General features: G+C 38.6%; 28 protein-coding genes, 8 long non-coding RNA genes, 1 other non-coding gene and 1 pseudogene across 118 annotated transcripts; 23 read left to right on the plus strand and 15 right to left on the minus strand.

Annotated features, from left to right (window-relative positions):
• The first annotated feature begins 305 nt into the window (after positions 1 to 305).
• Cdc42 (Cell division cycle 42) lies at positions 306 to 23,154 on the plus strand. 7 transcript variants are annotated; one of them, XR_015534334.1, is made up of 8 exons: positions 306 to 431; positions 4,479 to 4,611; positions 8,573 to 8,645; positions 9,620 to 9,729; positions 14,405 to 14,602; positions 18,587 to 18,711; positions 19,533 to 21,688; positions 21,731 to 23,154. XR_015534334.1 is itself a non-coding variant. In XM_022078687.2 (7 exons), the coding sequence occupies exons 2-6, from the start codon at positions 4,507 to 4,509 to the stop codon at positions 18,674 to 18,676; spliced, it is 576 nt and encodes a 191-aa protein (XP_021934379.1). In that variant the 5' UTR covers positions 306 to 431; positions 4,479 to 4,506; the 3' UTR covers positions 18,677 to 18,719; positions 19,530 to 23,154. The 7 variants fall into 7 exon arrangements, 6 of the variants coding, with proteins under 6 accessions (XP_021934379.1, XP_021934378.1, XP_021934375.1 ...); XM_022078687.2 differs by having other exon boundaries at positions 18,587 to 18,719; positions 19,530 to 23,154; XM_022078686.2 differs by having other exon boundaries at positions 19,530 to 23,154.
• Positions 23,155 to 33,410: 10,256 nt separating this feature from the next.
• Positions 33,411 to 88,979, plus strand: LOC110840946 (polycystin-2). Of its 10 annotated transcripts, none has more exons than XR_015534335.1 (12): positions 33,413 to 33,547; positions 35,248 to 35,497; positions 52,705 to 52,812; positions 53,972 to 54,108; positions 55,038 to 55,148; positions 55,419 to 55,543; positions 56,344 to 56,568; positions 57,961 to 58,189; positions 58,760 to 58,972; positions 59,125 to 59,272; positions 59,812 to 59,862; positions 60,539 to 61,291. XR_015534335.1 is itself a non-coding variant. In XM_087345797.1 (12 exons), the coding sequence occupies exons 3-11, from the start codon at positions 52,025 to 52,027 to the stop codon at positions 59,254 to 59,256; spliced, it is 1,350 nt and encodes a 449-aa protein (XP_087201923.1). In that variant the 5' UTR covers positions 50,664 to 50,804; positions 50,991 to 51,083; positions 51,983 to 52,024; the 3' UTR covers positions 59,257 to 59,272; positions 60,539 to 61,291. The 10 variants fall into 10 exon arrangements, 9 of the variants coding, with proteins under 9 accessions (XP_087201925.1, XP_087201921.1, XP_087201918.1 ...); XM_087345797.1 differs by lacking the exons at positions 33,413 to 33,547; positions 35,248 to 35,497; positions 59,812 to 59,862 and adding exons at positions 50,664 to 50,804; positions 50,991 to 51,083; positions 51,983 to 52,094; XM_087345795.1 differs by lacking the exons at positions 59,125 to 59,272; positions 59,812 to 59,862; positions 60,539 to 61,291 and adding exons at positions 73,660 to 73,798; positions 75,020 to 76,092 and having other exon boundaries at positions 33,412 to 33,547.
• LOC147874316 (uncharacterized) lies at positions 42,042 to 45,111 on the plus strand. Of its 2 annotated transcripts, none has more exons than XR_015534339.1 (4): positions 42,042 to 42,147; positions 42,719 to 42,931; positions 43,084 to 43,231; positions 44,498 to 45,111. It is a non-coding gene; the product is annotated as an uncharacterized LOC147874316 (long non-coding RNA). The 2 variants fall into 2 exon arrangements; XR_015534338.1 differs by lacking the exon at positions 44,498 to 45,111 and adding an exon at positions 43,771 to 43,836.
• LOC147874317 (polycystin-2-like protein 2) lies at positions 77,729 to 83,455 on the plus strand. Of its 3 annotated transcripts, none has more exons than XR_015534337.1 (7): positions 77,729 to 77,842; positions 78,962 to 79,073; positions 79,996 to 80,103; positions 81,210 to 81,346; positions 82,307 to 82,421; positions 82,688 to 82,812; positions 83,256 to 83,395. XR_015534337.1 is itself a non-coding variant. In XM_087345803.1 (6 exons), the coding sequence occupies exons 2-6, from the start codon at positions 79,004 to 79,006 to the stop codon at positions 83,312 to 83,314; spliced, it is 489 nt and encodes a 162-aa protein (XP_087201929.1). In that variant the 5' UTR covers positions 77,729 to 77,842; positions 78,962 to 79,003; the 3' UTR covers positions 83,315 to 83,455. The 3 variants fall into 3 exon arrangements, 1 of the variants encoding a protein (XP_087201929.1); XR_015534336.1 differs by lacking the exon at positions 82,688 to 82,812 and adding an exon at positions 82,595 to 82,687 and having other exon boundaries at positions 83,256 to 83,357; XM_087345803.1 differs by lacking the exon at positions 82,688 to 82,812 and having other exon boundaries at positions 83,256 to 83,455.
• Positions 88,980 to 92,118: 3,139 nt separating the features above from the next.
• On the plus strand, positions 92,119 to 102,752 carry LOC147874318 (polycystin-2-like protein 1). Its single transcript, XM_087345802.1, has 10 exons — positions 92,119 to 92,277; positions 92,899 to 93,006; positions 95,134 to 95,270; positions 96,200 to 96,310; positions 96,581 to 96,705; positions 97,508 to 97,732; positions 99,490 to 99,751; positions 100,310 to 100,522; positions 100,675 to 100,822; positions 102,027 to 102,752. Exons 1-9 carry the CDS (start codon positions 92,208 to 92,210, stop codon positions 100,804 to 100,806), a joined length of 1,383 nt encoding a protein of 460 aa, XP_087201928.1. The 5' UTR covers positions 92,119 to 92,207; the 3' UTR covers positions 100,807 to 100,822; positions 102,027 to 102,752.
• Positions 102,753 to 108,137: 5,385 nt separating this feature from the next.
• LOC110838470 (polycystin-2-like) lies at positions 108,138 to 119,853 on the plus strand. 2 transcript variants are annotated; one of them, XM_087345800.1, is made up of 11 exons: positions 108,138 to 108,258; positions 109,780 to 109,891; positions 110,513 to 110,620; positions 111,777 to 111,913; positions 113,345 to 113,455; positions 113,831 to 113,955; positions 114,761 to 114,985; positions 116,722 to 116,983; positions 117,553 to 117,765; positions 117,918 to 118,052; positions 119,182 to 119,853. In XM_087345800.1, the coding sequence occupies exons 2-11, from the start codon at positions 109,822 to 109,824 to the stop codon at positions 119,224 to 119,226; spliced, it is 1,431 nt and encodes a 476-aa protein (XP_087201926.1). In that variant the 5' UTR covers positions 108,138 to 108,258; positions 109,780 to 109,821; the 3' UTR covers positions 119,227 to 119,853. The 2 variants fall into 2 exon arrangements, with proteins under 2 accessions (XP_087201926.1, XP_087201927.1); XM_087345801.1 differs by having other exon boundaries at positions 108,204 to 108,258; positions 109,784 to 109,891.
• An 8,931-nt stretch (positions 119,854 to 128,784) lies between these two features.
• On the minus strand, positions 128,785 to 140,576 carry LOC110839976 (polycystin-2-like). 3 transcript variants are annotated; one of them, XM_087345809.1, is made up of 10 exons: positions 140,294 to 140,423; positions 139,693 to 139,800; positions 138,480 to 138,616; positions 137,424 to 137,534; positions 137,029 to 137,153; positions 136,313 to 136,537; positions 132,890 to 133,118; positions 131,455 to 131,682; positions 131,211 to 131,301; positions 128,785 to 129,847 (listed from the first exon to the last, which is right to left on the minus strand). In XM_087345809.1, exons 3-10 carry the CDS (start codon positions 138,591 to 138,593, stop codon positions 129,840 to 129,842), a joined length of 1,131 nt encoding a protein of 376 aa, XP_087201935.1. In that variant the 5' UTR covers positions 138,594 to 138,616; positions 139,693 to 139,800; positions 140,294 to 140,423; the 3' UTR covers positions 128,785 to 129,839. The 3 variants fall into 3 exon arrangements, with proteins under 3 accessions (XP_087201935.1, XP_087201934.1, XP_087201936.1); XM_087345808.1 differs by lacking the exon at positions 139,693 to 139,800 and having other exon boundaries at positions 140,294 to 140,576; XM_087345810.1 differs by lacking the exons at positions 128,785 to 129,847; positions 131,211 to 131,301; positions 139,693 to 139,800 and having other exon boundaries at positions 131,526 to 131,682; positions 133,002 to 133,118; positions 140,294 to 140,575.
• A 5,650-nt stretch (positions 140,577 to 146,226) lies between these two features.
• LOC110839977 (polycystin-2-like) lies at positions 146,227 to 162,443 on the plus strand. 4 transcript variants are annotated; one of them, XM_087345805.1, is made up of 9 exons: positions 146,227 to 146,352; positions 150,031 to 150,280; positions 150,910 to 151,002; positions 152,282 to 152,418; positions 153,357 to 153,470; positions 153,741 to 153,865; positions 156,148 to 156,372; positions 160,215 to 160,436; positions 162,125 to 162,443. In XM_087345805.1, exons 2-8 carry the CDS (start codon positions 150,073 to 150,075, stop codon positions 160,363 to 160,365), a joined length of 1,053 nt encoding a protein of 350 aa, XP_087201931.1. In that variant the 5' UTR covers positions 146,227 to 146,352; positions 150,031 to 150,072; the 3' UTR covers positions 160,366 to 160,436; positions 162,125 to 162,443. The 4 variants fall into 4 exon arrangements, with proteins under 4 accessions (XP_087201931.1, XP_087201932.1, XP_087201930.1 ...); XM_087345804.1 differs by lacking the exon at positions 146,227 to 146,352 and adding an exon at positions 147,970 to 148,112; XM_087345806.1 differs by lacking the exons at positions 146,227 to 146,352; positions 160,215 to 160,436 and adding an exon at positions 147,969 to 148,112.
• A 4,398-nt stretch (positions 162,444 to 166,841) lies between these two features.
• LOC110839625 (polycystin-2) lies at positions 166,842 to 178,949 on the minus strand. 4 transcript variants are annotated; one of them, XM_087345812.1, is made up of 11 exons: positions 178,820 to 178,949; positions 176,642 to 176,753; positions 175,921 to 176,028; positions 174,628 to 174,764; positions 173,585 to 173,695; positions 173,209 to 173,315; positions 172,177 to 172,401; positions 170,179 to 170,407; positions 169,406 to 169,621; positions 169,102 to 169,253; positions 166,842 to 167,595 (listed from the first exon to the last, which is right to left on the minus strand). In XM_087345812.1, the coding sequence occupies exons 2-10, from the start codon at positions 176,709 to 176,711 to the stop codon at positions 169,149 to 169,151; spliced, it is 1,308 nt and encodes a 435-aa protein (XP_087201938.1). In that variant the 5' UTR covers positions 176,712 to 176,753; positions 178,820 to 178,949; the 3' UTR covers positions 166,842 to 167,595; positions 169,102 to 169,148. The 4 variants fall into 4 exon arrangements, with proteins under 4 accessions (XP_087201938.1, XP_087201941.1, XP_087201939.1 ...); XM_087345813.1 differs by lacking the exon at positions 166,842 to 167,595 and adding an exon at positions 168,270 to 168,324; XM_087345815.1 differs by lacking the exon at positions 169,406 to 169,621.
• Positions 178,950 to 179,332: 383 nt separating this feature from the next.
• On the plus strand, positions 179,333 to 194,052 carry LOC110839626 (retinol dehydrogenase 11). 3 transcript variants are annotated; one of them, XM_087345532.1, is made up of 6 exons: positions 179,333 to 179,506; positions 189,497 to 189,700; positions 189,825 to 189,983; positions 191,280 to 191,399; positions 192,287 to 192,494; positions 193,788 to 194,052. In XM_087345532.1, exons 2-6 carry the CDS (start codon positions 189,511 to 189,513, stop codon positions 193,921 to 193,923), a joined length of 813 nt encoding a protein of 270 aa, XP_087201658.1. In that variant the 5' UTR covers positions 179,333 to 179,506; positions 189,497 to 189,510; the 3' UTR covers positions 193,924 to 194,052. The 3 variants fall into 3 exon arrangements, with proteins under 3 accessions (XP_087201658.1, XP_087201659.1, XP_021939698.2); XM_087345533.1 differs by having other exon boundaries at positions 179,333 to 179,502; XM_022084006.2 differs by lacking the exon at positions 179,333 to 179,506 and adding an exon at positions 182,164 to 182,327.
• A 155-nt stretch (positions 194,053 to 194,207) lies between these two features.
• LOC110839624 (1-aminocyclopropane-1-carboxylate synthase-like protein 1) lies at positions 194,208 to 208,821 on the plus strand. Of its 10 annotated transcripts, none has more exons than XM_087345487.1 (10): positions 194,208 to 195,810; positions 201,679 to 201,812; positions 203,151 to 203,351; positions 203,459 to 203,629; positions 204,734 to 204,912; positions 205,691 to 205,826; positions 206,411 to 206,552; positions 207,215 to 207,391; positions 208,109 to 208,228; positions 208,515 to 208,821. In XM_087345487.1, exons 2-10 carry the CDS (start codon positions 201,699 to 201,701, stop codon positions 208,649 to 208,651), a joined length of 1,377 nt encoding a protein of 458 aa, XP_087201613.1. In that variant the 5' UTR covers positions 194,208 to 195,810; positions 201,679 to 201,698; the 3' UTR covers positions 208,652 to 208,821. The 10 variants fall into 10 exon arrangements, with proteins under 10 accessions (XP_087201613.1, XP_087201617.1, XP_087201614.1 ...); XM_087345485.1 differs by lacking the exon at positions 194,208 to 195,810 and adding an exon at positions 200,403 to 201,126; XM_087345486.1 differs by lacking the exon at positions 194,208 to 195,810 and adding an exon at positions 200,403 to 200,997.
• On the minus strand, positions 208,713 to 230,608 carry LOC110835682 (LINE-1 reverse transcriptase homolog). 5 transcript variants are annotated; one of them, XM_087345518.1, is made up of 6 exons: positions 230,472 to 230,608; positions 229,345 to 229,470; positions 221,902 to 222,072; positions 220,046 to 220,328; positions 219,421 to 219,548; positions 208,713 to 209,462 (listed from the first exon to the last, which is right to left on the minus strand). In XM_087345518.1, the coding sequence occupies exons 1-5, from the start codon at positions 230,499 to 230,501 to the stop codon at positions 219,454 to 219,456; spliced, it is 705 nt and encodes a 234-aa protein (XP_087201644.1). In that variant the 5' UTR covers positions 230,502 to 230,608; the 3' UTR covers positions 208,713 to 209,462; positions 219,421 to 219,453. The 5 variants fall into 5 exon arrangements, 4 of the variants coding, with proteins under 4 accessions (XP_087201644.1, XP_087201645.1, XP_087201643.1 ...); XM_087345519.1 differs by lacking the exon at positions 208,713 to 209,462 and having other exon boundaries at positions 219,169 to 219,548; positions 229,345 to 229,467; XM_087345517.1 differs by lacking the exon at positions 208,713 to 209,462 and having other exon boundaries at positions 219,169 to 219,548.
• On the plus strand, positions 213,075 to 219,272 carry LOC110839627 (uncharacterized). Its single transcript, XM_022084007.2, has 3 exons — positions 213,075 to 213,667; positions 216,012 to 216,394; positions 218,132 to 219,272. Exons 1-3 carry the CDS (start codon positions 213,263 to 213,265, stop codon positions 218,667 to 218,669), a joined length of 1,326 nt encoding a protein of 441 aa, XP_021939699.2. The 5' UTR covers positions 213,075 to 213,262; the 3' UTR covers positions 218,670 to 219,272.
• An 89-nt stretch (positions 230,609 to 230,697) lies between the features above and the next one.
• On the plus strand, positions 230,698 to 246,757 carry LOC110835684 (uncharacterized). The gene is made up of 3 exons (XR_002544975.2): positions 230,698 to 230,800; positions 243,219 to 243,312; positions 246,437 to 246,757. It is a non-coding gene; the product is annotated as an uncharacterized LOC110835684 (long non-coding RNA).
• LOC147874319 (protein CFDP2-like) lies at positions 231,539 to 233,861 on the minus strand (annotated as a pseudogene).
• LOC110835683 (uncharacterized) lies at positions 234,270 to 237,638 on the minus strand. The gene is made up of 3 exons (XM_087345563.1): positions 237,032 to 237,638; positions 236,593 to 236,768; positions 234,270 to 235,132 (listed from the first exon to the last, which is right to left on the minus strand). Exons 2-3 carry the CDS (start codon positions 236,593 to 236,595, stop codon positions 234,491 to 234,493), a joined length of 645 nt encoding a protein of 214 aa, XP_087201689.1. The 5' UTR covers positions 236,596 to 236,768; positions 237,032 to 237,638; the 3' UTR covers positions 234,270 to 234,490.
• Positions 238,738 to 248,188, minus strand: LOC110835681 (uncharacterized). 2 transcript variants are annotated; one of them, XM_022076167.2, is made up of 4 exons: positions 248,047 to 248,188; positions 246,749 to 246,871; positions 243,181 to 243,270; positions 238,738 to 241,773 (listed from the first exon to the last, which is right to left on the minus strand). In XM_022076167.2, exons 1-4 carry the CDS (start codon positions 248,074 to 248,076, stop codon positions 241,591 to 241,593), a joined length of 426 nt encoding a protein of 141 aa, XP_021931859.1. In that variant the 5' UTR covers positions 248,077 to 248,188; the 3' UTR covers positions 238,738 to 241,590. The 2 variants fall into 2 exon arrangements, with proteins under 2 accessions (XP_021931859.1, XP_021931857.1); XM_022076165.2 differs by having other exon boundaries at positions 246,749 to 246,874; positions 248,047 to 248,187.
• A 6,579-nt stretch (positions 248,189 to 254,767) lies between these two features.
• LOC110835685 (uncharacterized) lies at positions 254,768 to 269,364 on the plus strand. Of its 2 annotated transcripts, XM_087345520.1 has the most exons (6): positions 254,768 to 255,033; positions 256,491 to 256,616; positions 258,809 to 258,982; positions 260,650 to 260,739; positions 262,174 to 262,344; positions 268,683 to 269,364. In XM_087345520.1, exons 2-6 carry the CDS (start codon positions 256,497 to 256,499, stop codon positions 269,307 to 269,309), a joined length of 1,182 nt encoding a protein of 393 aa, XP_087201646.1. In that variant the 5' UTR covers positions 254,768 to 255,033; positions 256,491 to 256,496; the 3' UTR covers positions 269,310 to 269,364. The 2 variants fall into 2 exon arrangements, with proteins under 2 accessions (XP_087201646.1, XP_087201647.1); XM_087345521.1 differs by lacking the exon at positions 258,809 to 258,982 and having other exon boundaries at positions 254,773 to 255,033.
• On the minus strand, positions 265,243 to 273,117 carry LOC147874320 (uncharacterized). Of its 3 annotated transcripts, XR_015534287.1 has the most exons (6): positions 272,001 to 272,095; positions 270,682 to 270,734; positions 268,961 to 269,245; positions 267,670 to 267,977; positions 266,047 to 267,271; positions 265,243 to 265,817 (listed from the first exon to the last, which is right to left on the minus strand). It is a non-coding gene; the product is annotated as an uncharacterized LOC147874320 (long non-coding RNA). The 3 variants fall into 3 exon arrangements; XR_015534288.1 differs by lacking the exon at positions 272,001 to 272,095 and adding an exon at positions 273,038 to 273,117 and having other exon boundaries at positions 265,243 to 267,271; XR_015534286.1 differs by having other exon boundaries at positions 265,243 to 267,271.
• A 9,489-nt stretch (positions 273,118 to 282,606) lies between these two features.
• Positions 282,607 to 316,391, plus strand: LOC110833937 (protein transport protein Sec24C). 5 transcript variants are annotated; one of them, XR_015534258.1, is made up of 19 exons: positions 282,607 to 282,807; positions 285,683 to 285,969; positions 288,093 to 288,223; positions 290,153 to 290,575; positions 292,543 to 292,722; positions 294,115 to 294,273; positions 294,513 to 294,708; positions 295,185 to 295,300; positions 297,030 to 297,233; positions 300,018 to 300,221; positions 301,803 to 301,929; positions 303,661 to 303,821; positions 304,009 to 304,188; positions 305,852 to 306,053; positions 306,949 to 307,137; positions 308,936 to 309,127; positions 311,751 to 311,944; positions 312,757 to 312,979; positions 316,279 to 316,391. XR_015534258.1 is itself a non-coding variant. In XM_087345442.1 (18 exons), the coding sequence occupies exons 1-18, from the start codon at positions 282,767 to 282,769 to the stop codon at positions 312,895 to 312,897; spliced, it is 3,333 nt and encodes a 1,110-aa protein (XP_087201568.1). In that variant the 5' UTR covers positions 282,608 to 282,766; the 3' UTR covers positions 312,898 to 314,242. The 5 variants fall into 5 exon arrangements, 1 of the variants encoding a protein (XP_087201568.1); XR_015534257.1 differs by having other exon boundaries at positions 282,608 to 282,807; positions 288,087 to 288,223; XR_015534259.1 differs by lacking the exon at positions 282,607 to 282,807 and adding an exon at positions 284,248 to 284,743 and having other exon boundaries at positions 288,087 to 288,223.
• LOC110833938 (uncharacterized) lies at positions 289,948 to 292,684 on the minus strand. The gene is made up of 2 exons (XR_015534292.1): positions 292,552 to 292,684; positions 289,948 to 290,387 (listed from the first exon to the last, which is right to left on the minus strand). It is a non-coding gene; the product is annotated as an uncharacterized LOC110833938 (long non-coding RNA).
• Positions 316,392 to 317,309: 918 nt separating the features above from the next.
• Positions 317,310 to 331,981, minus strand: LOC147874321 (fizzy-related protein homolog). Of its 6 annotated transcripts, XM_087345501.1 has the most exons (12): positions 331,777 to 331,945; positions 331,490 to 331,541; positions 329,608 to 329,640; positions 328,356 to 328,472; positions 327,310 to 327,375; positions 326,601 to 326,861; positions 326,197 to 326,385; positions 324,516 to 324,740; positions 324,079 to 324,211; positions 323,630 to 323,811; positions 322,402 to 322,599; positions 320,168 to 322,278 (listed from the first exon to the last, which is right to left on the minus strand). In XM_087345501.1, the coding sequence occupies exons 5-12, from the start codon at positions 327,328 to 327,330 to the stop codon at positions 322,237 to 322,239; spliced, it is 1,251 nt and encodes a 416-aa protein (XP_087201627.1). In that variant the 5' UTR covers positions 327,331 to 327,375; positions 328,356 to 328,472; positions 329,608 to 329,640; positions 331,490 to 331,541; positions 331,777 to 331,945; the 3' UTR covers positions 320,168 to 322,236. The 6 variants fall into 6 exon arrangements, with proteins under 6 accessions (XP_087201625.1, XP_087201627.1, XP_087201624.1 ...); XM_087345498.1 differs by lacking the exons at positions 328,356 to 328,472; positions 331,490 to 331,541 and having other exon boundaries at positions 331,777 to 331,882; positions 331,916 to 331,981; XM_087345502.1 differs by lacking the exon at positions 331,490 to 331,541.
• A 31-nt stretch (positions 331,982 to 332,012) lies between these two features.
• On the minus strand, positions 332,013 to 335,619 carry LOC147874322 (uncharacterized). 2 transcript variants are annotated; one of them, XR_015534273.1, is made up of 5 exons: positions 335,576 to 335,619; positions 335,118 to 335,354; positions 334,643 to 334,817; positions 333,330 to 334,135; positions 332,013 to 332,291 (listed from the first exon to the last, which is right to left on the minus strand). It is a non-coding gene; the product is annotated as an uncharacterized LOC147874322 (long non-coding RNA). The 2 variants fall into 2 exon arrangements; XR_015534272.1 differs by lacking the exon at positions 335,576 to 335,619 and having other exon boundaries at positions 332,014 to 332,291; positions 335,118 to 335,568.
• A 191-nt stretch (positions 335,620 to 335,810) lies between these two features.
• LOC147874323 (uncharacterized) lies at positions 335,811 to 349,813 on the minus strand. Its single transcript, XM_087345553.1, has 9 exons — positions 349,728 to 349,813; positions 347,272 to 347,333; positions 344,520 to 344,679; positions 342,124 to 342,221; positions 341,077 to 341,270; positions 340,305 to 340,442; positions 336,514 to 337,570; positions 336,026 to 336,333; positions 335,811 to 335,876 (listed from the first exon to the last, which is right to left on the minus strand). The coding sequence occupies exons 1-7, from the start codon at positions 349,778 to 349,780 to the stop codon at positions 337,505 to 337,507; spliced, it is 771 nt and encodes a 256-aa protein (XP_087201679.1). The 5' UTR covers positions 349,781 to 349,813; the 3' UTR covers positions 335,811 to 335,876; positions 336,026 to 336,333; positions 336,514 to 337,504.
• Positions 349,814 to 358,950: 9,137 nt separating this feature from the next.
• On the minus strand, positions 358,951 to 360,927 carry LOC147874324 (uncharacterized). Its single transcript, XR_015534301.1, has 2 exons — positions 359,773 to 360,927; positions 358,951 to 359,304 (listed from the first exon to the last, which is right to left on the minus strand). It is a non-coding gene; the product is annotated as an uncharacterized LOC147874324 (long non-coding RNA).
• Positions 360,928 to 361,147: 220 nt separating this feature from the next.
• LOC147874325 (serine/threonine-protein kinase Sgk2-like) lies at positions 361,148 to 378,239 on the plus strand. Of its 4 annotated transcripts, none has more exons than XM_087345495.1 (10): positions 361,148 to 361,472; positions 367,514 to 367,582; positions 369,668 to 369,886; positions 370,104 to 370,216; positions 371,231 to 371,341; positions 372,242 to 372,319; positions 373,173 to 373,273; positions 373,769 to 373,919; positions 374,710 to 374,889; positions 377,689 to 378,239. In XM_087345495.1, the coding sequence occupies exons 2-10, from the start codon at positions 367,558 to 367,560 to the stop codon at positions 378,058 to 378,060; spliced, it is 1,350 nt and encodes a 449-aa protein (XP_087201621.1). In that variant the 5' UTR covers positions 361,148 to 361,472; positions 367,514 to 367,557; the 3' UTR covers positions 378,061 to 378,239. The 4 variants fall into 4 exon arrangements, with proteins under 4 accessions (XP_087201621.1, XP_087201618.1, XP_087201620.1 ...); XM_087345492.1 differs by lacking the exon at positions 361,148 to 361,472 and adding an exon at positions 366,251 to 366,416; XM_087345494.1 differs by lacking the exon at positions 361,148 to 361,472 and adding an exon at positions 366,616 to 366,729.
• Positions 363,315 to 366,885, minus strand: LOC147874326 (uncharacterized). 5 transcript variants are annotated; one of them, XR_015534277.1, is made up of 3 exons: positions 366,811 to 366,885; positions 364,736 to 364,882; positions 363,315 to 363,487 (listed from the first exon to the last, which is right to left on the minus strand). It is a non-coding gene; the product is annotated as an uncharacterized LOC147874326 (long non-coding RNA). The 5 variants fall into 5 exon arrangements; XR_015534279.1 differs by lacking the exon at positions 366,811 to 366,885 and adding an exon at positions 365,977 to 366,165; XR_015534278.1 differs by lacking the exon at positions 366,811 to 366,885 and adding an exon at positions 365,572 to 365,920.
• Positions 378,240 to 385,568: 7,329 nt separating the features above from the next.
• On the plus strand, positions 385,569 to 398,543 carry LOC110840616 (ribosomal protein S6 kinase alpha-5-like). The gene is made up of 11 exons (XM_087345522.1): positions 385,569 to 385,653; positions 387,203 to 387,283; positions 388,055 to 388,123; positions 389,579 to 389,773; positions 389,999 to 390,114; positions 390,899 to 391,009; positions 391,800 to 391,877; positions 393,604 to 393,701; positions 395,204 to 395,354; positions 395,884 to 396,045; positions 397,226 to 398,543. The coding sequence occupies exons 1-11, from the start codon at positions 385,632 to 385,634 to the stop codon at positions 397,295 to 397,297; spliced, it is 1,155 nt and encodes a 384-aa protein (XP_087201648.1). The 5' UTR covers positions 385,569 to 385,631; the 3' UTR covers positions 397,298 to 398,543.
• A 4,910-nt stretch (positions 398,544 to 403,453) lies between these two features.
• Positions 403,454 to 420,861, minus strand: LOC147874327 (uncharacterized). 4 transcript variants are annotated; one of them, XR_015534266.1, is made up of 4 exons: positions 419,612 to 420,861; positions 418,251 to 418,522; positions 414,233 to 414,380; positions 409,025 to 411,119 (listed from the first exon to the last, which is right to left on the minus strand). XR_015534266.1 is itself a non-coding variant. In XM_087345564.1 (3 exons), exon 3 carries the CDS (start codon positions 405,516 to 405,518, stop codon positions 404,925 to 404,927), a length of 594 nt encoding a protein of 197 aa, XP_087201690.1. In that variant the 5' UTR covers positions 405,519 to 407,315; positions 407,483 to 407,589; positions 414,233 to 414,342; the 3' UTR covers positions 403,454 to 404,924. The 4 variants fall into 4 exon arrangements, 1 of the variants encoding a protein (XP_087201690.1); XR_015534264.1 differs by lacking the exon at positions 409,025 to 411,119 and adding an exon at positions 411,189 to 411,522; XR_015534265.1 differs by lacking the exon at positions 409,025 to 411,119 and adding an exon at positions 411,534 to 411,946.
• Positions 403,796 to 404,104, minus strand: LOC147874328 (signal recognition particle RNA). The gene has a single exon (XR_015534379.1).
• Positions 414,264 to 428,230, plus strand: LOC147874329 (uncharacterized). The gene is made up of 8 exons (XM_087345554.1): positions 414,264 to 414,361; positions 415,738 to 415,799; positions 418,394 to 418,553; positions 420,857 to 420,954; positions 421,808 to 422,001; positions 422,636 to 422,773; positions 426,470 to 428,015; positions 428,165 to 428,230. Exons 1-7 carry the CDS (start codon positions 414,309 to 414,311, stop codon positions 426,533 to 426,535), a joined length of 771 nt encoding a protein of 256 aa, XP_087201680.1. The 5' UTR covers positions 414,264 to 414,308; the 3' UTR covers positions 426,536 to 428,015; positions 428,165 to 428,230.
• A 112-nt stretch (positions 428,231 to 428,342) lies between these two features.
• LOC147874330 (fizzy-related protein homolog) lies at positions 428,343 to 430,832 on the plus strand. Its single transcript, XM_087345578.1, has 4 exons — positions 428,343 to 428,924; positions 429,225 to 429,397; positions 429,905 to 430,122; positions 430,435 to 430,832. Exons 1-2 carry the CDS (start codon positions 428,649 to 428,651, stop codon positions 429,282 to 429,284), a joined length of 336 nt encoding a protein of 111 aa, XP_087201704.1. The 5' UTR covers positions 428,343 to 428,648; the 3' UTR covers positions 429,285 to 429,397; positions 429,905 to 430,122; positions 430,435 to 430,832.
• On the plus strand, positions 429,880 to 432,126 carry LOC147874331 (fizzy-related protein homolog). The gene is made up of 4 exons (XM_087345975.1): positions 429,880 to 430,068; positions 430,170 to 430,328; positions 431,771 to 431,962; positions 432,085 to 432,126. Exons 1-4 carry the CDS (start codon positions 429,880 to 429,882, stop codon positions 432,124 to 432,126), a joined length of 582 nt encoding a protein of 193 aa, XP_087202101.1.
• A 25-nt stretch (positions 432,127 to 432,151) lies between these two features.
• On the plus strand, positions 432,152 to 438,582 carry LOC147874332 (fizzy-related protein homolog). The gene is made up of 7 exons (XM_087345530.1): positions 432,152 to 432,291; positions 433,146 to 433,178; positions 435,413 to 435,478; positions 435,928 to 436,164; positions 436,469 to 436,687; positions 438,124 to 438,348; positions 438,433 to 438,582. Exons 1-7 carry the CDS (start codon positions 432,265 to 432,267, stop codon positions 438,580 to 438,582), a joined length of 957 nt encoding a protein of 318 aa, XP_087201656.1. The 5' UTR covers positions 432,152 to 432,264.
• Positions 438,583 to 443,400: 4,818 nt separating this feature from the next.
• Positions 443,401 to 455,833, plus strand: LOC110834168 (cell division cycle protein 20 homolog). Its single transcript, XM_087345481.1, is given in 14 exon segments — positions 443,401 to 443,616; positions 444,422 to 444,540; positions 446,605 to 446,708; positions 446,710 to 446,721; positions 448,797 to 448,943; positions 449,788 to 449,854; positions 449,857 to 449,901; positions 450,999 to 451,192; positions 452,102 to 452,281; positions 452,797 to 452,924; positions 453,299 to 453,446; positions 454,075 to 454,176; positions 455,440 to 455,464; positions 455,467 to 455,833. Coding segments are annotated over 14 exon segments (1,491 nt in total). The 5' UTR covers positions 443,401 to 443,545; the 3' UTR covers positions 455,616 to 455,833.
• A 3,300-nt stretch (positions 455,834 to 459,133) lies between these two features.
• LOC147874333 (uncharacterized) lies at positions 459,134 to 462,640 on the plus strand. The gene is made up of 2 exons (XR_015534303.1): positions 459,134 to 459,839; positions 460,560 to 462,640. It is a non-coding gene; the product is annotated as an uncharacterized LOC147874333 (long non-coding RNA).
• Positions 462,641 to 466,202: 3,562 nt separating this feature from the next.
• Positions 466,203 to 499,663, plus strand: LOC147874334 (uncharacterized). 12 transcript variants are annotated; one of them, XM_087345445.1, is made up of 11 exons: positions 469,630 to 470,354; positions 470,626 to 471,197; positions 473,661 to 473,803; positions 473,928 to 478,325; positions 481,502 to 481,626; positions 482,786 to 482,868; positions 483,191 to 483,316; positions 490,203 to 490,376; positions 491,758 to 491,847; positions 493,265 to 493,435; positions 498,399 to 499,663. In XM_087345445.1, the coding sequence occupies exons 6-11, from the start codon at positions 482,839 to 482,841 to the stop codon at positions 499,611 to 499,613; spliced, it is 1,806 nt and encodes a 601-aa protein (XP_087201571.1). In that variant the 5' UTR covers positions 469,630 to 470,354; positions 470,626 to 471,197; positions 473,661 to 473,803; positions 473,928 to 478,325; positions 481,502 to 481,626; positions 482,786 to 482,838; the 3' UTR covers positions 499,614 to 499,663. The 12 variants fall into 12 exon arrangements, with proteins under 12 accessions (XP_087201574.1, XP_087201571.1, XP_087201573.1 ...); XM_087345447.1 differs by lacking the exon at positions 470,626 to 471,197 and having other exon boundaries at positions 473,928 to 474,217; positions 478,240 to 478,325; XM_087345446.1 differs by having other exon boundaries at positions 469,630 to 470,240.
• Positions 499,664 to 513,946: 14,283 nt separating this feature from the next.
• On the plus strand, positions 513,947 to 526,012 carry LOC110839971 (polycystin-2-like protein 1). 5 transcript variants are annotated; one of them, XR_002546714.2, is made up of 9 exons: positions 513,947 to 514,137; positions 514,705 to 514,812; positions 515,956 to 516,089; positions 517,031 to 517,141; positions 517,745 to 517,869; positions 518,674 to 518,898; positions 521,080 to 521,196; positions 524,425 to 524,643; positions 524,796 to 526,012. XR_002546714.2 is itself a non-coding variant. In XM_022084616.2 (9 exons), exons 1-9 carry the CDS (start codon positions 514,035 to 514,037, stop codon positions 524,892 to 524,894), a joined length of 1,254 nt encoding a protein of 417 aa, XP_021940308.2. In that variant the 5' UTR covers positions 513,947 to 514,034; the 3' UTR covers positions 524,895 to 526,012. The 5 variants fall into 5 exon arrangements, 4 of the variants coding, with proteins under 4 accessions (XP_021940308.2, XP_021940309.2, XP_021940306.2 ...); XM_022084616.2 differs by having other exon boundaries at positions 516,046 to 516,089; positions 521,080 to 521,299; XM_022084617.2 differs by having other exon boundaries at positions 513,947 to 514,104; positions 516,046 to 516,089; positions 521,080 to 521,299.
• The last annotated feature ends 50,704 nt before the right edge of the window (positions 526,013 to 576,716 follow it).

A 576,716-nucleotide genomic window follows, 5' to 3' on the forward strand; every position in this document is an offset into this window, starting at 1 on the left:
TTTATAGAGCATGCTCTCACTGATGGTTCCGATGTCGTTAATGACGTTTGAGAAACGTAAGGAAATATGCAGGAAATAATGCATTCATGTTATGAACTTCGTTACAAGGAAGAGTAAATCATAAATATCGTCGCTAGTTTTTAGCCTACCGATTAATTCACTATTTCCAATATCATTTCCTGAATGATATTTACTTCCTTCGTTTACACTACGTCCTGCATTTTTTGTGAATTTGTAGAATTGCGTTTTAAACAGTAATGTCATATTCAAATGCGTTTATCAGTACCCTCATAAACTCTTAACGTTGAAAGTAGTGATGAATAAATTGTGCACGTACTGCTTTCGTATTGAAGTGCGTGTTTGCCTTACTTGTCGATAGGTGGCAGAAGGGTCGCAAACGGAAACTGATTGTCGACGCCCAGTGGTCTGTTGTAAGTTGTGAATTTTCGTTATCTGTTTAGAGATTCTCTCATATTTAGGCAATAAATGTGTATCTGTTTGCAAGAGTAATGGTTCCTATATGCTTCTGGGACTACCATAATGTTTTTGATTGATACAGTGGTTGGTGCTATCTATGTGAACAAAGTACAAGCCGGACTTTGGTGAAGTCTAAGCCAAGATGGCTTCCCCGTAATCTGGTGTATCTCTGAACCTCTTACACATTAAATCCTTTGCACTCTAAAATTATATTGATTCCTGAAATAGTAAGGAACCTACAGAAGTCAGTGTTCTTTATATGTTTGAAATATAACTAACCTTCTGTTTGGAGTCGCAGGTGTGTGGCCCATTAATCGGGAAGATTAACATGTGTATTTAAGCACTTTACATGTTAATTGAAGTTACAAATTAAGATATTTATCATTTTAACACATTGTATTAGTAACTTCCTTACGGGTAGGCATTGCAATTAATGATGAGATAATTTGACTCAACACGTCACATTGGTCAGCCAAACGTATTGAGGTTATGAGTCCTTCATAGAATATTTTGAGTTATATACATTAAGACTTTAAGGAAGTATATGAATTGAAATATTAAATGTTGTGAATCTTACAGTGAGTGGTAGAGTTTTGTGTTCATGGATGTGGTAGTTCATTTGCAATGCCATAAAGAATTTTCTTTATAGTTAAACAGATTGTGTTTGTAACAGTATTTTATGGTATACATTATGTATTAGGAATGCTGGTTGCGTTTCCTATGTGATGCATGTCATTAGTGGCAGTTGAGCCCTACCTAGACAGTAGTTATTTAGGGCTTTGTTATCTTCTGTATTCGGAAAAATGCAGGTGGCTTATGTCAGCATGTATTGAAGAAAATAAGTTAGTAATACTAATTGCAAGCATTGCTCTGTATTAAATAATTTTGAATTCTGGCTGAAGTACAACACATTTAAAGTTTGTCTCAAAGTTTTGTCTTTGTCTGCAGTAGTACTAAAATTTTCTGTTGGAGAATTAACATCATACCACTGTGTACGAAACTTAGCCATATAGAGAAATGTGATTCAGAATGACTGATAGGGAATTAGTGGAACTGTATGAAGGTTGTGAATGTTTTTTGTATGGCACCGGCGACTTAGAAACTACAGAGATGTATTGGAATTTTCCTCCCTGCACAGATTAGTAGATTTACTTGTTCATGAAATTTATGTTGTGGTAGATTGACCACCATCGACAAGAACCACTAGATAGTGAGGTTAGAGCGTGTGGTTCAGGCTGTGTAAATTATTCTCATAAGGATTTTGCTATAAGTTGTATAATGATTCATTTCTGTTAGCCTCTTCAGAGAGTTTAAAGTATTAAAAGAAAAATTGTCACTGGTTAATATTGTTGATTTTTATATGAAGGCATTCCATTGAATTCCGTAAATAATATGTAATTATGATTATTACCTTCAACACACTTGATTAAAATCTTAAAAATAAAAGTTTATTAGTGATAACATGTTTCAATATTAAAATACTGTTTTGATGCCAACTAATGCACCAACTGTGTGCTTAAGATTGATATAAAATTTAAATAAAATGATATTTATATAGTAAAAAGCAACAATTGTTACAAATGGATGTCTTTGGTACAGTGTTTTTTTATATTGACTGTGTGTGTTGAACCAGTTTTATAAAAATTTTATGTGGGCCACAAGAGGGCATTTTATTGGAGACTATGAAGTTTGTTGAGTGCACAAAACATTGTTGCTTAAAGGTGATCTAAGCTGGAGTGTGGGGTGTATGTAATTACAGTTTGAATTATGATGTTATCTGTGTAATTGTAATTGAGGTAAGTAGAATTAATTAATTGCTTATGTGAATGTGGTGTTGATGAGTGACAGTTTTGTGATGTGCTGTTTGATGTGTGTGCGTGCACATACGAGGGGCAGTCAAAAAGTTCCCAGAATTGTGGTATAGCACTGTAATGGTAGGACATATGGCAACGCTTACCTAATCACCTTCAAAGCAGGACCCTTGCGCACACACACACACTTGCTCCATCGATCCTGCCATTGTTGGAAGCACCGGCGGAAGGCTTCGTTTGGAATCTTCTGGAGTTCGGCCGTCAAATTCGACACATCGCTGGTTGTGCAGCAATTCCTCGCCGAGAAAAGCACTCCCGTCATCACCCAACCACCATACTCTCTGGATCTCGCTCCGAGTGACTTCTGGCTGTTCCCTACTCTGAAAATGGGCATCAAGGGGATGCGTTTCGCAACCATGGAGGACATCAAATTGAATGCGACAGCCGAACTCCAGAAGATTCCAAACGAAGCCTTCCGCTGGTGCTTCCAACAATGGCAGGATCGATGGAGCAAGTGTGTGTGTGCGCAAGGGTCCTACTTTGAAGGTGATTAGGTAAGCGTTGCCATATGTCCTACCATTACAGTGCTATACCACAATTCCGGGAACCTTTTGACTGCCCCTCGTATGTTATGGTGTGCACAGAACGTTTCCAGTTTGTGAGTGATTTCAAAAATAGTTTTTTTATTTTTGGCATATGTGTAATTTAAATTGCTTATATTGATTCTTTTACTTTTGTAAATGCGGTACCTTTCTAAAGTATTCGTGTGCTGACCTGTTTTCCTAATTCAAATTATTATGTTACTCTTCTTCCTTGGCTCTACAACCTAGTTGTGGATCTTTGCCACCTCCTGTTTCAGAGGATTCTTGGTCATGAAGTGTGCATTTATGAGTAGTGAGTGACCAGCCCACTGACTGCACAATTTCTACTCAATCCTTATCTTTGTCTGCTAGAGCCTTCTAGTAGTGAATTAGGAGAGACTTGGGTGAGAAATGGCCACCAATTTCTGCTCACGAGGTTCTTTTACATGCCATAACAATCAATGACATGTGACCGCCAGCGTTACTTCCCCTCCAAAGGAAGTCGTGCTACAGATTTTATGACGTAAATATGTCTGTATTTTAGGGTCTGTGTTATTCGGCAAAAATGTGTTACAAAAAAGTGTTACGAAAAAGGGAAACGAAAAAGTGTAACTTCATTGTTATGTTACTTAGGAAACCTCATCTGTTTAGTCAGCATTGTTGTTACCTAGGAAACAATATACGAGGCGCGTCCCAAAAGTAAGTTTCCCTGGGGCCGTTTACAGAAACAAAACACAATTTCATGGAAATATTTATTGCAACAGATACAGCAAGTGTCCAGCTATTTTTCAACATATTCGCCACCGGAATTGAGACATTTGTCATACCGTGGGACCAACTTTTGAATACCTGTGTCGTAGAAGTCTGTCGCCTGGGATTGGAACCATTGTGTGACAACCATCTCCGCCTCTCTGTCATTCTCAAAACGCTGACGCTGACCGGACAGGAATTTCTTGAGGTGTAGGAAAAGATGGAAATCACTGGGAGCGAGGTCCGGGCTGTAGGGTGAATGATTAAACACCTCCCAGCTGAACTCCTGCAGGAGACTCGCTGTCCGTCGAGCCGTGTGCGGCCTAGCGTTATCACTGACCGCACTTCACAGTCGGCGGGAGCTGGAATAAGAACCTCCATCTTCAACAGCTGCAACGATGCTACTGTGAGAACGCGGGAAGTACCGTTAGTGCATGCGCCATGCTACGTCATTGCTCTATCACGTACGCACAGTCGCTTCGCGCAATATAAGGTTTGCTAGCTGTGGGACGAGTGGGAAACTTACTTTTGGGACGCGCCTCGTATAAACTTCCTTTCCGTATAGACGTATTTACGTCAAATTCTCCAGAACCGTGGTTAAACTATCACTTTTATCACCCTTAAAAATCTATCTTCCTCTGCCGGGTTTGAACCCACAAACCTTGGGTCCAGTGGCGAGCAAGCTAACTATTCCACCGATGGCAACCACAATATTATATGTGGCTCTGTAATATATCTGTTATCTGTTTGATGTTGAGCATATTTTTGAAATAGATTTATTGGATTTAATAGCTGTACTTTGATTTATGTCTTATTTTGAATGTTTGTTCAATTCGACCTGTTGTTCTTTGTGTTGCAGGTATTGACTCAAGACATAGCCTTTCAGAATGCAGACCATAAAGTGTGTTGTTGTGGGGGATGGTGCAGTTGGTAAGACTTGCTTGCTCATCTCTTACACCACCAACAAGTTCCCTTCAGAGTATGTGCCCACGGTAAGCACTAGAGTTTTTATGAGCTCGTAAGGCCTGAGGGCTCTGAATTTCTGATTTGCGTTAGGTAGCTGAGAGGGTGTTGCCAGTAGATTGAGTCTGCGACAACATTCTGTCTGGTACTCTGAAGAGCTTTGTCCGTGGCAGTGGGGCTGACGCGGGAGGAACATAATGGACTTTGTCTAGATTATAAAGGTGGCGACTGACTTGTAACATTTGCCTGTAATGTAACGTGTTACAAATCGAGCATTACACAAGTGAAGACAGCGAACGGAGCCGCTCACGCTCGCGGGCGCTCCATCGTGTTGTCGGTTTTTTCGCGAATCCCTTTGAGTGTTACATTACAAGTCAGTCAGTCAGTCGAGCGGCGTCATAACGAGCATTCACGAGTTCTTTATATAAGAGTAGCGTATTAAATGAAACAAAGATAACACGACCTCCACGTCCGACATATTGAATGAAATGAATGGAGCACACATGAGCACAGTCGAGCCGAGCGTTCAAAACGAGCATTCGATACGCCTCACCAGTTGTGGTGTAATGTAACATGCTCGCCGCGAATGTTACATTACGAGTAAATGTTACAAGTCAGTCGCCACCTTAAGGCTTTAACTCTATATAATTTCTCTCTCTGCTCTTCCATCTAATCTGTTTCACCGTTGCTATGAATACTCCGTAATAGTTTGCGGTTCCTTCACCTGCATGGAAAATAGGAAAAGTCACACTCTTTTTCACTCCTTGCTTACGCTGGTAATTCACATTATTTATTTCTCCAGCTTAACTATGAATAGTTTTACCCTCTGTTGTACTGCTGGCCATTTGTAAAGTGTTTACTTTATATCACGAAAAATTACAAAACAAAAATTTACAGACAATTAAGTTTAATTATTTTGCACACAGAACATGACTTGGTCTTTCGCGCATTGTTTTCTCACCTGGAATGCATCAGCTTGTAGCTACAGACATACTACGTTTGGACTTCTGCATGGATTCATACTGCCACGGTCAAAGATTTTCTTTGGTAGCGATCAGTAGATGGTCTCGTAGTGCAGTGAAATTTTTACGAAAACCTCAGCTTTTTCAAATATGAATCATGAAGTACGGCTTTGGAGATGAATCACTGATCTGTATAATTTATGCTGGTTTACCAAAATACTACGTGTACAAATCTGCATAGGAATTCACTGAAGTTTGTTGAGTCTCATAAGAAATCAGCGTAGAATCAGCAGACCTTCAGAAAGGCCCCACACTGAACTATTTCCCGCATTGATTACAGCAAACGAGGTATAGTTTTGTGTTTTGTAGTGCTGAAGTCCAGCAGGGATTGGTCTGTGTCTGGGTTAGTGGGAGCATTATATCCTAGTTGCTTTTGTTTAGATTTTATCGACATGTGGACACGTTTTGTGCTGTAGTGATAATAAGTGTATTTTCTTGTGTTTTCGACATCCAACAGCAGCATCTAGCTTGAAAACATAACTGTTGTACATGTTTCAAACACTGCTGTTTACACTGTATGAGGGACAGTCAAAAAGTTCCCGGAATTGTGGTATAGCACTGTAATGGTAGGACATATGGCAACGCTTACCTAATCACCTTCAAAGTAGGACCCTTGCCCACACACACACACTTGCTCTATCGATCCTGCCATTGTTCGAAGCACCAGCGGAAGGCTTCGTTTGGAATCTTCTGGAGTTCGGCCGTCACATTCGATTTGATGTCCTCCATGGTTGCGAAACTCCTCCCCTTGAGGCCCATTTTCAGAGCATGGAACAGCCAGAAGTCACTCGGAGCGAGATCCGGAGAGTTTGGTGATGACGGAAATGCTTTTCTCGGCAAGGAATTGCCGCACAACCAGCGATGTGTCGAAGTGTGTGTGTGTGCGCGCGCAAGGGTCCTACTTTGAAGATGATTAGCTAAGCGTTGCCATATTTCCTACCATTACAGTGCTGTACCACAATTCCGGGAACATTTTGACTGCCCTACATATACAAATGAAGTGTGCGCTGATATGCGTCTCACCGTGGTTTCTGCGCTGGGAGTACAAGTGCAGTTGCAGAATATCGGAGGCAGTTCCGAGACCAGAGAGTTTCTGTTAAATAAGTTTTTGTCGGCATTTCACAGACATTTGCGGGAAACTAACATTTTTCCCTTTCACATTTTTATCAGAATGTCCCTGCAGACATGATGAAAATATTATCGTCATGTTTGAACATGGTTTTCTCCAGAGCACTACAATAATTTCTTCCTTGCTTGATATACTTCATGTGTCAGTCTTGCAGGCATTAAATTGTCTAGGCATGTACCAGTGTGATATTCACCCCATTAAATATGTAGAACCATGGGAATATGATGTAAAATTACAGATTTGGTGGTGGATTGTACGCAGAATTGTATCCCTTGATTTTGTTCACTGGTGAAACACAATGAATGAATTATATGCGTGACACATATTTGTTGTGTACAGAGAATGACTGTTTACCAAAATATCGGATAATTCTCAGCATTTGACGTGGTTCTTTCCCAAAGATCAAAGTTTTATATTGGCAAAAACCTAAAGATGAGGTTGATTGGTCAGGTTTTTTTAATGTTGCTGTTTTTAGTACAAAAGTTTTATAATGCTGGCTGTTTGAACATGATTTGCAGGTGAGTAGCAAATCGTAGGAAGTCATAATGTCGGGAATCACTCGCTCGCGCTATGGTGCGGGATATTCCTTGAAAAGTTTATTGTTATTTGTCTTGTTGTTGAATAGCCCACTTTCTGCATGGAATCTGAAGGTCATAAGTAGGGAATACCAAAGTTAAATGGCATGATACATTCTTTACTCACGGAACCTGCCACACGATAAAAAACTAGAAAATACACTTTTCTGTAACACTTGCATGCCCGTCCATGAATTAAAAAGTGAGAAGGTAAGAATTTGCAAGTAAGTACTTAACAGTTTCAACATACCGGAGATGCTGAAGAAATCCACAAACATATCCACATTAAGTCATTAAAGAAACATTTTTTTTTATTTTTAGTGTTCTGTCTGATGACAGGTCCATATGAACAGGATCCTTCCATCCTTTTCTCGGACTGGGACCTGTTCATATACGTTCTTGGCAGATGATCCAGAAGTGGTTTGCCATTGCCTTCTTCTGTGTGTGAATGGAGTAATTGTTGGGATGCCACGGAGAAACCGGGGAAGCCCCCGGAGGAAAACTCCGTGTTGCCTAGACATTACACAATGTAAAATAAGAACATCACAATGCTGCTGTCAGCTGATTTGATTACGATCGATTCTTTGAAGAATGTGCTGATGATTCAGAGTAGTAAATCTTTTTCACTCTGCTGTTGCGCATATTCATTTGTAATGATAGACGTTGCGAAGTTTTCTTGGTTTATCTCAGTTATGTTTTTGTAGCTTTACCCATCACATCAAGTGTGCATACGTATTGATCGGTGTCCAACTTGATTTTAACTAATAAACTAAGTTACTTATCTCTTTATACTGCTAAACAGAATTCCAGACAGTATTTTTTGTTGGTCCTGTGTGTAAAGGAAATTATGGAATTTTTGTTGGACTCTAACCACAGAATTTTCACTTCAGGCCTCCGTAAAATAGCACTGACTTAGTGCTACAAACGTGAAACGTAAATTTGTGTGGAGTCTCCTATATGTTCTGTTCTGAGACAGGATGGATCAGAAAATGTACAATGAAATTGAAATAGTTTGATGTGTAAAATTACTTGTACTGTTTAATTGTGCTTTGTAGTCAGAGACCAGGCGCACAATTCAGGCTTGTAACAGGGATTGTGCGTGTCATGTATTAGCGTGGAATCAATTTAGATGGTAATCTTGTGGGTTGTTGTACTTTGCTGGTTTTTGATTGTATATGTACATTTTGGAGGAACATAATCTCCTCCATCTTTGGGGTAAAATGAAATAATATTTAAATCTAAAAGTTGACATGTTCTGTTCCAGGTCTTTGACAATTATGCTGTTACGGTTATGATCGGTGGGGAACCATATACGCTTGGACTGTTTGACACAGCAGGTAAATGAAGACGTGTTCTTACGTTGGATTTTGTTGGAGTTTTAACATGGTTTTGCGGGACAACAAAGCAGAATGGACTTCAATACCATTGTCACTAGTGGTTAAATTTACTGTGGGCAAGAAACCCGTGTTAATGCCTGAATTATTTTGAGAGATTCTGCTTGTGCTACTTCTTTGTTTAAGAACAATTGCAGTGGTTTATGTATCAAATTAAAGCTATGAAGTAGCAGATCTTGTGTGTGCTGAATAATAGCGGCTACTGTTAAGCACCATCGTGAAAACCTCAAATTTCAAATATTTTCTGTTTCTGTTACTAGGGTATGGGAAACGAGATTTGTAAGCAGTATGATCTTTGCTGTCATCCGTGATACCTTGCTCTAGGTTTCAAATTAAGTTTGCAGCCTCTGTCATAAGTGGAAGAATAATTTGATCACCCTCGGTGGACTAGTGGTTAGCATGCTCGCCACTGGACCCAAAGATCGAGAGTTCAGAGATGTTGAAGGATTTTTGAGGGTGATAGAAATCCGTACCACAACTTCCTTCAGAAGGGAAATAAAGCTGGCAGTCCCACGTCGTAGATTTACTGCATGTGAAAGAACCTTACGAGCATGAACGAGATGCTTCACGAGGAAAATTCAGTCGCCGTTTCTCACCCATGTCTCTCCTGATTCTGTACTAGACGGCTCTGGCACAAAATCAGGATTTAATAGAAATTGTGCAGAGGCAGTGCGCTATTCACTCTCACTACTCACAAATGCACACTTAAAAGACTAAGAAACTTCTGAAAGGAGGTGGCAACGAATCACACTGGGTTGTAGAGCGTGTAGATTCATCGATGATTTGCCCTGATGACGGAGGCAGTTTGACCTCTGAAATGTTGGTAAACATCGACCAGACTACACGGCGCAAGAACCCAGAAGACAGAAAACTTTACGAAATGTGTATATACATTTATTTTGTTTTGTTTGTGATAGGTCAAGAAGATTATGATCGACTCCGCCCCCTTAGTTATCCGCAGACAGATGTGTTCCTTGTGTGTTTCTCTGTTGTGTCGCCATCTTCCTTTGAAAACGTCAAGGAAAAGGTAAAGCAGTCGTGTGTTAAATGAGTGTTCTTCACCCCCGTGAACGTACTTTCTTTCTGCATCTGATTGTTTTCTCCGACTGTATTGAATGTCTTTTGAAGATTCCAAAGGGGCCAAGTAATATGGACTACTTAAAAGGGCCGGCTTTTAGATTTTTACAAATTTAATTTTATTCCAAAGTGTGGTAATACCTAGAATTAAAATGTGAGTTGCTAATGAAAAGCATGAAACAGAAATATAAATTTATGTGCATAACTTAATATTATATTCTTTTATACATGCAGTGGCTTTCAAATGCAATTTTTTTTTGAAATTTTATTTTATGAAAGATATATATCGAGAGTCATTTGTGTATTACTGCTATTATTGACTTCATATTTGAAGCCTCTTGGGTATTTTGATTTTATGATTACCAGCAATGGCATCTTTCCGATCTATATTTGCTCATAGAATTACGGTAATTCTGTCTTTGTTTCTCTCACTTCTATGACGGCTTTCACCTTAGAAAGCATATATTTTGTCCGGGAAAAAGTTTAAAAATAACCGACACTCATCTGCATTAAATAAGTCCTTTGCATCGTAATTATGCAGACGAGGTGGACGCATTTACATCGTCCATACTTCTGCTTTCTGTTCATGATCCAGTAGCTAAGCCTGGCACATTCTCTAATTTGATCAGCCTACCCATTCAGTAATGTAAATACAGTACAGTAGACTTCTGATTATCTATGTTGGTTGGGAAATATATTTTCTTGGATAATCAGAATCCCAGATAATCTACAAAAATGAAAGAAAAACACGCAAATGTAATACAGTGAAACCTCGTTGCATCGTTTTTGTACTTATAATAAAAGCATTTGTGAAGAAATTCACACTGCACATGCCATCTGGCATCGCCGGAACGAAATATGAGTGCACCCTAATTAAAATCGTAAAATTTCTGACAATGAGCACCACCATTCACTCCAACTATCACCCCTGCTGACCCTCATTCCAAAAGAATGTGCTGGTTGGGCGACATAACAGGTTACCGCTACTGCATATTCCAAAAACATTGTGCGTCTTTCGGTATTAATTTATCCCAAAACCCAGCATTTTAAATTTTAAAAACATTGCGTAAATTTCGTTATAATTTCTCAGAAACAATCATTGCGGTAAAATTGTGGGCCAGGACTAACATTTTTGAACGATCGATGCGATAAAACGATAGTTCGAGGAACGATAGAAGCAGGAAAATGTAACGTTATTTTATATGGGACGTATCAGGGACCTAACAAAACAGACGATGCATCCGGGAAAACGATAGGTCGGGGAACGATGGATAGAGGTTTTACTGTAGATATGCAAGTTTCTTTATAGTCATACAGTACTTAAATTTTTTAACATTTACTAATAACAGAAAGGATTTTATATAAAATTTATGAAAAGGATTCCAGTGGATAGTAATGACATTCCGTTGCAAACTTGAGGTTTTAGCAGCATTTGATTTGTCTTCTTCTTCTTCCCAATCAAGATTTTGGCCTCCGTAGACCTGTTTTCAGGCTAAAATTGTTTGATTTATGTTAATACATTGAATATATTGTCATTGTATTTATTGCTTTTTAAATGCTCTTTTACAACTGATTTTCAATTTTGTTTTAAACAAGATAGACCCCCACTTAACCCTTCAGCATGGAGTGCCGAACATCGCTCGTCATGACGTAGTCATCCCATGGCGTGGAGTGCCGAGCACTGCTCGCATAATGCGCGCTAAGACTTCTCCTTCTTCGTAGCGACTGACCTTGTATTTTATGTATTCTGGATCCAGTAGCTATGTAGAGAAAAATGCTGGCTATCGATTGATATATAACATGACTCTGACAGATCGATTTTACTAGTGTTTTTCGACTTTGAAATATAGATCGATTTTTGAACTCAACTGCATTCAGCCTCTGCTTTGTGGCTCTCTCTAGGGAAGACAAATGGAGTAATATATTTAAGGTTTCGACGGCTTTGTAGGACACATTCCAACCTTTCTAACGGTGTATGATGTCAACGACCTTAGTCAATGCATTCTCTGTTCTCCCCTTGGTATGAACAGAATTCTATAGTACATATCTGCCGTCAGTCAGCCGTGATTATGGCTTCGAGTAGCAGGCGTTTTTTGTCTCCTCAAGACATTGCTAGAAGTGTAGACGAACCTCTAACTGATTCCGAAAGTAGCGTGTTCGATTCAGATGATGAATCAAGTGTAATCAATGATTTACCTGTGCGTGAATGACAGTGTTTTGGTGTCCTGATTGTAAGGCTGGTCACTGTGTTGATGGCTGTTTCAATATATTCCACACAAAACTCAACTTTTAAGGTAAATTTTTTACCGTTCTATAAAGCATAGTGTGTTGTGAACATTTTGTTCAAAGTTTCACTAAAATTCATCAATTATTAGGGAAGTTGTGCCCATATAAGTAAAATGATGCACTTTCAGCTCAAAATTAAATTCCCAAGCAGAAACTCCTCCCACAGCACGGAATAGACTTGGGATTTAAATGCTCCCACGCTGAAGGGTTAATCCACCCCCAGATAACCGGGAGTCTACTGCATTTAGTACTAGGGACATTTCTTTAGCCTTCTTTCTCTTAACACGTTGTCTTGAATTGACAAATTTAATGCCCGTTTTTGCCTAAACCGCTCTAGGAGTACTTACACAGTATTCACATATTTAAAAGTTTCATATTTTTCGGCATAGCTGATCACTTAACGTATCTGAAGACGGTTTTTCTTCTTTGCCATATTACTGTTTAACATTGACACAGGTATGCTGAATTGTTCCACTGTGTATGAGTTACATGCGCTTCAAAATATACCTTCGTAATGACCATCAATTTTTTTAGAAGCTTACAACATCTCGCATCTTATCCCACTTCTTGTAGCCATATGTAACAATACAGTATTTTTATACAGTATAATACAGGGTAAGTCAAAAGTAGTTGCACACCTTCGAAGAACTGTAACCGTGTTACCTACAGTCAAAATATGCTGATATCAGCAGATACGAGGTGCGATCGGAAGGTTTCCAGACTGCGCGTATAAAAACCCGTACACTTATCTCAGGTATTAAATTTATCCATCACCATCGAAGTAGTTCCCCTGGGAGTGAACACAACGATCCCAGCGCCGCTGCCAAGCCTGGAAATCTTTCTTTGTCAGCCTGTCAAGCACCATCTGCGATTCTGCCTGAATCTCTTCTATCGTCTCAAATCTCCTTCCCTTTAGCTGAATTTTCATCTTTGGGAAGAGGAAGAAGTCACACGGAGCTAAATCCGGCGAATAAGGAGGGTGCAGGATGACGGCCATGGTGTTTGAGGCCAAAATCTGCCGAACTTTGAGGGCGGTGTGCGCTGGCGCGTTGTCTTGATGCAGCAGCCAGTTGTGGTTGCGCCACTTTGATGGCCGCTTCCGTCCTTTAGAATCAGCTGACAGGTCCCATAGCCTATCCCAACAATGTCGCACAAGTCGTTGATGGTACGACGTCGATCTTCGTGAATGGCCTGCCGAATCTTCGTAACATTTTCGGGTGTTGTGCTCGAAGATGGTCGTCCAGAACGCTCGTCATCATCGACAGAGGTTCGGCCATTTTTAAAACGTGAATGGCACACAAAAATTTGTGCACGACCCATTGCGGACTCCCCAAATGCTTGCTTTAGCATTTCATAGGTTTCCGTAGCCGTTTTGGCGAGTCTTTGGCAAGAGATTCAGGCAGAATCGCAGATGATGCTTGACAGGCTGACAAAGAAAGATTTCCAGGGATGCTTCCAGGCTTGGCAGCGGCGCTGGGATCGTTGTGTTCACTCCCAGGGGAACTACCTCGAGGGTGATGGATGAATTTAATACCTGAGATAAGTGTACGGGTTTTTGATACGTGCAGTCTGGAAACTTTCCGATCGCACCTCGTATCTGTAGAGCATAACCTCAAGTTTCGTTTGTTTGTTGTAGTTCTTCACATTGCGGCTGAGAGCACTTGTGAATTATGGAAAACAAAATGGAAACTTATAGTGGCGAGGAATGTGTGTTCTGGTTCGAACAAATGGATCCTCTTCCGTAATTCTCTAAGATCGTTGGGTAAGGGTGGGTGGTAAACGTGATCCTTAATGTATCCCACAGGAACAAATCTGCTGGTGTGAGATCCGGTGAACGAGGTGGCCAAGCGATTGGACCTGCTCGCCTAATCCACCGACCTGGGAAGTGGAGATCCAAACATGCTCTGACATCTGTATGGAAGTGAGGAGGTGCACCATCTCGCTGAAATTGAGTTGCATTCTTCGTTTGTTCGAACCAGAACACATATTGTGCCCTTTCCTCGCCGTTATAAGTCTCCATTTTGTTTTCCACAACTCACAGGCGCTCTCAGTGGCAATGTGAAGAACTCTTATCTTTTTATAAAGAAAAAATTTAAATGGGGTGGAAATTCACCGCCACCAGCACCACAACCCAATGGCCGCCACCACCCCGTCCTGCTCCGCCTCCTTCATGTTGATATTTTTGCGATACATAAAAGAGATCATGGCCTCTTGGCTTATTACCTTTACACACTTGTTATCTTGTTTTCCAGCCGCTTTGTTTGTTGCGTTTGGCCGCCGGATGGAAAGTTCTTCTACTTCAGTGTTAGTGACATGTCTGTTGTGTTTTCAATCTGCAGTGGGTTCCAGAAATCACACATCATTGTCAGAAAACACCATTTCTGTTGGTGGGAACGCAGATCGATTTACGAGACGATGCCGCAACCATAGAGAAGTTGGCCAAGAACAAACAGAAGCCGATCACATTTGAACAAGGAGAGAAACTTGCTAAAGAGCTGAAGGCCGTCAAATATGTCGAGTGTTCGGCACTGACACAGGTATGAACGACTCTTGAGACCTCCAAGCAGAGTAATAAGTTTTGATGATAGAATTTTAGACTAGTTCATTGATATCCAAGTTAATATTCCATGATGTATGAAATAATTATTTAGAACCGGTCATTGTGTAAATAGATTAATATACTCTCAAGAATCTGACATTAGTCCATATCCTGAGCCAGATGAATCCATTCCAAACACCAAAATATGATTTTGTTAATTTTAATATTATCCTTCCACTGTCTTGTGAGTGATTTGTTTGCGTGATGCTTTCTGTCAGCATATTGTACACAGTTCTCATCTCCCTCATACGTGCTACTGCCTTACCCATATTTTCCTTTCACCCTAATAATATTTATTGAAGAGTAGGAACTACAGTGCTATGTGTGGTGGGGGTCCCCTCGTACCACCTCAAGGCGCGTCCTCACGTTGCGGATAGAGGGACGGCCTCCAGGTTTGGAGGTTAGCTGCGAATATATTGAATAAGCAGTTGTGGACAGCGATCAAGGGGTGGTCCTCCAGCTTGGGGGTTGGGCAAAAGGTTAACAGCCTTTCACCGTAAAGAAAGCATTGATACTAACACATTAATTAAGCCTCGGAGGAGACTAAATTCCAGAAATGCTTGTTACTTCCCAGTTCAAAATATTTTGTCTGATATCTAAGAACCTGAAAATTAAAATATACAAAACAATAATTTTGCCTGTTGTTTTGTATGGGTGCAAAACATGGTCTCTCACTCAGAGGGAGGAACACAGATCGCAGGTGTTTGAGAATCGGGTGTTGAGGAGGATATTTGGGCCTAGGAGAGAAGACGATGGGGTATGGAGAGAAGTGCATAATGATAGCCTAAATATCTGTACTCCTCCCCCAGTATTGTCAGGGTGATTAAATCGAGAAGAATGAGATGGGTGGGGCATGTAGCGCACATGGATGGGGCAAGAGGTGTGGAAGCCTGAGGGGAAGAGACCTCTGGGGAGACCTAGACGTAGATGGGAGGATAATGTCAGACGGGATCTATGGGAGATAGGAGTTGAAGGACACTGGATTTTGGTGGCCCAGGACAGGCTCCGGTGGAGGGCTTTGGTTAGTTCGGTGATGAACCTTCGGGTTCGGTAAGCCATCTAGTTAGTTAGAATCTACAGAGCTCTTCGTAATGCAGCTTCCTGCCATCTATCTCATTTCCAGATATTCTTCTAAGCATCTTGTTCTTAAAAACCCTCAGTCTTGTGTTCTTCCCATGACATGAGAAACCAGATTTCACGCCCATGCGAAACAAAGGTAAAATTATAGTTTTGTATATTTTAATCAATGTTTTTAGGTAGCAGACGGGAAGACAAAAGATTTTGAACTGCATGGTAGCAAGCATTTGCCAGATTTCATCTGATGTTAATGTTTTCATGAATAATACAATTCTGATTTGATAATGTTGTTCCCACAGTTTCAAAGGAGTTATTATTAGTTAACCTGTATATAATGATTTTATCCTGTATTCTGGTGTCAAGACATGGATATGTAACTTCTTTTCTTTACAGTTTCCTTCCAGTTTGGTGTCTAATGTAGCTGTTACATTTTGCATTTAAATTAACGTTATCAGCATATACCAAAAGCTTCTTGGGCCTTCATGATGGCGTATTCTAAAAGCAACAGTGATAAATCATCTCGTTACCAACCCTTCTGAGTAGGAAATTCTTCAGACATATGTTTACCTACAAAGACTTACTTTATGTTGTTTTTGAATCCATGTTAATTAGCCGGGGTAACCGGGGTTTGATCCATGACGGTGGCAGAGGGTTTTTGCTCTAGCCTCTGCTCTGGGGCTCACCCAGCCTAGTATCCAGTGGATACTGGGGTCCCTTCCCGGGGGTAAAGCCGGCCGGGGCATGACGCTGACCACTCACCCCCATCTAGTGCCGAGGTCGAGGAAGAGAGGAGCTATACCTCCTCTACCCCCAAGCGCTGAACCGTCCGGTCCACCTTATACTCGCTGACTCGTTGCTTGTGTATTCTACGCCCCGAGATATTATTGGGGAAACCAAGGAACATTGAAAGCAGTTGAACATAAACAATCAGTAAAATCAAATCCCAATCAGTTTGAAGTTAATCAAACAAATGAATTTAATATTAAAAATTGAATAAAGCAAGAATGACAAAAAAACAAAACTGTAATACAAAAACAAGAATACAAATTAATCCTTCAGAAGAAACAAATATTTCAAGTTACTACATTCATACAGACCCTAGGTGTGTCCAATACAGATGGCAGCCACCCTAAACACAGATTGGGAAACATTTCCCTCTTTAAGCAGAATAATACATAAGGCCCCCCTTAAAGTTTGTAGGTTTGCGAGTACTGGTTTAATACCCGCAAACGTCCCTTCAGCTGCCAGTTCCAGCCGTAACCCGACGTCAATTATAGTATCACATACTATCTCACTCAACCCCAAGAACAAAATTCAATACATAAAAATGTAGATAAATATATGGGTTGTAGTGATTTCACAAAAACTTTCATTAGTTTTTGCTAGAGACCAAGTTCCTTTTTGGTCCTCAACCATAATGAAAAACAAACTTCTTTCACTATTCACTTCCCACAAGGGAACTTCATTATTCGATAGTGGAACAGCTTCCTTCACAACTGCTCCCTACTCTTTTACGACGACTCCTCTCTAGTCTGGGATTCCCCTGCCAGACCAGCCCCAATTTACACATCATACATGAACATTCTTACACACAACACTTTTACTCCCACAACACCCAGTGAATATCAAAACACGATGCGTACGTTACAACACTTCCTCCAAAACTTCTTACTTTTCCGAGCGACCAATTTCCTATGGTCCGCGATCAGAAACATGAAAGATCAAGTCCCATTCATTGATCAATCATCCGTTTGAACCACACAAGGATTCAAACACCCTCTTGTCTCGGCGTCATCACGCCCCGCGAGACAAAGAGAGCCACTAGCCTCTCAACCAGGCGTAGGCTTTGGGATCACGTGTTTCGCTACGCAGTAGCTCGTGATCGAACTGGTGCTTCCCCGTCCTTATCGCGCTGCTGCTAGTCTCTCGACAGGCGTCCCATTCCACCTTTGAGAAACGTTTAACAGACGCGATACATTTACCCAAACGCAACAAATACACTTTTCATTTACACACCAACAAAAGATTAATAACTGTGACAAAAAAAACAAATACCATTCTAGTCGACATATATGACGATACATACACGACAGTAAGATGAGGCCCTTATTACAACTGGGCCACACCCGATCACAAGCACAGCATACTTACAAGTTCATTTACTCACAAAAATAATGAACACAAGAAGAAGATAAACTATTATACAGGTGCAGATTCTGTCGATTATCATAATGAACGTACTAAGCTAAATCTGAACCAAAAATTGACGGCCCCGACAATTTTTGGTGCCAGACGTAACTCTACGCACGTCTGATCATTATGACAGTCGAGCAGAAAGAGGCCGACCACATCCAGGTCAGTCCTAATCACACGTCTTCCCGAGCCGGAGACAGGGGAGGGGGAACGTTACAGCTAATTGGTTAATTATGACGTAAGGGGACATAGAGATTTCATTATCTGGAACGGTTTCTTAACGGTACATCAACCTCTCGTGGCCGACCAAACACAGTACAAATGCTGGCCACCAGAGGTCATCGAAGGCCTGAACCTTAGAACGGTTCAGCGCCTACATGGCGTATAGTGAGACAGCTTTACTTTACTTTTGCTGTCCATGTCTGGAGGCTTTCTCTGTCTGCAACCCGAGGACTTGCCATGCTGTAGTGATGAGGGACACTCAACTTGAAAAGAAAATAAAAGTTTTGCAAAGAGATGTTAATTTGTTATAGAGTTGTATAATTTTCTCTCCTAATCATTGCCTCTGGTTGACGAATATTTTCTGTTAAAATGTTTCATGTTGGAGTTTAGTTTGTTGAAAACTGTTTTTTGTATGTGCTTTTGTTTACAGAAAGGATTGAAGAATGTTTTTGATGAGGCAATTCTGGCTGCGTTAGAGCCCCCAGAACCGGTAAAGAGGAGAAAGTGCATCCTCTTGTAAATTTTTGTATTAGCTGCAGATCAGGGTGAGTTAAGGTATGTTGGTAAGTTCTTGTAGCATCACATTCACAAATCCAACAGTTGTCTGCTTGAAGTTGGATCAGTACCTGAACAGGAAGCCTCAGTGTTTCATTGCACGAACTTTTCACATAACGTTTGTTTTTACTGCGTTGTCTCTGTGTTCACCACATACTGTGGAACATTGATTTTGTGTTGCTTCCCTTATCTTACAATTTTTTGCAAAATTTGTTTCATGTTTGTTTCCCCCGTATACTTAAAAATATTTCATTTTTCATGTTTGTACATAAATAATATAAAATGTTATACAAAACAATAGATTTTTTTGCATAACTAGTGTAGGACCTTTGCATAAAATTTGCACACTTCCACAGAAAACTGGTAGTATTACAAATGGTTTATCATCATCTCATTATATGGCAGCGACGGCCAGAAGTCGAGTCTTGGCCTCCTTACAAATGGTTAATACTGGATGCGAAATATCTTTGAGCCCGAACAACATCATAGTATAAGGGAAGATACCTTATGCGTTATTGCTTCCGCTCCATCCCCGTGCCTCGGCTGGCTATTCGACCACCAGTGTTTATTTATAACGGTCGGTGAAGCCCATATACATCCTGCAACAAGTATATCTGTACCACAGGATCGGCACGTGCTAAACAGATGTTTGCACACTACTTTATGACAGGTGTAATGAATCACGATGCAGGTTATGGTTCAAGTACGTGATCTTGCTTCATTTTGGATGTGCTGTTCTTGTTCTGAAATACCACGGCAATTGCCCGTCTCTCGTTGTACAAGCTTACAGTGCATTACGTGATTTTTTTATTTCCCAGCAGATAACAAAGTAAACGGATTGGTTTTTCGGCGCCTCGTTCGTCATTATATACTAACCAACTTGTGAATATGCGCATTGACAGAGAAGGACAAGTCTATTGAGATGTTCTTTAAGGGATTCTCCAGTTGTGAAATGCAACATAACAAGGAAGCAGGAAGGAGTGTGAGCAGTGTATACTTATATTAATAAAGGGGTAGGTAGGTTTGGAAATGCTAGACATTGTCTGGTTGCATCGCAGCAGTCCGAGGTTGGGATGAAGAATATTTATCAGAGGAGGTGCATTTTAATTTGATTCTGTGCCATTGCCACATTCCTTACTGTTTTGAACACCTCGTGCATAATGATGGAGTGTTTCTTTGGTCAGCACGGACGACTGGTTTGTTTGGCGATGGGGGTCATGTGCTTGTCCAGTACCTTCATTCCTAATGGCAAGTTCATACTTACAGAGGAACGTTCTGCGATATTGCAGTTATGTTTCACAAATTTGAATTTGTTATATCAGATAACTTTTGTTTTGCGACAGTTCCTTTATATGTAGTTGAGATTTCTGTGGATGGCGTCAGTTGGCTGGCGATGTTTCTTAAACGCTTGCTTTTAGCGAGTGTGTATCTTGTTTTTACTTATTTGTCTCTGTCAACAAGAAAAGTTAGATTATTCTACATTGTGCAGGAAACTGTTGTCATATAACATTTTTCCCATCCACAGGAATTTTCTCTTGCCAGTAGGAGCTGGTACGAGTGATGATACGTAATGGGAGAGGTTGTATAAAATTTGTCACATATAAAACACTCTGCCCTTTTTGAGTGCATAATCCTTCCTTACTATTGAACACTAATAATATATTATTGTAATAATAAGTATAGTTCCCAAAGGAAGTAATTTAATTCTGGGTCAATTTTGTATGCTGTATGTGTGGCTGCGTGATTGTGCGAGTGGTATTATATGATGGATTCACTTTGAAATTGCTAGCAGTCTCATGAGCAGAGATGTTTCAGCGAGACAAAGATGAATATTTGGTAATTTTGTTTTCAAGCCTGTAAATTTAACTTACGTTAGAGTTTATAGATATTCATGAATAAATTAACACGAAGCGTGATTTTACCAAATGCGAAGTGTGTTACTGTCCCGTCAGCACCTCATTTGACTGATTTAAGGCACAGCAATGTGGACATATTGGTTCACAGACTCGATGATTTTGCGTGCGTGTTGATCAAGTCTGTTGATGGACATCACTAGTTTTTTGTGTTGACACACGTTAGGCTTTCTCACTATCGTACGTTTGATAGTGAAGTATGTTTCATCAGGTTTTCTTTAGCACCACGTAGTATTGATTCTGTGCCGCATGCAAAAATCAAGATTTGTTTTAAAAAGCAATTTACCCCATGTTTTTGCAGAACTGAAAACATGCAAGGTGTTTCGGCCGCTTTATAAGGCATATCGACACGATTCAAGTCTAATGATCTTAGACTGTCCTCATTGAGACGATTAATCGTGTCTTGAGTAACCATTCGGTCTGTTTCATACACTTATCATTTTCAGTCTCAGAACTACTGGTTTACAGGTTAATGATGGAGAAATATTACAGTTTTTATGTAATGAAGCCTCATTTATTGGTAAAGTATAGCAGTTATACTTTCGTGCGAAAGATGCCATTCTTGCAACCATTGAAAGTAATGGAAGATGTTTCTGCGTTTGTCTAAGCTTTAGCTGCTAAGTAGCTGAGGAGCCATGAAATTTGTGACTTAAGTACACCGAAGTAAGTCATCGTCGTATATTCTTTCAACCTGTCAATTTCTGTGTGATTTTGCTTTGATTCAAGATTATAAATTGAATGTTGTATGATCTTAAGCTCTTACGGCAACTAAGTACGTATAATAAACTCTTCTCGAGGTACCAGCCGTGGAAGGTGGCTTAATGAAGAGTTTATTATAAATTGGTTGTGTTTGAATAGGATAATAACGAGAATATTTAAATCTAACAGACATTGGATAAAAAATGGACAAATTTGGAAATACTTCATATAGTAAGATAAAAAAAATTTGATTAGACTCTAATGAGGTGGAGGTACAGTGAGATTAATATGCTTAAGTCATTAAAGTGAAACTCCTAGCCACTTGGCGGAGGTAGTGGTGAACGCCAGATACATATTTCCGAGAGGTTCTGCCGTGCGTGTGGTCTACAGATACATATTTCCGAGAGGTTCTGCCGTGCGTGTGGTCTACAGATACATATTTCCGAGAGGTTCTGCCGTGCGTGTGGTCTATATTCGGAATCAACTTATGAAGGCCACTAATCATTGTATTGTTGTTATGAGGGAAAGAGGCATGCACTTTGAAAGTACCTGTTGGTTAAGTCATGTGATTTTCAGGTCAGTCTTAATTTTATCACCTCAAACAAGTTTAATTGAAAATATGCGTTTAAGGTTGAGTAATTGTATGAAGTGTTCAGATATTAAGAATTATCTGTGCAGGATAAACCAGTCAGAAATTGTAGTACAAAATGTTAAAGGCATGAACTGTAATGTATTAATATCATGTTTAAATTATCTGCAGGTCGGCAATTAATAAAACCTGCTTCACCAAAATTGTACGTGAAAGATATTACAAAAATTTTATTCCCAAAAGTTACGCAGTAATGATATTGAAGATCAGATGGCTTTCCAACATGGAAATTATATTGTTTTTCCATGACTGCATTTGATAACATAGCGGTTTATTTTTATGTAATGTAATGCTGTCTTCTGGGGTGCGTCATGTGGACTACACAGCGCAACAACCCAGAAGACGGCAATCTTCAGTCTCACCGCTGTGAAAACCTCAAATCCTACAATGTAATTACTGTTAGATGCATTGTTGTGCCAGACATTGGATTCTATCTTCAAGGACTTTTGAACCTTGGATTATTGTAAAATTCAAAGTCGGTATAATGACGTTACTGAATCACAGGCTGGAAATCAAAGTGAATTGTGTTTCTCCCCTTTTGTGGTCTTAGCAGGTATGTGCAACCTTTTCAAAATGTGGGCCGCGTTAAAAACCACAAGATAAATTTTAAATTACTGTTCCCACCGTTTTAAATTACAATTATAAAATTTGTAATAAGTTTCTCTTTAATCGAATTAATTCCTAGGATGATAGTGTTTTACATACGACAGTTTCGTGCTGTTCGGTGTTAATGTGGTACCTGATGTATTTTTTCGTCAAGTAATCGGGCGACTTTGATGTCGTTACTTCATGTTGCAAATGTCGTATGTTTTCTCTTCAGTTACGAGTGTGTCATTTATTAAATTACATACTCGAAAATGTAGGTGGGGTATTTCCAAATTATATATCTCGCCTGCTTCGTTGGTAATCAGATGTTCAAATGCAATAGGGGAAACCCCCTACATGAATTCTTACTTCCCATGTGATCCTTTGAACCCAAGTTTATCGTAGTGAAAGAAATAATATACCGGATATTTAAATAAAAAAAATGTTATATTTGGGTTTTAGGTTGCATATGCCTGGCTTAGGGTGTTTGTGTGCCAACTCTTCGATCGTCTTCATGTCGTTAAATCTTTACTTGCAGTATTGTGATTTCAAAGTGAAATCATCTGTGCTAAGTTAATAAAGAAATTATGCTTTCAAGTCTTTTCATTCAGCAGTGCAGCTGGAAGGGCTAATGTTGTCTATTCATTGTCCATGGATAGCAACTTCTTCAGTTCACTGTAAGTAATCATACCCTTGTTTCATACGAAGAAAGGTAAAGTTACCGCTGTTCATAAGCACGATATTATAAAGAAGATTTAAGCGGTGGTGGCGATTAGTGGTTACCTGCATTTATGTCTCTCACCACCGACACCGACTGAATAAAAAAAAAGGCTGGGTGTGCATTTGGTATCTGAGACTCTTTGTCTGTGTTACCTGAAGATGCTGGCAATTTTTTTAAAGATGTAGGAAAGGAATTAATTTTATCTTCCCCAATTTTCTGTTCAAGATTGTTTTTGTGCCATTAATTTAACCTCGCTCGGCTACAGTAAATGTTTTACACCAGTGAACATAATGATAATGTATTTGTGATAGACACCTCAAATTTTTGCATAGGTTCGGTAACGGATTTTTTTTCGATTAGAAAATTCCAAAATTAATTTTTCCCTCATTTGAAAACGATTTTGTGAAAGGTTTTTCTGTTCCAGACTTTGTGTTAGCTTAATCATATGTGAACTTGAGACAGCAAAAATAACATGGATTAACAAATTCTGTAAATTGGGTTAATTGTTTCACTTCCCAAGTTCTTATTGTGATAAATTACCCAAATATGTGCATCACTTACAGTTGCAACATGAATCCCAGCCCTGATCATCACCACATACAACCTTCAGGTAGTTATCCTGTTTGTCACCATAGTATTATTAAACCTTTCCCTTAAATGGCTTACTATGAAAGTACTCGAAACCAGTGTCTATCACGTGAACCAATTCAAATAGCTCAAATCCCATCTGGACAGTACACCAAATGATAATACAATTGATTTGTTACCATTGTTGAAAAAATGATGTTTTCTTGTAATAGAACGTTACGAATCCAATCACTTTCATAACCTTAGAGAAATGAATTATTGGTGACTACGGTATTCGGGGTTTTAGCGCAGTGTAGTATGATAGAAGTAGGAACATTTCTGCCACAGTGCACGGAGTTGTAACCCAAAAGGCAGCTATCTACGTGAAAAACTCATATCGTTTGATGAATGACTGTCTTGAGTGTTGGGCAAATTATACGAGATGACTTTTTCATTTTTAACATAAACGTTTCCCGAGTAACAGCAACGATAATCAGGTGGCCCTCTGACTAACGTATAGCGGAGTTTACTTCCTCCATCATCAGCATAGTGAAGGTGGAGCTGGTGTTGGACCTGCGAGTTCTCTTACCAGGGAGTTAGTTAGTTTGTCCGTCTCCAGAGAGCGCAGCGGTGGTGTGGCTGACCTGAACCGCTCGCAAAATAGGTCCAACGCACTGTGGCTGGCGATTGTGTTCATATACTTTATATTTTGTTATTATTTTGCAGAACATTTTTGAGAAGGCCTCGTTTCAGTGCTAGGTCCAATGGCGAAGTCACTCACTCGGAGTCGCTTGTAAAATGCTCCGCTACAAAACTGGAGACCCTAAACAGGTCTGAATTATACTTACTATATTTTTGGATGCTGGATACCATCTTCCGTGTTCAAAGCGGAAGGAAAGCACAAACAGGAAGTCTTGAGAGCTTTATAGTAAAAATGCGTCTTTCTAGCCGTGCTATAAATTATTGTTCAACTTGAAATTGAAGCCGTCAGTCACAGCAACTTGTTTAGTCAGAAGTAATCCGGAAAGTTAGCAAGGAGGCTTGATCACAAATTACGTAAACGCACGTTACTAAAACCTACGTTTGTCCCAGCCGCACGCCATCGTCTGTTCACTTCCCTGGACCGAGCAATTCTTGCTGTTTGTTCCGAATCCCCTTGCTCGATGCTGAGCGAGAATAAATATCAGATCTGAACGCGAAGACGAGATTTTCCTCGCTGACCGTCACGTGAGTGTCGGTAAAAGCGCCACCTCCGTGAACGACTGTGGGACTTTTGTTTCTTTGTTCGAAGAATCCCAGTCGATTGCTGACAGGCACAAAGCATAGCGCTTCAACGTGAAAAAAGGATGAGTTATTGGCAGCGTGTTCTTTTATGTCTGTCTGTCTGTCGTACGTGATGTTCCGAAAAAAAGAAAAGCGATGTTTGTGTCCCTGGCGAAAACCGTTTGAGGTAACCCTTGGGTAAGATGGGCCTCTGTCTAGCCCCCCACAATAAAAATTTAAGAGCCCCCACTGGACGATAATTTCGAAAGTCTTTAACGGGTACCTCATTTTCAAAATCTGATTCCCTGAAAGGTCTTTGTTACATTTGGCATATTAAGAATCTGTTGCAGTGAAAATCGTTCTCCATGCACTTTTATGTGGGAGGTCCGCTGGACGTTCTTCGGGTATTTTGCAACGCTTCATCAGGTCATGAGGTTCTGTAATCTTGAATAGGGTACGGTGATTATTAGGGTACTGACACGACACGATAACCCACTGGCCTCAGGGGTGCAGATTCCGATGTCAGAGAGAGGTTACATACAATCATAACATTTGTCATTAGAAAATTCTTTGAGCGCAAGTTGGACCACGGACCTCTGACTCACGCATGGCCTGAGCCTGATTGTCGCAAAATATCTCCGAGCTCTGTTGCAGTTACAGACAGACAAAGAAAGATAAAAGAGCACATGGCGCCTTCGTGTGACGTAGCCCAAGGTCGCTTTAAACTTGCACCCAGTTCAATTCCCTGCACTGAACACGGCACAATTATTTTTACAGGAAGCCTTACACGCGGTTCAATTGCCTGCCTTCATCTCATGCTCAACCTAATCAGAGGAGCGAAGAGCCGAGATCGATATATCTGCGCATGCGCCAACTAATCGATGGCAGGAACCATTTCTTCCTGGAGAAGATTCACCACGAAAAAGAACTGCTAATTCACAAAGGACCTCATTTTTTAACATTAAAATACATTGTACCTTCTCTTTACAATCCGTTCCACCAGAATTATGACTATTTATTATTTTATGGAACCATGAGACGGTCTAAAGGCGACTTCAATTTCGACAAGGAAAGATCTCCAACCGTTCAGCTCTTCGATTATTATAATCTCGATTTTTTTAATCTCGATTTTTTTAACGAAGGTTATACTCCTGACAGAGTAGTTAATGATCCAGAATCCTTTAACATGGATCTGAATATTGAAATAGAGCTCCACTCCCCGTTAAAAGTGACACTAATACAATATCTGGAATACTCTAATTTACGAATCCCGGAGTCCGCCGCTGTAACCATGTGGGGATATCGCCGGATCGAATTCCGGTGAATCATCGAACTAAACTCCTTTTGAAAACGACTTTAAATTGATCTGTATCGCTTGCAAACGGCCTACCTTCTACGTTTAAACACATGATAACCTCACAATGATACAAATTTCTGTATGTAACTAGAATTTAAGACGAGAGCAAATAAACACAAAACATGCCCACAAAGATTTACATTGCATTTTCATGTGTCAGTTTGAGACTTAAATTCCCAATGTACGTCAATGCAGTGGCGAACTGTGACCTTTTGAAATGTGTCAGACAAATCTCGTAGGCTTTGGGGGGGGGGGGAGGAGGTTATGAAACTTTGGTATCTGAATATATTACATTGAACTTAATGTTACATTATGTACACTCACAAGTTACAACACGACAGACGCTTATAATATGGTTTCTCAAATATAATCGCCTAAGTTTCGTCTACATCTTGGCTTGGATTGTCCCTCAAGTGAGTCATTCCTCATGGTTCGAAGTGGGCTATCTCCCCTCTCGGCGTTATTTTGGAGTCGCTGGCTTCGAGGCCCTGATGAGTCTGTGTGTGTCCGCCGGACAAAGAGGTCTGATTTTTGGGTTGTTTTGACGTTAAAGGTCGTGACCCTGACCGGAGCCTGACCTTGGAGGTTTGAGGGATTTGTGTCTGAATGTTTTTATTTTCTAAATTTATATATTTTTTTAAATACATGTTGGTAATTTGGGAGTGATTTTATTTTGTATTTTGGTTAACCCCTGTGATAATCCTATGCCGTACCACCTCCCGGCCTCTTGGATAATTTTGATCTCGTCACGGTCGCCGGCAGGGCTCAAATTAGTAGCAGAGCGTGGTTGCGGAAATTTTGTATTTTTTTTTTTGGGGGGGGGGGTTGTGTTGTGGTGAACGTGCTTTTGGGGCACCGTGTGGCCTGCGTTAGCGCTTGTTTAAACTTGACCGAGCTAGGGGACAAATTTGTCAGGTGGGGGCGTTCGATGCGTCCCGACAGTTGGTCCCCGGGGGTACGGTGTCGCGGTTTCGTGGCCTTTTTGAGAACGCAGGAGGAACTACTCAACAGTTGATGCGATAAATGTAAGGACAAATAATTCGAGTGGTGTGTGGTACCGAAATCCTTTGCGGGCCGAATCGGTCAGTTATTGAACTCTGTGTTGACTCTGGTTGTCTTATTTACTATAAAAATTTCTGATTCCTCGTTGTCTTCAAGAAATGACGTCATCAAACAGCGTTATCCATAGCCGAGTCACTTTTAAACGTTCATTCCTCATTAATTGTAAGAGTAAGGGTAATGTAAAATGATCAGTAAATAAAGACCTTTAAGAATCTGTAATGTATTTTGTTGTAATTATAATTGTTTATACATTTATTGTAATTTTAGAGAACCAATGTGTACAATTTTTCAATGCATCTGGCGGCGTTAAGCGCCCTCCTCTCGAAAACCGTAAGAGATGAATCTGGACATATTGCGTACGAAATACGTATTACCTCTTGAGCTTTCCATATCTGTTTTCACATTTTACATATCACAAATGGTTTAGGTTCTACAAACATTTCTTTAGCGCAATCCACTCGCGTCATTTCTTTACTTGGCAACTTGAGTTCATTTTCTTCCCTACAGGAGGCAGAACAGTCACGACTTTAACGCCTCTCTCTAAAGGAGCTCCGACCATGAAATACACAAGAATATATAGGCTATCGTATGCCGAGTAAACAAATAATAACGCTTCACTACCAAGCCAGTATCATTATAACAGTTCTACAAGCAGCACGTGGCATCGCATTATTGGAAAACATCAGAAAAGTAAAATAAGACGTTATCAACTATTTCAAGTACCAGAGCCAACAACTTCAACAAGGTAAAGTGATACTAATAATACTACTCATATATACTCGATATATTACGATTACGAAAATAAGAAACGAAAGAAAGAAGACTTACAATGATAGACGAGACGGGTGGGAGTTGGACGTAGAAAGTTGACTGACCAAGAACAGTTTTCCTCTGAACAGCGACGTAAAGAACTAAAACATCAGACCTATTTCAGAAATAAAGAAAAGCGAAGGGAGAGTTACATTGATAGACGAGACCATATTAACGACACACGTAGAAAGACTTATTCGGTAAGAACAGAGGAGAAAAGAAAACAAGACGCTGAAAAGGAAATTATTAGATATCAAAGTAAATTAGTAATGAAGAACCAAGGAAGATTGCTAATAGCAGCACATTTTATGAACGACGAACATCAACAACAATATCTCGGACCCATGAACTATGAATGTATTCATTGCAAAGCGCTTCACTGGCTCGATGAATCGACTCAACGTTCCAGTAAATCGTTTTATGATTGTTGTGCACATGGAAAGGTTGTGCTTGATTCGTTGCCTGAATACCCTGATGAACTTAGAAAACTCTTTTCTCTTCGACATTTTCGCAACAAATGTCGTGTTTACAACAACATGATGGCATTCGCATCATTTCAAGCGAATCTCATGGACTTCGGAATTAGTCGACCAGGGCCATATTGTTTTAAATTGCATGGCCAAATTTATTATAACATGAATGCGGCATCTTTTCCGAAAGATAATGAGAATGCAACTTTTGGTCAACTGTTTATGATCGACGAAGAAGAAGCCGTCAAACAAAGAATCGAAAATGCACGTCAGAATTCGAAAGGCGACACCAAAGATGACATCAAAGAAGAAATTGTCACGAAATTAACTAATATAATTTCGCGCATTAACGTCCACGCAGAATCCTATCGCGTGATGAACTACCAATACAAGCTTGAAAAAGAAAACGCTGAGCGTAACAACGAGTCTGAACCGGAGCTAAAGTTGGTTATGTCGATGCTTCCTGGAGACGACAAAAACAGGTACAATCCGAAATGGAGCAATGACGTCGCTGTTGTGTGTCCTAAAACCGACGACGGTGACATTCCTGATTCGTATGTTGTTGTTTACAGTACCAAGGAGCAAAGACTCAGACGTCTTTCGACAATGAATCCATTCGTTGAACCCTTTGTCTATCCCCTTCTGTTTCCTTACGGCATAAAGACCTCAAACTGAAAGATGCGTATCAACTGTAATGTTTGCCAAAATCTCATCTAATTACACTATTAACCTTATTGCATTTATAAATTTGATATCTGTATCATTTCTGTGGTCTGAAAATGTATTTCCCAAGTACGTAATATAAAAAACGCTTTCTCTATTATTTATATATATATATATAATATTATTTTACGTTCCTGGAATTGTAATGTAAGGCACGCAATGAAAGCTGCTATTGTATCGCTGCATAAACCGGTCTCGTTAATGAGTGTATGTAATGCGCCCCACCATTTCAGTCTGCGTACTTTTTGTTCAGTTTCTTTTAACATCCCTGATTATTCACAATCCGTCCTACATGGGCATTCGGTAAATCTTCTAATATTGTCTAATGACGTGCGAAATACATTTCCAGTGACAATCTTAATTGAAAACTAACTTAAGACTACGTTACTTCATGGCTTGAGTGGGATTCGAACCCACGGTCCCAGTGACCGCGCGGCCACTGTGACCCCTCGTGAATGTTAATATAGTAATCATTTATTCAACCGATATCCCTTTTATTAAAAACCTATACAGGAGTCTGTATATTCCAGCTTTTTCTTATTCAAATAGCAGCATTACTATTGCGCGTGTTAAATATCTAATAATTATTCTGTTCTAATATTTATACTTCTTTATCGACCAACTCTGCATAAAACTTCAGCCAATACTTGAGTACAAGCAGTTTATTGTAAATCAGGCCTTAGGTATATTAGTAAATTTTATTCCTCTGATTTATATACACTAGAGTAACGCGCTCCTTTCGGAGCGCATTCTCTAATCTGATATTTTACTTCTTTACTTCGCTGTTCTTGGTCAGTCAACTTCCTACGTTCAAAACCCAACCTTTGCAAATGTTAGTCTGCTTCTTATCCCTTGTGTTCTTTTTAAATATTTTTTTTTACGTATATGAATGTAAGTCTTAATTACCTTTCATTCTTCTCTTAATAATTTCAGTATCAACCAAATATTGTTGGAAAAGTTTCCCACTTTTTGTGATTGGATTAAATTCCTTTTCGCGAGTAGCGATTCTATAACGAGCGAACATTCCTCGTGTTAGACGATCACGAACTTTAGCATCTTTCAGTTTGAGGTCTTTATGCCGTAAGGAAACAGAAGGGGATAGACAAAGGGTTCAACGAATGGATTCATTGTCGAAAGACGTCTGAGTCTTTGCTCCTTGGTACTGTAAACAACAACATACGAATCAGGAATGTCACCGTCGTCGGTTTTAGGACACACAACAGCGACGTCATTGCTCCATTTCGGATTGTACCTGTTTTTGTCGTCTCCAGGAAGCATCGACATAACCAACTTTAGCTCCGGTTCAGACTCGTTGTTACGCTCAGCGTTTTCTTTTTCAAGCTTGTATTGGTAGTTCATCACGCGATAGGATTCTGCGTGGACGTTAATGCGCGAAATTATATTAGTTAATTTCGTGACAATTTCTTCTTTGATGTCATCTTTGGTGTCGCCTTTCGAATTCTGACGTGCATTTTCGATTCTTTGTTTGACGGCTTCTTCTTCGTCGATCATAAACAGTTGACCAAAAGTTGCATTCTCATTATCTTTCGGAAAAGATGCCGCATTCATGTTATAATAAATTTGGCCATGCAATTTAAAACAATATGGCCCTGGTCGACTAATTCCGAAGTCCATGAGATTCGCTTGAAATGATGCGAATGCCATCATGTTGTTGTAAACACGACATTTGTTGCGAAAATGTCGAAGAGAAAAGAGTTTTCTAAGTTCATCAGGGTTTCCATGTGCACAACAATCATAAAACGATTTACTGGAACGTTGAGTCGATTCATCGAGCCAGTGAAGCGCTTTGCAATGAATACATTCATAGTTCATGGGTCCGAGATAATGTTGTTGAAGTTCGTCGTTCATAAAATGTGCTGCTATTAGCAATCTTCCTTGGTTCTTCATTACTAATTTACTTTGATATCTAATAATTTCCTTTTCAGCGTCTTGTTTTCTTTTCTCCTCTGTTCTTACCGAATAAGTCTTTCTACGTGTGTCGTTAATATGGTCTCGTCTATCAATGTAACTCTCCCTTCGCTTTTCTTTATTTCTGAAATAGGTCTGATGTTTTAGTTCTTTACGTCGCTGTTCAGAGGAAAACTGTTCTTGGTCAGTCAACTTTCTACGTCCAACTCCCACCCGTCTCGTCTATCATTGTAAGTCTTCTTTCTTTCGTTTCTTATTTTCGTAATCGTAATATATCGAGTATATATGAGTAGTATTATTAGTATCACTTTACCTTGTTGAAGTTGTTGGCTCTGGTACTTGAAATAGTTGATAACGTCTTATTTTACTTTTCTGATGTTTTCCAATAATGCGATGCCACGTGCTGCTTGTAGAACTGTTATAATGATGCTGGCTTGGTAGTGAAGCGTTATTATTTGTTTACTCGGCATACGATAGCCTATATATTCTTGTGTATTTCATGGTCGGAGCTCCGGAGAGTGGTGTGAAAACCGACCACGCGAGTGGAGAACGGACAGAGGTCGCCCAAGGGCAATCGAGGGCGACCGATGTTCAGCAGGCCAGCCGAGGCCGTCCCCAAAAGACGGCCAAGTCGGCACAACGAGTGGTTAGACTACTCGGCTACCCTGACTGAGGTTTTCCGTGCTTTTCCTCAGTTGTAAGGCGAATGCCAGGGTATAACTTAATAGGGGCACGGCCCGCCTCCCTCCCCCCCGATCATGGAGGCCATCAGCTGAAGTGATCTTCCCCCCATGCCGCAGAGGCCTTCAGCCGAAACGGCCCCTCCCTCTCTGGGTTCAAACCCCAGAGATCCAACCAACCAAATTCCTTTGGACAACTTGCCTGACGGGATAACCTCCCATCAGCAGCAACAGACCCCAGTTTGAATGGTCGAGGCTCCCGCCACGACGAAACCCCGTTAGCGTTAGCAAAATTTCCGTTCTTATATTAAGACCGTTTACCATTTCCAGCAATGCGCCTTGTGTGCAGGAATGGTGTTACCTAGGTAGGGACGATGCTTGCGCTTAAGCAGGCCTCTGCCCTCAGTTAGCTTTTTGGTTGGTTGGTTGGTTGGTTGGTCGGAGCTCCTTTAGAGAGAGGCGTTAAAGTCGTGACTGTTCTGCCTCCTGTAGGGAAGAAAATGAACTCAAGTTGCCAAGTAAAGAAATGACGCGAGTGGATTGCGCTAAATAAATGTTTGTAGAACCTAAACCATTTGTGATATGTAAAATCTGAAAACAGATATGGAAAGCTCAAGAGGTAATACGTATTTCGTACGCAATATGTCCAGATCCATCTCTTACGGTTTTCGAGAGGCGGGCGCTTAACGCCGCCAGATGCATTGAAAAATTGCACACATTGGTTCATTAAAATTACAATAAATGTATAAACAATTATAATTACAACAAAATACATTACAGATTCTTAAAGGTCTTTATTTACTGATCATTTTACATTACCCTTACTGTTACAATTCCTGAGGAATGAACGTTTAAAGGTGACTCGGCTATGGATAACGCTGTTTGATGACGTCATTTCTTGAAGACAACGAGGAATCAGAAATTTTTATAGTAAAAGGCAAATGAAATTGCAATTATTTTTAAATTTATTTCCTTTTTATAGAGAACACATTTAATATTGATTATTGACTTATTACAGGAAGAATGGCATGTCACTAAATTACAGCACTAAGTAATTCTCTTTGTATTATTTTCAGCTACCAACAATGTAAATATCGAATGACAATGATTAATTTTTATATGAACACGTGCATGTCTAACAATTGAAGTAAATATATTGGAGTTTATAAACCAAACCTGTAACAATATTAGCATAACAATTGAAATTGTTACGTTATACTTTTCGTTGACATTGTTGTACCTCATTAGTAAGTATTGTCGTCAACAATCAGGTTTTCTTAGTCTGGAAAGAACTGAGCTGTGATTCGCTTGTAGAAGAAGTGCGTCTTTACACTTTCTGAGCTTTGTTACTAATTCGAATGTTTATTGGTGGTGAAATCTAGTTCCCTTCCCTTGAACGAAGAGATAGGTAAAGAATTTTTCTTGTTTTTATTGTGATTATTATTATTTATCAATATATTTACATGAGTTTGTTAATACTTATGAACACTTGCAAGGAAATGAAGCTAGTTTCTTTCTTTCTAACACAATTTCAAATAATGTTAGACTGACTTTCGTTATTTACGACAAAAATAAGCCGGGATAGCTCAGTCAGTATAGTGACTAGCTACGGGCTGGGCGACCGGGGTTCGATCCCCGACGGGGGCAGAGGATTTTTCCTCTAGCCTCTGCGTCCAGACCGGCTCTGGGGCCTACCCAGCCTCCTCTACAATGAGTACTGGGGTCGAAGATTTCTGTCTTCTGGGTTATTGCGCTGTGTAGTCTGGTCGATGTTAACCAACGTTTCAGAGGTCATACTGCCTCCGTCATCAGGGCGATGAATATTCATATTCATCGCCCTGATGACGGAGGCAGTATGACCTCTGAAACGTTGGTTAACATCGACCAGACTACACAGCGCAATAACCCAGAAGACAGAAATCTTCATATTCACCGCTGTGAGAACCTCAAGTCTTACACAGTACTGGGGTCCTTTCCCGCGGATAAAACCGGCCGGGGCGTGATGCTGGCACTCACCCCCATCTAGTGCCGAGGTCAAGGAAGAGAGGAGCTATACCTCCTCTCACCCCAAGCGCCTACATGGCGTATAGTGGGACAAACTTTACTTTACTTTACGACAAAAATTGATTGCAATTGAATAACATAGTAAACAATTAGAGATTTGAGTGTTTAAGATGACATGGCATATTTAGCAGCCGAGAATATTGATGAAACATTTAGAACCCTTAAGATTCTTGCAGAATGTATGTGTACCACCTGATTTCACGATTAATAACCCTTCATTGTGTATATGTGGGTAAACAGCGATCATTTTCTTAAACGGGATTAACCGATTGATCTTTGAATGATGAAGTGTAGTGTTTTCTTCGCGGTACGGACTGAATTCTTAAATAATATTTAGACGATCTTCGGCTTCAGATACGGGGCACATATTGAGAAATAGAATTCGAAAACTTTACATTTCTTGATACATGAACTTTGTTAAAGCTTCTATATATCTCTCTCTATATATCCATTTATCTATCAATCTATCTATTCATCCATCCATCCATTTGTAGCTTAACCCAATAGTGGGTCATTGCCACGTCCTTTCCGATGTTTGCTAGATTTTAAGGCGTGCATTCATGAGTAGTTTTTTTACACGCCCACTGAAAGGCATTTGTGGATTTGGTTTATGTATGCAGTGGAATTGTCAATATGTTTTTTACTGAAGAAACAATAAATGTTACGTCATAGTTTTGGCCAAAATTGTTACTTTTTATTGGTATTTATTGACGTCAACAATCGCCTTTCGTTGCTGTGGAAACAAATAGGCTGGGATTCGCTTGTGGAAAAAGTGCGTCGTACACAAGATACTTTTTTACAATTGAAGACCTTTGAAAATAATCCAATATACAAGTTTCATTCGAATTTTTAAGATTTTTAGTTATCATCGGTTATTCTTGAGAAATAATCTGTGGATACATTGTAAAAAATATATACGACTATGGCCACCAGATGACAGCACATCAGTCGCCTTCAACTCGTATTGTTGGTCTTGCCCATTGTTGATAATGCGACTCGTTGCTAGGCATAATAAATAAACGACAAATATTTGTTTTGTTGCAGTCAGAAGAACCATAAACGTGCAAAGTCTAGATTAATAGAAAAATGACTTCGAGTACAACGAATTATAATGTGAGAGAACAAGAACCTGCAGCTGAAGACATTCAATTTCACGGTGTGGAGCGTTTTTCTGCAATGGTTATGTGTGAAATGAAATCTCCAGTTGACCAAGGAAGCAACCCGCCAGACACTGTCAGTACACAAGGTCTCACATCAGAGTCTTCCGAAAAGAGACAAAAGGATTATTTGAAAGGTGAATTTAAATTCCAATTGCTTATTGTTGAAAATTCTTTGTATTCGGTCAGAATTAAATCACGTATTTGAACTCAATTTAATGTTCATGCTTTCAACCGAATAAAACAAAATTTAATAAAACTGGTAAGTTCAGTCCACTTACCAATTTTTAAAAGAAAAATGTACTGAATTTATAACAGAATTTGGTCATGATCCTTAACTTTTCGTATTATCGTAACTAAGATCAGGGCTGTGGAGTCGGAGTCGGTGAGAAGGAACCGACTCCGACTCCGACCTCGATATAAAATCTTAAGAACACTTTCGTTACCATTTGAGCCACTGACGACCTCACGCTTAGTAAGATTCTACGACGCGTTAAACCACGTGGTGTGGGAATAATGCTTTGTAACTTTGGCTCTAGTACAAACTATCAACAAATAAACCGATTTCTGCAAAAACCATTACACTTATATTTAAATGTAAGTTTTAAGTCTAATAAGTAGCCTGATGTTTCACGTGATGTTGATATCTCTTATGGTACAATTTACCATTTTAGGAGGTTTACCACTATTAATACATACTGAGCTTTTATAAATGAGTCGGAGGGTTTAGTTCTGACTCCACAGCCCTGATTAACATTGCACCTCAAGAACATACGTTTTTCTAATACCAAATGCCAAACACAAATGAAATCAAGGCATGCCTTATAGATTTTTTATCCAAAAAAGTACACAAGGCCCAATAAATATGACCATAAGAATTCTCAGTACTGATATAAAGTTCTTTGTGTTTTAGGAATGAAACAGCATTTACTTGCATTTATATCACCTGAAAGGAATGGGACCATATTGGATGACATAAAATTCATCCTGTACTTAATCTTCGTCTTCGTAGTGATAATAGGTAAGTAAATTTTGACTCACATGATTTTACCAGGACTACAGTGTAACTGATGCTCAGACAGGGTACTACTACCAAAAGGGTTTAATAAAACAGATTAATTGTACTGCCTACATAGTCAAGTCCTATTTTCGATTTTATGTTATTATGTACATTAGGATCATTTTCTCACTCTCATTACGTAACATTGGCATCTTGTGAGCGTTGCTTTACAAGTGTGTGTATTTAACTGGAAAGGAAAACTGTAGTCCAATTTGGAATATGTAACCGACTAGATAGCTTAATTAAATCGAAGGTTCATCACGGAGTTAACCAAAGCCCTTCACTGTACCTTGAAATTGATCAACAAAATCCAGCGTGCTCCAACTCCTATCTCCCATAGATCCCGCCTGAGATTATCCTCCCATCTACGTCTAGGTCTCCCCAGAGATATCTTCCCCTCAGTATTCCCAACCATTACCAAGTGCATACTTATTCTTCCGCCGATGTGTGCCACATGCCCCAAACACCTCAAGCCTTCTCGACTTAATCACCCTGACAATATTGGGAGTGGATTACAAATTTTCAAGTTTCTCTCTATGTAGTTTTCTCCAGACTACGTCGTCTTCTCCCCTGGCCTCAAATATTGGAACACATCCACATTCAAACAAATGTTCAGTGATTTGGAATGTTCACTCATCTTGGTATTTATTTAATCAAGTTGCGTATCAACTCTTGGTTAGCTAAACAGTGATACAAGTATTTCAGGTTACATAATCATAAATTCCATTGTCGATAAAGCTAATTAATAGTGCAGTTGTTAAATCTGTAGGGAATGCAATGTTTCTCTATTCTATTAAATACGTGAGAGAAATAAATTCCCAAATGAAAGTTACAGATCTTCACAAGTTCTGTATTTTACACCAGTTCCTAAAGCCCTGTTTCAGAAATGTGAATTCCTGGTAAATATTCGGTCATGCCACAGCCCTGAATTATGAAACAGATTCAGTGCATGTATTCCAATTGAAAATTGAGAAATTTAAAGTTTTATTTCAACTTAGATAAAAGTCTGTAATTGTTTAAATAACAGGATTCTCTTAATTTCTTTGTCTTCTCCTGTGATCTAAGTTCTACTCACTGGAATTGTTTATTTATTGAAAATATCACTCTTTTTTTTCAGGAACATTGGGGAATTCACCCAACATGTGGTATTGGTGCAAAAACCATTTTAGTGAGTCGATTGTGAACACTAATTTTCAAGATGGTATTAAAGAAAGAAACTTCTATAACATGTCAAGCATAACTCAATTCTGGAAGGTATGAATTTAAGATAAATATGCGATTGGGACATACATAAATGCTTAAATGTAGAGATAATGAAGTGATTTAAGAAACTCATTTGCTAATTAAGTGATTAAGCAGTCGACATTATTACTATAAAAAAGTTATCCAACTATACAAGAAATTTTCTAATATGTTACCAGTCGATTAATTAATATCACTTTAAAGTCAGTGTCCATACAACCAAATCCGACCTGGTGTACCCAAATGGTCTCTTTCTACGAAATCTTAGAAATAATATTTTGTACGAATTCCATCTGTCTGCATAATTTTTGTATGGCCTGCCAATCTCAATCTTCGAGATTTAATCACCCTGACAGCATTATGCATAAGTTATGAAGCAACACTTTCCCATTCTTATCATACTTTTTCTATCTTGGTGCAGAGAAATTGTTCTATAAATTTTATTCTTCAGGTTTTGGAAAGACCACATGAAGGTGACCCCCTTGTTAACTGTCTGTGGCATATTATTGCAAACATTCACAACTTCTGTCTATATTCAAGATGAAATAAATAGCACATTTTATTAGGGAAAGAAAATTTATACTATTAACCATACAACACTGTTTAGATGAGAAAACCATGTAATAAGAAAAGGATAGGAAGGATAATGTTCAAGAAACATGTTCATAATTTTGATTGAAGAATCTCATGGAAAGAGCCCACTTGGAAATCATTGGCATATATAAAAGAACAGTATTAAAAAGTGTCCTGGAAGCAGGCAGGTTTTTCTCAGTATCACCAAATTTCTTTTAAAAAGTCATTGATCGTCCGATTAACTGCATATTTACTGCTCTAAGAGTATTATATATCATAAAGAGTTAGTGACTGATAGTTCATATTTAGATAATGGTTTCAGAATGCACTGCTGTGTACAGTCGTTATATAATTTACGATCATTGTGTTTATAAGTGATTAACTAATTTTGTTTTCAGTTCGCAGAGACTGTAATGATCGACAGTATTTACGGGAAATCCGAAAATGTTACGCATCAAGCATTTGTGTTGCAAGATAATAAGCTGGTTGGAGTACCACGCCTACGACAGGTAGGAACATTTTTCTTTATAACATAAGATTTTCAGTGAAATAAAGTTAGCAATCTATTGATAATAAATGACTTATGATTCATAAGTTAATCTGAATATTTTAACTGTGAATAATAAAAAACAATATAGTGAATTCAGTAATGACAAGATACGTTCATATGAACTGTTTCATCATTCAGCGTGTCCAATCAATAGGTGTCCCGTTACTAAAGCATAGGACTTTTGTGTGTATTGGAGTAACTGGAATGCAAATAAAACTTTATTGTCTACAGGTGAGAGTGAAAAATGATTCGTGCGTAGTACGTCAATCATTAAATCGATCAACCGAAGTATGTTATGAATCATATTCACGTTGGTACGAAGATACAAAACCATTTGGGCCAGGAAATGGAACAGCGTAAGTTTTCAATTAACATTTTCAGCAGAACATTTTATTGATGTAAATCAAAATATTTTCTTTATGTTTATAGGAAAACATATGAAAGATATATTTAAACACCACACAGACGCCTCTATAAAAGTGCTTGAGGAATTGGAACTGTTATTAGCAGATACATTATGTTCATGTAGTTCAACATGTTTATCTGATTTCATTTAGGACTTTTTCAAGAAAGTAATACAATGATGTGTGTGTGTGTGTATTATGTAGACAATCCAAACGAAAATTCTATGGGTAGGTTACAACATTTAAAGCTGAAATTTGGTTATTCACAAGAGAATTAACCTTTGACCTTCCTGCCAACTCATATGCATATATTAGGTGGAAACATTTATGCTATTTCGAGGTTCTTCCATTTGCTAGGATGAACCTATCTTCCTTTCTTGAATAACCTTTAAACGTAGATGTACATAACCAGAAATAATATTTCTGTGTTTGTATACTGGAACTAAAACAAGCAGACTAATTTGCTTTGCTTTGATACATTGACAATCCATTCTTCAAGTGCCTGAGCACTGCTGGTCCTTACTTTTTCGTTGGCTTTGATCTATAGACATTTGTTAAGACTCCTTGTACGAGGGATCGGCCCGTCGCAAGGCCTCTACCTGTACACAGGTCAGCACAACATAGAAAAACGCGGACAAACACCCATGGCTTGAGTGGGATTCGAACCCTTGGTCCCAATGACCAAGATTCGATCCTCAGACCGCGCGGCCACTGCGACGGCTTGCAGACTAATTTACTGTTTCTGACTACAGGTGGACTTATTTCAGTGCAGAAGTACTGGGTGATTTCAGTAATCAAGGAAGATGGTCAACGTATGGTGGCGGAGGGTATTATGAAGATCTGTCACTCAACCGTAGCGAAGCCATTGAGAAATTGCAAAACTTGAAGAATAATGATTGGATTACAGGAAGAACAAGTGCCATTTTCCTTGACTTAATTGTCTATAGTGCAAATGCCGATGCAATGTTCATTGTGAAGTAAGTTCTCACTTTCAAATTCTTATCTTTGGCACAGATATTTATATTTTCTATGTAAAGTACTTTGCCATCAAGAGAGTTCAGGAGAATCACATGGGGCTGGAAAAGAATGGTCTGAAATCAGGTGTTGTCTGCATCATTTTACTTGGCATCTGCTCTCAATGGAAGTGATTTTGTTTCAGCTTAATATTGGGAACCCTGATGATAAGAGACCGCTGGGGAGACCTAGATGTAGATGGGAGGATAATGTCAGGCAGGATCCATGGGTGATAGGAGTTGAAGGAGACTGTATTTTGTTGGCCCAGGTCAGGGACCAGTGGAGGACTTTAATTAATTCGGTGATGAACTTTAGGGTTCGGTCAGCCATCTTGTTAGTTAGTTACTATAGCCCCAATTCACAAAATGTTTCTTGACTGGTATAATGTTGTCCCATAGCTACATATATGTGGTACTTGCACTGCATATTTCAATGAGGAAATTTAGTTTGGGCTGTAGCACTTATCAACAACAACAAAAACAAGAATAATAATAATAATAATCCATGGCGTAACAACTCCAGAGAGCCAAAGGCGACTAGCTTGACTGCTGGCATCGCGTTCACATGCCTAAGCAGAGGTGAACGATCATCCGACCAGATATAGGATGACGTGTGGTCAGCACGACGAACCCCCAGCCATTGCTAGTTTTCAAGACCGGATTACGCTACTCATTGTAGCTCTCCAATTTCCTCACGATGCTGGGTTGGCACCGGTCCCTTACACTGGTCGAAAATCTCATGAGAAATTTATTTCCCCGACACTCGAACCAGCGCGCATTCCGTATCGCCGGTCCGAAGCATGATGTCTCAGACCGCGCGACTACGGCGCGGGACGTAGCATTAATCAGGGTATGCAAAAAGCATGTCATACTAACTTTACTCCCTCGTGGACCCAAATCTGCTATAAGCCAAGTTAAATGACACAGACAGTGCAAGTGGTAATTATGTTAATTTGGGTGAGAATGTAAATGCCAAGACAAATCACACATAGGCTGTTTACAGGCTAACAACGAAATTAGTCTACAAGTCAATATAAATACAAACAAAACTGAGGCATAAAAAATGTGCAACGCAGTCGCAATTAAGTTCAATATATTTAATATTAACCATTTTATGCATCCTTTCGATAAATTGCATAACAGAACGGTCATTATTAAAACCAGATATCTGGAAAAATTAATTTAAGACTGTATCACATGATGTAACTTCTGTTTTTCATGATGAGCATGTCAAATTCTATATCACATTTCCAAAAATGGCTCACTGTACAAAAACAATGACACAGAACATAAAATATAGATCTCATTCAGGTCTACAATTTTAATTTGTTACATTTTTCAATACAGTAAATATTTAATTAAATACAATTTAAAGAAAATTATGACTATATAATTTGACGTCTGTGCAATACGAGTAGATCTCCATTGAATGAACATCTAGAACAGTGAGGTGCTACTTTATTCCTAAGAATAATCAGCTCCATGAAACGAAGTCTCTCTTGATAAGCGAAAAGTTTCTTTCCTAGTCAAGAAATCCCCTATCATTTACGGTAAACTGTGTAATTATCATTCTTTAATTTATCTTAAGTTTCGTATTAAATGTGGGCCTAAATACATGCATGAGCATTATAAGCAAAAGGTATCTTGTTTGTGCCACCCAAGAGTACAGCTTAACCAATTAGTGATTACTGAAATTCTTTATGTCTTTATTAACAGGCTCCTTATTGAGAACATACCAAGACGAGGAATCTGCACATCTTACTACCGCGAGACAGTGAAGCTCCATCAAGTTGTGACCGCCTATCAGTACTTTTTCGCAGTCTGTGAATGCATGTTCGTAGCATTCTTTCTTTTCGGCATCATAAAATGGATAGCTTTTTGTGTGGTCGTAAACAGCGAAAGCAAGGTTTCTGGATTTGAAATGTTCAATTTTTTCATTCTTCCGGTAAGATTCTCTACTCTGCCTTAAGATAATATACAGATTGAATGAAAGTAGTATTGCCTTGAACCAGTTTATATTGACATTAATATTTAAGATACAAGAATCATATTTCTAAGACGCTCATTGGTGTTTGAAAGACGTGATTTGCAAACTACGTAAGACTCCTGTTCTGATATTAAAGATGTCACTTTCTTTCCATGGTCTCTCACTCTGAGGGAAGAAAACATATTTCAGGCGTTAGAGAAAAGGGAACTGGGAAAAAGTTGAAGGGGACTGGATTTTGTTGGCCCGGGAGAGGGTCCGGTGGAGGGCTTTAGTTAATTCGGTGATGAACCTTCAGGTTCCATAAGCTGTCTAGTTAGTTGATTAGTTATTAAACTTAGAATAAATAGGCATTTGCTACTTCCTGTGTGGTTTCTGTTCATTTTTAAGTTACTCATGCAATTGGACCATTTAAATAACAATTAAATAACTCACAGAGTAACTTTTAATGGTCTATTTTGTTTCAATGCAGTCTAATGAACTTCATTCTTTTGGTGATTGTAGTTCTATGCTTGTGTTCTTTGTTTCCCAGAGTGGCTGTGCTGTTATATGCTTGCGAATCTTTGGCTTTGTGGTTAATGAACCACAAATAAAACAAAATATTTCAGAGGAGAAGTTGGGAAACCTTGACTCATCTGACTGGTATCAATTAGTTTACGAAGTTTTAACTATTCTTCTCTTACAATCATCTTGGCCCCGAATTTTCAAATACACCAGTTTCAAAAACGCCTCGTCGCTTTTCAAGGTAAGTGAATATCTAATTTTGTTATTCTGCAGTTTTGGTACGATTTCTAATTGATGCTGATTTATAAAGTTGGTACCAGATTCTAATGAGATGATGTTGATGTAACTTCATAAACAAAATGGTATTTAATGCCTTTCCTTCTTATTTTACAGCACTGGAAGGAGATTACTGCAATTTCAGTTGTCATCATCATTATTTTAGTCACATGCCTTTTTATCATGAATTGCCATTATTGTGGTTTTAAGTTTCATTCGTTACATCCTCGGTATAAGTTGTACCATTAATTTCCAAGTAGTACAGGTATGTTTCTATGTTTCTATGTATAAATGTGTATAATTATATGAAGTTACGTAGGATTTGTGGTTTTCACAGCGGTGAGTATGAAGATCGGTGTCTTCTGGGTTGTTGTGTCACCATCAGGGCGATGAATTTCCCTTTTGACGGAAGCACCATGACCTCTAAGTCTCATCCTTCCTCCACTTCATCTTCAGCAACTTTGCCATCAAAAACTGTCTGTTCAACTCATGTAACAACAACTGCTACCTCCCCTTCCTTACCTATGTCACCTCCTCCTGCCCTACTGCCTAACTTACAACCTCACTCCAACTCCACATTAGTTAATATACGACCCAGAAGACAGAAATCTTCATTGGATGTTATCTTTTCCGATTAAACAAACTACGCATCCAGAATTGTTCAACATCGACAGTTTACACTAGTGTAAATTTTTGTATGAGAAAACTCAACTTGAATTATTTAACCCTAAGAAAATTCTCAAAAAATTATGCAAATGCAAGAAAATTCTGCATGAATTTGTCTCCTCTTTGTTAAATCTTCAGGTCACACTAACCTCCTACTGTCTAATAGCCAGGATAAAATCCCTGCCGCGGGTAAGTAGGTTCTGGTGCGGTGCATCGGGAATGTCTCCTATCATGTGGACTAGAGAGCTGGTATTGGTGGGAAGTGTGACACGCCAGAGTTTTACGCTACTACACAGACTGAAAACATCAAGCAGTTAAGAGTGGCGTGTAGTGAATGTATCTCTAATGTGTTCTGTGTGTGTTGCGATAATATTCTAGATTAAATAACTGTGCCACTGTGAGGTAATCTTAAAGCTATTCCCATTAGGACACACGAAAGCCTTCTGTCTGTTATTCAGTGGTTGAGGAACGAATGGTTTCAGGATGGCTAGTAGTAACTCGTCAGTCACAGCGAAATATTGTTCTTGAGTGTATATTGAATTCCTAGCAGGGATTTTATTCTGGTCGGTGGACAGTAAATTTCAACATCCTGACAATAGTAATTAGGACTACTTACCCTTGAGACTTTGAATCTGACAGGCTCCACTGCCCACTTATTAGGATTCGACTGAAAAGTATAAACCAAGTTTTAACATTGACAACAGAGCATTTCCCTCTTACAGTAAATAATAGTTTGTGCTTATACAAAAAACAATAAAATAAATAGGCAACAAGGAAATGTAAGAAATGTATTGGTGACAAATTAGTACAAACTTTGACAATTCTAGTAACCTTAATAATTTACTGATTGTTTCTTTAATCACAGGTGAATTATTTCCAAACATTTTCGACGACTGTCTCAACACTTTGAAAAATTGATGTCAAAACTTGGATATGAAAGGCAGAATGCCGGGGAAGATAATAATCCAGATAATGACAAATATTCATACAAAGAAATTATAGAATTTTTCTTAAAGTAAATTTAAAAATATTAATGTCTAGTTAATTCTGATTTAGTACAGATTTCTATGTGTATTTATTTAATAACATATTACAGTACTTCAAATCTAAGAGTTTGTAATGATGGTGCGTTTCTAAAGTAAAAATTATTCTGGATGTTTTCCATAGTCTAATAAAGTCATAAAATTGCACGACGTTTCGGAGATGGGACTTTGTCTTCGTCTTCAGGTATTCCTGCTCAGTTGGGAACAATCGATTAAACTAATCTCTAGGGATTAGCTATACCGATTGGACCCAGCTGATAGAGTCCCATCTCCGAAACGTCCTGTGATATTATGATTTTATTAGACGATGGAAAACACCCAGAAAACCTTTGATTTTATTACAGTTATATTCATTTATTCTTCAGAGAGTATTTCTGTTGATTAATATTTCTATTACACCACAGAACTCTGCTGAAATTAAATTTGCGTGAACTTATTTTTTATGTTAATCTGTAGCTTTATTTTTTATGTTTGCCCTATGATATTGTTTAGCCTTATTAAAATGTGTTTATGTGTAAGAAAATCATATGTTTAGCGGAGGACTGCTTTACTTTTACATTTTTATGTGTAGCAAATGAAATTATTTCGACATAGTCGTTAAGTTCCTGAATATTTCATAAGTCGAATTCCCCCCCCCCCCCCCCCAATGAATTAATAGTACCTGGGCAACGACTGGGCTATGCGAAGTGTTTTTGACATAAATACGTCTATACGGAAGGGTCATTCGGCAAAAACAGCGTTACGAAAATGTGTCATCTGTTTACTCGGCATTGTTGTGTTTCATTATCACCGTCAACAATCCGCTTTCGTTATTGCGGAAAGAGCTGAGCTGTGAATCGCTTGTAGAAGAAGTGCGTCGTAGAGTAGGAAATTTTGTGGTTTTAAAAACGTTTTAGAATATCATAAGTACTTATCTTACATAAGAATTTTTAAGAAATCTGTGATACTGCCCTCCACCCTCTCCATTTTAGTTTTGATTGATATATTGATTGGTCATTGCCGGTGGGCATCGAGGTCTCTTACAATTGAACAAAGTTTGAGGTAAGGGATTCCTATTTATTATTATTGTTCATCACCTCTCGAAAACCGTAAGAGATGGATCTGGACATATTGCGTACGAAATACGTATTACCTCTGTTTTCAATTTTACATATCACAAATGGTTTAGGTTTTACAAACATTTATTTATACAAATAAAGGCGCATCGCACTTCACGCTAATTCTGCGCTTGCGAATTGCGTCATACACTGTAGAGATAACAAGATGGACGACTAACTAACTAACTAGATGGCTTACCGAACCCGAAGGTTCATCACCGAATTAACCAAAGCCCTGGGCCAACAAAATCCAGTCTCCTTCAACTCCTATCACCTATGGGTCTTGCCTGACATTATACTCAAATCTACCTCTAGGTCTCGCCACCAGTGTCTTCCACTCAGGCTTCCCAACCAATACCTGGTGCACACCTCTTGTCCCATCCTTGCGCGCTACATGCCCAGCCCATCACATTCTTCTCGACTTAATCACACAGACAATATTGGGGGAGAAGGATACATTTTTTAAGTTCGTCATTACGCAGTTTTCTCCACGCCCCATCGTCTTCCCTCTTAGGCCCAAATATCGTCCTCAACACCCGATTCTCAAACACCTGCAATCTATGTTCCTCCCTCTGAGTAAGGGACCAAGTTTCGCACCCATACAAAACAACAAGGAAGATTATTGTTTTGTATACTTTAATATTCAGGTTCTTAGAAATCAGACGGGAAGACAAAATATTTTGAACTGAGAAGTAGCAAGCATTTCCAGAATTTAATCTCCTCCTAACTTCCTCACGAGTATCATTTTGATTTGTTATTGTTGTTCCCAAATATTTGAACTTTGTAACCCTTTCAAAGGTCTTATTAGCTACCCTAAGATAATTCTGCCCGCCTGTCTGCTGACGGTGAGATACCAACATGTACTTAGTTTTTTCTGAATTTACTTCCAGCCCCACTTGTCTACCAGCCTCTAGTAAAACTTGTGCGTTCCTCTTTATTGTATTTATATCGTCCCCCAATAAATTAACATCATCAGCAAATGCCAATAGCTGATGTGTCCCATTCAATTGCAAACCCTCCTGCCTACCTTGGACTTTCCTGATGGTATATTCTAGCGCAAAGTTAAAGAGCAAGGGAGACAAAGCATCTCCTTGTTTTAGACCGTTCTTGATGAAGAATGTCTCAGATACATATTTAACTACTCGAATTTTGCTACAGGTTTCATTTGAGCACATTTTTATTAGACTCACTAGCTTCTTTGGTATACCAAATTCAATAAGAATATTATATAGCACTTCTCTCTTCACAGAGTCAAAGGCTTTTTTGAATTCTATAAATAACTGATGTACGGTCCCACCGAACTCCCATTTTTTCTCTAGTATCTGACGAATGCAAAAGATCTGATTAATCGTTGATCTGTTTCGTCTGAATCCACATTGATGATCCCCAATAATTTCATTCGCATATGGGGTTAATCTTGCCAAAAGAATGTTTGATAGAATTTTGTATGAGGTTGATAGCAGCGAAATTCCTCGGTAATTACCACACTCAGTCTTGTCCCCCTTCTTATGAACAGGAATAATTATGGATTCCTTCCATTGTTGTGGCATCTCTTCCTTATCCCAAATTAACTGAATAAGCTTATGGATCCTCATATTCAACCCTTTGCCACCTGCTTTAATTAATTCGGCCGGAATCTGATCAATTCCTGGAGGTTTATAACCTTTCAACTTCCCAATGGCTAGTTCAACTTCATCTAAACCATGTTCTGGCACTAACAGTTCAGCTGTATGCATTTTAATCTGTCTAACATCATCAGTCTCATGAACATTTAAGAGCTCGCTAAAGAAATTTTTCCACATATTCAAAATTTTGATTGAATCTGCAAGCAAATTGCCACAACAAGATGGACGACATTGAAGTAGAATGTATGAGACACTGCAGAAAATGTAAAAAATACCGAAAGCTAATGCTGAACGTATAGGGAAAGCGTGGCGGTGCGCGTATCGTTCTTTAGGTGTGTGATGTGTTTAACGAGTGGGTTCTCTTGTCTGATCATTAATACTTTCGGAAGGGCTCGGATGCTTTGTTAAACGTGTCTCAGGTGTTATTTAAGCAATAAATTTACAGTTTTCTTCGTGCTAGAAGTAAGTCTTGCATTATGTGAGCTACTACGAACTTTTAACGTCTTCACTTTTTATTGGTCACGTGATCCTGATATTGCATTTGTGTAATTTCCTTCAGTGGTCAACGAATGCATTTCGAGCATCGCACGAAGAAACAGGTGAGTGACGTGAAACGTAACTTTGTTCCTGCGCCTAAACCACTGCACTAAATGGCCGATAGTAGCAAGTTTCACGCTGCGTCCGCTTAACCCGAAGTTTTCTCCTGAACTCAGTGCTTACGAGTCTGGTCATGGCAGCAAATAGAAAAAAGTTGTCAGTGGAGCCATGGTTCCGGATAATTTGACGTAAATACGTCATACCTGCTTTACAATTGAGTAAAGTTTGATTAAGACTTTGCTTATTTAACTTGAATAGGTTACGCTTAAGATGGGTCTGTGGTAGCTGAATGTAATGTAATGTAAGGTAATGTAATGTAAGGCAAGGTAATGTAAGGTAATGTAAGGTAAGGTAATGTAAGGTAACTTTGTAGGTAACCATTGTTGTGTATTTGTTGATAAACAGATGACGTTTCCTAGGTAAAAATAATGCCGAGTAAACAGATGAGGTTTCCTAGGTAACATAACAACGAAGTTACACTTTTTCGTTTCCCTTTTTCGTAACGCTATTTCGTAACACTTTTTCTTAACACTATTTCGTAACACTATCTCGTAACACTTTTTCTTAACACTTTTTTGCCGAATGATACTGACCCTAAAATATAGACGTATTTACGTCAAAACAATTGGTCAGAACATGCACAGCCATCTTATTTGTTTCAAAGTAAACGATGCAACTACTCAACAGTTGATGCGATAAATGTAAGGACAAATAATTCGAGAGGAGGATGATACCTAAATCCTTTGCAGGCCGAATCGGTCGGTTATAAAACTCTGGTTGTGTACATAAATTAGAGGAATAAAATTTACTAACATACCTAAGGTCTGATTTACAATAAACTGCTTGTACTGAAGTATTAGCCACGGTGGTCTAGCGGTTAGAACGCTGGCCTTGTAAGACTGGGGTCTCGGGTTCGATTCCCGGCGGTGCCCGAATTTATAACTTGTGTTGGGCAAGGCCGTGGTCTAGGCAACACGGAGTTTTCCTCCGGGGGCTTCCCCGGTTTCTCCGTGGCATCTAAAAAATTTCTTCATTTACACACAGAAGAAGGCAATGGCAAACCACTTCTGGATCATCTGCCAAGAACGTATATGAACAGTTCCCAGTCCGAGAAAAGGATGGAAGGATCCTGTTCATATGGACCTGTCGTCAGACAGAACACTAAATAAAATAATAAATAAACTCAAGTATTGGCTGAAGTTTTATGCAGAGTTGGTTGATAAAGCAGTATAAATATTAGAACAGATTAATTATTAGATATTTAACACGCGCAATAGTAATGCTACTATTTGAATACGAATACGCTGTAATATACAGACTCCTGTATAGGTTGCAAAAAGGGGATATCGGTTGAATAAATAATTACTATATTAACATTCACAAGGGGTCACAGTGGCCGCGCGGTCACTGGGACCGTGGGTTAGAATCCCACTCAAGCCATAAAGTAACTTAGTCTTAAGTTAATTTTCAATCAAGAATTTTACTGGAAATGTATTTCGCTCGTCATTAGACAATATCAGAAGATTTACCGAATGCCCATGTATAACGGATTGTGAATAATCAGGGATGTTAAAAGAAACTGAACAAAAAGTACGCAGACTGAACATTACATTTCATACACTCATTAACGGGATCGATTTATGCAGCGATACAATAGCAGCTTTCATTACGTGCCTTACATCACAATTCCAGGAACCTAAAATAATATTATATATATATATATAAATAATAAAGAAAGTCTTTTTTATATTACGTACTTGGGAAATACATATTCAGACCACAGAAATGATACAGATTTCAAATTTAGAAATGCAATAAGGTTAATAGTGTAATTAGATGAGATTTTGGCAAACATTACAGTTGATACGTAATTGCGTTTACACAATATTACCTCAAAATCAGCCCTCAGTTACAGCAGTGAAAGATGGTGTGTTCTGTTATGGGTCTTATGGAAAAATCATGCCAATTTAAGAGTACAAAAGGTTTTTTCGTTCATGAGTCATAAGCGTAGAAGTAAACAAACACGTCAACCCGCAATTATCGACTTTACATATGACGAAGAGAGTGCGCAGAATTTACTAACGGGAAATACGTCAGTTTCTTACAAATTCATCTTCTGGAACTCAGGACAATTTTTGGGTTTGTGGGCGCAGTTAATCAAATCCTTGTCCAGAAACAGAATTTTCCTTAGCGCCAATCTCCCACAGTGCTTACTATCCGAACTACAGAAATCATGTTTTCCGGGATTCGAAGAAAGGAACAATTTTTCTCTCGCCCATGGGTGATGGGGCTCCTCAAAAATCATCTTTAAATTAACCAATTACAAAAAGACCTGAACTTTTTAAGTAAAGGAAAATGGAATTTCAATTATTTTTAAATTTATTTTATTTTTATAGAGAACACATTTAATAGTGATTATTGACTTATTACAGGAAGAATGGCATGTCACTAAATTACAGAACTGAGTAAATATCTTTGTATTATTTTCAGCTACCAACAATGTAAATATCGAATGACAATGATTAATTTATATATGAACACGTGCGTGTCTAACAATGCAGGAATGTATTGGAGTTTATAAACCGAACCCGTAACAATATTGGCATGACAATTAAAATTGTTACGTCATTGACATTGTTGTATTTCATTAGTAAGTATTGTCGTCAACAATCAGGTTTTCTTAGTCTGGAAAGAACTGAACTGTGAATCTTTTGTAGAAGAAGTGCGTCTTTACACTCTCTGAGCTTTGTTAATAATTCGATTGTTTATTGCTGATGAATCTAGTTCCCTTCCCTTGAACGAAGAGAGAGGTAAAGAATTCATCTTCTTTTATTGTGATTATTATTATTTATCAACATATTTACATATGTTTGTTAATAATTATGAACACTTGCAAGAAAATGAAGCTAGTTTCTTTCTTTCTAACACAATTTCAATTAATTTTAGACTGACTTTTGTTTTTTACGGTAAAAATTGACTGCAATTTAATATTCCAGTAAACAATTAGAAATTCGAATGTGTGGAACGACAAGGCATGTTTACTAGTCGAGAATCTTGATGAAACAGTTAGAACCCTTAAGTGTCTTACGGTAAGTATGTGTACCACCTGATTTCACGATTAATAACCCTTCATTGTGTATTTGTGGGTTTCGTGTGATTCTAAGGGTAAACAGCGATCATTTTCTTAAACGGTATTAACCGGGTGATCTTTGTAATGGTGAAGTGTAGAGTTTTCTTCGCGGTACGGACCGAATTCTTAAATAATATTTAGACGATCTTCTGCTTGAGATACGGGGCACATATTGAGAAAATGAATTCGAAATCTTTACATTTCTTGATACATGAACAGCTTCTATATATCTCTCTCTATCCATTTATCTATCTATCTATCTATCTATTCATACATCCATCCATTTGTAGCTTAACTCAATAGTGGGTCATTGCCGCCTCCTTTCGGATGTTTGCTAGACTTTAAAGCGTGCATTCACGAGTAGTGTTTGACATGCCCACTGAATGCCATTTGTGAATTTGTTTTATATATGAAGTGGAATTGCCCCAATAAAGTGTAAAGAACTCCATGATTTTACTGAAAAAAATGGTTACGTCATAGTTTTGGCCAACATTGTTATATTTTATTGGTAAATATTTATATTGATGTCAACAAACGCCTTTCGTTACTGTGGAAACAAATGGTCTGGGAATCGCTTGTGGAAAAAATGCGTCGTACATAAAATACTTTTGTGCAATTGAAGACCTTTGAAAATAATCCAATATACACGTTTCATTCGAATTTTTAAGATTTTTAGTGATCATCGGTTATTCTTGAGATATAATCTGTGGATACATTGTAAAAAATATATACGACTATGGCCACCAGATGACAGCACCTCACTCGCCTGAAACTCGTATTGTTGGTCTTGCCCATTGTTGATAATGTGACCCGTTGCTAGGCATAATAAATAAACGACAAATATTTGTTTTGTTGCAGTCGGAAGAAGCATAAACGTGCAAAGTCTAGATTAATAGAAAAATGATTTCGAGTACAACGAATTATAATGTGGAAGATCAAGAACCTGCAGCTGAAGACATTCAAATTCACGGTATGGAGCGTTTTTCTGCAATGGGTATATTATGGTAACTAAGATCAGGGATGTGGAGTCGGAGTCGGTAAGATTGAACAGACTCCGACTCCGACCTCGATATAAAATCTTAAGAAAACTTTCGTTACCATTTGAGACGCCGACGGCCTCACGCTTAGGGAGATTCAATTACGCGTTAAACCACGTGGTGTGTGGAATAATGCTTTGTAACTTTGGCTCGTGTATCGTAAGAATACAAACTGTCTAGAAATCAACCGATTTCTGCAAAAATCATTAGACGTATATTTAAATGTAAGTTTTAAGTTTAAAAGGTAGCCTGATGATTCACGAGGTGGTGATGAAATCTCTTGTGGTACATTTTACCATTTTAGTAGGTTTACACTTACTAATACATATTTAGCTTTTATGAAGGAGTCGGAGGATTTAGTAGCGAAACCACAGCCTTGATTAACATTTTACCTCAAGAACATACGTTTTTCTAATACCAAATGTCAAACACAAATGAAATCAAGGCATGTCTTATGAATTTTTTATCCATTACAGTACATAAGTCCCGATAAATACGACCATAAGAATTCTCAGTACTGATATAAAGTCATTTGTGTTTTAGGAATGAAGCAGCATTTACTTACATTTATATCACCTTGCAAGAGTGGGACCATATTGGATGACATAAAATTCATCCTGTACTTAATCTTCGTCTTCGTAGTGATAATAGGTAAGTAAATTTTGACTCACATGGTTTTACCAGGAGTACAGTGTAACTGATGCTCAGACAGGCTACTACAACCAAAGGGGTTTAATAAAACAGATTAATTGTACTGCCTACATAGTCAAGTCCTATTTTCGATTTTATGTTATTATGTACATTAGGATCATTTTCTCACTCTCATTACGTAACATTGGCATCTTGTGAGCGTTGCTTTACAAGTGTGTGTATTTAACTGGAAAGGAAAACTGTAGTCCAATTTGGAATATGTAACCGACTAGATAGCTTAATTAAATCGAAGGTTCATCACGGAGTTAACCAAAGCCCTTCACTGTACCTTGAAATTGATCAACAAAATCCAGCGTGCTCCAACTCCTATCTCCCATAGATCCCGCCAGACATTATCCTCCCATCTACGTCTAGGTCTCCCCAGCTGTCTCTTCCGCTCAGGTTTCCCAACCAACACCCCGTGCACACCCCTTGTCCCATCCATGCGCGATACATGCCCAGCCCATCTCATTCTACTTGACTCAATCACCCTGGCAATATTGGTGATGGATTACAAATTTTTAAGTTTCTCTCTATGTAGTTTTCTCCACACTACGGCGACTTCTGTACTAGGCCCAAATATTGGAATACATACACATTCAAACAAATTCTCTGTGATTTGGAAAGTTCACTCATCTTGGTATTTATTTAATCAAGTTGCATATCAACACTTGTTTAGCTAAACAGTGGTTCAAATACTTCTCGTTACAGAATTATAAATTCCATTGCAGATAAAGCTAATCAATAGTTCAGATGTTAAATCTATAGGGAATACAATGTTCTTCTTTTCTATTAAATACGTAAGACAAATAATTTCCCAAATGAAAGTTACAGATCTTCACGAGTTTCGTATTTTACACCAGTTTCTATAAGCCTTCTTTGAGAAATGTGATTTCCCGGTAATTATTTGGTCATGCCACGGCCCTGAATTATGAAAATTATTCAGTGGATGTATTTGAACTGAAAAAGTGAGAAATTTATAGTTTTATTTCAACTTCGATAAAAGTCTGTTATTGGTTATATAACAGGATTCTCTAAATATCTCTGTCTTCTTCTGTGATCTAAGTTCTACTCGCTGGAATTGTTTAAATATATTGAAAATATCACTTTATTTTCTCAGGAACATTGGGGAATTCACCCAACATGTGGTATTGGTGCAAAAACCATTTTAGTGAGTCGATTGTGAACACTAATTTTCAAGATGGTATTAAAGAAAGAAACTTCTATAACATGTCAAGCATAACTCAATTCTGGAAGGTATGAATTTAAGATAAATATGCGATTGAGACATACATAAATGCTTAAATGTAGAGATAATGAAGTGATTTAAGAAACTCATTTGCTAATTAAGTGATTAAGCAGTCGACTTAATTACTATAAAAAAGTTATCCAACTGTACGAGAAATTTTCTATTATGGCACCAGAAGGTTAAATAACATCCCTTTCAAGTCAGTTTCCATACAACCAAATCCGACCTGATGCTTCCAACTGGTCTCTTTCTATGAAATCTTCCAAATAAAATTTTGTATGTCCTGCCAATCTGAATTTTCCAGATTTAATTACCCTGACAGGATTATGGAAATGTTATGAAGCAACACTTTCCCATTCTTATCATACGTTTTCTATCTTGGTGCAGAGAAATTGTTCTATAAATTTTAATATTCAGGTTTTGGAAAGACCACATGAAGGTAACCCCCTTGTTAAAAATCTTTGGCATATTTTTACAAATATTCACAACTTCTGTCTATATTCGAGATGAAATAAATATCACATTTTATTAGGGAAAGAAAATTTGTACTATTAACCACCCAACACTGTTTAGATGAGAAAACCATGTAATAAGAAAAGGATAGGAAGGATAATGTTCAAGAAAAATGTTCATAAATTTGTTTGAAGAATCTCATGGAAAGAGCCCACTTGGAAATCATTGGCATATATAAAAGAACAGTATTAAAATGTGTCCTGGAAGCAGGCAGGTTTTTCTCAGCATCACCAAATTTCTTTTAAAAAGTCATTGATCGTCCGATTAACTGCATATTTACTGCTCTAAGAGTATTATATATCATAAAGAGTTAGTGACTGATAGTTCATATTTAGATAATGGTTTCAGAATGCACTGCTGTGTACAGTCGTTATATAATTTACGATCATTGTGTTTATAAGTGATTAACTAATTTTGTTTTCAGTTCGCAGAGACTGTAATGATCGACAGTATTTACGGGAAATCCGAAAATGATACACATCAAGCATTTGTGTTGCAAGATAATAAGCTGGTTGGAGCACCACGCCTACGACAGGTAGGAAGATTTTTCTTTATAACATAATATTTCCAGTGAAGTAAATTTAGCAATCTATTGATAATACATGCCTTATAATTTATAAATTAATCTGATTTTTTAACTGTGAATATTAAAAACAATACAGTGAATTCAGTAAAGACAAGATACGTTCATATGAACTGTTTCATCATTCAGCATGTCCAATCAATAGGTGTCACGTTACTAAGGCACAGGACTTTTGTGTGTATTGGAGTAACTGGAATGCAAGTAAAACTTTATTGTCTACAGGTGAGAGTGAGAAATGATTCGTGCGTAGTACGTCAAACTTTAAATCAATCAAACGAACAATGTTATGAACCATATTCACGTTGGTTAGAAGATACAAAACCATTTGGGCCAGGAAATGGAACAGCGTAAGTTTTCAATTAACATTTCAGCAGAATATTTTATTGATATAAATCAAAATATTCCGTTTATGTTTATAGGAAAATAAGTGAAAGATATATTTAAACACCACACAACCGCCTCTATAAAAGTGCTTGAGGAATTGGAACTGTTATTAGCAGATAAATTTTGTCTGTGTAGTGCAACATAGTTTTCTGATTTCTTTTAGGACTTCTCCAAGAAAGTAATACTACAGTGTGTGTGTGTGTCTGTATTACGTAGTCAATCCAAACGAAAATTCTAAAGCGTGCAGACAAACATTTAAAGCTGAAATTTGGTTATTCACAAGAGAATTAACCTTTGACCTTCCTGCCAACTCATATGCATGTATTAGGTGGAAACATTTATGCTATTTCGAGGTTCTTCCATTTGCTAGGATGAACCTATCTTCCTTTCTTGAATAACCTCTAAACGCAGATGTACACAACCAGAAATAATATTTCTGTGTTTGTATATTGGAATTAAAACAAGCAGACTAATTTACTTTGGTTTGATACTTAGACAATATTTTCTTCAAGTGCCTGAGCACTGCGGGTCTTATCTTTTTCGTTGGCTTTGATCTATAGACATTTGTTAAGTCTCCTTGATTGAGGTATCGGCTCGTCGCAAGTTCTCTACCTTACACCGGTCAGCACAACACAGAAAGACGCGGACAAACACCCATGGCTTGAGTGGGATTCGAACCCTTGGTCTCAGTGACCAAGATTCGTGCCTCAGACCGCGAGGCCCCTCGACGGATAGCAGACTAATTTACTGTTTCTGACTACAGGTGGACTTATTCCAGTGCAGAAGAACTGGGTGGTTCCAGTCGTCGGGGAAGATTGTTAACGTATGGTGGCGGAGGGTATTATGAAGATCTGTCACTCAACCGTAGCAAAGCCATTGAGAAATTGCAAAACTTGAAGAATAATGATTGGATTACAGGAAGAACAAGTGCCATTTTCCTTGACTTAATTGTCTATAATGCAAATGCCGATGCAATCTTCATTGTGAAGTAAGTTCTCACTTTCATATTCTTCTATTTTTCGCAGATATTTATATTTTCTATATAAATTACTTTGCCATCAAGAGAGTCCAGGAGAATCACGCGGGGCTGGAAATGAATGATCTGAAATCAGGTGTTGTCTGCATCACTTTACTTGGCATCTGCTCTCAATAATAGTGATTTTGGTACAGATTAATATTGGGAAGCCTGAGGAGAAGAAACCGGTGGGAAGACCTAGATGTAGATGCGAGGATAATGTCAGGCAGTATCCATGGGTGATAGGAGTTGAAGTAGACTGTATTTTGTTGGCCCAGGACAGGGACCAATGGAGGACTTTAGTTAATTCGGTGATGAACTTTCGGGTTCGGTCAGCCATCTTGTTAGTTAGTTACTATAGCCCAATTCACAAAATGCTTCTTGACTGGTATATTGTTGTCCCATTGCTACACATGTGTGGTGGTTACACTGCATTTATCAATGAAGAATGTTATTTTGGACAGTAGCATTTATCAAGGTATGCAAAAAGCATGTCATACAAACTTTATTCCTTCGTGGACACAATTCTGCTATAAGCCAAGTTAAATGACACAGACTGGAAATGGTAATTAAGTTAATTTGGGTGATAATATTAATATCAAGACAAATCACATGTAGGCTGTTTATAGGCTAACAAAGGAACTAGTCTACAAGTCAATATAAATACAAATAAAACTGAGACATAAAAAATGTGCAACACATTCACAATTAAGTACAATATATTTAACATTAACCATTTAATGCATCCTTTCAATAGACTGCATAACAGGACGATCATGCATATCCACGTATTAAAACCAGATATCTGGCAAATTCAATTTAAATTTGTATCACATTATGTAACTTCTGTTTTTCATGTTGATCATGTCACATTCTATATCGCATTTCCAAATGGCTCACTGAACATAAATAATGACACAGAACATAAAATACAGATTCATTCTGATCTACAGATTTAATTTGTAACATTTTTAAATACAGTAAATATTTAATTAAATACAAGTTAAAATAAATTATGACTATATAATGTGACATCTGTGGTGTGGAATTTCCTGCAATACGAGTAGATCTCCAATGAATGAACATCTAGAACAGTGAGCTGCTACTGTATTCCTAAGAATAATCAGCTCCATGAAACGAAGTCTCTCTTGATAAGCGAAAAGTTTCTTAACTACTAAAGAAATTCCCTGTCATATACGGTAAACTGTGTAATTATCATTCTTTAATTTATCTTAAGTTCCGTATTAAATGTGGACCTAAATACATGCATGAGCATTATAAGCAAAAGGTATCTTGTTAGTGACACCCAAGAGTACAGCTTAACCAATTGGTGATTACTGAAATTCCTTATGTCTTTATTAACAGGCTTCTTATTGAGAACACACCAAGACTAGGAATCTGCACATCTTACTACCGCGAGACAGTGAAGCTCCATCAAGTTGTGACCGCCTATCAGTACTTTTTCGCAGTCTGTGAATGGCTGTTCTTAGCATACTTTCTTTTCGGCATCATAAAATGGATAGCTTTTTGTGTGGTCGCAAACAGCGAAAGCAAGGTTTCTGGATTTGAAATGTTCAATTTTTTCATTCTTCCGGTAAGATTCTCTACTCTGCCTTAAGATAATATACAGATTGAATGAAAGTAGTATTGCCTTGAACCAGTTCATATTGACATTAATATTAAGATACAAGTATCATATTTCTAAGACGCTCATTGGTGTTTGAAAGACGTGATTTGCAAACTACGTAAGACTCCTGTTCTGATATTAAAGATGTCACTTTCTTTCCATGGTCTCTCACTCTGAGGGAAGAAAACAGATTTCAGGCGTTTGAGAAAAGGGAACTGGGAAAAAGTTGAAGGGGACTGGATTTTGTTGGCCTGGGAGAGGGTCCGGTGGAGGGCTTTAGTTAATTCGGTGATGAACCTTCAGGTTCCATAAGCTGTCTAGTTAGTTGATTAGTTATTAAACTTAGAATAAATAGGCATTTGCTACTTCCTGTGTGGTTTCTGTTCATTTTTAAGTTACTCATGCAATTGGACCATTTAAATAACAATTAAATAACTCACAGAGTAACTTTTAATGGTCTATTTTGTTTCAATGCAGTCTAATGAACTTCATTCTTTTGGTGATTGTAGTTCTATGCTTGTGTTCTTTGTTTCCCAGAGTGGCTGTGCTGTTATATGCTTGCGAATCTTTGGCTTTGTGGTTAATGAACCACAAATAAAACAAAATATTTCAGAGGAGAAGTTGGGAAACCTTGACTCATCTGACTGGTATCAATTAGTTTACGAAGTTTTAACTATTCTTCTCTTACAATCATCTTGGCCCCGAATTTTCAAATACACCAGTTTCAAAAACGCCTCGTCGCTTTTCAAGGTAAGTGAATATCTAATTTTGTTATTCTGCAGTTTTGGTACGATTTCTAATTGATGCTGATTTATAAAGTTGGTACCAGATTCTAATGAGATGATGTTGATGTAACTTCATAAACAAAATGGTATTTAATGCCTTTCCTTCTTATTTTACAGCACTGGAAGGAGATTACTGCAATTTCAGTTGTCATCATCATTATTTTAGTCACATGCCTTTTTATCATGAATTGCCATTATTGTGGTTTTAAGTTTCATTCGTTACATCCTCGGTATAAGTTGTACCATTAATTTCCAAGTAGTACAGGTATGTTTCTATGTTTCTATGTATAAATGTGTATAATTATATTAAGTTACGTAGGATTTGAGGTTTTCACAGCGGTGAGTATGAAGATCGGTGTCTTCTGGGTTGTTGTGTCACCATCAGGGCGATGAATTTCCCTTTTGACGGAAGCACCATGACCTCTAAGTCTCATCCTTCCTCCACTTCATCTTCAGCAACTTTGCCATCAAAAACTGTCTGTTCAACTCATGTAACAACAACTGCTACCTCCCCTTCCTTACCTATGTCACCTCCTCCTGCCCTACTGCCTAACTTACAACCTCACTCCAACTCCACATTAGTTAATATACGACCCAGAAGACAGAAATCTTCATTGGATGTTATCTTTTCCGATTAAACAAACTACGCATCCAGAATTGTTCAACATCGACAGTTTACACTAGTGTAAATTTTTGTATGAGAAAACTCAACTTGAATTATTTAACCCTAAGAAAATTCTCAAAAAATTATGCAAATGCAAGAAAATTCTGCATGAATTTGTCTCCTCTTTGTTAAATCTTCAGGTCACACTAACCTCCTACTGTCTAATAGCCAGGATAAAATCCCTGCCGCGGGTAAGTCTGTTCTGGTGCGGTGCATCGGGAATGTCTCCTATCATGTGGACTAGAGGGCTGCTATTGGTGGGAAGTGTGACACGCCAGAGTTAACTCTACTACACAGACTGAAAACATCAAGCAATTAAGAGTAGCGTGTAGTGAATGTATCTCTAATGTGTTCTGTGTGTGTTGCGATAATATTCTAGATTAAATAACTGTGCAGCTGTGAGGTAATCTTAAAGCTATTCCCATTAGGACACACGTAAGCCTTGTGTCTGTTTGTTTAGTGGTTGAGGAACGAATGATTTCAGGATGGCTAGTAGTAACTCGTCAGTCACAGCGAAATATTGTTCTTGAGTGTATATTGAATTCCTAGCAGGGATTTTATTCTGGTCGGTGGACAGTAAATTTCAACATCCTGACAATAGTAATTAGGACTACGTACCCTTGAGACTTTGAATCTGACAGGCTCCACTGCCCACTTATTAGGATTCGACTGAAAAGTATAAACCAAGTTTTAACATTGACAACAGAGTATTTCCCTCTTACAGTAAATAATAGTTTGTGCTTATACAAAAAACAATAAAATAAATAAGCAACAAGGAAATGTAAGAAATGTATTGGTGACAAATTAGTACAAACTTTGACAATTCTAGTAACCTTAATAATTTACTGATTCTTTCTTTAATCACAGGTGAATGATTTCCAAACATTTTCGACGACTGCGTCAACACTTTGAAAAATTGATGTCAAAACTTGGATATGAATGGAAGAATGGCGGGGAAGATAATAATCCAGATAATGACAAATATTCATACAAAGAAATTATAGAATTTTTCTTAAAGTAAATTTAAAAATATTAATGTCTAGTTAATTCTGATTTAGTACAGATTTCTATGTGTATTTATTTAATAACATTACAGTAATTCAAATCTAAAAGTCTGTAATGATGGTGCGTTTCTAAAGTAAAAATTATTCTGGATGTTTTCCGTAGTCTAATAAAGTCATAAAATTGCAGGACGTTTCGGTGATGGGACTGTATCTCCGTCTTCAGGTATACATCCTCACTAGGGCCCAATCGATAGAACTAATCCCTATATCCTGTGTACGGATTTAGGAATTAGATCTACGGATTAGTCCTAGCTGATAGAGTCCCATCTTCGAAACGTCGTGTAATTTTGATTTTATTAGACAATGGAAAACACCCAGAAAACCTTATATTTTACTACAGTTATATTAATTTATTTCTTCAGACAGAATTTCAATATTGAAGACAAAGTATTGTTGATTAATATTTCTATTACAATACAGAACACTGCTGAAATTAAATTTGCATGAACTTATTTTTGATTTGTTATTCTGTAGCTTTATTTTTCATGTTTGTCCAGTGATATTGTTTAGCCTTATAAAATGTGTTTATGTTTAATAAAATCATATGTTTAGCGGAGGACTGCTCTACTTTTAAATATTTATGTTTACAAATGAAATTGTTTCGACATATTCGTTAAGTTTGTGAATATTTCGTGAGTCGACTTCCGCCCACCCGTATATGAACGAATAAACCCAGCGCCTCTCCTGGGCTATGCGAAGTTTCTTTGTTTCCCGCGTGGCGGTTCGCGTATCGTTCTTTAGGTGTGTGATGTTTTTAACGAGTTGGTTCTCTTGTCTGATCATTAATACTTTCGGAAGGGCCCAGATGCTTTGTTAAACGTGTCTCAGGTGTTATTTAAGCAAGTAATTTACAGTTTTTTTCGTGCTAGAAGTAAGTCTCGCATTGTGTGAGCTACTACGAACTTTTAACGTCTTCACTTTTTATTGGTCACGTGATCCTGATATTGCATTTGTGTAATTTCCTTCAGTGGTCAGCGAATGCATTCGGAGCATCGCACAAAGAAACAAGTGAGTGACGTAAAACGTAACTTTGTTCCTGCGCCTAAACCACTGCACTAAATGGCCGATAGTAGCAAGTTTAACGCTGCGTCCGCTTAACCCGGAGTTTTCTCCTGAACTCAGTGCATACGAGTCTGGATGGTTCCGAGGGCAGGTCTTGACATGACGGCGAATAGAAAAAAATGTGTTTGCTGGAATAGGAACACCGGTCGCCCACCTACTTCGCACACTACTACAATGCTATCTCGATTCGTCCTGATATTTGATTTTAAAATCAGGTTAACGTTTAGAAGTCATGAAAACTTCAAACTTGTTATGATTTTACAGATTAATCGTGTGGTTTTAAATAAATAGCTTCCGCTGCATTCTATTTGAAAACTTCTTCAAAGTACACGGCTTAGGGAGTGCGGATTAAAGTATTCCGCCTTGTGGTCTATAAATTATGGAATTGGTGCAGCGAAAACATAAATTGGATTTTGATTGGCTCTGCAAGTTTCTCATTATTTAATGCGTGTTCATTCTTTTACCCCTTGGAGGTATTTGAACCCCCGCTGTGAGAGTTGGTTGAGGAGCGCGATTTGACGTAACGCAGTGATGCTCGCATCCATAATTCAACATGAGGAGCAGCGCTGAATTATCGATAAGAACAATAGATAAGTTTACTGATACAGCGTATCAAAATGAGGTTAATGTAGGCATAAGACGAGGAGCTACATGTACATTTGTTTCTGTTGTGTCGTGAAGTCAAATTGAGTGCAGTGCATAACCGAAAGAGTATTTATTATGTATGGAGCACAAGTCGAATTGGGTTGAGTTGGAAGCCTGCTTGTGTTTTGTTTCCGGCCTGATTTTTGTCTCAAAGGCATCAACCCTCTTGGCGCTTCGTTGTAGAGTTTCTCAACCAGCCTTATAGAGACTCCTAATGGTCCAAGTACGTACTTTAAATTAAAAAGACTGCAATGGGCGGGGCATATTCAAAGGATGGACGGCACAAGAAACCCTAAGAAAGTCCTAAATGCTAAGTATGAAGGAACAAGGACGTGGGAAGACCTAGAGGAAGATGGGAAGATGGTGCGAGACGGGATGCTGCCTGTCTGATCCAATGTCGAAATTGGAAAATGGCCGAAAGCAATAGATCTTCTTGGAGGCAGAAAATTGAGGAGGCCAAGGCCCGATATGGGCTGTAGAGCCATTGGATGGATTGAATGGTCCAAGTTCCAAATCCCATATCCTTTTTCAATTGCCATGGTCGTGCCAAAGCGTCTGTCATGGTCCCAGGCTTAGTAAATTTTTTCGTAACGATGTTTTTTTACGGTTAAGCTTATTTGCCCCACGCCCAACCCCCAACCTGGAGGACCAGGGTATTACTCTTAGTCTGGCGCATCGCCTTAGACCTGTCCGACTTGGCTAACCCTACCATGAGCCCACTCAAGCCATAAAGTAACTTAGTCTCAAGTTGGTTTTCAATTAAGATTTTCACTGGAAATGTATTACGCACGTCATTAGACAATATCAGAATATTTACCGAATGCCCATGTAGGACGGATTATGAATAATCAGGGATGTTAAAAGAAATTAACATTCACTGAACAAAAAGTGCGCAGACTGAACTGGTGGGGCGCATTACATACACGCATTAACGGGACCGGTTTATGCAGCGATACAATAGCAGCTTTCATTGCGTGCCTTACATCACAATTCCACGAACGTAAAATAATATTATATATATATATATATATATATAAATAATAGAGAAAGTGTTTTTTATATTACGTACTTGGAAAATACATTTTTGGACCACAGAAATGATACAGATATCAAATGTATAAATGCAATAAGGTTAATAGTGTAATTAGATGAGATTTTGGCAAACATAACAGTTGATACGTAATTGCGTTTACACAATATTACCTCAAAATCAGCCCTCAGTTACAGCAGTGAAATATGGTGTGTTCTGCTATGGGTCTTATGGAAAAATCACGCCAATTTAAGAGTACAAAAGGTTTTTTCGTTCACGAGTCATAAGCGTAGAAGTAAACAAACACGTCAACCCGGAATTATCGACTTTACATATGACGAACAGAGCGCGCAGAATTTACTAACGGGAAATACGACAGTTTCTTACAAATTCATCTCCTGGAACTCAGGACAATTTTTGGGTTTGTGGGCGCAGTTAATCAAATCCTTACCCAGAAACAGAATTTTCCTTAGCGCCATCCTCCTTTAGTGCTTACTACCCGAACTACAGAAATCATCTTTTCCGGGATTCGAAGAAAGGAACAATTTTTCTCTCGCCCATGGGTGATGGGTCCAACAGCGCTCGGGCCCCTCAAAAATCATCTTTAAATTAACCAATTACAAAAAAACCCTGACATTTTTAAATAAAGGCAAATGAAATTGCAATTATTTTTAAATTTATTTCCATCCAATTGAGAAGACATTTAATATTGATTATTGACTTATTACAGGAAGAATGGCATGTCACTAAATTACAGCACTGAGTAATTCTCTTTGTATTATTTTCAGCTACCAACAATGTAAATATCGAATGACAATGATTAATTTTTATATGAACACGTGCGTGTCTAACAATTGAAGTAAATGTATTGGAGTTTATAAACCAAAGCTGTAACAATATTAGCATAACAATTGAAATTGTTACGTCATACTTTTCGTTGACATTGTTGTACCTCATTAGTAAGTATTGTCGTCAACAATCAGGTTTTCTTAGTCTGGAAAGAACTGAACTGTGAATCGCTTGTAGAAGAAGTGCGTCTTTACACTCTCTGAGCTTTGTTACTAATTCGAATGTTTATTGGTGGTGAAATCTAGTTCCCCTCCCTTGAACGAAGAGACAGGTAAAGAATTTTTCTTGTTTTATTGTGATTATTATTATTTATCAATATATTTACATGAGTTTGTTAAGAATTATGAACACGTGCAAGAAAATGAAGATAGTTTCTTTCTTTCTTTCTTTCTTTCTTTCTTTCTTTCTTTCTATCTTTCTTTCTAACACGATTTCAAATAATGTTAGACTGACTTTTGTTTTTTACGACAAAATTTGATTGCAATTTAATAACGTAGTAAATAGTCATAGATTTGAATTTTTTAAAACGACAAGACATGTTTAGTAGCCGAGAATCTTAATGAAACAGTTAGAACCCTTAAGATTCTGGCGGTAAGTATGTGTACCACTTGCTTTCACGATTAATAACCCTTCTTTGTGTGTTTGTGTGTTTCGTGTGATTCTCAGGGTAAACAGCGATCATTTTCTCAAACGGCATTAACCGATTGATCTTTGTAATGGTGAAGTGTAGTGTTTTCTTCGCGGTACGGACTGAATTCTTAAATAATATTTAGACGATCTTCTGCTTGAGATACGGGGCACATATTGAGAAAAGGAATTCGAAATATTTACATTTCTTGATACATGAACTTTGTTAAAGCTTCTATATATCTCTCTCTATCCATTTATCTATCTATCTATCTATTCATTCATCCATCCATTAGTAGCTTAACCCAATAGTGGGTCATTGCCGCCTCCTTTCGGATGATTGCTAGACTTTAAAGCGTGCATTCACGAGTAGTGTTTGACACGCCCACTGAAAGGCATTTGTGAATTTGTTTTATGTATTCAGTGGAATTGCCCCAATAAATTGTAAAGCACTCCATGATTTTGCTGAAAAGAAATTGTTACGTCAAAGTTTTGGCCAAAATTGTTACTTTCTATTGGTATTTATAGATTTCAACAATCGCCTTTCGTTACTTTGGAAACAAATGTGCTGGGAATCGCTTGTGGAAAAAGTGCGTCGTACACAAGGTACTTTTGTGCAATTGAAAACCTTTCCAAAAAACAATAATCCAATATACACGTTTCATGCGAATTTTTAAAATTTTTGTTATCATCGGTTGTTCTTGAGATATAATCTGTGGATGCATTGTAAAAATTATATATATATATATATATACGACTATGGCCACCAGATGACAGCACATCAATCGCCTGCAGCTCGTATTGTTGGTCTTGCCCATTGTTGAAAATGCGACCCGTTGCTAGGCATAATAAATAAACGACAAATATTTGTTTTGTTGCAGTCGGAAGAAGCATAAACGTGCAAAGTCTAGATTAATAGAAAAATGATTTCGAGTAAAACGAATTATAATGTGGAAGATCAAGAACCTGCAGCTGAAGACATTCAAATTCACGGTATGGAAAGTTTTTCTGCAATGGTTATGTGTGAAATGAAATCTCCAGTTGACCAAGGAAGCAACCCGCCAGACACTGTCAGTACACAAGGTCTCACATCAGAGTCTTCCGAAAAGAGACAAAAGGATTATTTGAAAGGTGAATTTAAATTCCAATTGCTTATTGTTGAAAATTCTTTGTATTCGGTCAGAATTAAATCACGTATTTGAACTCAATTTAATGTTCATGCTTTCAACCGAATAAAACAAAATTTAATAAAACTGGTAAGTTCAGTCCACTTACCAATTTTTAAAAGAAAAATGTACTGAATTTATAACAGAATTTGGTCATGATCCTTAACTTTTCGTATTATCGTAACTAAGATCAGGGCTGTGGAGTCGGAGACGGTGAGAAGGAACCGACTCCGACTCCGACCTCGATATAAAATCTTAAGAACACTTTCGTTACCATTTGAGACGCCGACTACCTCACGCTTAGGGAGATTCAATTACGCGTTAAACCACGTGGTGTGGGAATAATGCTTTGTAACTTTGGCTCGTGTACCGTAAGAATACAAACTGTCTAGAAATCAACCGATTTCTGCAATAACCATTAGACTTATATTTAAATGTAAGACTTAAATCTAATAAGTAGCCTGATGATTCACGAGGTGGTGATATCTCTTAAGGTACGATTTACCATTTTAGAAGAGTTACCCTTACTAATACATACTCAGCTCTTATGAAGGAGTCGGAGGGTTTAGTTCTGACTCCACAGCCCTGATTAACATTGTACCTCAAGTATATACGTTTTGTTAATATCAAATGCCAAACACAAATGAAATCAATGCATGTCTTGTAGATTTTTTATCCAAAAAAGTGCACAAGGCCCGATAAATATGACCATAAGAATTCTCAGTACTGATATAAAGTTCTTTGTGTTTTAGGAATGAAACAGCATTTACTTGCATTTATGTCACCTGAAATGAATGGGACCATATTGGATGACATAAAATTCATCCTGTACTTAATCTTCGTCTTCGTAGTGATAATAGGTAAGTAAATTTTGACTCACATGGTTTTACCAGGAGTACAGTGTAACTGATGCTCAGACAGGCTACTACAACCAAAGGGGTTTAATAAAACAGAGTACTTGTACTGCATACATAGTAAAGTCCTATTTTCGATTTTATGTTATTATGTACATTAGGATCATTTTCTCACTCTCATTACGTAACATTGGCATCTTGTGAGCGTTGCTTTACAAGTGTGTGTATTTAACTGGAAAGGAAAACTGTAGTCCAATTTGGAATATGTAACCGACTAGATAGCTTAATTAAATCGAAGATTCATCACGGAGTTAACCAAAGCCCTTCACTGTACCTTGAAATTGATCAACAAAATCCAGCGTGCTCCAACTCCTATCTCCCATAGATCCCGCCTGAGATTATCCTCCCATCTACGTCTAGGTCTCCCCAGAGATATCTTCCCCTCAGTCTTCCCAACCATTAACAAGTGCATACTTCTTCCCCCGCCGATGAGTATCACATGCCCCGAAAACCTCAAGCCTTCTCGACTTAATCACCCTGACAATATTGGGAGTGGATTACAAATTTTTAAGTTTCTCTATATGTAGTTTTCTCCAGACAACGCCACCTTCTCTCTTAGGCCCAAATATTGGAATACCTACACGTTCAAACAAATTTTCTGTGATTTGGAATGTTCACTCATTTTGATATTTATTTAATCAAGATACACATTAACTCTTGGTTAGCTAAACTGTGGTTCAAATACTTCACGTTACAAAATCATAAATTCCATTGTAGATAAAGCTAATCAATAGTTCAGATGTTAAATCTATAGGGAATGCAATGTTTTTCTTTTCTATTAAATACGTGAGACAAATAATTTCCCAAAGGAAAGTTACACATCTTCACAGTTCCGTATTTTACACCAGTTCCTAAAGCCCTGTTTCAGAAATGTGATTACCTGGTAATTATTTCGTCATGCCACAGCCCTGAATTATTAAACAGATTCAGTGCATGTATTCCAATTGAAAAAGTGAGAAATTTAAAGTTTTATTTCAACTTAGATAAAAGTCTGTAATTGGTTAAATAACAGGCTTCTCTAAATATCTCTGTCTTCTCCTGTGATCTAAATTCTACTCGCTGGAATTTTTCAAATTTCTTAAAAATATTACTTTATTTTTTCAGGAACATTGGGGAATTCACCCAACATGTGGTATTGGTGCAAAAACCATTTTAGTGAGTCGATTGTGAACACTAATTTTCAAGATGGTATTAAAGAAAGAAACTTCTATAACATGTCAAGCATAACTCAATTTTGGAAGGTATGAATTTACGATAAATATGCGATTGAGACATACATAAATGCTTAAATGTAGGGATTATGAAGTGATTTAAGAAACTCATTTGCTAATTAAGTGATTAAGTAGTCGAGAAAATTACTATAAAAAAGGTATCCAACTGTACAAGAAATTTTCTATTATGGTACCAGAAGGTTAATTAATATCACTTTAAAGTCAGTGTCCATACAACCAAATCCGACCTGGTGTACCCAAATGGTCTCTTTCTACGAAATCTTAGAAATAATATTTTGTACGAATTCCATCTGTCTGCATAATTTTTGTATGGCCTGCCAATCTCAATCTTCGAGATTTAATCACCCTGACAGCATTATGCATAAGTTATGAAGCAACACTTTCCCATTCTTATCATACTTTTTCTATCTTGGTGCAGAGAAATTGTTCTATAAATTTAATTCTTCAGGTTTTGGAAAGACCACATGAAGGTAACCCCCTTGTTAACTGTCTGTGGCATATTATTGCAAACATTCACAACTTCTGTCTATATTCAAGATGAAATAAATAGCACATTTTATTAGGGAAAGAAAATTTATACTATTAACCACACAACACTGTTTAGATGAGAAAACCATGTAATAAGAAAAGGATTGGAAGGATAATGTTCAAGAAAAATGTTCATAAATTTGTTTGAAGAATCTCATGGAAAGAGCCCACTTTGAAACCATTGGCATATATAAAAGAACAGTATTAAAATGTGTCCTGGAAGCAGGCAGGTTTTTCTCAGTATCACCAAATTTCTTTTAAAAAGTCATAGATCATCTGAGTACCTGCAAATTAACTGCTCTAAGAGTATTATATATCATAAAGAGTTAGTGACTGATAGTTTATATTTAAATAATGGTTTCAGAATGCACTGCACTGTACAGTCGTTATATAATTTACGATCATTGTGTTTATAAGTGATTAACTAATTTTGTTTTCAGTTCGCAGAGACTGTAATGATCGACAATATATACGGGAAATCCGAAAATGATACGCATCAAGCGTTTGTGTTGCAAGATAATAAGCTGGTTGGAGCACCACGCCTACGACAGGTAGGAAGATTTTTCTTTATAACATAAGATTTTCAGTGAAATAAATTTAGCAATCTATTGATAATACATGCCTTATGATGTATAAGTTAGTCTGAATATTTTAACTGTGAATAATAAAAAACAATATAGTGAATTCAGTAAAGACAAGATACGTTCATATGAACTGTTTCATCATTCAGCATGTCCAATCAATAGGTGTCACGTTATTAAGGCACAGGACTTTTGTGTGTATTGGAGTAACTGGAATGCAAGTAAAACTTTATTGTCTACAGGTGAGAGTGAGAAATGATTCGTGCGTATCAATCGAATTATGTTATGAATCATATTCACGTTGGTACGAAGATACAAAATCATTTGGGCCAGGAAATGGAACAGCGTAAGTTTTCAATTAACATTTCAGCAGAATATTTTATTGATGTAAATCAAAATATTTTCTTTATGTTCATAGGAAAACATATGAAAGATATATTTAAACACCACACAGACGCCTCTATAAAAGTGATTGAGGAATTGGAACTGTTATTAGCAGAAACATTTTGTCTGTGTAGTGCAATATATTTTTCTGATAACTTTTAATACTTTTTCAAGAAAGTAATACAATGATGTGTGTGTATTATGTAGACAATCCAAACGAAAATTCTAAAGCTAGGTTACAAACATTTAAAGCTGAAATTTGGTTATTCACAAGAGAATTAACCTTTGACCTTACTCATATGCATGTTTTAGATGGAAAAATGTATGCCAATGGAGGTTCATCCAATTGCTAGGATGAACCTATCTTCCTTTCTTGAATAACCTTTAGACGCAGATGTACATAACCAGAAATAATATTTCTGTGTTTGTATATTGGAATTAAAACAAGCAGATTAATTTGCTTTGCTTTGATACTTTGACGACTCTTTCTTCAAGTGAATGAGCACTGCTTGTCCTAGCTTTTTCGTTGGCTTTGATCTATAGACATTTGGTAAGCCTCCTTGTATGTGGGATCGGCCCGTCGCAAGGTTTCTACCTGTACACAGGTCAGCACAACATAGAAAAACGCGGACAAACACCCATGGCTTGTGTGGGATTCGAACCCACGGTCCCAGTGACCAAGATTCGTGCCTCAGACCGCGCGGCCACTGCGACGGCGTGCAGACTAATTTACTGTTTCTGACTACAGGTGGACTTATTCCACTGCACAAGTACTGGGTGATTCCAGTTATTGTGGAAGATGGTTAACATATGGTGCCGGAGGATATTATGAAGATCTGTCATTCAACCGTAGCAAAGCCATTGAGAAATTGCAAAACTTGAAGAAGAATCATTGGATTACAGGAAGAACAAGAGCCATTTTCCTTGACTTAACTGTCTATAATTCAAATGCCGATGCAATCTTCATTATTAAGTAAGTTCCCACTTTCAAATTCTTATCTTTTTCACAAATATTTATTTTTTCTATGTGAAGTACTTTTCATCAGGAGAGTCCAGGAGAATCACGCGGTGCTGGAAATGATTAGTCTGAAATCAGGTGTTGTCTGCGTCACTTTATTTGGCATCCGCTCTTAATAGAAGTGATTTTGGTACAGCTTAATATTGGGAACCCTGAGGAGAAGAGACCGCTGGGGAGACCTAGACGTAGATGGGAGGATAAAGACAGGCAGGATCCAAGGGAGTTTAGGAGTTGAAGGAAACTGAATTTTTGGCCCCTGGACAGGGTGCGGTTGAAGGCTTTGGTTAATTCGGTGATGAACCTTCGGGTTCGGTCAGCCATCTTGTTAGTTAATTTATATGGCCCCAATTCACAAAATGTTTCTTGACTGGTATAATGTTGTCCGATAGCTACATATCTGTGGTACATACACTGCATATTTCAATGAGGAAAATTATTTTGGGCAGTACCACTTAACAATAACAAAAAAACAATAATAATAATAATAATAATAATCCGTGGCCTAACAGCTAAAGAGAGCAAGAGCCGACTAGCTTGACTGCTGGTCTCACGTTCACATGTCTAAGCAGAGGTGAACGATCATCCGACCAGATATAGGATGACGTGTGGTCAGCACGACGAACCCCCAGCCATTGCTAGCTTTCCTGACCGGATTACGCTACCCATTGTAGATCCCCAATTTCCTCTCGATGCTGGGTTGGCACCGGTCCCATACACTGGTCGAAAGCTCATGAGAAAATTTCTTCTCCCCCGAGACTCTAACCAGCGCGCATTCCGTATCGCCGGTCCGAAGCATGATGCCTCAGACCGCGCGACTACGGCGCGGGACGTAGCATTAATCAGGGTATGCAAAAACCAGGCCTTACAAACTTTATTCCATCTTGGAACCAATACTGCTATAAGCCAAGTTAAATGACACAGACAGTGCAAGTGGTAATTATGTTAATTTGAGCGGGAATATAAATGCCATTAAGGATCACATATAGGCTGTTTATAGGCTAACAAAGGAACTAGTGTACAAGTCAATATAAATACAAATAAAACTTAGGCATAAAAAATGTGGAACGCAGTCGCAATTAAGTACAATATATTTAATATTAACCATTTAATGCATCCTTTCGATAAACTGCATAACAGGACGGTCATGCATATCCACGTATTAAAACCAGATATCTGGAAAAATTAATTTAAGACTCTATCACATGATTTAACTTCTGTTTTTCATGAACATTATGTCAAATGCTATACAACTTTTCCAAAAATGGCTCACTGTACAGGAATGACACCGAACATAAAATATATATCTCATTCAGGCCTACAATTTTAATTTGAAACATTTTTCCATAGGATAAATATTTAATTAAATACAAGTTAAAACAAATTATGACTATATAATGTGACATCTGTGGTGTGGAATTTCCTGCAATACGAGTAGATCTCCAATGAATGAACATCTAGAACAGTGAGGTGCTACTTCATTCCTGAGAATAATCAGCTCCATGAAACGAAGTCTCTCTTGATAAGCGAAAAGTTTCTTACCTAATCAAGAAATTCCCTGTCATATACGGTAAACTGTGTAATTATTATTCATTAATTTATCTTAAGTTCCGTATTAAATATGGGCCTAAATACATGCATGAGCATTATAAGCAAAAGGTATCTTGTTAGTGACACCCAAGAGTACAGCTCAACCAATTGGTGATTACTGAAATTCTTTATGTCTTTATTAACAGGCTTCTTATTGAGAACATACCAAGACGAGGATTCTGCACATCTTACTACCGCGAGACAGTGAAGCTCCATCAAGTTGTGACCGCCTATCAGTACTTTTTCGCAGTCTGTGAATGGCTGTTCGTAGCATACTTTCTTTTCGGCATCATAAAATGGATAGCTCTTTGTGTGGTCGCAAACAGCGAAAACAAACCTTCTGTAATAGAATCTTTGTCTGCGTTCATTCTTCTGGTGAGATTCTCTACTCTGCCTTTATATACAGATTGAATAAAAGTAGTGTTGCCTTCAACAGTTCATATTGACATTAATATTTAAGATACAAGAATCATATTTCTAAGACGCTCATTGGTGTTTGAAAGACGTGATTTGCAAACTACGTAAGACTCCTGTTCTGATATTAAAGATGTCACTTTCTTTCCATGGTCTCTCACTCTGAGGGAAGAAAACATATTTCAGGCGTTAGAGAAAAGGGAACTGGGAAAAAGTTGAAGGAGATTGGATTTTGTTGGCCCGGGACAAGTTCCGGTGGAGGGCTTTAGTTAATTCGGTGATGAACCTTCATGTTCCATAAGCTATCTAGTTAATTAGTTATTAAACTTAGAATAAATAGGCATTTGCTTCTTCCTCTGTAGTTGCTGTTCATTTTTAAGTTACTCATCCAATTGGATAAATTAAATAACAATTAAATAACCCACAGAGTATATTTTAATAGGCAATTCTGTTTGAATGCAGTCTAATGCACGTAATTCTTTCAGTGATTGTAATTCTATGCTTGTGTTCTTTCTTCCACAGTTAGGCTCTGGTATTATAGGCTACCGAATCTACAACTATGTGGTTATAGAACCACAAATGATACAAAATATTTCAGAGGGGAAGTTGGGAAACCTTGACTCATCTCGTTCGTATCAAGCATTTTACGCAAGTTGGGCTAGTTTGCTGTTACATTCACCTTGGCCCCAAATTTTCAAATACACCAGTTTCAAATACACCTCGTCGCTTGTCAAGGTAAGTGAATATCTAATTTTGATATTCAGCAGTTTTGGTACGATTTCTAATTGATGCTGATTTATAAAGTTCTTACCAGATTCTAATGAGATGATGTTGATGTAACTTCGTAAACAAAATGGTATTTAATGCCTTTCCGTTTTATTTTACAGCTCTGGAAGGAGATTACTGCAATTTCAGTTGTCTTCATCGTTATTTTTGTGACATATCTTCAGATCATTAACTCGAAATATTGCGATTACAGATAACATCCTCGGTATTAGTTAGACCAGTAATTTCCATGTAGCTCAGGTATGTTTCTATGTATAAATGTTATATTGATATTAAGTTATGTAGGATTTGAGGTTTTCACAGCGGTGAGAATGAAGATTGGATTCTTCTGGGTTGATACACCGTCATTAGGGCGATGAATTGCCCTGATGATGGAGGCAGTATGACCTCTAAGATATTGGTGGACATCTACCAAACTACGCGGCGCAACAACCCAGAAGACAGAAATCTTCATTGGATGTTATCTTATCCGAATAAACAAACTACGCATCCAGAAATGTTCCACATCGACACTTTACACTAGTGTGAATTTGTGTATGAGAATAATCTACCTTGAATTATTTAACCTTAAGAAAATTCACAAAAATGAATACAAATGCAAGAAAATTCTGCATGCATCTGACTCCTCTAAGTTACATATTCAGGTCACGCTAACCTCCTACTGTCTAATAGCCAGGATAAAATCTCTGCCGCGGGTAAGTAGGTTCTGATGAGGTGCATCGGGAATGTTTCCTATCATGTGGACTGGAGGGCTGCTATTGGTGGGAAGTGTGATACGCCAGAGTTTTACTCTACTACACAGACTGAAAACATCAAGCAGTTAAGAGTTTCGTGTAGTGGGTGCAACCGTACTGTGTTCTGTGAGTGTTGTGATAATATTTTAGATACAATGACTGTACCACTGTGAGGTAATCTTAAAGCTGTACCCATTAGGACACACGAAAGCCTTCTGTCTGTTATTCAGTGGTTGAGGAAAGAATGCTTTTAAGATTGGTAGTAGCAACTCGTCTTTCACCGCGAAATATTGTGCTTCCGCGTATATCGACTTCCTAGCAGGGATTTTATCCTGGTCGGTAGACAGTAAATTTCAACATCCTGACAATGGTAATTAGGACTACTTACCCTTGAAACTTTGAATCTGACAGGCTCCATTGCTCACTTATTAGGATTCGACTCTAAGCACTTTTACCAACAGTTCAACTTCCTTATCACTGTATCTGCACAAACTAAATATAGATTCTCATCTGACAGAAACATAATGTGAAATAAAATTTAAACCAAGTTTTAACATTGACTTCACAGCATTTCCCTCTTACAGTAAATAATAGCTTGTGCTTGTACAAAAAACAATAAAATAAATAAGCAACAAGGAAATGTAAGAAATGTATTGGTGACAAATTAGTACAAACTTCGACAATTCTAGTAACCTTAATAATTTACTGATTGTTTCTTTAATCACAGGTGAATGATTTCCAAACATTTTCGACGACTGCCTCAACACTTTGAAAAATTGATGTCAAAACTTGGATATGAAAGGCAGAATGGCGGGGAAGATAATAATCCAGATAATGACAAATATTCATACAAAGAAATTATAGAATTTTTCTTAAAGTAAATTTAAAAATATTAATGTCTAGTTAATTCTGATTTAGTACAGATTTCTATGTGTATTTATTTAATAACGTATTACAGTAATTCAAATCTAAAAGTCTGTAATGATGGTGCGTTTCTAAAGTAAAAATTACTCTGGATGTTTTCCGTAGTCTAATAAAGTCATGAAATTGCAGGATGTTTCGGTGATGGGACTGTATCTCCGTCTTCAGGTATACATCCTCACTTGGGCCCAATCGATACAACTAATCCCTATATCCTGTGTACGGTTTTAGGAATTAGCTCTGAGCCATGCCTTATGGCTCGAAGTGGCTTATCTCCCCTCTCTAAGTTCTTTGGAGTCTGCGGCTTCGAGACCCTGATGAGACAGCAGGGCAATTAGGACAGTCTGTGTGTGTCCGCCGGAGAGAGAACGACTCGAGGAGAAAGACGGAAGGCAAGTCAGGGTTTGTGGGGGTTGAGTTGGGCATCTGGAGTCGCATACCCGGCCGGAGTTTGAGACCTGAAAGGTGTCTTGGTTCCGTTTATCTTATATTTAAATATTTCTCATTAAATAATCTACTTCGATTATTCGAAGTAGATTCATTTGGTTTTCTTCTATTACTTTTCACCGCTTTACCCTCCCCAAGCCGTACCACCTCCCGGCCTGGGACGATCGTGGCCTCAGTAGCGTAATCCGCCAGTCCCCTTCTCAGGGGGGTTCAGCTCTACCTATTAGTCCTAGCAGATAGAGTCACATCCCCGAAACGTGTAATTTTATGATATTTTTAGACGATGGAAAACACTTAGAAAACCTTATATTTTACTACAGTTATATTCGTTTATCTCTTCAGACAGAATTTCAATATTGAAGACAAAATGTTGTTGATTAACATTTTTATTACACTACAGAACCTTGGTGAAATTAAATTTGCGTGAACTTATTTTTGATTTGATATTCTGTAGCTTTATTTCTCATGTTTGCCCAGTGATATTGTTTAGCCTTATAAAATGTGTTTATTAGAGCACTTACTAAGAGATTTCACTCGAAGTTAGCTGTTGTGGGGAACCTCTTAGTCCGGCAACTCGGGAGGCACTCGTGCCGAACGAGGGCTATCAGAGGTCACCCAATTGCAACCGAGGGGGACTGATGTTCGACAGGTCAGCCGAGGCTGTTCCCAAAAGGTGGCCAGTCGGCGCATCGAGTGGTCAGTCCACTTTTCTACCCTGACTGAGGTTTTCCGTGCCTTTCCTCAGTTGTAATGCGAATGTCCGTGTATAATGTAATTGGGGCACGGCCTGCCACCCCCGATCACGAAGGTCCTTAGCTGAAGTGATCTCCCCCTCAAGCCGCAGAGGCCTTCAACCGAAGTTGCCTCTCCCTCTGCGGGTTCAAACCTCAGAGAACCAAAGAACCAAATTCTTTGGACAAGTTGCCTGACGTGATAACCTCTCATCAGCAGCAACAGATCCCAGTTTGAATGGTCGAGGCTTCCGCTACGACGTAACCCCGTTAGCGTTAGCAAAATTCCCGTTTTAGTTATAAGTTTATCATTTCCAGGAATGCGTTTCGTACGCAGGAATGATGTTACCTTGCTCAGGACTGCGCCCTGAGTTAGCTTTTTGGTTGGTTGGTGACAGTCTCTCACTCACTCTTCTGGAGTTCACAGTTACGGTCGACGCAAGTAAAGCTCGCCGCAGACCATCTACGGCCACTGGACCACCCGATAAATAGCTAAGCGCAGAGTCTATACCTATGAATAACATCTGGTGCATTGTCACTTACAATATTTTTCGTCAAATGTCCTATTCATTATTTACTTTCTAAATCAAGTTTGAGCCTTTTAATTAAATGAATTGATTTCCCTGATGATGACTTCTTGAGGTCGAAACGCGTATGGCAATCGTGTCTATTTTATTGTGTTAATAGTTGTTTGTTTCCTTATATTCGATGTCGTCAGGATAGGCGAAAGCCTCCTTATACCTATAAGCTTCCTGTCTTAGTTTCTACATGGCCACATCCAGTGCCAGGTTAAACGGTACAGCAGAGAGAGAATCCCCATGCCGTACCCCGGGGTGGGGTTTAGCCCCACGCCAAACGCCCAAACTAGAGGAACAAGGCATCGCCTTAGACCGGTCGGGTTTGAGTGACCCTACCAGGAGCCTAAGCTCCGGCCGGCAGAATAACTAAAATAATAGAGCCCCCCGCGACATTCCCATGCAGGCACTTGGGGTCAGCGGGGGTCAAGCTCCTAATCTTTCTTGACATCGGAACCAGATGGGGGTGAGTGGTAGCATCACGCTCCGGCCGTGAATTACCCCCGGGTTAGGATCTCGGACCCATTGTAGAGGAGGCTGGGTGGGTCCCAGAGCCAGTCTGGACGCAGAGGCTAGAGGAAAAATTCTCTGCCCCCATCGGGGATCGAACCCCGGTCGCCCAGCCCGTAGCCAGTTACTATATTGACTAAGCTATCCACAGCCGGCATAGCCCTAATTTAAATTGTTACGTCGTTGACATTGTTGTACCTCATTAGTAAGTATTGTCGTGAACAATCAGGTTTTCTTCGTCTCGATAGAACTGAGCTGTGAATCGCTTGTAGAAGAAGTGCGTCTTTACACTCTCTGAGCTTTGTTAATAATTCGACTGTTTATTGGTGGTAAAATCTAGTTCCCCTCCCTTGAACGAAGAGAGAGGTAAAGAATTTTTCTTGTTTTATTGTGATTATTATTATTTATGAACATATTTATATGAGTTTCTTAATACGTATGAACAGTTGCAAGAAAATGAAGTTAGTTTCTTTCTTTCTAACACAATTTCAAATAATGTTAGACTGACTTTTGTTTTTTACGACAAAATTTGATTGCAATTTAATAACGTAGTAAATAGTCATAGATTTGAACTTTTAAAACGACAAGACATGTTTAGTAGCCGAGAATCTTGATGAAACAGTTAGAACCCTTAAGTGTATGGCAGTAAGTGTGTGTACCACCTGATTTAATGATTAATAACCCTTCATTGTGTATTTGTGTGTTTCGTGTGATTCTCAGGGTAAACAGCGATCATTTTCTTAAACGGCATTAACCGATTGATCTTTGAATGGTTAAGTATAGTGTTTTCCTTGCGGTACGGACTGAATTCTTAAATAATATTTAGACGGTCTTCGGCTTCGGATAAGGAGCACATCATGAGAAAAAATTTCGAAATCTTTACATTTCTTGATACATGAACTTTGTTAAAGCTTCTTTCTATCTATCTATTAGTAGCTTAACCCAATAATGGGTCATTGCCGCCGCCTTTCGGAGGTTTCCTAGACTTTAAAGCGTGCATTCATGAGTAGTGTTTGACACGCCCACTGAAAGCCATTTGTGAATTTGTTTTATGTATGCAGTGGAATTGCCCCAATAAAGTGTAAACAACTCCATGATTTTACTGAAAACAAATTGTTACTTTTTATTGGTAAATATTTATATTGATGTCAACAAACGCCTTTCGTTACTGTGGAAACAGATGGTCTGGGAATCGCTTGTGGAAAAAGTGCGTCGTACACAAGATACTTTTATGCAATTGAAAACCTTTCCAAAAATCAATAATCCAATATACACGTTTCATGCGAATTTTTAAGATTTTTAGTTATCATCGGTTATTCTTGAGAGATAATCTGTGGATACATTGTAAAAAATATATACGACTATGGCCACCAGATGACAGCACATCAGTCGCCTTCAACTCGTATTGTTGGTCTTGCCCATTGTTGATAATGCGACCCGTTGCTAGGCATAATAAATAAACGACAAATATTTGTTTTGTTGCAGTCAGAAGAACCATAAACGTGCAAAGTCTAGAGTAATAGAAAAATGATTTCGAGTAAAACGAATTATAATGTGAGAGAACAAGAACCTGCAGCTGAAGACATTCAATTTCACGGTATGGAGCGTGATCCTGAAATGGGTATTTATGGTAACTAAGATCAGGGCCGTGCAGTCGGAGTCGGTGAGAAGGAACCGACTCCGACTCTGACCTCGATATAAAATCTTAAGAACACTTTCGTTACCATTTGAGACGCCGATCGCCTCACGCTTAGGGAAATTAAATTACGCGTTAAACCACGTGGTGTGGGAATAATGCTTTGTAACTTTGGCTCAAGCCACGGTGGTCTAGCGGTTAGAACGCTGGCCTTGTAATCCTGGGGTCTCGGGTTCGATTCCAAGCGGTGCCCGAATTTATAACTTGTGTTGGGCAAGGCCGTGGTCTAGGCAACACGGAGTTTTCCTCCGTGGCATCCCAACAATTACTCCATTCACACACAGAAGAAGGCAATGGCAAACCACTTCTGGATCATCTGCCAAGAACGTATATGAACAGGTCCCAGTCCGAGAAAAGGATGGAAGGTTCCTGTTCATTTGGACTTGTCGTCACACAGAACACTAAATAAATGAAATAAATAAACTTTTGCTCGTGTACCGTAAGAATATAAAGTGTCTAGAAATCAACCGATTTCTGCAATAACCATTAGACATATATTGAAATGTAAGTTTTAAGCCTGAAAAATAGCCTGATGATTCACGAGGTGGTGATGCAATCTCTTGTAGTACAATTTACCATTTAAGTAGGTTTACCAATATTAATACATACTGAGCTTTTATAAATGAGTCGGAGGTTTTAGTAGCGAATCCACAGCCCTGATTTACATTGTACCTCAAGAACATACGTTTTTCTAATACCAAATGTCAAACACAAATGAAATCAAGGCATGCCTTATAGATTTTTTATCCAAAAAAGTACACAAGGCCCAATAAATACGACCATAAGAATTCTCAGTACTGATATAAAGTTCTTTGTGTTTTAGGAATGAAAAAGCATTTACTTACATTTATATCACCTAACAAGAGTGGGACCATATTGGATGACATAAAATTCATCCTGTACTTAATCTTCGTCTTCGTAGTGATAATAGGTAAGTAAATTTAGAATTACATGATTTTACCAGGAATACAGTGTAACTGATGCTCAGACAGGGTACTACAACCAAAAGGGTTTAATAAAACAGAGTACTTGTACTGCATACATAGTAAAGTCCTATTTTCGATTTTATGTTATTATGTACAAATAGGATCATTTACCCACTCTCATTACGTAACATTAGCACCTTGTGACGTCTGCTTTATATGTATGTGTATTTAACAGGAAAGGAAAACTGTAGTCCAATCTGGAATATGTAAATAATTAAATCGAAGGTTCGTCACTGAGTTAACCAAAGCCCTTCACTGTACCTTGAAATTGATCAACAAAATCCAGCCTGCTCCATAGCCTGAGATTATCCTCCCATCTACGTCTAGGTCTCCTCAGAGATATCTTCGCCTCAGTCTTCCCAACCATTACCCAGTACATACTTCTTCTCCCGTCCATGTGTGCCACATGCCCCGCCCATCTCATTCTTCTATACTTAATCACCCTGACAATTTTTAATTTCGTCTTAATGTAGTTTTCTCCAGACAACGCCACCTTCTCACCTGGGATCAAATACTGAAATATATACACATTCAAACAAATTTTCTATGAATTGGAATGTTCACTCATCTTGACATTCATTTAATCAAGATACATATCAGTGCTTGTTTAGCTAAACAATGATACGAATATTTCATGTTGCATAATCATAAATTCCAATGTTGATAAAGCTAATTAATAGTTCAGATGTTAAATCTATGGAGAACACAATGTTTTCTGTTCTATTAAATACGTAAGTCAAATAATTTCCCAAAGGAAAGTTACAGATCTTCACGATTTCCGTATTTTACACCAGTTTCTATAAGCCTTCTTTCAGAAATGTGATTTCCTGGTAAACATTTGGTCATGCCACAACCCTGAATTATGAAAATGATTCAGTGCATGTATTTCAACTGAAAAAGTGAAAAAGTTAAAATTTCATTTACACTCAGATAAAAGTCTGTAATTTTTTAAATAACAGGATTATCTTAATTTCTTTGTCTTCTCCTGTGATCTAAGTTCTACCCACTGGAATTGTTTAAAGATATAGAAAATATCACTTAATTTTTTCAGGAATATTGGGGAATTCACCCAACATAGGTTTTTGGTGCAAAAACCATGTTTGTGATTCCATTGCGAACACTAATTTTCAAGATGGTGTTAAAGAAAGAAACTTCTTTAACATATCAAGCATAACTCAGTTCTGGAAGGTATGAATTTAAGATAAATATGCGATTGAGACATACATAAATGCTGTTATGTAGAGATAATGAAGTGATTTAAGAAACTCATATTCTAATTAAGTGATTAAGCAGTCGACATTATTACTATAAAAAAGTTATCCAACTGTACGAGAAATTTTCTATTGTGGCACCAGAAGGTTAATTAAAATAACTTTCAAGTCAGTGTCCATACAAATAAATCCGACCTGATGCTTCCAACTGGCTTCTTTCTGTGAAATCTTCGAAATAAAATTTTGTACGAATTCCATCTGTCTGCATAATTTTTATATGGCCTGCCAATCTCAATATTCTAGATTTAATCACCCTGACAGCATTATGCAAAAGTAATGAAGCAACACTTTCCCATTTTTTATCATACGTTTTCTATCTTGGTGCAGAGAAATTGTTCTATAAATTTTATTCTTCAGGTTTTGGAAAGACCACATGAAGGTAACCCCCTTGTTGACTGTCTGTGGCATATTATTGCAAACATTCACAACTTCTGTCTATATTCAAGATGAAATAAATATCACCTTTTATCAGGGACTGAAAATTTGTACTATTAACCACCCAACACTCTTTGCGTGAGGAAACCATGTAATACTAAACGGATTGGAAAAATAATGTTCAAGAAACATGTTCATAATTTTGATTGAAGAATCTCATGGAAAGAGCCCACTTGGAAATCATTGGCATATATAAAAGAACAGTATTAAAATGTGTCCTGGAAGAAGGCAGGTTTTTCTCAGCATCAACACATTTATTTTAAAAACTCATAGATCATCTGAGTACCTGCAAATTAACTGCTCTAAGAATATTATATATCATAAAGAGTTAGTGACTGATAGTTTATATTTAGATAATGGTTTCAGAATGCACTGCTCTGTACAGTCGTTATATAATTTACGATCATTGTGTTTATAAGTGATTAACTAATTTTGTTTTCAGTTAGCAGAAACTGTAATGATCGACAGTATTTACGGGAAATCCGGAAACGATGCACATCAAACATTTGTGTTGCAAGATAATAAGCTGATTGGATTAACACGCCTACGACAGATTTGTACATTTTCCTTTGTTACATAAGATTTTCAGTGAAATAAAGTTAGCAATCTATTGATAATACATGATTTATGATTCATAAGTTAATCTGAATATTTTCATTGTGAATATAAAAACTTTATAATGAATTCAGTAAAGACAAGATACGTTCATATGAACTGTTTCATCATTCAGCATGTCCAATCAATCGGTGTCCCGTTACTAAGGAATAGGACTTTTGTGTGTATTGGAGTAACTGGAATGCAAGTGAAACTTTGATGTCTACAGGTGAGAGTGAGAAATGATTCGTGCGTAGTAAATCAATCATTAAATCGATCAATCGAATTATGTTATGAATTATATTCACGTTGGTACGAAGATACAAAACCATTTGGGCCAGGAAATGGAACAGCGTAAGTTTTCAATTAATATTTCAGCAGAATATTTTATTGATATAAATCAAAGTATTTCCTTTATGTTTATAGGAAAATATATGAAAGATATATTTAAACACCACACAGACGCCTCTATAAAAGGGCTTGAGGAATTGGAACTGTTATTAGCAGATACATTTTGTCCATGTACTTCAAAATAGTTTTCTGATTTATTTTAGGACCTCTCCAAGAAAGTAATACTACAGTGTGTGTGTGTGTGTTTGTGTGTGGCTGTAATGTGTACCACCTCATATGCATGTATCAGATGGAAGAATTTATACTAATTGGAGGTTCATCCATTTGCTAGGATGAACCAATCTTCCTTCCTTAAGTAACGTCTAAACGCAGATGTACATAACCACTACTGAGACCACGCGGCCACTGCGACTGTTTGCAGACTAATTTACTGTTTCTGACTACAGGTGGACTTATTCCAGTGCAGAAGTACTGGGTGATTTCAGTAATCAAGGAAGATGGTTAACGTATGGAGGCGGAGGGTATTATGAAGATCTGTCACTCAACCGTAGCGAAGCCATTGAGAAATTGCAAAACTTGAAGAATAATGATTGGATTACAGGAAGAACAAGTGCCATTTTCCTTGACTTAATTGTCTATAATTCAAATGCCGATGCAATGTTCATTGTGAGGTAAGTTCTCACTTTCAAATTCTTATCTTTGGCACAGATATTTATATTTTCTATGTAAAGTACTTTGCCATCAAGAGAGTTCAGGAGAATCACGCGGGGCTGGAAATGAATGGTCTGAAATCCGATGTTGTCTGCATCACTTTATTTAGCATCTGCTCTCAATAGTAGTGATTTTGGTCCAGATTAATATTGGGAACCCTGAGGGGAAGAGACCGCTGGGGAGACATAGATGTAGATGAGGAGTTTAGAAGTTGAAAGAGACTGGATTTGGTTCGCCCAGGACAGGGTCCAGTGGAAGGCTTTGGTTAATCCGGTGATGAACCTTCGGGTTCGGTCAGCTATCTAGTTAGTTTGTTAATATATCCCCAATTCACAAAATGCTTCTTGACTGGTATATTGTTGTCCCATAGCTACATATCTGTGGTACATACACTATATATTTCAGTGAGGAAAGTTATTTTGGTCAGTAGCACCTATCAATAATAATAATAAAACTGCAGAAGACCGCCATGTTGGGTACTTCAAACATCATCCGAAAGACGCTGTCATAAAATAAAATAATATAATACATGTGGCACTTGCTAAAAATAATATGTATCTCGGAATAGCTGCTGCCCTATGTACCTTAGGGACGAGGTCTGTCTCGGGTACATGGGAGTAAAAACCCCATAAAGTTGTGAAGAGATGGGATGATGATGATGATGATAATAATAATAATAATAATAATAAAATAATAATGATAAGGTGTTAAGGTAATGGGGAGAGGTAGTACCTTTCACCATCATAGTCTGACTATGCTGGACACTGGTCCTCACCAAGCCAGGAGTAAGTGAACCGCAATAAAGATGCTAGGCATCCAAGAGCCTCTCCTTGCTCAAGACCGTCCGTGCGTGGTGAAGAGCCACATCCGACTAGAGGTGACCCTGTTATATAACAGAACACGGCGGATCTAGAGGAGTAAACCTCGATAAATTATCCCGTGCAGCTACTACCAAAGAATGGAAAGGCAAAGATCTGGAGTACAGGTCGCCTAGGTACTCCAAGGGCTGAGGTTGGTTACGGCAACGAGGCGACTCAACGCAGGCCAACCATGGACACGCACAGCCATCAAGCCCAAGACTCACAAGAAAATCAATCAAGAAAAACGAGAGTGGCTTGGACAAGAGTTGAAATGAAGGAAGTAATTTGGTGTCACATGTATTGTACTAGCTGGCACTTACTAAAAACAATATGGATCCCGGAAATAGCTGCTGCCCTATGTACCTTAAGGACAAGGTCTGTCTCGGGTACATGGGAGTACATACCGCATAAAGTGGTGAATAGATGATAATAATAATAATAATAATCCATGGCGTAACAGCTAAAGAGAGCGAGAGCCGACTAGCTTGAATGCTGGCCTTACGTTCACATGCCTAAGCAGAGGTGAACGATCATCCGACCAGATATAGGATGACGTGTGGTCAGCACGACGAACCCCCAGCCATTGCTAGTTTTCCTGACCGGATTACGCTACTTATCGTAGCTCCCCAATTTCCTCACGATGCTGGGATGGCACCGGTCCCTTACACTGGTCGAAAATCCCATGAGAAATTTATTTCCCCAACACTCGAACCAGCGCGCATTCCGTATCGCCGGTCCGAAGCATGATGCCTCAGACCGCACGACTACGGCGCGGGACGTAGCATTTATCAGGGTATGCAAAAAGCATGTCATACTAACTTTATTTCCTCTGCTATAAGCCAAGTTAAATGACACAGACTGGAAATGGTAAATATGTTAATTTGAGTGGGAATATAATTGTCATTAAGGATCATATATAGGCTGTTTACAGGCTAACAAAGGAACTAGTCTACAAGTCAATATAAATAAATATAAAACTGAGTGCATAAACGAATGTGCAACGCATTCGCAATTAAGTTCAATATCTTTAATATTAACCATTTAATGCATCCTTTCGATAAACTGCATAACAGGACGGTCATTATTAAAACCAGATATCTGGAAAAATTAATTTAAGACTGTATCACATGATGTAACTTCTGTTTTTCATGATGATCTTGTCAAATTCTATATCCCTTTTCAAAAATGGCTCACTGAACAAAAATAATGATACAGGACATAAAATACAGATTCATTCTGATCTACAATTTTAATTTGAAACATTTTTCCATAGGATAAATATTTAATTAAATACAAGTTAAAACAAATTATGACTATATAATGTGACATCTGTGGTGTGGAATTTCCTGCAATACGAGTAGATCTCCAATGAATGAACATCTAGAACAGTGAGGTGCTACTTTATTCCTGAGAATAATCAGCTCCATGAAATGAAGTCTCTCTTGATAAGCGAAAAGTTTCTTAAGTAGTAAAGAAATCCCCTGTCATTTATATAAAACTGCGTATTTTTCATTCATTAATTTATCTTAAGCCCTGTATTAAATGTGGGCCTAAATACATGCATGAGCATTATAACTAAAAGGTATTTTGTTAGTGTCACCCAAGAATACAGCTTCTTTATGTCTTTATTAACAGGCTTGTTTTTGAGAACACACCAAGACTAGGAATCTACACATCTTACTACCGCGAGACAGTGCAACTCCATCAAGTTGTGACCGCGTATGACTACTTTGTCGCGGTCTGTGAATGGCTGTTCTTAGCATTCTTTATTTTCTGCACCATAAAGTGGATAGTTTTTTTGTGGTCGTAAATTCCAAATTGCATTCTGCATTAGATCTTAAATTTCTGCCACTGGATACTGGATTAGAAGTTACGTTTCTGCCCATATTTCTGGTGAGTATCTCTACCTTGACTTAAGATAATATAGATTGAATGAAAGTAGTATTGCCTTCAACCAGTTCATATTGACATTAATATTTAAGATACAAGAATCATATTTCTAAGACGCTCATTGGTGTTTGAAAGACGTGATTTGCAAACTACGTAAGACTCCTGTTCTAATATTAAAGATGTCACTTTCTTTCCATGGTCTCTCACTCTGATGGAAGAAAACAGATTTCAGGCGTTTGAGAAAATGGAACTGGGGAAGAGTTGAAGGGGACTGGATTTTGTTGGCCCGGGAACGAGTCCGGTGGAGGGCTTTAGTTAATTCGGTGATGAACCTTCGGATTCCATAAGCTACGTAGTTAGTTCGTTGTTAAACTTAGAATAAATAGGCATTTGCTATTTCCTCTTTAGTTTCTTTTAATCCTGTTCATTTTTAAGTTACTCATGCATTTGGATAATTTAAATAACAATTAAATAACCTACAGGATAATTTTTAAATTGGCAATTCTGTTTGAATGCAGTCTAATGCACGTAATTCTTTCAGTGATTTTAATTCTATGCTTGTGTTCCTTCTTCCCCAGTGTGGCCATGCTGTTATATGCTTCAGAATCTATGGCTATGAGGTTATTGAACCACAAATAATACAAAATATTTCAGAGGAGAAGTTGGGAAACTTTTACTTATTTCGTTTGAATGAAGAAGGGAACTACATTTTATATCCTGTTCTGTTACATTCAGCTTTTCCCCGAATTTTCAAATACACCAGTTTCAAACACTCCTCTTCGCTTTTCAAGGTAAGTGAATATCTAATTTTGTTATTCTGAAGTTTTGGTATGATTTCAAATTGATGCTGATTTATAAAGTTCTTACCAGATTCTAATGAGATGATACTGATGTAACTTCATAAACAAAATGGTATTTAAAGCCGTTCCTTTTTATTTTACAGCACTGGAGGGAGATTACTGCAATTTCAGTTGTCATCATCTTTATTTTTGTGACATGCCTTCATATCATGAACTGCGGGTATTGCGGTTTGAGGTTTCATTCGTTACATCCTCGGTATTATTTGTCCCGTTAATTTCCATGTAGCTCAGGTATGTTTCTATGTATAAATGTGTATGATGATATTAAGTTATGTAGGATTTGAGGTATTCACAGCGGTGAGTATGAAGATTGGTGTGCTCTGTGTTGTTACGCTGTGTAGTATGGTCGATGAATTGCCCTGATGACGGAGGCACCATGACTTCTGAAACATTGGTGGACATCTACCAAACTACGCGGCGCAACAACCCAGAAGACAGAAATCTTCATTGGATGTTATCTTATCCGATTAAACAAACTACGCATCCAGAAATGTTCAACGTCGACAGTTTACACTAGTGTGAATTTGTGTATGAGAATAATCTACCTTGAATTATTTAACCTTAAGAAAATTCTCAAAAATTTATACAAATGGAAAAAAAATTCTACTTGCATCTGACTCCTCTAAGTTAAATATTCAGGTCACAATAACCTCCTACTGTCTACCGGCCAGGATAAAATCCCTGCCACGGGTAAGTCTGTTCAGGTATTGTACGTGGGGTATGTTTGCTATCATGTGGACTGGAGGGCTGCTATTGGTGGGAAGTGTGACACAACAGAGTTTTACACCACTACGCTAAGACTAAAAACATCAAGGAATTAAGAGTTTCGTGTAGTCGGTGCAACCGTACTGTTTTCTGTGAGTGTTGTGATAATATTTTAGATTAAATCACTGTTCCACTGTGATATAATCTTAAAGCTATTCCCATTAGAACACACGAAAGAATTCTGTCTGTTTGTTCAGTGGTTGAGGAAAGAATGGTTTTAGGATGGCTAGTAGCATCTCGTCACTCACAGCGAAATATTAAGCTTGCGCGTATATCGACTTCCTAGCAGGGATTTTATCCTGGTCGGTGGAGAGTAAATTTCAACATCCTGACAATAGTAATTAGGACTACTTACCCTTGAGACTTTAAATCTGACAGGCTCCACTGCCCACTTATTAGGATTCGACTCCAAAGTTTAAACCAATATTTAACATAGGCAACACAACATTTTCATCTTACAATAACAAATAGCTTGTGCTTGTATAAAAAACAATAAAATAAATAAGCAACAAGGAAATGTAAGAAATGTATTTGTGACCAATTAGTACAAACATTGACAATTCTAGTAACCTTAATAATTTACTGATTCTTTCTTTAATCACAGGTGAATTATTTCCAAACATTTTCGACGACTGCCTCAACACTTTAAGAAATTGATGTAGAAACTGGGATATGAAAGACAATGGCAGGGAAGATAATAATCCAGATAATGACAAATATACATACAAAGATATTATAGAATTTTTCTTAAAGTAAATTTAAAAATATTATTGTCTAGTTAATTCTTATTTAGTGCAGATTTCTATGTGTATTTATTTAATAACATATTACAGTAATTCAAATCTAAAAGTCTGTAATGATGGTGCGTTTCTAAAGTAAAAATTATTCTGGATGTTTTCCATAGTCTAATAAAGTCATAAAATTGCAGGACGTTTCGGTGATGGAACTGACTTCTTACAGGAAGAATGGCATGTCATTAAATTACAGCACTGAGTAATTATCTTTGTATTATTTTCAGCTACCAACAATGTAAATGTTGAATGACAATGATTAATTATTATATGAACACGTGCGTGCCTAACAATTGAAGTAAATATAATAGAGTTTATAAACCAAACCCGTAACAATATTAGCATAACAATTGAAATTGTTACGTTATACTTTTCGTTGACATTGTTGTACCTCATTAGTAAGTATTGTCGTCAACAATCAGGTTTTCTTAGTCTTAATAGAACTGAGCTGTGAATCGCTTGTAGAAGAAGTGCGTCTTTACACTCTATGAGCTTTGTTATTAATTCGAATGTTTATTGGTGGTGAAATCTAGTTCCCTTCCCTCGAACGAAGAGAGAGGGAGGGATTATTATTATTTATCAACATATTTACATGAGTTTGTTAAGAATTATGAACACTTGCAAGAAAATGAAGCTAGTTTCTTTCTTTCTAACACAATTTCAAATAATGTTAGACTGACTTTTGTTATTTACGGCAAAAATTGATTAAAATTTAATATTCCAGTAAACAATTAGAGAATTCAATATTTTAGAAAACATGGCATATTTACTGTTATTATGTTACTATTTATTATTGACTACAAATGGGTTTATACCCGGTGGCAGTAACCTACAATAAGATACAAAACAATAAGACAACAAAACAATGAGATACATCAACACAATGAGACACAACAAAACAATAAAAAAAACAAAACAAAATAACACATCCCACTCAAAATAAAACAACTCATAAAATTACAAAACCATCTAACCTAAAGTAAAAAGTAAAGTTTGTCCCACTATACGCCATGTAGGCGTTTGGGGTGAGTGGAGGTATAGCTCCTCTCTTCCTTGACCTCGGCACTAGTTGGGGGTGAGTGGTCAGCATCACGTCCCGGCCGGCTTTACCCCCGGGAAAGGGCCCCGGTATCCATTGGAGAGGAGGCTGGGTGGGCCCCAGAGCAGGTCTGGACGCAGAGGCTAGAGGAAAAATCCTCTGCCCCCGTCGGGGATCGAACCCCGGTCGTACAGCCCGTAGCTAGTCACTACACTGACTGAGCTATCCCGGCTAAAGTACTTAACTTAAAAATTAATACCAATTAGACATAAGACAGTGACAGTAATGAATTACATACGTCAAGAACTGATGCACTCACACAACAATCCAATGAGACACAACAATACAACATACCCACTCAAAATAAAACAACTGACACACAATACAAAAACACACATCCACTAATTAATCACAATACTTAGAGTAGAATATAAAGTCCGCTCTCAGTACACGAAAATTTTATCCCAAAGAACTACAGCCTTTCATCACTTGGGGACTCCCCTTATCTCCATCTAATCCCCACTTAATAACCCTTAGCTTGTAACTACTTTTCTGACCCTCTTTCTAAAGGTGCCTAATTTACAGGGGAAAGACTCTAGCACGCCTGAAGGTAATTGGTTCCAGCTTCTTATGGTCATATTTACATAGGAATATTTGCCAACATCCGTTCTTTGTTTCCTAGTCCTAATTTTCCGAGTATGATCGTCCCTGCCCAGGTAGCATGGCTTTAATAATCTATCCTCTATCATTTTCCAAGCCCGGCCCCTCGTGTATGCTTTGAAAAGGGCGCACATTCGGGCTATCAATCTATGCTGTGAAAATGTTTCCAAACCTGATTCGTTCGTGAAATTTGCAAATTTAGCCGCTCTCTTCTGCACCCGATTTAGGGCTCTTACCTGCCCTTCCCTGTATGGGTCCCAACTCACAGCTCCATATTCAAGTATCGGTCTCACTAGCGACGTATAAGCTAAACGTTTCGTATTGTTATTTCCCTTTTTTAGTATACGCATTACGAAATGGAGAGCCTTCCATGCTTTAATTAGTGTATAATTTACATGATCTGCCCAGCTCAGATCGCTGCGAATAAATATTCCAAAGTACTTAAAGCTATTTGCCTCTGGAATTAATTGATCCCCAAAAAAGTACCTCAGCTTATCCTTCACCCTAGCTCTATTGAAGCTGACTGCTTTACTTTTACCTGGATTTATCTTCATTTCATTTTCTACCGCCCAATCGCATGATCTATTCAAATCTGTCTGTAACTTATCAATGTCACTACTATCCAATATTTTCCTGTATATTATACAATCATCAGCGAAAAGCCGTATATTTGAATCAATGTTTTTCCAAATATCATTAACATAAGCTAGGAATAGTAAGGGACCTAATACGATCCCTTGCGGCACTCCTGGGGTTACCCTGACTTCATGAGACAGTTGTCCGTCCACTCTCACACTTTAGCAGCCGAGAATCTTGATAAAACAGTTATAAACCCTTAAGAGTCTGGCGGTAAGTATGTGTACCACCTGATTTCACGATTAATAACACTTCATTGTGTATTTGTGTGTTTCGTATGATTCTCAAAGTAAACAGCGATCATTTTCTTAAACGGCATTAACCGATTGATCTTTGTAATGGTGAAGTGTAGTGTTTTCTTCGCGGTACGGACTGAATTCTTAAATAATATTTAGACGATCTTCTGCTTGAGATACGGGGCACAAATTGAGAAAAAGAATTCGAAACCTTTACGTTTCTTGATACATGAACTTTGTTAAAGCTTCTTTCTCTCTCTCTCTCTCTCTCTCTCTCTGTCTCTCTATCTATCTATCTCTATCTATCCATCCATCCATCTATTAGTAGCTTAACCCAATAGTGGGTCATTGCCACCTCCTTTCGGATGTTTCCTAGTTTTTAAAGCGTGCATTCATGAGTAGTGTTTGACACGCCCACTGAAAGGCATTTGTGGATTTGTTTTATGTATGCAGTAGAATTGCCTCAATAAAGTGTAAAGAACTCCATGTTTTTTACTGAAGAAATAATAATTGTTACGTCATAGTTTTGGCCAAAATTGTTATATTTTATTGGTAAATATTTATATTGATTTCAACAATCGCCTTTCGTTACTGTGGAAACAAATGTGCTGGGAATCGCTTGTGGAAAAAGTGCGTCGTACACAAGATACTTTTGTGCAATTGAAAACCTTTCCAAAAAACAATAATCCAATATACACGTTTCATGCGAATTTTCAAGATGTTTAGTTATCATCGGTTATTCTTGAAAGATAATCTGTGGATGCATTGCAAAATATATATACGACTATGGCCACCAGATGACAGCACCTCAATCGCCTACAACTCGTATTGTTGGTCTTGCCCATTGTTGATAATGCGACCCGTTGCTAGGCATAATAAATAAACGACAAATATTTGTTTTGTTGCAGTCAGAAGAACCATAAACGTGCAAAGTCTAGATTAATAGAAAAATGACTTCGAGTACAACGAATTATAATGTGAGAGAACAAGAACCTGCAGCTGAAGACATTCCAATTCACGGTATGGAGCGTGATCCTTAACTTTGTGTATTATCGTAACTAATTTCAGGGCTGTGGAGTCGGAGTCGGAGTCGGTAAAAAGGAACCGGCTCCGACTCCGACTCCGACCTCGATATAAAATCTTAAGAAAACTTTCGGTGCCATTTGAGACGCCGGCGGCCTCAAACTTAGTAAGATTCAACGACGCGTTAAGACACGTGGTGTGGGAATAATGCTTTGTAACTTTGGCTCGTGTACCGTAAGAATACAAACTGTCTAGAAATCAACCGATTTCTGCAAAAATCATTAGACGTATATTTAAATGTAAGACTTAAATCTAATAAGTAGCCTGATGATTCACGAGGTGGTGATGAAATCTCTTATGGTACATTTTACCATTTTAGTAGGTTTACCCTTACTAACAAATATTTAGCTTTTATGAAGGAGTCGGAGGATTTAGTAGCGAAACCACAGCCTTGATTAACATTTTACCTCAAGAACATACGTTTTTCTAATACCAAATGTCAAACACAAATGAAATCAAGGCATGTCTTATGAATTTTTTATCCATTACAGTACATAAGTCCCGATAAATACGACCATAAGAATTCTCAGTACTGATATAAAGTTCTTTGTGTTTTAGGAATGAAACAGCATTTACTTACATTTATATCACCTAACAAGAGTGGGACCATATTGGATGACATAAAATTCATCCTGTACTTAATCTTCCTCTTCGTAGTGATAATAGGTAAGTAAATTTTGAATTACATGGTTTTACCAAGAGTACAGTGTAATTGATGCTCAGACAAAGTACTACAACCAAAAGGGTTTAATAAAACAGAGTACTTGTACTGCATACATAGTAAAGTCCAATTTCGATTTTTTGACGTAAATACGTCTATATTTTAGGGTCAGTGTCATTCGGCAAAAATGTTCCGAAAAAGTGTAACGAAAAATTGTAACTTCATTGTTATGTTACCTAGGAAACGTCATACTGCATTATTATGTTACCTGGGAAACGAAAAAGTGTAACTTCATTGTTATATTACCTTGGAAACGTCATCTGTTTATCAACAAATAAACAACAATGGTTACCTACATAGTGACCTTACATTACCTTACCTTACCTTACCTTACATTACATTACATTACCTTACCTTACATCACATTACCTTACCTTACATTACATTTCATTACATTACATTACTTTACATTACATTCATCTATCACAGACCCATCTGAAGCCTTACTAATTTAAGTTAAATAAGCAATGTCTTAATCAAACTTTACTCAATTGTAAAGCTTGTATAAAGGAAATATTTAGAATAAAGCCAATATATAAACTTCCTTTCGGTATAGACGTATTTATGTCAAATTCCCCGGAACAACTTTTGTTATTATGTACAATAGGATTATTTATCCACTCTCTTTACGTAACATTACCACCTTGTGATTGCTGCCTTACCAGAGCGTGAATTTAACAGGAAAGGAAAACTGTAGTCCAATTTGGATTATGTAACCTACTAGATAGCTTACCGAAACCGAAGGTCATCACTGAGTTAACCAAAGCCCTTCATTGTACCTTGAAATTGATCAACAGAATTCAGCCTCCTTCAACTCCTATCTCCCATAGATCCCGCCTGAGATTAACTCACATCTACGTCTAGGTCTCCCCAGCGGTCTCCTACCCTCAGGCTTCCCAACCAATACCCGGTGCACACCTCTTGTCCCATCCATGCACGCTACATGCCCAGAAAAACTCATTCTACTTGACTCAATCACCCTGGCAATATTGGTGATGGATTACAAATTTTTAAGTTTCTCTATATGTAGTTTTCTCCAGACAACGCCACCTTCTCTCTTAGGCCCAAATATTGGAATACATACACATTCAAACAAATTTTCTGTGATTTGCAAAGTTCACTCATCTTGGTATTTATTTAAATAAAGTTGCATATCAACACTTGTTTAGCTAAACTGTGGTTCAAATACTTCTCGTTACAGAATTATAAATTCCATTGTCGATAAAGCTAATCAATAGTTCAGATGTTAAATCTATAAGGAACACAATGTTTTTTATTTCTATTAAATACGTGAGACAAATAATTTATATAATAATTTATTCACCGTCCCTACACAAACTTAAAATGTTGTTAAAATTACTTAAGAATACATAAAATTACAACATTTTTTTATAATTATATCTTGATACATTTCACATTTGACGACATGTTTCGGTGTATTTCACCATCATCAGGTCAATCAATTTAAAGGAAGGAAATCAAAACAGTCAAACATATCAATATACGCGGAGCAGGATGTACAACAGCTTTTTAAAACAGTTTTAAATTGATTGACCTGATGATGGTGAAATACACCGAAACATGTCGTCAAATGTGAAATGTATCAAGATATAATTATAAAAAAATGTTGTAATTTTATGTATTCTTAAGTAATTTTAACAACATTTTAAGTTTGTGTACGGACGGTGAATAAATTATTATATTGATTAAACACAAACATGACGCAGTTAAGATATAAAAAAAAACAAAAAAAAACAAACAAATAATTTGCTAAATGAAAGTTGCAGATCTTCACGAGTTCCGTATTTTACACCAGTTCCTAAAGCCCTCTTTCAGAAATGTGATTTTGTGGTAAATATTCGGTCATGCCACGGCCCTGAATTATGAAAATTATTCAGTGCATGTATTTCAATTTAAAAAGTGAGAAAGTTATAATTTCATTTATACTTAGATAAAAGTCTGTAATTGGTTAAATAACAGCCTTCTCTAAATATCTCTGTCTTCTCCTGTGATCTAAGTTCTACCCGCTGAAATTTTTTATATTTCTTAAAAATATTTCTTTATATTTTCAGGAACATTGGGGAATTCACCCAACATGTGGTATTGGTGCAAAAACCATGTTTGTGATTCCATTGCGAACACTAATTTTCAAGTTGGTACTGAAGAAAGAAATTTCTATAACATGTTAAGCATAACTCAATTCTGGAAGGTATGAATTTAAGATAAATATGCGATTGAGACATACATAAATGCTTAAAAGTAGAGATAATGAAGTGATTTAAGAAACTCATTTGCTAATTAAGTGATTAAGCAGTCGACAAAATCACTATAAAAAAGTTATCCAACTGTACAAGTAATTTTCTATTATGGTACCAGAAGGTTAAATAACATCACTTTCAAGTCAGTGTCCATACAACCAAACCCGACCTGATGCTTCCAACTGGTCTCTTTCTGTGAAATCTTCGAAATAAAATTTTGTATGGCCTGCCAATCTGAATTTTCCAGATTTAATCACCCTGACAGGATTATGCAAATGTTATGAAGCAACAGTTTCCCATTCTTATCATACGTTTTCTATCTTGGTGCAGAGAAATTGTTCTATAAATTTTATTCTTCAGGTTTTGGAAAGACCACATGAAGGTAACTCCCTTGTTGACTGTCTGTGACATATTATTGCAAACATTCACACCTTCTGTGTATATTCAAGATAAATTAAATATCACATTTTATTGGGGACTCAAAATCTTTTCTATTAACCCCCCAACATTGTTTGCATGAGGAAACCATGTAATACGAAATGGATAGGAAAGATAATGTTGAAGAATCATGTTTATAATTTTGATTGAAGAATCTCATGGAAAGAGCCCACTTGGAAATCATTGGCATATATAAAAGAACAGTATTAAAATGTGTCCTGGAAGCAGGCAGGTTTTTCTCAGCATCACCAAATTTATTTTAAAAAATCATTGATCGTCCGATTAACTGCATATTTACTGCTCTAAGAATATTATATATCATAAAGAGTTAGTGACTGATAGTTTATATTTAGATAATGGTTTCAGAATGCACTGCTCTGTACAGTCGTTATATAATTTACGATCATTGTGTTTATAAGTGATTAACTAATTTTGTTTTCAGTTCGCAGAGACTGTAATGATCGACAGTATTTACGGGAAATCCGAAAATGATACGCATCAAGCATTTGTGTTGCAAGATAATAAGCTGATTGGAGCACCACGCCTACGACAAGTTTGTACATTTTCCTTTATAACATAACATTTTCAGTGAAATAAAGTTAGCAATCTATTGATAATACATGATTTATGATTCATAAGTTAATCTGAATATTTTCATTGTGAATATAAAAACTTTATAATGAATACAGTAAAGACAAGATACGTTCATATGAACTGTTTCATCATTCAGCGTGTCCAATCAATCGGTGTCCCGTTACTAAGGAATAGGATTTTTGTGTGTACTGGAGTAACTAGAATGCAAATAGAACTTTATTGTCTACAGGTGAGAGTGAAAAATGATTCGTGCGTAGTACGTCAATCATTAAATCGATCAATCGAACTATGTTATGAATTATATTCACGTTGGTACGAAGATACAAAACCATTTGGGCCAGGAAATGGAACAGCGTAAGTTTTCAATTAATATTTCAGCAGAATATTTTATTGATGTATATCAAAATATTCCCTTTGTGTTTATAGGAAAACACACGAAAGTTATATTTAAACACCACACAGCCGCCTCTATAAAAGTGCTTGAGGATTTCGAACTGTTATTAGCAGATAAATTTTGTCTGTGTAGTGCAAAATATTTTTCTGATTACTTTTAGGACTTTTTCAAGAAAGTATTACAATGATGTGTGTGTGTGTGTGTGTGTATTACGTAGTCAATCCATACGAAAATTCTAAAGCGTGCAAAGAAACATTTAAAGTTGAGATTTGGTTATTCACAAGTGAATTAATATTAGATCTTCCTGCCAACTCATATGCATGTATTGGGTGGAAACATTTATGCTAATACGAGGTTCATCCAATTTCTAGGATGAACCTATCTTCCTTTCTTGAATAACTTTTAAAAGCAGATGTACATAACCAGAAATAATATTTCTGTATTTGTGTATTGGAATTAAAACAAGGAGACTAATTTACTTTGCTTCTATACTTAGACAATCCATTCTTCAAGTGCCTGAGCACTGCGGGTCCTAACTTTTTCGTTGGCTTTGATCTATAGATATTTGTTAACACTCCTTGTATGGGGGATCAGCCCGTCCAAGTTCTCTACCTTACACAGGTCAGCACAACACAGAAAGACGCGGACGAAACCCATGGCTTGGGTGGAATTCGAACCCTTGGTCCCAGTGACCAAGAACCATGCCTCAGACCGCGAGGCCCCTCGACGGATAGCAGACTAATTTACTGTTTCTGACTACAGGTGGACTTATTCCACTGCAGAAGAACTGGGTGGTTCCAGTCATTGGGGAAGATGGTCAACGTATGGTGGCGGAGGGTATTATGAAGATCTGTCACTCAACCGTAGCAAAGCCATTGAGAAATTGCAAAACTTGAAGAATAATGATTGGATTACAGGAAGAACAAGTGCCATTTTCCTTGACTTAATTGTCTATAATTCAAATGTTGATGCAATCTTCATTGTGAAGTAAGTTCTCACTTTCAAATTCTTATCTTTGTCACAAATATTTATATTTTCTATGTGAAGTACTTTGCCATCAAGAGAGTTCAGAAGAATCACGCGGGACTGGAAAAGAATGGTCTGAAATCAGGTGTTGTCTGCATCACTTTATTTGGCATCCGCTCTCAATAGAAGTGATTTTGGTTCAGCTTAATATTGGGAAGCCTGAGGAGAAGAGACCGCTGGGGAGACGTAGGCGTAGATACGAGGATAATGTCAGGCAGGATCCATGGGTGATAGGATTTGAAGGAGACTGTATTTTGTTGGCCCAGGACAGGGACCAGTGGAGGACTTTAATTAATTCGGTGATGAACCTTCGGGTTCGGTCAGCCATCTTGTTAGTTAGTTACTATAGCTCCAATTCACAAAATGTTTCTTGACTGTTATATTGTTGTCCCATATCTACATATCTGTGGTACATACACTATATATTTCAGTGAGGAAAGTTATTTTGGCTGTAGTACATATCAGTTATAATAATAATAATTATCCGTGGCGTTACAGCTCCAGAGAGCCAGAGCCGACTAGCTTGACTGCTGGCCTCACGTTCACACGCCTAAGCAGAGGTGAACGATCATCCAACCAGACATAGGGTGACGTGTGGTCAGCACAACAAACCCCCTGCCATTGCTAGCTTTCCTGACGGGATTACGCTACTTATCGTAGCTCCCCAATTTCCTCACGATGCTGGGTTGGCACCCATCCCATACACTGGTCAAAAGCTCGTGAGAAATTTATTTCCCCGACACTCGAACAAGCGCGCATTCCGTATCGCCGGTCCGAAGCATGATGCCTCAGATCGCGCGACTACGGCGCGGGACGTAGCATTAATCAGGGTATGCAAAAAGCAGACCTTAAAAACTTTAATCCTTCGTGGACACAATTCTGCTATGAGCCAAGTTAAATGACACAGACAGTGTAAGTGGTAATTATGTTAATTTGGGTGAGAATGTAAATGCCAAGACAAATCACACATAGGCTGTTTACAGGCTAACAAAGAACTAGTGTACAAGTCAATATAAATACAAATAAAACTGAGGTATAAAAAATGTGGAACCCAGTCGCAATTAAGGTCAATATATTTAATATTAACCATTTAATGCATCCTTTCGATAAACTGCATAACAGGACGGTCATGCATATCCACGTATTAACATCAGAAATCTGGCAAACTTAATTTAAGACTCTATCACGTGATGTAACTTCTGTTTGTCATGAACATCATATCAAATGCTATACCACTTTTCCGAAAAAATTTCACTGTACAAGAATGACACTGAACATAAAATATATATGTCATTCAGTTCTACAATTTTAATTTGAAACATTTTTCCTAACAGTAAATATTTTTTTAAATACAAGTTAAAACAAATTATGACTATATAATGTGACATCTGTGGTGCGGAAGTTCCTGCAATACGAGTAGATCTCCAATGAATGAGCATCTAGAACAGTGAGGTGCTACTTTATTCCTGAGAATAATCAGCTCCATGAAATGAAGTCTCTCTTGATAAGCGAAAAGTTTCTTAATTAGTAAAGAAATTTCCTGACATTTATATAAAAGTGTGTATTTTTAATTCATTAATTTATCTTAAGCCGCATATTATATATGGACCTAAATACATGCAAGAGAATTATAAGCAAAAGGTATCTTGTTAGTGCCACCCAAGAGTACAGCTTAACCAATTGGTGATTACCGAAATTCTTTATGTCTTTATTAACAGGCTTCTTATTGAGAACACACCAAGACGAGGAATCTACACATCTTACTACCGTGAGACAGTGCAGCTCCATCGACTTGTGACCGCTTATCACTGCTTTGTCGCAGTCTGTGAATGCATGTTCGTAGCATTCATATTTTTCTTCACCATAAAATTGATAGTTATTTGTGTGGTCAAAGAGTTCAGATACGTGGATCCTGCATCACATAGGGAGATTCTGCGCGTGGATTCTGCATTTGAATTGTTGTCTGTGTTCATTCTTGTGGTAAGATTCTCTACTCTACCTTGAGATAATATACAGATTGAATGAAAGTATTATTGCCTTGAACCAGTTCATATTGACATTAATATTAAGATTCAAGTATCATATTTCTAAGACGCTCATTGGTGTTTGAAAGACGTGATTTGCAAACTACGTAAGACTCCTGTTCTGATATTAAAGATGTCACTTTCTTTCCATGGTCTCTCACTCTGATGGAAGAAAACAGATTTCAGGCGTTAGAGAAAAGGGAATTGGGAAAAAGTTGAAGGGGACTGGATTTTGTTGGCCCGGGAGAGGGCTTTAGTTATTTCGGTGATGAACCTTTAGGTTCCATAAGCTGTCTAGTTAGTTGATTAGTTATTAAACTTAGAATAAATAGGCATTTGCTACTTCCTGTGTGGTTTCTGTTCATTTTTAAGTTACTCATGCAATTGGACCATTTAAATAACAATTAAATAACCCACAGAGTAACTTTTAATGGTCTATTTTGTTTCAATGCAGTCTAATGAACTTCATTCTTTTGGTGTTTGTAATTCTATGCTTGTGTTCTTTCTTCCCCAGTTTGCCTTTGCTCTTATATGCTTCAGAATCTACAGCTATGTCGTTATTGAACCACCAATAATACAAAATATTTCAGAGGAGAAGTTTAGAAACCTTGACTCATCTATAATCTATAAATCATTTTACAACGTGTTAACTGGTTTTTTCTTACAAATGGCTTGGCTCCGAATTTTCAAATACACCAGTTTCAAAAACGCTTCGTCGCTTGTCAAGGTAAGTGAATATCTAATTTTGTTATTGTGCAGTTTTGGTATGATTTCTAATTGATGCTGATTTATAAAGTTCTTACCTGATTCTGATGAGATGATGCTAATGTAACTTCATAAACAAAATGGTATTTAAAGACTTTCCTTTTTATTTTACAGCACTGGAAGGAGATTACTGCAATTTCAGTTGTCATCATCTTTATTTTTGTGACATGCCTTCATATCATGAACTGCGGGTATTGCGGTTTTAGGTTTCATTCGTTACATCCTCGGTATTATTTGTCCCGTTAATTTCCATGTAGCTCAGGTATGTTTCTATGTATAAATGTTATATTGATATTAAGTTATGTAGGATTTGAGGTATTCACAGCGGTGAGTATGAAGATTGGTGTGATCTGGGTTGTTACGCTGTGTAGTATGGTCGATGAATTGCCCTGATGACGGAGGCACCATGACTTCTGAAACATTGGTGGACATCTACCAAACAACGCGGCGCAACAACCCAGAAGAGAGAAATCTTCATTGGATGTTATCTTATCCGATTAAACAAACTACGCATCCAGAAATGTTCAACGTCGACAGTTTACACTAGTGTGAATTTGTGTATGAGAATAATCTACCTTGAATTATTTAACCTTAAGAAAATTCTCAAAAATTTATACAAATGGAAAAAAAATTCTACTTGCATCTGACTCCTCTAAGTTAAATATTCAGGTCACAATAACCTCCTACTGTCTACCGGCCAGGATAAAATCCCTGCCACGGGTAAGTCTGTTCAGGTCCTGTACGTGGGGTATGTTTGCTATCATGTGGACTGGAGGGTTGCTATTGGTGGGAATTATGATACGCCAGAGTTTTACACTACTACGCACAGACTTAAAACATCAAGCAGTTACGAGTGGCGTGTAGTGAATGTATCTCTAATGTTTTCTGTGGATGTTGTGGTAATATTTTAGATTCAATTATTGTGCCTCTGTGAGGTAATCTTAAAGCTATTCCCATTCAAACACACGAAAGCCTTGTTTCTGTTGTTCAGTGGTTGAGGAACGAATGGTTTCAGGATAGCTAGTAGCAATTCGTTTCTCCCCGCGAAATATCCTAGCAGGGATTTTATCCTAGTCGGTGGACAGTAAATTTCAACATCCTGACAATAGTAAGTAGGACTACTTACCCTTGAGACTTTGAATCTGACGGGCTCCACTGCCCACTTATTAGGATTCGACTCCAAAGCACTTTTACCAACAGTTCAACTTCCTTATCACTGTATCTGCACAAACTAAATATAGATTCTCATCTGACAAGAACATAATGTGAAATAAAATTTAAACCAAGTTTTAACATTGACTTCACAGCGTTTCCCTCTTAAAGTAAATAATAGCTTGTGCTTGTATAAAAAACAATAAAATAAATAAGCAACAAGGAAATGTAAGAAATGTATTGGTGACAAATTAGTACAAACATTGACAATTCTAGTAACCTTAATAATTTACTGATTCTTTCTTTAATCACAGGTGAATGATTTCCAAACATTTTCGACGACTGTCTCAACACTTTGAGAAATTGATGTCAAAACTTGGATATGAAAGGAAGAATCGCGGGGAAGATAATAATTCAGATAATCTAGTAAAGTTAATTTAAAAATATTATTGTCTACTTAATTCTGATTTACTGAAGATTTTCATGTGTATTCATTTATTAATTTACTACAGTAATTCAAATCCAAAATTTTGTGATGGTGGTGCGTTTTAAAAATAACAAGTTTTCTGGATGCTTTCCATTGTCTAATACAGTCATAAAATCGCACGACGTGTTGGAGTCGGGACTCCGTCTTCGTCTTCAGGTATACCTACTCAGTTGGAAAGAATAAATTGACATAATCCCTATCTGCTGGGTCCGGAATTAGGAATTAGCTCTACAGATTGATCCTAGCTGATAGAGTTCCATCTCCGAAACGTCCTGTGATATTATGATTTTATTAGACGATGGAAAACACCCAGAAAACCTTTGATTTTATTACAGTTATATTCATTTATTCTTCAGAGAGTATTTCAATGTGAAGACAAAATGTTGTTGATTAATATTTCTATTACACCACAGAACACTGCTATAATTAAATTTGCGTGAACTTATTTTTGATTTGATATTCTGTAGCTTTATTTTTCATGTTTGCCCACTAATATTGTTTAGCCTTATTAAAATGTGTTTATGTGTAATAAAATCATATGTTTAGCGGAGGACTGCTTTAATTTTACATTTTTATGTGTAGCAAATGAAATTGTTTCGACATGGTCGTTAAGTTTGTGAATATTTCGTGAGTCGACTTCTCCGCCCCGCGCCCCAATGAATTAATTGTCCCTGGGCAACGACTGGGCTATGCGAAGTGTTTTTGACATAAATACGTCTATACGGAAGGGTCATTCGGCAAAAACGGCGTTAGTTACGAAGATGTAAGTTCCAGCGCCGAGTCACTTTAAACGTTCATTCCTCAGGAATGGTAAGAGAAAGGGTAATGTAATGAGGGAATATATTTATTGCCTAAATATAATTTAAATACAAAGACGTATTTACGTCAGATTCCGTGGTTCCACTGTCAATTTTTTGTTTCCCGCGTGGCGGTGCGCGTATCGTTCTTTAAGTGTGTGATGTGTTTAACGAGTGGGTTCTTTTGTCCGATCATTAATACTTTCGGAAGGGCTCAGATGCTTTATTAAACGTGTCTCAGGTGTTATTTAGGCAAGAAATTTACAGTTTTCTTCGTGTGGGAAGTAAGTCTTGCATTATGTGAGCTACTACGAAATTTTAACGTCTTCACTTTTTATTGGTCACGTGATCCTGATATTGCATTTCTGTAATTACTTCAGTGGTCAGCGGATGCATTTCGAGCATCGCACGAAGAAACAGGTGAGTGACGTAAAACGTAACTTTGTTCCTGCGCCTAAACCACTGCACTAAATGGCCGATAGTAACAGGTTTCACGCTGCTTTCCCTGAAAGTTTTCAACACGGTCCTCCGCAGGCAGCAATTCCCCTCGGGATGGAAGCACGCTCGCGTGGTGTCCGTACTGAAACCGATGAAGGACCCAACGCTACCGTCTTCCTAATGTCCCATCAGTCTTCTTGACACGGTCGGCAAGCTCTGCGAGAAGACCCTATTAACTGGGGTCATACATGAGGGGAAAGACCGCGGACTACTGCGCGACGAGCAGACACAGAACGACGATGGAGGTGGTTCGCCTCGTCGAAAGGGTCAACAGAAACTCTTGCGAGAGGCGACTAACCGGCGCGGTTTTCCTGGACGTGGCCAAAGCCTTTGACACAGTCTGGGTCGAAGGCCTCCTATACAAGCTGACCGTCCTCAATTTCCCTTCGAACTTGGTTGAAACCATCTCTTCCTACCTCGCTGACCGGACATTCTAGACATCCTTCCAGTCGGCCACGTCCACGCGTCGTGCCATGCGGGCTGTAGTTGTGCAGGGCGGACTTCTCTCCCCAGTGCTCTTCAGTATCTATGTCAACGACATACCCACTCCGTCCCGCCACGTCGAGTTAGCACAGTACGCGGACGACACGGCTCTCGTAGCCACATTCGGTAGCCCAACGCTTCTGGTCAGGTATCTGGAGACCTACCTCAGTAGACTTGAGCTCTGGCTCAGGGCCTGGAGGATTGCTATCAAAGTCTCGAAGAGCACCGCGGTTCTCTTCATTTCCGCGAGAAGACACATCCAACAGCCCAGAGCGGTGCAGTTTCTCGGACAGCCGATCCAATGGGTCAAAACAGCGCAGTATCTGGGGGTCATCCTTGACGCCGGGCTTACTTGGTCGGCGCACGTCAACCAAGTGGGAAAGAAGGCGGCGCAACGATTAGGTGTGCTAGGCCCGCTTATCAATAGGAGAAGTGGCCTGTCAATCAGGAACGGTGTACTATTCTATAAGCAGCTCATCCGTCCCATAATGGATTACGCATGCCCGATCTGGAGGTCAGCTGCCCACAGCCACGTCCAGAAGCTGCAAGTGTCTTCGCATTGCTACTAACGCGCCCTGGTACGTTAGTAACAGGCAAATTTATGAGGATCTGGGGGTCCCTTTCTTTGCCGACCACACCAGAGCACTGACTGAGAGATTTGACTCGAGGTTAGCTAGTGTGGGGAACCCCTTAGTCCGGCAACTCGGGAGACACTCGTGCCGAACGATGGCAACCGAGGGGGATTGATGCTTTACAGGCCAGCCGAGGCTGTCCCAAAAAGATGGCCACGTCGGCGCAACGAGTGGTCAGTCCACTCTTCTACCCTGACTGAGGTTTTCCGTGTTTTTCCTCAGTTGTAATACGAATGTCAGGGAATATATTAATACAGGCACGGCCCGCCACCCCCAATCACTGAGGTTCTTAGCTGAAGTGATCTCCCCCCCCACCCAAGCCGCAGATGCCTTCAGCCGAAGGTGCAACTCCCTCTGCGGGTTCAAACCTCAGAGAACCAAAGAACCAAATTCTTTGGACAAGTTGCCTGACGGGAAAACCTCCCATCAACAGCAACAGACCCTAGTTTGAATTGTTGAGGCTCCCGCTACGACGTAACCCCGTTAGCGTTAGCAAAATTCCCGTTTCAGTTATAAGGTTCTGTTTACCATTTCCAGCAATGCGTTTCGTACGCAGGAATGATGTTACCTTGCTCAGGAGTGCGCCCTGAGTTAGCTTTTTGGTTGGTTGGTTGGAGATCTTCATGCGGATGTGTGAATTTTTTCCTGCCCGCAGAGAGCGTCAGTCGGTGGCATTAAGCCTGTGACTGAGTGACTGTAGTGAACGCCCGTCGGATTTTCATTTACCGCGAAATCACGGAACGACTTGAGCACGGAATTCCATCAAATTTTGCCAAACGCTTGGCGATATCCAAGTGGAAACCATTCGGAAGATTCAGCAGACGTTCGGCGAGATGCCATGAGCATCACACGAATTAAGGAGTGGTACAACCGCTTCAAAGAAGGGCCCACGTCGTTGGAGGTCGAATCACGTTCCGGTAGACGAGGTCATTGACCAAGTGCGGACATTGGTCATGCAGGAACGTCGTGTCACCGTCCGAGAACTTGCGGACGAGGAAGGGGACAAGCATTCCATTTTGAGCGAGGATTTGGACATACTGGTTTTAATTCCCCTTAAAAGTCTGTCAATCTCGGCCAGGTTTGAACCTGCGACCCTTGGGGTTAGTGGTGGTCTTCGTAACTGCTAGTCCACTGAGGGCTTCTTCTTACGGAAATATTCTGTGATGATGCCTCTCAAAATCAGTCATTCGGGTGCCTGGAATACATGAAACATTTACTTAAATGGGGGAAGGGATTGCCCCTTCTTTTTGTCTACAGTCATGTAGTACATCAGATAAAACTTTAAAGCTGAAATCTAAAATGTATTTGTCAGTAATATGCAGTTTGATTTAAATTGTGTCATAATTAAGCATTTCACTAACTAAATTTTATTTCTTTCAGAATTTGTTATATATGAATATTTAATTTCTTTAGTGCAAAAATAAGGGTGCTTGCTACTCACACACTGTTTCTTAAAATAAAACATAAAAATTTGTGAGAGATCATGAGAGAAATGGACTTACAGTTACTGTTCTCCACTGCTTCCATGAACCTAACCTAACCTCACTCTCCCATAAGTGGTCATCCTCTGTGCCACCTTCATCTTAAAACTGTCATAGTCATATGTTCTGTGCTGGGCATTTTCCAAGCAGACTGGGCTAGGCATGGCCTGTGTTTGGTTGGTCCTAGGCACGTACTGGAGTTGTGTTGACTGGGTGTCATAGGTTTGCGTGGGAATCGAACATTCTTCGGCATGGGCTCTGATAGGCACTTGGAGAGGTCATTATACGTGGGTTGCTCTGGGGTGGTGCTGGTCGTGCTCGAGGGGGTAGCAGTTGTCGCGGAGGTGGTCGTGGTAATGGACGTGGTGGTAGTGATCGTGCTATTTATAGTCGTGGCCATTGTCAAGTATTGGCAGTGCTTGTTGTGTAAAAAAGTTTCAAACGGTCACAAAATTCACAACAGAAGAAATAATGAAAAATTACGGAAATTTTAGGTATCTTCTGGACCATGTCTCTGCCTGACCGGGTCTCTGTTATTCTCTGACGGACACGGGATCTGAAACACCAGGTCTAAGCCAGACCCCGATGTGGCGGAACCGGTCACCTTCTCACCGGTGTCTGAAAGACCCGTTCTCTACAACATCCGCTCTAAGCTGGACCCGGTCTTTCGGACACGGTCTAAGCTGGAACCGGTCTCTCTCGGACACGGTGTCTGCCGCACCAGGTCTATGCCGGATCCAGTCTCTGCCGGTCTCAGTCTCTGCCAGATCGGTCTCTGTAATACCCGTCTTCTGCCGGCGAGAGTGACTGGTGAATCGAATTTCGAAATTCGAAAACTCTTCAAAAATTCGAAAAATTGTCAAACATAAACTAAAATAACTAAAAAATTTCCAAAGTTTCCAAAAAAAATAAGTTTAAATTTTTATGTTTTTTGAGCTTTTTAAACATTTTCCTACAATTTTTATTTTCCGATTTTTTTTAAAAAATTTGAAAATAGTTTCAAAATTCATCTATCACGGTATATGGTTGACCATGCTTTTGACTGAGCGGTTTCTATCAGAAGGCGCTCTCAACCATACCCTTAATAAATTGGACCCGGCCTCTGACGGACCCTGTCATTGGCAGACTGGATATCAGCATGTACTGGTCTGTGAATCAACCGATCTCTGCTAGGCCGTTTCTCCAAAGACCGAGAGTGGCAGAAACAGGGTCCGGCAGAGTCCGGTTCTGGTATGCATCCGGTAGGCATATTTTAAAAATGATTGTTCGAAATTTTTGAAATTTTCGAAAAATCAAAATTGCTGGAAATCGTAAAAAATTCACACAGTACCAAACTTTTCCAAATATCTTAAAGTCTTTCCAAGATGAATTTTCTAGTTTTTCATTTTCTGCGCTTTTTTAAGAATTTCAATCATTTTCTGATTTTTTGAAAATTTGGAAAAAAGTTGTCAGTGCAACCACGGTTCCGGAGAATTAGACGTAAATACGTCTATACGGAAAGGAAGTTTATATATTGGCTTTATTCTAAATATTTCCTTTATATCCGCTTTACAATTGAGTAAAGTTTGATCATGACTTTGATTATTTAACTTGAATTAGTTACGCTTAAGATGGGTCTGTGGTAGTTGAATGTAATATAAGGTAATGTATTGTAATGTAATGTAATGTAATGTAAGGTAATGTAATGTAAGGTAATGTAAGGTAAGGTAAGGTAAGGTAAGGTAATGTAATGTAATGTAAATTGAACATTTCCTAGGTAACAAAATTGCCAAGTAATGTAACCATTATTGTCGATTTGTTGATAAACAGATGAAGTTTCCTAGGTAACAATAATACCGAGTAAACAATTGACGTTTCCAAGGTAACATAACAATGCAGTTACACTTTTTCGTTTCACTTTTTGCCGAATGACACTGACCAGAAAATATAGACGTATTTACGTCAAAAAAATAATTACTTTTTTTAAAACCTTCTCTCTATCCAATGCCTGCCACAACCGGTCTCCGCCGGACCCGGTCCCTGCCTTACACAGTCTGTGCATGATCGAGTTTGTGTATCGCCCGGTCTCTGCCGGGCCGATTCTGCAAAACCGGGCAGAGACAGGCTGAGACAGATAACTAGTCTGGCAGAGCTCGGGTGTGGCAGTTACAGGTTCTGGATGTGACCAGGTAGTAACAATTTCAAAGAATTATTTTCAGGTTTTCAATTAAATCAAAAAGTGCTGGAAATTATTTAAAAAGCGCACAACAATTTTTTCAAAATATTTGAAAATTATTTTGAAGTTCAAATTTTTCAAAATTTCTTACTTTTGTGCGGTTCTTCGACAGTTCCCATCATATCTTCATTTTTCGAAAATTTTAAAAAAGATTAAATGTTTTTAAAATTCTCCTCACACGATCCCTACTATTCGGACAATACCGCGCCCGGTCTCTGTCGAATCTTGTCTCTGACGCAAACTGTCTCTGTCCTATCGATCCGGTCAGTATCACCCGGTCTCTGCTGCGCCGTCTCTGCAAAGACGGGTGTGGCAGAGGCTGGGTGAGGTAGACCCCGAGTCCTGCAGAGGCCGAGTGAAACAGCTACCGAGTCCGTCAGATCTGTTGAGGCAGAGACGGAGCCCGGCAGGGACCGGTAACGCAGAGACCTAGTCTGGCAGGGACCGGGTTTGGTAGGGATTGGGTAGCCAAATTTTTAAGAAAATCGAATTTCGAATGTAAAAACATTTGAAATAGTTTAACATCAAAATAATTTGCAAACATTTCAAAAATTTGTTATATTGTTCGTCTTAAGAAAATTTCCATCATTTTTTATTTTTCGAAAATTTTCAAAAAAATCAGAATTTTTCCTTACCAGTCCCACTCATAAACGGTCCCTAACGGAAACGGATTCTGCCAAACCCGGGCCCTTTTATTCTGTCTGTGCCTCGCCAAGTCTCTGCCGGATTCTCTCTCGGCTTCTGCTTGATATACGGGACAAATATTGAGAAAAAGAATTCGAAATCTTTAAATTTCTTGATACATGAACTTTGTTAAAGCTTCTATATATCTCTCTATATCTATCTATTTATCTATCTATCCGTTTATCTATCTATCTATCTATTCATCCATCCATCCATTTGTAGGTTAACCCAATAGTGGGTCCTTCCTGCCTCCTTTCGGATGTTTCCTAGTCTTTAAAGCGTGCATTCATGAGTAGTGTTTGACACGCCCACTGAAAGCCATTTGTGAATTTGTTTTATGTATGCAGTGGAATTGCCCCAATAAAGTGTAAAGAACTCCATAATTTTACTGAAAAAAATTGTTAAGTCATAGTTTTGGCCAAAATTGTAACATTTTATTGGTATTTATTGACGTCAAAAATCGCCTTTCGTTACTGTGGAAACAAATGTGCTGGGAATCGCTTGTGGAAAAAGTGCGTCGTACACAAGATACTTTTGTGCAATTGAAAACCTTTCCAAAAAACAATAATCCAATATACACGTTTCATTCGAATTTTTAAAATTTTTAGTTATCATCGGTTGTTCTTGAGATATAATCTGTGGATACATTGTAAAAAATATATACGACTATGGCCACCAGATGACAGCACCTCAATCGCCTACAACTCGTATTGTTGGTCTTGCCCATTGTTGATAATGCGACCCGTTGCTAGGCATAATAAATAAACGACAAATATTTGTTTTGTTGCAGTCAGAATAAGCATAAACGTGCAAAGTCTAGATTAATAGAAAAATGACTTCGAGTACAACGAATTATAATGTGAAAGATCAAGAACCTGCAGCTGAAGACATTCCAATACACGGTATGGAGCGTGATCCTTAACTTTGTGTATTATCGTAACTAATTTCAGGGCTGTGGAGTCGGAGTCGGAGTCGGTAAAAAGGAACCGGCTCCGACTCCGACTCCGACCTCGATATAAAATCTTAAGAACACTTTCGTTACCATTTGAGACGCCGACACCCTCACGCTTAGGGATATTCAACGACGCGTTAAACCACGTGGTGTGGGAATAATGCTTTGTAACTTTGGCTCGTGTATCGTAAGAATACAAACTGTCTAGAAATCAACCGATTTCTGCAAAAACCATTAGACGTATATTTAAATGTAAGACTTAAATCTAATAAGTAGCCTGATGATTCACGAGGTGGTGATGAAATCTCTTGTGGTACATTTTACCATTTTAGTAGGTTTACCCTTACTAACAAATATTTAGCTTTTATGAAGGAGTCGGAGGGTGTAGTTCTGACTCCACAGCGCTGATTAACATTGTACCTCAAGAACATACGTTTTTCTAATACTAAATGCCAAAAACAATTGAAATCAAGGCATGTCTTATGAATTTTTTATCCATTACAGTACATAAGTCCCGATAAATACGACTATAAGAATTCTCAGTACTGATATAAAGTTCTTTGTGTTTTAGGAATGAAAAAGCATTTACTTGCATTTATATCACCTTGCAAGAGTGGGACCATATTGGATGACATAAAATTTATCCTGTACTTAATCTTCGTCTTCGTAGTGATAATAGGTAAGTAAATTTTGACTCACATGGTTTTACCAGGAGTACAGTGTAACTGATGCTCAGACAGGGTACTGCAACCAGGAGGGTTTAATGAAACAGATTAATTGTACTGCCTACATAGTAAAGTCCAATTTTCGATTTTATGTTATTTTGTACGTTAGGATCATTTTCTCACCCTCATTACGTAACATTAGCACCTTGTGACCTCTACTTTACAGGTGTGTGTATTTAACAGGGAGGGAAAACTACAGTCCAATTTGGAATATGTAACCGACTAGATAGCTTACCGAAACGGAAGGTTCATCACCGAGTTAACCAAAGCTCTTTACTGTACCCTTTCGTAGGCCAACGAAATACAGTCTCCTTCAACTCATATCTCCCATAGATCCCGCCTGACATTATCCTCCCATCTACGTCTAGGTCTTCATAGCGATGTCTTTCCCTCAGGTTTCCCAACCAATACCCGGTGCACACATCTAGTCCCATCCATGCACGCTACATGCCCCGCCCACCTCATTCTTCTTGACTTAATCACCCTGACAATATTGAGGGTGGATTACAAATTTTTAAGTTTCTCTATATGTAGTTTTCTCCAGACAACGCCACCTCTCTTAGGCCCAAATATTGGAATACATACACATTCAAACAAATTCTCTGTGATTTGGAAAGTTCACTCATCTTGGTATTTATTTAATCAAGTTGCATATCAACACTTGTTTAGCTAAACTGTGGTTCAAGTACTTCTCGTTACAGAATTATAAATTCCATTGTCGATAAAGCTAATCAATAGTTCAGATGTTAAATCTATAGGGAACACAATGTTTTTCTTTTCTATTAAATACGTAAGACAAATAATTTCCCAAAGGAAAGTTACAGATCTTCACGAGTTCCGTATTTTACATCAGTTTCTATAAGCCCTCTTTGAGGAATGTCATTTCCTGGTAAACATTTGGTCATGCCACAGCCCTGAATTATGAAAATGATTCAGTGCATGTATTTCAACTGAAAAAGTGAAAAAGTTATAATTTCATTTACACTCAGATAAAGGTCTGTAATTGCTTAAATAACAGGATTGTCTTAATTTCTCTGTCTTCTCCTGTGATCTAAGTTCTACCCACTGGAATTGTTTAAATATATTGAAAATATCACTTTATTTTCTCAGGAATATTGGGGAATTCACCCAACATGTGGTATTGGTGCAAAAACCATGTTTGTGATTCCATTGCGAACACTAATTTTCAAGATGGTACTGAAGAAATAAACTTCTATAACATGTCAAGCATACCTCAGTTCTGGAAGGTATGAATTTAAGATAAATATGCGATTGAGACATACATAAATGCAGTTATGTGGAGTTAATGAAATGATTTAAGAAAATCATTTGCTAATTAAGTAATTAAAAAGTCGCAATATTACTATAAAAAAGTTATCCAACTGCACAAGAAATTTTCTATTATGGTACCAGAAGGTTAATTAAAATCACTTTCAAGTCAGTGTCCATACAAATAAATCCGACCTGATGCTTCCAACTGGCTTCTTTCTGTGAAATTTTCGAAATAAAATTTTGTACGAATTCCATCTGTCTGCATAATTTTTATATGGCCTGCCAATCTCAATATTCCAGATTTAATCACCCTGACAGCATTATGCAAAAGTAATGAAGCAACACTTTCCCATTCTTATCATACGTTTTCTATCTTGGTGCAGAAAAATGTTTCTATAAATTTTAAGCTTCAGGTTTTGGACAGACCACATGAAGGTGACCCCCTTGTTAACTGTCTAACATTTTATTGCAAACATTCACAACTTCTGTCTATATTCAAGATGAAATAAATATCACATTTTATTAGGGACTGAAAATTTGTACTATTAACCACCCAACACTGTTTGCATGAGAAAACCACGAGAGATGAAATGGATAGGAAATCTAATGTTCAAGAAACATGTTCATAATTTTGGTTGAAAAATTCAAGGAAAGAGCGATTGGGACATACATAAATGCTTAAATGTAGAGATAATGAAGTGATTTAAGAAACTCATATTCTAATTAAGTGATTAAGCAGTCGACATTGTTACTATAAAAAAGTTATTCAACTGTACAAGTAATTTTCTAATATGTTACCAGTCGATTAATTAAAATTACTTTAATGTCAGTGTCCATACAAATAAATCCGACCTGGTGTACCCAAATGGTCTCTTTCTACGAAATCTTAGAAATAATATTTTGTACGAATTCCATCTGTCTGCATAATTTTTGTATGGCCTGCCAATCTCAATCTTCGAGATTTAATCACCCTGACAGCATTATGCAAAGTAATGAAGCAACACTTTCCCATTCTTATCATACTTTTTCTATCTTGGTGCAGAGAAATTGTTCTATAAATTTTATTCTTCAGGTTTTGGAAAGACCACATGAAGGTAACCCCCTTGTTAAAAATCTGTGGCATATTATTGCAAATATTCACAACTTCTGTGTATATTCAAGATGAATTAAATAGCACATTTTATTGGGGACTCAAAATCTTTTCTATTAACCCCCCAACACTGTTTGCATGAGGAAACCATGTAATACGAAATGGATAGAAAAATAATGTTCAAGAAACGTGTTCATAATTTTGATTCAAAAACTCAAGGAAAGAGTCCACTTCGAAAACATTGGCATATATATAAAAAAACAGTATTAAAAAGTGTCCTGGAAGAAGGCAGGCGATTAACTAATTTTGCTTTTAGTTCACAGAGACTGTACTAATCGACAGTATTTACGGGAAATCCGAAAATGTTAAAAATCAAGCATTTGTGTTGCAAGATAGTAAGCTGGTTGGAGTACCACGCCTACGACAGGTTTGTACATTTTCCTTTACTAGAGCAAAGCGCTCATTTCGGAGCTCCTTTCTTCTATCAAGGTCATTCGGCAAAAATGTGTAACAAAGACGGGAAACAAAAGTGTGTAAGATCAGGTTTGTACATTTTCCTTTATAACATAACATTTTCAGTGAATTAAATTATCAGTCTTTTCATAATACATGCCTTATGATGTATAAGTTAATCTGAATATTTTTATTGTGAATATTAAAAACATTATAGTGAATTCAGTAATGACATATGAACTGTTTCATCATTCAGCATGTCCAATCAATCGGTGTCACGTTACTAAGGCACAGGACTTTTGTGTGTATTGGAGTGACTAGAATGCAAGTAAAACTTTATTGTCTACAGGTGAGAGTGAGAAATGATTCGTGCGTAGTACGTCAATTATTAAATCGATCAATCGAATTATGTTATGAACCATATTCACGTGCGTATGAAGATACAAAACCATTTGGGCCAGGAAATGGAACAGCGTAAGTTTTAAATTAACATTTCAGCAGATTATTTTATTGATATAAATCAAAGTATTCCCTTTATGTTTATAGGAAAACATCTGAAAGTTATATTTAAACACCACACAGACGCCTCTATAAAAGTGCTTGAGGATTTCGAACTGTTATTAGCAGATAAATTTTGTCTGTGTAGTGCAAAATATTTTTCTGATTACTTTTAGGACTTTTTCAATAAAGTATTACAATGATGTGTGTGTGTGTGTGTGTGTGTGTGTGTATTACGTAGTCAATCCATACGAAAATTCTAAAGAGTGCAAAGGAACATTTAAAGCTGAGATTTGGTTATTCACAAGTGAATTAATATTAGATCTTCCTGCCAACTCATATGCATGTATTAGGTGGAAACATTTATGCTAATACGAGGTTCATCCATTTACTAGGATGAACCAATCTTCCTTTCTTGAATAACCTTTAAACGCAGATGTACATAACCAGAAATAATATTTCTGTATTGGAATTAAAACAAGGAGATTAATTTGCTTTGCTTTGATACTTAGACAATCCATTCTTCAAGTGCCTGAGCACTGCGGGTCCTAAATTTTTCGTTCGCATTGATCTATAGACATTTGTTAAGACTCCTTGTATGAGGGATCGGCCCGTCGCAAGGCCTCTACCTATACTCAGATCAGCATAACACAGATAAACACGGACAAACACGCATGGTTTAGAGGGTTTCGAACCCTTGGTCCCAGTGACCAAGATCAATGCCTCAGACCGCGCGGCCACTGCGACGGCTTGCAGACTAATTTACTGTTTCTGACTACAGGTGGACTTATTCCAGTGCAGAAGAACTGGGTGGTTCCAGTCATTGGGGAAGATGGTCAACGTATGGTGGCGGAGGATATTATGAAGATCTGTCACTGACCCGTAACGAAGCCATTGAGAAATTGCAAAACTTGAAGAACAATCAATGGATTACAGGAAGAGCAAGTGCCATTTTCCTTGACTTAATTGTCTATAATGCAAATGTCGATGCAATCTTCACTGTGAAGTAAGTTCTCACTTTCAAATTGTCACAGATATTTATATTCTCTATATAAAGTACTTTGCCATCAGGAGAGTCCAGGAGAATCACACGGGGCTGGAAATGAATGGTCTGAAATCAGGTGTTGTCTGCATCATTTTACTTAGCATATGCTCTCAATAGAAGTGATTTAGGTTCAGCTTAACATTTGGAACCCTGAGGGGAAGAGACCTCTGGGGAGACCTAGATGTAGATGGGAGGATAATGTCAGGCTGGATCCATGGGAGATAGAAGTTAAAAGAGACTGGATTTTGTTGGCCAATGACAGGGTCCGGTGGAGGGCTTTGGTTAATTCGGTGATGAAACTTCGGGTTCGGTCAGCCATCTAGTTAGTTAATTTATATGGCCCAATTCACAAAATGCTTCTTGACTGGTATATTGTTGTCCCATTGCTACACATGTGTGGCACTTACACTGCATATTTCAATGAGGAAATTTATTTTGGGCAGTAGCACTTAACAATAACAATAAAAATAAGAATAATCCGTGGCATAACAGCTCCAGAGAGCCAGAGCCGACTAGCTTGACTGCTGGCCTCACGTTCACATGCCTAAGCAGAGGTGAACGATCATCCAAACAGATACAGGCTGATGTGTGGTCAGCACGACGAACCCCCAGCCATTGCTAGTTTTCCTGACCGGATTACGCTACTTATTGTAGCTCCCCAATTTTCTCACGATGCTGGGTTGGCACCGGTCCCATACACTGGTCAAAAGCTCGTGAGAAATTTCTTTCCCCGAGACTCAAAGAAGCGTGCATTCCGTATCACCGGTCCGAAGCATGATGCCTCAGACCGCGCGGCTACGGCGCGGGACGTAGCATTTATCAGGGTATGCAAACTTTATTCCTTTGTGGACACAATTCTGCTATAAGCCAAGTTAAATGACACAGACAGTGCAAGTAGTAATTATGTTAATTTGGGTGAGAAAATACCAAGAAAAATCACACATAGGCTGTTTATAGGCTAACAAAAGAACTAGTGTATAAGTCAATATAAATACAAATAAAATTGATGCATGAAAAATGTGCAACACTGTCACAATTAAGTTCAATATCTTTAATATTAACAATTTTATGCATCCTTTCGATAAACTGCATAACATGACGGTCATGCATATCCACGTATTAACATCAGAAATCTGGCAAATTATATTTGAGATTTGTATCACATAATGTAACTTCTGTTTTTCATAATGATCATGTCAAATTCTATATCGCATTTCCAAAAATGGCTCACGGAACAAAAATAATGATACAGAACATAAAATACAGATTTATTCTGATCTACAATTTTAATTTGAAACATTTTTCCGTACAGTAAATATTTTTTTTAAATACAAGTTAAAACAAATTATGACTATATAATGTGACATCTGTGGTGCGGAAGTTCCTGCAATACGAGTAGATCTCCAATGAATGAACATCTAGAACAGTGAGGTGCTACTTTATTCCTGAGAATAATCAGCTCCATGAAACGAAGTCTCTCTTGATAAGCTAATAGTTACTTAGCTAGTTAAGAAATCCCCTGTCATTTACGGTAAACTGTGTAATTATCATTCTTTAATTTATCTTAAGTTCCATATTAAATATGGGCCTAAATACATTCAAGAGAATTATAACTGAAAGGTATCTTGTCAGTGCCACCCAAGAGTACAGCTGAACCAATTGGTGATTACTGAAATTCTTTATGTCTTTATTAACAGGCTTTTTATTGAGTACACACTAAAAGAAGGACTTGCAAGATCTTACTACGGCAACACACTGCAGCTCCATCAACGTGTGACCGCTTATCACTACTTTGTCGCAATCTGTGAATGGCTGTTCGTAGCATTCTTTATTTTCTTCATCATAAAATGGATAGTTATTTGTGTGGTCAAAGATTACAGATACGTGGATCCTGCATCACATAGGGTGATTCTGCGAGTGGATTCTGCATTTGAATTCTTGTCATTGCCCATTCTTCTGGTGAGATTCTCTACTCTACCTTGAGATAATGTAGATTGAATAAAAATAGTATTGCCTTGAACCAGTTCATACTGACATTAATATTTAAGATACAAGAATCATATTTCTAAGACGCTCATTGGTGTTTGAAAGACGTGATTTGCAAACTACGTAAGACTCCTGTTCTGATATTAAAGATGTCACTTTCTTTCCATGGTCTCTCACTCTGAGGGAAGAAAACAGATTTCAGGCGTTTGAGAAAAGGGAATTGGGAAAAAGTTGAAGGAGACTGGATTTTGTTGGCCCGGGACAAGTTCCGGTGGAGGGCTTTAGTTAATTCGGTGATGAATCTTCGGTTTCCATAAGCTATCTATTTAGTTAATTAGTTATTAAACTTAGAATAAATAGGCATTTGCTACTTCCTCTGTAGTTGCTGTTCATTTTTAAGTTACTCATGCATTTGGATAATTTAAATAACAATTAAATAACTCACAGAGTACCTTTTAATGGTCTATTTTGTTTCAATGCAGTCTAATGAACTTCATTCTTTTGGTGTTTGTAATTCTATGCTTGTGTTCTTTGTTCCCCAGTGTGGCTATGCTGTTATATGCTTCAGAATCTATGGCTATGTGGTTATTGAACCACCAATAATACAAAATATTTCAGAGGAGAAGTTGGGAAATCTTGACTCATCTCGTTTGTATGAAGCATTTTACGTAATTTTGTCTGGTCTTCTGTTACATTCAGCTTGGCCCAAAATTTGCAGATACACCAGTTTCAAACACGGCTCGTCGCTTGTCAAGGTAAGTGAATATCTAATTTTTTTATTTTGCAGTTTTGTTATGATTTCTAATTGATGCTGATTTATAAAGTAGGTACCAGATTCTAATGAGATGATACTGATGTAACTTCATAAACACAATGGTATTTAAAGCCGTTCCTTCTTATTTTACAGAACTGGAAGGAGATTACTGCAATTTCAGTTGTCATCATCGTTATTTTTGTTACATGTCTTCAGATTATGAATTGGTACTATTGCGGTTATAGGTTTCATTCGTCATATAGTCCCAGTAATTTCCAAGTACCAAAGGTATGTTTCTATGTATAAATATGTATAGTGATATTAAGTTACGTAGGATTTGAGGTTTTCACAGCGGTGAGAATGAAGATTGGTGTGTTCTGGTTTGTTGTACCGTCATCAGGGCGATGAATTGCCCTTTTGACGGAAGCACCATGACCTCTAAGACGTTGGTAAACATCTACCAAACTACGCGGCGCAACAACCCAGAAGACAGAAATCTTCATTGGATGTTATCTTATCCGATTAAACAAACTACGCATCCAGAACTGTTCAACGTCGACAGTTTACACTAATGTGAATTTGTGTTTGAGAAGAATCTACCTTGAATTATTTAACCCTAAAAAAATTCTCAAAAGATTTTACAAATGAAACAAAATTCTGCATGCATCTGACTCCTCTAAGTTAAATCTTCAGGTCACACTAACCGCCTACTGTCTACCGGCCAGGATAAAATCCATGCCGTGGGTAAGTCTGTTCAGGTGCGGTGAATCGGGAATGTCTCCTATCATGTGGACTAGAGGGCTGCTATTGGTGGGAATTATGATACGCCAGAGTTTTACACTACTACGCACAGACTTAAAACATCAAGCAGTTAAGAGTGGCGTGTAGTGAATGTATCTCTAATGTGTTCTGTGGGTGTTGTGATAATATTTTAGATACAATAACTGTGCCATTGTGAGGTAATCTCAAAGCTATTCCCATTCAAACACACGAAAGCCTTCTGTCTGTTTGTTCAGTGGTTGTGGAACGAATGATTTCAAGGATGGCTAGTAGTAACTCGTCAGTCACAGCGAAATATTGTTTCTGTGCGTATATCGACTTCCTATTAGTTATTTTATCCTAGTCGGTGGACAGTAAATTTAAACATCCTGACAATAGTAATTAGGACTACTTACACTTGAGACCCTGAATCTGACAGGCTGTAGTCACCACTTATTAGGATTCGACTCCAAAGTTTAAACCAATTTTTAACATTGACAACACAGCATTTCCTTATTAAAAAAAAGTAGTTTGTGCTTATAAAAAAAGAATAAAATAAAGAGCAAGAAAATATAAGAAATGTATTGGTGACCAATTAGTACAACTATTGCCAATTTTAGTACCCTTAATAATTTATTGATTCTTTCTTTAATCACAGGTTGAAGAATTCCGAACATTTTCGACGACTGTCTCAACACTTTGAAAAATTTATGTCAAAACTTGGATATGAAAGGAAGAATCGCGGGGAAGATAATAATCCAGATAATGACAAATATACATGTGTATTTATTTATTAACTTACTACAGTAATTCAAAATTTAGTGTGTGATGGTGGTGCGTTTTAAAAATAAGAAGTTTTCTGGATGCTTTCCATCGTCTAATAACGTCATAAAATCGCACGACGTGTTGGAGTCGGTACTCCGTCTCCGTCTTCAGGTATACCTACTCAGTTAGGAACAATCGATTGACCTAATCCGTATCTCCTGGGTCCAGATTTAGTAATTAGCTCTACCTATTAGTCCTAGCAGATAGAGTCCCATCCCCGAAACGTCGTGTAATTTTATAATTTTTTTGACGATGGAAAACATTCAGAAAACCTTTGATTTCATTACAGTTATATTCAATTATCTCTTCAGACAGAATTACAATGTGAAGATAAAAGGTTGTTGATTAACATTTTTGTTACACTACAGAACCCTGCTGAAATTAAATTTGCGTGAACTTATTTTTCATATGTTATTCTGTAGCTTTATTTTTCATGTTTGCCCTATGATATTGTTTAGCCTTATAAAAATGTTTTTATGTGTAATAAAATCATATGTTTAGCGGAGGACTGCTTTAATTTTACATTTTTATGTGTAGCAAATGAAATTATTTCGACATAGTCGTTAAATTCCTGAATATTTCGTGAGGTAAATTTCAAGGACTGTATTTCTCGGAGTTCGATCTGTCTCGTCAAGCTTTGTGAATCAGTCTTCGATGTGGAATCTAAGGGTGAAACATGTGAATATGGAGTCTGACACAGACGGTGATAATCTTCTGTAATAGCGGCATTTGTGGTTGTGTTCTTGTCTCCATTGTGCCTGTACAGAATCGTAATAAAGATTTCCATTCCTGTTTGATTATCGTCAAAATTGAACGTCAAATTTTAAACCGAGTAGGGGGCTTTTTCGGGAAAGTGGAGCGTTTCCGTTTGGCCTAAACAAAACACCCCTTAGCAGGTAAATGATTATACAAGTGAGAGGAAAGGGATATTTGTGTTTTGCTTTGTACTGTAGTACATAGGGCAGCTCCATTTCCTGATCAAGGTCACTAAATTGTTTCGTAATTCCCAGCACGGTGGTCTAGCGGTTAGAAGGCTGGCCTTGTAATCCTGGGGTCTCGGGTTCGATTCCCGGTGGTGCCCGAATTTATAACTTGTGTTGGGCAAGGCCGTGGTCTAGGCAACACGGAGTTTTCCTCCGTGGCATCCCAACAATTACTCCATTCACACACAGAAGAAGGCAATGGCAAACCACTTCTGGATCATCTGCCAAGAACGTATATGAACAGGTCCCAGTCCGAGAAAAGGATTGAAGGATCCTGTTCATATGGACCTGTCGTCAGACAGAACACTAAATAAAATAAAAAAAGTGGGTGAATTAAGGGCCCGCACGTTTCGCAGTCTTTGCTTGGTTCTAGAAGCTGCTAGGGATGAAGAGGGGAACTCCGTTCAGCAAGGAAATAGTAGAAAGCCAATGGCCTTGAATGGATACGCTAATCACTCCCACAACATAATCTCTGCACGATCCCGCCTCTCTCTATCACTCGGTCTCTGCCGGGCCGTCTCTGCAATGACCAGGTGTAACAGAGACTGAGGGAGGCACAGACCGAGTCCGGTAGAACCCGGGTGTATCAGACATAGTTTCTGGATGGGACCGGGTAGGAGAAATGTTTAGAAAATTGTTTAAATTTTTCAAAATTTTCGAAAACAAATGCTGTAAGTTGTCTAAAAGGCGCATAAAACAAAATTTTTCGAAATATTTAAAAAAGTTTCTTGAAGTAATTTTTCAATTTTTTTTGTTTTGTGCGCCTTTCGTACAATTTTCATCATTTTTTCACTTTTCGAAAATTTTGATTTTTTTTTTTAAAATTCTCACCACCAAGTACCTGTCACAACCAGTCTCTCCCAAATCCGATCTCAGCAGTGTCTTGTCCCTGACGGACCCTGTCACTGCCGGACTCGGTCTCTGCACGATCCGGTCAGTATCACCCGGTCTCTGCTGATTCGTCTCTGTAAAGACGGGCGTGGCAGAGAATGGGTGAAGAAGAGCCAGTGTCCTGCAGAGAACGAATGAGGCAGATACTGAGTCCGGCAGAGACCGGGTTTGGTATAGTCTCATGTAACCAAATTTATAATAACATTTTCGAAATCCTCAAAATTTTCGAAAAATCAAAAAAATGCTGGAAATTGTCTACAAAGCGCACTAAATCAAAAATTTCCAAATGATTTGAAAATTTATTTAAAGTTAGATATTTCAAATTTTTTTAGTTTTGGGCGTTTTTTGACAATTTTCATTATTTTTGCGATTTCGAAAATTTATGAAAAATTTGAATTTTATCCAAAATTCTCCTCACCGGATCTCTGTCACAACCGGTCACTACAGAAACCGGTCTCTGCCGTAACCTGTCCCTGACGGACCCTGTCTACCAGATTCGGTTTCTGCACGATCCGGTCTGTGTATCACCCGGTCTGTACCTGGCCGTCTCTGCAAACCCCGGGTGTGGCAGAGACAGGCTCCGTAAGGGATTGGTTTTGGTCGGTAACCTGTAGGCAAATTTTTAAGAGTTTAGAAATTTTGAAAATTATCCAAATAAAGGGAAATGCTGGAAATTGTCTAAAAGTAAGAGGAAACCTAAAATGTTCGAATTATTTGAAAAAGTCAAAAATTTTCAAAATTGTTTAGTTTTGTGCGCTTTTTGCAAAATTTTTATTAATTTTCGAAAATTTTGAAACATTTAAAGTTCTTAAAAATTTCTCCCCATTCGATAGCGACCGCAACTGGTCTCTACCTTATGCTGTCTCTGCTGACCCTGTCTCTACCGGACACGATACGGTCTGTGCATCACCCGGTCACTCCCGGGCCATTTCAACAAAGTCCGTGAGTGGTAGGCAGGGTATGGCAGAGACCGGTTTTGGTAGGGATCGAGAAGGAAAATTTTGAATTTTTTTTCGAAAAATTAAATAGGTAGAAATTGATTAAAAGGCCACAAAACAGAAAATTTTCGGATTGATTAACAAAATATTGAATTCGAAATTTTACTTTTTTAGTTTTGTGCGAAATTCGAAAATTCCCATCATTTTTGATTTTTCGAAAATTTTGAATTTCTTTTCAAAATTCTCCCCAATCGACCCCTGCCACGAACAGTCTATGCCGGACCCAGTCTCTGCCGTGCACTATCTCTGAAGGTCCCTGTCTCTGATGGTATCGGTGTCTGCAAAGACGGGTGTCGCAGAGACTGGGTGAGGTAGAGCATGAGTCCGGCAGAGCCGGCTGAGTCAGACACTGAGTCCGGCAGAGACCGGTGAGGCTGAGACCTAGTCTGGCAGAGACCGCTTTTTCGTAATAATCGGGTAGGCAAGTTTTGAAATATTTTCTTGATTTTTTCAAATTTTTCTAAAAATAAAAATTAATCTAAAGTGTCTAAAAACCGCACAAAATCCAAATTTTTCGAATAATTTGAAAACTTTTTTGAAGTTGATTTTTTTATTTTTTAGTTTTGCACGCTTTTCGGAAAATTTCCTTCATTTTTTGATTTTTCGAAAATTTTTCCAAATTTCTTTTTCAAAATTCTCCTCGCTAGATCCCTTCCACAACCATTCTCTGCCGCATCCTGTGTCTGACACTGTATCTTTGCCGGAACCGGTATCTGCACGATCTAGTCTGTGTACAACCGGTCTCTGCCGGAGCGTCTCTGCAAAGACCGGGTGTGGGAGAGACAGGGTCCAGCAGAGACAGTTTGTGGTAGGGATAGAGCAGCAAATTTTTAAAAACAATGCTTGAATATTCTGAAATTTTCGAAAAATCAAAAAATTGCTAGAAATTGTCTAAAGTGCGAACAAAACCAAGAAATTCAACTTCAATCTTTTTTGAAGTTGAATTCTTTTAGTTTTATGCGCTTTGTGGAAAGTTTCGAGCTTTGTTTGACTTTGAAAGTTTTGAAAAATTTGATTTTCTTTCTAAATTCTCCCGGTCTCTACCGAACCCTGTTCCTGCCGTACTCGGTCACTCCACGATGCGGTCTGTGTATCATCCGGTCTCCGACGGGCCGTCTCTGCAAAGATCGGATGTGGAAGAGACTGGGTGAGGCAGAGACCGATTCCGGGAGAGGCCGGTTGAAGGAGGGACGGAATCCGGCAAGGACTTGGCGATGAACAGACAGAAAAGCAGAGCCCGGATTTTGCAGATTCCGTGTCCATCAGAGACCGTTTCTGAGTGGGACTGGTAAGGAAAAATTCCGATTTGTTTAAAAAAAAAAAAAAAAAAAAAAATAATTCGAAAAATAAAAAATGATGGAAATTGTCTTAAGACGAACAATATAACAAAATTTCAAAATGTTTGCAAATTATTTTGATGTTCAACTATTTGAAATGTTTTTACATTCGAAATTCAATTTTTCTTAAAAATTTAGCTACCAAATCCCTACCAAACCCGGTCTCTGCCAGACAAGGTCTCTGCGTAACCGGTCCCTGCCGGGCTCCGTCTCTGCCTCAACAGATCTGACGGACTCGGTAGCTCTCCAACCAACCAACCAAAAAGCTAACTGAGGGCGGAGTCCTGCGCAAGCGCAAGCATCGTCACTACCTAGGTAACACCATTCCTGCGCACAAGGCGCATTGCTGGAAATGGTAAACGGTCTTAATATAAAAACGATAATTTTGCTATCGCTAAAGGGGTTTCGTCGTGGCGGGAGCCTCGACCATTCAAACTGGGATCTGTTGCTGCTGATGGGAGGTTATCCCGTCAGGCAAGTTGTCCAAAGGGATTTGGTTGGTTGGATCTCCGGGGTTTGAACCCAGAGAGGGAGGGGCCGTTTCGGCTGAAGGCCTCTGCGGCATGGGGGGAGATCACTTCAGCTGATGGCCTCCATGATCGGGGGGGAGGGTGGCGGGCCGTGCCCCTATTAAGTTATACCCTGGCATTCGCCTTACAACTGAGGAAAAGCACGGAAAACATCAGTCAGTGTAGCCGAGTAGTCTAACCACTCGTTGTGCCGACTTGGCCGTCTTTTGGGGACGGCCTCGGCTGGCCTGCTGAACATCGGTCGCCCTCGGTTGCCCTTGGGCGACCTCTGGCAGCCCTCGTTCGGCACGAGTGCCTCCCGAGTTGCCGAACTAAGGGGTTCCCCACACCAGCTAACCTCGAGTCAAATCTCTCAGTCAGTGCTCTGGTGTGGTCGGCAAAGGAAGGGACCCCCAGATCCTCATGTATTTGCCTGTTACTAACGTACCAGGGCGCGTTAGTAACAATGCGAAGACACTTGGATTGCAGAACTTGCAGCTTCCGGACGTGGCTGCGGGCAGCTGACCTCCAGATCGGGCATGCGTAATCCATCATGGGACGGATGAGCTGCTTATAGAGCAGCACACCGTTCCCGATGGACAGGCCACTTCTCCTATTGATGAGCGGGCCTAGCACACCTAATCGTTGCGCCGCCTTCTTTCCCACCTGGTTGACGTGCGCCGACCAGGTAAGCCCGGCGTCAAGGGTGACCCCCAGATACTGCGCTGTTTTGACCCATTGGATCGGCTGTCCGAGGAACTGCACTGCTCGGGGCTGTTGGATGTGTCTTCTCGCGGAAATGAAGAGAACCGCGGTGCTCTTCGAGACGTTGATAGCAATCCTCCAGGCCCTGAGCCAGAGCTCAAGTCTACTGAGGTAGGTCTCCAGATACCTGACCAGAAGCGTTGGGCTACCGAATGTGGCTACTAGAGCCGTGTCGTCCGCGTACTGTGCTAACTCGACGTGGCGGGACGGAGTGGGTATGTCGTTGACATAGATACTGAAGAGCACTGGGGAGAGAAGTCCGCCCTGCACAACTACAGCCCGCATGGCTCGACGTGTGGACGCGGCCGACTGGAAGGACGTCTGGAATGTCCGGTCAGCGAGGTAGGAAGAGATGGTTTCAACCAGGTTCGAAGGGAAATTGAGGACGGTCAGCTTGTATAGGAGGCCTTGGACCCAGACTGTGTCGAAGGCTTTGGCCACGTCCAGGAAAATCGTGCCGGTTAGCCGCTTCTAATCAAGGTTTCTGTTGACCCTTTCGACAAAGCGAGCCAGCTGCAACGACATGCTATGTCTGGGTAGAAACCCAAACTGCTCGTCGCCCAGCAGCCCGCGTTCGCTGACCTCGTGTAGGACCCTCGTTAGGAGTATCTTCTCGCAGAGCTTGCCGACCATGTCGAGAAGACTGATGGGTCTATAGGAAGAAGGTAGCGTGGGGTCCTTCCCCGGTTTCAGTATGGACACCACGCGAGCGTGGTTTCATGCCAAGGGCAAGTGCTGCCTGCGGAGGACCGCGTTGAACACTTTCGTGAGAAAGGTTACCGCGCGTCGTGGGAGATGTCTCAGGACCCTGTTCGGTATACCGTTGGGGCCCGGAGCCTTGCCAACCTTGAGTCCCTTGATGGCCTGAAGGACCTCCGAGGGACTGGTTAATTTCGGTTCACTTGCGGGGGCATACTCGTATGCTCGCATCGCCTCGTTAACCATGTCAATTGCAGCCGGGTCCGACGGGTTGTCTACCGGCTGGAATTGGACCTCAAGGCTGTCGGCCAGGGCTTTTGCCTTCTCGAGGTTCGAGAGAGCCAGTCCTCCCGGCACTATCAAGGGGGGCGACGGAGTGGGGACTCGCATCACCCGCTTGGTCATCTTCCAAAGCGACTGGTCCTCGCAGTCCAAGGATTCGAGCGTGTCGCTCCACTGTTCGTTCCGCCACTCGTTGAGACGGTAGGTCACCGACCTCTGGAGTCGATTGACCTGGGTCTTAAGAGCGGGGTCCCTCGTGACCTGCCACCGCCTCCTCTGCTGGTTCTTCAGGCGTATTTCATCCCGAATACTAGCGGGCAGAAGCGGTCGCCTGTCAATGCGGGGTCGAAGCTTGGGAGCGGACGCTGCTGTGACTTCCAGGATAGCACTGGTCAGCTCCTCGACGCACTTGTCGATTGCCTCCTCGTCGTTTACCACGGGGTTCCCCGGGAGTCTGCTTTCGAGGCAAGCCTGGAATGCAGCCCAGTCCATTCTCGCGAAGTCCGGGCGGTCACGTGAGTTCTAAAAGGATGATCGGCAGGTGGTGTCGATGAGGACGGGCAGGTGATCTGAGCTGAGTGCGGGGCAGACAGTCAGGTACACCGGTAGGACGAAGTCCTTGATGAGGACAATATCAAGGACGTCGGGGGTTGCGTTGTGTGTGTAAGGAGCCGTGGTTGAGGAATTGGGCCCGTAGATTAAGCAGGAATTTCTGTTGGCGTAATCACGCAGGAGCGAGCCCCTAGCAGAGATAAGGCTAGAATTCCAGTCCGTGTGTTTCGGGTTGAGGTCACCAGCCGATAGGACCGGGAAACCCCCGCTCAAGCACTCGGTCAGGTCCGACTCTATCCATGGCCGGGTGGGTGCGAGGTATGCCGCCACGAGCTTAACTTTCCTGGTTGCCAGCACCAGGTGAATGGCGGTTGCTTCTAGTTGCTGTAGACCCGAGACCGGCACAGGGTAATGATCAATGCCCCTGCGGACAAGGATCGCTGTGCCACCCCCTAGCGTCGGGCGGTCCGTACGGTGGCAAACGTAGTTCGCGAACCTCAAGGCCCGACCCGACGTGAGGTGCGTCTCGTTCAGGAGGCAAACATCGACTCCGTATATACCAAGGAACTGTTACAGCTCCAGCTTCCTGCCGCGAACACCGTCGGCGTTCCAGGAAGCCAGCCGCAAGGCCTTACCTCCCTGTCTCCTAGGCCGCGCAGTCATACTCGGCTATGAAGAGGATAACGTTTTTGAGGACGGCTCGCGAACGGGCCCCCCGGATGGAAGGGAATGGACCACGGCGAGAAGACGGCATGTCAACTCGACGCAGGCCTGGGTCGGGAGGCTCTCCGGGAGATCTGTGATGCCCTGGACCGGTGACTGACCCTTGGGTGGGGTCAATCTTCTTGGGAGCAGGTGCGGTCTTCTTAGCACTGGGTGTGGTCTTCTTGGGAGCGGGTGCAATCCTCTTGGGAGCGGGTGGAGTGGGTTTGGCCACCTTGACTACAGGACGAGCGGGCTTGGCATTGCCGTCCTTAGTGACAGCCCGCCGCTCAGTCCGTGCAATAGCGCCGGACGGCGTTGAGGCGGGGTTCTTCATAGCCTCAGCCTTGACGACGCGGCCACCACGGACCACGTGGTTCCACCCAGGGCCCAAGTTCTCCTGCTCGAGGGAAGGCTTAGCTGGCGCCGATTTGGGCGCTGGCAGGCGCGTGGAGACGCCGTCCTTTCTGCCGCGATCCCCTTTCGCACGCTGTGCAGCGGCCGCCTTGGCTTCCTTCCACTTGCTGCAACCTCTATAGTTCGCAGTGTGGTTGCCCCCGCAGCTGCTGCTTGGGGGTGGCACACGACCCGGATGGGTGGGCGTCCCCGCAGGCCACGCACCTAGGTGCATAGCCGCAGTTCCGCTGCGTGTGCCCGAAGCGTTGGCACCGCTTGCACTGCATGGGTCCCTTCGGTGCGACGTACGTCTCCACCTTGACCCGCAACCCGCCGATCTCGGTTAGAGCACGCACTTTCGCCACGTCGTGGCCTCGTGCTACCGACACAATAAAGTGTGGCGTGGCCAGTCAGAGGCCCGGACAGGTGACCGGAAGCCCTGGGATACCTGAGCCAAATTGCCTCCTCCGTCGAGGAAGCGGGTCCCGGCTGGGCGCCGTGTCCTTTGGCTGAGGGCTTGACTGTCCCGCTCGGCGGTTTCAGCGCGGCAGGGTGAGCGGGGGGCGGTCTGCGGGACGAATTCACGTCCCTCGCTCCTTTAATCTCTTTCGAGGCCCCAGCTGTAGAGGGGAGAGGTGCAGTCGCCCCTTTCACCGGTCTCCCGGCCACTATCCCGGTGTACGCCGCGCAAGTAATCTCCCACCGAAACCGCAGGGGCCTTTATCCGAAACGGCCCCTCCCTCTCTGGGTTCAAACCCAGACAACGAACCAACATAATTCTTTGGACATTTTGTTTGACGGGATAACTTCCCATCAGCAGTAACAGACCTTAATTTTAATGGTCGAGGCTCCCGCCACGACAGAACACCGTTAGCGTTAGCAAAATTCCCGTTTTAGTTATAAGTTTACCATTTCCAGGAATGCGTCTGCGTCTTAAAATTCCCATTACGTACATACAATATAATAAAGCAACATGAACACAAAGAAATACCGGGACGGCGCGTACGCAGTCCCGACTACCAAAAATTGCGCGCCCGAGTTACCCACATTAGGGGCAATCGCAGGGGTCAAATCTTACAGAATTCGCAGTATAATCTCATATGGCATAGCTGCAACCCAAGATGAGGTTCTGTAACTATAAGAGTTCCACAGATATTCAGTGAGTATTATCGTAATGAATAAATAAGCACTCCTTTGTTGTATGCAATTGCAGTATTTTACAGGAAAGCAAATGTGAATGGGATAGACAGAAAAGTGCTTCAACTATGCAGAAGCACTGGACTTAAGCATGGGGAATGTATGAATAGACGTCATTTGTCCAGTTTCTTTTCTAGACCCAACTTTGTAATAAGTTTATTATAATATAACTGAAATATATTGAATCATAACACATAAAGGAAAATTTTGCCAGTTGTGTGTGATGCCTAAAAGAATAAGCTGCTTAGGTAATTTTTTGTGGAATATTCCATTTTGTAGTCTAACATGGAAATCCAAAGCTCAACCTGCTGTTTTTACTTTATAGATCTCGGATTTCTAAGATCATTTTATTATGACTGTGAAATTAAACAAGTCATCATTGATGGAACGAGGCGGGAAACAAAGATACTTCGCATAGCCCAGTCGTTGCCCAGGGACTATTAATTCATTGGGTGGGGGTAGGAGAATTCGACTCACGAAATATTCACAAACTTAACGACTATGTCGAAACAATTTCATTTGCTACACATAAAAATGTAAATGTAAAGAAGTCATCCGCTAAACTTATGATTTCATTACACATAAACACATTTTATAAGGCTAAACAATATCACTGGCCAAACATACAAAATAAAGCTACAGAATATCAAATCAAAAATAAGTTCACGCAAATTTAATTATAGCAGTGTTCTGTGGTGTAATAGAAATATTAATCAATAACATTTTGTCTTCAATATTGAAATTCTGTCTGAAGAAATAAATGAATGTAACTGTAGTCAAATATAAGGTTTTCTGAGTATTTTCCATCGTCTAATAAAATCATAAAATTACACGACATTTCGAAGATGGAACTCTATCTGCTAGGATCAATCTGTAGAGCTAATTCCCAACTCCGTACACAGGATTGTATTGTATTAGACAATGGAAAGCATCCAGAAAACTTGTTATTTTTGAAACGCACCATCAACACAAAATTTTGGATTTGAATTACTGTAGTAAATTAATAAATGAATACACATGAAAATCTTCAGTAAATCAGAATTAAGTAGACAATAATATTTTTAAATTAACTTTACTGTATTATCTGGATTATTATCTTCCCCGCCATTCTTCCTTCCATATCCAAGTTTTGACATCAATTTCTCAAAGTGTTGAGACAGTCGTCGAAAATGTTTGGAAATCATTCACCTGTGATTAAAGAAAGAATCAGTAAATTATTAAGGTTACTAGAATTGTCAATGTTTGTACTCATTTGTCACCAATACATTTCTTACATTTCCTTGTTGCTTATTTATTTTATTGTTTTTTGTACAAGCACAAGCTGTTTGTTACTGTAAGAGGGAAATGTTCTGAAGTCAATGTTAAAACTTGGTTTAAATTTTATTTCACATTATGTCCTTGTCAGATGAGAATCTATATTTAGTTTGTGCAGATACAGTGATAAGGAAGTTGAACTGTTAGTAAAAGTGCTTAGAGTCGAATCCTAATAAGTGGGCAGTGGAGCCTGTCAGATTCAAAGTCTCAAGGGTAAGTAGACCTAATTACTATTGTCAGGATGTTGAAATGTACTGTCCACCGACCAGAATAAAATCCCTGCTAGGAAGTCGATATACGCGCAAGCTTAATATTTCGCTGTGAGTGACGAGATGCTATTAGCCATCCTAAAACCATTCTTTCCTCAACCACTAAACAAACAGACAGAAGGCTTTCGTATGTCCTAATGGGAATAGCTTTAAGATTACCTCACAGTGGCACAGTGATTTAATCTAAAATATTATCACAACACCCACAGAACACATTACAGGCGCACTCACTACACGTTACTCTTAACTGCTTGATGTTTTCAGTCTGCGTCACACTTGCTACTAATATCAGCCCTGTAGTCCACCTGATAGCAAACATTCCCCATGCACCTCACCAGAAACGCCTTCCCCCTGCAGGAATTTTTTTCCTGGCAGGCAGACAGTAGGAAGTTAGTGTGACCTGAAGATGTAACTTAAAGAGTCAAATGCATGCAGAATTTTCTTTGTGAAAACTATTGGAATGTAACAACTTTGAAGAATTAGAAAATGCAAGAATAACATAAGATTGATCTTCAGGAGATTTAGTGTTGTGATGGGAGACCATAAGGAGTCGATAAGCATATCCATGGTGAGCTCTAGTGATGCTTGTGTTGAACACACTTGTATTAATTTTTGTGAATTTTCTTAAGGTTAAATAATTCAAGGTAGATTCTTCTCAAACACAAATTCACACTAGTGTAAACTGTCGATGTTGAACAATTCTGGATGCGTAGTTTGTTTAATCGGTTAAGATAACATCCAATGAAGATTTCTGTCTTCTGGGATGTTGCGCCGCGTAGTTTGGTAGATGTTTACCAACGTTTCAGAGGTCATGGTGCCTCCGTCAAAAGGGCAGTTCATCGCCCTGATGACGACACAACAACCCAGAAGAATCCAATCTTCAAACTCACTGCTGTGAAAACCTAAAACCCTACATACATACATACACATTTATATACACATGCTCATATACATATATAGAAACATACCTTTACAACAATAATTTGTGTATGACATATGAATGCATGTGACATAAATTACGATGATGACAACTGAAATTGCAGTAATCTCCTTCCAGTTCTGTAAAATAAGAAGGGAAGACATTAAATACCATTGTGTTTATGAAGTTACATCAGTATCATCTCATTAGAATCTGGTAAGAACTTTATAAATCAGCATCAATTAGAAATCGTACCAAAACTGCAGGATAACAAAATTTACATATTCACTTACCCTCAAAAGCGGATTGACGAATTCAAAATTATTGTCTATTATACACACGTATTTGATGATTGTGAGGCATGTTACTAAAAACAGAAGAAGAGTTGCATCGTCGTAAAAGTCTTGATAGTAATGAAATGAGTAAAAGTTTGCGAACTTCTCGTCAGAAATATGTTGAATTATTTGTGGTTCAATAATCACATAGCTAGAGATTCTCATCCATATAACAAAATAGCCAATCTGGGGAAGAAACAAAACAAGCATAAAGTTACAATCACTGACAGAATTAAGTGCATTAGACTTCATCCACGCAGAATTGCCCATAAAAAAACTCTGTAGGTTATTTAATTGTTATTTAACATAGCCAAATGTATGAGTAACTTAAAAATGAACAGAAACCACAGAGGAAGTAGCAAATGCCTATTTATTCTAAGTTTAATAACTAATTAACTAACTAGATAGCTTATGGAACCCGAAGGTTCGTCAATGAATTAACCAGAGCCCTCCACGTGTTCCTGTCCTATATTTGAAATTTCCAACACTTCCGAAGGATTTATGAGCGACCGTAATATGATTCTGCCCACTTGTCTGCTGACGAGATACTAACATGTACTTAGTTTTGTCTGAGTTTACTTCTAGTCCGACCTTTCTACTAGCTTCAAGTGAAACTTCTCTTCATTCTAATTATACCGTCACCCAAGAAATTATATGCCAATAGCTGATGTGTCCCATTCAATTGCAAACACTCCTACCTATCCTGGTCTTTCCTGATGGCGTATTCTAGTGTAAAGTTAAAGAGCATTGGAGACTGTTTTGGTGGAAAATGAGTCAGATAAATATTTAGCTGTATGAATTTTGCTGCAGGTTTCATGTAAGTACATATTTTATAAATCACTATCGTCTTCATTCTAAGATTAATTTAAAGTTTAATTTAATATTTAACAATAGGATCTACACTTCAGATTGTAGTAGAATGATGGAAAGAAAAATCACTTGCAAGTGACATATTTAGTATTCAAACTCATAGTCCAAAAATTTTTCTGTTAAGAGCAAATTTATTTATGTGTGTGAAGATGAAATCATAGGAATTTTCATAATCCAATGAATGGTATTCCTGATTCTTTATATGTATTTAAATCTCTCCTTAAATGTGTATCCCAAATAACAGTATTAATGCATTAACTTCACTTATCCTTTGTTTTGACGTGATGTTAATGATAATATGTAAATGGCATTAGGATTAAAGGGTAATAAATTTGGAAAGAAAGTGACATCTATAATACCAGAACAGGTTTCTCACTTAGTTTGCAAATTACGTCTTTGAAACACCAATGAACGTCTTAGAAATATGATTCTTGTATCTTAACTATTAATGTCAATATGAAATGGTTGAAGGAAATACTACTTTCATTCAATCAATATCTAAAGTCAGAGTACAGAATTTTACCATAAGAATGATCAGATCGAAACCATTCCATACAGACTGAATGCAAATGCGTTTTAAGACCACGATATCCACTATCTCTTCTATGGTGTAGAAAAATATGAATGCTACGAACATGCATTCACAGACCGCGACAAAGTAGTCATACGCAGTCTCAAGTCGATGGAACTTCACTGTCTCGCGGTAGTAAGATGTGTAGATTCCTCGTGTTTGTGAATTCTCAAAAAGAAGCCTGTTAATAAAGACATAAAGAATTTCAGTAATCACCAATTGGTTAAGCTGTACTCTTGGGTGGCACAAACAAGATACCTTTTAGTTATAATGCTCAGACATATAGTTAGGCGCATATACAGGGTGATTCTAAAAGGACTTTACGACTTTGAAAGTGTATAGAAATTTAATCAGAAAGCATACTGAATCACTTGAGGTGTCATTTTGTAGCAAAACAAATCAAGTTAGACTCACGTTATGCTGTAGTACCGAATTCCGTCACCGCGAGTGCAAGCGGCAGTGCATTTCAAAATATCTACTTTCACAGGTGCGAAGCGCGCTGTGGTTTGAAGAAACGAAATCTGCGACAATAGTTCAACGGAATTTTCACACCCTGTATGGCAAGGATCCTCCCAGTAGACCTACAATTTACTCTTGGCACAAGAATTTTGTTGATACTGGTTGTTCTGTTCGCCATGACAAATCTTCAGGTGGCCTGCGTGTTTCTGATGCTGTCGTGGAACGAGTGAGGGAGAGCTTTGTCCGTAGTCCTGCGAAATCAACGCGACGTGCGTCTCGTAAGACTGGCATTCCACAACCGACCATTTGGCTCGTGTTACGAAAACGTTTGCACTTAAAACCATACAGATTTACAATTGTGCTAAGATAAAGTGACTCATCAGGAATTCTGTGCAGAAATGTTGCATCGGAGAGGGGAAGACCAAACATAACTACATAATCTTAGTGATGGATCGACATCTCATGTCAGTGGTAAGGTGAACACCTGCAACGGCAGGATTTGGGGCAGCTAAAATCCACGTGCACATCTGAAACATGTTCGTGACAGCCCAAAGGTGAATGTGTTTTGTGCCCTTAGCAAAGTTAAAGTGTACGGCCCGTTCTTTTTCCATGAGAGAACCATCAACGGTATCGTGTATCTGGATATGCTCGAAAATTTTCTCATACCACAGTTAGACGAAGATGACCAAGAAGGACGCATTCACTTCCAGCAAGACGGCGCACCACCTCACTATCTCACAGGAAACCGGGATTTCCTCAATAATCGTTTCCCAGGTCGGTGGATTGGTCGAACAGGGCCGATAGCATGGCCATCTCGTTCTACAGATTTGACACCTCTCAATTTTTTTTGTATGGGGTTTCATTAAAGATCGTGTGTTTGTTCAAACATTATCTGCCAATCTCAAGGAGCTCAAAGCTCAAATCACTGTCGCAGTTGCAGAAGTGACACCGGATATGCTGGATTGTATTTGGCAAGAAATTATATTTCAGGTGGGATGTCTGGCCGTATCACCAATGACAATCACATCGAACCAAAATGACTGTTTGAGGCAAACCTTTATTTGTTTTGCTACAAAATGACACCTCACCCGATTCTGTATGCCTTATGAATAAATTTCTATACACTTTCAAATTTGTAATGTCCTTTTAGAATCACCCTGTATAATATGGGGCTTAAGATAAATTAATGAATGAAAGTTACACCGTTTTCATAAATGACAGGGGATTTCTTTACTAGCTAACCAACTATTAGCTTATCAAGAAAGACTTTGTTTCGTGAGGCTGATTATTCATAGTAATTTTGTAGTACGCCACTGACCTAGATGTCCATTCATTAGAGATCCATTGCAGGACATTTCACACTACAGATATCACGTTACATAGTCATAATTTGTTTTACTTTGTATTTAATTAAATATTTATTGTATTAAAAATGTTTCAAATTAAAATTAGATCAGAATGAGATCTATATATTATGTTCTGTAGCATTATTTTTGAACAGTGAGCCATTTTTAGAAAACTGGTACAGGTAGTTCTCGATTTGCGCCGATTCAGAATAACGCCGATTATGAAACCTGAAAGTCAAAAAGTGAATTAAATATATTTTACTGTTATTTATATCTTTTATTATGTTTCTCGTACTGCCTATACTAAATCGTATTTTTTACATATCTGATTTTGAATAAAAAATAAAAATACAGTCATTTCTGCAATTACGTATGTTTAGTAAAAGCTAATTTGCTCTAATGAAATCGATGAATCAGTAAAAGCTGTTTATAAAATGCAAAATTTGCATATGCGAGTTTGCTCTTATGTAATTGAGGCCATGAAGCCTTATCCTGAAATTTTGAAATAAAGAAAGAAGAAATCACGACAGTCCACACTACATACCTTTTTTTAAAAGAAACATGACGATCCTCAACTAGGGACTTCGTCAGAGAACTAACCCCGCTTCATCACGCCATCGTCGATTATAAGTGTATAAAATAATTTTTTTTATATTCCTTTGATTTTATTTACGTAATTTCAGAGCTTTAAATGTAATATCATTATATTACTTAACAATGTTTGGGTGCTGGGAACGCATGTAATTGACTATCCATTGATTTAACTTTTAAACTCAAATTACAATTATTTATATTTTTTACAATTTTATAATTTTATCATCTTTCTCAGTATATTTTCTGCAAGTTGTGTCTAGATAAACATCAATAACACCACCTCAACAATAGTGTTATATTGATAATATCTAGACACAACTTCCAGAAAATATAATGAGAAAGATGATAAATTTATAAAATTGTAAAAAATATAAATAATTGTAATTTGAGTTTAAAAGTTTATAATTTACACCTGATGACGGTTTGATAAACCGAAACATGTTGTGAATGTTCCGATGTAAATCGAATGCTCGATATGGAACATAAGATTATATTTTAATCATTTTAATTATCTTATCTTACTATTTTATTGTGATTTGACGTTAAACAAATATAATAATTATTTCAACAATATACCAGTCAAGAAGCATTTTGAGAATTGGGGCCATATTAACTAACTAACAAGATGGCTGACCGAACCCGAAGGTTCATCACCGAATTAACCAAAGCCCTCCACCGGACCCTGTCCTGTGCCAACAAAATCCAGTCTCCTTCAACTCCTATCTCCCATAGTTCCCGCCTGACATTATCCTCCAATCTACGTCTAGGACTCCACAGCGTTCTCTTCCCCTCAGGCTTCCCAATATTAAGCTGAACCAAAATTTCTTCTATTCAGAGCGGATGCCAAATAAAGTGACTCAGATAAATATGATTTCAGACCATTCTTTTCCAGACCTACGTGATTCTCCTGGACTCTCCTGATGGCAAAGTACATTAGATAGAAATTAAAGATAAGAATTTGAAAGTGAGAACTTACTTCACAGTGAAGATTGCATCGACATTTGCATTATAGACCATTAGGTCAAGGAAAATGGCTCTTGTTCTTCCTGTAATCCATTGATTGTTCTTCAAGGTAAGCAATTTCTTAATGGTTTCACTGCGGTTCAGTGACAGATCTTCATCATATCCTCCGCCACCATAACATGAGTAATATCCCTGATGAATGAAATCACTCAGTTCTTCTGCAGTGGAATAAGTCCACCTGTAGTCAGAAACAGTAAATAAGTCTGCTTCTTTTAATTCCGATACACAAATACAGAAATATTAATTCTGATTGTGTACATCTCTGTTTAGGAGTTATTCAAGAATGTAAGAAATCAAGGTTCATCGTTGAAAATGGATGAACCTCCAGTTAGTATAAATTTTGCCATCTGATACATGCATTTGAGGTGGCAGGAAGGTGAAACTATAATTCTCTTGTACATAACCGGGTTACTGCTTTAAATGTTTGTCTGCAAGCTTCAGCATTTTTGTTTGGATTGACAACATAATACACATACACACACTAGAGTATTACTTTCTTCAAAAAGTCCTGAAAGAAATTAGAAAACTGTGTTGCACGGCATGGACATTGAGCGACCATCTTGTAAAATAAACCAAATTTGCCATATCTTTCATATCTATATAGATAAGGGGAATATTTTTATTAATATCAAAAATGGGATCTGCTAAAACTGTTAATTGAAAACTTACGCTGTTCCATTTCCTGGCCCAAATGGTTTTGTATCTTCGTACGCACGTGAATATGGTTCATAACATAGTTCGATTGATCGATTTAATGATTGACGTACCACGCACGAATCATTTCTCACTCTCACCTGTAGACAATAAAGTTCTATTTGCATTCTAGTTACTCCAGTACACACAAAAATCCTGTGCCTTAGTAACGGGACACCTATTGATTGGACATGCTGAATGATGAAACAGTTCATATGAACGTATCTTGTCATTACTGAATTCACTATAAAGTTTTTATATTCACAATGAAAATATTCAGATTAACTTATGAATCATAAATCATTTATTATCAAAAGAATGCTAAATTTACTTCACTGAAAATGTTATGTAACAAAGGAAAATGTACAAACCTGTCGTAGGCGTGGTACTCCAACCAGATTATTATCTTGCAACACAAATGTTTGATGTGTATCATTTTCGGATTTTCCGTAAATACTGTCGATCATTACAGTTTCTGCGAACTGAAAACAAAATTAGTTAATCGCGTGTAAAAACAAAGATCATAAAAGTTAAATATTAATTGTAGAACGCAGTGTATTCTGAAACCATTATCTAAATATGAACTATCAGTCACTAACTCTTTATGATATATAATATTCTTAGAGCTGTTGATATGCAGTTAATCAGATGATCTATGATTTTTTAAAATAAATGTGGTGATGCTGAGAAAAGCCTGCCTGCTTCCAGGACACTTTTTAATACTGTTTTTTTTATATATGCCAATGATTTCCAAGTGGGCTCTTTCCATGAGATTCTTCAAACAAATTTATGAACATGTTTCTTGAAAATTATTTTTCCTATCCATTTCGTCTTCCATGGTTTTCCCGAGTAAATTGTGCTGGGGGTTAATAGAAAAGATTTTGAGTCCGCAATAAAATGTGCTATTTATTTCATATTGAATATAGACAGAAGTTGTGAATGTTTGCAATAATATGCCACAGACAGTCAACAAGGGGGTTACCTTCATGTGGTCTTTCCAAAATCTGAATATTAAAATTTATAGAGCTATCTTTTTGCAGCAAGATAGAAGAAACATTATGACAATGGGGAGTATTGCGTAATGCTGTCAGGGTGATTAAATCTGGAAGATTGAGAATGGCAGGCCATACAAATATATACAGATAGACGGAATTCATATAAAATTTTATTTTTGAGCTTTGGTAGAAAGAGACCATTTGGGTACAGCAGGTCGGATTTTGTTGTATGGACACTGACTTTAAAGTGATATTAATTAACCTTCTGGTACCACAATAGAAAATTAATTGTACAGTTGGATAACTTTTTTATAGTAATTTTGTCGACTGCTTAATCACTTAATTAGCAAATGAGTTTCTTAAATCACTTCATTATCTCTACATTTAAGCATTCATGTATGTCTCAATCGCATATTTATCTTAAATTCATACCTTCCAGAACTGACTTATGCTTGACATGTTATAGAAGTTTCTTTCTTTAGTACCATCTTGAAAATTAGTGTTCGCAATCGAATCACAAACATGATTTTTGCACCAATACCACATGTTGGGTGAATTCCCCAATGTTCCTGAAAATTAAGAGGAACCTGTTATTTAAAAAAATAACAATTGTTATATAAGTTTAAATAAAACTATAACTTTCTCACTTTTTTTTCAGTTGAAATACATGCACTGAATTTTCATAATTCCGGGCTGTGGCATGAACAAACGTTTACCAGAAATGCACATTTCCCAAAGAAGGCTTATAGAAACTGGTGTAAAATACGGAACTCGTGAAGATTTATAAATTTCATTTGGGAAATTGTTTGTCTTATGTAATTTAGAAAAAAAACACTGTGTTCCCTATAGATTCAACATCTGAACTATTAATTAGCTTCGACAATACAATTTATGATTCTGTATCATGAAGTATTGAGCCACTGTTTAGCTAAACAAGAGTTGATATATAACATGATTAAATGAATATCAAGATGAGTGAACATTTCAAATCACAGAAAATTTGTTTGAATGTGTATCTATTCCAATATTTGAAACCAGGGGAGAAGACGACATAGTCTGGAGAAAACTTAAAATTTTGTAAACCACCCCCAATATTGTCAGGGTGACTACGTCGAGAAGAATGATATAGGCGGGACATGTGGCACACATTGTTGGGACAAGAGATGTGCACCGGGTATTGGTTGGGAAGCCTGAGGGGAAGATATCTCTGGGGAGACCTAGACGTAGATGGGAGGTTAATGTCAGGCGGGATCTACGGGAGATAGGAGTTAAAGAAGACTAGATTTTATTGGCCAATGACAAGGGTCCAGTAGAGTGATTTGGTTAACACAGTGATGAACCTTCGTGTTTGATAAACTATATAGTTAGTTAGTTAGTTAGTTAGTTAGTTACATAAACGAAATTTGACTACGGTTTTCCTTTCCTGTTGAATACAGACTCTGCTAAACCAGCAGCACTCAAAAAATGTTAATGTTGCGTGATGATTGTAGGTAAATGTTCCTATTTGTACATAATAATAAAAATATTAAAATATGACTTGTCAGTACAAGTACTCTGTTTTATTAAACCCTCTTGGCTGCAGTACCCTGTCTGAGTATCAGTTACACTGTACTCCTGGTAAAATTGTAAGTCAAAGTTTACATACCTATTGTCACTATGAAAAGGAAGATTAAGCACTGGATGAGATCAACGTGGTTGTATATGTTCCCTTTCTTCTAATTTTTTATATATACAAATAAATTCTGCTTCATTTCTAAAACACAAATGACGTTATGAGTACTGAGAAATCTTATGGTCACATTTATTGGGCCTTATGTACTGTATTTGATAAACATCTAAAAGTCATGCCTTGATTTCATTTGTTTTTGGCATTTGGTGTTAGAAAAACTTTTGTTCTTGAGGTACCATATTAATCAGGGCTGTGGAGTCAGAACTACACCCTCCGACTCCTTCATAAAAGCTAAAATTTGTTAGTAATGGTAAACCTACTAAAATTGTAAATTGTACCATAAGATATTTCATCACCACCACGTGAATCATCAGGCTACTTTTAGATTTAAGTCTTAAATTTAAATATACGTCTAATGGTTATTGCAGAAATCGGTTGTTTTCTAGACAGTTTTTATTCTTACGGTACACGAGCCAAAGTTACAAAGCATTATTCCCACACCACGTGCTTTAACGCGTCGTTGAATCTCCCTGAATACAAAGAATTTTCAACAATAAGCAATTGCAAATTAACTTACCTTTCAAATAATCCTTTAGTCTTTTATAAGAAGATTCTGATGAGTGGCCTTCTGTACTAACAGTGTCTGGCGGGTTGCTTCCTTGGTCAACTGGAGAGTTCATTTGACATATAATTAGTGCAGAAAAACGCTCCATACCGTGAAATTGAATGTCTTCAGCTGCAGGTTCTTGATCTTTCACATTATAATTCGTTGTACTCGAAGTCATTTTTCTATTAATCTAGACTTTGCACGTCTATGCTTCTTCTGACTGCAACAAAACAAATATTTGTCGTTTATTTATTATGCCTAGCAACGGGTCGCATTATCAACAATGGGCAAGACCAACAATACGAGTTAGAGCTTGCCTCAGTGATTAGCTGTTATTGTCACACGTGACCATGGAAGAACAAATCATATTTTAAAATATCATCCAAGATATGAAGAACCTTACGATCATGAAACGAGATGTTTCTTAAGCAAAATTCAGCGGCCATTTCTCACACAAGTCTCTCCTCATTAACTGCTAGATGGCTCTTGCAGTTAAATCAGGATTGAGTAGAAGTTGTGCAGAATCAGTGGGCTGGTCACTCCTAACTAACTAAATGGCTTACAGAACCCAAAGGTTCATCACTGAATTAACCAAAGCCCTCCACCGGACCCTGTCCTGGGCCAGCAAAATCCAGTCTCCTTCAACTCCTATCTCCCGTAGATCCCGCCTGAGATTATCCTCCCATCTACGTCTAGGTCTCCCCAGCGGTCTCTTTCCCTCAGGCTTCCTAGCCAGTACCAGGTGCACACCTCTTGTCATAAATGCGCACTTCAAGATCATGAAGCCTCCGAAAGGACGCGGCGATAACCCACAACCGGGTTTCAAAGCCAAGAAACAACAAGCCTTGATAACAGAATGATGTATGTGGAAATTGAGGAAGTAAATATATATATATATATATATATATATATATATATCAGGGATAAATACGAATATTGCAGGCGATTGAGGTGCTGTTAATTGGTGGATATAACCACAGATTATTCCTCAAGAACAACCGATGACAACGAAACATCTTAAAAATTCGAACGAAACGTGTATATTGGATTATTTTTTTGGAAAGGTTTTCAATTGCAGAAAAGTTTCTTGTGTACGACGCACTTTTGCAAAAAGAAATCCCCAGTCAATAATTAACAATAAACTATAAAATTGTTGGCCAAAACTATGACGTAACAATTTCTTTTCAGTAAAATCATGGTGTGCTTTACACTTTATTGAGGCAATTCTACTGCACATATAAAACAAATTAACAAATGGCAAAATAGCTTTAACAAAGTTGATATTTGAAGAAATGTAAAGTTTTCGAATTCTTTTCCTCAATATGTTCCCCGTATCAGTAGCAGAAGATCGTCTAAATATTATTTAAGATTTCAGTTCGTACCGCAAGGAAAACACTACACTACACTTCGACACTTTCAGTCCCGGTCTGTGGCATGCCACTCCTTTGTATTATTATCTGCGTGGACCCACATATGAATGTAACCCTAAACGAAGTATGAAATTGCAATTTTGTTACTATACTGCATTACAGGTAAGATCAGAGGCGATGTAAATAAATTATCGTAAGGGGCAGATCTTACCTCTTCCTAAACTTCTCCCGCATCCAGTCTCATTTCATATCACTGTTATTTTTATTTCAAAAATAATGCAATAGCAATTATACGAGGGTTACTTCAAAAGTCATGGCAACATTATTGTCCCGAAATATCGCAAGATCCGGCCGTAAGTTTTCCGCTGAGTGACCAAATTCAGAGTCGCAGAGAAAGTACGTGTTTCGTCAAAATCCATTCCCTGGTAAGTTAATGGTCATTTTAACATACGATGTCCAGGGCGTTCTTCTGTATCACTGTGTTTCACATGGTGAATCTCTGAATGCAGCGTATTACGAGTCCTTTCTGCAGAATAACTTAACGTCACCACGGTGGTCTAGCGGTTAAAACGCTGGCCTTGTAATCCTGGGGGTCTCGGGTTCGATTCCCGGCGGTGCCCGAATTTATAACTTGTGTTAGGCAAGGCCGTGGTCTAGGCAACACGGAGTTTTCCTCCGTGGCATCCCAACGATTACTCCATTCACACACAGAAGAAGGCAATGGCAAACCACTTCTGGATCATCTGCCAAGAACGTATATGAACAGGTCCCAGTCCGAGAAAAGGATGGAAGGATCCTGTTCATATGGACCTGTCGTCAGACAGAACACTAAATAATAATAAGATGAGGTGGTCTAGCGGTTAGAACGCTGGCCTTGTAATCCTGGGGTCTCGGGTTTGATTCCCGGCGGTGCCCGAATTTATAACTTGTGTTGGGCAAGGCCGTGGTCTAGGCAACACGGAGTTTTCCTCCGTGGCATCCCAACAATTACTCCATTCACACACAGAAGAAGGCAATGGCAAACCACTTCTGGATCATCTGCCAAGAACGTATATGAACAGGTCCCAGTCCGAGAAAAGGATGGAAGGATCCTGTTCATATGGACCTGTGGTCAGACAGAACACTAAATAATAATAAGATGAGGTGGTCTAGCGGTTAGAACGCTGGCCTTGTAATCCTGGGGTCTCGGGTTTGATTCCCGGCGGTGCCCGAATTTATAACTTGTGTTGGGCAAGGCCGTGGTCTAGGCAACACGGAGTTTTCCTCCGTGGCATCCCAACAATTACTCCATTCACACACAGAAGAAGGCAATGGCAAACCACTTCTGGATCATCTGCCAAGAACGTATATGAACAGGTCCCAGTCCGAGAAAAGGATGGAAGGATCCTGTTCATATGGACCTGTCGTCAGACAGAACACTAAATAATAATAAGATGAGGTGGTCTAGCGGTTAGAACGCTGGCCTTGTAATCCTGGGGTCTCGGGTTTGATTCCCGGCGGTGCCCGAATTTATAACTTGTATTGGGCAAGGCCGTGGTCTAGGCAACACGGAGTTTTCCTCCGGGGGCTTCCCCGGTTTCTCCGTGGCTTCCCAACAATTACTCCATTCACACACAGAAGAAGGCAATGGCAAACCACTTCTGGATCATCTGCCAAGAACGTATATGGACAGGTCCCAGTCCGAGAAAAGGATGGAAGGATCCTGTTCATATGGACCTGTCGTCAGACAGAACACTAAATAATAATAAGATGAGGTGGTATAGCGGTTAGAACGCTGGCCTTGTAATCCTGGGGTCTCGGGTTTGATTCCCGGCGGTGCCCGAATTTATAACTTGTGTTGGGCAAGGCCGTGGTCTAGGCAACACGGAGTTTTCCTCCGTGGCATCCCAACAATTACTCCATCCACACACAGAAGAAGGCAATGGCAAACCACTTCTGGATCATCTGCCAAGAACGTATATGAACAGGTCCCAGTCCGAGAAAAGGATGGAAGGATCCTGTTCATATGGACCTGTCGTCAGACAGAACACTAAATAATAATAAGATGAGGTGGTCTAGCGGTTAGAACGCTGGCCTTGTAATCCTGGGGTCTCGGGTTCGATTCCCGGCGGTGCCCGAATTTATAACTTGTGTTGGGCAAGGCCGTGGTCTAGGCAACACGGAGTTTTCCTTCGGGGGCTTTCCCGGTTTCTCCGTGGCTTCCCAACAATTACTCCATTCACACACAGAAGAAGGCAATGGCAAACCACTTCTGGATCATCTGCCAAGAACGTATATGGACAGGTCCCAGTCCGAGAAAAGGATGGAAGGATCCTGTTCATATGGACCTGTCGTCAGACAGAACACTAAATAATAATAAGATGAGGTGGTCTAGCGGTTAGAACGCTGGCCTTGTAATCCTGGGGTCTCGGGTTTGATTCCCGGCGGTGCCCGAATTTATAACTTGTGTTGGGCAAGGCCGTGGTCTAGGCAACACGGAGTTTTCCTCCGTGGCATCCCAACAATTACTCCATCCACACACAGAAGAAGGCAATGGCAAACCACTTCTGGATCATCTGCCAAGAACGTATATGAACAGGTCCCAGTCCGAGAAAAGGATGGAAGGATCCTGTTCATATGGACCTGTCCTCAGACAGAACACTACAAATAAATAAAAAAATAAAACTTAACTTCGTGCAATTAGGAATAAACGTCCTGAACTACTTCACAATGTCATCGTCCTTCGGGACAATGTAAACGCCCACAAAATTCTTTTACGACGTTGGAGATGGGAAGGACTACACCATCCTCCATATTCAGCCTACCTTTCGCCATGTGACTATGACTTAATACCCAAATTGAAACAGCCATTGCGAGGGAAACGCTTTCATACACGAGAGGACATTTCCAGCGCAGTTCGGCTCCAGATGGTAGGATTTGGAGTTGGTGAAGCTGATGGTATTCGCTGTCTTTCTCGTCGTTGGCATCGAGTACTTGATACACTCGGAGACTACTTTGAAGGTTGCTAGTCTTAATGTAAGAATTTTGATTTAACTCACATTGAATTTTTGAATGTTTTTAATCACAATTGAATTTTTCGAGGATTATAGAATGAAACAATGGTCATTCCGTAATGTGCCTTTTTACTTGTCTACTATTCCTACACACATTCACACCTACCTGATCTGACTACGCCAATCGGAGGAGTATATAATGCCTTTTCATGTGTATATTAATGAACTTTCTTCAATATAACGTGTTTGCCCCCCCAAAAATAGTTGTCATAACTTTTTAAGCAACCCTCGCATTATTCGTTGCAGCTATAACGATTTGGAGCTTATTTTTAACATATCATAAATGTAATCTGGAAAGTTCAAATTGGCAAACTCTTAAGAAGGAAGATTTCTGTCTTCTGGGTTATTGCGCTGTGTAGTCTGGTCGATGTTAACCAACGTTTCAGAGGTCATACTGCCTCCGTCATCAGGGCGATGAATATGCCAATAGGGTGTGAGGAGTTGGATTTTATAGGCAGGGACGTGAAAGGTGTAGCCTGCCCCGAGCCAATGGGAGCAGGTATGGGAGTGGACCAATGGTAGCACGTGGGCGAGGGTGGGAGAGGGAGAGAAAGTAGAGAGAGAAAGATGAGTGTAGTTGTATGGATAAAGGCCCTGAAAGGGGCCGAGTTACTGGTCTGGTTGGTTCTGGCGGTGCACTCTTGCTCGTTCTCGGAGTCCTCGGAGTGTGTGGATCAGAGGCTTCCAGGACCGGCTCAGGTGAAGTCCATCTTCCCTGTTAAAGTTATCAGGATGAAGTTCGATCTCGATGGCTTCCCTGATTAACCGGTCCATGTAGCCGGTTTTTGAGGAGAGGATAGAAGTGTCCTCTAGCTGTATCTTGTGCTCCAAGTTGAAGCGGTGTTCAGCAACCGCAGATTTCTCGGGCTGCCCGAGCCGGATGTGGCGTTCGTGCTCCTTGATCCTGGCCTCAACGGAACGGCCTGTCTGGCCGATGTAGACTTTTCCGCACTCGCAGGGAACTCTGTATACGCCAGGCGTCTTCAGTCCTAGGTCGTCCTTTACCGGCCGGAGAAAACTGGGAATTTTCTTTGGCGGAAGACCAACAGACTTGATGTCGTGCCTGGCCAGCAACCTGCTTATGCGGTTGAAGGTCGTCCCGACGTAGGGCAGGAAGGCAACCGAGGCTGGTTTTTCAGTAGGCGGTGGCAGCCTCGCAGGCGGATTGAGAGCTTTCTGAAGAAGGACTGTGTTGTCACTAAATTACAGCACAAAGTAATTTCCTTTGTATTATTTTCAGCTACCAACAATGTAAATATCGAACGACAATGGTCAGCTATAAACCACACCAGTAATAACAATATTGGATTAACAATTAAAAAATTTGTGATTCCTCGTTGTCTTCAACCAATTTGTCTTCAAAATATGACGTCATCAACAATGCCAACAGATATTTGTTTATACACGGAATTGTTGTGGACACAACAATGCCGAGTAAACAAATAACGCTTCACAACAAGGAAATCAAATAATATCAAGCCAGTCGCATTATCACTGCTCCAGAAGGAGCACGTCGCATTCTTGAATATTGACTGACATCTGGCCTAAAACATCAGGAAAGTGAAAGAAGACGTTATCAAGTATTTGAAGTACCAACTCCAACAAGGTAAACTGATACGCATTCGATATATTACGATTATGAAAACTATTATAAAAACTGACTTTATGATCGATTTTAAGACGAAGATTTGCAGGGGTGGGACTGGACGTAAAAAGTTGACTGAACAAAAACTGTTGGCCTCTGAACAGCGACGTAAAGAAGTCAAATATCAGATTACAGGAAGCGCTCCGAAAGGATTAGCCATCGTTGTCGTCAAAAAATGACGTCATCAACAATATCACCTTATATTTGTTTATACACGGGGGTTAGTTTAGCGTCTTACTCAAGAGATGGTATGTGAATCGAGAATGATGTATGGGGCGGAAATATGGGGATTAGAGGAGGGATGGAAAGAAGTTGATGTAATCCACGGGAGATTTTGTAAGAAGGTCCTAGGGATACCAAGGGTCGGAGCAAATGGGGTAGCCGAAGTGGAACTGGGGAGAGACAGCAGGAGGAGCAAGGTTTTAGGGTTGGTCACAAAATTTTGGTTAAGGATTTTGCAAATGGACAGGGATGATTTAGTAAGGAGATGCTACGACTGGCAGGTACTGAACTTGAAAATTGGGGGATGGGCTAAGGGGGTAAAAGAGGAATTAGATAAATTAGGGTTGGGGTATATTTGGCAGGATCCGCAAGGAAGAAGTGTGGGCAGGACGTGGGAAATTTTAAAGGAAAGGTGCAACGCCATAGAACGACAGAACGTTTTTGCTAAAATTAGAGAAAAGAGATCTCTGGCGTTGTACGGGGAGATGAAATCAGGGTGGGGTAGACAGGGCTACATTGGTTGCTGTGCGAGGGTGGAGAGAGAGGGATGGGCATGGTTCAGAGCGGGTATTTGGAAGCTGAGAGGGATGAGGGGGGGCATGGATGGGAAAATATGCCCTCTATGTGGGGCGACAGAAAGCGAGATTCACATACTATTAAAGTGTACGGAAACCGGGAGGTGGAGGGAACAGCTCCTGAGGAACAAGTGGTTCACCGTTGGCGAAGAGTTGGCCTTCAAGAAAATTTTAAGCACTACGAATGACACGGAGGTCAGGGATGTAGGGAAATTTCTGTACAAAGTAAGATGTAAAAGACAGGTCAAAATTAGGAATTTAGAACTGCCACTGGGGTAGAAGGCACGAGAGCAATACGGAAGAGTTATGTAAATAGTATTAGGGATTAAGGAATAGTCACGTAGAGTAGCATTAGTGAATAGTTGTAGTAAGCAGTAGTGCGAATAGTGCTACGTATGTAAGGACTGTGGCCGTGAAAACCTGGTGTTAGGCGGCCACAGATCTCTGTATATAGTCTAAACCAAATATATATTATTATTATTATTATTATTATTATTACTCAAGATTTTAAAACGCAACCTTCGGGGGGTTGGTCAATGTTTAAACCCCTCATTCTGGGGGGTTAGTTTAGTTTCTTACTCAGGGGTTAAAACACTTGAATGAGACACTAAACTAACTCCCCTTTGGGACTAACCAAGGTTGGTTGCGATTTACAAACTTGACCAACCCCCCCACCCCCCCACCCCTAGGAGCTCCGAAAGGAGCGCCCTGCTCTAGTTAACAATTAAAATTGTTACGTCGTTGACATTGTTGTATTTCATTAGTAAGTATTGTCGTCAACAATCAGGTTTTCTTAGTCTCGAAAGAACTGAGCTGTGAATCGCTTGTAGAAAAAGTGCGTCTTTACACTCTCTGAGCTTTGTTATTAATTCGAATGTTTATTGGTGGTGAAATCTAGTTCCCTTCCCTTGAACGAAGAGAGAGGTAAAGAATTTTTCTTGTTTTATTGTGATTATTATTATTTATCAACATATTTACATGAGTTTGTTAAGAATTATGAACACTTGCAAGAAAATGAAGCTAGTTTCTTTCTTTCTTTCTTTCTTTCTTTCTTTCTAACACAATTTCAAATAATGTTAGACTGACTTTTGTTATTTACGACAAAAATTGATTGCAATTTAATATTCCAGTAAACAATTAGAGATTTGAATGTTTAAGAAAACATGGGATATTTAGCAACCGAGAATCTTGATGAAACAGTTAGAATCCTTAAGAGTCTTGCGGTAAGTATGTGTACCACCTGATTTCACGATTAATAACCCTTCATTGTGTATTTGTGGGTTTCGTGTGATTCTCAGGGTCAACAGCTATCATTTTCTTAAACGGCATTAACCGATTTATCTTTGTAATGGTGAAGTGTAGTGTTTTCCTTGCGGTACGGACTGAATTCTTAAATTTCCCTCAGATACAATGCGCTAACTCAGGCGAAACCTTCGCCATTAGTACTGAAATCATTAGGAAAGTGCTAGCAGGGATATTAAAAACCAAATCAGTAGGGCCACACTGCCTTTCTGGTGAAATTCTAAAACTGGATGGGGAAGCCATGATTCCATACCTGGCGCGATTATTGGACGTAACAATTAATAATGCCACTGTACCAAGGAATTTGAAAAAAGCCATGGTGGTTCCTATTTACAAAGGAGGTGATCGATCAGTGGTCACAAATTACAGACCGGTCAGTTTAACATCGGTGGTCTTCAAACAAATGGAAAACGTTATAGCATCGTACCTGAGGAAAATCTGGGAGGAAAAGGATTAGTTATTCGAGGGTCAACATGGGTTCAGGCCGGGATATTCATGTGAACGCAGAGAGATGGAGTAGGAGAACAATTATCAGAGGAAGTCAGAGTAACGTCAGGTCTTCGCAGATTACTGCAAAATATATAGGAATATTGTAAATAATTTAGATACAGGAAAGATGCAGATGGATCTGGACAGTCTGGGGGAGTGGGCGGTTGAAAATTCTATGAAAATTAACCCAAGTAGAAGTAAGGCAGTTAGTTTCACGAGAAGTCGGGTGAAGGAACCACTGAACTATTTGTTACGGGACCAACTAATTCCGGAAGTGAGCAGTTGTAAATACTTGGGAATTCTCTTAAGCAGCGATTTAAGCTGGGCTGATCAAGTAAATTATACGGTGAAAAAAGCCTGGAAGGCACTTCATTTTACAATGCGTGTTCTCAAAAAGGGGAATAGTAACACTAAAAGTCTAGCCTACACATCACTAGAGCGTCCGATTCTGGAATATGGGGCGGCGTGCTGGGATCCTTACAGGGAGGGACAGATAAATGCGTTAGAACGGGTGCAAAGGAAAGCATGTAAATTTGGATATCATAGGAGCGATTCGAACTGGGAAACCCTGGCACAGCGTAGAAAGATAGCACGTATATGTGCTCTCTTCAAAGCGTACACGGGAGAACGGGCATGGAAGGCAAAGGCCATACTACCTGAGCAGGGTCGATCATATTTGGAAAATTAGGAGCAGAAAGCAAAGGACAGATATCGGAAAATATTCCTTTGTAAATAGGACCATCCAACTCTGGAACCGGCTACCTGCTGAGGTTTTAGGGACTCTCTCCTGTAAACCAAGTGCTTTTAGGAAGAAGGTTAGGAATGTGATAAATGGGGTGCAGTGAAGGGGAGTTCTCGTTTCATGATCGTAAGGTTCTTCATATCTTGGATGATATTGTAAAATATGATTTGTTCTTTCATGGTCATGTGTGACAATAACAGCTAATCACTGAGGCAAGCTCTAACTCGTATTGTTGGTCTTGCCCATTGTTGATAATGCGACCCGTTGCTAGGCATAATAAATAAACGACAAATATTTGTTTTGTTGCAGTCCCAAGAGTCATAAACGTGCAAAGTCTAGATTAATAGAAAAATGATTTCGAGTACAACGAATTATAATGTGAGAGAACAAGAACCTGCTGCTGAAGACATTCAATTTCATGGTATGGAGCGTTTCTCTGCACTAATTATATGTCAAATGAACTCTCCAGTTGACCAAGGAAGCAACCCGCCAGACACTGTTAGTACAGAAGGCCACTCATCAGAAACTTCTTATAAACGACTAAAGGATTATTTGAAAGGTAAGTTAATTTGCAATTGCTTATTGTTGAAAATTCTTTGTATTCAGGGAGATTCAATGACTCGTTGAACCACGTGGTGTGGGAATAAAGCTTTGTAACTTTGGCTCTAGTACTTTAAGAATAAAAACTGTCTAGAAAACAACCGATTTCTGCAATAACCATTAGACTTATATTTAAATATAAGACTTAAATCTAAATGGAGCGTGATGATTCACGTGATGGTGATATCTCTTATGGTACAATTTACCATTTTAGTAGGTTTACCCTTACTAACATATATTTAGCTTTTATGAAGGAGTCGGAGGGTTTAGTTCCGACTAGACAGCAGTGATTAACATTGCACCTCAAGAACATACTTTGATAATTATACGACACGTTCTTCAAGTGCCTGGGCACTTAGGATTCAAACATTACGTTGGCTTTGATCTATAGACAGTCACTAGGACTCCTTGGGCCAGGGATCGGTCTTTCGGAAACCTCAAGAACATACGTTTTTTTTAAAACCAAATGCCAAACACAAATGAAATCAAGGCATGTCTTATACATTTTTTATCCGACACAGTACAGCAGGCCCGATTAATATGAACATAATAATTCTCAGTACTGATAAAATGTTCTTTGTATTGTAGGAATGAAGCAGAAAGTATCTACATGTATAAGAACCATCAACAGTTTCGGAAGATTCATCATGTTCCTTACCATCTACTTGATAGTGATAATAGGTAAGTAAATTTTGACTAACGTCTTATTACCAGGAGTACAGTGTAACTAACGCTCAGACAAGCTACTGCAACCAAGAGGGTTGTCTACATCAACCATGTCATATTCGCGGCCCACAACGAATATTTTTGCGGCCCAGCCAATATAACGGTATGTAAGAAAGGTTTCAATAAAAATTTCGTAACTTAATTTTTACAATATCCTGTTATACATAATTATTAATAACGAACTACAACGATCGCCAATGACTGATTGCTATAATCGTGTTGCAACCCTTTTCCTTACGCGCAGGCGCACCATTTCCACCCACTAATACTAGCAGCCGATTATATACCTACTACCACGTGCCAGTGCCACGTCATTAGTCTTGTACTGACTTGAGAGAAGAGATGCCACGTGTCAGGAAGAAAACATTAATGTTATCGTTGTTCCTGTTCCTTTTTCTATACCATACTTTTCGAAATAAACCTACGTTTCTATGAAAAATGAATTTTTTTTTGGGGGGGGGGCCACATAAACTTAAACATTGTTTATTTGGCCTGTGTTAGCCTTTGAGTTTGACATGCTTGGTCTATATAGTCAAGTCCTATTTTCATAATTATGTTATTATGAAAAAATGGGATCATTTACCCACTCTCATTATGTAACATTAGCACCTTGTGACCTCTGCTTTATAAGTATGTGTATTTAACAGGAAAGGAAAACTTTAGTCCAATAAGGAATACATAACTAACTAGATAGCTTAATTAAATCGAAGGTTCATCACCGAATTAACCAAAGCCCTCCATCGGACCCTGTCCTGGGCCAACAAAATCCAGTCTCCTTCAACTCCTATCTCCCATAGATTCTGCCTGATATTATCCTCCCATCTACGTCTAGGTCTCCCCAGTGGTATCTTCCCCTCAGGCTTCGTAACAAATACCCGGTGCACACCTCTTGTCCAATCCATGCGCGCTACATGCCCCGCCCATCTTATTTTTCTCGACTTAATCACCCTGACAATATTAGGGGTATTTTACACCATTTTCTATAAGCCTTCTTTGAGAAATGTAAATTCCTGGTAAATATTCGGTCATGCCACAGCTTTGAATTATGAAAAAGATTCAGTGCATGTATTTCAACTGATAAAGTGAAAAAGTCATAATTTTATTTACACTCAGATAAAAGTCTGTAATTTCTTAAATAACAGGATTCTCTTAATTTCCCTGTCTTCTCCTGTGATCTAAGTTCTACCCACTGGAATTGTTTATATTTTTTGAAAATATCACTTTGTTTTTTCAGGAACATTTGGATATAATACCAACAAGGTTTATTGGCGCAAAAACAATCTTAGTGATTCGATTGTGAATACTACGTTTCAAGATGGTACTGAAGAAAGAAACCTCAGAAACATATCTATCATTACTCATTTCTGGGAGGTATGAATTTAAGATAAATATGCTATTGAGACATACATAAATGCTGTAATATAGAGATAATGAAGTGATTTAAGGAAATCATTTGCTAATTTTTTGATTAAGCATTAGATAATATCTACATAAAACGTTATGCAACTGTATAAGAAATTTTCTATTATGGCACCAGAAGATTAATTAACATCACTTTCAAGAAAGTATCCATACAAATAAATACGACCAGCCGGTCTTTTCCCATCAAATCTTATAAATACAATTTTGTATGAATTCCGTCTTTCTGTATATATTTGTATGGCCTGCCAATCTGAATTTTCCAGATTTAATTACCCTGACAGGATTATGGAAAAGTTATGAAGCAACACATTCCCATTCTTATCATACTTTTTCTATCTTGGTGCAGAGAAATTGTTCTATAAATTTTATTCTTCAGGTTTTGTAAAGACCACATGAAGGTAAGGCCCTTGTTAAAAATCTGTGGCATATTATTGCAAACATTCACAACTTCTGTCTATATTCAAGATGAAATAAATAGCACATTTTATTGCGGACTCAAAATCTTTTCTATTAACGAACCATCACAATTTACACGGGAAAACCATGGAAGACGAAATGGATAGGAAAAATAATTTTCAAGAAACAAGTTCATAATTTTGTTTGAAGAATCTCATGGAAAGAGCCCACTTGGAAATCATTGGCATATATAAAAAAAACAGTATTAAAAAGTGTCCTGGAAGCAGGCAGGTTTTTCTCAGCATCACCACATTTATTTTAAAAAGACATAGATCATCTGATTAACTGCATATCAACAGCTCTAAGAATATTATATATCATAAAAAGTTAGTGACTGATAGTTCATATTTAGATAATGGTTTCAGAATGTACAGTCGTTATATAATTTACGATCTTTGTGTTTAAACGCGATTAACTAATTTTGCTTCTAGATCGCAGAGACTGTAATGATCGACAGTATTTACGGGAAATCCGAAAATGATACACATCAAACATTTGTGTTACAATATAATAATAAGCTGGTTGGAGTACCACGCCTACGACAGGTTTGTACACTTTCCTTTATAACGTAATATTTTCAGTGAAGTAAATTTAGCATTTTTTGATAATAAATGATTTATGATTCATAAGTTAATCTCAATATTTTAACTGTGAATATTAAAAACATTATAGTGAATTCAGTAATGACAAGATACGTTCATATGAACTGTTTCATCATTCAGCGTGTCCAATCAATAGGTGTCCCGTTACTAAGACATAGGATTTTTGTGTGTATTGGAGTAACTGGAATGCAAATAAAACTTTATTGTCTACAGGTGAGAGTGGGAAATAATTCTTGCGTAGTACGTCAATCATTAAATCGATCAATCGAACTATGTTATGAACCATATTCACGTGCGTACGAAGATACAAAACCATTTGGGCCAGGAAATGGAACAGCGTAAGTTTTCAATTAACATTTTCAATAGACAACTTTATTGATATAAATCAAAATATTCCCTTTATGTTTATACGAAAACATATCAAAGATGTGGCAAATACCACACAGCCGCCTCTATAAAAGTGTTTGAGGAATTGGAACTGTTATTAGCAGATAAATTTGGTTTAATTTACAAGATGGTCGCTCAATGTCCATGTCGTGCAACACAGTTTTCTGATTTCTGTTATGACTTTTTGAAGTAAGTAATACTCTAGTGTGTGTATGTGTATTATGTTGTCAATCCAAACAAAAATTCTGAAGCTTGCAGACAAACATTTAAAGCAGTAACCCGGTTATGTACAAGAGAATTATAGTTTCACCTTCCTGCCACCTCAAATGCATGTATCAGATGGCAAAATTTATACTAACTGGAGGTTCATCCATTTTCAACGACTAGAGCAGGGCGCTCCTTTCGGAGCTCCTAGGGAGGGTTGTTCAAGTTTGTAAAACGCCACCAACCTTTTGTAAGAAACTAATCTAACCGCCCCGAATTGAGGGTTAAAACAATTGAACAACCCCCCCTTCTGGGGGGTTGGTTGCGTTTTGAAATCTTAAGTAACACGCTAAACTAACTCCCCTTCGGGGGGTTAGTTTAGTGTCTCATTCAAGTGTTTTAACCCCTGAGTAAGAAACTAAACTAACCCCCCGAATGGGGGGTTTAAACACTTGACCAAACCCCCCCCCACTTTGGGGGGGGGGGGGTTGGTTGCGTTTTAAAATCTTGAGTAAGACACTAAACTAACCCCCTTCGGAAGGGTTTGTTTAGTGTCTCATTCAAGTGTTTTAACCCTTGAGTAAGAAACTAAACAACACCCCGAATGGTGGTTAAAATACTTGACGAACCCCACCTCCGGGGGGGTTGGTTGCGTTTTAAAGTCTTGAGTAAGACACTAAATTAACCCCCATCGGAAGGGTTACTTTATGTCTAAATCAAGTTTTTTAACCCTTGAGTAAGAAACTAAACTAACTCTCACCCCCCAATGGGCGGGTTAAAACACTTGACTAACTCCCCTTTCGGGGGGGTTGGATGCGTTTTAAAATCTTGAGTAAGACACTAAACTATCCACCTTCGGGTTGTTAATTTAGTGTCTTATTCGGAGCACTTTCTCTAATCTGATTTTTTACTTATTTATGTCGCTGTTCAGAGGCCAACTCCTCTTGGTCAGTCAGCTTTCTACGTCCAGCCCCACCCCTGCAAATTTTCGTCTGATTTTTTTCCCCTTCTATTTTTGTTGAAATACGTTTTTCTACTTTTATCAATGTAAGTATTACTTTGCTATCCTTCATTTGTTAAATAGTTCTGATGTTTTAGTTCTTTACCTCGCTGTTCACAGGCAAACTGATCTTGGTCAGCCAACTTTTTACGTCTAACCCAATGCATACATATCTTCGTTTTTTCTCTTCTACTCTTGGTGAATAAGTTTTTCTACGTTTATCAATGTATGTCTTCCTTAGATTTTCTTTATTTGTTAAATAGGTCCGATGTTTTAGTTCTTTACGTCGCTGTTCAGAGGCCAACTGTTCTTGGTTAGTCAACTTTCTACGTCCAATCCCACCCTTGCAAATCTTCGTCTGTGTTTCTACGTGTGTCGTTAATATGGTCTCGTTTATCAATGTAAGTCTTCCTTCGCTTTTCTTTATTTCTTAAATAGGCCTGATGTTGTACTTCTTTACGTCGCTGTTCAGAGGCCAACAGTTTTTGTTCAGTCAACTTTTTACGTCCAGCCCCACCCCTGCAAATATTCGTCTTAAAATCGATCATAAGGCCAGTTTTCATAATACTTTATTAATCGTAATATATCGAATAAGTATCAGTTTACCTTGTAGGAGTTGTTAGAGTTGGCATTTCAAATACTTGATAACTCCTTCTTTCACTTTCCTGATGTTTTAGGCCAACTGTCAGTCAATATTCAAGAATGCGACGTGCTGCTTGTAGAGCAGTGATAATGCGACTGGCTTGGTACTAAGCGTTATTTGTTTTCTCGGCATTGTTGTGTTGTACTCGGCATTGTTGTGTTCCACAACAATGCCGAGTATAAACAAACATAAGTTGACATTGTTGATGACGTAATTTATTGATGACAACGAGGAATCACAAATTTTTATAGTAAAAAAAGATGAACCTTGATTTCTTACATTCTTGAATAACTCCTAAACAGAGATGTACACAATCAGAATTAATATTTCTGTATTTGTGTATCGGAATTAAAAGAAGCAGACTAATTTACTATTTCTGACTACAGGTGGACTTATTCCACTGCAGAAGAACTGGGTGGATCCAGTCCTACGTTAAAATGGTTAACGTATGGAGGCGGAGGATATTATGAAGATCTGTCACTGACCCGTAACGAAGCCATTGAGAAATTGCAAAACTTGAAGAATAATGATTGGATTACAGGAAGAACAAGTGCCATTTTCCTTGACCTAATGGTCTATAATCCAAATGCCGATGCAATCTTCATTATTAAGTAAGTTCTCACTTTCAAATTCTTATCTTTTTCACAAATATTTATATTTTCTATGTGAAGTACTTTTCATCAGGAGAGTCCAGGAGAATCACGCGGTGCTGGAAATTAATGGTCTGAAATCAGGTGTTGTCTGCATCATTTTACTTGGCATCCGCTTTCAATAGAAGTGATTTTGGTTCAGCTTAATATTGGGAAGCCTGAGGAGAAGAAATCGCTGGGGAGACCTAGATGTAGATGGGAGTATAATGTCAGGCGGGATCCATGGGAAATAGAAGTTGAAGGAGGATGGATTTTGTTGGCCCAGGACAGGGTCCCGGTGGAGAGATTTGGTTAATTCGGTGATGAACCTTCGGGTTCGGTAAGCCATCTAGTTAGTTAGTTAATATGGCCCCAATTCTCAAAATTCTTCTTGACTGGTATATTGCTGTCCTATTGCTACACATGTGTGGTGGTTACACCGCATTTATCAATGAAGAATGTTACTTTAGACAGTAGCATCTATCAGGGTATGCAAAAACCAGGCCTTACAAACTTTACTCCCTCGTGGACACAATTCTGCTATAAGCCAAGTTAAATGACACAGACAGTGCAAGTGGTAATTATGTTAATTTGAGCGGGAATATAAATGCCATTAAGAATCACATATAGGCTGTTTACAGGCTAACAAAGGAACTAGTCTACAAGTCACTATAAATACATATAAAACTGAGTGCATAAACGAATGTGTAACCCATTCACAATTAAGTTCAATATATTTAATATTAACCATTTTATGCATCTTTCGATAAACTGCATAACAGAACGATCATTATTAAAACCAGATATCTGGAAAAAATAATTTAAGACTGTATCACATGATGTAACTTCTGTTTTTCATGATGAGCATGTCAAATTCTATATCACATTTCCAAAAATGGCTCACTGTACAAAGATAATGATACAGAATATAAAATATAGATTTCTTTGAGATCTGCCGTTTTATTTTGAAACATTTTATAATATAATAAATATTTAATTAAATTACAATGTAAAACAAATTATGACTATATAATGTGACATCTGCGGTGTGACATTTCCTGCAATTTCCCAGTAATTTATGGTTACGGTATTTTTCATTCATTAATTTATCTTAAGCTCCATATTACACTAGACAACAAATTTTAATGAGTTGTATATATCGGAAATGAAAATAAACATTTCTTATGTATTTTTGTCCGCTAAATTCGAAAATGACAATAAAAAAAACTTAGTTAGTATTTTATACTTTGTAAAATATCACATATAAATTCGTCCATATGATACGCAAATTTTTAAAAATTTGCATCTACTTTATAGACGTTGTTTTTTGGCCTTCTGTATTTTTCCTCAGGGGCATCTCTTACCACCGACCAGCAGTAATCAGCTTTCATTGATGCTCTCCATTTCCCCTGATAACGCCTTTCAAGTGTAGAAATATCTTGGTGAAATCGTTCGCCATGTTCATCACTAACCGATCCAAGATTATCAGGGGAAACGTCCAAGTGAGAGTGGAGGAAATGCATTTTAAGAGACATATTGCACCCCATTTTACTGTATGCTTTCAACAATTTGTCTGCTAGTTCCCTATAGTTTGGCGCCCTGTTGTTTCCAAGAAAATTCCTAACAACTAACTTGAAGGATTCCCATTCAATTTTCTCATCTCCCGTGAAAATGTAAACAAAATGTTCATCAACAAACTTCTTATTTGGGGGGACCTACGAAAACTCCTTCTTTGATTTTAGCTTTATTTAATCGGCGACATTTGTGAAAGAGGTTCCTAAGGGCTTCTCCATTTCGGTCCATTCCTTTTACAACAATTTCCATCAGACACAATTTAATGTGTAATGCTGGCAGTATTATTTTGCTTTGATCTATCAGTGATTCACGGACAATATTTTTAGTACCTGGTTCCAAGTTCTGTCAAAGGGGCCACTGTTTATTTTCATAATGTATATTCCTTGCACGACTGTCCCACTCACAAAGGAAGCAGCAATATTTTGTGTAACCCTATTGAAGGCCTAGTATGATAGCCACCACTTTTAAATTTGCACATACACCACTCATATTGTCATAATTCACCCTGTTAATTAATTATTTAATATTATCGTATGTCTCTTTCATATGAACCGCATGAGCTATAGGGATACTGGGTAATTGATTGCCATTGTGCAATAACACTGTTTTCAAGCTGACTTTTGAGGAATCTATAAAAGCCTCCACTCATTTGGGTTATGTTCTTTATGCAGGGCATCCATAAGACCATCTACGTCATCATAAATTACGAGATCATCTTGCATGTAAAAAAAATTGTGTAAAGGAATCTGACAAAAGCGATAACAGGATATTTTAATATTTTCTTCAAGTACATTCCATTACTTGTAGCCACGGTGGTCTAGCGGTTAGAACGCTGGCCTTGTATTCCTGGGGACCCGGGTTCGATTCCCGGTGGTGCCCGAATTTATAACTCGTGTTGGGCAAGGCCGTGGTCTAGGCAACACGGAGTTTTCCTCCGGAGGCTTCCCCGGTTTCTCCGTGGCATCCCAACAATTACTCCATTCACACACAGAAGAAGGCAATGGCAAACAACTTCTGGATCATCTGCCAAGAACGTATATGAACAGGTCCCAGTCCGAGAAAAGGATGGAAGGATTCTGTTCATATGGACCTGTCGTCAGACAGATCACTAAATAATAATAATAATAACATTCCATTGCCTAAGTCGCGATCCTAGCAACTCTGCGTTATACTTAGGCAAGTCTAAATCTCTCACTAGATCATTCAGTTTACTTTGAGTTACTCTGTGAGATGTAGAAGGTAACTCTTTATCTTGAGATGCCGATGATCTAGGAATGACGTCATCTGATGGTAGTGACGGTGAGCATTCTTCAGGTGTGTAGGAAATAGGAGGGACAGGTACAGGTAGTTCATGGTTGTGGGGTACAGGACGAATGGCTGAGGGGATATTTGGATAGATCAAAGTATGTTTTTTCTTATTGTTTATGCCGATGACAGGAGGAATCATACAGAAGTAGCAGTCGTTTACGTGGTTATCCGGTTCCCGCCACAGCGAAGGGCATAGCTTGCATTTTTCCTTTTAGCCACTCACGTAGATTTATAGAACACTTCAGACAGCAAATATGGGGTGCCCACGCCCTGTCCATGTCACCCACTTTGCAACCAAAATAAAGGTGGTTCGCTCTCTTAACGATGGGGGTCGAGTTTGGTTTTTGTGATTTAAAAGTCACTTCTCCACAGATATAACAAAAGTTGTTAGGATTATTGACACATCTACGCGACATTTTGTATATTTCAGTGTTACAAATTTCTCATTTAAGTACTCACAACGACGTTTTTGCTGTTTACTACATAAGAATTCTAAGACGAAGTGAAACACAAACTCCGCAACCCACAAAACACTTGTTTGCCAAACAGAACAACAAGGACAACTGAACCAATTTATTAAACATCCCTTGACTAGACCTGCAGGAAATAACAAAACCTTCTCCCTTGTACAGGCTGTTTCTGAAGTAAGTAGTCCGTTACAAATCTGAAAATTACGAAAATTGAGCGTAAGAGCTTGGTATGAATATCTTCGAAATGCGAAACAATCATGCAAAATGAATGTCATTCTCGTGTTTAGCAGCTCAAAATTAGTAAAAATGGGTTAGTTTCATCTCCGATATATTTTGCATGTTGAACAATGTTATATATGGGCCTAAATACATGCAAGAGCATTATAAGCAAAAGGTATCTTGTTAGTGCCACCCAAGAGTACAGCTTAACCAATTGGTGATTAATGAAATTCTTTATGTCTTTATTAACAGGGTTGTTTTTGAAAATTCACCAACAGAAGGAATCATAACATATTTCTACCGCGAGACAGTGTATCTCCATCAACTTTGGACCCCTTATCAGTTCTTTGTCGCAGTCTGTCTGATCGTGGCATTAATATTTTTCATCGCCATAAAAAGATAGTGGATATTGTGGTCTTCAAGCGCAAATGCATTCACTCTGCATAAAATTTTTTTGATCTGATCATTCTTGTGGTAAGATTCTGTACTCTGACTTTAGATAATATAGATTGAATAAAAGAACCATTTCATATTGACATTAATAGTTAAGATACAAGAATCAAATTTCTAAGACGCTCATTGGTGTTTGAAAGACGTAATTTGCAAACTAAGTGAGAAACCTGTTCTGGTATTAAAGATGTCACTTTCTTTCCAAATTTATTACCCTTTAATCCTAATGCCATTTACATATTATCATTAACATCACGTCAAAACAAAGGATAAATGAAGTTAATGCATTCTAATCTTCAGAGTAATACTATTACTTGAGATACACACATAAGGAGAGATTTAAATACATATAAATAATCAGCAATACTATTCGAGGACTATGAAAATTGCTATGATTTCATCTCTGAACAAATAAATATATTTGCTCTTAACAGAAATATTTTGAGACTACGCGTTTGAATACTATAAATATGTCACTTGCCAGTTCTTCTTTATATCTCCCATTCTACTACAATCTGAAGTGTAGATTCTATTGTTAAATATTAAATTAAACTTGACATTAAACTTAGAATAAACCTGTAACAAAATTCATACATGTATATATTTATCTCACTCATTTTCCACCAAAACAGTCCCCAATGCTCTTTAACTTTGCACTAGAATACGCCATCAGGAAAGACCAGGATAGGCAGGAGGGTTTGCAATTGAAATTGACACATCAGCTATTGGCATATGCTGAAGACGTTGATTTATTGGGTGATGATATAAATACAATAAAGAGAGGTTTTACTTGAAGCTAGTAGAAAGGTCGGGCTAGATGTAAATTCAGACAAAACTAAGTACACGCATGCAAATTCTGCATGCATCTGACTCCTCTAAGTTAAATCTTCAGGTCACACTAACCTCCTACTGTCTACCGTCCAGAATAAAGTCCCTGCCGTGGGTAAGTCTGTTCTGGTGCGGTCTATGGGGAATGTTTCCTATCATGTGGACTAGAGGGCTGCTATTGGTGGGAAGTGTGATACGCCAGAGTTTTACACTACTACGCACAGACTGAAAACATCAAGCAACTAAGAGTTTCGTGTAGTGACTGCACCTGTAATGTGTTCTGTGGGTGTTGTGATAATATTCTAGATTAAATAACTGTGCCGCTGTGAGGTAGTCTTAAAACTATTCCCATTAGGACACACGAAAGCCTTCTGTCTGTTATTCAGTGGTTGAGGAACGAATGGTTTCAGGATGGCTAGTAGCAATTCGTCCCTCCTCGCGAAATATTGTGCTTCCGCGACATCGACTTCCTAGCAGGGATTTTATCCTGGTCGGTGGACAGTAGATTTCAACATCCTGACAATAGTAATTAGGACTACTTACCCTTGAGACTTTGAATCTGACAGGCTCCACTGCCCACTTATTAGAATTCGACTCCAAAGCACTTTTACCAACAGTTCAACTTCCTTATCACTGTATCTGCACAAACTAATTAGAAGTTCTCATCTGACAAGGACATGTTGTGAAATAAAATTTAAACCAAGTTATAACATTGACTTCACAGCGTTTCCCTCTTACAGTAATAAACAGCTTGTGCTTGTAAAAAAAAACAATAGAATAAATAAGCAACAAGGAAATGTAATAAATGTATTGGTGACGAATTAGTACAAACATCGACAATTCTAGTAACCTTAATAATTTACTGATTCTTTCTTTAATCACAGGTGAATGATTTCCAAACATTTTCGACGACTGTCTCAACACTTTGAGAGATTGATGTCAAAACTTGGATATGAAAGGAAGAATCGCGGGGAAGATAATAATCCAGATAATGACAAATATACATACAAAGATATTATAGAATTTATACTAAAGTAAATTTAAAAATAATATTGTTTACTTAATTCTGATTTAGTGCTTATTATATATGTATTTATTTATTATTACTACAGTAATTCAAATCTAAAAGATTGTGATGGTGCGTTTTGAAAATAAAATTTTGCTCGATGTTTTCCATCGTCTAATAAAATCATAAAATAGCAATACGATTTGGATATCGGACTTTATCTACGTATTTTAAAAAAAATCCAAATTTTGAAAAGTTTTCGAATTTCGAAATTCGATTCACCAGTCACTCTCGCCGGCAGACACCGTGTCCGACAGACCGGGTCCAGCTTAGATCGGATGTTGTAGAGAACGGGTCTGGCAGACACCGGTGAGAAGGTGACCGGTTCCGCCACATCGGGGTCTGGCTTAGACCTGGTGTTTCAGATCCCGTGTCCGTCAGAGAATAACAGAGACCCGGTCAGGCAGAGACATGGTCCAGAAGATACCTAAAACTTCCGTAATTTTTCATTATTTCTTTTTTTGTGATTTTTATTACCGTTTTGAAACGTTTTTATACAACAAGCACTGCCAATACTTGACAATGGCCACGACTATAAATAGCACGACCACCACCACGTCCATTACCACGACCACCTCCGCGACAACTGCTACCCCCTCGAGCACGACCAGCACCACCCCAGAGCAACCCACGTATAACGACCTCTCCAAGTGCCTATCAGAGCCCATGCCGAAGAATGTTCGATTCCCACGCAAACCTATGACACCCAGTCAACACAACTCCAGTACGTGCCTAAGACCAACCAAACACAGGCCATGCCTAGCCCAGTCTGCTTGGAAAATGCCCAGCACAGAACATATGACTATGACAGTTTTAAGAAGAAGGTGGCACAGAGGATGACAACTTATGGGAGAGTGAGGTTAGGTTAGGTTCATGGAAGCAGTGGAGAACAGTAACTGTAAGTCCATTTCTCTCATGATCTCTCACAAATTTTTATGTTTTATTTTAAGAAACAGTGTGTGAGTAGCAAGCACCCTTATTTTTGCACTAAAGAAATTAAATATTCATATATAACAAATTCTGAAACAAATAAAATTTAGTTAGTGAAATGCTTAATTATGACACAATTTAAATCAAACTGCATATTACTGACAAATACATTTTAGATTTCAGCTTTAAAGTTGTATCTGATGTACTACATGACTGTAGACAAAAAGAAGGGGCGATCCCTTCCCCCATTTAAGTAAATGTTTCATGTATTCCAGGCACCCGAATGACTGATTTTGATAGGCATCATCACAGAAGATTTCCTTAAGAATAAGCCTTCAGTGGACTAGCAGTTACCAAGACCACCACCAACCCCAAGGGTCGCAGGTTCAAGCCTGGCCGAGATTGACAGACTTTTAAGGGGAATTAAAACCAGTATGTCCAAATCCTCGCTCTAAATGGAATGCTTATCCCCTTCCTCGTCCGCAAGTTCTCGGACGGTGACACGACGGTCCTGCATGACCAATGTCCGCACTTGGTCAATGACCTCGTCTACCGGAACGTGATTCGCCCTCCACCGACGTGAGGCCATCTTTGAAGCGGTTGTACCACTCCTTAATTCGTGTGATGCTCATGGCATCTCGCCGAACGTCTGCTGAATCTTCCGAATGGTTTCCACTTGGGTATCGCCAAGCGTTTGGCAAAATTTGATGGAATTCCGTGCTCAAGTCGTTCCGTCATTTCGCGGTAAATGAAAATCCGACGGGCGTTCACTACAGTCACTCAGTCACAGGCTTAATGCCAGCGACTAACGCTCTCTGCGGGCAGGAAAGAATTCACACATCCGCATGAAGATCTCCAACCAACCAACCAAAAGGCTAACTCAGGGCGCAGTCCTGAGCAAGGTAACATCATTCCTGCGTACGAAACGCAATGCTGGAAATGGTAAACAGAGCCTTGTAACTGAAACGGGAATTTGCTTAAGCTAACGGAGGATTTGTCGTGGCAGGAACCTCGACTAATCAAACTAGGGTCCGTTGCTGCTGATGGGAGGGTTTCCCGTCAGGCAACTTGTCCAAAGAATTTGGTTCGTTGGTTCTCTGAGGTTTGAACCCACAGAGGGAGAGACCCCTTCGGTTGAAGGCATCTGCGGCTTGGGGGGGGGGAGATCACTTCAGCTGAGAACCTCAGTGATTGGGGGTGGCGGGCCGTGCCCCTATTAGATTATACCCTGGCATTCGCCTTACAACTGAGGAAAGCACGGAAAACCTCAGTCAGGGTAGCCGAGTAGTCTAACCACTCGTTGTGCTGACTTGGCCGTCTTTTGGGGACAGCCTCGGCTGGCCTGCTGAACATCAGTCGCCCTCGGTTGCAATTGGGCGACCTCTGGCAGCCCTTGTTCGGCACGAGTGCCTCCCGAGTTGCCGGACTAAGGGGTTCCCCACACCAGCTAACTTCGAGTCAAATCGCTCGGTCAGTGCTCTGGTGTGGTCGGCAAAGAAAGGGACCCCCAGATCCTCATGTATTTGCCTGTTACTAACGTACCAGGGCGCGTTAGTAACAATGCGGAGACACTTGCAGCTTCCGGACGTGGCTGTGGGCAGCTGACCTCCAGATCGGGCATGCGTAATCCATCATGGGACGGATGAGCTGCTTATAGAGTAGTACACCGTTAATGATGGACAGGCCACTTCTCTTATTACGGAGCGGGCCTAGCACGCCGTCTTTTCCACCTGGTTGACGTGCGCCGACCAGGTAAGCCCGGCGTCAAGGGTTACCCCCAGATACCGCGCTGTTTTGACCCATTGGATCGGCTGTCCGAGAAACTGCACCGCTCTGGGCTGTTGGATGTGTCTTCTCGCGGAAATGAAGAGAACCGCGGTGCTCTTCGAGACGTTGATAGCAATCCTCCAGGCCCTGAGCCAGAGCTCAAGTCTACTGAGGTAGGTCTCCAGATACCCGACGAGAAGCGTTGGGCTACTGGACGTGGCTACTAGAGCCGTCTCGTCCGCGTACTGTGCTAACTCGATGTGGCGGGACGGCGTGGGTATGTCGTTGACATAGATACTGAAGAGCACAGGGGAGACGAGTCCGCCCTGCTCAACTCCGGCCCGCATGGCACGACGTGTGGACGTGGACGTGGCCGACGGAAGGACGTTTGGAATGTCCGGTCAGCGAGGTAGGAAGAGATGGTTTTTACCATGTACGACGGGAAGTTGAGGACGGCCAGTTTGTATAGGAGGCCTTGGGCCCAGACTGTGTCGAAGGCTTTGGCCACGTCCAGGAAAACCGCGCCGGTTAGCCGCTTCTCATCAAGGTTTCTGTTGACCCTTTCGACGAGGCGATCCAGCTGCAACGACGTGCTGTGTCTGGGTCGAAATCCAAACTGCTCGTCGCGCAGCAGCCCGCGTTCGCTGACCTCGTGTAGGACCCTCGTTAGTAGGATTTTCTCGCAGAGTTTGCCGACCGTGTCGAGAAGACTGATGGGTCTATAGGAAGAAGGTAGCGTGGGGTCCTTCCCCGGTTTCAGTGTTTCCATGCCGAGGGAAAGTGCTGCCTGCGGAGGACCGCGTTGAACACTTTCGTGAGAAAGGTTACCGCGCGTCGTGGGAGATGTCTCAGGATCCTGTTCGGTATACCGTTGGGGCCCGGAGCCTTGCCAATCTTGAGTTCCTTGATGGCCTGGGCGACCTCCGAGGGACTGGTTAATTTGGGTTCATTTGCGGGGGCATACACGTATGCTCGCATCGCCTCGTTAACCATGTCAATTGCAGCCGGGTCCGACGGGTTGTCTACCGGCTGGAACTGGACCTCAAGGCTGTCGGCCAGGGCTTCCGCCATCTCGGATTCCTCCCGGCACTATAAAGGGGGGTGACGGAGTTAACCTGATTTTAAAATCAAATATCAGGACGATTCGAGATAGCATTGTAGTAGTGTGCGAAGTAGGTGGGCGACCGGTGTTCCTATTCCAGCAAAAACATTTTTTTCTATTCGCCGTCATGTCAAGACCTGTCCTTGGAACCATCCAGACTCGTATGCACTGAGTTCAGGAGAAAACTCCGGGTTAAGCGGACGCAGCGTTAAACTTGCTACTATCGGCCATTTAGTGCAGTGGTTTAGGCGCAGGAACAAAGTTAAGTTTTACGTCACTCACTTGTTTCTTTGTGCGATGCTCCGAATGCATTCGCTGACCACTGAAGGAAATTACACAAATGCAATATCAGGATCACGTGACCAATAAAAAGTGAAGACGTTAAAAGTTCGTAGTAGCTCACACAATGCGAGACTCACTTCTAGCACGAAGAAAACTGAAAAATTTCTTGCCTAAATAACACCTGAGACACGTTTAACAAAGCATCCGAGCCCTTCCGAAAGTATTAATGATCAGAAAAGCGAACCCACTCGTTAAACACATCACACACCTAAAGAACGATACGCGCACCGCCACGCGGGAAACAAAGAAACTTCGCATAGCCCAGTCGTTGCCCATGGACTATTAATTCATTGGGGGTGGGGGGAGAAGTCGACTCACGAAATATACTGAAACCTAACGACTATGTCGAAACAATTTCATTTGTAAACATAAATATTTAAAAGTAAAGCAGTCCTCCGCTCAGCATATGATTTTATTACACATAAACACATTTTAATAAGGCTAAATATTATCACTGGGCAAACATGCAAAATAAAGCTACTCACTAAGATATCAAAAATAAGTTCATGCAAATTTAATTTTAGTAGTGTTCTGTATTGTAATAGAAATATTAATCAACAACATTTTGTCTTAAATATTGAATTTCTTTCTGAAGAGATAATGAATATAACTGTAGTAAAATATAATTTTTTCTGGGTGTTCTCCATCGTCTAAAAAAATCATAAATTTACTCGTTTCGAAGATGGGACTCTATCAGCTAGGACTAATCCGTAGAGCTAATTCCTATCTCCAGACCCAGGTAATAGGGATAAGGTCAATCTATTGTTCCCAACTGAGTAGGTATACCTGAAGACGGAGACAGAGTCCCATCTCCGAAACGTCGTGCAATTTTATGACGTTATTGGACGATGGAAAGCATCCTGAATAATTTTTATTTTAAAAACGCACCATCATTACAAACTTTTAGATTTGAATTACTGTAATATGTTATTAAATAAATACACATAGAAATCTGTACTAAATCAGAATTAACTAGACAATAATATTTTTAAATTTAATTTAGTAAAAGTTATATATGTTCTTTGTATGAATATTTGTCATTATCTGGATTATTATCTTCCCCGCCATTCTTCCTTTCATATCCAAGTTTTGACATCAATTTTTCAAAGTGTTGAGGCAGTCGTCGAAAATGTTTGGAAATCATTCACCTGTGATTAAAGAAAGAATCAGTAAATTATTAAGGTTACTAGAATTGTCGATGTTTGTACTAATTTGTCACCAATACATTTCTTACATTTCCTTGTTGTTTATTTATTTTATTGTTTTGTACAAGAAAAAACTATTATTTACTTTAAGAGGGAAATGCTCTGTTGTCAATGTTAAAACTTGGTTTATACTTTTCAGTCGAATCCTAATAAGTGGTTAGTGGAGCCTGTCAGATTCAAAGTCTCAAGGGTAAGTAGTCCTAATTACTGTTGTCAGGATGTTGAAATCCACTTTCCACCGACAAGGAAAAAATCCCTGCCAGGAAGTCGATATACGCGGAAGCACAATATTTCGCGGTGAAAGACGAATTGCTACTACCTATCTTAAAAGCATTCTTTCCACGACCACTGAACAAACAACAGGCAGCAAGCTTTCGTATGTCCTAATGGGAATAGCTTTAAGATTACCTCACAGCGGCACAGTTATTTAATCTAGAATATTATCGCAACACACACAGAATACATTAGAGATACATTCACTACACGCCACTCGTAACTGCTTGATGTTTTAAGTCTGTGTAGTAGAGTAAAACTCTGGCGTGTCACAATTCCCACCAATAGCAGCCCTCTAGTCCACATGATAGGAAACATTCCCCCTGCACCTCATCAGAACCTACTTACCCGCGGCATGGATTTTATCCTGGCTATTAGACAGTAGGAGGTTATTGTGACCTGAAGATTTAACTTAGAAGAGTCAGATGCATGCAGAATTTTCTTGCATTTGTATAATCTTTTGAGAATTTTCTTAGGGTTAAATAATTCAAGGTTGATTTTTCTCAAATACAAATTCACACTAGTGTAAACTGTCTCTCCCTGTGCCAACCCGCTCCTTATCTCTTCAGTACAATTTCCATTCGATGTTATGACTCCCCAGGTATTTCAACGACCATATTTGTTCCAATTTTGTTCCTTTCTATCTCTATGTTGATTGGTTCGTACTCTTTTGAAACTTTCATCACTATCGACTTATTCATGCCATACTCCTCACCATTTTCCTTTATCCTTTCCATCATTATCTGTAATTCCTCTTCGCTCTCTCCTATTACTACTACCCCGCCTATATCCTCGAAGGCTTCCTATGTCAATTTCCCCCCGTATATATTGAACATTATCAGGGACATACGACACCCTTGTCTCACCCCTCACCCGTCCACAAACCGAGTGACCGCCGGTATAAGAGGTCTCCCTCTACCACCTCCAACAGCATCTTCACAGAGTGGAGGTTTGTATTCTCCTCCGTCGCATGATGGAGTAGGGACGCCCTCTTGTCTCCGGGGGAGAGAAGTCACCACCAAAGGAGGATGAACCACACGTGGACAAGGGCACAGAATGTGGAAGGCAACGGGAAAACACCACATTAAGGATCCTTGAGATATCCCTTGTTCTACGGAACTGACGCCCAAAAAAATGGAAAGTCCTGAGAAGAAGAATTCTGGAGACAAAACTTACCCTCATTCGGATCTCCGGGTTGGTACTATATCAGGAATCCATGGAAATTAACAACAAAACTTATAACTACAATAATTGTGGTTCCTCTTATGAAGGCATGTCACAAAAATACAGATGATGGCAACTGAAATTGCAATAATCTTCTTGAAGCGCTGTAAAATAAAAAGGGAAGGCATTAAATACCATTTTGTTTACGAAGTTACATCAACATCATCTCATTAGAATCTGGTACCAACTTTATAAATCAGCATCAACTACGAATCATACCAAAATTGCAGAATGTCAAAATTAGATATTCACTTACCTTGAAAAGCGACGAGGTGTATTTGAAAGTGGTGAATATGAAAATTTGGAGACCGGCTGTAAGTAACAGAAGAAGAGTTGCTACGTCGTCATATATTTTATGAAAATAAAATGATTCAACGTTTTTCACTTTCTGCTCTGGAATATTTTGAGTTATTTGTGATTCAATGACGACATAGCTGTAGATTCGGAAGATTATAAAAGCATATTCAGGCGACTAGGAAAGAAAGAACACAAGCATAGAATTACAAACACCAAAAGAATGAAGTTCATTAGACTGCATTGAAACAAAATAGACCATTAAAAGGTACTCTGTGGGTTATTTAATTGTTATTTAAATGGTCCAATTGCATGAGTAACTTAAAAATGAACAGAAACCACACAGGAAGTAGCAAATGCCTATTTATTCTAAGTTTAATAACTAATCAACTAACTAGACAGCTTATGGAACCTGAAGGTTCATCACCGAATTAACTAAAGCCCTCCACCGGACTCGTTCCCGTGCCAACAAAATCCAGTCTCCTTCAACTTTTTCCCAGTTCCCTTTTCTCAAACGCCTGAAATCTGTTTTCTTCCATCAGAGTGAGAGACCATGGAAAGAAAGTGACATCTTACGTCTTACGTAGTTTGCAAATCACGTCTTTCAAACACCAATGAGCGTCTTAGAAATATGATTCTTGTATCTTAAATATTAATGTCAACATGAAATGGTTGAAGGCAATAATACTTTCATTCAATCTGTATATTATCTTAAGGCAGAGTAGAGAAACTTACCATAAAAACTGTCACAATCGAAAATGCTAATGCAAATTCCGGGTATCCATTCGTTGAGACCAAAAGATACAATATCACTTTTATGATGCAGAAAAGAAAGGATGCTACGAACAGCCATTCACAGACTGCGACAAAGTAGTCATACGCGGTCAAAAGTTGATGAAGCTTCACTATCTCGCGGTAGTAAGATGTGCAGATTCCTCGTCTTGGTATGTTCTCAATAAGAAGCCTGTTAATAAAGACATAAAGAATTTCGGTAATCACCACTTGCTTAAGCTGTACTCTTGGGTGGAACTAACAAGATACCTTTTGGTTATAATGCTCGTGCATGTATTTAGGCCCACATTTAATATGGGGCTTAAGATTAATTAAAAATGAAAATTACACAGTTCACCGTAAATGACAGGGGATTTCTTGACTACTTAAGAAACTTTTCGCTTATCAAGAGAGACTTCATTTCATGGAGTAGATTTTTCTCAGGAATACAGTAGCACCTCACTGTTCTAGATGTTCATTCATTGGAGATCTACTCGTATTGCAGGAAATTCCACACCACAGATGTCACATTATATAGTCATAATTTGTTTTAACTTGTATTTAAAAAAATATTTACTGTGAGGAAAAATGTTTCAAATTAAAATTGTAGACCTGAATGAGATCTATATTTTATGTTCAGTGTCATTCTTGTACAGTGATTTTTTTTTTGGAAAAGTGGTATAGCATTTGACATGATGTTCATGACAAACAGAAGTTACATCACGTGATACAAATCTCAAATATAATTTGCCAGATTTCTGATGTTAATACGTGGATATGCATGACCGTCCTGTTATGCAGTTTATCGAAAGGATGCATTAAATGGTTAATATTAAAGATATTGTACTTAATTGTGACTGCGTTCCACATTTTTTATGCCTCAGTTTTATTTGTATTTATATTGACTTGTACACTAGTTCCTTTGTTAGCCTGTAAACAGCCTATATGTGATTCTTAATGGCATTTACATTCTCACCCAAATTAACATAATTACCACTTGCACTGTCTGTGTCATTTAACTTGGCTCATAGCAGAATTGTGTCCACGAGGGAGTAAAGTTAGTATGACATGCTTTTTGCATACCCTGATAAATGCTACGTCCCGCGCCGTAGTCGCGCGGTCTGAGGCATCATGCTTCGGACCGGCGATACGGAATGCGCGCTGGTTCGATTGTCGGGGAAATAAATTTCTCATGAGATTTTCGACCAATGTCTGGGACCGGTGCCAACCCAGCATCGTGAGGAAATTGGGGAGCTACAATGAGTAGCTTAATCCGGTCATGAAAGCTAGCAATGGCTGGGGGTTCGTCGTGCTGACCACACGTCACTCTGTATCTGTTTGGATGATCGTTCACCTCTGCTTAGCCGTGTGAACGTGAGGCCAGCAGTCAAGCTAGTCGACTTTGGCTCTCAGGGGGCTGTTACGCCACGGATTATTCTTATTTTTATTGTTATTGTTAAGTGCTACTGCCCAAAATAACTTTCCTCACTGAAATATGCAGTGTAAGTACCACAGAAATGTAGCTATTGGACAACATTATACCAGGCAAGAAACATTTTGTGATTTGGGGGCATATTAACTAACTAACTAACTAGATGCCTTACGGAACGCGAAGATACATCACCGAATTAACCAAAGACCTCCACCAGTCCCTGTCCTGGGCCAACAGAATACAGTCTCCTTCAATTCCTATCACCCATGGATCCTGCCTGACATTATCCTCGCATCTACATCTAGGTCTTCCCAGCGGTCTCTTCTCCTCAGGCTTCCCAATATTAATCTGGACCAAAATCACTTATTATGCGAACAGATGCCAAGTAACGTGATGCAGACAACACCAGATTGCAGACCTTTCTACTCCAGCCCCGCGTGATTCTACTGAACTCTCTTGATGGCAAAGTAATTTATATAGAAAATATAAATATTTGTGACAAAGATAAGAATTTGAAAGTGAGAACTCACTTCACAGTGAAGATTGCATCGACATTTGAATTATAGACAATTAAGTCAAGGAAAATGGCTCTTGTTCTTCCTGTAATCCAATGATTATTCTTCAAGATAAGCAATTTCTCAATGGCTTCGCTACGGTTGAGTGACAGATCTTCATAATATCCTCCGCCACCATACGTTAACCATTTTAACGTAAGACTGGAACCACCCAGTTCATATGCACTGGAATAAGTCCACCTGTAGTCAGAAACAGTAAATTAGTCTGGAAGCCGTCGCAGTGGCCGCGCGGTCTGAGGCATTGATCTTGGTCACTGGGACCAAGGGTTCGAAACCCTCTAAACCATGCGTGTTTGTCCGTGTTTATCTGTGTTATGCTGATCTGAGTATAGCTAGAGGCCTTGCAACGGGCCGATCCCTCATACAAGGAGTCTTACCAAATATTAATAGATCAAAGCCAACGAAAAAGTAAGGACTCGCGATGCTCAGGCACTTGGAGAAAGAGTCGTCAAAGTATCAAACCAAAGTAAATTAGTCTGCTTGTTTTAATTCCAATATACAAACACAGAAATATTATTTCTGGTTGTGTACATCTGCGTTTAGAGGTTATTCAAGAAAGGAAGATTGGTTCAGCCTAGTAAATGAATTAACCTCCAATTAATATAAATTCTTCCATCTAATACATGCATATGAGTTGGCAGGAAGATCTAATATTAATTCACTTGTGAATAACCAAATCTCAGCTTTAAATGTTTGTCTGCAAGCTTTAGAATTTTCGTATGGATTTACTACATAATACAGACACACACACACACACACACTGTAGTATTACTTTCTTGAAGAAGTCCTAAAAGAAATCAGAAAACTATGTTGCACTACACAGACAAAATGTATCTGCTAATAACAGTTCCAATTCCTCAATCACTTTTATAGAGGCGTCTGTGTGGTGTTTAAATATATCTTTCAAATGTTTTCCTATAAACACAAAGGGAATATTTTGATATACATCAATAAAATATTCTGCTGAAATATTAATTGAAAACTTACGCTGTTCCATTTCCTGGCCCAAATGGTTTTGTATCTTCGTACCAACGTGAATATAATTCATAACATGATGATTGATTTACTACGCACGAATCATTTTTCACTCTCACCTGTAGAATATAAAGTTCTATTTGCATTCCAGTTACTCCAATACACACAAAAGTCCTGTGCCTTAGTAACGGGACACCTATTGATTGGACATGCTGAATGATGAAACAGTTCATATGAACGTATCTTGTCATTACTGAATTCACTATAATGTTTTTAATATTCACAGTTGAAAAATCAGATTAATTTATAAATCATAAATCATGTAATATCTAAAGAATTGCAACTTTCTTCACTTAAAATGTTACGTTATAAAGGAAAATATACAAACCTGTCGTAGGCGTGGTACTCTAACTAGCTTACTATCTTGCAACACTAATGTTTGATGTGTATCGTTTTCGGATTTCCCGTATATATTGTCGATCATTACAGTTTCTGCGAACTGAAAACAAAATTAGTTAATCGCTTATAAACACAATGATCGTAAATTATATACCGACTGTACAGAGCAGTGCATTCTGAAACCATTATTTAAATATAAACTATCAGTCACTAACTCTTTATGATATATAATACTCTTTTAGCAGCTAATTTGCAGTTAATCAGATGATCTATGATTTTTTTAAATAAATGTGGTGATGCTGAAAAAAGCCTGCCTTCTTCCAGGACACATTTTAATACTGTTCTTTTATATATGCCAATGTTTTCCAAGTGGGCTTTTTCCTTGAGTTTTTCAATCAAAATTATGAACATGTTTCTTGAACATTATCTTTCCTATCCATTTCATCTCTCGTGGTTTTCCCGTGTAAATTGTGCTGGGTGGTTAATAGTACAAATTTTCAATCCCTAATAAAATGTGCTATTTATTTCATCTTGAATATAGACAGAAGTTGTGAATGTTTACAATAATATGCCACAGAGAGTTAACCGTCATGTCGTCTTTTGAAAACCTGAAGATTAAAATTTATAGAGCTATGTTTTTGCAGCAAGATAGAAGAAATATTATGACAATGGGGAGTATTGCATAATGCTGTCAGGGGGGTTAAATCTGGAAAATTCAGATTGGCAGGCCATACAAAAATTATGCAGACAGATGGAATTCATACAAAATTTTATTTCTAAGACTTGGTAGAAAGAGACCATTTGGGTACATCAGGTCGGATTTGGTTGTATGGACACTGACTTTAAAGTGATATTAATTAACCTTCTGGTACCATAATAGAAAATTTCTTGTATAGTTGGATAACTTTTTTATAGTAATAATGTCGACTGCTTAATAACTTAATTAGCAAATGAGTTTCTTAAATCACTTCATTATCTCTGCTTAACAGCATTTATGTAAGTCTCAATCGCATATTTATCTTAAATTCATACCTTCCAGAATTGAGTTATGCTTGATATGTTATAGAAGTTTCTTTCTTCAGTACCATCTTGAAAATTAGTGTTCACAATCGAATCACAAACATGATTTTTGCACCAATAACCTATGTTGGGTGAATTGCCCAATATTCCTGAGAAAATAAAGTGACACTTTCAGTAAATGAAATAATTTCAGGCGGTAGAACTTAGATCACAGGAGCAGGAAGAGATATTAAAAGAGGTGTGTTATTTAAACAATTACAGACTTTTATCTAAGTTGAAATAAAACTATAAATTTCTCACTTTATCAGTTGAAATACATATACTGAATCATTTTTATAATTCAGGGCTGTGGCATGACCGAATATTTACCAGGAATTCACATTTCTCAAAGAAGGCTTTAGGAACTGGTGTAAAATACGGAACTCGTGAAGATCTATAACATTCCTTTGGGAAATTATTTGCTTCACGTATTTAAGATAAATGAAAAACATTGTGTTCCCTACAGATTTAACAACTGCACTATTGATTAGCTTTATCGACAATGAAATTTATGATTATGTAACGTGAAGTATTTGTATCACTGTTTAGCTAACCAAGAGTTAATGTGTATCTTGATTAAATAAATATCAAAATGAGTGAATATTCCAAATCACAGAAAATTTATTTGAAATTGTGTGTAGTCCAATATTTGGGGCCAGGGGAGAAGACGACGGTGTCTGGAGAAAACTATACAAAAACTACTTAAAAATTTGTAATCCTCCAAAGCATTATCAGGGTGATTAAGTCGAGAAGAGTGAGATGGGCGGGACATGTAGCGCGTATGGATGGGATAAAAGATGTGCACCGGGTATTGGCTGGGAAGCCTGAGGGGAAGAGATCACTGGGGAGACCTAGACGTAGAAGGGAGGATAATGTCAGGTGGGATCTATGGGAGATACGAGTTGAAGGAGACTGGATTTTGTTGGCCCAAGGCAGGGTCCGGTGGAGGGCTTTGGTTAGTTCGGTGATGAACCTTCGGTTTCGGTAAGCTATCTAGTCGGTTACATATTCCAAATTTGACTACAGTTTTCCTTTCCTGTTAAATCCACATTCTGATAAAGCAGACGTCACAAGGTGCTAATGTTACGTAATGAGAGTGGGTAAATGATCTTATTTGTACATAATAACATAAAATCGAAAATAGGACTTTACTATGTAGGCAGTACAAGTACTCTGTTTTATTAAACCCTTTTGGTTGCAGTACCCTGCCTGAGCATCAGTTACATTGTACTCCTGATGAAATCATGTGAGTCAAAATTTGCTTACCTATTAACATTAGGAAGAGGTAGATTAAGTACAGGATGAATTTTATGTCATCCAATATGGTTCCATTCATTTCAGGTGACATAAATGCAAGTAAATACTGTTTCATTCCTAAAACACAAAGAACTTTATATCAGTACTGAGAATTCTTATGGTCATATTTATCGGGCCTTGTGTACTTTTTTGGATAAAAAATCTATAAGCTATGCATTGATTTCATTTGTGTTTGACATTTGGTATTAGAAAAACGTATGTTCTTGAGGTACAATGTTAATCAGGGCTGTGGAGTCAGAAATAAACCCTCCGACTCCTTCATGAAAACTCAGTATGTATTAATAATGGTAACCCTACTAAGATTGTAAATTGTACTATTAGAGATTTCATCAGCACCACGTGAAACATCAGGCTACTTTTAGATTTAAGTCTTAAATTTAAATATAAGTCTAATGGTTATTGCAGAAATCGGTTGATTTCTAGACAGTTTGTATTCTTACGGTACACGAGCCAAAGTTACAAAGCATTATTCCCTCACCACGTGGTTTAACGCATCATTGAATCTCCCTAAGCGTGAGGCCGTCGGCGTCTCAAATGGTAACGAAAGTGTTCTTAAGATTTTATATGAAGGTCGGAGTCGGAGTCGGAGTCGGTTCCTTCTCACCGACTCCGACTGCACGGCCCTGATGTTAGTTACCATAAATACCCATTTCAGGATCACGCTCCATACCGTGAATTTGAATGTCTTCAGCTGCAGGTTCTTGTTCTCTCACATTATAATTCGTTTTACTCGCAATCATTTTTCTATTACTCTAGACTTTCCACGTTTATGGTTCTTCTGACTGCAACAAAACAAATAGTTGTCGTTTATTTATTATGCCTAGCAACGGGTCGCATTATCAACAATGGGCAAGACCAACAATACGAGTTAGAGCTTGCTTCAGTGATTAGCTGATATTGTCACTGTGTTTAAATTCACGTGACCATGGAAGAACAAATCATATTTTAGAATATCCTACAAGCTCTAAAAGAACCTTACGAGCATCATACGAGATGTTTCGTAAGCAAAATTCAGCGGCCATTTCTCTCACAAGTCTCTCCTGCTAGGTGACTCTCGTAGTCAAATCAGGATTGAGTAGAAATTGTGCAGAGTCAGTGGGCTGGTCACTCCTAACTAACAAGATGGCTTACAGAACTCGAAGGTTTATCACCGAATTAACCAAAGTCTTCCACCAGACCATATCCTGGGCGAACAAAATCAGTCTCCTTCAACTCCTATCTCCCATAGATCTCGCCTGAGATTATCCTACCATCTACGTCTAGGTCTCCCCAGCGGTCTCTTTCCCTCAGGCTTCCTAGCCAGTACCAGGTGCACACCTCTTGTCATAAATGCGCACTTGAAGCCCAAGAAACCTCAGAAAGGAGGCGGCGATAACCCACAACCGGGTTTCAAAGCCAAGAAACAAGCCTTGATAACAGAATGATGTATGTGGAAATTGAGGAAGTAAATATATAGCAGGGATAAATACGAATATTGCAAGTGAATTAGTTGCTGTCATCAGGTGGCCATAGTTGTATTTTTTTTAACATTGTGTCCACAAATTATATCTCAAAAACAACCGATGATAACGAAATATCGTAATAATTCGTATCAAATGTGTATATTGGATTATTTTTAAAGGTGCACAAGCCGCCACGGTGGTCTAGCGGTTAGAACGCCGGCCTTGTAATCCTGGGGTCCCGGGTTCGATTTCCGGCGGTGCTCAGATTTATAACCTGTGTTGGGCACGGAGTTTTCCTCCGGGGGCTTTTCCTGTTTCTCCGTGGCATCCCAACAATTACTCCATTCACACACAGAAGAAGGCAATGGCAAACCACTTCTGGATCATCTGCCAAGAACGTATATGAACAGGTCCCAGTCCGAGAAAAGGATGGAAGGATCCTGTTCATATGGACCTGTCGTCAGACAGAACACTAAATAAAAAAATAATATAAAACAAATTTACAAATGGCAAACACGTTGTCAGTGGAACCACGGTTCCGGAGAATTTGACGTAAATACGTCTATACGGAAAGGAAGTTTATATATTGGCTTTATTCTAAGTATTTCCTTTATACATGCTTTACAATTGAGTAAAGTTTGATTAAGACATTGCTTATTTAACTTGAATTAGTTACGCTTAGATGGGTCTGTGGTAGCTGAATGTAATGTAAAGTAATGTAATGTAATGAAATGTAATGTAAGGTAAGGTAAGGTAATGTAATGTAATGTAACGTTTTATAGGTAACAACAATGCCGAGTAAACAGATGACGTTCCCTAGGTGGAATGACCCTTCTGTATAGATGTATTTACGTCAATAGCTTTAACAAAATTGATGTATCAAGAAATATAAAGATTTCGAATTCTTTTTCTCATTATGTGCCCCGTATCTGAAGCAGAAAATTGTCTGAATATTATTTAAGAATTCAGTCCGTACCGCAAAGAAAACACTACACTTCACCATTCAAAGATCAATCGGTTAATGCCGTTTAAGGAAATGATAGCTGTTTACTTTGAGAATCATACGAAACCCACAAATATACAATTAAGGGTTATTAATCGTTAAATCAGGTGGTACACATACTTACCGCCAGAATCTTAAAGGTTCTAACTGTTTCATCAAGATTCTCGGTTGCTAAATATGCCTTGTTTTCTTAAACATTCAAATCTCTAATTGTTTACTGGGATATTAAATTGCAATCAAATTTTGCCGTAAATAACAAAATTCAGTCTAAAATTAATTGAAATTATGTTAGAAAGAAAGAAACTAACTTCATTTTCTTGCAACTGTTCATACGTATTAACAAACTCACGTAAATATGTTCATAAATAATAATAATCACAATAAAACAAGAAAAATTCTTTACCTCTCTCTTCGTTCAAGGGAAGGGAACTAGATTTCACCACCAATAAACATTCGATTAATAACAAAGCTCAGAGAGTGTAAAGACGCACTTCTTCTACAAGCGAATCACAGCTCAGTTCTTTCCAGACTAAGAAAACCTGATTGTTCACGACAATACTTACTAATGAGGTACAACAATGTCAACGACGTAACAATTTAAATTAGGGCTATGCCGGCTGTGGATAGCTCAGTCAATATAGTAACTGGCTACGGGCTGGGCGACCGGGGTTCGATCCCCGATGGGGGCAGAGAATTTTTCCTCTAGCCTCTGCGTCCAGACCGGCTCTGGGGCCCACCCAGCCTCCTCCACAATGAGTACTGGGGTCCTAACCCGGGGGTAATTCACGGCCGGAGCGTGATGCTACCACTCACCCCCATCTGGTTCCGATGTCAAGAAAGATTAGGAGCTTGACCCCCGCTGACCCCAAGTGCCTGCATGGGAATGTCGCGGGGGGCTTTACTTTATTATTTAATCTTCGAAAGGGTTGCGCATGCGTGCGGGGAGGTTAAGCCGGTTTATGAGGGGGAACTGATGGGGACTGAATTCTTCTCGCCAGAACACAGTCACTCACTCTCTCTCTGGCTGTAGCTACAAGGTCGGTCGGCAACGTCTCCCGGCTGGGCACTCCCTTCGAGGGGACTTTGGTTTGTATGTGTTTTCTTGTAGTAGTTGCCCGTCCTGATTGTTATCGAATTGTTTTGTTGGTGGACGGGGCAGCCACTTGGTTCCTCTGGGTTGTCTAGGCCGGGGAGACGAATTGTGTATTGCCGAGAGTGGGCCGTGTCGTGGGGACTTTGTTGTGTTTATATGTTTTAATTAAGAGTTTTCTTGTTTGTAATAGTTTTATCAATGACCCCTGGTAATGTGTATATGTGGCATTTGTATTAAGAAATTAAATAGTTTCATTGCCAATTGTATTTTGTTGTGTTTGAGTACAATCCTTGTCTGGGGCGTAGGCCAAGCGAACCATCGACACATAGAACTGTACACCTCCTCCCCGTTTCGACTGTCGTTGAGACAGGGGAGAGCGGATTAATATAATCTGTGGATACATTGTAAAAAAGATATACAACTATGGCCACCAGATGACAGCACCTCAATCGCCTGCAACTCGTATTGTTGGTCTTGCCCATTGTTGATAATGCGACCCGTTGCTAGACCAAAACGCCCGTAACTAAGAAACAAATGCTAATTCGATGATGCCGGCTGGCACACTGATTCACTATGAATGTAGGCCGCACCTCCTAGCGGCAGAAGCTCGTACTACATCCGGTTCGCCCTCTATTGACACAGACTTGAAACTTTCTGATCGCACCTCATATTTACATGATAAATCATAACCCCCATTGCTTACATGTATTATAATAGCTGAGAATTTTTGGTTCAAGTAAATTCGTCTATGGCAGTGTTATTCAACCTTTTTTGTTCGCGTACCCTCAGATATAATTTCTCTTCCAACTTTGTACCCCCAAATTTGTTGGTGTATAATTCAAGTTATACATAGTATATAATCTACATCTAAAATAAATTAAATAAATTACATTACTGATTATTCAGTATTTATCATATAATAATTTTTTTTTTTAAATTTAACGTACCCCCTAAGATGTCTTCGCGTACCCCCAGGGGTACGCGTACCCCAGGTTGAATACCACTGGTCTATGGAGTACGAGGCGTGAGATAGGAGGTAATATTTTAGTGTTGGATTGAACTTATTTTTATTTCAATTCAGACATTTTGTAGCGTGAAAAAGCACATGATTTGAAGCTTTCACAGCGAATAAAATCTGTAAAATCTTCTCGGGCTATCAGCCACATCAATTAGTTACACAAAACGTTGGTCACTTGGTGTAACCAATTAGATTTTATTGATTATTATAAATTGTTATTAACTTCCAGTGTGGTATTACATAAAGTATGGCTTTGGAAAGTGGGACCTTTTATTTTTTATAAAAAAAACGTTGTTTTATGAATTTTATGATTTAATATGAATAAATTTGTTTGATAATGACCTCTTGTGGTCGAAAATCGTTTGGCACTATCTGTCCTTTCAAAGTGTAAACAGTTATGTTTGTGTGCATTATTTTATATAAAATATAAATCTCTAAATTTCCGTGACATTTTTCTTTCAAAATCAATGAACATATTGATCATGCCGTATTGAGTCTTATGCTTTATAGGCTACGTACGTTTTGCAAGAGTCACAGAGGCCACTGACTGAGGTACTTGGAAGAACCGATGTCAACATTTCTTTTAAAGAAACCTGTTGCTAAGATCTTTCCAGTCGGTGTTAATCCAATTATGCCCGTAACGTTTCTTAGAAATGTCGCGAAATTACGTTCAAGTTCCGACAACTTAATTCTTTGTTATTATATTATTGTGAATATTTTTAGGTGGTTACTAACAATCTTGTGGTAAAATTTTTCTTACGTGGAATTCAACATAAAACATCATGCTTAAAATCATATCGGCTTAAGACACTCGTGAAAAATATTTTCTGACATTATCTGGAGTGACTGAGATAAATCACGGAAACAGGCAAGATAACACGTCTGCGGACCAAGGTACGAACTCGGGATCTCCCAAATACGAAGGATTGCGAAATAGTGTGTCGTATAGGCCCACATAAAATATATGGCAAATGTCTGACATTAGTGGACAATTATTGGTAATCTGTGTGAGAAGACTTTTTGAGAGTGCTGAATATTATATGTGACATTGATACAAACTTTTGGCACATAAGCAGCGAAAATTTAAATAATGGACTACTAGCTTCGTCATGTCTGTCCGTCTGTCCGTGTATCATGACTGGAGAACCTTCGAATGGATTTTCATAAAGAAACTGATGTTTAAACGTTTTACTGAAATTTTTCAGTACATTCCATTTTTTTTTTTTTTCCAAAGTCACAAAGTAATAACGAACATTTTGCACAAAATATTTGTCAGTGCAAAAAAAAAAAATACTGCATATTTAACAAGGAAATGTGAAATTTATAAAGACATATGTTTGCTTATTACACGTTTTCTGTAAGTCATACCGTTTTGCAGCATGACTAAACATGAGTTGGCAGTCATGAATTGAAAATCTGCGGAAATTACAGAGCAAACGCGGAAGGATAGTATTTATTTCCTAACGTGTCCACCTATCGGTTACCGTAACAACCACATATGTAAGGTTAACATACAACTTACACCACAGAGAATTACGATAATAAATTTACAATTTTTACGTAATTGTCGTTAATGTTACATATCATAATTTTAGTGCTCTGTAAGGGGCTTACGGAGCGTGTCTTAGCTTAGTCAATCCTAACATAACTCCGCTGAGTTTTACAACGTGTGGTTGGTCGTGATGGTTTGTTGGGCCAGGTATAACAATAGCACTGTCCGATTGGACGGTAAGATTGCTGTCGTCACTGGTGCAAATAGTGGCATTGGCAAGGCAACCACTCTGGATTTCGTAATGAGAGGTGATTTCCATTAGGGAATAAGTTTATTAATTTCACAAAAAAGTTCTCATATATATCATTATATTCAAACAAACAATATTACGTTAGTTAGCTGGCTAGCCTGCTACGTATTCTGATATTTAAAAAGCGAGACTAGAAAAGCATAATACATATTGGAATACACAGAATTTGAGGCATATTTTCATTGTATCTTTGCATTCTGAATGATCACAGGTGAAATATAAAGATACTGTATCACACCATACAGACCGACATCGCGTATAAATATATAACAGACGATATGTAAGCATAAACGTCTTTCTATAACAAATCTTATCTATGAGATGATAAAGTTGTGTCATATTGTGATAAATATATATTTGTTTAAATCTTGTCAGTCTAATAACAATAAAATTCCTATTAAATATTAAAATATTACTATAATTAACATTTAAATATTTAAAATATATTAAATGATGTTCTCTATCGAAATGTTCGATTTACATTAGATCATCACTTTTTTACACGACATGTTTCAGTTCTAAAAGAACCATCTTCAGGTGTATAAAATAAATAATAAATAAAAATAAAATGCAACTTTTAGTCAGATGTTTATCGGATTTCAAATGATATTTTCTTCCAGATTTAAAAATACAATAAAATCTGGAAGAAAACATCATTTGAAATCCGATAAACATCTGACTAAAAGTTGCATTTAAGAAATTACATTTAAGTTTATATAATTTTATATACCTGAAGATGGTTCTTTTAGAACTGAAACATGTCGTGTAAAAAGTGATGATCTAATGTAAATCGAACATTTCGATAGAGAACATCATTTAATATATTTTAAATATTTAAATGTTAATTATAGTAATATTTTAATATTTAATAGGAATTTTATTGTGATTAGACTGACAAGATTTAAACAAATAAACAAATAAATCTTATCTAGTTGTCTTCTGTAACTAGAGAGAAATTCTAGCTAAATGAAATCTAATTTACACACTTTCTACTATTATCATCATTAGTATCACCAGACGTGTGTCCCAAGTCGTTAATGGTGTCTTATAACAGTCGTTCCATTTTACTTAGGATTGCCTGACTCAGTAAGAGGTGTGAATTTTCTTTGATTTTGGTAGGATTTACCGATTAAAGATGATTGTGGTCTCAAGTGATTTGATGGGATTTGCTTAGTGGTAGAAACGAGAATCGACCAAGGGAATATTCATAGTGAAGCTTCAAAAGATCACCAACGATGTAACTTCTGCGTCGATCGTCGGTGTAGACACTTTGATGATGAAGCAAGAACACGTCAGTTTCCGTATGGAGATTTATTTTGGTTGAAATTGAGCCAGGTTAAATTTTATCTACTCAATATCGCACTCTTCAGTAACGGAAGATGTGTGAATTAGCGATGTAAGTTCACGTTATAATACAATTTGGTTATGTGAATTCGCTGTGATTAATACTGATAAGAAACTTTATAAATTTAAACCCAGTTGAGGGGACGTCATATAATTGTAGATTGAAGTTACAATACTTTTGGTTTCTGTCAGAATTTCTTACCGGTAGGCAAATTTTTGTCCGAAATGTCGCTGCGAAGTGACACATATCCTAGCTTCATTATGTTAAAGATTCAGTTTCGTGTCTGCTTCAAATTTGAATTCAAACCAGGCATCCCGATTGGCCCTACTTAATTCACTACCGTGACGTACGATGGCGAAACAAATGCAGTACAGTAACACATGCATCAGGCGTACGAATTGAGTAGGAAGTTTAAGAATGGCGCGTATAATATGACAGATATACCTCGACCTGGCCGCCATGTTGAACTTGTGTCATAGTTCAGCGAACCGTATCATTCATGATGTGTTGCAGTGCTACAAAGTGTCTGTAAAGTATAATGCCTGACTTGAACCTGGTTAGGTTAGGTTAGGTTAGGTTAGGTTAGGTTAGGTTAGGTTAGGTTAGGTTAGGTTAGGTTAGGTTATGTTAGGTTAGGTTAGGTTTTGTGACGATACGAAGTAGAAGGCGGTGGCTTCCTGCATCCACAGGTCCGACGGGAAAAGTTTGTTTGAAATCTATTGGTCAGTTCTCGCGATGTCTCCTCGGAATTTCTAAATCAAATTTAAGCACACTGAAACGATAAACAGCGTTATTAATCGTCGGGACTTTTTCCACCATCTGTTCTTTAAAATCACGACGTTTCGGAGGCTGATTCTGTCTCCGTCTTCAGGTGAGAGGTACCTACTCCGCTGGGTACCTTAGATAGAACTAGTATCTGTCACTGGACAATTGCAATTGCACGATTTATATTTTCCGGTGACAGAGACTAGCTCATTCTAACGGACCCCAGCACAACTGAAGACGACGAAAGATCCAGTCATCAAATCTTTGCGAAATGTTTCTGATAGCAAACGATGGGCAAAGTCCAAATACCCAAGAATATAAAGTGACTTTCTAACTTTACGTCTGTCCGTGTAATAGAATACAAACTGATTAATTTTTTTAGAGGTGCTTACTACCAACATCATTAGTGTATTCTGATGATGGAGGCAGTAAGCACCTCTAAAACGTCGGTTAATTTATATGAGACTGCACGACGTAACATCCATTAACACCGTTTATCTTAGTACTCTCCGCCTTGAGAACTTGATATCTTACTTGACATGTCACAATCCCTTCCCTTATTCTTTTAAAATCAATGGTAGAAAACCATTGCGATGTGAGATTTTTCAGCGCATTGGTCGCTGGCTGCGTCATGTAAACGGTCATGTGTTTGAGCTCCGATATAGAAGAAATGTTTTATTTTATCTGAAAATATATAAATTAATGAAAATAAACTATCGAATCTCCTAGATTTTAAGATACCATCGATTATAAGATTTAGTAATTGGTTTGGAGGCGAAGAATACGTATATTACAATGGGAATTGTCAATATTCAAACATAAATTGTCCTGTAAGATTTGAGGTTTTCTCAGTGGTGAGTATGAAGATTTCTGTCTTCTGGGTTGTTGCGCTGTGTAGTCTGGTAGATGTTAACCAACGTTTCAGAGGTCATACTGCCTCCGTCATCAGGGCGATGAGTATGAAGATTTCTGTCTTCTGGGTTGTTGCGCTGTGTAGTCTGGTAGATGTTAACCAACGTTTCAGAGGTCATACTGCCTCCGTCATCAGGGCGATGAGTATGAAGATTTCTGTCTTCTGGGTTCTTGCGCTGTGTAGTCTGGTCGATGTTTACCAACGTTTCGGAGGTCATACTGCCTCCGTCATCAGAGTATGAAGATTTCTGTCTTCTGGGTTGTTGCGCTGTGTAGTCTGGTAGATGTTAACCAACGTTTCAGAGGTCATACTGCCTCCATCATCGGGGCGATGAGTATGAAGATTTCTGTCTTCTGGGTTGTTGCGCTGTGTAGTCTGGTCGATGTTTACCAACGTTTCAGAGGTCATACTGCCTCCATCATCAGGGCGATGAGTATGAAGATTTCTGTCTTCTGGGTTGTTGCGCTGTGTAGTCTGGTCGATGTTTACCAACGTTTCGGAGGTCATACTGCCTCCATCATCAGGGCGATGAGTATGAAGATTTCTGTCTTCTGGGTTGTTGCGCTGTGTAGTCTGGTAGATGTTAACCAACGTTTCAGAGGTCATACTGCCTCCGTCATCAGGGCGATGAGTATGAAGATTTCTGTCTTCTGGGTTGTTGCGCTGTGTAGTCTGGTAGATGTTAACCAACGTTTCAGAGGTCATACTGCCTCCGTCATCAGGGCGATGAGTATGAAGATTTCTGTCTTCTGGGTTCTTGCGCTGTGTAGTCTGGTAGATGTTAACCAACGTTTCAGAGGTCATACTGCCTCCGTCATCAGGGCGATGAGTATGAAGATTTCTGTCTTCTGGGTTGTTGCGCTGTGTAGTCTGGTAGATGTTAACCAACGTTTCAGAGGTCATACTGCCTCCGTCATCAGGGCGATGAGTATGAAGATTTCTGTCTTCTGGGTTCTTGCGCTGTGTAGTCTGGTAGATGTTAACCAACGTTTCAGAGGTCATACTGCCTCCGTCATCAGGGCGATGAGTATGAAGATTTCTGTCTTCTGGGTTGTTGCGCTGTGTAGTCTGGTAGATGTTAACCAACGTTTCAGAGGTCATACTGCCTCCGTCATCAGGGCGATGAGTATGAAGATTTCTGTCTTCTGGGTTCTTGCGCTGTGTAGTCTGGTAGATGTTAACCAACGTTTCAGAGGTCATACTGCCTCCGTCATCAGGGCGATGAGTATGAAGATTTCTGTCTTCTGGGTTGTTGCGCTGTGTAGTCTGGTAGATGTTAACCAACGTTTCAGAGGTCATACTGCCTCCGTCATCAGGGCGATGAGTATGAAGATTTCTGTCTTCTGGGTTCTTGCGCTGTGTAGTCTGGTCGATGTTTACCAACGTTTCGGAGGTCATACTGCCTCCGTCATCAGAGTATGAAGATTTCTGTCTTCTGGGTTGTTGCGCTGTGTAGTCTGGTAGATGTTAACCAACGTTTCAGAGGTCATACTGCCTCCATCATCGGGGCGATGAGTATGAAGATTTCTGTCTTCTGGGTTGTTGCGCTGTGTAGTCTGGTCGATGTTTACCAACGTTTCAGAGGTCATACTGCCTCCATCATCAGGGCGATGAGTATGAAGATTTCTGTCTTCTGGGTTGTTGCGCTGTGTAGTCTGGTCGATGTTTACCAACGTTTCGGAGGTCATACTGCCTCCATCATCAGGGCGATGAGTATGAAGATTTCTGTCTTCTGGGTTGTTGCGCTGTGTAGTCTGGTCGATGTTTACCAACGTTTCAGAGGTCATACTGCCTCCATCATCAGGGCGATGAGTATGAAGATTTCTGTCTTCTGGGTTGTTGCGCTGTGTAGTCTGGTCGATGTTTACCAACGTTTCAGAGGTCATACTGCCTCCATCATCAGAGCGATGAAGATTTCTGTCTTCTGGGTTGTTGCGCTGTGTAGTCTGGTCGATGTTAACCAACGTTTCAGAGGTCATACTGCCTCCGTCATCAGAGTATGAAGATTTCTGTCTTCTGGGTTGTTGCACTGTTTAGTCTGGTCGATGTTTACCAACGTTTCGGAGGTCATCGCCCTAATGACGGAGGCAGTATGACCTCTGAAACGTTGGTTAACATCGACCAGACTAAACAGCGCAACAACCCAGAAGACAGAAATCTTCATACATTGTACTTGTATTAATATTTTCGAAATCTCCTTTGTTGCTAACTTTGAGATTACTATTTAATTACTGGAAAGACTTTTCTTGCCTTTTAGTCATGCAATGCAACGTTTATTCTTAGACGTCGTGAAATGTTAGGATGCACCATGATTTCAAGAATGTTTTAACGTGGATATATGTGCTTCTTAAATTCGAGGACACACTATTAAATTATATAATTAAGTTCCTGAATCCCGTTGTATAAGTAGGATGCATAATGGAAAATGTTTTTATTTACAGAGGAGGACTGGAAAGGCAAGACAGTTAATGTAAATCCGTTCTTATGATAAGAAAAGTTCCCGATATCTTTTGATTTATTCCAACGTCATTGTACTTAGTAACTACGATAATTTTCTGTACGAGCCGCGTCATTTTTAAACCTCAACTTTAGTCAAGGTTGTGCAAAAAAGAAGACCCAAGTCTTCTCTCCACGAAATAATATTTTTTTCACATGGGAAAGTTCGCAAATCGCTGTTGTGTAACTCACTGATTGTAGAGTCAAGGCTAGCGTGTCTGTCGTGTCCTACTTACATCGCGTGTTTCTCTACGAATGTAACCTAACCTAACATTCATTTATAAGAAGACATGAATGACATTGGAGAACAGGCTGGTGGCAAATCTTAACCACAGCCATTCAGGTTTTTATAAATTCTTTGCGATTAAAACTGTCTCTAGGTTTCCAATCCAACCACTTCATTCTCTTAGAATGTAATTTCTGATTATTATTCTTCTTCTTCTATGGCTCTCCGGTCCGTATTCGTTCCATGGCCTTCTCAATTCACCTCTTCCATTCGGTCCTCTGTTAGGTCCGTCTGTCCGAGGCTTTCATTGAGGTTTCTGATTATTTAACTTATTAATACAAGGTGCGATCGGAATGTTTCCAGACTGTGTCAATAGAGGGCGAACCGGATGTAGTACGAGCTTCTGCCGCTAGGGGGTGCGGCCTACATTCATAGTGAATCAGTGTACCAGCCGGCATCATCGAATTAACATTTGTTTCTTAGTTACGGGCGTTTTGGTAGTGCATTACACCAACCCTCCTGCGATTTCGGAATGGCGTGTGCATCAAATTTTGCCAAAGACTCGCCAAAACGGCTACGGAAACCTATGAAATGCTAAAGCAAGCATTTGGGGAGTCCGCAATGGGTCGTGCACAAACTTTTGTGTGGCATTCACGTTTTAAAAATGGCCGAACCTCTGTCGATGATGACGAGCGTTCTGGACGACCATCTTCGAGCACAACGCCCGAAAATGTTACGAAGATTCGGCAGGCCATTCACGAAGATCGACGTCGTACCATCAACGACTTGTGCGACATTGTTGGGATAGGCTATGTGACCTGTCAGCTGATTCTAAAGGAAGAACTCCACATGCGACGCATTATGACAAAGCGCCAGCGCACACCGCCCTCAAAGTTCGGCAGTTTTTGGCCTCAAACACCATGGCCGTCATCCCGCACCCTCCTTAGCTCCGTGTGACTTCCTCCTCTTCCCAAAGATGAAAATTCAGCTAAAGGGAAGGAGATTTGAGACGATAGAAGAGATTCATGCAGAATCGCAGATGGTGCTTGACAGGCTGACAAAGAAAGATTTCCAGGGATGCTTCCAGGCTTGGCAGCGGCGCTGGGATCGTTGTGTTCACTCCCAGGGGAACTACTTCGAGGGTGATGGATGAATTTAATACCTGAGATAAGTGTACGGGTTTTTATATGCGCAGTCTTGAAACTTTCCGATCGCACCTCGTACATTTGCACATTCTTTCCCGGGCTCCCAGTCGCCATTTTGTAAAGTCTCTGAACAAAATGAAGTACAGGATTTTTTCATTTCGATCAGCTTGTCGTACCTACCCTTCTAATGCCACCCAGAGAGATACTCATTGTGATGCAATGCATCCAAAAATATCAAGAATCGGAAGAATTTGCGACAGTGAGATGGTTTTTGCAGGGGCGCGGGTTATCATGGCCTGCAGAGACATCAAGAAGGCCGATGAAGTAGCGAAGGATATTCTCAGTCAGACGGAGAATGTAGAGGGGGCAGGTACAGTGGAGGTCGTGCCCCTGAACCTGGGGTCCCTCGCCTCCGTGCGAAAATGTGCACAGGAAATCCTGAGGACAGAGGACAAGATCCATCTGCTAGTCAACAACGCAGGTACCGCGCTCTGTCTGACCTTGAAAGAGCCACAACGAGTTTATAACAATTTATTGTCTGATTCATGAGCTACTGATAACCATGACCTTGAAATAATATTTAGATAAGTTTTGTTGTTTTCCAGGGGTCATGATGTGTCCCCAGAGCAAGACAGAAGATGGGTTCGAGACCCACATCGGGGTCAACCACTTGGGTCATTTTCTTTTCACCTGTATGCTTCTGAGTCGTATCATCCGGTCAGCCCCCGCCAGGATCGTCACTGTTTCGTCCGTTGCACACCAATGTGAGTTTACAACTTGATGTTTTTCATTAATATCCTTTTATATGTCATAGGTAGGAACAGATTGTGATGTAATTGGGTGATTACAAAGTGAATTATTTGCTTAAAACACAAGATGAATTTATTTCACATGATTGCAATAGTTCATTTCCTCACTGCGCCGGAAATACTGTTCTTTCGGTCTCGTGCTGCCAGTCGGTAACTGCTCATTACTCGGTTGACGTCTGCGACTCAGTCGGCACGCGAGTGCAGATAACCTCACAATCCATACTTTTTCTGGTAATTACGAGTTTGATTACGAACTTTGGAATTGTTCGGTTACGTTTGGAAACACTGGAAGAAATTTCTAAACACACTGTGTCCGCTTAAGGGTTAAAGTGGTTACAGGGGGTTGTAGAACAAAAGAAACCCCCAAGGATTCTTAATTATCTACTTATCAAGTATCTAAACTTGGAGCATGACTGTCCCTCGGCAATCCTAGTTCCGTTAACCACCGTACATTTTAGTTAATAAATAAACGGAAAATTCTGTGGTTTCCGCACCAAGGAATCCACATTTTCTGAGGGCACGAACATAATGGCATTCTATATTTAGTGATTGAACAAGTCCAATTTGGCTTTCATTAGTGTTAACAGTGACCTCCGTGGATACCAATATTTCAGTACTGATGATGGAGGTAGTGTGTTCTTTCAAAATGTTGTTGTGTGCCAACAAGACAAACTTCATTGCTGTCCATAATACCAACATCAACATCATTAACGCCGTGGCAACCTCAAATCTCATGTGATGAATTCTATTATGTGTCATATCTTAACTCTGATTATCATCTACAGCTCCGACTAATCCTTAGAATCTGTGAAGTGGGCGTTGCCAACTACCAGTGTTTTTATGACAGCATGTTGGCTTTCTGTACTTAGGTCAAGGTTAGATCACGAAGAGACAGATTCTGTGTTCTATCGAAGGTTCCTTCGGAATCGATTACAATCGATATATGGCGTGGAATGAGGTTAGAAAATGACATTGGTATTTAAAGACATAAAGATTTGAAACAGAGGTTGTAACGCGGTTAGTCCTTAAAACAAACATAGAATATTATCTCTCAAGCATCTTCCTTTAGTTATAGCCCTGATAATGGAGGCAGCAAGACCCTCTAAGACTTCGGGACACTTCTACCATACTACACAATGCAAACAAATCTTATCGCTGTGATCACAGATAATGAATATTTTAGAGTTTTGTTAACAGAACACAACTTAATGCTACAGGGTGTGTTGTTTATGATTGTTATTCCTGTCATAGGGGGAACCATGTATTTGGAAGACATAAACTTGAAACAGTCATACACCCCGTGGAAGGCTTACCGTCAGAGCAAACTTGCAAATCTGTTGTTCACCAAGGAACTAGCAAGAAGGCTTCAAGGTAGACGTCTTAGTTAATGCAGTAAACCCTCGATTTAAGGGACTGTTTGGACGAAGAAGTGTCGGGTAATGTTGATTGTCCTTTAGAAGTTGCGAAGTTGTTTTTATGACGCCAGAAATGCGTCCTCAGACCATAAAATAGTCCGTTGAAACTGAAAATACCTCGCGTCGAAAAAGAAATTCACAATATCACACTTAAAACCGAAATTCGTTAAATCGAGGTTTACTCTCAATTCTGCTGTGCACAAATTTTATTGCATGAACTGATTATGACGAGGTAACTGTTCCTGCAAAGCGTTATGTCATTCACCTCTTGACGCTGTCCTGTATATATCTGTGCACGTAACACTGTTTTCTTTTCAGCGTAATAGCTGAAGTTTTGGTTAACTATAACAAGGGTATCCCCCCCCCCCTCAGCAAACACACGCCAGAAAAATTTGCAAGGATATTTGAAGCAAATAATGTTTACGTACATGAACAATGCCACGGTGGTCTAGCGGTTAGAACGCTGGCCTTGTAATCCTGGGGTCTCGGGTTCGATTCCCGGCGGTGCCCGGATTTATAACTTGTGTTGGGCAAGGCCGTGGTCTAGGCAACACGGAGTTTTACTCCGTGGCATCCCAACAATTACTCCATTCACACACAGAAGAAGGCAATGGCAAACCACTTCTGGATCATCTGCCAAGAACGTATATGAACAGGTCCCAGTCCGAGAAAAGGATGGAAGGATCCTGTTCATATGGACCTGTCGTCAGACAGAACACTAAATAAATATACATGAACAATTATATGCATGAATAACTGAGCCGAAGATGTTGGACACTCACGACACGCAACGAAAATATTCTCATACTCTTCTACACACCCTCGTACACTTAACCTGTTTAGACACTGGTGTTACAACATACGCGGTGCATCCCGGTCTCGTCAATACGGACCTACAGCGACACATGGACGACGCCTACTTCGTGGGACTCAGCATGATGACGCGGTTTGTTGCTACGTTGTTATTCAAGAGTCCGGAAGAAGGCGCTCAGACCTCCATCTATTGTTCGGTGGACGAAAATCAGCAAAATAAGACAGGGCTCTATTACAGGTGGGGACACTTACACTACATCAGTGGTACCAAATTTGTAAATGAAGAATCTCTTGAGCATTTACGCTTTTCGTACGTTGCTAGTATTATCTTGTGGAAATTTGTAGAGGTTTAATATACACGTTCTTTGCTAATTTTTCTTTTCTGTGTGTTAGAAGCTGACATAAAAGAAATTGACCAAATTGTGCACATTTTACTCAGGCTTTGCCATTTGTCAGCATACAGAGTAAGAATATTTTTAAAGTAATAATTATTAACGAGCTCTTTCCTGCTTATCTTATTCACAGAAGTAACTTGAGCGAACTGCAATCTAATTTATTATTCTTACACAACGCAGGAAAATGGTGTAGCATCGAATGAGATGGGATATTATTATTTATGAGGACGTATAAATTTCATTCATGATATATCTCAATTAAGATGGATTCTGTAACACTGGAATGTCCAAGAACTTTCATTATGGTCGCTAAAATATGCTAATCATCCATCTCGTCATGTTTTATAACAGTTGTCTGTCCTTCCAATATGGCGTTTTCAATTAATTCTTTACCTTAATTGTTATTACTTTGAAAGTATCTATTTTTTTTTTCATAAGTCACGTTGGCTATAATTTGGTGTTGTGTAGATATATCAAGTACTGGACGTGGAGACAAATATATAACTTATATTTCACAGTTATAATTTAGGGAAGGGATGACCTCGGTTTGAATTTATTTATTTTTATATTTGGTCTTGTAAAATTTTTGTCCGTTGTGTCGTACATAAGCTGAATTAATTTCCTAATCATTTTCCGTTCTGGGATAGTTACTCAAGGCGATATGTCCTTATTGGTCTTGTAAGGTGCGTTTGAGTAGTGAGTGACCAGCCCACTGACTCTGCACAATTTCTACTCAATCCCGATTTGACTGCCAGAGCCATCTGTCAGTGAATCAGGAGACTTGGTGAGAAATTGTAGCAGAATTTCGCTTACAAAACATCTCGTAAATCTACGACATGGGACCGCCGACTTCCGAAGGAAGTTGAGCTAAGGATTTTTATCACCCTTTAAAATCCACCGACCTCGGCCGGGTTTGAACCCACGAACCTTGGGTCTAGTGGCGTGCACGCTAACCACCGAGGGTGAATTAATTTATGTAATTAAGAACACAATTTTTAAATATTAATACTACAACCAAATAAATTAATTCTTAGTTTCATAATGTTAGATTATATAATTATTTATGATATTAACGTATATGTTAATACACACGTGTTTAAATAAGAACTCAATGGCAATAATTAATTTTTATACAGCAATTGCAGTGAAAAGACATCGTCCAGTGAATCCCGTGACCCCGAGGTGGCCAGAAAACTTTGGGAGATTAGCAAGAAGATGGTGGGTCTGGAAAATTGGAACCTCGCCACTGTAGACCTTGTACAGCTCGTCTAGACAGACACCCGAGCTGTGGGAGAATTGTGTGGAGTCTGGATCACAATAATGTGTAATTTAATTGCTGGATTCCTTGTCTGAAATATTGATTTATTACTCGCACGATAATTATACCAGTTATTCCCATGATTACAGTTATTTACGGATTTTGAATTATCGTAACTATCGAATCTCTTGCCTAGTTTCACACTGCTAACAGACGCTCTCCAAGCTGTACCCATTAGAACACACGAAAGCCTGTCGTCTGTTGTTCGTTCAGTGGTTGTGGAACGAATGATTGTATTATCGGTCGTCACCCACCGCGAAATCTCGCGCATGCGCGTATAACGAATTCTGTGACTCATTATGCTACGTTTACACGGCGAGAGTTGAGGGCGGCAGTCAGGTATATGGCGAGAGATATCGGAGAGTGTTTAGACTTTGAGAGAATATAGCTATTGTCGGCCTGAGAGCTTCTCCCAATAGATCCTTTTCCGCAGGGTCATAGATCATTACCCTGTAGCAGTCTCGGGTCTTGCAACACATGGAGGCCTCTGACTTTCACCTGGTTTTGTCGACCAGGAAATTGAAGCTCGTGGCGGCTTACCTCTCGCCCACGCGGCCCTGGATTGAGTAGGATCTGACCGAGTGCCTGAGCGGGGGTATCCCGGTCCTATTGGCCGGTGACCTCAACGAAATGCACACGGACTGGAATTCTAGGCTGATCTCTGCGAGGGGTTCGCTCCTGCGGAATTATGCTAACAGAAACTCGTGTTTTATCTACGGGTCGGGCTGCCCAACCACGGCTCCTCAATAGGAGAAGTGGCCTGTCCATCAGGAACGGTGTGCTGCTCTATAAGCAGCTCATCCGTCCCATAATGGATTACGCATGCCCGATCTGGAGGTCAGCTGCCCGCAGCCACGTCCGGAAGCTGCAAGTGTCTCCGCATTGTTACTAACGCGCCCTGGTACGTTAGTAACAGGCAAATACATGAGGATCTGGGGGTCCCTTTCTTTGCCGACCACACCAGAGCACTGACTGAGAGGTTTGACTCAAGGTTAGCTGGTGTGGGGAACCCCTTAGTCCGGCAACTCGGGAGACACTCGTGCCGAACGATGGCAACCGAGGGGGATTGATGCTTTACAGGCCAGCCGAGGCTGTCCCAAAAAGACGGCCAAGTCGGCACAACGAGTGGTTAGACCACTCGGCTACACTGACTGAGGTTTTCCGTGCTTTTCCTCAGTTGTAAGGCAAATTCCGGAATATAATTCAAGGAGGGCACAGCCCGCTAGGCAAAAATCACGGAGGCTTTCAGGTGAAGTGATTTCCCGCCCCCCCCCAAATCGCAGAGACCTTCAGTGGAAGCGGCCCCACTCTCTCTGGGTTCAAACCCCAGAGAACCAAATAACCAAAATCCTTTGAACAAAGGAAATTTTGCCTAACGGAATAACCTCTCATCAGCAGCAACAGACCCTAGTTTTTATAATTGAGGCTCCTGCCACGACAAAACCCCCGTTAGATTAAGAAAATTCCCGTTTCAGTTTTAAGGCGCTGTTTACCATTTCCATTTCCTGGCAAGGGACGATGTCTTGCGCATGCGTAGGTCTCCGCCCTGAGTTAGTCTTTTGGTTGGTTAGTTAGTTAATGGATAATGGACAGATTATGGCGAAGTAGTGGCGCGAGTCTTGTGTGGGGTCTCTAGTTGAAGAGTGCGTATTGTGCGAAGACTGTGTATAGCCTTCGAGCTGTCTGGTGTGGCGCTGAGCGGAGAGTGAGGATCTTCTGCGTGTGAGGAGTACTGGGTTCGTGGACCAGATCTGCGCGGCGGACAGTGCGTGTGAACTGAAGAGTGTGTTTTTGTCAGATATACAGGTAGAGACCCAGAAACTGTATTTGGAGAGCTGCCTGTAAGTGGAGACTCTGTAAACTGATTTATTGTAAATAAATCAGGGTTGACATACAATGGCCGGGCGTCATAATATTATGCATTTTGATGGTAATTAACAGATTTTCTCTCCGGTACTTTCAGAATTTCTAACAAGGATTCTAGTGGGTTTAAAAAGGGATTCCTAGGGATTTGTTGCAGTATTTTGAGATAATCCAATGAATTCAGTCGATTTTAGTACGACTAAAGATAATATTCCGTTGCGAAATACCTGTAAATATGAGGAACTGAAAGGCAATTAAAAAAACTTTATTCAAGATAGTGTCAATTGAACATAGCAACAGCCCTTGTGGAATTTCTTGACTAGTTGATTATAATTATAAAATTTTCAATGTAACCTACGCTATGGATTTAAACAAGTACTAATTAAAGAACTTTAGTTACTGAAGTCATAACGTACATGTGTAGTAAAGATTCAATGGAATTCCATTTGAATATTGTAGAGAATAAGCATTTTTTGAAAACTTTAAATTTTTAAAATTACGCATGTAATACGATACAGAATGTGTACAGTCTAAGCAACGTGTTAAAATGTGGTATTAGATTTAAGGTTTTGTTTTAAAATATTTATTTCAGGTAAAACCACTGAACAATATGGTGCTATAAATGGATTACTGCTATATATATATATATATATATATATATATATATATATTGATTATTCTTATCAAATTCTTATAATTATTCGGTTTTTGTCCGTCTAAACACAATTCATATTTAAAATTTACAATTAAGATAATTAAAATATCATTTTATGTTCCTCATCGAACAATCGATTTACAATTGGAACAATTGGAATCTGGAAGTGAACATCACCAAAAAGTTGCATATCAGAAATTGTAATTAAGTTTTTAAGTTTATAATTTTAACTTTTACACCTGAAGATGGTTTATATAGAAACCGAAACATGTTGTAAAAAGATGTTCCAATTGTAAATCGATTGTTCGATGAGGAACATAAAATGATATTTTAATTATCTTAATTGTAAATTTTAAATATGAATTGTGATTAAACTGACAAAAACCGAATAATTAATTAAATTTCACAATATGACTCAACTATATCATCTTACAAATTCTTATAATTTACGTAAGAATTATTTTTAAGAAATTCGACATAACAGCTTATCATCTGCTAGAAAAGATAATTTGATATTTATCTAAAGATAAAAAATGCATCGTAATTCAGAGTTTCATTGCATCTTGGTAGAAATTGAAGATCTCGTTATTGAGAACATCCATTGTTTTCTCAATGTAGGAAGAGTTACCCAGGTCATTACATGACCTGCGTACACGGCACTTCAACACACGGGAATATTTATATCGATACTGATGACGTAGTCTAACACAAAGTAATACACATGTGAATGTACAGTCGTGTTTCAGTATTTATACAATAGGATTATTTCCACATGCACTGGAAAATGTTATGTAAAGCAGATATATTATTCATACCCCACTTTAAATGTTAAATAAACTAACTTCTTTCGTGTCTCATATGTGTACTTTTCAGGAAATGTTTAAAAGTAATTATTTCGATACAGGACAATAGCGTCTATGCATCTATATTTCAACACGTGTGGTTGATGTTATATAAAGTTCCAACTTTGACGTGATTGCATTTGAGGACTATATGAAATTATGTCTTGTAGTTTTGAAAAGTGTCACTATAATTTATCTGTAAATTATACAACAAAAGGCATGTATTGTAAGCGGATATTTTTTTCTGCGAAGTACTGAAAACAATAAAAAGTACATGAAACTTGATGGGTTGTAACGGTCATGACGTTAGTAACAAAACCAAAATGCATACGTCGTATTTTTAAGTGGGTCTCGAAGGAACAAATCACCACCAATTTCGATCAATCTCGGTGAATTTCAAATTATAATTTAATAATAATATTTATTTTGCCTCGGTTCAGTTCAAGAGTCGTTGTACTCAAAAATATAAATAAACATTTATCTACACCAGCGCCACTTCCGGAACAGCCTGAGAAATTCGCCTTGGCCAAATACTGCTTCAACCTGAGCCACCGAATCCAGATTTAGGATACCTCTGTCCTTTTAACAAAATCCTGATACATAGATCGTATCATCAGGGAGGCCATCGAAATTGAATTTCATCCCAACAACTTCAACAGGGAGGATGGACTTCGTCTGAGCCGGTCATGGTAGGCCCTCATACACTCTCTCTGATGGCTCCGGAAGCATCACAGAGAGCTCCGCCTGTCCCAGCTGGGCCTGACCATTGAAATCGGCCCTTTTCAGGGCCCCAAGGGCATGTGCTTGCTTCAACCCTCCAACCAACCAACCAAAAAAAAATTGAAAGCAAGTTGGAACAAATATCATGAGATTTTGGAGACACGATTTAAATAACTTTTCACGCTGTTTCTGGCTAAGCTGTGGAGCGCCCTCTGCTGGTTACTGGCTTCCTTGACTGTGTCTGACGCACACCTACTTTGCCACTCATCTGGCCGAGGTTCTACCTCGGCTGCTTGGTTACTATTGCACAAACTGATTCCTCGTGCATGGTTTACGTATTGCCCTTAAGGTGGAAGCAGTAAGTGCCTGTGTGATGATACTTATTGCTGTCATAACCTCAAATCCTGCAAGATTTATTTAAGATATTTCTGATTTCCTGGTCAAACTTCAAAACTTTAGGGGTTTTTCCTTCTTCCTAGATTCTTTTACAGCACATTTATAGTGCAGATAGGAAACACTTTATGTTATATTGTGTTTTGTATCCTAGCTTTTAGTAAAGGATGATAATGGCAATTTGCTTGCAGATCCAATAAAAATTGTGAATAGGTGGAAAAATTTCTTTAGCGAGCTCTTAAATGTTCATGAGACTGGTGATATTAGACAGATTAAAATGCATACAGCTGAACTGTTGGTGCCAGAACCTGGTTTAGATGAAGTGGAACTAGCCATTGGGAAGTTGAAAAGTTATAAATCTCCAGGAATTGATCAGATTCCGGCCGAATTAATTAAAGCAGGTGGCAAAGGGTTGAATATCAGGATCCATAAGTGTGTAATTACCGAGGAATTTCTCTGCTATCAACCTCATTCAAAATTCTATCAAACATTCTTTACGCAAGATTAATTCCATATGCGAATGAAATTATTGGGGATCATCAGTGTGGGTTCAGACGAAACAGATCAACGATTGATCAGATCTTTTGAATCCATCAGATACTAGAGAAAAAATGGGAGTTCGGTGGGACCGTACATCAATTATTTATAGATTTCAAAAAAGCCTATGACTAAATGTTATATAATATTATCATTGAATTTGCTACACCAAAGAAGCTAGTGAGTCTCATAAAAATGTGCTTAAATGAAACCTGTAGCAAAATTTGTATAAGTTAATATTTATCTGACTCATTTTCCACCAAGAATGGTCTGAAACAGGAAGAAACTTTGTCTCCATTGTTTTGTAACTTTGTGTTACAATATGCCATCAGGAAAGTCCAAGACAGGCAGGAGGGTTTGCAATTGAATGGGACACATCAGCTATTGACATATGCTGATGATGTTAATTTATTGGGTGATGATATAAATACAATAAAGAGGAAAGCAGAAGTTTTACTAGAGGCGAGTAGAAAGGTGGGGCTAGAAGTAAATTCGGACAATACTAAGTACATGTAAGTATCTTGTCAGTAGACAGGCAGGTAGAATTGTCTTAGGGTGGCTAATAAATCCTTTGAAAGTGTTACAAAGTTAAAATATTTGGGAACAACAATAACAAATCAAAATGATACTCATGAGGATACTAAATTCCAGAAATGCTCACTACTTCTCACTTCAAGATATTTTGTCTTCCCTTCTGATTTCTAAGATCCTGAAGATTAACATATATAAAACAATAATTTTTCTTGTTGTTTTGTATGGGTGTGAAATATGGTCTCTCGCTCAGAGGGAGGAACACGGATTGCAGGTGTTTGAGAACAGGGTGTTGAGGAGGGCTAGGAGAGAAGATGATGGGGTATGGAGAAAAATGCATAATTATGAGCTTAAAAAATGTATGCTCCTCCACCATTATTGTAAGGGTGATTAAGTCGAGAAGATTGAGATTAGATAGGCTGGGCATGTAGCGCGCATGGATGGGACAAGAGGTGTGCACCGGGTATTGGTCGGGAAACCTGAGGGGAAGAGACCGCTGGGGAGACCTAGACGTAGATGGGAGGATAATGTCAGGTAGGACCCATGGGAGATAGGATTTGAAGGAGACTGGATTTTGTTGGCCCAGGACAGGGTCCGGTGGAGGGCTTTGGTTAATTCGGTGATGAACCATTGGGTTAGGATTTTACATTGGTTACTTACTTGTAGACCTCGTAAGAGCACTAATCACACTTCACGTAAGCATGTTGATATGCAGGTTATATTGTAGTATTGAATGTTGTCTTCACACAAACAAATCATTTAAATATTTGATAGGAGGAATTTGGAAAGTTGAAGAGTAGTTAACCTTCTTACCTACTGGCTTACTGTCACGTCATCGTTGTTTTTATTTGTAAATCGCTCACAGGTCGCAGCACAGTACACATGTTGCCGACATCAGTATTTGAGGTTCGCACTTTGAGGTTATGTTAGGTCTATTTATGTTGTTAATAGTTCATGTGACTGAGACCTACTACATATTGTCTCCTTCGTCTGACGGCTTGAACTTTATCATATATAGTATATAAAAATCAATGCCTATACGATTTTTTACTTTTTGCTGATTTCATAGCAGTGACAAAATGTATATATACATACGTACTTTTTTTCCTTGTTCAGTAAGCATAGTTACAACACTAATACTGCCCACTGTATTGCCCCAAGAAGAACCAAGGAAGAATTTCAAATGATAGGCATATCCTCCATACTGTGACATACCAATTTATTTTCGCTAATTATGGAATGAGCTGCACATTCATGTATTAGCAAGTCTGCTAAAAAAACGCTAAGCCAACCCATCCTTATTAAAAAAATTCATTTATAGCAGTTTATTCACTAATGTGGTGGCATATGCTTTAACCAAAGAAAACGCAAGGCAAACTGGGATTGAGATTATTTTCCAAAATATGAAGCTGTTGTTTATTTTGTTAATCTACAACACTATTTGCATCATAGTCCCGAGCTCTTTTATAAACAAATAATTAACCCAGGTATTGATAAATAAATCACATTTTATGATCAAAGCAGTGCAAATTATAACATGAGATTATAGACATTGGGTTGGAAACAGTAAAGGATATGTTAACTAACTACTTATTAGAAACCAGTATCCTTAAGAGGTAGGCAATGTTTCCTGAAATCTGTCATCAAGTACACTAATATTAAATTAAACTAACTTACAGTACTACTCTGTCACAACATTTTATTTTTATGGAGAAATAAGAAAAATTATTTTTGTATTTTGCTTTACTAATGCTAATATTTTTGAAGATGGCTGTCTTCTGGGATGTTGTGTCATGTAGTCTGGTAGAAGTTTACTGATGTTCAGAGGTTTTTGCTGCCTCTATCTTCAGAGTATTGCCTCCATCATTGCTCTGGAGGCAGCAAGGCCCTCTGAAATGTTGATAAACCTTTATCAGACTACATGGGGCAACAACAAAGAAGACAACCATCTTCAGACTCGTGCTGTGAAAACCTCAATCCTACTTGCTAATATTTTTGTCAATAAATTGTAAAACTATGCCAAAATTCATCAGAATATGATTACCATGTTGTATAGATATGCTAACATTTTTTTTGTATGTTAGTTTATATTATCAGCATATGTATTTGTTGTGATTTGTATTAATTTTGAATGTTTGTTTTCGGTTTGGATTATTTACTGTGTGAAGTGTCAAGGTTTTGTGATAAGATGACTTGCAGACTTTCAAAACGAGCCCAACAAATGGTGGATAAAAGAGACTTCTTAGATCATTATACTATGTTGTGCATGCATGATCCATTTGATGAAAATACTAATAAAGAGGTAAATTGCAAATAAAATGTTTGTATATGTCATACATGTTGACAATAAAGCAGTGTTAAGGAAGGTTCAGTTGTAAAATTTTAAAAATAAAGTAATAAAAATCAGTAAACCATTTGTATTTTATAAACTATAGTGCACGCCTAAAACGTCTTAGATTTAAGTTTCTCACGGCAGTGTTATGTTCTCTCGGATTGTGGCACCTTGCGGTCTTTTAGGTGGTTACCAACATTTCTGGAGGAAAGTATTATCTCTGTCATTATTTTACCACTTATAAGACTACGTGGCTTGAACTAGAATTGACGGATATGCCTAGAAAGCCACTGCATATTTGAAAATGAATCTTTTGTAATACAGCAGTATGTCTTAACTGGTTTTCTGTAGTCTGCTGCTAGTCCAGAAATTGTAGTAAGAGTTATATGTGTTTACCCACATCAAAAAAAAATACCATTTTACAAGTAGCAAATTCTTTTGTTTTTTCAGTTTGCTTTTGATGACAAAATACTCGGCGTTGAACATTGTTATTTGTTCTCTTTCGTTGTTTTGTGGCATTTAATGGTGAATAGTGAAAAAGAGAATATGGAGCTTTGAGATTGGTTTTTGCATTCCTCAGACATGGGGAAAACAAGTGGTGTTACAAGTCCCAGGTCTCATATAGTAGACAAATTACATTTTTACGTGTATTATTGTTCAAAAGTTTTAATACATTCTAAATGTTTGTTAATTGATCTCTCTTCAAATTAAGTCCCACATAAGGGAAAAACATGGAAGGACACACAACTTAAGTTTTATAAAGTGATGGTGATTCCCACACTGCTCTATGGATCAGAAACATCGACAGTAGGAAAAAGAGATACGAGCAGAATCCAAGGGGCAGGAATGCAATACTTAAGATTAATTAAAGGATGTACTAGATTAGACAGAATAAGAAATGAAGACATTAGGAAAGAACTTAATATTTTTAATTTAATCGACAAAATTGGAGAATATAGAAGAAAATGGAAAGAATATGTGGAACGAATGCCTGAAGAAACACTTCCTAAAACTGCGTTTAGTTACAAACCTAGCACGGGAAAAGAGATTGAGGTTGATCACGAAAAAGATGGAAAGATTAAAGCAGGAACATGCATTAATGCCTAATCCCTGATGATGATGATGATAAGTCATTATTATAAACATGTTTAAACTGCTCATAATGTATTTTACAATTTGAGACATGCAGGATTTTATTCTTAAAGGAAACAATGCAATTTTACTGATCCAGAAATCATAAAAGGTTTAGAAAACTGAAACATTGATTCAGCTGCACTGTGGGTTTTTAACATGTACTCTTCTGTGCAGGGGTATGTTAACCTTGGAACATCTGTCTCTGCACTTTGTGAAGATATAATATTGAAACGTGTCAATGAACCGCACCTATTTGAATTTGATTCCAAGGAACAACATTATTTCCCAATGTGGGGCGTTCCAGAATTTCGTGAAGCAATTGCATCTTGCCTTACTCGCCATTTTGCTCCCAGTTCACCAGTTTGCCCAGAAAATGTGAGTTAATAGGTAGTGTTTAATCGCACAAATTTAGAATGGTCGTACTGCATTTTACACTTTCTTTAACATAAGATTACAACCCAATAAAAAATATCCATTTTCAGGTGTTGGTAGTTAATGGTGGAGTAGCAGCCATGGAAGTTTTGGCATGTTGTTTGTTAGATCCGGGCGATGTTCTTCTTACTCCGAGTCCCTGTTATGCCCGAATCTTTGTCAACTTTAGTGAAAGATTTGAAGTTCATGTTGTGGATGTCTTACTTAGGGATAAGAATGAGGTAAGTTCACTTTCTAGGAAACATTTTAGGCACTTGAACAAAATTTTCCAGTGTCTTATCTGAGAAGTGATATGATTATTATTCTATCCTGAAAGATGATTGGTTGATGTTCCGAATCATTATAGTAAATTAACTGGCTATAAGCAGGTATTTTCTTCCCGTCACCACATACAGCCTGACACCGGGCTCCATTGGTCTCATAACCGATCTCTTTCCCTTGGCTAAAGCAGCTGAACACTTCCATTTCTTTCCAATGCATCATTTACAGTAATGTTTACCATTTGATGCTGTCTAATGTATGTAGTTGAAAAAGTGTTGTTAAATAACCATGAAAGTAAATCAGAGAAACCCATTAACCAATCAGTCATATATTTCAAATTCCATACATCCAAATATTTTACTCAGCACTTAGGTTCTAGTACTTTTGAGTTCATCCTTTAAAGAAAAAGACGTACTTGAAACAGCTGTCAAGAAAATAGTTGTTATGTTCATTGAGTACATATTATTTTGGAATGTAAATGCAGTGATTTAACAGATTTTGAGTCTATTAAAAGCAATCATTGCTAGAAGTTGTTTTCCTTTTAGTTTCATTACATCCTTCATTTGTGTTTGGTAATATCTTTCCCGGTTACTTTAATTTTGAAATATTCTCGAATGGTTTTGTTCATTGCATTTCTAATAAATTTAGTCTGAAACTTAAGATGTACTAACCATCAGCCGCTGCTAACTCACCTGTTGGTAGAGTTGTGAAAGACGTCATTCATTTTATTTAATTTTACGCATTAATTAGATTCATTGTTGATAACACATTGTGTTGAGAATTCAGATGTGAGATCTGTAGTACTCTACTACTGCGCAAAATACTGTACACACTTTTGGGTCTAATTCTGATATATCACATTCTCAAGTTCTGTACTATACGTGTGCTCTTCAGTTAATGCAATTTCTTCAGAATACTTGATATGGACCCAAATTATGTTTGTTCATTTTTGTGGAAGTTGTAATTTCCTTGATGTTAAGTACAATAAATACAAAAACTTTTACGACATTTTATTCTGGATTATAAAATACAAATGTTTTGTAAACGCGTTACTTAATTTTCAGATCAGCATTGGAGAGACATCAACATTTGAGCTTACTGCTGATGTTCTGGAAGCTGCCATTATGGAGCAGTTGGCAAGAGGGAGTACAGTGAAGGCATTCTTCCTTGTTAACCCCAATAATCCTCTAGGGGAAGTTTATGGCCCTAAGTTGGTACTACAACTAATGGAGGTGTGCCATAGGTCAGTATGAATTTGATTGGATTTTCTGTTTCTACAGACTCATTGCATGAGCAGGGTAGCTCAGTCAACATTTGACACCCTTGTATCTCTTCTTTATGTAGCAGTGTGTTCAAAATGGTGGGGTTCCTTAGTTACCTTGTTTCATTAGTGGATTACAATAATGTGATCTAGTACTGTTCTTGCAAAATGTGTGACAGACAGACATGGACTGGCTCATAAAGTATATTTCACTCATACTAGTGCATGAAGAACATCTGAATATCTATTTTGTTATCACTTGTGAGGCATCGTGAAATGAAAGGTCGAGTACTGCTGGAAATATGTTCTTATTCAGTACTATTATCTTATTTAGCTTTTTCTTGAAAAGAAACTGCATAATGATACCAGATTACCTCATATATGTCAGTGGATGCAGCTATTCAGCTTTCACAGTCCACCTAATTCCATACACATTGAAGGTGGCATCAAGACTTCTGATGAACATCTGATTACAAATTATACAGTTAATTATTCGGTTTTTGTCCGTCTAATCACAATTCACATATAAATTTACAATTAAGATAATTAAAATATCATTTTATGTTCCTCATCGAACAATCAATTTACAATTGTTCGATGAGGAACATAAAATGATATTTTAATTATCTTAATTGTAAATTTATATATGAATTGTGATTAGACGGACAAAAACCGAATAATTAATTAAATTTCACAATATGACGCAACTATATCATCTTATGAAATTATACAGTGTTGTTTTTATTTATGTACGTTCTAGATATGGACTGCATTTTATCTCGGATGAAGCATATGCACTGTCAATTTATGAATCACAAACAACATTCCAAAGTGTGCTGAGCCAACCGTCTCTTCCAGACCCGCAGAGGACCCATGTTATTTGGTCCTTTAGTAAGGTGTGCACTAACCTGATTTTATCCCATCTTTGGATATTTACATACAGCCATACTTCATTTGTGTGATTTTTGAGAGATTAAAAACATAAATAATTGTCACAATCCTGAAATTTATGTACTAACACCTGAGATTCTGCAACATTGAACATAATCCTGAGGCAGTTCCATCCATTTTCAGTCTTCCGAGCAGCTGTTTCCTGAAAGGTTTCCCTCCCATCCTGGTTATGTGTCCAACCCATTTACACACCAATATATATCACCACCAAAGCAATAGTGACCTTTATAAATCACACAGTTCCTCTTTGTGTAATAAATATCCTTCTCACCCCAACTCTATTAGCTCCGAATATTTTTCTGAGCACTTTCTCTGAAAGTAGGTGGTCATGTATTGCATCTATAGCAAAATAAAAAATTATTGTTTTTTTATAACATGAAATTTCATTTAATTGTATTTACAACGTAACTCTTACACTGGTAATAACTTATGAAACTGGATTTTTTTAGGCGAGCACATTTTCATGCTTTTCGACTGACTAGCCTATTTTTTTAAGTGTATATTATACGCATCTTAACTGATTACACAGGATATGAACCTGGCCGGGATACGGATAGGTGCTGTTATTACTCAGAATAAAGATTTGTTGCATGTTGTGAAGAATACTTCCATGTACACTGCAGTGCCTGCAATTGTCCAAAAAGCAGCAACCAAGTTATTAAATGATGCAGGTATGTAATTTAATATTTATTCCCATTTGAGGCACGTCAAAACTGTTTTAGAATAAGCTGAAAGTAGAAATTGCTTGAATCTGAAGTTCATCATATTTACATTCTTGATTCTGAAATGCTATTTATTTCATTTTGGACTTCATACAAGCTGACTTGTGATTGAATAAACAAAATTTGTGATTGATGTAATGAGCACACTATATATATCACACACTTAAGCACAATGTCTCTGTCACTTGTTTTACGCAATTCTGAGATCCCCCCCCCCCACACACCTCTTCTCTCTTTCTTTACACAGAGTCGTAAATTTCTCCATGGTCGACGTAAGGATCTGGATGATACAAATTATTATCATAAAATTTATTAGGTATATTATTTACTTATGTCTCATTTCCTGCAGAGGTTGTACTGGCCTGTAATCTTAAAAATATAGGAGCCACTTATTTGTGTTTTCTTGTGAATTATACACTCTGTACAGCTGAATTGAGCAGTGGTTAACTGCCGTCACATTGTTTTAGCATTGAAATATTGAAAAAAGAGAAGAAATACTTGCGGTTGGAGGCATTATCACAGAGAAGCTCACAAAAAGATGCCTGCTTATGCTTAATTGACACTTATTTTCTGTGTCTTTATGTTCTGTTCTTGATTGTTTGGTAATACAGTATGGATGGATGAAGTGTTCTTACCAATTCATCAGCAGCGTCTCTGTGAAGCTGCTCACAAAACACGAAGCACCCTTGCCTCCCTTGGTGTCGAAGTTCGACCTGCACAAGCCGGTTTCTTTCTCTGGGCTGACTTCAGACGCTTCCTACCAACTCTGAACCACGATGGGGAATTAGGTAAATCATATGCAAATCTTGGTTAATTCTATTAGATGTATTATGTCTGGTTCCAGTGATTTCCGGTGACTTACGGAAAGTATTTATGGAAAAGAATAAGACTGTAAATATAATATCTCAATGCCTTGTGAGTGTGTCGTACATAATAGATACTACGGTTCAGTTTGCTTAAGCCCATAGACTTTAACTAGACATTTTATGCCTTTCAGAATAACCACCGCAGGTTTAGAAATTCCTGTAGCCTAAATCTAAAATCATCTGCTGCCTCATTTCTTTAGGCTTTTGGATGTCTGTTGCAGACTCTGGCCATCGTACTAGATTACCACACCCCTTGTTCATACTCTGTCTTGTCTTTCATAACCTTAAGAGTGTAATATGCTTTGTTCACAACTTCTCCCTTTCGTTGCATTTTATAACCTTTTCTTAACAATAACTTTAGGAAAGAGTGCGACAAAGCTCTTTGGTGTCCTGTAAGGTTGAGAAGTTTTGCCTGATTTATGAGCATTAACATCTCATTTCTAGAAATAAGAATATTCAGCATTCCAGATAATGAATACTGCTGATGGTTCGTCTCTAATTTTATGATAGGAGGTAGCTTTTTGTTATCTGTAATGTTCGGATTTCTACCCATAAAAAAAAACATTCTAGTGATGTTTTTCTTTAATTCATTTTATAAAATTTGTACCCATTGGTTTTAACGCAAGCATTTGTTAACAGCATTGTTCAAACATTTCATGGCTCGTAAAGTGTACGTTACTCCAGGCTCAGAGATGAGATGTGCTGATCCTGGGTGGTTTCGTATAGTGTTCAGTGCTGCACCCCATATTTTGGAAGAAGGTGTGTTGTATTTATTTAAGGTTTACGTAATGAGCCTTATAATTAATGTGCATGAGACAGGAAACAGCGGAATTAATGTGAGGTAAAATGGAGAGGAAAAGTGCAAGAGTTCTGTTGTAATGTATCTTGAAAATAAGTGTTGGGTCTAGAGAACACAAATGTTATGGGTATTAATAGCTATTCTTCATTAGTGAACATTTATTTTTTAATAATGATAATTCAGGAATTATTTAATTGGTTTCTGTAATGACACATACTGTAACATTCTTTTAACGTCATTTTCCAGGACTGTCAAGAATTGCTGACACTCTTAAGGAGTTTAACATCACAAAACAGGACTTTCGAAATCCTGCTACACGTGGGCCCCGATTTACGCCGGGGTTACATTCCACCTCCTCAGGGTCATTAGCTGAGGTGGCATAAATCGAGGAATAATTATAATGTATTTAAATGAGATAGGTTCCTTCACTATGAAAATTGAACGTTAAGAATTAATATGTGTTTATTATATTAAATATTTGTGGTTATTTTATAATTATGATATATAAATAATATTTAGAGATAAAAATATAAGTAATAAAATAAAAATTTAACTTAGTAGTTCATTCCTGTGGAGCCATCTTTGGAGTATGCAATAACGCCACTGTCTGACCCATTATTGATGTTTTTTGACATAATGGGGCTGCATTAATGGGATGGGCCTGATGGGGGGGGGGTCGACTGGTTATGCAGGTTCTTTGGCCTTAGGAAAGAACTGCAGTCTTTCTCTTTATTTCTTCTAACATATTGTAGTAGGGCTTCAATATGTTAGTAACAGCTGTTTGGATGGAAGTCTGGGTCATTATGACAGAGTTTCACAGGCTGTTTGTATTTGTGCCAAAGTTGATTGAAGTGTGTTTGTGGTGAGGGCCATAATTAGCACAATCTCCCTCTCTTCCTCCTCAGAATCCTATTTAGCCAGTTGCGCAGCCAGCTCCTCAAAGTCCTCATTTGAAAGAGGCTCGCCATCCTCAGCCATTCGAATGACATCTTCAACCACTGCTGAAACTGGCCACAATTTCCTCCGATTGCCATTCGTGTATGATTGCGACACTTCTTTCCAGGCTGCAGCAATTTTACTTATGGCCTTAAGGATGTTGTAGGACCTCCAGTAGTCCCTCGCGGTCACCGAGTCAGATGCCTGCACTGACTCGACAATCCCTTTGAAGGTCACAATAATTCCCTGATCCATTGGCTGCAATTACAGGGTATGCAAAGTTTTAAGATAAATCTTACGACGGAGGAATCACTCTTGACCTTGACAGTAGCTGGGGGGTGAGTAATCAGATTCGTGCCCCAGCTGAGCTTTAACCTTAGGGAAAGGACCCCCAACACCCATTTGGTAGGAGGCTGCGTGGGGCCCAGAGCCAGAATAGATGCACAGGTTAAAATAAAAATCCCTTGTCCCTGCTAGAATCAAACCCTGATCTAGTCAGTAGTCAGACGCTATACTGACTGAGTTACCGTCACTCACACGTATAACGTGCGGTCCATACTATCATCAGGCTGTTTGTCTTACGCCGCTGTATGTTGCCATAAGAGCAGACAGACCATTTGAATTAATCACCAAATTTTATTGTATCTGCATGGGAATTTATTTTGTGGGCTGCCAAAAAATTTAAGAACTGACGCTGTCTGACTTACATAGCTACAGAAACTGAGTGGTAACATCTCTCTTTATGTCTTATGCTAGCCGTCTGAAACACGTAAGTAACTTAATGGAGCTGAGTCCTTGAGAAATTAATAGTTGCTCAGTTAGAAACTCCCCACTTTTAATGGAACTTGTGAGCTCATTACTGTGTTCACAAGAGCCTTCCACTGGTCCCTGTCCTTGAGCGAGATAAATCTAATCCATCCACTACTCCCTATTTCTTAAAAATGCATGTTAATGTTATCATTTTATTTATGTCTTGGTCTCTGAAGTAGTTTTTCCCCTTCAAGGTTTCCAGTAAAATGTTTTATGCATTTCTTATCTCCTTCATGCATGCTACATGCATAAATATCATCCGTCCTTTTGTGTTTGATCACTGTTATGATATCTGCTGAAGAATTCAAATTATAAAGCTCCTTATATGTATTTTTCTACAGCCTCATGTTACTTGTATGTTAAATCCAAATATTCTTCTTGGTACTTTATTATCAAACAACCTTAATGTATTCTTTTGTCATGGTAAGAGACTAAATTTCCTGCCTATACAAAGCAATGGATAAACATGTTAAATTACATACACTTTGCGATGTAAAGCCACGTAAAAACTTTGCCCTGGCTTTGCAGTACTTACTTTTTCCCAATTTTTAATTTTTCAGCGGACATTTATATTGGCTATTGATCTATTTATAAACCAGCATGATTAATATTCTGATTCTTTTCATTATTAAAACAATTTCTGTATTGGACACACCATTTTGGAAAAGAAGTTGGGACTTAAAACATTAAGTGCGTTTTAATGGTCTGCCTATTTTAATGTGACTATGGATTTCAGAAGGGCTTTATGTAAATCCCCTGTCAAAAAGCCTTTTATATCCTTCGAATTATCTTCTAATACATTTCAGTGCGAAAGTTAATGTAGTGGAATTCCAAACATTTTGACAAAAATATAAATTATTGTTTTATATTTTTACTTTTTTCGCTCCTGTAACCTCTGAATTACTTTCCTGTACATCTTATAACGGATGGGCGAAATTACATTATTTTTAAAAGAAATTAAATTAATTTAACAAAACCTGATAAATTTAAAAACTCTGGCAATGTGTTTGATAGAGGAATAGTTAACGTTATTAATTACGTAATTGGTTTCTCCTTGATTAGTTTTTAACGACTGGTGTAGGGGGTTTAATAAAAATATATTTTTTTTTTAAATTTCACGTACCCCCTAAGATGTCTTCGCGTACCCCAAGTTAAATACCACTGGTTTAGACCATGCATTTGCGGAAGGAAATTGAACATCGTGGCCGATCACAAGCAACTAACGTGGATTTTTCGGGTGAACTGAGTTCGAGAATGAAACTATAAGAATTCGAGTGTATAAGAAAGGCAGCGAAAACTCCAATGTCGACGGGCTAAGTCGAGTGTACGCAGGGATCGAGGATAATTAGTGTGTTAAGGTAGTAACTGAGGAAAAATATGACTGAGGCGAAAGGGCAGCGGATATGAATTTAAGAGACGATAAAAAAAGTTGTCAGTGGAACCACGGTTCCGGAGAATTTGACGTAAATACATCTATACGGAAAGGAAGTTTATATATTGGCTTTATTCTAAATATTTCCTTTATACATGCTTTACAATTGAGATAAGTTTGATTAAGACTTTGCTTATTTAACTTGAGTTAGTTACGCTTAAGATGGGTCTTTGGTAGCTGAATGTAATGTAAAGTAATGTATTTTAATGTAATGTGATGAAATGTAAGGTTAGGTTTTCTAGGTAACAACAATGCCGAGTAAAGACGACATTTCCTAGGAAACTAGGTTACACTTTTTCGTTCCCCTTTTTTGCCGAAAGACCCTTCAATATATAAAAGTTGTTTGAATCATATGACGTACATCAAAAACGAGCGAAAATTTCAAAAATTGCCTGGAGTAGAATCGTCAGTCTCTAGTTTGGTCCACTCTGTTCTTGTACCTGTAGCACACAGAACAAATACTACGCATTTCTACAAAACTTTGCTTTCGTCTGTTCACCCAAGAAAATGTGAGTTTAAGCAGCGAGTACATTTTTCCAACACTGACAGTTTCCCGTTGTCTTCGTTAAAGACACAAAACGTACATTGGACTCTGAATGTTAAGTTTTTCATGAGAAATGGACAGAGTATGTTTGCTATCACGTGTAGACTACATGTGACTGAGACTCTTGAATTACAAATCAATACAAATCAAAGTTCCTTTCAAGAATTAACGACGTTCACTTGGGTTTGTCGGATTCCTGGAATGTTCTGCCAGCACTCGCGTGTTAATCAGTGAACCTGCATCGGTGCGAGAAATGGCTATTGTACACCCCTGAAACAGAAAGGAATTTGGGGGGAAAAAGTAGAGAGAGATGCGTTTTTCAGGAAGTCGAACTCAAAAACCCATCTGTTCACCTCGCTAATAAAATCCATGCAGTTGAAATGTTTGGACACAGTTTCAATGCAAATGAAATCCATGCATTTGCAGCTCAACTTAGGACTCAAGACAGGAAAACCCCGCTCCAGATTCCACGACTTCGTTCGTAGGAAACTTTAATCACCTTTGAAGTGGGAGCTGACTCACAAACCGCTAGATTTCAAATGCGGTAATGCTTCTGGTCGTGGCCGATTCGAACCTCTCGCCTACTCTACCTGGTGAGTTTCATAGTGGCTCTACCTCGCAGATCGTAGCCCGCCTTGAATCAGTCGACGAAGGAACGATTTATGTCGAAGCCTTTCAATTTTACCGAACGCGATAATGTTCTCTTATTTTTATATTTATTTAGTGTTCTGTCTGAGGACAGGTCCATATGAACAGGATCCTTCCATCCTTTTCTCGGACTGGGACCTGTTCATATACGTTCTTGGCAGATGATCCAGAAGTGGTTTGCCATTGCCTCCTTCTGTGTGTGAATGGAGTAATCGTTGGGATGCCACGGAGGAAAACTCCGTGTTGCCTAGACCATGGCCTTGCCCAACACAAGTTATAAATTCGGGCACCGCCGGGAATCGAACCCGAGACCCCATGATTATACGATTTTAAATAACACATGCATTTGGTACAGGATCGTTAAAACCATACGATCAACGAGCAAACTAATTGTTGGAAGTGTAAACTGCGAGACATGACGTCAGTGCATTGTTGTACTACGCTGACTGCTTCACATTGTTGGCTGGCTGTCTCATTGTTGACTGCCTCTTAGTAAGTAGTAGTCTGTTGACGTCTTGTGTGGCGAGAAAGGTGAACAAGCTTTCAATCGTAGACCGTAAATATTTAACTCAGATAAAATAATTTAACCACCGTGAATAATTTAGTCATAAAATCTTCGTCGGGATGAACAAGTATATTCGCCGTATTAAGTCAAAAATTAATCGTGGCAATCAAAAGCAACTGCACATCACGGACTTGCCGCCAGAGGCGCTGGCTCGCATTTTCGATCTTTGCTCTTACGATGACTTGGCTAGACGAGTGAGGCTCGTGTGCAAGCGATTCTGTGACGTCGCCACCTCAGTTCTCAATCAGGGCATCTCGAATCTGGGTCCCAAGATTGATCGAGCTATGGCGGATTCCGTGTCTCGTTTAGAAGAAGGTCGATCATTGGAAGAACTTCTGGTAAAGACTGATTCAATCAGTTTTGCTATTTCGGATGTCGTGCATCGCATAGGACAAGGTCGATCAACTGAACAACAAACGCTAACGCTCCAACATTACATGGCACTGATGAGCATGAAGTTTGAGGTAAGAGAACGGGGAAAAGCCGAATCTTTGTAACGAACAAACCCTTAATAGTGTTGACGAGGGCCTAACATTTCTGCTTCTGAGAGAAGAGCATAACTCCTGTTGTTTAATCGTATTAGACATTCGGTTGGACTCCTTGGACGAGTGATCAGCCCGTCGCAAGGCCTCTATCTGTACACAGGACAGCACAAGCGCACGAGGTCTATGGCACTGCGGCCGGCTACAGTTCTGAAACTGTTACTGGTTCCATTACAAAACCGCACTAGAAAATTGCGCACAGAAAAAATCCCACTGTCATAAATGCTCACACGAAAATTACCCACACGGAAAAATGCTCACATGGACGAACGCCCACATTCACAATACAGGGTGATTCTAAAAGGACTTTAAAAGTTTGAAAGTATATAGAAATTTATTCAGAAGGCTTACAGAATAGGTTGACGTGTCATTTTGTAGCAAAACAAATCAAGTTTTAATTCAAACAGTCATTTTGGTTCGATGTGACATCCCACCTGAAATCAATTTCTTGCCAAACACGATCCAGCATATCCGGTGTCACTTCTGCAACTGCGGCGGTGATTCGAGCTTTGAGCTCAGTGAGATTGGCAGGTAAGGGTGGAACATACACACGATCATTAATGAAACCCCATAAGAAAAAATCGAGAGGTGTCAAATCTGGAGAACGAAGTGGCCATGCTATCGACCCTGTTCGACCAATCCACCGACCTGGGAAACGATTATTGAGGAAATCCCGGTTTCCTGTGAGATAGTGAGGTGGTGCGCCGTCTTGCTGGAAGTGAATGCGTCCTTTTTGGTCATCTTCGTCTAACTGTGGTATGAGAAAATTTTCGAGCATATCCAATACACGATACCGTTTATGGTTCTCTCATGGAAAACTTTGCTAAGAGCACAAAACACATTCACCTTTGGGCTGTCACGAACGTGTTCCACAACAGCACTAGAAACACGCGGGGGACCTGGAGACTTGTCATGGCGAACAGAACAACCAGTATCAACAAAATTCTTGTGCAAAGAGTAAATTGTAGGTCTACTGGGAGGATCCTTGCCATACTGGGTGCGAAAATTCCGTTGAACCAATGTCGCAGATTTCGTTTCTTCAAACCACAGCACACAGCGAGCGCGCTCCGCACCTGTGAAAGTAGCCATTTTGAAATACACTGCCTCTTGCGCTCGTGGTGATGGAATTCGGTACTGCAGCACAACGTGAGTCTAACTTGAATTGTTACGCTACAGAATGACACCTCAACCGATTCTGTAAGCTTTCTGATTAAATTTCTATACACTTTCAAACTTGTAAAGTCCTTTTAGAATCATCCTGTACTAAAAAATAATCAGCCGCGTTAACTGGTTACCGTAGTAAACCCGACGTTTCGGGAACATTCAATAAAATCTCGGGCAATCAGCCGCGTTAAATTGTTACCGTAGTAAACCGACGTTTCGGGAATAAACTCTGTCCCCATCTTCAGGGTTCTGATGTGACTGGATTCTGATGCCAAGCAGGCAGTTACACAGGCGACTTCCGAGGATCCAGTGACATCAGAACCCTGAAGATGGGGACAGAATTCATTCCCGAAACGTCGGTTTACTACGGTAACCAGTTAACGCGGCTTATGGCCCGAGATGATTTTATTGATGCAGTATTGTAATTGACATGAACAAAGAATATGCTTATAAATGAAACTAACCCCACTAAACCCAGTCTCGACTTTGACCCAGTCCATGATGTGAGGAGTGTCTTTGATGAGCTTGCCCCCACATTTCCAGACGAAGATACTATAATGAGGCGCTCACGTACTTATTTTCCACATACATTGAGGGTGCAGCACGTAGAGATCCCCAGTTTCCAATAGGAATATGGAATCATCATGTTGCAGCTCTTGAACGGTCGGCTAAAACTACAAACTGCTGGGAGGGATTTCACAATGCACTTAATTCCCTATTCCACTGCAGTCATCCCAGAGTGTGGTTTTTGTTTGATGGACTGCAGAGGGACCTGGCTTGCCACAGATTGACACTGGCTAACGTCCGTGTTACCAGATCATCTGCTTACAAGTGCAACCCAGTTCTAACTAACCAGACGGCTTCAGTAACCTTAAAGTTCATCACCGAATTAACCAAAGCCTTTCACCGGTCTCCGTTCTCCTTGCTTTTTCTTATAAAGAAGAGTCGGCTACAAATACCATGAACAGCAAAACCACCCAAAGCAACATCGACTGTTTATTCGTCAATGATTTAAACGACGACATACCAACTGGAGGGTTTGTAAACAGCTGCAGCCGATGTGGTCACCTGCCGGTCTGACAGTTGCCCTGTTTGTTTTCAGTACCGTTTCTTGAGAGCCGTCACCTGGAGACACATCAACAGCCCTTACTCTGGCTCTGGACATCCGGCGTGCTTCTACGCAGGCACTTTGCTGGATGAGTTCCTCAGGTTGCTGCGAGTGGCCCACCATTCGCCGAACCTCTTGGGCTTAATCATGCATGACAAAACTAGGGGAAACCCAGTCTTCAAATTGTCTGCTCAGTGCTCGAAATTCATAAACCACTTCACGGAAAGAACTGAGAAATTCAAACTCGATTATTCCATCTCTGGAGCAAAGCTTATTGACCTTTGCCATCGCTTGGCAAGGGGATTTTTCACCATGGCCCCACATGACCAGGCAGTGACAGTCAATGGAACGGAATCCTACATCAGTGATTATTATAGGTAAGGAACGGCACATTAACTTGGGACCCCGCGATAGGGAAATCCTTTTATCCATAAAGAACACGCCACGTCGCCATCTTCAGGTTCTACTGCGAATTAACAACACTGTCGGTCTCCAGACACGCATGGAGGGGGGAAACAAAGGGTGCATACGGAATTTTGGCAGGGAATCCTTCTGGAAAGAGACCACTGGGTAGACCAGGAAGGAGATGGGAGGATAACACCAAAATGGATGTTAGGAAGGTGGACTGTGAGGATGGCAAATGGATGGAGTTGGTGTTGGACCTGCGGGTTCTCCTACCAGGGAGTTAGTTAGTTTGTCCGTCTCCAGAGAGCGCAGCGGTGGTGTGGCTGACCTGAAAGCGCTCGCACCGTGGCTGGCGATTGTGTTCATATACTTTATATTAAGTTATTATTTTGCAGAACATTTTTGAGAAGGCCTCGTTTCAGTGCTAGGTCCAATGGCGAAGTCACTCACTCGGAGTCGCTTGTGAAATGCTCCGCTATAAAACTGGAGCCCCTAAACAGGTCTGAATTATACTTAGGATATTTTTGGATGCTGGATACCATCTTCCGTGTTCAAAGCGGAAGGAAAGCACAAACAGGAAGTCTTGAGAGCTTTATAGTAAAAATGCGTCTTTCTAGCCCTGCTATAAATTATTGTTCAACTTGAAACTGAAGCCGTCAGTCACAGCGACTTGTTTAGTCAGAAGTAATCCGGAAAGTTAGCAAGGAGGATTGATCACAAATTACGTAAACGCAGGTTACTAAAACCTACGTTTGTCCCAGCCGCACGCCATCGTCTGTTCACTTCCCTGGACCGAGCAATTCTTGCTGTTTCTTCCGAATCCCCTTGCTCGATAATGAGCGAGAATAAATATCAAATCTCAACGCGAAGACGAGATTTTCCTCGCTGACCGTCACGTGAGTGTCGGTAAAAGCGCCACCTCCATAAACGACTGTGGGACTTTTGTTTCTTTGTTCGAAGAATCCCAGTCGATTGCTGACAGGCACAAAGCATAGCGCTTCAACGTGAAAAAAGGATGAGTTATTGGCAGCGCGTTCTATTATGTCTGTCTGTCTGTCGTACGTGATGTTCCGAAAAAAAGAAAAGCGATGTTTGTGTCCCTGGCGAAAACCGTTTGAGGTAACCCTTGGGTAAGATGGGCCTCTGTCTAGCCCCCCACAATAAAAATTTAAGAGCCCCCACTGGACGATAATTTCGAAAGTCTTTAACGGGTACCTCATTTTCAAAATCTGATTCCCTGAAAGGTCTTTGTTACATTTGGCATATTAAGAATCTGTTGCAGTGAAAATCGTTCTTCATGCACTTTTATGTGGGAGGTCCGCTGGACGTTCTTCGGGTATTTTGCAACGCTTCATCAGGTCATGAGGTTCTGTAATCTTGAATAGGGTACGGTGATTATTAGGGTACTGACACGACACGATAACCCACTGGCCTCAGGGGTGCAGATTCCGATGTCAGAGAGAGGTTACATACAATCATAACATTTGTCATTAAAAAATTCTTTGAGCGCAAGTTGGACCACGGACCTCTGACTCACGCATGGCCTGAGCCTGATTGTCGCAAAATATCTCCGAGCTCTGTTGCAGTTACAGACAGACAAAGAAAGATAAAAGAGCACATGGCGCCTTCGTGTGACGTAGCCCAAGGTCGCTTTAAACTTGCACCCAGTTCAATTCCCTGCACTGAACACGGCACAATTATTTTTACAGGACGCCTTACACGTGGTTCAATTGCCTGCCTTCATCTCATGCTCAACCTAATCAGAGGAGCGAAGAGCCGAGATCGATATATCTGCGCATGCGCCAACTAATCGATGGCAGGAACCATTTCTTCCTGGAGAAGATTCACCACGAAAAAGAACTGCTAATTCACAAAGGACCTGATTTTTTAACATTAAAATACATTGTACCTTCTCTTCACAATCCGTTCCACCAGAATTATGGCTATTTATTTTTTTACGGAAGCATGACACGGTCTAAAGGCGACTTCAATTTCGACAAGGAAAGATCTCCAACCGTTCAGCTCTTCGATTATTATAATCTGGACTTCTTTACTTCACGTAACGAAACTGATTCTTCTGACGGCGTAGTTAATGTTCCAGAATCCTCTAACGTACACCTGAATATTGACATAGAACTCCACTCACCGTTAAGACTGGCACCAATAAGATTTTATGATAACTGTCTAGCATATCTTTGGCCATCCAGTGTAGGCGTGGACGGTTATCGCCAGATCCGCTTCAGGTGAATCATGGAACCAAATTCCTCTTGAAAATTTCTATAAATTGCTCTGAGTCTCTTGCAAACGGCCTAACTTCTACGTTCCAACATATTATAAGCTCTAGCAAAATTGATTATCACAGAAGATTGCTGTCTTCTGGGTTGTTGCGCTGTGTAGTCTGGTAGATTTCCACCGTTTCAGAGGTCCTTGCTGCCTCCGTCATCAGGGCGATGAATGTGCCAATCGAGCAAAAGGTCCAGGTTTATAGGGACCGGACAGTAACCGGAGTAGCTTGATCTTAGCCAATGAGAGCAAATCTGGAGTGCGTGGGGACCAATAGAATAACTTTCGCCAGGTCCAGCGGTGTACATTCATAGCCCTGTTGATGGAGGCAGCAAGGACCTCTGAAACGTCGGTGGAAATCTACCAGACTACACGGCGCAACAACCCAGAAGACAGCAATCTTCAGACTCACCGCTGTAAAAACCTCAAATCCTACATAATTAATACAGTTTCTTTGCTTAAGTGTATCTCATTACTGATTTCTTTGTTTACTCCAATGATACAAATTTCTGTATGTAACTAGAATTTAAGCAGAGAGCAAATAAACACAAAACATTTTTACAAAGATTTACATTGCATTTCCTTGTGTCAGTTTGAATGTATTCCACCAACAGGCTTAAATTCCCATTGTACGTCCATGCAGTGGCGAAGCGTGGCCTTTTGATAAGTGTCAGCCATATTGTAGTGTTTATACTTATTTTTGTACAGAGTATACCTGTATTAGATGCACGTGAATAGTAGGCAGTTCTTATGGATCACCCGGTGCTCTGTTTCCATGTGAAATGAAGTGAGTTTCCGGCTCGCCTACCCAATGGCCGCTCGTGAGTCTGAGGAGTGGCAGTTCTGCGCAAGGGGGAAACGCAGAATAGGTTTTCAACACATGACAATATAAGTAAATGAAAAGTAAATTTACATCGACGATGTTTTAGCTATTTTTATATATTCATCATGAGATGCTCATCATTGTATTACACAAGAATGCGACTGCCCCTTGCCTCAAATGCACAATTACTATTCCTATCCTGAGTACTATTCCTGTACAAAACAAATGTGTATGAGTAGGTATTCATTTGCATTCTGAGAGCAGAAAAAGTCATATTCATGATGGGACAATTTACTTTAATCTGGGTATGCAATAATACTTCTGCAGACTCTTCCGATAACAGGAAGACTTACATATATCATGAGAATATGCGCATCCCTCACATGTATTGACTCACTGGATTATCCTATTATCAAATGGATTTAATGTCACTGAAATACAGTGTAGTCAATAATGAGATTACGATGGTAAAGGAATCATTTATGATATACATCTCATAAATGTGGCTGCTATCTACCATGTATAAGTAGATGTTTCTTCAAAGCACTCTTCTGAACAAACGATTTTTTACAGACATCACAGAAATATGGCCGCTCCCCACTGTGGATGCGTAGATGTTGCTTCAGATTACTCTGATCAATGAATGATTTGTTACATTCATCACAGGGAAATGGCCTTTCTCCACTGTGTGTACGCTGATGTGTCTTCAGTGTAGTTTGAAGAGTGAATGATTTACGACTCATTTCACAGGAATACGGATGCTCACCATCACGTAACAAGTCCTGTTCATTCGGAGGATTCTAGCAAACAAATTGAGAAAAATAATATTATTACAAATCTTTTTAGGAAGAAGAATGATACTGAAAAACAAGATATAAGTAAGCTCAATAAATATTGCATTACAAAAGGAAACAAAATAATATTTTCTGAGATGTTATTATACAAAGAAAACAAGAGAATTTGTAGGGACAATTATATATAACTAACTAGATGGCTTACGGAACCCGAAGGTTCATCACCGAATTAACCAAAGCCCTCCACCGGACCCTGTCCTAGGCCAAAAGTATCAAGTCTCCTTCAACTCATATCTCCCATAGTTCCCACCAGAGGTTATTCTCCCATCTATGTCTAGGTCTCCCTAGTGGTCTAAAGCCCTCAGGATTCCCGACCAATACCCGGTGAACATACCCTGCCCCATCCATGTGTGCCACATGCCCCACCTATCTCACGCCCCTTGACTTAATCACTCTGATAATACTGGGGGAGGAGTACAAATTTTTAAGCTCATTTTTATGCAATTTTCTCCATGCCCCATCGTCTTCTCTCCTAGACCCAAATATCCTCCTCAACACCGTATTCTCAAACACCTGCAATCTATGCTCCTCCCTCAGAGTGAGAGACCATATTTCACATCCATACAGAACAAATACATATAAAAATCACCTGCCAGCGACACGGTAACAAGTTTAATTAAAAATTGCTTACATCGGAAGATTCAGGAGGATCTGAGGGACGTACATCTGTTCAGCATTCAGTAATAACCCTAATTATGAATCATGTGAAGGAAGAAATTTCAGACAGTAATCCAGAGATTCAGCTTATCTTTTCCTTTAAGTAATGAGTAAGGTGCACTTAAACCTAAGTGTGTCGTTTACTGGAGAAGACCTCATTTGATTCAAACTGCCGCTAATCTAAAATTGTCAGTAAATCACAATGAATTACCCAAAGACAGGAATACTGACAATTCATTTTACATTTGATAGTGTCTAACAATTGATGTAGCATCCCCCCCCTAAATACCTACCATTAAATCAAGTGTCTTACATTGATGCAGTCTCAATGTCAAGGCAATATAATACTTCAGAAAATTAACAATGTCCAACATAGTCATATAACAAATCAAATAATATTACAATTTTAGAGGGTTATCAATTATCCTGTTAATGGAAATGGCAGTTCTATGCCACTGTAGTGATACACGCTGCAACAAAGTTAAAGAAAGAAAGAAAGGGGAATAAAAGTCACCACGAGAAAACCTTCAAACATTCACAGATCCACAAAAATGTATAGAGAATTCAAAGGGAATTAATAGCATCAAAACAAGGCGTACTGGAAAGTGTGGAAAACTATCAAAGGCTTCTGTGGTTACATCTGTTTAAAACATTTCTTGTATTTCACAATATTTAATATCACATGTCTTAAAATAAAGCTAACACAAAACAGAAGCGATATTCCACAAACAGTAGGCAACAAATACAATTCCCTTCAACTAGTTTGCAATGGACCCTTCAAGATCTATTCAACAGTGCAGAATTACTTATGAGGACAGACAAATGGAGATGCAACGTACATAACGATGCTCACACAACTCACCTCATGCTCTGCCTTTATTACTGGAAATGTTATCATGACAGGACCCTCCTCCACTTTCACACCTCCGTCATCCTCAACTTTGATATCGATGACTTGATTGTCATCATAAGAAGCCTCAAAACTCGTTTCACCATAAGAATCAGGTACAACTTTCTGTAAATTGATGAAGTCCTGTAAAATAACCATACTCATTATGAGTCTTGACTTTGCGCACTCACTGCATGAAATGGAATAATTATCAATACACTTGTACTGAATCAAACTAATAGCAGCTGCGGAACATCCTCAAAGGACCCTGACGATGGTGGAATTAATTTAATATTGCTGTTTTTCTTGACATGATATATCACTTTAAGAACTATTTTAATATTATCCTCCAATCTATATCTTCAACCACCAAGGGGTCTTATCTATTCTGGTTTTCTAACTGAATTCTTGTATTCATTTCTAATGTTTACATTCCCCACACATCCTCCTTGATTTGATAACCACGATAATTAATATTTGATGTAGACAGATGATTAAGAAGCTCCACATTAACCGTCTTCTCCAGTCCCCATTATTTCCTTCATTGCTCCAAATATTGTGCTCTGTACCCAACTGTCAAAAAGCATCAACGAATGTTCTTCCCTTAACCCTTCACGGCTGAAGTCGTCTAAATATCATTAAATAATTCAGTCAATATCTGCCTCAAAGGAAACACCACACATTCGCATCACAAGATCAATTAACTAACACATACTGGAAGCCATCTCTAGTAAGTATGACTGTACATCAAACATGTCGTCATTCTACAGAGCACAAAACAGCGACAATCACCCGTTCAATCAAGCAACAAAAATATCCATCATAAAATAAAGAATGAAAGTAATTCTACTTGGCAAATAACCAAAAAAATATCAAAATACAAATATAATATGGAACAAATTTAACAACAGTAAACACAAAACATCAACATAAAAACAACATAATAGCACACATAAACAAACAAAGGACATAAGGAGAAATGGAGCACATTTGTATACACATGCAAACAAACCTGGCATATAACAAAATTAAAAGAAAATGCTGATAAAAATAGCTTTCCAAACCACTCATATCTTTAAAAAAACACCAAATACCTAAATCACAAAAAAAATTGATGATGGAGGTGAAAATAAACTAAACTGCACACTAATTATATAGCACAAAGAGATCACACACTTCAAGAGATGTTTAAAGAACATGTATGTTCAATATTGAACAATAGAGATCATCAGGTAATGCACATCATATCCATAATACGGGAGAATCCTATGGCCCCACAGAAGATTCTTGGAAATAATAAAAACAGTCAGTAAAGAAAGATGTTTAAACTATTAGAAAAAACCACATATACTGTACCCAAAACCAAACCAACAGCTGAACGATATCCATACAGTCATAACCTGATCTTTGACGCACTATACAAGCAATATTACCAACAGCACACATCCGGCCCCCTTACAAGAGGAGTTTGAAAAGTAATGTGACTACTCGCATTATTCACCATCTGAGGATTCCTGAGGCTTTGGCACTTTCCCTGCCAACGTTTACAGCCTTCACGTGCTATACATTTTTTGAAGCTTCTCACCAACTTCTCAAACACGTGCAGTAGCCCATTTCGACATCTTGTGTAGGGCAGCAGCGGTAGCTTGTTTAACTTCAGAGTCAGTGCTGTAGTTCTGCCCACATTACTGAAGTTTAGTGCTGGAAATGCTCAAAAATCCCATGGAGCAAGGTCTGGACTGTAGGATGGGTGTTCTACAGGTGGTCCATCGATGTCTGGTAGCACCTCCGTCGCCACATGCAGGGCTGTGGAGTCAGTATTGAAATCTCCGACTCTGGGTCCTTCATAAAAGCTCAATATGTATTAATAATGGAACACCTACTAAAATAGTAAATGGTACCACAAGAGATTTCATCATCTCCAAGTGGATCAAAAGGCTACTTTTTAGATTTATAAACTATATCTAAATACACGACTAATGGTTATTGCAGAAGTCAGTTGATTTGTAGACAGTTTGCATTCTTGAAGTGCCGGAACCAAAGTTACAAAGCATTATTAACACATCATGTGCCTCAATGCATCGTTGAATCTCACTAAGCGCGAGGTTGGTGGCAGCTCACACGGTGGTGAAAGTGTTCTTAAGATGTTATTATTTATTATTTATTATTGACTGCAAATGGGTTTATACCCGGTGGCAGTGACCTACAATAAGATACAAAACAATGAAACACAACAGAACAATGAGACAGAACAAAACAATAAACAAAAGGACACAACAAAAACAATAAGACACAACAAACAATGAGATACTTCAACACAGAGACAGAACAAAACAAAAAAAAAATGACACAACAAAAACAATAAGACACAACAAACAATGAGATACATCAACACAGAGACAGAACAAAACAATAAAAAAAGGACACAACAAAAACAATAAGACACAAAAAACAATGAGATACATCAACACAGAGACAGAACAAAACAATAAAAAAGGACACAACAAAAACAATAAGACACAACAAAACAACACATCCCACTCAAAATCAACCAACTCATAAATTACAAAACCATCCAACCTAAAGTACTTAACTTAAATAAATAAATAATACCACCTAGACATAAGACAATAACTGTAATGTATTACAAACGTCATGAACTGATGCACTCACAACAATACAATGAGACACAACAATACAACATACCACACTCAAAATAAAACATCTGACACACCATACAAAACACACATCCACTAATTAATCACAATACTTAGAGTAGAATATAAAGTCCGCTCTCAGTACATGAAAATTTTATCCCAAAAAACTACAGCCCTTCATCACTTGGAGACTAAGACACTTCACTTCCCTTATCACCATTTATTCCCAACTTAATAACCCTTAGCTTGTAACTACTTTTCTGACCCTCTTTCTAAAGGTGCCTAATTTACAGGGGAAAGACTCCAGCACGCCTGAAGGTAATTGGTTCCAGCTTCTTATGGTCCTATTTACAAAGGAATATTTGCCTACATCCGTTCTTTGTTTCCTAGTCCTAATTTTCCGAGTATGATCGTCCCTGCCCAGGTAGCATGGCTTTAGTAATCTATCCTCTATCGTTTTCCAAGCCCAGCCCCCCGTGTATGCTTTGAAAAGGGCGCACATTCGGGCTATCAATCTACGCTGTGCCAATGTTTCCCAACCAGATTCGTTCGTGAAATTTGCAAATTTAGCCGATCTCTTCTGCACCCGATTTAGGGCTCTTACCTGCCCTTCCCTGTAAGGGTCCCAACACACAGCTCCATATTCAAGTATCGGTCTCACTAGCGACGTATAAGCTAAACGTTTCGTATTGTTATTTCCCTTTTTTAGTATACGCATTACGAAATGGAGAGCCTTCCATGCTTTAATTAGTGTATAATTTACATGATCTGCCCAGCTCAGATCGCTGCGAATAAGTATTCCTAAGTACTTAAAGCTATTTGCCTCTGGAATTAATTGATCCCCAAAAAAGTACCTCAGCTTATCCTTCGCCCTAGCTCTATTGAAGCTGACTGCTTTACTTTTACCTGGATTTATCTTCATTTCATTTTCTACCGCCCATTCCCATAATCTATTCATATCTGTCTGTAACTTATCAATGTCACTACTATCCATTATTTTCCTGTATACTATACAATCATCAGCAAAAAGCCGTATATTTGAATCAATGTTTTTCCAAATATCATTAACATAACAGTAATGGACCTAATACGCTCCCTTGCAGAACTCCTGACGTTACCCTGACTTCATGAGATAGTTGCCCGTCCACTCTTACTCTTTGCGAGCGTCCTAAGAGAAATTCCTTTACCCATAACACTACCCTCAAGTCCACACCGGTTGCAGCAATTTTTGTAATCAGCCTATCGTGTGGGACTAAATCGAATGCCTTTGACAAATCTATTATAACCGCATCAGTCCTGATTCCCTCGTCCAATGAATCAGCAACATCTTGACAAACCGTGACTACTTGACTTTCGCATGAGTACCCTGGTCTAAACCCATGTTGACCCTCATATAACCACTCACTCCTTTCCCAGACTTGCCTTAGATAACCTGCTATAACGTGTTCCATTTGCTTGCAAACCAACGAAGGTTAAACTGACCGGTCTATAGTTCCCAACTACCAATCGATCTTCCCCTTTATAAATAGGAAACACTATAGCCTTCTTCCAGTCCCCTGGGATAGAATTGTTGTTCATCGTTACCTCCAGCAGACGCGCAAGGTATGGAATCATTGCTTCCCCACCTAACTTTAAAATTTCCCCGGGGATGCCATCTGGTCCGACGGATTTTTTTTTCCCGATTGCTGCTATCCGTTTCCTTATGATATTGATACTAATGGTAAACGTTTTATCTGAATCTGTTGCTTGGATTAGCTGGTTATTTAGCGAATTTATCCGTTCGCAACTGAATACCGACGCATAATAAGCGTTTAGGGAGTTGGCCTTTTCCATTTGATCTGTGATGAGGTTTCCTTTAACGCCCTTGATTGCAGGAATAGTTTCTCTATTACCCTTATGTCTTTTAACATATTTGTAAAACTCTGTCCAGCTTCTCCCTTCGCTTTGCAAGACCGAAGTTAAGAATGTCTCCTGAGCCTTCTTTTTTACTATCAGCAACTCCTTGGATAACCGTTTCAGCTCCGCTTGGTACTGCCCTCCAGATTTTCTCTTATTATAAACCCTCCTCACCTTTACCTTCAGACGTTTCACTTCCTTGGTATAGTATTCCGGATCCGGATTTTTACTCAGGATTCTTTGAGGTACAAAACGATCGATACCCTCGAAGACTATATCCTTATAACTTTCCCATATCTCTTCCACGCTACTACCATTTTCAGCCCATAATTTAAACTTTTCCCGAAGAAAGTTTTGTAATCCTAAAACATTTGTTTTATGGAACATGGAGACTAATCTTTCTACCTGCGGTTCACAGCTTTTTTCTTCCCATTCCACTTCTAATAATACCCCACTGTGGTCACTGATCCCCTGTACAATGCTGCAAGAGGTGAGCGAACTTTCAGGCCAGACCAGGTAAACATCCAGCAATGCATCCCCTCGGGTTGGCCTATCGACTACCTGTGTGTACCCATTTTCCCATACCAGTCTATTTATAAATGCCTGATTTCTGCTAGTACCTTCCACGTTTCCCTTCCAATCTGCGTAGGGCAAATTTAAATCACCTCCAATGATACTACGCTTCGTAGAATTTCCTAAATGACTAGTTCGTGCTGCCAATCTTTCAAAAACTCGCATGTCCTCGTTAGGAGCTCTGTATATTCCTATAATTTCCCACGAATATTTTGTATTGATTCCTTCCACTTCTACCGCAATCATCTCAAAATCCTCATCTACCCATAACTCCTTACAGGCAATGAAATGTTTAACACATATCAAAACCCCACCACCACGGGCAGACCTATCTCTCCTGAAAGTTGTAAAATCTGTTCTAAAAACTTCAGCATTGCTAATATCTTCTTTAAGCCAAGACTCCGTGCCTATAACAATATCGGGGTTATACGTGTCAACTAAATTTCAAAGCTCTAAGGCTTTATTATAGATACTCCTGCAGTTAACCTGCAGCACCACTAACGAATTGCCTTCAACCCTATATGCTGCTACCGTAGTTAAAGTTTCAGCCCCTGCCCTTGCTTCTATTTCCCTACTCACCAATTTACTCGTCTCTGTTCCCCTTATTTCATGCAAAGCCTTCTGTTCTCCAGTTGATGAATGCCGCGTTTCCCTGGTTGTCCTCGTTCTGTGAGTGCCATCCACCCAAACGTGTCACGCCATCCTTCGTGCTGCTCCTCCACCATCAAGTCCACTAACTCTAGCGTACAGCTGTCCTAATCGTCTCCTTCCCCGTCCATTCAGATGCAGTCCATCCCCAGCAAAATCCCCTTCCTGTATCCAGCTGTTCGGATCAACAAATGTAATTCCAAGGACGTTTGCAACCCAGTCTAATCTATCATTAAGAGCACCAATACGCCGCCATGACACTTCTCTACGCCTTAGCACTCCACTGAGGACAAGGTTGCAGTTCGGACATTTATTCTTTACTGTAGCCACCAGCGCATACACCTCTCCCATTACAAAGTCCAAATTTCTCGTTGATCTTAGGTCATTTGTACCCACGTGAATAATAACAGTTTCTGGACTGCCTAGATCCGTCTCTTCTATTCTTCTGTGCAACTGCTCCGTTCTAATCCCCGGAAAACACTCCACCGTCATATCTGTGTGCTCTACTCCAACATTGCGCACAATTGAGTCTCCCAGCACCATGCACGTTGCAGCCTTTCGCTTTTCCGTCTTCCCAGCTCCCGCCATTCGCAACTTTTCTTCAAGTTCATTGTTTCTAATCATCAGTTCATCAATTTGCCGCAGCGCGTTATTTAGCTGATCCTGAAGCATTCGAACACTTGCAGCCCTGCACTTACCACAGCTCCAGTTCTCCCTTTCAGCTGCTTGAAACTTCACATTCCCACAACTATAATGGAACCAGCGTCCACAGGTACGAGTCAGTACATTTTTACCGACCCCGCAGCCCTGGCCACATGTTCAATAAGTGGTCCTGCATTGTCTTGAAGCAGACACCACCTTTTCATCAAGAACTCCGATCCCTCCTTTCTGAATTGCACTCCACATTTGAATTTCAAGTGTATTTGCATAGTAAACACCATTCACAGTTAGCTTCTGAGGCAGCCATTGCTGAAGAATAGTGCCTTTTGAGTCACAATACAATATCAGCATCACTTTTCCAGATGATGGTGCTTGGTCTCCCTCTTCGAGCGCCGTCAACCACCCTTTTGTTTCCATTTTTGAAATATTTCAAAAACTGAAACATTGTAGCTCGGCTCATTGTTTCCGTTCCATACACATTCTGTAACACCTTTAACGCCTCTTCACCGCTTTTTCTGAGCTTCACACAAAATTCTATTGCACATCTCTGCCTTAAAACATGAAATGTTGTTCTGTTCCACCATTGCAAAACAGGATTTTCGTACCAGAGATTTTACAGACACACACACCTTGGAAAATGACGATATCTGTATTAATAGCTAAACACACTTGAGGAAACAAAACAGCAAAAGTGCCATCTTCATCAAGGCCACTAAAGATGAGCAGTGTTGCCAATCTCATTACTCTTCAAACTCCCCTTGTACATAGATCATATAGCATGACATTATACCATGATACACAGTGCAGTACACTCCTCCACAACAGACGACAGATGAAAGCCACAAGACCTACCGTAAGTGTTAATGCACCACATCAGTCTTAAATAGATTCAAATATATACACAAATATATGAAATGTTATTTATTACACATATTATTACAGACCTTAATTACTCCACAGACATCCAATACCACAGGCTTACCTCAGTTTCATCTTTCTTTATTGAAGTTCCTGATTGTACATGAACCTCATCTGATACCACGCCAATGGAAAATTTTTCACTTTGAACATCAACATCATTTTCCATTTTGATTATACACAGGTTCTGCTGTAGAATTAAAAATAAATCATAAAATTCTGTTAATATCTCAAAAATCGAGGGAAATAATTGTACTCTGAATAATGCATATGAACAATATTGTAGTAATATGACAATGTTCATGCATGCATGCCTGTCATTACAGCTAAACATAAAAAAAATATATGTAATTTAAATTCACACAGTGTGTGGTATTTCCAGAATTCAATACAGATTTCAATCATAGTACATGTTGAAGGATATATTTGAAGTGAAGGGCACACATAACAAATTTCACCCTGGTATCCTCCTCTTCTACACATCTCAAGAACCAAACAATATTGTGTAAACACTACAAAGAATAAATAGTAAATTTTAATGTTATGAAACTGAGATTAAATGTAATACACATACGCATTCCCACTAACCAGTACAAAATTATTTATGTTCTTCCCTTTGGGAGAGAAACCAGGTTTCACACACACAAAAAATACAGGATCTTCAGGAAAAGACATTGTTGTTACAAATCCCAATATTTGCTGATATACTGCACTGGCATTAATAACTTTGGTATCATAGAACATGTAAGAGGTTAGAGTATTCTGATCAATTAGCAGTGCTTCCTAGGCGGGACATTCAGCAAGCATTAATAAGCAAGCTGACATACACTAGTGACCAGTGTGTGATTTGTATGAAACAGTTTGTTTTATCAAACTGGAAGTGTTGTATGATGCAGCGCGAGTTTAGAGTGAGACTGCAGAGAAAGTCCGAAAAAAATCAACTATTTAAATGTGTGACATTTAGACATTTGAATGAACATTCTCAATATATGGCCAACTCTGACTGAAATCCTGGATGATTTGGACTTACATAAACCTGTCCAAAGTACTCACCACAACTGAATCTCTGATTATTTTTTTCAGGATTATAGAAGGGCAGGAAAAATTAGTTCTCAGACTGATACCACACCCACTGGGTTATCGGAATATTATATTAAGAATCAATCAGTTAATAATGCAACAAATACATACATAACCAAAATTCAAGTATCTCTTCTTCATAGTTTTCCAAATCACTAATTTCCTCTACTTTCTGAAGAAATTCAAAGTAGCTCCTGCATGGAAACACAATATCCTGAGAAGCCGCCTACAAAAGAATGAGACGCATGCCTCACAAGTCATACGCTCTGTGAGGTTTGTGAACAAGGATGGCCAACGAGAAAAAAACAATTCATTACACATGTTATCATGTGACGACTACAGATGTATCTTGTGTCATGCAATAAGCCTACATATTCAAGTGAATTAATGCCTGTAAAATTAGGAGGAAGATATGTATAACAAAATTGAAGAAAAAGAAGGTAAAGTATTTCACTAGTACCAAAAGCGATGAAAAAATGCTATTGCATTACTTAAAACATAACAAAAATTATATTTGAAAAATATAATAAGAATTTACAAAACAGAAATGTCTCCAGAATGTGATCTGCTTAGACTAGAAAGTGAACGAATTCAATTTTGTAAGTACAAAATACATTAAATTATTTATTCAGATTGGAAAGAAAAATTACGGTTCGCAGTAAAGTTACACAAAAACGGGAAATCGTACATAATGATGATAACACTGGACGGAAATATATTCTTCTAGTGAATGGTCGGTGAATTGAATGTGTGAAAAGTGACGAACAAGAAAAACCAAAAATATAATAAATTATGTATAACGTACCCTTCCACAGATGTTAGGAATTTTGTCACACTCTTTGAAAAGGATGGACAACTCTCGAAGAATATAACTTGGTTTTTTTACCCTCTGCCTCATCTTCATAAGCTACGTTATGTTGTACTCACTGATTTAATGAGTATAACCTCACTTTGAGACTTCGTGCAGACAAAATTAACTCGCCTTACAAACCGATATTTATCAACCCACTATATGTACAAAAAGCTTCGGCCCAATTATTAAACTGCTTTTAAAAACTCATTCCCCCTTTGAACTTTTTTTAAAAACATATTTCTCCACTATGCAATGTCTATCGGTAACCTATCTAGATGCAAAATACATCCCAGTAGTATGTAATTTTTATCGCTACATGAACAAGTTACATGCATGCACATTTATTTGTTGCAATCGTATTTTGGTGATCATTAAAGTAACGGCCACTTCGTAGTACGGACTAATGTTTGCGGCTTGTAATTAGTAATGGTAAAAATCGAATAACTGGTGAATAATTCGCAAATTATAAACTTAGCACTTAAGCGACCCATTCTTCAGCTCGCCGCGGGTCACAACATCTCCTCCATTCCTCTCTGTCGCGTGCTCGGGTCGTCCTTTGTATGATGGTTTGTTTTTTTGTCACCAGTCTTCCAACTCGTTTGATGCAGTCCTACATTTTCGCCTATCTTGCGTAAATCTCTTCATTTCCACATAGTTTTTACAGCCCACATCCTATCCTGAACTTTCCTTTCACTTCGTTCATTGCTTCTTCAACATTCAAGTTAGACAGCAGGGGCGATAGGCTGCATCCTTGCCTTACTCCCTTTTTAATAAATGCCTTTCCTTTCTCGATTCTCCGCTTTTATTATGGCCACCTGATGCTTATAAATACTGTAAATAACTCGTCTATCTTCATACTTCAGCCCTACCTTCAAGATTTCAAGCATCTTATTCCAATTTACATTGTCAAAAGCCTTCTCCAAGTCTACAAATGTCATAATTGTGTCTTTATTTTTCTTAATCTGTCCTTCTTTTATCAAACGTAAGGCCAGAATTGCCTCTCGAGTACCCACACTTTTTCTAAAACCAAACTGATCCTCAACTAATGCCTCTTCAACTTTCCTTTCTATTCTTCTGTATATTATTCTAGTTAATAATTTTCATCCATGAGATATCGAGTTGATTGTGCGGTAGTTCTCACATTGGTCTGCTCTCGCTTTCTTGGGAAGTGTGAAGATAATGTTCTTTTGGAAGTCTGACGGCATTTCCTTTTTTAGTATGCTCCATTCTTCTTCCATCAAATTACCTTCAGTGATTTTCTTTTAACCCTGAGATAACAGCCTCGCTCCATTATCTTTTAATCTATCGATGTCCCATCTGTTTGCACCATGTTTATTATTTATTCTTTTGAATTTCAGCCTACACTTCATCATCACTAAATTATTATCTGAGTCAATGTCTGCCCCTGGGCATGCTCTGCAATCCAAAATTTGATTTCTGAATCTCTGTCTAACCATAATATGATCCAGCTGGTACTTTCTTGTATCCCCCCGGTCTGGTCCGTGTATATATTCTCTTGTGATTTTTAAAAAGTGTGTTTGATACAACTAGTTGATATTTTTCACAAAATTCTAAAAGCCTACTTCCTTTCTCATTCCTTTCCCCTAGACCATATTCTCCAGTAATATTGCCTTCCTTTCCTTCTCCCAGTCTCCCATGATTATCAAATTTTCATCATCTTTTACATACTTAATTCCTCATATATTTTCTCTATTTCATCTTCTTCTGCTTGTGAGGTGGACATGTAAACCTGTAAGATGGTTGTTGGTTTTGTTTTGATTCTGATAAGAATAACTCTATCATTGTATTGCTCATAGTAACTGACTCTATTACCTAATTTTTTGTTCATTAAAATTCCCACTCCCATAACACCATTCCCTGAGGATGTGCTTATTACTCTATAGTCCCCTGACCAGAAATCTTGTTCGTCTTTCCATTTTACCTCACTTATCCCCACTAAATCCAATTTCAACTTATTCATTTCTTTCTTCAGATTTTCCAGTTTCCCAGCCCTATTCAAACTCCTAACATTCCACTCTCTGAATTGGAGAACGTTAGTTTTATCCATTTTCTTTCTTTCCCCTTTTTATGGCCTCCCTCCGAGTAGTTCCATGGCCACATAAATTTCTGACGTTGTACTCGACGATAAGACAGTCTGCCCAATGAGCAGGGGGCCGACCCGGCGGACGCTTCCTGTCTCGTGGGTACCACGTCAAAGTGGTAGTACTCCATCTGCCATCGTTTCGCCTCACGACGTGACCTGCCCAGTGGTGCTTCTGCTTCGTCACATGCCGTAATGGGCCTTAAAGCCTTGCATCCGTCTGATGTCATCAGAGTGAAGATGGCGGTCTCTCTGCTGGTGTAAGGTGACCAAGAAGTCGACACTCAAGGGAGGCATGGGCGACTTGAAATTGCTCCGCAAAGCCCTTAGTAAGCGTCCACGTCCCGGCGCCGTAGCAAAGTGCCGGCAGTACGATGGAGTCGAAGAGTTGAGTGCGTAGTTTTACGGCTTGCGTCGATCATCCTTTAAATAAATTTATATTCTCCTGCGAAGTTGTTAAGCTACTTTAGAAACACGGTGTATATTACACTAACAAGCCAGAATGTCAATTCATGCCGAAATCGGAGCTGATAAATTTCAGGGAATGCTTGCTATTAATCTGTCCAAAAACTTTTGTCCTAACGCCTAATATAAAAACAAAGACTAAAGTACACAAGAGTGTAATTTCGACATTGGGATCACTAAATACCAGGAGTATGTTGATCGTCTGTGCTTTTAAAAAATAACACTGCCTTTCGGAAGCTGGATCTACTTCCTTCCTCAGTTTATAAAGGGGGGAAGGGAACCTACACAGTTGGGTCAGACAGAAAGAGTTCAACTGTCTCTGAACCATTCAAAATTGACTTTCGCCAGTTGTGCTGTATAGGTGTGAAACTTGGTCTCTGACTTTGAGGAACATGGATTGAGGGACTCAGAACAGTTTCTTGAGGTAAAAATTCGGGCCTAAATGGGAGGGGAATGTATCATTTGCATTGTGACAGCAGAAAAAGTCATATTCATGATGGGACAATAGTTACTTTAATCTGGGTATGCAGTAATACTTCTGCAGACTCTTCCGATAATAGGAAGACTTACATATCTCACAAGAATATGCGCATCCCTCCCATGTATTGACTCACTGGATTATCCTATTAACGAATGGATTTAATGTCACTGAAATACAGTGTAGTCAATAATGAGATTACGATGGTAAAGGAATCATTTATGATATACATCTCATAAATGTGGCTGCGATCTACCATGTATAAGTAGATGTTTCTTCAAAGAATCCTTCTGAACAAATGATTTTTTACAGATAAGACAGAAATATGGCCGCTCCCCAAGGTGGATGTGTAGATGTATCTTAAGAACACTCCTCCGGCTAAATGACCCATTAGACAAATCACAGGAATATGGTCTTTCTCCACTGTGCGGACGCTGATGTGCCTTCAGATGACTTTGTAGATTGAATGATTTGTTACATACATCACAGGAATATGGACGCTCCCCACTGTGCATAAGGTGATGTACCTTCAAATAACTTCTATGGCTGAATGATTTATTACACACATCACAGGAATATGGACAGTCCCCATTGTGTATGCGTTGATGAATCTTCAGTGTAGTTTGAAGAGTGAATGATTTATGACACATATCACAGGAATATGGCCTTTCTCCACTGTGCACACGCTGATGTGCCTTCAGATGACTCTGTTGAATGAATGATTTGTTACACACATCACAGGAATATGGACAGTCCCCATTGTGTATGCGTTGATGATTCTTCAGTGTAGTTTGAAGAGTGAATGATTTATGACACATTTCACAGGAATACGGATGCTCACCATCATGTAATAAGTCCTGTTCATTCGGAGGACTCTAGCAAACAAATTGAGAAAAATAATATTATTACAAATCTTATTAGGAAGAAGAATGAAACTGAAAACAAGACATAAGCAAGCCCAATAAATATTGCTTTAATAAAGTTATGTTCTTTTCAGAACAGATTTATTTTCTCAGTGAGATAGCATTATATTTCCTATTTCATTTAGTTCCTGGCTACCTGTGACAAATAGGTTAATTCACTTGCCAAGACCGTAATTTTATACATAGCAAACAAACTCTTGACTGACAGCAAGCAGCAATGCAAAAGAGTTACATATTCAAACCACATATTCACATTCCATAACACAATGTCCGAGTTCAAGTTTGCTTCACCCAACCAGATTCCCTGTTAGAAAACCCGAATCAAATTTATTAGTCTGATGGGGAGAGAAAAAAGAGAAAATAACCAATCTATTTTTTGGTATCTAAAGAATCAAAAAGCAGATACACACTGATGTAGTCATAATGGTGACATATAATTCTACGCATTATAATGAATCTTCTGATAAAAATCTTTCAAACAATATAGTTTACCATTAACTGGGTTCAATCTACAGTACAGATAAGAGTGAAAGGAGAATCTAAAACAATTAAACCTCAAGTTCACTCACATTCAACTAAATCAACAATGATTTTATATTACTACTTGCATCATCTACTTATTAACCTTTTGTAATCCTTGCATCTCTTTATCCTGAGAACAGAATCTCATAAACACTGAACAGGTCAGATTGGCAAACAAAAGAAAATGCAACCATTCTGACACATTCACAGCAATTTGGCCTCTGAGAATGCTGCCAGTGACATCAGAGGTGTTTGGGGCAGGTGACCTTAGCTTCAGTAGGGTGTCTGGCCTCTGTTCGTAGTGCGGACTAATGTTCGCGGTTTCTAATTAGTAATGGTAAAAATCAAATAACTGGTGAATAATTTGCAAATTATAAACCACACTAATAATATATATTACACAAACAAGTCAGTATGGCAATTCATGATGAAATCCATAGAAGATTAATTTCAGGGAATGCTTGCTATTATTCAGTCCAAAATGTTTCGTCCTTACTCCTAATATAATTACAAAGACTAAAGTACTCAGAAGTGTAATTTTGGCATCGACAAGACTAAATTCTTGGACTGTGTCAATCGTCTGTGTTTTTGAAGCTGGATCTACTTCATTCCTCAGTTTATAAAGTGGGGTAGGGCACTTACTCAGTTGGGTCAGACACTGGACCCTTCATTATTGATTTGTAAGTTTGCAAGTTGTGCTCTATGGGTGAGGAACATGGTCTCTCACTTTGAGGAAAATATTTGGGCCTACATGGGAGGGGAATGTATCACATAGAAAATTGCACAATGAAGAGCTTCATGGCCTATAAGATCAAGAATTAGTTGGATCTATACTACCTCTCCCCCAAACGCCTACATGGCGTGTATCGAGACAACTTTACTTTACTTACCATTCATTACAGTAGTTATTGCTTCCTGCATAAATTATCTGCATTGCCAGAGCACAGATCCTTGTCAGGAAGTAATACTTATTTAAAAGCGTCTCATCATGGATTGTAGTTCCATGTTCAGGTTTATGACAGCTGGGTTCCCTCTGGCAGGCTGCCATGCAAATACATCATTCATTCTACAAACAGAAAACATGTTACCACATAAAAAATTATGTTCAAGTGTTGTGGAAAGAGATATGTTTAAGAATCACATGAAAATTTTACAGAGAATCTGAACACATTTCTGCTGAACTGCTTTATAATTTTGAATGTAAGACTGGAAAGTGACATGGTTACTTCAAAGTTGCTGCTAACCACCCCACAGGAGAAACAGTATTATAAAAATTTGATTTTTGTTCCTGTAGGGGTAATATATACACAAACTAAAATTAATTCTTGCCTTTTCTGCGGAGTCTGAATGAGCCTGAAGCAGAGTTGATCAACACCTGGGCACAGCATAACTAGCATATATAGTCCTCGATATCAAAGTTGAGGAGGTCGGAGGTGTGAAAGAGAAGGATGAAGATCATGTCTTCATTTCATATAATGACAATCAAGTCACCATTATCAAAGTTGAGGAGGTCAGAGGTCCGAATGAACAGGACTTGTTGCATGATGGTGAGCGTCCGTATTCCTGTGATATGTGTCATAAAACATTCACTCTTCAAACTACACTGAAGAATCATCAACGCATACACAATGGGGACCGTCCATATTCCTGTAATGTGTGCAATAAATCATTCCATCTACAGAGTCATCTGAAAGCAGATCAGCGTAAGGAGAGTGGAGAAAGGGCATATTCCTGTGATGTGTGTAACAAATCATTCATTCAACGGAGTCATCCGAAGGCACATCAGCATACGCAGTGGAGAAAGGACATATTCCTGTGATATGTGTCATAAATCATTCACTCGTCAAACTACACTGAAGATTCATCAACGCATACACAGTGAGGACTGTCCATATTTCTGTGATGTGTGTAATAAGTCATTCAGCCATAGAAGTCGTTTGAAGGTACATCACCTTATGCACAGTGGGGAGCGTCCATATTCCTGTGATGTATGTAACAAATCATTCAATCTACAAAGTCATCTGAAGGCTCATCAGCGTACGCACAGTGGAGAAAGGCCATATTCTTGTGATTTGTGCAATGGGTCATTCAGCCGGAGGAGTGTTCTTAAGATACATCTACGCATCCACAGTGGGGAGCGACCATATATCTGTGATATCTGTAAAAAATCGTTCGTTCAGAAGGATTCTTTGGAGAAACATCTACTTATACATGGTAGACAGCAGCCACATTTATGAGATGTATATCATAAATGATTTCTTTACCAGCGTAATCTCATTATTGACTACACTGTATTTCAGTGACATTAATTCTATTCTTTAATAGAATAATCCAATGAGTCAATACATGGGAGGGGTGTGCATATTCTTGTGAGATATGTAAGTCTTTCTATTATCAGAAGAGTCTTCTTCTTCTTCTGTGGCTCTCCGCTCCATATTCGGTCCATGGTCTCCTCAATTCTCCTCTTCCATTTGGTCCTATCCTCCGCTGGAAGTTTCGAAACATCTTCCTTTTACGGTGCAAAGTTGTTAGCCTTGCAACCAACCTTCAACCTGGAGGACCAAGGTACCTGTCTTAGTCTGACCTCTCCCCCTCGACCAATCTGGCTAGGGAGGCCCTACCAGTAGCTATGCTACAGCCAGCATAGCTCTTGGGATCACTGAGGTACTCAAGCCCCACCACCACGACAAGGTGCAGGTACCATTAAGTGAGGATCAGAAGAGTCTGCAGAAGTATTATTGCATACCCAGATTAAAGTAAATTGTCCCATCATGAATAAGACGTTTTCTGCTGTCAGAATGCAAATGAATACCTACTCATGCACATTTGTGTTGTACAGGAATAGTATCCAGGATAGGAATAGTATTTGTGCATTTGAGGCAAAGGGCAGTCACATTCTTGTGTAATACAATGATGAGCATCTCATGATGAATGACTTGAAGTTTCTCGGCGCCTGTATGCAATAAAATCTTCTTGCATCATGTGTTGCATTATCTGTATAACATTCATTCATCAAACAAGTAAAACAGTAACAGTGAGGTCTTTTTGGTGTAACAATTTAATTCAGTTTATTACTTCCAAAACATTTTAAAACTGTTTCATTGGTATGGAAATGCTATATAATTTTCTAGATGTGTTAAGCATCTGTCATTGTTATTTTCAGTTGGATATTTTACTGACAGTTCAAAATAATCTTACTAATCATCAGGTTACATGCGGGTCAAACAAGGGTATAAGTTGCAATGGCTGTGTTATAGATAGCCCACCTTCGGAATGCTTCTTCTTCTTCCCTTTCTTGACCATTACTTTGGTCTTCTGGTGCCTAATAATTTCTTCCATTCTCCTCTATTTTCCCATCCTAACGGAGGCAGTTTCCACTCTATCGTGGTTCTTGTAATTCTGTCGTTCCATCCTGGTCTCGGTCGACCTCTCTTCCTTCTCTCTTTTGGTAACCTTTCCTCCTCCATCCTTTGCACGTGTCCATACCAAATCAGTTGTCTTTTCTCTATCTCCTCAATTATATCTCGGTCCACCCTCATGATTTCTCTAATCCTTTCATTCCTCACTCTCTCTCTTCTGGATATTCTAGCCGCTCTTGTTAGGAAATCCATTTCCATTATTTTCAACTTCTTTTTTTTGTTCCGAAAGTTGCCAAATTTCTGCTCCATATAGAGCCACGCTTTGTATCATCGTTTTATATATTCTCACTTTCCTTCTATTTGTGATGTTTTTCTCCCATGATATTGGGTTGAGGGCTCCTATGAGTCTTCTTCCTTGTTTTATTCTTTCCTCTGTTTCAATTTCATACATCCCTTGGTTCCCTATCCTCACTCCTAGATATTTAATCTTTTCTGTCCTCTTTAATAAATCTCCTGTTTCCATTATCAGTGCGTCATTAGTATTTCCTATATTCCAATACATTGTCTTATCTAAATTTAATGGTAATCCCCAGATTTCATATTCTTCTTTTACTTTCCTCTTCATAAATTCCAGGTCTCCTTCTGTTTGTGCTATTATCACTTGGTCATCAGCGAATTGTAGTGTATACATTGTTGTATCTTCGTCTAATGGTATGCCCACTCCCTTACACCTTTTTAATACTTCATTTATATATATTTTAAAGAGTGTCGGCGACATTCTGCAGCCTTGTCTCAAACCTTTTGTTATCCAAAACGTTGTTGTCAGTCTCTTTCCTAGTTTTACCTGTCCTTGATCTTCATAGAGAAGTTCTACTGCCTTTATTAATGTTTTTCTTACCTTACTCATCTCTAGGGCTTCCCATAATTTATTCACCGGTACATTATCATATGCTTTTGTTATATCGAGGAAGATCATATGTAGCTCTCTCCCCATTTGCCACTTTTTCTGCATAATCTGTGATAGACAAAATAAAATATCTATACATGACCGTCCTGTCCTAAATCCGCTTTGTTCCTCTACTTCCTGTTTTCCATATTCATCTTCTATGAGATTTTGTATCACTCTGCCATAGATTTTGCTGAAGGTGTTGGTTACAGCTATTCCCCTGTAATTTCCACATACGTCTCTCTTTCCCTTCTTATATATGGGTATAATATATGCCCTTCCATTCAGCTGGTACGTCCTCTTCATTTATTGTTCTTTCTATTAATTTCCTCACCATTCTCATTAATTTCAATGTTCCATTTCTTAATAGTTTGCTTGGGATATTTCCAGGTCCTGGAGCTTTTCCGTTCCTCAATTTTTCAACACTTTTCTTCATTTGTTCCAGGGAAATATTTTCATAACCTGTTTCCTCCTTTTGAGGTTCTGTCTGCATCGTCTGTTTTGTTCGGCCCCAGACACATCCCATATAAGATAATGTTACATTTTCCCGCTTCTATCATTCCTCGAACTATCGTTTTATCGCATCGATCGTTCAAAAATCTTAGTCCCGGCCCACAATTTTCCCGCAATGATCGTTTCTGAGAAATTAAAATGCTGGGTTTTGTGATAAATTAATATCGAAAGACGCACAATGTTTTTAGAATATGCAGTAGCGGTAACCTGTTATGTCGCCCAACAAGCACAGATTCTTTTGGAATGAGGGGTCAGCGGTGATAGTTGGAGTGAATGGTGGTGCTCATTGTTAGGAATTTTACGAGTTTAATTAGGGTGAACTCATATTTCGTTCCAGCGATGCCAGATGGCATGTGCAGTGTGAATTTCTTCACAAATGCTTTTATTATAAGTACAAAGGAAAGGCGGGCGACACTTTTCATTCTTCTGGTTCATCTCGTTTCCAGTGGTTCAGTGTATCTACAGCGACGTTTCGTTGAGTTCGGCAGTAATAGTATTTCCAATCTTCCTGTTATTGTCAGCGAAGGGGGTGGGAGTGGTGAGGAAGAGGAAGACGACGAATGCGAGCCTGAAGCTGTGCCGAGTTTTGCCGAAGCATTGGCAAAAGTGAAGTCGTTCTTTTATGCGCATAATATTAGTGAACATGACGAGGAAAACATTTTGAACATGGAAAGGGCTCTGTTTGGCCTAAAACGTAAAGTTTCGACAAACCAGTTGTCCATTAAAGACTTTTTTGGTAAAAAGAAGTAACTTTGAAAGAGAAACATTGTTTGTTTTAAAAATTGTAACGCTTTCCCGCAACTATCGTTTTCCTGTATTCATCGTTTCTATTTCCCACCCCCGCCGAAAACAATGCATCGAGGTGTCACTGTAGTAAGAATGCATGGAACTACAGTTCCATTTAGTCATATCTCATCATACGGTGATTGGTTAAAGCACATGGATATGTCCCCACACCTTATGCATGAGTAAAGCACACGAATAACTCCACCGTCTTTACCTTTTTCATAAACTGAGACACAGGTAGAACTTTAAAGATACAGGTAGATTCTCACAGTTAGAAGGAAAACTCAGGGAAATGACAAATATATGTCAGGTATGTGTCCCGCGATGTAGCCAGGATTCTCCTCCTCCTTTTTCACACCTCCGACATCCTCAACTTTGATATCGATGACTTGATTGTCATCATAACAAATCTCGAGACTCGTTTCACCATAAGAATCAGGTACAACTTTCTGTAAATTCATGGAGTCCTGTAAAATAACCATACTCATTATGAGTCTTGACTCTGCGCTCTCACTGCATGAAATGGAATAATTATCAATACACTTGTACTGAATCAAACTAATAGCAGCTGCGGAACATCTTTAATGGAGCCTGACGATGGTGCATTTTATTTAATATTTCTCTTTTTCTCGACATGATCCATCACTTGATATTTTAAAACAAGATCACTACGATCTGGGAACTAGATTTGCTCTGGTCCCATACAAGGGACTAATCCCAAAGAATTAATAAGACTCTTCTATGGGACAAATCAGAAAAGGTATTTTCACCTACAGACAAGAGCAGATCCAGATCTCAAAATATAGCGGATCTATTTCAGAATACCAAACTATGGACAAAGTCCAAAAAAACACCAACATGCAATCATAGTAGCTGTTTCATTAAGATTTTCTTTCTTATAACTATCAAAACCATTACTATAAAAAGGATTTTTCTAATACAAATATCACTTCAATAGAATTGTCTCCATGTAATATGAAATCAAAGACATCCACATCAGTTTACTCGGCATGTTCATGCCAAAGCAGTGACAATGGCTGATCTGATTATGGCTTGGTTTACGTAATGACACAGTAAAGCACATATTCAATGGTCACAAAAAATTTTGTTACGGGGTTTATTCCATAGTTACATGTACACACCATGAATAAAATGCACACAATAAAGAAATTACATTTTGTTCTGGACAGAAATACCGAGCAAAGTATCACATTAACGCTCCTCCCTCCAAGCCGACTTTATATATGAAGTCAAGTTAACCTCTTAAATATTTGATTCAATCAAAGATGTGCCAAAACGACAGAGCAAAAGAGAATATTTGGGTCTATGGAAACAAAGTCAAAAACAAAGCACAAAATGTTATGATGCAATTTGCTTCTTCATTAAAAGGCTCCATGGCTGCAAATTTATCTCCTGATCAAAGTTTAATATTACATAGTCAATGTTATCTTCCCATATGGAAAGAGTTAATGATGCTTAACAGAAATGATAACACTGTTCTAATAAATCAGTACAATTTGTATCAAGATACAAAAGATAATCTTAAAACATTCATAGTTCCGGTGAATTGTATAGCAGGCAGTATTTTGTATACAAAGCCCACAAATTATACAAGATTTAAGGCCACATTTGTTAAAAATATTTCTCAATTTGGTCAATGATTATTTTACATGTTTTAAAACTGATGCAACAGAAGTTTAAAATGGTATTTCATAAACACTGAGCAACAAAATTCAGTCCCCTGGCACCATTTTGCAAATGACACTTCAAAATATTTTCACCAGAGTAGAATTGCTTCGTGTGGAGATGGACAAGAGAAACACAATAGGTAATCCTACACATTTCTTAAAAGTTAATTGTAATGTACAACTCACCGTATGTTCACACTTTATTAATGGATGTTTTGTTATAGGATCCTCCTCTTCTTGTGTATCAGCAACTTCCTCAGTTCTTATATTCATCATCTGCGAAAGAAGTCGTTACACATGTCTCATTCTATGAACGAGGTACAACTTTTAGTAAAATTAAGTTATGCGAAACCTCCATACTTGATGCTGATCATGACCACGTTTTGTCCACTTACAATTTCCATGTAAAATGTAATCATAACGCAATAAGACATGCTTGCAAAATAAAGGGCTAGCACAAGGATCGATAACCTTTCTTGGCTGATAGGTAACTTGGAGGAGCTGATAATTATATCGAGCATCATAAAAGAGCGTCTATATATATCTGGACTGAAAAAATTAGACTACAATTGTGGTAATGCATGTGCTGTACGAACAGCCTCAAGAACAACTTAACAAAATAAACGTAAAATCGAATGTTTCATTTCTTTACTGAACTAAGCTGCTGAACAGACTAGTTCCCAGGCAGTCAAGAAATTAGCCACATATACGGAACCCAAAGGTTTACAGAGTTGAGTTCAAAGAGCGTGCCACTAGTTGCTATCCTTAGCCACAAGGATCCAGTCCTTGTGATTATATATTACTTCTTTAACAACTATTTTAATATTATCCTCCCATCTATACCTTCATCCACCAAGGGGTCTTATCTATTCTAGTTTTCTAACTGAATTCTTGTATTTATTTTTAATGTTTACATTCACCACACATCCTCCTTGATTTGATAACCATGAATTAATATTTGATGTAGACAGATGATTAAGAAGCTCCACATTAACCGTCTTCTCCAGTCCCCATTATTTCCTTCAGTGTTCCAAATATTGTGCTCTGTACCAAACTGTCAAAAAGCATCAACGAATGTTCTTCCCTTAACCCTTTACAGCTGAAGTCGTCAAAAAAACATAAAATAATTCAGTCAATACCTGCCTCAAAGGAAACACTACACATTCGCATCACAAGATCAATTAACTAACACATACTGGAAGCCATCTCTAGTAAGTATGACTGTACATCAAACATGTCGTCATTCTACAGAGCACAAAACAGCGATAATCACCCGTTCAATCAAGTAATAAAAATATCCATCATAAAATAAAGAATGAAAGTAATTCTACTTGGCAAATAACCAAAAAAATATCAAAATACAAATATAATATGGAACAAATTTAACAACAGTAAACACAAAACATCAACATAAAAACAACATAATAGCACAAATAAACAAACAAAGGACATAAAGAGAAATGGACCACATTTGTATACACATGCAAACAAACCTGGCATATAACAAAATTAAAAGAAAGTATGGATAAAAATAGCTTTCCAAAAAACTGATATCTTTAAAAGACACCAAAAACCTAAATCACAAAAAAAAATTGATGGTGGAGGTGAAAATAAACTAAATTGCACACTAATTATATAGCACAAAGAGATCACACACTTCAAGAGAGGTTTAAAGAACATGTATGTTCAATATCGAACAATAGAGATCATCAGGCAATGCACATCATATCCCAAATATAGGAGAATCCTATGGCCCCAAGGAAGATTCTTGGAAATAATAAAAACAGTCAGTAAAGAAAGATGTTTAAACTATTATAGAAACAGCACATATACTGTACCCAAAACCAAACCAACAGCTGAACGATATCCACACAGTCATAACCTGATCTTTGACGCACTATACAAGCAATATTACCAACAGCACACATCCTCCCCCCTTAAAAGAGGAGTTTGAAAAGTAATGCGACTACTCGCATTACACACCATCTGAGGATTCCTGAGGTTTTGGCAGTTTCATTGCCGAAGCTATACATTTTTTGTTGCGTCCCACCAACTTCTCAAACGTGTGCAGTAGCCCATTTCCAGACATCTTGCGTAGGGCAGCAGCGGTAGCTTGTTTAACTTCAGAGTCATGTTCAAGCGCTGGAAATGCTCAAAAATCACATGGAGCAAGGTCTGAACTGTGGGATGGGCATTTCACAGGTGGTCCATCGATGTCTGGTACCGCCTCCATCGCCACATGCAGGGCTGTGGAGTCAGTATTGAAACCTCTGACTCTGGCTCCTTCTTATAAGCTAAATATGTATTAATATTGGAAAACCTGCTACGATATTAAATGGTACCACAAGAGATTTCATCACCACCAAGTGGATCAAAAGGCTACTTTTTAGATTTATAACCTATATCTAAATACACGACTAATGGTTAATGCAGAAATCAGGTGATTTGTAGACAGTTTGCATTCTTGAGGTGCTGGAGCCAAAGTTACAAAGCATTATTAACACATCATGTGCCTCAATGTGTCGTTGAATCTCACTAAGCGGAAGGCCGCTGGCAGCTGACACGGTGGCGAAAGTGTTCTTAAGATATTATACAGAGGTAGGAGTCGGTACATTTTTACCGACCCCGCAACCCTGGTCACATGTGCAAAATGTGGTCCTGCATTGTCTTGAAGCAGACACCACCTTTTCGTCAAGAACCCTGATCACTCCTTTCTGAATTGCATTCCCCAAATAAGTTTCAAGTATATATCCATAGTAAACACCATTCAAAGTTAGCTTCTGAGGTAGCCATTGCTGAAGAATAATGCCTTTTGGGTCAAAATACAATATCAGCATCACTTTTCCAGATGATAGTGCTTGGTCTCCCTCTTCGAGCGCCGTCAACCACCCTTTTGTTTCTATTTTTAAAATATTTCAAAAACTGAAACATTGTAGCTTGGCTCATTGTTTCTGTTCCATACACATTCTGTAACACCTTTAACGTCTCTTCAGCACTTTCTTTGAGCTTCACACAAAATTCCATTGCACATCTCTGCCTTAAAACATGAAATGTCGTTCTGTTCCACCATTGCAAACCGGATTTTTGTACCAGAGCTTTTACAGACACACACACCTTGGAAAATGATATCTGTATTAATAGCTAAACACACTTGAGGAAACAAAACAGCAAAAGTGCCATCTTGATGAAGGCCACTAACGATGAGCAGTGTTGCCAATCTCATTACTGTTCAAACTCCCCTTGTACATAAATCATATAGCATGACATTATACCATGATACACAGCGCAGTACACTCCTCCATAACAGACGACATATGAAAGCCACAAGACCTAATGTATGTGTTAATGCACCACATCAGTCTTAAATAGATTTAAATATATACACAAATATATGAAATGTTATTTATTACACATATTATTGCAGACCTTAATTACTCCACAGACGTCTATTATCACAGAAGATTGTATCAACAGAGCACACAGCAAGAAGCAAGATACCAAAATGCAGTAAACATATCGACATAGGAGGAACTGTGACAACCCAACATCATACGAGCATCCAGCCTTAACAGGAAAACACAACAAAGCCACTGACATTTGGAGTTCAACCGACACTAACAGTAACAGAAATGTAATATGAATATGGAATTGGAAATATATTTTTCACTTATACTAACTCAATACAGTAAGAAGAAACACTCAGGCATTTGTATGAATGGACAGAAAAAAAATCTCATCTGAAAGGAAGGCTTACCTCAGTTTCATCTTTCTTTACTGAAGTTCCTGATTGTACATGAACCTCATCTGATACCATGCCAATGGAATCTATTTCACTTTGAACACCAACATCATTTTCGATTTTGATTATACACAGGTTCTGCTGTAAAATTAAAAATAAATTATAAAATTCTGTTAATATCTCAAAAATTGAGGGAAATAGTTGTACTCTGAATAATGCATATGAGCAATATTGTAGTAATATGACGATATTCATGAATGCTTCTCATTACAGCTAAATATAAAAAATATACGTAATTTAAATTCACACAGTGGGTGGTATATCCAGAATTCAATATGGATTTCAACCATAGTATATGTTGAAGGATATATAAGAAGTGAAGGGCACACACAAAGAATTTCACTCAGGTATCCTCCTGTTCTACACATCTCAAGAACCAAACAATATTGTGTAAACACTACAAAGAATAAATAGGGAAATTTGAATTTTATGAAACCAACATTAAATGTAATACACATTCGCATTCCCAATAACCAGTCCAAAATAACTTATGTTCTTCCCTTTGGGAGAGAAACCAGGTTTCACACCCACAAAAAATACAAAGTCTTCAGGAAAAGAACATTGTTGTTACAAATTCCGATATTTGCTGATATACTGCACTGACAATAACTTTGGTGTCATAGAACATGTAAGAGGTTAGAGTATTCTGATCAATTACTAGTGCTTTCTAGGTGGGACATTCAGCAAGCATTAAATAGCAAGCTGCGTACACTAGTGACCAGTGTGTGTTTTGTATAAAACAGTTTATTTTATTAAACTGGAAGTGTTGTATGATTCAGCGCAAGTTTGGAGTACGACTGCAGAGAAACTCCAAAAAGAACAACTATTTAAATGTGTGTGGAAAAGATTGAACATACAATTTCTGGGTTGGCAGTAAGATGTTTGTAAGTATACCAGAAAATACTGCATGTATACAGACAGCACTCATGCGTAGCCAAGGAAAATCTGTAAAATGGCTGCCACAAGAGCTTGGTTTAAAGATTTAAAAAAATCATCCATTTTAACCATATTAAGAAAAGACTTAAAATGTTTGCTTATAAAATTCAGATCCAACAAGCAGTGAAGGATGTTGATGAATATAGCCAAGTCAAATTTTGTGATTCATTTCATTAATATTTAGAAGATGAGCAAACAGTTAATTAACGCATGTTGTTCTCTGTAGCTCAGTTTCACATAAATGGACATATCAATAAATAGAATATCCATATCTGAGGCACTGATGATTCCCAATCAATAATGCAACAAATACATACATAACCCAAATTCAAGTATTTCTTCTTCATGATTTTCCAAGTCACTACGTTCCTCTACTTTTTGAAGAAATTCGATGTAGTTCCCGGAATGGAATCACAATGTCCTCAGAGGCCGGCTCGGAAAGGATGAGACGCATGCGTGGCAACAAGTCATACGTTCTATGAGGTAGTGAACCAGGACAGCCAACTAAAGAAAAACAAATTCATTTCCCATGTTATCTTGTTACGACTACAGATGTCTCTTGGGTCATGCAATTAGCCTACATATGAAAGCGAATGAATGCCTGTAAAATTAGGAGGAAGATATGTATAACAAAATTCAAGAAAAAGAAGGTAAAGTATTTCACTAGTACCAAAAGCGATGAAAAAATGCTATTGCATTACTTAAAACATAAAAAATTATATATGAAAAATATAATAACAATTTACAACACGGAAATGTCTATAGAATATGATCTGCTTGCAGGAGAAAGTGAACGAATTCAATTTCTTACGTACAAAATACATTAAATTATTTCTTCATATTAAGAAGAGAAATTACGGTTCGCAGTGAAGTTACACAAAAACGGGGAATCGCAAATAATGATGATCACACTGGACTGAAATATATCCTTCTAGTGAATGGTCGGTGAATTGATTGTGTGAAAAGTGACGAACAAGAAATACCACTTCGGTCATTTCAGAAGAGCATTTTGCCTCCATCTTCAGGGTTGCAGTAGGGTTTTTGGTAAGCTGTTTAAAGATGTTACTAATTTATTTCAGACTTAGAACATTTCAAGTGCATAATTTTTGTTGCAATGTGAATAAGCAGTCACAGTTCACAGTTTCTTATAGACGCCATGGAACTGTGACAGATCTTTAAAACCTTCAGGCATCAAGAATATAAGAAAATAACAATATTGTTCCTCACCGTTTACTTCTGTATGTTAGCTTAACAGCAAAATCAGGTTACTGCATGTTTCACTGATCATTCTATAACTAAGATCTTTGCTGAAGTAAGTAATAGGCTTTTTCATTGAACACAGCACTACATAGCCTACTTTGAACTATAAGAAGGAAAATGAGATATCAGGCTGTCATGGAGATAAATAAAGAAGTTTGCTATCTTCTTGAGTGTTGCATCACGTAGTCTGGTAGAAATTCACTGAAGTATCAAAGGCGGGAAGCACCTCTGAATTTTAAATCAATTTATACTAGACTATACGTATGGCGAAACATCCCTATTAAAGCAATCTCTATAAGAAGTAAACTTCAATAACTCTCACTTCAGTAAGAGTGGGAAGACATAACAGAATCATCAGAAAAGTTGTCCTTTCCTAGATTACAAATTCAATTACTTAAAGTTTTTCATGACCTTATTTTGTCTTCTTAGTGGATCTGTCTTCTGTGCCTGAAAACAAAAAATTCTGATAATATTTCCTGGTTGGCAGCTCATATCCTAAAGTGAAATGCTTTATGCAAACATAAAAACTCCAAAGTAGAGAAAAATGCACCTCCCCCTGCGCCTTCAATCATGTGGTGAATAAAAAAATATAGTGAAAAAGTCAGCCAAGAAATTCGGCCTATGCAAATTATATGATTCTAATACCTACAGCATGCATTAGTTTTTGGTGTGTGTTATAGACCTCGTCGAGATCTCTACATCTATGGGTTATGTAATATTGGTTACTAGATGGCAGGAGAATACTTGAACAGTTTCTTTGGTTTTCTGTGATTTCACAAACATTGTATATCATTGACGATTGTATGCTCTCCGCTGAGAATAGTGAAGAAGGAAATGGCAATTTTTTTCGGTTTCAAATTAATAGGTCAAAATAAGGTAGTAATTTGATTTTAAATACTCTCCTACGTTGACTTTTGGTGTGTCGTGGCTTGATTCTATGATGTCCCTTGTTTTCGTTCAGATTTGCCATAAATTAATAGCTTCAAATAAGATTATTATATGTTATTGGTTACGTCATAAATTATGTCTGCTAGATCGAACAAGTACATTAAAGCCTATAAACTCACATTAAATTTTGTCAAAAGAAATTTCACGAAATCTTAAACTAACAACAGAACTTGTGTAAATCTAAATATAGATTATGATGCTAAAATAATCGAGGAAATAGAAACAACTAAATTTATTGGCCTGCAAATTGACAACAAATTAGACTCAATACATTATCCGTAAACTAAACTCGGCATGTTTTGCTACGAGGACAATTGCAGCACTCATGAAAACAGAAACTTTAAAATTAGTTTATTTTGCTTGCTACGATTCCATCCTGGCATACGGAATCACTTTCTGGGGAAATTCAATGAACAGCAAAAAAGTATTTTACTTTGAAAAGAGGATAATTAGAATAATGGCAGGCAGTAAAAGGAGAGCCTCTTGTAGGGAATTGTTTAAGAAGTTTTAATATTCTTCCACTACCCAGTAATTGTTTAAACCAAAGTTAAAAGAGTATCTCCTATCTCACTCCTACTCAGTAGAAGAATTTACATTGCTCAAAAAGTCTTAACTGTTATAAATGCATGTAAGCAACAATGATGATGGTTTCTGATCTTTATTATTTTGCTGTAATACTGTGGTTTCAAAAAACTGTAAATAGCTGTTATAACTATATATTTATATTTGTACTAGAACTGTTCTACATCCTTGGCTTATGCCTTTGTAGGATCTATGGAATGTAAATAAATTCTTTTCTGTTCTACTTTGAATTCATACTGCAGTTTCTTGTATATTTGATAAAGATAATTTGTTAAGGTTTGTTTGATACTGATAGATACGTTTCTTACGTATATGCCCTTTTCTTCGTATGGATCATCACTTATGATTATTCTATTCTATTTTAATCCATTCCCTCACAAATTGAACTCTGATTAATCAGAGTCATTTTATAGCAATTATGATATTGCAGTTTTATTGATTTCTCTGTACAACATCCGTTTATGATTTCCAATATAGGTTATTAAAGTGCAGTTGACCTGCTACATACCATGGTGGAAGGTGGAGGTAGGGGGGGCAAAGCAGTAGCCATGTATTTCAATGTTTTCCATGCGGGGTCAACCTCTTAGTCAGCCTCAAATTACTTACTTGGGTTGTATGGTCACATGTGGAGCAACTTAACCTATCTTATCCCATATATATACTCATATATATATATATATATATATATGCACACACTCTCTCTCTTGTGTGTGTGTGTGTGTTATATACATATATTGAGGGAGAGACTGATGAACCTGTTTGCATTTGCACTTATTACTTTACTGTTCACCTGGAAGCAAAGTTAACAAAGCTAAAATGTTGAAAACCAGATGTTAAAACTTACAATCCTACAACCGCTAACAGAAAGTCAGTAACAACAGAGAACCCAGGAAATTGTGAAGCGTCTTGTCTGTGCAGTGCATGGATTGCCTGGAATCAAATCAGAAATGGTCATTGGTCTGTTTCATGAATCATCAGGTGCAGGCATTGCTTATGTATTGCCAAGTAAGATGTGGCAGCCTGAATTTTACAGTTTGCATAGAAAGATACATGGAAGTTGTAGTTACCTATTTTAAATTTGAATACTCCTGGAAATAAAATGATAAAAGCTATCTCCAAATATGGCTTGAACCTAATAACTTCAAAATGTGAGCTTTACTTCACGTGGTAACCAGATATTCATTGGGGATTAACAGGAGATTTATAAGTTTAGAGTAGGGAAGGAATATGACCACTTCTTTATTCAGAAAGATTTTAGTGACACAGAACACTTTGTTTTAGGTCATTGCATTTTGTGTTGTAACCAGGAAGCTACAATTTGAATAGATGTATGACACCAACGCTACAGTGGGGCTTTACCACCCAGGTCCTTCCCCAGCATACTGGCTTTGTTAGGGCATATTCCCAAGCAACAGCTCTAGGTTTGCCCCATTGGGAACCAGGCCTGGTCACTCGTGTTTCCATCATCCTGGTTGGAGCATGAGTGCAAGAATGACCTCTCATTTCTAAACATGTAGTTCAACAAAATGATGGGAGAAATCATCACATAACAGTGGCCATGGATCACATTAGAACATCAGTGTACAGCAAAGAATACACCATTCCAAACATTCCTTTAAGTTTGCTTGTTAAGATAAATAGTGGCTTATCAGTGTGTAGTGTGGCAATATCTCAAAGTTATGGGTGGCAGCAATGATTCCATATTCTGAAATGGCTGCAGATTAACCTTTCAGAATTGCCTGAGCCAATGGGAGTGACACGCAATTTCATCTTGCCTAAAATTTAAACACCTAGCCTATGATGTGGTATAAACTGACAGACACAGTTTTTAAAAATGAAATAAGAACCAAATCCTTTAACAATGTTTACAGAATTCCTAGATCAGTTTACAGTTGTGCCAAAAGTCTGACTTTCATACTATTCTAAAGACCAAGGTTTGAATCCTTCTTTCCTTTTCTCATCACATCCAGGCTGATCCTGAAGTTCATTTAGCCTCCGGTGGAATCAATTAGTATCTTATGCTCCTTCCCATGTGGTCAGAGCATAAAACTGTACCTCCATCCCCCACACGTCGTCGTGTGGTGATTAACCTTTTATGTGTCGTTCTGGAAGAAGGTTTTAAACCCTGTACATGAGGGCTGCTAGACAGTCTTTAACTCTGGGATTGATGATTTAGCAGTGTAAAAACAAGGTCAGGTTAGTTGATGCCGTCATATGAGTGATTGTATTGATTTAAGCCAAGGAAACAAATAGAAGAGTACATCATATCTCCTTTCAACTTGGCACAATAGTGAGAATATGCGGATGACAAACCACAATTCCAATCAAAACCAGGGACATTAAAGTCTCCAAGTAACAAGATGCGATAATTAAAAGTATCTAAGGATTTTACCAAAAATCTAAAATAATTATTAAACTTGTCAACCTTTGTGTTGGGTGAGAAATAGTGATTACCAATAAGTAAATTATGCCCATCACACATTGCGATCTCCACCCACACAAACTCTTCACAAAATTCGAGATCGACTCGACGCTTCACTCCCATAATAGAGTCTGAGATAGCGATTAGTGCGCCACCGCCACGTAAAATGGAGCCATAGACTCTGTCCGCACGATCAACTGTATAAGTTTCAGGAAAAACATTATGGGTAGAAAATGAATTGTTTAACCAGGTTTCGGTTAGGCAAATAATTATAAATCCAGAAGAGCACACATTATCATAAACTACAGATGATTTAGTCCTGAGGCCACGCACATTTTGATAACAAATATCAAGATCACCGTCACAAGGCATGGCTCTACTGATACCCCTATAAGAGATGGTCGACTAAACAGGGAGAGGCGCCTCCTCCACACAGCATCAGAGGGCGCTGCATCCATAGGCAAAACCCATGAACTAGCTACAGAAAGGACAGGGTCATCCGGGGAATAAATTTGGTTGGAGCTGAGCCTTCCAAAAAATGGAGTAATTAAACAGCCGTTGGGCCACACCCCGATATTATTAATTAAAGGAAAGTCTTCCTCATTTATGGAAACACAAAAAGAGGCATAAGACTTAAATTTGGTCTTAAGCCTGGTACAAACCAGTGAAGTTAACTTAAGTTGCTCCAGAAGAGATTTTTCAACATCTTTTTCGGAGACGTCCGGAGAAAAACGAGAAACAAAAAGTGATTTAGATCGGGGTCTTTTGGCAATGATGGGGAGGGTGGAAACGCTTCTAACCCCAATCAAAGGGACCCTATTTCTACGCAGTGGCTGCGTAACATTGGTGGGGGCTTCTTTCCCGGACAATGCCTTCTTCTTTTTGCCAACCACTGTCACAAATTCATAGTAGGAACAGCAACATCAGCATTCTTCCAGGCAGTAGACTTAACAGGAAAGGTGCTGATGTCAGAAACACTAGCAGACACGGAATGTTGAACAGGCAAACGGGCGACAGCCACTTCACTGTAGCACTCTGCTGCTGAGGGCAATGACCTAACAGGTGTTCTATCTGATGGCCCCTTTAGGTCCATAATCTTTCTTCTCATATCCAAATTTTCGCTTTTAAGTAGAGTGACCTCCTCAGACAGTTTACCCACCATGTCTACAAGAATCTGTAGCATATCAATGGTGGTTTGCCTGTTAAGACGGACCGTCTCAAGTTGAACACTGAGTGTATCAATACTATTATTATCTGGGCAAGGTAGTACAGGCTGCCTCTCAGGAGAAATGATCTTCTTCGTTGAGTCAGACAGCGACACGGACCGTTGTGTAACAGGCGTGTCGTCTGTCCTTGTAGATTTCCCTGTACTGGTACAATTTGAGCACTTATAAGATGACTCAGCTTCACCAATTTTAAGACAGGAACAGTGAAAACGAATGTCACAGTCCCCACATCTTAAGCTCTTCTGTTTTCCGTAAAACGACTTCTGGCACAAAGAACACAAGTCCTCATTCTGCTGGCTTTATTAAACATAATCCTTATTGCGATGATCCGCTGAAAACTATTTCCAGTGTCTTTCTTAAAAATTCTGATTAATTTTGTGAAAAGGTGTGACACACATCTACTTCAAATCACGTACTCTATCAGAATGGCGTCCCTGTGACGCAATAATGCAGATAGGATTGACACGACGTCACAAAAAGTCGTAAACCGTAAAGGAAGAAAATATAAACATTATTAAATTAAAATTATAGACAACAAATTTGTTTGAATTGCTTGCATCAAGAGAATCGGATTAATAAAACTCTTTTTTGGTTTTGCAGCATTTTAGCCGGAAGTCTTCCTCGTCTTCGTTTCCTGCTCTCGATTATCGATTGGTTAGATTTGTGACTCTACAGAAATCCTGCCATTAGCCATTTTTAGCGTTCCACACGAAGTTTTTGTTACGTTGCGATTGTGAACGACAACTTGAATATTGTTTATTATTAATTGAATGCTGTACTACATTACGTTTTACAAGATCTTCAAGAATGATTAGCATCAGTGATGCTCATACACACACTTAATGTTTTAAAATCGAGTGGTGTCTGTAAGTACCATCTCCTTTAATAACCAGTAACGATGTATTTTAAGTATTTGTGTTTTGCATGATTCTCATTGTAGAGATTTTTTACAACTCTTAAGGCCCTTTTTATATAAATCAAAGAATCTGAGAATACATAGTTACTTGTAATTAACACATTGTTTCCTTAAACGGCATTACAATTTGGACCTTTGTAATGGTGAAGTGTTGTGTTTGTCTTTGAGGTACGGACTGAATTATTATTCATTCTTTGAATAAGGTCGATTCATCAAATCATTCAATCCTGTACAGACACAGATCTAAATAATATGTAACAAATGTATTGGTCAGTTGGTCTTTGAGGTTATCCCCAGAAACGTCTCGGAAGACTCACTTCTACTGTTTCTGTTTCTATTGTCCACTTTCTTCAGTTCTCAACTGTAGAAGCGTGCAAGTAGTGGCATCATGTCATGAAACTTAAGCGCTGTATACTTTATAGTGTGGCCTGATTAAAAGTATCATTCTATCAAGATTTACTTGTATGTACAAATCAGGAAAGCATTCTGTCTATTTGTAATGTTCGCAACATTACACTGTGTATACGAGTATTCTCTTGTTGAGTAAGAAATGGAGTAATGAAAAATATTCATAATAATAATGGGACCCAAACAGTAGTAATGAAACTGGGTTTCTAGTAAATACTGTGATCAGGCTGGAAAACACTTCAAACAGGATGGCTACTAGCATCATAATTTTTCTTCTTCTGCACTGCCTCGTGTGAGCAACAGTAAGTGTAGGTTGAAGAGATAAGTTCTTTTACCTTTCTGTTTCATACCTGTTGCTAAAATAAAGAAAATGATACTTAATTTCCAAAGGATTTTCAAATTGGAATAATTCTATCATCACCAGATTCTTAGGTCCTCAGAAACTGAGTGCTTTTGACTGTAAGTAAGCCATGTCCATTCTCTGTGCATCAGAAGGCATGTCTACAGTGAGGTTCATCTGGTTAAGTGCGCATTCAATCTAAAATTAATTAAAACTGTCAGTAGATTCCAGGATTAGAGAACTCATGTAAATCTTCACTCTTATAAACTGTTCCTGTAAAATATGAAAAGTATATTGTTTTATTGTCCACGTGACACAAATCACTTTCAAATTGCACTAAACCATTAACCTGCTGTCCTGTAATATGGGAATTTAAGTCCCTAATTCCCTTATGACGAATGTTAAATAGTCACATACTAAAAATGTTTAAAATATTTTATGTAATGTACTAATTATCTGCCTGATTTCGACATTTTACAGAAATTTGATTAAAATATAAAATTTTAAATTTAAATTACTTATATTCTTTTATGTTTAGCTGTAATGACAGGCATGCATGAATGCCGTCATGTTACTACAATATTGCTCATATGCATTATTCAGAGTACAACTCTTTCCCTCGATTTCCACAATTCTATAATTTAATTTTAATTTTACAGCAGAAAATGGGTAAAATCAAAATGAAAAATGATGTTGATGTTCAAAGTGAAAAAGATTCCATTTGCGTGGTATCAGATGAGGTTCATATACAATCAGGAACTTCAATAAAAAAAGATGAAACTGAGGTAAGCCTTCCTTTCAGATGAGCTTTTTTTTTTCCTGTCCATTTATACAAATGCCTGAGCGTTTCTTCTTACTAAGTGAAAAATATATTTCCAATTCCATATTCATATTGTTGTATACCTATGTAGAATAATCTAATTACGGGAATCCTAATAACCACATATAGCACATATGTAATTAATTATAAGGTAGAATCATTAAGTTACTAAATAAAGTGTAGTAATCATATTGTTGACCTTGTACAGAAAGCAAGACTTTCCATTTCCAGCTGTTGTAGACAGGGGCGACAGGAAGCCATTATGGTGTCTGCTCCAGATAAGTTTATTGGAAAGGGTTCCAATTATATTCACAGATAGAGAAGGCCTGCTGAGGTCAGGACGCCCAAACTTTGACGGGGTAAGGGGTCGCGGTCCTAGGGGTTTATCGTGTCCTCTAATTGGATCCAGAACCACGCCTTGGGACGACACGTTACAGCTTGCTTGTAAAAAGCCGTCACTGACGTCACAAGGGTGATATCGAGATTTGCTTATAACCAGTGAATTTTGAAGACACATTGGACATTTCACGTTATTCGTCAGGGGGAAACTGCTGGTCTACTCAATTATTTCTATCTATATATATTCAACATTGTGTTTCATACGAACTGTACTCATCGCAATTATCAAAATAAATCATCAACCTTCGAACGTCTTCTCATCAGACTAGGCATTAACCTTAAGCTGTGTATTGGAACCTACTATCGCCGACCATCGTTCCTAGCCGCTCGGGAATATTGCACTCCTGCGGGACTGGCCAATCCCCCAGGATACAACAATATTACATTTCTGTTACTGTTAATGTCCACTGAACTCCAAACTTCTGTGGCTTTGTCGTGTTTTCGTGTTAAGGCTGGACGCTCGTATGGTGTTGGGTTGGCGCAGTTCCTCCTATGTCGATATGTTTACTGCATTTTGGTATCTTGCTTCTTGCTGTGTGTTCTGTTGATACAATCTTCTGTGATATTGGATGTCTGTGGAGTAATTAAGGTCTGTAATAATATGTGTAATAAATAACATTTCATATATTTGTGTATATATTTAAATCTATTTAAGACTGATGTGGTGCATTAACACTTACAGTAGGTCTTGTGGCTTTCATCTGTCGTCTGTTGTGGAGGAGTGTACTGCGCTGTGTATCATGGTATAATGTCATGCTATATGATTTATGTACAAGGGGAGTTTGAAGAGTAATGAGATTGGCAACACTGCTCATCTTTAGTGGCCTTGATGAAGATGGCACTTGTGCTGTTTTGTTTCCTCAAGTGTGTTTAGCTATTAATACAGATATAATCATTTTCCAAGGTGTGTGTGTCTGTAAAAGCTCTGGTACGAAAATCCTGTTTTGCATTGGTGGAACAGAACGACATTTCATGTTTTAAGGCAGAGATGTGCAATAAAATTTTGTGTGAAGCTCAGAAAAAGCGATGAAGAGACGTTAAAGGTGTTAGAGAATGTGTATGGAACAGAAACAATGAGCCAAGCTACAATGTTTCAGTTTTTGAAATATTTTAAAAATGGAAACAAATGGGTGGTTGATGCCGTTCAAAGAGGGAGACCAAGCACCATCATCTGGAAAAGTGATGCTGATATTATATTTTGACTCAAAAGGCATTATTCTTCAGCAATGGCTACCTCAGAAGCTAACTGTGAATGGTGTTTACTATGGAGATATACTTGAAACTTATTTGGGGAATGCAATTCAGAAAGGAGTGATCAGAGTTCTTGAAGAAAAGGTGGTGTCTGCTTCAAGACAATGCAGGACCACTTATTGCACATGTGGCCAGGGCTGTGGGGTCGGTAAGAATGCTTTGTAACTTTCGCTCTGGCGCCTTAAGAATGCAAACTGTCTACAAATCACCCGATTTCTGCATTAACCATTAGTCGTGTATTTAGATATAGGTTATAAGTCTAAAAAGTAGCCTTTTGATCCAAGTGGTGGTGATGAAATCTCTTGTGGTACCATTTACTATTTTAGTAGGTGTTCCATTATTAATACATATTGAGCTTTTATGAAGGAGCCAAAGTCGGAAGTTTCAATACCGACTCCACAGCCCTGCATGTGGCGATGGAGGCGCTACAAGACATTGTTGGACCACCTGTAGAACACCCACATTACAGTTCAGACCTTGCTCCATGTGATTTTTGGGCATTTCCAGTGCTTGAACATGCCACTGAAGTTAAACAAGCTACCGCCGCTGCCCTACGCAAGATGTCGAAATGGGCTACTGCACGTGTTTGAGAAGTTGGTGAGAAGCTGCAAAAAATGTATAGCACGTGAAGGCTGTAAACTTTGGAAGAGAAAGTGCCAAAGCGTCAGGAATCCTCAGATGGTGAGTAATGCGAGTAGTCGCATTACTCTGCAAACTCCGCTCGTAAGGGGGGAGGATGTGTGCTGTTGGTAATAATGCTCGTATAGTGCGTTTGGTTTTGGGCGCAGTCTATATGGTGTTTCTCTAATAGTTTAAACATCTTTCTTTGCTGACTGTTTTTATTATTTCCAAGAATCTTCCTTGGGGCCATAGGATTCTCCTATATTTGGGATATGATGTGCATTGCCTGATGATCTCTATTGTTCAATATTGAACATACATGTTCTTTAAACCTCTCTTGAAGTGTGTGATCTCTTTGTGCTATATAATTAGTGTGCAGTTTAGTTTATTTTCACCTCCATCATCAATTTTTTTTGTGATTTAGGTATTTGGTGTTTTTTTAAAGATATGAGTGGTTTGGAAAGCTATTTTTATCAGCATTTTTTTTTAATTTTGTTATATGCCAGGTTTGTTTGCATGTGTATACAAATGTGCTCCATTTCTCCTTATGTCCTTTGTTTGTTTATTTGTGCTATTATGTTGTTTTTATGTTGATGTTTTGTGTTTACTGTTCTTAAATTTGTTTCATTTTATATTTGTATTTTTGGTTTTTGGTTTGCCAAGTGGAATTTAATTTCTTACTTTCATTCTTAATTTTATGATGGATATTTTTGTTACTTGATTGAACGGTTAATTGTCGTTTTGTGCTCTGTAGAATGACGACATGTTTGATGTACAGTCATACTTACTAGAGATGGCTTCCAGTATGTGTTAGTTAATTGATCTTGTAATTGCAGTGTGTGGTGTTTCCTTTGAGGCAGGTATTGACTGCATTATTTAATGATATTTAGACGACTTCAGCCGTGAAGGGTTAAGGGAAGAACATTCGTTGATGCTTTTTGACAGTTGGGTACAGAGCACAATATTTGGAACACTGAAGGAAATAATGGGGACTGGAGAAGACGGTTAATGTGGAGCTTCTTAATCATCTGTCTACATCAAATATTAATTATCATAGTTATCAAATCAAGGAGGATGTGTGGGGAATGTAAACATTAGAAATGAATACAAGAATTCAGTTAGAAAACTAGAATAGATAAGACCCCTTGGTGGATGAAGGTATAGATGGGAGGATAATATTAAAATAGTTCTTAAAGAAGTAATATATAATCACAAGGACTGGATCCTTGTGGCTAAGGATAGCAACCAGTGGCACGCTCTTTGAACTCACTCTGTAAGCCTCTGGGTTCCGTATATGCGGCTAATTTCTTGACTGCCTGAGAACTAGTTTGTTCAGCAGACTTAGTTCAGTAAAGAAATGAAACATTGCATTTTACATGTTTAATTTGTTCAGTTGTTCTTGAGGCTGTTCGTACAGCACATGCACTACCACAGTTTTAATCTAATTCTTTCAGTCCAGATATATATAGATGCTCTTTTATGATGTTCGCTATAATTATCAGCTCCTCCAAGTTACCTATCACCCAAGAAAGGTTATCGATCCTTGCTCTAGCCCTTTATTTTGCAATCATGTCTTATTGCGTTATGATTACATTTTGCATGGAAATTGTAAGTGGACAAAACGCGGTCATGATCAGCATCAGGTATGGAGGTTTCGCATAACTTCGTGTTACTGAAAGTTGTACCTGGTTCATAGAATGAGACACGTGTAATGTCTTCTTTCGCAGATGATGAATATAAAAATTGAGGATTTCGCAGATACACAAGAAGAGGAGGATCCTATAGCAAAACATCCATTAATAAAGTCTGAACATAAGGTGAGTTGTACATTACAATTAACTTTTAAGAAATCTGTAGGATTATCTATTTTGTCTCTCTTGTCCATCTCCACACGAAGCAATTCCACTCTGGTGAATGGATTTTGAAGCGTCCTTTGCAAAATGGTGCCAGAAGACTGAGTTTTGTTGCTCAGTGTTTATGAAATACCATTTTAAACTTCTGTTGCATCAGTTTTAAAACATGTAAAATTAATCATTGACCAAACTGGGATATGTTTTAGTCAAATATGGCCCATAAATCTTGTATAATTTGTGGGCTTCGTATTCAAAATACTGCCTCCTATTGAATCTCTTATACAATTCACAGGAACTATGAATGTTTTAAGATTATCATTTCTTTCTTTTGTGTCTTGATACAAATTGTACTGATATATTAGAACAGTGTTGCCATTTCTGTTAAGCATCATTAACTCTTTCCATATGGGAAGCTAACGTTGAGTATGTAATATTAAACTTTGATCAGGTGATAAATTTGCAGCCATGGAGATTTTCAATGAAGAAGCAAATTGTATCATAACATTTTCTGCTTTGTTTTTGACTTTGTTTCCATAGACCCAAATATTCTCCTTTGTTCTGTCGTTTTGGCACAGCTTTGATTGAATCAAATATTTAAGAGGTTAACTTGACTTCATATATAAAGTTGGCCAGGAGGGAGGAGCGTTAATGTGATACTCTGCTCAGTATTTCTGTCCAAAACATACAAAATGTAATTTCTTTATTGTGCGCACTTTATTAGTGATGTGTACATGTAACTATCAAATAAACCTCCGTAACAAAATTTGTTGTGAAAATTGATTATGTGCTTTCCTGTCTCATTACATAATCAAGCGATTATCAGTTGAGCCATTGTCACTGCTTTGGCATGAACATGCCGAGTAAACTGATGTGGATGTCTTTGAATTCATATTACATGGAGACAATTCTATTGAAGTGATATTTGTATTAGAAAAATCCTTTTTATAGTAATGGTTTTGATAGTTATAAGAAAGAAAATCTTAATGAAACAGCTACTATGATTGCATGTTGGTGTTTTTTTAGACTTTGTCCATAGTTTGGTATTCTAAAATAGATCCGCTATATTTTGAGAGCTGAATCTGCTCTAGTCTTAAGGTGAAAATACCTATTCTGATTTGTCCCATAGAAGAGTCTTATTAATTCTTTGGGATTAGTTCCATGTATGGGACCAGAGCAAATCTAGTTCCCAGATAGTAGTGATCTTGTTTTAAAATATCAAATGATGGATCATGTCGAGAAAAAGAGAAATAGTAAATAAAATGCACCATCGCCAGGCTCCATTAAAGATGTTCCGCAGCTGCTATTAGTTTGATTCAGTACAATTGTATTGATAATTATTCCATTTCATGCAGTGAGAGCGCAAAGTCAAGACTCATAATGAGTATGGTTATTTTACAGGACTCCATGAATTTACAGAAAGTTGTACCTGATTCTTATGGTGAAACGAGTTTTGAGGCTTCTTATGATGACAATCAAGTCATCGATATCAAAGTTGAGGATGACGGAGGTGTGAAAGTGGAGGAGGGTCCTGTCATGATAACATTTCCAGTAATAAAGGCAGAGCATGAGGTGAGTTGTGTGAGCATCGTTAGGTACGTTGCATCTCCATTTATCTGTCCTCATAAGCAATTCCGTTCTGCTGAATAGATCTTGAAGGGTCTGTTACAAACTAGTTGAAGGGAATTGTATTTGTTGCATACTGTTTGTGGAATATCGCTTCTGTTTTGTGTTAGCTTTATTTTAAGACATGTGATATTAAATATTGAGAAATACAAGAAATGTTTTAGACAGATGTAGCCACACAAGCCTTTGATAATTTGTCCACACTTTCGAGTATGCCTTGTTTTGATGGCATTAATTCCCATTGAATTCTCTGTACATTTTTGTGGATCTGTGAATGTTTGAAGGTTTTCTCGTGGTGTCTTTTATTCCCCTTTCTTTCTTTCTTTCTTTCTTTCTTTCTTTAACTTTGTTGCAGTGTTTATCACTACAATGGCATAGAACTGCCATTTCCATTAAGGACCTTTAAAAGGATAATTGATAACCCTCTAAAATTGTAATATTAATTGATTTGTTATATGACTATGTTGGACATTGTTAATTTTCTGAAGTATTATATTGCCTTGACATTGAGACTGCATCAATGTAAAAGACACTTGATTTATACGAGGCTCGTCCACAAAGTAAGTTTCCCTGGGGCCGTTTACAGAAACAAAACACAATTTCATGGAAATATTTATTGCAACAGATACAGCAAGTGTCCAGCTATTTTTCAACATATTCGCCACCGGAATTGAGACATTTGTCATACCGTGGGACCAACTTTTGAATACCTGTGTCGTAGAAGTCTGCCGCCTGGGATTTGAACCACTGTGTGACAACCATCTCCGCCTCTCTGTCATTCTCAAAACGCTGACGCTGACCGGACAGGAATTTCTTGAGGTGTAGGAAAAGATGGAAATCACTGGGAGCGAGGTCCGGGCTGTAGGTTGAATGAGTTAAAAACACCTCCCAGCTGAACTCCTGCAGGAGACTTGCTTTCCGTCGAGCCGTGTGTGGCCTAGCGTTATCGTGCAGGAAGACAATACCGGCACTAAGCATCCCGCGCAGCTTGTTCTGAATGTCCCGTCGCAATTTCTGCAGAGTTTCGCAGTAACGCTCAGCATTCACCGTCTCACCTCTGGTCAGGAAGTCGACGTGGAGAATCCCCCGTCTGTCCCAGAACACCGTGCACATCACTTTTCGCGCCGACAACGTCTGCTTGAATTTCGTCTTACAGGGAGATCCACTGTGACGCCAATGCATTGACTGCTGCTTGGTTTCTGGGGTAATGTGTGCAATCCACATTTCATCACTTGTGATGATCCGGTCCAGAAACTCGTCGCCATCATCATGGTACTGCTGCAGAAATGTCAATGCTGACTCCATGCGCTTTGTTTTGTGTTCTGGTGTCAGTTGCTTCGACACCCACCTGGCGCACAATTTCCTGAACAACAGGTGCTTCGTGACAATTTCATGCAACAAGGAGCGGGAAATCTGCGGGAAATGACTGCTGAGTTCCGTAATTGTGAAGCGACGATTATCCATAATGCGTTCCCGCACAAGCTCCACAAGGTCGTCTGTAATGATGGATGGCCTCCCAATGCGCTTCTCATCATGCACACTTTGTCGACCTGTTGAAAATTGTCTGCACCAGCGACGCACCATCTGCTTGCTCATGACGTTAGGCCCATAGACCCTGCACAGCTGACAATGAATTTCTATCGGCGCTATGCTCTGTGCATTCAAAAACTTTATCACTGACCGCACTTCACAGTCGGCGGGAGCTGGAATAAGAACCTCCATCTTCAACAGCTGCAACAATGCTACTGTGAGAACGCGGGAAGTACCGTTAGTGCATGCGCCATGCTACGTCATTCCTCTATCACGTACGCACAGTCGCTTCGCGCAATATAAGGTTTGCTAGCTGTGGGACGAGTGGGAAACTTACTCTGTGGGCGCGCCTCGTATGATAGGTATTTAGGGGGGGAAGCTACATCAATTGTTAGACACCATCAAATGTAAAATGAATTGCCAGTATTGCTGTCTTTGGGTAATTCATTGTGATTTACTGACAATTTTAGATTAGCCGCAGTTTGAATCAAATGAGGTCTTCTCCAGTAAACGACACACTTAGGTTTAAGTGAGCGTTACTCATTACTAAAAGGAAAAGATAAGCTAAATCTCTGGATTACTATCTGAAAGTTCTTCCTTCACATGATTCATAATTAGGGTTATTACTGAATGCTGAACAGATGTACGTCCCTCAGATCCTCCTGAATCTTCCGATATACGCGATTTTTAATTAAACTTGTTACCGTGTCGCTGGCAGGTGATTTTAATATGTATTTGTTTTGTATGGGTGCAAAACATGGTCTCTCACTCTGAGGGAGGAGCATAGATTGCAGGTGTTTGAGAATTCGGTGTTGAGGAGGATATTTGGGCCTAGGAGAGAAGACGATGGGGCATGGAGAAGATTGCATAAAAATGAGCTTAAAAATTTGAACTCCTCCCCCAGTATTATCCGAGTGATTAAGTCAAGGGGCGTGAGATAGGTGGGGCATGTGGCACACATGGATGGGGCAGGGTATGTTCACCGGGTATTGTTCGGGAATCCTGGGGGATGAGACCGCTGGGGAGACCTAGACATAGATGGGAGAATGATCTCAAGTGGGATCTATGGGAGATATGAGTTGAAGGAGACTGGATTTTGTTGGCCCAGGACAGGGACTGGTGGAGGGCTTTGGTTAATTCGGTGATGAACCTTAGGGTTCCGTAAGCCATCTGGTTGGTTATATGTAATTGTCCCTACAAATTCTGTTGTTTTCTTTGTATAATAACATCTCAAAAAATATTATTTTGTTTGTGGACATCAAATAATATTCATTATAATTAAATATTCCTGTGATGAAATGCAAAAACAGTAAATAATTAAAAAGGCTAAGATTTATTGTTTTTATAAAGGATATGCATTTTTGTCAAGTACGTGAGACATCAGTCATTTATAGTGATATTGGTGAGCATAAAACTGTCATTCATACAATCACACTGTTATATTGTAAACTAGAATAATATAACATCATCAGGGTGTTGAGTCATTGCCCCGATGACTGAGACAGCAAGCACCTCAAACATCAGCAAAGTTTTGTCAGATTATGTGGAAGACGACCATCTTCATACTATGTGCTTTGAGAACCTCAAATCTCAAGTAACGTGTCATATCCTCCAATCATCGGAACATCTTTAATTAATGTTCCTGTTTTTTTATTATCTAATATGTAATCAATTACTGACTTTGTACCTTTAACAGACCATGACACTGTTTGTAGTTTTACTGATATATATATAGATAAAGACAGTCACTATGGAAAGTCCTCCATGTATGTCAACACAGGCTATCGGTCTCTGATAATCTTGCATTTGCTTGTGTTCTGGTTTTCTGAACCACACTGAATGCATTGCTTTCTCTGTCTTGCTGTTGCTTCTCACATTCAGGTAAATTTCTGTGTACATCATAAAACATGCTTCAGTTGTCAGAAGTGCTGATAATATCACAGTACATTGACTCAACCATACATTACAAAACCTGTTTATGAAATTCATATCTACATGTTCTTATGAGAAATGTGAAAGTCATTTGAGCAACGCTTGCATGATGAAAAACTTCAGCACCAGGAAAATACAAGATATTGATTCAGCTGTCATTTATAGGGCATATTTGCTGCAATTTACCTGTGTGATGCACTGCCACAATCTGGCTGGAAATTATAATTATTTATTTATTTGCAATGTCAGAAATAATGATTAAAGTTTTACAGATCTTTGTTATTTGTTGGTGTACAGCCATGTGCTTCTGATTATTACAAGGCACATGTGCATGTTAGTATCATGATGTTTCCCATGCTCCATAAATGTGGAGCTGTTTATATATCCATTTTTTGGCCATAAAACTGCCTCTCTGGAAAAAGATGAGCAAACAGGTATTCAGGGTTTGTCACTGTAGAAACTCGTATGGAACCCTACAATATAATTGGAGGTTGTGTTCAAGTTTAAAAAGTGTTCCTGGTTTTAAAAAAATTGATAGTTTTTTGTGTGATTTTGCTCAAACCTTTTGTATTCTCTCTCTTAAATAGGATATGAGCCATTTTGCAACTATTCCTTGAATGCCATGAAAATGTAATTTAGTTAACAAAATTTAATGATTACACAGTCAGAAGCTTTTGCTAAATCACAGTAAATTCCTCTGACCAGCATTTTTTTGGTTGTCTGTTAGTTTGAAGGCTGCGTCTTCAGTGGACGCACCTTTCCTGAAGCCAGATTTTTCTGGGACCAGTGTGCATATGATGACATAACCTAACCTCACATACTTCCAAAGAAGTAGTTAACAGTTCAGATAAATGTATCTTTCCTCTCTCCATTTTTATTTTATTACCAGATTTTGTTATTAGTCTACTGTAAAACTGCTTTTTAGCCTAATTTATAACATCATTCAGGATTTTACAGTACTTAATATAGAATGCTGTTGTTTTTGGGTGTTAACAGTTCCTGCTGTGGATACGACTCCTCTTACATTTGCAAGATATTTTCAATCCTTGCGTAATCCAATCATTCTTTATTTTGCCTACATTATTATATTTATTTAGAGAGCTACCTTCATAGATACTTAAAAAAATTATACAAAAATGAGTTAAACATATATTTTGATATTTTTGTCTTTTTTAAAAGAAAAGTTGCGTGCTACAGCAATATTATATTAATACAAAATATTACATTATATTGTATTATTCATAAGCTCCTGGATATTATGGTCTGATATGTAATTTATTATTGGGGCAGTAGATGATGAAGTGAACCTTATACTTGCATAATACTTCCCTCCTAACTGAATCATAGGATTTCCTGAAGGCTATAAATAGCTGACATGTCTTCCATTGTACTCCTGATTTTTCTCCAGTACCTGAAAGATGCAGAATGTCTGATCAGTGTTGTGTGATTGCATATAATTCTTGAGTGATAATCCCAAATAATTCCATGGATTTATTTAGAATGGAATAGTTATGCCTACATCATGAGGTCTTCTCTTTAATCCACAGCCAGAAGACATTCTGTGACGTAGTTACTAGGGGCCCGCATAATATAGACTTTTCTCTGATTTATTTTTAAGCACATTTGAAACTGAAGGCTACAGAAATGTACCTGTTATCTTCACTGTACCTATTCCTCTATCCATATGTAAGAACTTGAGAACAAACAGCTAATAGGATATTATAGATGTTTTATGTTGGGGAATTTTTCTATTTGAGGAGACACTTCAGTTTTTTTTCAGTGTCATATTGACAACATTTGGTAGTTTACCTTAATGCCTACGTGTGCTTTTGCTTGTGGAAGTGACTTTGTCGTAGTGGTGGAGAATCACCAGCTAGCTACGCAACGACACTGAGCAAATCTTAAGTTGTCATTCTTCATATTGACATCATCAGCCATTCAAACAGAGGCCAGGCACCCTTCTCAAGCTAAGGTCTCTTGCCCCAAACACCTCTGATGGCACTGGCATCATTCACAGAGGCCAAATTGCTGTGAATGTGTCAGAATGGTTCCACTTGGCACAGTTGTCCTTATTTGTTTTTCTTTGCCAAGCCGACTTGTTCAGTGTTTATGAGATTCTGTTCTCAGGATAAAGAGATGCAAGGATTACAAAAGGTTAATAAGTAGATGATGCAAGTAGTAATAGAAAATCGTTGTTGATTTAGTTGAATGTGAATGAACTTGAGGTTTAATTATTTTAGATTCTCCTTTCACTCATATCTGTACCGTAGATTGAACCCAGTTAATGGTTAACTAGATTGTTTGAAAGATTTTTATCAGAAGATTCATTATAATGCGTAGAATTATATGTCACCATTATGACTACATCAGTGTATCTCTGCTTTTTGATTCTTTAGATACCAAAAAATAGATTGGTTATTTTCTCTTTTTTCTCTCCCCATCAGGCTAAGAAATTTGATTCGGGTTTTCTAACATTGAGTCTGGTTGGGTGAAGCAAACTTGAACTCGGACATTGTGTTATGGAATGTGAATATGTGGTTTGAATATGTAACTCTTTTGCTTTTCTGCTTGCTGTCAGTCAAAAGTTTGTTTGCTATGTATAAAATTACGGTCTTGGCAAGTGAATTAACCTATTTGTCACAGGTAGCTAGGAACTAAATGAAATAGGAAATATAATGCTATCTCACTGAGAAAATAAATCTGTCTGGAAAGAACATAACTTTCCTAATGGAATATTTATTGAGCATTCTTATATCTTGTTTTCAGTCTCATTCTTCTTCCTAATAATATTTGTCCTAATATTTTTTCAATTTGTCTGCTAGGGTCCTCCGAATGAACAGAACTTGTTACATGATGGTGAGCGACCGTATTCCTGTGATGTGTGTAATAAGTCATTCAATCAAAAGTGTAGTCTGAAGATACATCAGCGTACGCACAGTGGAGAAAGGCCATTTCCCTGTGATGTATGTAACAAATCATTCACTCAGCAGAGTAATCTGAAGGCACATCTGCATACACACAGTGGAGAAATGCCATTTTCCTGTGATGTATGTAACAAATCATTCAATCAACAGAGTTATTTGAAGAAACATCAGCGTACACACAGTGGTGAAAGGCCATTTTCCTGTGATGTATGTAACAAATCATTCAATCATAAGTGTAATTTGAAGACACATCAGCATACACACAGTGGAGAAAGGCCATATTCCTGTGATGTATGTAACAAATCATTCAATCAACAGAGTCATCTGAAGGCACATCAGCGTACGCACAGTGGAGAAAGGCCATTTTCCTGTGATGAATGTAACATATCATTCATTTATCAGAGTAATCTGAAGCAACATCTACGCATCCACAGTGGGGAGCGGCCATATTTCTGTGACACCTGTAAAAAATCATTCATTCGTAAGGATTCTTTGAAGAAACATCTACTTATACATGGTAGATAGGAGCCACATTTATGTGATGTATATAATAAATGATTCCTTTACCAGCGTAATCTCATTATTGACTACTCTGTTTTTAATATACCAATTAGGCATGATTTAATAAAAGAATCAGTAGTCAATAAGGAAATTATGAAAGCAAATATGGACATAAACAAGCTATGTAAAAGATTTAGAAATGTAAAAGTGCTGGACTTAAGCAATACGAGGTGCGATCGGAAAGTTTCAAGACTGCGCGTATAAAAACCCGTACACTTATCTCAGGTATTAAATTCATCCATCACCCTCGAAGTAGTTCCCCTGGGAGTGAACACAACGATCCCAGCGCCGCTGCCAAGCCTGGAAGCATCCCTGGAAATCTTTCTTTGTCAGCCTGTCAAGCACCATCTGCGATTCTGCCTGAATCTCTTCTATCGTCTCAAATCTCCTTCCCTTTAGCTGAATTTTCATCTTTGGGAAGAGGAAGAAGTCACACGGAGCTTAGAAAGGAAGTTGGGGTCGGTTCTTGCAAGATCTTTGAGCTCCTGACAAACGAGAAGTCGATTCTGCTTCTGGTCCTCAGACAGGAGCCTTGGCACAAACTTGGCTGCGATGCATCGCATGTGGAGTTCTTCCTTTAGAATCAGCTGACAGGTCCCATAGCCTATCCCAACAATGTCGCACAAGTCGTTGATGGTACGACGTTGATCTTCGTGAATGGCCTGCCGAATCTTTGTAACATTTTCGGGCGTTGTGCTCGAAGATGGTCGTCCAGAACACTCGTCATCATCGACAGAGGTTCGGCCATTTTTAAAACGTGAATGCCACACAAAAGTTTGTGCACGACCCATTGCGGACTCCCCAAATGTTTGCTTTAGCATTTCATAGGTTTCCGTAGCCGTTTTGGCGAGTCTTTGGCAAAATTTGATGCACACGCCATTCCGAAATCGCAGGAGGGTCGGTGTAATGCACTACCAAAACGCCCGTAACTAAGAAACAAATGCTAATTCGATGATGCCGGCTGGCACACTGATTCACTATGAATGTAGGCCGCACCCCTAGCGGCAGAAGCTCGTACTACATCCGGTTCGCCCTCTATTGACACAGTCTTGAAACTTTCTGATCGCACCTCGTATAAGTAGAGTTTATCGTGGACAGCATTTGAATAGAGTAGGTAAAGAGTATGTCACTCAAGAAATAAGTAAAATAATAGGTAATTATAGAGAAATCAACTCTGAAGTGATAGCCTTGGGTTTTTTAAATCAGGGAAGCTTATAAAAAAGACTGGACCACAATGGCTCCAGTCATTACAAAATAAAAAAACTCTAGCCAGGCAACAATTTAAAATTATACATCAAAATGCACAGTATCACAGAAATAAAACTGAGCTACTTACAGCATTCCTCCAAACTTCCACACCAGACATCCTGGCCATTTCTGAACACGGTCCTAAAGATGACGAAATAATTCAATGAACATTAGAAGGTCACACTGTAGCCTCACACTTCTGTAGAAGAGAACATAAAGGCGGTGGGATAGCTATTTATAGCTCTAAGAATTTACTGCAATATAAAACAGTGAAATGGATCACAGAAAAAATATAGAAAAACATTTGAGGTTGCTGGTATAGAACTAACAGTTGAAAGAAAGAAAATTATTGCATTATATCGATCACCAAGTGGTGTATTACGTGAATTTTTCGTACAGTTAACAGGACAGAAAGATTGTTATAATATAATAGTAGGTGAATTTTAACATAAATACTCAAGATAATGGGTGTGACCACAAACAGTTACTAGATGTTATAAATCCTTTTAATCTGACTACGACAATAAATATACCCACTCCAATAACTGAAAGTATCATTACTAACATGCTTTCACACTGCGATTCCACTGATGTAATAAACAGCCTACTCTCAGATCACTATGCTGAATGAATAACTATTAATATGTCTAGACCACAACAAATTAGATGCTATACAGAGGGCAGGAATGTATCAGAAGCCAATGTATTAGGCCTTTGCTCTTTAATACAAAATGAAATTTGGACTGAAGTGTTCTGGGATAATGATGTAGAGAAAAAATGGAATTCTTTCTCTAGTATTTTTAACTATTATTTTAATATAGCCTGTCCAAAAGTTAGAAGAAATATTGTAAGTGCTTTAAATGTTCCTCGGATAAATAAAGATGATATTACAGCTAGAACAAAATTAAAAAAAATATATGATCTTTACATGCAAAGTAATATTCAAGAACATAGAGACAAGTATAAAATATATAAAAAGGAATATAATGTAGTAATAAAAAAATGCAAAAGCAAACTACATCCAGCATCCATGATAATGTATAATATAGATTGACATATCCTATATCAATGTATTTTTTATCTACAGGAAATAATGTATTAATATTATTATTATACTGCAAAAGAACATATCACACCGTCAGTTTAATCGTGTAAGCTCACGTCACATTGTAGTCGCCCTCGAATATGTTTCTGGTCTGCTCGAAAAATTTCCTTCTTTTAATGAATGTACCGTAAACTCAAAAAACCTTCATTTCATCATGTCATCTGTTTGTTGTGTTGATAGAGGTTGGTAGTTATATCATTTATCACGCTCTGATTATTACTCAATAAAATTCGAATTCACGTGTCTAAATAAAATGCACCAAAACAAATTAAAATAATTCCGACACGGAATATAATAATTACCAATATCAATGTCGTCCATTCTGTAGTTCGTCTTTACCAATTTCCAACTGTTTACTGAAAGCGTTTCCACAGAAATGCGGTATTGTTGACATGTAAACAATGTAAAAATATATTGTTGCATGGTCACGGTCTGCTATGTACATGGACCTCTTAAGAGCTCAGAATAACTTATGTTTCACTGCATTAAATCGTATTATAATCTGCCCTTTTCCCAAAATAACTGACCTTTCAAATTTTGTTACAAACGCAGAGAATCTACACGGAAATTTAGAGAGTATTAAGTAGGTCTATTTGTGTATGTTGTATTAGAACTTTTAAAGGAAGGTCTTACATTAGTTACAGGAAATCGAAGAAAACTGCATAATCGAATTTTTAGTAATTTGAATAAGTGGGATTATTAGGTCATTACTGTGTAATGGGTGCTTCGTGTGGTAAGCATGGCGAAGTTTATAGGATTGTAGAAGGAAAGGGTTCTTCTAGCTCTGAGTGAATCTAAGTCGTCCAAAAATGGTGGGAAATTAGTGACCATGAGTTTCTCAAGAGCAGAGAATTGTATTTGTGCTGTGACATGTTCCACATCCTTCGCTTAGGCCTAACAGGAATATGTAGAATGCAAATTTATTCTATTCCGTTGCTTAATATAACTCTTGATTTGTGCATTTGTTGGAAATTGAAGATTTATGTCTTCTGGTATGTTGCGCCGTGTAGTCTGGTAGAAGTTTACCGACGTTTGAGAGGTCCTCGCCTCCATCATCCTCTGAAACGTCGGTAAACTTCTACCAGACTACACGGTGCAACATACCAGAAGACAGCAATCTTCAGACTTAATGCCGTGGAAACCTCCAATCCTACTTGAACTTACCACGTTATGTCCAAATCACAATTACGTTGGAATAAACGTACCTCTAACAGAATGCACTGAAGGAAATTTAAAAAGTTGACAGTGGAACCACGGTTCCGGAGAATCTGACGTAAATACGTCTCTATAATATAATGAAATGTAATGTAATGTAATAATTCTTATATAAGATAAGTACCTGTGATACTCTGAAACGTTTTTACCAGCACAAAATTGTCTAGTCTACGACGCACTTCTTCTACAAGCGATTCACAGCTCAGCTCTTTCCGCAATAACGAAACCAAACCAACCAACCAAAAAGCTAACTGAGGGCGGAGGCCTGCGCAAGCGCAAGCATCGTCCCTGCCCAGGTGAAACCATTCCTGCGCACAAGGCGCATTGCTGGAAATGGTAAACGGTCTTAATATAAGAACGGAAATTTTGCTAACGCTAACGGGGTCTCGTCGTGGCGGGAGCCTCGACCATTCAAACTGGGGTCTGTTGCGGCTGATGGGAGGTTATCCCGTCAGGCAAGTTGTCCAAAGAATTTGGTTGGTTGGGTCTCTAGGGTATGAACCCAGAGAGGGAGGGGCCGTTTCGGCTGAAGGCCTCTGCGGCATGGGGGGAAGATCACTTCAGCTGATGGCCTCAATGATCGGGGGGGGGATGGTGGCGGGCCGTGCCCCTATTAAGTTATACCCTGGCATTCGCCTTACAACTGAGGAAAGCACGGAAAACCTCAGTCAGGGTAGCCGAGTAGTCTAACCACTCGTTGTGCTGACTTGGCCGTCTTTTGGGGACGGCCTCGGCTGGCCTGCTGAACATCAGTCGCCCTCGGTTGCCCTTATGCGACCTCTGGCAGCCCTCATTCGGCACGAGTGCCTTCCGAGTTGCCGAACTAAGGGGTTCCCCACACCAGCTAACCTCGAGTCAAATCTCTCAGTCAGTGCTCTGATGTGGTCGGCTGAGAAAGGGACCCCCAGATCCTCATGTATTTGCCTGTTACTAACGTACCAGGGCGCGTTAGTAACAATGCGAAGACACTTGCAGTTTCCGGACGTGGCTGCGGGCAGCTGACCTCCAGATCGGGCATGCGTAATCCATCATGGGACGGATGAGCTGCTTATAGAGCAGCACACCGTTCCTGATGGACAGGCCACTTCTCCTATTGATGAGCGGGCCTAGCACACCTAATCGTTGACCTGCCTTCTTTCCCACTTGGTTGACGTGCGCCGACCAAGTAAGCCCGGCGTCAAGGGTGACCCCCAGATACCGAGCTGTTTTGACCCATTCGATCGGCTGTCCGAGGAACTGCACTGCTCGGGGCTGTTGGATGCGTCTTCTCGCGGAAATGAAGAGAACCGCGGTGCTCTTCGAGACGTTGATAGCAATCCTCCAGGCCCTGAGCCAGAGCTCAAGTCTACTGAGGTAGGTCTCCAGATACCTGATGAGAAGCGTTGGGCTCCGGGACGTGACTACTAGAGCCGTGTCGTCCGCGTATTGTGCTAACTCGACGTGGCGGGACGGTGTGGGTATGTCGTTGACATACAGACTGAAGAGCACAGGGGAGAGAATTCCGCCCTGCACAACTCCAGCCCGCATGGTACGACGTGTGGACGTGGCCGACTGGAAGGATGTCTGGAATGTCCGATCAGCGAGGTAGGAAGAGATGGTTTTTACCAAGTACGACGGGAAGTTGAGGACGGTCAGTTTGTATAGGAGGCCTTGGACCCAGACTGTGTCGAAGGCTTTGGCCACGTCCAGGAAAACCGCGCCGGTTAGCCGCTTCTCATCAAGGTTTCTGTTGACCCTTTCGACGAGGCGAGCCAGCTGCAACGATGTGCTGTGTCTGGGTCGAAATCCAAACTGCTCGTCGCGCAGCAGCCCGCGTTCGCTGACCTCGTGTAGGACCCTCGTTAGTAGGATTTTCTCGCAGAGTTTGCCGACCGTGTCGAGAAGACTGATGGGTCTATAGGAAGAAGGTAGCGTGGGGTCCTTCCCCGGTTTCAGTATGGACACCACGCGAGCGTGTTTCCATGCCGAGGGGAAGTGCTGCCTGCGGAGGACCGCGTTGAACACTTTCGTGAGAAAGGTTACCGCGCGTCGTGGGAGATGTTTCAGGACCCTGTTCGGTATACCGTTGGGGCCCGGAGCCTTGCCAACCTTGAGTCCCTTGATGGCCTGGGCGACCTCCGATGGACTGGTTAATTTTGGTTCATTTGCAGGGGCATACTCGTAAGCTCGCATCGCCTCGTTAACCATGTCAATTGTAGCCAGGTCCGACGGGTTGTCTACCGGCTGGAACTGGACCTCAAGGCTGTCGGCTAGGGCTTCTGCCTTCTCGGGGTTCGAGAGAGCCAGTCCTCCCGGCACTAAGAAGGGGGGCGACGGAGTGGGGACTCGCATCACACGCTTGGTCATTTTCCAAAGCGACTGGTCCTCGCAGTCCAAGGATTCGAGCGTGTCGCTCCACTGTTCGTTCCGCCACTCGTTGAGACGATAGGTCACCGACCTCTGGAGTCGATTGACCTGGGTCTTAAGAGCGGGGTCGCTTGTGACCTGCCATCGCCTCCTCAGCCGGTTCTTCAGGCGTATTTCATCTCGAATACTAGCGGGCAGAAGCGGTCGCCTGTCAATGCGGGGTCGAAGCTTGGGAGCGGACGCTGCTGTGGCTTCCAGGATAGCACTGGACAGCTCCTCGACGCACTTGTCGATTTCCTCCTCGTCGTTTACCACGGGGTTCCCCGGGAGTCTGCTTTCGAGGCAAGCCTGGAATGCAGCCCAGTCCATTCTCGCGAAGTCCGGGCGATCAGGCAGGTTTTGAAAGGACGATCGGCACGTGGTGTCGACGAGGACGGGCAGGTGATCTGAGCTGAGTGCGGGGCAGACAGTCAGGTGCACCGGTAGGACGAAGTCCTTGATGAGGACAATATCAAGGACGTCAGGTGTGGCGTTGTGTGTGTAGGGAGCCGTGGTTGGAGAATCCGGCCCGTAGATGAAGCAGGAATTTCTGTTGGCGTAATCACGCAGGAGCGAGCCCCTAGCAGAGATAAGGCTAGAATTCCAGTCCGTGTGTTTCGCGTTGAGGTCACCAGCCAAGAGGACCGGGAAACCCCCGCTCAAGCACTCGGTCAGGTCCGACTCTATCCATGGCCGGGTGGGTGCGAGGTATGCCGCCACTAGCTTGACTTTCCTGGTTGCCAGTACCAGGTGAATGGCGGTTGCTTCTAGTTGCTGTAGACCCGATACCGGCACAGGGTAATGATCAATGCCCCTGCGGACAAGGATCGCTGTGCCACCCCCTAGCGTCGGGCGGTCCGTACGGTGGCAAACGTAGTTCGCGAACCTCAAGGCCCGACCCGACGTGAGGTGCGTCTCGTTCAGGAGGCAAACATCGACTCCGTAGTCACCGAGGAACTGCTCCAGCTCCAGCTTCCTGTCGCGGACACCGTCGGCGTTCCAGTAAGCCAGCCGCAAGGCCTTGCTACCGTGTCCTCTAGGCCGTGCAGTCATTGTCGGCCATGAAGAGGAGAACGGTTTGGAGGAGGGCTCGCGGACGAGACCCCCCGGGGGGGAGTGAATGGATCGCGGCGAGGAGACGGCGTGTCAACTCAATGCAGACCCGTGGCGAGAGGGTTTCCAGGACATCTGAGATGTCCTGGAGCGGTGACTGACCCTTGGGTGGGGTGGGGTTAGTCTTCTTGGGAGCAGGTGCAGTGGGATTTGCCACCGGCGCCACAGGACGAGCGGGCTTGGCACGGCCGTCCTTAGTGACAGCCCGCCGCTCAGTCCGTGCAATAGCGCCGGACGGCGTTGAGGCGGGGTTCTTCGAAACTTCGCCCTGACGACGCGGCCACCACGGACCACGTGGTTCCACCCAGGGCCCAAGTTCTCCTGCTCGAGGGAAGGCTTAGCTAGCGCCGATTTGGGCGCTGGCAGGCGCGTGGAGACGTCGTCCTTTCGGCCGCGATCCCCTTTCGCACGCTGTGCAGCGGCCGTCTTGGCTTCCTTCCACTTACTGCAACCTCTATAGTTCGCAGTGTGGTTGCCTCCGCAGCTGCAGCACTTAAGTTGTTGCTTGGGGGTGGCACACGACCCGGATGGGTGAGCGTCCCCGCAGGCCACGCACCTGGGTGCATAACCGCAGTTCCGCTGCGTGTGCCCGAAGCGTTGGCACCGTTTACACTGCATGGGCCCCTTCGGTGCAACATATGTTTCTACCTTGACCCGCAGACCGCAGATCTCAGTAAGGGAACGCACTTTCGCCACGTCGGGGCCCCGTGCTACCGACACTATAAAGTGTGGCGTAAGGGGACGGTCACCGTCCTGGTCCATGGCCCGGCGCCTCGATCGCAGTTGCATGACCCCCTGCACAGCAATGTGCATGGCGGCCAGCTCCTCGCGTACCTCGGCCTCGGGCATGCGCACGCCCAGGTTTTTAATCACCAGGCGCACGCACCGATCCTCAGGGAGGGAGAATGTGTGAAAACTCACACCCTCGCTCTCATCGAGGGACCGCAGGACCCTGACGGTGGCCCGGAACCCGTCGGCGGTCTCAGGCACAAGAGCCAGGAGGTCTCCCTTCATCTGCGCCACGATCCCGCAGGCCAACTCCGCGCGAATCCTATGCAGGAAGCTGCGTACGTCCTTCACCCCAGAGACGTACACCGGGGTTTTGTTACGGCGCTCCCCCGGAGCCGTTTTGTCCACTTGAGCATTGGAAGAAGAAGCGGCGTCAGATGACACACCAGTGAGCGGCCCGGACAGGTCCCCGGACACCTCCATCGAGGAAGAGGGTCCCGGCTGGGAGCCGGGTCCCTTGGCTGAGGGCTGCACTGTCCTGCTCATAGAAGCGGTGGATGATGATGCTGCTACCGACGGGCCATCGGGCCGATGAACTTTTGCCGGTGCCGGCAGAGAAGGGGACTGGGCTCCGGACAGTGGCCCGGGCGCCGGGCGCCTGGATGCGGGTTCCAACGAACCGCTCGAAATGGACAAGTCCAACTCTTTGGCTTTCCTCTTGCCAGTGTTGGCTCGAGTAGGCCCTCCGACCACGGCCGTAGCTGCTGTATTTAATGCTGCTGCCACTGCTGCCCGCTGTCTTTGCTTTTCCGCCGCGATGGCGTCCAGGATCTGCTTCTGGACCTGCTGGAACACTTCAGGGAGGTGGGCCTTCAGAAAGGCCAGCTCACCTCCTTCCATGTCTCTCAAACTTTGTTCAATTGTAAGAGACCACGACGTCCACGTCACAGATTTTTCAAACTTTGTTCAATTGTAAGAGACCACGACGTCCACGTCACAGATTTCTTAATAATTCTTATATAAGATAAGCACTTTCGATTTTATAAAACGTTTTACCAGCACAAATTAGACAAATTCTACTGATCTGCCAATAAACAGACGCAACAATGATGAGCGGGCCATCCAACCAAAGAAGCTAACTGAGGGCAGAGGCCTGCGCAAGCGCAAGCATCGTCCCTACCTAGGTGAAACCATTCCTGCGCACAAGACGCATTGCTGGAAATGGTAAACGGTCTTAATATAAGAACGGAAATTTTGCTAACGCTAACGGGGTTTCGTCGTGGCGGGAGCCACCATGATCGGGGGGAAGGGTGTGATGAGCGGGCGGATTGTTGACGACAATATATACTAATGCAACAATGCCGAGTAAACATGACATTTCCTAGGTAACATAACAATTCACGCAAGCTGACCATTGTTATCGGTCCATATTTACTCATTGTTGATATGGATCTTACACGTTTTCCTAGGCAACAACAATGCCGAGTAAACGTAGCCCCACACACTACCCTGACTGAGGTATTCCGTGCTTTTCCTCAGTTATAAGGCAAATACCAGGGTATAATTTAATAGGGGCACGGCCCGCCACCCCCGATCACGGAGGCCCTCAGCTGAAGTGATCTCCCCCCTCTCTGGGTTCAAACCTCAGAGAGGCAACGAACCAGATTCTTTGGACAACTCGCCTGACGGGAAAACCTCCCATCAGCAGCAAGAGACCCCAGTTTGAGTGGTCGAGGCTCCCGCAAAATTTCCGTTTTTATATTAAGACCGTTTATCATTTCCAGCAATGCGTCTCGTGCGTAGGAATGGTGTCACCTAGGTAGGGACGATGCTTGCGCTTGCGCAGGACTCCGCCCTTAGTTAGCTTTTTGGTTGGTTGGTTTGTTGTTCCTATTGGCATATTCATCGCCCTGATGATGGAGGCAGTATGACCTCTGAAACGTTGGTAAACATCGACCAGACTACACGGCGCAACAACCCAGAAGACGGAAATCTTCATATTCATCGCCCTGATGACGGAGGCAGTATGACCTCTGAAACGTTGGTAAACATCGACCAGACTACACAGCGCAACAACCCAGAAGACAGAATTCTTTATACTCTGATGACGGAGGCAGTATGACCTCTGAAACGTTGGTAAACATCGACCAGACTACACAGCGCAACAACCAAGAAGACAGAAATCTTCATACTCATCGCCCTGTTGACGGAGGCAGTATGACCTCTGAAACGTTGGTAAACATCGACCAGACTACACAGCGCAACAACCCAGAAGACAGAAATCTTCACACTCATCGCCCTGATGACGGAGGCAGTATGACCTCTGAAACGTTGGTAAACATCGACCAGACTACACAGCGCAACAACCCAGAAGACAGAAATCTTCATACTCTCATGACGGAGGCAGTATGGATGGGAAGTGCATGGAGAAGGCATGGAAAACATTTTAGACGGAAAATTTTAATTATTGGGGCCCACGGGTAAGAATAAAAGACACGTGAGAGGACAAAATAATAAAATGAATGGCAATTAAACAGGATTGGGTAATAATGAGGTTGCCAGTGCAACTGCACTCTGTGTGTGCGATAAATTAGTGCGTCAGACTGTTTTCGAGGTCATAACCGGAAAAGTCGATCAGATATCCAGCAAGTGAAGGTCTTAAGAAGCGTTGAGAGCGCTGGGCGCAGGCGTGGGGGTACATGAGGTTACGAGGTAGTTGTTATTCTGACAGCGCGATTTGTCATCTGTAATAACTGAGATTGAGGCTTTCTGTCGAAATGGTCCTCACACCGGATAATATGAAGAGATTCCGGGACGTTGTCGTCTAGTATAACTTGGTCGACGTTTCAGAGGTGCTGAGGGCCCCCAACATCACGGCCATGATTAACGGAGACGGTAAGCGCCTCTGAAACGTCGGAAGACTTCCACCACACTACACGGCTCAACGTTCCACAAGAGTCATCTTTCAACAGTAAAATTTTGGTGCAAATGAGGGCTGTAGTCAGACGATAATGAACCAAACTTATCACACATGTTTATTGGTCGCAGATTAATCTGTACCTCTCTTGACGATTTGCGCAAATCTTTCTAGCTCGTGAGTCGCCGCTTATTAATTACGTCTAGAGAAGAAAGGGCGAGCAAAATTCTGTGGGGGACTTCCGGGCGTTCGTGAGGATTCGGACGAAGCAGAAATGTTAGATCGGAGCTTCAAGAATTTGACAAACGGAATGAAAATCAAATTCAGTGGCTGCTCCTTCTGCTAAGTTGTGTTTATGGGTCTGCAGTGGCCGCGCGGTCTGAGGCGTGGGCCTTGTGCCGCTTGGTCGCTGGGACCGTGGGTTCGAATCCCACTCAAGCCATGGATGTTTTCCTGTGTAGAGGTCGAGGCCTTGCGACGGGCCGGTCCCTCGTCCAAGGAGTCCTACCAAAATGTCTGTAGATCGAAGCCAACAAAAAGTTGGGACCCTCAGAGCTCAGGCACTTGAAGAACGGGTCGTTCCCAGTATCCTAGTATCAGTTGTGTTTATATTAAAATCTTGGCAGATCCTGAAGAAGGTTCAACGAAGGCGAACAGGAGAATGGCAAGAAACAGCAGTTTGAGACAGAATCGGGATTTTGAAGTTTTGAACTCTTCATTTTGTTTCTTAATAATTTGGGAAAAACCAACTAAGGGAAAGTGGGGTGTGGCATTAATTTTGATTTGAGAAAACGAAGGACCCCAGGCAGTGCCCGCTTGTCCTTCAGGTAGAAATAGGTTTTGTAAGGAGAAGGCATTTGGAAGTGGAAAAGGGGAGATAGTAAGGGTCTCTGCGTTTGAGCTCAATTTTTAATTTTGATATTAGCGCTGTGAGGGCTAAATAAGTTGAATTTGGTTGCCATAGAACCGACGAAAACCACGGAAACCCTTAATGAAGTAGGCCGGTCGCAGGACCTTCCTAGTGCGTGCTGACTTCTAGCCAGGAGTCCGGCATTTGAAGACGCGAGCCCTAATCGTGCAGTTGCTCTTAGACTCTCAGAGCAAACGGCGATCGCTTCCCTGAATAGCATTAACCAGCTGATCGTTGCTATGGAGACACTTTTGGTTGTCTTTGTGGGTGGGTAGGCAAATTTCTGCACCCAGAATACACAAGTGAATCTTGCTAAAAATAAGACCGTCTATGCCTGTTGAAACCGGAACGAACATGACGAAACTTCGTAATCGCAGCCTTTCCAGGCGAGTCAGACCCAATCGAAAACGTACAACACATCTTCGACCCTGAGTGTCACTGACCGATCTCACGTGTCCAGACCGGCAAGAGTCTGTCGAAATCTGAGAACAGGTGATTCCACTGGGCGCTACCCGATTGTACCCTGCATACATATACAGGGTGAGTCAGAAGTATGTTTACAAACTTCGTGTGCGTGTTTCAGGATTAAAAATAAGAAAAAAATGTTCCTATGAACATGGGGTCGCAAATGTCTCATTTTCGAAATAATAGCCTAAAATAAGTTTCAATGAATTGACTTTATATCAAAGTGCATCCAGCTTCCAGCAAAGATTTTCATTTAACGTTTGGGCAGTAACTCCTGGCGACATGTTTATTGGTCCATCGCGTCTAAGAGGACCTTCATATCGGCGATTCTTAAGAAGACACTTGCCACGTCTCCTTGAAGATGTACAAGAAGACAAATGTGGTTTATGCACGACGGTGCCCCAGCACAGTTCTCCCATCGCGTCAGATGTCATCTCAATGAAAAGCACCCTCAGCGATGGATTGGGCGTGGTGGCCCAGTAGCATGGCCACCGAGGTCACCGGACCTGACTCCATTGGAATTTTATCTGTGGGGGTCACTTGAAGTTCGTCGCTTATGCAACACCCATAAACAATGATGGGAATGTGTGCAGAATGCATGGCAGATGACTCGAGGAAACCCTGGTGTGTACGAACGAATCCGCCAGTCGTGTGTACGTCGTGCTCGTGCATGTGTGGAGAAAGGAGGAGAAACTTTTGAGCATTTGTTAAAAAGAAATATCCCTGTACTCATACTTGACAATAGAGGCATACATTGAAAAATATTCTTGGCTATTATTTCGAAAAAGAAGCATTTGTGACCGCATGTTCATAGGAACATTTTCCTTATTTGTGATCCAGGAACACGCACACAAAATTTGTGAACATACTTTAGACTCACCCTGTATACAACCCGAATAAAGCCAACGCAGCCTAACGAAATAATACAAATTAACAACATTTGTAATTTCGAAAGATGTAACAATTTTGAACTTTGCAAAATGTAGTACATCCCGTTCTGTCGAAATGAAGTCAATTTCATGATTTTAAAATTGTAATAATTTAATAATTTTTAAGCTTCTCATGAGTAATCCCGTGCATTACGAAGATTACGATTCTATACGGGAAAAGCTGGTTGCTTGTGGGTAATCTCTACACTTTAAGTTTCCTACCCTGTCTCAGCGCAGGCGCTCTTTGTCGTGTGTCCAGTATACGATCGTATCTGGCAGGGTGCAGTGTGTTGTTGATTTAGTGCCCGCGCTGGCTGGTAGATGTTTGTGTTGGGGGAATTCACAGAACGAGTTTAATTTTGTGGGGCTGTGTGAGCGCATAGAACAGCTGTTTCCTCTGAAACGATGCTAGTGAAAGCTGGCGTGCTTATTGCAGTGCATTCTACGTACGTAGGCATCTTCTTCTTCTTATTCTTAACATTGGCGCGTGTCACGTGGGAGTCGTGGATTCGTTGAAGTTCTGTCGCTGTGCACAGTTCGATTGAGCGTTTTTCTGGTGACTGGAGCGAGTGACCGTAATTTGTGCCTGAACAGCATCGAATTCATGCATTTTACACGACGTGCGTTGTTTTCCATTGAGTGTGACTGCGTGATTTACACTTGCATCACAAAACGGAAAATCCGACGTCTACCTGCAAATTGTCGTGATGTGACGCACACATCAGGATTTTTGCATTTGACATTGTTTGTGTGTTGTGACCATTGTCGTCCTGCGAGAATCATTTTCACTTAAGGTGTTTGTGGCCGTCGCCATGGAAATATTGCTAAAATGGGAATACTGTCTGCTTGAATTGCAACGTTGCACAATTGTTATCATTTCGTACGCGATTTTGCGTTGCATTAATCGTTTTCATTTGTTCGAGGAAACCAAATACGGACGTCATTTCTTGATTTCTTTTTTATTCCCGGAAACAAGAAATGTAACCAATGACTGTTCATTCCCCTGAGCTTTCCGTGTGCGTGGACCTCCAGAAAATGCTGCAAGGTCATTCTTTTACGTTCCATCGCCTCAGTTTCCTCCAATTATGCAGTGTCATGTGACTTTTTATATTTTTATGGCCGTCTCACTGCCTCTGTGAATAATCGTGTTTCCTTACTCAAAGCTGTATCCAGAATCGTTCTCCTCTCTTTAAGCCCGCACGTGGACGAATTTTTTGGGGATGATGATGAGTGTTTGTTGCGAATTAATACATCAACTAGTGACCAGATTTTTGTATTCGTCACAGGTACTAGAGAAAAAAGAGGGCAGTATGATTCAGTAAGGAGGGATTTATTGCACAATAATCTCATTGAGTTTGTGTTTCAATGAAGGCTGGTGTCATAGTTTATTTGCATTCCATGTATCCTTCTTTTGACTTAACCAGAAGATTCAGAACATGTCATAATGCAAGTACAGAACTTATTTCGCGTGTAGATTTACGTAAAGCCTAGGAATTGTCAACAGAGGTAAATTCGTCTACGTAGTAGGTGTGAGGTTAGGTTAGGTTTTCTTTTGATGCTGGCTTGGATACTTTTGTATCGTTATTTAAACTTTTACTTGAAGGTGGAATTTTATTAAGTAACTTGAGGCCTGAATGATATTTAGTGAGGTTCAGTACTTGGCTTATGAAGGTCGCATTTATGTCTTCTATTTAAAATGGGGAGATCTTTATTTCTTTTAAATTTGTCGAAGTTTTCATCTGCAGGTGACTGTAAGGTAGAAATTTCAAAAATTAATTGTGTGTTTAAAATTTTTCTCTCACCCAGGATTGGACTCAACAGCGCCCGGCAAAGTATACTAAAACCGGACTTTTTTTTTTAAATAATGGCAAATGAAATTGTAAAATTGTCTTCATGCCTCTTTTCATTACTTTCAAATTTATTTTCTTCTTATAGAGGAAATATTAATTAATGCTTTTTACAGTTAGGATGGAATGTAACCAAATTATATCTGCGTGTACATCAATGTAATAAGAAGTATTGGAATTTCCAAACCACACCTGCAACAATATTGACTGAGCAAGCTGTAAGGCTCATTTCTTATGCATGTAGTATAATAGACTGAATAAACCGTATTGCACTCCATTCCTTTACTAATTGTTAGGTCATAGTTTCCTTCGGCATTGTCGCGTCAACAATCCGCTTTCGTCAATGTGGAAAGAGCTGAGCTGTGAATCGCTTGTAGGAGAAGTGTGTTGTAGACGAGATACTTTTGTGCTTTTAAAAGTCTTTCACAATAACCAAAGTACCTATCTTCTGCGAATTACTAAGACATTCTTTTGACACTTGCTTTCACTCTCTCCGGTGGACATCGAAGCCTCTTCCTCTTGAAGAAAGAGTGAGGTAAGGGCACCCTATTTATTATTATTATTATTATTATTATTGCTTATAACATTTACAGGTTTTCATTTACATTTGTGAACTCTTGGAAGAGAATTAAGCTTGTCTTATTTCTAACAAAAATTCAATTTTTGACGTAAATACGTCTATACGGAAGGGTCATTCGGCAAAAGAGCGTAATTAAGATGTGTAAGATCCATACCAACAATGTGTAAATATGGACCGACAATGGTCAGATTGCATGCATTGTTGTTACCTAAGAAACTAATTGTTACGTCATATTTTAACTCGGAAGTGCGTCGTAGAGTAGATAATTTTGTGCTGGTAAAAACGTTTTAGAATATCACAAGTACTTATGTTATATAAGAATTATTACATTACATTACATTTCATTGCATTACATTTCATTGCATTACATTACTTTCAGCTACCACAGACCCATCTTAAGCGTAACTAATTCAAGTTAAATAAGAAATGTCTTAATCAAACTTTACTCAATTGTAAAGCATGTATAAAGGAAATATTTAGAATAATGCCAATATATAAACTTCCTTTCATTGTATTTATTGCTTAAATATAATTTACATACAGAGACGTATTTACGTCAGATTCTCCGGAACCGTGGTTCCACTGTCAATTTTTATTCCATTGACTGCTGTTTGTTTACAGTATCATTTATAATAATTTATGTGAGTATTATTTACAAGTTTGAAAAAACTGCACTAGCAGTTTTGTATAGGAAATATGACTGTTTCAACAAATGTCATCTAATGTTCAGTATCAGAACTTTAAATAACTGTACAATGTCAACATCTCAAAAAGAGGTTAAATGTGGTGATTAGTTTTCGATTAAGAAGGAGGCAAAACTTTTCTCTAGAGTGGAGTATGTTCTTGAATGTAGTTTATGTAGTGGTATTTGAAGATGGAAAACCATGGTTACAGAATTCTCTGTGGATTAAACATGAATCCACAACATCTACCAGAGCGACCGCAGCAGCAATATGGAGCTCCACCAGCATCTGGGGGCATTTACCCACCTGGCCCTCCAGGACCTCAGAATATGGTACCAGCTCCACAAGTCACCCCATCCCCTAATGGTAACATATCTGCACCAGTTGGACCTATGCCTGCTGGTCCTGGAATGATGACTGGAGGCCCCATGGCAAGCTCACATCGCCCTGACTCTAGTGGATCAAACATGACGAATAGGCTGGCAGGCCCTCCCATAGGTATGCAGATTTGTCTTACAGTCAGAATTAGTTTGTGTTTTGAATCCCATAGCAAGATCTGACACAGTAACAGTTTTAGAATTTCTTAAGTTTGTGAGTGCCAAAGTGTCATTTTGAGAAGGGGGTTTTATATTTGTTTGGAACTCCTCTGCTGTATTTCCTTATCCTCTTATAATTTGCCATCAAAATGACTGTGTTTACTATAGTAAGTATGTGTTATAGTTTTCATATTGCAATTTTCCATACATGAAACTATTTTGTTTTATTATTCTGACAAATTTAAGTCTTACAGGTGGGTATCTTATCCATGTGAAACTTTACTGCTGGTAGAAGGTTTTTACATATTTTTAGTTGAGCAAGATATTTTAATTTTGTAAGTAGGCTAATTATTTGATAGGTTTAAATAACATGCACACACATGAGAGTGATGGCTTGAGTAATAACTAATATTCAGTAACTAAGAATTTTAAAAAGAGTTTCAATCTTTTTTATAATCATCACAAATGAGAATGACACATAAGAATTTTGTAGAGTTATCACTTTTTTGATAAATTGATAGCTCTATTTTTTTTTAGAATTGAAGGTATATTTTGGTTACTTACTTTTTAGTTGGATCATTGTACTGATTTATTATGAATGTTAATGCAAACCAAACTTCATAGCTAACCTGAAAAGTAATTCTTATTTTTGTAATGGTACCATGATCTGCTCTCCAGAACATCATTGCCAGTGAATTTCTTCAAATTTTCAATGAAATGTTTATTTAGTAGTCAGTGCCAATAGATTGTTCATCCGTTCTTCATTGCTCAATTGTTTCCATGAGCGTGTAGTCTGTGTCAGATACATCCTCACATATTTTAAACTGTGAAATTATGTAATCAAAATCAACTACATCCTCTACTTTCCTCATTTATACAAATGCTAATTATTGTGAACAAGAAAGTTTGAAATGTTTACATCTAAGAGCAACAGACAGACCACATTTTTCATGAAGCAAGTTTAAAGTGACTGTCTTCTGTGCTTAACATTATAGTACTCTGACTTCTGTACCCTTCCCGGCGGTGCCCGAATTTATAACTTGTGTTGGGCAAGGCCGTGGTCTAGGCAACACGGAGTTTTCCTCCGTGGCATCCCAACAATTCCTCCATTCACACACAGAAGAAGGCAATGGCAAACCACTTCTGGATCATCTGCCAAGAACGTATATGAACAGGTCCCAGTCCGAGAAAAGGATGGAAGGATCCTGTTCATATGGACCTGTCGTCAGACAGAACACTAAATAATAATAAGATGAGGTGGTCTAGCGGTTAGAACGCTGGCCTTGTAATCCTGGGGTCTCGGGTTCGATTCCCGTCGGTGCCCGAATTTATAACTTGTGTTGGGCAAGGCCGTGGTCTAGGCAACACGGAGTTTTCCTCCGTGGCATCCCAACAATTACTCCATTCACACACAGAAGAAGGCAATGGCAAACCACTTCTGGATCATCTGCCAAGAACGTATATGAACAGGTCCCAGTCCGAGAAAAGGATGGAAGGATCCTGTTCATATGGACCTGTCGTCAGACAGAACACTAAATAAAAATAATAGCAGAGTTTTATACAGTTATTTACATTGTAGATGAATTTTTAAAAACACTGCATGAATGAAGAGCTAATTTTCCATAAGAGGGCATTGAATGGAAGCTGGAAAACTTTCCAGAAGGTTGGTCCTGTACTTTAGTCACCACTTTTGCATTACATTTCCTTTCTCCCCTATATGTCCCATTTTGTAGTATGTTGATTTTGATATTTTGGATGCAGATTTTTAGGTGGTTGAAAACATTTAAAATGAACATACAACATTCATTTTCATGCAGAAATTATTTTTATATTCTGAAGATGGAGGTGATATGTTCTTCTGAAATGTATGTAGCAACCTACAAGACTACATAACGGTGTATCTTTGTAATGTGCAAGGCTACATTGTGTTATAACCAAGACCACAGTCCTCATTTTTTACTTTCCTGAAAATCTTACAGCTTACGTTACAGTAATTTCACTTTGCTATGTTACAGTGTTTTGTTATTGTGAATGTACGTTTGGTGCATGCGAATCAGAATTTGCTTTCTTGTTATGAAGGACCAGGTTCTCAACCTACTGCACCACAACAACCACCAATAATGCGGCCACCAGCAACATTAGCTCCAAGTCAGTTATCAACTCAGTTATCAGGGATGCATTTAAGTGGACAGTCACGACCACCTGTTCAGATTTCTGTAAGTTATTCCATTGCATATGATTTTAACATTAAGATTCTACTGTAAAGACTAAAATAATGGCTTTTTGAGGGAAATACCCCCATTTACAGCAAATATTGTGCCTATAACAAAGTTATTGAGTAAGTTAATTGTTTTAAATATAATATATTACATGTGTAAGTGAAAATACCTTTCTAAAAACATTCTGATTTATAGCAGTGTTCAAAACCAATTGTGCTCAAAAGCATGCAAGCTGATAGTTTACAAGACTTAATATGACCCATGGCCCTTATGGAAGGAAGCTTATACTGTTTGAAACTGAGATTAAAGTGAAATCACAGCAACAGAAATAAAATTCATGAGTAAAATGACATAGTGATTTTGTTTGACTGTAAAAGGAATTAAAACATAATGAAGGAATTGAATGTATGGCCAATCATGGAATTTATAGAGATTTACAGTGTTAACTGAAATAACCATGTTGTTTGAATGACCTCTAGAATCCCATTCCAAGTTCTTTGCTACTAACCATATAGGTGAAGGTCTTTGGGGAGACTTCATAAACACTTGCATGAGACACAGGCCACTGTATCTAAGGAATTGAGAATTGATGATTTTTCCAAAAGGAATACTTGTATGTTTGTTATGTTTGTATCAATTTCTTGTTTCTCTATTTTCCTTTTTCACCGATTGCCAATTTTTAATTAAACTGATGTACCATTCTCTCCCTTTTTTCTGTTTTACCTCGTTACTGGATGTTTCAGTGAATTTCTTTGCAATTTGTTCTTAAAATTTTCTTGTAGAGAACAAACTGTTAATAGTCGTACAACAATAAGTGTGCTTATAATTCAGTCATGGAATTGCAGATACAGCCATGTGATTTTGGGAGGTAATTGAGAATGAGAACAAATGTCTGTCATATGGGGCTTTCCTTGGACAAGGCAGCTTTCGTCAAGAAGAGGATACTTCTCACTAGCAAGTTGGGCTTGGAGATGAAGAAGAAACTAGTGAAGTGTTACGTATGGAGCAGAGACTTGGACACTCAGGAAGAAGGAACAGAATTACCTGGAGAGTTTTGAAATGTGGTGTTGGAGAAGAATAGAGAAGATCAGGTGGACGGATCGAGTGACCAACGAAGAAGTATTGAGGAGAGTCAACGAGCAAAGAAACATTCTGCAGGCGATTACACGACGGAAAGCTAACTGGCTGGGACATATTATGAGAAGGAATGGGTTACTGAGTGATATCATCGAAGGCCAGGTTGAAGGAAAGCGAGGACTGGGAAGAAGACTGATACAGCTAACCGACGACAGAAGATGAAGTTTCTGGAGTTAAAACGAGAAGCTGAGAATAGGGAAAACTGGAGAGCTCTGTTTGGGCAGAGCAATGGACCTGTCGTAAGACAGAACACTGAATAATAATGGGGCTTTATATGGAGTTATTCTTAATATTGCATATGCTTTCTCATAGTTATTTATTTGTGATTTAATGGCATTGTGAGTAGCTCAGACAATATATGTCAAATGATAGGACGATAATGAATAATGAACTTCAAAATATCGGGAAGGAAGTGGTTGTGGTCTAATTTAAGGTTACTATTTTGGAATTTGCCTAGAGGGACTGAGGAAAACCATGAAAACCCTCGGTTAGGATTGCAAGAATCTCTGATGATATCAGGAGTGGATTTATGAACTATGTGTCCAAATACAATGGATTTTAACTTGGCCCTCAGGCAAGATGCATTCAAATAAAAACATTAGTTTTATTGCATATGGTACCGTATGTTGTATTTCCATGCGTATTGGTTGTTTAATTATCGTCGCCTCATGAATCATTTTGCTTTGTATTGTACACATTTTTTAGTATACATCTTTGAAAAAGTAGCATATTATTTTATTAGTTCTTATGACAACTTCATATACAGAATTTGAGAATTTATTTTTTCAGAATTATTCTAGTGGACCTCCAACAAAGCCTGGCTTTGGTAGTGAGCCTCTAGTTTCCCCACCAGCAAACTTTTATCATCCTCCAGGCAGCTTTCCACAAGGTATCAATGGAGGTCCTGCACCTCCCACATCATCTCCAGATCAACCTTTTCAGCCCCCTGGACAGCAACAGCATGGGTCCTTGCCACCATCTCAGTATATGAATGGCTCTATGGGTCCTCCACCAGCTCACATACCTGTTCAGGGTGGAAACATACCTGTAGCACACAGGAGTGTGCCTCCAACAGGGGTGCCACCCCAATCTGGAGGTATCCCTACCCAACATAGAGGTATGCTGCCTCCATTTGGAGGTATGCCTCAGTCAGGAACTGTACCACCTCTCACTCAACCAGGTCCACCAACAGGGAAGTCATATCCATCTCTGGTAAGTGATTGTTTTATGTGCAAGAGAGAATTTATGTTCAGTTCTTTGTTCTGTTCGAGTCCTAGAATGAAATACAGGGGCCATAACTGATCGGAAATGGGCAAATCAGAATCCCCAGATTTGTTGCTTCTTGTATACTTGAGGATATGCACTAAGACAAGAAAACTTATCGTTAGTGAACTAGCTGTTTAAATAACTGTTTCAGTATGTATTCTGTATTAATTTTAAAAAGTATAAAAATTGTCTATTTATGATGAGCAAAGAAATACTTTTATTAGGGCTTATGTATACATTCTTTTGCGAAAGAGAATTTGTGTAGGTGAGTGAAGGGAACGTTTACAGGCTGTTACTGGCAGTGGAAGATGATTCTTTCCTCTTTTGTTCAATAAAAAATGAAATGTCTAACTTAAATCACTTTGTATGATACTTACCGATTACTTCCAGACATGGAAATTGTGAAAGGATCTCATATTGGATCCATTATGAATCATTTAAAAATGTCACTCTAAGAAACATGAAATTTTTCAGTGCAAAATTTGCATAGTTATCAATGTGCCTCATAACTGTGTTGTACAAATCAGGAATACACAACCATATTTACTGGGTGGAAATAAGGAGGCTAGTTAAATTTAAGCAAGTTAAAACGTGAAAACAGTGTGAAACACATCATTAATGTTATTTTGTACATCAGAGAGGAACGGGTAACATACCTGTCATTCATGAATGCTGTTATTAGCTATCTTTATGATGAGATAATTGATACTATTGTGACATCAGAGATATTTGCTTTATATGAGTATGTAACTTGATCTCCCACTCCATGATAAAAACATTGAGGGTGCTGGAGAGAATTTTTGGACATAGGAGAATGGAAGTAACCAGAAGACAGAAAAGTTATGTAGTAACTAGCTTCATAATTTCTATTCTTCAGCAAGTCTTGGAGGATGAAGTATGACAGGGATGTAGCATGCATGGGAGAGCCAATTAGTGCGTATAAGATTTTAATTGTAATACTCGAAGGGAAGAGTCCTTTTGGAAAACGTAGTTTTACGGTGTGGAATATTAAAATAGGTATTAAAGAAATTAGTTGTAATGCTGTGGCCTTGATTGGATGGTGCAGACTGGTATCCAGTGGTGGGCTGTTGTAATCATAGTAAATGAGTAACCTTGAATTTCCAACTGAGAAATTGTCAGCTTCTCAAGAAGGAATCTGCTGTATGGAATTAATTGGATATTTTACCACTAGCTTGATTGTCTTTATGATTGGAACAAGATGTCGTATGAGCCCAGAAGTATTAGTTACGTGTAGGGTTTGTCAGAAACAGTTTTGACGTAAATACGTCTATATTTTAGGGTCAGTGTCATTCGGCAAAAATGTAACTTCATTGTTATGTTACCTTGGAAACATCACCTGTTTATCAACAAATAAACAACAATGGTTACCTTACCTTACCTTACATTACATTACTTTACATTACCTTACCTTACATTACATTACATTTCATTCACAGTAACTAATTCAAGTTAAATAAGCAATGTCTTAATCAAACTTTACTCAATTGTAAAGCAGGTATGACGTATTTACGTCAAATTATCCGGAACCATGGTTCCACTGACAACTTTTTAATCTAGTGAATATTGCAGTATATCTAAACATAGGTAGATCTTCAGGGGTACGTGATGTCCAGCTTCAGTTAAAATTCCATAAATTTAAGAAAATCAGTGTTGTCATAATGTGTTTTTTATTTTACTAAGTGGTGATTGTGCACTGATGCAGGACTCATGTAAAACTATATATGGCATTTTCCACAATTGAATTAATAAAATTTTTCTCAAGGTTAAAGTTTGTCGCAGGTTTCTCAGATTTACAGGGTAATTTCTGATTTTACATCTGTTAATTTCCTGCTCATTTAGTGTTCTTTGTTACTACATTCTCCTTTATCAAGAATGCATTATTTTTTCTATAGGACATGTACCATCCAAATGCTGGGGTCCCACCTAAAATGCAGCAGCCACCCATGGGGCCACAGGGTCCTGCTGCCAGTTACAGATCACCTCATCAGCACATGGGTCCGCAGCAACCACCACATCCATTCATGCAGTCACAACCTGCAAGACTTTTTGTTCCTGAAAATTTGCCAAGTCCTGTAAGTAACTAGAGCCTTCTTATAAGATAATTATACTTACCTTACACTGATCAACAAACTGATTAAAATCTCTATTGCATATCTAATATTTGCTATCTGAATTACTTAGTTACGAGGGGCGTATACAAATGATTTAGACTAAGCTGAATTATGTGATCCTCGATGGTGGTGGCTCCCAGGTTACACTTATTCTCCCTGGAGGTTGACGCACCGTTGCCATCTCTCTGGCAATTTCCTTTTTGCCTCACGAAACCATTGTTTGGGGGTGTCTCGTACCCACTCCCTGACACCATCATGTAAGGCGTCACTATCGGGGAATCGGTGACCACGCGGGGGATTTTTCATCTCACGTAAGAGGGCATAGTCACTTGGTGCCCCTTTCATCCCAGAATACTGTTCCCATCTGTTTCTCAGCAGACTGTGCTGAGTGAAGCCTGTAACCCAATTGAACACAGTTGGACGTGCAGGAGTACCAGCACTACACACAGCCACTAAACGCCTGTGAATATTCCATAAGAACCATGCGGTCCATCTCTGCCCATGGTAGTCGCTCTCCATCGCTTGTCAGACTGGTTACTGTCCTGTGGGACTAAATGGCGCTGCCCGCGGCCCTTCCCAAGACGCTGTAGCGCCATCTCTCGGCCACATGACCGTCAAGGTCAACACTTGGATTACACCAAGGCAGCTGACTGCTTCCACTTGCCGCGTCGAAATCGTAGTTCCAGTCTAATTCATTTGTATACACCCCTCGTATAATGTGTGAAATAAATCTAACTTGTGTTTAAACAAATAACCAACTGTATAATCATTGATTATATTACAGTATTTTTCAGAGCATCTGAACCACTGCCATTATTGTTGTGACTTTTGACGTAAATACGTCTATGAGGAAGGGTCATTCGGCAAAAATGTGTTACGAAAAAGTGTAACTTCATTGTTATGTTACCTAGGAAACGTCATCTGTTTACTTAGCATTGTTGTTACCTAGGAAACGTTACATTACATTAAAATACATTACTTTACATTACATTCAGCTACCACAGACCCATCTTAAGCGTAACCTATTCAAGTTAAATAAGCAAAGTCTTAATCAAACTTTACTCAATTGTAAAGCGGGTATAAAGGAAATATTTAGAATAAAGCCAATATATAATCTTCCTTTCCGTATAGACGTATTTACGTCTAATTTTCCGGAACCGTGCTTCCACTATCACGTTTTATATAGTAAGATATAAATGTCTGTAAACATAAAAGGAAATATATACGATGTTTTCAGGAGAGCTGAAATGTCCTGTAAGAGAAGCAACATTACACAGTTTGCTTTCTATGACCTGTGCTTTTGAATTGTATTAGGAAGCTAATAACATTGCATTCTTGATCTTTTAATTTCAGGTGACGAAAGATGACGAGCACAATGGGGATTTAATTTTTGATATGAATGAGGAGGGGGTCACTACACACTTCAGTACCCGAGATGGAAGCAATGCCAGCCCCAGATACATTCGTAGCTCAATGCACAGTATTCCGAGTAGGATTAATATGATGAAGGAAGTAAGTCTGCCACACAAATATTTTTCTTAATATAGAAACTCATAGGAAGGGTTGATATTATCCAGTCCTAATTATGTTTAAACTGTTCTTATATTTGCTTAGAGGAGATAAGGAACATACAAACCGAAGATGGAAACACAGTCAGGTACTGAATCCATGATTTCTAGAGAATAAAACAATGGTAATGTATTTTATGATGTGCTTACTGTTTTTAGAATTTTCTTTCTTTGGTTTTACAGGTTGCTGTGCCATTTTGTCTTGTAGTGAGTCCTTTAGCTCGAACTTCAGATGAGGACGTTTTGCCACCCGTTATAGACATGGGAAAAATTGGACCTGTTAGGTGCATCAGATGCAAAGCCTTTATGTGTCCATTTATGCAGTTCATTGATGGAGGGAAACGTTTCCGCTGTCCGTTCTGCAAAGCCACTACAGAAGGTAAGGGTCTTGTTGTATACAGATGTAATAAATGGATGAGACAATGCGTAAGGAAAATTATATTTTTAGTAATATTAATTTAACTTACATAAAAAAATATTAATAGAGTATGACCCTTTTATTGTACAAAATTTTAATTTTGTATTCAATATCAGACTTTATACTTTCTTATCTTTTTGCTGAAAGATTTTGCAAAATTGGCACCAAAATTGTAATTGATACATCAGTTTGATTTAATTACAACTACAAATATAATTATAATTGGTTTTTGCTTTGAAACATGAGTATTAAGGATTTATTGTGATTTGGCAAACTGCTTAGCAATAGGACACTGAAGAATACAGAATCAGCCATCAGAAATCTGAAATTGGTTGGATATCAGATGAAATAAACAAGGAACAAATGAAATAAGATCTCATGCAGTGTGATACTGAAAGAATTTGAATGAAAGTTATTGTTTTTATAATTCTTGACAGTGCCTCAAGAGTACTTCCAGCAATTAGATGACACAGGTCTGCGGGTGGATCAGTTTCAGAGACCAGAGTTGAACCAGGGAGCATATGAATTTGTTGCCACAAAAGATTACTGTAGGGTAAGTTGACTGTTGGCCTTCAGTGCTAAGTCACACTTTCCTTAAGAAATGGTTTTATGTTGTATCACATAGTTGATGTTTCTGAAAATTCTAGTGTTTTTAGGTTAGATGCATAAATATCTAATTTAAAGTCTAATTTTTAGAATAAACTGATTTTTGTTTTTTGACTGCGTTATTAACATCAGTGGTAGGTGGAATGTGATGCTAACCCTCAACTCCCAACTAGTGCCAAGGTTAAGAATCTATTGCATAAAGCTATATCTCTGTTCTCCTAGGAATCTTCATGGCACAGGGAGAAATTTACCTTTATGTTTAATGTCTACAAGATAGTATTAAAAATTAAAAATATTAAAATTAGCCGTCAATCACAATATAATATTATTAAAATATTAAAATATCTTTTTACGTTCCCTATCGAGTACTCGATTTACATGTGGAACATACACGACATGTTTCGGCTATATGTAGCCATCATCAGGTGTTATGTATTTAAACTTTCCACTGAATTACTGATTTTTTACTGATTTTTAATGATTTTTATTCTTCATTTTTCTTATGATGTTCTTGTCCTTTATATTGTTTCTTCATTCGTTGTAGTATCACCAGCCACGATCCAATACAGTACAGTACATCTCCGATCTCTCATAATACTGATACGATATTACTTCTTGGTCCATATACAAAACATTGACATCACTACGAAATACGAAATACAAACATATTAGGAACCTGTGATACTACAACGAATGAAGAAACAATATAAAGGACAAGAACATCATAAGAAAAATGAAGACTAAAAATCATTAAAAATCAGTAAAAAATCAGTAATTCAGTGGAAAGTTTAAATACATAACATTAGATGATGGCTATATATAGCCGAAACATGTCGTGTATGTTCCACATGTAAATCGAGTACTCGATAGGGAACGTAAAAAGATATTTTAATCTTTTAATAATATTATATTGTGATTGACGGCTAATTTTAATATATATTTTTAATATATTTTTAATTTTTAATACTATATAAATCACAATATAACGCATCTACAATATCTTATGTCTACAAGATAGAAAATTATTTGATAACATTTGTAGGCCATATTTAGTTAATGGTGTCGTCCAACGATTTTGGGCTGAATGAGATATTCACAAAACTTCTACCAAAATATATGAATATATTTGATATACATTGGACTGTTTTTTGTATTCCTTAAAAAAAAACTTAAAATATAGTTGGCTTTGTTGGGTTTTTTGGACTTTGTCAATCATCCAAGGATAAAATGTATAGAATCCAGTCTTAAAATGTCTCTACATAGATAAATCATACATATATTTATTCTTCAAGTCTATACACAAACTATATTAATATTGATGTTAAAAATTAAAATTGATATAAATATTTCGCGCTATTCATCGTTTCCTCGATGTTACAATTTGCGCTATATATTACAACATGTTTCGATGTCTCAGCATCATCTTCAGGTTTTATTTTTAAAACTATTCTATATTTTTTAATGCACGCTTTTCAGTATTTGTAGATTGTAGGTTGTAGTTGTGGATGTTCCTTTTATCTTCTGATTCTTTTGCATATTATGTGGTGTATTATGTTATTTGTTCATTATTTCAGGAGTTTGATGTGTCGTGTGTCCTCGGCTGGTCAGGTCTGATCAGGTGACTGACATTCATATAAAAACAGTGTGGCGTCAGAGACTTTTTTGTCTTGTTTCAGAACAAGACATTGCCAAAACCTCCAGCACTCATCTTTTTGATTGATGTGTCTTATAATAACATCATATCTGGACTGGTTCATCTTCTTCATAACCAAATAAAGGAAATTTTGAAATTATTACCCAAGGATGAAGGAGCTGAAACATCTAATATGAGGGTCGGTTTTATAACCTATAGTAAGGAAGTGTTTTTGTACAGTTTTAAGGTAAGGGATGTAATCTGTAAAAATTTCATTAGTTGCAAGATTAGTTTATTGACATACTCTTTATGTTAAAATTTGTTGTCATTGGACATTTCCAGATTTGTGTGTTATTCTGCAGAGCTAATTTCCGCTCCTCCCTCAACTTTTCCAATTTTTTTAGTCTTTTGTCCGTTCTGAAGATGGCTATCTTCTGGGTTGTTGCTTATTGTAGTCTGGTAGAAGTTACTAGTGTTTCAGAGGTGCTTTCTGCCTCTGTCGTCAGGGTGATTCCTGCCATGATAGAGGCAGCAAACTCCTCTGGAACATAAGTAAACTTTTACCAGACTATGGCGCAACATCCTACTTTCCATAATGAGAAATGAAATCTCACTCAGTCTGTTCTGTTCTCTAATTTTCAACTGCTGTATCCGTGGTCTCCGCTAGGTTGTCTTGAGATTATGAAATTATATTGGAAGATCAAATCCATTGTTTATTGACTTTACACTTGGTATATATAGTGATCATACTATAAATATGGTATTGTAAATGCGTCATATTGTGATTCATAAGTATTAAAATATATTAATATAATATATCGTGTAAGTTCCTATTGTAAGCGAGTACTCGATGGGGAACGTTAAATGATGTTTTAATCTTTTAACATTATTATATTTGTGATTGACGGCAAAATTTTTAATATATTTTAATATAAATATGGTATTCCCACTGTATGTATTTCGTGCGCTAGTGTCTGTTGTTGAATGTGTAAATTTTGATCGGAAGGCCTGAAGAGAAGAAACCACTTGGAAGATATAGGTATAGATGGAAGGATAATATTAAACTTGATATTGGGGAAATATGGTTGGAGTGTGTATTGTACTTATCTGGCTCAGTGTCGGGACTAGTGGTGGGCTCTTGTAAACGAGGTAATGAACCTTCGGTTTACTGTTTGTTCTGAGAATCATATGAAACCCATAAATATGCTCTTGTGTACAGAATGCAGAGGCATTGAATGTTGAAGCAGGTTGTATGTGCCCTGTAATTTCAACTGGACTCTATAGGGTTAAAGTGATCATTCATCACGTGCACTACAACCCAGATCGGGTCTTGGCTTCCGCTAGAAATCTCCTCCACCTTATGAATCTTCAGTTTACTGCAGCGTTAATGCTCTGGTACTATTGAAATTGGATGTTAAATTGAGATATATTATATGGGGATTTCACATTGTAATTTATGTAACTTTTACGTTTTATTCCATTTTGCTTGTGTCAGTACAGTGAAACCTCTATGTATCGTTCCCCGAACTATCGTTTTCGCGGATGCATCGTCTGTTTTGTTAGGTCCCTGATACGTCCCATATAAAATAATGTCACATTTTCCCGCTTCTATCGTTTTATCGCATCAATCGTTCAAAAATCTTAGTCTGGTCCACAATTTTCCCGCAATGATCGTTTCTGAGAAATTATAATGAAATTTACGCAATGTTTTTAGAATTTAAAACGATCGCTTTAGAGATAAATTAATATGGAAGGACGCACAGCGAACTTCCCACATGTACGGCCGACACCACGGCACGGAAACGGGGTGGAGGGGGAAGACGACGAATACGAGCCCGAAGCTGTGCCGAGTTTTGCCGAAGCACATGCTATATTGAGGAAAAAGTGAATTCGTTCTTTTACGAGTACAATATTGTTGAAGGTGATGAGGAAAACGTTTTGAACATGGAAAGGGCTCTGTTTCGCCTAAAACGTAAAGTTAAACATTAAAGACTTTTTTTGGCAAAAAGAAGTAACTTTGAAACAGGTTTTATGTGTATTGTTTTATGTATGCAAAAGAGAAAAATGCACTATTTTAATGTTTTCTAATGCTTTCCCGCATCTATCGTTTTCCCATATTCATCGTTTTTATTTCCCACCCCCTCCAAAAACGATACATCGAGGTTTCATTGTGTTATCAAATTTTTAATAGCATCGTGTACTTAGTATTGTTATGTGTTAGTATTCACTTATATTGGAAATATTACTTACTGCTTTAAGACATATTTTTCTCTCATTTCTGTATTTTTTCATGAATTTGGTACATCCAGCAACACTATTACTTGCTTTAACTAGATATATTCAGCATATTTATTGCAAGATATTGTAGATGCGTCATATTGTGATTTAAATAGTATTAAAAATATATATTAAAATTAGCCGTCAATCACAATATAATATGATTAAAAGATTAAAATATCATTTTACGTTCCCTATCGAGTACTCGATTTACATGTGGAACATACACGACATGTTTCGGCTATATATAGCCATCTTCAGGTGTTATGTATTTAAACTTATCACTGAATTACTGATTTTTTTACTGATTTATTAATGATTTTTAGTCTTCATTTTTCTTATGATGTTCTTGTCCTTTTATATTGTTTCTTCATTCGTTGTAGTATCACAGGTCACTAATATGTTTGTATTTCGTATTTCGTAGTGATGTCAATGTTTTGTATATGGACTGTGAAGTAAAGGTTTCAAACTATTAATGAAAATTGAATATAGAAAACAAAATAAATAGTTGAAATTAATCATGTGAACTTACCCAAGAAGTAATATCGTATCAGTATTATGTAAATTATGTAAATCGAGTACTCGATAGGGAACGTAAAATGATATTTTAATCTTTTAATCATATTATATTGTGATTGACGGCTAATTTTAATATATATTTTTAATATTTATTGCAGTTTTTTCTCAGTCTTTCATTATGGTTATGTTGTACAACATTTTCAATGAAAACATTTTAAATTCACTTTTTTTTCAGACTTCTTTTCCTTGCCCAATGGTGATGTGGGGTGATGTAGAGAAGAATTCTGTGTCTATGCCGGAGGTTTTCCTATGTGATGCCGCAGAATCTGAGGCAGCGATTAAGAACCTGATGAAATATATATTCACCTTATATGATGACACCACTGAGACAGAAACAGTACTGGCACCAGCAATCCAGACTGGTCTTAGAGCTCTCCAGGTATAGTACTGACAGGTGCTTAATACACACTGCTCAGTTTACCAGTATTTAATAATTTTAGAGGCCTTACAATACAGGTTTCTGACATTAGTATAACTATTAGAAGAAATCGAGCTTTTTGTAAGAAAAGAATTATCAAAGTTCATATACGAGGTGCGATCGGAAAGTTTCCAGACTGTGTCAATAGCGGGCGAACCGGATGTAGTACGAGCTTCTGCCGCTAGGGGGTGCGGCCCACATTCATAGTGAAACAGTGTGCCAGCCGGCATCATCGAATTAGCATTTGTTTCTTAGTTACGGGCGTTTTGGTAGTGCATTACACTGACCCTCCTGCGATTTCGGAATGGCGTGTGCATCAAATTTTGCCAAAGACTCGCCAAAACGGCTACGGAAACCTATGAAATGCTAAAGCAAGCATTTGGGGAGTCCGCAATGGGTCGTGCACAAACTTTTGTGTGGCATTCACGTTTTAAAAATGGCCGAACCTCTGTCGATGATGACGAGCGTTCTGGACGACCATCTTCGAGCACAACGCCCGAAAATGTTATGAAGATCGACGTCGTACCATCAACGACTTGTGCGACATTGTTGGGATAGGCTATGGGACCTGTCAGCTGATTCTAAAGGAAGAACTCCACATGCGACGCATCCTGTCTGAGGACCAGAAGCAGAATCGACTTCTCGTTTGTCAGGAGCTCAAAGATCTTGCAAGAACCGACCCCAACTTCCTTTCTAAGCTCCGTGTGACTTCTTTCTCTTCCCAAAGATGAAAATTCAGCTAAAGGGAAGGAGATTTGAGACGATAGAAGAGATTCAGGCAGAATCGCAGATGGTGCTTGACAGGCTGACAAAGAAAGATTTCCAGGGATGCTTCCAGGCTTGGCAGCGGCGCTGGGATCGTTGTGTTCACTCCCAGGGGAACTGCTTCGAGGGTGATGGATGAATTTAATACCTGAGATAAGTGTACGGGTTTTTATACGCGCAGTCTTGAAACTTTCCGATCGCACCTCGTACCTTTTTAATAAAGGAATTTATTTGTTGTTGTTATTTGAATTCGTGCATGTTAGAAGGATCTTTCAGTTGTGATATTCTATAAAATATTGGTAATTTCTTGATTAGTTGAGTAACTATCAGTTCCATGGAGCTAGTTAATTTTTAATTAAAGTACTTATTTGTAAGTAAAAAGTGTGTCAGTGGAATTTTAATTTAAGTTGTGGAAAAGAAAGGAAGGTTTTACAAAAAGCATATTTCATGTAATGGTTTGATGATTGTTAAAATAAAAGATGTGTACTTTGGCAGCCATCAAATTCAGGTATGGAAATAAGGTGATGATATGAGCAGCTGTGGCATGTAAAAATAAAGAAAGTTGTTTTATCAAATTGTTTTTGCCTCCATATTTGTGAGCATTGTAATATACTTTTTAAGATATAATTAATCAAAGCCATGTATGCAAGTGTAGTTCAGTAATTTTTAGGTGTAATTGAGTTGGAAAACCATGGACAGCTTTAACAGTGTAATCTAGTTTCTTATTAATCTTGTGCAAACTTGGTAGTAATTTTATGTGGTGCAATTTTTACGCAGGCCTCAAAATGTGCTGGAAAGCTGTTGGTATTCCATTCTTCTTTACCAACAGCCGAAGCTCCAGGAAAACTCAAAAACCGGGACGACAAGAAACTACTTGGCACAGAAAAGGAAAAAAAATTGTTAGGTAAATTCCAATTATGTAATATTTTTTGTCTCTTCTTTTATGCCCTCCACTGTCATTGCCACACAGACTATTTGGTATTTCGCAAGACTTATAATGTGACACCATGGAGGATAATATTAGAATAAATGTGTGATGTCGTATCCCTTCATTTTTAAAAATTAAATTTAATGATAAAATAAAAATTATTCAGTACTTGTTTCTTCTATTACACTAAATTTTGTGTGTTATGTAAGTTGTGTATTTATTTGTAGTTAATAAGATTATGTAAGATTATTTATTTTAATCCGTCTTATCACAATATTTAAAATTTCTTATAATTAAGATAATAAAATAGCATTGATGTTCCATATCAATTGATCGATTTACATTTTGGAACATCCTTTACACAACATGTTTCAGTTTTTATAAAACCATCATCAGGTGTAAAAGATTTACGAACTTAAAACTCAAATATGATTCCATTTGGTGATGTTTCATGCCATTTGTTTTTCAATTTTGGGCGAGGTGTTGTCTTTTCTTAAATTTTATCAGATGTACATATCGGTCTGTAAGTAGAAGATTGAAAGAAACACTAAAGAATTTGAAAGAATTTATAAAAGAATTTAGAGAATAAAATGCAAAATATATAAATTATAGTTAGAAAGTAGCAGTAAGATATAAATAAAAATAATATAAAATAAAAGTAAATCTAAAATAAAACATACCCTAGATGTAGGAGTGATTGTTCCGATATGTCAGAATTTTCTTAATTATAAGAAATTTTAAATATTGTGATAAGACGGATTAAAATAAATAATTGTTAGAATATTCACAATATGACGCAATTACACTATGTTATGTAAGATGTGTATTTATTTGTAGTTAATAACACTGTGTTCAGTCATTCAAACTGTATAGCATCAAATGAGGGGATAGTAGTGAGTAATGAATTGGAAAGAGTGTGGAAGGAAGCAGTCAGGCCTAATTTGAGGTACTAGCCCAGCATTTGCCTTAAGGGATTGAGGAAAATAATAGAAAACCTTGCTGAAGAGAGCTGGTCTCAGGGCTGAGATTTGAACCTGGGATCTCTCAAATATGAAGTGGGAGCACCAACCACTTGATCATGATGTTCAATCCCATTTCTGTATCTGTATGTTTTTGACAGTACATGTTGGAAAGGTACGAGTACAACAAGTTCCATGTGTGTAATTTCAGTTAAGCTCACCAGTGTCATATGAAGGTCTTTGTAAAAGGACAAGGAATCCTTTGCTAATTCTGTTGTTTGGTAAAGCGTCCTGCTACACGCCTATGCAGGCACTTGGGAGGAGCGGAGGTATAGCTCCTACTCTTTCTTGACCTCAGCACCAGATGTGGGTGAGTGGTCAGCATCACGGCCCAGCCGTGCTTTACCCCTGGGAAAGGACTCCGGTACCCATTGGACAGGAAGCTGGGTGGGCCCCAGAGCAAGCCGGTCTGGACGCAGAGGCTAGAGGAAAAACCCTCTGCCCTCCGTCGGGGATCGAACCCCGATCGCCCAGCCCGTAGCTAGTCACTGTACTAACTGAACTATCCTCATAGTTCTGTTACTTGGATAAGTAATAACTAATGCAGGGAATGTGAGAGAGGTATTTTTACTGTTTTGGCAGTCGTGGATTAAAGACTGACTATTTCTTTGGTGAACTGCCAGAAGTTTAGATTTTGAGTTGAACAGTGATTCATGGATGAGTAAACTAACATTTATGATTAATTCAGCACCACAGGGGAATGTATACAGCAGCCTGGGACAAGAATGTGCTGTTGCTGGATGTAGTGTCGATCTGTTTATATTCAACAATTCTTACATTGATTTGGCCACCATTGGACAAGTATCAAGATTTTCTGGCGGAGAAATCCACAAGTACTCAAATTTTCAGGTATATGAACTGTTGCTTAAAAACCTGAGATTGAGTAAATTGCTTAATAGAAATTTTAGTCAAATGCTATAATGAAATTGATATAAAAACATTGCTGTACATGGTTTTCTGAAAGTGAGAAACTATCACTCTGATGTGTCTTAAATTAAAGAATAATCATGTGTTTACATTTACAAATGTTGGACAGGCTGATGTGGATGGTGAACGACTTATAGCAGATATCAAACATGATGTGAGTCGTCCAGTTGCATTTGATGCCGCCATGAGAGTGCGCACATCTACAGGTGTTAGGGCGACTAATTTCTACGGTCACCACTTTACGTCAAACACAGGGGAAATGATACTTGGCAGTATTGACTGTAATAAGGTGAGGAAGTACTTACATATACATCAGCAGTAATATAAAAGGCTTGTGTATAATTGGTTTAAAATTTTGGATGTGTTTTAAAGTGACAATTCAATTTTTCATATGTGGAAACATACCAATTAGTTTTGCTGTCTTGCTTCATATTAGTAATTCAGACAGTGAAACTGAAATTCTGTGGATGTGAGAGTTGAGGTTTTCATAATAATAATATTAATAATAATAAACATCAGGGAACTGCAGAAGACCACCATTTTGGGAACTTCATACATCATCCGGAAGACGCTTTCATAAAATAAAATTATATAATACATGTGGCACTTGCTAAAAACAATATGTATCCCGGAAATAGCTGCCGCCCTATGTACCTTAGGGACGAGGTCTGTCTCGGGTACATGGAAGTAAAAACCCCATAAAGTGGTGAATAGATGGGATAATAATAATAATAATAATATTTTATTACATTCCATATACCCATAAGACAGTCAGATGACAATAGGATGTGGAAAAAGTCATAATAATACAATACATATTATAAAGTATAATTCATACTATTATATAAATTACACATAATACAAAACAAAGGGTTCACCTAAAGAAATGATAAGTTACAAATAAATCCACCCATTATATACAATAGATAAATTATGACTTATTTGTAAACATTAGAAATTCATCGACAGAGTAAAAGGAGTGTGTAATTAAGTATCTTTCTATGCTACCTTAAATTGCTCCTTCTTTTTTACAAGACTTGTGAGATTTGATGGTAGACTGTTGAAAATTTTGATCCCTGCATAATACGCACTCTTCTGAAAGCATGAGAGGTTGGCAATTGGTCCATGAAGCTGATTTTTATTCTTTGTGTTGACACTGTGTACAGGAGAATTAGTTTGAAAGAGTTCTTGGTTATGTACAATAAAGTTCATTAATGAGAATATGTATTCACAAGGAAGAGCTAAGATCTCTAATCTCTAAATAGACTTCTACATGAATTTCTAGGTTTTACACCAGCTAATAATCTAATAATTTTCGTTTGTAAAGTGAATATCTTTTTACTGTTTGATGAATTACCCCAAAGCACTGAAGCTGAATTACTAAGGTAGTGTGAATCACATTCTCATCCTATGCTAATATTATAAGTCTTGCCTACAAAATCCGGGTGAAATTTGGTTATACAGCAGACTCTGTAACTACATCTCAAGCTTAAAGACCTTTTTTTGGGAATCCCAAAATTCCTCACATGAGGAAATAATTCTTTGCAAATATAACATATTTAGTACTGTTCCAGATGTCCAACAGTATAAGGTATTTTGTTTCTTGTTAAGTATTTTTAATACTGTTTTTTTTTATAAAAATGGGTGAGATAAGAAAAAGTTGTGTTATATGGAGTATTAAAAATTGATAAATTATTCTTAAACTTAGAAAATGCCAGTGATTATTTTTACTTTGTGCTGCATTTTTAGTACACTTTATTCATTAACTGCAAGTGAAGATTGTAACCCCATCCTACCGGTTTGTGCTATTTATACCTGCTTAGCAAGAGTCCATAGTAACTGTAGAAGTTAAAGACCATAAAGTCCGAGCATTGGTATGAGATCTGAGTTCTCTTCAACCATCAGGGTAAAAAAGTTGATGTAAAATTATTAACAGTGCTACTGTGTTGCAGGCTCTCACCATAGAAATAAAACATGAAGATGACCTTACAAAAGAAGATGGAGTGTATATTCAGGTCGCTTTGCTGTATACATCATGTGGGGGTCAGAGACGAATTCGCATCCTGAATCTGTCACTCAATAAGTGCATACAGATGCGTGATTTCTTTCGACGCTGCGACCAGGGTACCATCATTAACTTTATTGCCAAACAAAGTATGTGATTCATGATTTATTGTTATGCATTATTTATTAGCATTTGTAATTGTTGTAAGATGAGTGGGAGTGGGGCATGCAGCATACAAATTGGACATGGCAAATGTATAGAAATGTTAGACAGACAGCCTGAAGTGAAGACACCACTAGGGACATACAGACATTTCTGCAACAATATTACTAAACTGGATGCTAAAGATCTAGAAAACAAGGATGCGTACTGATTAAACAGTTGTAGAGTATGGTTGGTGGCAGACTTCTGTTAACACTGCAGTCATCCTCCAAGTTGCACGAAATGGGGGGAATTTCTAATTCAGCTAAGTGACTGTCAATTTCTCAAGTAGGACTCTGGTATGTGTAGCTAGCAGGTCTAAAGCTGAAGAGCCAGATAATCATGACAAAGATTGTCTAAAGGTTTTGACGTAGGTGCGTGAAGAACCTGAAGCATATTCTTGGACATTATCTGTTAATTGAAAAAAATGTAAATACCACAAAATGTTTTGGAAGGTAGCTTTAAACATTGCAATAGAAATTTTCTCCAGGTCATGGAATCACATATGATTTTTATGATTTATGTTTGGTTTCACGCGGTCTGAGGCATGGACCTCATGTGCCTGGCCGCTAGGACCGTGGGTTCGAGTCCTGCTCAAGGCATAGATGTCTGTCCGCGTTTGTATAGGTAGAGGCCTTGCGTCGGGCTGATCACTCATCCAAGGAGTCCTACCATTGTCCAAATAGATCAATAAAATAAGTAAAACCTTGACACCTATGGGTAAAAGAGGATGAGAGAAAGAAAGAAAGATATTGGTTTCAAATTTATGTGGAGATATTCTTAAGAACTCATTGAATGTTGGCCTTTATTGTTTATTATATGTTTGGTTTGTTTATCTAATAGCTGTGTTCCGACTGTTGGAGTCATCACGAAAATCAGTCAAAGAAAACCTGGTAAATCAGTGTGCACAGATGCTGGCTTGCTACAGGAAGTGTGAGAGACGGGCATCAGAAAGGCAGCTTATCTTGCCTGTGAGCATGGAATTTCTCCCACTTTATGTTTACTGCATTCTCAAGAGTGATGTAGTCTCAGGTTAGTACATGTATTTTGAGCATGTGCTTAGGTTAACATTTACATTGATAGTGCAGTGGGTATGGGTGTAACTCTGTGGGCTGGGTGATTTTCACTATTTGTTATAATTTTCCACAGGCCAGAGAAAACCACTGAATGAAGACAGAAAATAAATTGTGATGTGGGGCATTGTAGTTTGTGAAAATTGTGGAATGTCAGTTAATCTCATTACATAGTAAAAGTGAACGCAAACTAAGTACAATTTTGTTATTATCTGAATCAGTGTTTACAAAAGAACTGTTAGTTTTTTTTATCTAAAAATCTTTAATAATCCTTCTCAAACATTTTTCTTCAATATTTTATCTCATGACAACAAAGCAACCAAGCGTTAAACAGCTGTTATGACCAGTTCAAAAAAATAGTACTTTTTTTTGACTATTCAGTATTTTACAAGTAATATGTGAAATACTGGCGTGTGGTGGTAAGTGGATGAATTGCAAGACGTATAGGAGCAATAATATACTTTTCAGGCCAAACTAACAACAAAATTCACTGTAATATTACTCCAGCCATGTTTTTAGTATACGTCCCCATGCAGTAATATTATGGCAGCCTTTGCTGTAAGTGTGAAGTGCAGATGTATGGAACCGCCACATACCTATTGGTTCTACTAACAGCCCATAGCACAGAAGGTCCGTATAACACGTTTGACAACCTAGACCATTTAAATTATTATCAGAGGGAATTAAAATTGTAAATGACAAAATTACAGTATTTCACCTTACATTCCCTTCTCTGTTTCATAGATATGTTCTCTTTCTATTACCTAAGAAATTTAATGTAATATGATGAACTATTAAATTCTTTTCTGGGCACAGTGAGTGGTCTTTAATGTTTCCTCAGTTTCTTTAATTAGTCTCAGTGTGCAGATACAATTTATTCCTATATTAGCCAGCAGTTTTGTATAGTATACTGTATAGTTTTTGACTTCTATAAACTACAGCTTTACATAAGTATTGAATCTAAACATTGTGGGTGTCACACAGCCAGCCAGAACATACCAAAAGGATGATTACATAATGAATAGTAGACTTACAGTGGAAGAATATGAACATGTGGTTGAATTTTTGTCTTGAGGTCATGTTAGTCTTGAGACTGAAACCCACAGAGTTCTTTTCAGGGTATAATATGTATAGTATTAAAAATATATTAAAATTAGCCGTCAATCACAATATAATATTATTAAAAGATTATAATATCATTTTACGTTCCCTATCGAGTACTCGATTTACATGTGGAACATACACGACATGTTTCGGCTATATATAGCCATCATCAGGTGTTATGTATTTAAACTTATCACTAAATTACTGATTTTTTACTGATTTTTAATGATTTTTAGTCTTCATTTTTCTTATGATGTTCTTGTCCTTTATATTGTTTCTTCATTCGTTGTAGTATCACAGGTCACTAATATGTTTGTATTTCGTATTTCGTAGTGATGTCAATGTTTTGTATATGGACTGTGAAGTAAAGGTTTCAAACTATCAATGAAAATTGAATATAGAAAACAAAATAAATAGTTGAAATTAATCATGTGAACTTACCCAAGAAGTAATATCTTATAATATGTATATCAAAATTGTGGGTTTATGGGTGTCATATCATCAGGCTTAAACTTATTTTTTCTTATAAAACAAAACAAATGTTTTGTCCATGCTCATAAGTATGGTACATGAATTTTATGTAACTTCAGACTAAAAGGCCATTGTGGAAATTGAAAGTGTTTTCTTAATAACTGTGAATATGCTGATTACAGGATCTGACATGACTATCGATGACCGATCATTTCTAATGCAAGCAGTTACAATAATGGATATTCCATCATCTGTTGAGTTCTTTTACCCACGACTTATCCCACTTCATGATATCGATGTTGATTCTGATGAACTGCCATCTTCCATCCCCTGCTCATCAGATAAGATTAGAAATGACGGTGTGTACTTGTTAGGTGAGTACTTACAATTTTAAACATGTATGTAGATATCTAAAATGAGTTTGGCAACAGTTCCATTAGAAATGTGAAACCATGACGTATCATCATAATTTCCAATTTTGTACTTTGCAGAAAATTTAATTATATTATTATGATGTTTGTCATCTGGATAGCAATGCTGCATGGACTTGTAGATACCAGCATTGTGGAAGAACACACTGCCTCTGTCATCAGTTATCACTGTGAAAACCTGAAATCTTATGATACTAAAAATCATTTCCCGTTTAAACTGAAATGAATTCCAAGTACATAAACACTTGATTGACTCAAACAGATCCCAAACTTTGTTATTGTTACAGAGATTTGGTGTATTTGTTTATAAATGTGGTGTCTTACTCTATGTAAAACATTATTTTGAAAATAAGACTCATTCCAGGAGAGAAAACTGTAGTAATGTTTCATGTAACAGCTTTCATATGAAGAACATCGGCATCATACGAACAGGTCACTAAAATGTATGGTCATTTTAATTTCTGGTAGCCTCTGCCTAGAGAAGAATTTGAAGGAAAGTGGACATCATTAATTGTTTCAAGAAGAGCTTCCATTCTTGTTGAATGTATGTTAATTAGGGTCCATGATTTAATATAATAAAGTGCCATCCATGTTGGCAATTTGAAAAAAAAATCATACTTGACTTGAATATTGTTGTATTTGAATACGAGGCTTGCAGGAATGGCATATTAATGTGACGAGTATTTGCCATGACGCCACAGTAAGCAGCTTGAGGTCTCCCCCTTTTCCCCTGCAGTCTTGCATAGCAGATTACAAGTAGCCAGCTGGCATGCACATAAATCTATGCTTTCATACACCCAGCTTTCTAAAAGGATCGAGTAATCCTTTACAAAATATCAAGAAACCAGTAGACTCAACTAGCAACGTGGGGTAATTGACCAAAACAGTGCTGGTTTTATAAAAAAGTGAATTTGTAGCTGTTAAAGTAATTGTGTGAGAGTGTGGAGTCAGTGACAGAAAATTATTGATCACGAGTATTGAAACTCTGGTTCGAAGCCAGTGTTGAAATGGCAGTGTGAACAGTGGATACCCAACTAGTACTAGCACAGCAGTGCACACAGGAAGTACCATGTTTGATGCCCTTTAAGTGGTTGTAACGCATGAACAAGAAACAGAAAAACAGAACAGCAGATATTTACAGTGATATTGTTTCATTGTTTTCAGATGTAGTAGATATTAATAATTGATTGCGATTGTATTTATAATTACAATTAGTATGCAGTAGTTTCATGTTGAGTAAGAACCTACTGTGTGATCAGTGATTATGTCACATTAATCATTATGCCATGTGTGATACCAAGTAGTTTTGTAGGTGGTTACGAACATTTCAGATGAACATGTTGCTTCCATTTTCAGGGTTGAAGTGTTATTTAATTATATCTTTTTAATAATATTCATTGTTGCTCTCGGTGGACTAGTGGTTAGTATGCTCGTCACTGGACCCAAGGTTCGTGGGTTCAAACCCAGCTGAAATTGATGGATTTTTAAGGGCGATAAAAAGACGTAGCGCAACTTCCTTTGGAGGGGAAGTAAAGCCGGCAGTCCCATTTCATAAATTTACAGCTTGTAAAAGAACCTTACGAGCATGAACAAGATGTTTTCTAAGCAAAATTCAGCTGCCATTTCTCACGCAAGTGTCTCCTGATTCACTACTAGATGGCTCTGTCAGTCAAATCAGGATTGAGTAGAAATTGTGCAGAGGCAGTGGGCTGGTCACTTACTACTAACAAATACACACTTCAAAGACTAGGAAACCTCCGAAAAGGAGGCGGTGAAGACCCACAACTGGGTTGTAGAGTCAAGGAAGAAGAATTGTCAGATGTAATCTCAAAATAAAGTGTTTTAGTTGTTTATGATTTTCCCATATCAAATTTCACACCTCTATTATTATTATTTAAGTAGTTGCATAAACTCAACTGAAAGCTAAATATAGATTTCATGTGGCAGAAGTTCACAAGACAGCCATGTTGGTACAGTAAACTTCCTATTATCCAGGGCAGGTTAACTGGGCTCTATCTGGTTTAAATGAAAATTAAAAATTTAGAAAGTCCATTGTAAAAGTTAGAATGTTTAAAATATATACATAAATACAACAATGACGTATTAACATAAATCAGTTGTTGCTAAAGCCTGAGGTTTGTGACAATAGAATGTTATTACTATCCATTGGAATCCTATTTTTTAAAAAATAATTGGTATGTACTGTATTAAATATTATAGAATCTTTTCTGTTACTAGTAAATATTCAAAACTTAAGTAGTGTTTCTGTAAATAAACTTACATATCTCTTACATTTGCATGTTTTCTTTTCATTTTGTAGGCTATCCAGGGTTTCAATTAACCAGGAAAATATATATTCCCTAACTAACCTAAATAATCGAGAGTCTGCCGTATTACTGATTGTATGGAATTAAAGTGTACAAATTTGAGGTAGCTTCCAGTGACTTCACATATTAAGTTCCATAAAAATCTATATGATGTATTTAAACTACATACAGATCAAGTAGAATAGTAAAAGGCCTGTTGAGAATAACATTTCATTTGTCTTCTGTGTTCATTGTTACAGATAATGGCTTCCACTTAGTCTTGTGGATTGGGTCAAATGTTGATATGAAATGGGTAGAGAATGTGTTTGGTGTTCATTCAGCTGCGCACATCGATACTGATAGTACATCATTGCCTGTGCTAGATAACGCACTTTCAGCAAGGATAAAATTCGTCATTGATTCTGTTCGCAAGGAGAGACATCGATGCATGAGGGTTAGTGTCCAGTGTTTTTCTACTGTAATTTTAAGATTGTTATATAGGCATGTTTTCTGCTGTCTTTAAATTAGTAAATTGTGGTGTCTTAACTGAAGGAAGAACGTAAATTACAAGTGTTTGAATATGAAGTCTTCAATAAAATATATGTACCTAAGAAGGAAACCTTTTGGGAAATATTTGTTTGGAATACCAAGAAGGAGATGGGGTTGCAAGAATGGGAGGTATATGAAACTAACTCTGAAACTCGTCCATTGGTTGAATTTGGTGTTATGGAGTTCAGCAAGGTAGAGGATTCACAGACTCAAGGCTGAGTTAACAAAGGTAATGTTTTATACGAGGCGCGTCCTCAAAGTAAGTTTCCCTGGGGCCGTTTACAGAAACAAAACACAATTTCATGGAAATATTTATTGCAACAGATACAGCAAATGTCCAGCTATTTTTCAACATATTCGCCACCGGAATTGAGACATTTGTCGTACCGTGGGACCAACTTTTGAATACCTGTGTCGTAGAAGTCTGCCGCCTGGGAGCTGGAATAAGAACCTCCATCTTCAACAGCTGCAACGATGCTAATGTGAGAACACGGGAAGTTCCGTTAGTGCATGCGCCATGCTACGTCATTGCTCTATCACGTACGCACAGTCGCTTCGCGCAATATAAGGTTTGCTAGCTGTGGGACGAGTGGGAAACTTACTTTGAGGACGCGCCTCGTACATGATTTTATTACCAAAAGGGTTATTTCCACATCATGTAAAAAGTTTTCAGAACCATTTCACATTTTACTTAGTTTTTTTTTAATATATTTCTAGTTAACACTGGTAAGACAAGATGAAAAGATGGAGAAGGTGTTCAAACATTTCCTGGTGGAGGATCATGGCTTGGATGGCACACTATCATATTTAGATTTCTTGTGCCATATGCAAAAAGAAATACTCAAACTGCTTAAGTAGAAGCATGATAACAGCCAGCAACATGGTAATGTGAACAAATCTGGAACCTGAGGCTGTAATGCCCCAAAGGGTTACTAAATTGGTAAGTCATTAATTAAAAAAATATGACAATGACTGTCACCATTTATGACCTGTATTTGTATTTGCAGTTGCCATACATTTTTGTTTATGTGTAATAAGTGACTGTAGAAATTTTGATGATAAATTTGGACAACAGCAAAAGTATTTAAGAATGGTACAGTATAGGTAGATTGCTTGGAATGTACATTTACTTTTACAGTCTACAATATGAAACTAAAAAAGTTGTCAGTGGAACCATGGTTCCGGAGAATTTGACGTAAATACGTCTATACGGAAAGGAAGTTTATATATTGGCTTTATTCTGAATATTTCCTTTATACATGCTTTACAATTGAGATGAGTTTGATTAAGACATTGCTTATTTAACTTGAATTAGTAAGGCTTCAGATGGGTCTGTGATAGATGAATGTAATGTAAAGTAATGTAAGGATATATAGGTAGATGAGAAATGCGCACGCGCAAATTGAACCCACGATTTCTGACTTTCCGGATTCGACACGTGTCCATAAACGGGCTCATATCTCAGAGACTAATTATCCGATCCGAGTGGACCAAGTGTTGTTTTGAAGAGTAGTGTATATGTTACAACTCATCCTGGCCTCTAAGTGTGTATCTCAAAAACTCAAAAAGATACGAGGCTGTGAATTTGAAAAAGTTTGAAAATTTCCCGATTTTCTTAAAATGTCGTGATATATGAGGGCAAAGTACAACCAGAATTACAAAAATCGGGCACGAATGCGTAGAGCACAAAATTCCAAAGAACTTAGAATGGTCGTGTAGCCCAGTTGTAAACAAACTCTTGCCACATTTCGAGGAAGTGTTGCGTGTAAGGTCGCATATTGGAGAAATTTCCATAACAAAGATAAACTATACCCAGCAATCATCAAATAATTTTGGTAAGCATCTATATACACCCTGGATTCTCTTATAATGACATCAAGCTGCTCATCATAAGCCAATTGATAAAATACAGTGAATACGCAGAGACATTCGAACGAGAATGTAATAGTGACATACCGCTCGTATTGATGGGCGATTTCAAAACTAGTGACGAAAATTTAGAACTCTTACGTGCATACCTTCAGAAATTCTTTAAACTTGAACTAGTGAATGATTTGGACAAACCAACCACGCAAGGGAAAACTTGTATAGATTTGACATTTGCAAGAGGTATTCAAACAATTTCAAAGCCATATGTATCTCATACCACTACCCTATATTCAATAAATGTAAGTTGCAAATGAATTAAACGATTCAAAACAAATATTTTGTTTAATTTCAATATACTACACACGATTGACGTTTTCACGAAAATAACTGCGGCAGTGTCCGACACTGCCTATCATATATATATATATATATATATATATATATATATATATACAGTAGGGCACCACTTATACGGCGGGTTAGGGACCAGACCCCCGCTGTAAAGCGAAAATCGCCGTAAAGCGGATCTTTGCCTTTTTTCACTTGCAAATGCATATCATAGCCTAATAAGATGTTACACTATCATAGAGTAAGTGCACAATAGCGCTAGGCCTAAGAAAACGATATGAAATAAAATGAATATCAGTAGTACACACATTGTGGCTCGTTTGATCTTCAATCCACACAACTAAAAGTTTTTCCATGTCAGCAATAAGGCTATCTCTCTTTCTTATGACTTTAGAGTTCATTGGTGTGGCACTTTTAATTTCATTTAACACTTTCTCCTTAGCGTTCACGATGGTACTAACAGTTTGGCGAGCTAGGCTTAGCTTACGTCCTATCTCGGCCATAGACATGCCTTGTCCACGAAGTTTAATTATATCTAACTTGGCATTTAAAGTAAGAGGCTTACGACTCCTCTTTTTATCGCTACTACCCTTAGACGTCTTTGTAATTTCACTGTAGTAACACAAAAATATTATATAAATATACAGTTTGTAATAACTTTGAAAAATTGCCAGAAATACGGAGACGCGGAGCGCACAAACGCTGTGAACAGACTGAATCAGCGACGATAAAATGGCGCCGGATGCACTTCTCTGACTCAGCTGTTGAGCGCCGTATTAGCGAATCGCCGTAAAGCGGAGCGCCGAAAAGCGGGGCCCTACTGTATCTTCTTGGAGAATTCCTGCTCCATTGAGTAACATATCTTTACTATAGGTAGTTCCATTGATTTTACAGGTCTTTGTGACACGAGTTGAAGTAGGCAAGCTATATACCCAAAAAGGCATTTTCCCTTTGGCATATATCCAGACGGGTTTAAAATTTGGTCTTAATATAAGTTTTCGACAAAAATCGTGAGCGACTTCGTCCTGCCCAAAATATAAGGCTGACATACATGATCCAACTCGTTTATGAATGAGTGGAAATGTAGCATCACAAATAGTCAAAAGTCCATGTTTACAATCCTGAATGTCTGCCTGCTTCAACAGTGCGTAGTATTGTCTGTTTCCCGTCACTACGAAATATTTCATTTCTGGTTCCAGTTGCATAGGTCTATTCAACAGTGCAGAGAAGGTGGGTAGTGGTTCTACCTTATATAATGACATTGCTCGATCAGCGCCCCGTAATGGAATGCGTACTACTAATCGAATAGAATTTTCTGTAGCATAGGCTTGTACTTTTGCAATATCATAGTAAATATACATGTTATCTATCTCTGTATTCGTAATCAATGAAACATCACGTGGTAATTTCAACGCAATTTGGCCTAGTAAACTTGACAAATTAGATGCTGGTCCCACTACGCCCCGTAAACCATTAATGTAGGCTGCCACTAACCTACGTTCTCCTTCTTCATTTAAAATCACTTGGATGGCTTCGTCATCAACTTTCCATACCGTTTTTAGGCATAATTTCCTACAACGATCTCCGAATATCTCGGCAGATTCACCTTTGTTCTGTACAGCGTCCTGTAGCTGTGTGTAATGATACTGATCAGGCAGTTTATCTGTAAATCTCTCGATTAAAGCCTTTTTACGACTCCATATGGACATGAATCTTTCAATAATTCTTCTTTTCCATTTAAATATTGTAGTGCCAGACCCTGTAGCTTTGATTTAGCTACTAACGCCATATCCACTTCAGTCCAATGGCTGACTTTGGCAAATGACTCGATCTGAGTGAATCCGTTCTTCCTTTTGAGTCCCCAGACCATTCTTTCAATCCGGCTACTAATGACACATCCTTAGTCAAATTTCGTGTTAGAGCAGTCTGTAGTCCTTCCAGACGTTCTCTTAAAATTTCTATTTCTCCCACTACTGAAGTTGCCATTTTTGAAAATTAATATTTGTCTTTCTTTTGTTTCAGACTGACTCAGAACCTCTGGCAGCTGTACGGTTGTACTTAGGGGAAAAGCTTTAAATGTAGAAAATAAATGTATTATCACTCTCTGCTTATTAAATTCCTGTGCGTAAAATCAAGGTTACGTTAAGTTCATGTATTGAGGTTTCTCTCGGTGTAAGTGTTTAGGAAGATCGTAATATGATCTTTGAACAGGCGCCTCATATCCTCTGTATGTGGGTCGCCTGGACACTCGACGTTTCCCTTTCTTATGACTCACAGGTTCAATTCCACTCTGTGAGGTCCCTGGTGAACAGGTGGTCTGATTTGCTGGGTGGTTGACTGTCAAATGATTTACACCTCCGTAACTTGGCAAACAATCGGTACGCTCGATTTCTAAATCTTCGTACTCGTATCCTGGCGCAATGAATCTTTCAATGATCCTTGTTTCTACCTCAAACACTACGGTCCCCGTTGAGGTTTCGTTTGTAAAACTTTATATGATGGAGTGGCAAATCCCTTTGGTTTACCCTCAAAAGCAATTTCCAAACGCGAATCAACTTCTAAATTCTCAAAATTATATGCAAACTCGTTAACACGCTGTGGATTAATCTTAGTATACTTCTTAAAGAAATTTTTCACAAGAGTCTTAGCAAATACGTTTGAGCCTATAAGAGCATCAATATTGGTTGCTCCTACGACGTGCACTAATAATCCATTATCATTACTAGTTTCATGTAAACTCTTGTTCCCAAATGTTGGTTTAAAAACATCTCTAAAATTAAAATTACTATGATTTCTGTGCAAGATTGCAAATCAGTATTGCACAAAAGCTTCCTAATGCACATGAAGAAAAAATGATGGCATTCAAAAAGTTAAAGTGCTATAAAATTTAGGGGCACTTCTTGTTTGGGGACATGTGGTATTTGGATAAATATGGTAATTTAGAAAAATATAGAAAGTTGGTAATCAACAGGACAGATTATTGTATTACTAGTATGTAACTTTTGTAATAATGGTCCTTTCCATGTCAATACTTAAATCTGGAATATGCTGAGTTAAATTCTGCCTTTCCCCCTTTAATTCATTTGCAATACACAACAAATTATGTATGGACAATTTGAATTTTAAACCAATTTAGAACTTTGAAGTAAGTCTACAATATTCATGTGGAACTCTTCCATTCCTTTGAACTTAAAAATAATTTAATAAGAATCAGTAAATTCACTTTGTTCTTGAAAACAGCACCCATAAATAATTGTATTTCAGATTCCTCGCACCACAGACCCATGCACTAGGGGTGCAGCATATTCTCCTCCCACAGACTTACTATTTCATTGCAGTACCTCAAGTGGTTATGGTATGCTTCACATTTTCAAAGAAATATAATAAATATATTTGTGACACACAATGTATGCTGACGATGATGAAATAAATACATTAAAGAGGAAAGCAGAAGTTTTACTAGAGGCTAGTAGACAGGTGGGGCTAGAAGTAAATTCAGAAAAAGCTAAGTACATGTTAGTATCTCGTCATCAGAAGACAGGCGGACAGAATTATCTTAGGGTAGCTAATAAGTCCTTTGAAAGGGTTACAAAGTTCAAATATCTGGGAACAACAATAACAAATCAAAATGACACTCATGAGGAAGTTAGGAGGAGATTAAATTCTGGAAATGCTTGCTAAATATTTTGTCTTCCCGTCTGATTTCTAAGAACCTGAAAATTAAAGTATACAAAACAATAATCTTGCCTGTTGTTTTGTATGGGTGTGAAATATGGTCTCTCACTCAGAGGGAGGAATACGGATTGCAGGTGTTTGAGAACAGGGTGTTGAGGAGGATATTTGGGCCTAGGAGAAAAGACGATGGGGCATGGAGAAAACTGCATAATGATGAGCTTAAAAATCTGTACTCCTCCCCCAATATTGTCAGGGTGATTAAGTCAAGAAGAATGAGATGGGTGGGGCATGTAGCGCGCATGGATGGGACGAGAGGTGTGCACCGGGTATTGATTGGGAAGCCTGAGGGGAAGAGACCGCTGGGGAAACCTAGACGTAGATGGGAGGATAATCTCAGGTGGGATCTATGGGAGATAGGAGTTGAAGGAAACTGGATTTTGTTGGCCCAGGACAGGGTCCGGTGGAGGGCTTTGGTTAATTCGGTGATGAACCTTCGGGTTCGGTAAGCCATCTAGTTAGTTAGTTAGTTAGTTATAATAATGGGACTGTGTACCAAAGAATTCTAAGGCAATGAAAATTGATTTTGACATGCTGTGTTATATTCATCTCATTTTTATCCTCACAATCATCAACCAGAAATTAGTTCTTGGGCATGTTGTGATTCAGAAGCAAGCTTCAACTCTGTGACTGCAGGCCTATATTCATAAATTATTTTAGTTATCTTACTGTGCGGGTGTTGACAGAGGTTGAAGGTGCTGTTGCCATGAAAATGTTGAGTGTCTGCCAGTGACATAAAGGACTCCAGGAGGGTAAGGCGAAGACGAATTTTGTTCCTCTTTTCATTCTCTTTCGATCGCAAGAGAACTGTTCACTTTGATTTTGTTGAAAGTTACGCATCGTGACAATGACCTTGGTAATGATGCACTTGCTGTCTACGAGTTTTAGGCCAGAAATTGATGTTGAAACTGGACCATCTACCACATTCACCACATCTGGCTATGCCAAAAACTGAACACTCATTTGAGGGGCCACAGAATTTCAGGGACATGCAATGGCCACCCTGAAAAGCATTCCTAAAGAGGAGTTACAGAAACGTTTCCACCAGAGGATAAACCGCTTCACAAAGTGTATTGGTATGCAGGAAGACTGCTTCAAACATAACAGCAACCATTATTGGGCAAGTAATTAAACACAGCTTTTATGGGGCATTTCAGGGATGTAATTGTCACATCTCGTGAAACAAACATATAAACATATATGTCATATGTTGAAATTTGAAAAATGGAAATTTATTCTGAACTTCACAGGAAAAAATCTGTACCTCAGAGGATAGCCATTCCATTCTGTTATTCCAAAGATATTTGAGACTATTTTATTGGATCATAAAGTGGTGATTTCAGAGAATAAAGTTAATGCCATGCACTACTAATAAATCTCATTCTAAGAGTTTTAAGACAGGTAACAAAAGAGGCTTATACGAGGGTGAGTCAAATGAAAACTGTAAATTTTTTTTAAAATTTAATTTATTGAGTGAAAGCGGTACACAACTATATCATTTTTCTACATAGTCTCCATTTCGTTCATTACAGGCCCTCCAGCGTTTACGAAGTGTATGGATTCCTCTAGAAAAAAATTCTTGTGGTTGTCTGCGCAACCACTCATGCACCGCCTGCTGTATCTCTTCGTCAGAACGGAACTTCTTTCCTCCCATCGCCTCTTTGAGTGGCCCAAACATGTGGTAATCACTTGGAGCTAGGTATAGTGAGTATGGCGGATGTGGAAGATGTGCAATTCTTGGATTGTTACAACTGTTGCACGGGCAGTATGGGGCCGAGCATTGTCATGTCAAGGACACCTCTAGTCAAAAGTCCACGTCGCTTTGATCTGACTGCAGGTCGAAGATGATTCTTCAAGATTCTTCACTGATCAAAAAACGAATTACAGAACGTTGTTCTCCTTTCATGCACGTAACTAGTGGAGCAGCCATTTTCAAATTGGCACTGTGATGGCGATATGTTTGTCTGCATTATACTACCACCTATAGGATACTCTTTATAGCATTGGTAACATGTCTGCCAACTTATAGGACAATGGCGCGATATTTCGAATTTTTATCTCAGTTTTACGGTTTTCATTTGACTCACCCTCGTATTTCAGTGATGACAGCTTACTCTAAGGTAGAAAATTAATTATACTGTAAACTCATTAACTCACACAACAGCAGAAGAACATTAAATATTGCAAATTAAATTATAATATCTGCAAGAACTAAACAGTTATTTCAATTAATTTTCGTACAAAGCAAGAACTTAATGAGTAAATTATCAACTTTTCAACTTTACCTGGTGTGGCCAAGAATTTCATTTATGAGACAGAATGCACACTTTCAAAGTGCAGAATAACAAACATTACACTGGCACAGGGCACCAAATGTGACCAGTAAACAACACCGTTTACATTTGTGAAAACAAACATATATTTAAGCCATGAATGCACGACATAAAGGATTCACATTCCTATCAACAGGTGCATTTTTACATCATTTTATGTAGGTCTAATATGAAATCACATTAAACAGTTTGCCCATATGAGTCCCATGTAAGTTAAAACCCGTGATGGCTATGTTCTAATTGTGACCACCTCATTTCCTGGCAGTTTGCTTCCTGCTGCTGCACTGGCAAGTGTCACAGTGGATTCCACATTTAGTGAGACACACTGTATGAGACCACAGACAAGATGATGGAATAATGCGGCTGATAATTGCTACAATACATACACTCCATGTACAGCAGGTATGGGTGGTTGATAATGGCCCTTTATCACTTCAAATGAGGATTTGTCTGAGAAATAAACGAATAATAAAAGACAAAAGTGAAAGGAAACAATGAAGAATTGTGAGGTAAGATCCTTATTTCCTTTTCCTTCTTCAAACATTAGTACTCTACTAATTTTTTTAATATATATACATATATATATAAAGAACAAAAAGCTGATTACTTATCAAAAGAATTATGAATCTTGTACTTCTTTCTGGGTACGTGGCATTAAAAGAGTGAAGATGAGTCTTATATACGAGGCTCGTCCACAAAGTAAGTTTCCCTGGGGCCGTTTACAGAAACAAAACACAATTTCATGGAAATATTTATTGCAACAGATACAGCAAGTGTCCAGCTATTTTTCAACATATTCGCCACCGGAATTGAGACATTGGTCATACCGTGGGACCAACTTTTGAATACCTGTGTCGTAGAAGTCTGCCGCCTGGGATTGGAACCACTGTGTGACAACCATCTCCGCCTCTCAGTCATTCTCAAAACGCTGACGCTGACCGGACAGGAATTTCTTGAGGTGTAGGAAAAGATGGAAATCACTGGGAGCGAGGTCCGGGCTGTAGGGTGAATGATTAAACACCTCCCAGCTGAACTCCTGCAGGAGACTTGCTGTCCGTCGAGCCGTGTGCAGCCTAGCGTTATCACTGACCGCACTTCACAGTCGGCGGGAGCTGGAATAAGAACCTCCATCTTCAACAGCTGCAATGATGCTACTGTGAGAACGCGGGAAGTACCGTTAGTGCATGCGCCATGCTACGTCATTGCTCTATCACGTACGCACAGTCGCTTCGCTCAATATAAGGTTTGCTAGCTGTGGGACGAGTGGGAAACTTACTTTTGGGACGCGCCTCGTATAACAATATATTTAAAATTAAAAATACAACACAATTTAATGAAAAAACAATCATATACAGGTTGAGTCAAAAGTATGTTTACAAACTGTGTGTGTGTATTAATGGATCAAAAATAGGAAAGAATGTTTCTATGAACATGTGGCCGCAAATGCTTATTTTTCAAAATAATAGCCAAAAATAAGTCTCAATGTATGCCTTTATTGCCAAGGATAAGGACAGGGATGTTTCTTTGTAACAGATGCTCAAAGGTTGCTCCTCCATTCTCCACACATGCCCGAGCACGATGTACACAAGGTTGACGGTATCATTCATACGCAACAGGGTTTCCTCGCATCATCAGGCATGCATTCTACCAGTACAATCACATAAAGTTTGTAAACATACTTTTGACTCACTCTGTATATATACACATACATATATATAAAAAGGCTAAATAGCTGATTACTTATAAAGAGATTTAAGAACCATGTACTTCCGGGTATATGGCATTAAAGAGTAAACATGAGTCTTATCTAACCATATATTTGAAAATAAAAAATCAACACAATTAATTTGAAAAAACAAGTATAACAAAACTAACTTGAACATAACAATCAAATATAACAAAACAATCAGATTCTTCACCGGATGGCGGTGAGGAGGTCTAGGACTGATTTCTTCTCCTGAAACAAGCGATAAAAATCACATCAAACATTTTTATAAATGTCTACAAATGTAACCTTAAAAAATGTTAACATTACAAGATACAAGTTTCCCCCTCCCAATGAATAAGTTAAACATCTTACCTTCCGTGAACGATCTTTACTGAACACTTTCCAGAATCGCAGAGTCTCATCCCCAGCGCCAGTTACAATATCTTCTCTGTCTGGAGACATGGCAAGATACAGCACTCCAGATGAATGGCCAGTGAGATTTGCAACCCGTGATATGTATGGATATTTCCAAATGTGTGTGTTGTATTTAGAGTCACTGTGGGTGCTAACCTACAACAAACAATTAAATTTCCATAAAACATAGAATCAAAAGTAACAATCTGGAATAACATCCATACCAAATTCCTTGAAAATTTGTCAGCCATTCTCATTAACAGGTAATGATGCAAACAATGACATCATCAGTTAATGCACAGGATAATGGATATTGGCGTCACTGTAGATCGTAATCCAGCTACCTCACAACTTGTACCATGTCATGTTGGTATTACAGATTGCAGAGTACAATTATGGAGTAGCCTCAAACAGAGTACTTTACATGCCAAACGTCTATTGTTGTAAGTGTATGGTAGTACAAAGAAAACTTATCAGGTCCTCTGCACGGACTCAAAAATGCCTAGGAAACACGCATTGGTACATCGCGCACACCAAAGGTATTCTAGGAAAAGGAAAATTCAGCTCTTCATCATTTAAATGTTCCTGGTTTACAATGTCTCTGCTAACTCTGGGCAAGTCTGTGGCAACCACAGGGCAGATTCCATACCGCAACCAAAACGGTCCCTAAAGTTTACTGAGTGTTCTGAACCACAGTGGGGGGTACAGTACACTTCATTTCCCAAGAATTTATTTTTGGAAAATGTGAAGACATCAGTTCATAAGCAAAATCTGAGAGATGTGGATGAATGAAAACCCTGTTAATTCCTCTGTAAACGACAAGTATTAACCTAATGAAAACTTATTCGATGTAAAGCTGGCCCTTTTACACTGCCAACACAGGGTGAAGGTAAGGAACCGTCCCAAGTGGAGACGACTTCGCAGTTATAATATTATGGTTACATTAAGTGCAATCTTCATCAAAGTACAAATGTACAGATTTTATAAATTATGCCTGAGGCAAATGGCATTTCAAAATTATTTTTGCGTATGTTAAGGTGAACACAATATATATTTAAATTTAATCTTCTATTTTACAAATACTTCACTACCCGAAGAAGAAAAAATTAAAAAAAAAATCTTACTTCTATCAACAATATCGTTCCAAGTACAAATTGCAGATCACATCGACATGCAAGGAACTTACCAGTTCAGAGGAATGTTTAGACCAGACGAGATTACAGACTTGAGATCCAGTGTTTACACACTGCATTGGTAGTCCTGTGAGCGTGTTCCAGAAACGAATATGCCGATCTGCTACGCCTCCACCACTAGCCAAGAGTACACGATGGTGCGGGGACCAGGCAATAGGTGCAAAAAAATGTATTTCTGTATATTAAGAATTGTGTCCAAATGATCAGTTTGATACATCCTGCTGCATAGAATATTAAAATAAACAAAGAGAATGGCTGAGGCAAAGATGAGAAATGTGAAGAAATTTACTTATTCTTCCAGCACTTATGGTTTTAAGTGCATGATTTTTCCTGCATCAAAGACTGCACAAACACGTGACAATATAATAACAATATTTACTCACTTCATAGAATCTTATTTTAATCCGTCACAAATGCGGATGATAAACACAATGATTCCTACCTTTCACTGCTGCCAAATGCTGAGTGTAAGTCTGCACAGGTGAGTCCAAATGGAGATTCCAAATATTGAGGCGATTGTCATTGCCACCGGATGCCAGGCTCTGCTTGTCTGGAGACCACTTCAAGCCGCAAACCTTTAAACAACGGATATTTATAGTAATTGAAATTGATGACAATAATTTAAAACATATTTTTCAGCTCTAACTATAATAACAATATTAGATGTGAGGTTCTGACCGTGGTGAAGATGTTGATGCTGTTCTTCTGGGTCATGATGCGATGCGGAGATGAAATGTCTTTATCTTCAGAGCTCAAGATGGAGACTGTATGTATGTGTCTCCAAAACTCTGGTATCTATGTCAGTCCACATGGTTTAACAATCCAGAAAAATATTACATCTGTTTTGCAGTAATAACACTTAAATGATTTCCTACTTACCTCTTGTCGATGGCCAAGCAACCTTCTCTCTGGCACAAGACTAGGAGTTCTCACATCACATTGTAAGATAAGTCCATCCCGACTTCCTGACGACACAACATCACCATTCCAAGCAAGCGATCCAACTCTGTCTGGATGGGTCAGCAGCTCATAAACTTGGGAATTTATAGCAACATCCCAGACCTGCACGTAGCCATGATGTGTGCCAATTGCTACCAAATTTCCCTACAAATACAATACACCAGGTCATAAATTTGTCCAATAATAAGAGTCAGTCCTAAATTATGTCAGAGGTGATTTGATGTGTTATCTGTTCGGTAACATTTCCTGGTCAGAATATGCAAATTCTTACCTATTATCTACAGCCGCTGAAGAATATGGCAATAACATTTCATTTATATAAAATTATGACATCATGGTACATCAGAATACAGACAAATACATTTTTCTTTGCAAGTCTTCATGGATGGAGTAGCCTATATAAATAACGCCCTCGTAACTGGCCCCATCTCATACTCACCTTGAATGTGTGTAACTGTAATGTTTGCAAAAATTACTGTTAACACTAAACACCCACAAGCCAAAGTTATACAGACAAATGCATGTATCCTGAAATAAATATGGCTACCTCACAACAAAAATCTCTATAAGACAAACCACTAAAATTTTGGTCTCCCTCACTTGGCAGGTGGAGGACACAATTATTCTCCACCTTCCTCCAGGAAGTTTGCAACAAGAAATCCAAATTCTTCAGATTTCTTCTAATGCACACAACAGTGAACTTCAGAAATAACAAGGTGTTTCCTTTGTCATGGACACAAAACATAAAATGAAAAGCAGAAAGCACCCACAGAAATGGGGCTAGCAGTTGACACTGATTTGAGATGGGTACAAGGAAGACGAGCAGAAGCAGAATTGCAGCAGCAACAACAAGATGCCAAAATGGGGACTTTGGCAACTTTCAGAATTCAGAACACAAGTCCACAGACTTACAGGGCATGAGACAAGCCTGAGGAAAGTTACTTTATGACAGGCAATAAAAAGTCTACTCCAACAGATAACAACCCTTCCTGATCCCATGTTGCTGTATAAGAACGGGCCCTTCTTTTGCTCTAACTTCAAACACAAATTCTACAAGTCATATGTTAGCTACAGTTGAACACAAACTCCAATAACATGGTATAAAAAAGCACAGTAGTACAGTGTTAAACGGAAGAGGCTATGCAAAGCTCAAGAAATATTGGCCACCTAATATCAGGACCTGCTCTCCAATAAACAAATGTGTCAACTGTAAACCAACAATTATGTCACATAGTATTCTGGTGACGGGTGACCATAAGCTGCATCAACATTACGCACTACATGATAATTTTCCTATACAATTAATAATGTATTTATGCACAACACATACTTTAAGATTAACAACAAACACAGCAATAACCAAATACAAGATTTCTAGCTTCTGGGTTGTTGCGCTGTGTAGTATGGTCGATGTTTACCAACGTTTCTGAAGGCGTGCTGCCTCCGTCATCAAGGCGATGAATACTATACAGCGCAACAACCCAGAAGACAGAAAACTTCATAATCACCGCTGTGAAAACCTCAAATCTTACAACAAAATTCAAATTTAACAGAAATACTTTTCAACGACCTGAGTAAAAATAGTCTGGCCAATACTTACGTGTTCATTCCATGCAACTGAAGTTACAGAGGTGCCATCTCCAGATAAATCACACAGCCTTCCAGCCTGATTTGTGCTTGCACAAAAAAGATATACGCAAGTTCCTAATCCCACGCTTAACACATTCTCTGAAGACCAGTCAATAAGATTGAGATAGAAGTCATCTTGGAGATAAAAGGCATCCAACATCTTCAACAGAAAAGACATAAAATTCAAATAATGTAGTACAGCACATGAAACTCTCAATGCTTAATATAAAGAAGAAGAATATTATAACTATTTTATAATAAACACTCTATCACTGTCTCGTGGCTTGTGTTGGCAGAACAGCTGATCACGAAGTCACAACAGACACTTCATTTGTGGATTTTTGAAGATTAAAACTAATACAAAATATGACTAACCTTGTAGGGTATTGGTGATATTTTCCTCCTTGACCTTCTCGGTGCACTAAGCAACTTTTGGCTTTGTGCACTAAGTGGTGACAAGGAAAAGATATTTGATCCTGGAATGAGCGCTCTTCTCTCATCACATTGGTCTCTAAGATCTTGAATGTTGGCGCCAAGAAGTTCGTTTATCAGCAAACATGTGTATGCCAATCTCCCACTCCCTCCGCCACCATTTTCACGAGCCTCTTTCGTAGTAAATCCATTCTGGCCAGACTCCTATATTTAAAAACAGACACAAATTTCAGTGACATTTCTACAACTTGCTTATCTTAAGAGAAATTCATAAAGCTTATAGACAATGAGGAGTTGACAACTTCATGCAAAAGACCTGATGGGAAGTGAGCTATACAAGTACATCACAAATAGCAGTTTTAAATGACGGTATGAAACACTAACTCCATGCCCAAACAGAAAAAAAGTAAATTAATTACAGGGCATACAGCACTGCTTATGTCCTCAAGTTGATAATCTGATAACATTTTTGTACAGTGCAATGGTAGTCAATTAAGAAGAAAACAATTTTTGTGGATAAAGGTTCATTTACATATCTGATAAAGTACTGTCATGAACATAAATTGATCTCATCCTCAGCACAGCATACTCACTTCATCTATCCACTACTTTTAAAAACTCACAACAATCATAACTCAATGAAAACACTTACTGTGTTCATCTCAAACTTCATCCGCCATCTGTTGCCATAGAGCGGCCGAATAAACCGATCGCCTGTCTGAAAGTAAGGAAAAGATGCCTGTAAAATCTCACAATTCCTTTAACCACATTTTCTCAACTAACTGAGAGAACAATATACAATATGAAGATAACTGTCTTCTGGGGCACTGTGCCAAGTAGCATCGCGGAAGTCCACAGACGTTTCAGAGGTGCTTGCTGCCTTCATCATCAGAGCAAAGAAGGCCGAATGTGCGTCTGAAATGTTGCCAAACTTCGAACAAACTATATGGTGCAACCTCCAGAGGACACTAATTTCCTTACCTGCTGCCATGAGAACCTCAAATGTCACCAGTATGGAAATATGTAACACACTTTTAAATCAGAGAAAATTTTTTATACTCAACTGCACACTTCATGTATTAGAAAGCAGAATGCAAGTAAAATCTAGAAGCGTCCTCAGTTCATACACCAGAGACACACACGACTACAGTCAAAATGCCTTCATCACCACTAAGCAGTGCAATAAAGAACAAAGCTATCAGAACGACAAAGCAAATTTACACTTGGGTTGTGAATGAACCCATTCAGTGCTGCTGCAGACTTCAAAGTTGACATGCAGAAATTGTTTGTGATGGTCATACGAAGATGGAAGGATACCATCAGGCAGGATCCATGGGACACAGGAGATGAAGACGATTGGATTTTCATTGCCAACGGCAGGGACGGGGGAGACTTGGGTTGATATGGTGATGAATAGTGTTCCCTAAGCCATCAAGTAAGTAAGTTAGTTAGTTAGATGGTTGCTTCATCAGCATATATGCAAAAAAAAAAGTGCAGCCTCACCTATGAATAAGTAACGAGAAATCACACAAATCACGGATATAATATAAAACGGGAAACTCAAAGCACTTTTCTGTGCATCTATAATTGTAAAATGCTAACTCCTCCAATTTTATACTTTCCTCTCCCTTAAACAACCACACGTGTACATGCACATGCCACTCTGCCATGCTTACGAAGTCCAACATTTCATCTTACCCAAGAATCCTAATGACCACCAACCAACATCATGTGGGACTGAATGTCATCATGGCAGAAAGTAACAGAAGTGCACGAAATTAATATTGTCTAAAAGTGCCATCTTCAAACGGTCACCTGCAATAATAAACATATGGAGGGGAAGTCTTCACACACACAGAAATATTCATTATTTATTTCCAGTTTACTTGAAGACACTTTCGATAGCTCTAACTATGCAGCATCAAATGCTACAATGGTTTCTAAAGTGGGAGGGACATGGAAGGAAGTGGTCACAGCTTACTTCAAATACTATCACGACATTCGCCCAGAGGGACTGAACACAACCATGAAAAACTTCAAGATTTGAACTCACAACTTCCCAAACACAGTGGTAACCACTTAACAGCGACATTAAGTAAAGAAATGTTCCATTCAGCGACAGGTTATAATTTAATAACACTTGAGCAGGTGGAAACCAACAGTCACACTAATTTTCAGCAGGTATATATTACAATCACTGAAGTTGTACTTTTCTCCTTAATGTAAAGAAAATGAATCAGGTGTCTTTATTTGGCCCAGCTCACTCCTCACACCTCTGACATTCCGTGTGAAACAGATCGTGCCCATCAGAGGGTTTCGCTGGATAAATAACAAATTACACTGATCCTATCATGGTAAGCTCACAGCCTGAAGATACACTTCTCAAGTGGGCAGATTTCTGGGTTACATATTCTAATTGCTCTGAATTCTGCCTGCCTAAGGAACAAAGTGCAAGTCTTTCCACAAGGATCAACCATAATATTCAACTTGAAAGTAAATGATGAGCTCCACGTAAACAACGCAAGTGGTCACATTTGCAACCATTCTTCCTTTAGGTAGGACTTGAGGTACCCATGACAGCGGATGTTAAGACGTCTGTTTTCTGGGTTGTGAAACTGTGTGGTCCGATGGAAGTTTACCAGCATTTCAGATGTACTTGCTGTCTTCATCATCAGTGTGACTTATAGCCATCATGATTGGAGGAAGCTAGTAACTCTGAAATGTCAGTAAACTTCAACCAGACTACATGGCACGTGAACTCAGAAATGAGCCATCTCCTTACATCCTTTGGACAAAAGACTTGGTTTGGCTCTAGAGGTGTTTTGACACGTTGATAACACAAAACTGAAATGTGTCCACTGGGATTTGTTCCCAGCCATCCAATTCAATTATTCATCATGCTACCATAGTCATCAATAAGTTTACAAAATCAGAAATTAACTCCACTTACCATTCTAGTAGACCTAAAGTTGGCAGGAATAACCTATAAAAGAAGGATTTATAATTAGTCAAGCATTTTAACATCAACCACCTTCTTAACTAACAAATACACACAAATTAGTTCAGGTCAAAGGGACAAATTATCCTATAAACGTGGGAAAGGAGAATAACAATGAATAAAAGTTACAACTACTGAAATAATAGAAATATTTGGAAGTAAAAACCAGTACTATTATTATTATTATATAATGTAGGAAAAATTAAATTTCTGCTGTTGTGAAAGGTTTTGTCACAAGACACAGCTCACCCCTTTCTGTATGGTGTTCTACTTGGTACTAAGGAGTATTGAAACACAGGTATCAGAATATAACAAATTTCACTAAAGTAAAGAAGAAACTACAGTACCATTAAAATTAAACCCAACTTTAAAGAGTTCCTTTACAGCAAATCTGAATTAAAAGATGGAACATTAAGAGAACCAAGAGAATGACACACAAATAGTCAATGTACGAGGGTCGCTCATTAAGTAATGCCCCACATTTTTTTCCTCAGAATATATTTATTCAAGATGGCTGAAATTTAGTGACAATATAAATCAATGTTTCCCTTACACATACTATTTTTCCACATAGTCCCCATCAACTTGTACGGCTTTACGCCATCGTGGAACAAGTGCGTGCATGCCTTGCCGGTACCAGCTCTTGTCCTGTGCACGTAGCCATGTCCTCACTGCTTGAATCACGCTCTCGTCATCTTCAAATCTTGTTCCGCGGATAGCATCTTTGAGTGGCCCAAAGAGATGAAAGTCGGAGGGTGGATGGGGCAGCACCGTCCAACCCAATTTTGTGATTTCTTCCCGGGTTCTCGGACTTGTGTGAGGGCGTGCATTGTCGTGCAGGAGCAAAATTTCTGCTGGATGCTTGTGAGGCCGAGCTCGTCGGAAACGCTTCTTGAGGGTTTCAGGGTCCCGATGTACGCGTCTCGCACCTCTTGGCATTACATCCACAAGAATGAACCCATCACTGTCCCAAAAGACAGTCATCATGACTTTTCCGGCGGAGGGAGTTGTCTTGAATTTCTTCTTTCTCGGTGATTGAGGGTGATGCCACTCCATTGACTGCCTTTTTGTCTCCGGCTCAAAGTGGTGTATCCAGGTTTCGTCACCTGTAATGATCCCTCAGCATCAAAACGCTTCCAACAATTCAGAAGAAATTGTTTTCCTTTGAATCCTGTGGTCTGCTGTGAGACTTCGTGGAACCCATCTTGCGCACACCTTCGAATATGCAAGAGCCCGGATAATTGCAATTACACTTCCATTGCTGACTGAAAGCTGTTGGGCCAATTGTCGAGTTGTGACCCGCCGATCCTCACGAATAATGGCATCCGCGCGGTTCAACATGTCTGGAGTGGTGGCTGTGGCAGGACGCCCAGAGCGCGGCAGATCATGGAGCTCGGTTTCTTCACTTCCTGAAGCTTTAACTCTCTTAGCCCAGCGACCAACGGTGCTCCTATCGACTGCACAGCTTCCATACACAGCACACAAACATTTATGAATGTTCACCACAGTTTCTTTTTCAGCAAAAAAGAATTCAATTACAGCTCGTTGCTTGTAACGAGAGTCGTTCACAGACGCCATTTTAACAGTTCACTACAGCTCCGCCATTGGTTGGAATCATTTGAAACTCCGTACACGAACGCGAGAAACATCAAATCTCAAGCATGTAAAAGTACACTTTTCTATCTTCATTATTGGCTGAGAAAAAAAATGTGGGGCATTATTTAATGAGCGACCCTCGTAGGAAAGCATTTAAACACAAACCTACTTACATAATTACATCAATTAGTCTAAAGTTTTCCACAAATTAATTTATATATCCAGTGTGTCTACGAACCTTGAATATTTCAGTTTTCAGTAAAAGAAGATGAAAGGCACTCCGTATCAACCTACAAAAATTCAAATGCAGAACACAGACAGCTGTTAAAGACAAAAGAGTATCACCAAGCCCCATATCGATTAGGAACATTGCCACCTACACCTGCCATCTGTGCATATATCTAAATTACACAAGAATGCATGGGTGCCAATAGTTGAAACTGCGTTTTGCCAATGTTAAAGCTAAAAGTAATGAACTGTAGGTGTATTTTGTTTACATAATTCAGCAAAGGAACCATTTCTTACCTGGCTATATTGTTTTACTCCACACATTAGTAAAAGCGTTGAGAGTGGACCCCGGTTTTTTCGGTTTTGCAGATGAACAATTAGAAAAAACAATTAATTTCAAAAACAAATATAACAAAAGTAATTTGAACATAACAATCAAATATAACAAAACAATCAGATTCTTCACCAGATGGTGGCGAAGAGGTCTAGGACTGATTGCTTCTCCTGAAACAAGATATGAATATCACATCAAACATCTACAAATGTAACCTTAAAAAGTGTTAACATTACAAGAAATCCCCCCTCCCCTCAAATGGATGACTTAAACATCTTACCTTCTTTGAATGAGCTTTGCCGAATACTTTCCAGAACTGAAGAGTCTCATCACCAGTGCCAGTTACGATCACTTCTCCATCAGGTGACATGGCCAGGTAGGGCACACTATACGGATGGCCAGGGAGTTCTGCCTCCTGTCCAAGCTGGGATACTTCCACACTCTTATTATGTTCTTTGGGTAGCCAAGGGAGCTAAACCTACAACAAACAATCAAACTTCCATTAGAATTGGAATTAAAAGCAATAATCTGAAATAACCTCCATGATAATTTGTCAGCCATTCTCAATTAACAGCCAATGACAGCACAACAGGTGTTGACATCATCACTTAATGCACATTGGCATCACTGTAGATTGTAATCCAGCTACCTCACAACTTGTACCATGCATGTCATGTTGGTATTACAGATTGCAGAGTACAATTATGGAGTAAAATCAAAACAGCATAATTACCATGCCAAAGTCATAAAAATCTATTCAGTCATTCTAGAGTTGTAAGTGTATGGTAGGACAAAGAAAACTAATCAGGTGCTCTGTACGGACTCAAACATTCCTAGAAAACTTGTACTGGTACACCCAATTTGCCAAAGGTATAGCAGAAAAAGGAAAATTCAGTTCTACATCATTTAAATGTTTCTGGTTTACAATCTCTCCAGGCCTCTGCCAACTCTGGGTAAGTCTAGAATCTCCTGTTCAGGTGGGGGCAACCACAGGGCAGATTCCATTACCCCAACCAAAAGGGTGATTATTAAGAGGGGCCCTACAGTTTAATGTGTGCTCTGAACCACAGTTGGGGGCCTGGTATACTTAATTTTCCCCAGGTTCAGAGGAATGTTTAGACCAGGCAAGATTACAGACTTGAGATCCAGTGTTTACACACTGCATTGGTAGTCCTGTGAGCGTGTTCCAGAAACGAATATGCCGATCTGCTACGCCTCCACCACTAGCCAAGAGTCCACGATGGTGCGGGGACCAGGCAATATGTGCAAAAAAATGTATTTCTGTATATTAAGAATTGTGTCCAAATGATCAGTTTGATACATCCTGCTGCATAGAATATTAAAATAAACAAAGAGAATGGCTGAGGCAAAGATGAGAAATGTGAAGAAATTTACTTTGAAAATTATAAATGCTGCACAGAACAGTGAAACCAATGACATCCAAAGAATATGAGCACCATATTGGAGAAACCATGAACTTGTATCAGTTATATATGATAAACACAATGATTCTTACCTTCCACTGCGAAAATATCAAAATATTTGATCTCGGACTTCGGCCGCTTCCCTCTCCTGACCGCTTCGCTGTAACCTAGGACAGCGCCACACAAACAGCCAGTTTGATATTTTCGCTTCACCCACGCAACTCGGACCGCTCGCATTCAGTCGCTCATGTAGGACACCGGGTAAGTCTGCACAGGTGAGAGCGAATGCCGATTCCAAACATTCAGGTGACCTTCATTGCCACCGGAGGCCAGGCTCTGCTTGTCTGGAGACCACTTCAAGCCGCAACCCTTTAAACAAAAGATATTTATAGTAATTGAAATTGATGGCAATAATTTTAAAACATATTTTTCAGCTCTCAACATTAATAGCAATATTTGATGTGATGTTCTCACAGTGGTGATGTTGATGCTGTTCTTCTGGGTCATGATATGATATGGAGATGAATTGTCTTTAACTTCAGAGCTGAAGATTGAGACTGTATGTATTTCGAACGCTCTGGTATCTATGTGAGTCCACATGGTGTCACAATCCAAAAACACAATGACACTATTTTGCAATAATAACAAAATTAATAACATTTAAATGATTTTCTACTAACCACGTGTTGATGGCCAACCAACCTTCTCTCTGTCACAAGACTAGGAGTTCTCACATCACATTGTAAGATAATTACATCACCACTTTCTGACGACAGAACATCACCGTTCCAACCAAGTACTCCAATTCCGTCAAAATGGCCTTGCAGCTCATTAACTTTTGAACTTATAGCAACGTCCCAGACTTGCACATAGCCATGATGTGTGCCAACAGCTATCCCTACAAATGCAAAACACCAGGTCATTATTGTGTCCACTAATTAAAGCAAGTCCTAAATTATATCAGAGGTGATGATGCGTTATCTGTTCGGTAACATTTCCTGGTCAGAATATGCATATCCTTATCTACTATCTACAGCAGTTGCAGAATATGGCCATAATTTTTCATTTATACATAATCATGACACCATGGTATATCAAAATACAGACAAATACATTTTGGCTCATAGGTCTTCATGGCTGGAACAGCCTACATAAACAAGGCCTTCACAACTGGAACCCATCCTATAACCAACTTGACTGTGCATAAGTGCATTGTTTACAAAAATTATGGTTAACATTAAACAACTGACATGTCAATGCATAGTGATAATTCTATACAATTAATAATGCATTTATGCATAACAAATACTTTAAAGAATAACAACAAACACAGAAATAACCAAATTCATATTTAACAGAAATAATTTTCAACGATCTGAGTAAAAACAGTCTGGCCAATACTTACGCGCTCATTCCATGCAACTGATATCACAGAGTTGCCATTTCCAGGCACATACTTTATTACAGCATCCACAGCAAAGATAGACGCAACTTCCCAATCCCACACTTAACACATTCTCTTAAGACCAATCAATAAGAATGAGGTAGAAGTCATCTTGAAGCTCAGGGGCATCCAACACCTTCAAGAAAAAGACATAAACTTCAATAAATATGGACAAATATTAAAGTACAAAACATGAAACTCACAATGATTAATATAAAGAAGAAGAAAATTAACTATTTCATAATAAACACTCTATCATTCTCTCATGGCTTGTGTTGGTAGAACAGCTGATCATGGAGTGACAACAGCCACGTCAGCCAATTCAGATTTCATCAGAGACGGGGGAGAATCAGACACTGAGACGGAATGTGGAGTGAGCACAGATACTTCATTTGTGGATTTTTCAAGATTAAAACTAATACAAAATATGACTAACCTTGAAGGGTATTCTTGATATTTTCCTCCTTGACTTTCTCGGTGCACTAAGCAACTTCTGGCTTTGTGCACTAAGTGGTGACAAGGAAAATATATTTGATCCCAGAATGAACGCTCTTCTTTCACCACATTGGCCTCTAAGATTGTCAATGTTGGCGCCAAGAAGTTCATTTTTCAGCAAACAAGCGTAAGCCAATCTGTCAAGACCTCCGTCACCATTTCTATGAGCCTCTTTTTTCTTTTTTTAGTTAATCCATTCGGGCCAGACGCATACATTTAAAAACAGACACAAATTTCATTGACATTTCTACAACTGGCTTACATAAAGAGAAATTCATAAAGCTTATAGACAACTTCATGCAAAAGACCTGATGGGAAGTACATCACAAATAGTAGTTTTAAATGATGGCATGATACACTCACTCCAGGTCCAAAGAGAAGAAAAAGTAAATTAATTACCGGGACATACAGCACTGCTTATGTCCTCAATTTCATAATCTGTTATTGTTTTTGTACAGTGCAATTGTAGTCAATTAAGATGAAACCAATTTTTGTGGATAAAGGTTCATTTACATATCTGATAAAGTACTGTCATAAACATAAATTGATTTCATCCTGAGCACAGCATACTCACTTCATCTATCCACTACTCTTATAAAATCACAAAAATCATAACTTAATGAAAAACACTTACTGTGTTCATGAGAAACTTGATGCGCCAACTCTTGCCAGCACGCGGCTGAATAAAGCGATCTCTTGACTGCAAGTAAGGACAAGATGTCGGTAACATTGCAGTTTGAAGTACAAAACAAGTAACGCACTCCTTCCCAACTTAAGAATTTCAACTGCAGACAGGAAACAACAGTTAATGACAAAAGAGAATCAGCAAGGCACAGAGCACATACTAACCTGAAACACCGACTCCTGTGATCCATGCAGAATCTCCAAATTACACAAATATATAGAGGTGGCGGTAGATGGACTTGCTCTCCTCCTTCCCTACTCCAGACCTTCTCCCACCACCTTCCAACCCACATGGTCCTCAGGTCCTCCTCCAAGTTCTGCATCCATCTCTTCCTCCGCCTTCGACGTCTCCTCCTTCCCTCCATTCTTCCCTACTCCACAGCTTCTCCCACCAACTTCCAACACACATGGTCCTCGAAACAAGTGCTTTTGATGATCAGACTATTCTTTAGCCTCTTCCGTGGGTGCATAAGCTGAAACAAAAGACAAGTTTCTGAAGAGTCCTTTCAGCCTTATCTTGCATATTCTGTCTCCTAAAGGCTCAAAACCTAAATAGCTTCGTTTTTATCCACCCTGCCATGTCCATTCCACCTCACCTCCTCCAATGCCACCATGTCCATCCCATACTTCAGCACCTCCATCATTTTTCCTACCTTCATCATGGTTCTAACATTCCATGTGGCCACGGTCAATGTCGCAGTTCGCTTCCGAGTCCGTGAACGTTTCCCAGGTCCATTACCAAATGATCCATCCATCCGAGGCTCTTTTGAGAGTATCCTAACAATATTTGTTTTCCGGGGTGGGGTTGTTAACCCCAAGCCCAACCCCCAACCTGGAGGACCAGGGTATCACTCTTAGTCTGGCTCATCGCCTTAGACCTGTCCAGAATGGGTGACCCTACTAGGAGCCGAAGCTCTGGCCGGCATAGCCCTAAGGGTCATTTGAGCACGCAAGCCTCCTCACCCAGCAAAATTTATTTGCCTTCGACAAGGTGGTGATACCTTCAGGAGGAAACAATTTAACTATTTAATAAAACTAATCTATTTAACAAACCACAAATAATTAAACTATTTAACAAAATCTTAACAATTAAGTTATCTATCTATTATAAAAATTTGTGATTCCTCGTTGTCGTCAATAAATTACGTCATCAACAATGCCGAGTATAAACAAACTCGGCATTGTTGTGGAACACGACAATGCCGAGTACAACACAACAATGCCGAGTACAACACAAAAATGCCGAGTTTAGTGTCTTACTCAAGATTTTAAAACGCAACCAACCCCCCCGAAAGGGGGTTGGTTGCTTTTTAAACACTTGATCAATCTTCCCCGAAAAAGGGGGTTGGTCAAGTGTTTTAACCCTCCATTCGGGGGGTTTAGTTTAGTTTCTTACACAAGATTTTAAAACGCAACCAACCCCCCCGAAGGGGTTCGTTGCTTTTTAAAAACTTGACCAACCCCTCCGAGGAGCTCCGAAAGGAGCGTTCTGCCCTAGTTTAACAAAATACTAAACAATTTAACTATTTAAAAATACTAAACTATTTACTAAAACAATTTAACAAAAAAATGTTCAACTAATTTTCTAAAAACAATATAAGTATTGAATTTAAAATAATTTAACTATTTATATAATTGACTATTCTATACTGGTATACACTTCAGATCTTCCATAATTGATGCAAATAGATCTTCGTCCAATTCTGGGATCTGGAAAGGAAATAAACATTTGAATCAGAAAATGAACTGGAATAATGGGGAACAAGTATGGAAACACATGCGGCAAATATCTCGTGGAAGGCGATCTCTATGGCTGTGGTCACAGTGGCACTAACATCGGTCGTTTTGGCCGAACTCGCCCAATCTTTTCAAACCAGTTGGAAGGCACGTGCGTGGTCTCAGTGCAACCGATCTCATCGGCCGGTTATAGCAGATGTCGGACGGTGATCGGGCGAATTCAAATCAGTTTGTTTTTTTCGGCCCATGTATGATTCATGTGAGAGATATAAAGATGGACTGTGAAAAATTGATAAGTTTGGTGCAGGAAAGAAGAAGTTTGTGGGATCCGCGATGTGGTCAGTATCATAATAGAGATGTAGCTCGGAAGCTGTGGATTGAGATCGCCACTTCATTGAAAACTACAAGTAAGTATTGAAATTATTAACATACACAGATATACAACCATCACACATTATAATTAATTATTAATTCAACCATCATGCAGTGTGTTAACAATTGAATTGTCATTTCTGAAATAATTAACGTAACCAACAAAGTTTTAAGGTACATTTGTGATAAGAAAATATTGTTTAAATGCATCACGAATTTCATAAGGTCTCCGTGATGACCGATTGAAACGTCTTGTAGAGTTGGCCTGGTCACTATCATTGTTTTCATGGGTTGCGTTGGTATCTGATAATACAGACTCACTTATTCCTTCTGTATCGATTACGATATTGTGCAATAAGCAAACGCACTTGACAACAGTATCAACGTGACTTGAATGTAATTGTAGTTCCGTCTTGAGGCATCTCCATTTGCTTACTAAGATTCCGAAGGCACATTCGATTGAGCGTCTAACTCTACTCGGGCGATAATTGAAAATCTCAGTTTCGTGGTCATTATTGTTTCCAGTAAGATACGGTCTCATCAAATATTCTTTTAATGGATATCCTTGATCACCAAGCAATACATGAGGCACACTAACATTTGTTCCTGGCAGTGGTTTATTGGGTGGTACGTTGAATGAATTATTTTCCAAATGATGATAGACACCAGTTTCCATGAAAACACCACTATCGCTCCTTCTTCCATATGCTCCTACATCCACGGTTATAAATTTATATTTAGCGTCTGCGATGCCTTGAAGATGGATGGAGAAAATTTTTTTGTAGTTATAAAACATGGAGCCAGATTTAGGGGGACATTTTATGCGGATGTGTTTCCCGTCAATGCTTCCTACACAATCTGGAAAATTCCACAAACGCTCATAATCACTTGCAATCTTCTACTATAAAAATTTGTGATTAGTCGTTGTCAACCAATTTGTCGTCAAAAAATGACGTCATCAACAATATCACCTTATATTTGTTTACTCGGCATTGTTGTGGAACACAACAATGCCAAGTACAAGACAACAATGCCGAGTAAACAAATACCTCTTCACTACCAAGCCAGTCGCATTATCAGTGCTCCAGAAGCAGCACGTCGCATTATTAAAAATTGACCGACATCTGGCCTAAAACATCAGAAAAGTGAAAGAAGGAGTTATCAAGTATTTGAAGTGCCAACTCTAACAACTCCTACAAGGTAAACTGATACTTATTCGATATATTATGATTACGAAAGTATTATGAAAACTGACTTTTGATCGATTTTAAGACAAAGATTTGCAGGGGTGGGGCTGGACGTAAAAAGTTGACTGAACAAAAACTGTTTGGCCTCTTAACAGCGACGTAAAGAAGTACATCAGACCTATTTAAGAAATAAAGAAACGTGAAAGAAGACTTACATTGATAAACGAGACCATATTAAAGACACACGTAGAAAAACAGACGAAGATTTGCAAAGGTGGGATTGGACGTAGAAAGTTGACTGACCAAGAAGAGTTGGCCTCTGAATAGGGACGCAAAAACTTAACCATCACACATATTTAACAAATAAAGAAAAGCGAAGGAAGCCTTATATAGAAAAACTTATTCAACAAGAACAGATGAGCAGAAGGAAACAAACGAAGACTTCCAAGGGTGGGGTTGGACGTAGATCCAGGCAATACTTTTAAATGAGAGGCAGGTCAGTAATTCTGTGGTGGGCATTTTCTATGGCAATAATTAACTGTGAGCGTGTAATTAGTTCTGTGTGATAATTAGGCAAGTACTGGCTTATACCTCACGCCTTGCCATGTTCTTTTATTCTATAATACGTATTTCTAGATGTGGATACAAAGATTTTAAACGAGTTTAAATTGGCTAAAAATAGGTTCTTGAATCTGCTCAAAAATGTGCAGTGGCGTTGCACTTATATTTTCTTCTGTGTTTCACTTTACTAAATGTTCAGGGAAAGTTATCTTACATCCCAAATAATTCTGCTGGATAAATGTTCCTTGAGTCCTTTGAGATTGCCACCAAACAATTCAAAATCCCAGTTCGTCAATTTGTAGTTTTTGTTTTCAACAGGGACATTGAAAGTGAAAGTACATATTGAAATGAAGCTCGAAAGGACCATTTTAAAGCCAATTCTATTAACAATTACACATAATTAAAAATACACCTACAAAATCATCATGTGCTCGAATGTTCAGATATTTCTTAACTGTATAGTTAAATTGCCATTTTGAATTTTCTCTTAAACACATTTTACTACACCATTTACATAGATTAGTGCTTTCAGAAATTTATGTTGGGCCCAAATAATTTTTGTAATCAAAAGGAGAATTGACACTAACCTCATCGTCAATAAACTGTTGAATTTCTGCATCCTCGCTGGCGTCCAAAAATCCTGCTAAACCAAAGTCATCATCAAATGGCTCAGGAACATTTCGGTCGTCGGCCATTCTGCCTCCTGAGCATGATGGATTAGTGGGCTGCAACGAATTAAACAAAATTCTTGTAACTTAAATTATTGATACGACATTCGATATAATAGCACGACGTCAGAAGACCCTGACAATAAAGAATCAGATGCACATTTATATCCAGAATGATAAAAGTCTCAGCCTTGATTGCAGTGAATGTGATGAATATTATGCAGATGCACTCTTCCCAAATGGGATGTGATGAAAATGTGACAGAGGGTTTTGATGTAAACCCAACAGAAATGGTTAAGAGCAATAAATGTTTAATTACAGGTGATTTCAGTGCTCAAGCAGGAAATGATGCAATTCTCGTAGGTCAAGTAAAATGGCGACCTGTGTATATTTAATGTCCATATAAATATAAACTACTTGTAACATGTCTTTCCTTTCAACGGCCAGTTTCTTTTTAAAATACAGAATTAATGTTTAAAACTTAGGGCAGAGTTTTAGGGATTTAAGTAGTGGAATCTGCTAAATAAATTCAACTGCGATGCGTTCTTACAAACAGGGGCAGACTTACTTTACTACTCACCCCGATAATCCAGAGTTTACAGCAGTCATTTTTCACCTCTGACATTCCTCACTCGTTTGTTTTCCATGTGTAAGCGACAGATGTCAGGCAAGTGCAATGACGACTTCTTACCTTTGATGAAGTGACACGTCCTCCGCCTGTTGTCTCTGCCTGTTGATGTTCACGGGCTCTCCTGGTCTTCGCCCTGCTGACGCTTCGCTTCGCAGACTGGCGTCGCTTAGCAGACTGGTGTCGCAACATTTTTTTCTGGGCCTTTTTTCTGAGAATCTTCTGTTCCCGGGCCACATTGGGATTGTAGACATAATCTAAAACCGGAAAGAATGACATTCAGATGACAGCATTCCGTACACGGTTGTTTCTGATCCCGTCATTTGACATCAGAGAAGAAAAATCAGTGACATTCATAAATCATGTATTACAGAACAACAGAAACAATACAATGTATTTTGATCATATCTAATTGCAGAATTAAATGTTTAAGTTACTCCATTTTAATATTATAACATCTCAATGCGTTTCGATATCTGGGTTCTGTTGCCTTGACTCATAAGTAGATGAAAACGTTTCGGAGAAACTGTCTCCAGCTTTCCTCAGCTTTCTCGTCGTCTAATATAAATATCTCCATTTCCCCGCATAGCACTACAGCCCTGAAGATTGTGAAAGTACCTTTCTCCGAAACGTTGCATCTACTTATTCGCCGTGAAAGCTCCTGATAATACAAAATTAATATTTCCATTACAAATATTAAAATGAAGCAAACATTAATAACACTTTACAGTCAGGTCTTCCGTGTTACGTACTGCCTCAGTATCAAGGTTGAAGTCTCTTCAACTGGTACACACCCACATGACTTTGATGCTTTCACGGCGGTGGGAATGAGGATGATGATTATATTCTGGATTTTGGTGCAGTGTAGACGTAGCAGGAAAACAAAAAATACATAAGCTGTCTGTACCTTTGCTGATTATTACCACTCCAACTATGATCGACTCAAATCATAAAGCATGTTACTGAAGAATAAAGACTCAGCAACAGGTCAGTCAATCCCAAATATATCTGAATCGGTGATGTCTCTCAAAATTCTTGGGTACATTTTTTGGAAGTTTTCTGACGTATAAGACAGCTGCTGCTTATTGACATTAAAAGAGAATTACTTACCAGGATATTTCTTCTTATGCTCTTCCTCCGCCTGGCGGGCTCGAGCAAAATACTCTTCCTTGTCATTCTTTTGAATTGACCTCCACATACAGCCAAGTCTGCAAATAGAAAAAGTGAAACTTGTAAGAATACAGGCAGGTTGCAGGACGAACATCAAGGGTTGCAGCTGGGTAAAGGCAAAGGCAGTGGTGTTTGAGAGCGCACAAAATGTTTCACTTGTTCTCGACGATCAGAACATTTTCAGTAAATGGAAATAAGATATCCAATTTCAAATTCACCTCATGCATACTCTACCCAGTGTGCATTGTAGTGAAGGACGATGACATTGTGAAGCAGTTCAGGACGATCATTCCTAATTGCATGACACAAGTTATTCTGCAGAGAGAATATTTCCGACGCAGATCGGCAAGATTTGAAGATGGTGAAGCTGATGGTATTCGCCGTCTTCCTCGTCGTTGGCAGCGAGTACTTGATACACTCGGACACTACTTTGAAGGTTGCTAGTCTTAATGTAAGAATTGTGATTTGACTCACACTGATTTTTTTAATCACAATTGAATTTTTCGACGATTAAAGAACGAAAAAAAGGTCATTCCGTAACGTGTCATTTTTTCTTGCCTACTATACCTACAACCATTCACACCTGCCTGATCTGACTACGCCAATCGGAGGAGTATATCGTGCCCTTTCATATGTATATTTTGGACTTACTTCAATATAACGTGTTTGTCCCCAAAAAATTAGTTGTCATGACTTTTTAAGCAACCCTCGTTCCAACCACCTTAAGTACAGTAGGGAACCGCATATACGGCGGGTTAGGGACCAGACCCCCGCCAAACTGCGAAAATCGGATTTTGGCCTTTTTTCACTTGTAAATGCATGTCAAAGCCTAATAAGATGTTTACACTATCATATAACAACTGCACAATAGTAATAGGCATAAGATAACGATATGAATGTAAAATGAATATCAGAAGTACACGCATTGCTTACCTTAAATTAATTTAAAATACCTTAAAATATTTGTAATTACACCGTATACAGTATGTAATAACTTTGAAAAATTGCCAGAAATACAGACGCGGAGCATACAAACGCTAGACGAGAAAATGGCTGCGGACGCACTTCTGACTCAGCTGTTAAACACGTGGGGCCCCACTGTATATATAAGCAATTGAAAAGCTCCATATGACCGGAGCGCCAAAAAGTAGTGCCAACCGTACTTTACTCACGTAGAAATACGTCAACCACCTCATCTATCGATCAAATGTACAGCCTACACGATTTATACTTGGTCACAGAACAGGATAACATCTTGAACAGCAATTCCGTTTCTCGCCGAGGTATGGTATGTAAGGTGCCTATTCCTGATAACTGGCCAGTTAATGTAACCGAAAGATAGGTTCCATTCCGTTCAGAAACTTTACTCAGCTATCTAAACTTGCACAATTAAAACATACAATACCTTGATTTTGCCCATTCCTTTTCTTTGGGTGTCAAGGTTGATGTACACTAAGGGAGGAATGTGGACTGAGGGTGTTTGAGAATATTTGGACCCAAATGTGCCAAAATGCTAGGATGCTGGAGGTTGCATAAAGAGATGAGATGGGCAGGGCCTGTAGCCCCCATTGGGAAGATAGTCTTGGTAGGTAAACCAAATGGAACGAGACCACTATGCAGACCTAGACAAGGATGGAATGGCATGGACTGGATTCATATGGCCCTTCTAAACATGGTTATAAACCTTCAGGTTCCATTAAGTGTTTGGAATTTCCTGAGTGACTGTTGGCTTCTCAGTAAGGACTCAACTTTTTGGAGTAAGTAAGAGGAGGGATACATGATGTGGCTAGAGATGCTGCCAACACTTATGTAAAAACCATAATAGTTGCACAACTTCTTTTACATTACACAAAAGCTGTTTCTTTTAAAGGAGTGTATGTGTTCAGGTTGGACACATGTTTTGAGAACCATCTTCAGCCTCCTCAGAGTACTCTGTATTCTCAAAACGTTGGTGTTTACTCCAGTAAACGAACTACGTGGGTAGTAGCCCTAGAATTCATTATAGGCCGGTCAATGTTGAACATAACATAAAGTCATAAAAACATGTTCCTAATTTATATTTGTTATGTTGTCAATTATCTTCACTTTTTTAAATTGTTTCCCAAGTGACAGCATTATGGAAATAAAAAGTACAGTGGAATGCGATTCATGTAAAAGATTTTGTGATATAATGTCATCTTTCACCAAAAAAGGCACAAGCTAAATACGCTCATCAGAAACCTCAAATAATAGGTGAATTTGAATGACTTTGAAAACAATTTGTCATTCACAAATGCTCTGCACATTAAATTATTAACAAGTAATTGTCCTGAAGTACATTTTGTTTAGAAACTTACCTCACACTAATGTGCTTATTTTTTTCCCCAGGATACAGGGCAGCCAGTGTCTTTCGCCAATCATTGGCGAAGACCAGGAAGGCATTTGGGGTGCGCGTGATTTTCTGCGCCTGTCCTACGTGTCTCTTATCTTGGTCTGAATCTGTGATCTTAAAATTTCCTGAAAGAAAAGTGGAATCCATATATAACATAGTGTAAAACCTATAAGAATCAGAATATGGTCAACAGTACAATAGAACATGGCCGTCTCCAACGTACGTGGCCCTGCAGATCACTGAAGAGTTACAGACATACAAATCTTAAGTAATACAATATGCTGTGTTAACATATCTGAATGAGGTCTCACTAACATCCGTATGACAGAGAATATCTGAACTGTGAGTAAGAGACAAGAGTTTTGTGTTTCAAATGACTGGTCAGTTTCAGCCATAACGAACACATTTCCTAGTATTATTCCAGTAGTATTCAGGTAATAAAACATGCATTGATGCACACAGTACTCAGGAAAAATTATTCCTTGGATGACATTTTACAGATAAAGACCAATTTCCTCTTGCAGTCCTACTGACATAAATTTGAATAGTTTATTTTACAAGCTCCCTCAACTGCAGCCATTAAGTACTGCACCATATGAACATATTTCATAGGTCCCTTTTCACCACATATGACGCCTCCTCTGGTTGAAGATTGAGGAGGATGTGGCCCTCAAATATAAAAGTAGATGCAAATAAGCAGTCATAGGCTGCCAAAAATAGCGGTCCTTGACTTTATGCTGGATGGGCATTTATAATCTGTCACTGTAATGATCACACAGTGTTTTTACTCGGTGTTTCAAAACAATTAAGATTATTAGAATTGACTATATTTAATTCCACAGATCAGTTACAACCACCAGATGATTTTGTAGATGTAGAGAAACACTACAAGGTTCTTCTATGTCTTTAGTATATGCACCACAATGTACACAACAAATGGCTAGCGATATTGATTTTTCTCCCATGTGCTTTGTAGCATTGTTTCATATGGCCTCGTAGCTCTGGCAAGGACTGGCATTGGTGGTCTGTAGATGCACACATTGATGACAAAGATGATTAATATATGACAATTCAGACACTATCCCACTGTAGTAATATCTGTGTCTAAATTAGGCCAACTTAATATTAGGTAATAATAATAGGAAATGAAATATTAAAGAAACAGTTGATGGTGTCACAACAGAATTTTTACAAAATTAAATGTTTTCTAGTAATGCCCATTTATAGTATTGTTTAAAGAACAAAACCTAATGGATGTTGGTGTGAGCTCATCTTCTTATCATAAGATTTTTTTAATGTATTTTGCCTCATTCTGTCCAAAAATTGATAGTACTGACAATGGTAGAGATGAGAAATGCACAAATACATGCAATTCTAGTTGGAAACCTTAAGGAAAGTGACCTCGTGGAAGTGGGAGGATAATGAAAATGATATGTAAATAGTATTATTGAATTTCTCTGGCTCACGTTTCTGTGCAGGGGTGGGCTGTTGGTAAACGGCAACAAACATTTTGATTCCATAAGAGCAACTGTTCCTGATTTATAAGAAAGCTTTTCAAGAGTTGTGTAACTAAAATAAGTTGAATGCACACATTTACAAATTTTGAATAGACACGATTTTTATATTTCAGTATTTTCTGTCTATCTGATAAGTTATTTCCATAAAGCAACTAACTTATTAGTTTTGGTGTATCTGATGCAAGTAACAGTGTCCCAACAACAGTACTTGCTAATTTTTCCTTCCATCCAACTTGTTTTCATTTCTTGGTAGAAATTTGACCTAAGAGATGAGTGAAATTTTATGTAGTTACTTGTGGATCAACCCCTCTGTCAAAAGTCTTATGATAGTCATAAATGATACTTTTATTATACTAATGCAATCTCAACTTATTTTAATATAAGGTCACATTATGGAGGTAGGAGTCCCAAAATATTTAGGGAATAGGCTTATGTATATAGAATGAGAAAAAACAAACAGATGTACAAGTCGCATACCTTGAATAAATTAAACCACTTTAATGAAATCTCCTTCTGAGTTCATCTGCCCATAATATTTACAGTATCATTAAGTCTTCTGGTCAAAGATGGCTAATTAAGAAAGAAAGAAAAAAATTAAATTGTCATTATGGGCTCAAATTCACAATAACACTTGAATTAAATCTTAAGCTGACCATATAGAGCATGTTCACTTTATTGTAAAGCTGCCTTTTAACGTGACCAACCACTAATGTTGTAAAACTGCTTTCTCATGACTTTTCATAAGGAACTTTTGGAACAGTTGAATGGATTTCCATCAAATTGGATATTAGGGATTTTTCAAGTTTTCTGCACATTAAACTTCTTGTAAAAAATTGGCAAATATGGATATTTTACAGGATTGAAATTGTTTCCCAGGTAAGATGTTGAACATAAATTGCCAAGTAGATATGCGTTGATGCAAGAATGTTATTAGCAGTAGTTGTAGAAATAAATGGACCACAAGGTTGTCTCGTGCTGTCATTTTATGACTTGGAAACCAATGGAGTAATTTTGATGACCTTTTGTACTGAAGGCACTTGTACAAATTTGCCAAACAATCCAACATGTCCTAAACAGGAGCCCAAATAATAAAACATTTTCAATAATTGCTGTTTATAAGACAGCAAAGTTAAAATATAACAATGACAGCAGAGGAAACACATCATAATCTTTACTTTCTTGGGAGGAGAGAGGTCTTACCTTCATCATCCAGGACACTGTTGATTAAGTCATCTAAATCTTCCATTGTTGCAGTATGTATACTAGAACACACAAAGAGAACAGAGTCAGCGATTAAATTCAGCCAACATACAGTAAAACCTCTCTAACTTGGACACTTGCGGTTCCACGATAATGTGTCCAACTTACAGGGGTGTCCAGGATAGAGGGAAAGGGGAAAATCATCCTTTCAAATTGTCGTGTAATAACAATGTGGTAATTGTAGAGTATTATGGAGCCCTTCCCAAAAATAAAATTATTGATAACAAAAATCAAAAGGGTAAATTAAATTTTTACAAATTTTGTCTTCACTAAATTAAACTTGCATGGATAAGCTCAAAGGGAAGGGCACCAATACTTTACGTTTACCGACAATATAATCTGTTTACTTACATAATCTAACTACTGTAGGCTTGCTCGAATTAAGAATTAATGACAATAATAATAATCTTTTGAAACCCACTCTCGTGGTTGCACATTACACCCCAGCCTCAATGAAATTTTAAATGTTCAGAATGTATTTTTTTTAATTGTACTTACGGCAGTAGCTCAACATATGATGTCACTTATTTCTTGTAAAAAAGTCCGTTGCTTTTATCTTTGAATTTGTCCATCCTCTTTCTAATTTTCGACGCAATCCGAATAAAGTTTCAACCATTCCTTGTTGGTTATGAGCGAAAGCACACCGTTCCAATTTCTGTTAACACTGTTTAACTCAGTTGCAAGCACAGTACTGACAAAGTTAAAATTGTACCAGTAATATATACTGTAGTCCAGTGAAGGGTTCAACAAAATTATTCCATTGATGTGTTCAAAGTCTCACACCTTCAAACATAAGCAAATCCTCAGGTAGAAGGCATTCATAAGTCATAAATTCAAAGCAACAAAATACTAACTGTAAACGTTTCCCATAAAAGCATTGAAGCTAAGTGCATGAACCTGTCCAACTTACAACAAAAGAGGTGTTCAAGTTCCAGGATAAAGGGGTGTCCAAGATATAGGGTGTTGTGGACATGTAAAATTATAGGATATTCGCTGGTTCCAATTAAAAGTGTCCAATATAGAGGGGTGTCCAGGATATAGGGGTGTCCAACTAGAGGGGTTTTACTTACTTCTGTCTGTATTTAAAAAAATGACACTTTTGTGAAACTTAGCACCAAATTAACATACAATTATTATCTTTGTATCACATGTTAAGGGTAAATAGGCCATATGTAATGAAACTAGTGTTAATGGTAATCCATTAGTTCAGTTTGCCTAAATGAATAACTTAATGGTTATAAGTACCTGGTTTTACTGTAAGTTTATTTACAAAGGTACCTGCAAATCACCAGGTCAGGATGGTATTAACCAAATTATTTAAATAGGTCATATTCTCGTGCCCTCTAGACAAGGGCTGAGTGATCTGAAGAACCCTTAAGTAGAATGATGTAAATGCAGAAAGAAATAATGAAAATATAAAACATGCTGCACTGCACAGCCCTTGATGATCCTGCTTTAGAGGAAGTGCAATATTCAAATTACAAAAATAATAAGGCTTCAAGTGAAGACCCTGTTACTGACAAATGAAGAAAACATGGAGGTCAAGTCTTATTTGTTAGAATATATAAATTAATATTTACGATAAGAGTCCCTGAAGGAATGCCATCAGAATAGATGGACGGTTTGATATGCCCAATTTTTAACAATGGGGACGAGTATCATTGTAATAATTATGGAGGTATTACCCTGTTAATTGTGACATACAAAATTCTATTATATATTATTCTTTAAAGACTTATTACATACATCAATGAGATAAGAGGGGTGGATGTGGATTTTGACCAATGCATCATGACCAAATACTTGTGATGAGGCAAGCAATGGGAGCGACGTTCGTTTTACAAATACGAATATTATTGGTGCTACAAGCATACAAGTTAATCCCTCTCCGAATAATGAGTCAGGCAATAAGGTTATACTATACTTTGATGTAAATTAAATAGAATTATTTCTTGTAAATTTTGCGCATTTCAGTACTGCATAAATTACATAAATATATAATGTATTTTACAGGCCTACTATGTTATTTAATTTACTGCTCAAATACTTTCATTAACGTTGATGTTAATTTGCATTAATGCGGACGATATGGTCGGATACGATTACCTTATATTTGGTTTTACGTATTATAAGACGGAGTACATTTCACATGTTTTCAGCTAATATTAAATGTCTCTTTAAATTATAATTATTGTGATGTTAAAATTTAAAACAACATTTACATCATCTTTAATGTCCATGTACTTAACATGTTTGGTATTTGCATCTAACACTAAACCTTCCATTTTCACTCATCAATTTATTATCCAGGTATAACTGGATAATGGATGTTACCGTAATAAGGAGAATTATGCTTAAAATGACAACTATTTTTCAGAAAATCAAGCAACACTCACCAGTCCTTGTAGCTAGATGTTCTGTCCGTTTGCATTTGAATGTATTGGTACATCACACCAATCACAGCGATGCTCAATCATCCAATAAGAGTCGAGTACTAATAAACAGCAGGATTTAAACTAATCTTGGTAATTAATTTATATAAAATATATTTTAAGTTAATATTAGATGTCTCCTTAAATTCGAAATTTTGTGATGATAAAATTTAAAACAACAATTACGTCATCTTTAATATCCATGTTGTTACTACTAAATATTATAATGCGGTAGCGGATGCACTCTATGGAGTACTCTAATTACTATAAGCAGAGGAGAGCACTTGCTCGTTGCGCCATCTTTCGCGAATTTATGAACTTCTTCCGGTTTTGGTAGTTCTATCAATCATTTGAATTGGCATTGTGATCGGCTTTTCTCCCGGGTTCTTCAAAAGTGACGTTTTAGACTCCCACATTTCTGCGGTTGTATGTTGAGGAAGCAATGAAGGAAAACTGAAAGAGAAGTTCAGGACAGTAATAAAGGATCAAGGGGAGAGAATAGCAATGTTAAGGTTCACTGATGATATTGCCCTTTTGGCTGAAAAGAAAGAAGATTTAGAAAAATAATTGAATGGTATGAATAGATTATTCAGTGAGCAATTCGGCTTAAGGACAAACAGTATCAAGACAAAAGTTATGAGGAGCAGCAGAAATGAGAATAATGATCCTTTAAGTATCAAAATTTGAAAAGACACAGTAGAAGAATTGAAGGAATTCTGTTATTTAGGAAGCAAAATACCAAAAGATGGATGAAGCAAGGAAGACATTAAAAGCAGATTAGCACAAGCAAAAAAGAGCCTTCTTCAAAAAAAGAAGTCTACTAGTGTCAAACATTGACCTAGAATTAAGAAAGATTTTTCTGAAGTTATATGTTTGGAGCACAGCGCTATCAGCAAGTGAAACACGGTCGGTGGGAAACCTAGAAAGGAGAAGGACAGAATCATTGAAATGTGGTGCTATAGAAGGATGTTGAAAATTAAGTGGACTGATGAAGTACGAAATGAGCTGGTCTTAGACAGGATAGGGAATGAAGAAGTCTATGGAAAAATCTTACCAGAAGAAGAGATAGGATGGTGGGACACATTCCGAGGCACCCAGGATTGGTTAATTTAGTAATGGAAGGAACAGTTGAAGGGAATAATTGTAGGGGGAGACAAAGATTGGAATATGTTACGCAGATTTTTGAGGATGTGGGCTGTAAAAAATATGTGGAAATGAAGAGACTGGCACAAGACAGGAGAAAATGGAGGACTAGTCAATAGACTGATGACAAACAAACAATAGCCAGTTCAGTTATGCCCATAATTGGGAAGTTTAATCTTGAAATGGTATTTAGGGTTAGAGTGTGCACGCTGATACTCCAGAGATCAAAGCAAGTTGCTTGCGCTTCTAAATGTCTTATAAGGGAGTAGTCCAGTTAGTCAAGTCAAAAGGCACTGATAAGCTTCTGAAAGACTTGATAAATCACTCATGCAATAAATAAATAAATATACAACATTAATTCTATATAGGAACTAAAAAGCATAGGATGTTGATCAACATAACAAGATGTTGCACGTTTCTGAGACAAGTGTATTGCAAATATTTGTAGATAGTTTTATCATATGCATTTTGTCAACTCTGGTTGTTTTGTGATATATGTGAGTGTGTGAGAGACATTTTTTAAGTGTTCCACATTCTTACAAGCGCCTAGCCCAACAGGAAATACTGCAGTGCTGTTGGACATGTGCTGTCATGTGTGAATTTTCACTGCACACTCAAATTTTGGACACATTTTGTGCACCCTTGTACAGTGTTTTGGCAGCTCATTTTTTGGTGCAATAATTACTAGATGGCATGTGCTCTGTAAATTATAAAAATTTGAGGGTAGGCTATGACCTGACCAATTGGACTATTCCCTTGTAAGGAAAATAATGTTAATTTATATACTTCTAAATTGAGATCTTATGCCAGTTAGTGTGCAAATAGAAGTGTAAATATCATAGCTGATATTGGATCACTGTCCCATTTTGTAAAGGAATTAGTAAAGTTTTGTACCAAAGAAGACTCTAATATCAATTTCTTGCAGCCTGTTATGTTTAAAGGAACAAACTTTGTCACATAAAATATATCATCATCATTTTCATCAGAGTATAGTTAAATTCTGGGCATCAAGTTTCAGTCATTCTGGACCATCTTTAGTCCATAAAATTAAGTTTATATTCAAAAATTAAAAATTACAAGTTGTATTAATGTAAGTGCATATAAAACCAAATAACACACAGTCATATAATTAAACATATAAATTTGTAATTATATGTTCAGTTATTCAAAATAATTACCTACAGACCATATTCAAATAATAATCTACAGCACAATATGTGTGTATTCATTTTGTAGCGTGTTTCCAGGAGTCGCCATCTGACGGATGTCAGCTGTGTGTGTGTGTAGTGTAGAGTATTGTATTGGAGACTGTAATGTTGGACGTGTGTCCTTCAGACTGTGTCTCATGCACAAGAAGACATCAAGAAATGTATACACACTTATTGTGTCCCAGAGTGCCAACAATTGTGCATGCCTCCATGTGAATAAATTTATAATATTGTGTTAATTGTCAGACCACAGATTGCAATTTTAAACTTACTTTTTAATTCTTGTAATGCAAAATTATAGACAATGGAAAGTTGCATACAACTCTGTTTCACAACAAAAAATGTTTCCATAACGGCCTGGAGATGATGAATGTATGAAATGCGCCCAGATTTAATTTTATATTGTTAATAATACAAAATATATTGTGTGCTGGAATTTTTGTTCTTTTACAGACTCAGTATTTGTTACAAATGGACTACTACAAGTTACATCTGATATGTATTGAATGTGGAAGTTTAAAATCTACAGTGACATTTATGCAGAATACAGCAATTTCAAGCCGACATTTTGGAAAGGGATAGCATGAACAGATTTTTTTCATTTCTCTTTTTTCCACTCTCCCTTCATTAGACTCAAGAATCCTTCAGCTTTACAGAATTCTATTTAAAAATTTTCGTGTGAATATAAATCCATACATGTTTATCCCTGTTGACTAGTTGGCAAGGAAGGTGTGTAGGAATATCTGAACCTCTTCTGTAATTGTACAAAATAAAATCACAAACAGTCTTTTACCTTACAAATTATTAAGCCCATTATTATGCAGTTTTCACTATGCCCTATCCGTTTCTGTCCTAGGCCCAATTATCCTCATCAACGCCTTCTTCTCCTCAAAGTGAGAGACCATAGTTTTGCACCCATACAAACAACAGGTAAAATTACTGTTTTTTATATTAATCTTTATGTTCTTGGAAATCAAACAGGAAGACAAAATATTTGAACTGAGAAGTAGCAAGCATTTCTGTAATCCAATCTCACTCCTAATTTCCTTGTGAATATCATTTTCTTTTGTTATTGCTGATCCAAAATATTTGAACTCTGTCACACTGTCAAAGGGTTAGCTGCTACAGAAGATGTGTGCTTTGGGCATGGGGGTTTGTCAGAGGCCAGACTGGTGCACATGGCTGTGTCTGAACCTTGAGTGATAGAAGAATGTAACTTTCAATCAGGACAGTGTTTTCTTTCATCTGTATTAAATTTTGTATTATTTATTGCAACACTTCAAGAACCATTTTTCTTGTGAATTCATACTGCTTTACAGGACTCTGAATATAAAACAAGAAATCTAATCAGAGTCTAAAGTATTTTGGTGATTATGCAGTATAATGTGCAGAATTGCAATTTCGCACATTGTCCATCTTCTGAATTATTAAATACTACGACCACAGTGTCTGGAAGCTGAATTCTGCTCTAATCTTCCAGTATTGAAGAGGGAGGATATAATTCTTTTTTCTTTTTTTTTTCTAATCTGGAGCAGGTCTTAGGCAGGAGGGCCAAAAGATAGGATTTCTATCCCCTTTTGCTTTTGTATCTGATGACAGAAGCAGAATCCAGTTTTTCAGAATAGTTTAGTTTATAATTTGGATGATGAAGTAAGTGAAATAGAATAATTTTATATATTTTAATGCACCATTATCAGGAAACTTCAGACTTTGTTTAGATTTTGTGTTTAATTCATAACTTTATATAGCAGTGTAAATTCACAAGAAAAAGGTTCTTGTGGGATTATGTTAACTGAAAAATTGATAATACAATTTTAAGCATGCAGGAGAATGTCATAATGTTTAAACACAATGTCATACAAAGAATAGGAACAATTCACAAAATCTGATACGAGTCACTTGATCACCATCCTCTTCACTATGTAACATTCACTTCCCACTGCAAAGAAACCAATTTCTCAATGTTACAAAGATCTGTTGGTTGTTGTTGTTGTGTAAGGAAATAATCATTTTGTAATCCGAGAATAATATGAAACCCATAAATATAATCGGTGGGTAAAATGCTTGACACACTATTACAACTCTAATTTTTGAGGGCTGATATCAGAGCAGTGACTACAAGAGTAAATTGTTAATTGACTTAAGTGTAATGTGTTCTAAATAAAGTCAGCAAAGCTTTAGAATTACAATTAGACTTTATTTACATTGAATATATCTCTGTTCCAAGATAAATTTTGAACACTGTATCAGTAGTCAAACGCCTTCAGATAGTATGTGCATGATAATTCTGTGTATTGCGTAAAAGAAGCAAGTTTATGCCCAGGAAGTTGTGATGTCAACTGTTTAAATTGTGTTTTTCTCCAGTTATCTGAATGTGTACTGTGAGGATTGAGCATACCACGGAACACATTTCTGATGTGAGTCTGAAACCAGATCTCATATATTTCTCTTTATTTTGTAGTGAGCATTACATTGAGGTGACTAATGTACTTATAAATACAAACAAATCAAAAAAATTTCATGCTTGGGGTTAGGAGCGGGTGAATGTGAACAGAGTTGTCTCAAATATGTTCTTTTACCTCATGAGGTTGTGAATTCAAGGAACACATTCATCATATTAAAATGCAATTAATATGACATTTGTAGAAATAATTTAGACAACTCAACAGATTGAATTTTAAATTACACAACAGTTGCATCTATAACCAACTGTTTTCAAGAAAATTATGATCATGACAAAGCTGTTTATGTACAGATAATTGTATGGTGATTCGTCTCAGAAAATATTAAGGTTCATGAAAATTAGGGTACTTATTAGACTAATTGTTACAAAAACTAAAATAGTGTCTGAAGTTTTAGAGAAACACCAAATACAAAGTTTCATTCAAATTTTGTGAAGTAGATCCTGCTTTTGGAGAACAAGCTTCAACTGATGGATGGATACAAACTCTGCATTTTGATACATTGTGCAAAGAATGCATATAAAAGTGATCTGCAGCCTTTACAAATTTGACAAGATTATATAAATGTCATACTTAGTAACTGTGACAGTGTGGCAAGATAAACCACCACAATATGTCCTACCTCTGAAGGAATTTAATTTTTGTTCATTTTTTATCATTCTGAAGAAACAGAGTTAGAAACGCCACTCTCAAATGGCATGTATCAGTCTACTGAAAATTTCATGTACGGGCACAAATGTTTTTGCTGCGAAGTGCGACTTTGGTAATTCTGGAAGAAGAGTTTAATCTTCTGGTGATTCTTTGTGCTTCACTGTATTATGACATCTTGTGGTGAGAGGCTATGAACATAAGTCCCTTTGCTATACTACATACTTATTACATTGTAATGTGTGTATGGATAAATGTATTGAATGAAGGTGTAGAGGTTCACCGACCCTCCTGCGATTTCGGAATGGCGTGTGCATCAAATTTTGCCAAAGACTCGCCAAAACGGCTACGGAAACCTATGAAATGCTAAAGCAAGCATTTGGGGAGTCCGCAATGGGTCGTGCACAGACTTTTGTGTGGCATTCATGTTTTAAAAATGGCCGAACCTCTGTCCATGATGACGAGCGTTCTGGACGACCATCTTCGAGCACAACGCCCGAAAATGTTACGAAGATCGACGTCGTACCATCAACGACTTGTGCGACATTGTTGGGATAGGCTATGGGACCTGTCAGCTGATTCTAAAGGAAGAACTCCACATGCGACGCATCATGACAACGCGCCAGCTCACACCGCCCTCAAAGTTCGGCAGTTTTTGGCCTCAAACACCATGGCCGTCATCCCGCACCCTCCTTATTCGCCGTGTGACTTCTTCCTCTTCCCAAAGATGAAAATTCAGCTAAAAGGAAGGAGATTTGAGACGATAGAAGAGATTCATGCAGAATCGCAGATGGTGCTTGACAGGCTGACAAAGAAAGATTTCCAGGCTTGGCAGCGGCGCTGGGATCGTTGTGTTCACTCCCAGGGGAACTACTTCGAGGGTGATGGATGAATTTAATACCTGAGATAAGTGTACGGGTTTTTATAGGCGCAGTCTAGAAACTTTCCGATCGCACCTCGTATGTATCTATGGGGATTGAATGTGAGATGCTATGAACCTCGACATCACTACAGTAAGACTCCAGTAAATGTCTTGTTTCATCAACACAAGGTTAATGAATGTTCTTGCTGCACATAACATTATAGCAGTTTCTTATATTCTGGAAATTTATTATGTGAAAATAATTTGTGAGATTCAATTTTATCCTGAATGTACTCAATATCAGCTTGAGGTCACCCCATATTCTATTCCAGAATATTCTATTGTAGAATCTCATCCAGTTTATACCTGCATTTACTGCATATCATCTCAAGGAATTATGTTTAACTCATAATTTTACAGCAGAATATTGATAAAATCAAGATAGAAAATGATGTGGAAGTTCAGACTGAAGACGATTCCTTTTACGTGAGAAATGATCTTTTCCCATAATAAAGGATGACTGGAAGGTAAGCCTCCTTTTAACCAAATTATTTGTGGTTCTTATCTGTTTGAGTGTATGTACAAATGTGTCCATACATGCATGCATGAATGTACTTCTGTTTTATGGTAACTGTTTTATAAAAACAACATTTCTGCAACATAATAATTGTGTATGTGTATGGTGGTTTTACAGAACTGTATGGATTCGGTGAAAGATGAACCTCATTCAGACAGTGAGACTTGTCAGGATGGAAATCAGGTCATCAGTGTAAAAGCTGAGGATGTCTCAGATATGGAAATTGAAGAACACCATGTGGCAATAACATTTCCAGTTATAAAAGATGAACAGGAGGTATATCCATTAAAGTGTCAATTGTCCTCTGTGTGTCAGTCCATCCAAATGAAAAAAGTCCCTTCTGATGAATAAATTTGGAGATTGTATCTAGCTTATGAATGGTATCACAGACAATCTTCAGACATTCGTAGATCCTGCTAATTATTCTACAGACTTAATCAAAGCACTGTGTTTGTTTTCTCAGTACACTCAGGCTCTACCCCATCCTTCTGAAGTAAGGAAGTGACAGTTTTATTACGGTATGCTGAATTACCAGATTGTACTCAGAGTAGATCTTATTTAGGATGGATGTATTATGTATTCCCATTTGCCTTCTTCTCATCATAAGTGATATCACTGAAAGAATAAAAATTGAAATCCACACTATGAAAAACTTTGTTGTTTATTGTGTCATTCATCTTGTCGTTAAGTTTGAAAGTTGTGTAACTGCAGCGTGCCAGTCAGTAGGGGGAGAGTGGGGCTTTGTGGTGTAAGAAGAGACTTCCCAAAAGTGATGTGGAGTGAAATCTACACTCGCAGTTTACATTATATCTGGGATTTTAGATTCATTGGCGACACTGTAATTTCTGACAAGGACGGTGATAATTACATGGAATATTGTGCACTGTTTGATAGTTTTACTAAATGTTTTGAACATGAAATTAAAGGACAAGCTCCCAAAGGGGAGAAATAAAGATGGGTGCAGCAAATTACAAGAGATGTGTCACATAGAAAGAACATGGGAAAAACTGAGAAGAGGTGTGGAAGAAAGATACATGTTTATCTACAGAGTGACACTGTCTTATGAGGATAAAGACTGCAGTATGTTAAAATTCACTGAATGTGATAATGTTAAATAATATGTGTTTGGAAAGTACTATTTATATTTCTCCAAAATATGGAATCCAAACCTGGCTAATTATATTGGTAGAAATACGTTTTTATAAAAATTAAAATTTGTAAGACGTGGTCATCTTAGTAGTTCAACTATAAAGTTTGGAAAGTGGTTTATTGGAACAGTCATTATTACTGTAGACTGCACATCACTTTGTCTGAACAGTAAATTTTGTTTGTTGTCTGTTACTTATTAAGGCATGAAGATAAGCTGGAATTCTTAGTGAAAAATAGAGAAAGGTTCCTGTTGTCAGTCAAAACATTTCTAAAAATCTGGTTTATTTATTTAGGTTAATTTTTTGAATTTACATTCGCATTAGCAAATCATGACTTCATATATCCCCACTTCTTGATACTTTGACTCTGATTGGTTAACTTTTTGCTTACCTGTTGCAGGAAGCCCAATCATTTTGCTATAGGTTTTCTAATAACAAGTCTGGCTGGATACAAAGAACTTGAGTATGTATGTTATGATATAGGATGAGAATCCAGGGATAGTTGGCATAAGTGACTTTTCTTCTATTCCCAGCATTAGGGAAATTTTTTTTTGAACCTCATAAGTACCATGCTGTCATTCAGGAGTCCATTTGATATGTATCAGTGTTCAGGTCTGACAAGAAACCCACCTTTTTGTTACAAGTATCAAGGAACTAAATGAACTAGCAAATTGACATCTTCGTATCCCACTGCACCTAGAGTAATATATTTGCCAAGTTTGTGTGCTTACCTTTTAATACAGTGACCTACCATTCAAAGTTAGAACACATTATGTGATTGAAGACCATGGGTTGAATTCAAGGCTACAAAATATTTAATTTCTTGCTATAAGTAGCCGTCAAGTGATTGAACCAGCAAATTTACATGTAGCTATCCCACTGTGTAAAAAAATGTGTTTAGTATGGAATTCAGATCCAACCTGGTACAGAGTAAGAACCAACATGACTTGAGTGACTTGGCATTTATTGTTTGAGTATGATGTTAAATTGGGGGCTGAAGTTTGAGGTCAGGGGCTCCAGATTACTTCACATACCTCAGTGAATTAACTGTTGTAAACTGCGATGTGGACTTCAAATTCTTGCACACGTTCCACTAAATTTTGGTCATGTAATGGGATTTGGTAGAAAAACCTAACATGTTGCTTTCAAACTCATTCTTTATCACAATTCATTTCTCTTTTCTTCAGCAGAGTCCTCAGAATGAACATGAACTTAAGCATGATGGGGGACATCCCTATTCCTGTGTTGTATGCAGTAAAACATTCTGTTGGCACACATAGTAGAGAGCGTCCATATACCTGTAACGTGTGCAATAAGTCGTTCCGACGGAATCAAGATTTGAAGATACATAAACTTGTACATAGTGGTGAGCAGCCATATTCCTGTGAAGTGTGTAATAAATCTTTCACTTGGAAGAGTTGTCTGAAGAATCATGTTTTCTTACATCGATATCCTGTGATGCGTGTGACAGATCATTCAGTCAGTGGAGTCATCTGAAGAGACATTTGAGCATGTAATATGGACAGTGTCCATGTTTCTGTGTGTGTATGTGCACTAAACAGAGTGATCTCAAGAATCATTAATGTATGTATTGGTGTTTTTCCTATCGTGTGTAATACGTTGTTTCATTGTCAGGGTACTCCGTGGAGACGTAATTGTATACACAGCATCCGTATCACGTGATTCTGCTTTGAGTTTCTGAACAAATGTCATCTTATTCATAACTGATGTGTGTGTGTGTGTGTAAGAACATGTTCTGGAATTAGTGTAACGTGTTGCAAAAGAGGAAATGAACAGATCTAAGAATTTGAGTAAAACTTGTTAACATTCACAGCCTAAGATCTGTGATAAATTTATTAAGAAGTTTCATCCATTATTAAGTGGATAACAAAAATAATATTCTTAAAACAAAGGGGCTAATTTGCCATCATTACAAGAATCTTTTGTGAAAGGAGAAGTACCTGGACACAACACACCTCAACTGAGCCACAGTCATTCTGTGCTTAAAGGGTAATTTCTCTTTTTTTCTTCGCTCTGAAGCAAGCATGAATGCGAAGGCTGGAACATCTGGTCTAGTGATGAAACATTCTGCTCCTCTAGTGCATGAAAATGTGATCAAATGGTGTAGCAGTCAGGCTGCATAATTGATAAAGCCACATTCAAGCAAACAGTAAAGATTGTATGGAAAGCAGATGAGAAAACATCACGTATTCCTCAAATTTTAGCAGACTAGTAGCACACTACTAGCCACACAACTGAAAACAATAACCATTACCCTTTTCATATTTATTTAATAAGGTTTCAATACATGATATGATCTGAAAACAGACGTCTAGTTTGGTGTACTCATTGCATATCTATACTTATTTTATGCTATTGCTTTGAAAGTGGATTAAGAATTTAGCATCATCCAGAGAATGTGCAAGGTTTTATCATTGAAAAAACTTTGTCTTGGCTCTCATACCAGTCGCATGTCAGATCATCCTGGAGATTTGTGGTGGACAAAGTGGCACTGGAGCAGTTTCTCTCAAAGTTATTTGGCTTTAATATAACACACAAACTTTAGTGGCAGTAACGAACTTCCTTGCTTTGATTAAATTGTTACATTTTACTGGCAAATACATAATGTACATAAATACAACACATATACATAATGCACATAAATACAACACATATAAAAATAAGAGAATGGGTGTGTATGCTCTTCCTTAGCACCAGATTATGGAAAGAATCAGGCGCGTTTGCAGGTCGAGCAATTTACTCTGGGTGAGAGCTAGTAAACTAACACGAAGTTCGAATACTGCTCTATCACCACGACACGGGAGGGAGGGAAAGGTAAAAAAAAAAAGAAAAGGCGAGAGTTTAGCTGAAGCTGTCTTTTATATTCTCTTCAAATTCAAACACAGAATTAAAGAAGGCAGAAAGACAGCAGAAAATGCCTTAAACTTTAACGGTTAGGTTAGAAATCTTCAAAGCACCGTAATGGCTGCAGTGAAGCAGCTAAACTAAATGGTTGGGCCAAATAGCAGGTGTTTCCAACTGTTCTTGCCACCAGAGTGCTCTCGGAAACAGTCAGCAGTGTGGCAGGATACTATTGCCAACGTAAAGGCCGCCATTCACGATCGCTCCAGATGGATGACATCCGAATGGATGACGTCCAAACGGATGTCGTCCAAAGAGGTACTACATTCACGGTCGCGTCAGGCCAGTCGCGGTTTGTTGTCCCTCTGTGAAGTGCGTGGTGTTTGCGATGGACGAAGAATTGGTACTAGCTACGGCAGTATGCCTGTATATTAAAAGGAAAAAACCAAAACGAAAGTGGTCAAAGCAATGGCTCTTAAATAGAAGCAATTTAAGTCACGTCAATTTAATTAGTGAACTGAGTTTGGAGCCGTCAGACTGGAGAAACTATTTACGAATGGATGAGTGTGCTTATTTCCGCTTATTGGGGCTAGTCACGCCTGTGATACAAAAACAGGACACGAATATGAGACAATGCATCAGTCCTCATGAAAGATTGTCAGCGACTTTGAGATTTTTGGCTTCAGGCATGAACTATGAAGAACTGAAGTATGTGACAGCTACTTCTCCACAACGTTTAGGAGTAATTATCCCCGAGACTTGCAGGGCAATACTGCAGTGTTTGAAAGGATACCTTAAGGTAAGGTCAGGATTATTACTATATTTGTTAAAATTTAATTAGTTTCTAAATGTAATTATTTTTTTACATTTAATTAGTTTCAATTAGTTCGTGAATCACATGACTGATGATGCCACTTAAGAGGCGAAACATGTCTCATAATATATTTTAACTTATTTGTAAAATACATGGCAACTCTCTATATTTATCAATAACATCAATAACGAAATCACGCCCCGACATTATACAACTTTCGACTTGACTGGACGAAGGCTCGTGGCAGACTGGCATGAGAATGGACCACGTTTCCGCCACTCACGATACGATGGCGCGATGGAGTGATGGAGCGATCGGATGGATTATGGCTCGACAGAATATCCAAACGAGCCCACCGCGCCACGCCAATGGACTTGAGTTTCCGCATTCACAGTACAATTTTGGAGCGACACCGCGCCATTTGGACGAATGGAGCGATCGTGAATGGCCGGCTTAAGACACTAAGTTGGGTATTACGATTTCAAAGCGCTGGGTCCGACAGGTTTACCAAGATTTCATATGTCCTTGCTGCCTTTATGAACAAGGCGATGATGAAGGCAGCAAGGACCACTTAAACCTTGGTAAGCTTCTTCCACACTGCACGGCGCTACAACTCAGAGGAGAGCAACCAAAGCCACCAAGATTTTCGTCTCTATCTATTACGAAGTCACTAAATATCTCCGTGATAGAGTCGAACGGACTCTTGACGTACAAAGAAATATTTTTAATTACTGGAATTTCATTGAAACATTATTTAATTATGGTATAACAGCAGACAACATTGCAGTATTATGGCACCTTTTGCAGTGTCCATTCATTATTACCATCAGCATATCAGTCATAGATTTCACCGCATTTTAGTATCTAATGACCAGAAAATCTTCAGATCTTTCTAGAGGGAACAAAGCGAAACACTTGGTATCGTTATATCAAGTTCCTCCATCCAGAGGTCTGCTTCTGCCATCAACACCTTCCAAGAACTATAAAATTGCAACACTTAAGTAGAGGTAAAATGAATACAGAGAGATATTTACTGTATACCAATATTAAAATAAAAAATACCTGCTCACTTAAACCATCTAAGAGGTAACCCAGAAAGTCATTTACTGACAGAATGGTAAGTGAGTACTTAGCAACAAAAGATCACTGGAACTACTGCACTCTTAATTACATTTCTGCTGTGTTCTGTTTCAGCAAGTATTGTTTGCTTCTCGAGCATTGTTTATTATGAGAAGTGCATTCATTTTATGTAAGGTGTTCTTTTGTATTAACTCGCATGTTCCTGAGTGTCAGCAGCAGTTTCTTTGCAGTTATTCAACCCATCATGTGTCTGCCTCTGCCTTCACTACTTGTGATCGGCGCAACTTTTGCCCCTCTTGATAATCCTTCATACCACGATATATTGGAAACAATTCCTTTTAAAGAATGATTCCCTTAACATTGTAGTTTTGTTTCCAGGCTTTCCACCCATCCCCTTTGTGTTCCTGAGGAAGCCAAAACACGGTGCCATAGGAAATAAAGCATGTTGCCTCAACTACAGTAATTTGCTGACAGTTCGAGTGGATTGAAAATTGCAAAGGAACTGATTCTGAATGTTTTGCGTCTTAGTCTGATGGATGCAGCCTGTGAAGAATGGAGTTCTAACTGCAATAGTTTTCCTACAAGTATTTAGTAATGTCACATAATTGTCTTCATTGCTGCATACTACTGCGACAGTCAACTGATGACACACACACAGATATAAGAATATATTTTGGAAAAACTTAAAAATTATAAAAATGGTTAAACATGTAGCTGTTTATCCAATAATCTGTTTATATTCAAGTGTATGTTTCAATGGTAAATATCATTTATTGTACAAAATTAAAATAAATATAAAATTGGTTATGTTACAAGCTCAATTCCAATAAACGGAAGGAGCCAAAACTTCAGAATTGCCGAGAATTTCTTCTTCAGTGCGATCCATTAGCCTTCAAGCCTGGATTGATGTAAGAGCATGCCTGCAATACCAATAACAAAATTAAAAAATTATCAAGTAAATTCAAATGTACTGGAACTTACCTAATATGATGTTGATGAGATAATAAAGTATGTCTTATTAAAAGAAGATGATAAAATGTAAACAGTAAAGTAATGCTGCTCTTCTTTCAAGAGCTTAGTATGTAGATACAGTGCTGCCACTGTATATGTGATGCATTAACACACTAAGAGCTAGCTGACAGTCAGCCTTTCTAATAACACTGCAACAAGGCTGTCTCCTTCAAAAAACAGGGTGTAGAATAAGGCATGGGATGAAGGAAACAAGAAAGAAACAAAGAAAGGACACCTGCCATTGTGTTAAATAAAAAAGATGTCTTAATTAAGAGATTATGATAATGGGACTATGTACCAAAAAATTTTAAGGCAATGAAAATTAATTTTGTACATGCTCTGTTCATCTCATTTTGTATTCTGAGAGTCATCAACCAGAAATTACGTCTTTGGGATGCTGTGATTCAGAAGCAACTTTCACTCTGTGAACAATTGACTTACAGACCTACATCTCAAAATTCTTTGAGTTACCTTACTTCAGTTCACTGCAGATGATTGTGAGTCATTTATCTCAATGTCCTGCTACTCCATGTTAAAATTTCCCACTTAACTCTGCAGTGTTTGTTGTTACAGGAGTTTAATAAAGTTTTGAAATTTAATTTCTGCTGTTTCCTTCTTTCTTTCTTTAGTTTACTATATTCAAAGACACAAACCACTGAAACATTTTGGTTCATTCTGTATTAACCAATTTTTGTGATCTAAATTGGTAATAATATATGCACTTATATTTGTTTCTATTTTGGCCCATAATAAACTAACTCCGTGGAACAGTCTCCTTCCTGAGAAACTAATATTAGATCAGCTAATAAAAATGCTTTGCTTTTATGAAACCTGAAAATTCTTCATTCTGTTCGTAAGTCAGCCACTGGACCCTATCCTCAGCACATGAATTCAATCCACCCCACCCACCCAAACTAAAAGTGACGGGATGTCAAGAGCAAGGAATGTCTTTTGGGAATGTGAAGATGTCAGTTACAATAAAACAATACACATTCACACACGCAAATACTAGCCAAGGCCTTAGGACAAACACAACATCATTACATTTTAAGACCGTAAAAGCGTTATAGTTGGTATAGTGCAACATTTGGCACTGCTAATAAACCTTATTGCTATGCAAATCATAACAGAACTTCAGACAAATCACTTTCCCTCACCTCGTTGTTGCCACTCTTATCGCCTGGCGACAGAAATGACACCTCGTCCTCTCCAAGATGTTTAATGTCACTGACGCCCTCCCACTCAAAATCCAGAGAATGTGGCATCCGTAACTGCCTTTTTGACACGTCGCCCCAGTTTATGCCCTGTAGGACGAAGCACAAACATTACTAATATGTACCAGAATACTAATTGCAAAGTAAAACTTGGTATAGTAGAAGTGAGAGCACCACATTTTAAAAGATTCTTTAGTTGTGCCACACAGACTTTCTACAAAAAGAAGGAAGACAATGTAGATCCTTGTTTTGCTGTAGGGACGTAGGTAGAGTCATTTATTGGAATAACTGAGCAGCCGGTCGCTATTCAGTAAGATGTCAAGATTTTATGATGTGATTCTTTTTGTATCATATGACATGTTTTTCGCTTAAGACTGTGGTAATGTTGTAAATAAAACAAATATTGTATTTTTCATGCCACCCCTATCAAGTTATTGGTCCTTTCCTTTTACCTGTGGAACCTAACCAAACATTTCCATTATCTTTATTCTGTACCAGGATTGCTGTCTACTTGGCCTGTACTAAAGTTGGCACTGATGAGATTGTGCTACTAATGTGCATTCTGCTTAATGACCATTTCGTGTTTGTTTTCCTTCTCCCAAGCAATTTCTGAACCAGATTACAATTCTTTCAGAAAATCTGTTCATTCAATATATGCCTTTATTGCCAAGTGTAAAGACAGGGATGTTTCTTTATAACATGCTCAAAGGTTGCTCCTCCATTTTCCACACATTCAGGAGTACGACGTACACAACACTGACGAATTCGTTTGTACACACCAGGGTTTCCTCGAATCATCTGTACACGTTCCCATAGGCCGTCATTGTTTATGGGTGTTGCATAAACGACGGACTTTGAGTGACCCCACAGATAAAAGTCCAATGGAGTCAGGTCCGATGACCTCGGTGGCCATACTACTGGGCCACCGTGCCCAATCCATCACTGTATATTTGGGAATAAACGTTCAGGTTCTTTATTTAATATTTATATTTTTTTATGTTTTCTGTAGTGTCTCATATATTCAGCATTACGGACTATTTTAGCTTCGATGTCATCCATCTCTACATAGTATGACGCAACACACAAACGCAGCAAAAGATTTCTTAATAATTCTTATATAGGATAAGTAGTTGTGATATTCTAAAACTTTTTAACAGCATAAAATTATGTAGTCTACAACGCACTTCTTCTACAAGCGATTCACAGCTCAGCTCTTTCCGCAATAACAAAAGCAGATTGTTGACGGCAGTTATGAAACACAACAATGCCGAGTAAACGGATGACGCAACAATCAGTTTCTTAGGTAACAACAATGCACGCAGGAGTTCGTATAAAAGCTGACCATTGTTGTCGGACCATATTTAAACATTGTTGTAACGGAAGATCATTGGTAGGGACGATGCTTGCGCTTGCGCAGGACTCCGCCCTCAGTTAGCTTTTGGTTGGTTGGTTTTTATTGCAAACGCATTAGTAACCTGTTCGTTGCTGTAGAAGTGTTTGTTGATAGAGTTTCGGGTGATAGAGAAGTTCTAGAAGCAGAGAGAAGTACGTTTGTAATAGTGAGTAAGAGACGAGCTGAAAACATTATTTTCAAAATACAGAATGGCTTCCACGTCAAATCAGAGTAAGTAGTACAGGCAACATGGGAAGTAGCTTAAGTTGCGGTGATATTTTTATTTTATTTCCATCTTTATTTCTGATTGTGCTTTAAGGATTATAATTTCGTGTCGGTATTCAAGTTACTACGAACTGTGTCACTTCTCGTCTTCTTTGCCATCAAAAATTATCAGGGTCTGTAGAGTGTAATATAACAAAATTATATTAATGTTATGAAGTATTCTGTTCTACGAAGTTGGTTGTGGTGTTGAATATGGCGTTTAACAGGTCTGCCATTACGTCGCAGTTCCAAGTTTTATAATCTGACTTTCTTTGCTGCTGTAAGCGCAACAGTTTCTTTCTTCGTTATTAACTAGAATTTATAAACAATTTTTATTCCGGATATTGTTTGAGTTACTTACAATCACCTGATTGAGGAATTGTAAAGGCAACAGGTCCCATTCGTTGCTTGGTTTATGTCCGTATTCAAGTTGAAAACTAACAGAGCAGAAGAGGAAAGTTTAAAGATAAACTGACATACTCATCGAGAAAGTGTATAATATCAGAAGTACCTGTAGTGGTGGTAATGTATTTGATTTATTCCCAAATGCCTTTTTTGTTTAAGATGGCTTTAATTTCGTGTCAGTGCTCGAGTTTTAAGAAAACGTGGAGTGTATTGTCTAGGTTTTTTATAGTTTATACTATGAAAATTATCAGTCTTGGAACATGGAAAATAACGAAATAATATGAAGTAGTCAATTAGAAAAGAATGAATTCATTGACATCATGTCAGTGATAATGAAACTCAACTTATGGATTGAGAGAGTAGATTGTACACACAGCTGTGTGAAGACCGGATGCATAGATACCTGGCATAATACTGCAATATTCTGGGAACTGGTGTGGTCATGTATAAAAAGTTTTGTTAAACCTGAGTTACACATTATAAATACAAAGAACAGGTTCTGCTTGGAAATTTGTATTGTGATTGAACACACTTTGTATGTATACCCAATCTAATGAGGGTGTTGTCTCGGGTCGTCAAATAAAGTAACGTTATTTTAATAATGTGTGTAAAATAATGGTGCTTTATGCAATGCCTGTACATATGATATTTCGTTACAGACGAAGAAGAAATTCCCAAATGTGTCACCGTAAAAGACTTCAAGATGGGAGGATGTCTAGGAAAAGGTGGTAAGTACAACTTCCTTTTAATAATTAGCTAATTATCTTCGAATTTCTCTGCTAATGAAACGTGAACCTGACGCTATGAACCCTTATGAAAGAAATGCATGAACCACACTGATGTTCTTTACTGTTGTCATGGATGCATTTATTTAAGGACATAGTCACTAACACAGTTCTTAAGCAGACTGACTCTGATTCAGTCTCTGAATCCGCCTGCTTATTAAAAGCTCAATATGTATTAATAATGGTAACTAACTAACTAGATGGCTTACCAAACCCGAAGGTTCATCACCGAATTAACCAAAGCCCTCCACCGGACCCTGTCCTGGGCCAACAAAATCCAGTTTCCTTCAACTCCTATCTCCCATAGATCCTGCCTGAGATTATCCTCCCATCTACGTCTAGGTCTCCCCAGCGGTCTCTTCCCTTCAGGTTTCCCAACCAGTACCCGGTGCACACCTCTTGTCCCATCCATGCGCGCTACATGTCCCGCCCATCTCATTCTTCTCTACTTAATCACCCTCATAATACTGGGGGAGCAGTACAGATTTTTAAGCTCGTCATTGTGCAGTTTTCTCCACGTCCCATCGTATTCCCTCTTAGGCCCAAATATCCTCCTCAACACCTGATTCTCAAACACCTGCAATCTGTGTTCCTCCCTCTGAGTGAGAGACCATGTTTCGCACCCATACAAAACAACAGGCAAGATTATTGTTTTGTATACTTTAATTTTCAGGTTCTTAGAAATCAGACGGGAAGACAAGATATTTTGGACTGAGAAGTAGCAAGCATTTCTGGAATTTAGTCTCCTCCTAACTTCCTCACAAGTATCATTTTGATTTGTTATTGTTGTTCCTAAATATTTGAACTTTGTAACCCTTTCAAAGGATTTATTAGCCACCCTAAGATAATTTTGCCCGCCTGTCTTCTGATGACGTGTTACTAACATGTACTTAGTTTTTTCTGAATTTACTTCTAGCCCCACTTGTCTACTAGCCTCTAGTAAATATTAATAATAGTAAACCTACTAAAATGGTAAATGGTACCACAAGATATTTCATCACCACCACGTGAATCATCAGGCTAGTTTTTAGACTTATAACCTATATTTAACTATACGTCTAATGTTTATTGCAGAAATCTGTTGATTTGTAGACGGTTTGTGTTCTTAAGGTACCAGAGCCAAAGTTACAAAGAATTATTCCCACACCATGTGGCTGAACGCGTTGTTGAGTCATCTCTAAGCATGAGGCCACCAGTGGCCCACACAGTAGAGAAAGTGTTCTTAAGATTTTATGTCGATGTCAGAGTCAGTACATTTTTACCGACTTCCACTCCACGGCCCTGGTGATAACTTTATACTAAATTATCCAGTGATACCCATTGATGACTATGAGTCAGAGATGTTATGTACAAAGTGCATTTTCTTGTTTACTTTATCAGCCACTGAATTATTGTAGGTACAAATGGTGTCGACGTCACTCTGCCGAACACATTTCTTTTGTAGTTGAACACTACCCATTGAAGCCCTGCAAAAACCGATTTGTGGAGAAATTTCCAAATGACAGAGTTTAAACCAAGTTGTTAATTATGGGAAGAGGGACATTTTGCAGCAAGGGTGTATGCTTATGAGAAATGTTTACGTTTTGAAACATAGTAGGGATGGCTATGGACTGGACGACTGGGGTTTGATCCCCAATGGGGGCAGAGGATCTTTCCTCTAACCTCTGCATCCAGACCATCCTATCTAATGGGTACCGGGGTCCTTTCCCAGGGGTAAACAGTGGCTGGGGCATGATGCTGACCACTCACCCCCATCTACTGCCAAGGTCAAGAAAGATGAGGACCTAATACCTCCTCTCCCCCACAAGCGCCTACATGGCATATAGTGGGAATGCTTTACTTTCATATCTTACACAGAAAGTATGTGTACAGTTCACTCTTTTATGAAACAAGAGTTTACAAATATAAGAGCCCTATCATCATCATTGGCTCTACAGCCCTGTGTGGGCCCTGGCCTTCTTCAAAAGCTTCTTCCAATCTGTTGTTGAACAGATACCAAGATGATACATAACTGTGTTTCTGTTGCAGCATATGCGGAAGTGTTCCTTGTCCGTAAGAGGGGTGGATGTGATGATCGCAAATTATATGCTATGAAACGAATTGATACGTCCGATGACGATTACAAGGAGAATATTGAACAGAGTGTTATGACGGAGATTCAAGTAGGACAAAGAGTGCTTGGTTCCACATTTTTGGTCGGACTTCATTACACGTTCTGGTCGGAAAGTCATGTGAACTTGGTGATGGGTGAGTACACAATACGTACGTTTGTTGTAGCTTTCAACTCCACGTGCAAGGACCTTCCTGGCTGGGGGAAGAGTCTGTTGCATGTTGCTAATCTATCTGTCAGTTTGCATTCCTCCGCAGAGCTTTACTTTGCAACAGCATTGTTGTGTAATTGAATGTATAACGCTAGTATTCAGTGTCCTGTAAAAGCATTAACAAAGTCATGTTATTGTTGCAGAATACGTGGGAGGCACAGATTTGTTGTTTCTCTTAACAAAGAGGAAACCTTCAGAGAGAAGTGCTCGATTTTACCTTGCGGAAGTTCTTCTGGCCATCGAGACACTGCATGAGGTAAGCACTGTCAGAGTGAACCCCTTGGATAAATCGCATGATAAAGGAGTATAAAAGGAAAAAGTTCTTTTCTTGATTAACTCTGCGGCTACGGAATTTGTCATTTTTTCAGTACTTTATTTCTTCACTACTTGTAGAAATATTTCTAAATGTTTCCTTTTGGACTTAGGGGTCTAGGGGTCCCTTGTGGGCCTTGGGTTTTGGACCAACCAGATGCTGTGAATGTATCCATGTGCGATTTTCTCCTTCTTTCGCTCAACACTAATGAAATTGAGGCTTTGTGCTTGTTGAGAATACCAGGCTTTAGAACCCACTTTAAGCCGCTCGTTCCCTCTGCCAAGTACATCATCATCATAATGTTTACCGACATCGCCATTTCATAGTGTACAGATTTGGAATCTTGTCAATCTGTTTCGCTATTCCTATCGCTACTTTCTTCCGTAACTTGGCTAATTATTTACAGTATACAGCTATTATATTTAATACTGAATGTGAAAGGAATTCTCTTGAACTAACTGCATACTACTGATGCCATTGGCGTTCAAAATATTAGTACCACCAGTGAGTATCCGTCTGGGGATGGATGTTAGGGAGTCCATTGTCCAAACAAAAACATGTTGCAAGATTAAAATTATGGGGGAGAGTAATTAATATATGAATAAACAACACCAAAGCAGAGCAAACAGGTGGAATAAGTCTCTTGTGGGTGGTGTCCAGCTTTAAGTTGTATGAGAGCTTCCATTTCTGCATCACACTGGAAATGGCTGCTAACAGGAAGTGAACTTAGATGATTGTGTTCCTTAAATACAATTTTTGATTTGTCATAGTTGCCTGCTTAATGGTTAAAATTCTAATTAATGTAATCAATAGCATTCATAGGACAGCTTATAGCAATATGAAGCAGAAAAGCAAATTAGTGGATGTGTATCTCACTGCCACAGTAAGATGGAAAAACAACAAACATGTCTCATCTTTCATGACCACAGTGCAAGGAATTTATTTTGTTTCTTTCAGATGGGAATCGTGCATCGCGATATAAAGCCAAATAACATCTTGCTTGATTCTGATGGCCATATTGCACTTGCAGACTATGGGTTTTGTAAGCAGTTCGAACCACATGAAGAGGTAAGTTTAATATCCTCTTTTTCAGTTGGTACTTTTACCTTGAGGAATATGTAGCGTGGAGATTTAGGAGCTGTGTCACCCACTTTCTCTCAGGCGGTTCTTTCTTTTGTTCTTTTGACGTAAATACGTCTATAAGGAAGGGTCATTCGGCAAAAAAGTAGAATGAAAAAGGGAAACAAAAATGTGTAACAATGGTTACCTAGGGAATGTCGTCTGTTTACTCGGAATTTTTGTTACCTATAAAACATTACATTACTTTACATTACATTCAGCTACCTCAGACTCATCTTAAGCGTAACTAATTCAAGTTAAATAAGCAATGTCTTAATCAAACTTAACTCAAATGTAAAGCATGTATAAAGGAAATATTTAGAATAAAGCCAATATATAAACTTCCTTTCCTTCTAGACGTATTTACGTCAAATTCTACGGAACCGTCGTTCCACTGACAACTTTTTTAGAGAGAGAAGTCACAGTCCTGGAACTGTAAAGAGTGGATAGGTTTTAGGTGCCTGAAATTGGACCACACATATTAAAACTTTGTTTTGTACCAGTGTTTAAGGGGCTGTGGTTCATTCAGCTCATTGAATATTGTTAGGGAAGTGAAAAATGAGATTGCTCACATGTAAGGACAGAAGATACGCCACAGAACGTTGGTGGGAATACGTGTTTCAAAATGCCACTTTGTAAGATAATTGAGAAGGTGCGAATACAGGATTAAGAGGGATCATGGAAAAGTGGGTTTTGAGGTTAGGGGATGAACGAAACTGGCTCAAGACTGTGTCCAGTGATGGTCTTTGATATTAGCCATGTTCAAAGTTTTATTTCTAAGACAGAATTACTAGTTACTTTGTGTCTCAAGTTTCTGTCACTTATTTACAATGTTATCTCTATCGGCAGAAAAAACGTACACACTCAATCACTGGGACTGCAGAGTACATGGCACCTGAAATGATCAAACGTGAAGGTCACGACATGGTAAGTATCTTATACTTTAACAATGCAAATTTATTGTTTTAATTCTCTCTGTTAACTGAACCAACAGTATGCATCCACGTAAGGCATCGCAGTGTAGTAATCCGAGGGATTTGAAGCCACAAATAAAAACTGCAAGGAGTTCGTACTTTCGGCAGTACCTCTCAGTAGAATGTGCTGCAGTCACCTGCTTGCCGCATTTGGATTCTGTTCCGGAACAGTTCCACATCTCCTTGAATTATCCTGTTTGTTGTTCGTACTTCGAAGATCAATTATTGAGAAAGACATTTTACGGATTTTCTGGGAATCTACACCAACATTTGCTGAACACGATGAATGTTTTCCGGTAGTCAGACAAACTCAGCTTCCTTTACCGACAATATAATTCTTATTGCGAATCTCTCTCCCAGTTGTTTGGGAATTGTACTATGTAATCTATTTATTGCGGACCTATTTGGCCGTTTCCCGCACTCAGAATTTACTCGAAACTCGTGCTGAACCATGATATGGCTAGCAATCTGGTAAAACCTTTTCGCTAACAAAAGCTCTTCTGTTGTGTGTGCCATCTTTGTCACTGCTGCATCATGATATTTTTGCCGAGCGCAGCACATTCTCAAAAGACTACTGACGCACCAGATGCAGTGATGTTTGATATGTAGTTAGGTAATTATGAGCAATTAAAACTCGAGCTTTGTTTTAGAAAGACTTTCTGTAAACCTGTACACAAGAAATGAACAACACATTTTGTTCATGACTAAAATTTTCTGTTACCGGAGACCCTTGTGAATGACTGTGGGTGATTGAATAAATTGAAGTGAGAGATTGTTGCTGTAATCACTGAATTGGATTGTTGCAGGCTGTTGACTGGTGGAGCTTTGGAATATTGGCGTATCATATGATAGTGGGGTTTACACCCTTTAAAGGACCTGGAATAATGTGCAAGGCTTGGCTGTACGAGTAAGTACTTTGTCTTCCGTGTGAGCTTTATGTTCCTTTGAATGAAGTTCTGTACACATTAGTCTGTGACTAATGCACGACTCCCTGTTTTAATGTGAGTGAATTAAATACATACATTTGTAACGTGGAGAATTAGCCTCAGAAGGAAGACTGCTGCTGAATTGAAGATGACAGCATTAAGCTTACAATGCATCAATTGATAAAACAGGTCAAACGCGCAGATGTGAAATATTATTGCAAATTATTGTATCAATGTACCTGGATTGAAAGTACGTATTCTTCATTAACGACACACATTTGCTTATAGATGATATTTAAGAGACTGGGCTATTTCTGACACGGGTGTTTTCTGCAACATAATGAAATTGCATGCACACACGCACATGTCTGATTTCGTGCGTGACAGGTGTAATTTAATTCTGTGACAGTTGTCCACATCATTCATTGACTTGTCATAGAAGGACCCAAATACAAGAATGAACTTTTCTTTCACAGGGCAATTCTCAATGAAGAACCAAAAATGTATTCATGGTTTTCATCAGATGCAGCAGATCTTATGACCCGACTGTTAGAGAAAGATCCCGAGAAACGGTTGGGTTGCGGGAAAGAAGGTTCTCTGGAGATCAAGAACCATCCATTCTTTAATGTGAGTTCTTCCCCATATCTGTTTTCATACAAGAGTGTTTGTTGATGTTTTAGGCCTGAACTGGGCGTTTTCTGTTTAATGTACTAAGAAAATCACGTTTTGAGAGTTTTGACGCTGTTCTGGATTTTTTCTCTTAAAAATTCAGGAAGTGAAAAGTGTAATTTACATCCCCAACAGAACAACCTGTGTGTTGAGAAATGTCATAACACTGTCAGGAATTATGTAGTAGCATCACAATTAAGTTTTAGGAAGACATGCATAATATATTGTCATATCTTGTCAATGTAAACCTTAAATTTGCCAATAACTTATTAAAATCCTTGTGGTATGATGAGTTCCCCTCAGACAACCTCCAAGTAAATGCAGCATTGGAAATAACAAAGAACAAATCATGCAAGAGATTTCATTTCAAAATTCTTGTACAATTCAAGTGTCTTTTAAACTGAGTTGTTCTGACTTCTGCCTTGTCAGATTTACTCTGCAGTTGGCATTCTGGTCACTGTCAGGAATTATGTAGTAGCATCACAATTAAGTTTTAGGAAGATATGCATAATATATTGTCATATCTTGTCATGCCTTAAGTTTCGTAAGAACTTGTGGTAGGATCAATTCTCCTTAAACTTCCCTCCCAGTAAATGCAGCATTATTGCATAACATAAAGAACAGACCACGCATGATACATAATTTCAAAATCCTTGTATTTCTTCCGTCGTTTAAACCGAGTTGTTCTCTCTTCTGCCTTGTCAGACTTACTGGGCCAAACCGTCAATTTTTGTGCTTTATCTGGCAGGACATAAATTGGACAGACATAGCAAAAAAAGCCATACGTCCACCATACACGCCGTACTGTCGGAAACGGCCACGTCCAGTTGAGAAGGTCGATGTAAACACCAATGGGGACCAGTCGGGCGTGGCTCTTCCCCTTCAGCCAGAAGTCACCCCGTCGCAGAAGCATGACACTACTTTCAAGGTCAGAGCAATTACTACTTGTCTTTGAGTTTAGTATGTGGTATATAAGAACAGGTTTATTTCTTGTGGTTCTTCCATTGGAAAAGGCGTTGGAAGCTGATAACTCTACGGCCTTGAGATTTTGTGTGTGTTTTAGGCCTTAACTTGTATTTGATGTGGTGCGTGCAGTAAGATGAAATTTTCCCACTGCCATACCCATGGAGGTTTATGTGCGTGAATGGCAGGTATTACGAATATGATGGGTATAGTGGTGTGAGTGTTCCACGATAATAACAACAACCCGGTGATTGTTAACTCCTGAAAAATATATTTTATGACTAAGGAATAGCTTGCTTCTAGCCTGGGATTTCATTGAAATAACGGACCTGAGGTCTTGGAAATGTTTATTTGTTATGACGGTCTTGAGAATATATTACCACTGATCACTGAAAGGATGCATAATTCAATTCAGTTCATTTATGTAAGTGTTTGCCAACAGCAAGAAGCTAATAACAGGCAAACACTGATAATACATAAATAATAATAAAATAATAATGAATAATGTTACACAAACATATTAACTAAACATATACATGTACAATATAACAGCCAAATACAGGCAAACACAAAATAGAATCAATATTATACACAAAGAAATTTAAATGAACAAATATAAATTAAAGCAAATAATCCACCTAGGATAACATTAAAGAAATACAAGGAACAAATAACCAAGCTAAATCATCTATCAAGACAACCTGTGTAGATAATTTCCCTTATTGAGAACGTGCCCTGTATGGAGACGATGTTTAAGCTAAATACGTCCAAAGATTTACATACGTCATTTGCAGAGATGACGCACCTGGCTGAAGGACTGTCTTAGCGCATTGCTCACACTAAAAGTAGAAAATCCTCTTATTTGCCTCGCCGGCACACGTAAACCAACAGTGTCCATAATGGAATGGCAGTTTATTTTGCCGTTAAAGCGATCGAGATGCCGTCGTCTGGAATAAAGTGTTCTAAGATTTAAAGTAGACCAAATCAATTCATATTTACGTGTGATAATCTGTACTGAAATGATTAAATTGCCTGCTTTTTGTGACAATGTTATACATTTACAGAGTAAAACTGAAAGATGCAACACAAATATGAGAATGAGTTAGACTTAACATGTAGTAATCATGTGCCTAGTCATTAACTCATCGTGGATCTTACAGGCTGAACTCAGGGTACACGTTCCTTTGCCATTTTTATTCTCATTTCTGTCCCCATATTTGAAGACCGATTTCATTACTGCTATTTTCCAGTTCTCAATTCTACCACCGTCTTTCCACAAAATATAATTTTTTTATCATGTAAAACCATAGTAAGAAAGTTTTGGTATATCTTAATTTACGTCCCTACTTATGACTTCTGTAATATTGGTATTGCTGTGATGTTCATATGTGTTTCTGGCAAAATTTGTAATGGAAATTCTGCAAGCAAAATGTCAGAGGAGTGCCCAAGCACAGTAAGTTATGGTATTTGAGCTGTATTAATTTCTCAGAAGTTGTGTCTGTCAAAGACAAATATTGGAATTAGTGCTTTTAAGTTACATCTCGCAGAACAAATGATGATATATTTTCAACCTTGAAACATACACAAGATGAACTTATTATTTATTTTACACATCTGCAAGTTCCTCGTCATGGTCGTATACAGCAATAAAGGGAATTAACAGTCGACAACTGCAGACACATGTGTGATGTTTGCGCACCTAGAACTGGCATTATTATATAATGCAAAGCTGTGTTGATCTGTGTATGTGTGTCAGATTTGTGTAGCATGCTGGTTCATGCCATAAATTAGGTACCACCATCTTCTTACTCTGGCGACTCATGGTTACACTCAAGGTAGCTAATGTACGACTGGTGGGCAAAGCGACGCTGGGACAGGCTGATCTCAGATTCCCAAAAGTTTATTTTCTCTGTCTGTAACACTGACCCCCGCTTGATATTTACTTGTATATGATTTTGATTGAACAGATGACCTGTTAGCCTCTACAATTCTGTGAGGAGTCTGCCATCTTTACGACAATAAAAACACGGCATGTCGCAGTAATAATTTGAAACATGTAATTAAAATAAGCAAGTTAAAACAGAAATATTGCGTAGCGATTAAATCCAGTGCATAATGTATTTTGCAAAGCGTAAGACTTTTTTCGTGGAAAATTATGCACGCATCTTACAGTTCCAGGAACACATTATGTGTAATGATACCAATAGAGGCAGTTATCTGCTATGGCAGTTTTTCAAATACAATTAACACTACTCTGGATCGCCGGCAAAATTTCATGAGCATATGATAGTTCATATATTTCAAATTTGTGCCACTAAACAAAGATGGAACTGATTAGCAATGTATCATATATTCTTTCTCACTATAGAAACTATTATTAGGGGATATTAACCTGCCAGAAATTTCTATGTACATGGGTAAAAGACTTCACAGAAAATGTGAACATACATCAATGCATTGATGGGAAATTAACCCATAACTAAAGTATTTGAATGCCCATGATGTGTGCAGCATCTTTCATGGACTATATATTATAGTACATGAGTTTGTGTTTATGGATTAAATAATCAACTTAGATCTCTTAAGCAGGGTAGAAGAGGCTCATGAAATACGTGTAATCAGGGAATGAAAACAGTTTAATTGACGAACGTGTTCTGTTTGTCCATTTGCTTCCATTTCCTTCTTTGAAAGTCATAATTATTAAGAAGGATAAAGGTTTTGATAAAACTATTGCAAGAAGTGACATTTGTTTCCTTGTCACCAGATACCCCAGGTGCCAAAGGAGAAGCGAAGGAAGTTGAGTGACAGTCCTGCTCCTCCAGATGGGGTTAAGCCAGCATCACATAGTCCAGCTGAATCGGCAACTACATCAGATTGTGCATTTAAGACGGAATCTTCTATCAGAATGTCACAGAAGAGAAAGCATAATAGCAATTCAGAAGGGTCCACAGTATTACCTAAGAAGCATTGTCCTACGAGATCTTCAGATAGGAAGACGCTGTTGAAGATAACACAGAAGGTGGAGAAGGAAGGAAGACAAGTTAAAAGAAGATTTTCATACGATGACAAAAGTGCACAATCTTGTGAAGAAGTGCAGCCACACAGACTTTCTACAAAAAGAAGGAAGACAATGTAGATCCTTGTTTTGCTGTAGGGACGTAGGTAGAGTCATGATTGGAATAACTGAGCAGCCGGTCGCTATTCAGTAAGATGTCAAGATTTTATGATGTGATTGTTTTTGTATCATATGACATGTTTTTCGCTTAAGACTGTGGTAATATTGTAAATAAAACAAATATTGTATTTTTCATGCCACCCCTATCAAGTTATTGGTCCTTTCCTTTTACCTGTGGAACCTAACCAAACATTTCCATTATCTTTATTTTGTACCAGGATTGCTGTCTACTTGCCCTGTCCTAAAGATGGCACTGATGAGATTGTGCTACTAATGTGCGCTCTGCTTAATGACCATTTCATGTTTGTTTTCCTTCTCCCAAGCAATTTCTGAACCAGATTACAATTCTTTCAGAAAATCTGTTAATTCAATATATGCCTTTATTGCCAAGTATAAGGACAGGGATGTTTCTTTATAACAGATGCTCAAAGGTTGTTCCTCCATTTTCCACACATTCAGGAGCACGATGTACACAACACTGACGAATTCGTTCGTACACACCAGGGTTTCCTCGAAACATCTGTACACGTTCCCATAGGACGTCGTCATTGTTTATGGGTGTTGCATAAACGACGGACTTTGAGTGACCCCACAGATAAAAGTCCAATGGAGTCAGGTCCGATGACCTCGGTGGCCATGCTACTGGGCCACCTCGCCTAATCCATCACTGTATATTTGGGAATAAACATTCAGGTTCATTATTTAATATTTATATTTTTTTACGTTTTCTGTAGTGTCTCATATTTAGCATTACGGACTATTGTAGCTTCGATGTCGTCCATCTCTACATAGTATGACGCAACAGATTTCTTAATAATTCTTATATAAGAAAAGTACTTGTGATATTCTAAAACGTTTTTACGAGCACAAAATTATCTAGTCTACGCCACACTTTTTCTACAAGCGATTCACAGCAAGGAATCGGTTTATCTACAGTAGGAACAGTAAAGACCCAAATGTAAGAGCATTTTATGTTAAGTATTGTAAAATTCTGAATAATGTTATAAAAGAGGCTAAAAAGCAGCATTACAGTAGACTTATAGCAAAATCAGACAATAAAATAAAAACAACATGGAACATAATAAAAAGGGAGACAGGAAAAATATATTTATCAGAACAGATGCCATCTTCTAATAAACAATGAAAAAGTAAATGATCCTGGGACAGTGGCTAATGCCTTCAATAAGCTTTTTCTAACAATTACTGAAAGCTTAAATTTAAATCAAACAGGGACAGAAGATGCTGTTTCCATTTTAAAAGCTGCATTTCCTGTAAAATGTTCTGGCCTTAGTATCATTCCAACCACCGAAACTGAGGTGAAAAGTGTAATAAATTCCCTTAAGTCAAAAAACTCATCAGGTTATGATGAAATAACTAGTAAAATTTTGAAAGCTTGTTCAGCTTTAATTAGTCGTCCATTAACCCACATTTGTAATCACTCATTACACAGGCATTTTCACGGACCGCCTGAAAAAATCAGTAGTACGACCGCTGTACAAGAAGGGGGACAAAACCAGTATGACAAATTACAGGCCAATTTCACTTTTAACTGCTTTTTCTAAAGTGCTTGAGAAGATTATGTACAATAGATTAAGTCATCATATGCGTGCTAACAACATAATAGTCCCAGAAGAATTTGGCTTCAGGAAAGGTGTATCCACTGAAAACGCAGCTTTCAAACTAACAGACAATGTGCTAAAATCTATTAACCAAAAAATGCATTGTGGAGGAATTTTCTGTGATTTAGCAAAAGCTTTTGACTGTGTAAATCATGAAATTTTGTCGGATAAATTGCATTTTTATGGCATTCAAGGAATAGCAATGCAATGGTTCAGATCCTATTTAACAGATAGAAAACAAAAGGTCGAAGTAAAAGCACCTAAAAACAAACAAATTTTTTCTCAAACTGGGGAACAATAAAACATGGAGTTCCCCAAGGGTCAATTTTAGGGCCCTTGCTTTTTATAATATACATAACTGACCTTCCTCCAACAATAAAAACAATAAATACTTTAACAGAACCCATAATATTTGCTGATGACACAAGTGTCATAATTTCAAATAAAATTTTTGATGATTTCTGTTCAACATCAAACATAGTTCTGTTTACTGCTAACAAGCTGGCCCTAAATCTAAACGAAACGAATATAATATAATTTATGTCAAATAACTCTCCACAATGTGCTTTAAATATTGGTTATAATGGGAAGTATATACAAGAGTCAATAAACACAAAATTCTTGGGTTTGCAAATTGATAATCACCTAAATTGGACAAATCATATTGATAAACTGGTACCTAAGTTAAGTGGCACATGTTACGCAGTTAGATCTCTGTTGCATATCAGCAACACTGACACACTCAGATCAGTATATTTTGCATATTTTCACTCTTTAATGAAATATGGAATAATTTTGGGGGGAAGTTCATCAAACAGTAAAAAGATATTCACTTTACAAAAGAAAATTATTTGATTATTGGCTGGTGTAAAACCTAGGAATTCATGTAGAAGTCTATTTAAGAGATCAGAGATCTTAGCTCTACCTTGTGAACACATATTCTCGTTAATGAACTTTACTGTAAATAACCAAGAACTCTTTCAAACTAATTCTGCTGTACACAGTGTCAACACAAGGAATAAAAATCAGCTTCATGGACCAATTGCCAACCTCTCATGCTTTCAGAAGAGTGCATATTATGCAGGAATCAAAATTTTCAACAGTCTACCATCAAATCTCGCAAGTCTTGTAAATAAGAAGGAGCAATTTAAGGCAGCATTAAAAAGATACTTAATTACACAATCCTTTTACTCTGTCAATGAATTTATGTTATTTACAAAAAAGTGATACATTTTCTTCTGTGTGTAATGGGTGGATCTATTTGTAGCTTATCATTTCTTTAGGTGAACCCTTTGTTTTGTATTATGTGTAATTTATATAATAGTATGAATTGTACTTTATAATATGTATTATTATTATTATGACTTTTTCCACATCCTATTGTCATCTGACTGTCTTATGGGTATATGGAATGTAATAAAATATTATTATTATTATTATTATTATCCCATCTATTCACCACTTTATGGGGTTTTTACTTCCATGTACCCGAGACAGACCTTGTCCCTAAGGTACATAGGGCAGCAGCTATTTCCGGGATCCATATTGTTTTTAGTAAGTGCCAGCTAGTACAATACATGTGACACCAAACTACTTCCTTCATTTCAACTCTTGTCCAAGCCACTCTTGTTTTTCTTGATTGATTCTCTTGTGAGTCTTGGACTTGATGGCTGTGCGTGTCCATGGTTGGCCTGCGTTGAGTTGCCTCGTTGCCGTAACCAACCTCAGCCCTTGGAGTACCTAGGCGACCTGTACTCCAGATCTTTGCCTTTCCATTCTTCAGTAGTAGCTGCACGGTTGTCCACACTTTGAACTAAGGGATTATTTATCGAGGTTTACTCCTCTAGATCCGCCGTGTTCTGTCATATAACAGGGTCACCTCTAGTCGAATGTGGCTCTTGGATCTGTATTGCGCTTCACTTACTCCTGGGTGGGTGAGGACCAGGATAGTCAGACTATGATAGTGAAAGGTACTACCTCTCCCCATTTTATTTTATTATTATTATTATTATTATTATTAGGCTCGTTCCGCAATAACGAAAGCGGATTGTTGACGGCAGTAATGTAACACAATGCCGAGTAAACGTATGACGCAACAATAAGTTTCTTAGGTAACAACAATGCATGCAGGAGTTCATATAAAAGCTGACCATTGTTGTTGACTGCAGTAAACTGGAGCCATTGTACAGACTGAGCGGCAGACTATCCCCAAGGGCGGCCGTGCCAAGCCCGCTCGTCCTGTGGCGCCGGTGGCAAATCCCACAGCACCTGCTCTCAAGAAGACTGACCCCACCCCACCCAAGGGTCAATCACCGCTCCAGGACATCTCAGATATCCTGGAAACCCTCTCACCACGGGTCTGCATTGAGTTGACACGACGTCTCCTCGCCGCGATCCATTCACTCCCCCCCGGGGGGTCTCGTCCGCGAGCCCTCCTCAAAACCGTTCTCCTCTTCATGGCCGACAATGACAGCACGGCCTAGAGGACACGGTAGCAAGGCCTTGCGGCTGGCTTACTGGAACGCCGACGGTGTCCGCGACAGGAAGCTGGAGCTGGAGCAGTTCCTCGGTGACTACGGAGTCGATGTTTGCCTCCTGAACGAGACGCACCTCACGTCGGGTCGGGCCTTGAGGTTCGCGAACTACGTTTGCCACCGTACGGACCGCCCGACGCTAGGGGGTGGCACAGCGATCCTTGTCCGCAGGGGCATTAATCATTACCCTGTGCCGGTATCGGGTCTACAACAACTAGAAGCAACCGCCATTCACCTGGTACTGGCAACCAGGAAAGTCAAGCTAGTGGCGGCATACCTCGCACCCACCCGGCCATGGATAGAGTCGGACCTGACCGAGTGCTTGAGCGGGGGTTTCCCGGTCCTCTTGGCTGGTGACCTCAACGCGAAACACACGGACTGGAATTCTAGCCTTATCTCTACTAGGGGCTCGCTCCTGCGTGATTACGCCAACAGAAATTCCTGCTTCATCTACGGGCCGGATTCTCCAACCACGGCTCCCTACACACACAACGCCACACCTGACGTCCTTGATATTGTCCTCATCAAGGACTTCGTCCTACCGGTGCACCTGACTGTCTGCCCCGCACTCAGCTCAGATCACCTGCCCGTCCTCGTCGACACCACGTGCCGATCGTCCTTTCAAAACCTGCCTGATCGCCCGGACTTCGCGAGAATGGACTGGTCTGCATTCCAGGCTTGCCTCGAAAGCAGACTACCGGGGAACCCCGTGGTAAACGACGAGGAAGAAATTGACAAGTGCGTCGAGGAGCTGACCAGTGCTATCCTGGAAGCCACAGCAGCGTCCGCTCCCAAGCTTCGACCCCGCATTGACAGGCGACCGCTTCTACCCGCTAGTATTCGAGATGAAATACGCCTGAAGAACCGGCTGAGGAGGCGATGGCAGGTCACAAGAGACCCCGCTCTTAAGACCCAGGTCAATCGACTCCAGAGATCGGTGACCTATCGTCTCAACGAGTGGCGGAACGAACAGTGGAGCGACACGCTCGAATCCTTGGACTGCGAGGACCAGTCGCTTTGGAAAATGACCAAGCGTGTGATGCGAGTCCCCACTCCGTCGCCCCCCTTCTTAGTGATGGGAGGACTGGCTCTCTCGAACCTCGAGAAGGCAGAAGCCCTAGCCGACAGCCTTGAGGTCCAGTTCCAGCCGGTAGACTACCCGTCGGACCTGACTACAATTGACATGGTTAACGAGGCGATGCGAGCATACGAGTATACCCCTGTAAATGAACCAAAATTAACCAGTCCATCGGAGGTCGCCCAGGCCATCAAGGGACTCAAGCTTGGCAAGGCTCCGGGCCCCAACGGTATACCGAACAGGGTCCTGAAACATCTTCCACGACGCGCGGTAACCTTTCTCACGAAAGTGTTCAACGCGGTCCTTCGCAGGCAACACTTCCCCTCGGCATGGAAACACGCTCGAGTGGTGTCCATACTGAAGCCGGGGAAGGACCCCACGCTACCTTCTTCCTATAGACCCATCAGTCTTCTCGACACGGTCGGCAAACTCTGCGAGAAAATCCTACTAACGAGGGTCCTACACGAGGTCAGTGAACGCGGGCTGCTGCGCGACGAGCAGTTTGGGTTTCGACCCAGACACAGCACATCGTTACAGCTGGCTCGCCTCGTCGAAAGGGTCAACAGAAACCTTGATGAGAAGCGGCTAACCGGCGCGGTTTTCCTGGACGTGGCCAAAGCCTTCGACACAGTCTGGGTCCAAGGCCTCCTATACAAACTGACCGTCCTCAACTTCCCGTCGTACTTGGTAAAAACCATCTCTTCCTACCTCGCTGACCGGACATTCCAGACATCCTTCCAGTCGGCCACGTCCACACGTCGTACCATGCGGGCTGGAGTTGTGCAGGGCGGAATTCTCTCCCCTGTGCTCTTCAGTCTGTATGTCAACGACATACCCACACCGTCCCGCCACGTCGAGTTAGCACAATACGCGGACGACACGGCTCTAGTAGCCACGTCCCGTAGCCCAACGCTTCTCGTCAGGTATCTGGAGACCTACCTCAGTAGACTTGAGCTCTGGCTCAGGGCCTGGAGGATTGCTATCAACGTCTCGAAGAGCACCGCGGTTCTCTTCATCTCCGCGAGAAGACACATCCAACAGCCCCGAGCAGTGCAGTTCCTCGGACAGCCGATCCAATGGGTCAAAACAGCGCAGTATCTGGGGGTCACCCTTGACGCCGGGCTTACTTGGTCGGCGCACGTCAACCAAGTGGGAAAGAAGGCAGCGCAACGATTAGGTGTGCTAGGCCCGCTTATCAATAGGAGAAGTGGCCTGTCAATCAGGAACGGTGTACTACTCTATAAGCAGCTCATCCGTCCCATAATGGATTACGCATGCCCGATCTGGAGGTCAGCTGCCCACAGCCACGTCCAGAAGCTGCAAGTTCTGCAATCCAAGTGTCTTCGAATTGTTACTAACGCGCCCTGGTACGTTAGTAACAGGCAAATACATGAGGATCTGGGGGTCCCTTTCTTTGCCGACCACATCAGAGCACTAACTGAGAGGTTTGACTCGAGGTTAGCTGGTGTGGGGAACCCCTTAGTTCGGCAACTCGGAAGACACTCGTGCCGAATGAGGGCTGCCAGAGTTCACCCAAGGGCAACCGAGGGCGACTGATGTTCAGCAGGCCAGCCGAAGCCATCCCCAAAAGACGGCCAAGTCAGCACAACGAGTGGTTAGACTACTCGGCTACCCTGACTGAGGTTTTCCGTGCTTTCCTCAGTTGTAAGGCGAATGCCAGGGTATAACTTAATAGGGGCACGGCCCGCCACCCTTCCCCCCGATCATGGAGGCCATCAGCTGAAGTGATCTTCCCCCCATGCCGCAGAGGCCTTCAGCCGAAACGGCCCCTCCCTCTCTGGGTTCATACCCCAGAGACCCAACCAACCAAATTCCTTCGACAACTTGCCTGACAGGATAACCTCCCATCAGCAGCAACAAATCCCAGTTTGAATGGTCGAGGCTCCCGCCACGACGAAACCCCGTTAGCGTTAGCAAAATTTCCGTTCTTATATTACGACCGTTTACCATTTCCAGCAATGCGTCTTGTGCGCAGGAATGGTTTCACCTAGGTAGGGACGATGCTTGCGCTTGCGCAGGCCTCTGCCCTCAGTTAGCTTCTTTGGTTGGTTGGTTGGTTGGTTGACTGCAGTAATGTAACACAACAATGCCGAGTAAACGTATGGCGCAACAATCAGTTTCTTAGGTAACAACAATGCATGCCGGAGTTAATACAAAATCTGACCATTGTTGTGTTTGTTGATCGAGTTTCGGGTGATAGAGAAGTTCTAGAAGCAGAGAGAAGTACGATTGTAATAGTGAATAAGAGACGAGCTGAAAACATTATTTTCAAAATACAGAATGGCTTCATCGTCAAATCAGAGTAAGTAGTAAAGGCAACATGGGAAGTAGCTTAAGTTGCGGTGATATTTTTCTTTTATTTCCATCTTTATTTTTGATTGTGCTTTAAGGATTATAATTTCGTGTCGGTATTCAAGTTACTACGAACTGTGTCACTTCTCGTCTTCTTTGCCATCAAAAATTATCAGGGTCTGTAGAGTGGAATATAACAAAATTATATTGAAGATTTCATTGTCAACAGTGAATTCTATTTCGTATTATACCGCACCATGCGACATGTATTGGGGAAATCGGAAACACAAATGAAGTGCAACTCTGAAATCCTGAAGGGAAGAATTGTGAAGACACCAATATTAATATAGGACAATATTAAGAAGGAATATTAAGGACGTAGAGGGAATAATGTGAACTGTATTCAATTGTCTCCAGATAACATCCAGTTCTGGTCTATTTTGAATATGTTTGCACCCGGTCAATAAGGGGGAAATTCTAATTCGTTGTCGGTTGTTATGAAGTATTTTGCTCTACGAAGTTGGCTGTTGTGTTGAATATGGTGTTTAACAGGTCTGCCATTACGTTGCAGTTGCAAATTTTATAATCTGACTTTCTTTGCTACTGTAAGTACAACGGTTTCCTTCTTCGTTATTAACTAGAATTTATAAACAATTTTTATTCCGGATATTGTTTGAATTACTGACAATCACCCGATTGAGGAATTGTAAAGGCAACAGGTCCCATTCGTTGCTTGGTTTATGTCCGTATTCAAGTTGAAAACTAACAGAGCAGAAGAGGAAAGTTTAAAGATAAAATGACATACTCATCGAGAAAGTGTATAATATCAGAAGTACCTCTAGTGGTGGTAATGTATTTGTTTTATTGCCAAATGCCTTATTTGCTTTTTGTTTTAAGATGGATTTAATTTCGTGTCAGTGCTCGAGTTTTAAGAAAACGTGGAGTGTAGTGACTAGGTTCTTCTACTATGAGAATTATCAATCTTGGAGCGTGCGAAATAACTAAATAATATTAAATAGTCAATTACTCTCACCTGGTATCAAACTCAGAATGCTTTGATCCTGATGTGTTCTCTTGCTGGCCTCAAGGAATAAGCAAGTCAACTTTGTTGCAAATCGGTGTATGCGTTTTCCAGCTATATACATAATGTTGAAATGGTCGGTTCCTTCGTCCGCTCATAGTATGATGGACGTGTAAATAGGCTGAGTGGATATGGATTGGTTTTAACCGGCTTGAGATAATATCTATTGCCAGATTATTACGTTACGAATACGTATGTATTAATTATGACATAGGATAATATAAAAGAGTGTGCTGGGTGGATTCAACTGGCTAGAGGTAATATCTAATACCGGGTTCTTTTGAAGAAGTACATCTGCGGTCAATATAGGCTGGAAACTATTGACCAAACAAACCACCATTTGTTTGTCAAGAATGTTTTCTGCTTTATGAATTTAGTATATCAGATATTGTGCTTAGCAACTCGTATCATGAAAAAGCAATTGAAAATCTTGTTTTCTGAGTTGATGTAATCTAAATAATTTTCTTTCCGTTTTTAGGTATCGAGTTTAATGTTAATGAAGAAGAGTATTCATTCTTCAATGGAGAGGTGCAAAGTCAACGTGCCTCATGTTCGAATGGTAATGTATTTATTTAATCCCCTTCTTCCTTATTGGCTTTTAATATAAGAAGTTGTAATTCCAGATATTGTTTGAATTACTAACAACAGTGAGCCTTTGAAAACTAAGCACTTCTCGACCGTTGCTTGGTCGCGTCCATATTATTGTTGTTAACAAGAGCAGCAGAGGTGTGAAGTCTAAGGATTAAAATGGCATTCTAATTAAAAGAAAGTGTGGCATAATCGGAAACAGCTCCAATGCTGGCAACGTATTTACTTCATTGCCATATTCCATAGCAGCTTATACTTTCAGGCGGATTATAATTTCGTGTTAGCATTCTAGATTCTATAAATCGTGCTTATGTAAACTTGGACTGTAATCACTCTCCTCGTCTAAGCTTGTCATTTTACATTTATCAGTGTACTGCAGCGCGTAATATAACTAAATAATATTAATTATTCCGTTATTAAGATCGAATTCAATAACATCGCACCAGTGACAATGAAGCTCGGCTTACGGAAATTGTTTATATGTCACTTAACAAGTTGCTGTTAGGTTTTCAGAGAAAATATCGTAATTATAAACACAGTGCACAAGAAGGTGGACAATTTAAACAGATTACGTAAATGTCGTATCGACAGTAACTTCAGAGATTGGGCAGCCGACCATCATTTCCCAGTTATAATCAAGACTCCGTTCAATGGACGAATCACTTGATTTGCCGTATAAAGTATTTTAAGAAAGCGCGAAAATGGTAATTTAGGTCGTGCCTACACTTATACTTTGTTACAGCCACAGAAGAACAGAACAACCCTGACGTCCTAAATCAATACGAGAAAATCGGTGTTCTAGGTAAAGGTGGTAAGTACAAATTTCAGTTAATAGATGGCTAATTAGCTGTTAATTCCTGTGCTTGTTACACTTGATCTGATTCTCTGAACCCTTATGGATCGATCTGAAGAGTAGTAGTTAAATTAAAGCAAAGCATCCCGCTACATTCCAATGTGGTCTCTTTGGGGGGAAGCGGTGGTATAGATCCTACTCTTTCTTAGCAGTGGTGGTGGTACTAATGGTGATGTTGGTATTAGTATTAGTAGTAGCAGCGATAGCAGCAGCTGTTGCTCTGGAGGAAAAGTAATTTCATCTCGCCTTCATGTTACGAACAATCACAATAAATTATACGTACGAAACTGAAGGCTTTTAAAGAAATTAAACATCGATTTGAAGTGTTACTGCGTACAAAAATCTGTAATTATGAAAAATTGATGTATATTATAACACTCTTAAATTCAGAGCCAAATCTTCATCAATGTTCAGTCGAAAACATCCATCAGAATTACCGAAGATCTTTTGCGTTCGATTTCATTTTTCCTTTGATGGCTAAGTGTTCTTGAATGTCTTCTCAGAAACGTGGTTTGGCAAAAGCGAACCGTTACCAGTGCCTGTTTGTTATCTAAATATTTTCTCACTGAGCGACTGGGTGACATTTTGTCTGCTTCATGATTTACTAGTGGTGGCGCAGGTGAAGATCCTCGAATACCTAACCTCATTTAGAAAGGTGGATTCGCACAATTACCGAGCAGAATTTGCCACGGTTTTTTCAGCGAATAAATGTGAAGATTGTAATATAGTTATTATATATTATATTGTATTACATAGACAAACCACCATCTGTGAGAGTGGCTACGCAGTCTTGGGTATAATCCTTGATATCGCTCGACGCTGGGACCGTGGGTTCGAATTCCACTCTAGGCACTACTGTTAATGCACGTTCTGCGTAGGTAGACGCCTTGCTACGGACTCCTTACTCGTTCAAGGAGTCCTACCATATATCTAATTAGATCTCCCTTGTGTGTGGAGGTCAAGGTCCTTGAAGGACTGTAGAGCCAGAAAAGAAAAAAGCCAGGCACCATAAATCGTGTTTACAACTAGATTAAATAATGAAATTCTATTTCATCAATGATAATGACCAAAGCATGTCTGGTTTTTAATGTTTTAATAATTAATAATAACCAGTCTGTGGTAAAGGATGTTGGTGCCTATTCTTTGTTTACAGCTTTTGTCACAATGCAGGGTAATTCTTTTATGTGTTGCAATTATTCAAATCAAAAATATGTTAACACTAATAGAGAGTGCTAATTAGTGCTTGTTGAGTAGTAAATAGAATCTGTGTTAATGAAATTTCTTTTGATCATGAAATATTGTTGTCGCAGAACCTAAGTAAAGAATTCTAATTTTTATGAAAGGAGAGTTTACAAATATGACAGCCCATTATTAAACAGATACCAAGATAAGACATCGGAGATTCTGTTACAGGATATGGGAAAGTGTATCTTGTCCGTAAGAGGGGTGGCGCGAATGAAGTCCAGGTTTTCGCAATGAAGAAATTGAGGAAGGGATGTGATACGTTTGATATAGAGCGTATGGTGTCTGAGAAAGTATCAGGATATCCATTTTTGGTCAGCCTTTGTCGCTCTTTCAAGACGAACTCTCATGGGTACCTGGTGATGGGTAAGTACATAAAACACTATATGTATGATTGGAAGAGGACTCTAACTCCACATGCAAGGAACTCCCTGACTGGGGGAAGAGTCTGTTGCCTCCTGCTAATCTATCTGTCAGTTTGCAGTCCTCCGCAGAGCTTTACTTTGCAACAGCATTGTTGTAAAATTGAATGTATAACGCTAGTATTTAATGTCCTGTAATAGCATTAACAAAGTCATGTTATTGTTGCAGATTACATGGAAGGTGGAGACCTGTCAAAACTCATAAAAAAGAAACATACCCTTACAGAGGATGAAGCTCGATTTTACCTTGCGGAAGTTCTTCTGGCCATCGAGACACTGCATGAGGTAAGCACTGTCAGAGTGAACCCCTTAGATAAATCGCATGATAAAGGAGTATAAAAGGAAAAAGTTCTTTTCTTGATTAACTCTGCGGCTACGGAATTTGTCATTTTTTTCGTTACTTTATTTCTTCACTACACATCAGATTATTTTTTAATTCCTGCAGGAATTGTCAGAAGTGAAAAAGGGTAATTGTATGAGATTATGCAGGAGTGTCATCTGTCAACACAACGGCTTCGCTTTATGTCTTGTAATCTTTTCACTTGTGACCACGTTTCAGGTCATCATGTACTTTTCCGTATTGTTACACTGTTGCTAAGCGCTGTGTTTCTAATTGTCTAAAATGGATACCAAGAAGTCTTTTAAAGTATATGTTATGCCTCTTCACTTTGGTTGAATGCAAAAACACGATACAAAATTAGAATTAGCGGCTAAAAATCATCATTAAATTGGAGAAAAGAGTTGCAATAAGTCTCTTGTGGATGGTGTCCAGCTTTAAGTTGTATGAGAGCTTCCATTTCTGCATCACACTGGAAATGGCTGCTAACAGGAAGTGAACTTAGATGATTGTGTTCCTTAAATACAATTTTTGATTTGTCATAGTTGCCTGCTTAATGGTTAAAATTCTAATTAATGTAATCAATAGCATTCATAGGACAGCTTATAGCAATATGAAGCAGAAAAGCAAATTAGTGGATGTGTATCTCACTGCCACAGTAAGATGGAAAAACAACAAACATGTCTCATCTTTCATGACCACAGTGCAAGGAATTTATTTTGTTTCTTTCAGATGGGAATCGTGCATCGCGATATAAAGCCAAATAACATCTTGCTTGATTCTGATGGCCATATTGCACTTGCAGACTATGGGTTATGTAAGGCATTCCCCATTCATGAACAGGTGAATTTAATATCCATATTATCTGTTGTTGAATTTATCTGCATTATCTTGTAGGCTGAAAATGTAGGAGCTGTGTGGCCCACTGTCTGTCGTGCAGTGCACATTATTTCAAGGATGTCAAAGTCCTAGAACCATAGAGAAATTAGAAAGATTTTAGGTGCCTGAAATTGGATCACACATGTTGAGACTCTTTGTTTTGTACCAGCATTTAACTGCAAAACTGTATTACCTATAAGTATTGCCATATGTAATTTGCTCTTTTGGAGTTTCATACGTAGTTACTGTTATTCAGATCAGAACCATTAGCATCGTATGTAGTATACAGAACATTAAATATGTAAGATAAATAAACTTGTGTCTTTCTGTGAGGAAAGACACAAATTACAAGTGTTTGAAAAAAGGATGATACTGGAAATAGACGGATGAAGTTGGGACCGATCTGTGTGTTGTGTAACAAGAAACTTTGTGGTTCATATAGCTCACTGAGTATTGTTAGGGTAGTTGAATTAAGGACAGTAAGATGGGCTGGACATGTTGGGAGAGAGTTAAAAAATATTGGTGGGAAACCTCCGGCAAAGTTTGAATTTGGAACATCAAGATGAGGAGGGGAAGACAGAATTAAGAGGGATCCTGAAGACGTATGTTGTTAGGACTGGAGATGAATGCAGTCGGCACAGGACAGTGTCCAATGGTGGTCTTTGGTATTAGTCAAGCTCGAAGTTCTGTTTCTACTACCAGAGACTTAATAACTGAATTATGACTCAATTTAAAATTTTCTTTCCATCAACAGGACAAACGTACATACACAGGTTGTGGTACTCTCACGTATATGGCCCCAGAAATAATAAAGGAATCTGGATATGACATGGTAAGTATCTTAAAGCTTGATAATATTAATAAATGATTTCATTCCCTTATGTAACTGAACCAACAGTATTATAATTATTTATTAATAACTGCAAATGGGTTTATACCCAGTGGCAGTGGTGCTACAATAAGACACAAGAAAACAATGAGACATAATGAAACAATACGCATCAGTAAACTAAAATAAGGAGGAATATTTATGGTAAATTACAGTAAAAAAGTAGTTCTGATAGCACAGCAGCTTGAAAGGTATGAACCAGACTTAAAAAAAATCATGTGCACATTCAGAACTAAAGCTGGCAGAAATGCTGCTTTTCGCTTTGCCTTGTCTGAATTCATGTAACATTTAGAGAATGATTGGTTGTATTGACATTTGCTAATTATCCTGACTCCACTGCTGATGTAACTTGGATGCCAAATGAAATAACTTTATAATATGAATCAGAAACGTTGCTGAATGAAGACATTTTTAAACTTTTGAATTGGAACTTGCAAAGAAAACCAATAGAAAACTCAGTGCAATCTGTGTGTGGCTAGGAATTGAACTGATACCTATGTGAACTAAATAAAGAAAGAATGACTACTTATCATACATAGAAATATTCTGCAAAAGATACTCTGGCTTTAGGTACATATAATTACATGACTGTGTAGCAAATATCACTGTATTTCGTGTGTCTGAGTTAGTAGTAGTCAATCACATAACAATTTTCAATATGTGCACCATCTGTATTCCCAGAACCATCTCTAATTTACTGTAAGAATTTTGCTTGGCTGCAGCCAGAGTATCTTCAGTGATACAGATGACTGTTTCTACAATTTCTTGTTGCTCTTGTTTGATCGTGTGCATATTGTTTTCATAAACTCAATTTTTCCAAAGTCCTCACAACAAGTAGTTCAGTCATTTTATATCTACAGAGTATAGTGGCCGGGACCAGTGATGTCCTCACTGTTCAGGAAAACTTTTAGACAACACTTCCGTCAGAAATCTCATTGAGCACATCCATCACTGCACTCCATGTGTGTGGTTGAGTGCTGAAATTTTGGAGATAGAAGAAAGTTCTCTAGAAATTGACATATATTGTTTGGAGAAGTTGAAATTCTTTTAGGAGAATATAAAGATAATGATCAGCACTCACATTATCCCCAAAAGAACTGGCTTAAGAGTACCTCGTTGACTGAGCACACCATGATGTACATTTTCGGGGCTGCAGTGGTGTCTATTATGTTGTGCAGGAGTTTGCTGGCTCTTACATGCATATTATTCTTGTTCACATTGCCATTCAAATTAAAATGGGCCTTATTACTAAACCATGTGCTTTGGAGTACTTCATCAGTGTTCTCCATTTATTGCAGACCTATTTGGCCCTTTCCCACACTCTGATTTTACTCGAAACTTGTGCTGAACCCTGATAATACCAACATTGTGGTACAATCCTTTTACCAAAAACAAGCTCTTCTGTTGTTTAGGCAGTCGTCATCGCCGCTTCTTCACTGATTTTCAACCAGGTGCAGCACATTCTCAAAAGACTACTGACACACGAAATACTGTGATGTTTGATATGTAGTTAGGTAATTATGAGCAATTAAAACTCGAGCTTCATTCTAGAAGGACCGAGTAAACCTGGACCCTAGAAACGAACAACACAACTAAAATTTTCTGTTTCTGGGGATCCTTGTGAATATGTGTGTGGAAGTAAAGAAATTTAAATGACTGATTGTTGCAGGTTGTTGACTGGTGGAGCTTTGGTATATTGGCGTATCATATGCTGGTTGGATACACGCCCTTTCAACAACCGCATGATGATAATTCGAAACTGTCTGAGTAAGTCTTTAATGTTTCCTAACTGATCTGATATATGTGTTCCCTGTGAGCTTTATGTTCCTTTGAATCAAGTTCTGTACACATTAGTCTGTGACTAATGCACGACTCCCTGTTTTAATGCGAGTGAATTAAATACATACATTTGTAACATGTGGAGAATTAGCCTTAGGAAATGAAATAGAACACTGTCATCGCCACAACTCTTAAGCAAGGTAGAACTTACTTTGGATATATATGTGAAAATTAGACGCTGATGACGCATTTTGTAAGAAGTTTTAAAGGAATTGTAAACTAATTGTGAATGAAAGTTTAATGTGTATGTTTCTAGTGGCAAATGAGTCATCCCACCTCAGTTCAATAAACGTGGGTGCCACTCAGTGTCACCTGATGCTGTACTAAATCACTAATTTGTCTGCAAAATTGTAGTCGTCTTAGAGTTAGCATGAGCGTCTGTGTATTGGCTTTGAAGGTACACTTATATCCTGATAACAGCGCATTGCACAGAAACAGCCACTACGTAATCCGTCTCCCACGTTCCGCGTGCCATAACTCTAAACTCTGCTGAGTGTTGTCTCTACTTCTAGGACACGTTGGCCTTATTTGTTATTTGGAGCCAGTTTGATTGCATATTTTAGATCAAACGTACCGTATCATTTCGTGGATTTTGAAGCTAGCCAGAAATTGAGATTTATGATGTCACATATCTCTAGAGTCTAGACTGTTAACAGATGCAAGTAAGGAAGTACGTATTTTTGCACTCAGAGATGGTATGTTTTTGAGTGATGGCAGTGCATCTCAGTTCAAGAAGAAACAAATGATTTTTAAAAATTTGCCATGTACAAGATTTTGGTCTCTTTTCTGAATGGCACTTCTTTGCAACAAACCATGAGAACAGACAGGCAGGTGGTTTAAGTGAGGCAATGGTGGTTGCTAAGGCTAATCTATTAATAGTATATGAATAAGATTATGATTTACTAGTAAACATTAGAAATTGATCAATAGAATAAAAGGAGTATGTAATGAAGTATCTTTTAATGCTGTTTTATTTGTATGACTTCTCAAACGTGATGGTAGACTGTTTTGAAAATTTGATGCCTACATAATGTGCAATCATATTTCACCTCACTTATCTGCCTGTAGCTGCAACATCAATATGGAGCTCTTGACAGTCCTGTTTTGTGTGGAGCTTATTTTTCATATCTGGTAACAGTTCTGAGGTACACGACATCTTAAATCTAAATTTTTTGGTAGCTTACAAAAAGACATTAAATTTTGAGGTGGGACTTGACTCAAAATACACCATCAAATTTACATTCAAGAAGAAAACGGCAGATATGCTATAGGCAGAGAATTATGTGTCTGCAATTTGTGGGTAAAGAACTTCATAAATAGTCACACAATAATACGGACAGGTGTCCTTAAATTCTGTGTCACTGTTTCCACATCATTTGATGACTTTGCATATTAGGAACCAAATACAAGAATGAACTTTTCTTTCACAGGCGAATTCTTAATGACGAACCAGAAATGGATCTACAGTTTTCACCAGCTGTCCGTGATCTTATGACCCGACTGTTAGAGAAAGATCCCGAGAAACGGTTGGGTTGCGGGAAAGAAGGTTCTCTGGAGATCAAGAACCATCCATTCTTTAATGTGAGTTCTTCCCCATATCTGTTTTCATACGAGAGTGTTTGTTGATGTTTTAGGCCTGAACTGGGCGTTTTCTGTTTAATGTACTAAGAAAATCACGTTTGAGAGTTTTGACGCTGTTGTGGATTTTTTCTCTTAAAAATTCAGGAAGTGAAAAGTGTAATTTACATCCCCAACAGAACAACCTGTGTGTTGAGAAATGTCATAACACTGTCAGGAATTATGTAGTAGCATCACAATTAAGTTTTAGGAAGACATGCATAATATATTGTCATATCTTGTCAATGTAAACCTTAAATTTGCCAATAACTTATTAAAATCCTTGTGGTATGATGAGTTCCCCTCAGACAACCTCCAAGTAAATGCAGCATTGGAAATAACAAAGAACAAATCATGCAAGAGATTTCATTTCAAAATTCTTGTACAATTCAAGTGTCTTTTAAACTGAGTTGTTCTGACTTCTGCCTTGTCAGATTTACTCTGCAGTTGGCATTCTGGTCCATACCATTAGTTTTTGTGCTTTGTCTGACAGGGCATCAATTGGGCAGACGTGGCAAAAAAAGCCGTACCTCCACCGTACCAGCCAGTTGCTGATAATAAGCTCAATGGGAGCGGCTATGGGGACCAATCAAGTGTGGAGCTTCCAACTCGGTCAAAAGTCACTCCGTCACAGAAGCATGTCACTAATTTCAAGGTCAGAGCAATTACTACTTGTCTTTGAGTTTAGTATGTGGTATATAAGAACAGGTTTATTTCTTGTGGTTCTGCCATTGGAAAAGGCGTTGGAAGCTGATAACTCTACGGCCTTGATGGTGTTACATTAATTATAGATTTTGTGTCTTGTGGGTATCCTTGGCATTGGAACAGGTGTCGTAAGGTGAGGACTTGGATGGAAATGTCACATAATGGTCTGGCCTTGTCTGTCCGTCAGTCAAGTCCAGTGTACTCGAGAATCACGGGACTGATTTGGATGAAATTTAAGATGCAGATTGTGTTATTCTGAATGACCTCAAAACCATATTTTGAATATCCTGAGATAGGTGATAAAATGATGGCTGGGAAAAGTAATGAGATGGTGATCTGGTGACCAAATTTGAAACTATCGAACAAGGAAAATTTAATAAGTCTAAATGCATATTGCAAAGAACTCATGAGGATATTATTTGTATTCCAGTACAGTATACTTTTTTCTGCCCTTGTCATTTCTGCCCCCATATTTGAAGATCGTATTTGCCATTGCAATTTTACAATCATCAGGCCTCTTGTGTGAAGTCCAGCTTGTATTTATAATATGTATGCATGTAAGTTGTTGCTGCTGCTTCTTGGCCCTACAACCCGGTTGTGGGTTTTTGCTGCCACCTTTTTCGAGGTGTCTTGATCTTGCCCCATTTTGCCCCATGCCTGGGGCAAGACGGTGTATGGTTGATATATATTTGAAAAGTTGTAAGAAGACACAGATTATCTAATAATTATGACGTAGGATATAAAAATGATTTAGTATACAATGTAAAATGTCAAAACTTTACACATTTGAAATGTACCTTCACTAACCCCAAGCGCCAGTACGACACATAGCAGGATAAACTTTAACTGCTGCGCGGAACTTGTTTTTCTCAATAAATGTTGGGTGAGTTGTCAGTGCACAAGCCAGTAGCAAAAGGGTAGAGTGATTTGTTTCTTCTTTTTTAGGAATTCCTTGTACATTACATCAAGGATGAAAACAGCTTTTTGACCTGTATGTTAAATTTGTGTGGTGTGCTTCCATTTCTTTCTTTGTAAATCACTCCTGACAGGTATGAATTTAAGCGTTAAGAAAAGTGAAGGTATAGATTGAACAAACTATCGCATGTAACTTGACATTTGTTTTGTTGCAGAGAGTGGGGCAGAAGAGAGAACGTGGACAAAGTGACAGTAATACTCCACGTCCACGCAAAATGCAGCTTTGATTTTCTGAACAATTATTTATTTAATTTTATAAGCAATGTACTTAGATTCAAGAGAAAGCCTATGAATATAACATTGACTTAAATCATTTATATGTGGACTTCAGACAAGCATTTGATAGTCTCAATAGGGACCAAATGTTAAATGATATTCTCCTATTAGGGATACCATCTAAATACGTCAGGCTCATCAGAGCGACGTTGAAAGACTCCAAGGCTGTAGTAAGAGTAGATGGTGAGCTAACTAAACCATTTAATGTCAATATGGGAGTTAGACAAGGAGATGCTCTCTCGACAATGCTCTTTAACCTGACGCTGGAAGCATCTATTCGGAAACTTAAGATCTCAGGACATATAGGCATCAAATCAATACACGTGAGTGCATATGCAGATGATATAGCTATTATTAGCAGGCATAAAGCTGCACTGGAAGAAACAGTATTAAAATTGATAGAAGAAACAGAATTAAGGGGGCTAAAAATAAATGAATCGAAAACAAAATATATGAAAGTTACAAGAGCAGCGAGAAATGTCACAAATAAATTGAGAATAGGACATTATAATTTTGAACATGTGCAGAATTTTAATTACCTGGGTTCACAGATTAATACTATAAATTCAGTAACTAATGAAATTAAAGCACGTATTGTGAATGGTAATAGGTGTTACTATGCCTATCAGAATTTAATGAAGTCTAAAATACTGGGGAGGGGACTTAAACTGAGAATCTATAAAGTTCTGATAAGACCAGTAGTCACATATGGATGTGAAGCCTGGACATTAACTAGCTTTGATGAGCAACAACTTAGAATATTTGAACGCAAAATATTGCGGAAAATCTATGGTCCAATACAGAATAGTGATGGCTCCTGGAGAATTAGGATGAATCATGAACTAGATTGTATCATACAGGGAGCAGATATCGTGAGGCTTATCAAAAGCAAAAGGTTAGCCTGGCTTGGCCATGTTGCAAGAATGGAAGGAAACAGGGTAACTAGAAGAGTGATGGAATGGAGACCGATGGGAAGAAGGATGAGAGGGAGACCACGGAAACGATGGATAGACGACGTGGAGGAGGATGTGAGGACGATGGGAGTAAGGGGATGGAGAAGAATTGTGAATGATAGGACAGAATGGAAAAAATTCATCGAACAAGCTAAGACCCACACAGGGTTATAACGCTATAAGAAGAAGCAATGTACTTATGTGCCAAGAGGTTACGGCTAATAAACTGTTTGTTTTTCCTGTACGTGCCCTGTTGACCATGCGCTGTTGTGTTTTCCCCACCCCTTTACCTTTTCCTTTTCCTTTCACTTCCTGAGACTGTGTGGCCTAACTGGGAGATCAATTCGGTACAGGGTTTCACCAGAAACACTTTACAAATTCCATTTCGGCTGTTGATTCTAAATTTTATTTTTATTTGGGTGATGTTCTGCCCTGTGCGGATGGTCCGCCGGTTGAGACGTCCGCTGTGGTAAGTCTTGTGTTTTACTTTGTTTTGGGCATCCAGCGGATGCCTCGCCAGTTAATTTCGTTTGTAATTCTTTGTTTTGTGGTTATAAATGATAATATATACTCTTTTAGAGTTTGTGTTCTATGTGGCTATTTTTCATTAAACTGATACACGCCAATCATATTTAAAGATCTGATTACTGGCCCACTTATGCTGCCTGTTTCCCACACTTGCACGATTTCAAATGTGCCTAGATAATGAAATTTCGTGTTGGTGTTGGTCTTGTGACTTGTAATGCAAACTGACATTTTGGAGGAACATACTGCTTCAGTCATCAGCTGTGATGATGGAGACATTACATTCTTCTGAAACAATGATATCTTCCTACAAGTCCGCTGGTGTTATAACCAAGAAGACCATCATTGACATCTTCACCACTGTGAGAACCTCAAATTTCGCATAGTGAAACTCCATTTCTGTTATGTCCGTAAGTCATTTTTCTGCTGAAGTCGGTCAGTTCACATTTGTAAACCAGAAACATCATTCTTATTTGTTTCTTACCACTTTACAGGTCACGTGGTCCATCTTAAGTTAACCTTGCTGTCCTTCTGTCCTTTCCCTCCATTCTTTTAATTCCAGTTCTCTTTGAAACATTCTAGTGCTTTCCAGTAAATGAATTGTTTTCAAACCATCAATCTTCTTCATATATATTTCTTTTTTCTTATTAATTCAATCTCAACTGTCTGGATTTCCATTATGTCACTTCATAAATTGATGTACACAGTTACAGTGTCAATGATTTCCATGCTGTGGCATTAAAACGAGAGCCTCGCGTAGAGAATTGTTTAAGAAGTTCAATATTCTTTCATTAGCCAGTGAATTCTTGCTCTCACTATTATCATTTGTAGTGGATAACATGGAAGAATTTCAAACAAATTCAGATATCCACAACATAAGAAGAAGATACAGATACAACCTTCATGTGTCGAATCCTAACCTCAATAAATATCAAAAAGGAGTTCACTGTATTGGAATTAGGTTGTTCAATAATCTTCCACCTATTATCAAATGTTTAAGTCTCACTCCTACTCAATAGAAGAATTTACATCACCTAAAAAGACTCAACTATTACAAATGCATGTAAGTAATAATGGTGATGGTTCTCTTTATAATTATTTTGCTGTATTACTGTAGTTTCAAAAATAACTATGTATTTATATTTGTGCTATGGCCTGTTTTACATCCTTGGCTTAGGTCTATGAAAGATGTATGGAATGTAAGTAAATTCTATTCTATTCTCAACTGGCAGACCACACATTTTTTCATGTAGCTCTTTGTCACTCTGTATTGTGAAAATTATTTATCGGATATCATAAAACATATTTTGCCAGAGTCATGTGGCACTGCTTTTCACTGGGAACCACAATACAGGTTACAAGGACACATTAATACATAAACAAATGGAGTAATGCGTGTGGATCACAGCACAAATCACACTTGCTACTGAGAGATTAACTTATGTAAGAGCAGTGCTAAATCTATTTACTAATTTTGTTTAAAAAAGATTTTTAATAAAAGACCAATTTAAAGCCTTGTTGCCAATGGGCCAATAAGAAAAGGTGAACATGGCCTCAGTTCTGGAAGGGGTTGAGAACCCCTGCATTTAAGGTATCTGAAAAGGTTCCCATAACTTTAATGAGAATATATGTTGTTGTACGATATTATGCATAACCCAGTTTGGTGTTAGCGAGCTGTGATCCATGTTTCGTTGCAGTCTCAGGGGCCTTGAAGTTCTCAGTATGGATACTAGGTGGCAAACTGTTCTATTCATCAAATGTTCTTGCCATGGGATGATGTGATGTATCATGTGTCTTAATTTATTCATGGCCTAAAAGATGTTTGTACTCCAAATTTTTCTCAAGTGTGCATTTTCGTTTTAAAAACTTTTACCTCAAAGCCACTTGTATTTCCCACTATGAGTGAAGATGTTTTTCTTTTATGGGGGGGGGGGGGGGGGTACAGATGTGCAAAGAACGTGTCAGAATGGGCGACGAGATAGAACTTTGTGCTGATAAAGGATGGAGGAGTAATATTAACGTAATCCTTACTGGAGACGATGATGATGACCCAGGTACACGACAGTTGCATATCTCTTAATTTTTAGCAATATATTTTACAATCACGCACACGGAAGATCTTGAAAATGTTTGGGTACGTGCAGTGGAATTTATTTTTCACCGGAACGTGTCTGGAGTGAGTTTCGTAACATTCCGATCATCTTCTGTTCGTCTAGCAACATCCCTACAGTTTTGCTGAGAGGAATTTCGATAAATGTTTGTTCTTTTGCTAGGCTTTCGATATATATCGTTCATTGTCATAGCTATAGAAGCCATATTCGTCGGTAATCGAACACAGGACTTCTATTCGTGGTTATAGTCTGCGGGAATCTAAGTAAAGACACGTTTTCCGGAGTTTTGACAATCCTGTGTCTTTCTTCTGGTTTCAAGGAATAAGCATACCAAGTTTGGTACTACTCGGTACATCCGATCTTGAGCTACAAGAGGGCAAATAAAAAGTTGACAGTGGAACCACGGCTAATGTAACGAAATGTAATGCAATAATTCTTATATAAGATAAGTACTTGTGAAATTCTAAAACGTTTTTACGAGCATAAAATTATCTACTCTACGACGCACTTTTTCTTCAAGCGATTCACAGCTCAGCTCTTTCCGCAATAACAAAAGCAGATTGTTGACGGCAGTTATGAAACACAACGATGCCGAGTAAACGGATGACGCAACAATCAGTTTCTTAGGTAACAACAATGCACGCAGGAGTTCGTATAAAAGCTGACGTTTGTTCAGAAACTCAAAGCAGAATCACGTGATATGGATGCTGTGTATACAATTACGTCTCCACGGAGTACCCTGACAATGAAACAACGTATTACACACGATAGGAAAAACACCAATACATACATTAATGATTCTTGAGATCACTCTGTTTAGTGCACATACACACACAGAAACATGGACGCTGTCCATATTACATGCTCAAATGTCTTTTCAGATGACTCCACTGACTGAATGATCTGTCACACGCATCACAGGATATCGATGTAAGAAAACATGATTCTTCAGACAACTCTTCCAGGTGAAAGATTTATTACACACTTCACAGGAATATGGCTGCTCACCACTATGTACAAGTTTATGTATCTTCAAATCTTGATTCCGTCGGAACGACTTATTGCACACGTTACAGGTATATGGACGCTCTCTACTATGTGTGCCAACAGAATGTTTTACTGCATACAACACAGGAATAGGGATGTCCCCCATCATGCTTAAGTTCATGTTCATTCTGAGGACTCTGCTGAAGAAAAGAGAAATGAATTGTGATAAAGAATGAGTTTGAAAGCAACATGTTAGGTTTTTCTACCAAATCCCATTACATGACCAAAATTTAGTGGAACGTGTGCAAGAATTTGAAGTCCACATCGCAGTTTACAACAGTTAATTCACTGAGGTATGTGAAGTAATCTGGAGCCCCTGACCTCAAACTTCAGCCCCCAATTTAACATCATACTCAAACAATAAATGCCAAGTCACTCAAGTCATGTTGGTTCTTACTCTGTACCAGGTTGGATCTGAATTCCATACTAAACACATTTTTTTACACAGTGGGATAGCTACATGTAAATTTGCTGGTTCAATCACTTGATGGCTACTTATAGGAAGAAATTAAATATTTTGTAGCCTTGAATTCAACCCATGGTCTTCAATCACATAATGTGTTCTAACTTTGAATGGTAGGTCACTGCATTAAAAGGTAAGCACACAAACTTGGCAAATATATTACTCTAGGTGCAGTGGGATAGGAAGATGTCAATTTGCTAGTTCATTTAGTTCCTTGATACTTGTAACAAAAAGGTGGGTTTCTTGTCAGACCTGAACACTGATACATATCAAATGGACTCCTGAATGACAGCATGGTACTTATGAGGTTCAAAAAAAAAATTCCCTAATGCTGGGAATAGAAGAAAAGTCACTTATGCCAACTATCCCTGGATTCTCATCCTATATCATAACATACATACCCAAGTTCTTTGTATCCAGCCAGACTTGTTATTAGAAAACCTATAGCAAAATGATTGGGCTTCCTGCAACGGGCAAGCAAAAAGGTAACCAATCAGAGTCAAAGTATCAAGAAGTGGGGATATATGAAGTCATGATTTGCTAATGCGAATGTAAATTCAAAAAATTAACCTAAATAAATAAACCAGATTTTTAGAAATGTTTTGACTGACAACAGGAACCTTTCTCTATTTTTCACTAAGAATTCCAGCTTATCTTCATGCCTTAATAAGTAACAGAAAACAAACAAAATTTACTGTTCAGACAAAGTGATGTGCAGTCTACAGTAATAATGACTGTTCCAATAAACCACTTTCCAAACTTTATAGTTGAACTACTAAGATGACCACGTCTTACAAATTTTAATTTTTATAAAAACGTATTTCTACCAATATAATTAGCCAGGTTTGGATTCCATATTTTGGAGAAATATAAATAGTACTTTCCAAACTGAACCCCCCCGAGGAGGTGATTGCCATATTACGTTACTGAGGCCACGATCGTCCCAGGCCGGGAGGTGGTACGGCTTGGGGAGGGTAAAGCGGTGAAAAGTAATAGAAGAAAACCAAATGAATTTACTTCGAATAATCGAAGTATATTATTTAATGAAAAATATTTAAATATAAAATAAACAGAATCAAGACACCTTTCAGGGCTCAAACTCCGGCTGGGTATCCGACTCCAGAGACCCAACTAAACCCCCACAAACCCTGACTTGCCTTTCGACTTTCTCCTCGAGTCGTTCTCTCTCCGGCGGACACACACAGACTGTCCTTCTGCCCTGCTGTCTCATCAGGGTCTCGATGCCGCCGACTCCAAAGACCCTAGAGAGGGGAGATAAGCCACTTCGAGCCATGAGGCATGGCTCATCCTCCCCCCCTAAACTGCTCCCTGGGCCGGGGTTGTCGTAGTAAACGTGCCGGTAGCTTGGATCGCCGGTGACTTCAGGTCTGCCCCAAAGCAGCTCCCACCTTTCATGCGCGATCCCATCACAACTCCACGGGACTTTTCTGGCTGTTGAGTTTCCTCTCTGGCCCGGTCCAGCCCTAGTTAACCAACCTGAGCACCCCGGGCTCCCCCAGGGTGTCCATATTGATACCGAGCTTCAGCGCGGTCGTCCAGTCAAATTGGCATGCAGCAAACTAGATCTCCAAGCCATAAGTCATTACCAGCACGTCGGAGCCCTAGCCCTAGCTTTCAGCTTCGTAGTGGGCAGTTTCCTTATGAGAGCAGGGCGCTGAAAGTGCATGTACTCAGAGACGCCGAGAGTCACGACTGAGAATACCCCAAAAAGAAATTACAAATCAATGTGCTTGTGGTACAACACCCAACCGGAACGCAAGCCTCAATTGGTGTTACAATGGAACATACAGAATGGTATTCTGCATAAACAAGGAACAAGAATGTAACTTCACAAAAACAATGTGATAACTTTTCACAAACATCTGAGTGCCCTCATATAGCATTTATACAGATCGAAAGAGAAGTTTTTAACATTATAACCAACTTCGTACATACAAGATCTGTTATACAAACATTTCACATTGAAACTTTACTCCTCATTGATGCAAATCAACACATACATCACAGGTTTCAAATGTTTGCATCTCCAAGACATTACGAATACTGCACTTGGTTTTATCTCCATCCCTTTTGTCACTTCATATTACACCAAACCTCTTCTCTTTACGTGAGGCTGGAATTTTCTCAGCAAGGACAAGCGGATTCATTTCCACTCCAATGAGTTCATCCCCAGTCAGCCAATCCACATGAACCGGATGCTTATATTTTCCTTGATTACAACATCTCGCCTCGAGGACCGACACAACAATGCCAAAGGCATTTTCATACAGTTATGACATATTCATTCAATACTCTACAGCACTATATCTAAACATCATATCCATAACACTCCCCAATAGTAAATATTATATCTATTACATGTCCATACCTTACTCTACGGTACTTAAACTAGACACTATACCTATAACATGTTCGTACAACACTCTCCACCTAAATACCAAACTAAACTAAACTAAACTTAAACTGAACTTAAACTAAATACCAAATTTATTATAACTATGACGGCCATCCTAAGATCTATACATGTCACACTATCATTACTTACAATATACCATGCCATGTGTATAGAGAACCTGTCCCCTTGCATGGCAAAGGGGACGAGGGGGTCTGTGTGTGTCCATCGGGCAGTCTTCTCCGGGTAGTCTACACATCCTATTGTTTTGGGAAGGAGAGCCCAAAGGATTTCTTTTTCCCCAACTATGCCCAATTTGAACAGTGAATTGGCCTTCATCAGAAAGTTCACCAATGCCTTTGGCGAACTGCCATCCACCACGTCGACAGGACGAATGGATTCCTCCACGGGCATTTCCCCACCAACAGAAGGGAGCCCTCCAGCTTTAACCTCAGCCAACTTAACATCAACGGGATATTCAGGTCCCCTTACTTCCATGCGAATCGCCGAGATCTCCCGTTCCTCCTGTGTTCGCAAGAACGCGACGAAGCGGGATCGAAGCTCGGCAAGAGGACCAGTGGCATCCACTCGATACCTCTCACAGAGCTTCGTAAGGTTCTCCTTACTGAGGTCGTAGACCCAGCCAATTGTCGGAGCCATGAGAGAGAGAAGAGAAAAAAACCCACCAAAAACAAATAAATAAATAATTAATTAATTCCACCAAACCGCAACACCCAGTGGTCTAAAGCAAGGCCCATCCAACGCCCCACCTGACAAACTTGCCCGCTAGCACGCTCAAATACAAACAAGCGCTAGCACTGGCAAGGACGGCAGGCCATAACAGAACCTGTCTGTGCCACACGGTGTCCTAATAGCGCGTTCACCACAACACACTTAGGACCTACAAACCGTCAAAACCGTTGGAATCCAAAAGAAAACTTCCGCAAACTAAATTTCCGTTCACCAAATTTCCGAAACCACGAAATTTCCGAAACCACGAAATTTCCGAAACCACGCTCTGCTACCATTTTGAACCCCCCCGAGGAGGTGATTGCCATATTACGTTACTGAGGCCACGATCGTCCCAGGCCGGGAGGTGGTACGGCTTGGGGAGGGTAAAGCGGTGAAAAGTAATAGAAGAAAACCAAATGAATTTACTTCGAATAATCGAAGTATATTATTTAATGAAAAATATTTAAATATAAAATAAACAGAATCAAGACACCTTTCAGGGCTCAAACTCCGGCTGGGTATCCGACTCCAGATACCCAACTCAACCCCCACAAACCCTGACTTGCCTTCCGACTTTCTCCTCGAGTCGTTCTCTCTCCGGCGGACACACACAGACTGTCCTTCTGCCCTGCTGTCTCATCAGGGTCTCGATGCCGCCGACTCCAAAGACCCTAGAGAGGGGAGATAAACAACTTCGAGCCATGAGGCATGGCTCAAAACACATATTATTTAACATTTCCACATTCAGTGAATTTTAACATACTGCAGTCTTTATCCTCATAAGACAGTGTCACTCTGTAGATAAACATGTATCTTTCTTCCACACCTCTTCTCAGTTTTTCCCATGTTCTTTCTATGTGACACATCTCTTGTAATTTGCTGCACCCATCTTTATTTCTCCCCTTTGGGAGCTTGTCCTTTAATTTCATGTTCAAAACATTTAGTAAAACTATCAAACAGTGCACAATATTCCATGTAATTATCACCGTCCTTGTCAGAAATTACAGTGTCGCCAATGAATCTAAAATCCCAGATATAATGTAAACTGCGAGTGTAGATTTCACTCCACATCACTTTTGGGAAGTCTCTTCTTACACCACAAAGCCCCACTCTCCCCTACTGACTGGCACGCTGCAGTTACACAACTTTCAAACTTAACGACAAGATGAATGACACAATAAACAACAAAGTTTTTCATAGTGTGGATTTCAATTTTTATTCTTTCAGTGATATCACTTATGATGAGAAGAAGGCAAATGGGAATACATAATACATCCATCCTAAATAAGATCTACTCTGAGTACAATCTGGTAATTCAGCATACCGTAATAAAACTGTCACTTCCTTACTTCAGAAGGATGGGGTAGAGCCTGAGTGTACTGAGAAAACAAACACAGTGCTTTGATTAAGTCTGTAGAATAATTAGCAGGATCTACGAATGTCTGAAGATTGTCTGTGATACCATTCATAAGGTAGATACAATTTCCAAATTTATTCATCAGAAGGGACTTTTTTCATTTGGATGGACTGACACACAGAGGACAATTGACACTTTAATGGATATACCTCCTGTTCATCTTTTATAACTGGAAATGTTATTGCCACATGGTGTTCTTCAATTTCCATATCTGAGACATCCTCAGCTTTTACACTGATGACCTGATTTCCATCCTGACAAGTCTCACTGTCTGAATGAGGTTCATCTTTCACCGAATCCATACAGTTCTGTAAAACCACCATACACATACACAATTATTATGTTGCAGAAATGTTGTTTTTATAAAACAGTTACCATAAAACAGAAGTACATTCATGCATGCATGTATGGACACATTTGTACATACACTCAAACAGATAAGAACCACAAATAATTTGGTTAAAAGGAGGCTTACCTTCCAGTCATCCTTTATTATGGGAAAAGATCATTTCTCACGTAAAAGGAATCGTCTTCAGTCTGAACTTCCACATCATTTTCTATCTTGATTTTATCAATATTCTGCTGTAAAATTATAAGTTAAACATAATTCCTTGAGATGATATGCAGTAAATGCAGGTATAAACTGGATGAGATTCTACAATAGAATATTCTGGAATAGAATATGGGGTGACCTCAAGCTGATATTGAGTACATTCAGGATAAAATTGAATCTCACAAATTTTTTTCACATAATAAATTTCCAGAATATAAGAAACTGCTATAATGTTATGTGCAGCAAGAACATTCATTAACCTTGTGTTGATGAAACAAGAAATTTACTGGAGTCTTACTGTAGTGATGCCGAGGTACATAGCCTCTTACACAAGCATCTCACATTCAACCCCCATAGATACATACGAGGTGCGATCGGAAAGTTTCTAGACTGCGCCTATAAAAACCCGTACACTTATCTCAGGTATTAAATTCATCCATCACCCTCGAAGTAGTTCCCCTGGGAGTGAACACAACGATCCCAGCGCCGCTGCCAAGCCTGGAAATCTTTCTTTGTCAGCCTGTCAAGCACCATCTGCGATTCTGCCTGAATCTCTTCTATCGTCTCAAATCACCTTCCCTTTAGCTGAATTTTCATCTTTGGGAAGAGGAAGAAGTCACACGGCGAATAAGGAGGGTGCGGGATGACGGCCATGGTGTTTCAGGCCAAAAACTGCCGAACTTTGAGGGCGGTGTGCTCTGGCATGTGGAGTTCTTCCTTTAGAATCAGCTGACAGGTCCCATAGCCTATCCCAACAATGTCGCACAAGTCGTTGATGGTACGACGTCGATCTTCGTAACATTTTCGGGCGTTGTGCTCGAAGATGGTCGTCCAGAACGCTCGTCATCATTGACAGAGGTTCGGCCATTTTTAAAACATGAATGCCACACAAAAGTTTGTGCACGACCCATTGTGGACTCCCCAAATGCTTGCTTTAGCATTTCATAGGTTTCCGTAGCCGTTTTGGCGAGTCTTTGGCAAAATTTGATGCACACGCCATTCCGAAATCGCAGGAGGGTCGGTGAACCTCTACACCTTCATTCAATACATTTATCCATACACACATTACAATGTAATAAGTATGTAGTATAGCAAAGGGACTTATGTTCATAGCCTCTCACCACAAGATTTCATAATACAGTGAAGCACAAAGAATCACCAGAAGATTAAACTCTTCTTCCAGAATTACCAAAGTCGCACTTCGCAGCAAAAACATTTGTGCCCGTACATGAAATTTTCAGTAGACTGATACATGACATTTGAGAGCAGAGTTTCTAACTCTGTTTCTTCAGAATGATAAAAAATGAACAAAAATTAAATTCCTTCAGAGGTAGGACATATTGTGGTGGTTTATCTTGCCATACTGTCACAGTTACTAAGTATGACATTCATATAATCTTGTCAAATTTGTAAAGGCTGCAGATCACTTTTATATGCATTCTTTGCACAATGTATCAAAATGCAGAGTTTGTATCCATCCATCTGTTGAAGCTTGTTCTCCAAAAGCAGGATCTACTTCACAAAATTTGAATGAAACTTTGTGTTTGGTGTTTCTCTAAAACTTCAGACACTATTTTAGTTTTTGTAACAATTAGTCTAATAAGTACCCTAATTTTCATGAACCTTAATATTTTCTGAGAGGAATCACCATACAATTATCTGTACATAAACAGCTTTGTCATGATCATAATTTTCTTGAAAACACTTGGTTATAGATGCAACTGTTGTGTAATTTAAAATTCAGTCTGTTGGGTTGTCTAAATTATTTCTACAAATGTCATATTAATTGCATTTTAATATGATGAATGTGTTGCTTGAATTCACAACCTCATGAGGTAAAAGAACATATTTGAGACAACTCTGTTCACATTCACCCGCTCCTAACCCCAAGCATGAAAATTTTTTGATTTGTTTGTATTTATAAGTACATTAGTCACCTCAATGTAAAGCTCACTACAAAATAAACAGAAATATATGAGATCTGGTTTCAGACTCACATCAGAAATGTGTTCCGTGGTATGCTCAATCCTCACAGTACACATTCAGATAACTGGAGAAAAACACAATTTAAACAGTTGACATCACAACTTCCTGGGCATAAACTTGCTTCTTTTACGCAATACACAGAATTATCATGCACATACTATCTGAAGGCGTTTGACTACTGATACAGTGTTCAAAATTTATCTTGGAACAGAGATATATTCAATGTAAATAAAGTCTAATTGTAATTCTAAAGCTATGCTGACTTTATTTAGAACACATTACACTTAAGTCAATTAACAATTTACTCTTGTAGTCACTGCTCTGATATCAGCCCTCAAAAATTAGAGTTGTAATAGTGTGTCAAGCATTTTACCCACCGATTATATTTATGGGGTTCATATTATTCTCGGATTACAAAATGATTATTTCCTTACACAACAACAACAACCAACAGATCTTTGTAACATTGAGAAATTGGTTTCTTTGCAGTGGGAAGTGAATGTTACATAGTGAAGAGGATGGTGATCAAGTGACTCATATCAGATTTTGTGAATTTTTCCTATTCTTTGTATGACATTGTGTTTAAACATTATGACATTCTCCTGCATGCTTAAAATTGTATTATCAATTTTTCAGTTAACATAATCCCACAAGAACCTTTTTCTTGTGAATTTACACTGCTATATAAAGTTATGAATTAAACACAAAATCTAAACAAAGTCTGAAGTTTCCTGATAATGGTGCATTAAAATATATAAAATTATTCTATTTCACTTACTTCATCATCCAAATTATAAACTAAACTATTCTGAAAAACTGGATTCTGCTTCTGTCAACAGATACAAAAGCAAAAGGGGATAGAAATCCTATCTTTTGGCCCTCCTGCCTAAGACCTGCTCCAGATTAGAAAAAAGAAAGAAAAAAGAATTGTATCCTCCCTCTTCAATACTGGAAGATTAGAGCAGAATTCAGCTTCCAGACACTGTGGTCTTAGTATTTAATAATTCAGAAGATGGACAATGTGCGAAATTGCAATTCTGCACATTATACTGCACAATCACCAAAATACTTTAGACTCTGATTAGATTTCTTGTTTTATATTCAGAGTCCTGTAAAGCAGTATGAATTCACAAGAAAAATGGTTCTTGAAGTGTTGCAATAAATAATACAAAATTTAATACAGATGAAAGAAAACACTGTCCTGATTGAAAGTTACATTCTTCTATCACTCAAGGTTCAGACACAGCCATGTGCACCAGTCTGGCCTCTGACAAACCCCCACGCCCAAAGCACACATCTTCTGTAGCAGCTAACCCTTTGACAGCGTGACAGAGTTCAAATATTTTGTATCAGCAATAACAAAAGAAAATGATATTCACAAGGAAATTAGGAGTGAGATTGGATTACAGAAATGCTTGCTACTTCTCAGTTCAAAATATTTTGTCTTCCTGTTTGATTTCCAAGAACGTAAAGATTAATATAAAAAACAGTAATTTTACCTGTTGTTTGTATGGGTGCAAAACTATAGTCTCTCACTTTGAGGAGAAGAGGGCGTTGATGAGGATAATTGGGCCTAGGACAGAAACGGATAGGGCATAATGAAAACTGCATAATAATGGGCTTAATAATTTGTAAGGTAAAAGACTGTTTGTGATTTTATTTTGTACAATTACAGAAGAGGTTCAGATATTCCTACACACCTTCCTTGCCAACTTGTCAACAGGGATAAACATGTATGGATTTATATTCACACGAAAATTTTTAAATAGAATTCTGTAAAGCTGAAGGATTCTTGAGTCTAATGAAGGGAGAGTGGAAAAAAGAGAAATGAAAAAAATCTGTTCATGCTATCCCTTTCCAAAATGTCGGCTTGAAATTGCTGTATTCTGCATAAATGTCACTGTAGATTTTAAACTTCCACATTCAATACATATCAGATGTAACTTATAGTAGTCCATTTGTAACAAATACTGAGTCTGTAAAAGAACAAAGATTCCAGCACACAATATATTTTGTATTATTAACAATATAAAATTAAATCTGGGCGCATTTCATACATTCATCATCTCCAGGCCGTTATGGAAACATTTTTTGTTGTGAAACAGAGTTGTATGCAACTTTCCATTGTGTATAATTTTGCATTACAAGAATTTAAAAAGTAAGTTTAAAATTGCAATCTGTGGTCTGACAATTAACACAATATTATAAATTTATTCACATGGAGGCATGCACAATTGTTGGCTCTCTGGGACACAATAAGTGTGTAAACATTTCTTGATGTCTTCTTGCGCATGAGACACAGTCTGAAGGACACACGTCCAACATTACAGTCTCCAATACAATACTCTACACTACACACACACAGCTGACATCCGTCAGATGGTGACTCCTGGAAACACGCTACAAAATGAATACACACATATTGTGCTGTAGATTATTATTTGAATATGGTCTATAGGTAATTATTTTGAATAACTGAACTTATAATTACAAATTTATATGTTTAATTATATGACTGTGTGTTATTTGGTTTTATATGCACTTACATTAATACAACTTGTAATTTTTAATTTTTGAATCTAAACTTAATTTTATGGACTAAAGATGGTCCAGAATGACTGAAACATGATACCCAGAATTTAACTATACTCTGATGAAAATGATGATGATATATTTTATGTGACAAAGTTTGTTCCTTTAAACATCACAGGCTGCAAGAAATTGATATTAGAGTCTTCTTTGGTACAAAACTTTACTAATTCCTTTACAAAATGGGACAGTGATCCAATATCAGCTATGATATTTACACTTCTATTTGCACACTAACTGGCATAAGATCTCAATTTAGAAGTATATAAATTAACATTATTTTCCTTACAAGGGAATAGTCCAATTGGTCAGGTCATAGCCTACCCTCAAATTTTTATAATTTACAGAGCACATGCCATCTAGTAATTATTGCACCAAAAAATGAGCTGCCAAAACACTGTACAAGGGTGCACAAAATGTGTCCAAAATTTGAGTGTGCAGTGAAAATTCACACATGACAGCACATGTCCAACAGCACTGCAGTATTTCCTGTTGGGCTAGGCGCTTGTAAGAATGTGGAACACTTAAAAAATGTCTCTCACACACTCACATATATCACAAAACAACCAGAGTTGACAAAATGCATATGATAAAACTATCTACAAATATTTGCAATACACTTGTCTCAGAAACGTGCAACATGTTGTTATGTTGATCAACATCCTATGCTTTTTAGTTCCTATATAGAATTAATGTTGTATATTTATTTATTTATTGCATGAGTGATTTATCAAGTCTTTCAGAAGCTTATCAGTGCCTTTTGACTTGACTAACTGGACTACTCCCTTATAAGACATTTAGAAGCGCAAGCAACTTGCTTTGATCTCTGGAGTATCAGCGTGCACACTCTAACCCTAAATACCATTTCAAGATTAAACTTCCCAATTATGGGCATAACTGAACTGACTATTGTTTGTTTGTCATCAGTCTATTGAATAGTCCTCCATTTTCTCCTATCTTGCGCCAGTCTCTTCATTTCCACATATTTCTTACAGCCCACATCCTCAAAAATCTGCGTAACATATTCCAATCTTTGTCTCCCCCTACAATTATTCCCTTCAACTGTTCCTTCCATTACTAAATTAACCAATCCTGGGTGCCTCAGAATGTGTCCCACCATCCTATCTCTTCTTCTGGTAAGATTTTTCCATAGACTTCTTCATTCCCTATCCTGTCTAAGACCAGCTCATTTCGTACTTTATCAGTCCACTTAATTTTCAACATCCTTCTATAGCACCACATTTCAATGATTCTGTCCTTCTCCTTTCTAGGTTTCCCACCGACCGTGTTTCACTTGCTGATAGCGCTGTGCTCCAAACATATAACTTCAGAAAAATCTTTCTTAATTCTAGGTCAATGTTTGACACTAGTAGACTTCTTTTTTTGAAGAAGGCTCTTTTTTGCTTGTGCTAATCTGCTTTTAATGTCTTCCTTGCTTCATCCATCTTTTGGTATTTTGCTTCCTAAATAACAGAATTCCTTCAATTCTTCTACTGTGTCTTTCCAAATTTTGATACTTAAAGGATCATTATTCTCATTTCTGCTGCTCCTCATAACTTTTGTCTTGATACTGTTTGTCCTTAAGCCGAATTGCTCACTGAATAATCTATTCATACCATTCAATAATTTTTCTAAATCTTCTTTCTTTTCAGCCAAAAGGGCAATATCATCAGTGAACCTTAACATTGCTATCCCCTCCCCTTGATCCTTTATTACTGTCCTGAACTTCTCTTTCAGTTTTCCTTCATTGCTTCCTCAACATACAACCGCAGAAATGTGGGAGTCTAAAATGTCACTTTTGAAGAACCCGGGAGAAAAGCCGATCACAATGCCAATTCAAATGATTGATAGAACTACCAAAACCGGAAGAAGTTCATCAATTCGCGAAAGATGGCGCAACGAGCAAGTGCTCTCCTCTGCTTATAGTAATTAGAGTACTCCATAGAGTGCATCCGCTACCGCATTATAATATTTAGTAGTAACAACATGGATATTAAAGATGACGTAATTGTTGTTTTAAATTTTATCATCACAAAATTTCGAATTTAAGGAGACATCTAATATTAACTTAAAATATATTTTATATAAATTAATTACCAAGATTAGTTTAAATCCTGCTGTTTATTAGTACTCGACTCTTATTGGATGATTGAGCATCGCTGTGATTGGTGTGATGTACCAATACATTCAAATGCAAACGGACAGAACATCTAGCTACAAGGACTGGTGAGTGTTGCTTGATTTTCTGAAAAATAGTTGTCATTTTAAGCATAATTCTCCTTATTACGGTAACATCCATTATCCAGTTATACCTGGATAATAAATTGATGAGTGAAAATGGAAGGTTTAGTGTTAGATGCAAATACCAAACATGTTAAGTACATGGACATTAAAGATGATGTAAATGTTGTTTTAAATTTTAACATCACAATAATTATAATTTAAAGAGACATTTAATATTAGCTGAAAACATGTGAAATGTACTCCGTCTTATAATACGTAAAACCAAATATAAGGTAATCGTATCCGACCATATCGTCCGCATTAATGCAAATTAACATCAACGTTAATGAAAGTATTTGAGCAGTAAATTAAATCACATAGTAGGCCTGTAAAATACATTATATATTTATGTAATTTATGCAGTACTGAAATGCGCAAAATTTACAAGAAATAATTCTATTTAATTTACATCAAAGTATAGTATAACCTTATTGCCTGACTCATTATTCGGAGAGGGATTAACTTGTATGCTTGTAGCACCAATAATATTCGTATTTGTAAAACGAACGTCGCTCCCATTGCTTGCCTCATCACAAGTATTTGGTCATGATGCATTGGTCAAAATCCACATCCACCCCTCTTATCTCATTGATGTATGTAATAAGTCTTTAAAGAATAATATATAATAGAATTTTGTATGTCACAATTAACAGGGTAATACCTCCATAATTATTACAATGATACTCGTCCCCATTGTTAAAAATTGGGCATATCAAACCGTCCATCTATTCTGATGGCATTCCTTCAGGGACTCTTATCGTAAATATTAATTTATATATTCTAACAAATAAGACTTGACCTCCATGTTTTCTTCATTTGTCAGTAACAGGGTCTTCACTTGAAGCCTTATTATTTTTGTAATTTGAATATTGCACTTCCTCTAAAGCAGGATCATCAAGGGCTGTGCAGTGCAGCATGTTTTATATTTTCATTATTTCTTTCTGCATTTACATCATTCTACTTAAGGGTTCTTCAGATCACTCAGCCCTTGTCTAGAGGGCACGAGAATATGACCTATTTAAATAATTTGGTTAATACCATCCTGACCTGGTGATTTGCAGGTACCTTTGTAAATAAACTTACAGTAAAACCAGGTACTTATAACCATTAAGTTATTCATTTAGGCAAACTGAACTAATGGATTACCATTAACACTAGTTTCATTACATATGGCCTATTTACCCTTAACATGTGATACAAAGATAATAATTGTATGTTAATTTGGTGCTAAGTTTCACAAAAGTGTCATTTTTTTAAATACAGACAGAAGTATGTTGGCTGAATTTAATCGCTGACTCTGTTCTCTTTGTGTGTTCTAGTATACATACTGCAACAATGGAAGATTTAGATGACTTAATCAACAGTGTCCTGGATGATGAAGGTAAGACCTCTCTCCTCCCAAGAAAGTAAAGATTATGATGTGTTTCCTCTGCTGTCATTTTTATATTTTAACTTTGCTGTCTTATAAACAGCAATTATTGAAAATGTTTTATTATTTGGGCTCCTGTTTAGGACATGTTGGATTGTTTGGCAAATTTGTACAAGTGCCTTCAGTACAAAAGGTCATCAAAATTACTCCATTGGTTTCCAAGTCATAAAATGACAGCACGAGACAACCTTGTGGTCCATTTATTTCTACAACTACTGCTAATAACATTCTTGCATCAACGCATATCTACTTGGCAATTTATGTTCAACATCTTACCTGGGAAACAATTTCAATCCTGTAAAATATCCATATTTGCCAATTTTTTACAAGAAGTTTAATGTGCAGAAAACTTGAAAAATCCCTAATATCCAATTTGATGGAAATCCATTCAACTGTTCCAAAAGTTCCTTATGAAAAGTCATGAGAAAGCAGTTTTACAACATTAGTGGTTGGTCACGTTAAAAGGCAGCTTTACAATAAAGTGAACATGCTCTATATGGTCAGCTTAAGATTTAATTCAAGTGTTATTGTGCATTTGAGCCCATAATGACAATTTAATTTTTTCTTTCTTTCTTAATTTGCCATCTTTGACCAGAAGACTTAATGATACTGTAAATATTATGGGCAGATGAACTCAGAAGGAGATTGCATTAAAGTGGTTTAATTTATTCAAGGTATGCGACTTGTACATCTGTTTGTTTTTTCTCATTCTATATACATAAGCCTATTCCCTAAATATTTTGGGACTCCTACCTCCATAATGTGACCTTATATTAAAATAAGTTGAGATTGCATTAGTATAATAAAAGTGTCATTTATGACTATCATAAGACTTTTGACAGAGGGGTTGATCCACAAGTAACTACATAAAATTTCACTCATCTCTTAGGTCAAATTTCTACCAAGAAATGAAAACAAGTTGGATGGAAGGAAAAATTAGCAAGTACTGTTGTTGGGACACTGTTACTTGCATCAGATACACCAAAACTAATAAGTTAGTTGCTTTATGGAAATAACTTATCAGATAGACAGAAAATACTGAAATATAAAAATCGTGTCTATTCAAAATTTGTAAATGTGTGCATTCAACTTATTTTAGTTACACAACTCTTGAAAAGCTTTCTTATAAATCAGGAACAGTATCTCTTATGGAATCAAAATGTTTGTTGCCGTTTACCAACAGCCCACCCCTGGACAGAAACGTGAGCCAGAGAAATTCAATAATACTATTTACATATCATTTTCATTATCCTCCCACTTCCACGAGGTCACTTTCCTTAAGGTTTCCAACTAGAATTGCATGTATTTGTGCATTTCTCATCTCTACCATTGTCAGTACTATCAATTTTTGGACAGAATGAGGCAAAATACATTAAAAAAATCTTATGATAAGATGATGAGCTCACACCAACATCCATTAGGTTTTGTTCTTTAAACAATACTATAAATGGGCATTACTAGAAAACATTTAATTTTGTAAAAATTCTGTTGTGACACCATCAACTGTTTCTTTAATATTTCACTACCTATTATTATTATTACCTAATATTAAGTTGGCCTAATTTAGACACAGATATTACTACAGTGGGATAGTGTCTGAATTGTCATATATTAATCATCTTTGTCATCAATGTGTGCATCTACAGACCACCAATGCCAGTCCTTGCCAGAGCTACGAGGCCATATGAAACAATGCTACAAAGCACATGGGAGAAAAATCAATATCGCTAGCCATTTGTTGTGTACATTGTGGTGCATATACTAAAGACATAGAAGAACCTTGTAGTGTTTCTCTACATCTACAAAATCATCTGGTGGTTGTAACTGATCTGTGGAATTAAATATAGTCAATTCTAATAATCTTAATTGTTTTGAAACACCGAGTAAAAACACTGTGTGATCATTACAGTGACAGATTATAAATGCCCATCCAGCATAAAGTCAAGGACCGCTATTTTTGGCAGCCTATGACTGCTTATTTGCATCTACTTTTATATTTGAGGGCCACATCCTCCTCAATCTTCAACCAGAGGAGGCGTCATATGTGGTGAAAAGGGACCTATGAAATATGTTCATATGGTGCAGTACTTAATGGCTGCAGTTGAGGGAGCTTGTAAAATAAACTATTCAAATTTATGTCAGTAGGACTGCAAGAGGAAATTGGTCTTTATCTGTAAAATGTCATCCAAGGAATAATTTTTCCTGAGTACTGTGTGCATCAATGCATGTTTTATTACCTGAATACTACTGGAATAATACTAGGAAATGTGTTCGTTATGGCTGAAACTGACCAGTCATTTGAAACACAAAACTCTTGTCTCTTACTCACAGTTCAGATATTCTCTGTCATACGGATGTTAGTGAGACCTCATTCAGATATGTTAACACAGCATATTGTATTACTTAAGATTTGTATGTCTGTAACTCTTCAGTGATCTGCAGGGCCACGTACGTTGGAGACGGCCATGTTCTATTATACTGTTGACCATATTCTGATTCTTATAGGTTTTACACTATGTTATATATGGATTCCACTTTTCTTTCAGGAAATTTTAAGATCACAGATTCAGACCAAGATAAGAGACACGTAGGACAGGCGCAGAAAATCACGCGCCCCCCAAATGCCTTCCTGGTCTTCGCCAATGATTGGCGAAAGACACTGGCTGCCCTGTATCCTGGGGAAAAAAATAAGCACATTAGTGTGAGGTAAGTTTCTAAACAAAATGTACTTCAGGACAATTACTTGTTAATAATTTAATGTGCAGAGCATTTGTGAATGACAAATTGTTTTCAAAGTCATTCAAATTCAGCAGACCTATTATTTGAGGTTTCTGATGAGCGTATTTAGCTTGTGCCTTTTTTGGTGAAAGATGACATTATATCACAAAATCTTTTACATGAATCGCATTCCACTGTACTTTTTATTTCCATAATGCTGTCACTTGGGAAACAATTTAAAAAAGTGAAGATAATTGACAACATAACAAATATAAATTAGGAACATGTTTTTATGACTTTATGTTATGTTCAACATTGACCGGCCTATAATGAATTCTAGGGCTACTACCCACGTAGTTCGTTTACTGGAGTAAACACCAACGTTTTGAGAATACAGAGTACTCTGAGGAGGCTGAAGATGGTTCTCAAAACATGTGTCCAACCTGAACACATACACTCCTTTAAAAGAAACAGCTTTTGTGTAATGTAAAAGAAGTTGTGCAACTATTATGGTTTTTACATAAGTGTTGGCAGCATCTCTAGCCACATCATGTATCCCTCCTCTTACTTACTCCAAAAAGTTGAGTCCTTACTGAGAAGCCAACAGTCACTCAGGAAATTCCAAACACTTAATGGAACCTGAAGGTTTATAACCATGTTTAGAAGGGCCATATGAATCCAGTCCATGCCATTCCATCCTTGTCTAGGTCTGCATAGTGGTCTCGTTCCATTTGGTTTACCTACCAAGACTATCTTCCCAATGGGGGCTACAGGCCCTGCCCATCTCATCTCTTTATGCAACCTCCAGCATCCTAGCATTTTGGCACATTTGGGTCCAAATATTCTCAAACACCCTCAGTCCACATTCCTCCCTTAGTGTACATCAACCTTGACACCCAAAGAAAAGGAATGGGCAAAATCAAGGTATTGTATGTTTTAATTGTGCAAGTTTAGATAGCTGAGTAAAGTTTCTGAACGGAATGGAACCTATCTTTCGGTTACATTAACTGGCCAGTTATCAGGAATAGGCACCTTACATACCATACCTCGGCGAGAAACGGAATTGCTGTTCAAGATGGTATCCTGTTCTGTGACCAAGTATAAATCGTGTAGGCTGTACATTTGATCGATAGATGAGGTGGTTGACGTATTTCTACGTGAGTAAAGTACGGTTGGCACTACTTTTTGGCGCTCCGGTCATATGGAGCTTTTCAATTGCTTATATATACAGTGGGGCCCCACGTGTTTAACAGCTGAGTCAGAAGTGCGTCCGCAGCCATTTTCTCGTCTAGCGTTTGTATGCTCCGCGTCTGTATTTCTGGCAATTTTTCAAAGTTATTACATACTGTATACGGTGTAATTACAAATATTTTAAGGTATTTTAAATTAATTTAAGGTAAGCAATGCGTGTACTTCTGATATTCATTTTACATTCATATCGTTATCTTATGCCTATTACTATTGTGCAGTTGTTATATGATAGTGTAAACATCTTATTAGGCTTTGACATGCATTTACAAGTGAAAAAAGGCCAAAATCCGATTTTCGCAGTTTGGCGGGGGTCTGGTCCCTAACCCGCCGTATATGCGGTTCCCTACTGTACTTAAGGTGGTTGGAACGAGGGTTGCTTAAAAAGTCATGACAACTAATTTTTTGGGGACAAACACGTTATATTGAAGTAAGTCCAAAATATACATATGAAAGGGCACGATATACTCCTCCGATTGGCGTAGTCAGATCAGGCAGGTGTGAATGGTTGTAGGTATAGTAGGCAAGAAAAAATGACACGTTACGGAATGACCTTTTTTTCGTTCTTTAATCGTCGAAAAATTCAATTGTGATTAAAAAAATCAGTGTGAGTCAAATCACAATTCTTACATTAAGACTAGCAACCTTCAAAGTAGTGTCCGAGTGTATCAAGTACTCGCTGCCAACGACGAGGAAGACGGCGAATACCATCAGCTTCACCATCTTCAAATCTTGCCGATCTGCGTCGGAAATATTCTCTCTGCAGAATAACTTGCGTCATGCAATTAGGAATGATCGTCCTGAACTGCTTCACAATGTCATCGTCCTTCACTACAATGCACACTGGGTAGAGTATGCATGAGGTGAATTTGAAATTGGATATCTTATTTCCATTTACTGAAAATGTTCTGATCGTCGAGAACAAGTGAAACATTTTGTGCGCTCTCAATCACCACTGCCTTTGCCTTTACCCAGCTGCAACCCTTGATGTTCGTCCTGCAACCTGCCTGTATTCTTACAAGTTTCACTTTTTCTATTTGCAGACTTGGCTGTATGTGGAGGTCAATTCAAAAGAATGACAAGGAAGAGTATTTTGCTCGAGCCCGCCAGGCGGAGGAAGAGCATAAGAAGAAATATCCTGGTAAGTAATTCTCTTTTAATGTCAATAAGCAGCAGCTGTCTTATACGTCAGAAAACTTCCAAAAAATGTACCCAAGAATTTTGAGAGACATCACCGATTCAGATATATTTGGGATTGACTGACCTGTTGCTGAGTCTTTATTCTTCAGTAACATGCTTTATGATTTGAGTCGATCATAGTTGGAGTGGTAATAATCAGCAAAGGTACAGACAGCTTATGTATTTTTTGTTTTCCTGCTACGTCTACACTGCACCAAAATCCAGAATATAATCATCATCCTCATTCCCACCGCCGTGAAAGCCTCAAAGTCATGTGGGTGTGTACCAGTTGAAGAGACTTCAACCTTGATACTGAGGCAGTACGTAACACGGAAGACCTGACTGTAAAGTGTTATTAATGTTTGCTTCATTTTAATATTTGTAATGGAAATATTAATTTTGTATTATCAGGAGCTTTCACGGCGAATAAGTAGATGCAACGTTTCGGAGAAAGGTACTTTCACAATCTTCAGGGCTGTAGTGCTATGCGGGGAAATGGAGATATTTCTATTAGACGACGAGAAAGCTGAGGAAAGCTGGAGACAGTTTCTCCGAAACGTTTTCATCTACTTATGAGTCAAGGCAACAGAACCCAGATATCGAAACGCATCGAGATGTTATAATATTAAAATGGAGTAACTTAAACATTTAATTCTGCAATTAGATATGATCAAAATACATTGTATTGTTTCTGTTGTTCTGTAATACATGATTTATGAATGTCACTGATTTTTCTTCTCTGATGTCAAATGACGGGATCAGAAACAACCGTGTACGGAATGCTGTCATCTGAATGTCATTCTTTCCGGTTTTAGATTATGTCTACAATCCCAATGTGGCCCGGGAACAGAAGATTCTCAGAAAAAAGGCCCAGAAAAAAATGTTGCGACGCCAGTCTGCTAAGCGACGCCAGTCTGCGAAGCGAAGCGTCAGCAGGGCGAAGACCAGGAGAGCCCGTGAACATCAACAGGCAGAGACAACAGGCGGAGGACGTGTCACTTCATCAAAGGTAAGAAGTCGTCATTGCACTTGCCTGACATCTGTCGCTTACACATGGAAAACAAACGAGTGAGGAATGTCAGAGGTGAAAAATGACTGCTGTAAACTCTGGATTATCGGGGTGAGTAGTAAAGTAAGTCTGCCCCTGTTTGTAAGAACGCATCGCAGTTGAATTTATTTAGCAGATTCCACTACTTAAATCCCTAAAACTCTGCCCTAAGTTTTAAACATTAATTCTGTATTTTAAAAAGAAACTGGCCGTTGAAAGGAAAGACATGTTACAAGTAGTTTATATTTATATGGACATTAAATATACACAGGTCGCCATTTTACTTGACCTACGAGAATTGCATCATTTCCTGCTTGAGCACTGAAATCACCTGTAATTAAACATTTATTGCTCTTAACCATTTCTGTTGGGTTTACATCAAAACCCTCTGTCACATTTTCATCACATCCCATTTGGGAAGAGTGCATCTGCATAATATTCATCACATTCACTGCAATCAAGGCTGAGACTTTTATCATTCTGGATATAAATGTGCATCTGATTCTTTATTGTCAGGGTCTTCTGACGTCGTGCTATTATATCGAATGTCGTATCAATAATTTAAGTTACAAGAATTTTGCTTAATTCGTTGCAGCCCACTAATCCATCATGCTCAGGAGGCAGAATGGCCGACGACCGAAATGTTCCTGAGCCATTTGATGATGACTTTGGTTTAGCAGGATTTTTGGACGCCAGCGAGGATGCAGAAATTCAACAGTTTATTGACGATGAGGTTAGTGTCAATTCTCCTTTTGATTACAACAATTATTTGGGCCCAACATAAATTTCTGAAAGCACTAATCTATGTAAATGGTGTAGTAAAATGTGTTTAAGAGAAAATTCAAAATGGCAATTTAACTACAGTGAAACCTCGATGCATCGTTTTCGGCGGGGGTGGGAAATAAAAACGATGAATGCGGGAAAACGATAGATGCGGGAAAGCATTAAAAATTTAAAAAAAACAATGTTTCTCTTTCAAAGTTACTTCTTTTTACCAAAAAAGTCTTTAGTGGACAACTGGTTTGTCGAAACTTTACGTTTTAGACCAAACAGAGCACTTTCCACGTTCAAAGTGTTTTCCTCGTCACGTTCACTAATATTAAGCGCATAAAAGAACGACTTCACTTTCGCCAATGCAGCGTGTGCTTCGGCAAAACTCGGCAAAGCTTCGGGCTCGCATTCGTCGTCTCCCTCTTCCTCACCACTCCAACCCCCTTTGCGGACAATAACAGGAAGAATGGAAATACTATTACTGCCGAACTCAACGAAACGTAGCTGTAGAAGACCCTGAACCGCTGGAAACGAGATGAACCAGAAGAATGAAAAGTGCCGCCAGCCTTTCCTTTGTACTTGTAATAAAAGCATTTGTGAAGAAATTCACACTGCACATGCCATCTGGCATCGCTGGAACGAAATATGAGTGCACCCTAATTAAAATCGTAAAATTTCTGACAATGAGCACCGCCATTCACTCCAATATCACCCCTGCACCGCTGACCCTCATTCCAAAAGAATGTGCTGGTTGGGCGACATAACAGGTTACCGCTACTGCGTATTCCAAAAACATTGTGCGTCTTTCGGTATTAATTTATCTCAAAACCCAGCATTTTAATTTCTCAGAAACGATCATTGCGGGAAAATTGTGGGCCGGGACTAAGATTTTTGAACGATCGATGCGATAAAACGATAGTTCGAGGAACGATAGAAGCGGGAAAATGTAACATTATTTTATATGGGATGTATTCGGGACCGAACAAAACGGACGATGCATCCGGGAAAACGATAGTTCCGGGAACGATGGATAGAGGTTTCACTGTATACAGTTAAGAAATATCTGAACATTCGAGCACATGATGATTTTGTAGGTGTATTTTTAATTATGTGTAATTGTTAATAGAATTGGCTTTAAAATGGTCCTTTCGAGCTTCATTTCAATATGTACTTTCACTTTCAATGTCCCTGTTGAAAACAAAAACTACAAATTGACGAACTGGGATTTTGAATTGTTTGGTGGCAATCTCAAAGGACTCAAGGAACATTTATCCAGCAGAATTATTTGGGATGTAAGATAACTTTCCCTGAACATTTAGTAAAGTGAAACACAGAAGAAAATATAAGTGCAACGCCACTGCACATTTTTGAGCAGATTCAAGAACCTATTTTTAGCCAAATTAAACTCGTTTAAAATCTTTGTATCCACATCTAGAAATACGTATTATAGAATAAAAGAACCTGGCAAGGCGTGAGGTATAAGCCAGTACTTGCCTAATTATCACACAGAACTAATTACACGCTCACAGTTAATTATTGCCACAGAAAATGCCCACCACAGAATTACTGACCTGCCTCTCATTTAAAAGTATTGCCTGGATCTACGTCCAACCCCACCCTTGGAAGTCTTCGTTTGTTTCCTTCTGCTCATCTGTTCTTGTTGAATAAGTTTTTCTATGTAAGGCTTCCTTCGCTTTTCTTTATTTGTTAAATATGTCTGATGTTTAAGTTTTTGCGTCCCTATTCAGAGGCCAACTCTTCTTGGTCAGTCAACTTTCTACGTCCAATCCCACCTTTGCAAATCTTCGTCTGTTTTTCTACGTGTGTCTTTAATATGGTCTCGTTTATCAATGTAAGTCTTCTTTCACGTTTCTTTATTTCTTAAATAGGTCTGATGTTGTACTTCTTTATGTCGCTGTTAAGAGGCCAACAGTTTTTGTTCAGTCAACTTTTTACGTCCAGCCCCACCCCTGCAAATCTTTGTCTTAAAATCGATCAAAAGTCAGTTTTCATAATACTTTCGTAATCATAATATATCGAATAAGTATCAGTTTACCTTGTAGGAGTTGTTAGAGTTGGCATTTCAAATACTTGATAACTCCTTCTTTCACTTTTCTGATGTTTTATGCCAGATGTCGGTCAATTTTTAATAATGCGACGTGCTGCTTCTGGAGCACTGATAATGCGACTGGCTTGGTAGTGAAGAGTTATTTGTTTACTTGGCATTGTTGTCTTGTACTTGGCATTGTTGTGTTCCACAACAATGCCGAGTAAACAAATATAAGGTGATATTGTTGATGACGTCATTTTTTGACGACAAATTGGTTGACAACAACGACTAATCACAAATTTTTATAGTAGAAGATTGCAAGTGATTATGAGCGTTTGTGGAATTTTCCAGATTGTGTAGGAAGCATTGACGGGAAACACATCCGCATAAAATGTCCCCCTAAATCTGGCTCCATGTTTTATAACTACAAAAAAATGTTCTCCATCCATCTTCAAGGCATCGCAGACGCTAAATATAAATTTATAACCGTGGATGTAGGAGCATATGGAAGAAGGAGCGATAGTGGTGTTTTCATGGAAACTGGTGTCTATCATCATTTGGAAAATAATTCATTCAACGTACCACCCAATAAACCACTGCCAGGAACAAATGTTAGTGTGCCTCATGTATTGCTTGGTGATCAAGGATATCCATTAAAAGAATATTTGATGAGACCGTATCTTACTGGAAACAATAATGACCACGAAACTGAGATTTTCAATTATCGCCCGAGTAGAGTTAGACGCTCAATCGAATGTGCCTTCGGAATCTTAGTAAGCAAATGGAGATGCCTCAAGACGGAACTACAATTACATTCAAGTCACGTTGATACTGTTGTCAAGTGCGTTTGCTTATTGCACAATATCGTAATCGATACAGAAGGAATAAGTGAGTCTGTATTATCAGATACCAACGCAACCCATGAAAACAATGATAGTGACCAGGCCAACTCTACAAGACGTTTCAATCGGTCATCACGGAGACCTTATGAAATTCGCGATGCATTTAAACAATATTTTCTTATCACAAATGTACCTTAAAACTTTGTTGGTTACGTTAATTATTTCAGAAATGACAATTCAATTGTTAACACACTGCATGATGGTTGAATTAATAATTAATTATAATGTGTGATGGTTGTATATCTGTGTATGTTAATAATTTCAATACTTACTTGTAGTTTCCAATGAAGTGGCGATCTCAATCCACAGCTTCCGAGCTACATCTCTATTATGATACTGACCACATCGCGGATCCCACAAACTTCTTCTTTCCTGCACCAAACTTATCAATTTTTCACAGTCCATCTTTATATCTCTCACATGAATCATACATGGGCCGAAAAAAACAAACTGATTTGAATTCGCCCGATCACCGTCCGACATCTGCTATAACCGGCCGATGAGATCGGTTGCACTGAGACCATGCACGTGCCTTCCAACTGGTTTGAAAAGATTGGGCGAGTTCGGCCAAAACGACCGATGTTAGTGCCACTGTGACCACAGCCATAGAGATCGCCTTCCACGAGATATTTGCCGCATGTGTTTCCATACTTGTTCCCCATTATTCCAGTTCATTTTCTGATTCAAATGTTTATTTCCTTTCCAGATCCCAGAATTGGACGAAGATCTATTTGCATCAATTATGGAAGATCTGAAGTGTATACCAGTATAGAATAGTCAATTATATAAATAGTTAAATTATTTTAACTTCAATACTTATATTGTTTTTAGAAAATTAGTTGAACATTTTTTTGTTAAATTGTTTTAGTAAATAGTTTAGTATTTTTAAATAGTTAAATTGTTTAGTATTTTGTTAAACTAGGGCAGAACGCTCCTTTCGGAGCTCCTCGGAGGGGTTGGTCAAGTTTTTAAAAAGCAACGAACCCCTTCGGGGGGGTTGGTTGCGTTTTAAAATCTTGTGTAAGAAACTAAACTAAACCCCCCGAATGGAGGGTTAAAACACTTGACCAACCCCCTTTTTCGGGGGAGATTGATCAAGTGTTTAAAAAGCAACCAACCCCCTTTCGGGGGGGTTGGTTGCGTTTTAAAATCTTGAGTAAGACACTAAACTCGGCATTTTTGTGTTGTACTCGGCATTGTTGTGTTGTACTCGGCATTGTCGTGTTCCACAACAATGCCGAGTTTGTTTATACTCGGCATTGTTGATGACGTAATTTATTGACGACAACGAGGAATCACAAATTTTTATAATAGATAGATAACTTAATTGTTAAGATTTTGTTAAATAGTTTAATTATTTGTGGTTTGTTAAATAGATTAGTTTTATTAAATAGTTAAATTGTTTCCTCCTGAAGGTATCACCACCTTGTCGAAGGCAAATAAATTTTGCTGGGTGAGGAGGCTTGCGTGCTCAAATGACCCTTAGGGCTATGCCGGCCAGAGCTTCGGCTCCTAGTAGGGTCACCCATTCTGGACAGGTCTAAGGCGATGAGCCAGACTAAGAGTGATACCCTGGTCCTCCAGGTTGGGGGTTGGGCTTGGGGTTAACAACCCCACCCCGGAAAACAAATATTGTTAGGATACTCTCAAAGGAGCCTCGGATGGATGGATCATTTGGTAATGGACCTGGGAAACGTTCACGGACTCGGAAGCGAACTGCGACATTGACCGTGGCCACATGGAATGTTAGAACCATGATGAAGGTAGGAAAATTGATGGAGGTGCTGAAGTATGGGATGGACATGGTGGCATTGGAGGAGGTGAGGTGGAATGGACATGGCAGGGTGGATAAAAACGAAGCTATTTAGGTTTTGAGCCTTTAGGAGACAGAATATGCAAGATAAGGCCCAAAGGACTCTTCAGAAACTTGTCTTTTGTTTCAGCTTATGCACCCACGGAAGAGGCTAAAGAATAGTCTGATCATCAAAAGCACTTGTTTTCGAGGACCATGTGTGTTGGAAGGTGGTGGGAGAAGCTGTGGAGTAGGGAAGAATGGAGGGAAGGAGGAGACGTCGAAGGCGGAGGAAGAGATGGATGCAGAACTTGGAGGAGGACCTGAGGACCATGTGGGTTGGAAGGTGGTGGGAGAAGGTCTGGAGTAGGGAAGGAGGAGAGCAAGTCCATCTACCGCCACCTCTATATATTTGTGTAATTTGGAGATTCTGCATGGATCACAGGAGTCGGTGTTTCAGGTTAGTATGTGCTCTGTGCCTTGCTGATTCTCTTTTGTCATTAACTGTTGTTTCCTGTCTGCAGTTGAAATTCTTAAGTTGGGAAGGAGTGCGTTACTTGTTTTGTACTTCAAACTGCAATGTTACCGACATCTTGTCCTTACTTGCAGTCAGGAGATCGCTTTATTCAGCCGCGTGCTGGCAAGAGTTGGCGCATCAAGTTTCTCATGAACACAGTAAGTGTTTTTCATTAAGTTATGATTTTTGTGATTTTATAAGAGTAGTGGATAGATGAAGTGAGTATGCTGTGCTCAGGATGAAATCAATTTATGTTTATGACAGTACTTTATCAGATATGTAAATGAACCTTTATCCACAAAAATTGGTTTCATCTTAATTGACTACAATTGCACTGTACAAAAACAATAACAGATTATGAAATTGAGGACATCAGCAGTGCTGTATGTCCCGGTAATTAATTTACTTTTTCTTCTCTTTGGACCTGGAGTGAGTGTATCATGCCATCATTTAAAACTACTATTTGTGATGTACTTCCCATCAGGTCTTTTGCATGAAGTTGTCTATAAGCTTTATGAATTTCTCTTTATGTAAGCCAGTTGTAGAAATGTCACTGAAATTTGTGTCTGTTTTTAAATGTATGCGTCTGGCCCGAATGGATTAACTAAAAAAAGAAAAAAAGAGGCTCATAGAAATGGTGACGGAGGTCTTGACAGATTGGCTTACGCTTGTTTGCTGAAAAATGAACTTCTTGGCGCCAACATTGACAATCTTGGAGGCCAATGTGGTGAAAGAAGAGCGTTCATTCTGGGATCAAATATATTTTCCTTGTCACCACTTAGTGCACAAAGCCAGAAGTTGCTTAGTGCACCGAGAAAGTCAAGGAGGAAAATATCAAGAATACCCTTCAAGGTTAGTCATATTTTGTATTAGTTTTAATCTTGAAATATCCACAAATGAAGTATCTGTGCTCACTCCACATTCCGTCTCAGTGTCTGATTCTCCCCCGTCTCTGATGAAATCTGAATTGGCTGACGTGGCTGTTGTCACTCCATGATCAGCTGTTCTACCAACACAAGCCATGAGAGAATGATAGAGTGTTTATTATGAAATAGTTAATTTTCTTCTTCTTTATATTAATCATTGTGAGTTTCATGTTTTGTACTTTAATATTTGTCCATATTTATTGAAGTTTATGTCTTTTTCTTGAAGGTGTTGGATGCCCCTGAGCTTCAAGATGACTTCTACCTCATTCTTATTGATTGGTCTTAAGAGAATGTGTTAAGTGTGGGATTGGGAAGTTGCGTCTATCTTTGCTGTGGATGCTGTAATAAAGTATGTGCCTGGAAATGGCAACTCTGATATCAGTTGCATGGAATGAGCGCGTAAGTATTGGCCAGACTGTTTTTACTCAGATCGTTGAAAATTATTTCTGTTAAATATGAATTTGGTTATTTCTGTGTTTGTTGTTATTCTTTAAAGTATTTGTTATGCATAAATGCATTATTAATTGTATAGAATTATCACTATGCATTGACATGTCAGTTGTTTAATGTTTACCATAATTTTTGTAAACAATGCACTTATGCACAGTCAAGTTGGTTATAGGATGGGTTCCAGTTGCGAAGGCCTTGTTTATGTAGGCTGTTCCAGCCATGAAGACCTATGAGCCAAAATGTATTTGTCTGTATTTTGATATACCATGGTGTCATGATTATGTATAAATGAAAAATTATGGCCATATTCTGCAACTGCTGTAGATAGTAGATAAGGATATGCATATTCTGACCAGGAAATGTTACCGAACAGATAACGCATCATCACCTCTGATATAATTTAGGACTTGCTTTAATTAGTGGACACAATAATGACCTGGTGTTTTGCATTTGTAGGGATAGCTGTTGGCACACATCATGGCTACGTGCAAGTCTGGGACGTTGCTATAAGTTCAAAAGTTAATGAGCTGCAAGGCCATTTTGACGGAATTGGAGTACTTGGTTGGAACGGTGATGTTCTGTCGTCAGAAAGTGGTGATGTAATTATCTTACAATGTGATGTGAGTACTCCTAGTCTTGTGACAGAGAGAAGGTTGGTTGGCCATCAACACGTGGTTAGTAGAAAATCATTTAAATGTTATTAATTTTCTTATTATTGCAGAATAGTGTCATTGTGTTTTTGGATTATGACACCATGTGGACTCACATAGATACCAGAGCGTTCGAAATACATACAGTCTCAATCTTCAGCTCTGAAGTTAAAGACAATTCATCTCCATATCATATCATGACCCAGAAGAACAGCATCAACATCACCACTGTGAGAACATCACATCAAATATTGCTATTAATGTTGAGAGCTGAAAAATATGTTTCAAAAATTATTGCCACCCATTTCAATTACTATAAATATCTTTTGTTTAAAGGGTTGCGGCTTGAAGTGGTCTCCAGACAAGCAGAGCCTGGCCTCCGGTGGCAATGAAGGTCACCTGAATGTTTGGAATCGGCATTCGCTCTCACCTGTGCAGACTTACCCAGTGTCCTACATGAGCGACTGAATGCGAGCGGTCCGAGTTGCGTGGGTGAAGCGAAAATATCAAACTGGCTGTTTGTGTGGCGCTGTCCTAGGTTACAGCGAAGCGGTCAGGAGAGGGAAGCGGCCGAAGTCCGAGATCAAATATTTTGATATTTTCGCAGTGGAAGATAAGAATCATTGTGTTTATCATATATAACTGATACAAGTTCATGGTTTCTCCAATATGGTGCTCATATTCTTTGGATGTCATTGATTTCACTGTTCTGCGCAGCATTTATAATTTTCAAAGTAAATTTCTTCACATTTCTCATCTTTGCCTCAGCCATTCTCTTTGTTTATTTTAATATTCTATGCAGCAGGATGTATCAAACTGATCATTTGGACACAATTCTTAATATACAGAAATACATTTTTTTGCACCTATTGCCTGGTCCCCGCACCATCGTGGACTCTTGGCTAGTGGTGGAGGCGTAGCAGATCAGCATATTCGTTTCTGGAACACGCTCACAGGACTACCAATGCAGTGTGTAAACACTGGATCTCAAGTCTGTAATCTTGCCTGGTCTAAACATTCCTCTGAACCTGGGGAAAATTAAGTATACCAGGCCCCCAACTGTGGTTCAGAGCACACATTAAACTGTAGGGCCCCTCTTAATAATCACCCTTTTGGTTGGGGTAATGGAATCTGCCCTGTGGTTGCCCCCACCTGAACAGGAGATTGTAGACTTACCCAGAGTTGGCAGAGGCCTGGAGAGATCATCCCTGGAGACATTGTAAACCAGAAACATTTAAATGATGTAGAACTGAATTTTCCTTTTTCTGCTATACCTTTGGCAAATTGGGTGTACCAGTACAAGTTTTCTAGGAATGTTTGAGTCCGTACAGAGCACCTGATTAGTTTTCTTTGTCCTACCATACACTTACAACTCTAGAATGACTGAATAGATTTTTATGACTTTGGCATGGTAATTATGCTGTTTTGATTTTACTCCATAATTGTACTCTGCAATCTGTAATACCAACATGACATGCATGGTACAAGTTGTGAGGTAGCTGGATTACAATCTACAGTGATGCCAATGTGCATTAAGTGATGATGTCAACACCTGTTGTGCTGTCATTGGCTGTTAATTGAGAATGGCTGACAAATTATCATGGAGGTTATTTCAGATTATTGCTTTTAATTCCAATTCTAATGGAAGTTTGATTGTTTGTTGTAGGTTTAGCTCCCTTGGCTACCCAAAGAACATAATAAGAGTGTGGAAGTATCCCAGCTTGGACAGGAGGCAGAACTCCCTGGCCATCCGTATAGTGTGCCCTACCTGGCCATGTCACCTGATGGAGAAGTGATCGTAACTGGCACTGGTGATGAGACTCTTCAGTTCTGGAAAGTATTCGGCAAAGCTCATTCAAAGAAGGTAAGATGTTTAAGTCATCCATTTGAGGGGAGGGGGGATTTCTTGTAATGTTAACACTTTTTAAGGTTACATTTGTAGACATTTATAAAAATGTTTGATGTGATATTCATATCTTGTTTCAGGAGAAGCAATCAGTCCTAGACCTCTTCGCCACCATCTGGTGAAGAATCTGATTGTTTTGTTATATTTGATTGTTATGTTCAAATTACTTTTGTTATATTTGTTTTTGAAATTAATTGTTTTTTCTAATTGTTCATCTGCAAAACCGAAAAAACCGGGGTCCACTCTCAACGCTTTTACTAATGTGTGGAGTAAAACAATATAGCCAGGTAAGAAATGGTTCCTTTGCTGAATTATGTAAACAAAATACACCTACAGTTCATTACTTTTAGCTTTAACATTGGCAAAATGCAGTTTCAACTATTGGCACCCATGCATTCTTGTGTAATTTAGATATATGCATAGATGGCAGGTGTAGGTGGCAATGTTCCTAATCGATATGGGGCTTGGTGATACTCTTTTGTCTTTAACAGCTGTCTGTGTTCTGCATTTGAATTTTTGTAGGTTGATACGGAGTGCCTTTCATCTTCTTTTACTGAAAACTGAAATATTCAAGGTTCGTAGACACACTGGATATATAAATTAATTTGTGGAAAACTTTAGACTAATTGATGTAATTATGTAAGTAGGTTTGTGTTTAAATGCTTTCCTACATTGACTATTTGTGTGTCATTCTCTTGGTTCTCTTAATGTTCCATCTTTTAATTCAGATTTGCTGTAAAGGAACTCTTTAAAGTTGGGTTTAATTTTAATGGTACTGTAGTTTCTTCTTTACTTTAGTGAAATTTGTTATATTCTGATACCTGTGTTTCAATACTCCTTAGTACCAAGTAGAACACCATACAGAAAGGGGTGAGCTGTGTCTTGTGACAAAACCTTTCACAACAGCAGAAATTTAATTTTTCCTACATTATATAATAATAATAATAATAATAGTACTGGTTTTAACTTCCAAATATTTCTATTATTTCAGTAGTTGTAACTTTTATTCATTGTTATTCTCCTTTCCCACGTTTATAGGATAATTTGTCCCTTTGAGCCTGAACTAATTTGTGTGTATTTGTTAGTTAAGAAGGTGGTTGATGTTAAATTGCTTTACTAATTATAAATCCTTCTTTTATAGGTTATTCCTGCCAACTTTAGGTCTACTAGAATGGTAAGTGGAGTTAATTTCTGATTTTGTAAACTTATTGATGACTATGGTAGCATGATGAATAATTGAATTGGATGGCTGGGAACAAATCCCAGTGGACATATTTTTCAGTTTTGTGTTATCAACGTGTCAAAACACCTCTAGAGCCAAACCAAGTCTTTTGCCCAAAGGATGTAAGGAGATGGCTCATTTCTGAGTTCACGTGCCATGTAGTCTGGTTGAAGTTTACTGACATTTCAGAGTTACTAGCTTCCTCCAATCATGATGGCTATAAGTCACACTGATGATGAAGACAGCAAGTACATCTGAAATGCTGGTAAACTTCCATCGGACCACACAGTTTCACAACCCAGAAAACAGACGTCTTAACATCCGCTGTCATGGGTACCTCAAGTCCTACCTAAAGGAAGAATGGTTGCAAATGTGACCACTTGCGTTGTTTACGTGGAGCTCATCATTTACTTTCAAGTTGAATATTATGGTTGATCCTTGTGGAGAGACTTGCACTTTGTTCCTTAGGCAGGCAGAATTCAGAGCAATCAGAATATGTAACCCAGAAATCTGCCCACTTGAGAAGTGTATCTTCAGGCCGTGAGCTTACCATGATAGGATCAGTGTAATTTGTTATTTATCCAGCGAAACCCTCTGATGGGCACGATCTGTTTCACACGGAATGTCAGAGGTGTGAGGAGTGAGCTGGGCCAAATAAAGACACCTGATTCATTTTCTTTACATTAAGGAGAAAAATAAAACTTCAGTGATTGTAATATATACCTGCTGAAAATTAGTGTGACTGTTGGTTTCCACCTGCTCAAGTGTTATTAAATTATAACCTGTCGCTGAATGTAACATTTCTTTACTTAATGTCGCTGTTAAGTGGTTACCACTGTGTTTGGGAAGTTGTGAGTTCAAATCTTGAAGTTTTTCATGGTTGTGTTCAGTCCCTCTGGGCGAATGTGGGGATAGTATTTGAAGTAAACTGTGACCACTTCCTTCCATGTCCCTCCCACTTTAGAAACCATTGTAGCATTTGATGCTGCATAGTTAGAGCTATCGAAAGTGTCTTCAAGTAAACTGGAAATAAATAATGAATATTTCTGTGTGTGTGAAGACTTCCCCTCCATATGTTTATTATTGCAGGTGACCGTTTGAAGATGGCACTTTTAGACAATATTAATTTCGTGCACTTCTGTTACTTTCTGCCATGATGACATTCAGTCCCACATGATGTTGGTTGGTGGTCATTAGGATTCTTGGGTAAGATGAAATGTTGGACTTCGTAAGCATGGCAGAGTGGCATGTGCATGTACACGTGTGGTTGTTTAAGGGAGAGGAAAGTATAAAATTGGAGGAGTTAGCATTTTACAATTATAGATGCACAGAAAAGTGCTTTGAGTTTCCCGTTTTATATTATATCCGTGATTTGTGTGATTTCTCGTTACTTATTCATAGGTGAGGCTGCACTTTTTTTTTTGCATATATGCTGATGAAGCAACCATCTAACTAACTAACTTACTTACTTGATGGCTTAGGGAACACTATTCATCACCATATCAACCCAAGTCTCCCCCGTCCCTGCCGTTGGCTATGAAAATCCAATCGTCTTCATCTCCTGTGTCCCATGGATCCTGCCTGATGGTATCCTTCCATCTTCGTATGACCATCACAAACAATTTCTGCATGTCAACTTTGAAGTCTGCAGCAGCACTGAATGGGTTCATTCACAACCCAAGTGTAAATTTGCTTTGTCATTCTGATATCTTTGTTCTTTATTGCACTGCTTAGTGGTGATGAAGGCATTTTGACTGTAGTCGTGTGTGTCTCTGGTGTATGAACTGAGGACGCTTCTAGATTTTACTTGCATTCTGCTTTCTAATACATGAAGTGTGCAGTTGAGTATAAAAAATTTTCTCTGATTTAAAAGTGTGTTACATATTTACATACTGGTGACATTTGAGGTTCTCATGGCAGCAGGTAAGGAAATTAGTGTCCTCTGGAGGTTGCACCATATAGTCTGTTTGAAGTTTGACAACATTTCAGACGCACATTCGGCCTTCTTTGCTCTGATGATGAAGGCAGCAAGCACCTCTGAAACGTCTGTGGACTTCCGCGATGCTACTTGGCACAGTGCCCCAGAAGACAGTTATCTTCATATTGTATATTGTTCTCTCAGTTAGTTGAGAAAATGTGGTTAAAGGAATTGTGAGATTTTACTGGCATCTTTTCCTTACTTTCAGACAGGCAGTCGGTTTATTCGGCCACGCTATGGCAACAGATGGCGGATGAAGTTTGAGATGAACACAGTAAGTGTTTTCATTGAGTTATGATTGTTGTGACATTTTAAAAGTAGTGGATAGATGAAGTGAGTATGCTGTGCTGAGGATGAGATCAATTTATGTTCATGACAGTACTTTATCAGATATGTAAATGAACCTTTATCCACAAAAATTGTTTTCTTCTTAATTGACTACCATTGCACTGTACAAAAATGTTATCAGATTATCAACTTGAGGACATAAGCAGTGCTGTATGTCCCTGTAATTAATTTACTTTTTTTCTGTTTGGACATGGAGTGAGTGTTTCATACCGTCATTTAAAACTGCTATTTGTGATGTACTTGTATAGCTCACTTCCCATCAGGTCTTTTGCATGAAGTTGTCAACTCCTCATTGTCTATAAGCTTTATGAATTTCTCTTTATGTAAGCAAGTTGTAGAAATGTCAATGAAATTTATGTCTGTTTTTAAATATAGGAGTCTGGCCAGAATGGATTTACTACTAAAGAGGCTCGTGAAAATGGTGACGGCGGGAGTGGGAGATTGGCATACACATGTCTGCTGAAAAACGAACTTCTTGGCGCCAACATTCAAGATCTTAGAGACCAATGTGATGAGAGAAGAGCGTCCATTCCAGAATCAAATATCTTTTCCTTGTCACCACTTAGTGCACCGAGAAGGTCAAGGAGGAAAATATCACCAATACCCTACAAGGTTAGTCATATTTTGTATTAGTTTTAATCTTGAAAAATCCACAAATGAAGTGTCTGTGCCACTCCACATACCGTCTCAGTGTCTGATTCTCCCCTGGTCTCTGATGAAATCTGATTTGGCTGACATGGCTGTTGTGACTTTGTGATCAGCTGTTCTGCCAACACAAGCCATGAGACAGTGACAGAGTGTTTATTATGAAATAGTTATAATGTTCTTCTTCTTTATATTAAGCATTGAGAGTTTCATGTGCTGTACTTTGTTATTTGTACTGATTTATTGATTGTTTTTGTATTTTCTTTTGAAGATGTTGGATGCCTCTGATCTCCAAGATGACTTCTATCTCAATCTTATTGACTGGTCTTCAGAGAATGTGTTAAGCGTGGGATTAGGAACTTGCGTATATCTTTTTTGTGCAAGCACAAATCAGGCTGGAAGGCTGTGTGATTTATCTGGAGATGACACCTCTTTAACTTCAGTTGCATGGAATGAACACATGAGTATTGACCAGACTATTTTTACTGAGGTCGTTGAAAAATATTTCTATTAAATTTGAATTTGGTTGTAAGATTTGAGGTTTTCACAGCGGTGAGTATGAAGATTTCCGTTTTCTGGGTTGTTGCGCTTTGTAGTATTCATTTGCCCTGTTAATGGAGGCAGCACGTCCTCAGAAACGTTGGTAAACATTGACCATACTATACAGCGCAACAACCCAGAAGCTAGAAATCTTGTATTTGGTTATGGCTGTGTTTGTTGTTAATCTTAAAGTATGTGTTGTGCATAAATACATTATTAATTGTATAGGAAAATTATCATGTAGTGCGTAATGTTGATGCAGCCTATGGTCACCCGCCACTAGAATACTATTTGACGTAATTGTTGGTTTACAATTAACACATTTGTTTATTGGAGAGCAGGTCCTGATATTAGGTGGCCAATATTTCTTGAGCTTTGCATAGCCTCTTCCCGTTTAACACTCTACTACTGTGCTTTTTTATACCATGTTATTGAAGGATGTGTTCAACTGTAGCTGACATATGACTTGTAGAATTTGCGTTTGAAGTTATAGCAAAAGAAGGTCCCTTTCTGATAGAGCGACACCAGATCAGGAAGGGCTATTATCTGTCGGACTTGACTTTTCATTGCCTGTCATAATGTAACTTTCCTCAGGCTTGTCTCATGCCCTGTAAGTCTGTGGACTTGTGTTCTGAATTCTGAAAGTTGCCAAGGTCCCCATTTTGGCATCTTGTTGTTGCTGCAATTCTGCTTCTACTCATCTTCCGTGTACCCATCTCAAATCAGTGTCAACTGCTAGCCCCATTTCTGTGGGTGCTTTCTGCTTTTCATTTTATGTTTTGTGTCCATGACAAAGGAAACACCTTGTTATTTCTGAAGTTCACTGTTGTGTGCATTAGAAGAATTCTGAAGAATTTGGATTTCTTGTTGCAAACTTCCTGGAGGAAGGTGGAGAATAATTGTGTCCTCCGCCTGCCAAGTGAGGGAGACCAAGCCCAAAATTTTAGTGGTTTGTCTTATAGAGATTTTTGTCCTGAGGTAGCCATATTTATTTCAGGATACATGCATTTGTCTGTATAACTTTGGCTTGTGGGTGAGAGCCATGTCAGTTGTTTAGTATTAACAATAATTTTTGGAAACATTGCAGTACACACATTCAAGGTGGGTATGAGATGGGGCTAGTTATGAGGGCGTTATTTATATAGCCTACTCCATCCATGAAGACTTGCAAAGAAAAATGTATTTGTGTGTATTCGGATGTCATCATTTTATATAAATGAAATATTATTGCCATATTCTTCAGCGGCTGTAGATAATAGGTAAGAATTTGCATATTCTGACCAGGAAATGTTACCGAACAGATAACACATCAAATCACCTCTGACATAATTTAGGACTGACTCTTATTATTGGACACATTTATGACCTGGTGTATTGTATTTGTAGGGAAATTTGGTAGCAATTGGCACACATCATGGCTACGTGCAGGTCTGGGATGTTGCTATAAATTCCCAAGTTAATGAGCTGCTGACCCATCCAGACAGAGTTGGATCGCTTGCTTGGAATGGTGATGTTGTGTCGTCAGGAAGTCGGGATGGACTTATCTTACAATGTGATGTGAGAACTCCTAGTCTTGTGCCAGAGAGAAGGTTGCTTGGCCATCGACAAGAGGTAAGTAGGAAATCATTTAAGTGTTATTACTGCAAAACAGATGTAATGTTTTTCTGGATTGTTAAACCATGTGGACTGACATAGATACCAGAGTTTTGGAGACACATACATACAGTCTCCATCTTCAGCTCTGAAGATAAAGACAGTTCAACTCCGCATCGCATCACGACCCAGAAGAACAGCATCAACATCTTCACCACGGTCAGAACCTCACATCAAATATTGTTATTATAGTTAGAGCTGAAAAATATGTTTTAAAATTATTATCATCAATTTCAACTACTATAAATATCCATTGTTTGCGGCTTGAAGTGTTCTCCAGACAAGCAGAGCCTGGCATCTGGTGGCAATGACAATCGCCTCAATATTTGGAATCTCCATTTGGACTCACCTGTGCAGACTTACACTCAGCGTTTGGCAGCAGTGAAAGGTAGGAATCATTGTGTTTATCATCTGCATTTGTGATGGATTAAAATAAGATTCTATGAAGTGAGTAAATATTGTTATTATATTGTCACGTGTTTGTGCAGTCTTTGATGCAGGAAAAATCATGCACTTAAAACCATAAGTGCTGGAAGAATCGGTTCCAATCATTGCCTGTAAATCACATTTATTTATGACACCATTTTTGTGGATATATTCCAAATGTGAAATGAAAAGAATGTTATGCTTTGGTTCATGTTTCCAAAAAGATATTGATCGTGGAATGGGTTGATTGGAAACAATAGGAGCAAATTTTGTGGAATGCCATCATACCATGCCTTGAGCATTAATTGAAATACTCCAGATCATCTCCACACACACACACACACACACACACACAACTCCCCCCCCCCCCCCCCAAAAAAAAAAATTATGAAAATGCATTTCGTTTCCCTGTACTGTGTATAGTATTTGCTGCTTCACATGATTCATAATTGAGTGCTGGAACGGAAAATTGAGAAGAGCTGATACAAGTTCATGGTTTCTCCAACATGGTGCTCATATTCTTTGGATGTCACTGATTTCACTGTTCCGTGCAGCATTTACAATTTGCAAAGTAAATTTCTTCACATTTCTCATCTTTGCCTTCTCTGTTCTCATTGTTTATGTTAATATTTTATGCAGTATCTTTTACCATAGTGATCATGTGCACACAATGTAGCAATATACTCAAATAAATTTTGTTCTACACGTATTGAGTGGTCCCCACAACATCATGGACTCTTGGCTAGTGGTGGAGGCGCGGCTGATAGATGTATTCGTTTCTGGAACACACTCACAGGACAACCAAAGCAGTGTGTAGACACTGGATCTCAAGTCTGTAATCTCGTCTGGTCTAAACATTCCTCTGAACTGGTAAGTTCCTTGCATGTCGATGTGATCTGCAATTTGTACTTGGAACGATATTGTTATTGTTGGTCATCGCGCTTGTGGTGTAGAAATCCAGCCATATATTCTCCCATTTCCACTTCCTCTCTTCAAACAGTCGCGACGAGTTTTCCGTAGATGGCAGTAGTAGTCTGTAACACAGGTCTTCCATCTGGAACGTTTCCTTCGCTACCTTGTAAGCCAGTCTTGATGGCGCGTATTTTGAAATTCCAAGAGTAATTTTCACGAATCGTGCCTTGACGTTTTCCAGTGATTTTACGTCTTTCAGACTTAGGTTGGGCCATGCGACTTCGATTCCATAGGTTAGCAGTAGGACAATTTTAGCTTTGAATAGTCTTACAGCGGTTTCAAGGCTAAATTGTTTTAGATTTTCTATTTTGAGCATCCCTTTGGTAGCTACGATGGCTCTCTCCTTAATGTGGATCCGTAGGACTTCGTTGTGGTCTGCAGTGTTACTCCAAGGTACTTAAATGCATTAGTAACTTTTAATAGTTCCTGTTTGAAGTAGACTGTGTCTTCCACAGTCTTCCTTCCGCCCCTCCTGAATACCATCTGTACTGTCTTTCCTTGGTTGATTTGTAACCTGCTTTGTTCCGCCCAGGTTATTAGTCGGTTGAATGTTTCCTGCAAATCACTTTTATTCGTCGAGCCTAGGTCCATATCGTCAGCACAGGTATATAGCGACGTTGCGGGTAGACATACTTTCGTGATGTCGGCCGTGGCAATATTGAATAAGAGTGGGCTTAGTGGATCCCCTTGTAATACCCCTTTGGTTTATACGATTTCTTTTGATGTCGTTACGGTGTCGTCGATTCTGATCAGGTTGTGGGTCAGGATGTTGTGGATTAGGATGGATGTGCTTTTATCCAGTCCTATCTTTTCCAGCGAGTATCTGCCTATTCACACTGTCGAAGGATTTTGTTTAGTCAATGAAAATTGTGTAGTACTTGGGGTTGGAAGAGCCTCCTTGATATCGTTTAGCAGGTTTTCTATTGCTCGTAGGCAGGAGCAGCCTCTTCTAAACTCAACTGCTGTTGAGGGATATGTGGATCAGCTATTTTCTTGATTCTTTTCGTTAGTATGGTTGTCAGCATTTTGAATGAGCTATTTTCTAGGGCTATCCCCCTGTACGAGTTGGAGTCGTCAGTGGCACCCTTGCCTTTGTATAGCATTTTGATATTTGACACACTCCAGGGATCTGGCAGCTCACCAAGTTTCAGGCACTGGTTGAAGAGGCCTTCCCAAGTTTCTATGAGTAGAGGGCAGGAGACTATGATGTGCTCATTGAAGATGCTATCTGGACCAGCTGCCTTATTTCTTTTGAGACCTGCTACTGTTTCAGTAATCTCTTTTGTGGAGATTGGTCTGTATGTCCTTGTTATTGATGGTGGCAGTGTAGGATAGGCTCGATTTTCTCCAGTCGGGTTCAGAATGTCTGTAAAGTGTGTTTACCAAGTCTCCATCTGGATGGTGGGCGGTATTGGTACTTTCCTTTCTGTCAGCGCGACAAAAGGGTCAGTGACGGTTGCTGCTGCTAGTTTCAGTTCTTCATTTTCCATATAAGTGTTCTTTTTATCCTTAAGAAGGATTTTGTACTGGTTCCTTGCCATCGAGTATGTTGCTAAGTCTTGGGAGAGTCCTGACAGTTTTGTTTGGTGTAAGGCTTGTAGAGTAATCCATCTTTTTCTGTAACAGTGCGCATCGAACCATGGCATTACTTGTCTTTTCTTGACAGGGATTATTGCGGATTGGAGTAGCTGTTGTATCTGTTGAGTTGCTTTTGTAACACTGCTCTGTATGGCTAGTTGACTCCATTTCCTCTCTTGCATCTTTTAGGATTTGCAAATCAAGCTTTTTCGATACTTTTGTGGCTCTTTTCTGATGGACTGACATTGCATTAGTCTGCATGTCGAAGGTGGCGATGACTGGGACGTGTTCTCTGAGTGGTGCTAGGCTAGACAAGTAATCCACTGTTTCTTGTCTTACATGCATGTTGTTTCCTCTGCAGAATATGATGTCTATCATGCTGCTTCAATTGGGTGCAAGATATGTTTTTTGCTCTGCATTGCTTATTAGCCTAAAGCCTTCTTCTTCGAGAGCTTCGACTAGCAGTTTCCTCCTTTGCGTGGCCTTATCTATTCGGCAGTTGAAATCTCCTGCTATTATTACTGGATCTTCAGGATGTATTAGTGATGTTGCGCTCATTATTGTTGCTATTATTGTTTCTATGTCTGTATGGAGTTTGAAATACATGACTAGGATGTTTACAGTGTCTGTTTTAACTAAGGTGTAGTTATCATCGCTGTGTCTGAGGGTCACCTGGCCTAACTTAGCAAGATATCCCCCCATAGGATCTTCCCTCGTTTCTCTGTTGTGCTAGAGTGTGTGCTGAGTATTTCCCTGGGAGCTCTATTGGATCTGTAGTCATTGTCTCTGTCAGTATGTAATAGTTTTGTATCTGCAATAATGATGACCATCAAGGCTGGTGAAATATTGAAAGTTGCAAGGAATGTATTTTGACAATATGTGTACTCCAAAATGGAGTCTGGAATACACTACCCACTCTTTGTAATTTTATAAATTAATTAAATCTGCTATACCTAGATACATATTGGTGGCATTAAAAATTCAAACCCAATAAAAATGGAATTCAAGTTCTCATCTATAAGCAGTAGATATCAACCATTGTTTTGCTGTGATATTTTACAATTTTTCCTTCACTGTTAAGTACTAATCTTTGTATCACATGGCATCTGCTTCATATATGACAGGTATCTGACTTGAATCCTTCCCTAGTACTGGTTATTATTTTTATTTTTTCATAACATCTTCAGTTGATGCAGCAGTGAAGCTGATTTTGAAGTATTGTGTCTAACAATACTAGTTTTAGTTAGTTTAGATGTTAGAAACAGAAGGAATTCAAAGATACTATTTAAGATGTAATAAGTTCAATCAGAATGTGACAAATTACCCATTTACGTACATACATCTGCAAATGTGAATATAGCACCAAAATCTTGGTAATGATGTTATAGGGTGATATATATTGTTTAATTACGACTTGCCTGTTTAGTATGGGGTATTGTGCATATTTTTAGATATTTCTCATACATCAAATACATACTCTTGTAAACATTAGTGAAATTTTATCTTCATGTTGCTTCTGTTGTCAGAGTAATAAAACAACCAAATTCTTGCATTTTAGTAAAATAATCATTGTATAACAATATTTCATAATGTGTAGGTATGTTTATTAGCTACTGCGTCCCGCTGAATTTAACTTGTATTTGCAGTGGTCATCTGGGATAATTTTATTGTTTCAGCTGTACACTGGCCCAGTGCCCACAGTATCGATTTTCCGTAGGTTCATAGGTAGCAAAAAAGTATTAAGTGATTTATATTTTGCTAAAGCGCCTACATGGCACTAGAGGAAGAGCTTTACTCCTTTTTTAAGCGCTGTATAAATTATTTTTGCGCTGAACGCTGTATAACCTGCAACAAGCAAATAGGCAAAGGCTGTAATACACATGTATTACGGTATTATGTGATCTCTGGTCATACCCTCCAAACACGTAAGATACCTGCACTGGTAACGCCGTTTACATCTTATATGTTGGGCACATTGTAGACCGGGAAAAACATAAAACATCAGATTTGAAATTCGGTCTGTGTGAGGTACATGTTTTGAGCATATTGTGTGTAATTTGAAATCTGCGGATCGAAATATAGTGTAGTCAAGTATTCTCATTATTTTTCAATTGTATCTATACATCCTTCTACCGAATTGCAGTTTGTTTTCGCGAATGAATTAAAGAATTGTGTTAGAATGGACGATGCAATAAGCAAAAGTCTGATTCCGCTGTGGCAGAAGGAGTGTCCTGAGGTCTCCGATTTAGGGTTTGCTCTTTGTGGTATTTAAGATAGTTTAAACGAATCTGTGTAGTTGAAGGTTTCAGAAATTTCACATTTAAACGGTTTCTTATGAAGACATCCTGAATTTAATAATTGCTCAACAGTTGTCATAGGAAATTGTGGTTATATTAAGCCAAGCAAAAGTAATAAATTATTGTAAATCTTTAATGTGAAGTGAAAAGTGAGGATCAATATATCATGTTGATTTAAAGTTTTTTAAACATCTTAGGAATTTTTGAAGCAAGCTTTCCTGCTGACACAGTTAACAGGAACAAGCTAATGGAAATTTTACCCAGTCAACTTATTATAGCAATTTATAACATTTATGAAAAAAATCAACCTCATTGCAATAAAAATGGAATCTGATCTCAGAATGGAACCTATGAGATGGCTGGTAATTTTATGTGGTGTTCAGTTAAACATAGAATATGGTGTGAGTGTACAGTAACATTGTTTGCAGTGCTGATAGAAGTTTTGTTTAATTGTATTTGTGACAGGGCTGAAAGCAATGATTCTTGTGGTCTGTGGAGATGATTCAATATGTTAAATTGGAGTATGTTTCATAGCTTAAATGGAACTTTTAAAAAATGTGTGCTCCTTCTTTCAGTTCAATGCAGAATGAAGATATTGTAAGCTTTATTTCATATTGCATGAATCCTTTGTTTCAACAATTGTGACTATAGTGCAAAGCTGATTTAATTTTTCATAATTTTTTTCTTGTAATTCTTAAGAGGGTAAGTAATTTCAGTTTATGTAACTTTGATAATGACACTTATTTTCTTTTAATTAGCAAGACGAGCCTGAATGTATCAAAGAAAACAGCTTCTACTTCATTTAATGCAAGCTTATCGAAGACTCCAAATCAGTTCAATGTGACAGGGAAATGCATTGCAACACAAGAAACAACTGGTAAAATATATATACATATATATGTTCATAACTTGTAACAAATATGTTTCATTAGGACCAGAAACCTATTTACTTCTCTGTCCAAATCTGCTATTTCCTTGGCAATAGTAATCTTTTCTTCATTCTCTGTGTTACTGAGAGGAGGGCATTAGTTTTGTATAATGTGAAATTGGGGTTTTCAGAAGATTCTAATTGATATCAAAATAATCTCTTTATGCACTACCTTCTAGTCAAGTTAACATACTCTTACAAGGACATCTGGTCAGTTGATACCCACCAGTTTTGGCTCCTGTTTTTCAATATTGCTCTGGCCCCTCCTGTGACTTCTTGGCCAACATATTTGTTGATACTTTACAATTTATTTGAAAAACACAGTTTTATTTTCCTCTTGCTTTACTGTTATTTCAGAAGGCATCCCTGCATTGCCTGCCATATCTCAGTTTGTAGCAGTTGTTTGGCTATGGTGCAGGCAACTCAGGTTTGATTCTCCATCAGGCTTTTACAATCATCAGGTCTACAGTGGCTTTGGGGACTCAAATTTAATTTATTTTCTTATGTGTTTGCAAATTTTCTTTCTCTGTTCTTTCATTAAAATTCAAGAATGAGAGGTGTACACTTGGTTTCTCAGTGTGAAAGGTCGAAAATACACCAGTATTTTATAACAGAGAAGCTTTATATGATGCACTGTGAGGATAGTATCAAGCATGTTACACTAGGATGACTTGGTTGTCGATGGTGATTATTTTAAATGCAACAGAAACACAAACATCAAACAAATGCTTGCCTGCTTGCTGTGTTTGCATTTTCAGATTGTTACTTCAAACTTCACATAATGCTATTGATTTGGCAGCATACTATGCAGACCTTGTAATTATGGAAACAGGTGCTTGTGATTGGTTTTGTATGAGTGTGTTCCTTTTTTTAGTCTTCCTTATTAGATAGTTCATAAATAACTGCAATGAGAACCTGACAATCCTGCAACATTGCAATGTAGTTTTTAACTTGTTTATAAACATACTCATTGTGGTGTACATTTTAGCAGTATTATTTCATTGAACAGGTAGACATAATTTTCTTCACCTAAGTACTTGTCATTATTAGTCTGTTGTCAGCAGGAATCAAGAATTTGCAGAAATTTACGCATCTCCTCATATGTATTTGTTTTTTTTTAAGAACAATTGTGTTTTTGTGTTTTTCAGCTTTCCTCATTTTATTATAGTTACAGAGAGTTTACAAATTTCTGTGATAAATGCTTTAATTTATTTTACAGATGCAAGAATTAAATACACTGCTTTTGCAGAAGAATATGAAAGCTAGCAGTTAGATTGATAATCAGATACTCTGAAAAAGTGTTACTATGTAATAATTGAATTATGGACGTAACACATTGAGGAGTGAACTGCACTCTCGTTCACAAATGTGAATGAAGAAAGAAAATAAATAAATACAAAGGGATAAAAATAAATGACAATTTATGACTTCCAGAACATTTATAGACGTGATGATTTGAAGGATATTTCGTGGGGAATTTGACCCTGGTCACCTGTACTATAGGTAAGCACACTTCCAGCTGAGCTATTGCAGACAGCACAAGTGTACATCCTTTTGTGAGACTTATCAGGTAAAAGTAAAGCTCATGGAAAATAACATTTTGTATTAGAGAGACTAAGTGGATGGCTGACACAATATTTTGGTGATAAAGTCAGAGGGGGGTCCATTGCCATCATGGAATATCTTGGGCAAAACTATGAGGTAAGGTCTGTGCTAACAAGGGATGTCCTGCACGTAGTGGCCAAAGGGTTAATAGTGGTATGACAAATATGCTGTTGATTGGTGTGTGTTATTTACAAATTGGCAAGCCAGTTTATTGGCTGTGGGTTTTTGTGTGGCCGATAAAAGGCGATTCCTGTAAGATTCATAATAGACGACAAATTAAAATAAATATTAAATGTGTCAGTGAAATGTATACTTGATGTCTTTTCATATTTTATTTATTTGGGAGTCTGTAGTTTATGTGTACATTATTGTTAAATAGTATTTTAACCATTTTCTGTATTTTAACAGGTGCTTGTTCATATTCAACAACACCATCATCAGGCAAAAGATCCAAGACTCCGATCGGTGGTGATCGATTTATTCCTGTTAGAAGTGCACCCAATTTTGAACTTTGCACATTATAAGGTAATAAATATGTTGGTGTTAGTGAAACATGCAGGTTGTAATGGTTCTGGACCTTGAGAGATTACATCATGATATGTGAAATGTTTGAGAACTGTGTTGAGTCACTAAACACGTGATGTTTCCTGGTACAGTAAAACCTCTCTAACTTGGACACTTGCGGTTCCACGATAATGTGTCCAGGATAGAGGGAAAGGAGAAAATTATCCTTTCAAATTGTGGTGTAATTACAATGTGGTAATTGTAAAGTATTATGGAGCCCTTCCCAAAAAGGAAATTATTGATAAGAAAAATCAAAAGGGTAAATTAGATTTTTACAAATTTTGTTTTCACTAAATTAAGCTTGCATGGATAAGCTAAAATTGAAGGACACCAATACTTTACGTTTACGGACAGTGTAACCTATTTACTTACATAATCTAACTACTGTAGGCTTGATTGAATTAAGAATAATTTTTAATGCCAATAATAATAAACTTTTGAAACCCACTCTCATGGTTGCACAAATGTTCAGAATGTATTTTTTTTAATTGTACTTACGGCAGTAGCTCAGCATATGATGTCACTTATTTCTTGTAAAAAAGTCCATCACAAGACACTGCTGTTTTGCTTTTATCTTGCAATTTGCCATCCCCTTTCAAATTTTCGTCACAATCCGAATAAAGTTTCAACCATTCCTTGTTGATTATGAGCGAAAGCATACCATTCCAATTTCTGTTAACACTGTTTAACTCAGTTGCAAGCACAGTACTGATATAGTTAACCTTTGCTTGCATATGAACGTACAAATTCGTTAGGCATTTAAATTACCCTATCAGAGGATGTCGGTGCACTGTACGGGCGGCTGTAAGGTTAATTTCTGCAGCTCATAACTTTGTAATTAATAACGATAGCGCAATGAGGTTTGTACTATTCTGTTGTGGAAAGTTTTCTGTGTGTGGAGATCCGGCAACCCTGTTGAATACCCCTTCATGGACTACCTGGGAGTCTAAAAATAAATGCCTCCCCTCAGTGGAGAACCTTTCAAGCACATAGCTGATCAAACCAACAGATATGCTCAGCAGGAAATTCCTAAAAGAGCCCATCCTCTCACATTTCAATCTAGGATTAGGAAGTGGCAAGATGTCACAGTAGACGAAATTTACGTTGACTTATTAGTGTAGTGAGTGTGAGGTAGGTTTGTGTATGTATGGCTGTTTCAAGGACTACCACACAAAACTCAAATTCTGATCCACTTGCTCCAATTGGTCACACACAGAGTGCTCATCTTAAACGGTAAGATTACAAGACCATCTTTTAAGAGGATTTCAGTGAAAAATTCATAATTATATTTCATATAGTTCAAAAGTTATGGAAAAAACAGTATTTTACAGCAAAATTTAAATGGACATTTAAAAGAAACTACTGCCATCACAGCAAAACAGCGGTATATGTGGGGTATTTAAAAATTCTGAGGCAAAGGGTTAAAACTCTAGTAAAGGGTTCAACAAAAGAATAGCTATATACTTTCACTGCATTCCAATGATGTGCTCAATGTCTCACACCTTCAACCATAAGGTAATCCTCAGGTAGAAGGCATTCATAAGTCATAAATTCAAAACAACAAAATACTAACTGTAAACGTTTCCCATAAAAGCATTGAAGCTAAGTGCATGAACCTGTCCAACTTACAACAAAAGGGGTGACCAAGTTCCAGGATAAAGGGGTGTCCAAGATATAGGGTATTGCGGCAATGTAAAATTATAGGATGTCCGCCGGTTCCAATTAAAAGTGTCCAACTAGAGGGGTTCTACTGTATTTCTGTAGTATATAGGCACTGTTTAAAATGTTGTCTTGTATGTGGTACAAGCAATTTTGAGGAATGTGCCATGATGCATTGCTTTGAGAAGTGGGTAACTACCTACGAAAGTTACGTTCATTATTCATGTCAGTGTGTGTCAGAATAACAAAGAAAAATTGGGTTCAAGCTTGGGGGGGGAAATCAAAATTTGCCTGTGGAGAGTTAACTGTTATTTTATATTTATAATGTAATTTTAACTAAATTGAATTTATATGAAGTTGATGTGATTTCTTGTCAGGTGACCCAGGAACAACAACCAGATGATGAATTGATAAGCCCTTCACAGAAAGGATATCAGCGCTTCATGTCAGAGTATCTGTTTGGCGGAGATGTTAGAAATATGAGGCTTCTGTCATACAAGAACAAAGCACCAGGAAGGCCTGATGTAAGTTTTCTAGTTTTCTGTTTCACTGTAGTACAACAGGTAATTCGTAGGTGATTGCCTCACCACAACGATTGTTACTCTTACTGCTTGCCAACTAAGAGAATTAGTGATATGATGTGGAAGATCAGCACATACAGTAAAACCCAAAGTAGCATGTTGGACACTGCAAATAACACATAACATTTTCTTATTTGTGTCAGGAATCTCATATGTGTGTGTTGTTTACAGATTCTTCAATTCTGGATCATTTTCAGGTGATTTGTTGCTTGTTTTATTGGGCTAGATTGCTCGTGTATTTAGTTTTATCAGTGTTTATTTTTAGATCAGTTTTTTGTTAGCCAGAGAATTTCTGCATTCATTAACAGGAATTTAGCACTTACAAGTTAAAATTAAACAAGTTAATCTAATAATGTCTTTAAATTGAAATATTTTAGAGCTGCATTTAGAGCGTAACCAAAAGTAAAATGTGGCTTCTATCTAAAAAGTTTGGTTCACCCTGTAATATAAATGTTCAACTACTGTGTTTTAAAAGTAGCTGTTATTTGAACAATGTGTTCTGAAAATTAATGGGCATCTTGTAAATCACTCGAGAAATTCTGCTATAACTACAAGTTATAATCTGATTTTAAAACTGTTTCTAAATATTTTATTAAATGTAGTTTTTCCATGAAATCAATTTGTCTTGATATTCTGTCAACATGTGTGACAGAAATAAAAATTATTTATGCTATCTATTTTTTGTAATCAATTTGTTAAGCTTATAAATAGTTCTAAAGTTGAGTTCTGTTTGTCACTTTTTTCATGGCATTATACTATAAACTCATTTATGTATATTCAATTGCAGGGATTCCTGGATCCTCTGAATGTCACGTATTCTACGGCACGACCTTCAGGAAAGATTTTGACTCGATATATCCAGACATAATTCTTGATGCTCCTGACATTGTGGATGACTATTGTAAGTTGGTATTTATGTATCTTGTAAGAAATCAAATTTGAATGTTTTATCAGCAGATGTTTGTAACGATTAAGCTTCCGAAAGGGTCAATGGACAAGGTCGAAAAGCCCAACAATCAAAACTTAAAATTTAGGTGTAGAGTGGGACACAGGCCTCTTTCATGACACCTAATGCTTGTAATTGGTTCATAAATATGATGGAAGCGAGACCAGCGCCTTATCTAAGAATGAACATTATTTTATTCTGAGTAATAGCAGTGGTACAGATGAAATGTGCGATTTTGGTTTTTGGGAATAAGTCGTATCGAATGTTGAAGGTGTTCCAGCCTTTCGGCAGTGTTTTCCTGAAAGGTGACATTATACACTGCAGTTATGATGCTTATTCTAATCCATTGATATTAAGTTATAATTCAAGGCCTTTTATTTCTGGTTGGAGAGAATATTTTGGAAGTCAGGTGTTTGTATTGACTTTTCTTTGTGTGTCAATTAAGGGCATTTACAGAAGATTGAAGGAGTTTCATTATTTCATGCAACTTATTTGAAGAAAACCCTTGGTGCCACTTATGGTGGTTTTAGTGGATATATTTATTTATAATATTACCATAACAAATCAGCACTTCAGTACAGTTTATTTCCAGGAACCCTAGCCAATAATCTGGTGATTTTCTCCACATAATGAACATTTATGCAATGCAGTTTTCAATATATTGTATGCACAAACCCTGTGTAAATGACTTAATGCACAATGGACGCCACTCAAGCAATGTGTTGAATCTGGTTCACCTTACATGTTTTTGCAGTCAGAGTATATGTACATATTGTTCTGTTACGTTGTAAAAGGTCTTTTACCTCATATATATCTCCATTGTTTTTATTTTTCTCTGTATGTGTGTGTTCCTACAGAGAATGTCCTTCAGTGGACATAATTAGTTCTATCTGAATCTGAGATAACCCGTTAAAGTTTGAGGCTTTTCTGAAAAAGGTAATGTATTTTTACAGCTGCACAGTTTTTGGTTATGCATAATACACTGTGCCTCTTTAAAAAATTTATTCAAATTTGAGTCATAGATTTTGTTGTATTAGTCCTTGTTATTTCAGATCTGAACCTGGTTGATTGAAGTCCAAACAACATTCTGGCAGTTGCTCTTAACACCAGTGTGTATCTGTGGAATGCTGGTACTGGTGCTACTCAGAAGTTGCTCAGTCTGGAAAGGAGTGATTTTGTATGTTCTGTGAGTTGGATGCAAGAAGGAGATTGTCTTGCTGTGGAAACAAGTATGGGAGTTATTCAGGTTTGTTTTATATATATATATATATATATACTTATCCACTGACAGAATTAGCGGCATGTAAATTGCCTGCTCTTGAAAGATGTTACCTTCAAGTTAAGTGGGAAGTGTAGATGAAACACCTGTATTCTTTGATATGACTACCAACGTGACAATATTGACGTTAAACATTCAAAATGAGTGGTGGCTATGGGCTAACTTAGAATAACAGTAGGTGTTTGGAGAAACTGACACCCTTTGTTTTTCTAAAAAGAGGAAATCACTGGTACCTGAGAGAAAATTAATTTAGAAGTTTTGATGCAGCTTGCAAATTATATCTTATTGAAATTCAGGTGTGACTTAGGTATGCACATAGCTTATATTCATATGAATATGGTGGTGTTATTGGTAGAAGGAACTATCAGATGGCAAAATGTATTTTAAATAACGTGGTTGAAGAGCAGAGCACGGTTCAAAGTGACAATTACGAAATGTCATGTAGCATCTCCTCAGTGAACACAGTCACAGTGTGAAGAAAACATTTGCTAGTAGTTTGTATGGATATTTATTCTGGAAAGTACTTTTCTTTTTCTTAACTATTTATGTGAACAGTATTACTGTAGTAAACAATAAGTTGCACTTCGTGGGCTGTGTGAGATCAGAAGTAATTAGAAAACGACGACAGCACAAAGATGATGGGATTTGAGCCTGGTTTGTGGTTTGAAAATAATAAATAATAATGATAGTGGTAGTAATAGTAGTACAGGAATTGCAAATGTTTAGTGCCTTATGCATTCCGTTATCTGCTTTCCCATTTTAAAAAAAAAAAGTTCTGCTCTCATTTCATGACATTTGAATGAATATTTTTGGGTTCTCATTGTTTTGTTATTTTAGAATATTCAAAATGATTAATGAATTGTTTTGCTTTCAAAGTTGTGGGATTGCAGCAACATGAAGCGAGTACGTATCATGGGCGGTCACTCAGCACGTGTCAGCTATCTGTCGTGGAATTCCTACATTCTGAGCAGTGGTTCTGCTAGTGGTCAGATCATTCACGATGATGTTTGACTTAGGGATCACAGTGTGGCTGGGTTTTCTTCTCATACACAAGAGGTGAGGAACCGTGCATAGAGAACTCCTAGAGGATGGAGACAATAGTTTGCTAACTATGCAGAATCCATTGGCATGTTCACAGACAGATTCATTCCCACAACACTAAATGAAGGTATACTACCCATCATTTAATCACTTCTGCTGACAAACTACAAACATTATGTAGGCCAGTTTTAACAGTACCCTGGTCTGCTATCCCTCCCCACCACACCAAAGGTCATGCCATAACTTATGCTGTTAACTGCAGGGACCTAAGTTTCTGTACAGTGTAGTGATATATTCATGGCAGGAAAAGATTATAGTTTTGGGAAGGAACACTGGCGCTACGAATGTTTCAGATAAGTGTTACTAAAATGCTATGTCACGTTGACAAATGTCCATTTTCCCCCTCCCATCCCTCTTTAACCTCTGGGTTTCGATTAAAATATTCATATGCATGCAGTCTCTTGAGAAACCTCCAACGGTCATAACGTCATTTATATTAGATGTGTTATTGATAACTTCACTGTTTTCAGGTTTGTGGACTAAAGTGGTCTCCAGATGGCAGATACCTAGCTGGTGGTGGAAATGACAATATGCTGTACATTTGGCCAGTTGTTGCAGGACGAGCTTACTCACAACGCCAGCCTTTATACTCTCTCAGGTAAGTCGATACTTGATGATGTAGTTTCGTATTTGTGAGATGAGTGGACGTTGTACTCTATAATATAAATTCCATGAAAATAGTAAAATGCGATTGTAGACATATATTGTATCTTGAAACTGTTCTAGTATTGCTAACTTGAATATATTTTAGTCGAACATTCTTGGACTGTCAGTCACATCAGTTGATTAAAAATCACCAGTGTTTCAGGGACCATCTCCATCATTGCTCTAGACACACAAATGATTTTCACAAGGGAATAACAAACACGTTATCAGTTTAGTAGAATTGCACTGCAAAAATTGTGACATTCCATTCCAATATAGAGATGATTATTTTCCTGCTGTGTCATAATTTCCAGTGTTTGTTTGTAGTGCACATCAAGCAGCTGTGAAGGCATTGGCATGGTGCCCATGGCAGCCTAGCAGATTGGCAAGCGGTGGTGGAACAGGTGACAGATGCTTTCGCTTTTGGAATTGCAATACTGGTTGTTGTTTCAACACCATCGACACTAAGTCTCAGGTAAGGCCTGGATATTTACTGTATTTAAGACCCCTTGACTGCCATGACTATTGAAAATACAAACTGCTTAGGCTGATGCACTGTTAAATTTGGTTGGTACAGTAGCACATCTATAGTTATTAAGTGGATAATTATTGTTTTATTTAAAAATCTAGGCAGCCATGTTAGTGTTGTGTCAAAAACCAGCATTTCAGAGACACTGATAATGGAGACGGATCTAGTATCTGAAACATTGATTTTTCACTCCACATTAACATGTCTGGTCCTTTGAGAAGATTTTATAACAAGTAAGTAACGTGACTTGTGTTTGTCAATTTACAAACATCTCAAATGTTTGGACTGTTGCCTAACTACTGTATGATTATCTTGTTGAAGCTTGTAATAAAATGGCCATTACCTTCATATTCAACTACTGTCTTCTGTTTGTTAGACATTATTACCACTAAGGGAAGGTTTATGAATGAAAAGTCTCGATATGTGTGTTAAACATTTTTTCATCTTCTTAGTTCATAATTGTCTTGAATTTTTAAATCTGTCAGTCATTTGTCTCCTTGGACTGGGTTATTAATGGATTTTGTTACCTCCTTGAATCCACTGAAATATTTACACTGTAAAAAATTTCTTACAGTTATGTGGTCTTCAGTGGTCAGCTACATACAGAGAACTCATCTCAGGTCATGGTTATGCAAATAATCAACTAATTATCTGGAAATATCCATCAATGACAAAGGTAAATGATCATAATTTTAGTGAGATAAAATGTTAATAGAGAAGCGATTGAAAATGAATTGGTTATTTCTGAAAGGTTTGTATTGGGAGATGTCTACGAAAGTTCACTAAGGATATTTTCATGTATTTTAAAATTATACATATATAATTGTTTAGTTGGAAGATAGATTTATTTCACACTTATTTTTGAGCATCCTGTGGCTGAGATTTAATTCTTGTAGAAAAGGCTTGTGTTACCAGCCACTTTTGTATATTATTTTCTTCCTGTCTGACTTAGTGTTTAGCACCACAAACATGATGTTTCTGATGCCCAGTCAGGCACCCATTAACAAATATTTTGTAAACGAAAGTCTTCCGCCACTCTCTATTTGCTTCATCATAAATCATGAGTCAGTATATGTATTTATGCCGCAGTACATGGCACCAACATGAGAACCTGAAATCTCAGAAAATGTTTTTCCAATACTGCCACGGCAAACTTTGTAACTTATGTTTATTTTGATATTGTTCCCATCACCTTTACTCTGCCGTGCTTGAGGGAATGAAAGAAGAAAATGGGGTGGTTTTCCTGGCCTCTCAATTTGGTCTCAAACCACACCTCCTATGCTTCTTCCTCTTGACCTTCCTTCTCTCTCTGTTTTGTTTCTTAACCTGTCATTCCCATCTTTATCACAGCCTCCATTGTGAACATTTTCCTTTCACTTTCATGTTGAAAGCCTTCTTTGGGATTTGTCTATTATTCATTCTTAATAAACCATTGCCCATACCATCTCATTCTGTTCTTTGTTAGATTCTCTCTCATTTTTTAATTTTTTACCTATCTCTTTTAGTATTTCAGTCTTTGCTTCTTAAAAATCACTTCTCTGCTGCCATTAATCTAGTAGTTCAGGATTTTACTATTTAACATAAGAATTATGATCCTTAAATTTGGACTGAAACTCTTTTATTTTGATCATTGCACTGGGTGAATATTTTAAATTTGTCCAGGGACCACAGACGTTAATAACTTCTGTGGTCCCCGTACAAATTTATAAAGTATTTCCATAAAATATTTTTCATCTAAATGTCAGACTGTATCTTGTCGTCCAAACAAAACACTAACACAATACGAATACCAGTACCACCTTCTGCGGGCAGAGTCAGTTTGTATTTCTACTGCAAGAGTTTATTGCCAAACCCAAAGCTGGAGAACTGGTCCTTGCACAATTTTATCAGTAAAATTAGAGCATTAAGTTAATTAAATCAAGTCTTGAATTAATTTCAGGTTGCCGAATTAACTGGTATTGCAACTGGCTCTCTCCAGATGGAAGCACAGTGTTGTCTGCTGGTGCAGATGAAAGTTTAAGATTGTGGAAATGTTTTGCTCCTGATCCTGCCAAGAAGAAGAAAGAGATAAGAGACTCTAAGGCTGCTCCGAGCATGTTTAAGGGAATTCGATGACGAAGTTTGGTCACACAAATTATGACATATCTATTGCAATCCTGATGTTGAGTGAACAAATAATTTGTTATTGTGAACTGTCTAGTAACTTACATAAATGTTCAAGATGCGTACTTATGTGGAGTGTTATGCAGGACTGCTTGTGATTTTGGTGATATGTACATTTATTTATTTTATTTATACAATTTTATTAATTTGTTAAATGGTTTAAATTATTACGACAGTATTTTTTTATTTATGGCGTTCAGTTTTCACCCACCTGTTCACAGTGGTCACTTTTATGAATGTATTAATACAATCTTATTCATGGAAAATTGTATTAGTAATATTCATACTTTATATGGCGACGTTCAGAAACCGTAAAATCATTATGTCTCTGTTAGGAAAGGCAGATACCACTTTCCTGGAGGACAGTGATCAGAGAAGTTTCTTATTCATTTTGGTATTTCAGATTAATTGTATATGCATTTGTTGTGCTGTCACTGCACATTTTGCGAATGAATATAAAATGAGAATTTAACTAACAACAAAACATAATCTGTCTGTATAAAGACAGCCATCATCTGAAGACAAGAGTAAAGCCAACTCCTGAAATGTGTATACCACATACATATCAGGCAATGGTCAATGTCTGACATAATACAGTGAAACCTCGATGCATCGTTTTCGGCGGGGGTGGGAAATAAAAACGATAGATGCGGGAAAGCATTAAAAATTTTAAAAAAAACAATGTTTCTCTTTCAAAGTTACTTCTTTTTACCAAAAAAGTCTTTAATGTACAACTGGTTTGTCGAAACTTTACGTTTTGGGCCAAACAGAGCCCTTTCCACGTTCAAAATGTTTTCCTCGTCACGTTCGCTAATATTATGGGCATAAAAGAACGACTTCACTTTTGCCAATGCAGCGTGTGCTTCGGCAAAACTCGGCACAGCTTCGGGCTCGCATTCGTCGTCTTCCTCACCGCTCCCACCCCTTTCGCGATCGTCACACAACTCATCAATCGTGTCGACTCCGCATGTAGCAAGCTCGCTGTCTACTGCCGCGTAGTCACCAAATTTAACCACGTCTTTCACGGCGCCAAATCTATTCCAGTCTTCGTGAAAGCCATCATGCTCATCCACACTGACGTTAGAGTCTGCTTCTGCGCGAAGTTCACACCCGTAGCCACCTTTGTGAAAACAATTCAGAACAGTTGGTTGGGAGACATGCCGCCAAGCTGCCACTGTGAAATGAATTGCTTGTAGCACGTCAATTTTCATGTTGACATCCTTCCCAGCATCCATTGCACATACAGCTGTTTGCACAAGGCGCTTTCTATACAACTGCTTGAAAGATTTTATGATGCCCAAATCAAGCGGTTGCAAGACGCTCGTGCAATTTGCTGGATACTGCACGACTTTCACATTTCGTAGAAATGTCGTGTCCTTCGGATGAGCGGCACAATTATCAACAAACAGCAAAATCTTTCTGCCTTGTGCGCCCATGGAGGCATCTAGAGAACTTAAAAACGCCGTAAAGATGTCTGTTGTCATCCAAGCCTTTTTGTTGGCGTGATATTTCACCGGAAGTTTTTTCATGTTTTTGAAACAACGCGGTTTTCGTGATTTTCCAACTACAATCGGAACCCGTTTGTCACTACCGTCACTGTTAACACACAGAAGAACAGTAATTCGGTGTTTTGCACGTATTCCCCCGTGGCAAGATTCACCTTTCAATTCCAGAGTCCTATCCGGGAGGGCGTTGTAGAAAAGTCCGGTCTCATCCGCATTATAAATGTCCCGCGGCTCATATCCCTCCAGCAGTGTTGGCAGTCTCTCGAGCCACAGCTCCGTTATTTCCACATCCACAGCAGCACTTTCGCCTTTCCTTTGTACTTGTAATAAAAGCATTTGTGAAGAAATTCACAGTGCACATGCCATTTGGCATCGCTGGAACGAAATATGAGTGCACCCTAATTAAAATCGTAAAATTTCTGACAATGAGCACCGCCATTCACTCCAACTATCACCCCTGCACCGCTGACCGCTCATTCCAAAAGGATCTGTGCTGGTTGGGCGACATAACAGGTTACCGCTACTGTGTATTCCAAAAACATTCTGCGTCTTTCGGTATTAATTTATCTCAAAACCCAGCATTTTAATTTCTCAGAAACGATCATTGCGGGAAAATTGTGGGCCGGGACTAAGATTTTTGAACGATCGATGCGATAAAACGATAGTTCGAGGAACGATAGAAGCGGGAAAATGTAACATTATTTTATATGGGATGTATCCGGGACCGAACAAAACGGACGATGCATCCGGGAAAACGATAGTTCCGGGAACGATGGATAGAGGTTTCACTGTATTGGTATAATGAATGAACCTTTCTTATGAACTTGTAGTGGATCAGCCTGTGCCTTACTGGTTAGTTACATATTGAGACAATACCTTCCGCATAGGATCTGAAGCTTTCACGAGGACTAAGTATAATGAATTCTTCTTGGGCTACCAACAGTGTAAGGTTTTTTCTCCTTTAAAGCAACTTACAAGGCTGGTAGCCTGAGAACAATTCATTAAACTTTCCTTATTCATTTTTATGTACACTGACTGGTACATTTTTCTCCAAAAGCTGTTCTGCAATTCTAGCAGAATAATGTAGAAAAATTTATGGGCATCAGTTTAGGCTGTAGGTCAGCTTTCCTTGTGTTCAAAAATTGTTATAACGTGGAAAAGTTGAGAATTTCTCTTCTTTGAGAATGCATGAGTGATGAAATACCTGACTTAAGATATGTGTCAATTCTGGGCTTTTGTGAATGTGGTAATGAACATTGCCTGAGGTTTCATAATGTCACAGAGTTTCGTGAACAGCTGAATAAAACAATGTAGTTTGTTAGTCAGGACTTGCCATAAGATATTGAAATTTGTGTTCAATCTCTGAGTGAAATAAGTCAGACTGTATTCTGGTATCATTAATACCAAATGTTATTTTTCTTTCTTGTAGGAAAGAACATGAAAAAACTCTAAGGCAACAATTATTTATCCATCATAAAGAACACAAAAAAAATGGCTCTTTGTTGAATTTGGCTTCACTAGTGTTGGTGCATTAGCTGTACCATTACTTTATATTCATACTTTGTTCTTTGTTATATTACATTTGGCACACTTGTGTAATATCCCTCTCCTAGAAATCTATTTATTTCTTCTGTGAATATGTTGTAGAGCGAGACTTTACTGGTACAAACTATGGAAGAGCACATGCTAATGAATGGCAATTGGCAAGACAGCTTCAGATTTTCTCCTTGCCACTACATCCGGACTGACCACCGTAGTCTTTTATGTAGTGGGAACTGGGAACTCTTTCCCCAAGGATTGAAGTGGCCAGAGTGTGAAGCTGTTGACTTGTCTCCATTTAGTGTTCATGTGCCTTACTTCCATGTTTACACATATTCAAGGCAAGGGATCAACTGTATATTTTGCTTCTACATATTAATGTAAAGTTTTGTTTTCTTGGCGGCAGTTTTAATTATCGGTTTGTGGGGGGGGGGGGGGTATTAAGACTTGGTTTTACCGACTGAATGTAAATATTTTTATATGTCACAGAGAGCTAATTTTTTACCTATTTTTCAATTTAATACAGTACCAGGAACCATTCTAAACCCAACTGCTGAGAAATTGGATGTGATTAGCACGGGGCTGGAGGCCCGCCAGCCTCGTGTTAAAGGGTAAGGTAATAAAACAACTTCATCGAATAATAGTCAGGACATTACAAAGAAGTCATCAGATGTGTCAAGCAGAGTCCATGATTGTAAAAAAGAAACCAGTTCATTTGTTATTGCAGAGGAAGGAAGACAGAAATCCAAATTACAAAATGAGAAATGGACAGTAAACTGAATTGTATGTTCCTCTAAAACTTTGGTAAACTACAATCCTGTTTCTACTGTACCGTGAATAAACTTCAGCAGACAAGTGAAGTAAATGCTTCATAAATTCCCTTGTTCACTAATCGAGCTACAAGTACGAAAATAATATTGCAGCTATTTGATCCTTAACTTCGTTCCTGGTACTAATACTAACATTGCAAAAGGGAATGAATTTTCTTTTCTGTATTTCATCCATTCCTTACGTTTACGGAATTACAAATTTTAAGAGCATCAAGCCCATTGGGTAAGACAGACGGAGTGTGAAGCATTGAAGTTACGAGAAATACACACATCTAGAAAGTTCTAATTGTGTAATCTTGAAGGTAAGATACCACTTGTGTAACATAGGTGTAAAAGGAAGGATAATATTAAAATGTTTTTGAGGAACTACAGTATGTGGGAAGGGTTCAACTACCGACTTTTGTGAATAAGTTAATGAACTTTATTGTAAATAACCAATAACATTTTCAAACTAATTCTGCTATATACCGTGTCAACACAAGGAATAAAAATCAGCTTCATAGACCAATTGCCAACCTCTCATGCTTTCAGAAGAGTGCATATTATTCAGGGATCAAAATTTTCAACAGTCTACCATCAAATCTCACAAGTCTTGTAAATAAAAAGGCACAATTTAAACCAGCATTGAAAAGATACTTAATTACACAATCCTTTTACTCTGTCGATGAATTTCTAATGTTTACAAGTAAGTCATAATTTATCTATTGTATATAATGGGTGGGTTTATTTGTAACTTATCTCTACTTTATGTGAACACTTTGTATTAGTGACATTTATATAATAGTATGACTTGTATTTGTATAACATGTATTATAATATTATGACTTATTCTACATCCTATTGTCATCTGACTGGATCCATGGAATGTAATAAAGATGTATGTAATCTTAAGGCTCCATAAAGGCCAGACATTTCGTGGCCAGGTGACAGAGTAATAAATATCAAGAGGGCCCCTGCTGAATGGGGTTAGAATAAGTTTTGTTTGGCATCATTTTTTATGTCCGGAATGTGTGTGTGTGCAGGAGGATACAGCAGGACATCATACCAGCTCAGTACCGAAAAGTATGACCCTGCAGAAGACACGTGGACCGAGATCCCTGACATGAATGTCCCAGGCACAAACTTCAACGCAGAAGTGATCGACGACACGCTATTTTTCATTGGTGGTTGTTATGACGGTGTCGAAATTTACAGTGAAGAGGAAAATAAAAGGTTTGTCTTGGTTTGTTTGTTCAGAACTGTATAATCACAAACTGTTACTTTCTAAAAGCACTAGGATGTGAATCATTTCCGGTCGACATATCCGTGATCTTGCGGGTGTTGCATGGTGTAGTGTCGTAGAAGCTGGCCGACGTTTCACAGGTTCTAACTGCTTACCCAGGGCATTTAATGCAGTGTGGGAAAAATGAGCGGGAGGGGGGGTTGCATGAAAACAGGCAGGTCGATGTTGCGGTCAAATTGAATTGTTAAAGCAGAGGGCAGATGGCTAGGTAATGCTAATCAGACGTCAACTGTAACTGCATTAGTAAGAGCTCTTAGGGTAAGTTTCTTTGATCAGGGGTACTGTCTTGGGCAGGACGTTTCTGGCGTTCAGCACATCAGCATCACCATTCATCAAAGTGTTAGGCCAGTTTCACATCTAACAACGCCCATCCGTCTCACATTCCCATAATGTGTGATTGAAGTGTTATTCTGACCCAAGGTAATGGCTTAATGAAGTATGCCAAACACAGCTAGCGCAGAACGACAACGTTTTAAAATATTCATAACCTGTCCCTCCATTTCGATGTAATAAAATGTATTATGTTATAATAGCATGTTGGCCGGTCTTCCATGTGTATATGAGTAAAAGAAAGATCACGTGTGAATCGTTCACTGAAGTCCCATTCAGGGAATTTTTCTTAATGTTGTCTGGAAACAAAATACAAGCTACGAAATTTCGGTGGAAGCCTGTGCCTTCACTTTCAAGCAGTTTTCCATTCTACCCAAAGAGAGAGTCAGCCCATCAGGCATGGACATTCTTACGTCAACACATTTCAGTTTAGAAGCTCAAAAGAAAAAGAAAACCCAGCGGCAGCAAGCCTTCGATTACAACGTCAATTTTAATTAAGTTCTTCAAGGAAATAATGAAGAAAAGTGGGATTTGATGTAATAGCCAAGAAGACAAATAAAGAGAAATGTCTTTTGCGGCAAAGAAGAAAATTTTAATTCTCCTTTTTATTTTCTGCTCGAGAAGTCTTATTAACACTAAATTATATTACAGACGTTTAATTGTATCAAAAATATTATTATCCATGAACACACAGGAGTTTGACTTTGCGTCTTGTATGAAATCCATTTGAGGCGACATGTTTCGAGTTATGAAAGCGCCTTCATTGTATTAGGGGAAGTGGGGGGAATCGCGCCACCTTAAGGGAAAATGAAATGTTGTTGCTTCATGAACATCGTTTACAAAAACTTCATTACAAAGGCAACACACGTGAATTTTGTATTTATTTCTGATCTACGTGTGATTTAAAAAAATTTGCAAAGTACATTTGGCTGAGTTGCCCCGATATACCGGGTAATTCTGCCATGTTTCTGGGGAAGTACCGCCCTTTACAAATGCCATAATGATAAAGAAGATGCTCTCCGATAACGATATTCATGTTATTTTGTACTGTAATTTTAAGTGCTTGATGTATAAGTACAGATTATTACCACAAAACACACAAAACTAATTAACTTCAATTTAGTTAAGACACATACAGAGTAAAAGAAAATGTGACAGACGTAATGAAATGGGAACTCATAATATGTTTCCGAGATGAAGTCAAATACTGTATCAGCTTAACAGATCATACGCCAGGGCTCAAAAAGACTTTATGCCGACACACTGCCTGGCACTCGGGCAATACCGCACAATAAAGTACCATTACTTCAGACGTGGTTAACGTAACACATTATTTATTCCTGCCCGAGCCCAGTATGTTACAAGTCTGCATATTCAGAAGAATAGACATGCACATTTGTACTTTCAAATGTTATCGTCTAAAGCATGTCCATAGCAATGATCGGCTGGTTAATGCCATGTAGGGAAGTTATCGCTTTTTGTTCTGAGAATCTACAAAACCCATAATTACACATTGTGATTGTTAATGCAGGCTTTCCTTACCGTTAACACTGGGTTTTAAAAATGTGAACTATTTAATGTTCTGCCAGTTTACAGGTCACAGTTATTATTACAGAAAGTCTTGACTTTAAGCTAGTTGTAACTTCCGTTCTGACTGCTTGAATATGCACATAGTACACTGCAAGAAAGATCACATCACTGTTCACTTTCACTTACTGGTTCACAATTGTAACTTGTTTTTAAAGAACTGAGAATACTTATGGAAGTTAGTGAGTGGTCCCTAGTTCTTTCCACCAGGATTGACCAGTTATGTTTTCAGCCACTGGCCAGAATTGCTGTAGTTTTGCTAGGGGCAGATGTGTTGGGAGTGCACATTGCCAGCGGATGCTTCCAGCTGGATACCGGAGTTAAGGTGGGGGGAGGCCTTCAAAGAATAGGGTGATGTGCTTGTAACACTGCTGCCTCTGGTGATTTCACTTTGTTTGCATTGGTCCCTACATTACTGCCATATCCATGTCTCATTTGGGCTTCCACTGCCACCAGCAGCATCTGAAACTCGTGATGTGTAGCTTCCAGGTCCTAAGAGATTGCTTGTATTTCTTGTCATGCTACTCTAATGCCTCATTAAGAGAAGACTAAATTTAGGGAATGATTGCCACCAAACAGGTCAGAATCTTTTGTATTCCCATCTACTGTTTAAAAACAAGATTAATGTGTACAAAACAATATTTTACCTGTTATTTTATATGGGTGTGAAACCTGGTCTCTTACATTTAAAAAAATGTAAATTGAGAGTGTTTGAAAACTATGCGTGGGAGAATAATTGCTCCATAGAGCCAAGTCCTCAGCCGCTTAGAGTTTCCAAGTTACATTACTGTGTTCACAAGAGCCTGCCATCGGTCCCTATCCTGAGCTAGATGAATCTGGTCCATACCATCCCATCCTATTTGCCCAAGATCCATATCCTCCCACTTGGTCTTCCTAGTGGTCTCTCTCCTTTTGGTTTTCCTGCCAAAACCTGTATGCATTCCTCTTTTCTCCCATGTGGGATAAACCCCCTGCCCATGTTATCATCCTTGACTTAATCTGATTATATTTGGTGATGAGTCAAATTTTGGTGATGTGTCCCATTCAGTTCTAGTCTCACTTGGTTTTCTTGGACCTTCCTAATGGCATGTTCTGAAGCAATGGCCGTAAAGCATCTCCTTGTTTTAGGCTATTTTGAATAGGAGACGCGTCAGACAAATGTTTACCTCACTGGGCATTCCTATAGATTTCTTTTAAACACATTTTGATAAGCATTGCTTTTTTCATGGGTATAGCAAACTCAATGAGAATTTTGTACAGTGCTTCCCTTCTAACTAAATTATATGCTTTCTTGAAGTATATGAATAACTGATGTACTGTCTCATTGTACTTGTACATTGTAACTTGTTGACATGTAGCATGTGTCCTAGTGATCACTGCAATTTCCTCTCAGAACACAGTTTGTGTTGGAGAACACTTCATCAACACATCAGTATCACCTTGACTCAATGTCATTATGGAGGCGAGCGATCTTCATCTGCAGAAAGTTATTACTACGTAACTAAACATTAGTTAAGTACTGTTCTCATTTTCCAAAACCATGTTGAGCGTTCCCATTGTCACCATGGTGTTTCACATTCTAAGAACACGGACAACAGCCAATAAGGGGTAGTCTTCTAACGAAGGGATGAAGAAGGGGGCTAACAACTCCCTAACTTATTATATTACAGAGCTGTGTATTTGTCTGACCTTAGTACTAGTTACTCAAGAATAAGTTTGCTCCATGAATTTTGTTACATTTACCAAAGGAATTTCAAAACTTATTAATAGAATACAACATACATTTATATTTATAAAAAATACTGACTTTTGTTTTCTAACAAAGACACATTATTGTGACATCACATCAATTCTCATTACAAGTTCTAAACAAGATTAAATATTCTCGGTGGATGTAATTACAGTTATGTTTTACAACTATCAACATGTAAGAATCAGTTTCAATCACACGTTTGTACTGGAAATATCTTTGCTTGCGTCAAATGCTGTCTATGTGCTTTAGATGTTACTTGCGTAAGGTGGAGATACAAGATTTGTGCTTTGATTTGTGTGAAGGGCAGAGGTACGAGTCTGTGTTCAGTAACATTCCCACACCTGACATCATGCACTTCTCTTGTCTTCCATTCATTCTACGTACCCCAGCCATCGTATCCTCATTGATTTAATCATCCTAATAACAAATGATGGGGGATGGAAATTATGAAAATTTTCACAATTCAGTTTTCTCCGGAATCCTGTTGCTGTCCCTCTCTTAGATCCAGTGATTTTCTACAGAACCTTGTTCTCAAATATCAGATTTCACACCCATGGAAGGAAATGGGTAAAACTGAGATCTTAAGTTGTGATGGCGGCCGAGATGTCAAAAGTGATCTTCCAGATATTTATAAGTTGTGGTCTTGTAGATGGCTACCAATGTTTCAGAGGAACACGTGTGGCATTTCAGCCTGGGAGACTGACATTGACAAATAAAATTATAGATACTTGTATTTTGATCTTTATGTCTCTAGACAGGAGAAAAGAAAAGAAAATAATTCTGAACAGATGTAAGTTTCTCTTACTGTATGCATGGATGTGATTTTAATTTGTTATTGTCATTTTGAAACATTTAAATCTTACCACATTTTTGTTGTTTCTGTATATTATAATATGCTCATAACTTAGGTGATTATATATGAAGATATTATTTTGTTAATATGGCAATGAAGATTTGCTATCTTTAATAACCAGAAAATCTAGAGTAAACAGTCTCAAGTTGTCAATCTATAGGTCCTCGTCTTCGCCAAAGTGGAAGACGCAAACAAGTTCGTACATGTAGAATAGATTTTCACAGACAAGTAGAAATTGTACAAATTATTATGAATGTTAAATTGAAATATTTTAGAAACATTGGTAAGGATAGGAATAGGTCTGTAATTAGTAACAATTTTTGAACACTGGAACAAGCGCAGTTTGTTTCCGCAAAGACAAATGACACATTAGTTCAACTGAGATTAGATATAAAAGTTAAAAAGGACGTTAAAGTGTCGGAACAAACCTTAATTATTACTGGTGGAACTCCATCCAGTCAAGCACATTTGGAAGCTCTAAGAGGCTGAATGTCCCTGCTGATTTGAACAGCAGAGACAGAAGCAGTGAGTAAAAATTATCAATACTGTCTCTTTCTTCCTGAGGATAGAAACATTCGGTTTACAAACTATTGTGCTCTTTTGAGCGGCTGTCACTTGAAACGAAACTCTTCTGGGATTTATTTGTAGTTGGTATTAATTTAGAGCCTAGTATATGGTACATAACTTTATGAAGTGCTTTACAAACATAATTAATACTGAAATGGTGTACTAGATATTCATGCTGAATTTCTGACTTATTCAATTGACCACTTGATTATTGGGTTGACTAATTGAATTGGTATAAAATATAAATGATAGCTTCAGCATGGGTAATGGCTAGTGCTGATGAAACAGTACCTGAACCTTTTGTTAGTTTTACTATCTGTGACTAGAGTGTGGGAAAACATGATTGGGTATGCATCACACAAAATGTACAATTGCTTCAAAGGTGGATGTTAATACAGTGCAACCATGGTGGTAACAAGAGCCCAGATTTATGAATGATGATTCTGTAAGTGACAAAGTTTTATTTCGAAAGAATGCATTTAAAATGTGGGGATATAAGTGAAAGAGAGGTTATGTTTGCAAGACTTTTTAAGAAGCTGCTGTTTTTGTAAGCTTGGACAGTCCTAAAAATTTTATAGATATAACTATATACTTCAGGCATTAACACATGCTGTACTAGAATGTAGGATTTAAATGCCTAGCTACAGGCTGCCAGTTACATTCCAGGATTAGAAACGTATGCTACTACATTGTACAGCAAGTTGGAAGTCACATATTTCCATTGAAACCTAAGTAATTCAGGTATGAGCTTAGATTTTTTAAGTTATGACATTTACTGTAAAAGATTGTTTCCTTTTTATGGCAGGAACTCCTTAAGAGTTAAAAGGAAGTGCTGCTCATCAGCAGTTCTCTTGAAACTATTTTCAATTTAATCTATTCTCAGAAAGGCACTGAAATACCATACTCAGGGCACTATATGCCAACTAAAATCTATGTTTGTCCTGAAAGTGTTTACTCTCTACAGTGAATGGACAACCACTGTATAATTTTTGGCAGCAAAGTTATAGATCCTCCTCTTTCCCACTTTGGCCAGACCAATACTGTAGCCCACCCAGTCTTGTATGTAATGGTCACTCACACCGTCTGGTGTCAAGGTGGTGAAGAATATGTCAAGCCATATCTCCACTCCCAGTGGTTTACTTGCTGTTATGCTTATTAAGCTCTGCATACATCCTTATCTTTAAGAGCATTTCTCACATTGAGATCGGCCAATTTACAGAGAAGCAATGATCAGGGCAAAGGCCACTGAACATGCATGACTGCCAAATGGCCTGAGTATGAGATCAGTCATATCCAGTTCAGAATTTTTCACAAGTCTCTTCCTTCCCACTGGCTCATGCCCAGCTCCGCTTCAGAGTACGGAAATACACCAGTAGCTTCAGCTTCTTACTTCATAAAACTGTATGAACATAGCCCCGATTATAAATGTTAAATTGTTATTGAAACGGAAGTCAACATATGATTTTGACTCAATCTCAGCATTCAAGATACTAAGCTCCACTCACCTCTCACTCTCGGTTCCAGCAGAAAAGCTGCTGCACATCATAGGACATAGCTCATGTCCACCGAACAAACCGTACCATTTGCAGATGTTACGGACTTTAAACTGCGGGAGAGGTAAGAAGTGGAAGACTAACATATTTGCAGCTTAAATTAAGTACATAATTCCCTTGACTGTAGATCATAGATCAAAGAGCTGCAGAATATTGTGCCCCAGGGACTGGCTCAGTGATATAGCATTCAAACAAACCGTTCAACACTGCATTTTATCATTTGTGCAGAATCTGTCCAGCCACGATGACAAAATACTGGTGTGTTACTCCATCCATCTTATCATGACCACCTTTGTCTGAAAGCTGCTGGAGGCTACTTGTGAGTGCGGGCCTTTGTTCATAGGTGAGATTGGTCACATAATAGAAAATGATGAATGGAACAGCAGAGAGAACTCTAGCTATGCTATGCTTTGTTGGTAGGACACTCAGTCTACCAGGGCCGTGAGATGCAGTTTGACAACATGATGGCAGGAAGTTACAGTATAAGCGTAGCGTCTCTAAGGCAAACACTTGAGGAACGTAGGATACCACTGAGGGCCAATAACAGCTGCACCAACTCTGTAGATTGCTCTGTCTGTCAATCGTACCTATGTCAATCCTCACTAACACCTGAACACATGGGTTGTGGCAACAACACCATTTTGGGGTTCTCCATATTGACTGCTTTTTTGGTGTTCTTTATGCTCTGGAATGAGGAAAGAACAATAAGGACCTGTCCATACCTGATTATCTGCCTGTCACGATTTTGAGTAATGGATTGGTAGTATATTCAGAAAACATAATACGAAAAATGGAATTGTTGACAAAATGGTGATTTGCGTGCTGGATGATCATAACACTGATTAGGATGATAAGATAAATGTTGATGATTTTCACAGGTGAATTTTGATTTCAGAAAACTGATGTAATGGATATGGCAGTGATCTTCAGACTGATCATTGTGGACCTTACGTACCATAATGACTGTAATATAAGCCAGTCATTCAGTTGAATAGTTTTGGGATTGGTGTGTTACCTGTATAAGATGTGAAGTTCTCATTGCAACTTATTGCAGCAAAGTCTTGCTCATGAGAATAGAGTTGTGATCACAAATTACATGGCTGATCATGTGAGAAGATACCATTGAATGGGACACCTGATTCTGTGTAGATCAATTGTTAGGTCATGAAAGTTTATGATAGAGGAGGAACTGTCTATTATACTGGGTTACTTGCAATATGCTATGGCAATGTCATTACAAGATGGTGTCTAGAGTTGATTTGTAAGTTTCTGCATTTCACTGATGATAAGAGTATCCATACCATGGCCTTCCAGAGCTTTGAGGATGGTGTCTGCCAGGCCAAGACATCTGTAATTCTGTGGAAGAGCCATCTATGAAACAGTTTCTTCCACAGTGAAATTTTTAATGCAAATGTCTGAATACTGAGACAGTTAAAGAGTCGCCTGTCATACCAGTAGATATGAGTTTATTTGAACTGTTTTGTAGACTATCAAAGCCTAGCCAAACTCAACATCTCAGTGCAATAAAATGCACTGGAGGATTGTAAGCTGAGAAAATTGTGGCAGATACTCATTCCGGGATGAAAGCATCAGTACATGTGTAATAAATAATTGTGATGCATCCAGATTATGATTGTGTTGACATGACTTTTCATTATGGTCTATGACTAAAATAAAGTTGTAAGACTTGAGGTTCTCACAGCTGTGAGTATGAAGATTTCTGTCTTCTGGGTTATTGCGCTGTGTAGTCTGGTCGATGTTAACCAACGTTTCAGAGGTCATACTGCCTCCATCATCAGGGCGATGAGTATGAAGACTTCTGTCTTCTGGGTTGTTGCGCTGTGTAGTATGGTCGATGTTTACCGACGTTTCAGAGGTCATACTGACTCCGTCATCAGGGCGATGAGTATGAATATTTCCATCTTCTGGGTTGTTGCGCTGTGTAGTCTGGTCGATGTTAACCAACGTTTCAGAGGTCATACTGCCTCCGTCATCAGGGCGATGAGTATGAAGATTTCTGTCTTCTGGGTTGTTGCGCTGTGTAGTCTGGTCGATGTTTACCAACGTTTCAGAGGTCATACTGCCTCTGTCATCATCGCCCTGATGACGGAGGCAGTATGACCTCTGAAACGTTGGTTAACATCGACCAGACTACACAGCGCAATAACCCAGAAGACAGAAATCTAAAATAAAGTTGCTACAAGTGCATGTACTGTTTCTTTGCAAGACCTTATTCCAAGTGAAGATGAAGATGAGGAATCAGAAAAGTCTGAAATAGAAGCCCCTAAGTCTTTATCAGAGAAGCAGAAAAGAAGGTTGGTTAAGTAAGTGTATCATGACTTGTATAGTGTTTTTCTTTGGAGTTGTATGAATGTGCTAGCATTTAAATTTAGACTATTTCTGAACCCATTTATAACGGTCCTACTTTACATCAAGTCCCATAGTACATAATAAATGGCACATCTTGTTAGCATGATTGATACAAAAACTTTTAATGCCGTTCAGAGATTTTAGAGGTATCAAGTACGTGGAGACGGCCGGAATGTTTCAGTGCACGTCCCGACTATCACTTTTCTGAATGCGACTACACCATTTACACTCTCTGCATTTTCCATACGAAATCAGTGCAAAATGGCGCATGTTGTAGTTAAATTAAGCGTCTTCTTGTTCATAATTTTTGCTTTTGATAGCGACAGATGTTTTAGTGACGTAACAAAGTGTGATTTAATTAAGGAAGACTACATCGATAAAAGAAACAAACCAGTCTTGCTGAAAAACGTAAGTCCAGAACTTGGCCCAAAACTGGATAAGACGTTTGATATTGTTCTGTTTGAGAAACATACATAAGCAGAAAATAACGACAGCGTGTACCAGAGTACGCGGGGTTTAAAGGTATTTTGAATCATTCTGTTGTGTAGCCTGGCAGTTGTATATTAATCGTAAAGAATATAAATTTAGAACTTTTTAAAATTCTAGATTTGGTGTGGTAGGAATAAGATTCATATTCGAAAATAAATTAGGATTTGCCGTAGCCAAGAACTTCATTGCATCTTCAGTTTCCCACGCATAAGGTCAATATGAATGTAAATTTCTCTTTGCATAAGAATCATGGTTTGAGGTTGTCTCAGCAAGATGGAAGTGAGTGATCAGCTTCATTCTCCAGGTGATATACACTGTGAAAAGGAACTCAAGGACTGAGTAGGAGATTGGGTGGACTGCAGAGCTGGTCTGGATGTTGTTGATGAGAAAATTCCTGCTCTTTTCATGAATGGAATCCCAGTTATCCATCATGCCCTTTCCATCCAGGCTCCTACATTGAGAAACGGGGGTTCATGAATGTAGTTGCATTACTGTCTTATTCAGCAGCTAAAATTGCAAGGAACTTTATCACAACACCTTCAAAATGTGTTGTATTGGTACATAGATCTCTGTCATGCCCTCCTCTTTCGTTCTGCTTAACACCTCATCATGCTTTCTTGTAATTAAAAAACACATTTATGCGATTCTGAATGACACGATTGTTTTTTAATGACGAAATGTCAGTGTTTTAATTTAATTTGCATTTAAGTTGGTGTTCCTGTTGAATACCAGGGTGGTATTTGTGAATGAGCAAGGTTAACAGTTGTGGATTCCTAACCTTAAAACTTCCTAATTTTCATCAAGCCTGTCCTGTTCTTCCTGATGCTTCCAACGATTCTGTACAAATCTTTACAATTTGGTGACTAATTGCATGAGGTAAGTTAAAATGGTGTGTGTTACTAGTAAGTCAATATGTGTGAAATTCGAACTTCATGTCAGGTTATGCGAGTTAGTTCAATTGAAAAAGTTTGATAGGCTTACAAAAAGTAAATAAACCTCAAAAACAATAACGGGTAAACGTGGTCATTAACTGCAAGAATATTTCTGATATTTCTTTCATACTCTTTAAGATATTTACAAGTTGTCTTGGACCCAAAATTCAAAAGCTATGGTTGGCAAAGGAATAAACCAATCAGTGAATCGGAATGCAGGATGCGAGTGATAGCAAGGGAATGAAGGAAGCTGATGGTCATACTCATACAAGAGGCATATAGTATATTCGTTGCAAGGCTGTTATACTTTTATCCGCATTAATGAGATGAAAAGGGAAATACACATCTTTACGTGGGCCACTGAAATGGTAGAGTGAGTACTTTATAGTGACATAACCATTGCTCTGTAACAGGAAACATGCTATTATGGTATAAAATTTAGGTTATGTTAGTTTTAGGTTAAAACTTTGTTAGTTTTGATTTTAAAAGTAATTAGTTGTGTTGATATTACTGGTCCCGCTATTTAGGTAAAGAGCTTGCTTATATTTGCATGATGTTTTGATACCTTTAGTTATCCATACATTGGTTCCAGACAATTTTTTCTGTCTCAGTAACAAAACTTTTTTCAAATATGATTAAAAAGATGTTTAGAAAAGAACTGAACTTCGAATCTATATCACGATCACTGAGTATTAATTTCCAGTCTTCACTACCGATTCGTATAAATTCATTTATAAAGTGACTTCATTTATCACTCCAGTTACCTTTTTATCATTGCAAAAGTTAGAAATACGTTTATGCTTTTTATAACTAATGACTGAGCATCTTGATCAGACAGCCCATTTACTACCGGTTTAATTGAAATGAGTTCTAACCTGTAACTATCTACAAAAATATTAACAATGGCAGAGATGGAGCTATTTTGAATACTTGTGGGAAAGCTAACTGTAGGTGTAAGATTAAAGGTTGCTAAAAGAGAATTTAGACATTGCTTACGGCAGCTTCCAGAGAGATAGTCAATATTTATATCCCCACAGATGACAAATTCCGTTTTCGGTTTGTAAAGGTAGTCCATAATGCTGTTTAACTTGTTAATAAATGTTTCAAAGTCACCTGTTGGTGCTCTGTATATTGCTAAAACACATAATTTAGAAAATTTTGTATCAAATTGTACAGCACAGCATTCTATGTCCTGCTCCTTGCAAAACTGCATTAGCTCTATCTGGCTAAATTTCAGATTATTTTTAACAAATATACTCACTCCTCCTCTAGCTAAATTTTTCCTGCAAAAACTACTCGCTAGTGTATAATTGTCTAAATTTACCTGTAAGATATCTGGTGCTTTCAAATGATGTTCAGTTAGACAAAGAATATGTGGTAATTTGGCACTTTAAGAGAAATTATCAATTCTTAAGTTTTTGGGAAAAGTCCTCTGATGTTCTGATGGAAAACCAGGAGATTTTCTTTCTGGGTGGTTTCTAAGTTTTTGGTTGAAAGGCCTCTAATGTTCTGATGATATAACATGAAATTTTCATTTTGATTGTGATCTAAATTTAGAACTGGCTTATTTACATTGACTTGGATATCTTTCAGGAATTTAGTGATACATTTGGGCCTTAACCTAAAAAAGGCCTAGGTCTTACACCAGTGATAACAGGAATCTTACCAGTATTTGGCTTGCTCCTAATCTCATTGGCAATGAGTTGCACAAGCTTCTCCTTACCCCTTGAATTTAGGTGCAATCCATGTCTGGTGTGGTCATATCAGGACAGGAAAAAAAGCTCATCTGAAAGGAAGGCTTACCTCAGTTTCATCTTTTTTTATTGAAGTTGCTGATTGTGTATGAACCTCATCTGATACCACGCAAATGGAATGTTTTTCACTTTGAACATCAACATCATTTTCCATTTTGATTTTACCCATTTTGTGCTGTAAAATTAAAATTAAATTATAGAATTGTGGAAATCGAGGTAAAGAGTTGTACTCTGAATAATGCATATGAGCAATATTGTAGTAACGTGACGGCATTCATGCATGCCTGTCATTACAGCTAAACATAAAAGAATATAAGTAATTTAAATTTAAAATTTTATATTTTAATCCAATTTCTGTAAAATGTCAAAATCAAGCAGAAAATTAGTACATTACATAAAATATTTTAAACATTTTTAGTATGTGACTATTTAACATTCATCATAAGGGAATTTGGGACTTAAATTCCCATATTACAGGACAGCAGGTTAATGGTTTAGTGCAATTTGAAAGTGATTTGTGGCCAACTCTAAGCTGTGTCACGTGGACAATAAAACTATATACTTTTCATATTTTACAGGAACAGTTTTTAAGAGTGAAGATTTACTTGAGTTCTCTAATCCTGGAACCTACTGACAGTTTTAATTAATTTCAGATTGAATGCTCACTGAACCAGATGAACCTCACTGTAGACATGCCTTCTGATGCACAGAGAATGGACAAGGCGGTTTCTCTCATTGTGGCTTGCAAAGAAGCCAGAATTCTTTCAGTCATGATATTAACACCAAACAAAGAATGGTAAGGTTTCCTGGTCTGAAAACCAAAATAACTGCTAGCTTCTGGTTTATAAGTCTTTCAGGGCTATCACAAAGATATGTTGCTCTGGAGTTGACAAATGAGACTCATGTTTTTAATTTTCCAGATCAAATTTGGTGGTCAAAGATATTCACATATTCTGAACATCATTTTACCACAGATGAAGACAAAAGGAATCTCTCGGGTGACAACTGACAAGGTTGCAATACAAAATCACAAAACATGGCGGACCGCTCACACGCGAGTATTTGTGTTCCAAAGTGAATTGTTTTACGTTTGGGTTAATTTCTTCTTTATTGTTCATGTTTACCAATAATGGCTTCTAAAACAAGATCATCTGATCCAAATGATTGGTTGAAGTGGTTATTAGAACAAGAAGAACGTGAAAGAGAACAAGTGAGTGCAGAAGAAATTACAGATTGTGAATTCGATGATAGTCAGGATTCTGATGAGGAACCACGAGAGGAGAATCACGGTAGTCAATCCGAAAACTCGTCTGGATGTTTAGATGAAAATTCCAATGCAGGAATAAGTGATCTCTATCTTGGCATAGATAAAATGACTAAATTTCGAAACATTTCCCTTCGAAGAAGTAAAAAGGCGCCAATGAAAAACTTTATCTCTCACCTTCCTGGGGTCAAAGGATACGCAAAAAACAGCAAAACTGAGATCGAGTGCTGGCAGCTATTTTTTCCAAATAATTTACTGGGTGATATCACAAAATTCACAAATAAAAAACTGGGAAAAATTAGAGAAAATTATTCCAGGCAAAGAGACCGCTTAGAAACTTCAATCGATGAAATCATAGCTTCAATTGGACTTTTATACAATGTTTTAACATTTTATTAGTCTCTTAATCGTAACTCCATAAATAAATTAAAAGTCAGTAATAGTCTGATTAAGTATTTGCTCAATTGATGGGTTGCGGCGCGGCGCTCACACGCGAGTCGGAACGTTCCAAGGGTGGACGCGAGCGCTGGAGGGTTAAGGCAGAATTTCTGTAGAGTCACAAATGTAACCAATCGATAATCGAAAGCAGGAAATGAAGACGAGCCAGACTTCCGGCTAAAATTCTGCAAAACCAAAAAAAGTTTTTTATTAATCCGATTCTCTTGATGCAAGCAATTCAAACAAATTTGCTGTTTATAATTTTAATTTAATAATGTTTATATTTTCTTCCTTTACGGTTTGCGACTTTTTGTGACGTCATGTCAATTCTATCTGCAGGATTGCGTCACAGGGACACCATTCTGATTGAGTACGTGATTTGAACTAGATGTGTGTCACACCATTTCACAAAATTAATCAGAATTTTTAAGAAAGACGCTGGAAAAAGTTTTCAGCGGATCATCGCAATAATGATTATGTTCAATAAAGCCAGCAGAATGAGGACTTGTGTTCTTTGTGCCAGAAGTCGTTTCACGGGAAACAGAATAGCTTTAAGATGTGGGGACTGTGACATTCGTTTTCACTGTTCCTGTCTTAAAATTGGTGAAGCTGAGTTGGCTTTTTACATGGCTTCGGGAAAATCGTCTTATAAGTGCTCAAATTGTACCAGTACAGGGAAATCTACAAGGACAGACGACACGCCTGTTAAACAACGGTCCGTGTCGCTGTCGAAGAAGATCATTTCTCCTGAGAGGCAGCCTGTACTACCTTGCCCAGATATTAATAGTATTGATACACTCAGTGTTCAACTTGAGACGGTCCGTCTTAACAGGCAGACCACCATTGATATGCTACAAATTCTTGTAGAGATGGTGGGTAAACTGTCTGAGGAGGTCACTCTACTTAGAAGCGAAAATTTGGATATGAGAAGACAAATTATGGACCTAAAGGGGCCATCAGATAGAACACCTGTTAGGTCATTGCCCCCAGCAGCAGAGTCCTACAGTGAAGTGGCTGCCGCCCGTTTGCCTGTTCAACATTCCGTGTCTGCTAGTGTTTCTGACATCAGCACCTTTCCTGTTAAGTCCACCGCCGGGAAGAATGCTGATGTTGCTGTTCCTACTATGAATTTGTGACAGTCGTCGGCAAAAAGAAGGCATTGTCCTGGAAAGAAGCCCCCACCGATGTTACGCAGCCACTGCGTAGAAATAGGGTCCCTTTGATTGGGGTTAGAAGCGTTTCCACCCTCCCCATCACTGCCAAAAGACCCCGAACTAAATCACTTTTTGTTTCTCGTTTTTCTCCGAACATCTCCGAAAAAGATGTTGAAAAATCTCTTCTGGAGCAACTTATGTTAACTTTACTGATTTGTACCAGGCTTAAGACCAAATTTAAGTCTTATGCCTCTTTTTGTGTTTCTGTAAATGAGGAAGACTTTCCTTTAATTAATAATATCGGGGTGTGGCCCAACGACTGTTTAATTACTCCGTTTTTTGGAAGGCTCAATTCCAACCAAATTTATTCCCCGGATGATCCCGTCCTTTCTGTAGCTAGTTCAAGGGTTTTGCCTATGGATGCAGCGCCCTCTGATGCTGTGTGGAGGAGGCGCCTCTCCCTGTTTAGTCGACCATCTCTCATAGGGGTATCAGTAGAGCCATGCCTTGTGACGGTGATCTTGATATTTGTTATCAAAATGTGCGTGGCCTCAGGACTAAATCATCTGTAGTTTATGATAATGTGTGCTCTTCTGGATTTATAATTATTTGCCTAACCGAAACCTGCTTAAACGATTCATTTTCTACCCATAATTTTTTCCCTGAAACTTATACAGTTCATCGTGCGGACAGAGTCTATGGCTCCATTTTACGTGGCGGTGGCGCACTAATCGCTATCTCAGACTCTGTTATGGGAGTGAAGCGTCGAGTCGATCTAGAATTTTGTGAAGAAATTGTATGGGTGGAGATCGCAATGTGTGATGGGCATAATTTACTTATTTGTAATCACTATTTCTCACCCGACACAAAGGTTGACAAGTTTAATAATTATTTTAGATTTTTGGTAAAATCCTTAGATACTTTTAATTATCACATGTTGTTACTTGCAGACTTTAATGTCCCTGGTTTTGATTGGAATTGTGGTTTGTCATCCGCAAATTCTCACTATTGTGCCAAGTTGAAAGGAGATATGACGTACTCTTCTATTTGTTTCCTTGGCTTAAATCAATACAATCACTCATATGACTGCATCAACTAACCTGACCTTGTTTTTACACTGCTAAATCATGAATCCCAGAGTTAAAGACTGTCTAGCAGCCCTCATGTACAGGGTTTAAAACCCTCTTCCAGAACGACACATATAAGGTTAATCACCACACGACAACGTATGGGGGATGGAGGTACAGTTTTATACTCTGACCACATGGGAAGGAGCATAAGATACTAATTGATTCCACCGGAGGCTAAATGAACTTCAGGGTCAGCCTGGATGTGATGGGAAAAGGAAAAAAGGATTCAAACCTTGGTCTTTAGCATAGTATGAAAGTCAGACTTTTGGCACAACTGTAAACTGATCTAGGAATTCTGTAAACATTGTTAAAGGATTTGGTTCTTATTTCATTTTTAAAAACTGTGTCTGTAAGTTTATACCACATCATAGGCTAGGTGTTTAAATTTTAGGTAAGATGAAATTGCGTGTCACTCCCATTGGCTCAGGCAATTCTGAAAGGTTAATCTGCGGCCATTTCAGAATATGGAATCATTGCTGCCACCCATAACTTCGAGATATTGCCACACTACACACTGATAAGCCACTATTTATCTTAACAAGCAAACTTAAAGTAATGTTTCGAATGGTATATTCTTTGCTGTACACTGATGTTCCAAAGTGATCCAAGTCCACTGTTATGTGATGATTTCTCCCATCATTTTGTTGAACTACGTGTTTAGAAATGACAGGTCATTCTTGCACTCATGCTCCAACCAGGATGATGGAAACACGAGTGACCAGGCCTGGTTCTCAATGGGGCAAACCTAGAGCTGTTGCTTGGGAATATGCCCTAACAAAGCCAGTATGCTGGGGAAGGACCTGGGTGGTAAAGCCCCACTGTAGCGTTGGTGTCATACATCTATTCAAATTGTAGCTTCCTGGTTACAACACAAAATGCAGTGACCTAAAACAAAGTGTTCTGTGTCACTAAAATCTTTCTGAATAAAGAAGTGGTCATATTCCTTCCCTACTCTAAACTCTTAAATCTCCTGTTAATCCCCAATGAATATCTGGTTACCACGTGAAGTAAAGCTCACATTTTGAAGTTATTAGGTTCAAGCCATATTTGGAGATAGCTTTTATCATTTTATTTTTTTTTATTTCCAGGAGTATTCAAATTTAAAATAGGTAACTACAACTTCCATGTATCTTTCTATGCAAACTGTAAAATTCAGGCTGCCACATCTTACTTGGCAATACATAAGCAATGCCTGCACCTGATGATTCATGAAACAGACCAATGACCATTTCTGATTTGATTCCAGGCAATCCATACACTGCACAGACAAGACGCTTCACAATTTCCTGGGTTCTCTGTTGTTACTGACTTTCTGTTAGCGGTTGTAGGATTGTAAGTTTTAACATCTGGTTTTCAACATTTTAGCTTTGTTAACTTTGCTTCCAGGTGAACAGTAAAGTAATAAGTGCAAATGCAAACAGGTTCATCAGTCTCTCTCTCTCAATATATGTATATAACACACATAAACACACACAAGAGAGACTGTGTGCATATATATATATGGGATAAGATAGGTTAAGTTGCTCCACATGAGACCATACAACCCAAGTAAGTAATTTGAGGCTGACTAAGAGGTTGACCCCACATGGAAAACATTGAAATACATGGCTACTGCTTTGCCCCCCCTACCTCCACCTTCCACCATGGTATGTAGCAGGTCAACTGCACTTTAATAACCTATATTGGAAATCATAAACGGATGTTGTACAGAGAAATCAATAAAACTGCAATATCATAATTGCTATAAAATGACTCTGATTAATCAGAGTTCAATTGGTGAGGGAATGGATTAAAATAGAATAGAATAATCATAAGTGATGATCCATACGAAGAAAAGGGCATATACGTAAGAAACGTATCTATCAGTATCAAACAAACCTTAACAAATTATCTTTATCAAATATACAAGAAACTGCAGTATGAATTCAAAGTAGAACAGAATAGAATTTATTTACATTCCATAGATCCTACAAAGGCATAAGCCAAGGATGTAGAACAGTTCTAGTACAAATATAAATATTTAGTTATAACAGCTATTTACAGTTTTTGAAACCACAGTATTACAGCAAAATAATAAAGATCAGAAACCATCATCATTTTTGCTTACATGCATTTATAACAGTTAAGACTTTTTGAGTGATGTAAATTCTTCTACTGAGTAGGAGTGAGATAGGAGATACTCTTTTAAATTTGGTTTAAACAATTACTGGGTAGTGGAAGAATATTAAAACTTCTTAAATAATTCCCTACAAGAGGCTCTCCTTTTAGTGCCTGCCATTATTCTAATTATCCTCTTTTCAAAGTAAAATACTTTTTTGCTGTTCATTGAATTTCCCCAGAAAATGATTCTGTATGCCACGATGGAATCGTAGCAAGCAAAATAAACTAATTTTAAAGTTTCTGTTTTCATGAGTGTTGAAATTGTCCTCGTAGCAAAACATGCCGAGCTTAGTTTACGGATAATGTATTGAATGTTTTTTTCAGTCTAATTTGTTATCAATTTGCAGGCCAATAAATTTAGTTGTTTCTATTTCCTCGATTATTTTATCATCATACCCTATATTTAGATTTACACAAGTTCTGTTGTTAGTTTAAAATTTCGTGAAATTTCTTTTGACAAAATTTAATGTGAGTTTATAGGCTTTAATGTACTTGTTCGATCTAGCAGACATAATTTATGACGTAACCAATAACATCTTCTTCATTTCTAGTCTTTTAGTCAGTATTCTGAAAAGAAGATAGAGGAAGTGATGGGAGACGACCAATTTGGATTCAGGAGAGGAAGAGGAACCAGAGATGCCATCGGAGTTATGAGAATAATTTCAGAGAGAGTTCTCGATGTCAAGGAAGAAGTATGTGCCTGCCTCATCGACTGGAAGAAGGCTTTCGATCGAGTAAAATGGAAGAAATTAATGAGGATCCTACAGACAATTGGAGAGATAGAAGACTAATCGAAAACCTGTACATGCACCAAAAAGTCAAAGTGAGACTGGACTCAGGAGACACCAACAGCGTTGAGATAGGTAGAGGTGTAAGACAGGGATGCTGCTTATCACCAATTCTTTTTAACCTGTACGGGGAATGGCTTGCCAAGGAAGCTCTGGAGGGAACAAGAGACTTCAAAATTGGAGGAAGAGTGATAAAGACTGTAAAGTATGCAGACGACTTAGTAGTATTGGCGAAGGAAGAGGAGGAATTACAGAACATGATGGACAAGTTAGTGGAAACAGGTAGAGAGTATGGAATGGAAATCAACATTGAAAAATCAAAGGTAATGAGGATAGCACCGAGAGCAGAACCATTGAACATTGTAGTTGAAAACCAACAGCTGGAGAATGTGGAGCATTTCAAGTACTTGGGAAGCACAATCACGACGGACGCTCTATGCACCAAGGAAGTAAAAGCAAGGATAGCCATGGCCAAGGCAGCTTTCATCAAGAAGAGGATACTTCTCACTAGCAAGTTGGGCTTGGAGATGAAGAAGAAACTAGTGAAGTGTTATGTATGGAGTGTCGCGCTGTATGGAGCAGAGACTTGGACACTCAGGAAGAAGGAACAGAAATACCTGGAGAGTTTTGAAATGTGGTGTTGGAGAAGAATAGAGAAGATCAGGTGGATGGATCGAGTGACCAACGAAGAAGTATTGAGGAGAGTCAACGAGCAAAGAAACATTCTGCAGGCGATTACACGAAGGAAAGCTAACTGGCTGGGACATATTATGAGAAGGAATGGAATACTGAGTGATATCACTGAAGGCCAGGTTGAAGGAAAGCGAGGACTGGGAAGAAGACTGATACAGCTAACCGACGGCCTTAAACAAGGAAAGAAGATGACGTTCCACGAATTAAAGCGAGAAGCCGAGAATAGGGAAAACTGGAGAGCTCTTTTTGGGCAGAGCAATGGACCTGTCGTAAGACAGAACACTGAATAATAATAATAACCAATAACATATAATAATCTTATTTGAAGCTAATAATTTATGGCAAATCTGAACGAAAACAAGGAACATCATAGAATCAAGCCACGACACACCAAAAGTCAACGTAGGAGAGCATTTAAAATCAAATTACTACCTTATTTTCACCTTTTAATTTGAAACTGAAAAAAATTCCATTTCCTTCATCACTATTCTCATCGGAGAGCAACACTCGTCAATGATATACAATATTTGTGAAATCACAGTTAACCAAAGAAAATGTTCAAGTATTCTCCTGCCATCTAGTAACCAATTTCACATAACCCATAGATATAGAGATCTCGGTAGATTGACGAGGTCTATAACATACACCAAAAACTAATGCATGCTGTAGGTATTAGAATCATATAATTTGCATAGGCCGAATTTCTTGGCTGGCTTTTTCTCTATATTGTTTTATTCACCACATGATTAAAGGCGCAGGGGGAGGTGCATTTTTCTCTACTTTGGGGTTTTTATTTTTGTATAAAGCATTTCACTTTAGGATATGAGCTGCCAACCAGGAAATATTATCAGAATTTTTTGTTTTCAGGCACAGAAGACAGATCCACTAACAAGACAAAATAAGGTCATGGAAAACTTTAAGTAATTGAATTTGTAATCAAGGAAAGGACAACTTTTCTGATGATTCTGTTATGTCTTCCCACTCTTACTGAGGTGAGAGTTATTGAAGTTTACTTATAGAGATTGCTTTAATAGGGATGTTTCACCATATAGTCTAGTATAAATTGATTTAAAATTCTGAGGTGCTTCCTGCCTTTGAAACTTCAGTGAATTTCTACCAGACTACATGATGCAACACTCAAGAAGATAGCAAACTTCTTTATTTATCTCCATAACAGCCTGATATCTCATTTTGCTTCTTATAGTTCAAAGTAGGCTATGTAGTGCTGTGTTAAATGAACAAGCCTATTACTTACTTCAGCAAAGATCTTAGTGATAGAATGATCAGTGAAACATGAAGTAACATGATTTTGCTGTTAAGTTAACATACAGAAGTAAACAGTGAGGAACAATATTGTTATTTTCTTATATTCTTGAGGTCTGAAGGTTTTAAAGACCTGTCACAGTTCCATGGCATCTATAAGAAACTGTGACTGCTTATTCACATTGCAACAAAAATTATGCACTTGAAATGTTCTAAGTCTGAAATAAATTAGTAACATCTTTATACAGGCTACCAAAAACCCTACTGCAACCCTGAAGATGGAGGCAACATGCTCTTCTGAAATGACCGAAGTGGTATTTCTTGTTCGTCACTTTTCGCACATTCAATTCACCGACTCTTCACTAGAAGAATATATTTTAGTCCAGTGTTATCATCATTATTTGCGATTCCCCGTTTTTGGGTAACTTCACTGCGAACCGTAATTTCTCTTCCCAATATGAAGAAATAATTTAATGTATTTTGTACGTAAGAAATTGAATTCTTTCACTTTCTCCTGCAAGCAGATCATATTCTAGAGACATTTCCGTGTTGTAAATTGTTATTATATTTTTCATATATAATTATTTATGTTTTAAGTAATGCAATAGCATTTTTTCATCGGTTTTGGCACTAGTGAAATACTTTTCTTTCTTTTTCTTGATTTTGTTTTACATTTTTTCCTCCAAATTTTACTGGCATTCATTCACTTTCATATGTATACCTATTGCATTACACAAGTGACATCTGTAGTCGTCACATGATAACATGTGTAATGAATTGGTTTTTTCTCGTTGGCCATCCTGGTTTACATCCTTGTATGACTTTTTGTCACGCATGCGTCTCATCCTTTCCGAGCTGGCCACTGAGGACATTGTGTTTGTGTTCTAGAAACTACATTGAATATCTTCAGAAAGTAGAGGAACGTAGTGACTTGGAAAGCCATGGAGAAGAAATACTTGGATTTTGTTTATGTATGTATTTGTTGCATTATTAACTGATTGATTCTTAATATAATATTCCGATATCGCAGTGGGTGTGATATCAGTCTGAGAACTAATTTTTCCCGCCCTTCTGGAATCCTGAAGAAAGAGATTTAGTTGTGGTGAGTACTTTGGACAGGTTTAACCAAAAACCTGTCCAAAGTTTATTTTTATGTTTAGCTGTAATGACAGGCATTCATGAATGTTGTCATGTTACTACAATATTGCTCATATGCATTATTCAGAGTACAACTATTTCCCTCGATTTTTGAGATATCTGCCAAAATTTTATAATTTAATTTTAATTTTACAGCAGAAAATGGATATAATCAAAATGGAAAATGATGTTGATGTTCAAAGTGAAAAAGATTCCATTGGCATGGTATCAGATGAGGTTCATATACAATCAGGAACTTCAACAAAGAAAGATGAAACTGAGGTAAGCCTTCCTTTCAGATGAGCTTTTTTTCTGTCCATTTATACAAGTGCCTGAGTGTTTCTTTTCAGTGTATGAGTTATTATTATCTGTGAAACAGTTATAAAGAAGGAACATTACTGTATCTTTTTCCCTGACTCTGATTTGCACCTGTAGTGCTCAAGGGCTGTAAGAATAATAGCAAATTGCAGTCTGAATTGGGTAGTGAACTTTCCTACTGTAAATTTGTATCTGGGGATTACACCTTGTTGTATAGCATTCTCTCGAGTTATGACTGGTCATATATGTACAGTATCACCGCTGTCGATGATGCTGCCACTAGCCTGAACTCGATTGTTTTAAATGCTATAGATAACGCTATTCCCCGCGGGTTTATCAGAAAATCAAAATTCCCTCACTGGTTTTCGAGTGCCTTACAGTACTACATCTGGAAGAAAGATTTCTTTTACAGACTCTGATTATTTTTATAGTAAATTTTCCTTCTATCGCAAGCTAGTGAAGGCTACAATCAAGTCTGACAGACATATTTGGTTGAAGTCGATTGACGACAATTTAAAGTCACAACCCAAACAATTTTGGAAATATGTGGTGTCTCGTAGAAATAGAAATTCCACTTGTATTCAGCTTGAGGTTGACGGAACTCATTTGGCTGAACCCCATTCTGTTGCCGATGCATTTGCTAAGCATTTTCAGTTGGTCAACAGTGCCTCTTGTTTAGGCGTATCCCCTTCCCCTGTGGAGTCCTCTGACTTCTTGTCTTTAGCCCCTATCTCCGAATTGGACATTTGTAAAGCAATTCGTCGTCTGAGACCTTCCAAATCTGTCTGACTTGATGACATTCCTAGTTTTTTTTTTATATCTTAATTGCGTCATGTTTGTGTTTATTAATACAATAATTTATTTACCGTCTATACACAAACTTAAAAATGTTGTTAAAATTACTTAAAATTATAACATTTTTTCATTAGATACTAGATCTTGTTACATTTTATATTGACGACATGTTTCGATGTGTATTACACCATCATCAGGTCTATCAATTTTAAAAGCTGTTTTTAAAAACTGTTGCACATCTTGCTTTGCGTATATTGATTTGTTTGATTTTTAAGTCTCTTCCTTTAAATGTTGTGCTTGGATGTTTTATATCTGTAAAATTAATTTTCAAATCATGATTTTGGATATTGACATAGGAAATATAATAATTTACAAATTTAAAGAGTTATTGCCATAATATAACGTAATACAATGTAAACGAATCATAATAAATAGTAGTAAACACAATAAAAAACATCTTGAAACAAAAGCCACAAATAGACACAAAAAATCAATATGAACAATCAGGCATATATAGGTTAAAATGCAATGATTGCCCGTTAACCTATATAGGCCAAACCGGACGCACTTTCAGTCAAAGATATAAAGAACATATAACAGCAATTAAACACAATAAAGACTATTCAGCATACGCAAAGCATATATTAAACACGGGACATGCATACAACAAAATAGAACAAACAATGGACATTATAAAAATAGTACAAAACAAATGACACAGAGACACAGTAGAAAAATACCATATACAAAGAACACATAAACAAAATATTGCATTAAACGACAGCAACATCTACGCAAACAACCCAATATTTAATGCTCTACAGTCCATCGACCCAACCCCCTGAACAACTTTCACTCAATATATATAGCCACACGCGACACACACAGCTCAGTTGCAATCTACCGTCCCATAATATCTGACACAACACATCACTTACAACCCGGTATGTTTTACTACCTTTTACTACTATTTATTATGATTCGTTTACATTGTATTACGTTATATTACGGCAATAACTCTTTAAATTTGTAAATTATTATATTTCCTATGCCAATATCCAAAATCATGATTTGAAAATTAATTTTACAGATATAAAACATCCAAGCACAACATTTAAAGGAAGAGACTTAAAAATCAAACAAATCAATATACGCAAAGCAAGATGTGCAACAGTTTTTAAAACAGCTTTTAAAATTGATAGACCTGATGATGGTGTAATACACATCGAAACATGTCGTCAATATAAAATGTAACAAGATCTAGTATCTAATGAAAAAATGTTATAATTTTAAGTAATTTTAACAACATTTTTAAGTTTGTGTATAGACAGTAAATAAATTATTGTATTCCTAGTTTTGTTATAAAGGGTTGTTCGGAAATCTTTGTTCCTGTTCTCAAGCACATCTTCAACCTAAGTTTAACGCAGAATTATTTCCCTATTTTATGGAAACAGGCAGCAGTAGTTCCTGTTCTTAAAAGAGGCAACTCTGCCACTGTTAGTAACTACCGACCCATTTCTATACTTAATACCTTTTTCCAAATTATTTGAACTCGTTATTTGTGATCATATCTCACATTACATAAAGTATAAATTAAATCCTTGTCAGCATGGTGTTACTAAATCTAAATCTACAGTTACTAATTTCGTAACTTATCTAGATTTTATTAATCCAATAGTTGGCTCCCAGGGTCAAGCTGATGCTGTTTGTTTTGATCTTAGCAGTGCATTTGATCTTGTTCCTCATAATTTATTACTCAACAAGCTCAGTGCTTTTGGACTCTCTGATGGTTATGTACACTGGTTTCGTAGTTACTTAACCAACAGACAATCCCAGGTTCGCGTTTTTGGAACTCTTTTGTCTCCTTTTGTGGTCCTCGCTGGTGTTCCACAGGGATCTGTTTTGGGTCCTCTACTTTTCAACTTGTTTATTGATGACATATGCCAAGTAATTAATCATTCTAAATGCCTTCTTTTCGCTGATATCAAAATTTTTCGTGCCATTAAATCTCCCGACTGCAATGAACTTCAAACTGACATTGACTCGGTACAAGGTTGGTGCACTGCTAACTTTATGAAACTCAATATTAGTAAAACTACAGTAATCTCCTTCTCCAGGAAAACCACTACTTTGATTACAAACTTTTTCAGTCCTCCATAACACGTACTAACACTATTAAAGACCTGGGAATATTTATCGACTCCAAGCTCCGATTTCACAACCATGTTGACCACATATTTTCACATTGTATTAAGTTGCTGGGTCTTGTTCACACATTAACCTTTTCGTTCTCTTCTCTCGATTGCCTGTATATGTTATATGTAACCTTAGTTAGATCCAAGCTTGAGTACGCCTCGGTCGTTTGGAATTCTATTACGACTACTGATGCCAACAAACTGGAACATATCCGGCAGCAGTTTGCAGCCCTTTGCTACTATCCTTTCCTCTCCCAAGTGATTACAGCTATGCTGATGCCTTAGAGTATTTAAAACTCCAGACCCTGCATAAGAGAAGGCATTCTAGTGATACACTGTTCCTTGCACAGGTTTACCGCGGTTTTAAACACTGTCCTTCCCTTCTGGAAGCTGTCGGTCTCCGCATCCCTGCTCGGAATCTGAGAGATTTTTCTATGTTCAGTGTTAGCCCTTTGATCAAAAACAGCCCTCCTGCTAGATGCGCATCAGCTGCTCATGTTGTCTGCAGGGATTTGGACATATTCGAGACGAAAATTGTCACACTTCTTCGCATTCTATAATAATATAATTTAATTAATTGATTTAAATTATTTTTACAAATATCCTAGTATATTTAGTTGCAATTTACTTGTGTATTTACGTCCTCCGTATCAATGTATTTTATACACTGCGTGTTTTACCTTTTATGTTTTTATTGTGTTCGTGAGCTCGACTCTGTGCTGTGTCTGTAATTGGCCATCAGGCTCTTGATACAGCACACAAATAATAAAGAATTGAATTAATTTGTAATACAAAATAACATAGACACCTTTTTCAGGCTTGTAGAAGATCTGTGCCCCAGTTATTATTATTATTATTATTATTATTGCTCTGCCCAAAAAGAGCTCTCCAGTTGTCCCTATTCTCAGCTTCTCGCTTTAATTCGTGGAACGTCATCTTCCTTCCTTGTTTAAGGCCGTCGGTTAGCTGTATCAGTCTTCTTCCCAGTCCTCGCTTTCCTTCAACCTGGCCTTCAGTGATATCACTCAGTATTCCATTCCTTCTCATAATATGTCCCAGCCAGTTAGCTTTCCTTCGTGTAATCGCCTGCAGAATGTTTCTTTGCTCGTTGACTCTCCTCAATACTTCTTCGTTGGTCACTCGATCCGTCCACCTGATCTTCTCTATTCTTCTCCAACACCACATTTCAAAACTCTCCAGGTATTTCTGTTCCTTCTTCCTGAGTGTCCAAGTCTCTGCTCCATACAGCGCGACACTCCATACGTAACACTTCACTAGTTTCTTCATCATCTCCAAGCCCAACTTGCTAGTGAGAAGTATCCTCTTCTTGACGAAAGCTGCCTTGGCCATGGCTATCCTTGCTTTTACTTCCTTGGTGCATAGAGCGTCCGTCGTGACTATGCTTCCCAAGTACTTGAAATGCTCCACATTCTCCATCTGTTGGTTTCCAATTACAACGTTCAATGGTTCTGCTCTCGGTGCTATCCTCATTACCTTTGATTTTTCAATGTTGATTTCCATTCCATACTCTCTACCTGTTTCCACTAACTTGTCCATCATGTTCTGTAATTCCTCCTCTTCCTTCGCCAATACTACTAAGTCGTCTGCATACTTTACAGTCGTTATCACTCTTCCTCCAATTTTGAAGTCTCCTGTTCCCTCCAGAGCTTCCTTGGCAAGCCATTCCCCGTACAGGTTAAAAAGAATTGGTGATAAGCAGCATCCCTGTCTTACACCTCTACCTATCTCAACGATGTTGGTGTCTCCTGAGTCCAGTCTCACTTTGACTTTTTGGTGCATGTACAGGTTTTGATTAGTCTTCTAATTGTAAATAAATACTAAACAGTCAGTGATGTTACATATTAAATATAATGCATTTGTTCAAATAGTTTTCTTGTTTGGAAGCATGTGTGTGAGTAAGATACATTAACAACAGTAATAATTGTGTTCATCTGGATATTTTACGAGTAATAATTTCTTTCCATTAATCTTTTAGTTTGCTTTACATCTTTTTTAAATTTATTTTCATATAATGTTTCCACTTAGAAGTCTTATGATAAATCTGTTTTGACAGAATCGTATATTTTGGTGTGAAGTTTTTGTTATAAATTACAACCCTGCCCATTATATTTTTTCTTTCGTTACTATAACAGCACAAGATAAGGAAAAGGTGTCTATTCTCACAAACTATTTGGTAATGTTATTAAAGTGGTAGTTTGTAAATCGTGATATACTTTAGCATGTGCAGTGCAATATTTAAAAGTTAATATGTACGCTGAAATGCCCTATTTGCCATAAATTGTGTTATTGGGTTATAATATATGTCTTTAAATACACTGATTTACTACAACGCCACAGTCACCTGTTAAAATAGTAAGAAGGTTACATGCAACAGTTAGTATAAGTGAAAAATATATTTCCAATTCCATATTACATTTCTGTTACTGTTAGTGTCCACTGAACTCCAAACTTCTGTGGCTTTGTCGTGTTTACGTGTTAAGGCTGGATGCTCGTATGATGTTGGGTTGGTGCAGTTCCTCCTATGTCGATATGTTTACTGCATTTTGGTTTCTTGCTGTGCGAATTCTGTTGATATGATCTTCTGTGATATCGGATGTCTGTGGAGTAAATAAGATCAGCAATAATATGTGTAATAAATAACATTTCATATATTTGGGTATATATTTAAATATATTTAAGACTGATGTGGTGCATTAACACTTACATTAGGTCTTGTGGCTTTCATCTGTCATCTGTTGTGGAGGAGTGTACTGCGCTGTGTATCATGGTATAATGTCATGCTATATGATCTATGTACAAGGGGAGTTTGTGCTGTTTTGTTTCGTCAAGTGTGTTTAGCTATTAATACAGATATCATCATTTTCCAAGGTGTGTGTGTCTGTAAAAGCTCTTGTACGAAAATCCTGTTTTGCAGTGGTGGAACAGAACGACATTTCATGTTTTAAGGCAGAGATGTGCAATAGAATTTTGTGTGAAACTCAGAAAAAGCGGTGAAGAGACGTTAAAGGTGTTACAGAATGTGTATGGAACAGAAACAATGAGCCGAGCTACAATGTTTCAGTTTTTGAAACATTCAAAAAATGGAAACAAAAGGGTGGTTGACGGTGCTCGAAGAGGGAGACCAAGCACTATCATCTGGAAAAATGATGCTGATATTTTTTTGACCCAAAAGGCACTATTCTTCAGCAATGGCTACCTCAGAAGCTAACTTTGAATGGTGTTTACTATGCAAATACACTTGAAATTCAAATGGGGAGTGCAATTCAGAAAGGAGGGATCGAAGTTCTTGATGAAAAGGTGGTATCTGCTTCAAGACAATGCAGGACCACTTATTGCACATTTGGCCAGGGCTGCGGGGTCGGTAAAAATGTACCGACTCGTACCTCTATATGACATCTTAAGAACACTTTCGCCACCATGTGAGCTGCCACCAACCTCGCGCTTAGTGAGATTCAACGATACATTGAGGCACATGATGTGTTAATAATACTTTGTAACTTTGGCTCCAGCACCTCAAGAACGCAAACTGTCTACAAATCAACCGACTTTTGCAATAACCATTAGTCATGTATTTAAATATATGTTATAAGTCTAAAAAGTAGCCTGATGATCAACGTGGTGATGATGAAATCTCTTGTGGTACCATTTAATATTGTAGCAGGTTTTCCAATATTAATACATATTTAGCTTATAAGAAGGAGCCAGAGTCAGAGGTTTCAATACCAACTCCACAGCCCTGCTTGTGGCGATGGAGGCGGTACCAGACATCGATGGACCACCTGTGAAATGCCCATCCCACAGTTCAGACCTTGCTCCATGTGATTTTTGAGCATTTCCAGCGCTTGAACATGCCACTGAAGTTAAACAAGCTACCGCTTCTGCCCTACACAAGATGTCGAAATGGGATACTGCACGTGTTTGAGAAGTTGCTGAGAAGCTGCAGAAAATGTAAAGCAGGTGAAGGCTGTAAACTTTGGCAGAGAAAGTGCGAAAGCCTCAGGAATCCTAAGATGGTGAGTAATGCGAACAGTCGCATTACTTTTCAAACTCCCCTCGTAAGGGGCAATTTTTTTTTGTCATTTAGGTTTTTGGTGTTTTTTAAAGATATCAGTGGTTTAGAAAGCTATTTTTTCAGTATTTTTTTAATTTTGTTATATGCCATGTTTGTTTGCATGTGTATACAAAAGTGGTCCATTTCTCGTTATGTCCTTTGTTTGTTTATTTGTGCTATTATGTTGTTTTTATGTTGATGTTTTGTTTTTACTGTTGTTAAATTTGTTCCAAGTAATATTTGTATTTTGATATTTTTTTTGGTTATTTGCCAAGCGGAATTTAATTTCTTACTTTCATTCTTTATTTTATGATGGATATTTTTGTTGCTTGATTGAACAGGTAATTGTCGCTGTTTTGTGCTCTGTAGAATGACGACATGTTTGATGTATAGTCATACTTACTAGAGATGGCTTCCAGTATGTGTTAGTTAATTGATCTTGTGATGCGAATGTGTGGTGTTTCCTTTGAGCCAGGTATTGACTGAATTATTTAATGATATTTAAACGACTTCAGCCGTGAAGGGTTAAGGGAAGAACATTCGTTGATGCTTTTTGACAGTTGGGTACAGAGCACAATATTTGGAACACTGAAGGAAATAATGGTGACTGGAGAAGACGCTTAATGTGGAGTTTCTTAATCATTTGTCTACATCAAATATTAATTATCGTGGTTATCAAATCAAGGAGGATGTGTGGGGAATGTAAACATTAGAAATGAATACAAGAATTCAGTTCAAAAACCAGAATAGATAAAACCCCTTGGTGGATGAAGACATAGATGGGAGGATAATATTAAAATAGTTCTTAAAGAAGTAATATATAATCACAAGGACTTGATCCTTGTGGCTAAGGATAGCAACCAGTGGCAGGCTCTTTGAACTCACTCTGTAAACCTTTGGGTTCCGTATGTGCGGCTAATTTCTTGACTGCCTTAGAAGTAGTCTGTTCAGCAGACTTATTTCAGTAAAGAAATGAAACATTCCATTTTACGTTTAATTTGTTAAGTTTTTCTTGAGGCTGTTCGTACAGCACATGCATTACCACAGTTGTAATCTAATTGTTTCAGTCCAGTTATATATTGACGCTCCTTTCTGATGCTTACTATAATTTTCAGCTCCTCCAAGTTACGTATCACCCAAGAAAGGTTATGGATCCTTGCACTAGCCCTTTATTTTGCAAACATGTCGTATTATGATGTTATGATTACATTTTGCATGGAAATTGTAAGTGGACAAAACGTGGTCATGATCAGCATCAGGTATGGAGGTTCCGCATAACTTCATGTTACTGAAAGTTGTACCTGGTTCATAGAATGAGACATATGTAATGTCTTCTTTCGCAGATCATGAGTATAGAAATTGAGGAATTTGCTGATACACAAGAAGAGGAGGATCGTATAGCAAAACTTCCATTAATAAAGTCTGAACATAAGGTGAGTTGTACATTACAATTAACTTTTAAGAAATATGTGGGATTACCTATTATGTTTCTCTTGTCCATCTCCACATGAAGCAATTACACTCTGGTGAATGGATTTTGAAGCGTCCTTTGCAAAATGGTGCCAGGGGACTGAATTCTGTTGCTCAGTTTTTATGAAATACCATTTTAAACTTCTGTTGCATCAGTTTTAAAACATGTAAAATTAATCATTGACCAAACTGAGATATGTTTTAGACAAATGTGGCCTTTAATCTTGTATAATTTGTGGGCTTTGTATTCAAAATACTGTCTGCTATACAATTCACAGGAACTATGAATGTTTTAAGATTATAATTTATTTCTTTTGTGTCTTGATACAAATTGTACTGATATATTAGAACAGTGTTGTCATTTCTGTTAAGCATCATTAACTCTTTCCATATGGGAAGCTAACATTGAGTATGTAATATTAAACTTTGATCAGGAGATAAATTTGCAGCCATGGAGACTTACAATGAAGAAGGAAATTGTATCATAACATTTTGTGCTTTGTTTTTGGCTTTTTTTCTGTAGACCCAAATATTCTTTTTTGCTCTGTCGTTTTGGCACAGCTTTGATTGAATCAAATATTTAAGAGGTTAACTTGACTTCATATATAAAGTCGGCTTGGAGGGAGGAGCGTTAATGTGATACTTTGCTCGGTATTTCTGTCCAGAACATACAAAATGTAATTTCTTCATTGTGTGCACTTTATTCATGCCGTGTACATGTAACTATCGAATAAACCCTGTAACAAAATTTGTTGTGAAAATTGATTATGTGCTTTACTGTCTCATTACATAAACCAAGCCATAATCAGATCAGCCATTGTCACTGCTTTGGCATGAACATGACAAGTAAACTGATGTGGATGTCTTTGAATTCATATTACATGGAGACAATACTATTGAAGTGATATTTGTATTAGAAAAATCCTTTTCATAGTAACGGTTTTGATAGCTATAAGGAAGAAAATCTTTATGAAACAGCTACTATGATTGCATGTTGGTGTTTTTCTGGACTTTGTCCATAGTTTGATATTCTAAAATAGATCCGCTATATTTTGAGATCTGGATCTGCTTTTGTCTGTAGGTGGAAATATCTTTTCTGATTTTCCATAGAAGAGTCGTATTAATCCTTTGGGATTAGTCCCTTGTGTGGGACCAGAGCAAATCTAGTTCCCAGATCGTAGTGATCTTGTTTTAAAATATCAAGTGATGGATCATGTCTAGAAAAAGAGAAATATTAAATAAAATGCACCATCGTCAGGCTCCATTAAAGATGTTCCGCAGCTGCTAGTAGTTTGAGTCAGTACAATTGTATTGATAATTATTCCATTTCATGCAGGGAGAGAGCAGTGACAATTGATAATGAGTATGGTTATTTTACAGGACTCCATCAATTTACAGAAAGTTGTACCTGATTCTTATGGTGAAACGAGTTTTGAGGCTTCTTATGATAACAATCAAGTCATCGATATCAAAGTTGAGGATGATGGAGGTGTGAAAGTGGAGGAGGGTCCTGTCATGATAACATTTCCAGTAATAAAGGCAGAGCATGAGGTGAGTTGTGTGAGCATCGTTAGGCACGTTGCATCTCCATTTGTCTGTCCTCATAAGCAATTCCGCTCTGCTGAATAGATCTTGAAGGGTCCGTTACAAACTAGTTGAAGGGAATTGTATTTGTTGCCTACTGTTTGTGGAATATCGCTTTTGTTTTGTGTTAGCTTTATTTTAAGACATGTGATATTAAATATTGAGAAATACAAGAAATGTTTTAGACAGATGTAGCCACACAAGCCTTTGATAGTTTTCCACACTTTCCAGTACGCCTTGTTTTGATGGCATTAATTCCCATTGAATTCAATGCACATTTTTGTGGATCTGTGAATGTTTGAAGGTTTTCTCGTGGTGACTTTTATTCCCCTTTCTTTCTTTCTTTCTTTCTTTCTTTAACTTTGTTAGGGTGTGTATCACTACAGTGGCATAGAACTGCCATTTCCATTAACAGGATAATTGATGACCCTCTAAAATTGTAATATTTATTGATTTGTTATATGACTATCTTGGACATTGTTAATTTTCTGAAGTATTATATTGCCTTGACATTGAGACTGCATCAATGTAAGACACTTGATTTAATGGTAGGTATTTAGGGGGGGATGCTACATCAATTGTTAGACACTATCAAATGTAAAATGCATTGTCAGTATTCCTGTCTTTGGATAATTCATTGTGATTTACTGACAATTTTAGATTAGCAGCAGTTTGGATCAAATGAGGTCTTCTCCAGTAAACGACACACTTAGGTTTAAGTGCACGTTACTCATTACTAAAAGGAAAAGCTGAGCTGAATCTCTGGATTACTGTCTGAAGCTTCTTCCTTCACATGATTCATAATTAGGGTTATTACTGAATGCTGAACAGATATACGTCCCTCAGATCCTCCTGAATCTTCCGATATAAGGAATTTTTAATTAAACTTGTTACCGTGTCGCTGGCAGGTGATTTTTGTGTGTATTTGTTTTGTATGGATGTGAAACATGGTCTCTCACTCTGAGGGAGGGGCATAGATTGCAGGTATTTGAGAATACGGTGTTGAGGAGGATATTTGGGCCTAGGAGAGAAGACGATGGGGCATGGAGAAAATTGCATAAAAATGAGCTTAAAAATTTGTGCTCCTCCCCCAGTATTATCAGAGTGATTAAGTCAAGGGGCGTGAGATAGGTGGGGCATGTGGCACACATGGATGGGGCAGGATATGTTCACCGGGTATTGTTCGGGAATCCTGGGGGATGAGACCGCTGGGGAGACCTAGACATAGATGGGAGAATGATCTCAAGTGGGATCTATGGGAGATATGAGTTGAAGGAGACTGGATTTTGTTGGCCCAGGACAGGGACTGGTGGAGGGCTTTGGTTAATTCGGTGATGAATCTTCGGGTTCCGTAAGCCATCTAGTTAGTTATATATAATTGTCCCTACAAATTCTGTTGTTTTCTTTGTATAATAACATCTCAAAAATATTATTTTGTTTGTGGACATCAAATAATATTCATTACAATTAAATATTCCTGTGATGAAATGCAAAAACAGTAAATAATTAAAAAGGCTAAGATTTATTGTTTTTATAAAGGATATGAATTTTTATCAAGTATGTGATACATCAGTCATTTATTGTGATATTGGTGAGCATAAAACTGTCATTCATACAATCACACTGTTATATTGTAAACTAGAATAATATAACATCATCAGGGTGTTGAGTCATTGCCCCGATGACAGAGGCAGCAAGCACATCAAACGTCAGGAAAGTTCTGTAAGATTATGTGGAAGACGACCATCTTCATACTAGGTGTTTGAGAAACTCAAATCTCAAGTAATGTGTGATATCCTCCAATCATCGGAACATCTTTAATTAATGTTCCTGTTTTCTTATTATCTAATATGTAATCAGTTACTGACTTTGTACCTTTAACAGACCATGACACTGTTTGTACTTTTATATATATATATATATATATATATATATATATATATATATATATATATATATATAGATAAAGACCATCACTATGGAAAGTCCTCCATGTATGTCAACACATGCTATCGGTCTCTGATAATCTTGCATTTGCTTGTGTTCTGGTTTTCTGAACCACACTGAGAGCATTGCTTTCCCTGTCTTGCTGTTGCTTCTCACATTCAGGTAAATTTCTGTGTACATCATAAAACATGCTTCAGTTGTCAGAAGTGCTGCTAATATCCCAGTACCTTGACTCAACCATACATTACAAAACCTGTATATGAAATTCATATCTACATGTTTTTATGAGAAATGTGAAAGTCGTTTGACTAACGCTTGCATGATGAAAAACTTCAGCACCAGGAAAATACAAGATATTGATTCAGCTGTCATTTATAGGGCATATTTGCTGCAATTTACCTGTGTGATGCACTGCCACAATCTGGCTGGAAATTATAATTATTTATTTATTTGCAATGTCAGAAATAATGATTAAAGTTTTACAGATCTTTGTTATTTGTTGGTGTACAGCCATGTGCTTCTGATTATTACAAGGCACATGTGCATGTTAGTATCATGATGTTTCCCATGCTTGCTCCATAAATGTGGAGCTGTTTATATATCCATTTCTGGCCATAAAACTGCCTCTCTGGAAAAAGATGAGCAAACAGGTATTCAGGGTTTGTCACTGTAGAAACTTGTATGGCACCTTACAATTGGAGGTTCTGTTCAAGTTTAAAAAGTGTTCCCCAATTTTAAAAAATTGATATTTTTGTGTGTGATTTTCCTCAAACCTTTTGTATTCTCTCTCTTAAATAGGATATGAGCCATTTTGCAACTATTCCTTGAATACCATGAAAATGTAATTTAGTTAACAAAATTGGCTTTTGCTAAATCACAGTAAATTCCTCTGACCAGCATTTTTTTGGTTGTCTGTTAGTTTGAAGGCTGCGTCTTCAGTGGACGCACCTTTCCTGAAGCTAGATTTTTCTGGGATCAGTGTGCATATGATGACATAACCTAACCTCACATACTTCCAAAGAAGTAGTTAACAGTTCAGATAAATGTATCTTTCCTCTCTCCATTTTTATTTTATTATCAGATTTTGTTATTAGTCTACTGTAAAACAGCTTTTTAGCCTATTTTATGAGATCATTCAGGATTTTACAATGCTTAATATAGAATGCTGTTGTTTTTGGGTGTTAACAGTTCCTGCTGTAGATATGACTCCTCTTACATTTGCAAGATATTTTCAATCCATGCGAAATCCAATCATTCTTTATTTTGCCTATATTATTATATTTATTTAGAAAGCTGCCTTCATTGATATTTTGAAAAATATACAAAAATGAGTTAAACATATATTTTGATATTTTTGTCTTTTTTAAAAGAGAAGTTACCTGCTACAGCAATATTATATTAATGCAAAATATTACAGTATATTGTATTATTCATAAGCTCCTGGATATTATGGTCTGATATGTAAATTATTATTGGGGAGGTAGATGATGAACTGTACGTTATACTTGCATAATGCTTCCCTCCTAACTGAATCATAGGATTTCTTGAAGGCTATAAATAGCTGCCATGTCTTCCATTGTACTCCTGATTTTTCTCCAGTACCTGAAAGATGTGGAATGTCTGATCAGTGTTGTGTGATTGCATATAATTCTTGAGTGATAATCCCAAATAATCCCATGGATGTATTTAGAATGAAATAGTTACGCCTACATCATGAGGTCTTCTCTTTAATCCACAGCCAGAAGACATTCTGTGACGTAGTTACTAGCGGCCCGCATAATATAGACTTTTCTCTGATTTATTTTTAAGCACATTTGAAACTAAAGGCTACAGAAATGTACCTGTTATCTTCACTGTACCTATTCCTCTATCCTAATGTAAGAACTTGAGAACAAACAGCTAATTGTATTTTAAATATTTTTTATGTTAGGGAATTTTTCTATTTGAAGAAACATTTCAGTTTTGTTCAGTGTCATATTGGCAGCATTTGGTAGTTTACCTTATTGCCTACGTGTGCTTTTGCTTGTGGAAGTGACTTTGTCGTAGTGGTGGAGAATCACCAGCTAGCTACGCAACGACACTGAGCAAATCTTAAGTTGTCATTCTTCATATTGACATCATCAGCCATTCAAACTGAGGCCAGGCACCCTACTCAAGCTGAGGTCTCTTGCCCCAAACATCTAGATGTCACTGGCAGCATTCTCAGAGGCCAAATTGCTGTGAATGTGTCAGAATGGTTGCATTTGTTTTTCTTTGCCAAGCCGACTTGTTCAGTGTTTATGAGATTCTGTTCTCAGGATAAAGAGATGCAAGGATTACAAGAGGTTAATAAGTAGATGATGCAAGTTGTAATAGAAAATCATTGTTGATTTAGTTGAATGTGAGTGAACTTGAGGTTTAATTATTTTAGATTCTCCTTTCACTCTTATCTGTAATGTAGATTGAACCCAGTTAATGGTTAACATATTGTTTGAAAGATTTTTATCAGAAGATTCATTATAATGCGTAGAATTATATGTCACCATTATGACTACATCAGTGTATCTCTGCTTTTTGATTCTTTAGATACCAAAAAATAGATTGGTTATTTTCTCTTTTTTCTCTCCCCATCAGGCTAAGAAATTTGATTCGGGTTTTCTAACAGAGAGTCTGGTTGGGTGAAGCAAACTTGAACTCGGACATTGTGTTATGGAATGTGAATATGTGGTTTGAATATGTAACTCTTTTGCATTGCTGCATGCTGTCAGTCAAGAGTTTGTTTGCTATGTAGGAAATTATGGTCTTGGCAAGTGACTTAACCTATTTGTCACAGGTAGCCAGGAACTAAATGAAATAGGAAATATAATTCTATCCCACTGAGAAAGTAAATCTGTTCTGGAAAGAACATAACTTTCCTAATGGAATATTTATTGAGCATTGTTTTCAGTCTCATTCTTCTTCCTAATAATGTTTGTCCTAATATTTTTTTCAATTTGTTTGCTAGGGTCCTCCGAATGAACAGAACTTGTTACATGATGGTGAGCGACCGTATTCCTGTGATGTGTGTAACAAGTCATTCAATCTAAAGTGTAATCTGAAGACACATCAGCGTACGCACAGTGGAGAACAGCAATATTCCTGTGATGTGTGTAACAAGTCATTCAATCTAAAGTGTAGTCTGAAGATACATCAGCGTACACACAGTGGAGAAAGGCCATTTTCCTGTGATGTATGTAACGAATCATTCATTGATCATAGTAATTTGAAGAAACATCAGCGTACACACGGTGGAGATAGGCCATTTTCCTGTGATGTATGTAACAAATCATTCAATCAACAGAGTAGTCTGAAGATACATCAGCATACACACAGTGGAGAAAGGCCATTTTCCTGTGATGTATGTAACAAATCATTCATTGATCATAGTAATTTGAAGACACATCAGCGTACACACAGTGGAGATAGGCCATTTTCCTGTGTTGTATGTAACAAATCATTCAATCAACAGAGAAGTCTGAAGATACATCAGCGTACACACAGTGGAGAAAGGCCATTTTCCTGTGATGTATGTAACAAATCATTCATTAATCATAGTAATTTGAAGACACATCAGCGTACACACAGTGGAGAAAGGCCATTTTCCTGTGATGTATGTAACAAATCATTCAATCAACAGAGTCATCTGAAGAGACATCAGCGTACACACAGTGGGGAAAGGCCATTTTCCTGTGATGTATGTAACAAATCATTCAATCAACAGAGTTATTTGAAGACACATCAGCGTACGCACAGTGGAGAAAGGCCATTTTCCTGTGATGTATGTAACAAATCATTCAATCAACAGAGTCATCTGAAGAGACATCAGCGTACACACAGTGGGGAAAGGCCATTTTCCTGTGAAGTATGTAACAAATCATTCAATCAACAGAGTAATTTGAAGACACATCAGCGTACACACAGTGGAGAAAGGCCATTTTCCTGTGATGTATGTAACAAATCATTCAATCAACAGAGTCATCTGAAGAGACATCAGCGTACACACAGTGGGGAAAGGCCATTTTCCTGTGATGTATGTAACAAATCATTCAATCAACAGAGTTATTTGAAGACACATCAGCGTACGCACAGTGGAGAAAGGCCATATTTCTGTGACATCTGTAAAAAATCGTTTGTTCAAAAGGTTTCTTTGAAGAGGCATCTGCTTATACATGGTAGATAGGAGCCACATTTATGTGATGTATATAATAAATGATTCCTTTACCAGCGTAATCTCATTATTGATTACTCTGTATTTCAGTGACATTAAATCTATTCGTTACTAGGATAATCCAATGCATGTGCAGGGTGCGCATGTTCTTGTGATATATTATTATTATTTATTATTAACTGCAAATGGGTTTTTACCTGGTGGCAGTAGTCCTACAATAAGACACAACAGAACAACTCACATCACACAAAATGAAACAACTCATAAGATTACAAAAACATAAGGCACAAGTATTTAAACACAGCAGATAACCTAAAGTAGATAACTTAAAAATTAATACCAAATGGACACAAGACAGTAACAGAAATGAATTACATATGTCATGAACTGATGCTCTCACATTTCATCAGGAACTTCACTTCACTTCACTACACTTACGAAGCCTTCCCATCCTCACCCCGATTTACCTCCCTTAACCTCACTTCACCTCATTTATCACTTTTCTAACCTTCTTCCTAAAAGTACTTGGTTTACAGGAGAGAGTCCCGAAAACATCCGCAGGTAGCCGGTTCCAGAGTTGGATGGTCCTATTTACAAAAGAATATTTTCCTATATCTGTGCTTTGCTTTCTGCTCCTAATTTTCCGAATATGATCGACCCTGCTCAGATAGTATGGCCTTTGCAATCTGTCACCTATATCTTTCCATGCCCGTTCTCCCGTGTACGCCTTGAAGAGAGCACATATTCGTGCTATCTTTCTACGCTGTGCCAGGGTTTCCCAGTTCGAATCGCTCCTGTGATATGCAAATTTACATGCTTTATTTTGCACCCGTTCTAACGCATTTATCTGCCCCTCCCTGTAAGGATCCCAGCACGCCGCCCCATAATCCAGAATCGGACGCTCTAGTGATGTGTAGGCTAGACTTTTAGTGTTACTATTCCCCTTTTTGAGAACACGCATTGTAAAATTAAGTGCCTTCCAGGCTTTCTCACCGTATAATTTACTTGATCAGCCCAGCTTAAATCGCTGCTTAAGAGAATTCCCAAGTATTTCCAACTGCTCACTTCCGGAATTATTTGGTCCCGTAACGAATAGTTTAGTGGTTCCTTCAGCCAACTTCTCGTGAAACTAACTGCCTTACTTTTACTTGGGTTAATTTTCACAGCATTTTCAGCCGCCCACTCCCCCAGACTGTTTAGATCCATCAGCATCTTTTCTATATCTTTAATATTTTTAATTTTAATTATTTATTATACAGTCATGTGCAAAAAGTCTAATAGTCGATTCAATGTTCCTCCAAATATCATTTACGTACGCGAGGAACAAAAGTGGACCCAATACACGGCTAGAAAGACGCATTTTTACTATAAAGCTCTCAAGACTTCCTGTTTGTGCTTTCCTTCCGCTTTGAACACGGAAGATGGTATCCAGCATCCAAAAATATCCTAAGTATAATTCAGACCTGTTTAGGGGCTCCAGTTTTGTAGCGGAGCATTTTACAAGCGACTCCGAGTGAGTGGGTTCAGTATTCTGACTTCGCCATTGAACCTAGCACTGGATCGAGGCCTTCTCAAAAATGTTCTGCAAAATAATAACAAAATGTAAAGTATATGAATACAATCGCCAGCCACAGTGCGTTGGACCTATTTTGCGAGCGCTTTCAGGTCAGCCACACCACCGCTGCGCTCTCTGGAGACGGACAAACTAACTAACTCCCTGGTAGGAGAACCCGCAGGTCCAACGCCGACAACAGAGACCGCCACCGGCCAGGATCCTGCGCCAACTTCGTTCATTTGCCATCCTCACATCGCACCTTTCTTCGATGAATCTTGATATTATCCTCCCATCTCCTTCCTGGTCTACCCAGTGGGCGTTTTCCAGAAGGATTCCCTTCCAAAATTCCGTATGCACCCCTTGTTTCCCCCTCCATGCGTGTCTGGAGACCGACAGTGTTGTTAATTCACAGTAGAACCTGAAGATGGCGTCGTGGCGTGTTCTTTATGGATAAAAGTGCGGCCCTTCCTTACCTATACTGAGCCTCGACGTGGCATTCCGTTCCATTGACTGTCACCGCCTGTTCCTGTGGGGTCGTCCTGGTGCGTCTGGACTTCAAGCGACGGCGAAGGTCAATAAGCTTTGCCCCAGAGATGGAATAATCGAGTTTGAATTTCTCAGTTCTTTTCTTCAAGTGGTTTATGAATTTCCAGCGCTGAGCAGACAATTTGAAGACTGGGTTTCCGCTAGTTTTGTCAAGCATGATTAAGCCCAATGGTGGGCCACTCGTAGGGACCTGAGGAACTCGTCCAGCAAAGTTCCTGCGTAGAAGCACGCCGGATGTCCAGAGCCGGAGTAAGGGCTGTTAATGTGTCTCCAGGTGACGCCTCTCAACAAACGGTACTCCAAACAAACAGGGCAACTGTCAGACTGGCAGGTGACCACATCGGCTGCAGCTGTTTACAAACCCTGCAGTTGGTATGTCGTCGTTTAAATCATTGACGAATAAACAGTCGATGTTGCTTTGGGTGGTTTTGCTGTTCATGGTATTTGTAGCCGACTCTTCTTTATAAGAAAAAGCAAGGAGAACGGAGACCGGATAAAGGCTTTGGTTAATTCGGTGATGAACTTTCAGGTTACTGAAGCCGTCTGGTTAGTTAGAACTGGGTTGCACTTGTAAGCAGATGATCTGGTAACACGGAGGATGCATATGAGAAATATCACTTCATTTTCATCAGGAATTTGGTTTCACTGTTTCTAACTAACTAACTACTTAGATGCCTTACAAAACCCGAAGGTTCATCACCGAATTAACCAAAGCCCTCCACCGGACCCTGTCCTGGGCCAGCAAAATCCATTCTCCTTCAACTCCTATCTCCCATAGATCCCGCCTGAGATTATCCTCCCATCTACGTCTAGGTCTCCCCAGCGGTCTCTTCCCTTCAGGCTTCCCAACCAATACCCGGTGCACACCTCTTGTCCCATCCATGCGTGCTACATGCCCAGCCCATCTCATTCTTCTTGACTTAGTCACCCTGACAATACTGGAGGAGTACAAATTTTTAAGCTCGTCATTATGCAGTTTTCTCCATGTCCCATCGTCTTCTCTCCTAGGCCCAAATATCCTCCTCAACACCCGATTCTCAAACACCTGAAAATTGTTGTTTCGCTGTTGCGAAAAGACGCGTATTTAGTAACAGTATCAGAACTGTGACCTGATTGTCGGTCAGTTTCTAAGTCACTGACAATTTACTCTTAGCTTCGTGTTGTTGTTGTTGTGATGAACAGTCCTCGGCCTACGGCAGTGTTTTCGGTTACGTGTCTGAATCTGCCCCGACTCAGTCCGCGTCAAACAACAGGAGTTACGCTCTTCTCTCAGAAGCAGAGATGTTAGGCCCTCGTCAACACAATTAAGGCTTTGTTCGTTACAAAGATTCGGCTTTTCCCCGCTCTCTTACCTCAGACTTCATACTCATCAGTGCCATGTAATGTTGGAGCGTTAGCGTTTGTTGTTCAGTTGGTCGACCTTGTCCTCTACGATGCACGACATCCACATCAGGGGTGTACAATAGCCATTTCTCGCACGATGCAGGTTCACTGATTAACACGCGAGTGCTGGCAGAACATTCCAGGAATCCGACAAACCCAAGTGAACGTCGTTAATTCTTGAAAGGACTTTGATTTGAACTGATTCGTAATTCAAGGCCACGAGTGCTTTCAGTAATCAACCAACACGCGTTAATTAATTTTATTGTTTTTACTGGTCAATCTGTTCGACGAGGTTTCTGTGCCAAAAGAAGAGTGCGACTGAAAACAAGCACAAATATTCCGTCTGCCAAAGTTTTCTTGTTGCGGTCCACTGGTTGCATTTGTTGCCTGACGAAATGTGTGCCCCCCCCCCCCCCCCCCCGAGAACGCTGTACAGAATTTTCATCACTTGGGGACACGTGGAAATGATGAAGTAACGTTTTGATGACTTCATCATCGAATTCATCTACGACGTGATTTCGCCGGTGTTGAACCGAAGCTGCCGTGCCTTTGTCGACTTCCATTTCCCCTTTGATAGGAACATTCTGTATTCTACGCGTGCTTTCCTTTTCCAGGTCACGTGTCATACATCTGTATTATCGTCAATCATCATCAGCTATCGTCATTTGACATTTGCTTTATTTCGTATGAAGATTTCAGTCTACACAATGAAATTGGTAATAATTTTCACGATATTTTCATCTTTCTCAAATCAAAATGTATTTCTTTCAGACGCCGGAAGTTCTGTTGAAAGTTTAGACCTGAGTCGACCCTGTAAGAGGCTATTTTTCTGTGAGATCGTATGTTTGCTACATACACAGATTTTTAGAACTGTAACTTTTTGACAAATTACTAGAACGTAAGTGATATTCTATTAATTTATTCTACCAAGTTGCTATTTTATTTAGAGAGTCCTATATACTGATCAAAGTACAACCTTTGTAAGTTAGTCGAAGTGACACTGATTTGGAACTGAGGAGAACCCATGAAGTACGATGACCTAAGATATTGCGCCTAGAAAATGGGGTCTAAGAAGTGTGAGGAAGAGAATACAGCGGGAGGAACTTCGTGTATACGTAAGTGACCTAGAGTTCCTAGGGTTTGATGTGCTCAAAATTGTATGTGTTATATACACAGAATGATAAGGAATAAGCCAGATGTAGGAAACTGAACCCAGCCTAGGGATTAGGCGAAGTCCTCGACGGTCCTAGTGAGCGGAAGAGGCATCCTCTCTGTGGGGGTCAATACACAGGGGGGCTGGACTGGGAGCTCGGAGGTGGCAGCCCCACCACTGGTCTTATCCTGCTCAGCGCTCGTAACGCGGCCAGGAGACATTTTCACTTTTGGCAATCATCAAGAGAGAAATCTGAAGAATACGACTAAACGACTTGGTTCTATAGAAGAGTTTCGCTTAGCTACCTGGAACGTAAGAGGTGTAGCTCACACACAATGAGCTGGAAACAATGGAAATCGATATCTGCCTGATCACGGAAACCAAAAAAAGTTAAAAGGGTGATTAGAATTGAAAGATTACATATTATTTTTTAGTTGAATACCCCAAACCAAGAGAGCACCATAATGATTTAATTTTCATTATAATTTGCTCACTGATAATTATTACCTTTATTATTTAACTTCGTGGCTCGTAGAATTCTGCTGTCTTTTCAGATTTTAACAGGCTGTATATGGGGGCTGTACAGGAAATATAACAGTGTTGGTAATTGTTATAATTTCATAAAATCCCTCTTTATGCAAAACCGAGATAATAATCTCTGAACACGACGTAGTGAATAATTTAGCATTACGGAAGGAAGTTCAGCCCCATTTCTCTTTAGATAAAACTGAACAAAGAATCTTAAGAGAACGATACACTTAAAAGGCCGTGTTAACACGAAGGGAACTTTGTAATTTAAATAATGTTTCCTAATCCATACTTGCAAATTCTACGTAAGCAATTGGGTTATTCAAAGTTCTGTAGCTGAATTTAAATTTTTCGACGCTTAGCGTGGGAAATATGTGCGGCGTGCATATGAGGAATTATGTTTTAGCTTTCGGTTTCAAGTGAGGTTTAGTTGGATAAAGCAGTTCTCTTGATATCCCAGTTTTTTCGACAAGGGTTTGCAGAATGACTGATGTGGGGGCTGCTTCAGGTCCACACGATATTTTTCTGTAATGTTAAACCAAGCAAGACATGTGCAGTCGGAAGAGATAATTAAATGAAATAAAGACTCGTTTATAGTTATATTTCGCTTGGATTATTTATAAGGCACTAACATGTAAGAGTTGGAAAGCTAGAAAATAAGGATTATTCTGGAAAAGCTTTATCTAGAGACTGGCAGCGCTTCGGATTCGTGCAAAGCGAGAATATAATTAACTGTTAAAGCAAGAACGTTTTGGAAAACATGAAGCCTGCTTTCCTTCACAAAGAAAGAACTACGTGATTTAGTGACACTTTACTAGCTATAATCTTTCTGCACGCTTTAATGCATTACATGTTGCAAGAAATGACTATATAGTTTTAACATACAATAAATTTTACACAAATTATGAGTGTATGTTTGTGACCAATTCCATACATAATGATATATGCTTAATCCAGTTACTCATTAGTTATCACCATGAATTATTTAGAATTTCAAGGAAACTCAAACGATTTTTACGCGTCTACAAGACACTGATTTGACCTTATTTAGCCATTATATGGCTTAGAATTGTCGCACGTGCAGTAATTAGTGAACTTGTTCTCTACTTTCCCTTTCTCACAATTCCTGGAAAGTGTACAAATCAAGCGCACGATACAGATTCGTTCATTTTCTGCTTCAAAGCAGCATTTACCTGGAAATATTCTGTAATCGCTTCTAAAGTCGTAAAGGACATTAAGACCTAATGTAGTAGATACATTTCGCGGCTTTTGTTCAATTTGTAACGCTTCAGATTTGTGGGTGGATTTCCGAAATACGTCTGTGCGTATAATTGGACAGTCAGTGTCACGAAAGAGAGGACCGATGCACCCCTCCTCCTTACCGATTCACTGTTCTTCATTTTACTGGTATTACTCGTTCGAGACTGCATGCCCTCAGAAGCTGATGTTTTTAATGTCCTCCAGTGCATTAAATTGCTTTCATCGTACTTTCTCCAAATCCACTTAAAAGTAGAGATTATCTTTCCATTAAAGAAGTTCGAACACTCCACGAATTCATTAAAGATAAATTTCTGCAGAAGATTCGCGTAATAGAAATGAAATCTCCCGTTCAAGTTATTTTATGCATTTTCTTATTATTATTTAGTTGGTGTTCACGATTTTTGAAATGTCTTGTACAAACTTTAGTTCATGCCAGTCCCTGAGCTTTGCAATGTAGTGGATAACATTATTCCTTTGTATATAGGAGGCTTGGGTTCGAATTCGAATTGGGTCTTACCTGAAATTGGCATAACTACTTCCATCCACGCCATTTTCAATTAATATTTCATCGCAATCTTTTACTTTGCTCTGTATAACGGAGATAATTTGCTCAGTAAAAACGTGTACTCAGCAGGTGAATAAAGCAGGTGCCACTGCAGAATATGTTGGTTCCACAAGTATTCCCGTTATGATTAGACACAGCTGATGGCGGGAGATAAAAAATGTCAACCTGGTCTGCTCGCATCAGACTGACGTAAGAACTTGTTAGCCGTCCGTCTGGTCTCTTAGGGGAAATAGTTCAAAATTAGTTTACAATTACAAATGGTCGTTCAGTGCACTGACTGGTCACGGACTCCAGGTCATTTGTTGAAGCACTTGTCTCAGATTTAGATACGTGGAAATGTATTTTGCTGAAACCCACAACCGCCATATTACATGTGGTCCTCGTTTCCAGGGCAAGGCTTGTCCTCAAGTTGCGGATGTAGAAGGCATAATACTGAAATTTACACAGGGCTGTGCACTCGAGTGGCTAGCTCATGAAGTTCTTTTAGAGAGTGCGCTCTGTTGTGTATTCATGCTAATAAAAGTGAATGAATGTTTACACATCTTTTATTCTACGATCTAATATATGTATCGACCTAAACAGGTCATTTTCAGGTGTAGATATTTGAATGCGTTAACCGAAGCTAAGATCCATCCGTGAGTTTTGCAGGAAGTCTCGTAAGGCCAGAGTTTAAATTGTGTGGAGAGTTTCGTAATAGTAAATTTGAAAGTTGAGCATTGAAAGGTAAAAATGTTAATTTAAGCAAGAGGTTTTATGTGTTTGAACAGTGGCTAATTTTAAACTAAAGTTATTTATTGAAATTAAAATTAGGTATTATAGAGGCGCCAATTGGACCTGTACTAATTGAATGCCACAACAAAGATCAATATCCAACAGTGTCGTGTGGTGCATATGACTGCATTCTTGTACTGTACATGCGCTTGTAATTGTTGTTGTTGTTGTTATTATTATGTACGTCACGTATTTTGCAAGTGGTCCGTAATGCATGAACGTGGTGGTTCAGTCCTTACCGAGGTCTCTGTTGTGGTACTGATGATGTGTGCCCAAAAGTCAATTGGTTTTCTGACTTATAGGTAGATACTATGTGTCGGACTAACCTACTGCCTACATTTTCAGATCTGAAGATAAAGTAAGTGAAATTTATCTTAAAAATATTTAAATATTCGAAACTGTGCTTTATTGCAAATGCCGTCATTAAATAGCTCTATGTAGATCCATTTTGATAATAGAAGGTAACTACGACCTACTTGCTTGTTCTCGCGGTGTTCTCAGTAAACAGGAAACTGGCTTCAGTAAACTAGTAAATATTCATGAAATTGTTTCTTTTTAAACCCCAAAAAAATCTAACCACGTGTCTGATTATTCCGAAGTCATAATTATCTTAAGGCAAGTGAATAATTTCTTTTTTAAAGAGGTTCGAAAGTGATAGAAAAGGAGATAGCAAGAGTTTTACACTCCACAGAATCGTATTACATAACACAATTCAACAGAGATAAAAATACTTTGTGAGTTATTGATTATATCAAGAGTAGAACATGAACTAAAACAGCGCGAACAAATTATGATAAGAATCTGGCACCTAATGGTTTAAATTCACTGTGGTCGATACTGTAACTCTGAACCGTGATGATCCTGTACATGTTTTTGATTATACTAATTTGTGTACTAATTACATAGAACATACCATCTCGTATCACTTATTGCTAAACCAACTGCGAGTTCCAATTTATCCCAGTCATAAACCAAAGTTTGCTTATGGTTTATTACGCCACGAGCCAATGCGTACTAAAGCCTGAACGCAGTTATGGAACCCCGCCTTTAGATGTAATAGTATCCAGGGACAACTAAGTCCATGCGTTTTTCTTAACTTCTAATTGAGTGAGTTTGTTTTCGAGACTGGTAATACCAATTACATCTCCCACAGAAATTGTTGATCTAACTTGCGAAGCGACTGCACTAATTACCAAGCTTTCTGAGCTCTGAGGGTTCAGCAGCTCGGGAAGTGATCTAACGAACAGCATCCCACCTAATGCATAGGACAGCCAGACGTCGGGGCTGAGCGATTAGCGTTCCCGGATTATAGAGCATCGAACAGTGGAGAGACTGCAGGGACAGAGGGAAGGCACGGAAACTTCGGTCAGAGTAACCTGCCTCCGAACACTTAATCTGAACTTGGGGTCTACGAAATACGGGTGCTCTGTGCCCAACCATGGAGCTCTGAACACGGATTGACCAAGTATGAGACGGTTACGGAAGTCAACCAATAAGAATAGACGTCATGAACGTTAACGTCTGTATGAACATCGGCAATGACTTCCTGGAACCAGGTTCTTCATCTTCCACGAATGATTTTGCTTTCTCGTTTTGCCTTTGGAGAGTAGTAAAGAACACTTTTTGGAGATTGACGTTTCTCTAAGCCACGAGGCAACTGAGTGTCGCCCGTCGAGCAGAAGCGAAACTCTAGGGGCCACTTATTTGCTGACATCAACACTTTTGATGGGTGTATGAGCATGCATCATCATTCTTACGGGATGAGTCGATCAAAATGTCTTTATGTCATGATGACAGATTACTTCCGGAAGCAATTAGTTTTTTGTTGTTATGTATCAAAGTGACAAAGACTTCAGCTTTCATAGTTTAGATTCTGTGATCTGTTCCAAGTCAGCATTAACCCTAGACAGATTCTTGCAAACATTTGTTGGGCTCCTTCTTCAAATTAAAGCACATAGAAATGAAGGCATGTGTCCACGTCCCGACCGTGATTCGAACCCGCGGTCACTGGGTTCTTTGACCTGCGCAGCCACCATCATCTGTGTTTTGCATTCCCTTCTATAGAACTGCGTATTTTTGCATCTCATCTTCATTAATGTTCGTTTCTTCTCTTTCCAGTGTCGCTAAGATCACACATTTCCGTTCCATCTCTTCATTTACTTCTCTGTTCTTTCTTTTATTGCATTTCTTATCCTAAACTGAATTTGTCTTCATTTCCTTCATGTGCATGTTCTTATTTCAATTTACTTTGTATTACCTTCAGAATTTCCAGAACCTGCTCCTGCACGTAGTTTGCGTTAACTATTCTTTGTTGTTTGTAAATCCCATTTTAGAACGTCTTCTTTCGTTATGCCCTGCGCTGTGGCTTCCCTTCTTTTCTTACCCAAATTCTATTTCTTGCGTTCCTTTCTCTGCTGCATCATCAGCTTCTTCCATTTCTCTTAGTTCAGTCTTGTCTTTTCTGATCATTACCACTCCCCGCTCCTTTCGTCGCCGACTGTGAATGTAATTACTTAACGATTTCCGTTTAGTTTCTGTTCGCAGTAGTTTGCCAGTGGTACCACCACAAGGAACTGCAGTTTCAGAACAAAGCAGACAAAGTCGTGCAGGGAAAATTGTCCTGTGGGTGTTGTCATCTCTGAAACTCCTGTGTCACCTACGTTTTCAGCGCTCCCTATGACACTTCATGATTAAATGCTCGATGTTTCTTTGAATATATGCGTCATCGCGTAAATTAACAGCACTTCGAAATTGTGGAATTAAATTAGAAACTCTCCCTTGGACATAACACAAATGTTTAATGGCCCTTCCATCCATTACGTCAGATCCGGACTGAATTAAAAGCTTAAACTCATTACAAATGTAAAGAACGGTTAGTTACTTAAGTTAAATGTGTTTTAGTGTTTATTGACGTTAGTGATCGCCCCTGCCCTAGAAATCCACTAGCCATTTTCTAATAACTAACTGTGTGGAGCGGAATCCTTCTTAATTTTGTTATAATAGTACGAGTTAGGAAAGGGGATGCCATTAAACCAATCAAAGTTAGGCACATTAAAAAGCACCCAACATAACTACCCGGAAAATATTTGAATTTAAATTTACTTCCATGAATTTTAAATAGTTTTCAACTACTTTAATGTCGCAATCAGGTGCAAAATAATGATTTACTATAAGTAAATTATAATTATCTCTAACAGGAATTTCTATCCACACGCATTCTTTCGTGACCTCCAAATCAAATCTACGTTTAACCCCATATAAAGACTTGGAGACAGCAATCAGTACGCCGCCTCCACGTTTCTTATTGGAAGTAAAATAGTCTCTGTCAACACGAAATACGTAGTAAGAATCAGGAAATAAATTAGAACTCAATATAGTGTCATTAAGCCAGGTTTCAATAATGCAAAAAATTTTGAACTTGTTAGCATAAACATTGTCAAAGAAATCGCAACATTTTGTCCGCAGACCTCTGACTTTTTAATAAAAGATATCAAAATCACAGTAGTCCAGAGTCATAATCATTGGGGAACAAAGCCTTTCTCAGGCACAATAGGTATATTACCAGCAGACGAAGCACCTACTGTAATTGTTTTACCAGGAGCGCGGAAGGAATGCACATGATCAGGAGTCAATTTACCATAAAAGGGGGCAATAAGGCACCCATTCGGCCACACACCAGTGTTATTAACTAAAGGAAAGTCATCTTCGTTAACTAAAACATGAAATGACGAATAAGAATCAAATTTAGATTTAAGTCTGGTGCAGACCAGCCTCTTAAGACTTAAGCGCTCTTTCCACCTCAAAAGATGTAACCTCTGGACTAAAACGGGAAACAAAATGAGCCTTTTCCCTTCTAGAAAAAAATGGAAGTGCGACACAGTTACGCACTCTAATCAGAGGTTGACGACGCTGCTTGGAGGCCGCTGGTGTTACCTGAGAAGACTTCTTGTGAGTAGCTGTAATAAAACCATCAGAGTCCATTTGACCTGGAACTTCTTTGCTGCGCAAGCCAGTTAATGCAACATCCTTGTCAGATTTAACTCCTGACTCGGCAGAAGTCTGGGCAAAAGATTTGTGCTGATCAGTCGTAACAACTTCCTTTCTGGGTTTGGAACCCGGCAAGGAGGACAATGATCCCTGGTGCTGCACTTTGGGCTGCATGGGTTGATGATCCACTAGACCTCGCAGCTTATTAATTTCAGCCTTAAGGACTGTGTTATCACTCATAAGAAGGGTGACATCCTCCCTCAATTTATTTACACTATCCACCAACGATTTAATCAGGTCAAGAGCGCAAACCCCATTAAGACGTACAGTCTCTAGTCGGACACACATAGCCTCATACGAGGTGCGATCGGAAAGTTTCAAGACTGCGCCTATAAAAACCCGTACACTTATCTCAGGTATTAAATTCATCCATCACCCTCGAAGTAGTTCCCCTGGGAGTGAACACAACGATCCCAGCGCCGCTGCCAAGCCTGGAAGCATCCCCGGAAATCTTTCTTTGTCAGCCTGTCAAGCACCATCTGCGATTCTGCCTGAATCTCTTCTACCGTCTCAAATCTCCTTCCCTTTAGTTGAATTTTCATCTTTGGAAAGAGGAAGAAGTCACACGGAGCTAAATCCGGCGAATAAGGAGGGTGCGGGATGACGGCCATGGTGTTTGAGGCCAAAAACTGCCGAACTTTGAGGGCGGTGTGCGCTGGCGCGTTGTCATGATGCGTCGCATGTGGTGTTCTTCCTTTAGAATCAACTGACAGGTCCCATAGCCTATCCCAACAATGTCGCACAAGTCGTTGATGGTACGACGTCGATCTTCGTGAATGGCCTGCCGAATCTTCGACACATTTTCGGGCGTTGTCCAGAACGCTCGTCATCATCGACAGAGGTTCGGCCATTTTTAAAACGTGAATGCCACACAAAAGTTTGTGCACGACCCATTGCGGACTCCCCAAATGCTTGCTTTAGCATTTCATAGGTTTCCGTAGCCGTTTTGGCGAGTCTTTGGCAAAATTTGATGCACACGCCATTCCGAAATCGCGGGAGGGTCGGTGTAACGCACTACCAAAACGCCCGTAACTAAGAAACAAATGCTAATTCGATGATGCCGGCTGGCACACTGATTCACTATGAATGTAGGCCGCACCCCCTAGCGGCAGAAGCTCGTACTACATCCGGTTCGCCCTCTATTGACACAGTCTTGAAACTTTCCGATCGCACCTCGTATTTATCAGTCTCGCATTTGTCGGCATCAGTACCTAGTGGCAAAACAAGAGACTTTTCAGGGGAAACCACTTTCTTGGATAGGTCAGAGGTCGAACACGATCGCGTTTTAATCGGCGTATCATCGCTTCGCTGCGGTCTTAGATTCTTAACACAGGACGCGCACTTTAAGGTGGAAACCCCTGAATCCATAAAATATGTTTATTCAAATTCACTGATCTGAAGACAGGCGAGATGAAATCCATTGGCGCAGGGCCCACAACACTTAATATATTTTTATTGGCCATAAAAGGCTTTGCCACACACGCCACAAGAATCTTTGTTCGCAGGCATGGTGGCCACGGGAGTTATTGGAATCCCGTAACTCGTAGCTAGAATTACGATGAAACAGCAAATATAGGAGCAAGACGTCCGCACACCTCGAAAGCTAACTCAGTAAAATCAGTAAAATATGATAATATATTTAGTTACAATTTTCTTGTGTATTTACGTCCTCCGTTTTAATGTATTTTATATTCTGCTTGTTTTACCTTCTATGTCTTCATTGTGTTCGTGAGCTCGTCTCTGTGCTGTATCTGTAATTGGCCATCAGGCTGTTGATACAGCACACAAATAATAAAGAATTGAAGAATTGAATTGAATTGCCTCAATAAAGTGTAAAGCATCCATGTTTTTTTACTGAAGAAACAATAGGAACTCCTTTTTACCGTGCCACGGTGGTCTAGCGGTTAGAAGGCTGGCCTTGTAATCCTGGGGTCTCGGGTTCGATTCCCGGCGGTGCCCGAATTTATAACTTGTGTTGGGCAAGGCCGTGGTCTAGGCAACACGGAGTTTTCCTCCGGGGGCTTCCCCGGTTTATCCGTGGCATCCCAACAATTACTCCATTCACACACAGAAGAAGGCAATGGCAAACCACTTCTGGATCATCTGCCAAGAACGTATATGAACAGGTCCCAGTCCGAGAAAAGGATGGAAGGATCCTGTTCATATGGACCTGTCGTCAGACAGAACACTAAAAATAAAAAACATAGTTTTGGCCAATATTTTATATTTTACTGATATTTATTGACGTCAACAATCACCTTTCGTTGCTGTGGAAACAAATGGGCTGTGAATCGCTTGTAGAAAAAGTGCGTCGTACAAAAGATACTTTTGTGCAATTGAAAATCTTTCCAAAAAACAATAATCCAATATACACGTTTCATACGAATTGTTAAGATGTTTAGTTATCATCGGTTGTTCTTGAAATATAATCTGTGGATACATTGTAAAAAAAGATACAGTCACAGCCACCAGATGACAGCACCTCAATCGCCTGCAACTCGTATTGTTGGTCTTGCCCATTGTTGATAATGCGACCCGTTGCTAGGCATAATAAATAAACGACAAATATTTGTTTTGCTGCAGTCAGAAGAACCATAGACGTGCAAAGTCTAGATTAATAGAAAAATGATTGCGAGTACAACGAATTATAATGTGAAAGAACAAGAACCTGCAGCTGAAGACATTCAATTTCGCGGTATGGAGCGTGATCCTGAAATGGGTATTTATGGTAACTAACATCAGGGCCGTGGAGTCGGAGTCGGTAAAATGGAACCGACTCAAACTCCGACTTCGATATAAAATTTTAAGAACACTTTCGTTACCATTTGAGACGCCGACGGCCTCACGCTTAGGGAGATTCAATTACGCGTTAAACCACGTGGTGTGGGAATAATGCTTTGTAACTTTGGCTCGTGTACCGTAAGAATACAAACTGTCTAGAAATCAACCAATTTCTTCAATAACCATTAGACTTATATTTAAATGTAAGTTTTAAGTCTAATAAGTAGCCTGATGATTCACGAGGTGGTGATGAAATATCTTATGGTACAATATACCATTTTAGTAGGTTTACCATTATTAATACATACTAAGGTTTCATGAAGGAGTCGGAGGGTTTAGTTCTGACTCCACAGAATATGGTACCTCAAGAACATACGTTTTTCTAATACCAAATGTCAAACACAAATGAAATCAAGGAATGTCTTATAGATTTTTTATCCAAAAAAGTACACAAGGCCCAATAAATATGACCATAAGAATTCTCAGTACTGATATAAATTAATTTGTGTTTTAGGAATGAAACAGTATTTACTTGCAATTTTATCACCTAACAAGAATGGGACCATATTGGATGACATAAAATTCATCCTGTACTTAATCTTCCTCTTCGTACTGATAATAGGTAAGTAAATTTAGAATTACATGGTTTTACCAAGAGTACAGTGTAATTGATGATCAGACAGGGTACTGCAACCAAAAGGGTTTAATAAAACACATTAATTGTACTGCCTACATAGTAAAGTCCTATTTTCGATTTTATGTTATTATGTACAATAGGGTCATTTATCCACGATCATTACGTAACATTGGCACCTTGTGAGCGCTGCTTTACAAGTGTGTGTATTTAACAGGAAAGGAAAACTATAGTCCAATTTGGAATACATAACTAACTTGATAGCTTAATTAAATCGAAGGTTCATCACGGAGTTAACCAAAGCCCTCCACCAGATTCTGTCATTGGCCAACAAAATCCAGTCTCCTTCAAATCGTATCTCCCATAGATACCGCATGAGATTATCCTCCCATCTACGTCTAGGTCTCCCCAGCGGTCTCTTCCCCTCAGGACCTGGTGCACACCTCTTGTCCCATCCATGCGCGCTACATGCCTAGCCCATCTCATTCTTCTCGACTTAATCACCCTGACAATGCTTTGGAGGATTACAAATTTTTAAGTTCGTCTTTATGTAGTTTTCTCCAGACAACGCCACCTTCTCTCTTAGGCCCAAATATTGGAATACATACACATTCAAACAAATTTTCTGTGATTTGGAAAGTTCACTCATCTTGATATTCATTTAATCAAGTTACATATCAACTCTTGTTTAGCTAAACAGTGATACAAATACTTCATGTTGCATAATCATAAATTCCATTGTTGATAAAGCTAATTAATAGTGCATTTCTTAATTCTATAGGGAATACAATGTTTTTCTTTTCTATTAAATACATAAGACGAATAATTTCCCAAAAGAAAGTTATAGATCTTCACGAGTTCTGTATTTTACACCAGTTTCTATAAGCCTTCCTTGAGAAAGGTGAATTCCTGGTAAACATTTGTTCATGCCACAGCCCGGAATTATGAAAATTCAGTGCATGTATTCCAACTGAAAAAGTGAGAAACTTATAGTTTTATTTAAACTTATATAAAAATTGTTAATTTTTTAAATAACACACTTATCATAATTTTTCTGTCTTCTCCTGTGATCGAAGTTCTACCCCGTGGAATTATTTATATTTTTTTGAAAATATCAATTTATTTTTTCAGTAACATTGGGGAATCCACCCATGTGGTATTGGTGCAAAAACCATCTTAATGATTCGTTTATGGATGCTAGGTTTCATGATTGTGTTGCAGAAAGAACCTTCAAAAACTTATCAACCATAACTCAATTCTGGAAGGTATGAATTTAAGATAAATTTGCGATTGGGACATACATAAATGCTGTTATGTTGAGATAATGAAGTGATTTAAGAAAATCATTTGCTAATTAAGTGATTATGCAGTTAACATTATTACTATAAAAAAGTTATCCAACTGTACAAGTAATTTCTATTATGGCACCAGAAGATTAATTAACATCACTTTCAAGTCGGTGTTCATAAAACAAAATCCAACCTGGTGTACCCAAATGGTCTCTTTCTACCAAATCTTAGAAATAAAATTTTGTATGAAATCCGTCTTTCTGTATATATTTGTATGGCCTGCCAATCTCAAACTTCCGGATTTAATCATCCTGACAGCATTATGCAATACTCCCCATTGTCATAATGTTTCTTCTATCTTGCTGCAAAAAGATAGCTCTATAAATTTTAATATTCAGATTTTGGAAAGACCACATGAAGGTAACACCCTTGTTAACTGGACTGTGGCATTTTATTACAAATATTCACAACTTCTGTCTGTATTCAAAATGAAATAAATAGCACATTTTAATAGGGATTGAAAATTTTTGCTATTGAACACCCAGCACTGTTTGCATGAGGAAACCATGTAATGCGAAATGGATAGGAAAGATAATGTTCAAGAAACGTGTTCATAATTTTGATTGAAAAATTCAAGGAAAGAGCCCACTTGGAAAACACTGGCAGATATAAAAGAACAGCATTAAAATGGGTCTTGGAAACAGGCAGGCATTTCTCAGCATCACCACATTTACTTAAAAAGATCATTGATCATCTGAGTACCTGCAAATTAACTACTCTAAGAATATTATGTATCATACAGTTAATGACTGATAGTTCATATTTAGATAATGGTTTCGAATGCACTGCATTTTACAGTCGATATTTAACTTTTATGATCTTTGTTTTTACACGCGATTAATTACTTTTGTTTTTAGTTCGCAGAAACTGTAATGATCGACAGTATATACGGGAAATCCGAAAATGATACACATCAAGCATTTGTGTTGCAAGATAGTAAGCTGGTTGGAGTACCACGCCTACGACAGGTTTGTACATTTTCCTTTATAACGTAATATTTTCAGTGAAATAAATTTAGCATTCTTTTGATAATACATGCCTTATTTTATTTATTTAGTGTTCTGTCTGACGACAGGTCCATATGAACAGGATCCTTCCATCCTTTTCTCGGACTGGGACCTGTTCATATACGTTCTTGGCAGATGATCCAGAAGTGGTTTGCCATTGCCTTCTTCTGTGTGTGAATGGAGTAATTGTTGGGATGCCACGGAGAAACCGGGGAAGCCCCCGGAGGAAAACTCCGTGTTGCCTAGACCACGGCCTTGCCCAACACAAGTTATAAATTCGGGCACCGCCGGGAATCGAACCCGAGACCCCAGGATTACAAGGCCAGCGTTCTAACCGCTAGACCACCGTGGCGCCTATACATGCCTTATGATTTATAAATTAATCTGATTTTTTTAATTTTGAATATTAAAAACATTATAATGAATTCAGTAGTTAAAAGATACATTCATATGAACTGTTTCATCATACAGCATTTCTAATGAATAAGTGTCACGTTACTAAAGCATAGGACTTTTGTGTGTACTGGAGTAACTAGAATGCAAGTAAAACTTTGATGTCTACAGGTGAGAGTGAGAAATGATTCGTGCGTAGTACGTCAATCATTAAATCGATCAATCGAACTATGTTATGAACCATATTCACATGCGTACGAAGACACAAAACCATTTTGGCCAGGAAACGGAACAGCGTAAGTTTTCAATTAACATTTTCAATAGACAACTTTATTGATATAAATAAAAATATTCCGTTTATGTTTATAGGAAAACATTTGAAAGATATATTTAAACACCACACAACCGCCTCTATAAAAGTGTTTGAGGAATTGGAACTGTTATTAGCAGATACGCTTTGTCGATGTAGTGCAACATAGTTTTCTGATTCCTTTTAGGACTTCTTCAAGAAAGTAATACTACAGTGTGTGTGTGTGTGTCTGTATTATGTAGTAAATCCATACGAAAATTCTAAAGCTTGCAGACAAACATTTAAAGCTGAAATTTGGTTATTCACAAGAGAATTATCCTTGGACCTTCCTGCCACCTCATATGCATGTATCAGATGGCAAAATTTATACTAATTCGAGGTTCATCCATTTACTAGGATGAACCAATCTACCTTTCTTGAATAACCTCTAAACGCAGATGTACACAACCAGAACTCATATTTCTGTGTTTGTATATTGGAATTAAAACAAGCAGACTAATTTACTTTAGTTTGATACTTTGACGATCCATTCTTTAAGTGCCTGTGCACTGCTGGTCCTAATTTTTCGTTGGCTTTGATCTATGGACATTCGGTAGGACTCCTTGGTCTAGGGATCGGTCCGTTGCAAGGCCTATACCTATACTCAGATCAGCACAACACAGAAAAACGCGGACAAACACCCATGCCTTGTGTGGGATTCGAACCCTTAGTCTCAGTGGCCAAGATCAATGCCTCAGACCGCGCGGCCACTGCGACAGCTTGCAGAATAATTTACTGTTTCTGACTACAGGTGGACTTATTCCACTGCAGAAGAACTGGGTGGTTCCAGTTATCGGGGAAGATGGTCAACGTATGGTGGCGGAGGATATTATGAAGATCTGTCACTGAACCGTAGCGAAGCCATTGAGAAATTGCTAACCTTGAAGAACAATCAATGGATTACAGGAAGAACAAGAGCCATTTTCCTTGACCTAATGGTCTATAATGCAAATAACGATGCTATCTTCATTGTGAAGTAAGTTCTCACTTTCAAAATCTTATCTTTGACACAGATATTTATATTTTCTACGTGAAGTACTTTTCATCAGGAGAATCCAGGAGAATCACGCGGGCCTGGAAATAATTGGTCTGAAATCAGGTGTTGTCTGCATCATTTTACTTGGCATCTGCTCTCAATAGAAGTGATTTTGGTTTAGATTAACATTGCGAAGCCCGAGGGGAAGAGACCTCTGGGGAGACCTAGACGTAGATGGGAGGATAATGCCAGGCGGGATCTATGGGAGTTTAGGAGTTGAAGGAGACTGGATTTTGTTGGCCCAGGACAGGGTCCGGTGGAGGGCTTTGGTTAATTCGGTAATGAAACTTCGGGTTCGGTCAGCCATCTACTTAGTTAGTCAATATGGCCCCAATTCACAAAATACTTCTTGAATGGTATATTGTTGTCCCATATCTACATATCTGTGATACTTACACTGCATATTTCAATGAGGAAAGTTATTTTGGACAGTAGCACTTATCAGTTATAATAATAATAATAATAATAATCCGTTACATAACAGCCCTCTGACAGCCTAAGCCAACTAGCTTGACTGCTGGCCTGACATTCACATGCCTAAGCAGAGGTGAACGATCATCCAACCAGATACAGAGTGACGTGTGTTGTGCATGACGAACCCCCGGCCATTGTCAGTTTTCATGACCGGATTACGCAACCCATTGAAGCTCCCGAATTTCCTCATGATGCTGTGTGACACCGGTCGAAAATATCATGAGAAATTTCTTTCCCCGAGACTCGAACCAGCGCGCATTCCTTATCGCCGGTCCGAAGCATGATGCCTCAGACCACGCGGCTACGGTGCGGGACGTAGCATTTATCAGGGTATGCAAAAAGCATGTCACACTAACTTTACTCCCTCGTGGACACAATTCTGCTATAAGCCAAGTTAAATGACACAGATAGTGCAAGGGTAATTATGTTAATTTGATTGGGAATATAAATACCAAGATGAATCACATGTAGGCTGTTTACAGACTAACAAAAAACTATGTAAGACTTGAGGTTCTCACAGCGGTGATCCCTGATGACGGAGGCAGTATGACCTCTGAAACGTTGGTTAACATCGACCAGACTACACAGCGCAATAACCCAGAAGACAGAAATCTTCTAACAAAAAACTAGTTTACAAGTCAATATAAATACATATAAAACTGAGCTCATAAAAGAATGTGCAACACAGTCATAATTATGTTCAATTTCTTTAATTTTAACAATTTTATGCATTTTTCGATAAACTGTATAAGTTGTTGGTCAAGTTTTTAAAACGCAACCGACCCTAATACTCGGCATTGTTGTGTTGGTATACCCAACAATGCCGAGTAAACAAATGTTTGTTTGATGACGTTTGTTTATTTATTTACTTACTTATTCATTCATTCAGTATGCCCCATTACAAGATTGCAACATTACATGCATTAAAAAGAATTGGTGATAAGCAGCATCCCTGTCTTACACCTCTACCTACAAATAGGTTGACGACGACGACAAATCACAATTTTTTATAATAGAGAGATAGATATTAACAATTTTATGCATCTTTCGATAAACTGCATAACAGGACGGTCATGCCTATCCACGTATTAAAACCAGATATCTGGCAAATTCTATTTAAATTTGTATCATATGATGTAACTTCTGTTTTTCATGATGATCATGTCAAATTCTATATCAGATTTCCAAAAATGGCTCACTGTACAAAAATGATGATACAGAACATAAAATATAGATCTCACTCAGGCCTATTATTTTAATTTTAAACATTTTTCAATGCAGTAAATATTTAATTAAATACAAGGTAAAACAAATTATGACTCTATAATGTGACATCTGTGGTGTGAAATTTCCTGCAATGGATCTCCAATGAATGAACATCTAGACCAGTGAGGTACTAAGAAAAATCAGCCCCATGAAACAAAGTCTTTCTTGATAAGCTAATAGTTGCTTAGCTAGTTAAGAAATTCCCAGCCATTTATGGAACACTGTGTATTTTTCATTCATTAATTTATCTTAAGCCGCATATTATATATGGGCCTAAATACATGCAAGAGCATTATAACTAAAATATATCTTGTCAGTGCCACCCAAGAGTACAGCTTAACCAATTGGTGATTACCGAACTTCTTATGTCTTTATTAACAGGCTTGTTTTTGAGAACATACCAAGACGAGGAATCTACACACATTACTTCCGCAGGACAGTGCGGCTCCATCAGCTTGTGACCGCTTATCACTACTTTGTCGCAGTCTGTGAATGCATGTTCGTAGCATTCATATTTTACTACACCATAATATTGATAGTGGTCTTAAAGTGGGAACACGTGGATAGTGTATTTGATGTTGTTGGTCTGCCCATTCTTCTGGTAAGATTCTCTACTCTGATTTGAGATAATATAGATTGAATAAAAATAGTATTGCCTCAGACCATTTCATGTTGACATTAATATTAAGATACAAGAATCATATTTCTAAGACGGTCATTGGTGTTTGAAAGACGTGATTTGCAAAGTACGTAAGACTCCTGTTCTGATATTATAGATGTCACTTTCTTTCTAATTGTATTACCCCTATATTCTAATTCCGTCCCGCGCCGTAGCCGAGCGGTCTGAGGCATCATGCTTCGGACCGGCGATACGGAATGCGCGCTGGTTCGAGTCTCGGAGGAGAAGAAATTTTCTCACGAGCTTTCGACCAGTGTATGGGACCGGTGCCAACCCAGCATCGTGAGGAAATTGGGGAGCTACAATGAGTAGCGTAATCCGGTCATGGAAACTAGCAATGGCTGGGGGTTCGTCGTGCTGACCACACGTCACCCTGTATCTGGTTGGATGATCGTTCACCTCTGCTTAGGCATGTAAACTTGAGGCCAGCAGTCAAGTTAGTCGGCTTTGGCTCTCTGGAGCTGTTATGCCACGGATTATTATTATATGCTAATTTAATTTGCATGTAATCGTGAACATCATGTCAAAACAAAAGCGAAAGTGAAGTTAATGCATTCTAAACTTCAGTATAATACTATTACTTGAGATACACACTTAAGGAGAGATTTAAATTCATATAAGGAATCAGGAATATCATTCATGGACAATGAAATTGCTATGATTTTATCTCTGAACAAATAAATAAATTTGTTCTAAACAGAAATATTTTGGGACTAAGCGTTTGAATACTAAATACGGCACTTGCTAGTGCTTCTTTCTTTCCACCATTCTGCTCCAAACTGAAGTGTAGATTCTATTGTTATATATTAAATTAAACTTTACATTAAGCTTAGAATAAAGAATCTAGTGATTCTAATAAAAATGTGTTTAAATGAAACCTGTAGCAAAATTCATACATGTATATATTTCTCTGACACATTTTCCACCATAACGGTCTCCCTTGCTCTTCAACTTTGCGCTAGAATATGCCATCAGGAAAGTCCCTTTTAGGCAGGAGGGATTGCCATTGAATAGGACACATCAGCTATTGGCATTTGCTGATGATGTTAATTTATCGGGTGACGATATAAATACAATAAAGAGGAACGCAGAAGTTTTACATGAAGCTAGCAGAAAGGTTGGGCTGGAAATAAATTCCGAAAAAACCAAGTACATGTTAGTATCTCGCCGTCAACAGACAGGCGGGCAGAATGGTCTTAGGGTGGCTAACAAATCCTTTGAAACTGTGGCACACTTCAAATATTTGGAAACAAAATAAGAAATCAGAATGATATTCATGAGGATATTATGAGGATACTAAATTCCAGAAATGCTTGCTACTTCTCAGTTCAAAGTATTTTGTCTTCCTGTCTGATTTCTAAAACCTGAAGATTAAAATACAGGTGACCCTTGATTTGCGCCGGTTCAATTTGCGCTGATTCAGAATAACGCCGGTTTTGAAACCAGCAAGTCAAAAAGTGAAAAAAAAAATACTATTATTTATAACGTTTTACAATGTTTCTCGTACTGATTCTTACACTAAATCATAATTCTTATATTGCTGATTTTGAATAATAATTATAAATACAGTCACCTCTGCACTCATTGCTAAGTAGTTGCGAGATAAAAATCCGCCAACATTGCACAACAGTCACGTGAGCATTGTTTGGTCACTCTTCACGGTGAGTCATTTGCGTTCAGCCTGATGAGGGAGTAAGGAAAAATGCGCTCAGTTCGCTTCTTGTTGACACATTGAAAGTGTTTGTGTTGTTGTTCGACCACTATTCTGCAGTAGCAACTGTTTTATGTTTATAAATTGTAGAAGAGCCACCATATCTGGTAAGAGAAGTGAATGTGTTGCTAAAAAGTTGCGTAGGTCTATTGCGTTAGAAGATAAGATGAGCGTAATTCGTAGAATATAGGGTGGTGATACCCGTCGTAATGTGTGCAGAAGTATGAAGTTGCCTCCTTCCACTGTGACTACCATAATGAAAAATTCATGTAAAATAAAACAGTCGACGCAACAGGCTACGAGAGTAAGTGCAACGCGAGTGAGTTATAGCAGAAGCAAACTTTTAGAAAGAATGGAGGAATTACTGTTGCTATGGGTGGATGACATGAATCGAAAAAACATTCCCTTGATTGAAATTGCTATCACGGATAAGGCGAAGTCAATTTATGAGGAAATTAAGTCATCAATTTTTGAGGAACGGGACCGCATGTCATTGACTTCCCATTGATTTACATTATAAAAAGAGTTTCAATTTACGCCGGTTCGTCCAGGAACCCATCCCTGGCGTAAATCGAGGGTTACCTGTATACAAAACAATAATTCTGCCTGTTGTTTTCTATGGGTGCGAAACATGGTCTCTCTGATCGAAGAACACAGATTTCAGGCGTTTGATAATAGAGAATTGGGACAGAGTTGAAGGAGACTGGATTTTGTTGGCCCGGGAACGGGTCCGGTGGAGGGCTTTAGTTAATTCGGTGATGAATTTTCGGGTTCCATAAGCTATCTAGTTAGTTAGTTAGTTATTAAACTTAGAATAAATAGGCATTTGCTATTTCCTCTGTAGTTTCTGTTCCTTTCAAGTTACTCATGCATTTGGATAATTTAAATGACAATTAAATTACCTACAGAGTATTTTTGACGTAAATGCGTCTATACGGAAGGGTCATTCGGCAAAAACAGTGTAACGAAAATGTGTAAGATCCGTATCAACAAATCGACAACAATGGGTAGCTTGCGTGCATTGTTATGTTACCTAGGAAACGTCATCTGTTTACTCGGCATTGTTGTCTTATATTACTGCCGTCAACAATCCGCTTTCGTAACTAGATGGATGACATTGAAGATAACATTACATTTCACTACTTTACAATATATTTCATTACATTACATTACAGAGACGTAAATATAAATTAAATAGAGAGACGTATTTACGTCAAATTCTCCGGAACCGTGGTTCCACTGTCAATTTTTAATGGACAATTCTCTTTGAATGAAGTCTAATGCACTTAATTCTTTCAGTGTTTGTAATTCTATGCTTGTGTTTTTTCGTCCCCAGGGTTATGGCTATGGTGTTATATGCTTCAGAATCTATGGCTATGTGGTTATTGAACCACAAATACTTCAAAATATTTCAGAGGAGAAGTTGGGAAACTTTGAATCATTTTGTTTTTTTCAAAACCTTTACAACATTCTTGAATCTGTTTTTCTGATGAATGTAGTATGGCCCCAACTTTGCAAATACACCAGTTTCAAACACGCCTCGTCGCTTTTCAAGGTTAGTGAATATCTAATTTTGATATTCTGCAGTTTTGGTACGATTTCTAATTGATGCTGATTTATAAAGTTGGTACCAGATTCTAATGAGATGATACTGATGTAACTTCATAAACACAATGGTATTTAATGCCTTTCCGTTTTATTTTACAGCACTGGAAGGAGATTACTGCAGTTTCAGTTGTCATCATCTTTATTTTTGTCATATGTCTTCATGTCATGAACTGCCGTTATTGTAATTATCAGTTTTAGTTGTCCCATTAATTTGCCATGGATTTCTTGATATAGTACCCACCCGGAGATCCGAATGTAGGTAAGTTTTGTCTCCAGAATCCTTCTTCTCAGGACTTTTTTCCGTCAGTTCCGTTGAACTAGGGTTATCACAGGGATCTTTAATGTGATGGTTTCCCGTTGTCGTCCACATCCTATGCCCTTGTCCATGTCTGGTTCATCCGCCTTTGGGGGTGATTTCTCAACCCCGGGGACAAGAGGGTGTCCCTACTCTATCATGCAAATGTTGCCAAGATTTTGTTTTTGTAAAATGTAAAACAGCAACACGGCAGTTGTATAAACATTTCTCTTCAGCTTTACGTTTCACAGCGACAACTATGAACAAGTTGAGCTACGCATGTGTAATTTGGTATAAAGACAGATCCTAAAGATCCCTACAAACTAAGCATGGGTATTACTCGTAAATAGAAACAACTAGAAATGTTGCCGACAAATTCATCGTAGATAGAATCTGTGTACCCGACAAATAGGCCCATAAAATATTATAATAATGCTCTGTGACACATTGAAATTGCAAGCAATAATAAAAATGTGACCAGAATAATATTAAATGGTATGACATTCTATGCACTAGAGAACGCTAACTCATGAGCTACACATCACTGTAGTAGGTAGTGCACAAGAACAATTATTATTGTCGGATATAACTGACACTTGAATTTTATTCTGTTGGATTCATTCGTAAGTCTTATCTGCACATAACACTGACACGTAATAATTAACAATTAATTTTGGGGGAGATTTCTTATCAGAGCAATCACTGTAAGGCTTCAAATTGTGACCTTCACCTTACGTTCCTATTGCGAAGTTCTGAACCAATATAAAAATGATGAATGACATGTAATCCGAAAATCATGGTCACTCTGTAGAAAAATGTGAGTTCCAAGATCTTGGCCGCTTGATGTCACTGCTAGCGAAAGTCGTGACCGAGTCGTTAGAGCATCTGATTCGTACTACGGAGGTCCCAGGTTCAAATCTCGACTAGGAGATGCAATCCCGACTGATATTTTTCGTGGATTTCGTCAGTTCCACCAGAAAAATGCCAGATAGTAACTTAAATCAGGACGTGGCAGCTTTTTTCCACATCCTTTCCAACAACATCCTATCATTCGACGCTAAATAGTCTGAGCTGCTACCAGCATCGTCAAATAAATTACTAATATATATTAAATTTCTAAGACGATGGGTAAGAATGAATGCTACTGATTCAAATGGAATAAGACAGTATGCTTCTAAAAATTATTAATGAATTATTTTGTTGTAAACGATTCCCTTCCATTTAATATAACGGTCTACAAGAAATGCTTAAAAATCAGATCAATTTGCTTTGCATTTTAGAGCTCTTTATTGGGACCCTGTTATTAAGCCACGTGTGTTTTAACATTTATTCATTCGTACTCTGATTCTAAACACTAATGCTCAGATTTAATCGAATTTATATATGGACGCGATGCCCCCGGAGGTCTTACCGTCCGTATACTCAGGTTCTCACGGCCACGAGATTGAAGATGGCTGTCTTCTGGAATGCTGCGCCTTGTAGTCTAGCAGAAATTTACGGACGTTTTAAAAGTGCTTGATGCCTCAATCACCCTGATGATGGAGGCAGCAAGTACCTCTGAAACATCGGTGAACCTCCACCAGACTACACGGCGCAGCATTCCAGAAGACAGCCATCTTCAATCTTGTGGCCGTGAGGACCTGAATTGTAAAAAAACTCTCATGCATGGAATTTGTATAAGCGAAGTTCACATTACAAACGCATAATAAAGACTATCATAACTGTAATCCTCATCAAATGTTATTGGGCCTATCAACCGGTGTACGTGACACTACACGAATCTAGGAAAACCCCGTCCAGGGTGCCCAAAGGCCCAGATCTCCCTAGTTATAGAAGCTAATCCTCTCTAAAGACCCAGAGACTATACGACATCTGGGCTCCATACGGAGACCTTGACAATTGCAACCAGTAAGCTGAGAAAACAATAAGATCTTCGCCCTGATGACGGAGGCAGTATGACCTCTGAAACGTTGGTTGACATCGACCAGACTACACGGCGCAACAACCCAGAAGACAGAAATCTTCATATTCACCGCCCTGATGATGGAGGCAGTATGACCTCTGAAACGTTGGTTGACATCGACCAGTCTACACAGCGCAACAACCCAGAAGACGGAAATCTTCATACTCACTGCTGTGAAAACCTCAAATCTTACAATAAGATCTAGCTATGTAGAATAATGTACTGCATGGGAGATTCAGGGCTGATAGCATATTAAGTGAACGGAGATGAACAAAACATCAGTAGTGGCAGTGACAATGAGGAATTACTGGATAGCTGCGTAAAAATGTGCTTCAATTACAAGTACTATTCCATTGTGCTGCAAGGGGTGGAGGATGCTATTTATAAATTTACAATTATTGATGTTGGTGGTTTTATTTATTTATTTAGTGTTCTGTCTGACGACAGGTCCATATGAACAGGATCCTTCCATCCTTTTCTCGGACTGGGACCTGTTCATATACGTTCTTGGCAGATGATCCAAAAGTGGTTTGCCATTGCCTTCTTCTGTGTGTGAATGGAGTAATTGTTGGGATGCCACGGAGGAAAACTCCGTGTTGCCTAGACCACGGCCTTGTCCAACACAAGTTATAAATTCGGGCACCGCCGGGAATCGAATCCGAGACCCCAGGATTACAAGGCCAGCGTTCTAACCGCTAGATCACCGCAAGCAAAGTGACGAAGGCATATTCCGCTCCTCGGTTTGTTTGAAATGATGAAAAATAAGATCCTCAACGGTTGTTTACCGTCTACCAATATTAGTGTGCAGTACGTATTTATTGGAGACGAAGCATACCCGTTGCTAGATAATGTACTCAGACCATACAGCGGTGAAAATTCTGATGTGGACAGTGTCTGCAACATACGACTGTCCAGAGCGGGTAAAACAACTGAATGTGCTTTCGGAGTACTTTATTGTAAATTACGTATATTTTCAAAAGCCATTGAAACCTCTGAAAGACCAGCTGACAAAATCGTGAAAGCTGTTTGTGTAACCGAAAAACGACGGCACTTTGTTGGAGGCAGTTTGCACAGATGTGTAAGAATCACGGCGCTTTTACTGACCTCAAGGGCCTGGCCGAAGCACCCAAGTCCTCCGCAATTCTGAAGTTGTCGAAAACATCTCAAAATAAAAACGGCTACTTAGAGGAGTCTGGGGCATGCGCACTTTCACCAATGGTCGCAGTTCACATGAGCTTTGATGCGCTGAAAATGCATTGGGGTAAATTACCTATTCGAGTAGCTACAGCGTCTCTCCATAAAAAGCTAAGTCCGTTCGCTTCTGAACTTTACACCACCCTGGAAGAACCTTCCCTTGCGAATTCCGCGTCACCAAAGGGTTTTTTTTTCGAAAACTCTCCCGCAAAGATTTCGGTTTCTCCCAGGGACGAGCATGAACTGTCTACTCGGATGCTGGACATCCTGATCTGCTGGAAGTTAACCCTGCATTTGTGAGGAGCCTGCTGCCTCCACCATCAGTGCGACGTGCAATATCGCTATAGGCTGGGCCTCAGGAAAGGAATTTCGAGATTCGATGAGCTGACTTCCCGGTTTACGTGAAAACACGGGATTGGTTTAAAGATCAATGCGGCTGGCGGAATGAATGGAATCTCCGAATATTAAAAGACTGAAAATTGAATAACGAAATGTTATTATTACGGACAGAAACAGAGCAATTTTAATTGCGATTGTTTATCTTCCCTTCTTCTGAACGAACCATACAAATTAAGGCTTATATTTTAAATACTCTTCTCAAATCTAACCTATCGGACGCTGATGTTAAATGCTATATTGTGTTAAGTCTTTTCCCAATTTAAACATCTTTTAAACAACATTCTAGACTCTAGATTGTTTACCAGATTTTATTACAATCGTACAAAAAGGAGTTGATTTATGATCAGTCTCTGCCATAGATTTATTCAAATCCACGCGTTTAGCTTCTCTAATGACTAGAGTTCAGATTTAAAAAATTAATTGTGTTTAGGAACATTTTCAATATTGTCACTTATTTTGTAGTTGGACTATCAATGACTCTAGAATCTAGAGTCATTGATAGTCCAACTACAAAATAAATGACAATATTGAAAATGTTCCTAAACACAATTAATTTTTTAAATTTCTACCTTACAGTCACCTGCAGTTGAAAACTTGGACAAATTTAAAATAAATAAAGATCTCCCCATTTTAAATAGAAGACATAAATGCGACCTTCATAAGCCAAGTATTGAACCTCACTAAATATCATTCAGGCCTCAAGTTACTCAATAAAATTCCACCTTCAAGTAAAAGTTTAAATAACGATACAAAAGTATCCAAGCCAGCATCAAAAGAAAACCTCTAACCTCACACCTACTACGTAGACGAATTTACCTCTGTTGACAATCCCTAGGCTTTACGTACATCTACACGCGAAATAAGTTCTGTACTTGCATTATGACGTGTTCTGAATCTTCTGGTTAAGTCAAAAGAAGGATACATGGAATGCAAATAAACTATGACACCAGCCTTCATTGAAACACAAACTCAATTAGATTATTGTGCAATAAATCCCTCCTTACTGAATCATACTGCCCTCTTTTTTCTCTAGTACCTGTGACGAATACAAAATTCTGGTCACTAGTTGATGTATTAATTCCCAAAAAATTCGTCCACGTGCGGGCTTAAAGAGAGGAGAACGATTCTGGATACAGCTTTGTGTAAGGAAACACGATTATTCACAAAGGCAGTGAGACGGCCATAAAAATATAAAAAGTCGCATGACACTGCATAATTGGAGGAAACTGAGGCGATGGAACGTAAAAGAATGACCTTGCAGCATTTTCTGGAGGTCCACGCACACGGAAAGCTCAGGGGAATGAACAGTCATTGGTTACATTTCTTGTTTCCAGGAATAAAAAATAAATCAAGAAATGACGTCCGTATTTGGTTTCCTCGAACAAATGAAAACGATTAATGCAACGCAAAATCGCGTACGAAATTATAACAAGTGTGCAACGTTGCAATTCAAGCAGACAGTATTCCCATTTTAGCAATATTTCCATGGCGACGGCCACAAACACCTTAAGTGAAAATGATTCTCGCAGGATGGCAATGGTCACAACACACAAACAATGTCAAATGCAAAAATCCCGATGTGAGGGAAATGGCTTATTTGCGTCACCTTGCAGGTAGACGTCGGATTTTCCGTTTTGTGATGCAAGTGTAAATCACGCAGTCACACTCAATGGAAAACAACGCAAGTCGTGTAAAATGCATGAATTCGATGCTGTTCAGGTACAAATTACGGTCACTCGCTCCAGTCACCAGAAAAACGATCAATAAATCCGGTTCAATCGAACTGTGCAGTGACAGAACTTCAACGAACCCACGACTCCCACGTGACACGCGCCAATGTTAAGAAGAAGAAGAAGAAGAAGATGCCTACGTACGTAGAATGCACTGCAATAAGCACGCCAGCTTTCACTAGCATCGTTTCAGAGGAAACAGCTGTTCTATGCGCTCACACAGCCCCACAAAATTAAACTCGTTCTGTGAATTCCCCCAACACAAACATCTACCAGCCAGCGCGGGCACTAAATCAACAACACACTGCACCCTGCCAGATACGATCGTATACTGGACACACGACAAAGAGCGCCTGCGCTGAGACAGGGTAGGAAACTTAAAGTGCAGAGATTACCCACAAGCAACCAGCTTTTCCCGTATAGAATCGTAATCTTCGTAATGCACGGGATTACTCATGAGAAGCTTAAAAATTATCAAAATTCTTACAATTTTAAAATCATGAAATTGACATCATTTCGACAGAACGGGATGTACTACATTTTGCAAAGTTCAAAATTGTTACATCTTTCGAAATTACAAATGTTTTTAAAAAAAACAAAGTTAATCTGTATTATTTCGTTAGGCTGTGTTGGCTTTATTCGGGTTGTATACAGAGTGAGTCTAAAGTGTGTTCACAAATTTTGTGTGCGTGTTCCTGGATCACAAATAAGAAAAATGTTCCAATGAACATGCGGTCACAAATGCTTCTCTTTCAAAATAATAGCCAAAAATAAGTTTCAATGTATGCCTTTATTGTCAAGTATGAGTACAGGGATATTTCTTTTTAACAGATGCTCAAACGTTTCTCCTCCTTTCTCCACACATGCACGAGCACGACGTACACACGACTGGCGGATTCGTTCGTACACACCAGGGTTTCCTCGAGTCATCTGCCATGCATTCTGCACACGTTCCCATCATTGTTTATGGGTGTTGCATAAGCGACGGACTTCAAGTGACCCCCACAGATAAAATTCCAATGGAGTCAGGTCCGGTGACCTCGGTGGCCATGCTACTGGGCCACCACGCCCAATCCATCGCTGAGGGTGCTTTTCATTGAGATGACATCTGACGCGATGGGAGAACTGTGCCCGGGCTCTGTCGAGCATAAACCACATTTGTCTTCTTGCACATCTTAAAGGAGAGTTGGCAATTTGTAACTTAAGTGGCAAGTGTCTTCTTAAGAATCGCCGATATGAAGGTCCTCTTAGACGCGATGGACCAATAAACATGTCGCCAGCAGTTACTGCCCAAACGTTAAATGAACATCTTTGCTGGAAGCTTGATTCACTTTGATATAAAGTGAATGCATTGAAAATTATTTTTGGTTATTATTTCGAAAATGAGACATTTGCGACCCCATGTTCATAGGAACATTTGTTCTTATTTTTGATCTTGGAACACACGAAGTTTGTAAACATACTTCTGACTCACCCTGTATATGTATGCAGGGTACAATCGGGGAGAGCCCAGTGGAATCACCTGTTCTCAGATTTCGACAGACTCTTGCTGGTCTGGACACGTGAGATCGGTCAGTGACACTCAGGGTCGAAGATGTGTTGACCGCTTTCGATTGGGTCTGACTCGCCTGGAAAGGCTGCGATTACGAAGTTTCGTCATGTTCGTTCCGGTTTCAACAGGCATGGACGGTCTTATTTTTAGCAATCAGAATTATAACAGTCCCTCCCGAGCAACGACTCAAAAAAAATCCCAAAGTTTCTTTTTATTCAAAACGTTGTTATCCATAAACACGTAGAAGCTTCACTTCGGATGAATATAAAATTGTTCACAAAATTCGTATTGCTTGAAAAGTACCAACGCGAAGTCGTGTGACATTTACTTCAAATGACGTAATGCCGAATTTACACGATCCGAATCCCAGTGTTTAACAATTTTCTAGAAACACGGAGACGGTGGTGATGCTCTGAAAATGACGTTATAACCCATAAGATGCTGTCACAGAAGTGTGGAACCACTTAGGTTGATCTAAGTCCTATGCTTCTTGGTTCCTATTTAGTATTTATTGGGTGTGTGATTTATCAAGTCCTTCACAGCCTTACAAGTGCCTTTTGACTTGACCAACTGAACCATTCCCTTGTACGACATTTAGAAGCACAAGTTGCTTTGGTCTCTGGAGTATCAGCGTGCATATTCTATCCCTAAATATCGTTTCAAGATAAAACTTTCTAATTCTAGGCATAACTGCACTCATTATACGGCCACGGGAATCTAGGAGTCTAAAATATCAAATTTCGGAAACTGGGAGTAAAGTAGATCATAATGCTAATTCACTTTATTGATAGAGCTACCAAAACCGGCTGAACTTCTTTATTGTCCCGAGAGATGGCACAAAGAGCAAGAACGCTCCCTTGCTCATAGTACCAAGAGTACTCCATAGAGTGCATCCGCTAACGCACAATAATATTGAATATAGTTCCTGCCTGCGTGAAAGAACGCTGTATGAAACACAGAGTTCAAGACCAGGAATGAAATGAGGCAGTGAAACCATTTACGTCTGGCAAAATATATTTTACGCATTACTTTTACGAGCTGCATATGAACCTGTCCCCCTGATCCAACATTTTTTCAATAAATCTGGCGTGAACAGAGTGCACTGCAAGCCTTTTTAAGAAGTAATTAGATTTGTGTCAGCCCAGCGGAATGCGGCATACTAATTCACATAGAATTCACAATATTCTTTATTAAAATTGCCAAAAAAAAGAGATTCTGGAACGAACTGTGGATTAATATAAGACACAAAATACAACTATAAAATTGTCAAGTACAAATTGTAGGCATATATGAAAAATATAATACCCACCTATCATATATTAGCCAACATAGACATATGCTTATTTTGCATGCATCGCGTTAAAGAGCAAATGAGCATAAGAACAAGTCATTTGTCTTTTATCTTTGAGTGCGCTTAGTACAGCTTAGGTCGTTGCAAATATTCCGTCCCAGTCAGAGGAGACGCCCAACATTTCGGAACAATTTATTATTCTCACGGTCGGCAATTGTCAGCCCCGCGACAACCCAAAGGTCGGAGAATCACCCCTTGTCGGCTGTCCGCGAATGCTTTTTCGAAACACTCCGTATCTGGCGGCCAGAGTCGATCGTGATGCTGGTTTTGTGTGGGCTGCGGGGCGAAGTTCCCTCCCTCTCTCTGCTTTCAGTCTGTTTCTGGGGCTCACCTAGCCTGGTATCCCGTGACCACCGAGGGCCAAGCAGGCCGAAGCGTGAAGATGACTCTTGAGCACAGGAACAATTATCGCATGAACGTATTATCTGAGGCAGAATCAGAATATACGCCAGAAAAATTTCTAACTTAACGAAAGTAAAACCATGAAGTACTCAGGACAAACTGGCAGGTTATCCAAGCGACATTCAGTTCGAATTTTGTAGAACGACACAATCCCCACCTTGTCGAAGGCAACGTCTCTCAGGAACATACTGCCTCAACCTGAAAGTGAAAACAGTGTTTTACCTGGAAACACTGAAATCCGTCTATAAGCACAGGACGTTACAACCCTGAAGACTAACATTCACAACATGCAAGTGAAGCTTTATTGAGTAATCTCATTAAAGAAATTAATACATTAAAATATAAAACGAAAATACATGACCAGGAGTTTGTTTTACAAACTTTTAGGTTCAAAGCGTTCATTCAATGTACGGTAGGCAGATTTCGTACACATTACACAACGCAATCCATTCAAATCCAGAAAATTGGTGAATTGAAGAAAGTGTTTACAAAAACATTATATTCATGCATCAGAGACATGGACAGTCTTGTTGTACGTAAAGAATAATTTTATTAAACCCAGAAACTCTAATTAGCAACGGTGACATGCTGCGGTGTCACAGATTTTAAAATCAATCTTCTTATGCATCTTATTTTTTATGAGTTGATATTCTCTGACACGAACTTCCTATGACTTATCCCAACCTGATGCTGTTCTGTAACATGACGTAATGTGTTATGTAGAAGCTTTAGTGTTGAAAAAAGCTGTGATTTTTAATTAAGAAGGGAACCTTAAGAAAATAGTAATTTAAGTTTTCGTATTAAGCATTGTTAAGAAATAACACAGTTAATTAGGAAGTTATAAAATGTGTTTATTATGGATTAATGAGACGTAAATTTTACGGACTGCGTGGGTTATTTATTACAGCCGTAAATATTAGCATTTAATACATTTTTAGTTTAATTTAATAAGTATATACCGAAACAACTGTAATGAGGAAGGCTTTAGTTAGAAGATTCATGAAATCACCAACAACGAGTTTCTCAACATTTGGTAACGTATTTATTTTTAATTTCTTTAGTAGCTTCTAATCTTAGAATGATTATAAACCTATGCACTGTGTTAGTAACTACGAATATGTTTGAGAAAACATGGACTCCAGGTACACGTCTTCAGGTAAGAAAGAGTAACGATTTTGGCGTGTTTCCTCTGCTATAATTTTCAGATTTTAAATTTGTAAATACTAACTTTGCTGTTATTGAAAGGGTTTAATATCTAGGCTCATCTTTTGGACATTTTGGGTTGTTCCACAAATTTGTGCAAATGCCTTCAGTACAAAATTTGATCAGAATTAGTCCATTGGTTTTCAACTCTGGAAATGATAGTGGAAGTGAACTTTGTGGTCCATTTATCTCTACATCTTCTGCTATTAACATTCTTGCATCAATGAATGTCTACTTAGCAATTTATGTTCTACATATTGCATGAGAAACAATTTTGATCCTGTAAAATATCCATTATATTTGACTATTTTTTACAAAAAATGTAATGTGCAGAAAACTTTGAAAAATCCCTAATATCAAATTTAATGGAAATCCATTCAGCTGTTCTAAGTTCTTTGCGAAAAGTCATGAGAAAGCATTTTTACAACTTCAGTGGTTGGTTGAAAAGTCAAGACATGCTTAACATGAAAATGCATATCAATGTTTCTCTTTATAATTTATCTACATTAATTACTTTTCATGTCTCTTCTTACTAATATCTTTGTGAGCACATACATAAATTATCTCTTTACTTCAATACTCAAAATGGCCACCTTCCACCTTGATGCAACTTTACAACATGGAATCACCACTGTGTCTTGGATTCTGCACCATTCTGTGTCCTTATTACCATTTATTTTCTAAAAATCAGTGACTCCTATGCAGATATTTCATAAAACAGATCACATGTAAGCAAGCCTATTTCACAGAGAGCTACAATTATACTGAAGACTTTTTTCTCAACCTATGTACATAAGACTCTGACAGAAAGGTTGATTCATAAGTTATTACATAAAATTTCATTTATCTCGTAGGTCAAATTTCTCCCAAGAAACTAAAACAAGATGGATGGAAAAAATTAGCTATTCCTGTTGTTGGGGCACAATTACTTGCATCAAATACAGCAAAACTAATAAGTTAGTTGCTTTTGGAAATAACTTATAAGATAATTCAGAAAAATACTGAAATATAAAAACCTTGCCAAAGTCCTTTATTACTCATTACCATTAAATTATTCATTTAGGCAAACTGAACTAATGGATTATCATTTTCACTTGTTTCATTATATATAGTGTATTAACTTTAACTTGAAGATTTCTGTCTTTCTGGTAAACATCGACCAGACTGCACAGCACAACAACCCAGAAGACAGAAATCTTCATACTCACCGCTGTGAAAACCTCAAATCTTACTTAACTTTAACTTGTTTACAAATTAAATAATTCTCAGTTAATTTGGTGCCAAGTTGTTGTGATGTTGTCTTGTGATTTCACAAAAGTCTGTAATTTTTTTAGATGCAGAAAAAAGAATCTAGGCTGAGTTTAATCCTTGACTGTTCTGTTTGTGTGTTCCAGAACCAACTACAACTGAGGACTTCAACAACTTTATGAAGTTTATACTAGATGACAAAGGTAAGACCTGTCTCTTCGCAAGAAAGTAATAGAAGTGAGGAATGATTTTGCCATGTTTCCTCTGGTATCATTTTCAGATTTTAACTCTGCTGTCTCATGATAGCAATTATTGAAAATGTTTTATTATCACAAAACTAGATGGGCATCCAGTTAGGTTATTGGTGGTATTACAGTCTTTATTAACAGATAACACACAAACTTTAGTGGCAGTAACGAACTCTAAGCAAATTTCCTTGCTTTGATTAAATTGTTTACACTTTACTGGCAAATACATAATGCACATAAATACAGCCCAAATAAAAAATAAGAGAATGGGTGTGTATGCTCTTCCTTAGCACCAGATTATGGAAAGAATCAGGCGCGTTTGCAGGTCGAGCAATTTACTCAGGGTGAAAGCTAGTAAACAAACACGAAGTTTGAATACTGCTCGATCACCATGTCATGGAAGAAAAGAAGAAGAAGAAGAAGAAGAAGAAGAAGAAGAGAGTTTAGCTGAAGCTGTATTTTATATTCTCTATAAATTCAATCAGTGAATTATAGAGGACAGAAAGACAGCAGAAAGAGCCTTATACATTTACGGTTAGGTTAGAAATCTTCACAGCACCATAATGGCTGCAGTGAAGCAGCTAAACTAAGTGGTTGGGCCAATTAGCAAGTGATTAAAACTGTTCTTGCTCTCGGAAACAGCCAGCAATGTGGCAGGATACTATTGCCAACGTTAGACACTAAGTTGGGTATTACGATTTCAAAGCTCTGGGTCCGACAGGTTTACCAAGATTTCATATGTCCTTGCTGCCTTTATCAACAAGGTGATGATGAAGGCAGCAGGGATCTCTCAAACCTTGGTAAGCTTCTTCCACACTGCACGGCACTACAACTCAGAGGAGAGCAATCAAAGCCACCAAGATTTTTGTTTCTATCTATTACGAAGTCACTAAATATCTCCATGATAGAGTCATACAGACTCTTGACGTACAAAGAAATATTTCGAGGCCTAGTTGACTCCAAGAACGTGTGGGAAGACTCCACCTTAAATAGAATATTGTAATAATGTAATTGTAGAATGCCATGGTGTAAAATTTGATACAAATTTTTCTAAATAATGTTTTTTAGCAATATACAGAGCATCAACAGGTGACTCTGAAACATTCATTTACAAGTTAAACAGCATTATGGACTACCTTTACAAACCAAAAATGGAATTCGTAATCTGTGTGGTTATATACATTGACTATCTATCTGAAAGCTGCCGTAAGCAATGTCTAAATTCTCTTTTAGCAACCTTTAATCTGACACCTACAGTTAGTTTTCCCACAAGAATTCAAAATGGCCCCAACTCTGCCATTGATAATATTTTTGTAGATAGTTACAGGTTAGAACACATTTCCATTAAATCGGTAATAAATGGGCTACCTGATCATGATGCTCAGCTATTAGTTATAGAAAACATAAACCTTATTTCTAACTTTCACAATGATAAGAAGGTAACTAGAGTGATAAATGAAGTCACTTTAAATGAATTTATACAACATCTCAGTAGTGAAGATTGGGAATTATTACTCAGTGGTCATGATATGGATTCAGATTCTTTTCTAAACATATTTTTAAGCATATTTGAAAAAAGTTTTCCTACTTAGAGAAAAAATTGTCTGAAATCAATGTATGGATAACTAAATGCATCAAACATCATGCAAATATAAGTGAGCTCTTTACCTAAATAGCAGGACCAGTAATAACCAACTACTGAAGCAACACTATAGAAAATATTGTAAAATTTTAACTCAAGTCATTAAAGAAGCTAAACACATGCATTAAAATAAATTGATAGTAGAGTCTGAAAATAAATTAAAAACTGATTGGAAAATTGTAAAAAGGGAAACTGGCAAACAATCTAGAGATATTGAAAGCCCACCAATAATGATGAATAATAATAGAGTAAATGATCCTAAACTTATAGCTAACTTTTTTAATACCTACTTTGTAACAAATGTAGAAAGAATGAAGAGCAGTGATACCATAACCCCAAAAACCGAAGATGCAATGAAGTTCTTGGCTAAGGCAATTCCTAATTCATTTCCAAATATTAATCTTATTCCTACCACACCAAATGAAATTAAAAATATAATAACTTCTCTGAAGTCAAAACATTCATGTGGTTATGATAGAATTTCATCTAAAGTACTTAGGTCTTGTGTAGATTATATAAGTATTCCATTAAGTTACCTTTGTAATCATTCAAAGACTGTAGGAATGTTTCCTGAATGACTTAAATATTCAAAAGTAAAACCACTATATAAAAAGGGTGAAAAATCCTGAATCTCCAACTACTGACCTATTTCACTGCCGGCAACATTTTCTAAAAATTTTGAGAAAGTTATGTGCAAGAGAGTAAATAATTTCATAAACACAAACATCATCTTTGTAAAGGAACAATTTGGATTTAGAAAAAAAGTCTCAACAGAAAAGGCTCTATTTAGTTTCACTGATGAAACTGTATGTGCCCTTAACTATGAAATGCATGTGGGTGGAATATGTTGTGATCTTGCCAAGGCATTTGATTGTGTAGACCATGAAATATTACTAATGAAACTGAAATTTTACGGAATTTGAGGTGTAGCAGGACAGTGGTTTAAATCTTACCTAAATAATAGAAGGCAGAAAGTAGAAATTAAAAGCCCCCATACCAATCATAATACCTATTCAGAATGGGTTATTGTAAATCACGGAGTGCCACAAGGTTCAGTTCTTGGACTCTTACTTTTCCTCATATATATCAATGACCTGCCCCCAAGTATAAACTTTATATCCAAACCTATTCTTTTTGCTGATGATCATTATTACACACCTAGAATTGATCTATCTTGAAAATGTCATGAATGATGTCTAAATTTTGGAGAGAGAGAGAGAGAGAGAGAGTAAACCCATAAAATTTGTTCATAAGCACAAGACATATCCTAGGTTAAATATAGGTTTTGAAGAAAAATTAATTGCAGAAGTTGAAACAAATTCCTTGGCTTACAAGTTGACAATACCTTAAATTAGAAGAAACACATTGAGTATATTACTCCCAAATTAAGCACTGCATACTTTGCCATGTGAACAGTTGTACCACTTACGACAATAGATACTTTAAAGGTAGTGTACTTTGCTCACTTCCACTCTGTAGTGTCATATGGGGAAATTCAACAGACAGTAATAAAGTTTTTTACATCCAAAGAAAATAATTAGAATAATAGCAGGTGTCAAAAGAAAATTCTGAAATCAATTTTTTTTGTTATTTTCTCATTTCTTGGCATTTATAACCACTTCTAAATTTTTGAAACATTTTCAAAACTTTGAAACTTTGAAAGGGGTCTATCGATGATCAGTCCAGAAGGGACTGGGTACTGTCAAGGCCGTGTACGGCTGATAACGGGTCGGGGCAGGAGCGGTTCCGGCAGGTAGCATGGGTGAAGATATTTTTAGAAAAAATCATTTTTTTGAAAATTATCAAAAAATCAATGTAAGAAAATGTCCGAAAAGAGCACAAAACTAAAAATTTGGATCCTTGGAAGTGTGGCATGACTGGCGTATGTTGTTTATGTACAGGGAGTTGGTAGTGAGGACTAGTTACGGTTGTATGGTGATTGCATGTGCGATATTCGGTTTCTGTTTGGATCACCACTAAAATTCGTTCTGCCCTCGTTTGCAGAGAGAAGAAAGAAGACAAAATGGGGAAAGTTTGTTGCGTATTTTCAGTCTTGGGAGCCTTGGAAGTGTGGCAAGACTGTCGTACGTATGGGTTTCGCCTTCTAGGATGTTTGCGTGACAAAGTTATGCGAGTTCATAGTGGCAAATATTCAGTATTTTCATATCCCATAATGCAATAATCATTGCTGTAAGTTTCTGTGTGCTTCGTGTGTTGTTATTGGGTTAGGGAATAAGAGACTGGAAATTTGCGGTGTTGTCGTTTGTCAGTTGAGGTTATGTGTCGATGATTCTCGAGGAGTCGGAGAAATGAACGCCATGAGGCTTTGGTAAGTGACATTTATATACTCAGAAATGTTTATTATTTGCAAGTTTGGTCCGTTGTACACTTACTTGAGTAGTTTCAATTTGTTCGCCTTGGAACGTGAAGTAATGCGTGTTTCGCAATGCTGGCTGTGTGGTGTGCCCACCAGACAGCAAATACGTGTTCAATCAACTGCGTCATAAAAGTGCAGTTTCCGTTTGCATTTGTGTTAGTGGGGGGAAACTTGATGTGTTGAAAGTGAATGCATTTTGTCTTTCTGGGAATAGCTGAGGAGAAGAAGCTGGATGCATTCTCTGTAGCTATTGCTGTAAATGTTTTAATATGGCTGGGGACTTTGTATATATTGTTAGCAATAATATAGGGCTGCTGGCAAACAGATTATGCCATACTTTAGGTCATTCACAGTGCAATATGTGGGGATTTATCACAGTTTGGTTGACTTCTGGCCCCCACAAGCCTGCACTGGCATGGTCCTTATTGTACTATAATGTTTGAATTTGGCCCTGGTGAAAATGATAGTAAATACATTTCAGGCCATTCTATAATCATACATATCTTATGCTTATTGCACTATTCTTTGCTGAGGGAAGTATGCTATTTTCTGACATTCAAATAGGCAACAACTGCCTTCATGATATTACTCATACTTACAAATTAAAAAAAAGTATTTCTATCCAAGTACAGTTGGAGGATCATATGACAGCATATATAATGGCTCTGTGTTCTTTATTGTTGCATCAGGCTGATGATGTAGGCAGCAAGGACCTCTGAAATGCCTGTAAACATCTACAAGACTACACGGTTCAACATCTCAGAAGACAGCCATCTTCAGACTCACTACCATGAAAACTTCAAATCCTGAAAGTGAGTAGCAATTGGCCCTGGCGTTGTTTTGTGCTGTGGCATGTGCTTAAATGGAGGCTAATGTTTCGTACATATTTCAATATGAAAATTTTACAGGGTCCAGCAGTAATACCCAATGGTTTTCAGAATGATAACTCTTCTGGGGTTAGAGTGTTAATGTAATTTTCAAGCTTTCTTAAAAAGAACATAACAGAAATTGTTATTTTTAAAATTGACATTAGTCAGATGAGCTCCGTCAGGCCGTACACTCTGTTGTAAACGTGTGGTGAAGATCCTCATTATGCACTGCAACATCTCCGCTAGAATCTTCTTAATTTATTCAAGGATTTATGTTTAGAGGTCGTCAAGGCTGTTTGACGTACGCTTCTCTGAGTTTTTGATTTTGGGTTTGCGAATGGTGAGTTTTATTTTCTACTGCAGGCAATGCACTGAACAGCTCGTTTAGGGAATTTAAATTTCCATGCAGACTTTTACAATAAAGTTAATGTCTTGGGAACTATGTCACCCAATTCTACAGAATAGAGAGATCATTTAGAATATAATGAAGTAAAACAGTGATATATTTAACTGATAGGGCACCATTAAAATAATAAAAATTTGCATACATTTGTTATTGTTAATTATTAATGAATTATGTATTGGGAGTATGTAGGGAGCACTGAAAGTACTGAAAAAGCTGATGCACACACTTGTAACTTGATATTCCTTTTATGCATAAAAGCGTCTTGCTATATCTGTTTTCCTTTCCAGTTTGGTGTAGCGGTTATCCTGTGTGCTTGCCTGTGTGGGAGGAAGTTGCTTTGAGTATGCAGAGTGGTGAGTTTTTATATGCAAACTTTTACAATAATATAATATCTTAGGAACTCTTTCACCAAATTCAATGGAATAAAAAATACAATTGATCATAATGAAGTAATCAGTTTTATATATAACTGATATAATGGGTCATTAAAATAAAAATTTGCATACACAAATTCCTGTTAATTATTGATGAATTTGTGGATCATCAGTGTGGGTTCAGATCAACAATTGACCAGATCTTCTGCATTTGTCAGATACTAGAGAAAAGATGGGACCCTACATCAATTAATTATAGATTTCAGTAAGGCCTACCACTCTGTTAAAAGAAAAGTGTTACACAATATTGTCATTGAATTTGGTACACCATAGAAGCTAGTGAATTTAATAAAGCTGTGCTTAAATGAAACCTGTAGCAAAATTTGTATGGGTAAATATTTATCCGAATTATATTCCATCAAGAATGGTCTGAAACATGGACATGTTTTGTCTCCATTGCCCTATAATTTTGTGTTAGAATATGCCATCAGGAAAGTCCAAGGTAGGCAGGAGGTTATTCAATGGAATGGGACGCATCAGCTGTTGACTATGCTGATGTTAATTTATTGGGGACGATATAAATACAATAAGGTAGAATGCGAAAGTATTTCTAGAAGCTGGTAGAAAGGTGGGGCTGGAAGTAAATTTGGAAAAGAACTAAGTGCATATTAGAATCCTGTGAGCAGACAGACTGACAGGCAGGCAAAATCATATTAGGGTGGCTAGTAAATACTTTGAAAGTGTGACAGTGCATATATCTGGGAACAACAATTACATTAAAGTTACATTCGTGAGACAATAAGGAACAAATTGAATTATGGAAATTTGTGTTACTTCTCAGTTGAAAATATTTTGTCTTCCCGTATGATTTCTAAGAAGATTAAAATATACAGAACAATAATTTTGCCTGTTGTTTTGTATGGGTGCAAAACATGGTCTCTCATTCTTAGGGATGAACTTTTGGATTGAAGGTGTCTGAGAATAGGGTGTTGAGGAGGATATTTGGACCAAGGAGAAAAGACGATGGGGTATGGAGAAAATTACATAATGACAAACTTAAAAATTTGTACTCCTCCCCAAGTATTGTCAGGGTGATTAAGTCGAGAAGAATGAGATGGGCGGGGCATGTACCAAACATGGATAAGGCAAGAGGCGTTTATAGGGTACTGGTCGGGAACCCCGAAGGGAAGAGACTGCTGGGGAGACCTAGACGTAGATGGGAAAGTAATCTCAGGTAGGATCTGTGGGAGATAGGAGTTGAAGGCGATTGGATTTTGCTGGCTTTGGCTAATTCGGTGATGAACCATCAGGTTACCTAAACCATCTAGATAGTGAATTATCTAATGGGTGTACAGTAGGGCACCGCATACACGGCAGGTTAGGGACCAGACCCCCGCCAAAAAGCGAAAATCGCCAAAAAGCGGATCTTTGCCATTTTTCAATTGCAAATGCATATCAAAGCCTAATAAGATGTTTACACTATCATATAGTAAGTGCACAATAGTGCTAGGCCTAAGAAAACGATATGAAAGTAAAATGAATATCAGTAGTACACACATTGCATACCTTAAAATATTTTCGTCTTCAGCTTATAGTGATTGGTGAATATAAATTTGAAAATGAATATGTTTATAGTAGGAAGGATGAAGGAGATGGAACATCTTCATCATCTGACTCTTCAACGAATCTTATTTGTTTCGGTGATAGTTCGGAAGCTCTTGCAGGGGTTGGTGTTGCTGATGAAGTTGAAATTTCTGCAGTTGAAGATGGGGCTGGTATTTTCTTAAAATATGAGAGCAATGAGCTTTGGCTCATAGAATATCGTTTCCTTTCCCTTAGAATTTCCTTATAGCATGCAATACCATTTATAAGAGTAGCATTGACTTTAGAACTTCTATCGAAATTTGGGTCTATTCTCTCATAACCTGCTATTCCAATTTCTATGTGGTTGATATATTCTTGCAATTCCTTGGTTGTCATTTCTCTCGGGACATCAGAATTTTCATCAGGATGAGACTCCTCTTCTCGAAAAATCCTCCTTTGATCTTCAAGCAGAAGAAGATCTTCATCAGATAAGGGCTGGTCATGATACCTAAGCAATTCTGCCACATCCTCAGGATCGACTTCCAACTCCAACTCCCTTGCCATTTCCACAACATTTGAAGTCACTTCCTCCACTGGATTTGCAAATCCTTCAAAATTGTCCACAAGTTCGGGAATTAGATTCTTTAAGAGGACTTTCATTAACTTCATCCCATGCATCTCTAATAGTTTTTATACCATCTAGAATGGTGAAACCTTTCCAAAATGCTTTTAATTTATTTTCTTTTGATGCTGCTGACGTATCACTGTCGAAGGCATTTATAGCCTTAGCGAAAGTCCTCCTTACATAATACATTTTAAAGTTAGCAATTACACCTTGGTTCATAGGCTGCAGTAATGAAGTTGTATTTGCAGGCAGGAAAACAACATTTATCTCAGGATTGCACATGCCAATCAGAGCTCCAGGATGTCCTGGGTCATTATCAGAAAGAAGTAAAATCTTGAAAGGAATCTTCTTTTCCTTGCAGTAAGCTTCAGTCATCCATGCTCTGGCATTGAATTTATAGCAAACTGGTAGGCTAGCTTTTCCATAATTCTTTAGTGCCCTAGGATTCTCGGCGTGGTAAATGAGCATGGGCTTCAACTTACAATCACCAGCTGCATTAGCCCCTATCAAGAGTGTTAGCCTGTCTTTTGCAGCTTTGAATCCAGGCATTGACTTCTCTTCTTTGGCAATGTAAGTCCTGGATGGCATCTTTTTCCAATATAATGCAGTTTCAACTACATTAAAAATCTGTTGTTTAGTGTATCCACCCACTTCGATTATCGTAGCTAGCTCATGTGGATACCTCTCTGCAGATTCTGTATCTGCACTAGCTGCTTCACTCTGCACTTTAATGTTATGAAGTTGGCTTCTATCTTTAAACCTTTGAAACCACCCTCTGCTAGCTTCGAATTTCTCATCAGCAGCTTCCTCACCTCTCCCAGCCTTCATAGAATTGAAGAGACTTAAAGCCTTGTTCTGGATGGTGCCTCGGCTTAAAGGCACATTGTGGCTGGTTTGATCTTCAATCCACACAACTAAAAGTTTTTCCATGTTGGCAATAAGGCTATCTCTTTTTCTTATGACTTTAGTGTTCATTGGTGTGGCACTTTTAATTTCATTTAACACTTTCTCCTTAGCGTTCACGATGGCACTAACAGTTTTGCGAGCTAGGCCTAGCTTATGTCCTATCTCGGCCATAGACATGCCTTGTTCATTAAGTTTAATCATCTCTAACTTGGCATTTAAAGTAAGAGGCTTACGACTCCTCTTTTTATCGCTACTACCCTTAGACGCCATTGTAATTACACTGTAGTAACACAAAAATATTATATAAATATACTGTATGTAATAACTTTGAAAAATTGCCAGAAATACAGAGACACGCAGAGCGCACAAAATCTGTAAACAGACTGAATCAATGACGATAAAATGGCGCCGGACGCACTTCTCTGACTCAGCTGTTGAGCGCGTGGGGCATATGCACGCAATTGAAAAGCGCCGTATTAGTGGATCGCCGCAAAGCGGGCCCTACTGTATGTAGCTAATGCTGAAAGTACCGAAGAACTAGATGTACACATTTGTAACTTGGTATTGCTTGGATGGCCGACTGCAGTAGCCACGCAGTCTGAGGCATGATCCTCGAGTCCCACTCAAGGCATGCATGTTTATCCGCTACCAACCCGCACTGGCCAGCGTGGTAGTGTATGGCTAAAATCCCCAATGGGAGACCTATGTCCAGTAGTGGACATTGAGAGGTTGAAGGAAAAGAAATTACTTGGATGTTGTCTGCGACAATGTTTAAAGCAGCGCATTGGACATGTTAGGTAGGGTATTTATTGTTTATATGCAGACTTGTACCATAAATGTAATATCTCAGGAGCTATTTCAGAATTAAAAGATGGTTTAAAATATAATGAAGGAAAACAGTTATATATAACTGATATAAAGGTCCATTGAAATAAAAATCTTGGTACATTAATTACTGTTAATTTTCAATGAATTACATGTACCGAACGGTGAAAGTACTGGAAAATGTGAAGCAAACTTATATTTAACTTTGTGTTCTTCTTATTCTGTGACAATGTCTAAAGCAATTCATGAAACTTTGGTAGGGAAATTAAATTTATATGCAGACATTTACAACAAAATTAATACAAGATGATTTAAAATGTAATGAAGTGTTATATATAACTGAGAGCCAGAAAGAAGTTCCTAGCAGTTGATATTATTTCGTTATGTAAAAGATAGGTCTTATGACAAGCTCCTAAGATGCTACCATCTCAGAGGCATATGTTAGTTGAGCTAGGCTGCATCTGAGTTGTGGTATCAGTTATCAGCCCTAGGCTGCTCATGTGCTTAATCTGGGGTAGGCTGTGTCCATATCAGGTGACTGGCTGATGTGATTAGGTTGTTTAGCCTAGGCTGCATCTGCAGTATGGTACCAGTTAGGGGTATATGTTAGCTGGCCTATGCTGTTCTGGTAGTAAGGTAGCTGCTCACTTGCGTAGGTCGGTGGGTCACCGCTGTTTCCGGAGTAGGCTACCATCTCAGTGCCATAGGCTGGTTAGCCTAGGGTGCGTCCACAGCAGGCTAGTCGCTCAGATGCATAGTTTGGTTAGTCACGGCTGTGTTCGTAGCAGGCTGCCAGCTCTGTGGCGTATGTTGGTTATAACATCCAAGAAAATAAAATGGTACAAACGTGTGAAAGGGAATTCTGTTGACAGTCTTCATAAGGTAGAGATTGTTCATACCAAAAAGACTTGATTGCTAGGAGTGTGGAGATTTATGCATCAGAAGCATATGAAGTAAGGTGAGTGGAAAACCAATATGGTAATAATTGTATGGAAATATTTTCATTGTTGAATGCGTGGAGCACAGGCCACGCCCCTTCGAACGACCTGCTCACGGGCATAGGTTGGTAAGGAGAAAGCATCGGAAGCAGGCTATTAGCTCATGGCAGAGGCGTGCTGTAGTGTCGTTCTTCGTAATAGTTCGTCCCACCTGAAATATCCATAGATCGGGTCCGGGGAAATTAGAAATTTTTTTCGAAAATAAAATTTGGAAATCGTTCAATAAGCGTACAAAACGAAACAATTTTGAAAAATTTCAGATTAAAAAAATTTGAATTCGTTTTTATATATTTCGTTTTTCATGAAATTTACAATTTTTTTGAGATTTTTGAAGAGTTTTCAAAATTTTGAAAAAGATTTGAATTTCAAGAGTCGTTACACCATACATCCGTACTGGCAGAGACCGATCCGGCGGTAACGGGGTCCGTCCATGACCGTGTTCGGCAAAGACCGGGTCTGGCAGAGACGTTGCGGACAATTTTGAAAGAATTTAAAATATTTTTCAAAATTTTCGAAACAAAAAATGTAGGAAATTATCTGGGTCATGCAGACCGGGTGTGGGTGCCTTCGATTCCGGCAGTGACCGAGTGAAGAGGATTTTAAAAAAATTAAAAATTACAAAATTTTCGAAAAAACAAAAAATGGAAAATGTTCAAAAAAGCGCATAAATAAAATATTTTGAAAAATGACTATTCGCGTTCTGAGGTAATTCCTTAACCCTAGAATACTACACTTATAAATAATCCTTGTATTACTGTACTGGGGAACTAATACCCCAAGCGATATTTCAATGACGAGGAGATTTATAGTTTGAACAGACAACTTTTATTGAATCAGGAACTATCTTATACGTAATAATTAATGATATTTTAGTATTTCTTTAACAAAATTCATAATTTATGAGCAGTTAGGGCACAAACATACTTTGTGGGCATTGCAGACAAATCGACAACACTTTTGACATTTGACTGTTGTTTTTCTGTCATTTTTCCTGGGGCAAACACAACATCGGCCCGAAATAGCAGTGTTGGTAGTGTGAGAAGCTTCTTGAGCTTCACGTTGTGCTCCGCCTCCTAGAACTTCTCGGATGAGGTTCTTTACACCAGCATGTAAAGTTGGTCACGACTGCTTTTCTTCCAAGCCATTTCTATTGCATGTCATCCTGCATCAACACATCCACATTCTTCATCAGTTCACTGCAGTTGATAAAGGCTTGTTAAATATTACCCCAGCATCTGAAGCAGCAACTGAGGAAGACCTCAACTGAGACGGTCAGTCTCCAACCCAAAAATCGAATTAGTTTTAGTCGAATACGATACAGGAAGGCTAACCACCCAAAACACGACGTGTAGGAACTTGGCTGTCTTTTCGGATGTTGCGCAGTGGAGTCTGACAGACATTTCCCGAAGTTTCAGATATATCTGCTGGCTCCATCATCCTGTCATCGCCTGATGGACATAAATTTCAGTAATGCTTTCAAAATCTTTAATAACATTATGTAGTAATGTTACAGCTTTTACAATCTGTACAGCATTCTGTACGTTAGTTTCAATTGCCTTTCCTAATATACGAAATGTTGTGACAATCCTTCCGTAAGAACATTCCACTACCATCCTAGTTCGAGACAGTCTGTAATTAAACTCCTCATTTTTTTCTCCTTGCAATTGAGCTCGTGGGAAAGGTCTCATGAGGTACTCTGTGAGAGGAAAGGTCTCATCGCCAAGGAAAACAAATGGTGCCTTGATTGTTGAACCTGGCAAGCATTTTTCTTCTGGTATCTTTATTCTTCCTGATGCAAGTGCTCGACGTAGAGGGCAGTTGTCAAAAACCCCAGCATCACTGTATTTTCCAAAAGAGCCAACATCCACAGTGATGAACTTGTAATTCGCCTCTGTGACTGCAAATAAGCCGATGGAATAGTAATTCTTGTGACAGTAGTGCATGGAACCGGAATTTGATTGGCGTTTTATTCTTATGTGTTTACCATCAATACAATTGGGAAATTGCCACGTGTTCCAAAAGCCTTCTGCAACTTTTTCAAATGTGCAGCTGTAGGTTCTGGCATGTGCTGTTTCTGCAACGTTTTCCAGATAGCTCTACATACTTGCACAACTATTACAGCCACGGCACTTTTCGAAATCCCGAATGATTAAGCAAGCTGCCTGAACTGTATCCCTGTAGCCAAATACCTACAAACAAGAAAATTATTTCTATCTTTACATATGCAGAGGAGGTAGTCAAGGCCAAACGGAAACACTTGCGAGACACTTTCCCCAGAGAATTCAAAAAGATACCGAAAAGCCGCTCCGGGGATGGTGCAGAGCAGGCCCCGCGCTACCTAGGGACTTGGCCTCACTTCGGTGCTATGTTGTTTCTGCGATCTGTCATTACACCAGGACCGACCGAAGGCAATGTTTAGGATCCCGATTTTTCCAATATATTTGTCGCAGGTGCTCAATTTCAAGAGGAAGTTGATGCCTACGAAAGCGACAGTGAATCTTACCATTATCAATTGAACGCTTCCCAGTCCTCAACTTGCGAAACAAATGAAACTTTTGATAAAACCCGAAATTCAAAAGTACTAATGTTCAATAATAAGCCTCAAATTTCCTTGCCCGATGTGGCTGGGCCAGTTGATGCAATTTCAATTTCCTCTGCTCGATCCGAGTTCTGCAAATTTTGAGAATGAATGGTTGGATATCGAGTCTAAGAAACTTTCGTTGCTACGAGGGAAGTCTTGTAAAGATAATGAGGACATGAACTTCTTCAAATCTCTTATACCTCACGTCAATAAACTTCCTTCTATTAACTTCGGAGCCAAGTCCAAAATATATCGGTCCATGAGCTGTATAAGATAGAGAGCAATCTGCCTCCTCAGCGAAGTCCTTCACCTGCAGTTCCCTAAATCGCAAGTCACCGTACGTTTTCTGGATCAGCTAGCAAAACAAGCGACACCCCGTGCAGCTTATGCAGCGCGCGCAGCTCGCTTGTTATCATTGCCCGAGTGTTTCCCAAATGCGAAGGCTTTTTCTTCTCCATCCTCCCTCGTTTAATTTGATAGGCGGGATTGGAGCTTGCGGCCGTTTTATACGTTTGGTGGCTTTCGATGACGAATAATCAGTGGCATTTGCAGCCGACAAATTTTTCAAGCAATTCTGTGTAGAGGCATTCTTTAGATTATTCAACAATCGTTTTAGCCAAGTTTTTTTCATTTAGTGATCTAGAGTTTTCGCTTTTCAGCTGTTTTCTGTTTTATTGATATCGGATAACCCGCCTCTTTTTCGATGTCTCTTTGTTCTGGGGTCGATTCCCAAGCTGCTTTCTGTATGACATTTGTGAATTGTTCGACAGCGTCGTTCTGTTTAGAGTCTCCTATCAATTATTTCTCGGAAAAGTTCCCAGTTCTGTTATTATGGAGCGCAGGTGATTTTTGTTTCCTTAACAACTGAGTGCTGTGTCTGGTGATCACAGAGGAGTGATCCGAAGACAGGTCCAGACAGGATTCTCCGTTTAAATAATTATTTGATTTACTTTTCGTTATACAGAAGTCAATGACGTCAGGGATTTTTCTTCTATCTGTTGGCCAATAGGTTGGTTGTCCAGTGATACGTGGTTTAGGTTGTTATTTGCCATCGCCTTGACCAGTTCTGTACCTCTTGGAGTAATTGACCTCGATCCCCATTGGTGATGCTTGGCGTTGCCCTCCTAACTTGAGGTGTAGAGTTGGATAAGATGGTTATTAGCTCCGTTTCTTCTATGGCGTCTTGACTTCTAGTCACGGTTACGTTAGGATGGAACAGCAAAGTCAAGTAAAATTAAATTAACTTAGTATATCAGGGGTGGCCAACCCAAATGATCTTTCGGGCCACTTTGGAAATGCATCATAACTCCGCGGGCCACATATAAAATTATATATCCCCATATTAGATTTAGATACACTATAGACATTTTTTTGGAGTGAAAAATTGAAACATAATGAGTTATTATTATTGTGTTTACTATTATTCTTACATGTAAACATAGATAATATAATAATAATGATACTAAGCGTACATTGTAAAGAAATATATAGCACTAAAAATTAAATATAAAAAATATATAGATATGAATGAAATAAAAATAATGAAATCATTAAAAAATATTTATTTTACTAGTGCGATATTTGTTTCTCCACTCTTTCACTTAGCTTTTGCAAATCGATCTCAATTTGGGTATTTGCACATCGTAATTGGTGTTGCAGGTTAATTGCGACTTAAACTCCTTGAGCTTCGATTGTTTCACTTCTTTATCGAACTTAAAATAATCCTTATGTTTTGTTTCGTAATGCCTCTTAACATTATATTCCTTAAATACAGCAACGACCTCTCGGCAAATTAAACATAATAATTTTTTCTCATAATTTCGACAGATAATTTTTGAATATATGGATGCACAAATAATGTATTTTTTTTAATACATTGGTTTTCACTACTTTGGCCATTATAAAATAAATATATTTTGTAAAAGTGTGATGAATCTCGCGGGCCGGAAAAATGTTCAAGGCGGGCCACATGCGGCCCGCGGGTTGGCCACCCCTGTAGTATATTGTTAAACAATAATCATTATTCACAGAGCCGGTAACGTACTACATGTATGTATACTCATATCGCGTGTGGACACGTCACTAAGCTTGTAGACAATTACGCCCGCCTCAAACTAATAGCAGAATTAGATCTGACACGACTTGTTGGAGCTGTGATACTAAACTGAAGAGAATTTTGCAATAATGAAATTGAAAGAACAAGGGCAGGTAAAATGTTTTGGTGTTGTTACAAAAACATCATTCGGTATTTCCGAGTCATAAAACCAAAAACCACTTCCCATGTTTCTCTTGCCGGCAGCGGCAATTGTCAAAGAACAAGGTAATATGAAGGAGTGCATCTGTTTGTTTATTGCCCCATCAGTATATTGAAGTAGGTTCATTGCATGGTTGAAAGAAGTTTAGGGAAAACGTTAATCCCTCCAAATAGTGTTCAGTCAGGTTCCAAAGCACTATGTGGAATAAAATGAAAATTTCCGCCCAGATAATCGCATAAAGAAGAGAGAGAGAGAAATGGCGCTCCCAAATCGAATGTCCTTACATCCGATTCTTCTGTGGCAAACCCTAAATCTGGCCCTGATTATTCAGTGTTTATCATAAAATAATATATATTTTTTATAAATTTCACTTACCGCTTAAAGTGTCCGATGTATCGCCAGGGTCCACATTATTAAAAAAAGAAAGAAAAAAATGGTGGGCAAACCAAGCTTTAACATACACTTAATCAGCTCCTGCACCACTCATCATAGAATTTTGAATCTTCTTTCTTTCGCACATAAACTGTGAGTGAATGTTGTGAATTTTCGCTTCGATGATGTTTCGTGGTGTTCCCATTTCTTCCGCGATGCTGTTCCATGCATCTGCCTTTTTATTCCGATTTCTATAATCGGCATGTTGCCCGTTCCATAGACATTGAGTTCCATGGTATAATTCTATCAATTTTAAAACAGGTCGTTCGACCACTGTACATTCATTGCTGGTCCCGCGACACTCCACACTGCACGCAAGCTGTTGCAACACTCGAGACGTCCTTTGATGTTCCTTCGTGTTGCCGCGCCTCAACCGATAACCGGGCACATGATATTTGTTGTGGAACACACTGGGACTTTGTGCCCTAGTGCGTACAGAACAGCGATAGATATGGCACTGGAAACGCTGCGAATTTAACTGCGTAATGTCTCAGCGAAGGCCGCCAAGCACCGTGCGAATGCGAAGCTATAGGAGCGCCACATACGATCTTTCTCTCAACTACTCAACTCGGCCGTTTCGTACTTTGAAATTTCAAAGAATTTAAATGTGTAAAATCCAGCGATTAGAGAAGAAGACAAATGAAATATCAGGAAAATGTCACCGACACACTGTCCAAACTTTTCTCTCTAAAATGTGAAGACGTAGTAGCACACGAACTGAGAGACTTATTTCTTACACGAAGGAGCATTCGCCAGCTTCCTCAAACGACCGGGGATGGATTCCACAGTCTTCTGCAGGAATTCATGTGTGACGTTGGTGATAACGTCCCGAATCCGTGCCTCCAATTGTTCCAGTGAGCGAGTTTTTGTCCGGTACACCTCCTCCTTTGCCCAGCCCCACAGGAAAAAGTCTCCCTAGGCTCTTGATGTGGACCGATTCATTGATAAGTTTGAGACATTTGTCACTGCCGGCGTGACCCATTTTACATTTCAATTGTTGAACTTCATTGTTACTCTCCATTTATGATAGGCGCTTTTCCTGTACGTCTACTTGTCGCTTTATCTCTTTCATATTTTCAATTTCATTTTGTATGGATTTCAAAACCACTTTTGACAATTTCTTGTTTCTCCACAACTTGGCTATTGAAAACCATAACCTCTTGACTTATGATATTGATACCAGCATCGTAACTATCTTTGTTTAATCGAATTGCCTCAGCTAATGTTTGAACTTGGTTGTCAGTCTTCTTTGACAAAGAATCTTAATCATTGCTTACACGACTAACTCGTTCATTTCATCTTTATTCTAGTTCTTCAGAAGCTTTACGTAATGACGTCAACATTTCTCTCCTAACATTCATAATATCCTCCTTAGTTTCTTCTAATTTATTTTCTAATTTCTCATCTATCTTAGCAATATCCACCTTAATTTCTTTCTTAAATTCCTGGAATTGTTTTCTACTTTCCTGATTTTCTTTCTTCATTTCAGTCAACATATTCAGGATTATGGTTAGATGATCATTATTTGTGATCGCCACACTAATATCTACCTGGTTTTCTTCTGTGTCGATAAGCTGACCACATGGTACGTCTATATCTAATTCACTTGCTTCTACGTCTATTTCACTATCTTTCTTACCACTTGGAAGAGCCCTTTTTGCAGCCATTTTCTCGTTCCGTGTGGAAAGGAAGTCACTCCCCGCTCCGTCGAGCAAGTTCCGGGTGGAGTGGTTACTCCCCGCTCCGTTCGTCTTTTTCACTTTCGTAATCTCTGCGTTAATTTCGATCAATATCGTGCCCCAGGTTGATGCGCCATTTACTATAACCGTCCACCTTCTTCGTTTCTTGCTCCAGCTAACTAGGGACTCAGTATCGTTAACGTGGATCGAATGTACAATGATGAGATAGTAATTGGCTGTGAATCTAATTGTACCTTTATTATATAATTTCTTTGAAACACAAACTTATAAAAGTTTTAACCTTCTTCTGTCAAGATACTCTCCACGACTTCCTTGCTGGCTCACTTAACACAAACGACTCTTTGTTTTAAGGAATTCCAACCAGCTCGCCTTTGCAGCGTTAATCCACAGGACTCTAATGTCTGGACGTTTACACCTGACGGTATCTCAGTACATGAGTTTTCGAGTCGCCCTCATTAGCAATGTGCTTTACATCTCCACGGCATCCATTCACTGGACTCATATTAATGCGACGTAAATTAAATAAACTAGGGATGTCTGATCTCTCGTAACTTATATCTGACTCGCAGTCATCTACACCGACGAATAAAGCGGTACTTGTTTCCCCGCTGTGACTTGCAACGCGTTTGCCTGTGCTATCATAGTTATCATAAGTGGCTGCTACTCGACGCTCCGACCGTCCAGGTCTTGTTCCATTAATGATTTGATGTTCATATGCTGCCAGGTCCAAGCTCGCAATCGGCTTGTTTTCGTCTCCTCCCCCTGCCGTATCCTCGTAGAAGAAACTATGTCTGGGTCCCCTTCCATCCTGCTTCGTCGTGAAACATTTTTCTTTGAAATCAACAACTTGAAAATCATTCAAAAAATTTGCTCCCAATACAGTATTCGCTAACAACTGAGGGGCAATCATAAAAACTTGCTCGTACATTTCATCATCTATTTTGATCGGGATCAGCCCTTTCTTTCTTATCCTCTTGGTCCCGAACCCCAAGCCGAGACCCGCACTCCATTTAGTAAAGGGAAATGTAATAGTTTTAATGCAAAGCAACACGTCCCTGTTTAACGACTAAGTACAGAATTCATCATCATCTGGAGTATGGCTGGGGCCGTTTTTAACCCGAAGGGGAGTCTCCGGTATGCCCAACGGCCCTGTTTGGTACTAAACGCGGTCTTCTCTCGATCCCCTTCATCCATTTCGATCTGGTGATATCCAAGCACGAGAAATATTTGGACTGCCCAAGCTGATCTAGAATTTCTGTGACGTCAGGCAGCGGGTAGGCGTCCCCCACCGTGTTTTCATTTAGCCTCCTGAAATCCACCACAAGGTGCCACCTTTTCTCTCCAGCGGCTCCCCCTTTTTTGGTAAAACTAGGGTGGGGCTATTGCACGGGGAATCACTTTCCTCTGCGATTCCTTTTCCCAGCAGCATCGTTACCTGCCTATCTATCTCCTCCCTTTGGGTCTCAGCTACTCTGTAGGGCCTGGTATTTATGGGTGTGTTTCCCGGCAGCACGTTTATGGAATGATATAAGGCGTTGGTACAACTTAGCTGGTCACCCGGCACGTAAAATACGTCCTGATAGTCGAAACATATTTTGTTGAGGGACTCCTGTCGCATTCCTTTCAAGACCAAAAGTGTCAGCCCGAATTGTATTAAGCGACGCACTGCAGCAACAGAATGGGCATGTAAGCAATGTGACTTTTCATGAACACAGAATCCTAAGCCTACGTGTCACTTACCTGCACAAACCCCGACACGATGATGAAGAATGACAAACAGCTTAGCTTATCAGAATCCTCTTTCGTAGTTGCGAAGTAAATCTGACTAATTAATGTCAGAATGACTTCGGTAACTGCTATCCACGTGGCGTAAGTTTGTTCATACTTCTTCCACTATAATGTGACAGTGTAAATATTTTAATCCCTGTGATCAAGATCTGCAATTACGTATCTTGATTGATGATTTATGCATCACTTAAGGACAGACTCAGACCACTTTCTAACAATAGCAAGAATAAAAACTCGGATAAGCACCAGTCACCTAATTGGACACATCATATTGATAAACTGGCTGATACTTTAGTTAAGTGGGGGCGTGTTATGCTGTTAGATCTCTGTTGCATGTGAGAATCACTTACTGGATTTGGCTGCACTCCTACCACCACATTTTCAATTTCTTCTTCCTGCAACACAAAAGCCTCTTCGTTAGCTACGCGAATGATTGGTGTCATTGTCACTTCTAGGTAACTGTCTGACAAGCAATTTCATGTCTTCTGTTTCTTTAGTTTGTCTGTCTACGTGTCTAATAGTTTTCATGCAGTCTGTGGAGTATGTCCAGAACGTATGCTCATGCTGTTTACAAAAGTTCAGGGATTGTTCCGCCTATTTCCTCACAGTATCTAAATTGTTATCTGCTTCTCGCAGATTGACATATGTGACAATTTACCATTCTGTATTGTACAGCTGGTCTTGTCCCATCTGGTCGTAATAAAGAACGGGTGACTCCTTAAATCTTTGTAGGGCCACATCGGGGGCAGGGTCGTGTCTTAGTGTCATCAGTAGTGTACAGATTGTCCAGAGTCTGTTGTTGGTGGCCATAGTCCTGTAATTAATGAAAGAATGGTTTCAGTCAGCAAGGGTTCAATTTTTTGGTAATTTTAATTTGTTAATGACGTCTGTGATTTCAGAAGGTCCTAACCACGGCGGAGATAATTTTAACGATCTGCCTCTCCTGACCTTTTTGTCACGTAACAAAACCTTGTCTCCGAGTGTGAACAGAGGGACATCGATGTTGTTGTCGTGATACTCTTTACTGCGTTCTTTTCTTGCCTTTATTGTGATTCTCGCTATTTCGTGCTATGACTGTAAATGAGCCTGCAATTCCTTGACATAATTATGGTATGCGTACTGGGTGTCGGGACGTTCTTTCTGCAATATTGCCGGTATATTTGGTTTTCGACCGAACATGGGTTCTTGAGGGGCATACCAATGGAAGTATGGGGGGTCGTATTAAATACAAAAATGGCGTAAGCGATCCACTTGTCCCAATTAGTTTGATCTTCGATGTTGAAACAACGAGGGTACTCTGCTAATACCCTGTGGGTTGTCTCTAGTGGTCCGTTAGATTTGCGGGCGATATGCAGTTGTCTTTATCTTTTTGATCTTAATTCTCAGAACGTGGTTAAGCAAATCAGCTGGAAAGCCTGCAACACAACCCAATGGTCCAGCTTCCGTTGCTGTTCTTCAGTCATTGCTTCCACCTCTTGATATTTTGCAGCTTAACAGTTTCAACTCGTCTGTATGTGTTATAATAGTTTTATTTGGTGTTACTAACTTAATGTTACCAATTTTACTTAATTACCTATTTTCTCAGAACAGTCATATTCCAAAGTTATGGGTGGGATTACGTCTTTATTAGTGCGATTTACTTCTCGGATCTGATATGCTTGAATTAAAGCTTGACGTCCATACCCGAAGAAGGTATCAGGAATGTAAATTTGCCTAGCCCGTTAATGGTTACGTTTACAGGATTGTGGTCTGGACAAATAATCTTTGCCAACCGGTATTTCCAAGAATTACCCAAAACGATGGCTATTGTAAAATAAACATCCGGTTTATAGTAGGTCTATTAGGTAATGGAAAGGTTCGTGTTAAGAAATGAATCTTGAGTTCTGTGTGAAGGATAATTGATGCACTTTTTTTCTTTTTTTGCTGCATTATGGGGGACATGAGGTACCCGCGTTATATCCGGAACCGCGTTATAGAGGGTTTGTACTGTAATCCACCTAAGGAACACTAATATAAATGTGAAACGTTAAAGAATTACAAAAAAAACAGATAACCAAGCTAGATCATCTATCAAGACGACCTATCTAGATCATTTCCCTAATTGAGAACGTGACTTCACGGGAGACATATTAGGTCCATGAAATGCACTGTTTCACTGATCTGCGTACCTTGGGACCGCTGCAGAATCATTCATCTCTTCGGATTCTTCAATATCCAAGTTCCTCGATAGAAACGAATTCTCTTTGCGCAGTTTGTTGATCTCACTCCCCATCCATGAACACATTGTTTGTAACGTCTTAATCACATCTGTCTGGATATAAATAGTGCCCTCATGCTTCTTCACAACTGTTTTCTGAAATCTCACTTCGTTCTGTAGATCCATTTCCTCTGTCTGCAGTTTGCTGTTCTCTCTCGCCCGCTCATTCTCCTGCATCTGGAAATGAAGTGCGTCTCCATTCTTCTTCGCAATAAATTTATGGTGTCTTGAGTTCATTCCGCAGCTCTGTCATCTCTGTCTGCAGTTTGCTGTTCTCTCTCGCCTGCTCTGACATTTCTCGTAATTTCTCATTCTCCTGTGTCTGAAATCGAAGTGTGTCTCCATCCTTCTTCGCAATAAATTTATGGCATCTCACTTTATTCCGCAGCTCTGTATTGTCTGCATTCAGAGTCCAGATCTCTTTTCCCTGCCTAACGACCTTCTTTTATCCTCAATATGAGTTTGGAGAGCTTCTTCCAGTTCCCTCACAATACAGCCACTCTTGTCATTGACTGGGCACACGTGAGCCGGTTTTGATTTGTTCCGCGATTTTGATTTGTGACTTCCTTTGAAGTATTTTATTAAATTCTTCATCTTGCAGGGTTCGCTTTCACTGATTAACTTTTGTTTTATCTCACCACTTCGTTTTTTGAGGTGAATAGCTCTATACGGAAGGTAATGCGGCAAAGAAGTGAAACGAAGATGTGTAAGACTCCATTGTTGACAATCCCACTTCTGACACCAATGTAACGTGGGTCGGCGTTGGACCTTGGATTATCAACCCTGATTTATTCACGTCAAATTAAATCAGATACAGAGGTCTGCACATACAGTCATCTCTCTACAACAACAACACACTCGAGTCTCTGTGCGCACACACACATTCTCTTACGCCCTGTCCATCGAGTCTATCTGGTCCCCGAGCTCCGCTCTTTACACTCATCTCCTACACGTCGGCCCGTAGCACCCCACTGGACACACGCTGGCCCCTCGGCCGCCACGGTCCACGTACCCGGTGCTTGCTCACGCAGCCGACCCGTCCTTACTCGGCGTCGGCTCGTAGCACCCCACTGGACACTCGCTGGCTCCTCGGCCGCCACGGTCCACGTACCCGGTGCTCCCACACGTAGCCGACCAGTCCTTACTCGGCGTCGCACCAGACCTCTCGTTGGCGCCACTCACTCGACTCCACCAATGTCCGCAACAGCATATCGCTTGCAACTCACTTCTACATCCTGACTCACACTCCTCAACACTCTTCCACAATACAACCTCCAACAGTCTCCTCACAATACAACCTCACTCTAACACTCTCCCTTTCCAACCACACCAAAGCAACCAACCAACCAAAAAGCTAACTGAGGGCGGAGTCCTGCGCAAGCGCAAGCATCGTCCCTACCTAGGTGAAACCATTCCTGCGCACAAGGCGCATTGCTGGAAATGGTAAACGGTCTTAATATAAAAAACGGAAATTTTGCTAAAGCTAAAGGTGTTTCGTCGTGGCGGGAGCCTCGATCATTCAAACTGGGATCTGTTGCTGCTGATGGGAGGTTATCCCGTCAGGCAAGTTGTCCAAAGGAATTTGGTTGGTTGGGTCTCTGGGGTTTGAACCCAGAGAGGGAGGGGCCGTTTCGGCTGAAGGCCTCTGCGGCATGGGGGGAAGATCACTTCAGCTGATGGCCTCAATGATCGGGGGGGAGGGTGTCGGGCCGTGCCCCTATTAAGTTATACCCTGGCATTCGCCTTACAACTGAGGAAAGCACGGAAAACCTCAGTCAGGGTAGCCGAGTAGTCTAACCACTCGTTGTGCCGACTTGGCCGTCTTTTGGGGACGGCCTCGGCTGGCCTGCTGAACATCAGTCGCCCTCGGTTGCCCTTGGGCGACCTCTGGCAGCCCTCGTTCGGCACGAGTGCCTCCCGAGTTGCCGAACTAAGGGGTTCCCCACACCAGCTAACCTCGAGTCAAACCTCTCAGTCAGTGCTCTGATGTGGTCGGCAAAGAAAGGGACCCCCAGATCCTCATGTATTTGCCTGTTACTAACGTACCAGGGCGCGTTAGTAACAATGCGAAGACTCTTGGATTGCAGAACTTGCAGCTTCCAGACGTGGCTGCGGGCAGCTGACCTCCAGATCGGGCATACGTAATCCATTATGGGACGGATGAGCTGCTTATAGAGCAGCACACCGTTCCTGATAGACAGGCCACTTCTCCTATTGAGGAGCGGACCTAGCACGCCTTCTTTCCCACCTGGTTGACGTGCGCCGACCAGGTAAGCCCGGCGTCAAGGGTGACCCCCAGATACCGCGCTGTTTTGACCCATTGGATCGGCTGTCCGAGAAACTGCACCGCTCTGGGCTGTTGGATGCGTCTTCTCGCCAAAACGAAGAGAAACGCGGTGCTCTTCGAGACATTGATAGCAATCCTCCAGGCCCTCAGCCAGAGCTCAAGTATACTGAGGTAGGTCTCCAGATACCTGACCAGAAGCGTTGGGCTACGGAATGTGGCTACTAGAGCCGTGTCGTCCGCGTACTGTGCTAACTCGACGTGGCGGGACGGTGTGTGTATGTCGTTGACATACAGACTGAAGAGCACAGGGGAGACGAGTCCGCCCTGCACAACTCCAGCCCGCATGGCACGACGTGTGGACGTGGCCGACTGGAAGGACGTCTGGAATGTCCGGTCAGCGAGGTAGGAAGAGATGGTTTTTACCAAGTACGACGGGAAGTTGAGGACGGTCAGTTTGTATAGGAGGCCTTGGACCCAGACTGTGTCGAAGGCTTTGGCCACGTCCAGGAAAACCGCGCCGTTTAGCCGCTTCTCATCAAGGTTCCTGTTAACCCTTTCGACGAGGCGATCCAGCTGCAACGACGTGCTGTGTCTGGGTCGAAACCCAAACTGCTCGTCGCGCAGCAGCCCGCGTTCGCTGACCTCCTTTAGGACCCTCGTTAGTAGGATTTTCTCGCAGAGTTTGCCGACCGTGTCGAGAAGACTGATGGGTCTATAGGAAGAAGGTAGCGTGGGGTCCTTCCCCGGTTTCAGTATGGACACCACGCGAGCGTGTTTCCATGCCGAGGGGAAGTGTTGCCTGCGGAGGACCGCGTTGAACACTTTCGTGAGAAAGGTTACCGCGCGTCGTGGGAGATGTCTCAGGACCCTGTTCGGTATACCGTTGGGGCCCGGAGCCTTGCCAAGCTTGAGTCCCTTGATGGCCTGGGCGACCTCCGAGGGACTGGTTAATTTTGGTTCATTTGCGGGGGCATACTCGTATGAACGCATCGCCTCGTTAACCATGTCAATTGCAGAGAGTTCCGACGGGTTGTCTACCGGCTGGAACTGGACCTCAAGGCTGTCGGCCAGGGCTTCTGCCTTCTCGGGGTTCGAGAGAGCCAGTCCTCCCGGCACTAAGAAGGGGGGCGACGGCGTGGGGACTCGCATCACCCGCTTGGTCATTTTCCAAAGCGACTGGTCCTCGCAGTCCAAGGATTCGAGCGTGTCGCTCCACTGTTCGTTCCGCCACTCGTTGAGACGATAGATCACCGACCTCTGGAGTCGATTGACCTGGGTCTTAAGAGCGGGGTCTCTCGTGACCTGCCATCGCCTCCTCAGCCGGTTCTTCAGGCGTATTTCATCCCGAATACTAGCGGGCAGAAGCGGTCGCCTGTCAATGCGGTGTCGAAGCTTGGGAGCGGACGCGGCTGTGGCTTCCAGGATAGCACTGGTCAGCTCCTCGACGCACTTGTCGATTTCCTCCTCGTCGTTTACCACGGGGTTCCCCGGGAGTCTGCTTTCGAGGCAAGCCTGGAATGCAGCCCAGTCCATTCTCGCGAAGTCCGGGCGATCAGGCAGGTTTTGATAGGACGATCGGCACGTGGTGTCGACGAGGACGGGCAGGTGATCTGAGCTGAGTGCGGGGCAGACAGTCAGGTGCACCGGTAGGACGAAGTCCTTGATGAGGACAATATCAAGGACGTCGGGTGTGGCGTTGTGTGTGTAGGGAGCCGTGGTTGGGGAATCCGGCCCGTAGATCAAGCAGGAATTTCTGTTGGCGTAATCACGCAGGAGCGAGCCCCTAGCAGAGATAAGGCTAGAATTCCAGTCCGTGTGTTTCGCGTTGAGGTCACCAGCCAAGAGGACCGGGAAACCCCCGCTCAAGCACTCGGTCAGGTCCGACTCAATCCATGGCCGGGTGGGTGCGAGGTATGCCGCCACGAGCTTGACTTTCCTGGTTGCCAGCACCAGGTGAATGGCGGTTGCTTCCAGTTGCTGTAGACCCGAGACCGGCACAGGGTAATGATCAATGCCCCTGCGGACAAGGATGGCTGTGCCACCCCCTAGCGTCATTAAACAGACACAACAATTATAAATGAATACGTAACAATGTCAATAAACAGACAACTAAACTGTTTATTGACATTGTTGTGCTGCTCTCACGACAACACGTTACAGTATTGTCCCCCTTGCCTGCTCGGCGTATAAGACTGGCACCTGCCGCCCCGATGATTACTCGCGTTTTCCCGAAAACCGAGAGATCTCACTTGACGGTGGTTGTTATTATATCTCCCTCTGTCGTAAGGGTTCTGATTACCGCCAGGCGTGGCGCTGTCTGATGGACCTGGGTTCATAACCCTTCCCGGTTCAGCTGACTCCATCGCCTGCAACTTATTTAGCAGGTTCAGCGCCTCCTGTACTGTTCTCTCGCTCGCCGACAAAAACGATCTTTTAACGTACACGGGATAATGGGCTGTCACGCTTCTATTAAGTCCGCCTCGGACAACGCCGGCGATAGATTCTTTGCTAATAAGGCATATTGCTGCTGATTGATTCGTGGTTTGCTTAAGATCCACAAACACTATAGTTTTCCAATCCGTATTATACAATCTTGCTTGTTCTCTGTTTTCAAAGTAGGTACCAGCGACCCATCGTACTGTTTCACTTACTTCAAAATTTTGAGCGGGCTTTCCACATCTTTACTACCGGGTTTTTCGAATATACTGTCCCACGATGTCAGGAGAACGGTTTTAATCTTTTTACATGCACCTTTTGCAACCTTTTCCCTTTTTTAATGGTAACATTTACCCTGTTTACTGCCACGACTTCGTATAGACCTATCCATTGAGAACTGAGCTCTTCGACCTTCCGCGTCTTTGTGTCTCATTGTACAGCAATACCTTGTCACCCACACAGAGCTCCAGGCTCTCGGTTTCCTTATCATAATACTCTTTTACTTCTTGTCTTGTTTGGTATCAAGTTCTCCCTAGCAACCTGGTGGGATGTTTGTAGCGTACTTTTAAGTTCTGCTACATAGTCACTGTAGTTGTATTGAGTGCTCGGATTATCTTTATATGCTGATGGCAGGGTGGACCTGTGACCAAAAGCCAACGCAAAGGGTGTGTAACCCGTGGCTGAGTGCTCTGTTGTGTTGTGTTATACATATACAAGGCAAATGGCACCCACTCGTCCAAGTTTGTTTGGTCTTCCCGTATGTAATGCGTCAGGTACTCCGTTAATACGCGGTGGCTTCTCTCGAGTCTGCCGTTCGATTCCGGGTGAAACGCGGTGGACTGGATTTTCTTGATCCAAAGTAACTTGCACGTGCTCTTGAATATGTCACTGAGGAAGTTGGCGCCCTCCGTACTCGGAGTCCCATGTTTTAGGATAACTTGCGTCACAAACTCCCTAGCGACCGTCTCCGCGTCCTGTTGTATCGGAACAGCTATCGCGTATTTACTTAGATCGTCTTGAAAGGTCAGAATGTACTTGTTACCTTTCTCTGTTTCCGGCATTGGTCCTACTATGTCTAGAGTACGCCTCTCGAATGGAAATTCTGCCGTAGTTGTTATCTCCATCGGAGCCTTCTTCCTGGGTTTCAACAACTTGTTCAACTGACAGCTCCGGCATCTCTTTACGTATTCTTCGAATTCCTGCCGCATATTAGTCCAAGAATAACGTGACTTGATTGCCTTGTATGTCTTATTCATCCCTCTATAACCACCTATCGGCACATGGAATTCGTATAGGATTTGTCTCTTGGTGTCGTCATTCAATTCCGCTCTCTGAGTATCGTCCTTGCTCAAACTGCCTATCCTGCTGAGCCAATCAGCGTTAGTATTCAGTGATCTCTTTTTGTACAATATCTCATAATCATACTCATCTAGTTGAGTTGCCTTGATTCCGGGTCCTTAACGATCATGACCCACGTCAGAGGTTTGTGGTCGGTTGCTATTTTGAATTTGCGACCGTACGAATAAAGCCTAAAATATTTCACTGCCCAAATGATAGCGAGAAGTTCCTTTTCGCTCGTGGTATAAAGAGTCTCGGCCTTGTTGAGGCTACGGCTAGCGTAAGCGACTGGTAAATCCTTTCCGACTTCACTTTGTGATAACACAGCTCCTAGGCCGTCGTTACTCGCGTCAGTGTTGAGGATAAATTTCCTAGTAAAATCCGGGCACTGCAGTATGGGTTGGGTAGTCAACCTTGACTTCACTTTCTGAAATGCATGCTCTTGCTGTGATGAAGCTCCTTGCAATTTTAACTGTTGAATAATACAGTAATGCATCTACATGCGCCGACCCCCATATCCCAAAGGTTTAACCGATCTTAGCATAAAACATGATTAAAATTGTTATTAACATGTGTAACATGTATCCAAACATTTGTGCAAGTAATAAGTTTCTTCTTGCTGAGCGGTTTGGCCTGTCCAGCAACGTTTTCCAATAACATCCCCGAAGAATCTGAGGCCCGGAACAAAACAGAAAGAAAACTTATGTGGAGGATTAAAGTAAAGGCGCCATTATGCCATCACACACAGACACGTGCTTTATTGAACAGAATCATGGGTACAGAAAAGAAAGATGGATCAGGTTTTAGTTGAGGGATGGCGCGTTGGTCTTTTAGCTTTCAATCCTCAACATCCTCCCCAACCTGGTCCATTTCCAAGGGAATGACCAACTGCACTGTGCGGGTGATCCTAGTTCCCTCTGGCTGGCGAAGGACGACTGTCCTTATATTGGAGTCTCTTCCTTGACGTACTTCCTCAACCAGGGCTCTCTTCCACTTATGCCTTGGCCGAAAATCTTCATGAAGAAGAACGATCTGGATTTCTGTGACGTCCGGCAGCGGATAGGCGTCCCCACCGTGTTTTCATTTAGCCTCCTGAAATCCACCACAAGGCGCCACCTTCACCTTTTCTCTCCATCGGCTCCCCCTTTTTTGGTAAAACTAGGGTGGGGCTATTGCACGGGGAATCACTTTCCTCTGCGATTCCTTTTCCCAGCAGCATCGTTACCTGCCTGTCTATCTCCTCCCTTTGGGTCTCAGCTACTCTGTAGGGCCTGGTATTTATGGGTGTGTTTCCCGGCAGCACGTTTATGGAATGATATAAGGCGTTGGTACAACTTAGCTGGTCACCCGGCACGTAAAATACGTCCTGATAGTCGAAACATATTTTGTTGAGGGACTCCTGTCGCATTCCTTTCAAGACCAAAAGTGTCAGCCCGAATTGTATTAAGCGACGCACTGCAGCAACAGAATGGGCATGTAAGCAATGTGACTTTTCATGAACACAGAATCCTAAGCCTACGTGTCACTTACCTGCACAAACCCCGACACGATGATGAAGAATGACAAACAGCTTAGCTTATCAGAATCCTCTTTCGTAGTTGCGAAGTAAATCTGACTAATTAATGTCAGAATGACTTCGGTAACTGCTATCCACGGCGTAAGTTTGTTCATACTTCTTCCACTGTAATGTGACAGTGTAAATATTTTAATCCCTGTGATCAAGATCTGCAATTACGTATCTTGATTGATGATTTATGCATCACTTAAGGACAGACTCAGACCACTTTCTAACAATAGCAAGAATAAAAACTCGGATAAGCACCAGTCACCTAATTGGACACATCATATTGATAAACTGGCTGATACTTTAGTTAAGTGGGGGCGTGTTATGCTGTTAGATCTCTGTTGCATGTGAGAATCACTTACTGGATTTGGCTGCACTCCTACCACCACATTTTCAATTTCTTCTTCCTGCAACACAAAAGCCTCTTCGTTAGCTACGCGAATGATTGGTGTCATTGTCACTTCTAGGTAACTGTCTGACAAGCAATTTCATGTCTTCTGTTTCTTTAGTTTGTCTGTCTACGTGTCTAATAGTTTTCATGCAGTCTGTGGAGTATGTCCAGAACGTATGCTCATGCTGTTTACAAAAGTTCAGGGATTGTTCCGCCTATTTCCTCACAGTATCTAAATTGTTATCTGCTTCTCGCAGATTGACATATGTGACAATTTACCATTCTGTATTGTACAGCTGGTCTTGTCCCATCTGGTCGTAATAAAGAACGGGTGACTCCTTAAATCTTTGTAGGGCCACATCGGGGGCAGGGTCGTGTCTTAGTGTCATCAGTAGTGTACAGATTGTCCAGAGTCTGTTGTTGGTGGCCATAGTCCTGTAATTAATGAAAGAATGGTTTCAGTCAGCAAGGGTTCAATTTTTTGGTAATTTTAATTTGTTAATGACGTCTGTGATTTCAGAAGGTCCTAACCACGGCGGAGATAATTTTAACGATCTGCCTCTCCTGACCTTTTTGTCACGTAACAAAACCTTGTCTCCGAGTGTGAACAGAGGGACATCGATGTTGTTGTCGTGATACTCTTTACTGCGTTCTTTTCTTGCCTTTATTGTGATTCTCGCTATTTCGTGCTATGACTGTAAATGAGCCTGCAATTCCTTGACATAATTATGGTATGCGTACTGGGTGTCGGGACGTTCTTTCTGCAATATTGCCGGTATATTTGGTTTTCGACCGAACATGGGTTCTTGAGGGGCATACCAATGGAAGTATGGGGGGTCGTATTAAATACAAAAATGGCGTAAGCGATCCACTTGTCCCAATTAGTTTGATCTTCGATGTTGAAACAACGAGGGTACTCTGCTAATACCCTGTGGGTTGTCTCTAGTGGTCCGTTAGATTTGCGGGCGATATGCAGTTGTCTTTATCTTTTTGATCTTAATTCTCAGAACGTGGTTAAGCAAATCAGCTGGAAAGCCTGCAACACAACCCAATGGTCCAGCTTCCGTTGCTGTTCTTCAGTCATTGCTTCCACCTCTTGATATTTTGCAGCTTAACAGTTTCAACTCGTCTGTATGTGTTATAATAGTTTTATTTGGTGTTACTAACTTAATGTTACCAATTTTACTTAATTACCTATTTTCTCAGAACAGTCATATTCCAAAGTTATGGGTGGGATTACGTCTTTATTAGTGCGATTTACTTCTCGGATCTGATATGCTTGAATTAAAGCTTGACGTCCATACCCGAAGAAGGTATCAGGAATGTAAATTTGCCTAGCCCGTTAATGGTTACGTTTACAGGATTGTGGTCTGGACAAATAATTTTTGTCAACCGGTATTTTCAAGAATTACCCAAAACGATGGCTATTGTAAAATAAACATCCGGTTTATAGTAGGTCTATTAGGTAATGGAAAGGTTCGTGTTTAGAAATGAATCTTGAGTTCTGTGTGAAGGATAATTGATGCACTTTTTTTCTTTTTTTGCTGCATTATGGGGGACATGAGGTACCCGCGTTATATCCGGAACCGCGTTATAGAGGGTTTCTACTCCAATCCATTTAAGGAACACTAATATAAATGTGAAACGTTAAAGAATTACAAAAAACAGATAACCAAGCTAGATCATCTATCAAGACGACCTATCTAGATCATTTCCCTAATTGAGAACGTGACTTCACGGGAGACAATGTTTATGCTAAATACGTCCAAAGATTTACATACGTCATTTGCAGCGATGGCGCACCTACCTGGCTGAAGGACTATGTCTTAGCGCACTGCTCACACTAAAAGTAGAAAATTCTTTTATTTGCCTGTCCGGCACACGTACACCAACTTTGTCCATAATGGAATGGCAATTTATTTTGACCTTAAAGACATTAAGAAGAAATAACGCATCGAGATGTCGTCGTCTCGAATAGAGTGTTCTCAGATATAAAGTACATAAAATCAATTCATATTTGCGTTGGATATTAAACTGAAAAAATCGGTAATTGCACAAACTGGAAAAATTTCTTTGAATATTTTCTGATTTATTGGAATCTGTCTGTAAGATTAATAATAATAATAATAATAATAATAATGACAGTAATAATTAAATTCAATTCATTTATTAAGTGCTTGACAACAGCCAAATAAGGTCAATAACAGCCAGGTACTAAACCAGAGTACAGGATAAGATATAAATAATTAAATTCATTTCAATAATAATAAAAGTAAAACATTACAAAACAAGAACAAACAAACAAATGAACTAAGTAAGATTTGAGGTTTTCACAGTGGTGAGTATGAAGATTTCTGTCTTATGGGTTGTTCCGCCGTGTAGTCTGGTCGATGCTAACCAACGTTTCAGAGGTCATACTACACGGCGCAACAACCCAGAAGACAGAAATCTTTAAATGAAACTAAATATATTAATTACCGTATTAATGATGATAATGATAATTCAATTCATTTATTGAATAATATTTCACAAGTGAATGGGCAAAATACGATACATAAGTAATATAATTCAGTTAATAATACTAAATAAAACATTAAACAATAAAAAAACAAAAAACTTATAAAATTAAAACCACAAAATAAGATGCAGTCAGCACAGCAAGTAAATAAACAAACACGATCTTTGTTAAAGATGTCGATGCTCCTGCAGACTGCATTGGCAGCAGAAATACATCTGGCAGAGGGACTAGCCTTGAAATTACGTTGTACATAAAGGTAGAGTAGTCTCTGATGGACCTAGTGGGTATACAGAGACTAACTGTATCAAAAACAGATGAGCAACTAATTTTGCCTTTAAAAATATTCACGAGGAAAAGCGCATCCAAAAGCCTCCTCCTTAAATGTAACGATAAGAAATTTAATCTAACTAATATATCATCATAATTATAGGCACAAACGCCATTAAAGAATCTAGTGTAACATTAGAGCTACAGATTTCCTTTGAATCCTTTCCAGTTTAAGGGAGCCAGTATTAGTGATAGAGTTCCAAACAACGGATGCATACTCAATTTTGGAACGGACTAAGGTACTGTACAAAACCAAAAGGCTATCAATAGTGGAGAAGGAAGAAGTAATGTACCGAATCAAACCAAGCATTTTTGGGCTTTGTGAGAATATGTAGTTAATATGCTGCTGAAAATAAAGCTTACAGTCAAATAGAACACCGAGATCTTTAATACAATGGGAGCGTGCCACCAGGTTGTTACACAATTTGTAATTAAAGTAAATATTGTTTGTCTTTTGGGTGAATGATATAACAGTCGTTTTACTTAAATTAAGTTGCATCCCATTTACAAGACACCAATTTTGCACCGAATGGATGTCGTCCTGCAACAGTTTGCAGTCATCAACATCGCTAATACTACGATATATCTTCAAGTCATCAGCAAATAAAAGGCACTGTGAATTGTGTATGGAGTCACAAATATCATTAATAAATATATTAAAAAGTAAGGGGCCTAGGGTGGAACCCTGAGGCACTCCACACTTAACACGATAAGGATACGTAAGAGTTCTGGATACACGAACAAAGGATTGTCTGTCAGAAAGATAACCATGGAACCAATCAACATAACTGGGTGATAGTCCTAAGTTTCCCAAGAAGAATATTATGAGGAACTAAGTCAAATGCTTTAGTAAGATCAAAGTATACTGAATCTGTTTGTCCTTGAGTAGTCACTGTAGGTAAAACGGAATTAAGGTAAGTAACCAAATTGGTTGCTGTGGAATTAAATTTACGAAAACCATGCTGTGAGGGATTTAATCTGTACTTAAATTTATTTTGCAAATGATCATAAACAATAAATTCAAATATTTTTTAAAAGTTATTAAGAATAGAGATGGGTCTGTAATTACTAACAATGGAACTGTTGCCTTTTTTAAACACAGGAACAACAGCTGTTTGTTTCCACAGGGACGGAAAGTGGCCCTAGTTACACTTAAATTAAAAATATAGGTTAATAAGGGAGTGAAAATATCAGAACAACCCTTAATTACTAACGAAGGAATTCCATCTAACCCTCCACACTTTGAAGGTCTGACGCGCTTGATCGCCTTGTTAACTTCAGCAGGAGAGATAGGAGCGATGGGCAAAAAATCTGAAGTATCGGTAGGACTAACAGACCGAAAACAAGTGTTAAAGATTGTTTCAAAATGAGTAGCAAATTCATCAGCAATGTGTTTGGTGTCAGTAACAAACTGATCACCAATTTTTAGCTGAATAAAGGAGTTATCTTTTCTTTTGAAATTTGAAACGTATTTCCAAAAATGCTGAGAGTGAGTTTTAAGACTGTCATCAACAGACTTTAACCACCGCCGCCTATCAGACTTAATGGTAGCCTTAACTAATTTACGAAAGTGTGCAAAGTAGAAGTAATGTACATCAGAGTTGGTCTTTTTAAACCGACGAAAATAATGATTCTTTTTATTAATGTAATGTTTTAAGGTACCGGAAAACCAGATTGGAAATTTAGACTTATTTGAATGCCTAATGGGAATAGCTAAGTTTAAAGCATCAGTAACCACCGACTTGAGCTGATCAGTGACGGAGTCCGCAGAGGTCTGATTGTAAACGCAGGACCAATCGTAAGAGGATAAATACTTGTAAAGCAGTAGGTAGTCAGGACGCCCGTAATTACGGGGACATCGAGAGGGCAGTGAATTGGTAGTCAGAAATATATTTCGAAGATCAATCACCAGGGAAGGATGAAAAACATCAGGTTTAACCAAATCGTGATTAGAAATCATAACGTTTACAGAGGGAAAGTTAGCAAAGACAAGATCAAGTAGATTCTTGTTGTGGATGATAAGGTTGTCCATTATACAGTGAGAGACTGTTCAAAGCAAAATTCCATACTATGTATGAAACATTACGGAATTATGCAAAATTCTTTTCATATTTTCGCATGAGTACACAACGTTTTGATGAAGTTCTATTATTGCTGAGACCGAGTATAACCTATCAAGATGCGGATATGCGTCTCGCTATTTCACCTAAAAAAAGACTGGCACAACTGAACAAATCTCTTGCCAAAGTACTCTTTTAACATTGATGTTTGCATAATCTTTTAATTTTTTGTCATAAAGACACCTCTTCAATTAATTGTTCGATATTCTCTTCTTGCAACATTCCTGACTTCTGTACTCGGCGAGCATAGAGCGAAGAATGTGGAACAAAAGAGAGCAAAAGAACGACTGTTTAGTCATACGTGTGCGCATTCTCATGGGCTGAACTGTCGTGTCGTTTATGGGTCGTATGCTTCAGCAGACAACGACAGAACAGTCAGCCGACGGTTAAGTCTTACGTGTGCGCTGGCCCCAAGAGAACTACCCGAAAATTTTGAGGGTTTAAATTATTTTCCAGAGAATTAAAATAATTTTCAATAACTTTAACATCGGTGTTAGATGAAAAGTAGTGGTTTCCAACGAGTAAGTTGAAACCATCAGGAAGTGGAACTTCAATCCAAACACATTCGCTGTTAAGTTCAAGATCATACCTGCGTTTACAACCAGCCAGAGATTGGTGAACTGCCGTCAGAACACCACCACCTCTAGTTAAGTTGAGATCGGTATAACCTCTGTCAGCGCGGAAAAGGAGATAATTATCAGGAAACAGATTGCGATTACAGAACGAATCATTAAGCCACGACTCGGTAATACACATAATTTTGAAATCATTAAAACAGACATTATCATGAAAGTTGGTACATTTAGTACGCAAACCTCTAACATTTTGATAAAAGATATCAATAGAATCCAAACGCTTAGAACCAGACGTGGTGAGACGATCCGAAATGGTGGCACAACAGTTACCTGACATAGTTAAGAGGTATTGATGCTTCCCCCAAGCTCATCACAAGTGCTGGTCGACTTTGTTGCAATATCAGAGTCAGCCTTAGTTGGTACCGAAATGAGAGGTGCACTAGGGGAGTACACCTGATCAGGGGTCAGTTTCCCGTAAAAGGGAGCAATCAGGCACCCATTTGGCCATACACCTGTGTTATTTATAAGGGGAAAATCCTCTTCATTGACCGAAATGTGAAATGAAGCATAAGAATTAAATTTAGTTTTAAGCCTAGTGCAGATTAACCTTTTGAGGCTTAACTGCTCCTTTAAAGACTTATCTAAGTCAGCAGCCGTGACCTCAGGGCTAAATTGTGAGACAAAAAGGGCCTCAGACCTTTCCCTTTTAGATACAATGGGTAGAGAAGCAGAGTTTCTCACCCCTGGCTGTCTGCGTTTACTAACTGTGTTGGCTGAAGGCGTCCCAGAAGATGGCTTATTTTTATGACTTACAGTTGTAAAACCTTCTGTATCCACACTTGGGACCTTCGGTTTTAATCCAGCCGATAGGACGTCCTTGTAGGATTTGGATCCCGCGTCAGCGACAGTAGAGGTAGAACAAGGAACCACGTCCGTGGCTTTGTGTGCAGGATCATTGTGAACTAAGGTGGTTGTCCCCTGGATGGAAGATTTCGTTGCGGGTGCTGCCGGCGTAGGTGCGCTGGAAGCTAGTTTGCTCAAGTGGTATTTCAAATATTCGTTATCTTTCGGAAGTAGCTGTACATCTTCGGAAAGTTTAAAAACCATCTGAACAAGATTCTCAATAATCTTATATGTGCTAGCTCCATTGAGAAGCACCATCTTGATCTGAAGGCCGAGGGACTCGGGGTCCGAAAGAATAGGCTCCCCATCAGGAGAAATTTCCTTCACTGGAAGCTCCGAAGTTGAAGCAGATCTCAAGCTTCTTCTTGATGCGTTTTTAGCGCTACAAGCGCGATTAGCTCAAACACACGATGCACAATTATAATAATAATAATAATTATTATTATGTACCTGGACAAGGTCTGTCTCGGGTACATGGAAGTAAATACCCCATAAAGTGGTGGATAGGTGGAATTATAATTAAATTAATTTATTTAAGTGCTTGACAACAGCCAAAAAGGCCAATAACAGCCAATCACTAAACCAGAGTACAGGTTAAAATATAATAAGTTATTAATCTATTTCAATGATAACAAAAGTAAAACAAACAAATGAAACTAAATATATGAATGTACCTAATTAATAATAATTCGATTCATTTATTGAATCATATTTCACAAATAAATGAGCTAAATACGATACCTAAGTAATATAATTCAATTTAATAATTCTAAATAAAATGAATAATAATAATAATAATAATAATACTCAAGCTTAGACATAATTAAAGCATTATATAAAACAACAAGGCTGTCTACAGAGGAAAAATTATAAGTAATGAAACGAATAAGCCCTAAGGTCCTTTGTGCCTGTGTATGAACAAAATTTACATGGCAATGAAAGTATAGCTTAGCGTCTAACAAGACACCAAGATCTTTTATACTGTCAGTACGGGAAATTAAAATATCACTGACAAAGTAGTTAAAATGAATACTGTTGGTTTTCCGTGTAAAAGATATAATTTTGGTTTTCTCAATGTTAGTCCTGCGCCGTAGCCGCGCAGTCTGAGGCTACTTCGGACCGGCGATACGGAATGCGCGCTGGTTCAAGTCTCGGGGGAGAATAAATTTTCTCATGAGATTTCGACCAGTGTATGGGACCGGTGCCAACCCAGCATCGTGAGGAAATTGGGGAGCTACAATGAGTAGCGTAATCCGGTCATGAAAACTAGCAATGGCTGGGGGTTCGTCGTGCTGACCACACGTCACCCTATATCTGGTTGGATGATCGTTCACCTCTGCTTAGGCATGTGAACGTGAGGCCAGCAGTCAAGTTAGTCGGCTTTGGCTCTCTGGAGCTGTTACGCCATGGATTTAATTTAATTTCTCAATGTTAAGTTCCATATTGTTAACATCGCACCACTGATGTACAGAATCAATATCTGCTTGAAGAAATTTGCAGTCATTAACAGATTTTATATCACAATATAGTTTCAAATCATCAGCAAATAAGAGAAATTTAGAATACTTAATTTTGTCACAAATGTCGTTAATAAAAACATTAAATAAGAGAGGTCCTAAGGTAGAGCTTTGTGGAACTCCAGATAACACCTAGTAAGCAAAAGAAGATTGTCCTAATATGCGAACAAAGGCAGATCTAGCAGTTAAATAACCTTGGACCCACTTAACGTAAGGAGAAGATAGTCCAAAATTATTAAGCTTTTCTAAAAGAATAGAATGCGTGACTGAATCAAAGGCCTGCCTAAGATCAAAGTGCACAGAGTCAATCTGTCCCTGTGAACAAACAGATGGCTGAACATCATTAAGTTAGGTAACTAAATTAGTTACCGTAGATTTAGATTTACAAACGCCATGCTGACTGGGGTGTAACTTAAATTTAAAATAAAATAAAAGATGATCGTGAACAATACTTTTAACAATTTTGGAAAAATTATTTAAAATCTAAATAGGCCGATAGTCAGAAACTAAAGCACCATTGCCTTTCTTAAAAATAGGCACTACAGCCGCTTGCTTCCATAATAAGGGGAAATTCCCACTGTAAACGTCCCACTCCTTTCTGCTGTTTTAGTTGCCCGGCTCGGTTGCAGTCTTGTCGATCTCTGTCGTATATGATATTATTCGGGATTTCTGCTGATGTATGCATGGAACTTTTCTCAGGGAATATTAGATGGAGGGGTATAAGCTGAGCGCCAGCGAGGAAGGTTTCGGTAATGGTTTCGAGAATGAAGTTCGTAGTTTTGCAAAGCACAATTTATTTATTTTGCGATTAACAGTCACTTTACCGAATCGAACTACAAAACAATTCAGAGTGTTGCTTCGTCTGAATTCCAGAAAAGAGTATCCTCGAAGAAAACTTTCCTGTCTTTTTGTCACTGGACTTCCCCTTAATTTCCACAAAAATGATCTATTTGGGCAGTAATTATGCAATGCTGTCATTGGTCAGCCCAGTCCTACTCCACGTGGAGTCATTCAAAACCTTTTAGCCAGCTGATGGTCCTACAAGAATTTTGGCTGTCACTCGGTGCCATAATTCATAAGTCTTTGATTGTTTAACTTTTCTTTTTCACTTGAGTGTGAGTTAGCATTCTGCACTGAATGCAGACCACATACCAACAAACTGACTCCTGGCCTGAAAAGGACGCACTTGCCTAACAAGTGAAACGCGTAAATTTTTATTATTTGTTTCAAAATTATATTCATTTGCGCCTCACCGGGACTCGAACCCAGAACGCGCAGTCACATAATCTCACCCTAAGGTGTCGGGCAGGTCGGCAACGCCTACACTGGCCGACATCGCCTTACCTGGCCAGTGGTATCGCGTTCGCTACAGTCCATTGTTACAATTAAAATTTAATTCTAGATGTTACCTTAGCTCACCCTTATAGCAAGTCCTCACTTAATACAGATTGCATACATCCTTTCTGGAATTACCAACATTAACATTTAAGATTATAACATCAAAACTAAAAGATATACTAGTCTATATAATGAATTAATTACCATCTCTTTTTTTCAATCATAAACTTCAGGCAACTGTCACATTACTCATTTCTTCAGTTACATGCTAATCATATGCAGTATATGTACTAAACAACTTAATTCCTTTATTAACTGCTCGTTGCCTTTGTCTACAATGCACACACACAGCTCCACATCTACTCGTACCCATTAACAATCACTACCAGTCATTCGTCTAACCATATGATGCAGTATCAATTGTTTGCATCAACAACCGACCTGATCTTGCTATAGTTTTTTTTTCAGTTCCACGAAACACTTCCGGTGCTTTTGTTACCATCTGGCTAGGTCGCATTACTCAGTACAAGGTTAGCACCAAGAACGATTCACTTGTCGTTCGCTGACCATTCTTTTGTTTCTCTCTCACTCTTTTTCTTTTAACACTTTTTCTTTTATAGGAACATCTAGCCAGCGCCGTTCCATTTTACTACAACTAACATCTGTCGCCTACAGCTCTGTGTATAATCTCTTACCTGCTCTCAAGAAGGTTCCCAACTTACACTGGTTTGTTCGGAAAACTACACAGTCCTATTCATGCTCTCTCTCATACAATACATTACATATCTAAAGCAACAAATTAGCATACATTGTTCTTGTGTTTGTTAGCATGGCCCCGTCTTTGTGGTGGCTTACACATTTTTATTATACCAATTAGCAACCTTGACACACACACACACAAACAAAACAAAAAATTTGTTTTGTAGATTGAGTAACTGCCGTCAGGAGTCAAATGGTCAGGTTCGCCTCGGACCTTTCGCCGCCAAATTTTTGATTACTTTGATCGCAAACTACACCTGGGGCAAAACCTTCTGTATAGGACGGGTGGGATCCCTTTAACACGCCCTGTTTGGGTTTTCCGGCGTCCTGTCATTGAAACTGGCAACGTCGGGGTTTGGGTTCGTCAAATTTCTACTTGGTCTGTACGGACCTGCTTCAGGATTCAGGATGCATTATTTCGCCCAGCCGTCATCATAGTATTGTCCCCCTTGCCTGCTCGGCGTATAAGACTGGTACCTGCCGCCCCGATGATTACTCGCGTTTTCCCGAAAACCGAGAGATCTCACTTGACGGTGGTTGTTATTATATCTCCCTCTGTCATAAGGGTTCTGATTACCGCCAGGCGTGGCGCTGTCTGATGGACCTGGGTTCATAACCCTTCCCGGTTCAGCTGACTCCATCGCCTGCAACTTATTTAGCAGGTTCGGCGCCTCCTGTACTCTTCTCTCGCTCGCCGACAAAAACGATCTTTTAACATACAGTTAGTGTCTTTACCCTCTATA

Source organism: Zootermopsis nevadensis, unplaced genomic scaffold (assembly GCF_977971745.1).
Source record: "Zootermopsis nevadensis isolate Lab colony 2312 unplaced genomic scaffold, Znev_1.0 Znev_ptg000009l, whole genome shotgun sequence".
Taxonomy (NCBI): Eukaryota; Metazoa; Arthropoda; class Insecta; order Blattodea; family Termopsidae; genus Zootermopsis; species Zootermopsis nevadensis.

What these genes read in the sequence shown, in the direction of transcription:
- Cdc42 (XM_022078687.2), top strand. Translation starts at nt 4,507, where the DNA reads ATGCAGACCATAAAGTGTGTTGTTGTGGGGGATGGTGCAGTTGGTAAG. An exon ending in TGGACTGTTTGACACAGCAG is followed by an intron (nt 8,646 to 9,619) that starts GTAAATGAAGAC and finishes TGTTTGTGATAG; the next exon opens with GTCAAGAAGATTATGATCGA. An exon ending in TTGAAAACGTCAAGGAAAAG is followed by an intron (nt 9,730 to 14,404) that starts GTAAAGCAGTCG and finishes TTCAATCTGCAG; the next exon opens with TGGGTTCCAGAAATCACACA.
- LOC110840946 (XM_087345792.1), top strand. Translation starts at nt 35,290, where the DNA reads ATGACTTCGAGTACAACGAATTATAATGTGAGAGAACAAGAACCTGCA. An exon ending in CGTCTTCGTAGTGATAATAG is followed by an intron (nt 52,813 to 53,971) that starts GTAAGTAAATTT and finishes TTATTTTCTCAG; the next exon opens with GAACATTGGGGAATTCACCC. An exon ending in GGGCCAGGAAATGGAACAGC is followed by an intron (nt 55,544 to 56,343) that starts GTAAGTTTTCAA and finishes TTCTGACTACAG; the next exon opens with GTGGACTTATTCCAGTGCAG.
- LOC147874317 (XM_087345803.1), top strand. Translation starts at nt 79,004, where the DNA reads ATGATTTCGAGTAAAACGAATTATAATGTGAGAGAACAAGAACCTGCA. An exon ending in CGTCTTCGTAGTGATAATAG is followed by an intron (nt 80,104 to 81,209) that starts GTAAGTAAATTT and finishes TAATTTTTTCAG; the next exon opens with GAATATTGGGGAATTCACCC. An exon ending in AACACGCCTACGACAGATTT is followed by an intron (nt 82,422 to 83,255) that starts GTACATTTTCCT and finishes TTCTGACTACAG; the next exon opens with GTGGACTTATTCCAGTGCAG.
- LOC147874318 (XM_087345802.1), top strand. Translation starts at nt 92,208, where the DNA reads ATGACTTCGAGTACAACGAATTATAATGTGAGAGAACAAGAACCTGCA. An exon ending in CCTCTTCGTAGTGATAATAG is followed by an intron (nt 93,007 to 95,133) that starts GTAAGTAAATTT and finishes TTATATTTTCAG; the next exon opens with GAACATTGGGGAATTCACCC. An exon ending in GGGCCAGGAAATGGAACAGC is followed by an intron (nt 96,706 to 97,507) that starts GTAAGTTTTCAA and finishes TTCTGACTACAG; the next exon opens with GTGGACTTATTCCACTGCAG.
- LOC110838470 (XM_087345800.1), top strand. Translation starts at nt 109,822, where the DNA reads ATGACTTCGAGTACAACGAATTATAATGTGAAAGATCAAGAACCTGCA. An exon ending in CGTCTTCGTAGTGATAATAG is followed by an intron (nt 110,621 to 111,776) that starts GTAAGTAAATTT and finishes TTATTTTCTCAG; the next exon opens with GAATATTGGGGAATTCACCC. An exon ending in ACGGCTCGTCGCTTGTCAAG is followed by an intron (nt 117,766 to 117,917) that starts GTAAGTGAATAT and finishes CTTATTTTACAG; the next exon opens with AACTGGAAGGAGATTACTGC.
- LOC110839976 (XM_087345808.1), bottom strand. Translation starts at nt 140,501, where the DNA reads ATGACTTCGAGTACAACGAATTATAATGTGAAAGATCAAGAACCTGCA. An exon ending in ACTAAAGGATTATTTGAAAG is followed by an intron (nt 138,617 to 140,293) that starts GTAAGTTAATTT and finishes CTTAATTTTCAG; the next exon opens with GAACATTGGGGAATTCACCC. An exon ending in GAGTACCACGCCTACGACAG is followed by an intron (nt 137,154 to 137,423) that starts GTTTGTACATTT and finishes TATTGTCTACAG; the next exon opens with GTGAGAGTGAGAAATGATTC.
- LOC110839977 (XM_087345805.1), top strand. Translation starts at nt 150,073, where the DNA reads ATGATTTCGAGTACAACGAATTATAATGTGAGAGAACAAGAACCTGCT. An exon ending in ACTAAAGGATTATTTGAAAG is followed by an intron (nt 150,281 to 150,909) that starts GTAAGTTAATTT and finishes TTTGTATTGTAG; the next exon opens with GAATGAAGCAGAAAGTATCT. An exon ending in TCATTACTCATTTCTGGGAG is followed by an intron (nt 152,419 to 153,356) that starts GTATGAATTTAA and finishes TTTTGCTTCTAG; the next exon opens with ATCGCAGAGACTGTAATGAT.
- LOC110839625 (XM_087345812.1), bottom strand. Translation starts at nt 176,711, where the DNA reads ATGATTGCGAGTAAAACGAATTATAATGTGAGAGAACAAGAACCTGCA. An exon ending in GAGTACCACGCCTACGACAG is followed by an intron (nt 173,316 to 173,584) that starts GTTTGTATATTT and finishes TATATTCTACAG; the next exon opens with GTGAGAGTGAAAAATGATTC. An exon ending in CGATTGTGACAGTTTTTATG is followed by an intron (nt 169,622 to 170,178) that starts GTAAGTTTCTCT and finishes TTTCTTTCCTAG; the next exon opens with TCGCCTGAATATGCTTTTAT.
- LOC110839626 (XM_022084006.2), top strand. Translation starts at nt 182,210, where the DNA reads ATGGTTTGTTGGGCCAGGTATAACAATAGCACTGTCCGATTGGACGGT. An exon ending in TTCGTCCGTTGCACACCAAT is followed by an intron (nt 189,984 to 191,279) that starts GTGAGTTTACAA and finishes TTCCTGTCATAG; the next exon opens with GGGGAACCATGTATTTGGAA. An exon ending in AAGACAGGGCTCTATTACAG is followed by an intron (nt 192,495 to 193,787) that starts GTGGGGACACTT and finishes ATTTTTATACAG; the next exon opens with CAATTGCAGTGAAAAGACAT.
- LOC110839624 (XM_087345483.1), top strand. Translation starts at nt 201,642, where the DNA reads ATGTTTGTTTTCGGTTTGGATTATTTACTGTGTGAAGTGTCAAGGTTT. An exon ending in CTAATGGAGGTGTGCCATAG is followed by an intron (nt 204,913 to 205,690) that starts GTCAGTATGAAT and finishes TGTACGTTCTAG; the next exon opens with ATATGGACTGCATTTTATCT. An exon ending in GAACCACGATGGGGAATTAG is followed by an intron (nt 207,392 to 208,108) that starts GTAAATCATATG and finishes ATTTGTTAACAG; the next exon opens with CATTGTTCAAACATTTCATG.
- LOC110839627 (XM_022084007.2), top strand. Translation starts at nt 213,263, where the DNA reads ATGAACAAGTATATTCGCCGTATTAAGTCAAAAATTAATCGTGGCAAT. An exon ending in TGATGAGCATGAAGTTTGAG is followed by an intron (nt 213,668 to 216,011) that starts GTAAGAGAACGG and finishes GTTTGTTTTCAG; the next exon opens with TACCGTTTCTTGAGAGCCGT. An exon ending in TACATCAGTGATTATTATAG is followed by an intron (nt 216,395 to 218,131) that starts GTAAGGAACGGC and finishes TTATTTTTACAG; the next exon opens with GACGCCTTACACGTGGTTCA.
- LOC110835682 (XM_087345516.1), bottom strand. Translation starts at nt 227,300, where the DNA reads ATGATTGCGGTAGAAGTGGAAGGAATCAATACAAAATATTCGTGGGAA.
- LOC110835681 (XM_022076165.2), bottom strand. Translation starts at nt 248,076, where the DNA reads ATGAAGAAGAAATACTTGAATTTGGGTTAT. An exon ending in AATACTTGAATTTGGGTTAT is followed by an intron (nt 246,875 to 248,046) that starts GTATGTATTTGT and finishes TTAATTTTACAG; the next exon opens with CAGAACCTGTGTATAATCAA. An exon ending in TAATAAAGTGTGAACATACG is followed by an intron (nt 241,774 to 243,180) that starts GTGAGTTGTACA and finishes GTTATTTTACAG; the next exon opens with GACTCCATGAATTTACAGAA.
- LOC110835685 (XM_087345520.1), top strand. Translation starts at nt 256,497, where the DNA reads ATGGGTAAAATCAAAATGAAAAATGATGTTGATGTTCAAAGTGAAAAA. An exon ending in TAAAAAAAGATGAAACTGAG is followed by an intron (nt 256,617 to 258,808) that starts GTAAGCCTTCCT and finishes GGGCATTTCCAG; the next exon opens with TGCTTGAACATGCCACTGAA. An exon ending in TAATAAAGTCTGAACATAAG is followed by an intron (nt 260,740 to 262,173) that starts GTGAGTTGTACA and finishes GTTATTTTACAG; the next exon opens with GACTCCATGAATTTACAGAA.
- LOC110833937 (XM_087345442.1), top strand. Translation starts at nt 282,767, where the DNA reads ATGCTAGTGAAAGCTGGCGTGCTTATTGCAGTGCATTCTAC. An exon ending in CAAGAGTGATGTAGTCTCAG is followed by an intron (nt 307,138 to 308,935) that starts GTTAGTACATGT and finishes TGCTGATTACAG; the next exon opens with GATCTGACATGACTATCGAT. An exon ending in TGACGGTGTGTACTTGTTAG is followed by an intron (nt 309,128 to 311,750) that starts GTGAGTACTTAC and finishes TCATTGTTACAG; the next exon opens with ATAATGGCTTCCACTTAGTC.
- LOC147874321 (XM_087345498.1), bottom strand. Translation starts at nt 331,803, where the DNA reads ATGTGTGGAGTAAAACAATATAGCCAG. An exon ending in GAGTAAAACAATATAGCCAG is followed by an intron (nt 329,641 to 331,776) that starts GTAAGAAATGGT and finishes CTTCTTTTATAG; the next exon opens with GTTATTCCTGCCAACTTTAG. An exon ending in CTAAACATTCCTCTGAACTG is followed by an intron (nt 322,600 to 323,629) that starts GTAAGTTCCTTG and finishes TGTTTGTTGTAG; the next exon opens with GTTAGCACCCACAGTGACTC.
- LOC147874323 (XM_087345553.1), bottom strand. Translation starts at nt 349,780, where the DNA reads ATGTACCAATACATTCAAATGCAAACGGACAGAACATCTAGCTACAAG. An exon ending in AATAAGCACATTAGTGTGAG is followed by an intron (nt 342,222 to 344,519) that starts GTAAGTTTCTAA and finishes TTCTATTTGCAG; the next exon opens with ACTTGGCTGTATGTGGAGGT. An exon ending in AACAGTTTATTGACGATGAG is followed by an intron (nt 337,571 to 340,304) that starts GTTAGTGTCAAT and finishes TTTCCTTTCCAG; the next exon opens with ATCCCAGAATTGGACGAAGA.
- LOC147874325 (XM_087345492.1), top strand. Translation starts at nt 366,395, where the DNA reads ATGGCTTCCACGTCAAATCAGA. An exon ending in TCATGTGAACTTGGTGATGG is followed by an intron (nt 369,887 to 370,103) that starts GTGAGTACACAA and finishes TTATTGTTGCAG; the next exon opens with AATACGTGGGAGGCACAGAT. An exon ending in AACGTGAAGGTCACGACATG is followed by an intron (nt 372,320 to 373,172) that starts GTAAGTATCTTA and finishes GGATTGTTGCAG; the next exon opens with GCTGTTGACTGGTGGAGCTT.
- LOC110840616 (XM_087345522.1), top strand. Translation starts at nt 385,632, where the DNA reads ATGGCTTCATCGTCAAATCAGA. An exon ending in GGCTTCATCGTCAAATCAGA is followed by an intron (nt 385,654 to 387,202) that starts GTAAGTAGTAAA and finishes TTCCGTTTTTAG; the next exon opens with GTATCGAGTTTAATGTTAAT. An exon ending in TCATGGGTACCTGGTGATGG is followed by an intron (nt 389,774 to 389,998) that starts GTAAGTACATAA and finishes TTATTGTTGCAG; the next exon opens with ATTACATGGAAGGTGGAGAC.
- LOC147874327 (XM_087345564.1), bottom strand. Translation starts at nt 405,518, where the DNA reads ATGGCTCCGACAATTGGCTGGGTCTACGACCTCAGTAAGGAGAACCTT.
- LOC147874329 (XM_087345554.1), top strand. Translation starts at nt 414,309, where the DNA reads ATGTACCAATACATTCAAATGCAAACGGACAGAACATCTAGCTACAAG. An exon ending in ACATCTAGCTACAAGGACTG is followed by an intron (nt 414,362 to 415,737) that starts GTGAGTGTTGCT and finishes TGTGTGTTCTAG; the next exon opens with TATACATACTGCAACAATGG. An exon ending in GACGTGTCACTTCATCAAAG is followed by an intron (nt 422,002 to 422,635) that starts GTAAGAAGTCGT and finishes AATTCGTTGCAG; the next exon opens with CCCACTAATCCATCATGCTC.
- LOC147874330 (XM_087345578.1), top strand. Translation starts at nt 428,649, where the DNA reads ATGTATGCGTCTGGCCCGAATGGATTAACTAAAAAAAGAAAAAAAGAG. An exon ending in TATCAAGAATACCCTTCAAG is followed by an intron (nt 428,925 to 429,224) that starts GTTAGTCATATT and finishes TTTTTCTTGAAG; the next exon opens with GTGTTGGATGCCCCTGAGCT.
- LOC147874331 (XM_087345975.1), top strand. Translation starts at nt 429,880, where the DNA reads ATGACCTGGTGTTTTGCATTTGTAGGGATAGCTGTTGGCACACATCAT. An exon ending in TAATTATCTTACAATGTGAT is followed by an intron (nt 430,069 to 430,169) that starts GTGAGTACTCCT and finishes TTATTATTGCAG; the next exon opens with AATAGTGTCATTGTGTTTTT. An exon ending in GCAAAGCTCATTCAAAGAAG is followed by an intron (nt 431,963 to 432,084) that starts GTAAGATGTTTA and finishes ATCTTGTTTCAG; the next exon opens with GAGAAGCAATCAGTCCTAGA.
- LOC147874332 (XM_087345530.1), top strand. Translation starts at nt 432,265, where the DNA reads ATGTGTGGAGTAAAACAATATAGCCAG. An exon ending in TATCACCAATACCCTACAAG is followed by an intron (nt 436,165 to 436,468) that starts GTTAGTCATATT and finishes TTTCTTTTGAAG; the next exon opens with ATGTTGGATGCCTCTGATCT. An exon ending in TGCTTGGCCATCGACAAGAG is followed by an intron (nt 438,349 to 438,432) that starts GTAAGTAGGAAA and finishes GGACTGACATAG; the next exon opens with ATACCAGAGTTTTGGAGACA.
- LOC147874334 (XM_087345448.1), top strand. Translation starts at nt 482,839, where the DNA reads ATGGAGAAGAAATACTTGGATTTTGTTTAT. An exon ending in AATACTTGGATTTTGTTTAT is followed by an intron (nt 482,869 to 483,190) that starts GTATGTATTTGT and finishes TTAATTTTACAG; the next exon opens with CAGAAAATGGATATAATCAA. An exon ending in TAATAAAGGCAGAGCATGAG is followed by an intron (nt 493,436 to 498,398) that starts GTGAGTTGTGTG and finishes TTTGTTTGCTAG; the next exon opens with GGTCCTCCGAATGAACAGAA.
- LOC110839971 (XM_022084614.2), top strand. Translation starts at nt 514,035, where the DNA reads ATGATTGCGAGTACAACGAATTATAATGTGAAAGAACAAGAACCTGCA. An exon ending in GAGTACCACGCCTACGACAG is followed by an intron (nt 517,142 to 517,744) that starts GTTTGTACATTT and finishes TGATGTCTACAG; the next exon opens with GTGAGAGTGAGAAATGATTC. An exon ending in GATGCTATCTTCATTGTGAA is followed by an intron (nt 518,899 to 521,079) that starts GTAAGTTCTCAC and finishes CTTTATTAACAG; the next exon opens with GCTTGTTTTTGAGAACATAC.